The following is a 576,716-nucleotide window of genomic DNA, read 5'->3' on the forward strand; positions in this document are numbered from 1 at the left end:
ATTCAGTAACTACTGTTTGAGTCACAAACCTCACTGGCTATTTTAATAGCTATTGCCATCCTAGAGTAAACAGGTGAATGTTTGGTGCATAATAACTAACTGTGTTGCTCATTTATTGTTATGGATAGATTTTCCACATAATTTTAAAGAAACTATAGCTGAAACATATACAACCTTTCCGTTATAAAAGTTCAACATTTGAAATCTCTTTCTTCTTTCTTCTAAATATACCTTCGAAAGAGACTGAAAGTAAACAAGATAATCCACCATGTCTGCAGCCAATGCCAACCATGGACCTTACCCAACTCTGGAAACAAAAGCTTTTCACTACCCCTGGTCAAGAGCCAGAAATCTTTAAGACTACTTCACATTTCACATAGACCCTGCCGTGAGACTAGTTTAAAATCAAATGTCTTCTGTTGATGGACATGCTGTTAGAAGAAAGTCCCTAATGCAATGAGAATAGCGAATCAGTAATAACTCTGTAATATCAGCTGGGACACAGAACTAGACTGGTGTTACCGACAAGGTAATAATGCTTTATACAAGATCGTTTTCTTTCTGATGGTATCAGAAAAATAAGGAGTTTGTTTCAGAAAGAGCAAAAGAAAAATAACATGTGCAACAAATCGAATGGGAAGCTATATAATCTGTTAGAAATTTCATGAAATTTCCCAATAAATAAAATTAGTTTGAAATCTAAGGAACTCTTCCTTTTATGTTTCCTAATTATGTTCATCATCGCCTTTAATAACTGTCTCTCTATTCAAATAGGTAGCCCAATAAACCAAGTTGAAAATCCCAAACATTAATGGAAATGCTATTCTGGCCAGTCTGTCAATTTTACTGACACTGTTGAATGTCTTCTTGGGTTCTGGGGGCTTTTGTTCTGGTTTGGGTTCTTTGGATTCTGCACCAGCACTTTTTGCAATGGTTGCCAGGCCTGCATCCTTTGCAATGTTTGGTGCAAAGTTCGCTGATGTTGCTGTGTAGGTGTTGTTTTTCTTCAGTAGAGCCTCTCGTTCCTTTTCCTTTCTCTGCGAAACAAAAGTCAAAACATTTTCCTAGAAAATACTTTTGAAGTAAAGCCTTGACATTGTCATTATTTAACAAAGGAGCTGCACTTAAGAAGGACATTGCTTTAAGCAAAGCTCAATTTTATTTTCCCCTATATAGTGCACAGTTCCTCTGATATTTCTCCCACTTGTCATTTGTCGCTGTTTTGTGGATAGGGAAATGTGATGAAAATCGACCTTCTAAGTAAATCTCAAATAATTAACTCAGATATTTGTAATTTGATTGGCGTGTACAAGGAACAAAGCCATTTTAGATACAGAAAATATGAGTTAAAGCCATCTCGATATCAGCAGGGAAAAAAAAAATTCTTGGAATTCATGATTTACAGATTCACCATAAGATTAAAAGAATCTTTAGCCACTGAACAAGTCCAGTCATTTGAGATAAGACCATGGTTGAATTTTCAAAGAGCGATGGAGGGGGTCACAACATGGTGTGAGTGGAAATTCAGAATTGTGGTCCCAGTGGATGTCTCAGCACCTGGTGCCTCCAGGACACTTGTGAATTTTAACAGGGCCAGTGTGGAGGAGGGAGTAGGAAATGTGGTTACTGTCAATTAACGGTCCTGTAAGCTCATTAAGGAGCTATTTAAGGAGCTTGTACATTTGGCGCTATAATTTTCTGGGCTTTTTTCGGGCAAGCTTGAATAGCCTGGTGCAAGTTGGTGCATAGCTGTCCAGCTAACTTCCAGGTCCAAATAAGTTTTCTGTGTGGTGAATATTTATTCAAATCTGTGGGGTCAACCAGCACTATTTTTGGCGTGCTCCTGACCTTGTCCTCCATGGCTGCTTTAAACCACGTTCGAAATCATCTACAAAATGCATTGCAGGAACTCACCAAGGTTCTTTAGGCAGCACCTTCCAAACCCATGATCATTCCCATGACCAGCAGATACCTGGGAACACCACCACTTGGAGGTTCCCTTTTAAGTCGCTCACCATCCTGACTTGGAAATATATCGCCGTTCAATCACTGTCGCTGGGTCAACATCCTGGAACTCCCTCCCTAACAGCACAGTGAGTGTGCTTACCCATTAGGGACTGCTACAGTTCAAGAAGGCAGCTCACCACCACCTTCTCAAAGGCAACTAAGGAGGGCAAAAAATGCTGGCCTTGCCAATGACACCCACATTCCATAAAGAAAAAGAATGAAATAAAATAACTCCCGGCCAAATGTTGAGCTGCTTGCTCTAAAAGACAAGGTCGTGGCAGCCTCCAACATGACTTGGCATCACTAAGAATGATGAGAGAGCCATGCTAAACATTGTGGACATTGGCAGGACCAGAAGAAGTTCCCGCCGGTGGCCAATGGTGAGCTACCTCTGCCGCCGGAAAACACGCCGTTAGGGAACCGGAAAATTCCGCCCAGAGACTCGACCAGCCACTGCAGAGACAGCTGGAGAGAAAAGGGTAACAGTCTTAAAGGGGCAAAACATTTAAAACAGCAACACAGCAACTGAACACAAAAGAGGAAATAAAAGGCTGAAAGTGGTCACACTTACCGAACCTATGGGACATTTTGATGAGACTGTTGAACAGTGGAGCTCGTACATTTGAACGTTTTGAGTTTTCTGTCCTTGCAAATGGAATGAAAAGTGATCGAAAGAGGGCAACTTTCTTAAGTGTGATGGAAGCTAAAATCGGGATTTTCCAGCCGTACTCACGTCAAAAATGAAAAATCCCGCCTGAGGCCAACAGACCCTTGCATGGTCCGCCACCCTCCCCCGCCCCAGACTGCTACAATTCCCTTGGCTGGTGAGATGGGAAAAGTCCCCTCCTTTGACTTATTAAGACGTTTGGTGCAGCCTGGCAAACCTGGCACAAAATCATATAAAGACAATGTAAAAGTCCTGGAGATGCATTTTCCCCAAGCCAATTGCCACAGCACAAAGATTTAGTTTTCACAAAAGAAACCATAAAGAGGGTGAAATAATTGCCTAGTGCGTTGCAGTACTTAAAAAGCTCACTGAACAATGTGAATTCCTTTGCAGAAGCCATGGAGATTGCAATCTCCACGAAGCTAGCTCCAAACGAATGAATCAAATTGAGTGTCTAACGTGACACAAGATAGCCGGGAATGTTACCATTGTGGAAAGCCTGGCCACCATCCATCTGGATGTTTGTGCAGAGATTTTGAATGCTGTCAGTGTGGCAAGAAGAAGGGGCACATTGGGTGGGATTTTCCGGCTCGCCCCAAAACCGGAAAATCCCGCCCGAGGTCAACGGACCTTTGCATGGTCCGTGTCCTGCCTGCTATGATTCCCGTGGTAGGCGAGATGGGAAAATTCCGCCCACTCAGTGTGTATATGTAAAAACAAAAGAAGAAGCACTGAATCTAAAAAGCAAACCAGAGAAAAGTAATTCTGCAGTCGGGTATAACAAAGAAGGAGAATCGGCATTGCATAATGCGTATCTCGTGGTCGCACATGATCTGAACATTGAGAGAGTGGAATCCCTTGTGGTTTACAAACTGTGCCCGATGCCAACAGGGGAAATGCGGAGCCACGTGGGTGCAGTCAGTGACAGCTTGGCTGAAACCCATGGCCCTGGTGTCTTGGCTCACCTGGTCCCGGTCAAAGTTGATGTACAGATAAACTCTCGCAAATAGCACATCTGTGACCCCCTTATATGCACTTGTGTGCGGCAGCCTGGGAGATGCTGCATGGTCACACATGCAGCCCTGCTGTAAAGGTTCGGAGTGCCTGGTAACATTCAGGGCCACAGACAATGGGTGGCTCCAAATCCATGTGTTACCAACTCTTGTATCACCTGGCACAGGTGGTCCGCTGGCTCCCGGGACGGACGCAGCCTTGTCAGGCACTGGACTTCTGACATCTGCAGTTGGGAAGTTATACAGCAGTATACCCATGGCCGGTAGTGCCTCCTCCAAGGCTCTGCCATCTGTGGCCTTGCTCCCAGAAGATCAGTGGGCCTTGCCTTTCCCTCCCCTGCAGGGCACTGATCCTGACCGAGTGCAGTGGCACGTCAATGTTGCTGTTCAATCGCAATCAAAAATATTGCCAGATTGACTGGCTTCAAGATTCTCCACAATCAAAAACTGAAAGGAAGGGAACATCAAATTGAGCATTGAGGAGTCCTGACAATGCCCTGACCCACAGCCCTAGCAGGATCTGGGACATCCACCCATGCACAGCCCCACATGTCAGCGCCTTTTCAATGAGTCTTACTCCCTCCCCTGTCACACCATAGCCACTTCACTACAGTTGCCCCTCTCAACTCCTCTTGAATGAAGTGCTTTAACCCTTGAGAGCCCCAGTGGGCCGCATAACTCCCCCAAGGGTGAGGAATGAGGGCAGTTGAGTGTATTCAATGGACCTGTATTCTAACCTCACAGCGGCTCACCCCACTGCAGTGCCAGACTGGGCAGAGCGCAGCACATCACTATGATGTAGGACACTGCCACCCGTCATCTCCTCAGCAGGGTGACGGATGAGCGCCTTCACTATAATGCTTTGCATTGAGGGCCATACTTGTGTTAGCTCTCTGTTATGGAAACATGAGTATTAACTTGGAGTTCAATGCTTGGGGGGTAGACTTCCAACTCTTTTGAGTTAAACAATGAAACTGAAAGAGTTAACTATTGGGTGCCAATCAATGAATATACATGCATTGCAATGCTGACTAAACAGGCACAATTGACTCATCAAGGAAATGTCAGGGAGATAATTAGGAATCTGACATCCCTTGTGGCAGGAGAAGCACACCTGGTGCATATGAAGACTGCAAATTGCAGTTAACTTCATCCTTACATGGTACCTTAATTTCCCCAGCTCTCAAGGGCTGAGGAGTGGGCCTTCCAACTTGAACAGCCAGCCACCCATACACAATCCCTGACAGCCAGACCTCTATAACCACTGACCTTGAACTTGCCCCTGTGCTGACCTTGTGGATTCACCCGCTCCCACCTGCTTTCCATCTGCCATTCTAGCAGAGCGATCCTTCAGCGGTGATATCATCACACGTCCAACGAGGAGGACACAGGAAGCGCTGCCTGCCCACCAACTGCCAGACCCCTTAGGCTCACAGACATGAAGGGCTGCTAATGCCTGCCAGCAACCCCAGCCCCCCCAGAGATGCCAACACTGAACATTGCCCCTCCCCAGCTCCCAAGTTACACTTATGTGGGTCCCTTGCATCCTCTCCGATGCCCCTTCTGAAATTGACAGACTGGAGGGTGATGGCGGTCTGAGCACTCTCCTGATAACCCCTCTGGAGGTGAGGTCACCAGGTTCCTGTTTTTATACAGCTGTTGTAAATCGTGCCAGTGTGACATCATGCCAGCACCCAATGAATATTCAGTGAGGGGGCGGGGGGGGGAGTGGGGGGGCAAGTCCTGGCGGGAGGGCTTGCTAATAATATGTTGATGTTTAAACAAGGTACCCGATCTTCCGTGGTGGGATGCCCATTATGTTACTGGCGAGGGGCCTGGAAAATCGAGAAACACAACCTCATCAGTGAGAATCGCATTTTCCGATTCTCGTTGCATTGTGCGCCAGCGTTGCCACTCTCGCTGATCACTAACAGGGGCTGAAAATCGCCTCCTGGCCACTGTTGGACCAAATGCATTCAGGACACTGTGAAATAGTTCACATGAAAGAGATTTCCAGAAACTGCTTTAGGTGGCCTGGCCTGGATCAAGACATTGGAGCCAATTAGGCAAGGTCTTGATCTTCAGATCAGAGTGTGAGGAACATGCCGCAGTTGGCACCTTTCCATCCATGGGATTGATCAGTTAACCTTTGGCATCCAGGTCGATTTCTCTGATCCCTTTGAAGGAATGGTGGTGTGGATGCCCATTCCAAATGGCCAGGAATTTCAGTGATGTCCTCTATTACTGCTGAGAGTACAATTCAAAGGCTAAGAGAAATGTGCAGTCAATGCAGGTTACCAAAACAACTTGTGACAGACAATGGTCTTCAACTTGTCCGGTGGGAGTTTGAGAATTTTCTGAGATGCAACAGAATTCTTCACATCACCTTAGCACCATCCCGCCCAATCACCAATGGATTCGTGGAGAGATTTGTTCAAACCATGAAACATGCTTTAAAACCATCACAAGGATGTTCCTACATTCACGAGCATCTGGACACATTTCTGCTGACATACCGAAACACACCACATGCTACGGCTAAAGCATCTCCTGCATTCCTACTAATGGGCCGGCAACTGTGCACTTGCTTTGAACTGCTGAAATCAACAGAAACATGACAAGCTGTGAAACGTGAACAGCATTACCAAGTGGAGAAAAGAGCATAAAGGTCAAAGCCAAGAGGTTTCTGTTGGGGACAAGAGGTTCTAGCTCATAATTATGCTACTGCAACTAACTGGGTCCCTGCTAATGTGATTGATCAGACAGGATCTGTTCCGTACATAGGGGCCAATCTTACCAAAAAAATTCTAAGTCCAGGAAAGGCAGGAAAACAAAAGAGTTTCTGATGTATATTTGGTCAAGTTCAAATCCAGTATCTTATCCATTCAGTGCAGAAAAAATTGGGCTAAGCTCTTCCTCACCTGTAGGGGAAGGGGGTGGGACTTAAATTGCCAACAAGCCTGCTGTAGCAGCACAGGGCACCAATGCGCATGTGCAGACCTCTGTGGCTGTACATGCGCAATGGCAACCAACAGAGGCCTGACAGGTCTGAGATAGACCTATCAGGACTCTACTGCCGCAGCTGGCCTTGACCCACTCCCCCCCTTCTCCCCCCCCCCCCCTCCCCCCGCCAGCTATCACTTGCAGCTCCAAAAAGGCAAAGGGCTGTGGGGAGCAGATTTTAAGTGAAGAAGGCAGCCGAAGGTTGGTGACTCCACGCTGAGGGCCAAAGGGGAAAAAGTACACCCTTTGGAGCTGTGGTATTCTGCTTGACCTGGCCAAAGAGCTGAAGCTGTGCTTGTGAGTTGGTGCTTGGGTGCAGATTTGAGAATCCAACGGAACTGGAATCTTGGGAGACAAGATTGCAAACCTACAAGGTGGGTGTCATTGATGCCATCTGAGTTGGAGCGACCTTTGGAGAGAATTCCTCAGATCGTTGAAGATGAATACTGGTGTTTTGGTGAGATTAGTTGACTCATAGTATTACTGACATCTGGATAAACTGTTCAGAAATCCATGGACTCTGCCTTGGTCACATCTGCCATTAATCTTGTGATGTGGTGTGTTTTGACCATAGTTTACCCATTAATTCACATGTATCTCATATTGACCTTGAATGTTAGAGAATAAGATAGATATTGAAAATTGTTTTATCTTTCTGACCTTGTACATTTTTGCTGATTCAAAACCCGTGGAATCTTGTGTCATCTTTTACTGAGTAAATGTCTTGAATCCCAACCTTGTCTACTTTAAACAAAATATTCTTGATCCTTAAACAAATTCTGTCAACAACTTGGGGGACTGGCCAAGGATCATTAGAAGGTCCAGTCAAAGGGCCTGGATCTTTGAAAGGCTGATAGCACCATTAAAAGAGGCACAGTTTGAGAAAGACTTCTACAAACTTTACCAACTTGATGGACAAGGCAGTATGGAAATACCACCATCTCCACGTTCTCTTCCAGGATACACACCATCTTGAATCAGATTGATATCACTCTTCATTGTTTATTACTGCTGGTCAAAATCCTGGAACTCTCTCCATAACAGCACAGTGAAGAACCTTCACCACTTGGGCCACAGTGGCTCAAGAAGTTAGCTCAGCATCACCTTAACAATCACAATTAGGGACGTTCGATAGATTTTCACCTTGCCAGCGACACCACATCCCATGAATAAATAAAGAGATAATTAAAACATGGAGAGGAAAATAAGACTGGTTGTGTAAAAGGTGACTGATCCACTGGCAAAGTGAAAATGACCCCACTGAATGAGCAAGGTGTCAAATATGCTGTTTGTAACATTACAAACAACCTTCTTTGTTTATGGAAATCTCGGAGTTTTTAGTGGATCTCTTAGAACCAAGCCATTTAAAAGTTAATATAAGTGTGAAGCCGTAGTGTCAAAACAGGTAGCAAATTGATGGCATGTTCGTTTACTTTTGATTTGATTCAGAAAATGCTCCAATATGTCAATGGCTTCCTTGAGATAACCATGTTGCTATTAAATGCCAGACAAGTGCATTGTATCTACCGAGTTAAGAGCATCAATCATGCTCTTTTAACGAACACTATTTCCTCTTTACGAACAATCAAATGGCGGCGTACAGATAATATACAAATGAAAAAGTGCACAAACAAGATTTTAAAATGTTTGTTGGAGGAGAAATTTGTGGGGCCGCTAAAGGGGAATTGATATAAGTTTGCACCAAGTTTTAGCAAGTACCTAACTCACCCATGGTTCCTTCTCTTGTTCTCACCCCAAATCACAATGGAAAGGGCAAACATAACATTCTCTCAAGCTCATGCCATGCTGCTGTATAACCAACTGCTGGGAATCTGACAAAAACACACCAATTGATTCAGCCTAGATTTTTCCCTCTCCCCATCATATTTGTTTATGAGGTTTCCTCAGACGATCTAGCTGCGATCAATATATTGTCCCATGTTATATTTCAATCTGTTTCTACCATTCTATGACTCAGTCCATTGTTGCAGCACATATTTTCAATGTTGTTTCCTAATTATGTTGTAAGAACACAAGAAATAGGAGCAGGAATAGACCTCGTGGTCCGTCAAAACTTTTCCGCCATTCAACATGATCATGGCTGATCCTGGGCTTCAACTCTATTTTCCTGCCCACTCCCCATATCCCTGAGAGACCAAAAATCTGTCTATGCCAGCCTTAAGTATATTCAACAATGAAGCAACTACAACCATCTAGGGCTAAGAGTTCCAAAGATTCACTACCCTTTTGATGAGTAGTTTCTTCCCATCTGTGTTAAATGATTTGCTCCTTACACTGAGACTGTGCTCCCATGTTTTAGACTCCCCAGCCAGTGGAAACAATCTCTCACCTTCCACTCTATCATGCCCCTTCTGAAGTTTGTAGATCATCTATCTAAAATCCAGAGAATATCAGCCCAATTTACTCAGCCTCTCATCGTAAAACAACCTCCTCATCCCACAGACCAATTTTTGAAAATTCGCTGTACCACCTCTGAAACGAGTATATCCTTTCTTAAATGTGTAGACCAAAACTATACACGGTATTCAAGACATGATCTCATTAAAACTTTATACAATTGCATCAACACTTCTTTATTCTTATGCTTCCATCCCCTTGCAATAAAGGTCAACATGCCATTTGCCTTCCTTATTGCTTGCTGTACCTGTATGCTAACTTTCTGTGTTCACTGTACCAGCACACCCAAATCTCTAATTTACAAGTTGAATGCCTTGTAAAAAATATTCTGTATTTCTATTCTTATGACCAAAGTGAATAACTTCACCCATCTCTACATTACAGTCCATCTGCCATGTTGTTGTCCGCTCACCTAACTTGTCTATGTCACTTTGCAGTTTATTAGTACCCTCCCCACAGCTTATCTTCCCACCTAGCTTGATATCATCAGCAAACTTAAGATACAATTCTCTCTCTTTCTTCACATAATTCATTACTATAGATTGCATACAGCTGAGGCACCAAAACTGGTCCTTGTGGCACTCCACTATTCGTTGTCTGCCAACTTAAAAATACCCGTCTATCCACTTTCTGCTTTCTTTCTATTAGCCAATCAAGTGCCTTATCAAATGCCTTTTGGAATTCCAGGTACACTATATCGACTGGTTCCCCTTTATCTACCCTACTAATACCACCTCAAAAGCCGCTAATAAATTTGCCAACCAGGCCTTTCCTTTAGTAAAGCCAACTCTTCTTTTGCCATTCTGTCTGTCATTCTGAAATATTGTGTACCCTGGGATATTTATTTCTCATCCTTGATCACCTTGTAACCGTGTCTCAGTAACGGTGACTAAATCAACATAATTTACTTCCATTTGTGTCAATAATTCATCTATTTTATTGCAGATGCTTCATGCATTCATATGAAGAACATTTAATTTGAATATTTAACTTCTATTCCCGGCAATGTCCTTATTTGCCAATGTACATTTTTTTCTGAAACTCTCTATTCCTCCTGTCACACTCTGCTTGTCCTTACCCACTTTGATATGTTGTTCTAATAGCTCAACTTATGCTAGCTCTCTTTGGATTCTAAATCTCCTTTCACCCAAACCCCCACCACCATTCCCCTCCCTCCACCCCCAACACACACGCACACACACAACACGCAAACACACACACATACTTCCCATTAGATTGAAGACCTGTCCTCATTATGGGTGATTGGCATTGGTTCCTGCCCAGTTCAAGTCCCAACAGAACAGCTCACTCTTCCCCAAGTACTGATGTCAATCCCCCATAAATTGAAACCCCTTCTTCCCACACCACTCTTCAAGCTACATATTTAATTCTCTAATCCGCTTGACCCTATGTCAATTGGCACATGACTCACGTGATAATCCAGGGACGATTACCTTTGATGTGCTGCATTTTAACTTGATCCCTAACTCCTCAAATTCGCTGAGCAGAACATTGTTTCCAGCTTCTATTGTTGGAATTGGTTCCCATGTGGACCACAGCAACTGGGTCCTCCCCTTCCCACTCCACGTTCCTCTCCAGACATGAGGAGATCTCCTTAATTTCAATCTTAATTTTAAACAAAATCCCTCTTAATCTCAATCATGCTAAAGTAAGAAGTTTCATTATTTCAAGCACAAAAGGAGAGATCATTGAACCATTGAACTTGCTCCAGCATTCAAGTCTCATTTCTGTGCTCAGCCTGATACTTTGGGAAATTTTCCTGGTAAACAAACATAAACAAATTTCTCCCCCACAGTCTTGAGCCATGACACATTTTACAAGGGGGGGAATCTCAATAGCATTGTTCATATAAAAATTAAACAAAGATATAGATGCACATTTTACCTTTTCAGGAACTAAACTTTTTCCATCCCAAGCCCAACTCCTCTTTGTGAAATAGTTCACTGTGGCAAATTCAATAAGTGCAGAAAAAACGAAAGCATAACACACGGCAATGAACCAATCCATAGCAGTTGCATACGCAACTTTGGGGAGTGAGTTCCTGGCACTGATACTTAGAGTTGTCATTGTCAATACAGTTGTGACCCCTGAATAAGACACAATAAGAAAAATGTAACTGGAATAACTTAATGTAATATGTGTAAGTTTGCTTCTTTTGACACTCAATGAATCTATGAATAATGTGATACAATAGCATTGGGGATTGATCTTGTAATATAACTACAGACACATGCTATTGTGAATTTAGCGCTCAATCTTGGTGTCAATTTTTGATCAAGATCATTATTTTTGTAACATGTCTAGCGATATATAGATAAGTTGAATAACACTTCATTATAAGCTACTGCTTTATATTGTAACGAGAGTTAAACTCTATTCAGTGATAATTTTCGTACAAAATTGATGTATTTATTTCTCTCTGTTTTATCAACATGAGAAATGTCAGTTTATTACTAATACCTACAGCAAGATAGCCCTAACTATTTTAGGTACATCTTGATATTAAATTTGTGTGCGTGTATTTGAAAATGGTCATTGCAATGATACAGAGAAGGTTATCCAGCTAAATTAGTATTGAACCCCAGATGAACAACAGCATATATATTTTTTGCATGTACCCATCTCATCCATTGTTCATTCTGCTGCCTGCATGCCAAATCACAACGGAAAGGGCAAACAGAACAGTCTCTCAAGCCTTTGCCACGCTGTTCCATAACTAACTGCTAGGATTCAGACAAAAACAGACCCAAGTGATTCAACCTTGCCCTCTCCCCTTCAGTTCTGTTTATCAGGCTTTTGCAGATGATTCAGCTCAGATCAATAAATTGTCACATGATCATTTCAAGAATATCTCTGTCTTTATTTACCATTCTAAGACACTGTACATTATTGCAGCACTCATTTTTCGACATCGTCTCCCAATTATGTTCATTCTAATTGTAAACAAAGGACACAAAATCCCTTTTAATCTCAAAGTAAGGCATTTCATTATTTCAATGGCAAAAGCACAAAAATGTAAGGAAAGGCCATTGAACCATTTAACATGCTCCCAGCACTCAAGTTACATCTCTGTGCCTAACCTGACACTTTAGGATATTTTCTCCTTCTAAATCTGTGTAACTCTACTTTCAATTGAAATAGGAATTGATTCAATTGCCAATTGAATGTTTCAACTGATGCAATTTACTCTTTTTAATTTAAATTCACAGTTCTTTAGTTTAGAATATTATGGGTGCTCCAACTATAAACTTACAATGTTCTCTCAATTTGGGAACTGTTCTTTTCATGACACGCCTTATGTGAAGGAAGGAAACTAGGGAATTAGCACATATCTACTGTTGAGAAATTGTTACAATAGATAATTAAATAAAAAGAGTGGATTTTCCTGCCCTTTCTGCCACCAGGATCTTCTGGTCCTGCCGAAGATGGCCCCCTACCATGGCAGGTTCCCCGGTGGTGGAATGGGCCAGTCATGCAAAGCCAGGAAACTGACCCTTTAATGATGACATTGGGAAAAGCAATGACAGTCTAATGAAGGATTAAATGCAAGTAAAACTCCCAAAACTTACTCTCATAATGTGCCTTAACACCAGACTCAGAGAAGCACCCATACTCTACCAATATAACATTCCTAATTCTTATACAACCATCTCTGGATCTCCTTAGAAATTGATAGTTAACTTCCAAAAATGTAACTCCATGCTTACACATTGAATTGAGATCAGCAAAGCTCAAATCACTTCCAGCAAGTAGAGGGACACTAAGAACATAAGAAATAGGAGCAGGAGTAGGCCATCTAGCCCCTCGAGCCTGCCCCGCCATTCAATAAGATCATGGCTGATCTGACGTGGATCAGTACCACTACTCCAATAATTTTGAGCTGGATTTTTGGTAAAAGTTTAGGCAAGTTCTAAGTTTGAGCATACCTCAGCCTAGTTTTTATTTAGTTGAGTACATTGCACAAAAAATCAATAACTAATTAATAATTTACTTAAGTGTCATGCTCACTACGAGAGGTCACCAGAATGGTTGACATGAGAAGCCAATGCTCTGTGGAAGGTGGGATCGCAATAGGTTTTTGGGACCGTGTGAAGTGAGTTTACTCTGCCTCAGAGCTTGTGTGGGATTGCCTGACACTGACATTGCAATGGAAAGTGAACAGCAGATTGAGAAGAATGTTACAAAAAAAATGAGAATTGAACCAAAAATCAAACCGTTTGAGTAGACCGATACTGGCATAACTTAAGAGAATTCTGTGTAATATTCAAAGTTGTTTGCAAGCAACTTTTCCAAACAACTTACCAAAGACAGTTCTTGCAGGGACAGACTCCCTGTTTAACCAGAACGATACTTGTGAGAGAATAACCGTCATAATGCACGGTAAGTACGTTTGAATTACAAAGTAGCCAATTTTTCTCTTCAAATGAAAGTGAGCCGTCATGACCACGTATTCACCTAGAAATATAAAATATGGAATTAGAACAAGATAGCATGCAAACTATCACTCCTCTGCAACCAGAAACAACAAGTATAGGCTATTCCTTCACAAAACTGTCAATAGGCAGGAAATGTCCCATTTAAATAAAATATATTGAAAATAGTAACACAATTGCTGCTGGTAAAAATGGAAGTTGTTCTCATGATCCAAATATAATGATCTCATCACTATAAGTAAAATGTTAATCAAAAGGATCGCAAGTGTAGGAAATATAATTGTGACACAGGTGGTGCAGAAGTTGTTTTTTTGACCTATCAGATCAGATAATGCTAGGGTATTTATTCTGTAATTAGTCTATTGCATATCAAAGTTAGGAATGCATAATACTATCACTGGATGAAAAAATAAAAATTCCATTCCATTCCCTGGGAGGCAGGCTGGAATATAAAAGTATTGTATAAATACTTTCTTCCACAAATATATGCAAAAGGAATTAAATATTTTACAACAAAAATAAAATAACCACTCTGTGTAGGAAAAATTTCTGAAATGTTGCACTACAGGTTACATTGGGCATAATATCTTCTAAATGGTACATCTTAGGCGTTAGCTCTGGCTGAATGGTAGCATTTAATTCTGAATCAAAAGGTAGTGAGTTGACTGCCTGATCTGGATATTTGAGTACAACATTGTGGCTGACACCTGGCACTTTTGGCTGTACCATCTTTCGGATGAGATTTGAACCAATATTTAGCATTCATCTGCCCATATAAATCACCAGCTGTTTCCACTTATGTGTGATTTTGGTGAGGTAGGTGTCTGAAACCTGAAGTGTGCAGGTTAGACCGGATAAAAGCATGTCTGAACTTTGTGGACTCATTTGGATAGCCATGGCATCCTTTTGAAGAGGTAAAGTATTCCTTTGGATATGGTCCCAGGACACCTTTGGGAGAGGTAAGGTACCCTCTGGGAGAGGCAAGGCACCCTTTGGATAAGCCAGGTGCCCTTTGAGATTATTAAAAGTAGATATGATTGTGTGTAAAAAACGCATAAAATCATTGGAACTGTTTAAGCTGTCAAAGAACTGTCAAAGCCCTTTGAAACTCTCAAAGTTCATTGGAACTATTGAGCAATCAAGGGGTTTAGTTCTGCTAGGCTTTAAATTTTAAATAGTGTGAAGCTTAAAAAAATGGTGCTTGAATTTTACTCTGTTGTCATAGGCCTGAGGATTGTCCTTATATGTGCTGCATGACTGATTTTACAACCTAAAATTATCACATCGGGGTGCCTGTTAAGTGATCAGTTTGATTGATGGCTCCAACTGGATATAGATTATAAATGTTTATTTTCATAAGAGGTTAGTTAAAGGATTTTCTATATATTTTATATCAGCATGGCTCCTAAGTTTTGCCTATGGTGGATACTAGGTGAATAGGCATGGAGAGTGCGAGGACAAAGGGTGGTGTATGGGTAGTATCGGTTGGCACTAAGTTGGCAGAGGGGCTATAAAGAGCTATGGGGATGAATGTGTGGGCATTTGTTGGCATAGAGGGTATGGGGAATGATAGGGGTGGGTATAGGAGCATAGGGTGGCACGAGTTGGAATAGATAGGGCATGTGGAGTGTGTGGGGAGACGAGGAGGGGTGAGGGCTGCAGGGTGTTTATTTTTTTTAAAAATAAATTCAACCAAGTGTTGGTGCACAGAGGCAGGTTTACGAATTATATTCCAGCCTGCCTCCCAGAGAATGAAAAGCTGACCGTCTGGGCCTCTTTTCCCCTGGTCATGCTCGTAGAGCAAGAAAATGTCCTGCCTCTGCACTCCTGACCCGAGAGTGTAAACCCAGACCTGGGAGTTAATGCAAAAACAAGATCACTAATTTGTACTAGAAATACACATACTTTTGAAATTGAACAGCAATGCTGCTGGATTTCACTATATTAGATTTTGCATCAGCATTCCACCGTCCTGGTATATTTATGCTCACCTAATAATTAGAGTATTGTCAACCAAAGAAAACAGTATGTAAGTGGGACCTAAGATGCATTTACGTAATTTGAGTGTCTAAAAATGTCACCTATATGAAAAATGATTGATTTCAAGCTGTTACATTATATGATATTTTAAGCACTAACAGAGTTCACATTGAATACATCTGTCACTTTGTCTTCTATTCATCCCAATCAGGCACCCAGCTCAGACTGTCCTGGAGTGCTCCCATTTAATCTTTGAGACCATTACTGAATGCAACATTTTGGGCTACTGTTTTTTCATTACTGAGTTCATATGTATAAAGTACAGAATATGCTGGAGAATAAAACATTAGATTGTTCGGAAATGTTGAATTTGGAGCTTCTTTATTGCCAAAGGCACTACAACCCAAACACCATGTTCAACCAAGACTTATCAAAGCTGCTATTGCTGAGTCACTGGCATATTGTTTTGTTTTGGTCTCATTTCACTTGAAATTTAACAAGTGGGATTATTTTACTCTTCGTCTTAATAAAATCTGGGAAGCATCAAAGCACCTATTGATTGGTGGAATTTTGAATTTTTGGTGCTTGTTAAAATCCATGTTCTCAAATATAAAATAACTGCCCATAATCTGTTGAATAAATGATTTGTACAGATGTAAAATGTATGTCCATCTGCCCAACCAATCTGATAACAGATCGTCCTACTCATCTTCTCCTCACAGGCGGGATTCTCCGGCCTCCCAGCCACGTGTTTCCCACCGGCGGGAGGTGGCGTGTTGTTTGCTAGTGGTGGAATTCTCTGGTCCCGCTGCTGTCAATGGGCATTCTCATTGACATCACCCCACGCCAGCGGGAAACCTGAGTGTGGGGGTGTGCTGCCGGCGGGACTGGAGAACCCTGCTGGTATGAACGGCTGGAGAATTCCGGCCATGGCTCTTGCCACAAGGGGGAAAAGTAAGAAAGTATACAAGAACCTGCGTTGGGATTATTATTTCAATTTGTTACCAGAGCTTGTGAGAGCCATGAACAAAATATATCATATCAGACACTGATTGTGTTGGTCAAATTACAAAGAGGGTTTTGCATTTATTCAAGCAGGATCATAAACCATGTGCGTTATATTGGAGGTCACAGTATCTTGTTACTACAAGGGCTTTGTAACTGGATGAGCATATGTTGTTAGAACAATTGTATGATTTCTATATTATAAAATGAACCATTAATGCCTCTTCTCTGAATGGCTATCATATTCCAAAGAGCCCAATGGGTGATGATGCTATTCAGTGTTACACTAAAGCAGTACAAAAGCTGACACTAAATCAAACAGAGACCATTTTTATAAAGAATATATATATATATCTATGTATTATAGATATATATATATAATATATATATGTATAAATATACAACCTGTACTGGATTTAATAATAACTTTTCCCACGCTTTGTCCCATTAAGTCATATTGATTCAATCGAGAACCATCTTCAGCCACAACAACTGATTGGGATGCTCCATGTGTCCATGTGTACACAACCTCTGATGTTGTGTATGCATCTGTTCAGAAATAGAAGGTGAAATGGGTTAATTGGTGAGTCCATCACAGCATTGTGAACATAGCTGCAAATTTTGCACAATGAACAATTGCAGAAACTCAGTTCGCTGGCCCGTTCACTTCATCTGTCACAATTTAATAGGTTCTTATTTCCCCATGCCACTCTTTACCAGACAGTTAAGGAGCAGCTAAAAACCAGTTGAAGGATTTTCAAATGGATGAAGGCTAAAAATATACTGATAGAACAATAATCGCAGCAGTGCAGATTGTTTTTAAAGTCATGGTGTAAATCTGGAATCAGAGCCCAAGTGGACTCTGGAGCGAAGAACAATGATGTTCCTTAGGAAAGAGAACCTAACCTTACTTTCACTCAGTTACATCCTGTACTAAATCTAGATTCAGAAACTATGTGGGCATTAAGCAGAACTGCTTCACACTGACCCTACAATTGTTGCGTAAATGTACCCTAAAATCTGTGCATCCTTTCATGCAATCCGGAAGTTAGTTACACAGCAGCAAAATCAAAAGGTTAACCATGGTGTTCTTTCCCATGTTTAAAGTCAAAAGATGATAATTGACACATATGAAAATGTGTTTGGGGAAGAATGCTTTGTAAAATAAGAAAGAGGAGAAATATTATTGGATGAAATGTGAAATAAAAGTTCTCAAAGAACTGGTTGAGTGCAAATTGAATCAAGTCTTACGAGTAAAAAATTTTACTCATCTTGAAAAAATATTATCATTGAAATATTATAACTTCTTAATTGCACTTGTAGTTAAAGGGGAGACATCTTAATGATGATATGTTTGACAATTTCTTTTTAATACAGAAAGCAAAAATGATTTTTCTCATTAGAGTGCCATCACATTATGGGAAAAACAATTTGGATTATTGCCTCATGTTTACAAAAATACCAGGTAACATTGTCAAACATCTTCTCTCATGAAGAATGTGACCCTTTGAAGTAAAAAACGGTTCCGTACGGAAACTGTGTATTTCAGTGATCAGGCTCATTGTACTAAAAATACAGCATGCATTTGGAAATGGCAGACTGAGAAACCAACATATTAATGGTTACGATGCAGTGATTTTAGAACTAATTAACTCCCCACTTGTTGGTTTAGCTCAATAACCTCTCCAAGCCTGGACTCCGATAAAGTCATTAACCCTTAATCTTGATGTTTGAAAGTTAGCTCTAATATTGTAGTGTTTTAAAATATTCCCCTTGTTGCAATATGAATTTAAATTTAAACTTAATTTTAAATTTAAATTTAGTTGATATCTAGGGTTAGAGTGCAACAAGAGAGTTTGAGAGGCAGCCTCAGTTGGAGGAGGGAAGATTACTGTCTCCACTGCTGACCAGTTAATTGACCCATGCTGCATAAATAGATGTCAAGTGAGAAAAGAGCCAAGCTTGGATGTGATTGTGATTAAATAATCTGCTCACACTTTCTGCCTGAGTTCTACATCCTTAATGACCATATTGAGGTCATATGGAAGGTAATTGGCATCTCTGCGGGTCCAGAAAAGTGCCTGTGATTTCAGAAATGTTTTCGGGGGAAAACAAACTGAACATTGCAACAGTGAAGCAAGAAATGAATAATCCAGCAGTATGTGCATTTTTGCATATGAAATATGGGTGACACAGTGGCACAGTGGTTAGCACTGCTGCCTCACAGCACCAGGGATCCGGGTTCAATTCCGACTTCGAGTCACTGTATGGAGTTTGCACATTCTCCCCCCCCCCAATTCGTGTCTGCGTGGGTTTCCTCTGGGTGCTCCAGTTTCCTCCCACACTCCAAAGATGTGCGTGTGAGGTTGATTGACCATGCTAAATTGACCCTTGGTGTCAGAGGGATTAGCAGGGTAAATACATGGGTTTATGAAGATAGGGCCTGGGTGGGATTGCTGTCGGTGCAGCTCGATGGGCTGAATGGCCTCCTGCACTGTAGGAATTCTGTTCTATGGTTCTAAATGTAAATAAAAGAAAGGTTTGTATTTATATAGTGCTTTCATGACCATTGGAAGTCTCAAAGCACTTTACACCCAATAACGCACTCGCTTTGCAGTGTTGTCATTGTTGGAATGTGGGAAACGCAGCACTTCATTTGCACACAGCAAACACCGACAAACAGCTGTGTGATCATGGGCCGATAATCTGTTTTTGTGATGTTGATTGTGGGGTAAATGTTGGCCAGAACGCTGGGGTAAACACCGAGCTCTTCTTCAAATTAGTGCCATGGGATCTCTGATATCTATCCAAGCAGGCAGATGGGGCCTTGGTTTAACATCACCTCTGAAAGGAAATGCATCCGAGAGTGCAGCAACCCCTCGGTACTATACTGAGGTGCTGACCTTGATTTTTGTGCTCAAACCTGGAGAGAACCGGAAATGATTCAGTGATGAGAATGCTATCAACTGAGCCATAGCTGACACAAAAAAATAGCAGTCAAGGAGTATAAGACAGCTCAGAAAAATGATTTAAAAAAAAAATCAGTTTCATCAAGGTACCATATAAAACTGTACAAATATATTTTTGCTATTTCAAAACGAAGGGCGGGATTTTCCAGCCGCGAGGTCGGAAAATTCCACTCAAGGTCAACGGACCTTTGCATGGTCTGTGTCCCGCCCACTACGATTCCCGTGGCGAGGGGGACAGGAAAATTCCACCCACAATCATGTGGATAGGAAAATCAGACAGAAAGTAAAATGAGCTGTTAATTTGCTAATGTCCATTATGAACTGGATGAATTTCAAACTCATCCCCAAATTTGTAGTCAAACTTAATATATTGATCAAAATAGAAGACTGGAAATTATACATTTGCACTGAACCGCCGGAATTCTATCGCCCCGCCTGCCACAGAATCGGAGCGGGCCAGGGGCGGACAATGGAAATGTCTGTTGACCACGAGTGAGAATTTCCGGTCTCACTCGAACAAGGCCATAAAATCCTGCCCGTAGTTTCTTTAACAAATCTACAAAATTATTGAGTAAACAAGTAACAATAAAAATTGTAGTAACATTTAATATTCGTTTGTTCCAAAATTAGGCACTAGTTCTGATTACAACATCTATAAAGGCATGGAAGGAAAGACCTATGTTTGAAAGAATGTCCACAGGGTAACATTTTCAACTGGTCCCCATTTAACCACAGAGAATAATTTATGTGAGTAAATTTGCCACTGAGGAACTTCATACTGAAAATATAAACTCCATGGTTTAGAGTTTAGAAGACTCAAGAGGACATTAAGTAACAAAATCTAAAGATTCAAGAAGAATGATTGTTCCTTTCTGACCAGTATAGCGTGTAGAGCAACCGCAGAGCCAACCTGCCACATGAATTGGCCCCAAACAAATTTTGCAACAAAAGGCAAGGGGGCAAATTTTCCTGCTCCGTCCACCACGGGAATCACAGCGGACGAGAGGCGGACCACGGAAACGTCCGTTAACTTCGGGTGGGATTTTCCAGTTTCGGGGTGGGCGAAGGCGGAAAATCCCGCCCATAGACTCTAAATTGTGGAATCCTGGTATTTGTGCAATTAAGACCTACTTCCAGGTCTCATCCTGCTCCCGCTGGTATTAACCAAGTAGCAGCTGGAGGACTGAGGTATTCAGTGCCTAATCAAGGAACCCAGCATCGGAAAATGCGGGCCCTACATCCTGTCTAGTTACTAACTCCTGCCAACAAGAGCTGGCCAGTAGCTCTCAACAGGCAGCCCAAAGATGTGCAGGTTATGTGGATTGGCCATGCTAAATTGCCCCCTAATGCCCCAAGATGTGTAGGTTAGGGGGATTAGCAGGGTAAATATGTGCAGTTACGGTGATAGTGCTTGGGGTAAAGGTGCTCATTGGAGAGTCGATGCTGACCCCCCTCCTTCACCTCCATAAGATTCCACCCTGATATTCTAACTTACCTGTGAATAATATGTAGTGAATACAGCTCAAGAATAGATGCATGTATTCACTGATTGGAAACTGCCTAAATATGTTTAAGCATTGCAATCCAAATATCTTTCCCATTAAAACAATCAAACTATGGGATGTTAATTCTAATTATATCTCATTGGTACCTTTCTTTAAAATGAGATTGCTTTCACTAGAAAAACGTTTTGACAATAACCCTGTCTCCTTTAAAAAGGACGCTGATGAATGGACTTCCTTGAACATTGGTCCTAACAGTGAACATGTACAAATTAAAAGGCAATGATGGTGATATCTCTGGACCTATGCTTTGAATGTGCCATACCCTTGACTGCAAAGTCCATTCTGCTAAGAAACTACCACTACACCCACTGTAATGCTGAGAGCAAGCAACAGAAATTGTTCAATGTTTCTCTACTTACAACTGCCAAATTTTAGAGGACATGCATGGGCATCCATTGGGAAATCTTCCAAATGCATAGGACACTCAGCACGAACAGTTAATCTATAAGTAAATAAATATAGGTTGTAAATACCTGGTCAGACATTGAAATTATACAGAAGATTTTAATGTGCAATAAACAAGTGTAAGAACAGCAAAATGACAAAATATATTATGAAAAGAAAAATGTAGCATAATAATAATCATCATCATACTACAGGGGAGAAAAATAGACCAAGGATAAAACATTGTCGGGAGATTTTTGTTTGTACAGTGTCACTTCAAATGCCACTGACAACTCCCAGCTCAGCCTGTGGCATTGCCTGCCCCTGGAAATTCAATACAAGTCTGTGAAGCATTGTTCAAAGTGACTCTACATGAACAAATGTCTCTCCTTTATATATTATAAATAGAGCCAAAATAATGTAGAGTGCCTATATAAATTTCAGTTATAATACTCAATAAATTCAAGCATTTGCATTTACTTAGTTGAATATTTTTGTGATTCTATTGCTCCAAAACATCAGCTCAAGCAGTTTAGTCTCATTGTTTTACCACTGTGATATCATATTAATAGAAACATAATTGGATGCTAATTTGCTACGCAGGGTACCTAACAATGTCTGTCATTGGTTTGAATTGCCCTTGTATGTTTAGGCTTTTATATTTTTTGCGTAGAAAGTTGCTGAAAGTTCAAGTTGCTAATGATGCAGCAAGGGATTTAAGTGAACAGGGTAACTCGTGGGATATCCCGTCAAAAAAATTACATTCAATGACTATAATAATGCGAAGATTGAGAAGTATGAACTAGAATCGGCCAAATCTATTGCTAATCAGGTAAAAAAAAAGAGAATAGGGTAGGGAAGGAAATATTAGATTAGGAGAGAGAAAGAAAAAAAGACCAAAATTAAAGATTAAGAAAATGAAATGAAAAATTTTACATTTTTATAATCTCTAACAATAATTAAAAGCTCAAGGAATGAGAATTGATACTTGTTATAGATAATCTGCAGTACCAGAGGGGTTAATTGGCAGTAATTAGTACTTCACATGTCATTACTACAGTATTTAGTCTGAAATGGATGAGATTTAACTTTCTATAGCTAGTTTAGTTCATATCTGTTATCCAAATACAGCAACTTTGCATGATTCATTGCAGTTAAACAGTGAAACAGACAGTAAGGTATTGTTTTTGTGATGTACTCAGACAGCAAATTTTGGATATAATGTATCTGCCCCTTGCTTAAATTCATTACACATAAATAATGGTAGTGCCATAACCCACACTATTATTTTGACATCAAATTAAGGTCCATTATTTTTACAGATACATTTCGATCTAAATTATATAATGTGGTTTACATGAATATAAATTGTTGTTTGTATACACTCAAAATGAAAAAAAAGCATTTTTATTATAAGTCCGAAGATAATTTATGTTACATAGTCCAAAACAATAAAGGCAGTATATCTTTCATGTCTCACTTTCTGCGTAATCATCTAGTATATATGGGTGGGTGCAGACTCAATGGGCCGAATGGCCTCCTTCTGCACTGTAAGGATTCTATGATTCTATGAAATATATAACTACCAACATAAATCATTAATATGAACACATACAAGATTGGTAGCCTTCAGTGAGATCAAAATTCATACATTTTGAGCTTGGCATGTAAACAGCCATTAGCAAAACTGCAATGCATCATGAAGCATCATTAAGATAGACCATCAGAATCAAATAGTAACACCTAAACATATACCTATCAATAAAAAGAGATAGGCCGGAATTTTACCGGCTCACCCGCCACGGGAATCGGAGAGGTCGAGGGTGGAGCATGGAAAGGTCCGTTGACCTTGGACAGGATTTTACGGTTTCGTGACAAGCAAGGCCATAGAATCCTGCCCACAGTTACAATGAACAACTGATAAGATTATATCAGGGAATACAGTTCAGAGAGCTGTGCTTTACTGAATGAATGAGAGAGAAAATTATTTTATTTTTATTCTATTGTGCGATGTGGGTGTTGCTAACAAAGCCCACATTTGTTGCCCATCCCTAACTGTCTCTTGAACTGAGTGGCTTGCTAGGCCATTGCAGAGGGCAGTTGAGAGTCAACCACATTACTGGAGTCAGAGGCACAGTGGTTAGCATTGCTGCCTCACAGTGTCATGGATCTGGGTTCAATTCCCAGCTTAGGTCACCGTCTGTGTGGAGTCTGCACATTCTCCCTTTGTCTGCATGGATTTCCTCCAGGTGCTCTGGTTTCCTCCCACAGTCCGAAAGACGTACTGGTGCATTGGCCATGCTATATTCTCCCTCAGTGTACCCCAACAGGTGCCGGAGTGTAGCGACTCGGGGATTTTCACAGTAACTTCATTGCAGTGTCAATGTAAGCCTATCTGTGACACTAATAAATACATTTTAAAACATATAGGAGAGACAAGGAAGGGGCAGCAAATTTCCTTCCCTAAAGGGCATTAGTGAAACAGATGGGTTTTTACAACAATCGATGATAGTTGTCATGGCCACCATTACTCAGGCAAGCTTTCAATTCCAGGACTATTCATTTAATTTAAATTCCACCAGTCATCAAGATGGGATTTGAACCTGTGTCCCCAGAGAATTAATCTATCCTCCAGATTACTATTCCAAATACATTACCACTACACTACCATCTCCATCACACAATGATTGTTTTATGCACAGGAATGAACTGACTGATTGGTAAAAGCTGGCTGAGATTTGGTTTAAGAATGAGTTTGGTCTTCTTTTAAAATGCATTGTACAATGTCTTACAGCACTACTGACACAATGGCTGGAATTTTACCATTGCGTTGCACCCGTTTACACGGTTGTAAAGTGGGGTGTAAAGCGCTTAGCGCAATTGGCACCGGTTTTCGTGACCGGCACCATTTTATGAGCGCCAGATTTCCGGTGGGGTTAGCCTCTCAACGGAAATGGACGAGAGGCAGGTTAATTTACTGACATTTATTTAAATAAGCATTTACATGTCATTAGCGAGCCCGGTGCACAATCATCCGGGCCCGCCCACCTTTATGACCTCGCCAGCAAGAAATAGACATGCTCCCCAGTCGACTTGGCCTCGCCGGTGCAACCGGAAGCCACTGAGGCCGCCCCGGGGAGGCCGAGAGCAAGGGGGGGGGGTGCCCCTTGGGCAGCGCCAGACTAGCAGTGCCACCCTGGCACCTGGGCAGTGCCCACCGGGCAGTGCCAGAGACAGGGGCCAGTGGGGGGAGGGGCCAGTTGAGGGGCTAATGGGAGGAGGGGGGGCCTGCTGCCACTCTGCAGCGATCAGTGGGGGAAGAGGGGGCCTGCTGCCACTCTGCAGTGATCAGTGGGGGGAAGGAGAGGGCGCCTGCTGCAATTGGTCTGGGTGGCAGGGGGGGGTTGGCAGGGGCTGCATCTATGGCTATGACTGCATCTATGGCTGCGAGCCCCCGCGATTGTGGGGGGACGGTGAGTTGCTTCAGACTGCCTGCACTATCAGGGGCCTGACAGCTCTCTCTTTGTCTGTCAGACCCTTGCTACTGTTAATGCGCATGTGCAGCATCAGAAGCCTGCACATGCGCAGTACCTCCCTCTGCAGCACGTTAAACCCCACCCAACTCTCCGAGTTTCAAGTCTGCCCAGCACTGGAACAAAATATGGTAAAATCCCGCCTTATATCTATTTCAGCAGCCTTACATTTCCTTTGCAACCATACCGATTTGAGGGTGATTCAGATAATTTCCAATTGAACAAGTTGCATTTTCCAGCTGAAAATATAAGATCTGTATCAGGCTCTGCATATCTCTACCAGACACGGAGTCAGAATGTAGACAAGAGCACCTAGCATGGTCTTCTTTAACGTAGATAGCCAGCATCCTCTTTATACCTCTTTAGCCATCTGTCACCAGATTTACAGATCTTGTGTGGTCCTGAGGTACATACAGACGTATCTTATGCTAGTTAATACTAGGTATGTAGGGCTATAATATGGTTGTAACAACTGTTGCAGGATAAAAGGATAGAAAGTGATAGCACATGGGTTTTGGGTCTAACAACTAAACAGGTTTATTAGGTAGCTGTTTACTCGACAGCAACTGGATCTAGACTGAATAAAGCCCATGAAATCAACAATGATGTCACAGGCTGACCACGTGGTTAAACACTTAAATGGACTATGCAACACATATTAACTCTAATATGCAACATCCCTACCCTTTACTTCTAAGGTTCCATGACAATGAATAACTATGATATCCTTACATTAGCAAGCAAGTTATCATTACACAGTAATTATCATATAGTTAATAAGCAAAACGATCTGGGAGCATCTATTCTACACTGGATGCTTAGGCGCTTCAGGAATCTGAGGGACTCTCAAGGTTTCCAGTAGGTGTTTCCACCCTGGAAGGTGCAACAGTCTCTTCAGCAGAAGGTAGACTAATAGCAAGAGATTCATCAGCGATCTCAGGGTCAGCTGTTTGATCCAAAGTCACAGTTTTAGTTTCTGGTGGAATGGAAGGTGGTACAGCCTGAGGTAATTCTGGTACTGATGGTGATAACACATTGGTGCGTGTAGCCATTAACTGTGTGTCGTCTCCAAACTAGCTCATCTTCCATTTGTACAGTTTATGAGATTGAGCCAAGGCACTTGCCGGAACTGACTTCTCATTGGTGGTATAACTGCGCACCAAAACTTGTTCTCCTTGCTGAAAAAGGCATTGTTTTGAATTAACTTCCCATTTGTGACTGTTGATTGCATTCTGCTGTTTCAGATGTCTCCTGCAGTATGTGTAAATCAAAAGCGTTTCTCAGCTTCCTCTTCATGAGTAGTATCGTTGGTGAAGTTTGTGTTGTCGCTTGTGTGGTGTTGCAATACGTCGCCAAAAAACTGTGTAGATGATGATTTAATGGACCTTGGTCCTTGGAGGCTTTCAGTGCATACTTTAAGGATGGATGAATCTTTTGGCTAAACCATTCGTCGAAGACTGGTATGGTACTGATTCCTAGTGTTGGATACCACTCTTCCTTAGATAGTTTTAAACTATTAAGCCGGGAATTGTGGTCCATTATCACTTATGATTTGTTTTGGTTTCCTAAATCTGCTGAAAATCTCATTGAGCTTTTCAATAGTTTGTTCTGCCATTGTTGACTTCATTATGACCACTTCTGGCCACATTGAGTGGGCATCAATGAAACCAATGACAATAAACATGTGTCCTTTGTATGAACCCACAAAGTCCATTTGTAAACAATGCCAAGGCATTTTAGGCCATGCCTATGAATGGAATGGGGACAACAGCAGTGTGTTCCCTACCCACACACTTGACTGGCACAATCCATTCTTTTCCTTGATTTGGGCATCAAGTCCAGGCCACCAGTAGTATCTTCTTGCAAATTCATTCATTCAAATTATACCCGGGTGTCCTTCATGTAATTGTTCCAATACTCTGTGTTGCAAGTTTGGAGGAATTATTCTTCTGATCCCCTACAACAGGCATCTGCCCTGTACTATCAACTCAAATTTCCTGGAAACATATGGGCCAGAATTCTCCGGCCGTTCGCACTGGTGGGATTCTCTGGTCCTGCTGGAAGCACACCTTCATCCGTGGGTTTCCCGCCGGCATGGGGTGATATCAGTGGGAATTCCCATTGACAGTGGCGGGACCAGAGAGTTCCAATACTCGCAAACAATGCGCCACCTCAGCCAATGGGAAACACACGGCTGGGAGGCTGGAGAATCTCGCCCCGGCTTTAAATCAGGATGTGTTCCCGTTTTCCTCCTCTTTCACACCATTCCCAGTGCCTTCCCCATTACAGGACCATTTCTGGTATATCATTGGACTTTAGCAGCAGTCACTGGGACATTGCCTATCTGCAAAATGTAGAAGATATCGGAAACATTATTTGGTGGTACATGTCCTGCAGGCAAAGGTAAATGTGACAATGCATCTGCAATGACATGGCTTTCAGACTGACAATATTTGATTCAGTATGAATGTGCTAACAATATTAATGCCCATTGCTGAAGTCTGCTTGCAGTGAGCAATGGAATACCTTTGTATGACCCGAAGGTGGTTGTTAAAGGTCGGTGGTCCGTCAACAATGTGAAGTGATGACCATAAAGGTATTGATGGATCTTTCTTAGTCCAAAAATACAGCTCAGTGCTTCTTTTTTCCAACTGTGCATTGTTTGATTCAGCCTTGTTAAAGTACGCGATGCAAAAATCTTTCGTTCTTCTTGGTCTTTCTTCTCCAAAAGTAGTTTGTGTGACACCATCACCCTGCTCTACATGGTGATGCATCACAGGCATGGTAACCTCGGGTTGAAATGTAGCAACACTTCTGACTTCTTCAGCACTCCTTTGGCTGTGTTGTAAGCCTTTCTCCACCCACCCCACCCGCTATGATTCCTGTGGCGGGCGGGACGGGAAAATTCCAGTGCATATGTCAAAAAACTTTGGAACATTGTTTCTAGATTACTGAAATGCTCTTGTTTATTTCAGCCCGTAATTAAGATGTCACCAAGATAACATTGTCGACCGCTCAAAATCTAGTTCATTAACTGCTGAAAGAAAGCTGATGTAATTCCAGAAGGCGGTCGTTTGTAGTGGAAAAGGCCTTTATGGGTGATGACGGTAAGCAGGTGTTAAGATTGAGTTGCAACATTCATTTGCAGGTAAGTCTGTGACTAGTCGATTTTGCTGAACTACTTTCTCCTGCTAGGCCAGCAAACAAGTCTTCAAACAATGGTAACGAGTATCGATCTGCACAGAGAATGGAATTGACTGCTGATTTGAAGGCTCCGCAGATATGAAGTCCTGTTTCATTACAGGCACTATGGGGCGTTCCAGTCACTGATAGTGACAGGTTCCACACCTTAGAACTTCTGTGTCTACAAGTCTTTTCAAATCTGATTCTACCTGTGGACGTACAGCATAAGGTACTGTTCTGACCTTGAGACACTGAGGTTTTTGGTTTAATCTTGAATGACATTCAATGAATTCCTTCGAATACACTACTGTATTTCTCCAAGATGCTTTCTAAGTTTCTCCTAGAATCCACTAATCTGTTCACTGCATTCCAATTCAACTTCCACTTCTCTAGCCAAGAATGACCAATGATAACTGGAAAGTTTCCTTGGGCGACATGGAGTGGCAGCTTCGTGGTTTGCCCACTTAGCTCTATGACAGTGATGTATCTTCTGAGAGGCACTATTTTTTGAGTAGATCCTCAGGATAACATCTGCTGGTATTAAGGCTAGATGCTTCAGGTATTGTTTGTAGGTGGTCTCATGAATTAGGGAGACAGCAGCCCCCTTGTCTACCTCCATTCTCATTGATTTCCCATTCAATTTTGCAATTACCCAAAATCAGTGTGATTCGTCTGAATAGCTAATACATACAGCTTTAATTCTTCATTAGACTTGTGTGTAGGGTCTTCATTTATCTTGTGCTTTTCTTCTTTCTTATAAATTACTTTGGTGAAATTTGTTTTATTTTTCTTTGGCATATCCAGGTTGTTTTTAGAGACACTCTTTAGTGCAGAAGTTGTTTCCTTCCAGCAAGCCCTGGCTATGACCAACCTTGGCACAAATTTTGCATTGGCTGTTCTTGCTCCAGCACTCAGTCCATGTTTGTCCAGCGATGCCACACTTTTTGCTGGGTAGACTTCCTCTGGGTGGCACCCATGTTAAGGATCCTCTTGTTCCTAGCTGTGAAGGCTCTTTTATGGCAAGCTCCATCGAAATGGCTATCCCTAAGGCTGTTTTTAACCCTAAATTCTGTTCCACTAATAATCTTTGCAGTATAGCTTTATTTCTAAGGCCACAGCTGAGTCTGTCTTGGATAGTATCATCCAAAGAGTCAACAAATTCACAATGCTCTGTAAGGCATTTCAGGATCATGAGAAACTGTGTGATAATTTCTCCACCGAGTTGATTCTTTTTAAAAAACATTCCACTATGGTCAATGGTCTTGAGACATAATAATCTTCTAAAATTCTGGTTAATTCTTGATGCGTTTTCGACCAGGTTTCTCAGGTTGAACCAAGCTCCTGAGTAAATGAAAAGTTTTACTGTGCTTAGGAAAACAGGGACTAAAGTATCACTGGTTATTTTATTGGCTTCGATATAACAGTGAAACCTTTCTGTCTAAGGCGTTCAATTCTTAGATTCTTCCTTGAATGGCACAAAGGCACCAACATTTTCAATAATTCTTCACTAGCACAGTTAGCTGCGCAACAGCACCTCTGGTGGAAAATAGTCTCGATTCTATGGCAGTGCGAGACAACTGTAGCAGTTATTTTTATTCAAAGACTTACTGCAGTGCAAAAATCTTTTCTCTCCAACTCTACGTCTGTGCCTATTCTAATGGTACAAATGACAAGCTCTGCAGTGTGAATCCCTCAGAGTGTCTGTTTAACTGGGGACCTTCTTTTCTGCACAAAACCTGACCGGTCCAATGTTAGGTGCTGTTGCTTAGCCTGGAGTTGATTTTGTCCATGTCGGACTTCCTGTTGTTTTCCAATGGTAAGTGCTATTTCGATTCTTCTTGTTTCTTAGTTTAAGAATTAATATTCGCTCCTCGTCACCAGGTTTCTTTTGATCCTGTTATATTTGTATAAATATACCTGCCAGAATTCTACCGCCCCGACCGCCACAGAATCAGAGCAGACGAGGGACGGACAATGGAAATGTTCATCGACCTTGGGCAGAATCTTCCGGTCTTGGGTTGTGCGAGGCCGTAAAAGCCCGCCCACTATATCTTATTGCAGGATAAAGGAATAGAAAGTAATAGCACAAGGGTTTCAGGTGTAACAATAAAACAGGTTCATATGGTTGCTGTGTACCCCACAGTGGCTGGATTTAGACTGAATGAAGCCCGTGAAGTAGCCCATGACGTCACGGGCTGATCAGGTAACCAAATCCTTAAAGGTGGTAAAAAACATGAGTTTTGAAGTTGCTGTCCCAGGACTGCTATCATGATGCTTTGGTGACAGATTGAGTGAATGTTCAAGGTAGTACATGGGGTGCCAATCAAGCGGCTGCTTTGTGCTACATGGTGTTGAGTTTCTTGAGTATTGTTGGAGCTACACTCATCCAGGCAAGTGGAGAGAATTCCATGACACTCCTGACTTGCTTTTTGTAGATGGTGAACAAGCTTTGGGACATCGGGAGGCGAGTTATACAAGAGACATTGTATTTTGTTTATGATTTCTTTTTCAAGGCACTTTTGTTCAAGTTTCTCTGAATGCCTTTCTAGGAATAGGCTGCATTTTAAGTTGTCATTCACTCTAAGAGCATAATAAATTCTGTTGCAGGACTGAAGAAAAGAATGATATACAAATTGTAAAACATCTCAAGGTACTCCACAAAATGCTGAGCAAACACTGAACAGAAACCAGGAATGATGGCCTTAGACATTGTTGCAAAGACAGCTTTTGTGGAGGCTTTGTTTAGGTGAGGCAAATTATAGTGAGAGAGGATTTTAGGAGAGAATTCTATTGCTCAAGGGCATAATCATTTAAGGCTCTGCCTTCACTGGTGAGCAGGGGTGCAGAATGCACAATGAGGAGAGTTTCACTACAGCAGAGGGTGTAAGATGGGGTACACAGCTTGAAAAGGGTTGCAGAGGAAGTGTGGGGTCACGGCACAACATTTATGAAGGAGGGAACATAAATTTTGAAGTCAGTATATAGGGCAAGACAATGGAGATAGGATGGACTTAATAAAGGATAGTATGCAAGAGATGAAAAATTGGATGTTTTGGATCACAGTTCCTATGTGACACTTTTGCCAGTTAAAGCTTTAATGATAGGTTTATTGGTTGGGGAGTCGACTTCATGTATAATGGTTGTGTTATTGAGCCTACTTTAAATAAAATCTATGTTTATTCCGATTTCAGTTGAGTCTGTGTGTGGAATCATACTGGAACCAAATACTTCTCACCAATAATCATTCTTTCTATTTCATTGTTTCCAATGTGATAATACTGTGCCTTTAAGAAATGTATTTTAGTCATGTTTCCTGTACAGGATCTGATCTATGCACCCAGAGCCATGTTATCTGGATTCAACGTCACTGCATTGTCACTGCAGCAGCATAATTGATCTTAATTGTTACAATGTTTGCTTTGAACGGAGCTAATGCAGAATTCTGTTATTTTGTATTTCCCCTAGGATATTGCAGAGTAGGGCTTGATTACGTTGATTGACAGGGAAGATCGTACAACTGGGTACAATAGGCTTTCAAAGAGAACTCAAGGAGGTCTGCTTTTTGGGGCCTTAAGAGAGAAGTCACTTTCTCTGTATTTCTTGCTCTCTCTGAGGTCTGGCGACTGGAATCTACTAGGAAATAAATCTCTCTGAGATTCTACTGTTTGGGGTTGGAGGTTTCTCTGGAGTTTGCTGCATGTAAATTAGAACAAAAGTATCTGTCTGGATCACTCTCCAGAGGTGTTAAAAGGCCAAAAGTCCAGTACCCATGTAAGCATCTTTGGTTTCTGCGCTAATTGCTTCTCAGGAAGGGATTTATGCCTATGGGGGATTCTGCTAAATTAGAACAATAGAGTTAATTTTAATTGGTAAACGTTATGCTAATTATTTTTGTTATATTCGAACTGTGTTCTTAAATAAAGTTTGTTTTGATAAAAGCTTCCTGGTGGTCCCTAGAATCATACCTGGAATAAAACACCTTATGCTTACTCTAATGCTGGAATCAAATATAAACGTTAGGGTCTTGAAGTTTCTTAACGATAAGATTAGGATATCTTGTTTCATTTCCAAACTATTATAATTTCGCAATGAAAACATCTTTTGATAAACATTCCTGACAACCATAGGATTTTCTTCCCTTTGAGGTGGGAGAACTGACTGGCAGTGATTTAAACAGAGGATCACCACACCTCATTCGAGGGGCAAGGTTGAGAAGCTGGAGCCTTCATGAGTAACCTCAGCCAGTACAGGAATTGAACCCATGCTGTTGGCATCACTCTGCACCATAGTCCAGCCAACTTGACCCCCAAATGAACAAATATTTATGTTGTGCATTAGTAATGAAATAAACCATATTAATTTATGATATGCTTAACTTAAAATTCTTAAGTTTACCAGGAATTCTTATTCTTCCACAAGTGCCTGTGGTAATCTGCCCCGGCTTTCTACCAAGGGTGCATAAGTGAAAGCTTGCATTAGGGAGGAGTTCTAGCAATGCAGATTCCATCAGAAGCTACTTTACTGGAAATGTTAATGTCAGATTTGAGGCTATATAAATGATTATCATAACAATTAATTCTTTGTCTGTCTATAGAGTCATAGAGGTTTACAGCATGGAAACAGGCCCTTCGGCCCAATTTGTCTATGCCGCCATTTTTTTAAACCCCTAACCTAATCACAATTGTCTGCATTTGGCCCATAACCCTCTATACCCCATCTTACCCATGTAACTGTCCAAGTGCTTTTTAAAAGACAAAATTGTACCTGCCTCTGCTACTACTTCTGGCAGCTTGTTCCAGACACCACCCTCTGTGTGAAAAAATTGCTCCTTTGGACACTTTTGTATCTCTCCTCTCTCACCTTAAACCTATGCCCTCTAGTTTTAGACTCCCCTATCTTTGGGAAAAGATATTGACTATCTAGCTGATCTGTGCCCCTCATTATTTTATAGACCTCTATAAGATCACCCCTCAGCCTCCTACGCTCCAGAGAAAAAAGTCCCAGTCTATCCACCCTCTCCTTATAACTCAAACCATCAAGTTGTGGTAGCATCCTAGTAAATCTTTTCTGCACTCTTTCTAGTTTAATAATATCCTTTCTATAATAGTGACCAGAACTGTACACAGTATTTCAAGTGTGGCCTTACCAATGTCTTGTACAACTTCAACAAGACGTCCCAACTCCTGTATTTAATGTTCTGACTGATGAAACCAAGCATGCTGAATGCCTGCTTCACCATTCTGTGACTCCACTTTCAAGGAGCTATGAACATGTACCCCTCGAATTCTTTGTTCTGTAACTCTCCCCAATGCCCTATCATTAACTGAGTAAGTCCTGCCCTGGTTCAATCTACCAAAATGCATCACCTCGCATTCATCTAAATTAAACTCCATCTGCCATTCGTCAGCCCACTGGCCCAATTGATCAAGATCCCATTGCAATTGGAGATAACTTACTTCACTGTCCACTGTGCCACCAATTTTGGTATAATCTGCAAACTTACTAACCATGTCCCCTATATTTTCATCCAAATCATTAATATAAATGACAAATAACAGTGGACCCAGCACTGATCCCTGAGGCACACCACTGGTCACAGGCCTCCAGTTTGAAAAACAACCCTCTGCAACCACCCTTGTGTCCATGTAGATACCTCACCCTGGATCCCATGAGATTTAACCTTATGCAACAACCTACCATGCAGTACCTTGTCAAAGGCCTTGCTAAAGTCCATGTAGACAACATCGACTGCACTGCCCTCATCTACCTTCTTGGTTACCCCTTCAAAAAACTCAATAGAATTTGTGAGACATGATTTTCCACTCACAAAGCCATGCTGACTGCCCCTAATCAGTCCTTGCGTCTCTAAATGCCTGTAGATCCTGTCTCTCAAAGTACCTTCCAACAACTTACCCACCACAGAGTGAGGCTCACTGGCCTGTAGTTCCCACGCTTTTCCTTGCAGCCCTTTTTAAACAAAAGCAAAACATTTGCCACTCTCCAATCTTCAGGCACCTCACCCATGACTATCGATGATTCAAATATCTCAGCTCGGGGACCCGCAATTTCCTCCCTAGCTTCCATAGTCCAGCTTATATTGTTATGATTGTACTGAACTTAAAAGTTAAGTGAATCATTTGCCTGGCAATAATGCACGAACAATATACAAAAGCTTACAAACTGATTTACCGACCAAGTTATTCCCTAGTAATTGCTTGTGGGTTATTATATATAAATTTGCATTGACTACATCACAATATGACCAGTGACATAGATCAGCTACCACACATTGATGGCACAGCCCATCAATATCTATTAGGGCATAGATCACCATCACCACAAAGTAAGACTTCAACCACTCACCAATTATATCATACGTGTAGCAGATATATGATAGTAATTCTGAAATTGTCTCATCTTGATGTCTAGGTTACTAGCTAGAAACTGTGCAATCATCATACAAACAGCACATCCAAATTGATATGGGTAGTCTATTTCCAATTTGCCAATATCCCTCTTGACTAGACATTAAGAAGCATGGAAAGAGTAAAATTATGCATCAATTTTCCTTTCCTCTGCAGGGAGTTGTCTGCCCTCTGTTCAATTACTTTGCAGCATAGCTAGAATTGGGAGCTCAGTGGAGCAGGAATGAAGACCACAACCTCTCAGTCTTTGAAGATATCTCTCAATGCCTATTATTATTTGAAATTGGCATTTATAAACTTCCTTCCTAAATACTATCACCATGTAGAGTTTCAGGTTGTATCCTGTGTAATCGTATTTAGTGGAACTAAAATGAAAAGACCCCTTCTGGGGTATTTTTACTGTACACAATCCTAATAGTCTAAACTACTTCCCATCCTATGTTGCTGAATCTCAAGGAAACAGAGCTCTTCACATTCTTTATAAGGAAACTCTTTAAGTGGATCAGTTTCAGAGTGAACAGTTGGAGAAAAGTGGACCTCCAGAAAGCACCATAACATTCCACTCCAGTGACAAGATGAGGGTAGCATTTTATATCCCTAATTTCACTGAGATGGAGAGAAAGAAATGTCACCTACATAACATATTACATTTTTCAGAAACATCCAAAAAAGCTTCACAAAAAAAGGAATTATACAGTTGTGTGAGTAAACAATCGTGCATTTTGGAATAATTTTGGCAGTCACTTGTGCACAGCAATGTCTTATAGATGGCAATGGCCTGTTAATCTCGTTTTGGGGGACGGTGTTCATTGATTGAGGAATATCAATGAAGGCTGAGAGACTGCCATGCCCTTGGATAGTATTTGTAGGATCCTTAAGTGTATACTTTAACCATTGGAACATACAGATGATGGCTTAGTTTAATGCTTAATTTGAATGGTATTAGGAGCAGCACGATGGCACAGTGGTTGGCACTGCTGCCTCAGCGCCAGGAACCTGGGTTTGATTCCTGGCTTGGGTCACTGTCTGTGCGGTGTCTGCACATTTTCCCCGTGTCTGTGTGGGGTTCCTCCAGGTACTCTGGATTCAAAGAACAAAGAACAATACAGCACAGGAACAGGCCCTTCGGCCCTCCAAGCCCGTGCCGCTCCCTGGTCCAAACTAGACCATTCTTTTGTATCCCTCCATTCCCACTCCGTTCATATGGCTGTCTAGATAAGTCTTAAACATTCCCAGTGTGTCCGCCTCCACCACCTTGCCTGGCAGCGCATTCCAGGCCCCCACCACCCTCTGTGTAAAATATGTCCTTCTGATATCTGTGTTAAACCTCCCCCCCTTCACCTTGAACCTATGACCCCTCGTGAACGTCACCACCGACCTGGGGAAAAGCTTCCCACCGTTCACCCTATCTATGCCTTTCATAATTTTATACACCTCTATTAAGTCTCCCCTCATCCTCCGTCTTTCCAGGGAGAACAACCCCAGTTTCCCCAATCTCTCCTCATAACTAAGCCCCTCCATACCAGGCAACATCCTGGTAAACCTCCTCTGTACTCTCTCCAAAGCCTCCACGTCCTTCTGGTAGTGTGGTGACCAGAACTGGTCGCAGTATTCCAAATGCGGCCGAACCAACGTTCTATACATCTGCAACATCAGACCCCAACTTTTATACTCTATGCCCCGTCCTATAAAGGCAAGCCAAATTCCTCCCACATTCCACAAGACATATTGGTTAGGTGCACTGGATCATGCTAAATTCTAGTGTTAATGTAAGTCAACTTGTGACACTAATAAATAACCGTTAAATTATCATGGTAATATAAGGAAGAGTTAAAACGTCTGTCCCCCAAGCAGCAGCCATGTGCAGTAACAATGGACGAGTGAAAAAAAATCAACAAATGATAACATAAAGAATTAATTTTTCTTAGATTTTTTTTGTGCATGTTAAATTAGTTCTTTTGAACAGACTCAATATTGGATAACTACAAGAAACCTGGTTCATTTAAGGCTTCGTTCAAAGGATTGTCATAATTTTTCAACAATGGTAGGGAAGGAACTTCTGAGAGAAAAACTACTGCTGCTGCAAAACTAGAGGCAAACACTGTTCTCTAGAATCTAGGATATGACAAGTGGCTAGTGTTAAAGTAGATAATGAAAATGAATGACTTTAATTATCCATAAATAACTTAGATTAAACCATAATTAGTATCCGAATGCTAATTTTAATGATTGTCCCATGACATTCCAAAGTCATTGTACTTCTTTATGATAATACTAAAGGTTAGCTTAGTTGGCTAGACCTTTGGTTGGTGATGCACATTATGCCAACAGTGAGGGTTCAATTCCTTTTACTGGCTGGGGTTATTTGTAAAGGCCTTGCCCCTCACCTAAGGTGTGGTGCTGCTCAAGTTAAAATCGCCACCAGTCAGGGAGCCCAGCCTATGGTCATATTTGATTTGATTTGATTTATTATTGCCACATGTATTGATATACAGTGAAAAGTATTGTTTTTTGCATGCTATACAGACAAAACATACCATTCATAGAGTACATAGAGGAGAATGAAAGGAGAGGGTGCAGAATATAGTGTTACAGTCATAGCTAGGTTTATATATGGTAGTTCAGGACTATGGTAACTCCCATCCCTATGGCCTCCATCTATTAACTTTGTCTACACTTCCCGCTGCCTTGGAAAAGCAGCCAGCATAATCAAGGACCCCACACACCCCTGTAACTACAACACTATAATCTGCATCTTATCCTTTCCTTTTTTATATTCATTCGTGGGACATGGGCGACGCTGGCTGGCCAACATTTATTGCCCATCCCTGGTTGTCCGAGGGAAGTTGAAAGTCAACCATATTTCTGTGGATCTGGAGTCACATATAGGCCAGACCGGGTAAGGACGACAGATTTCCTTCCCTAATGAACATTAGTGAACCAGATGGGTTTTTCCGACAATCCACATTGGTTTCATGGTCATCAGTAGATTCTTAATTTCAGATATTTTTTATTGGATTCGAATTCCACCATCAGCCGTGGTGGGATTCAAACCCAGATCCCAGAACCTTAGCTGAGTTTCTGGATTAATCTAGTCTAGTAATAATACCACTAGGCCATCGCCTCCCCAATATATTCTATGAATGTTGTTTTGCTTGTATAGCAGCAAAAAGCAATACTTTTCACTGTATCCCAATACATGTGACAATAATAAATCAAATTTATTCAAGGGCTATTGAAATAAATCTACCAAACTTGCAGTGCCCAACCTCATACAACTGACCATTTGTTTAATCAGGTATGCTTCACAGAATGACCAGTAATGTTTACAAGAGATCAATGTTGTCAGAAGGGTTTCTTCTCTCACCTCATTGTGTATAAGAGCGTTCCATCTTCAGTTATCCTCAGCAACTTATTGGGCATGGTCATGTTATGAGCCACCGATTTTTTCCCATTGTGGAAAAAGGTGTCTGGGGTCCAGATTCTGCTGGCCATCAAATTATTTAAACGAAGAATGGTCATGGGCCCTTTGAATTTCAACCTTTCGTCTTCCCAGCTCTGGCGAAAGAACACGTCTATCGTGTATTCCTGCAGAAATGAATAGGTTCCAAATCTTTACATTCATGCAATCACTACCACAGACGTGCGCTTGAGTAGTTACAGGCGAAATATGATAACCGTAAGTTATACCCTTAAAACTGAAACACAACTCCGTCACTTACAAATAATTCAATGTCAGTTGCATGAATTTCCATAATGACCGTGAGGCGATTGCATAATAACACATTCGCTTCTAGGTTTTGAGAACACCTACTTCTTCTCCATTTCACTGTTTCTCGCTGACAGCATGTGAATCATTAAATAATGTTTTATGTATTAATACTGGAAACATTACCCTCATAGATTCCATTGACTGCGTTGCTAATATATGCATGATTACTGTCCTTTGGAGCTTTCCAGCAGGACATATTAAATATGAAAAGACACAAATTAAATTCACACTGATCCTTAAAAATTGAGACGTTGCATCAGTGTGCGCTTCTTCCTAATGTCTGTGGTCTTTGCATATCAGGAGAATTTGCTAAATGTGCCTGATAAATATCACAAAAGGTCGGCGCTGGAGAACCATTTTTATTCAAAGGTTTAACAAAAAGGAGAAGAGATAAAAACATCACCGTTAATTAGTGTGTTGATTGACAGCCCCGGGTTTTATTACAAATCAAGAAAAATTGACACCTACCATATCCGTATCTGAGACAGGCCCAAAACTCGTTACGTAGATGTCAGTCTTGACTTGTGTTATTCGCTCTGATGAAGGACCAAAACAGGGTAGTTTACTGTCTCTCAACACTTCCTGCCTGCTTCAAGCTACCAGCAAGACTATCCTGGACAACAAGTTCTATTGCCTTACTGAGACTAGGATTAATCGTGAACATTTCAAACATTTCTGGGATTGAAAAAAATATCTAAGCAATGATTGTCATTGATAATTTCACATCCACCCGAAGTTATCAAACATGTCAATAAATGTTGTCAAAACTGAAATTAGGGTGGGGTACATTGACTGACATCCTTGTATAGGCGATGTAAACATGTTCTAACCAGTTGAAGAGTCAGATATATCAAGGAAGAGCTCTTCTCTGCAAAAGAGAAAGCATGACCCTAAAAGACAACAATGTAGAGTAGGGAATATGTTCCCACTTGTAGAAACTGGGGTTATGAATATAATATATTCATGTGGTTCGACTGCAAAACTTGCTATCACAGGGAATGATTGAAAGATAAAAACACAGAGGCATTTAAGGGGAAAGTAGATGAGTACATGAGAGGAGAAAAGAATAAAAGGTTGAATTAGAATGTGAGGAGGCTGGTATGGGCATTAAAACCCTAACACCCACCAGGAAGGCAAAATGGCCCATTTTAGTGCTGTGTATTTTATGCAATTCCACATCACAGATGTTGAAATTATACAGGTCAATGGTACAATACGTGCAATTAAATACACATATTGAACAAGAGATTTGCATTTCAAATTAGATATTCACACCTGTACCTAAAGCAAATTATACCAAAATGCTAACTGACAATTTAAACAATCAATTCTCATTTATTTTCCTGGTGGTTTTGAAAAGATTCAGGATAATTTAATTGCCATCCTTCAGCTATTTTAAGCAATGCATAATTAATATGTTCCTCTGGTTAGAAGGCTAATGATTGAAGAATAAAGTACGATGTTAAAGTGACAATGTGAAAATTAAGCTACGGGGAAGGACCAGAAAAAGATGGTGTCAGAAAAGCAATGTTAAGATATAAGAAATATTACCTGGTATCAAGCAGTAACTTCAGAGTCCGACTTGGAATGGTTAATTAAAAACCAGACACCTAGATACTCTAAGTCAATATACCGAGAAACAGGTTTGAGCGAGAAACACGTTTGATCGTGCTTCTCGCTACATTGACTCAGAGTGTCTCGGTGTCTGGTTTTTAATTAACTATTTCAAGTCAGGCTCTGGAGTTACTTCTTGATATCAGGTAATATTTCATATGTCTTAACATTGCTTTTCTGACACCATCTTTTTCAGGTCCTTTCTCTTAGCTTAATTTCCTGGCATTGAGAGTCCGCCTTGTGGATGTTCTTGTAGCATCTCCCATGTGTCTCATGAACCAGTCACCCATTTTACACACTTTTGGGTAAAATTGGGCAGCATGGTGGTGCAGTGGTTAGCACTGCTGCCTCACAGTGGAATCGATTCCAGACTTGGGTCACTGTCTGTGCAGAGTCTGTTTGTTCTCCCCGTGTCTGCGTGGGTTTCCTCCGGGTGCTCCGGTTTCCTCCCACAGTCAGAAAGATGTGCTCTTTAGGTGCATTGGCCATGCTAAATTCTCCCTCAGTGTACCCAAACAGGTGCTGAGGCATGGCAACTAGGGGAGTTTCAAAACAATTTCATTGCAGTGTTAATGTAAGCCTACTTGTGACACTAATAAAAAAAACTTTCTGCACCAGCCATTTTCTCTCCAAGTAAATCACACCTTGCATTTACTAAGTCGAACTTCACTTGCTGTAGTTCTCTATAATTACAATTTTGTCACACTCCTGAAAGAGCTAATATACAACAATGGTATGGCAATTCTTGCCCGTATAATAATACTCCTGATGTCTTCATTAACTTGAACCTTTTCGACTGAGCTTATTAATTGCAATGATTGATTTGCTGCATCTTACTACCAACTTGTGTTGTCTCTACATACTGCACATGACAAAATTCCAGTGCATCACTGTCTCAGTTACTGCACCACATGTTACCCAAACCCCTTTACAGACCTCCCAAGCCTGGTCTCAGACGGTTGTCATATCCGTCCAGAAGACTGTCAAGGATTCTGGTGAAGATTGTGATGTTGTTCTTGGCTTCATCAGACATTCCAAAGCTAAGAAGGGGGGGAAAAATGTATAAGAACCAGATACATTGATTTAAATACTCAGGGATCCTCCATTATCTTGCCTTCTTTCCTTAAGAAATCTATCATATTGGAAGATGCCATGCATCTAGAAAAACTCGCACAGACCACGCACGTCAGCATCAATCACTACTTACCACATGATTGGATATCGAGAACAAATCTATCATATAGTTCAATCACATTTTGGAGTCCTGATCATGCAGTTGTTACGTTGCTTTACAATGGACTTTAAACAATCCAAACGTTAACAGGAAACATTCGCTTTAGAGACAAAGAAATTTGAAGATTACACAGAAAACTAGGAGATGAGATTGAGAAACAATCCCATTTTCTTTTTAGGGAGAGAACAGTTTGCATTTATTGTGTAACTGTACCCCTTCAGAAAATGATTTAATTAAACCACTTTCTAGCATTAACCTTTACAAAGTCAGGATCCCGAACAACTGTGTAGACACTTCGAAAGCATTGGCTGTCGAGCACTTTGGAATGCCCTGGGATTTGAAAGGTGCTATATAAATGCATGTCATTTTTTTTTTCCTGTCAGCAAATGAAGATGGGACTGAGACATATAGGGAGTCAAAGGTTTTGTGGAATTAATCCTGATTTACTACTTAGTGTCTTTGCAGGGAGGTTTTTATATTACTTACTATCCCCCCAAAAATTACTGAATGTAATTGAGAAAAGCGGGAAAACATTTGTACCAGCTAACATGTTAAAGCTCACAATTTGTGCTACCTATATAGAAAGCAAATCTTAACCATCCAATTCACTTCAGTTGCAGTGCCATACATTAATAAAAGCACTTTGTTGTAATTTTGATCACATTATCATTATCCTTAATACTGCTATATTAGAAACTGCCATGTGAATAGTCTAACATGAAAGCAAATTACTGCTAATGCTGGACATCTGGAATTAACAAAAAGCAGAACATGCTGGAAATGCTCAGCAGGTCCAACAGCATCTTTGGAGACAGAAACTCAGTCAACGTTTCAGGTCTGTGACCTTTCATCAGATTTATGGAAATAGTTTTGCATCCAGTAGATAGATATATTTTTGAGCCTTTGGAGGCTGGACTTTTGAAAATAACAATTTCTCAGAAAATCTGAAACTAAACACTAAAACAAGTAAGAAACTAGCTTCAGTGTCCCAGCCTACGACATTAACTATTGGATCCCGAATCGACATCAATGGCTGCGTCTCATATCTAATATGGAAAGAAAGAACTTGCATGCATATCTTGCCTTATACCATCTCAGGGCCACCTAAACTACCTTACAACCAACAAAATACTTTTGAAGATCAGTGGCTATTTTTTTAACGTAGGAAACTCATTGGACTGCTTTTGGCATAGTAATGTTCCACAAATAGGAATGAAACACACAACCAACTCATCAGTGTTCTGTGTTGCTTTAGGAAAAAATGTTGACCAGGACATGAGACTAATTCCCCTGCTCTTCCTTCAGATAGTGGGAGCCACTTCAGAGGGCAGAGTGATTTATTTCAACATAAAGGTAATGCAGCCCTGTTACGGCCTGGTTGGTATGATCAGGTCTGTCTCGTCCTACCTGAGGAAAGTATTCACAAACTTCTGGGAGCGCCAACAATAGTTGCTACAGGTGCAGTGGGATTTATTTTGTCGTACTTGCAGCAAATAATAGATAATAGACGGAAGATGTTACATTAATGGAAATTAAATCTGTTTGCATTTTGATCAGATTGACACGAAATGTGACTAATGGTATTACGTGCAAAATGAGCATCTTCGAGACAATATCGATTGACAGATTAAAAATGGAGAGAAGCTACAAAAATATTCAAAGCGTGTATTATGTCTTGCTAATAATGTACATTATACATGAGTTATTGAACTGTATGTTTGCAAGGCATAACAGCTCAGAAGTTGCTTTAGTTAAGTCACGTGCTTTAAGTCACGTGCTTTGTCTATTATCATTTGAAATGTTGAGCAGGGGAGTGATCGGCACATCAGTGTTTTAAAATGTGAATCCACATATCTGCTATCAGTGTTGTGAGTGCATGTTATACATTATGCATTAACTTGTCAGTGTTCAGAAACAATGATGGAAGAGCAACTGTGATAAATCAATTGACCTTTCAAAGGGGGATGGGTTCATGCATCTCTCTGGCAAGTGTGTGGCATGGTATGTTTTAGAATACGTTTCTGTCTTACAAAATGCACATGGGCAAACTATGCAACCAAAGCAGGCACACTGAAGCACGAAGCAACGAGTCAATGGTTGGGTGCAGGGGTTGTCATGCTGCAGCCTCGGGACTGTATCACTGGCCAGGGTGCAGGCTCTATACTGTGCCCTGAACTGTTTCTTTACCTTTATTGAAGTGTGGAAGGAGATCTAATCTGATCTGGATTATAGGTTGTAATGAAATTTTTACACTCCAGAAAGGCCTTCTTTTGTGGAATACTGTACAGCAACTCCATCTACAGGCCATGGGAATACTGGCAACGGAATAAAGCCACAATATAAATTATAGTTTTCAATGTCCCTCCCAGTTACAAAAAAAACGAATTGCTCATTTATTTCCTAGAGGCTAAAGTTGAACACACCCAATTTCAGAGCGACAGCTGGGTTTGTTGGGGTTGAGGTGGTGGTGGGGGGGGGGGGGGGGGGTTGGATGAGTGGGGGCGTTGGTGAGGATGATCATGTTTCCACCTGCCAAAACAACTGGCAGGCAACTTTAACGACATAACAAGTGCGGGCTGCTTAACTGCTTTAGAAAGTTTAGTACAGGAAATCCCACATTTAGTCATGCACATTAAACACTTAACCACATTCAGTTAAACAATGACCAAATGGCAGGATGCATTTGAGCAACATGTCAAGACGCTTGGTTGAAGTTCCCAGACATTGTGGATCCCTTCTTCAGGTGGTAAGATGGTTGACTGGTTTTCAGAGAGGGACATACTAGCGAGGGACAACTGTCAGTCACTACCTTCTACCTCTTCTATGCAATAAGTATACACCCCACTGCTTACTAAACACCAATACCTGACATCTAGCTGCTCTTAATAACTCAATGACATACTGTTGCAGCACTAGGATGCCCGTAGCCCGCCTCTTCTACCATATTGCTCAGGGAGTTTATGGAAATAATCACATCTCTTTTTTTTGTTTTAACTCCCCCTCTATCTCCTCCCCACCCGATCAAAACCTCAGTCACACGGATCTCACCCACAGCATTTAGCTTGGCGCCACTACCCTGAAATTAGCCCAGCTACCCGCTCGTAAACAGAAACACATCGCAAGTCATTCCAACTGATTGACGCTCGGTAAGTTTACACGACACGGAGCAACTAAGACAGAGAGAGGCCGGCTCACCTTGGGCGGAACGCTGCGTTGAGGAGGAGAAGGCAGAGTGTCACTGCTGCGCAGTTATTCAGAGCAGTAACTCGCTCCATAGCCGATCCACAAAACAAACACTCTAATAAATAAATGATACATCAATAAATAAATAAATATATATATACACATAAATATATGAACGAATACACCCAAACATATAAAGTTCTGCATCCACAGGTAATCCCCTCCCCCCCACACCCACCCAACTGAAAAGAGGATATCTGATGAGAGAATATTCACTTCCCGTTTCAGATAAAATAGTCAGCAGCACCCCCCCTTTAAAAAAACATGTACCGTCGAGGCTTTCACAAGGCAGCCGAGAGTGCTATAGGCGGGGAGAATGGCGCAAACCGGTGTAGGTTCGCTCATAGAATAACTGGGAAGGGATAAATATTTATATATGGGTTTTAGTGGGAGGAGGTGCAAGGGCACTCCGCATGGCCAAATTACAAAAAAAAACGCCGATTAACCTTGTTGCATTCGGCAGTCTTGCTGTACTTTATCCGGCCGTTTGATAACAGCCACAATAACACCCTCGCCTTACTCTAGACTGAGGCATGTGCACTCCTGTTCACACAGAAAACACCTGACTGAGGTGAGCTGCCCCATCGTTAAAATATTAAAATAAGCAATCGAAGGGATGCACTCTCCAACAGCAAATTATAAAACCTTTTTTTTTACATCGCTAGCAAATCCTTAATGCATATTATGGATTGGTCTCAATGCAAGCCAGCTTACTGTCTATTAGGGACATGGCCAACAGCACATGAATATTACTTTGGAACAGCCTCTGTGTCTATATATAACATAGAGGAATGCATTAAACCCTTTTAAACAGTGTTTATATCCAAATGGATCCGATATGTTAGCAGCTGAATGTATAACGAGTTTTCTAACCATAAAGTGGATGCGGCATCTGGCTCTCCCAAATCAAAGCAGTGCTGTCTCTTGCAGGGAGGAATAACACAAGAGAATGGAGCAAAAATACACTGTCTGGACAGTGCAGCGCCGAAATATTCAAACAGAAAACCCGAAGAGATCTCCTGGATGGGGTATATAGGATAACGTGCATTCCAGTCGGCTGCGCTGAATGGGTTAAACAGCCACAGAGCGAGGGTGCAATTTACGCTTTCTTACAATAACAACAGCTGTCTGGAAAGTTTAAAGTGTAAATTACTGACACGATTTACAAAACACATCAAAATAAAGCACAAAGCATCGAATGCAGCGACGCAACAATGGAGCTTAAGCATCCTTTTTTTTAAAAAAAACCCGACAACTCAATGTGGTTTCCCCCAGAAATTGGGAGGGCGCTTCTCACCTTAGAAGACTGGGCTAGTGGGTAAACTTCTCCACCGAGTTCCTAATCTGCTGAGTTCAAATGCAAAAATGCACAGGTCTCGCTGCTTGAAGCCTTTTTTTCTCTCTCTCTCGGCTCTGTATTTTTAAGGTGTGGGGGGGGGGGGGGGGGAGGGAGGAACGGGGAGGGGGGGGGGGGTGCAGACCAGCGTCAGAATGAGAAGCAGCAAATACACGGGTGCGATCTCTCCTGCCTCTGATCAGCATCCCCCGCTGGGTGCACTCAAACCAGTCTCGCTGCCTTCCTTTGCCCCCGGTGTGTGCGTGCAGGAGAAGCGGCGAATTATTTCATTTGCTAAGAAGGATGGGCGAACTGCAGGTTCCAGGAAGCTTTACTCTACCGAGCCTGCACTCAATGTGCCCGTCTGTAAACCGGATGTGAAATAAGCCGTGACTTCAAATCGGGCAGATTTTTTCTCTGTGTTTTGAGTGAGGGGGGGGGGGAGGCGATCCACTTACTGAACGTAAACACGTCCAAAGAACCAATCCGCCGCCAAACGTACATATTCTCTCTCTGCGCCGCACAATTTTAACTTGAAGTCTTTCATGTTAATCTATTGCTGGCTGGTGAGCCTTGGAATTTACAAGCATTCCTAGGCATTCATAGATTGGACATTGTAGAGTCTCAATCCTTCTCTCTCGCACACACCTCTAAATCTACAAATCCATGTTCTATTGGGGATTCCAGCAGTGAGAGTAACACTGAGCACATTTAGAGATATTGCTGTTGGTGGGAAAAGGAAGACTCCGTCCACTGAACCCGAGTGATTGCTGGAAATACATTTAGAGCCAGCTGATTTGAAATCATAACATTGTCACTTCAGATGAACGCAACCACACATCACAAGGAGTTATGGATTGCTGCTGCACTGTGATGTTTAAAAATGGTAATTTGGGACTGCTCGCAGCTCGGCCTTGTCCCAGATAATAATGCTGTCAGGATTATGATGAAAACTGTCTCTTGATCTACTGACCGTTTCACAGAATGAAGGGAAATCAGCCAAGTCCGGCTCGCCGTCTCATACGCATGCGTTCGGTTACAACCAGCCTCCAGTGACATGCATCTGGTCCTAAAGCCCGGCTATTGCCTTTCCCGCTGAGTTCACATGATACTTCAAAGCGGGTGAGTCAACCTCACCGTGCTAATGAGGGGAGGTGGAGGGGTTATAAAGACTCTGTGGAACTGCCGGAGCCCGCAGATTTGTCAAATATTCAGAGGATGCAATCACCACCAAACAATCCCTTGAGTTATCCAGCTCAATAAAATACATCGGCAAAAGTTGCCAAAGAAACTGGGCACGGTGATAGTTCCAGGCAGAAGAACTGCCAGTCTATCAAGCCCAACTATTCACAGTGTTCCCCCGGCGCATTCCTGTTCAGTCCTGAATCCCCATTTGTTGACAACGTGCTCCCTGGTTCTCTCTGTAACTTTCTTGTGTCACTCCCGGTGTAGATCATCTGTTGCACGCGACGCATGTACAATGAAGTCAAGGAATTCATAGAACCATAGAATCCCTACAGCGCAAAAGGGAGACCATTCGACCCATCACCAACAACAATCCCATCCAGGCCCTATCCCTGTAACCCCACATATTTACCCTGTTAATCCCCCTGACACTAAGGGGCAATTTAACACGGACAATCAACCTAACCCACACATCAACTGTGGGAGGAAACCGGGGCACCCAGAGGAAACCCACGCAGACACAGGGAGAACGCACAAACTCCACATAGACAGACACGCGAGGCTGGAAGTGAACCCAGGTCCCTGGTGCTGTGAGACAGCAGTGCTAACTACTGTGCCACTGTGCTGCCTATTGGTCATGAAAAATAAGGCTGTTACCTTGGGATTGGTGAACCGGAAGGTTCGAGTAAGGTATTTGAAGCAGGTATGATGAAGCATAAAAGTTTAAACCAAGAGGCGGGCTTTGATGTAGGAATACACTTCTACTACTACCTTTCAACTGGAAATGCTGCCACAACATCCCTGTGTATTCAACTTGTTCAATCCAATTGGGACTCAGTCATTCTCCCGTCACTGGATAAAATTCCATTCCACCCAATTATTGGAAGAAATGTTCAAAAACATACTAAAGTTTGATTTTTCCTAAACTAACTCAGTTTTTCTATTCGCTCATGTGGGTGTCACTGACCAGGTCAGCATTCATTGCCCATCCCTAATTGCCCTTGAGAAGGTGGTGGTGAGCCACCTTCTTGAATCATTGCATTCCCTCTGGTGTAGGTACACCCACAGTGCTGTTAGGGAGGGAGCTCCAGGATTTTGACCCAGCAGACAGTGAAGGAACAGCGATGCATTTCCAAGTTAGGATGGTGTGTGGCTTGGAAGGGGGACCTGCAGGTAGATGGTGCTGCTCCCATTCATCTGCTGCCCTTGTCCTTCTAACTGGTGGAGTTCCTGGGTTTTGAAGGTGCTGTGGGAAGGAGCCTTGGTGCGTTGCTGCAGTGCATCTTGTAGATGGTACACACTGCTGCCATTGCAAATGTAAAGTCGCTATAGTCCCAGAGGACCATAGGCTGCTCTCTCCCTCAAAAGGCAAGAGAGCTGACTGGTGCTGGTTTAACCTCAGGATCACTGCACCTCAGGTGAATAGCCTCAGCTGGTAGGGAAGTTGAACTCATGCTGTTGGCGCTGTTCTTCATTACCCATCAGCTGCCCACTCAACTGAGCGAAACCTTTACAACAATGGTGGAGATAGTGAATGTTGAAAGTGGTGGATGGCATGCCAATCAACTCGGCTACTTTGTCCTGAATGGTGTCTAACTTCTTGAGTGTTGTTGGAACTGCACTCACCCAGGCAAGTGAACACAATGCTTTTTCGTCTAGGAGCATGGAATGATTCCCCAAATAGACAAGACAAGAGGATTGATACTGTGTTTTTTTTTTACCAGCAGCACAACTCCTCCCATCTCCACCCCTACACCCTAAATAGTTGATTTCATGAGATCAATTTCCTCTTCATTGACCAAATCCATCAACCTAGCAAAGTGCCTCCCCTAGATACACACAGGTAAGGCTAGGTATGTAAAACATCCCCAACTAATTAACCATCTCGTCAGACTAGTAATCTAAAAAGTCACACTATTTCATCAACTTGTGACTACATATCCCAATAAATGACTTAGAACATGATGTCAACAGCTCCAGTTGAATTAACGTCATTGATCACATTTGTTTTCAGTGGTATAAATGTTAATGCATTCAGCTCTGATTAAAGTTCTGTACCTGAATTTACCTGAACCTGAATGGGAATAAAACATTCTCAACCACCGAGAGAAAAGTTGAGAGCCTCCACCTGCCGCTCACAGGCACAGACACGTTTTATTACGACCTCACTTGGGGGAGGCTCGTAAAATCCCGCCCGTTCTGCGAGCCTCGCCCGCCCGAAGTCGGGGCGGGCGAGGCGGTAAAATTCCGGCGTTGTGTGTGAAGATGTGAGGGAAGTGGAGGGGCGGGGGGAGATAGGAAACAGCCAAATACTCCGTAGTGGTCGGTTTCTGTACCTGTGCTTTATCCAACGATATGGAAATATAGAGATTTTTGAATCGCTTTTAGCAACTTCCACAAATGATTAAGCCAAAGGAGATGTTCCATCTCTGGTCGATCTCCTTCTATGAATCATGATAGTAAGTTATCCCCTCGATAACGATTTGTAATTGCTGTGCCCAGCCACCGAGACTGTATTGACAACTCTTCCGAGATGGGAGACTAGCGACGTTTACAATGTTCGATTTGGAGGCAAAGTCAAGGGCAGTGGTGTTTAATATAAATAACATTGACTTCTTTCAAGGTCGCCGGAGGTGAAATCAGAGTCTTCGTGTGGTATTTGAAGAGGCTGTTGCAGTTGCTCCTATATGCCTGGTTGGCTCTATTTTACCAACAGCAATTAAGTCACTAAGTGGTTCTACAGCTCGGCAACTTTACCTCCCAAGGGTGCAAATGCACTCATCTCAGTTTACACTGCACTAACACAGCCTTCCTTCATCATCATAAAACCAGATGTACCGTCTCTACTTTGTGAGAGGGAATTATACATTTTGGAGCATATCTTTTCGCCCAGAAGGGCTTCTAAGTGTCACGTATTGTGTTTACACTGCATCTTACAGCTTGCAACCAAAATAAGCTATGTACCACGCCAACAAGTGCTGGAATGTTATGCTGATGTTTAATTATTCGGCTAAAGCCGCAGAATTAAGAGTCAGAACAGTTTCTGAGAATGGTGTCAAGTTTTGTCTTGGACTCAGGCGAGCATTAAGACCAAGGGGAGCTTTGTAGCACTCGGAAGACGCCGCTCTGGAGATTCTTCCTATCACCGGTGCTGCCTCTCGGACCTCTCTCTTGGGTGTGTGTGTGAGTTGGAGAGAGCAGTGATCGAGCCCATATACAATGCACTAGCGCACCCAATACCAGCCTCAATTCACCAGCGACACGAGTGCAATCTCCATCCTATTCCAGGCAGACCCCCAGGGTTGTCAATCATTTTTTTGCCAATGTTGGTCCAAGGGGGGAGGAACTTTCAAGTCTTTTTCGGCTGTGAGCGAGCTGGTGTGCTTTTATCTCAAAACAAGCTCACCGCCAAGGTAACAAAAAAAAAGATTTGAAGGGTTTCCCCAGAGTCTTTTAATCACCTGGGAATGCAAAGTGGCTGAAGGATTGCAGAATCACAGCCTGAGCAGGCAGCACCCGAATGAGAAAGCAATCTGACCGCGCTGCGCTTGTCTTCGGGGGAATTACCCTGAGCCATCCGTGCATCAGTTTTATAGATACTCAGTGGAATTAAAACCCTGCTGCATTATTTCAAAAACACATCCTTCCGATAATGTAACTGACCACTCGTATTTAAACTGATGCAAATATCAGGAAGTGCTTAGAAACTGCATAAAATTCTGACCATTGTAACCTGACTGTTTCCTTGATACACATGCAGATATTACTAAGACAAGACAAATAATGAAGTGTTACCGCGACGAGAAATGTGCTGTTGTAAAAGTTCGACGAGGTTCATATATCTTCAAAAGCCCGAATATCAATTTTATTTATTCCACTGTAATTTCATTCAGGGCGGGCGAGGATTCCAGCTCCTGGGATCTTTCCACTTTGTTGCTTTGCACCTTCTGACCCGAGAATTTCACTCCCGCTTTCGAGTCGCTCGCTTCGATCTGTTTTTAAACTGCCCAAAATCTTTCCCCGCGAATGGGAACACCACGATCATGTTAGAACGGAGACAAATGTAGTGAATGCAGGGAGAGGAATAAAGAGGGGCAAAGTGACTGAATTCTACTGTTTTGCTTTTAACCCATGGGAGGGATGTTCAAAAGTGGAAATTCCGTTCTGCAATTTGCCAATTGTTGAAAAAATGTTAAAAGTCTATCTCAAGCGGATTGGCATGATACAGAGAACAGAACTAGCTACAAAAATAGCTGTAAGTGATTTAATGGCACAATGGTTAGCACTGCTGCCTCACAGCGCCAGGGACCCGGATCCGAGTCCAAGCTTGGGTCACTGTCTGTACGAGTCTGCACGTTCTCCCCATGTCTGAGTGGGTTTTCTCCGATTTCCCCCCACAGTCTGAAAGACATGCTGGTTAGGTGCATTGGCCATGCTAAATTCTCCCTCAGTGTACCCAAACAGGCGCTGGAGTGTGACGACTAGGGGATTTTCACAGTAACTTCATTGCAGTGTTAATATAAGCCTACTTGTGACACTAATAAAAATATAATCGATTAAGGGAATGTGTTTCCTAAAGGTTTAGACTTTGACCTCTGGGTGAGAAGCTCATGACTGTAACCACAGCAAATGTAACCACAGCAACTTTGTGCAGGGAAAGTGTATCCGAAGCCAGGGAGTGTAGTTGGGATATAAAAGGGACATGAATGGAACTGATACTGTAGCTATTGATTTCAAACCAGTGAGTAGCATAAATATACTGTTATATAGTTCATAGGCTTTTCTTTTAATTGTTCGTGAGTTTTTCTGTTAATGTTTTACAATCGGGATGTAACTTATGTAACTCTCAGTAATTGTTGCCATTATCACTGGCATACATTCCTAGCTGCTCAGGTTCCCACTGTAGAAGAAATTGCCATCCCTTTATGAGGCTCTGTAACTGTTGCCATAACAACCTCACCCTGAAATCAACCATTTTCTCCAAATATCATCCCATATTATAATCCCCCTTTCCTCTACAAGGTTATTGAATATATTATCATCGTCATCATTCAGCTCCCAGCTCATCTGTTTCATAATTCTCTGTTGGAATCTGTTTGCTTTGTTTTCCAATCTGTCCGTACAAACCATTGACGATTGTAGTCCAAAGCACTACTGGCACTTCCTGTAATTGTGACCACCCCTCTTTGTCCCTTGAACCATTCCGTTAAAATTGATGCAGCAGAGAACTCCATTCTCCACCACCTCCACCTGCTCTGGGTTTTGACCTCCTTGTGACCACCCCATCTAGGCTGCTGCATACCCTCCAGTGTTTCAATGTAGCTAACAAACATCCAGCTATGACATCTCAGCCAATCTCCACAGTTTCACTTCTCCTGCATCCCGAGCTTCTGTTGTTGGCTCTTGTACCTCACTTGTCTCAGAGAATATTCATAAGCATGGGGTCAGCCAGGACATGCATGTTCCTTACATCTAGTCTACAGCTCGACCATCACCCTCAATTCTATGACCACTGCTTTATTCTCAGACTCATTATATTCATGAGTCAGAACATTGCACAATGAGCTTTGCTTATTCAGTTCCTGACGAAACTATAGATTCTGGGACAGACACGTTACTGGCTTTTCAAAACTTCTGATTACAAAAAAATACAACTTGTCAAGAATTTTGCTGTGTGCATCTTGTACTGGTCGAATCCCACTCACTCAAATTTCCACCAATGTTTACAGCTTTGCCCCAAAACGGCACATTAAAAATCCTCATTGTTACTTACCAATCCCTGTATGGTTGTCCTCTATTTTACCTTTGAACTCTGTTCCAAACTTTATTGCATCTGATGCCCTTTCAGTCCACAACACATCTTTCTTTCTACATCCAACTCACCATAAATACCAGTACTCTGAAGGTTTCATCATCAATTCTCTGTAGTTACTTCTTTCACTCTTTAGAAACTTTCACCAAACACATTCTTTTGATAATGTTTGGTAATTTCTCCTAACTTTCTCACTGTTGCTCTATGTCCATTTTCTTCCTTGTGAATCATTTTGTGTTATTTACTGTGTTATTTACTGTGTTAACTATTCTATCCAGCTGCAAGTTTTGTTTGTAGACGCTCAGTCCATTTTATTTGAGGTTTTGCATGGACTTCAAGTTAGTAATTCTTCTTACTTTGAATGGCTAATTCCATCATTAATTGTATCCCTTTATTCCACATTGTTCTTAGTTGTAATTTCCCAGGAGGAAATCTGAACTCATTGTGCTAGAATTCTGTTTGAGCATGTCTTTGAAGTGTTACAATCGCCCAAAAGGATTTTACTTACTTCAGCTTTGATCACAATATAGGCAGATTTGTCAACCAAAAGTCTCAGTACATATTTGGTCAATCTTAAGTGATATCTTCACCAGAATGGCCTGATTTCAAATCTTACTTTCTCCTTACACCCTGCTAATGTTGAAAACCTTCCCTACCTTTTGATATCACAGAATTGTTACAGTGCAAAAGGAGGCCATTTAGCCCAACATGTCTGCAAAGTTCTCCAATTGAGCATCATGACTGACTGCCATTCCCCTCTCCACTCCTCCTGCACATTGTTTCAATTCAAGACACATATGGCACATAAACCTCTCAAGTGGACTTTCGCAAGCAGTCATCATAAACCATACAACTTTAATATAGAGATATCAATGTAACAATATCACCAACAGAGTTTGTGTGTTTTATTGTTGTCTTTGATCAAAGTGCTTTTAAATGTGAGGTTAGTGGGCTTTCTCAGAGTGGTTTGTCCAAATTTAAATTATATAGCAGGAAGATCTTGTGATTTTAAAAATACAGATTATTTAACATCGCACACTTACCCCAAAAGTTTAACATAGAACATAGAACAGTACAGCACAGAACAGGCCCTTTGGCCCACAATGTTGTGCCAAGCTTTATCTGAAACCAAGATCAAGCTATCCCACTCCCTATCATCCTGGTGTGCTCCATGTGCCTATCCAATAACCGCTTAAATGTTCCTAAAGTGTCTGACTCCACTATCACTGCAGGCAGTCCATTCCACACCCCAACCACTCTCTGCATAAAGAACCTACCTCTGATATCCTTCCTATATCTCCCACCATGAACCCTATAGTTATGCCCCCTTGTAATAGCTCCATCCACCCGAGGAAATAGTCTTTGAACGTTCACTCTATCTATCCCCTCCATCATTTTATAAACCTCTATTAAGTCTCCCCTCAGCCTCCTCCACTCCAGAGAGAACAGCCCTAGCTCCCTCAACCTTTCCTCATAAGACCTACCCTCCAAACCAGACAGCATCCTGGTAAATCTCCTCTGCACTCTTTCCAGCGCTTCCACATCCTTCTTATAGTGAGGTGACCAGAACTGCACACAATATTCCAAATGTGGTCTCACCAAGGTCCTGTACAGTTGCAGCATAACCCCATGGCTCTTAAACTCCAACCCCCTGTTAGTAAAAGCTAACACACTATATGCCTTCTTCACAGCTCTATCCACTTGAGTGGCAACCTTTAGAGATCTGTGGATATGGACCCCAAGATCTCTCTGTTCCTCCACAGTCTTCAGAACCCTACCTTTGACCCTGTAATCCACATTTAAATTAGTCTTACCAAAATGAATCACCTCACATTTATCAGGGTTAAACTCCATTTGCCATTTTTCAGCCCAGCTTTGCATCCTATCTATGTCTCTTTGCAGCCTACAACAGCCCTCCACCTCATCCACTACTCCACCAATCTTGGTGTCATCAGAAAATTTACTGATCCACCCTTCAGCCCCTTCCTCTAAGTCATTAATAAAAATCACAAAGAGCAGAGGACCAAGCACTGATCCCTGTGGCACTCCGCTAGCAACCTGCCTCCAGTCCGAAATATTTCCATCCACCACCACCCTCTGTCTTCGATCAGATAGCCAGTTACCTATCCAATCAGCCAACTTTCCCTCTATCCCACACCTCCTTACTTTCATCAAAACAGCTCTTGGTGTCTGAGTTTTAAAATATAGCTTTAAAGTTTGTAATTACTTTATACCTGTACTGGGCATGACAACAGCAATACAATGACCCTCTGACCTTCACATGTCCAGTGATGTGTTCATTGCACCACAGAAATTATGTAGCATAGAGCATTTATGAAAACAGGAAATGCTGGAAATATTCAGCAGGTCAGGTAGCATCTTGTGGAGAAAGGAAAACAGAGCCAAAGTCAATGGCCGGGATTTTACCACCACGCCCACCCTCGAATCGGGGCGGGTGAGGCTCATGCGGAATTCTCCTTTGGCCTCAGGCAAGATTTTACAAGCCTCGACCGAGCGAGGTCGTAAAATACTGGCCAATGAGTCGAAGTCAGTGTCATTCAAAGCCTTTCATCAGATCTGAAAAAAAGTTAAGAGACATATCAGGATTTAAGTAAGTGCAATGACAGGGAAAGGCAGAGGGAGGTAAAGAACAAAAGGGAATGCCTGTGATAGGGTGGAAGACAGGAATGATTAAATGACAAAAGAGTGCCAGGCAAAAGGGGATAGCAATGAGAGAAGTAAAGAAACAAAGAATCTAGAAGAGAAGCCATGATGTGGAGTTGCCGGCATTTGACTGGGTTAGGCACAGTAAGTAGTCTCACAACACCAGGTTAAAGTCCAACAGATTTATTTGGTAGCACAAGCTTTCGGAGCACCGCTCCTTCATCAGATGAGTGCAGGATTTGTTTCACAAATAGGGCATACATAGACACAAACTCAATTACAAGATAATGCTTGGCGAGTCTTGACAGGTAACCAAGTCTTTACAGGTGCAGACAATGTGAGTAGAGAGAGGGTTAAGCACAGGTTAAAGAGGTGTGAATTGTCTCCAACCAGAACAGTTCGCAGTCAAGGGCATTCAACTACTGAAGGGCAGGAGGGTTCCCTTCCTGTCGGGGAACACTTCAGCAGTCAAGAGCATTCAGCCTCTGATCTTCGGGTAAGCGTTCTCCAAGGCGGCCTTCATGACACACGACAATGCAGAATCGCTGAGCAGAAACCAATAGCCAAGTTCCGCACACATGAGGACGGCCTCAACCGCGATCTTGGGTTCATGTCACACTATCTGTAACCCCCACGACTTGCCTGGGCTTGCAAAATCTCACTAACTGTCCTGGCTGGAGATAATTCACACCTCTTTAACCTGTGCTTAACCCTCTCTCCACTCACATTGTCTGCACCTGTAAAGACTTGATTACCTGTTAAGACTCGCATTCCAACCATTAGCTTGTAATTGAGTTTGTGTCTATATGTGCCCTGTTTGTGAAAGAAATCCTGCACTCACCTGATGAAGGAACGGCGCTCTGAAAGCTTGTGCTACCAAACAAACCTGTTGGACTTTAACCTGGTGTTGTGAGATTACTCACTGTGCCTAGAAGAGAAGTAAATGGGAATAGGAGAAACATTATCAAAATCTGCTGTATAAATTTTAGGTACTATTTGAACTTAAATTCAAACTTGTGTTCATTTGAGACTTTAACCATATCGGCCACAGGAGACAGTTTGGCGAAGTAACTCAGGAAATTTTAATAAGTTGTAAATTAACAATTATCAACGCAGAGCAGCACTTCATGAGTGTACTATGGCTCTTGCTTTCCAGTTCAGCCTTGGGCACAGGTTAACACTCATGCCGGAACTTTACCGCCTCGCCCGCCTGAGGCTCGTAAGATTCTGCCTCAGGCCAACGGAGAATGCCGGAGATTCCAGGACGGGCGTGCCGGTAAAATTCCAGCCTCAGTCCCTGTTCGCTCCCTGTAACTTCTGCTTTCCTATGGTCAATAAGATCAGCGAACTTTACTTTCAAACTTTACTTTACTTTCTTTACAAACTTTACTTTCAAACTTTCAAACCTTGGTCAGTGAAAACTGCTGCTTATTAACTCTTTCCAAGTCACAGTCCACAGCGTGATCAATGATGTCATTGCATTCAGATTGGCCTAAATGAGCCAAGGCTAATTCCTAATTGGCTTAAGGGATGCATGATCAATCTGTGATTGGGTTAGGTGGTGCATGATCAACATCTGGTTGGTTTCCCGAGGGTGATGGTCATCTTTCGATTTCATTTATAGATGTCCCCTGACTGGCTCTTTTAGGTGTCAATTTTTTTTGGGACCATCCCTCCCATTAAAGTTTGCAATTGTTGCTTTACTTACTTTTTGCTAAGATCAAATAATGTTTTGTGACACTGTCCTTGCCCATTGTTCAAGATAGGGAAAATATGCTGTCATGCTCTCATGATTAATACCCATTGTCTCAGACTTGCTTAATTGGTGCAAGATTCTCATTAAATCAGACCCCCATCAGTAACTCATTGGGCGGGATTTTCCAGCCGCACTCACTCAAAGACCGGAAAATCCTGCCCCGAGGTCAACGGACCTTTGCATGGTTTTGTCCCGCCCACTATGATTCCCATGGCAGGTGGGATGGGAATATTCCACCCTTTGTTTTATACAGACTATTTGCTGGGTGATGCAATTTCTCTCTTTGGCTACTTAGAGTGAGATACTTTGCTCTTAAAAGAAAGGATAAAAAGATTACAAAGTGCTAATATAAAAATTGCAACATAGGTAGTACCTAAAAGTTATACAGAGTGTGTATAAAATATAAGTACATACCCAAGATCAGTGTTTAAAGTCTCCTTAGACTGGTTTTAATGGCTGCTTTATTTGAGATAAGACAGCATGTGATGCTGGGAACATGGATTCATCAGTCCAGATGTGTAATTGATCTATAGGTATCAGTATGTCCTGCAGAATTTCATTAAAACAGGGACTTAACAATCTGCTTTTATTGAATGAACTGCTTTGCCATGGTATGTTTTGTTGTATTTGTTAGTGCTTGGCATAAGCCAATTAAAAATATAGAATAGTGTTACAAAACTTACAAAGTTACAGAAATTACGCAAAAGTCTATATAAAAAGAATATTAGATCAGTGCTTAAAGTGATTGGTGTGCTAAATATAACACAACACATCCAACATATTCCTAAGTAATAAAAGTTACAAGTGGGGGGCATGGTGGCACAGTGGTTAGCACTGTAGCCTCACTGCACCAGGGACCCGGGTTCAATTCAGGCCTTGGGTCACTGTCTATGAGGAGTTTGCACATTCTCCCTATTTCTGCATGGGTTTCGTCCGAGTGCTCCGGTTTCCTCCCACAGCCCAAAGATATGCGGGTTAGGCTGATTGGCCATACTAAATTGCCCCTTAGTTTTAGGAGGACTAGCAGAATAAAAACATGGGATTATGGGGTTAGGGTTTTAGTGGGATTGTTGTTGATGCAGATTGGCTGAATGGCCTCCTTCTGCAAAGGAGGATGCATTGTAAGCAGTGAATACTGTTTTCCAAATTGAATGAAGTTTAAGTAAATCAAAGTTTCACCTGCAAGGAGTGCTTGGGCCCTGGATCATGGGAAGGAGTGAGGTAAAACGGCAGGCGTTGGATCTCCAGCATTTGCACGGGAAGGTGTTGTCGAAAAGGGAGGGAGTGTTGAGGGTAAATGAGAAGTGGTCCAGGGTGGTCACAGAATAGAGTCATAGGCTGGAATTTTACTGCCACGCCCACCCCGGAATCAGGGCGGAAGAGGCTCGCAGAATGGAATTCTCCGTCGGCCTCGGGTGGGATTTTACGAGGCTCGCCTGAGCGAGGTCTTAAATCCCAGCCATGGAGTCATAGACGTCTACAAAACAGGAAAGGCCCTTCAGCCCATCATGCCTGTGCCAGTCAGAAACAACCACCTAACTATTCTAATCCAATTTTCCAGCAATAGAGTCAAACAGGTCTAAGAAGTAGTAGCCCATTCAGAATGCTGGAAGCAGAAGAGAGTAGCAGCTTTGTTCAGTGATGGGATCACACTGGAGGTAGTGGTGAATGATCTATTGAATGTGAAAGCTGCTGGGGTGGTTCGAGTCAGGAACCTGGAAGCATTTATACTGATGGAGGGTGGTAGAAGAGTCATGGATTTCAGGAGAATTAAGTTAGAAAAGGTGAGAAAAAAAGAGCTAAAATAGCAAGAAATCAGTTCCATGGGCCAAGAACAAGTTGAAATAATGCATCTAATAGGTGGTCCTAATTGTGGATTTTGGGAAGGAGATAAAAGCAGGTGTCCTGAGTTGGGTGACTATAGAAACGTAGAACATAAGAGCTGGAGTAGGCCATTCAGCCCTTTGAGCTTGCTCTGCCATTCAATATGATCCTGGCTGATACTGTATTTCAACATAATACTCCTGCTCTCCCCCAATGCACTTCCATGCCTTTTGTTTCCAGAAATCAAGTTCCTATTTAAATCTATTCACTATATGTGGCCTCCCCAGCTATTTGTGGTAGAGAATTCCAGAGGTCCACCATTCCCTGAGTGAAGAAATTTCTCCGCACCTCAGTCCTAAATGGCCTATCCCATATCCTGAGACTGTGATTTATTGCTCTAACCTCCACAGAAAGAGGAAACATTGTCTCTGCATTCAGTCTGTCCAGCCCTGTTAAATTTTGTACATTTCAGTGCGATTCCTTCTCATTCTTCTGGTTCTTTCTTATCTAGTCTTCTAGTTATGTCCTCCAAAACTCCAGTAGGTTTGTCAAATCTCATTTTTCTTTCATAAATCCATGTTAATTTTGTGTAATCCCGTTGATATTTTCTGTGTGTCCTGTTATCACACAATTTAAACACTCTAGTATTTGGTGTAGTAGTTGTTTAATTGCTCTGCCATTTCCTCATTCTCTATTATAAATGTTCATGTTTTGGAGTGTAAAGGCATTTGTCTTCACTAATCTTTCTTTTACATTCTTATAGGAACTTTTACAGTCTGCTTTTATGTTCCCTGCAAGTTTACTCTCATACTATATTTCCCCCCTCTTAATCAATCCCTTGGTCCTCTGTTGCTGAATGCAAAATTGTTCCCAATATCAGGCTTGATACTTACATGATTCCTCTTTGGTTGTAAAACTATCCTTAACTTATTTTGTTATCCATGGTTGGGCCACTTTTCCGGTTGTGTTTTTTGCATCAGAAAATAACTTATAACTGTTGCAATGCATACATTTGTTCTTTACATCTTAGCCTTTGCATATCCAATGTCATGCCTTTTAATTCATTCCCCAATCTATCTTAGCTAACTCATGCCTCATACCTTTGTAATTTCCTTCATTTAGATTTAGGACCCTCGTTTTGGATTGCACTACTTTACTTTCCATCCTAATGAAGAACTCTATTATGTTATGCTCACTGTTTCCTAAAAGACAAAGATTATTAATTAATCCCTTCCCATTGCACAATACCAAGTCTAGGATAGCCTGTTCTCTGGTTGGTTCCTCAACATACTTGTCAAAAAAAACTCGTACGCTCCTCCAGGAATTCATCCACCACAATTTGCTTTGCCCACTCTATAGATTTCCATGACTACTGTAACATCCCTTGCTACATGCATCTCTAATTTACTGTTTAATGCCATCCCTTACCTTATCACTACTGTTTGGAAGGCTATAGACAACTCCCACTAATGTCTTCCTCCCCTTCTTGCTTCTTAGCTCCACTTAGACTGATTTTATATCTTGCTTTTCTGAGTCAGTATCCTTTTTCACTATTGCACTGATTTCATATTCCACTAACAGCACCATCCCCTCTCCTTTTCCTTTTTATCCAATTCTTCCTAAATATTCAGTTTCCAGCTTTGGTCAGCCTGCAGCCAGGTCTCTATAATCACGATCATATCATACCCAGTTACATCTATTTATACTGTTAATTTGTCTACCTTATTACAAATATTCTGTGCATTCAAATATATGCATTTAGAAAAAATCTTTTTATGTTTGTGTTTTGATAAAACCTTTTTACACATCTATGAATCGGAGGCTGTGGAATGAAGTTCTTCAAAGGAAACTAGGTCAGTAACAGGGTAGGAAATGATGGTTTGAAGTTTGTTTTTTCCTTGAACCATCATTCTTTTTGTTATTTAATTACTCCTGTCTTCCAGCCTTTCATAGAACTTCCCTTTGTTCTTCCATACAGCAACCACAACCACCCTCGCCCTGCCCCAACCACCCCACCAGATCCCTCTCCCCCTGCCCATACTTCCCTGCCTCTCTACTTGCTTAAAACCCAATACATCTCTAACTTATTCCAGTCCTGATGAAAGATCATTGACCTGAAATTCTGTTTCTCTTGCCACAGATGTTACCCGGTCTTCTGAGTATTTCTTGAACTTCCCATTTTTGTTTCAGATTTCTAGCATCTGCAGTATTTTATTTTTGTCAAAGCATTAGAATTAGCTTGCTATGAGGTTCAGGTTGGAATTGTGAAGGCAGTTTGCATCAACTCAGATGCACTGGAAAATCATGAAAACTCCCGCTGAGGTGGGCCCCAAAAATATCCTGAGCACCTGACAAATTGAGATGGGTGAGGATGGAAGTGCCACTGAGGGAAGCATAGATCTTGTGTAGCAGGATATAAAACCCGCTGCTTAAATGAGCAATGGCAGCAATGGAAATAACAAAAATAAACTAGAAGAGAAACATAGCAGCCCGATTGAAGAGACAAGCTTCAGGGAATTAGATCTAGCTATCCCCTTTACAAAGGGACATAATAGAAAGAGTGAGCTATTTGGGCTTATGGCCAGCAGGGAGGCAGTTGTCACACTGCTTGCCAATTCCATGTTCCCTAAGATCCCTCTGCAGTGCAGGAAAAAGAAATAAAAACTTACCAGATAAACTAAATATGCTATCTAAGTAGCTTCATTCTTTCTTGCACTTTATACGTGTTGAATTTCTTCATTCATTAGCCTCACAAATTTCCAAACCTCTGACAACCCCCCACCCTTCTCCTATCTTATCCCTCATACATATGTACATTTCCATGACATAAGTAAGTCTGTTATTTACCACAACTGGCCTTTCCTTTTCTGCCATCTCAGATAACCTGACATGTCAAGCTGTTACAGTCTGGTCATTGCATTACAAGAAGGATGTGCACTAGAGAGGGCACAGAAGACATTTACAAGTGGGTTGCCAGGAATGGAGAATTTTAACTCTAAGGGAAAAAGGCTACAGTTGTTTTGTTTGGAACGGTCAAGATTGAGGGATGATTTAATTGAAGTGTATAAATTTTTGAGAAATTTGAGATAGAGTGACGAGAAAGGGCATATTTTCCTTAGTAGATAGATCACAAATAAGTCAGTAACAATAATTTAAATATATGGCAGAATGATTAGATGGCATTTGATAATTATTTCATCCAGAAGGTGGTAGGGGCTGGAATTCATTGCTTTGATAGAAGGAGAAGCCCTTATGATTAACAAAAAATCTTACATATATCTTACATATATCCTTAATTTCTCTCATCAAGGTCACAAATAATATCCTACAATGCCTGTGACCATGGTAAGCTAACCTTGTCATCCTTCTTTTCCTGTCTGCCACCATTGACAATGTTGACTACAGCACCATCCCCCAGTAACTCCCCTCCATCATTCAGCTGGATGGGACTTGTTGGTTTCACCTTACCTCTCCATTTGTAGCCGGAGAATTGCCTGCAATGATTTCTCTTCCCTTTCCCACACTGTTACCTTGAAGTTGTAATCTTCGTCCCTTCCGATTTCAATTCTAAACACTGCCTCTCAATGTTTCAGAATGTCTTCAGAAAACACAACATTGGACAACAACCAGTACATCATCACCGCCCCTCCACTGTCTCTGATTTGTTACAATGCTTGCCAACATTCAATACTAGAGGAGCAGAAATTTCTTGCAACTAAATTTCAGAAAGCAAGGTCATCTGACCCTTTGGCAGCCATCTTAACAGTTCATCAGCATCCATTTTTAAACAAACAAAGGACAGTTCCAGAAGAATCCATACAATCTCAGTAATTGTGTAAAAGTTAGTTTCAGTAATGATGAACATGAAATTGTTGTTGATTCTTTCAAAAACCCATCTGGTTCACGAATGTCCTTTAGGGGAAGAAATCTTCCATTCTTACCTGCTGTGGCTGACCCATAACTCCAAGCCTACAGCAATGTGGTTGACTCTTAAATGCCCTCTGAAATGGCCTAGCAAGCCAGTCAAGTTGTATCAAAATGCTACAAAGTCTATAAAGAGGAATGAAACCGGAAGGACCACCTGTATTTGACATAAGCAGCAGAAATGACAACAGCAAACCTAGCCCTCTCAATCCAGCAAAGTCATCCTTACTAACATCTAGCAGCTTGTGCCAAAATTGACAGAGCTGTTTGACAGCCTGGTCAAGCAGCAGCCTAACAGATATATGCACAGAAACACACCTTACGGACAATGTTCCTGACACAACCATCACCATCCTTAGATATGTCAGCAGGGAAGAACGAGTAGAGGTGTCAGCACAGTGGTACACAGTCAGGCGGGAGTTGTCTGTGAGGCCTTAACATTGACTCTGCTTCCCATGAACTCTCATGGCATCAGGTCAAACATGTGGGTGGCACGGTGGCCCAGTGGTTAGCACTGCGGCCTCACAGCAACAGGGACCCAGGTTCAATTCCAACCTTGGGTGACTGTCTGAATGGAGTTTGCACATTCTCCCCGTGTCTGCGTGGGTTTCCTCTGGGTGCTCCGGTTTCCTCCCACACTCCAAAGATGTGCAGGTTAGGTGGGTTGGCCATGCTAAATTGCCTCTTTGTGACCAAAGACATGTAGGTTAGATGGATTAGCCATGGGGAATCTATGGGCTAACGGGAATAGGGTGGGGGGCGAGAGCCTGGGTAACATAACTGTCGGTGTGTCGGTGCAGGCTCAATGGGCTGAATGGCCTCTTATGCCACTGTAGTGATTCTATGATTCTATGATGGACAATGAAACCTGCTGCTGATTACCACCGACTGCCCACCCGTCCCACCAAGTCAGACGAACCAGTTCTCTTCCGTGTGGAATACCAATTAAGAAGGACTGAAGCTGGAAAGAGCACAGAATGTACTCTGGGTGGGGGACTTCAATGTTCACCACAAAGCTCGGTCGCACAACTACTAACTGAGTGGGCCAAGTCCGAAAGAACATAGTTGCTAGACTGGGTCCGCGGTAAGTGGTGAGAGAACCAACAAGAAGAAAAAATATACTTGACCTCATCCCTTTTAATTTATTATTTTATTTATATTAGTGTCACAGGTAAGTTTACATTAACACTGCAATGAAGTTACTGTGAAAATCCCTGAGTCACCACACTCCGGCGCCTGTTCGGGTACACGGAGGGAGAATTTAGCATGGCCAATGCGCCTAACCAGCACGTCTTTTGGACTGTGGGAGGAAACCAAAGGCAATATTACAATAATCATGGGGGACTTCAATATGCAGGTGGACTGGGAAAATCAGGTAGGTGGTGGATACCAAGAAAAGGAATTTGTGGAATGTCTTAAAGATGGTTTTTTGGAGCAGCTTGTGACAGAGCCAACTAGGGAACAGGCAATTCTGGCTTTGGTGATGTGTAATGAGGCAAACTTGATTAGGGAACTGAAGGTGAAGGAACCCTTAGGGCGAAGTGACCACAATATGATAGAATTTACCCTGCAGTTTGAGAGGGAGAAGCTGGAGTCAGATGTAACGGTGTTACAATTAAATAAATGTAACTACAAAGACATGAGGGAGGAACTGGCCAGAGTTGATTGGAAAGGGAGCCTAGCAGGGAAGACAGTGGAACAGCAATGGCAGGAGTTTTTGAGAGCTATTTGGGAGGCACAACAGAAATTCATCCCAAGGAGGAGGAATCATGCAAAGGGGAGGACAAGGCATCCATGGCTGACGAGGGAAGTCAAGGACGGCATAAAAGCAAAAGAAAAAGCATACATAGTGGGAAGGATTAGTGAGAAGCCAGAGGATTGGGAAGCCTTTGAAAGCAAGCAGAGGACAACTAAAAAAGCAATAAGGTTGGAGAAGATGAAATATGAGTGTAAGCTAGCTAGTAATATAAAAGAAGATAGGAAGAGTTTTTTTTCAATATATAAAAGGTAAAGAGAGGCAAAAATAGCCATTGGACCACTGGAAAATGAGGTTGAAGAAGCAATAATAGGAAACAAAGCAATGGCAGGGAAACTGAATAGTTACTTTGCATCAGTCTTCATGGTGGAAGACACCAGTGGGATGCCAGAGCTCCAGGAGAGTTAGGGGGCACAGGTGAGTGTAGTGGCCATCACTAAGGAGAAGGTTCTGGGGAAACTGAAAGGTCTGAAGGTGGATAAATCACCTGGACCAGATGGACTACACCCCAGGGTTCTAAAAGAGATAGATGAGGAAATTGTGGAGGCATTGGTGGTGATCTTTCAGGAATCACTGGAGGCAGAGAGGGTACCAGAGGACTAGAAAGTAGCTAATGTAACACCGCTGTTTAAGAAGGGAGGGAGGCAGCAGATGGGAAATTATAGGCCGGTTAGCCTGACTTCGGTCATTGTCAAGATTTTAGAGTCCATTATTACATATGAGATCGCAGCGTACGTGGAAGTGCATGATAAAATAGGACTGAGTCACCACGGTTTTGTCAAAGGAAGGTCATGTCTGACAAACCTGTTAGAGTTCCTTGAGGAGGTAACAAGGAAGTGAGATAAAGGAGAGCCAGTGAGTGTGATTTATTTAGATTTCCAGAAGGTCTTTGACAAGGTGCTACATAGGAGACTGTTAAATCAGTTAAGTGCTCATGGTGTTAAGGGTAAGATCCTGGCATGGATAGAGGATTGGTTGACTGGCAGAAGGCAGAGAGTGGGATAAAGCGGTCTTTTTCAGGATGGCAGCCAGTGACTAGTGGTGTGCCTCAGGGGTCAGTGCTGGGACCACAACTTTTCACAGTATACATTAACGATTTGGAGGAAGGAACTGAAGGCACTGTTGTCAAGTTTGCAGATGATACAGAGATATGTAGAGGGACAGATAGTATTGAGGAAGCAGGGGGGCTGCAGAAGGACTTGGACATGTTAGGAGAGTGGGCAAAGAAGTGGCAGATGGAATACAATGCGGAAAAGTGTGAGGTTATGCACTTTGGAAGGAGAAATGCAGGCATAGACTATTTTCTGAATGGGAAAATGCTTAGGAAATCAGAAACAGAAAGGGACTTGGGAGTCATTGTTCAAGATTCTCTTAAGGTTAACGTGCAGGTTCAGTCAGCAGTTAGGAAGGCAAATGCAATGCTAGCATTCATGTCGAGAGGGCGAGAATACAAGAGCCGGGATGTACTTCTGAGGCTGTATAAGGCTCTGGTCAGACACCATTTGGAGTATCTTGAGCAGTTTTAGACCTCATATCCAAGGAAGGATGTGCTGGCCTTGGAAAGGGTCCAGAGGAAGTTCACAAGAACGATCCCTGGAATGAAGAGATTGTCATATGAGGAACGGTTGAGGACTCTGGTTCTGTACTTGTTGGAGTTTAGAAGGATGAGGGGGGATCTTATTGAAACTTACAGGATACTGCAAGGCCTGGATAGAGTGGACGTGGAGAGGATGTTTCCACTAGTAGGAAAAACTAGAACCAGAGGGCACAATCTCAGGCGAAAGGGACGATCCTTTAAAACAGAGATGCGGAGGAATTTCCTCAGCCAGAGAGTGGTGAATCTGTAGAACTCTTTGCCGCAGAAGGCTGTGGAGGCCAGGTCATTGAGTATCTTTAAGATAGAGATAGATAGGTTCTCGATTGATAAGGGAATCAGAGGTTATGGGGAAAAGGCAGGAGAATGGGGATGAGATAAAAATCAGCCATGATTGAATGGCAGAGCAGACTCGATGGGTCGAATGGCCTAATTCTGCTCTGATGTCTTATGGTCTTATAAACTGGAGCACCCAGAAGAAACCCACAGACACAGGGAGAATGCACAGACTCTGCACAGTCAACCAAGCCGGGAACCAAACCCAGGTCCTTGGCGCTGTGAGGTAGCAGTGCTAACCACTGTGGCATCATGCAACCTCACCAACCTGCTGCACAAATGCATTTGTCCATGGCAGTAGCAGTAGGAATGACCACCATACAATACTTGTGGAGATGAAGTCCCATCTTCATATTGAGGATAACTTACAACATACCACTGTGCTAAATAGGATAGATTTCAAACAGGCCTAGCAATTCAAAAATAAGCATCCACGAGGCACTTTGGTTCATCAGCAGAAGAATAGTTTTTAAACACAGTCTGTAACCTCACAGCCTGGCATATCTTACTCTCAACCATTACCATTCTCAACCTGAGAATCAACCAGATTCAATGAAGATTACAGAAGGACAGGTCAGGAACAGCACCAGGCATAACTGAAAAAGAGGTGTCAATCTGGTGAAACTGTAACACAGGACTCCTTGGTCCTGATTTTACCATTTTCATTCTAAGTGCCGAATCTGGGCGTAATAAGTGTGTAGTGATCCATTTTGGCAGATCCAATGGGATGGAGCAGCAGTATAAAATGAAGGGTACCATTCTTAGCAGTGTAGAGGATCAGAAGGACCTTGGGGTCCGGGTCCATAGGACTCTTAAATCGGCCTCGCAGGTGGAGGATGCGGTCAAGAAGGCGTATGGCGTACTAGCCTTCATTAATCGAGGGATTGAGTTTAGGAGTCGGGAGATAATGCTGCAGCTTTATAGGACCCTGGTTAGACCCCACTTGGAGTACTGCGCGCAGTTCTGGTCACCTCATTACAGGAAAGATGTTGAAGCCATTGAAAGGGTGCAGAGGAGATTTACAAGGATGTTGCCTGGATTGGGGGGCATGCCTTATGAGGATAGGTTGAGGGAGCTTGGTCTCTTCTCCCTGGAGAGACGAAGGATGAGAGGTGACCTGATAGAGGTTTACAAGATGTTGAGGGGTCTGGATAGGGTGGACTCTCAGAGGCTATTTCCAAGGGCTGAAATGGTTGCTACGAGAGGACACAGGTTTAAGGTGCTGGGGGGTAGGTACAGGGGGGATGTCAGGGGTAAGTTTTTCACTCAGAGGGTGGTGGGTGAGTGGAATCGGCTGACGTCGGTGGTGGTGGAGGCAAACTCGTTGGGGTCTTTTAAGAGACTTCTGGATGAGTACATGGGATTTAATGGGATTGAGGGCTATAGATAGGCCTAGAGGTGGGGATGTGATCGGCGCAACTTGTGGGCCGAAGGGCCTGTTTGTGCTGTGACTTTCTATGTTCTATGTTCTATGTAATGCAGATCCGACTTAGAAATCTGCTTTCAGGCGCCCCCATACACTCTCAGCCATCTCCAGTCCCATTCGCACTGTGGGCAGGGCTTAGTGCGGCTGAAACGATCGGAGCTCTGAACTGCGCATGTGCAGTTTGAAAAAAATTTGAAAAAGCGCACCCGTGTCAGATCGCTCCCGGGCCGCAGAAAGCGGAGAAAGCGGCCCGGGAGCGAAAAGCGGGAGCGATTGACCCCACACACATCACTGTCCCCCTTATCCACCCCCCCCCCACTACCCACACACATCACTGTCCCCCTTATCCACCCCCCCCACTACCCACACACATCACTGTCCCCCTTATCCACCCCCCCCACTACCCACACACATCACTGTCCCCCTTATCCACCCCCCCCCACTACCCACACACATCACTGTCCCCCTTATCCACCCCCCCGCTACCCACACACATCACTGTCCCCCTTATCAATCCCCCCACTACCCACACACATCACTGTCCCCCTTATCCACCCCCCCCCCCACTACCCACACACATCACTGTCCCCCTTATCCACCCCCCCACTACCCACACGCATCACTGTCCCCCTTATCAACCCCCCCCCCACTACCCACACACATCACTGTCCCCCTTATCCACCCCCCCACTACCCACACACATCACTGTCCCCCTTATCCACCACCCCACTACCCAGACCGATCGCCATTCCTGCCCCCTCCCCACCGATCGCCCACAGTGTGGCAGCGGACCCCCCTGCCCCCCACCAGAGATCCATCTGCTCCCCCCACCAGAGATCCATCTGTCCGCCCCCCCCCCCCCCCACCGCCAGAGATACATCTGCTCCCCCGTACCATGAGAGATCCATCTGCCCCCCCCACCAGAGATCCATCTGCCACCCACCACTGAGCGATCGGGCCCCCCCCTCGAGATACATCTGACCTGCCTCCCTCCTCCCCCCCCGACCCCCAGACAACGATCCGGCCTCACTCCCCCCCTACCCCTCAAAGAATGGTCTGGCCTCACCCACCCCCATCCCCCCCACACCATACAATGATCTGGCCTCACTCCCACCCGCCCCCCCTCCCCCCCACACCATACAATGATCTGGCCTCACTCCCCCCGCCCCTCCCCCCCACACCATACAATGACCTGGCCTCACTCCGCCTCCCCCCCCCGCCCCCAACAATGAACTGACTTCACTCTCCCCCCCCAGAGAATGGTCTGGCCTCACTCCCCCTCCCCTCCAGAGGAACATCTGACCCGCCTCCTCCCCCCCCCAACCAGACAACGATCTGGCCTCACTCCCCTCCTCCACCCCCAACCAGAGAATTATCTGACCCGCCTCCCCCCCCGCCCCCCCCACCACTGATCTGAGTCAGAGAGCCGTTGGAAACGCTGAACACGCCCTTCAGAAGCTGGAGCGTCCATTTCAGACTTTTATTTAGCAGGTCCCTTACGGCGCGGTTCCAGATTGGCAAACGAGGTGGTAAAGGGGGAAATGCTGATAACGTTGGACGGGCAGTTTATTAATTCAATTTAAATTAAATTGAATCGTTGCGCCAGTTTTGGGCGCGAATCGAATTGCCGCCATTCCCAGGTTTTGGTAAAGTGGCAATCTGCGCGGATGCGGGTGCGGATCGCGATAATGTCCTCTCACCTGACTTTACCATGTTTTCGCGCCAAATGGTGATGGATAAATTAAAAAATCACTGGAGGAGGAGGCTCCATTAGTGTCCCAATCCTCAATGATGGAGGATCCCAGCATATCGGTGCAAACGATAAGGCTGAAGCATTTGCAATCACCTTCAGCCAAAAGTGCTGAGTGGATGATCCATTTCAGCCTCCTCCTGAGGTCCCCAGTGTCACAGACGTTAGTCTTCAGCCAATTTGATTCATTCCACATGATATCAAGAAATGTCTGAATGTATTAGATGCTGCAAAGGCTATGGGCCCTGATAACATTCCAACAGTAATACTGAAGACTTGTGCTCCGTAACTAGCTGTGCACCTAGCCAAACTGTTCCAGTAAAGCTACAACATTAGCATATACCTGGCAATGTGGAAAGTTGCCCAGGTATACCCAGTCCACAAAAAGCAAGACAAATCCAAACCAGCCAATTACTGCCAGTTACAAGACCATGTCCCTTTAGTTTTGAAAACATGATTTTTCAACTTTCAACTGACTGTAAATTTTACAATTTGACTTGAGTCAGAGCAAACTTCTTAAAGATGCAAGATCACATTCCAAGGTGAAAGTGAGAAACCAACAAATCACCCTCAGAAGATTATGAAGAGAGAGACATTTCCAATAATCTAGACACACACTAAGATGTATAGCTATCGAAGGAAGAGATATGAAAAATGCAACATGTTGCAAATTGAAACAATGGTTGTCACAGACAGACCAACCCAAGAGCTGTTGGAAATATACAATAGGTGAAATATTTCAAGGCAAGGCTCCCAGTCGCTAGAGAGAGATTGCAAATGACGCAGGTGGTGTCAAGAAAGTCTTCAGTAGAGGAAACAAGCTGAGGACTTTCAATCTCTCCCTCTCTCTCTTTTGGAATAAGCATCTTGAGAAGCCAACTCTACCAGAAACCCACCAGTGAACTGGGACCTTGAAATAATTACAACATCTTCTATATCTAACCGCATCGAAGAAATCAGCTCACCTAACTCAATCATGATATTTAAACTCTACACCTCAAGAACAATAAAAAGACATTTAATGTATATTCTTCAACTGGACGCAAACTCTGCTTATATCTGGTGTATGCAAGTGTGTGTGTGTGTGTCTATACGTATGTTGTAATGTGTGACATGGTTGATTCAAGAAAACTGTTTCTGATCAGCCACTTATTACTCACAGCTAAAATAGTTAAATACATTCTGATTTGGAAAAGGCATATCCTTGTCAAAAAAGAAACTTAAAACTTTGTTGTGACCAGCTAAGGAAGTTTAATAGAGGGGAGTTAATTTACCCCTTCTCACTTGGTTGTAACACCACCTGATCACTAGACTCTCAATCATCAACAAAGTGATGAAAGGGGATTTTGACAAGTGGCACTTACTCACTGCTCACTGACACTGGGCGGGATTTTTATGCCTCACTTGTCCCAAGACCAGGAAATCCCACCCGAGGTCAACAGACCTTTGCACAGTCCATGTCCCGCCTGCTACGATCCCCACAACTACGTTTTGGTTCTGTCAGAGTCACTCAGCTCCAGGTCCAAACATGGACAAAGGAGTTGATCTGAAGAAATGAGCTGAGAGTGACTGCCCTTGACATCAAAGCTGAAATATATTGCCATTCTTTCACTGCTGCTGGGTAAAAATTCTGGAACGCCCTCCCTAACAGCACTGTGGGTGTCAAGTAAGAGGCTCACCTTCAAAAGGCTAATAATTGATGGGGGGGGGGGGGGGGGTGGGGGGTGTTACAACCAGGTGAAACGGGTAAATTAACTCCCCTCCATTAAACTTCCTTGGCTGGCCACAACATAGGTTTATGTTTTGTTTGACAATGATATGCCTTTTCCAAATCAGAATATTGTACAATGGCGCACTGATTATGAAATGGTTCTATCCCAGGAAGAAAGGTGAAGGGAAAGAAGAGTTAGAACCATTTCATAATCAGTGCACCACTGTACCCGTGCTCTCCACTTGCAGATAACAAGGCACAAACTGTGAACTCAATTCCATGCAACAGTGGCAGAACAGCATCTGTGTGACCAACACCCAGGTAAAACTTTGTCAACAAAAAGATAAATGTGCCTGGTGCCAAAACACATAAACATTTAAAAAGTATTTCTATAAAAGTAACAGTGGGGGCTGGGGGTGGGTGTGGGGGTGGGGGGAGGGGGGGCGGGTGGGGGGGGGGGGTGCGGGGAGGGTGGCAAGTGGCCGAGTGGGCAGTGGTTTGGAGTGTCATGCTGGTTAGCTCTGTTGGCAAGATGGCTGGCATGTGGTTCAGATTAACAACAGCAGACAGAGTTCAACTGCTATTCCAGCTCAGGTAGACGCAGAAACTGCCTCTTCACCCTGTCCTGCAGCAAGATCATGGCATCAGCCATTGTTCAGCAGCACTCAAATAATTAAGGGTGCCACCTAGCGAAGGTATCCAGTGGCCTAATATAATTGAGAGCCAAGGCAAAATACCCAGGGTGAAATTTTCCTGTCCCGCCCACCATGGGGATCATAGCAGGCAAGGGGCGGACCATGCAAAGGTCTGTTCAACACGGGCAGGATTGTTCGGACTTGGGGCGAGCGTGGCTGGAAAATCCCCCCCCCATATGTGCCTTGGACCTAGCCACTCCAGCGCAGGTACCAATATGTCAGCACTCTCCAATTGTGCCCCCAAGAATATAAAGCAACATTAACAAAGCTTTCCAGATTTTCTTTTGCAGGAACAGAAATACTTATTCAGTGCCACCTCTTTCTGATCTTAAGTAAGACAATCAGTAGCATTGCAGGTCCTTATATTCTGCTACATCAGCTGCAATAATGACTGTAAAAGACGTTCAATTCAATGTGCAGTGCTTTGAGTATTAAGTATTGTTGAACATAATTTGTAACAGTAACATTTTCATTTGCTATCATTGGAAAATAAATTAAAGATTGCTATAATGCAATATCCCTCACTATTACAAAGCAAAAGAGAATTACATTGTGGAGAACTCAGCCGTGGGAAATGAAGCAAGTCCTAAATAATTAATTCAAATATATAAAACTAGACAAAACATACAATAAAATACCCTTTTCTTTCAAGGCACTCACATTTCAGGTTTCTTAAGAAGTTAAAAAACAACATAGACATAAAACGGTCCTGGAGATAGCTGGATAGTTTTTGATGAAAGAAGGGATTAAGAGGGAATAAGAGACAGAGGCTTATAAACTCAATAACGTTCAAAATCAGGTTCGCATGTGATGGGTTGCATACTGCATGTACTTGTTGATGGTGTCCCATCAGTAAATAATACCCGCCCGCATGTTCATTACCACGTGACTGGTAACTTTGTGACACATGCCAATTTCACAAAATGGTCCTAAAACCAGCATAGAACCTAGATTTAAATACTTCAGCGTTCTGGTGAGCTTCCCAGTTTCGTCTTGTCTGCAGCCTGGATGTCAAAGGTGGAGCTTGGTTCAACCTGCTGAGTGGCACACTTTCAGTCCTAGACAGGCACCGTAGTGTTATCAATCATATTTGTAATTTAGGTGCCTGTTTTTCACCTGAAAAATAATGCAGGTCCAATTGAATGTCTAGGCCATTAACTTCAACTAAAATTACGTTAAACGAAGAAAGTGAATAATTATATAAGTAAAATGAATTTTATAGAATATAAATATTTTGTTTCGGAAGGAGAGCACAATTGGATCATCTTATCTATCATTTCCAAACCTTACATCAATTTCTTAACATGATTCTTGCACAGCCTTGTATTCCCTTTCCTAATTGGAATTCATCCAGCACTTTTAAAAATCTGTTGTAATTCTCTACTCTATCATCCTCACTGACATTCAGTTCCACAGTTATATCACCCTTTTACTAAGCAACATGTTCAAATTTCCTACTTTCTTCTGACATCCTTAACTTTTACCTCGTCTCTCCCCAGGCAGATTTGATAACTTTTAAAGGAAGAAATTTGAATTTCCAGGCCTCTGATGGAAAGAATTGTGGGATAAGCCTTCACATTTTAACACTTTGACTGTAACAAACAAACTAATATAAATGTAGACTAAACGTAACAGGAAAACAATACACCAAACTAAAGGAAAGATACTTCCCCATTGATTAACACAACCAAGATAATTTATGAATCATTTATACTTTATGCCATACTCCCAACAGTTTTGCAGCCTTGATGATTAAGTTCCAAGCTCTTCCTGGATTTTCAGCAGGCTCCCTTCTCCCAGCTACACCAGGGCAAGTCTTCCAGTGTGCTATGAAAGTCAGAACCTTCAGTCTTCTGTGTATCCATGAACTGATTGCAGCAGCATGGCTCACTCCAATGAATCCTTTGTCCTTCAATCTCCATATATCCCACCTCTTTGAATAGACAACCAGTTCTCACCAGCTATATGCTTCATAGATTTTTTCATAGAAACCCTACAGTGCAGAAGGAGGCCATTCGGCCCATCGAGTCTGCACCGACCACAATCCCACCCAGGTCCTACCCCCACATATTTACCCACTAATCCCTCTAACCTACGCATCTCAGGGGCAATTTTTTTTTAACCTGGCCAATCAACCTAACCCGCACATCTTTGGACTGTGGGAGGAAACCGGAGCACCCGGAGGAAACCCACGCAAACACGAGGAGAATGTGCAAACTCCACACAGACAGTGACCCAAGCCGGGAATCGAACTCGGGACCCTGGAGCTGTGAAGCAGCAGTGCTAACCACTACGCTACCGTGCCGCCTTTTTGCCTGACCCATAAAAACAGTCTTTTTGTCTTTCATAGCAGCAATTGTTTCAGTCTCCTTCTCAGTGTCTCAGTGTATGTGTATGTTTCTGTAGCCAAAAAAATAGCTGCCCCCTTTTGTGTCAATGTTGTTTCAGTTGATTTTCAATAGTTTTCAGCTTAGGTCTCTTTCCCCATGACAAACAGATCACATGGGCTTGTATGATCTCACCATCATCTTATTAGGGACACTCTATTTACTTTAAATTAAAGGAAATATTTTAAAAGATGACGCTCTTATATAGTCTCACATTCATAACACTTTATATCTCCAACTTATTTAATCCTGTGCCTGTCAGAAGAACATTCCTGGATTCAGTAATAGTGCTGTTGTAAGCAATGCCATATGAAATTAATATGTGTGCTATTCAATTAGCACCATTTGCTGGATGAATATTTCAGTCAATGGGGCTCCATAACATTGTCTATATGTAAAATATCTACACTTAGAATCATAAAATCATTGAATCATAGAATCATTCAGTGCAGAAGAAGACATTCGGCCCATCAAGTCTGCACCAACATGTTAGAAACACCTGAACTCCCACCTAATCCTATCTGCCAGCACTTGGCCCATAGCCCTGAATGTTATGCCAAGTGCTCTGCTGGAATCCATATAAACTACATCGACTGTACTACCCTCGTTGACACATCTGGTCACATCCTCCAAAAATTCAATCAAATTTGTTAGGCATGAGCTCTCTCTGATGAAACCATGCTGACTATCCCTGATCAAGATTTGCCTCTCCAACTGGAGAATGCCAAGTGCTCATCCAGATACTTTATAAAGGATGTGAGGCAACCCGCCTCATCCACCCTCCCAGGCAGTGCATTCCAGACTGTCACCACCCTCTGTAAAATAGCTTTTCCTCACATCCCCTCTAAACCTCCTGCCCCTCACCTTGAACCTATGTCCCCTCATGACTGACCCTTCAACTAAGGGAAACAGCCACTCCTTGTCCACTCTGTCCATGTCCCTCATAATCTTGTACACCTCGATCTTGTTGCCCCTCCGTCTTCTCTGCTCCAGTGAAAACAACCCAAGCCTATCCAACCTCTCTTCACAACTTAAATGTTCCATCCCAGGCAACATTCTGGTGAATCTTCTCTGCAACCCCTCCCGTGCAATCGCATCCTTCCTATAATGTGGCAACTAGAACTGCACACGGTACTCCAGCTGTGGCCTCACCAAAGTTCTATACAACTCCAATATGACTTCCCTGTTTTTGTAATCCAAGCCTCGATTAATAAAAGCAAGTGTCCCACATGCTTCTTTCATTATCCTACTAACATGTCCTTCCGCCTTCAGAAATCTGTGGACAAACACGCCAAAATTCCTTTTTCCCACAGAATTTCCTAGTGTCCTACCATTTATCGAGTACTTCCTTGTCAAATTATTCCTTCCAAAGTATATTACCTCACACTTTTCAGGGTTAAAATCCATCTGCCACCTATCTGCCCATTGGACCATTCTGTCTATATCTTCTTGCAGCCCAAGACACTCCGTCTCACTGTTAACCACCCAGCCAATCTTTGTGTCATCCACAAACTTACTAATTCTACCCCTCACATAGTCATCTGTGTCATTTATATAAATGACGAATAATAGGGGACCCAACACAGATCCCTGTGGTACGCCATGGACACTGGCTTCCAGTCACTAAAGCAGCCTTCTGTCATCAACCTCTGTCTCCTACAACTGAGCCAGTTTTGAATCCACTTGCACCTATATCCCATGTGCATTTACCCTCTTTACAAGTCTTCCATGTGGGACCTTGGCAAAGGCTTTGCTGGAATCCATATCAACTACATCGACTGCACTACCCTCGTTGACACATCTGGTCACATCCTCCAAAAATTCAATCAAATTTGTTAGGCATGAGCTCTCTCTGATGAAACCATGCTGACTATCCCTGATCAAGATTTGCCTCTCCAACTGGAGATTGATGCTCTCCTTCAGAGGTTTCTCCAACAGTTTCCCTACCACTGATGTGAGACTCACTGGTCTGTAGCTCCCTTGTCTATCTCTACAACCCTTCTTAAATAGCAGAACCACATTAGCTGTTCTCCAGTCATCTGGCACTTCCCCTGTGGCCAGAGAGGAATTGAAAATTTGGGTCAGAGCCCCTGCAAGCTCCTCCCTTGCCTCCCACAGCAGCCTAGGGCACAATTCATCTGGACTTGGAGATTTATCCACTTTTAAGGCTGCCACCACCTCCAATACCTTGTCCTTCCCTGTGTTAATTTTCTCAAGAGCCTCAGTCTCACTCCCTGAATTCCATACCATCGTCCGGAAGGACATGTTGGTAGGGTGGTGGAAAAAGCATATGGGACACTTGCTTTTATCAATCGACACATAGATTACAAAAGCAGGGAAGTCATGTTGGAGTTGTATAGAACTTTGGTGAGGCCACAGCTGGAGTACTGTGTGCAGTTCTAGTTGCCACAGTATAGGAAGGATGTGATTGCATGGGTGAGGGTGCAGGGGGTGAAGACGGATGTGAAGTATAAGAATAATATTGATCCCACAAAGTTAAATTAATTTGTAGGAGTATGTTGAAATATGGTAAAATATTAATTTTAAATTAGTTTTTACAAAATTGTATTGTGGAATACCTAATAGTTTCACCTTCAGAAGTTATAATCAAGTGAACACCATAGATATTATTTAAACTGTAATAACAAAGAGTTCAGTGACAGCACATTGAAGAAAGGCTGGTTAGCTTTAATAAAACTGTCTCTTTTATGTTTCCTTCAGTTCATATGAAGTGAATCTAACCTTCAATAACAAAGTGACATTAATACTGTTCTTTTAATGTACAAAATGTCCCAAGGCACACAATAGCAAGAAGAATTAAAACACCCAACCAGGAAAAAGACAAGCCTTGGTCAAAAGGCTAGGGGTAAAAAGATGGGTTTTTATAATCTCTTAAAGGAGGTGAAGCAAAGATGTAAATGGCTCTTTGGAAGCAAAATCCAGAAAAAAAGCCCCACTGGTCAAAATCGCTATTATAATGGTGAGGTTGGATTGCACAGAAATCCAGAGTCAAAGAACAAAGAGTGAAGGAAGGAAAGTAAGTCGGCTGAAGTTTGGAGTGGTGGACCAGAGCCAGATCTTAGATGAATTTATAAAGAAGGATGAAGCTTTAAAATTTAATGCACTGGGGCATAGGGATCCAATATTAAGCGGTAATGAGGAAGCAGCGGTTAGCATGTATCTAAACGGGAACAGTTGGCATTAAGGAGAAGTTAAAGATAACTTGGTGTGGATAGAGGTTTGCTGGCAGAGAGAACATTGGAACAATTGATAGAAAGTGCTGGAAATAATTAGCAGGCCAGGCAGCATCTATGGAGAGACAAGCGGAGTTAATGGATTAGATTTTGTTCGGCTTTGTGGCCCTTACCTACACCCCAGATAGAAAGTTAAGGCAACCCACCCATGAACCTGATGCAGCATCACAGCAACTTAATGCTGGGAGCAGCATTCATTGCTTCAAGGAGGAACTTCCACCTCTTCATTGAAACAAGATTCTCCTGAGAGAGCTGCAGACCAATTGAATTGCCCAGACTTTTGGTTATCTGCCCTAGTATCTCCTTATGTGACTTGGTGTCAAGTTTTGTTTGATAACAGTCCTGCAAACACCATTTTATTATGTTCAGATGCTATATAAATACAACTTCATTATTGTTGAAGAAAGTGATGATGGTTTGGGCTAGAATGATACCGGAATGTCTGAAATGAAAGAAAGAGGATAAAGGGACGAAGCAGCTGCGTTGACTTGATTCAAGGAAGAAAAACATCCATAGGTTCATTATGGAGCACCCTTGGAATGAGAGTTGGAATAAGGGTTGAGGTAGTAAGAGTAGGTCATTCATTGTAGACAAGAGGGACTTAGATTTGTCCTTTCCCTCCGGGGTAATTTTAATATTGTGGCAAAGGAGGGTAATGTCAGTTAAAGTCTAATATTGCCCTGCAGGATTTGCGGAGACTGGCAATGATTCAGATACACTTAAGTCTGTGCCTTTCTGATTTACATGAGTAAAGATGGCGGAAGGAAATGCTAAGAATAGGAGACAGTATTTTTTGGTTGGGTACAAGGCAAGGGAACAAATTTATAGATTGAAAATGTCAGATGCGCCACAATGTGCGGACAACTGATGGAGAGAGATTTGAGAATATATTCATTAAAATATTCATGAGGAAACTCGTTGGAAGGTTTATTCCAAAGATGAAACTGAAAAGAAATAGACAGAAAATGCAAATAAAAACATAAAGGAGGAGACATACCATTAATGAATACCAATGTTAAATAATGTTCTGGAACAAGAGATTGCAAGTACAGGTTCAGAGGCAGTTGTTTGATAACTGAAATTAGGAGGAACTATTTCTTGCGAGTGTGGCGACTCACTACCCCATAGGGGTAGTGGAACTCACCCACCCCAAAACTCACCCACCCCAACACTCACCCACCCGACACTCGCCCACCCCAACACTCACCCACCTCAACACTCACCCACCCCGACACTCACCCACCCCGACACTCACTTGGAACTCACTACCCCATAGTGCGATGGAATCGGAAACATTAAATGGTTTCAATCAGGAGATAGATATATTTCTAATAAAAAGGGGGTAAAGGGATATGGGGAAAAGGTGGGGGGGGGGTGGATTTGAGGCCAGGGAGAGATCAGCCATGATCTGATTGAATGGTGGAGCAGGCTCGAAGGGCTGAATTCGCCGACTTCTGCCCCTAATCCCTGTGTTCCTATGCTCCTAAACAGGGATGCTCACCAAAGGATCACAATAATCTAACATTCCCCAAAATAGAATTCCTTGTGAAAAACAAAACACATACAAAAAATGGTAATTACTTTTTCACTTTGTTGAATATCAGTTTAATAATGAGCTATGATGACATCATTTTGGGGGAGCTAAATGAGTGGACTAAACCCCACAGGGTGCCTCAGTAATCATTTCAACTGTGTCTAATAATTATCTTTCTTCACACTGTCAAACTTAGCAAATTATTTCCATGAGTTCCCTTAATAATGTCAAAGTCCATCATTTCAATGAAATATCCAACAGCAAAATATAAGAATATACAGGAAGAAAAAAAGAGGATGTTTACACAAGTTATTATTAACAGTTGTTTGATATTTAAATAGTTTCATAGCTTGACTATTTTTGTTAAATGATCTGATTTACCTTGGAGATCAAGGGGGGCTGGAAATTCTTTCAGCTTCAAGCAGCACTTACGTTTTAAATTTTTTGATTCTTTTAAAGCACTCATAGGAAATTTTGATTTTATTCTGTACTTCCAAGAAATCCAGGCATGTTAGAATGTGTGAAAAGGGGACACCTAAATGACTGGTCATAAAGCACCTGTAAAAAAATGTTGCGATCTAGTCAAATAGCAAACAAACTTGTAAAGTTACACATTTGTGAGTTACTCCAGCCACACAATGTATGTAAGAAACCAAAAAAGCCCAGGGGAATTAGCCTAAAAATTATGACACAGTTGTTAGCACTGCTGCCTCACAGCACCAGGGACCCGGGTTCAATTCCAGCCTCGGGTCAGAGTTTGCACATTCTCCCCATGTCTGCCTGGGTTTCCTCCGGGTGCTCTGGTTTTCCCCCACAGTCCAAAGAAGTGCGGATTAGGTTGATTGGCCATGCTGAATTGACCCTAGTGTCAGGGGGATTAGCGGGGTAAATACATGGGGTTATGGGAATAGGGCCCGGGTGGGAGTGTGGTCGATGCAGACTCAATGGGCCAAGTGACCTCCTTCTGCACTGTAGGGATTCTTTGATTCTATGAAAATGTGCTGGTCAAAAGCTATAGTAGATGGCACGTGGGCCTGACATAGTGTTGACTACTGGGCGAAAATGTGAGCCACTAATACCCACGGGGTGAAGCAGTCATGGGAAGCCATCGCACAGGAGGTCAACATAAGGTTTTGTCCAAGGAAGTTTAGAAGAAGGAGTTAGGCCTGAAGAAAGGTGGCAATGTTAGAAATGAGACTGAATATGAATAAGTATACCTTGCTATAATAGAGCTGGACTATATGCTTATCATTATTATCAATCAAAGTTAATTACAGGTGTCAAATTAATTTATTTGATTATATTTGTGTACTTAACCTAAATGGATCCAAAATTTTCTGCTGAAAATACAATGTAATGCCTGCAGCAGGACAACATGCTTAATTATGCACACTGATTTATCATATGCCCTTTTCTTCTATGCTACAGATATGCCACAACCCCCAGAGCAGCAAGCTGGCCCGCCTCAGCAAGATATTTCTTCACAACGCTCAATATCATTACCATTTGAAGCACACATTAGCTCACAAACATACAGTTTGGAGGATTTTACCAAGCTAAAGAAATACTTGTGAACCGTTGATATATATGGTAAAGGTATGAAAGGAAATGGAGCAAGAGCAGGTAAATGGAGCTGTGTTGCAGTTAAATGATGATCTAATTGAAAGGCAGAAAAGGTTGAATGACCAATAGAATCATACCATAGAATCCCTGCTGTGCAGAAGGAGGCCTTTTGGCCCATCGAGTCTGCACTGACTCTCTGAAAGAACATCTTACCTAGACCCTCCCCTCAGCACCTATCCCCGTAACCCTGATATTTACCATGGCTAATCAACCTAACCTACATATCTTTGGACACTAAGGGACAATTTAGCAAGGCAAATCTACCTAATTTACACATCTTTGGATTGTGGAGGAAACCGGAGCACCCAGAGGAAACCCACGCAGACAGGGCGAGAACGTGTATACTCCACACAGACAGTGACCCAAGGCCGGAATCGAGCCCAGGTCCCTGGTGCTGCGAGACAGCAGTGTTAACCCAACCTGCTAAATATTTCTAGCATTTTTTGTTTTTATTTTACATTCCCAGTATTTTTCTATTGTTTTAGATCAGGAATGTCCTTGTTTGTATCCTGTGCCCATGCTAAATTTCAGTGATCACAGCCAGTGCAGAGTTCCAAAGGAATACATTAGTGGTGGAAATTCCCTAAGAAATAAATTCCCTCTATTAAGCCTCAGTTGGAACCCAGTGTTTCTGCACCAGTACGCTACTGTAGATAAATTTTACTGACCTACACAAGGACTCGGGTTGCCTGAATTGGAATCAACCCTGAACTCTGAAGCGCAAGACTTTTAAAACATAAATGACTAGACTAACTCTCTGGTTTGGTGGAAAATGGCAACTATAGCAGGATAGTTGTGTGGGCAGAGAGGCTGAGTACTTTTTCAATGGGTGACTGTTTTAATTTCCACCAAAGAGCCATCCCAAGTGGCACTGGGCTCAGCAGCCCTATTGCAGATAAGGCCACTAAACCTCACAAAGTCAAATGGAAGTTAGTATTAAAGGGCATTGGTGTGTGCCATCCTAGGATCAACATCTTTGCAGTTTCAAGGCCTCATTGTTTAGATTTCTGTATAAATAATGACATTTTAAACTAGGAACTGGTAGAATTAGATCAGAGATGGAAAGATACAAATAAGCCATCGATTTCAGATAAGCAAAAATAAAAATAAACATCACTGGGAACAAGACCATTTCAGAACCAAAGACATCAGTTCTGTGCAACACTGCAAATGTGAAATCTCGTACACATGACATTTATTTGTAGGTTTGATAATGATCTACTCATGTTAATAAACAGAGTAGTCTTTCAGGAGGTGGTTGGAATCCATAGCTCTGCCAATAGCAGCTCCTTCTAATTAAAGTGACATATTCCACTGACAGACAATGAGATAATTAAGCAGAATAAATAAACCCAGAGGTCAACAGATAAATAATTACCCATGGCTGGCCAATCTAAACTTCTCGCCGAGAGAGTCCTCTCCTGTCTTGTAGAAAGAAACATATCGGCCTTGAAATCCAGCTTCTTAGTGCCTCTCTGTGACACCACAAGTGCTGTTTTACCTACAAAATGGCATGTGTGGTATGTGTGCACTCACATCTGCTAATTACCATGCCAGATATCAGTATAGAGAGGGAATTAATGCATGGACAAGAAATATCCACTGGAAGTGTGCAAAGTATCAGACCATGAGGTGTATTGGTAATGTCCCTGGACCAGCAATCTAGAGACCCAGGCTAATACCCAGGGGACATGGGTTCAAATCCAGCCATGGCCACCTGTGGAGTTTCAATTCAATCAATAAAATCACGAATTGAAAGCTAGTCTCAGTAATGGTGACTGTTTAACATTGTCAAAAAAAGGCAATCTGATTCACTAATGCCTTTTAAGGAAGGAAATCTGTTCGCCTACAGGAGACTCCAGAGATACGTGGTTGATTCTTAACTGCCCTCTGAAATGACCTAACAAGGCATTCAGTCCAAGAGAATTTAGGGATGGGCATCAAATGCTGACCTTTCGAGGCTATGCAGAGAAACAAGACTATCAAATGTTTATTTTTAAAAAATCAATGTGTTATACGAATTGAATATCAGCGCTGCCATTTTGGAGATCGATGGTCTGGCTCATACCCTCTATTAACCTTGTACACCCCAACATGTTTAGCAGGAGGAAAGACACCACAGTTGTGTTACTTAATAGGGATAACCCAGGAAATTATAGGCCGGTGAGCTTGACGTCCATGGGAAGTTGTTGGAGAGGATTCTTAGAGACAGGGTGTATGTGCATTTAGAACGGAACAATCTCATTAGTGACAGACAGCATGGTTTTGTAAGAGGGAGGTCGTGCCTTACAAATTTGGTGGAGTTTTTTGAGGAAGTGACAAAAACGGTTGATGAAGGAAGGGCCGTGGATGTCATCTATATAGATTTCAGTAAGGCATTTGACAAAGTCCCACATGGCAGGTTGGTTAAGAAGGTTAAGGCTCATGGGATACAAGGAGAAATGGCTAGATGGGTGGAGAACTGGCTTGGCCATAGGAGACAGAGGGTAGTGGTCGAAGGGTCTTTTTCCGGTTGGAGGTCTGTGACCAGTGGTGTTCCGCAGGGCTCTGTACTGGGACCTCTGCTATTTGTGATATATATAAATGATTTGGAAGAAGGTGTAACTGGTGTAATCAGCAAGTTTGCGGATGACACAAAGATGGCTGGACTTGCGGATAGCGAAGAGCATTGTCGGGCAATACAGCAGGATATAGATAGGCTGGAAAATTGGGCGGAGAGGTGACAGATGGAGTTTAATCCGGATAAATGCAAAGTGATGCATTTTGGAAGAAATAATGTAGGGAGGAGTTATACAATAAATGGCAGAGTCATCAGGAGTATAGAAACACAGAGGGACCTAGGTGTGCAAGTCCACAAATCCTTGAAGGTGGCAACACAGGTGGAGAAGGTAGTGAAGAAGGCATATGGTATGCTTGCCTTTATAGGATGGGGTTCAGAGTATAAAAGCTGGAGTCTGATGATGCAGCTGTATAGAACGCTGGTTAGGCCACATTTGGAGTACTGCGTCCAGTTCTGGTCGCCGCACTACCAGAAGGACGTGGAGGCGTTAGAGAGAGTGCAGAGAAGGTTTACCAGGATGTTGCCTGGTATGGAGGGTCTTAGCTATGAGGAGAGATTGGGTAAACTGGGGTTGTTCTCCCTGGAAAGACGGAGAATGAGGGGAGATCTAATAGAGGTGTACAAGATTATGAAGGGGATAGATAGGTTGAACGGTGGGAAGCTTTTTCCCAGATCAGAAGTGACGTTCACGAGGGGTCACGGGCTCAAGGTGAGAGGGGCGAAGTATAACTCAGATATTGGAGGGATGTTTTTTACACAGAGGGTGGTGGGGGCCTGGAATGCGCTGCCAAGTAGGGTGGTGGAGGCAGGCACGCTGACATCGTTTCAGACTTACCTGGATAGTCACATGAGCAGCCTGGGAATGGAGGGATACAAACGATTGGTCTCGTTGGACCAAGGAGCGGCACAGGCTTGGAGGGCCGAAGGGCCTGTTTCCTGTGCTGTACTGTTCTTTGTTCTTTGTTCTTTGTACTTAAAGAATCATCAACTACTTCCAGGTTAGTTGCTGATTAGTTTCTCTTGGCTATTGCTGTGATTGTAAAGATGGTCTCCAGAGTTGTTTGAAGTTGCTGCAGCTACAGGGAGTGGTTTGTCTCATGCTGTAGGACTTTGTCCTGACTTAAAGTACTAATTGCAAGTCACTTTCTCTTGGTGGCATCCATTCTCCTGGGATGACAGAATGATGCGGAGAATGAACAGAAGTGGCACAGAGTAGGACGAGTTGCTTGAAGGTGAAGGGGAAGGAAGGAGATGGGCTCCGGCAAGAATGTTCAGGGAGCAATTGTCCTGCCTGAACCTCAGCTAGGAGAAGTATGTCAAATTTCACTGCTTCATTGAAATCAGCCATATGTTGCAGCCACAACTATACCTTAAAACAGGACGAAGCCATCATTTCCAAACGTTGTGAAGGCAGCCGTGACCATGAACTTTAATGTGAATAGATTCTTCCAGGCTGTAGCAGGTGATATTTTAACATCTCCCAGGTTACCATCCACCGTTGCAGAAGAGAGATGACTGAGACTTTGTATTCCAAGGCAGCAGATTAAATTTCATTCTATCTTACCAGATGGAGTGTGCATATGGCTTTGTGAGGATTTCAGGCTTTATCATGGTGCAATATGTCATTGATTGCATATACTTTGTTTTGTGGGGCGCACATGTCAATTCTGAGATGTACTGCAACCCAAAGTGTTTCCACTCCTTCAACATCCAGCTTGGCGTGTGACTATATGCAATGTATCATGCATTAAAGCCAGTATATTGGCAGCAGTAATGATGCCCTCATTTTGTGGCAATCTGCTGTGCCATTTACATTTGAGCCACAACAAAATAAAGGATGGCTATTGGGTAGAAAGGGCTATCTTTTGATGCACATAGGCAGCATGCATATATGCTGATCCACAAATCATGACAGAGCAGACAATTGGGGTGCCTGGACAATGCTCTGGCTGCCTGCATCATTCTGGAGGAGTTATGCAGCACTCAACAGAGCATGTGTCATGATTCATAGTGATCTGTTGCATGCTGCAGATTGTCATCAGTATGAAGGTACAGACATCGCCAACAGCTAAATGGTAACCACATCAGGAGGAAGAAGAGCAGAATGAACAGAAATGGAAGACGCAACCAACATAGGCCCTTTTGGCTGGATCTTTCCTGATTGACTCATCCGACTGAGATACCAATGAACCCAAACTCAATTACCCTTTCACCAACAGTCTCACACCTTCCCTCCTTTATTGGCTGTCAAATCCTCCTCTTGTCCACAATACTAAAATAAAAGTCACCACAAAATAAAGATTCAAACCAAATTTATAAATCACATTGTGCCAGATTGCATACAAACGTCAACTAATCCACCTTGTACATTCACTTGCTGCCTGCCTTCAGTATGCCTTTGCCTGTCCTCATTTCGTAACCAGTACTATCCTTGTGGCTAGTGGAAGGCTGTTGACTTTCAGTAGCGACGGCTACAGATGGTGTCACAAGATGTCCTTGAGCAGCTCTAGACCTAGTTTTGGACTGTTTCAACTTGCAGGCAGCAACCTGGATTGACTGGCTGATCGACCAGAACAAAAGTACTGGCAGACTGGCAGTGATGGGAGGACAAATGCTATGATCGGGAGAGAGCAGGTTCATGCTTCACAGAGCCACTGCCATGCCCCTGGGGTGGCTACTCATTAATCCTAGCCTTGTTTTGGAGAACAGATTGCTGTAGACAATTTACAAGACCCTTTGAATATTGCTATCCACTGCTATGGTAGCAACGGTCTGAGCTTGTGTGGCAGCAAGCTGACTTGGCATTACTTCAGTCTGATCTTCCACTGTAGCACTCAGATGTTGAGTGGCATCTACTTGTTCTGCAGTGAAAGCTAAGACATAGGTCAGTTGCATCATGTTTAGGTCCACAAAAGAGCAAATAGAGTTGGCCACCACTTCTGCACTGTAAAAATTGGACTCCAAATTCTGCACGGATCTTGGGTGAAATTGGTGCCTCACTCCTCCATGCTCCTTGACAGTGAGGGCAGGCATTCTGATAGTCCTGCCAGGCATCAAACATTTCATTTTGCACACCCATCAGTCTTTTTTTGCAAGTAACCCCACTGAACTCTGCACCTGAGTCCTCAACAGCAGAACTCGCATACGACCTTAACCTCCGCCTTCCTAGTATCTATGCTGTCCCTGCCACCTCACTCCCACTTCCTATCACCTGCTGATTCTGCCTTTAAACTATCCTCAAAATTCCATGCAGAATCAGGATCTGAGCTGCTGGCTGCCAGAGTGCGAAACAGGAGATGGTGTTTCTTCTTTATCAGTGTCTTCCTGTTGTTCCACCTCTTACTCTCCAATCACTGCCTGGCCAGTTGCAATTCTTGGATATCTGAAAGTGAAAGGCACAAGGTTAGGGCTATGGTAAGAAGATGGCCAGAGTGGGTGTGGCCTAATGGCCATGGGTACAAATCAAGCTTGAAGCTGACAACATTTGAATCAGAAGAGATTAAGGGATGAGGGAGGAGTGCAACATGAGAAGGAGGATTAGAAAGGAGGATACCACCACCATCAATGATTTTAACTCCACTGCTGGCCACAGTCTCAGTCACGGTCACTTCAACACCTGCTTCCCCATCAAGGTAAAGACATGCAGCCATGCCTGTTCTTTGCCAGGTCAGTGCTACGGGCACCAGATATGTGCCACCTAGACCTGCAAAAGAGAAGGAAGTGTCAGGGAGTGTGCTGCAATATTTTTGGGTCATGTGGCTGACATGATTGAACAGTTAGCAATGTCTACAATCTATGAGATGTGAGTGTCAGGTTTGCAGCAATGCTAAGTGTGGGTGAGGTGAAGTTATGACTGCCAGATATGAGTAGTGATTGACAGAGATTGATGAAAGATAGGTGATAAGTGTATGGTGGTTTGAGCAGCGTGTGAAACTAATGGTGCTGTGGGTGGGATATTATATTTGATGATACATTCATTGACGCTGTGTGACGTCATTGCACTTTTTGTGGCATTGCATCCAGGTCCTCGGAGCTAGATTTTTCTCTCCATGACTGTCTGGATACACTTCCATCACAAAGGTTGTTTGGAGCACTTTCTGCCCTCTTGCAGATAGATCCTATTTCCCCTCTTCCCCAGCTCCTTCACCAAGATCTGGAGTGCAATGCTGGAAGAACTTGGAGCCTGCTCTCTACTATTTTCTGCCATTTTTCTCTCTTTTCTGGGCCATTATTGGCTGTAGAATGACTTATAACATCTGCTCCAACCGCAGGGCACTTCTCCTTTAAGAGGTACTGCCTCACTATAAGTAGTGTACGTTAGCTTTAACTCATGCTAACCTCTCACGATGTTGTGCCCTCTGATCAGGTACGGAATCATGAATCACAGTGCTTAGTGTTGACTGCAAGCTACAATCATTTTAGTTACAGGGCACCATTAAGCTTACTTGCTGCCTGCATCAGAAGCAACAAGTGCGAGATAATTCCTTATCATAATCCCCATGTCGATTGATGGACAAGAGAATTCGGGGAAAGTGAAAATAAATAATTTAGATGTTGAAGAACCCACATCCCCAGTCAAACCGGCCTGCTGCATTTAGATTTGTGTCTGTTCAAATTAATTATTTTTAGGAATATTTTAATTTCAGCCTCTAGTTTTTCATTATAAACGGTCAATTTCCTTTCCTACAAATTTAAAGGTTTATTTTTTATTAGTCACAAGTAAGGCTTACATTAATACTGCAGTGAAATTACTGTGAAATTCCTCTAGTCGCCACAATCCAGCGCCTGTTCAGGTCAATGCACCTAACCAGCGCGTCTTTCAAACTGTAGGAGGAAACTGGAGCATCCGGAGGAAACCCACGCAAATACAGGGAGAACGTGCAAACTCCACACAGACAGTGGCCCAAGCTGGGAATCGAATGCGGGTCCCTGGTAATGTGAGGCAGCAGTGCTAACCACTGTGCCACCGTGCCGCCCCTGATGCTTCTATACAGCAACAGTTCATGTTCAGCTGCAAATCCATAAAGTCCCAAGGACCTGTGCAAAGTAACCTGGACATACACTTCAGTGCAGTATTGAAGGAGAGCTGCACAGTTGGAGATGTTGTCGGCCATATGAGACAATAAACAAAGGCCCTGCCTTCCTTCACACGTCAGCTTAAAAAAAAGTCCATGGTACAATTCAACAACGTGGGTGTTCTCCATGGTGTTCCAGCCAATATTTATCCCCCAGTCAACATCGCTTAAAAAAAATCACTTGGTAGCTTCATGCGTGGCATTTGTGGAGGATCCTGCTTCTCAAGGATTGGCCTCATCAGCATTCAGCTAAGGTACGTCAGACCTAAAATTGATTTGTTTGCTGTGTATCCACCATCTTTCATAGAAAGATGGATGCTAACAACTAATATTGTGTTTTACAAAAACTGTATGGAAGGCTCTTCTATCAACTGTTGTACGTTCTTGAGCTAAGTGCAGAATACGCCATGTTCAGGGGGTTAATACACTCTATGGATTTTCTTAAAAGATCTTGATAATGAAAGAAACTTACCTTAGCTATCTAAGGTAAGGTGGCAAAGGCAATAATGATAATTTAATGAGTGATTCAACGTGATTACCACATACTAAACATTCCAAAAACTCCTAAATGAGGGGTTTGACATATGAAGAGAGATTGAACAGTTGATGCTCTCTGGAACTTAGAAGAATGAGGGGAGATCAAATTGAGGGATACAAAATGGTAAAAGTATGGATAAAGTAGACATGGAGTAGATGCTTCCTTTGTGGGCATTTTAGGACGAGAGATCATAGTCTTAGGATAAGGGATAGCAAATTTAAAACAAAGTTGAGGAGAAACTATCTCTCCCAAAGGGTTGTGAATCTGTGGAATTCGCTACCCCAAAGTGCGGTGGATGTTGGGATAGTGAGTAAATTTAAGGAGGAGTTAGACATATTTTTAATTGGTAATGGGTTGAAGGGTTCTGGGGAGGAGGCAGGAAAATGGGGATGAGGAGCATATCAGCCATGATCGAATGGCGGAGCAGACTCGATGGGCCAAATGGCCTAATACTGCTCCTATATCTTCTGAATTTATGAACTTCTGCATGAGGAAATACTTTCATTCTAACAGAATATGGATGCTCAGACATTGAGTTTATTCAAGACTGAGATTGATTGAATTTTGGGTTGCAGGAAATCAGGATTGGGAGTTGATGGAAGAGAATAGCCATGATTTTACTGAACAGGCTCGAGGAGCCTATGGCCAAGTTGCTTATGTTCTTATTCTTATTGAAACTCAGAGCCACCCATAACTTGGTTCAGCTTTGAAAAATATCTCACAGTATTGTGTTAAATATTGATTAAATATCTGAGTTGGAACTAATTAGATCTCAAGAATTTTAAATTCTGGAAAAAAATCTTTAACTGTGAAACAGTTCAGTAAACAGCCACTGATACATTGTGCAACAGTCTTTTTTTATAATCTTTTATTTTCCTACCAAACTGGTTAGACTGCACAGCTTAGAAGCAAAACGTTATCTGGGCTATAAACCATCATGAAACATTCAATCCAAACAACTGCCTCAGTAACTGAGTGTTCTCAGATAACAATCAGAATTTATTTTTCCTTTCTTTTATTGTTTCCCCTGTAGCTGTAGCTGATCATTTTCTGGTATGCATTCACAAATTAAAATGCATCCAAAAGAAGACACAAGCTGCCACATGAAGTTAGGTTATCAGGACTATAATGGAGCCCTGACAGAAATATGGGCAGGAATAGAAACTAGACAGCATACTCTCCCTACGTAGTGTCCTCATTGAGGGCTACTGTGTGTGACTCATGCTATGATATCACTATGGAACAAGGCAAGGAGACAGGCCCCAAGAACTATCTGAGCTAGCGTGGAGATTGAAACTGCATTCTTGGCATTATTGTACAACATACTCTAGCCGTCTTGCCAACTAATAGACATCTGACAATATGCTAGAGGCCTCAAAAGCTGAATTTATTTTCCTAGAGTTAGGAAAAGAAAAGGGGGAGGTGATGGCCTAGTGGTATTATCGCTAGACTATTCATTTAGAAACTCAGCTAATGTTCTGGGGACCCAGGTTTGAATCCCACCATGGAATTTGAATTTGTTTTTTTTTAAATCGGAAATTAAGAATCTACTGAAGACCATGAAACCTTTGTCGATTGTCAGAAAGACCCATCTGGTTCACTAATGTCCCTTTAGGGAAGGAAATCTGCCGTCCTTACCTGCTCTGGCCGACATGTAACTCCAAAGCCACAGCAATGTGGTTGACTCTCAACTGCCCTGTGAACAAGGGCAATTAGGGATGGGAAATATATGGAGGCCAGCCAGCGATGCCATGTCCCACATAAGAATTTTTTTTAAACCCTGTGTTTACATTGCTGGCTCTTTACTACAGACAAATGAGAGGAGATTGAAAAGTACAAAAGTCAGAAAATTTCAGAAAAATAGAAAAATAATAGAGCAGTACTAATAGGGGACTTCATTTTTTAAAAAAGTTTGATCATGGGATGTAGGCATTGGTGCCATGGCCAGAATTTGATGCCAATACCTAATTGCTGTTGAGAAGGTGGTTGTGAGCGATATCCTTGAACTGCTGCAGTGCACATGGTGCAAGTCTACCTGTGAAGGGAGAGTGTTCCAGGACTTTGACTCAATGACAAAGAAGGAATGATGACATAGTTTGAAGTCGGGATGGTTTGTAACTTGGAGATGAACTTCTCATGCATCTGCTGCCTTTGCTCTTATAGGTGGTAGAGGTCATGAGTTTTAAGGTGCTGTCAAAGAACCTGTGGTAAGCTACTACAGTTCCTCTTGTAGACGATACACACTGTTACCACTGTGCACTGATGGTGGAGGGAGTGAATGTTTAAAGTGGGGTACCAAAGATGGGGTACCAATCAAACAGACTGCTTTGTTTTGGTTGACATTGAGTTTCTTGAGTGTTGTTGGAGTTGCATCCAGACTAGTGGAGAGTATGCCATCACATTTCTGATTTGAGTCCTGTAGATGGTAGGGCAGGCTTTATGAAGTATGTGGGTGAGTTGTTCACTGCAGAATTCTCAGCCCCTAACCTGCATTTTGTGGCCACAATATTTATACGGCTGGTCCAATGAAGTTTCTGGTCAGTGGTAGTTGATAACGGGGATGGGGGTTCAGAGATGTTAATGCCATTGAATGTCAAGGGGAGATGGTTAGATTCTATTCACATTTCCCTCTTAGTCCTCGCACTGGTAATTTCACAGTCCTTCAATTAAATTGTTGAAAGAGGTATACAGTTGCTTGCCCTGTTCTCTCAAGTCCTGTTTTGCTTGTTGTGACATTTTATTTTGCACTTTCAGCAACTTGCTTCACAAACAATTTTAGAATCCACATGTGCAAGGGCAAGTCATGACAGGTGCCATTAGATGACAAATTATGGCCGATTATGTTCATTCAAAGGAATAAAGTGTAATTATTGACATTCCAAAGCTGAATAAATGAATACCTTCTTCCACTAATGTTAACGTGCTTCTGCCACACTGATGGATTCATTAATTCTTCCAAGCCAGTTCCTCCACTGCCAACCAGAAACAGACAAGGAAATAAAATCAGTCCTGATTGCTTCTAACCATTTCTTTTAAAAGGATGAACTCATGGAGTTTAAAGCCCAATTCTTATTTTCTGGATAAGAGATTCAGTCTTAAAGAGAAAAATAAGGCTGTCCATCTGAAATTTTAGTTACAAAGCAAATTGTGATCACTGAATTATTTTAGTTCTTTTCTATTCATTTCAATTTTCGAAAGAAATATTTTAAAAGTTTATTTATTATTGTCACAAGTAGGCTTACATTAACACTGCAATTAAGTTACTGTGAAAATCTCCTAGTCACCACAATCCGGTGCCTGTTCGGGTACAATGAGGGAGAATTTAGCACGGCCAATGCACATAACCAGCACGTCTTTCAGACTGTGAGAGGAAATCGGTGCACCTGAAGGGAACCCACACAGACACGGGGAGAAGGTGCAGACTCCACACAACAGTGACCCAAGCCAGGAATCGAACCGGGTCTCTGGTGCTGTGCCACCATGCTGCTGGGGGAGTTGAGAACTCCTTAGTGTGAAGTTGCAGTTTGGGCAGGTTGTGTTCTGTACTGAGAAAACTTTCATTTCTCTCCTTAATTCCTTGGTGCCCCTTTCATACTGCTCATTCAGCGTGCAGATACTAATGGCAGATTCTAACATGAGCGGTTGTTTGCAGAGAAACTGCTCGCGCACAGCATCACTGTGTATTCCACACTGTGCGGTCTCACGGTGGCACAGTGGTTAACACTACTGTCTCAGAGCGCCAGGGACCCAGGTTCAATTCCCGGCTTGGATCACTGTCTGTGTGGAGTCTGCATGTTCTCTCCATGCCTGCATGGGTTTCCTCCGGGTGCTCCGTTTTCCCCTCACAGTCCGAAAGACGTGCTGGCTAGGTGCATTGGCCATGCTAAATTCTCCCTCAGTGTACCTGAACAGACACTGGAGTGTGGCAACTAGGGGATTTTCACAGCAACTTCACTGCAGCGTTAATGTAAGCCTACGTGTGACACTAATAAAAAAAATTTAACTCCTACAAATTATTTGGTCAGAGTACTGAATACACATTTTTTTGCCAGAATTTTCAGTGTTGAGGCATATGATTGTACCAATTCAGTGGGTTTCTGGTTAGTGGTGCTGAAAATGTGTCTATCCATGATGACATTTTTTACGGGTGGGCATATCTGTTCAAATATTTGAACAGTTCCTCAGATCCCTCTTGCTTTTCCGCCCCTTGGAAGACAGAGGATTCAAAATTTTCAACTGTCTCCGGGCCTGCTCGGCCCAACAGCATGTATGCTTGTACTTTCTTAAATTTATTGGAGAGACCGACATGGCATTATACACGCCATTCCTTCTCAAGCATTTTTCAATTGTCCGCGATGTTCTCATTGACGATGAGCAGGTCGGTTCGCCAAAGTCTTTGTGCCAAGTCAGCAAGCTCCTGCCACTATGTGAAGTTGCTGGGTTGTGTAGGAATGAGGACAAAGGACCACAACTTAAAACGGTTTACTGAAGATCTTCAGCTGCTCTCACTACCATGCCTGTAACCACACGAGTGAGAACTCCTGTGCTCCAGACATGTCACTTCCTGTGTACAGGTCATGGCAATACATAGAACCATAAGAAAGTTACAGGACAGAGGCATGCCTTTCGGTCCATCTTGTCCATGTCAGTCCAAGGACCGGGTGGCTTTTCTAATCCCACCTTCCTGCACCTGACCCTGTAGTGTACAGCACTGAAGGTGTGGATCCAGGTATTTTTTCAAGGAGTTGAGGGTCACATACATGAACACAGGTTTTACCAACTGGGATGCTGAGCTGCAATGCCAGTTCTATAGCTGGTGGTAAGTTGAAAAGCTATTTGCTGCCTCTTTAAAAGAAAAATCATTTTGCTCTAGCATAGACCAGTTTTATATCCCCACCTTTTCTTTAATGGCCTGTAATAAACTGAGTTTGAACTGTCTAAATCCAATTCCCAAGGCATATGCACATGATAATACTTCAACTAAATTGAATACAAAGGGCACTAATTTTCTAATCTCATTCAGAAATCTATAAGTGCAAGCAATTGGAAAATAGAAAAGGCCTCACTGGTACAATCGGTATTTCTTTTGAATCTGTGCTGTTACAATGTCAATGCAATGTCACTGGCAGATTGCACCTTATCTGTAGAGTTTAATGCCATAACTGATTGTAAGAAAGAAAACTGTGTTGTAATTTTCATGAACACAAACTAAACTTGCAGGAACAAATACATTTTCAAATGTCAGCTTGGTTCTGTGACAGCATGATTCCACGTACTGATCTATTGTTGCTACTTCTGATTCTCATTTCAATCCCCACTGGACAGAGATCCATTTATTTATTTTTGCTACAAAGGAAGTTATTCCAGGCTTTTAAAGTCCTTTTCTCATGTTGATTCATGCAGGCAAGCAGTCTCAGCAGATAGACCTGTTTTCTACTTGGCTTCCATACAGAATCACAGGATTGTTACATCACAGAGGCCGTTTGGCTCTTCATGTCTGTTCCGGCTCTTCTAATGAGCAATTCACCAAATGCCAGACCCCCAACCTTCTTCCCATTTTCTTACATTGCAAATGCATTCTTACATTGCAGATAATAATCCAATTCCATCTAGAATGTCTTGATTGAACTTCCCTGTACCACACTCTCAGGAACAGCATTCAAGGCCTTAACCACATAGTGTGATTTTTTTTTCCTCATGACCCCATTGCTTCTCTTGTCTATTACTTTCAATCTGTGTTCTCGTATTCTCTTCCACTAATTGGAACAGTTTTCCTCTATCTACTCTGTCCATACCCATCATGATTTTGAATACCTTTATCAAATCTCCTCTCAATCTTCGCTTTCCAAGGAAAACAGTCCCAAATTCTCGAAGCAATTTACATAACTGAAGATCTTCACTTGTGGAAGCAGTCTTGTGCATTGTCTCTCTCCAATGGCTCCACATCTTTCCTCAAGTATAGAACCCAGGACAGGACACCATACTCCATGGGGAGGGACGGTGGCACAGTGGTTAGCACTGCTGTCTCACATGATAATACTTTAACTAAGTTGAATACAAAGGGCACTAATTTTCTAATCTCATTCAGAAATCTATAAGTGCAAGCAATTGGAAAATAGAAAAGGCTTCACTGGCACAATTGGTATTTCTTTTGAATCTGTGCTGTTACAATGTCAATGCAATGTCACTGGGAGATTGGGACCTGGGTTCAATTCCCAGCTTGGGTCAAGTTCCATGCGAAGTCTGCATGTTCTCCCCGTGTCTGCATGGGTTTCCTCCGGGTGCTCCGATTTCCTCGCACAGTCCAAAAGATATGCCGGTTAGGTGCATTGGCCATGCTAAATTCACCCTCAGTATACCCAAACAGGCACAGGAACGTGGTGACTAGTTACTCGTGATTTTCACAGCAACTTCATTGCAGTGTTAATGTAAGCCTACTTGTGATACTAATAAATAAAGTTTAAAAACTATATACTCCAGCTAAGATGAAACCAGTGTTCGCTACAGCTCAAGCACTTTGATGATTAATGAAACGTAGCATCAATATACCAACAGTGGATGATGCTATTTTCAGGTAATTCTCTCAAGTATTTAATGCTAAAGGACATGTCAGTCAAAAACCATTTAAAAAAAATTCTCCATCCTTAAAGCCAATGCACAGAATTGACTGGAAAATCCTGAATCCATCTCCTTACTTGCTTCAAAAGCCAGTTCAAATTGAATCCAATTCATGATCCTCACAAGAAAAACATAGTTTATAGTTTATTTATTAGTCACAAGTGAGGCTCACATTAACACTGCAATGAAGTTACTGTGAAATTCCCCTAGTCACCACACTTTGGCGTCTGTTCGGGTCAATGCACCTAACCAGCACGTCTTTCAGACTGTGGGAGGAAACCGGAGCATCCAGAGGAAATCCACGCAGAAACGGAGAGAGCGTACAAACTCCGCACAGACAGTGACCCAAGTCGGGAATTGAACCCGGGTCCCTGGTGCTGTGAGGCAGCAGTGCTAACCATTGTGCCGCCCCAAAACATGCTGAGGTCCCACGGAGATTTGAACTCAGATCGTTGGATTCAAAGTCCAGAGTGCTAAACATTACACCATGGCACTGTCCTAAGTAGATCCAATGTGATAAGAAAAGGCATTGCATCTTGGGCTTGATCTTCCTGTTCCTCAGTGGCATCACATACCAGTGAGCGCTACATGGTGCAGATGAATACATGGCTGGAGAAATAGTGCAGGAGGAAGGGCTTTAGAATTCCTGGGGAATTGGGGCTAGTGCTGGTAGAGGTGGAACCTGCACTGGTCAACTCGGTTGTACCCCAACAGGACAGAGACCAATATGTCACAGGGAGGTTTGCTGGAGCTGTTGGGGGGAGGGTTTAAAATAGCTTGGCAGGAATATCGAGACCTGAACATAATTTCAGACGGGAAAGAAGCAAAGCAGAAAAAAAATTGTAAGCACATCGAAGAAACAAGAGCTAAAAATAAACAACAAAGGCATCATTCGACAAAGGAATCATCCAGTGATGAGTTGTATGTAACGCAATGCAAGGCATCTAATGAATAAAGTAGAGCTCAGGGCGCAGGCAGGAATTTGATAGCATGACATGGTAAATATTATTGAAATATGGCTTAAAGAAAGCCAGAAATGGCTGCTTAGAATTCTTGGTTACAAAGTTTTCAGACAGGGTAGAAAGGGGATTAAAAGGAGGGGTATTGTAACAGTTTTTAGCAGCGAGGAAGGATGATATGCTCGAATGACCATCAATATTTTCCGATTCTATCAATCTCCTGGGGGTTACCATTGACCAAAAACAAAACTGGACTAACCATATAAATACTGTGGCTACCAGGGCAGGCCAGATGCTGAGAATTCTGCAGCGAGTAACTTACTTCCTGACTCCCCAAAATATGTCCATCATCTGCAGGCCACAAGTCAGGATTGTAATGGACGTGTCCACTTACCTGCAGTGCCGGATTTAGGCATAAGCTAAACAAGCTACAGCTTAGGGCCTCACAATCCGCAGGGGCCTCACAAAATTTCAAAAGGTTTACAATGAAGAGAACATTTAAGAGCGGATACAAGAAAAGAAAAAGAAAGCACCAGCTTGAAGAGCAACTCAAACAACTACCAAAATTACCAAAATCTATGAGAGAGATCAAGCCAGCCAAATGATAAATATGTAATCAGTAAATGCATTCATTTGAAAATAATTGGTATTTTTCACTTTATAAACCTTGCTATTAAATAATTAAAAGGCATAATTATGTTTTCAATTTTTTTGTGGCGACCCAAGGTCCTGTTTTGGTACGCACCTTTGTGAGACCTTTTGATGTAACTTCTTAACAAGGGGCCTCCAAGCTTTATATAGCTTAGGGCCTCACCAAGTCTAAATCCGGCACTGCTTACCTGGATGAGTGCAGCTCCAACAACAATCAAGAAACTGAATATCATCCAGGATAAAGCAACCTGCTTGATTGGTACTGCATCCACAACCGTAACTCTCACTCCCACAACCGATGCACTGTAGCAGCAGTGTGCACCATCTTCAAAATGCATTGCAGCAACTCACCAAAACTCCCTCCACAACATATTCCCAACATTCTGCCACCTAGAAGGACGAGGGCAACAAATACGTAGGAATACCACTGCCTGGATGTTCTCCTCCAAGCCACATGACATCCTGACTTGAAACTGTGGTGCCATTCCTTCACTGTTGCTGGGTCAAAATCCTGGAACTCGCACCCAAACAGCACTGTGAGTGTACCTACACCAGATAGACTGCAGAAGGTCAAGAAGAGCGATCACCATCAATTTCCCAAGGACAATTCAGGATTGGTAATGAACACTGGCCTGGCCAGTGATGCCCACATTCCATGAAATAATAAATAGTAAAACAAAATTCAGATATTCAGCATTCAGATATTTTATTTTGTCGTTTCTTTCTCTCTGTGGTGGGTTTGGTGACTACTGATGCTTAATATGATGCTTTCATATGAGTTTCCTATCCACTCACATGATTGCTGTGTGTGTTTGTGTGTGTATGAGTGTATTAGTGTGTGAATAAGTGAGTGTTTGCGTCTACTTTATCAGCTTGAAATACTCTCACAAAAATGTGGGAAATTAATTTGTCAACTTGATGTTAATGAACTCATATTGAGGGTGAGATTTTCTGGCATTCCCACAGTGTCTCTGGTCCCACAGCCATCAGTGGGATTTTCCCATTGAATCCATCCCACGCTGCCGGGAAACTCGCAGCAGGGGTGTGTCATCGGCAAGACCAGAAAATCCTGCCGGCGTGAACTACCAGAAGACCTCATGAGCTTAGTGCATTCCCTTTCCTCTGCATATTCCCCCACCCAGGAAAAAAGTGAGTCATACAATGGCCTTTTGAGAAGTAATCCTATAACGTGAAGGGTTTCTTAAAACATTTCTGGTTGCTGCAATCAAAGGACCTTAGTTAGGCCGCACTTGGAATATAGTGCTCAATTCTCGTCACTACCAGAAAGATGTGGAGGCTTTGGAGAGGGTACAGAAAAGATTTACCAGAATGTTGCCTGGTATGGAGGGCATTAGCTATGAGGAGAGGTTGGAGAAACTTGGTTTGTTCTCACTGGAACGATGGAGGTTGAGGGGCGACCTGATAGAAGTCTACAAGATTATGAGGGGCATGGACAGAGTGGATAGTCAGAAGCTTTTTCCCAGGGTGGAAGAGTCAATTACTAGGGGGCATAGGTTTAAGGTGCGAAGGGCAAGGTTTAAAGGAGATGTATGATGCACTATCAATCGAGTCAAGACAAGTTGTAAGCAAGACAAATAGGCTTTTATTAGCAAGAACTTGGAGCCATCCCTGTCAGTGATCTGGTCTGCACTGAAGGCTCGGGGGAGGAGCCACCGCCTTTATACCCAGACCAGGGGGGAGGAGTCTTGGGCGGAACCGACAGGGATGTGCCACATACACAGGTAATAATAAATACTAACTAACAGTGGTTAACCACCACAGATAACAGACAACAGTGGTTTACCACAATGTACGAGGCAAGTTTTTTACATAGAAGGTGGTGGGTGCCTGGAACTTGCTGCCAGGGGAGGTAGTGGAAGCAGATACAATAATGAGTTTTAAGGAGTGTCTTGACAAATACATGAATAGGATGGGAATAGAGGGATATGGTCCCCAGGAGGGTAGGGGGTTTTAGTTCAGTCAGGCTGCATGGTCGGTGCAGGCTTGGAGTGCCGAAGGGCCTGTTCCTGTGCTGTAATTTTCTTTGTTCTTTGTTTTTTGTTCAAAGACGTAACATTTGGCATGGCAGTCAATGTTTCTTTACCCCTAATTTTTTCTGGGGGCTGGAGCAAAATACAACCGTACCCACCATCATCCATTGTGCCATGATTACAGACCCAGCGGCACGAGCTGGGGTAACTTTCAACGAGATTACTCTTCCCTGCAGGGGCAAGAGAGCGGGAGAGATGGCTGTGGCTGGTAGTGTACCAGTGATGGTGTCTCCCTTTACAGGCCCAGCTTGGTCCTTCTCCAGTGTCTCCTCTTGGACTTGTACTGATCTTGTAGCCGGTTTTCATGCGGATCCACTGTGGGATCGGCCGGTTCTGCTTCATCTTCTTAGCGAGGAATCGCTTCATCTTGAAGGTTTTGTGGGATGGCATGGCCGCACGTCCACTCCGGCAGGAGGGATTCATTCCTCCGGTGGGGAGGAGGGATCGCCCACAGAGTGGCGGCGGACCCCCCTGCCCCCTCCCTCCCCACCGATCGGCCGCAGACTGGCAGCGTAATCCCCCCCCCCCAACCAGAGGATGATCTGGGTCCCAACCCACCCCCCTCCCGACCAGAGGATGATCTGGGTCCCGCCCCCCCCTCCACCTCCCCCCCCACCCCCCCCCCCCACCCCCCCACCCCAACCAAAGGATGACCTGGGTCAGAGAGCTGTTGGAGGCTCTGACCCCGCTCTTCGGAAGCTGCAGGGACGACTTCAGACTTTTATTTTGCAGGTCGCTTACAGCGCGGATGCAGAACGGGCCAGAAGACGGTAAAGTGGGATTTGGTGGTAGGGTTGGGCGCGCGGTTCATTAAGTCGATTTAAATGCATGCAAATGCATTTAAATTGTCGGGCCGCCCAATTTGGGCGCGGGCCAGACCCACGCCCGAATCGGGTGTCGGTAAAGCTGCGATCTGCTCGGAATCGGGTGCAGATCGCGGTATAGGCCCGACGCCCAACTTTACCGTGATTTCGCGCCCGAAAACAGGCGTGAAGTTTTGGTAAAATTGGGCCCTAAGTCTCTGAAATAAGTTTCAATTTAAATGCACCCAGTCCGTTTTCTGCCTGGACAAATGGGTGCAAAGCAGTTAGGGGAGAAGAGGGTATGAAGAAGGGTTGGATGTCCAGCTACTGCACAGAGCATTGATGTTTCCTTTGGGCACAAAGAGCAAGTGCCCCTGCTCCTTCTATCAAACAAAGTAATCTTAGTAATGTTCTGGAGACCTGGGTTCAAATCCCATCAAGGCAGAATTCAATAAAGATCTATTGCTGATCATTAAGTCATTGCTGATTGTCGTAAATATCCATCTGGTTTGCTAATGCCTTTAGGAAATCTACCATCCTGACCTGGTCTGATCTACATGAGATCTACATCTCTCTGAGAGGTGCTGCCAGATCTGACATAGAAACAATTTATAGAATCGTTCATAGAACATATTCAGAGTAAATTTCCCAGATCGGTCACTGTGCCTAAATACCGCTCCAAGTCTTTCTTACAATCTGTGGGTGGCATGTTCATGACTGCTTCGATTTTTCTCTGGTCCAGCTTTAGTCCTTCACTTGTTAGCACATGTCCCAAGTATTTGGTTTCATGAAGACCCGCTTTGCACTTTTCCTTTTTCAACTTGAAATTTCTTTCTTTAGCTCTTGCGAGCACCTTCCTCAGTCTGCAGTCATGTTCTTCTCATGTGGCTCCCCAAACCAGCACATTGTCAAGGTATTAACTTCTAACCATTCAAACAGCTGCTTCACTGTTCTGCAGAACACCTCGAGTGCTGAATTAATACTAAAAGGTAAACGTAAAGCAAACCAGCCTCCCATCCATTGACTCTGTCTACACTTGCCGCTGCCTCGGCAAAGCAGCCAGCATAATTAAGGACCCCACGCACCCCGGACATTCTCTCTTCCACTTTCTTCCTTCGGGAAAAAGATACAAAAGTCTGAGGTCACATACCAACCAACTCAAGAACAGCTTCTTCTCTGCTGCTGTTAGGCTTTTGAATGGACCTACCTTGCATTAAGTTGATCTTTCTCTACACCCTAGCTATGACTATAACATTACATTTTGCACTCTCTTGTTTCCTTCTCTTTGATCGGTTTTGTCTGTACAGCGCGCAAGAAACAATACTTTTCATTGTATGTTAATACATGTGACAATAATAAATCAAATCAAATCAAATCAGTCCAAAGATGTGCGGGTTAGGTTGATTGGCCAGGTTAAAAAAAATTGCCCCTTAGAGTCCTGGGATGTGTAGGTTAGAGGGATTAGTGGGTAAGGTATGTGGGGGTGGGGCCTGGGTGGGATTGTGGTCAGTGCAGACTCGATGGGCCGAATGGCCTCCTTCTGCACTGTAGGGTTTCTATGGTTTCTATGAAGTAAGAACCTATAGCACACACATAGTATGTTGAAGGTACAGAGGTAGGAGCTGCATTCATCTAGCTTGACCTGCCGGAAGCCTAAACTTGCATCCAAGACTGAACAGTATTTAACATCAGCTAGCTTATACGTGATCTCTTCTACTGCGAACAGCTGATAATGCTTTCTTCTTTCTGCCTGGTTTAGGTCTCCAGGATCCAGACAAACTCGCAAATTCCTATCTGATTTTTGCACAATTACAATTAGATTAACTCACTTTGTTGGATCTTCAATTTTCTTTGAGGGTGGCAGGGTGACACAGTGGTTAACACTGCTGCCTCACAGCGCCAGGGAACTGGGTTCAATTCCAGCCTCAGATCACTGTTTGTGTGGAGTTTGCACATTCTCCCCCTGTCTGCATGGGTTTCCTCCAGGACCTCCGGTTTCCTCCCACAGTCCAAAGATGTGCGGGTTAGGTGGATTGGTGATGATAAATTGCCCTTAAGTGTCAGGGGGATTAACAGGGTGAATGTGTGGGGTTAGGGGGATTGGGCCTGGGTGGGATTGCTGTCAGTGCAGGCTCGATGAGCCAAATGCCCTCCTTCTGCACTGTATGGTTTCTAAGAGTCTTGATGATGTGAAGCTTCTCCATTCTGTCCAGCTCCGCTTTCAGTCAGTCTCTCAGCATTACTGGTACTTTCCTGGGTGGGTGTATTTTAGGTGTTACAGTTTCATCAATCTTGATGGTGTGTTCTTCCTTTAGGCAACCAATTCCCTTGAACACATCACAAACACAAATAGAAAACACTGGGAAAATCTCAGCAGGTCTGACAGCGTCTGTGGAGAAAGATAGAGCCAATGTTTCGAGTCAGGATGACCCATCGTCAGAGCCTTGAAGACATTGCTGTACTCACTCAGGATATCGTTTCGTGGTCACAGTCATTAATATCTTGATTAGCTTCAGATTTTCACAAGCTTTGATTTCAAGAATGGGTTTTGCATCCATTTTCACCACTATGAACGATATGCTTTGTCTGTATAGCACGCAAGAAACAATAATTTTCACTGGTAAACCAATGTGACGATAATAAATCAAATCAAAATGGAAGTGCTTGAGAGTATTATTTTGTAGTGACAGGCAGATGGATGTGATGGGTAGGACAGTGAGTGAGTCAGTGTGTCAGTTGGGTCTGGTAGGTGAGTGGATAGGTAAGATGGGGTGTAGCGAGGTCAGGGTCAGTTCTGGAGTCACCCCTTGTGGTACACTAGTTTTTTATTTGTTGAATATTTCCTGGGTAACTATTCAGTTAAGTACCATAGAACTATCCAAAGTCTCTTCTTTAGATTCCCTGAGGGAAGCAGATGTCCTGTCCATCTGAAGTTGGAACTGCCTAGGCAATTCCCACATTTAGATCGACATGTCAGGAATTCCACAGGGTCCGAAACACATCTTCGGTCGTAGGTCCGGTCTCCGGCGATCCGGAAGACTAACCCAATGAAAATCCGAAGACACCTGAATTGGTCAGGGAGTTAGTTATACATGATCACATGAAACAGCCACAGAAATGGTAGTGTGTTCATTGTGATCTAATTATAAACTGATCGCTGGAAGCTAGCCGCAACATTGGACATTTTAATTTTTACAGGCATGTAAAACTGAACAATTATATTGTCCTAATCTGGCAGCAAGATGAAACCTATAAACGTTATCCAATGCATTAACAATGATAATAAATGTGGAGTAACTGTGGAATATAATATTAAAATCAAAAATATTTCTCAGTAAATGCGGAGGAGCATTAATCAAACAGCCTTTTTTAATTGCTTAGCATTCAGATGCTATACTAGATTAGGGTGGCTGTTATTGGATAGAGGTCAATTAGTTGTAAAGTTGTAAGTCGGCAAGTGACCAAAATTCAATGGACACAGCATTCAGAGTTATGCCACACCCATTGATTGCAATGCAGACAACACACCAATTTAGTACTGCTAATTTCTAAGATTTAGCCTCACCCAGCCATAACCACAATGCTGACTGGATAAACTCATCAACAGCAGGCCAACATTGTGAGTGGTTCAAATGAGTTAAAGCAAGCCTGTATTGCTTAAGGCTGGTCTGCACTTCTTAAAGCGGAGGTGCTGTGTGGCGAGAGGAGCTGCAGGCAAACGTTCAAGAATTCACCATAATCTGGTAAGCACTGAATGGCATGAAACAGGAGCATGGGCTCCAAGGTTCATGGGAACTGTAGTGAACATCTTTGTAGAAGAGATGGAGAAGAAACCTCCAGCATTCAGAGGGGGTGAGGAGTCCCTGCAGGCACATGCTCAGAAGGAAGAGGTCGTCAGTGCCAGGAATCAAATATTGAGGACCACAAGAGTGGTCAAAATCAGTGAATATACAAATTCAAATGCCATAGACTATTGACTGCAACACTAGCCCCAGACACTTCACCCAGGTTTGATTCCCTTCATTCTCCTATTAACAATCTCTTTCAATCACAACTCATACCTAATATTCATATACTCCACCACGCTCTCACATTCAGATTTCACAGATAATCAGCAATGGCAGCGATATCACCCAAGAATTGCATGGCATTCACTGACACACTTCCTCTTCTCTTGCAGGACAAGTTGGTACATAAACAGAGACAGCAGCAGCACACTGGAGGAGTGGCAGGCTTGCATATCCAAACCTCAAAGAAACAAATATGCAGGCCATTGCTGAGAGTGTGGAGAGCTTCAAAGATGGTGATATCCTCATACTGAACTCTCCTTCTCACAACCACTTCAAACCTCATTCCACACTCTTTCTGATTTACAAGCTTCAGATCATATAAACATGCACCTCTTAGTTGCCATCCTGGCTCCTCCACTTCCCCACATCACAACCTTACCCTTGTGCCCTTCCCTTTTACTGATATACAAGAAGTACAACCAGCCAGGCAGTGGAGGAACAGCAAGAAGCCAATGCTATGAAGACACATCATCACTTGTCTTCACACTTGCAACCATCGTTTCAGACACCGGAACTGAGTATTATTTAGAGTATGGCCAATGCATCTAACCAGCACGTCTTTCAGATTGTGGGAGGAAACCGAAGCACCCAGAGGAAACCCACACAGACACGGGGAGAATGTGCAGACTCCGCACAGGCAGTGAGTGACCCAAGCCGGGAATCGAACATGGGTCCCTGGCGCTATGAGGAGCAGTGCTAACCACTGTGCCACCGTAACCAGGTTGAAGTTAACTGAGTTTCAGAATTGCTTTAATTTGGCATGGTGGTTCTTAAATCAGGTAATTTGCATAAGGGATTTTCTGAACTTAATGCAAATACCAACTCTTTATTATTTGTAAAGTTTTGAGCTTTGTAACATGAAAGGTGTTGTAGTACAACTAGCACTGAACACCTAAGATCAATCTCTGCATGTGGTTCTGTATACTTTTGATCTTGGTGGTTGGTATGTGTGTGAGGCCAAACTGCTCCACAAGTAAGCATATTCAACCAAGGGACAGATGTAGCCTCTATGGATCAATAGGTTGTGGACAGGGAATCTGACATGCATGAGAGATCTGAGGAAGAACGTCCATTAATTTATTTAAGCATGCTGTCCACGTGGCTATCCTATTTCAAGGAGGTATACTCAGGAGTTTCAAGCCTTTCACCTCTGTCAGCATGCAATTACTTAACTTTCTGTCAAGGGGCAAGTGCTCATGTCTATCAATGTCTTCTCTCACGATACTACATGAAGTTGTACTGAGCTGCATACTGTTTTTCCCACAACATTTATTAAAGTGTCAAGAGCTTCCTGAACCTCAATTGTTCTATCATCCAAGTATTTCCAGTATCTAGGTATTTAAGAGAGCATCATGAATTAAGAGTAGGAAATCTGTTTGTATCTGAACACTTTCAGATAGACAGCCATGGTGTCTGACATACTGGGCGGAATTTTACCAGCACATCCGCCCAAGGTTCGTACAATCCTGCCCGAGGCCAATGGAGAATGCTGTTCCCCAAGCCTCGCCCGCACCCAGATTTGGGGTGGACGTACCAGTAAAATTCTAGCCACTGAGTGCACTCAGTGAGGAAGTCAGCAATCCACTGGACATGCATTTTGTGTGTGTGTATGCACTTTATCAACCTCTTAACCACAAGCATAGAATCTCTGCAGTGCAGTAAAAAGTCATTCGACCCATCGGGTCTGCACCAACTCTCCAAAAGAGCATCCTGCCCAGGCCCTACCCTCCGCCCCCATCCCCGTAACCCTGTGCATTTACCATGGCTAATCCGCCTAATCTGCACATCTTTGGACTTCAGGAGGAAACCGGAGCACCCGGAGGAAACCCACACAGACATGGGGAGAATGTGCAGACTCCACACAGACAATTACCCAAGGCCAGAACTGGACCCATGTCCCTGGTACTCTGAGGCAGCAGTGCAAACCACAGTGCCACCGTGCCGCCTGTATGATCATGAGGTGCTTTTGAAAAATCTGTCGGATGATGGTTGAGGTTGTCCGACAATTTCACAAAGGTAGTTCACAACATCAGTCAGACAATAGGTTGTAAATCTGCCAGTTCAACTGCCAAAATGATGGCAGCCAAGTAGGGGAAAAAGGATTTTTATGACTAATGTTGCCTCTAAATCATACATCCAACAGGTAATGATTGGTAGAATTTCATGGTATACTGCTGCCTAACAAAATACAGATTGAATTTACTTCATTGTTAGTCCTCAGTATTCATTTGGTTATTTTTGAATAGAAAATCTCAATATTCAACATTTGGCACTAATGTAAATTAACAAGCTCAACAATCTGGCAACTTTGATTAATTTAATCCAAAATGCATCCAAAAACAATTGTTATCTGTTGAATAGAGAATAAAATCTTCAGATCTGAGTCATCCTGGCTTGTCTGAGAATGATGTGGAGAGCAGATTTCCATCCCATCTGACGAAGGAGCAGCCCTCCGAAAGCTAGTGGCGTTTGCTACCAAATAAACCTGTTGGACTTTAACCTGGTGTTGTTAGACTCCTTATTGTCTGAAAATGAGCAGGCTATTGTTGGTGTCAGTTTGAAGGTATTGACAACCAGTCGATCTAATACAGAAATGACAAACACTCAGGCTTAGTTTGTTCATTGGTTCAACATTATACCCAGTGGAGCTTCCAATTCTTTTTCTATTTAATACTCAGTTCCTTACTTACAGGAATGAGATAGAGGATCTGGTGAACTGGTGCGACGACAATAATCTCTCCCTCAATGTCAACATAACGAAGGAGATAGTCATCGACTTCAGGAAGCGTAAAGGAGAACATGCCCCTGTCTACATCAATGGGGATGAAGTAGAAAGGGTCGAGAGCTTCAAGTTTTTAGGTATCCAGATCACCAACAACCTGTCCCCCGCCCCCGCCATGCCGACACCATAGTTAAGAAAGCCCACCAACCCTCTACTTTCTCAGAAGACGAAGGAAATTTGGCATGTCAGCTATAACTCTCACCAACTTTTACAGATGCATCATAGAAAGCATTATTTCTGGTTGTATAACAACTTGGTATGGCTCATGCTCTTCTCAAGACCGCAAGAAACTACAAAACGTCGCGAATGTAGTCCAATCCATCAGGCAAACCAGCCTCCCATCCATTGACTCTGTCCAGCTTCCCACTGCTTCGGCAAAGCAGCCAGCATAATTAAGGACCCCACGCAATCCAGACATTCTCTCTTCCACCTCCTTCTGTCAGGAAAAAGATACAGAAGTCTGAGGTCACGTACCAACCGACTCAAGAACAGCTTCTTCCCTGCTGCCGTCAGACTTTTCAATGGACCTACCTTGCATTCAGTTGATCTTTCTCTACACCCTAGCTATAACTGTAACACTACATTCTGCACTCTCTCGTTTCCTTCTCCATGAATAGTATGCTTTGTCTGTATAGCGCGCAAGAAATAATAATTTGCACTGTATGCCAATACATGTGACAATAATAAATCAAATCAAATACTTAAAATTCTCCTTCATATGTTGCAACTTCTCCCCTCCGTAGCTCTCATTTCCTTCTCTACGTATGGTGTGCTTTGTCTGTGTAGAGCGCAAGGAACAATACTTTTCACTCTATACTAATACATGTGACAATAATAAATCAAATCAAATCAAATCAAAGCTCTGCAACCTCAACCCTGTAAAAAGTTTCACAACATGAGGTTAAAGTCCAATAGGTTTATTTGGAATCACGGGCTTTCGAAGCACTGCTCCGAAAGCTTGTGATTCCAAATAAACCTGTTGGACTTTAACCTGGTGTTGTGAGACTTCTTACTGTGCCCACCCCAGTCCAATGCCGGCACTTCCACCTCATGTCCTCCAACCCTGCAATACTTTGAAAACTCTGTATCCCTGCATCTCTGGTTTGCATGTATACCCCCTTCCTTTACCCACCATTTTCAATTGTGCCATATGCCATCCGGTATTCCCTCCTTATGCCTTTCTCACTCTCTCTATTTCTTTAAGACACTCATTAAAACCTGTCGCTTTGAGCAAGTGTTTAATCTCCCATTTTAATCAATGCTTCTTTCACTCTGTGTCATTATTTTTCCCGATTATACTCTTGCGAAAAGCCCTGGGACATTTTATTATGTTAGAAGCACGATACAAAGCAAGTTGTTGTTGTTGTCCTTTGAAAGAAAATCATCTTTGAATGTCATATTTGCTCGTTGGAAGCAAATAAATAGATGATTAAGAATCTCCCCAAAAGAGTTTCTAACATGACCTTGGTAAAGAGGTCAGACATTGCTTGTTGGATTATTCTGGTTTTCGTTGAAGACGGATTGTCAGTAATGTAACATAATCATTGTTATCTTGAGTGCTGCTATAGAAGTGTTAAAGTGAATCATTATGTGGCTCATGGGGAATGCTGACAGCTTGTTAAATATTCTTTCAGCAGCAGAGAAGTCACTTCCAACAGGCAGAGGGAAATAAAGTTAGTGTGTAAATTTCATTCAACAGCTTCCTTTGGACAGGTTTCTTCCCGGACATGGTGAGTGGCAACAAAACAATTGGGGATAGTCCAAAGTTGCCCCAATGTCCTATTCCGAAGGGCAGTAGGAGATGGTTTTTCTATTTGTGATGGACCTAAATATGCGATTCATTCTGTGACCTTTTACATATATCTCAACAAGCTATTCAAAAAGTTCTCACCAGAGATGTCGATGTTCAGTGTTTCATGCTGAGAGCACTTTGGTAAAATGTTCAGCATTTAAAAAGGGGAAAATTGATGGTAATGAAGGAGAGAAAAGTCAGCTGCAATAAATGAAAGGAGGAATGGATGATAATGATGGGGAGAAGGAATAGGGCAGAACTGGGAGTGATGCCTGAGTAGAAAGAAAGGAGAAGCAGACTGCTGTGCTTTGTGTGGGGAAGGAAGGAAAGTGCTGTTGTTAATTGGCAGAGAGTGGGCTGGGAGAGTTACAGCTTGACCTTGGAATGAGGAGAGAGTGATAGATTGAACTGAGGGATAGAAAGCTTCGCTAGGTCGGAGAAAGAGAAGATTACCAGTTTGAATTGATGTGGGGGGGGGGGAAAGGAAATGGCTCCAGTATGAATTGGGAGAGTTGGGGAAGAAAGAAAAGGTAAATGGTTTGTATTGTCTTGTTATACTGATATAAACACCAATCATTCATAAGGGATTATGTAAGCACATTGTGGGTTCATTCATTTAGAACAGGCACTTGACAAAATTTATACATAGATAGACAGCTTGAAGATATAAGCAGCAGAGTTGCATATGTGTGCTCTACTCAAAGGCAAAAGTGAAGCCAAGACAGTTCTTGATATGATTCTCACTTATTGATGATGACTTCAATGTCATGGTTCATACGCAACCAATAGATTGTCTAACCAATCTATTGGTTGAGTAAGAACCATGACATCGAAGTCATCATCAATGTCCATGTGTGGGTGATGAAGTCATTGAAGAATATCAAGTCATGGAGATTCCGGTATGTTGACCTGCCTGCCTTTAAAAATGACTCCCCAGGTGATTCCTTGCTCACCTCAATGGGTCAAAATGGTCTCGTGTTCGTAGTGTGATTCAATTCAGCATGTCATGAAATATTCTACACTACAGAAACTGTGGAAAATCATCATCAGTTTCTGTAGTGTCGAATATTTTGCCATTTCTTTTTGTAACTGTTGGTGTTCGTGTCGTGCAAAATGCAACATATCAATTGGGAGAATATCTTCCAGTTAGATGTCAATTAAGTCAACTTGTAGAGCCAAGGATGTACCTTCCGTTTTTGCTGGGTTAGGCAATCTGCTAAATGTGCCCCATGAGACCAACAAGTTACTCGGCTTGTACCTGACCTTATAGTCACAACTTTGAATCTTTATCAAGAGAATCTTGGTGATCTTGGTATTGGTGCACTGGTCAATAGTTTTTGCCAAATCATCTCTAGTGACTTATGGTTGGTCTTGACTACAAATATTTTGCCAAATAGATAGACATGAAAACTCGTGATTCCAAACACTACTGCTAATGTTTCCCACTTGATGTTGGAGTAGTTGGATTGCATTATAGGCAGAGATTTTGAAGCAAATTCAATCAGTTTGCCTTTTTGCCGTAAGCATGTTCCCTGACCTTTCTGTGAGGCATCTATCCCCAAAGTAGTTGTCTCCTTAGGATCATAAAATTGCAATGCTGATGCTTCTGGTAACTACTGTTCCAGTGATCATCGTGCCACAGGAGAGGCACATCCTTTCCCAACAATTCCCGAAGTGATGAAGATTTTTGAGTGAAATTGGGAATGTATAGAGACAAGAAATTAAAGAGACTTAGACATCTTCAAAGATCATGCTTATCTTGAGACATTGGCATGGCTTTAACATCCTCTATTTTTCTTGGATTGAGACTTATGCCAGCCCTGGAATAAATAGAACTGAAAAAATTGATTGCTGCATGTTGATGGCACATTTCAGTCTGTTGAACACCAATCCTTCATTACGTGCCGCTTGCATAACAAGTGCAGGTTATGGCCATGTTCTTGGCCCGTTCTTCCCACAAAGGCATCAGCAATAAGGATGCATCTTGACACAGTGCATGCAATGCAGTCTATTTGGGCTTGAAAGCGATCCTGGCCAACAGGTAGCCTGAAAGGAAATCATTGAAAACAGTTGAAAACCTGAATAGGGTACAAAATGCAGTAAGCTCTTGGGATTTCTCCACAAGATGTATTTACCAGTAATTGCTTGCAATAAAGCTTCAAGAAGAATTTTTCACTCGAAAATCTTAGCCTTAACTCTTGTTATGCGGGTATTTTGTAAAGACATAATTCGAAGCTGCATTTAAACATCATGGACCAATGCATACTCTCACTGATCCGTCTTTCTTTATAACACATGATTGAGCTGCACCAATTGGCATAGGCTTGCTCACTTCTAATTATAGTGGGGGCGATCTTGAGCCCACGCTCGCCGTCTGTGCAAATGCCGGTGGGGGCTTAAGCTCCAGAAGTTGCAGTTTTCGCCAGTGAGTTCGCAAGTTCAGATCTTCCCTGGCCTTCACTGGCAACGTCAGTCCATGTCCATAATGTGAGTCATGATGTGGAGATGCCGGCGTTGGACTGGGGTGAACACAGTAAGAGTTTTAACAACACCAGGTTAAAGTCCAACAGGTTTATTTGGTAGCAAACACCATTAGCTTTCGGAGCGCTGCTCCTTCGTCAGATGGAGTGGAAATGTTCGGAAATGTTCATAATGTGAGTGCCAGAGAATCTGGAGTGAAAATTCAACTGTGCTGCTGGCGAGCTACACATTGGTTTCCAGTCTGAAACTGACATTCCATGACAAACTTTGGGGTGATTCCACTCCTAAACTTGCTGAATCGCGGGAGTTTACATTCACTGAATGTACAGGTTGCTTGTATCCAGGTGCAAATAATTCAGCATATCATGGTCAAAATGTGCTGGAAATTTGTCTTCAGGAATTCTGCCATCTCTGACATACTTGAGGAAGAATCATAGCGCTTGTGAGTAACAAAACACATCCCCTGCTACTATGAATCATCAAGTCTTCATGGGTTGTAAAAAAAACAGCAGCTGAGCAGCAACAAGATAAGGCACATGTTCCTGCTATGTGCCTTCTTTATGATCAAGCTATGATCAAGGAGTTTCATGAAGGAGCATGTAAGACATTGTGGGGTGCTGCAAAGGTTTGCAGGGCAGGGAAATGTGCTGGTCAGCAGAATTATTGTGCAATGAACTCATCACATGCATTTCTTGCTGCAATGAGGCGTTGGTCCTTCTGTTGCTTCCTCGCCTTTACTATGGTTTTCCTTGTTTGATGCAGAGCTCTGCTGCTTGCTGGGTCATTTCTGAACGGATGCAGAATGAAGGATACAACTATTATTTGGAAGGTTCTTTCTGGGCATGTTGTAGGACATTCTGGGACCAGTTGAGCTATCGGAACCTTAATTTGAAGAGGCCAATAGTCTGCTTGGTTATGCTGCTAATAAGCCCATTCAATTATATACATGTTGCTCAGATTAGTGGATTCCAGGGGTGTTGCCAGGGGTGTTATGAGCAATGTGGGGGTCAGTTTAGCTCAGTTGGCTGGACAGCTGTTTAGTGGTGCAGACCCTGCCCCTTCATATCCCCCCTCATGAACCCCACCTTCTTGACCCCCCTTCATGCCCCAAAGATAATTGAGAATCAAGAGGTGAACTGGAGGCTGGAATTTATAACAATCACCATCACCAGGGAAAAGGTGCAAGGAAAACTATTAAACCTAAAGGTTGCCAAATGCCCAGGACTAGCCAGCCTGCATCCTATTGTCTTAAAAGAAGTGGTGGCACAGAGAGTAGATGCATTAGTTAAATTTTCCAAAACTCCTTACATTTAGGAAGGATTCCAAAAATTGGAAAATAGCAAATGTAATATCTTTATTCAAGAAAGGAGGGAGGCAGAAAGCAGGAAGCTGTAGGTCAGTTAGCCTAACATCTGACATAAGGAAGATGCTAGAATCCATTATTAAGGATATTATGGCAGGATACATGGAAAATTACAATGTGATCAGGCAGATTGCTTCCCCTGACTCATGTTCACTCATCCTAGTTAGGTGCAATCTGCAAATTCTATCAATTTCCATTGAACACAAGCGCAAGCTGTTGATACGAACTAGAACCCTAGGTGTCACAGCAGCGAACTAAGATACTTCACGGCTCTGATTGTCACATGACTACATTTTAACAGTAACCTTCAAAGGGTTTCTCAAAAAATGACAAGTTAAATATTCCCACCTTAAATTCTACAATCTGGTCATAAATATGGGGAACATTCTCAAGAAACATCATTGGAAATTTCTTCTCTGTTATGATATGCGTGTGTTTGTGTTTTTTTGATGTTTCTGGAAAAGTCCTTACAGACTTTGATGTGATTGGCAGATTTAGCATGTATTTTCCAAGATAATTTTTATTCCAAGAACTTCTTATAACCTTTTTTCTCAATGTCAATTATTTTTTCTGTTAAATTTCTCTTCTTCTATTGTGGATGAGTCTCCTATGGAAGTGAGTTCACACACAACATACACAATGCACAACACACACACACGCACACACACACCACACACACACACACACACAACATACACACACACAAAACACATGCACACACACAAACACACAACACACACACACAACACACACAAACGCACACACACAAACACACAACGCACACACACAACATACACACAAAAACACACGCACACACACAAACGCACAACACACACACACAAACACAACACACACAACACACACATACACGCACACACACAAACACAACACACACAACACACACATACACGCACACACACAAACACAACACACACAACATACACACAACATACGCACACACACACACAAACACACAGCACACACACATACAACATACACACACACACATACACACACACGGTGGCTCTTTCTAGTCCTTAGCTACTTGTGTTACTGTTCCTATGATTGGATTTCAAGCAATTGTTTTGTCCATGCTTATGTCAGTACTATTTATGCACTTAAACAATGAATTATACACTTCAGTGGCACAAATAATTCTAATTGGATCCCATTCTCCAATCCTCTGGCTCCTTTATGGTCTGTGAATCACCAGTGCCACTCGATCACTGCACTATTTAGCTCCCTGAGATGAAAGCATCTGAGCTGGTGCGTGAGAGTGAAAAATGAGTGATTGTGATGCTGACAGTGTGTTTGAACGGATTGGGGAAGAAGAATATCAGCAAGAGATCTCGGCAGCAAGTTATACTTGGGCTGGAATTTAAATGTATCTGCTTCATTTCCATTGTTACCATCCTCTTTATCATCATCATAATATGAAAGACAGAATTTGCTTTGCTGCTTAGCATCCTTGAAGTTGTCTGCATTATCCTTCTTCCATTCCTGTTTCAGTTGTTATGAAAGATCTGCTTGAAAGTGGGCAAGTTAAGAGCATTAACCCCTTGGCTTTAATGGAACAAAGAAAGGGATCGAAGCTTGGGGCTTTGTGGTGCAAGAGCAGGTTGCCTTCACAACTCACTGGCCTGTTTCTTTTAGGTCGTGAGGTGTTCCAGATTGAGGAATTCCCCCGGCTGGTGATCAGCATCACTTTGGCATTGTGGGCCATTTTGTCTGTAAGTTTACAGAGTAACACCCAGCTGAACCTAGCAGTGGAAGAGTGTGTGCCATGTGGTTTGGGAGAGTTGAAATAAAATAGTTTCAGAACTGTGCACATGTGTAATATTTGTGAACACAGAACTAGGAGCAGGAGTAGGCCATTCAACTCAGACACTCAGTAAGATTATGGCTGATAAGATTTTGGCCTTAACTCTACTTTCCTGCCTGCCTCAGAGCCCTTGACTCATAGAACATAGAACAGTACAGCACAGAACAGGCCCTTCGGCCCACGATGTTGTGCCGAGCTTTATCTGAAACCAAGATCAAGCTATCCCACTCCCTATCATCCTGGTGTGCTCCATGTGCCTATCCAATAACCGCTTAAATGTTCCTAAAGTGTCCGATCCCACTATCACTGCAGGCAGTCCATTCCACATCCCAACCACTCTCTGCATAAAGAACTTACCTCTGATATCCTTCCTGTATCTCCCACCACGAACCTTATAGTTATGCCACCTTGTAATAGCTCCATCCACCCGAGGAAATAGTCTTTGAACGTTCACTCTATCTATCCCCTTCATCATTTTATAAACCTCTATTAAGTCTCCCCTCAGCCTCCTCCGCTCCAGAGAGAACAGCCCTAGCTCCCTCAACCTTTCTTCATAAGACCTACCCTCCAAACCAGGCAGCATCCTGGTAAATCTCCTCTGCACTCTTTCCAGCGCTTCCACATCCTTCTTATAGTGAGGTGACCAGAACTGCACACAATATTCCAAATGTGGTCTCACCAAGGTCCTGTACAGTTGCAGCATAACCCCATGGCTCTTAAACTCCAACCCCCTGTTAATAAAAGCTAACACACTATAGGCCTTCTTCACAGCTCTATCCACTTGAGTGGCAACCTTTAGAGATCTGTGGATATGGACCCCAAGATCTCTCTGTTCCTCCACAGTCTTCAGAACCCTACCTTTGACCCTGTAATCCACATTTAAATTAGTCCTAACAAAATGAATCACCTCACATTTATCAGGGTTAAACTCCATCTGCCATTTTTCAGCCCAGCTTTGCATCCTATCTATGTCTCTTTGCAGCCTACAACAGCCCTCCACCTCATCCACTACTCCACCAATCTTGGTGTCATCAGCAAATTTACTGATCCACCCTTCAGCCCCCTCCTCTAAGTCATTAATAAAAATCACAAATAGCAGAGGACCAAGCACTGATCCCAGGGGCACTCCGCTAGCAACCTGCCTCCAATCCGAAAATTTTCCATCCACCACCACCCTCTGTCTTCGATCAGACAGCCAGTTACCTATCCAATTGGCCAACTTTCCCTCTATCCCACACCTCCTCACTTTCATCTTAAGCCAACCATGGGGAACCTTATTAAACGCCTTACTAAAATCCATGTATATGACATCAACTGCCCCACCTTCATCAACACACTTAGTTACCTCCTCAAAAAATTCTATCAAATTTGTAAGGCACGACTTGCCCTTCACGAATCCGTGCTGACTATCCCGGATTAATCCACATCTTTCTAAATGGTCGTAAATCCCATCTCTAAGAACCTTTTCCATCAATTTACCAACCACCGAAGTAAGACTAACCGGTCTATAAATACCAGGGTCATTTCTATTCCCTTTCTTAAACAGAGGAACAACATTCGCCATTCTCCAGTCCTCTGGCACCATCCCCGTGGACAGCGAGGACCCAAAGATCAAAGCCAAAGGCTCTGCAATCTCATCCCTCGCCTCCCAAAGAATCCTAGGATACATTTCATCAGGCCCAGGGGACTTATCGACCTTCAGTTTATTCAAAACTGCCAGGACACCCTCCCTCCGAACATCTATTTCCTCCAGCCTATTAGCCTGTAACACCTTCTCTTCCTCAAAAACATGGCCCCTCTCCTTGTTGAACACTGAAGAAAAGTATTCATTCATCACCTCGCCTATCTCTACTGACTCCATACACAAGTTCCCACTACTGTCCTTGACCGGCCCTAACCTCACCCTGGTCATTCTTTTATTCCTCACATAAGAGTAAAAAGCCTTGGGGTTTTCCTTGATCCGACCCGCCAAGGACTTCTCGTGTCCCCTCCTAGCTCTCCTAAGCCCCCTTTTCTGCTCATTCCTTGCTAACTTGTAACCCTCAATCGAGCCATCTGAACCTTGTTTCCTCATCCCTACATAAGCTTCCCTCTTCCTTTTCACAAGACATTCTACCTCTTTTGTGAACCATGGTTCCCTCACTCGGCCATTTCCTCCCTGCCTGACAGGGACATACCTATCAAGGACACCCAGTATTTGATCCTTGAAAAAGTTCCACTTTTCATTAGTTCCTTTCTCTGACAGTTTCTGTTCCCAACTTATGCCCCCTAATTCTTGTCTAATCGCATCATAATTACCTCTCCCCCAATTGTAAACCTTGCCCTGCCGTACGGCCCTATCCCTCTCCATTGCAATAACAAAAGACACCGAATTGTGGTCACTATCTCCAAAGTGCTGTCCCACAACCAAATCTAACACTTGGCCCGGTTCATTTCCCAGTACCAAATCCAATGTGGCCTCACCTCTTGTCGGCCTATCCACATATTGTGTCAGGAAACCCTCCTGCACACACTGCACAAAAACTGCCCAATCCGAACTATTTGACCTACAAAGGTTCCAATCAATATTTGGAAAGTTAAAGTCCCCCATGACAACTACCCTGTGACCCCCACACCTATCCATAATCTGCTTAGCAATTTCTTCCTCCACATCTCTATTACTATTTGGGGGCCTATAGTAAACTCCTAACAACGTGATCGCTCCTTTCCTATTTCTAACCTCAGCCCATATTACCTCAGTGTGCAGATCCCCCTCGAAGTGCCTTTCCGCAGTCGTTAAACTATCCTTGATTAACAATGCCACTCCTCCACCTCTTTTACCAGCTTCCCTACACTTAGTGAAACATCTATACCCCGGAACGTCCAACAACCATTCCTGTCCTTGTTCTACCCACGTCTCCGTAATGGCCACAACATCGTAGTCCCAAGTACCAATCCACGCCCCAAGTTCATCTACCTTGCTCTGGATGCTCCTTGCATTGAAGTAGACACACTTCAACCCACCTTCCTGTCTACCGGTACCCACCCTTGACCCTGATACCTTCCCCAATACCTCACCACCCTCACTGACTTCTGGACTACAACTCATTTTCCCACTCCCCTGACAAATTAGTTTAAACCCCCCTGAAGAGCCGTAACAAATTTCCCTCCTAGGATATTGGTGCCCCTCTGGTTCAGGTGCACTCCGTCCTGTTTGTATAGGTCCCACCTTCCCCAGAATGTGTTCCAATTATCCACGTATCTGAAACCCTCCCTCCTACACCATCCCTGCAACCACATGTTTAACTGCACTCTCTCCCTGTTCCTCAACTCGCTATCACGTGGCACCGGCAACATACCAGAGATGACCACATGTTTCGTCTTGGCTCTCAGCTTCCAGCCCAGCTCCAGAAATTCCTGCTTTAAATCCCCGTCCCTTCTCTTACCTATGTCATTGGTACCAATGTGTACCACGACTTGTGACTGTTTCCCCTCCCCCTTCAGAATCTGGAAAACACGGTCTGAGACGTCACGGACCTTGGCATCCGGTAGGCAACATACCATCCGTGAGTCTCTTTTGCTGCCACAGAACCTCCTATCTATCCCTCTAACTAATGAGTCCCCAATAACTATTGCCCTCCCGCTCTGCCCCTTACCCTCCCGTGCCACAGAGACGGACACAGTGCTGGAGATCCTCTCACTGCGGCTCACCACTGGTATGTCAAAAGACTCCCTTGACAGTCAATAATCTGTCCAACTCAGACATGATTATATTCAATGACACAGCCTCCACTGCTCGCTGAGGAAGGAAATTCCAAAGACCCTCTGAAAGAAGGAATTCCTTCTCTTCTCTGTGTTAAAATGGGAGACCCCCTATTTTGAAACTGTGTCCCCTAATACTAGGCTCCCCCATGGGAGGAAATATGCTCTCAGCATCTACACTGTCAAGTCACCTCAGAATCTATTACGTTTAAATAAGATCATTTCTCATTTTTCTAAGTTCCAATAGACATAGGCACAACCTGCTGAACCTTTTCTCACAAGACAAACTCCTCATCCCAGGAATCAGCCTAGTGAACCATCTCTGAACTGCTTCCAATGCAAGTATGTCATCCTTAAATAAGGTGACCAAAACTGTACACATTTGTGGTCTCCCACCTATGCCTTGTACAGTTGTAGCAAGACTTCCCCCACTTTCATACTCCATCTCCCTTGCAATAAACATCAATATTCAATTTGCCGTGCTAATTACTTGCTATTCTGTGACATTCTGTGATTCAAGGACAAGTACACCCAGATCCCCCTGTACTGCAGCATTCTGCTGTCTCGCTTCATTTAAGAACATTCTGCTTCTCTATTCGTCTTGTCAAATGGATTACCTCACATTTTCCCACATTAGAGTTAGGGTTTAAAATTAGGGATTGCCCTTTTAGGACAGAGCTGAGGAGAATTTTTTTCTATCAGCAGGTTGTGTAACTTTGGAACTCTCTGCCTCAGAAGGTGGTGGAGGTGGGGTGATTGCATATTTTAAGGCAGAGGTAAATAGATTCTTGTTCGGCAAGGAAATCAAGGGTTATTAATGATAGATGGTCTTGCGTGCTGTGATGTCAGCCTTTTAATTGATCACAACTTTATCCATAAAATAACCAGACCAAAGTCACGGAGTTCTCTTAAACAGCTGTTTTATTCAAGCTATATATGTCGGACCCTGGAAAGTGACAGGTATCAGCCTGCAACTAGCCAGAGTGCAGGATTCAGAAATTCACAAGCAATTACAAATTCAATTACAAATAATGAGCATACACCAATCATGTCCGAGGAGTTATCTCTATCTACTCAGAGTTAGTGATTAACGTTACGTCATTCAGATATTAAAACCAATCACAATCACTTTACACTTGCTTAATTATAACATTGAATCAGCATGAAGATTTAATCCATCATTGTTTTTACAAGTTATTATGGTCCCAGCTTGTGCCTGTGTCTGTATATCAATCTCTTTTTCTAGTTCCAAATGTCTGATTTAATGAATTTTCTCAGACTAATGACCTTGATGCTTATCTGTGAAGACTCTTGTAAAGAGGACCTTTTTTAACATAGCAGCTTATGTGATTTTTTTAAACTTATGTGATTATTAACCCTTTCAGATATGACAACAGACGATGGATGCAGGCTCGAGGGATCGAATGCCCTATTTCTGCTCCTATTTGATATGTTTGTATGCCAAATGTCATTGTTCATATGTTTTAAAGATAACATTACAGCTTTAGAAATTGAATTTTGAATGTCTTCTAGGTAGAAAAATCTCTGGTAAACATCTAATGCCTGGCAAACCACACCGACTTGAAATAATCCTCATTCAAAAGGTAAATTGTATTTAGCTGGTATAGTCAAAGGGGTGAGAGTCATAACACAGCAAGTGGTCTTACTTAGCCAATGAACTGGAGACATGATGCCTTTAATATTCATGGCTGTGTGACACAGCAGGGAACATGTGTCCTGGGAATTGCGGTAGTGGGAGGTTACTGAGAAAAGATTTCCAAAGCCAATGGGTTTTATTCAGGTCAGCAGTTAAACCAAGAAAATGCTAACTTGATTGTTCCATGTGGAATGCAGGTGAGAGTTTAATATCAGTTTGGATTTCGTGAGGGTTGAGCAACTGAAATGTTTACAGAAGCTCGTAGCTGGTGGAATAAATCTACAGTGGTTCTCACAGAGCCTTGGAGAAAAGAACGCAATCAGCAGAATTAGCTAGACTGCATTGAGAAGGCAACCAGGAGTGAAGAATCTACACTCAAGAGTCTTACGTCAGAGAGTAGCTGGAACTGAGGAGAATGGAGAACTGTGGCATTCTCTTGGGTAGCCCCAACAGAAATAAATAGCTCTAAGATATAATAAAGCAGAAGAGAATTTTTAGGGGGATTAAGAAGTAAAACTGAGTGTATAACATATCTAATTACCCACCATATTGTTATGTAAATAGTGCTTTTTTGTTTAAGTAATTTATATGCTATAAAGTTTGCTTTTGTTGAAAAATGTGAAATCTTGTGGTGTAGTTCTGTTGGTTAAAACAAAGTTTTTGGATTTCTCTTTAAATGTTAATGGGGCTGTAACAATGGGCCAGATTCTCCGTTCTCACTGGCAGTGATGGCAGGGCATGAACAGCCAGAGAATTCCATCCAATATCTCTTTAAACATCTTCACTGCTTCTCTACCATCTTCCCTTTAAATTAAAACAGAAAATGCTGGAAAATCTCAGCCAGTCTGACAGCATCTGTGGAGAGAGAATAGAGCCAACGTTTCGAGTCTGGATGACCCTTTATTTACTTTTATCTTCCCTTTAAACTTATTTACCTGGTCCGTTTGAGCCAACTCTATCTTCATACCCATGAAATTGCCTTTCTTTTAAGTTTTAGACACGAGTTATGGATATACATTTCTCACACTCAAACTAAATGTGAAATTCTATCATGTTATGATCACTCTTGCCCAGAGCATCTTTTTCCATGAGATCTGTAATTAATCTTGTCTGATCATACATTATCAGATGTATAGCCTTTTCCCTGCTTGGTTCCCAAAAGTATTGTTTCAGAAACTGTCTGGAATATACTCTATGAACACATCCTCTAGGCTACCTTTGCCAATTTGATTTGTCCAATTGAAGTCACCCATGATTATTGTAGTAGCCCCTTATTTTTTCATGTATACTCTGTTCTATTGTGTAGCTACTACTAGGGGGGCTATAAACTACTGCCACTAGTGACTTCTTTCCTTTGCTATTTCTTATCTCCACCCTAACTGTTTCTACGGGCCCAATTTTACCATTTGGAGACTAAGTGCCGGGTGTGGGCGTCAAATAGATCTGAGCCCGGAGGCCGCACTCCAGCGCGCCCATACGCTTTTTTCCGGCGCCGGTCCAGTGGGCGGGGCTTAGCGCCGCCAGAACGATAGGAGCTCCGAACTGCACATGCACAGTTCGGAAAAACTCTGACAAAACGCACCCGGGCGCGAAAAAAAAAAGCAGAGAGCGGAGAGAGCCTCTCTGCCATTCATCCTCTGGTGGCGGGGGGGAGGAGGGTGGGGTGGGAGGAGGGGAGGGGTGTGTCTTATCATCCCCTGGAGGGGTGGGAAGGGAGGGGGTGTAATGTCTCATTCCCTGGGGGGGGGGAGGGGGAGAGGGGGTGTGACGTCTCATTCCTGGGGTGGGAGAGGGGGTGTGACGTCTCATTCCCTGGGGGGGGGGATGGGAGGGGGTGTGAAGTCTCATTCCCTGGGGTGGTGGGAGGGGGTGTGAAGTCTCATTCCCTGGGGGGGGTGGGGAGGGGTTGTGACGTCTCATCCTCTGGTTGGGGGGGTTCCGCTGCCTGTCTGTGGCCGATCCCTCCTGGCACCATCACTGGTACACTACCAGCCACAGATTACTCTTCCCTGCAGGTGTGAGAGAGCGGGATGGTGCCAGGAGGGATCAGCCGCAGACGGGCAGCGGAACCCCCCCGACCAGAGGATGAGACGTCACACCCCCTCTCCATGCCCCCCCCAGGGAATGAGATGTCACACCCCCTCTCCACCCCGCCCCCCCAAGGGATGAGACGTCACACCCCCCTCCCCTCCCACCCCCTTCTCCCTCCCAGAGGATGAGACATCACACCCCCTCCCCTCCCACCCCCTTCTCCCTCCCAGGGGATGAGATGTCACCCCCCCTCTCCCCTCCCCGCCCCCCCCCCCCAGGGGAGGATAAGTCACACCCCCTCCCCTCCCACCACCCCGCCCCCCCAAGAGGACAATGTGGGCCCGCCACCTCTCCTCATCCCACCCCCCCCACCCCCTCACCAGAGTTCCAACTGGGCCCACCCCCCCCTCCTCCGGCAGACGCCAGCGGATCTGTGTGAATCCCGGTCACTTCAGCCGTGGCTCGAAGTCAGTGTCCAGGAACGTGCTGCAGGCTGTTGAAGGACTGAAGGTGAGCGGGAAGGATGGTGGAGGGAGACCACGATCGAGGTAGGTTAGGGGTGTGCTCTGCCGGGGGGGCCTGCCTCCCAGAGGGGTCCGATCCCGGGGGGCGGGGGGGGGGGGGGGGGGGGGAGGGGGGGGATCTGCCGGGGTGGTTAGAGGGGGTGTCCATGAAGGGTGGGCCTTGGCGATTCCCCTGCTGAATAAAAGTACAAGTTGGACTTTTATTTATCAGGTCGGTAAAGGCGCGGACGTGAATTGGGCCAAACGCAGGTAAAGGGGGAATTGATGGTAAAGTTGGGTGCGCGCTTCATTAAGTCGATTTGAATGCATGCATTTAAATCGTCGCGCTGGCCGATTTGGGCATTGGTAAAGGCGCGATCCGCTAGGAATCGGGTGCGGATTGCGGCATAGGCCCGACGCCCAACTTTACAACCATTTTGGTAAAATCTGGCCCTACATCGGCTAGATTTCCTGCCACAAGTACGAAGCATTCTGTCATCCCTTTATTCTACTTCATCCTTTAGTGTCTATTGGTCAACTTCAGTGAAATTGTGGCATCCTCCTCTTTGCCTCTATCAACCCTGCTGTCTCCTTCAGCTGCCTCTGTCACCTTTTGCTCTGTAAATTATAAACAGAAAATATTGAAATACACAGCAGCTCTGGTTCTCCCCCTACGCTGTCAGACCTGCTGTGCACTTCCAGCAATTACTCTTCCTATTTCAGTGTTTCAGCATCCAGAATATGTCGCTTCCCTATATTAAAACCGTTTGTAATGTGGTTCAAAGCAGTCATGAGACATTCAACCAAAATAGCTGTCAGTGAGCTTTTTGAGTTAAACACTGTTCCATACAGACTTGTAGCCCCTTCAGCCTGTTGTTGCAATCGCCAGCCAGTATCAGCTTTTTAAAGGCTCATTCTAATTTCCATACCCTTGTATTTTCATTTTACATGGATTTTTACACCAATTCCAATTCCGATGGATATGCAAATGATGGGACCGTGAAATTTGGGCATTAAAGCTCCCCCAGCTATCAGAACATGCAACTTGCCTGCCATTAATACAGAAGCTGAGCAACTTCTCACATGAAATTGCTATCTGTTTTATTTTAACAAATTAATGACCGAGTGGCTCTTTGTTAATATGAACAATACAAGACATTAATTTCACCATTGTTGTTATTTTACAAAGGACTGCAGGATCCAGTCCTCAATTTGCTTAAGTGGTGTGAATAATCTTTTGCTGTACTCATTTCAGATTGTACTGAATATGGAATACAATGGCATCAAAAGGGCAAAAAATGCAAATAGACAGGTAAAAAATAACCAACTGCTGATGATCAGATGAATTCTTTGTTCATAATACTTTCATTACTTCTTGTAAACTGAATTCTAAAAGCAATTTTTCAGCAAAAGCAGTGTTGTCACGGTGGCTGCTGTTACCATTTTTATTCGCCTTATCTCTGGAGGGCATTAATGCCTTGTTATGTAACCATCAAATTTTACAGATGCTTTAACATAAATGAAGTAATTTATTGGTCCCTGTCATAAAAGATTTACATTGTATTTATGATTCACATATTAAAGTCAGATTAATGCCCAATATGGCACTTACGACACATTTTAAATTAACACAATATTGCACTTTGTGTAAGTAATAAGCACTGTACTTGTCTTCCCAGCAAGACGTGACACTTTGGTGACACCAAACTATAACACATACAGTTAACAACACCCTTGAGAGAACCAAGGGTACCAATGTGTCTTTCTCTTTATCGGTGAAGAATATGTAATTGTTTTTTTATTGCTTTGTATTTATATTGTCCTTTATATGTTAGTTCCCGTGTTGGTTGAAAATGTATTTTAATGTTATATTTCTATGTGATGATATAATATTTAATGACAATAGAATTTTCTGATAACCAATGGCAAATGGTGTGCCAGAATGCAATCTACATTGTTGTATTGTGTACCTGTAAACAGACATTAACAAAGGTTTATCAAACACTTTATTGTGTTGCTGGTAGACCTTTAATTTGGCAGGTGGTTAGCAGCAGGGTTACATTACGACTGATTTTGCTGCCAACAAGTAATGCCCAAGGCGCATTGATCCTTCAGAATAAATTAAAATGAAATAATGTGCAGAGCAGAGTTATTGTCCTGTAATCGCCTGCAGATTAAGTTCCAGTAATCTTGCAGTGATTATGCCACAAATGCAATTTTTCAGTGAAAGTGTCATTATACACAAGCGAACGCAGTATTTTAGTCATTCTTATCGGCTGTGACATCCACTTAAAAAAACTAGCAACAGCAAACGCGATATTTATATGGTTAAAAATAATTTTTCGAAGTATGTGTAAGTCTGTATATATTAGAGACAATGATTGTGTGCACTGATTACAGTGAATTGCAATTTCATTTTGAGGGCCTTCTGACAATAAATCATTTAAGCTTCATTGTTCTGCCTAAACTGTTACCTGAATCTCTCAATGAGATTACGTCTATTTTCAATGGAAGTCTTAGAGGAGGGAAAAGTAAATGAACAGTGCAATGCTTCATAAACTGCCATTGTTTTTTTTACTACTAACCTCAATACTAGAATGCATTGATTGACTAAATTATTATAATAGAAACACAACCAAATTGTATATTGTATAGTGTTGCCATTAATACATTTACAAACAGCAATGAGTAGCCTGAATGTGTTTCTCTATAGTACATTTTTTTAAAAAACATTTAAACTCTGTCAACAACCAAAATTCGAGAAGCTGGCTTGGATGACATCCCGAGTTTAATGGCGCACAGGCGTTGACCTGGCATATTCACAGTTGAAATGACATGATCACTGAAATACCCCAGGATAATAGTTGTGTGTTAATTCAGCTCCCTTGCACCATGAAGGCCCAGTAACGCCTGAATGTCAATTCCCTTCATGTCATTAATATTCTCCATTTAAATGAAAGTATCTGGACAAAAGAAAAGAGAGAATATTCATCAAAATTCTGCAGGGGTTAAATTAAATCATGTAGCCATGAAGTAGCCCTATACTATACTTCCCCCTACTGCAACTACATTCCTATTTACTCCACATTTTGAGTGGCTTCCTGTACCATGGCACCATGGTCAGTTCGCTCATCCACACTGCTGCCACTGCTTCCATCCATGCAGTTTGAAAGAACTCAAACCTATTGCACAATTGCAAAGGCTGAGGCTCCTCCAATTCTGTTTTCTCGATCCCCTTACCTGCCTCATTTGTAGTTATCCCCTCCTGTCCCTGACCACCGAGCTAAATCAGAAGATCCAATCCAATTGGTGTGATTGCACCCTGTTAGAAACTATCAAAGTCACTTTCCCTCTCCCTGATACGTCACAGTATCAGGAACTCAGCGTCGAGTTCAATTACTCTGAGCTAAAGCTCCTCAAGGCTCAGGCACTTACCACAGACAAGTTTACCTTGGATCACACTGACAGGAGCACCCACGTTCTGCAGTCACAACACATCACCTGCCCTGTCATCTGAATTATGTGTTAATCATTTTTTGGTAATTAATTTATATTTAATAAACCTACTGTGGTGAACCATCGTTGGTTCCCACTGGATAGTACTGAGCCAGGGTCTGGCCAGTACTACAAGGATGTACATATGTTACTGTTGGGTTGTGTTATTGTTGCTGTTGGGGTTAGGGTGGGGTTGTTACACCTTCATACTGTAGTGTTGTGGCACATCCCAGTCGGGCTCCGCCTCCTGGGAGAGGTATAAGAGTCCCTGCTCTGGCCGGGACCCCTTCAGTCTGGGATAGTGTATAATTACTGGCTGCTTCATTACAGTAAATAAAATTGATGCGCTACTCAAACACGAAGCCTTTCATTTACCGAGCTTCAGGCCTCGTGTTTGAGTAGCGCATCGCCTACTGCTTTCAATAAACTGTACTACTACTAATAAAGCTTCCTAATACTAATAAAACTTTGCAATTACTAATAAATTACTTGAGTTTTGAAAGATAAATGAGGAAAATTATCAACTAACTTACCTGTTTTGCTGTGATGTCACTCTTTTTAGCTTTCTCTGAATGCAGTTGGTTCACAACTGAATTGGATTGGATAACTCTTTAAGCCTTTCACTGGGCCTCTCCCCTCGCTGCCTCACCCTTGTAAGCAAATACATTATCTATTTTATTTTCCTGTAACATGGAACATTGAAGAGAATATGTATCATGACTGAAGACACCTGAAAAATTGCATCATGAACATAAAGCAGGATGGGTAATTTAGTCAAGACACAGCCTTGCCAAAATTAGCAATGTCTGCAAAATGAATTAAACTATGCAGGGGAACTGATCTCGAACTGTGAGAAAGATAGATTCCTTTAGTTAGAGGTAATAAAGATGTCTTTCTGTCCCAGCCTGGGAATTCTTAAGAGCATGCAAACGTATAAACATATAAATTAAGAGCAGGGGTAGGCCATTTGGCCCCTCGAACCTGCCCTGCCATTCAACAAGATCATGGCTGATCTGGTCAGGATGTCCCGCCTATCCATGATAATCTTTCATGCCCTTGCTTATTCAGACTCTGGGTATGATCGTACCGGCTCACCATGCAGGTTGATCGGCATGGTAAGATAGGGTGAGCTGTGAAAAATCGGGTTGCACCAGGTTTCTCACAATCGTGCTGGCCCCATTTAGCTGGCAAAATCACCCTTGTGCCCAGGAAGGACATGAGGCTGATTTCAATATTAATGACATGATTAACATGCCATCAATGAGCTCCGGATGCTATCATCCGGGCTCATTTACTTCAGCTCCTCACCAGTCAAAGTCCTCGCCACTGAGAATCACAGATTATCCCCATGAATGGGGACCAGATGTGATGCCACACTGGTGGGACCAGAGGCCATTGAAGCCCCCGGGTGGTTGGGCGCAGGGCCGGCAGTGCCCATGGGGAACCCTAGCACTGCCAACCTGGCACCCTGGCACTGCCAACCTGGCACCCTAACACTGCCAGCCTAGCACCCTAGCACTGCCAGTCTGGCCCCCTGGCAAATCCAAGGGACCAGGGCCTGAGGGGGGGCAGGGTCTGAGGGGGGTGAAGCCTGACAGGGGTGGAGACTGATGGGGGAAGGCAGGGGGAGCTCTGACTGGCGAGATTCACATTACAGCTTCTGTTTTGTACAAAGTGTCGTAAGTTCCCATTACTGACCTCGCTGAAAACAACGGCGAGGAAATCTACCGTTTTCTCACCCATTTGACACTTAGGGCCCTATTTTACCATTTTGATTCTAAGTGCTGGGCGGACTTGAAACTGGGAGTGTTTCAGATCTGACGTTTAGGTCCGTGTGTATGGGGGCACCTGCAAAAATATCAGCGAGTCCGAATCGTGCTGCACAAGCCTGTGGGCAGGGCTTAACGCACCTGAAACCCTGCAGCTCCGATCAACGCCTCCAACTGCACCTGCGCATAAAAGAAGAGAGAGAATACTGCTCCCCTGCTACATCCCTCCTGGGCCAAATAATGCCTCCCCCTGGCCCCCATAGACAATGCCCCATCCCTCACAACATTACTGACCCTCTTATCCCCCATTCCCCGCCACCCAGACTGATCGCAGACGCCTCTCCCCTTCCCCCCCATCGATCTCAAGAAGAGTGATCCACCCTCCCCCTTCCCTCCCACTGATCTCAGGCAGAGTGGCAGCGGACCCCCTTCCCCTCCACTGATCTCAGGCAGAGTGGCAGTGGACCCCCCTTCCCCCCCACTGATCTCAGGCAGAGTGGCAGCAGACCCTCCTGCTCCCCCCCCCCCTGCTGATCACAGGCAGAGGGGAGTGGACCCCCTTTCACCCCCCACTGATCTCAGGCAGAGTGGCAGCGGGCCCCTCTTCCCCCTCACTGATCACAGGCAGAGTGGCAGCAGACCCCCTTTCACCCCCCACTGCTCTCAGGCTGGATGGCAGCGGACCCGCACTTACGCCCATTGATCTGAGGCAGAGTGGCAGCGGACCGCCCTTCTCCCCCACTGATCACAGCAGAGTGGCAGCAGACCCCCCTCCCCCCCCCCCACTGGTCTCAGGCAGAATGGCAGCAGACTCCCCTTCCCCCCCACTGATCTCAGGCAGAATGGCAGCGGACTCCCCTTCCCACTCACTGATCTCAGGCAGAATGGCAGCGGACCCCCCTTCCCCCCGACTGATCTCAGGCAGAATGGCAGCAGACTCCCCTTCCCCCTCACTGATCTCAGGCAGAGTGGCAGCGGACCCCCCCTTCCCCCTCACAGATGTCAGGCAGAGTGCCAAAAGACCCCCCTTCCCACTCACTAATCACAGGCAGAGCGGCAGCGGACCCCCCCTTCCCCCCCACTGATCACAAGCAGAGTGGCAGCGGACCCACCTTCCCTACCCTCACCAATCTCAAGCAGAGTGCCGTCGGACACTCGGCACTTACCTCCTCACTAACTGGAGCGCCCGATTCGGACTGATGTGGAGCATGTCTGCTTTGCGCCGATCCCGGATGGGCAAACGCAGTGGTAAAGGGGGAAGTGCCGGTAAGGTTGGGCATGCAGCTCATTAAGTCAATTTAAATACATGCAAATACATTTAAATGGGCGTTGCACCCTTTTCAGGCGCAGTCCTGATCGCGTCCATTTTCAGGCCTTGGTAAAGGGGGAACCGGCGCGGAGGCAGGCACGGATCATGCTACTCACCTCATGCTCGACTTTACCAAGTTTTACCTCTTCACGCCAGAGGCTGACAGCTCTGGAACTCTGCACATGCGCAGTGGTCCCGATCTGTCAGTCTCCCCGTTTGCTGGCCAGCTCAATCGCTGGCCAAACTGGGACCACCGCAGTGCTGCCCCTCCAGTCCCCCACGGCCCGATCCCAGCCCCTACAACAATTCCCAGGCCAGCCCCTAACACCCCGATCCCGGAGCACCCCGATCTCCAGCTCATCCCCCCCCAACAGTGGTGATCCCCCCACCACAGCAGAACCCCCCCTGCTCACCCTGCCCCAGCAGACCAAACCACCCCCCACCCCGGAGGCAGACACCCCCCGATAGGAAGCAGACCCCCCTGGCAGAGCATCCACTCCACCCGTCCCAATCGCTGTCCTTCCTCCAGCCTAGACTGATCCCCATGCAGAGTGGCAGCCCCCACCCCGACCAATCACTCCCTCGGCCCTGCCCCCTTGGCACTGCCCGATGTCCGCTGGGCAATGGCAAGGTGCCCCCGGGCATGGGCACTTTGCCCCTTGGGCAGTGCCGGGGGCACAGGCTGGCACTGCCAGGGTGCCCATGCTCAGGGGGCACTGCCCCCGCACCCGACTCCCCGGGTTGTCCCGATTGTCCCCCCTTCACTCCGCTGGGGTCTCCTGCTCGTTCCCCAAATGAGGGGAGCTAGTCTAAACCTCGCCAGAGTGAAATACTCCTGGCAGGGTGGGAGATGTTATTGGGCCCGGCAGGTTCTGTGCTGGGCCCGATAGTGACTTTTAAAATAGATTAAAAATACATTTAAAACAGATTAAAATCACTCACCTCTCTTCCCGCCGGTTTCCAGCGCGATCCCGACTGCGCCTGTTCTCTGGCTCTCGGAGACACGCATGCGTCGGGAACGCATGTGTGAATCCCACATAATGGACGACACGCGCATCTCCCGACCCGACCCGCCAGAAAATTTGCGGGTCGCGATGGGAGACTCTGCTTCCACTGTCATTTGAGGAAGACAGTTCCAAACACTCATGACATTTTGAGAGAGGAAGTTTCTCCTCATCTCTGTTTTAAATGAGCAACCTCTTATTTTTAAACAGTGACCCCTAGTTCTAGATTCTCCCTTAAGAGGAAACATCCTGTCCACATCGGCTCTAACCCTAATATCAAGACCCCTCAGCACCTTAAAGGTTTCAACCAAGTCACCTCTTACTTTCCTAAACTCCAGTGGATACAAGCCTAGCCTTTCCTCATAAGACACCCCACTCATTCCTGGTATTATTCTAGTAAACATTCTCTGATCTGCTTCTAATATATCTACATTCCTCTTTAAATAAAGTGATCAAAGGCTCTACTCAGTGGTCTCATGTCATCTCACCAATGACTTGTATAATTTAAGCATAACCTCCCTACTTTTGCATTCAATTCCCCTTGCAATAAATAATAATGTTCCATTAGCTTTCTTATTTACTTGCTGTACCTGCATGATATCCTTTTGCAATTCGTGCAGTAGGACACTCAGATTCCTTTGAATCTCAGAGCTATGCAATCTCTCAATCTCTCATCATTTAGATAATAAGCTTATCTTTTATTCTTCCTGTCAAAATGGACAATTTCATATTTGCCCACGTTATTCCCCATTTGCCAAGGCTTTGCCCACTCACTTAATCTATCTATGTCCCTTTGTGTCTTCTTTATGTCCACTTCACAACTTACTTTCCTATTTGTTTTCATGTCACAGCAAATTTAACAACCGTACCTTTGGTCCCTTTATCAAAGCCATTAATCTAAATTGAGGCCCCAGCGTTGATCCTTTGGAAAATGACTCGTTACCTCCACCAACTAGAAAATGACCCATTTATGTCTATTCTTTGTTTCCTATTAGTTAGTCAATCTTCTATCCATGCCAATATGTTACCCTCTACACCATGACTCTTTATTTTCTGCAATAACCTTTGATGTGGCATCTTATTAAATGCCTTCTGGAAATCTATACAGTACGTCCACCAGTTCCCCTATATTCACAGCACGTGTGACTCCTTCAAAGAGCTCCAATAAATTGGTTAAAAGTGATTTCCCTTTCACAAAAGAAGCGGCAGTCCAGCCACGACACCCCCATCCCGGCGGAGAATGGCGAGATCAAACCCTTGCCGCCATCCCCAGCCACCCATCTCCCAGGACCCTTGAGGGACCCTTCCTCTGCAGCCTGGCAGTAGCAGAGGGATAAATGGCCACTGGACCTACCACCTCAAGCTTTCATGGGACCCAAGGTGCCAGGCCAGTGTGTCAGTGCCAGGGGGCCTGACTGGATGGTCTGAGAGGTAGTGGGGGCTGAGCGGGGGTCTGAGGGGGGACGGTGGCTGAGTGGGAGGGGCACCACTTATGTTTTTGTGGGAGAGGAGTCAATCTCTGAGTGTGGAGATCTGGCCGCCATTTAAAAATGGCATCCCGGTCTCGGAACAGTGGGGCTGGCCAGCGGGTTGTCCGCTATGAATAAAATTAGCATATATCAGGTGGGAGAATCCTACCTGATAGATGCTGCTAACACCATTTGGAAACCCTCCAGGTTTCCCGCTGGCATGGGTAATTAGACCCAATTCGCGAGAATTGTAGCCGTTGTGTGTCATTGATATTCAGATTAGAGAAAATAACCTTTAGATCAGGCAGAAGGTCTTACAGAAATGTTTGGACCCTTTGTCAATTCCTGTTGGCCTTTCCATCACACTTTTTCATTTACCATGTGGACTATGCACTTGATGAGATCAAAGTATTAGAAACGTGAATTAAAGAAGCTTTTAGAATGTCCTTGTCAGTTATGCATTTAGTTGTTGGCAGGAGCCGATTAGTGGAACACAGAGTTCCATGAGTTGTGAAGTTGAAATGTGTGCCGGAATTGTACTGCCTCACCTGCCCGAGCCTCATAAGATCCCACCAGCGGCCAATGGAGAATGCCATTCTGCGAGCCTTGCCCGCCTCAATTATGGGGCAAGCGTGCCGCTAGAATTCCAGCCGTGTTGTCCTTTGAGGACCAGAAAGGAAAATGTTCAGGTAGTAAGATGTAGAAGGGACAAGAAAGAATGATACCCATGTGAGCATGTTAACAGGTGGTACTGAGATATCTGATGTTCCAGTGTATTATAGACTTTCAGTCAATACTTTATACTCTTAAAGACCACAAAAAGCAAAAACAAATGGCTGCCTGGGGATCGCCTGGCTTCTCTTGTGGACTGAAACTCTCCCCTGAGTCAAGAGGGAACAAAAATAATTTTCCAGACTGAAGCTAACCCAATGCCTTTTCCTGAAACCAATACAAAGGAGTAATTTCAAATGGAATGAGTCATTCACATACAAAGCATTATTAGTTGAGTCAGACTCTCAAGGTGTGAAAGAAAGGACTTTGGACTTGTCACATGGTAAGACAGCCATGTTTGCTTCCTGTTTATAAAACATCTAGAAGCTGTTCTGGAGGAAATCCATCAGACAACCATCAAAACCAGCTGCACCTCAATTCAGCAGCTCATGCAATAAACAAACATCCCTTGAATGTGGGAGAAAGATTCTCCCCAACCTCTTCTAATTTCAAGTTCATCTGTGAGCCAACCAGCTGGAAAGTCGACCAGAAGAGGCTTTGCAGTTTCTGAAAATTCTTTGCTTTACAGGACCTTCTCTTCAACCAAAGCATCAACTTATCTCAGAAATTACAGGCCTGTAATAAAATAGTAGTGTTTGCTTCCCCTCAACTGTAACTTCCTTTTTGTGAGTGACAGCTTGGACAAGTCGAGTGAGTGGAACTTAATTTTTTTTAAGCCTTTAGGACAAGTGCAACTGATTGTTGTTATTTTTAAATTCACAAAAGGCTTTCTGTTGGAATTAGTAAAATTGGGACAATCACTCTGAAGCTATGAAAGCACACACCCCTTACATACAAATCACACCGATCACTGGCAATAAGAAAATGCATAAATTCTGACTGTGACACTGATGTTTCTGGAACTTCTGGCAGCTGCAGAGTACAGTCATTTTCACATTCTTACGCTGTGAGTTCAAAAGCTATGCAAATAGAAAAACTGAAGATGTCTTTTCTTTTCAATAATATATTCCCTGCTACAGCTCACATAGCCAATTAGTTCGGAAGCAGCTTACCATCTTGTTCCCAGGGCACTAGATGTTTGCAAAAAAAGAGAAGCTCTACCACTCTAGTATTCAAACATATTAGTGGTACAACATTTCTTCACTATTTACTATTTGCAGGCTTGGATCTTGTCAGTGTTTTATGTTTAAATTATCTTTTTTTATTAACTTGCCGATGTTTAAAGCCACAGGCAGCTAAATTTGACAGCCGACGAAAATAGGTGCAGGTATCACAATGCACAATTAACTCACACCCGGTGATTGCAATGCAGATAGCATGGCAACTTTGTCAGTGCCATTAAGGAAAGAATTCCAAGGGTTTCGCTCAGAGACAATGAAGGATGGTGTGAGAACTTAGAGATGGTGATGTCTCCATGCACCTATGGCTCTTATTCTTCTAGGTGGTAGAGGTGTTAGATTTGGAGAGTGCTTGAAGGAGCCCTGGCAAGGGGATTTAAAACAGGAATTTAGGGAGCTGGGCTGGAAGCTGAGAGCCAAGACAAAACATGTGGTCATCTCTGGTACGTTGCCGGTGCCACATGATAGCGAGTTGAGGAACAGGGAGAGAGTGCAGTTAAACATGTGGTTGCAGGGATGGTGTAGGAGGGAGGGTTTCAGATACGTGGATAATTGGAACACATTCTGGGGAAGGTGGGACCTGTACAAATAGGACGGGGTGCACCTGAACCAGAGGGGCACCAATATCCTGGGAGGGAAATTTGCTACGGCTCTTCAGGGAGGTATAAACTAATTTGTCAGGGGGGTGGGAAAAGGAGTTGTAGTCCGGAAGTCAGTGTTGAGGGTAGTGAGGTATTGGGGAAGGTATCAAGGTCAAGGGTGGGTACCAGTCGACAGGAAGGTGGGTTGAAGTGTGTCTACTTCAATGCAAGGAGCATCCAGAGCAAGGTAGATGAACTTGGGCGTGGATTGGTACTTGGGACTGGCTGCGGAAAGACACTTCGAGAGGGATCTGCACACTGAGGTAATATGGGCTGAGGTTAGAAATAGGAAAGGAGCGGTCACATTGTTAGGAGTTTACTATAGGCCCCCAAATAGTAATAGAGATGTGGAGGAAGAAATTGCTAAGTAGATTATGGATAGGTGTGGGGGTCACAGGGTAGTTGTCATGGGAGACTTTAACTTTCCAAATATTGATAGGAACCTTTGTAGGTCGAATAGTTCGGATGGGGCAGTTTTTGTGCAGTGTGTGCAGGAGGGTTTCCTGACACAATATGTGGATAGGCCGACAAGAGGTGGGGCCACATTGGATTTGGTACTGGGAAATGAACTGGGCCAAGTGTTAGATTTGGCTGTGGGAGAGCACTTTGGAGATAGTGACCACAACTTGGTGTCTTTTGTTATAGGGCTGTATGGCAGGGCAAGGTTTATAATTGGGGGAGAGGTAATTATGATGCGATTATTTCAGCAAAAGTAGCTAGGTATTTTGGCAATCATTCAGAAGTCAGGACCATTCTTCTTCAGATGTTTATAATCAGTGTTGACAGCAACAAACTTGTATTGCTGATTATAACGCAATTTATTCCAGGGCTCAGGGTTGTTCGTTTTGTCCCAGCAGACATCAGGGCTAAACATTGCCAGACGTGACAGGTAAAGCCCAGCACCAGAAGCTCCAAGTCTTAGGGGGCATAAGATGGGAACAGATTAGGGGGCATAAAATGGGAACAGAAACTGTCAGGGAAAGGCACTAATGAAAAGTGGAACTTTTTCAAGGAACAAATACTGTGTGTCCTTGATAGGTATGTCCCTGTCAGGCAGGGAGGAAATGGCCAAGTGAGGGAACCATGGTTCACAAAAGAGGTGGAATGTCTTGTAAAAAGGAAGAGGGAAGCTTATGTAGGGATGAGGAAACAAGGTTCAGATGACTCGATTGAGGGTTACAAGTTAGCAAGGAATGAGCTGAAAAAGGGGCTTAGGAGAGCTAGAAGGGGGCATGAGAAGTCCTTGGCGGGTCGGATCAAGGAAAACCCCAAGGCTTTTTACTCTTATGTGAGGAATAAAAGAATGACCAGGGTGAGGTTAGGGCCAGTCAAGAACAGTAGTGGGACCTTGTGTATGGCGTCAATAGAGATAGGAGAGGTGATGAATGAATACTTTTCTTCAGTGTTCACCAAGGAGAGGGGCCATGTTTTTGAGGAAGAGAAGGTGTTACAGGCTAATAGGCTGGAGGAAGTAGATGTTCGGAGGGAGGGTGTCCTGGCAGTTTTGAATAAACTGAAGGTCGATAAGTCCCCTGGGCCTGATGAAATATATCCTAGGATTCTTTGGGAGGCAAGGGATGAGATTGCAGAGCCTTTGGCTTTGATCTTTGGGTCCTCACTGTCCACAGGGAGGGTGCCAGAGGACTGGAGAGTGGTGAATGTTGTTCCTCTGTTTAAGAAAGGGAATAGAAATGACCCTGGTAATAATAGGCCAGTTAGTCTTACTTCGGTGGTTGGTAAGTTGATGGAAAAGGTCCTTAGGGATGGGATTTACGACCATTTAGAAAGATGCGGATTAATCCGGGATAGTCAGCACGGATTTGTGAAGGGCAAGTCGTGCCTCACAAAGTTGATAAAATTTTTTGAGGAGGTAACTAAGCGTGTTGATGAAGGTAGGGCAGTTGATGTCATATACACGGATTTTAGTAAGGCGTTTGATAAGGTCCCCCATGGTCGGCTTATGATGAAACTAAGGAGGCGTGAGATAGAGGGAAAGTTGGCCGATTGGATAGGTAACTGGCTGTCTGATTGAATGATGTGGAGATGCTGGCGTTGGACTGGACTGGATTGAAGACAGAGGGTGGTGGTGGATGGAAATATTTCAGACTGGAGGCAGGTTGCTAGCGGAGTGCCACAGGGATCAGTGCTTGGTCCTCTGTTATTTGTGATTTTTATTAATGACTTAGAGGAAGGGGCTGAAGGGTGGATCAGTAAATTTGCTGATGACACCAAGATTGGTGGAGTAGTGGATGAGGTGGAGGGCTGTTGTAGACTGCAAAGAGACATAGATAGGATGCAAAGCTGGGCTGAAAAATGGCAGATGGAGTTTAACCGTGATAAATGTGAGGTGATTCATTTTGGTCGGACAAATTTAAATGTGGAATACAGGGTCAAAGGTAGGGTTCTGAAGACTGTGGAGGAACAGAGAGATCTTGGGGTCCATATCCACAGATCTCTGAAGGTTGCCACTCAAGTGGATAGAGCTGTGAAGAAGGCCTATTGTGTGTTAGCTTTTATTAACAGGGGGTTGGAGTTTAAGAGCCGTGGGGTTATGCTGCAACTGTACAGGACCTTGGTGAGACCACATTTGGAATATTGTGTGCAGTTCTGGTCACCTCACTATAAGAAGGATGTGGAAGTGCTGGAAAGAGTGCAAAGGAGATTTACCAGGATGCTGCCTGGTTTGGAGGGTAGGTCTTATGAGGAAAGGTTGAGGGAGCTAGGGCTGTTCTCTCTGGAGCGGAGGAGGTTGAGGGGAGACTTAACAGAGGTTTATAAAATGATGAAGGGGATAGATAGAGTGACTGTTCAAAGACTATTTCCTCGGGTGGATGGAGCTATTACAAGGGGGCATAACTATAGGGTTCATGGTGGGAGATATAGGAAGGATATCAGAGGTAGGTTCTTTACGCAGAGAGTGGTTGGGGTGTGGAATGGACTGCCTGCAGTGATAGTGGAGTCAGACACTTTAGGAACATTTAAGCGGTTATTGGATAGGCACATGGAGCACACCAGGATGATAGGGAGTGGGATAGCTTGATCTTGGTTTCAGATAAAGCTCGGCACAACATCGTGGGCTGAAGGGCTTGTTCTGTGCTGTACTGTTCTATGTTCTATGTTCTAAGTGACTGCAGTGCATCTTGTAGATGGTAAACACTGATGCCATGGTGTGCTGGTGATGGAGGGAATGAATGGTGGTGCATAGAGTGCCAATCAAGTGGCCTGTTTTTCCTGGATGAATCATTTTTCTGGTTCCTCTGGCTCGAGATAATTGCAAGTGCTTTAGCCTTTAAATTTAACCATCACTGAGGCTGGGGATATTTGTGGAGCCTTCTCCTCTGGTTTGTTGTTTAATTGTCCACCAATATTCACAATTGAAGGGGCAGGACTGCAGAATTAGATTCAGGTCTATTGGTTGTGGGATTGCTTAGCTCTGTCTATCCTTTGCTGATTCTATTATTTAGCATGGTTGTAATGTTGAGCTGTAGCTTCAAAGGATTGGAACCTCATTGCTATGTGTGCCTGATGCTGCTCTTGGCATGCCCTCTTGCACTTCTCACTGAATAAAGTTTGATCTCCCAGCTTGGTTGTAATAGTAGAGTGAAAGTAAAGCAGGCCATGAGGTCATAGATTGTAACGAAAACAGAAAATGCTGGAAATACACAACAGGTCAGCAGGATATGTAAAGAGAAACAGACTCAAGTTGATGATGTTCAGAATGGATATCAAATACTCAATCAGCACTCGTCACTTTACTTCCTATTGACTTTCGCAATTAAAAAAAAATAAACCATGTGGGTGAGAGGGTGACACAATGGTTAGCATTGCCTCCTCACAGCAGCAGGGGCCAGGGTCCGATCCCAGCCTTGGGTGACTGTGTGGAATCTGCATGTTATTCCTGTGTCTGCCTGGGTTTTCTCTGGGTGCTCCAGTTTCCTCCCACAGTCTAAAGATGTGCAGGTTAAGTACATTGGCCATGGCAAATGCGTGGTGTTATGGAGATAGGACAGGGCTGGCAGTGGGTCTGGGTAAGATGCTCCTTTGGAGAGTCGGTGCAGATGTGATGGGCTAAATGGCCTCCTTTTGCACTGTAGGAATTCTGTTGTCTTTGATGGTCTTCTATGGTCTCATACAATGCAGCAAGCACTTGCACACTTGATGCAGCAGCCAACACAACTCACACAGCTCCTAACTTGTGAGCACTTGATAATCCCTTTGAATGTTCAGGAGTTTCTTCCTACACATTCAGCTATGCAAGGCAAAGATTGGAATATAGATTATAAGATTGGAATGTAGAGTATAGATTGGAATGTTGAACTCAAAAATGGCAAGATTGGCATCAAAACAGAGTTGTATGGTTATTGACGCGTGATCTGTCAGCTCTGCATACTTTTGGTCAACAGTTATTGCACCTGTGCTAGCTCCTTTGCCAGGTTTCTAGTGTGATTTACCCCACAATTACGTTTGATGCCATTTTGTTATTCAAAAGGCACCTAGAGCATTAAAAAACAGGTACAATCAATTGCAATTCTTGCCTGTGTTGAAATGAGGTATCATTAAGTTGCTAATGCTGAATTAATGATGCAGCTATTTCTTTTGTAAAAAAAAATCATCTTCTAAAGGTCTGTCCTGCATATGTAATGTTCTGCTGCATTTCCTGTATATTTTATAGTACTCAAAGTGTAAAATGTAATACAAATAAAAACAGACAGATGCAAACACCTTTTGTTCAAGAACCGTATTCATCCAAATTGTTAACTGGACAAGAACTGGCTGTTCATCCATAAGCTAACCCCACATATTGAGTTATGGAACATCCCTAATATTATTCTATTATAGCCTGATTCACATTGAATTGATATTCTAAAACAATTTATTTTGCCTGAAGGCTGACAGAAGTTTGTCATTAAATTGAAAGGCTTTGTAAGATAAAAGTGTAATGTCTTCCTCCACATCGCTTCACTCCACCAGTGATAGCCATCCTAAATCGTATCACCTAAATGACGTCTAATATCCCATCTCGTAATGCCACTTTCTTCAGCCGCTTGAGTAGACAACATCCAACTAAAATGGATGATCAACCTTTAAGAAAAATCTCAGAAATTAGCAGCATTTTCTGTGGAGCAAGCAATGATCCAGGTATACATGAAATCGTAAATGCATATTATTTTTGTACAATCCAATCAAATTTTAATAATACACCTTTATAACATACATATCATGCATTATGAACTTGCACAATGAACCTGGTCAACCATTCAAAGGTAGCAAGTACAATTTTATGATGTTATCTTCTTTTTCATTGATGTGGATAAAGCTTGGTGGGGGGGGGGGGGGTAGGGATTGGGACAGAAACTGAGAAGCAGTATTCTGAGCAAAAATGTATACCGTTAATGGAAATTTACAGCTAAATGAATTCAACCAACAGATATATGGATCGAGTGGCTGTAAGTGGAAAATGATTTTGACTTTTCAATTTATATTTAACGTAGGTGAAAGACACAGTTATTGGGTAATAATGTAAGTGAAGCTGGCTGAATCTAACATCCAGGGTTTTGAATTTTCTTCTTATGCAGTCAGTTCACATCTTTCATCTTCATGCACCACAACTGATGTACAGTCTCAGTGTATCCATAGAAACAGCGAAGAGATGTCAAAGAGGTAGTAGTGCAATTACTACACCTTAGTTCTGATCTACATAATAAGTTAAAGTGCATATCTTGAGCTGTGGCACTTATTAAAAGTTGGAGTAAATTAACTCTAATGTATTACTGATATGTATTCATTTGTAAAAATTCTATAAATGCAGAATTTCTGGCTATGCAGACTGTAATAAATTATCCCATGTATCTGTGCTAACAAGCCCCAAAAAAGCAATTAATTATTCAATCCAAAGTTGGAATATTCCACTCACAGTTAGCCAAATACATTGTCCACATACAGCTTTAGGTAGCTTAATAAATAAAGAAATTTATTAATTAATCATTATTTTTCTCCTTTAACTTCAATCATTAAATTATCCATTTGTGTAATTTTTTATATCTTTGTGAGGTGTTGCAACTATTTCGCACACTGTTGACCCGCTCATCATCGAATCAAAATACATTATTTCCTAGATTAATTTCTTTTGGATACAGATCAAGAAACAATATTTGGTGAGTCAACAACTCAAGACTCGTCCTCTCTTCCTCATGATTTGCCCCAGACTGACAGTAAGCTGACACAGCATGCAGGCACTGTTGGGTCAGATGAAAAATGGATCTTCTTATGGCTTTCATTAGCTTGTCCTTTGGCTAGTGTTGGAAGATTAATTGGATAATCCACATTTTTTCCTTGATTCAAAGTGGAATTGTTGAGGGTCTAATCCATGACCTTGGGTGACACTGAATTACATGTGAAGATCTAATTAGAACAAATAGATGATGACAATTTTAAGAATGCTTTCCCCTAACAATCAATGGACGAATACTATAACTTAGGCAAGTAGAGGAACAAACTAGTATTGCTGTTAATTTTTTTTCCACAGATTTAGTTGGTTGCATAGTTTAGTAAAGTTTTTAATATTGTACTGCATAATGCGTATTGCTTTAACAGAAAACTGAACAGGGAAAAATAGAAGACAAAACTAATTCCATTCGCTGGAAGATTTCTGAATTAGAAATTAGTCACATAGTGAGTTGTCAATACTTCATCAGCTATGAAATAAATTATGTTCCAATATCATTAATCGAACATATGATGAGGTCATCTATATTTTTGAATTTTCCTGTGTTTTTGGGATGGGCCCTGCCTTGGGGAAGAGGCTAAGCTGTGGTTAAAGAATGTCAAGGGACCTGGTGTGCAGTGCGTAAGTTAGTCCACGTGAGGGGATTCGGGTGAGCAGTGGCAGTTGTTAGCCCAGCGCAGCTTGGGAGCTGTGACACGGGATTAAGGCAATGAGCAGCCGTGGTTTTCTGCTCTGTGTAGCTGGGGAGCAGGGGCACAGAAAAAGCCATGAGCAGTGTATTGCCTGCTCCGTGCGGCTGAAGAGCATTTGTTGACTCGGCTCAGCTGGGGAACCAGGACACAGGAGAAAGCCCAACCAGAGCAGTTGTGGGAGTCAATCTGAGCTGGGCTCCTGTTGCCTGTCAACGCATTGCAGACAGAAGAAGCAAGAGAGCCTTCAGGCTGAGTTGGAGCTGCTGTGGAAGGGAAGTCAGCGGTTAATTCCTCAAAGGAGAGGAGCTGAAGTCCCTTGTGAGGAAGACAGAGTTTGAAGGACTTTGTAAATCAGGGTGATCAGTAAAATCTAAGTGGATTGCTGAGCAAATTACTAAAATTAGTCTTAATTATATATGCCATTTAATGTGCAATTTATAGTTTATATTCAACCACAGTTTGTCGGTTAATTCATGTTTACCTCACATTAATTCTGGATTTAGAGTAAAGGATATTTAGTGTTTTCTTTTTAGACGTGTAGTAAAAAATCTTTTTTGTTTAAAACCATGGAATCTCGTGGCTTAATTTTCAGAAAATACCTAGGATTTCAAATTTCATCTACTTTAAACAAAAAAGTTACTGGTTTATAACCGGATCGTAACAATATATGATCTATACAGAACATAGGCTATAGTTAATGTTAAACTGACCACAACCGATGGATTTTGTTTTCACACCTGTATAATGAATTACACATACTTAAATCAATATATATGTAGAAGTTACAACAGGGGAACAGGTCATTTGGCACAACTATTGCATGTTTGTTCTCTGTCTAAAAGCAGCTCTTCGGCTCATTGTCTGCCGATGCTTCATCCTGAGTGTTTTCTTAGCAGTTTTAGCCTTTGGTGATATGTCATTGCCTTTCACTCTCAGGAGCAGGGCAGGGAGGTGAATCCCAGGTCTACCTCAGTCGGAATGGAAATTCAACCAATGCTGTTAGTGTCATTCTGAATCATGTGTTCGCCATTTAGCCAGAAGAGCTAACCCCCACCCCCTCCCCCCTCCCATTTAGAGTGGTGCCACAGCTTACTCAGCCAGTCTGAGTTGCTGTGGCAACATGCACTTTTCCATGCATGTTGTAATCTGGAGCTATTGACAGTAGAGGTTGCGAACTTCTTTCCATCACATGACTGATGGGGAATCTCTCCCATTCTTACTGCTAGCCTTTGGCATATGGTGGAGCGAGTTGTCGGTCAGTAGGCAAACTGTTAGGCTGCGTCAGGAATACACTGTCCATGGCCGTCAAGTATTGGGGTGGGACCTGAAACCAGTGCATCTGGCTCAGAGGCTGTCCTTTGTACCACAAGATCTCCCATGTCAGTGCAAATAATCTTTATCACTGTCTCCGTTTACCTTTATCTCCTTTTTCTTCATCAAGCTGCATGATCGAAGAGTAAATATTGACATGAACCCTGATTTAAAATGTGATCCATGTGGAGAGTTGGGGTGGGAGCTCACATGTTGTCTTGAGTTTGAATCCCAGGCAATTTCAGCTCCAGGGGATTATAATAGTATGATTAATGGGCTGCCCAATTCAACATGTAGCAAACTCTCAATTTCTCTATGCAATTTCCAACAATTCTTCCAAATTCTATTAAAGCAGGAAGACACCTGGTAAGGAGAAGTTGCGTTCATTGATGTTAGAATTTGCTATTACACTTCTGAAAGAAGAGCCATTAGGGGGATGAGCCTCGAAATGCCTCCATATTTTCTGATGGAGGTACATATGCAGGAGGAGAAATTTCACAAAGGACTCTGACAAGCAGCTTCAGAAGTGAAATGATCTTAAACTCCAGGGCAGACTGTCACAGTTCTATCATCCAATGCTGTACAAGGAATGAAAAGGCAATGAAGATCTGAGATTTTAATGAACTTAGATGGCGAAGGAAACAAAATGACCAACTTCCTCGATGACTGTCAGGGAAAGAATTGCTACAGTGCAAAAGGAGGCCATTTGGCCCATTGACGCTCCAACGGAGCATCTTACCCAGGCTCTAGCCCCGTAACCCCACATATTTACCCTACTAATCTCCCTAACCTACACATCTTGGGACACTAAGGAATAATTTAGCATAGCCAATCAATCTAATCTGCACATCTTTGGACTATGGGAAGAAACTGGAGCACCCAGAAGAAACCCACGCAGACGCAAGGAGAATGTGCATACTCCACACAGACAGTCATTCCAGGTTGGAATTGAACCTGGGTCCCTGGCACTGTGAGATAGCAGTGCTAACCACTGTAACTTCTACCCTCCTGATAGGCCCGCAAGCAATCCTCAATCACTGGAAGTGGGTACTGGTCCATACATAACACTGGATTGATGGTCATTTAAAAATCATCACAGATGTGAACCATACCATCTTGTTTCATGACAGGCACTATGGGTGTGGCCCAGTCACTTGTAGTAACAGGTTCTAACACACCCGTGTTGACAAGTTTCCCCTCTGATACCCATTGATTCCAGTTTCGCTAGGGCTCCTTGATGCCGCACTCAGTCAAATGCGGCCTTGATGTCAAGGGCTGTCACTCTCACCTAATCTCTGGAATTCAGCTCTTTTGTCCATGTTTGAACCAAAGCTGGAATGAGGTCAGGAGCTGAGTGACCCTGGTGAAACACAAACTGGGCGTCACTAAGCAGGTTATTGCTGAGCAAGTGCTGCTTGATAGCACCGTTGATGACACCTTCCATCATATTACTGATGATCGAGAGTATGCTGAATGGGTGGTAATTGGCCGGGTTGGATTTGTCCTGCTTTTTGTGTACAGGACATATCTGGGCTATTTTTCACATTGTTGGGTAGTTGCCAGTGTTATCACCGTACTGGAAGAGCTTGGTTAGGGGAGCAGCAAGTTCTGGAGCACAAGTCTTCAGTACTATTGCCGGAATGTTATCAGGGCCCATTGCCTTTGCAGTATCCAGTGCCTCCAACCATTTCTCGATATCACGTGGAGTGAATTGAATTGGCTGGAGACTGGCATCTGAGATGCTGGGGACCACTGGAGGAGGCCGAGATGGATCATCCACTCGGCACTTCTGGCTGAAGATTGCTGCGAATACTTCAGCCTTATCTTTTGCACCGATGTGCTCGGCTCCTCCATCATTGAGGATGGGAATATTTGTGGAGTCTCCTCCTCCAGTGAGTTGTTTAATTGTCCACCACCATTCACGACAGGATGTGGAAGGACTGCAGAACTTAGATGTGATCTATTGGTTGTGGGATTGCTTAACTCTGTCTATCACTTGCTGTTTTTGGCGTTTGGCGTGCAAATAGTCCTGTTTGGTAGCTTCATCAGGTTGACATCTCATTTTTAGGTATGCCTGGTGCTGCTCCTGGCATGCTCACCTGCACTCTCCATTGAACCAGGGTTGATTCCCTGGCTTGATGGTAATGGTTGAGTGGAGGATATGCCAGGCCATGAGGTTGCAGATTGTGCTGAAGTACAGTTCCACTGCTGCTGATGGCCCACAGTGCCTCATGGATGCCTAGTCTTTGCTAGATCGGTTCGAAGTCTTTCCCACTTTGCATGGTGATAGTGCCACACAACACAATGGAGGTTATTCTCAATGTGAAGGTGGGACTTCGTCTCCATAAGGACCGTGTGGTGGTCACTCTTACCGATACTATCATGGACAGATGCAACTGCAGCCAGCAGGTTGGTAAGGATGAGGTCAAGTATGTTATTTCGTCTTGTTGGTTCCTCCACCACCTGCTGCCGACCCAGTCTAGCAGTTATATCTTTTAGGACCCGACCAGCTCGATCAGTAGTGCTGCTGCCGAGCCACTCTTGGTGGTGGACATTGAAATCCCCCACCTAGAGTACATTTTATGCCCTTGACACTCTCAGTGCTTCCTCCAAGTGTTGTTCAACATGGAGGAATACTGATTCATCAGCTGAAGGACGACAGTACGTGGTAACTTGTAAGAGGTTTCCTTGCCAATGTTTAACCTGAAGCCATGAGACTTCATGGGGTCCAGAGTTGATGTTAAGGGCTCCCAGGGCAACTCCCTCCTGGCTGTATACCACTGTGCCGCCACCTCTGCTGGGTCTGTCCTGCCGGAGGGACAGGACATATCCAGGGATGGTAATAGTGGTGTCTGGGGTGTTATCTGTAAGGTATGATTCCGTGATAATGACTGTGTCAGGCTGTTGCTTGACAACTCTCCCAATTTTGGCACTAGCCCCCAGATGTTAGCAAGGAGGACTTTGCAGGGTCAACGGGGCTGAATTTTAAAAACAGCTCAATACATTTTGCCAGAAGAGGGAGGCACATTGGCGACAATAATGATGAGTGCACCAGGTAAGCAGTCCCTGCCCTTGCCCTACCTCTTTGGCTGTATTGAGGGCCTGTAGAGAGACAGGAAGTGAGAGTTATGGAAACAATATTTTCTTCAGTAGCAAGTAGCATCAGGGCTTCTCGAAAAGGAGCCAAAGCTTTAAGTTAGTTCCTTTTTTTATTCAGTAGGTCCAGTAGAAAGTGACATTCTCCAAAGACAGAGTGTGCAGGGATCAACCACGGATTTTGACTCCATTCTTAAAGAGTTTTTTAGTAGCAAACTCCTTTTAAGCAGCGAACATCGGGAGGGTCATTTGACCTGATTGCCTGATGGGGAATGAGCGTGGGGATCTCGAGGCAGAGTGTGGGCTTTTGCAGGCAGATTGGTCCCTGGAGCTGGAAATGAACACATCAATTGTAGCACCTTGTACATGATTATAAATAGTAATAAAACCAATGTTCTTTGTTCGCTAACTGGTATCATCAATTATTGCATTTACTGTATTGGCGACGAGGAAAATGACGGTAACTCAGATTGCGACAAAAATTTAAAGGAATGTTCATTTGTAAGTGTTACAAAACAAGTCCAATCAAGTGCAGCCAGCAAAAGAAGAAAAAGTAGACATGCTTCTCTTTGGAAAATTTGGAGCTTTCAAAGCTGCTACAGAAGACTGGGTACAGTATGTGGAATACTTGGAATACTTTTTCCATGCTAATAAAATGAATAAGAAGGATAAGAAGAAAGTTACATTGCTGACTGCATGTGGGACCGAGACGTATAACTTGATCCAAAGTCAAATGTCCCCAGCTACAAGGGGTGACAAATTGTTGATTCTATGTTCTTCATAATCAGCGTACATCCTTGTTAAGTGGCAATATTGCCAAGCTCCAAGGAATCCTTGAAAAACCAGGTGCTGCTCACCATTTGAATGACTTACCGTCTTTCAATCTTCAAACTGTTGTTTAGAAGTAGCGGAAATCCGAAGCTGAGAAAGTTTATACGCTCATCAATAAATTCCTTTCTTTCAAAGAGACACCATACACTAGACCCAGAGCAGCCATAGAAATTATGAATCTCAGTTCTTCATGAAGTAAGGCCAGAGATGGCAGATACAGAAGGCACTGCAGCATCCCCATGAAGGCCTGCTGGACCTGAAATAGCTCTTTCTAGTGAATGAAGAGGAAGAATCCGTTGCAGTACAAAGTGATCTCTTGGAGGTTGAGGTCCATGAGGATGATTATTCTTCCCATTGACAGATTTATGAAACCTTTGTAATCTTTTTAGGAGAATCAGCTTTGCTTTTGGTGGTTAAACAGCATTCAGATATTAATTCCACCGAAACTACCAATGTATTGTTTACATTATCTTCTGTTATCTTGCTTTGCCTGAGTCTAGGCTAGGGTCCATAGAGGGCCACTCTATTCAAGAGTGAAAATTAATTGGCATCCAAGCTTCAGTTCCAGCTGAAAGTCTTCTTCCATTCAGAGATGGAGATCAGTATAAAATCTACAGCAGCATCTTTAGCGTTTCTGAAGATACAGAATCCTGTGCAGAAATATTGTCCCTGAGTTGATTTATCCACAGGAAATTTCTCTTGTTACAGAAGATGAGGCTGTCTTGTCTCTATATTTTCAGCAATTACCCATAGTGGAGCAACCTCGTACAGAGAGAAAAGTATGGCTCTCTCATCATTGCCAACAGAAAGTATGCAGCACTCTCAGAATATCATTGGGAAATCATCTTTTGGTTGGCATCGTGGCACAGTGGTTAGCACTGCTGACTTGCAGTGCCAGCAACCCGGATTCAAGTCCAGCCTTGGGTGACTGTGTGAAATTTGCACGTTCTCCCCGTGTCTGCATGGGTGCTCCGGTTTCCTTCCACAGTACAAAGATGTGCAGGTTAAGTGGATTAAGTACTTGAGTCATATGATTGATAACAAAGAACTATGTAAAGCACCAAAGAAGATGGAGGCTATCGTGGAAGTTTCACATCCAAAGAATGTAATGCAACTAAGGTCATTTTAGGTCTGCTCAACTATGACAAATTCATCCCAAATTTAGCTACCTTGTTGAAGGCACTACATAATCTGAACTACATAGTGCTGAATCTAACTATGCTCGATTGTGTATTAAACATTCTTGGCATTGGACACCTGAATGCAAGGAAGCATACAAAGCAATTAAGGATGCTTTGCAGAAGTCCGAATTATTGGTTCATTTTAACACCAAATTGCCAGTACAACTTGCTTGAGATGCTTCACCCTACGGAGTAGGGGCAGTCGTTTCACATATTTTACCTTTACTGAGAGCATTTGCCTCACATACACTGACTATTGCTGAATCGAGCTATGCTCAATTGAAAAAAGAAGCATTGAGTATAATTTCTGGAGTCTGGAAGTTCCGCCAATACCTGTCTGGTCATCATTTCACCTTATTGACAGATCATCAATCATTAACAACCATTTTTGCGCCGCATATAGGTACAGCTTCACTTGTTATGAGTAGATTGCAACAATGGCCTCTCATCTTGTGAGCAGAAAGTATCGACAGACAGAGAGCCACGCTAATACGAATGCACTATCACATTTGCCTTTGACTGCTGGTCACATACCACTAAATAGTGCGCCCAACATCTTCTATTTTTCCCAAATAGATAATGTACTTGTGACATCATTGCAAATCCAAAGACAAACCAGGAAGGGATTCCATTCCCACAATGTGAAACTTGTATCCGCCCACACGATGTGCCTCATGAAAATGTGTGCCCATTTCCCAGGGAGCGCAAATGACAGTTACATCATGGACCACCCTCAAAACCCAGCTGTCTTTAAGGGCGAGGTAGCTGGAAGGATGGCTCCTCGGGGACAAATGGTACCCATTCAGGAGGCGGCAAATGATGCCAGTGCGGAAGCCACAAACACCTGCAGAGACTTGATACGATGAGGCTCACATATGTTGGTGAAGCAGGCGATTGGACGAATAAAGATATGGTTCCATTGCCTGGACCAGTCGGGGGTGTCCCCAGAGGGTCTCCCGCATTATTGTGGTCTGCTGTGCTCTCCACAATCTAGCACTGTAGACCTAAACCTGGAGGAGATGGGCGAGTGACAGATCTCCTTGGATGAGGAGGATGTTGAGGAGGATGGTGGCCTGACAATGCCGAGGAGGAGGAAGAATGCTGGGCAGTGGACAGGGCCAGAATTGGCTGACGAGCAAAGGGTATCCTGCTCACATCTGTTTTAGAGACAAGCGGGTGTAGCAGATGGGTATAAGGTCAAACCAATGCTGTCATGCCAGCATTATCTAATCGTTTGGATGCACGTTTTCAATGGCAGCAGCTGAAGCCATTGGCCACACTCGACGGGAGAATGAGGACAAAGCGATGCTTCTCTCATCCTCAATGAAATGTCTGACTCTTGCATAACAGAGAGCTGCATGTGCCCTGCCAATGAACAGGCACATCCTGGGGTTCATAAAAGCTGGATTAATGGTCTCAGGCACTGCAGGCCCTTCAAAATATGTGACCATGTTTTCACTTTCATCGTGTGCCCAAGGTGGACAGGCAATCAGCACTTCAACAGCTCCTTGGCCTCTCCTGCTCGGGTGAAGAGATGCAAAATTGAAATGTTCTAGTCCTGATGAATTGCGGAACTGGGGGGGTGGTGGAGGGGGGCGGATGTGGATGGGTGGCGGGGGTTTGGAATGCCTGCAGCAGGGCTTCTTTACTCTGTCATCAGTGTGGGCAAGACATAGCACAGTTATTCGCACAATCCACAGGAATGAAGCACGGACGTGTGCATGAGTTTACCAAGCTTGATGGCATAAAATGACAGGGTAGAGGCTCTGTGAGTGAGCAGAGTGATTATTTGTAACTGGTGACCTCTCTCCACGTGCCTACTTTTACCCATGCCAGCTAGGTGCCTATCACTTCTTAATCTTCTTCACCCTCCCACTACATCTAGGTGCATCCCCTGGATCGCAGCTGAGGTTGAGGAGGCCTGCTGACTTCCATGCCCTGTGGCCTGAGATTACTTTGGCAGGCGACACCTGGGGGGGTCTGGACCTTGGGGGCCCTGGCCTGCTTTTGGGCAGCATGTGTATTGCACTGCTTCCCTCATTGGTGTGCGGGGCTGGAGGAGTGTTGCTCTCAGGAAGGGGAACTCAGATAGACCCAGTTATCCTCCATGGGATAGAAGAGCAGTTGAAGTGAGGTCCAGAATCCCCACCATCCTCTGGCACAGACACTCATGGGTTCCCATCAGTGCCTGCACATGCTGTTGAATCCCTACACCATGGAGTTCATCCGCTCAGAGATGGAGGTTATGAGGTGAACAACGGTGCGGACATCTCCTGCCCTGGAGTGCACGTCCTGCACCAAGATCTCCAATGCAGCCTCCACCCCCGCGGTGTTGGCCTCATTGCACTGGAGTGATGGCACCATCTCCTCGGACAGAAGGCAATGGGATTCCTCCAGACAGCCTTGAAATCTGAGGGGGTGGGGTGGGGAAGAGATGCTGTCATTTCTTCCTCATGTCTGCAACTCCGCCTTTACAGTTCTATCAACTCTGGGACAACCGGACCCAGGGGCACATCATTGGCCAGGCGCCCAGCAGAGTCCAGGGCTCTGAGTGCTGGTTCTCTGGGGACATCCCTGCCTCCACTTGCTGTGAATCTTTAGCTGTGAGGTGCTCACCAGTGAGTGACCCAGAAGCCTGTCTAGTTAGTGAACCCACCAAGGTGTGAGTATCTGCGCTAGTGCTGGTGCAGGTGACAACTGTGATGCCTCTCCAATGGTGTGGTCCAAGAAGTCTCCCTCAGAGCTGCTCGTGTCCATTGGGTGCAGGGGGTGTGAGGATGGGCTGGCCTGCTTGGCTGCTTTGACTGCACAAGAAGAGAGATGGCATTAGTGCGTCACAGGGGATAAATAACGAGACATTGATTACTCACTTGAGACTTAGAGAATGACAGTGTGGGCCCGATTTTAACATTTTGATTCTAAGTGCTGAATCTGTGCACAACTCAGATCTGACTTGAAAACCTGTTCTCAGGTGCCCCCATACGCACTCAGCCTGAAAACAAAATCGCAAGTCTGAATTGCGCTGTGGATGAGGCTTATTGTGGATAAAGCGGCCCGGGAAGGAAAATCAGGAACGATAGCCCCCATAGACATTTTCCCAACCCCACAACATAACTATCCCCCTTATCCATCCACCCCCTCCGCTACCCAGACCGATCGTGATCCTCTGCCCCCCTCCCCCCCACCCCCCCCACACCGATCACCCGCAGAGTGGCAGCGGTCCCCCCCTGCCCCGCCCCCACCCCCCGCACCGCCCCACCCCCCCACCAGAGGACCATCTGGCCTTCCTCACACCCCCCCACCAGAGAACCATCTGCCTTCCCTCCCCCCCTCGTGCCCATTTTCGGGCGCGAAAACTTGGTAAAGTCGGGCGTGAGACAATTAGCGTGATCCATGCCGACGTCCAAGAGAATTATTGGGCCTCCCTCCTTCCCCCTCCCCCCCCCCCCCCCCCCCCCCCCCCCCCCCACCACCAGAGAATGATCTGGCCCGCCTCCCTCCCCCTGCCCCACCACCACCGATCTGAGTCAGAACTTACCTCTTCAGAAGCTGGAGCGCCCGAAACAGACCTTTGCCAAGCATTTCTGTTTCATGCCAAATCTGGATGGGTGAACGCGGTGATATAGGGGGAAATGCCGATAAATTTGGGCGGCCAGTCCATTAAGTCAATTTAAATGCATGCAAATATATTTAAATTGCCATTGCGCCCATTTTGGGTGTGCTTCGGACCGTGGCCATTTTCGGGCCTTGGTAAAGTGGGCATCTGCGTGGACGTCGGCATGGATCACGCTAATTGTCTCACGCCCGACTTTACCAAGTTTTCGCGCCTGAAAATGGGCACGACGCAATGGTAAAATCGGGCTTTGTGTCTTGAGGATTCTCAGATTTATCTGCTGCCCCCCATTTCAACCTCAGTGCAGGCGCACTCTTCCTCCTCCCCAACTAGCTCGAGTACTTTGTCCTCAAATGGCGTGAGGGTTCTGAGCTCTGACATCACTCCGATTGGCCGCACTTGTTTGTTGTGGCTGATTTTCTCCTGCAAAGGCACAGAAAGGGACAATGTAGGCCGGAGCCTCAATATTTAAGATGGTGATGAGGTGTGGCCAGCATGGGTCTTGAGGGGAAGCTGGAGTGTGAGGAGCATGGCAGCAAGTAGGGAGGGGAACATGGTGATTGGGGTGCCTTCTGACAGGTGTTGGCAAAGTCCGGAACAGATGGGTTAGTGATGAAGTTGGAACTCCGAGGGGTGTGCGTGAGGGTCCTGAAAAAGACTGCAAGAAGCTCAATTATCCAAAGAAGATCGTTCTTCTTGTGCCACTGCTGCCCTGCCCTCTTTTGTCATGAACTGGTATTCACCAGGGCTGCCATTGCATCCTAGGCAGGGATGGTGTCCTTGGTGGAAGGCCTTGTCCTGGAGCGGGTAGAGTGCATCCAGCCTCTGCTGCACTCTATCCAGCATTCTGCTGAGGGCTCCCTCCCAGAATTGAGGTGCCGGCTTCCTATCTGCCACCCCCTGCAATAGCTGTGGAACAAGTGCTCGAGGGGCTGTTTATGTGGATCTTCTCAGAGATTGCTGCTCTTAAGTTAAGCTGGGGTGTGTGAATCAGAGGGAGGCCACCGCAGGTGTGGTGTGATTCTCGTGGCCATAAAAACCTTCATTCCTAAGCCTCAATCTGGTGAACTGGTGCGGCGACAATAATCTCTCCCTCAATGTCAACAAAACGAAGGAGATTGTCATTGACTTCAGGAAGCGTAGAGGAGAACATGCCTCTGTCTACATCAATGGGGACAAAGTAGAAATGGTCGAAAGCTTCAAGTGTTTAGGTGTCCAGATCACCAACAACCTGTCCTGGTCCCCTCAATACCAACACTATAGTTAAGAAGGTCCACCAATGCCTCTACTCTCTCAGAAGGCTAAGGAAATTTGGCATGCCAGCTACGACTCTCACCAACTTTTACAGATGCACCATAGAAAGCATTCTTTCTGGTTGTATCACAGCTTCATATGGCTCCTGCTCTGCACAAGACTCCAAGAAACTACAAAAGGTCGTGACTGTAGCCCAATCCATCAAGCAAACCAGCCTCCCATCCATTGAGTCTGTCTACACTTCTCGCTGCCTCAGCAAAGCAGCCAGCATAATTAAAGACCCCATGCATGCTGGACATTCTCTCTTCCACCTTCTTGCATCAGGAAAAAGATACAAAAGTCTGAGGTCAGGTTCCAACCGACTCAAGAACAACTTCTTCCCTGCTGCCATCAGACTTTTGAATGGACCGACCTTGCATTAGGTTGATCTTTCTCTATACCCTAGCTATGACTGTGACACTACACTCTGCACTCTCTCGTTTCCTTCTCTATGAACAGTGTTCTTTGTCTGTAGAGCGCACAAGAAACAACACTTTTCACTGTATACTAATACATGTAACAATAATAAATCAAATCAGATCAAAAATCAAGATTTGGTCTGAAACTATGCTGGAGCTGTCATTGCGATTCATTCCATTTTTCTCGCCAGAACTGGTACATTGCCAAATTGTGGTGTTGAAGGGGAGGGTAGCTGGAATGCATCCCGATCTAAAACCGTACATGTCAAAGAATCTTGAGTTGACAATCCAAGATGGATGATTGTTGTGGGGAATCAAAGTGGCCATACTCCCGAGCTTATGACAAAAGTTCTTGGAGCAACTGAATGAAGGGCATCCTGCCATAGTCCGGATGAAAGAACTTGCTCAAAGTTACTTTTGGTTTCCAGGTCTTGATGCCCAGATAGAGGAAAAAACGATATAATGTCAGTCATGTTGTCACCTCTTCACCCATGGGAATGGCCTAAAGTCAGTAAGAAATCTCACAACACCAGGTTAAAGTCCAACAGGTTATTTGGTAGCACAAGCCATTAGTTTTCGGAGCGCCGCTCCTTCATCAGGTAAGTGGGAGTTCTGTTCACAAACAGGGCATATAAAGGCACCAACTCAATTTACAAAATCATGGTTGGAATGCGATTCTTCACAGGTAATCAAGTCTTAAAGGTACAGACATTGTGAGTGGAGAGAGGGTTAAGCACAGGTTAAAGAGATGTGTATTGTCCCCAGCTAGTACAGTTAGTGAGATTTTGCAAGCCCAGGCAAGTTGTGGGGATTTCAGATAGTGTGACATGAACCCAAGATCCCGGTTGAGGCCGTCCTCGTGTACGAAACTTGGCTATCAGTTTCTGCTCAGCGACTCTGCGTTGTCGTGTGTCGTGAAAGCCGCCTTGGGGAATGCTGACCCGAAGGTCAGAGGCTGAATGCCCGTGACCGCTGAAGTGTTCCCCAACAGGAAGAGAACACTCTTGCCTGGTGATTGTCGAGCGGTGTTCATTCATCCGTTGTCGTAGCTTCTGCGTGGTCTCCCCAATGTACCATGCCTCGGGACATCCTTTCCTGCAGCGCATCAGGTAGATAATGTTGGCCAAGTTGCAAGTGTATGTACCGTGTACCTGGTGGATGGTGTTCTCACGTGAGATGATGGCATCCGTGTCGATGATCCGGCACGTCTTGCAGAGGTTGCTGTGGCAGGGCTGTGTGGTGTCGTGGTCACTGTTCTCCTGAACGCTGGGTAATTTGATGCGGACAATGGTCTGTTTGAGGTTGTGCGGTTGTTTGAAGGCAAGAAGTGGGGGTGTGGGGATGGCCTTGGCGAGATGTTTGTCTTCATCGATGACATGTTGAAGGCTCCAGAGAAGATGTCGTAACTTCTCCGCTCTGGGGAAGTACTGGACGACTAAGGGTACTCTGTCCGCCGTGTCCCATGTTTGACTTCTGAGGAGGTCGGTGCGGTTTTTCGCTGTGGCGGGTCGGAACTGTCGATCGACGAGTCGAGCGCCATATCCTGTTCTTAGGAGGGCAGCTTTCAGTGTCTGGAGGTGTCTGTTGCGATCCTCCTCATCCGAGCAGATCCTGTGTATACGGAGGGCTTGTCCGTAGGGAATGGTTCTTTCATGTGTTTAGGGTGGAAGGTGGAGAAGTGGAGCATCGTGAGGTTATCCGTGGGCTTGCGGTACAGTGAAGTGCCGAGGTGACCGTCTTTGATGGAGATGCGTGTGTCCAAGAATGCAACTGATTCTGGAGAGTAGTCCATGGTGAATCTGATCCGCTTCATCCTGGACCACAATGTCTTCACCTTCAACAACCAGTTCTTCATCCAGACACATGGAACAGCCATGGGGACTAACTTCGCACCTGAATATGCCAACATTTTCATGCACAGGTTCGAACAAGACCTCTTCACCGCACAGGACCTTCAACCGATGCTATACACTAGATACATCGATGACATTTTCTTCCTTTGGACTCATGGTGGACAATCACTTAAACAACTATATGATGACGTCAACAAGTTCCATCCCACCATCAGACTCACCATGGACCACTCTCCGGAATCGGTTGCATTCTTGGACACACGCATCTCCATCAAGGACGGTCACCTCAGCCCTTCACTGTGCCGCAAGCCCATGGATAACCTCACGATGCTCCACTTCTCCACCTTCCACCCTAAACACATGAAAGAACCATCCCCTATGGACAAGCCCTCTGTATACACAGGATCTGCTTAGATGAGGAGGATCGCAACAGACACCTCTAGACGCTGAAAGATACACTCATAGGAACAGGACATGGCGTTCGACTCATCAATCGACAGTTCCGACGCGCCACAGCAAAAAAGCGCACCAACCTCCTCAGAAGACAAACATGGGACACGGCGGACAGAGTACCCTTCATTGTCCAGTACTTCCCTGGAGCGGAGAAGTTACGACATCTTCTCCGGATCCTTCAACATGTCATCGATGAAGACAAACATCTCGCCAAGGCCATCCCTACACCCCCACTTTTTGCCTTCAAACAACCACACAACCTCAAACAGACCATTGTCCGCAGCAAACTACCCAGCCTTCAGGAGAACAGTGACCACGACACCACACAACCCTGCCACAGCAACCTCTGCAAAACGTGCCGGATCATCAACACAGATGCCATCATCTCAAGTGAGAACACCATCCACCAGGTACACGGTACATACATTTGCAACTTGGCCAACGTTGTCTACCTGATACGTTGCAGGAAAGGATGTCCTGAGGCATGGTACATTGGGGAGACCATGCAAACGCTGCGACAACGGATGAATGAACACCGCTCGACAATCACCAGGCAAGAGTGTTCTCTTCCTGTTGGGGAACACTTCAGCGGTCACGGGCATTCGGCCTCTGATCTTCGGGTAAGCGTTCTCCAAGGCGGCTTTCACGACAACGCAGAGTCGCTGAGCAAAGACTGATAGCCAAGTTCCGCACACATGAGGACGGCCTCAACCGGGATCTTGGGTTCATGTCACACTATCTGTAACCCCCACGACTTGCCTGGACTTGCAAAATCTCGCTGTCCTGGCTGGAGACAATACACATCTCTTTAACCCGTGCTTAACCCTCTCTCCACTCACATTGTCTGTACCTTTAAGACTTGATTACCTGTAAAGACTCGCATTCCAACCATTATTTTGTAAATTGAGTTTGTGTCTTTATATACCCTGTTTGTGAAGAGAACTCCCAGTTACCTGATGGAGGAGCTGCGCTCCAAAAGTTAGTAGCTTGTGCTACCAAATAAACCTGTTGGACTTTAACCTGGTGTTGTGAGACTTCTTATTGTGTTTACCCCAGTCCAATGCCGGCATCTCCACAATTAGCACTGCTGCTTCACAGCTCCAGGGTCCCGGGTTCGATTCCCGGCTCGGGTCACTGTCTGTGTGGAGTTTGCACATTCTCCTCATGTTTACGTGGGTTTCCTCCGGGTGCTCCGGTTTCCTCCCACAGTCCAAAGATGTGTGGGTTAGGTTGATTGGCCAGGTTAAAAATTGCCCCTTAGAGTCCTGAGATGCGTAGGTTAGAGGGATTAGTGGGTAAATATGTGGGGGTCGGGCCTGGGTGAGATTGTGGTCTGTGCAGACTCGATGGGCCAAATGGCCTCCTTCTGCACTGTAGGGTTTCTATGATTCTATGATAATGGTCTAAAGTGCCTTGGCAATGTTTACATATTGATTTTGCTGGTCCATTTGAGGGTTACATGTTCTTGGTCATAATTGTTGTGTACTCTAAATGGCCAGAAGTTGTCATGATGAAATCCACCACCACTGAACAAACCATTGAGAAACTTGATGAGATCTTCGCAGCCGGAACAAATTGTCAGTGGCAATGGTTCACAGCTCACTTCACAAGAATTTAAAGATAACCTCAGAGTGAGTGGTATTCAATGTATCAAATCAACGCCCTATCATCCATCTCATGATAGGCCAGCTGAAAGTTTTGCACAATCCTTGAAACAATCAATGAAAGCATCTCGAGACCCAAGATCGTTAACCCAACATCGGCACGGTGCACAGTGGTTAGCATTGTTGCCTCATCGGGACCCAGGTTCGATTCCTGGCTTGGGTCACTGTCTGTCCGGAGTTTGCACGTTCTTCCAGGGTCTGCGTGTGTTTCCTCCAGGTGCTCCGGTTTTCTCCCACTGTATGAAAGACATGCTGGTTAAGTGCATTGAACCGAACAGGCGCTGTAGTGTGGCGACTCGGGGAATTTCACAGTGACTTCATTGCAGTGTTAAATGTAAGCTTTACTTGTGGCAAATAAATAAACTTTAATTGCGTTCTGGCATCCTACAGAAATACAACACATGCGACCACAGAGAGTTCACCCACATTCTTACTCATGAAGTGGAAGCTAAGAACGACATTTGATATTTTAATACCCCAAGAAACATCAGCGATAGTGGAGTGAAACCAACAGTCTCAAATTACCAGGAGGCAAGTGAGCGCTAAATAATGCTTGTTCACCAAGGAGAACTATACTAATAGCTATATAACTTATAACTATAGTGTAGCTATACCAAAAGTGGGTACCTGCAATTGTCTTGGTGAGAACTGGTTCCATCTTGTACACGGTTCAAACTGAGGATGAAGTGGTCTGGAGATGTCACACTGATCAGATGCTAGGTTCATGCAATGGGTTGTCAGAATCACCTCGAGATGAACCGCCATTTCCAGTTCCTGATGTTGGGCCTGTTACTACCAATGAATCACCTGAACCCGAAATAGCTGACAATCCTATTGTTGCTGCTAGTGCTTCTGTCAGGAATGAAACCGAGACCCCCTCCAAGGGAAGAAATATGTACAGACACTCCTGAGAATATGTCCAGGGTCAGACACAGCCGCATTCCTGAAAGATGTATTCAACTAGCGAGGAATCAACATCCTCCAGATTGCTTTTGCTATCGTTTGTATTGTGTGGTTATGTGGCATTGCCTAATGTGTATGGAATATTTATGATGCTATGTATCTTAGTAATTTGTTGTTGCGGCTTTGAAATAAAGAGGAGGGGATGGTATAAATTTGTGATAGTTAAACTTTTGTGGCAAAGTCCTTTGAAGAGAATGATCACATGGTCATCCCATGACATCATCAGCCCTCCCAGAGGTAGGCAGTCTAGATTCAATACAGGAACTACCTCTGCAATAAAACTTGTTTGCTAAATTCTGTTCCAACCCTTGCGTGGTACCTTAATGTTACTTGTTATCGCACCCCACAGCATCCATGCTCTATAACATTCACCCACCCCACACTTCCTACAATCACTGTAATCAGTCCTTCTCCCCCATAACACTTATACATGCTGTAATCAGCCTCTCTCCCCCATAGACACTGCTATCAGCCCCTATCCTCCTCCAACACACATACTGTAATCAAATCCTCTCTCCCAACAAAAAAACTGTAACCAATCCCTCTCCCCCTGCCACACATACTCACTGCCCCTCCCTGCCTCCCCACCCACACACACACAGTAGACAACCCTTCTCCTTCCTACCACACACCAGTGTAATCAGCTGCTCTTCAATACTCCCAGACACACATTTTACTCAACACCCGCTACACTCCACACATTGTAACTTTCCCCCCAAGTCACAGTCACTATAAGCAGCTGCTCCCTACCCACCCACCCAAACAAATGCACACACACAACACACACACACTCAACAACAAGCAGAATATTTATCCTAAATCTATTTTACCAACAAACATGGGAAGAAAATGATAAAAAGTGTGTAAAGTGGACAAAACAAATGCTTGAACATAAAGTCATCTTCAATCAGACAAATGGAATTATAGATTTTATTTTAAATCAAAGGAACATACCAAACATACAAAGACACAATATTTTCAACAACTTGAAATTTATCACCACAGCATTTTCCTGCAATTTTTAAGAACTAAATATCTTGAAGGTAAACAGAATCAAGTTACAGGAAGTTCCAATTCAGAAGTTATTGCACATTTCCACAATGGATGAAAATAAATTGCAGAACTTTATATTAATAGCACACTGGAAAATGAGCATCCAAATACTTTGAACAGTTTTCCATTACTCGCTAATTGTGCAGTTATACAAATGGAGAACATTTTTTTGTATTCTAACTATTTATTGATGTAGGATATTTTATAAAGAAGTCCCACTATTAAGCTCTTCCTTCCAAAAAAAATCACAGCGACAGAGAATTATGATGAGGGGTGTATGATTTTCACAGAATGCAATTTTCACTGAAGTCCCTGAAGCTCACAATGTTAGGGAGACTTGATGGTTTGCACTGATGTATTTTACATAAATTCTCGGAGATTTCTGCATAAATAAATGTGACTTCCTAACATTACAGAGCTTCAGGGATTGTGTGGAAAGAAATTAGCTCCACAAAAAATCTGCTATCCAATTTGGTAATAATTGGAATATGGCTTTGGTTTCTCATTTTGTTTATTTTAAGTTCTGTGCAATTCATAAGTTTTAATGATACCACTAATATATTGAGGGATTTACTATTTCTAACAGAGGAACAAGCAGAATTAACATCAGCTGATAGCATCTTTAACACAGAGTACTTCAGATATATGCATGGTGATTCAGTTTCCACATATCAGCAGAATTGATAGTTCCTCTATATTGTTCCCTAGGTGATGACATTAGCTGTTTTTGTTTAAATAAAACAGAAATGACAAAAAAGTCACTTCTAATTATTTTAACAGGTTGACATTTCATGTCACTTCAGATGATGAGAGACCATTTTAGACAAGCAGAATTCCTTAACATGTAGTCGAGATGGCATAACTAAGATTTACTCAAAATTTACCACATTTTCTGTTGAATCACACCCCTCTAGATGTACTATCAGCAAGTGGCCCATGGGCAATTCATTCTTGCATGCCAACAACCAGCCACCTGTTTCTTTACATCCATTTTGGACAGAGACAGCAGGGTTTATTAAATACCAGGAGCCTAGGGACTTGGACTTAGGGGCAGAAATGGGCTTTTTGTCCCTTTGAGTCTGCTTTGCCATTCAATAAGATCATGGCTGATCTGGTTGTGGTCTCAACTCCATTTTCCTGTCTAACCCATAACTCTCAACTCCCTTGCCTATCAAAAATCTATCTAACAAATTTATTTAACAAGAGCCTGGGCCTATATTTCAAATTACTGACATGTTTTACTGGGGGTGGGAGAATGGTGGGTTGTCTCCCACTCCATTCTCAGTTAAAATGCTCCAAATGAAACCGCAAACTCAATGGTCAAAAGATTCCTGTGAAGAGTCAACATAGGTCACCCATCGCTAGTTAGGCTTGTCCTTTCCTATTAAATCTCCAGGGTATTTTGCACTTTATATTGCTGGAAGAGTCAGATAGAAATGGTATAATACCCCCTGCAAAGCATCTGGGACCTGAATGAGAACTGCTTATCTTGTTGATCAATGAAATTGAAGGCTTGTGGAGTGAACAGTGAATTGTAAGTTAGAATTGTGTTCAGCATCAGAAAAAGAAATGACAGTTACTAATAAATCCAACATGTAAATCAGGAAAAATTATTTACTGAAAGAATGGTTAGGGTGGAATACTAGCTATAACAGAAAATGGTTGAGGCAAATAGTTTATACACTTTCTAAAGGAAATCAGATGAGAACAACAGAGAAAAGGGAACAGAACAGGCTCAGATGAGGTAGATTGGATAGGATTGAATAGGATGAGACTCATCTGAAGCACAAACACCAGCATAAATGCCTTGAGCTAAATTATTTTTTTACTAAGAGAAGAGGTAAAAAATTCATGTTTTAAAATAAAATCTCCAACAGCAATCAAAAGCTGAAAGATTGAGACTCCACACTTATCATAGTTCATTTTCAGTCTCAGAGCATTTGACTGCAAATAATTGAAACTTAACACATCATTAAAAATTACTTGAAATGATGTGACTTAATTATATGTGGCCAGTTGATCTATAATTCACGCTTAAATCGCTCTATGGGGAGATGGACAGCGAGATGTCATTTACACAAAGCTAACTGTTGAGTGACATGGTAGCACAATGCTACTTCACAGCGCCAGGGACCGGGGTTCAATTCCGGCCTCGGGTCACTGTCTGTGTGGAGTTTGCACATTCTCCCCATGTCTGCGTGGGTTTCCTCCGGGTGCTCTGGAATCCTCCCACTGTCCAAAGATGTGTGGGTTAGGTTGATTGGCCATTGACCCTAGTGTCAGGCGGATTGGCAGGGTAAATGTGCGGGGTTACAGGAATAGGGCTTGGGTGGTATTGTGGTTGGTACAGACTCAATGGGCCAAATGGCCTCCTTCTCTACTGTAAGGATTCTATGAAATATCCAACAGCCACCACCCAATCTTTTCATTTTATCACGCATCTGCCTTCACCTGAATTTGCTGCAGCATTTGCATTTAAATAATGGCAAGCACCATTACCATTATTTTGACATCAATTTTTGAGCCATTATAATATTCATTCATAATGGAAATTCAAACCATGGAATGAATAGTTTTGTTTTGTAAAGTAGCTACAGTACTTGCTGCTGCATTCAATGTGTGTGGGAGAAGGACATGATTTATATGGCTACTGTACTCATCTAAGATATTAAATATTTCCTCCATCACCTATCTACCTTCTCTTGCCCTTAAGTATTGAATTGCCTGCTGGCTGTATAACTTCTCTAGTTTGCATATCCCATCCATAGAAATTCATGTTAAAATCTATACTAGCTTTTATCTTGTGTGGTATACATCAATGAAAGTTAAGGCACATAGTAACAAAACATGAATGAGTTATCAGCTTTTGCCTACCTTGTAATGTACACTACAGGAGATGAACATTGAGAATTAAATACTACCACAACTAAATGAATCATTAGCTTTCATCTAATGTGTACCATTTGCTTATGTATATTGTTTACGAATACATTTTCAGGTTAGGAAGACACAAAAGTAAACACTTTTATGAAAAGACTACTCCAGGTGTCACTATATACATGCCAAAGAGAAAAAATAGTATATGTAATATGTTTAATCCAGAAAATATTTTAAGCAAAAATATAGCATTTTACCTTTGCAAAGAAAAAACCTTCCGAGCATAAAAGTAAGGTAGTCTGGAAGAAGAAATGGGCAATGCATGCAAAATATACAGCAGTGCTGGATGCAATTTTGAGTACATGCATAGAAAGATTGGGCACATTCAAATATTATAATATACAAGGTAAAAAGATTATGTTATTTGGTAGTGCTACAGAGAAATTGTTGATATCAACTTGCCAATTCTTTCACTCAGTTAATTATATTAAAATTCCCATTGTCAAATCGTCTGGGATGAATTTTCCAATATTGCAACTCAAAGGTAACTCTTTAACTGGTAAGTGACATCAATATATTTTCTGTCTCAATTTCTAATATCTCATATACTACTTTATGACCTGGCCTAATTTTTTACTAAACTCTTCTATCTTTCCTTTTCTCAAGGATATGTTTCTCTTCAGAATTAAAATTTGTTTCAAAGCTCAGGTCTTTGCGTAATTGAGATAATAATAGATAAAATTTAAAATAAACCTTTTTCTAAAAAAGACATATTATCAAAGTAGTATGTTTGAAACATTTTCCAGTGCTAATTTGTATTATATACAGCCTCAAACATGTGTTTTATATCACTTGTAAGCAGTTAGCTAATTGAATAGAACAAATTAATTATTAGAAATATTCACCATGACAGGAAATCAATAAAACAATTTTACATGTAGGAGAGAATAGCATTGCATTATTTACACAAGTATAGAGTTGATCCATGCTAGATCTCAATTTGATAGCAGAATAATATTCCATATAGAGTCCACCATTTCTGTCAGAAACAGGCATTACATATTCATTTTTTTTTCTGCTTTGGGGTACTTACCTGATTTTCTTTTACTTAGTATTCATCTGTGAAATTCAGTGATTCTATTAGTGCAACTGCCAAATAAAAGGGATTTTGCCGCGACAACATTCTGGAGAGACAATCTCATTTATCCTGAAGTCATCATTTTGATGTATTAAAAAGGAATTGAAAGTAGTGAGTTGCATTTTGATTTTATTGAATAAAAATGCCCTTATTTATGAGCAGAGAAAATTAGTCTGTATGCAGTTTCATGAGCACTAAGCAGTGTGGACACAAGTGATCATCCCCTACAAAAAGTGATCAATAGGAACTTTGGCCAGAAGGTGCTGCTGAGGTCAATATTCTGAAACAAGCAAAATATCAGCATAATCTTCCACCTAAGATTCTTCAAGAATCTTGTAATTTTAATTGTTAGTGTGCAATAACAACTCATTAACTCCATCAGAAGATTTTGTCTACACTTCCTGTTCATAGCAAAATCATTTCAATTTTTTACAGAAATAAATAAACTTTATTGTGCATATGAGCATTAAGAGCACATATGTGATGCTAAATTTGTACAAGACATTTGTCAGCCCGTATCTGGAACACGGTGCTAGAAACACCTTTATAAGATGCATACTGGACTTGGAGAAATTAAAGGGTACAGTGGAGGTTAACTAAAATTATACAAAAATGTAAGGATACAGTTATAAAAGAGGCTAAATGAGACATTTTTCAGTGAAACAGAAAAAGGTTAAGGGAAAAACTATTAGAGTGTTTCAATGTAATGAAAAACCTCCAGGGAGTGAATAGTAAAAGATAGCATCCAATAGTTGGTGAATTGTGACAAATTCCTGGGGTGTCACTGCATTATTTTTATCATTTAACCCGTGAATGCAATTCAGCTCCATTTCACTGGGTTGGATTTTTCATTGCACTGAGGCACGTCTGTATATTTTCCAATACTGACAGTTACTGCCATATCAATGGTTCTGTGGCAGACACTTATTTTTTTCTAATGATCCAGAGCAGACAGAACATGGTGCAATTAGTAATGTATGTTTATTGGGGCTCATCCCTCCCATTAAATATCAAAGCTTGAGTTCAGCTTCATAGAGGGTGACACTTAAAACTGTTTTGTTGAATATCAATGAGAGTGAAATTGTTCTTCGGCAGAAGTGTGAAATGACCAATAGTGAATTGGCAGCCTGCTTTACTCTGTCTTATTTTCCATTGAAGTCATTTGAAAACAGAATCAGGTGGGGCATAAAATAAGTTGCTGATTCAATGTTGCTCATTTTGTGCTAAAAACCAAGACTCCCCTCACTGTCTTTAAAGAGGTAAATAACTGGAAAGAAAGCCAATTCCAGGTGACCTCATCTCTAGACTAGTAAGTAACAATCCGTATACCGTGTTCCCCCATCTTGTTTAATCTCCTGAAGGATTTGAGTAATCACAGGTAAACTCACAATAAAATAAAATCCCAAAGATATTCAAACAAAATTTCAAGGCATTGGCCTACTGTAACATTGTACATTACTCAACTCTTACTTGTCGAATTCAATTTCGTTGTGGTGACTGATTATCTCAGTCAACACATAGCACTGCAGCAGTGAGGCAAGAAAAAAATGAATCCATTCAGTGGAAGTTCTACGACAGGGTAGAGCAAACTGAAGTAAAAGAAAACCTGGAAATAAATTCAGTAGGTTGCTGGCAATAAAATCTGAACCAATGTCAAGTTTATTGCGTCCTTCAAGTCATCTTAATGATGGTGTCACCATTCATTATTTAAGCAATTATGCTGTTAAAACATCAGGTATATATCTAAAGGTTGATCATGTTTCAGCTGTGACAGTTTGATTTTCATAAATAAGTTCCAATGGTGAAGATTTCTCACTAATTAAATTGTTATTCCCTCTTCAAGATTAGGTGATTGAAGTGCCACTGCCGCAATGTAAAATTTGGATTTCCTTTTTCTAAAAAAATATACTTTTTTACACAACTTTTTCACCAAATTAAAACTGTGAACAAACAATGCCTTTGATAAAAATAAAATGTTATAATATATTGCAGTATTTTACTTAAACCCACAGTGAGCACACAAAATAAATCTCCAAAATCTTTCAGTATTGAAGCTAAAAAAAGCTAATAATATGTTACAAGGTTCCAATACATACAACCCACAGTATTTCCCGGTATACAAGAGTCAAACCAAAACTTGTTATGATTATAGATTCAATCATATGGTATACTCATAACACATTCCACCAGGGCAAGAATATAGACTGCATTAAGCAGACTTAGTCCATTGAGTTCAGTCCTTCAACTGAGAAATTGTGCAGTTTACACTGTCAAATTGTACTGTTGTCACTCTGGTTCATTCTTTCTTCAGTGGGTATTTTCAATGTTTATGTATTATAAAGAATAAAAGATATGTAGAAGCGTATTTCAATGTAGTAACATATTTTGCCTATGATAAATTTTGTTATTTGAACCCATCACTTGTGTGGCTATCTTGTAACAAATTCTGCTACATCCATTATTTTTGTGTACATACTAATACAATACTGTTTGGCTTCACATACATGTAACATTTGGCATGGGAAGTTATATATTACTTCCCATTTCCATTGTGTCTTTGGAAAGGTATACTATCCAGTACACCAGGTTAAATGCTCCAAATGATAATGGGAAAAGGATCCTGGCATACTGGTCAATCTTGCTTGTGCCAGTATCAGGTTGTGGTTGAGCAGATGGAGCGAGGCCAGGAGGGGAACACAAAATTGGTGGCACATTGCTGTTAGCATCTGGTTCTACGTTGGCTGCTGACTCTTTCTGAGGTGCCAAGGAGTTAAATCTTTTCTTTAAGTTGGAATTGGAATCAGAATGCTACAAAATAAAAAAGAAAAATTTCTTATAGAAAATATAGTGAATTCATCATCTTTTCTGGTAGTTACGACGGTCCAGTTTCAAGATTTGTAACATTTCCTGGAAGTGAAATTAAACGTGATCAAACAACTTTAGGTCATATTACACAAATCATCTACTTACTGGATGCATTAAATAAATTTTGAAACAATTTGTAAGAACCTCGGATGGGAATATAAAATTAATCCCACAAAGCTGGGTTAGCATAGTGTCATAGGACCAGGTCGCCGCGCTCATGTATTTGAAATCTGCCTGTTGCGCAGCTCAGGTGGGCTCTGAACAAAACAACATTATATAGAGTATCTAATACATTCATTCGAACCAAGCCTCTTTAATTGCTATGCGCTGTTAATAATACAAAATAAATGTGCTCCATTGACACCCACAAATGAGATACTACAAATTGAAGAACTATACAGCAATACACAAATGCAGAAGCAGAGGCGTACACACATGAATGACAAATAATGTGTATTGCATACACAAGGAACAAATGTGCAGAACATATATTCCCATAATTGTTAAAAGCCATCCATGAACACCGACAAATAAACACATGCCACAGATTTTGTGGAGGTACATACAACACATGACTTAATTGTTTCACCAGTTCCATTTAATTCAGTAAGCTAAATTTAAACCTTTAGAAATGCTATTGTGATTTGTTTCATACTTCTATTCTATATGGACAAAAATGGAAATTAGTCCTATAAAATGTAATGGTCTGTAATATCCCAGTTCTGTGGCATCATAAGAACATAAGAAATAGGAGCAGGAGTAGGCCATCTAGCCCCTCGAGCCTGCCCTGCCATTCAATAAGATCATGGCTGATCTGACGTGGATCAGTACCACTTACCCGCCTGATCCCCATAACCCTTAATTCCCTTACCGATCAGGAATCCATCCATCCGCGCTTTAAACATATTCAGCGAGGTAGCCTCCACCACCTCAGTGGGCAGAGAATTCCAGAGATTCACCACCCTCTGGGAGAAGAAGTTCCTCCTCAACTCTGTCTTAAACCGACCCCCCTTTATTTTGAGGCTGTGTCCTCTAGTTTTAACTTCCTTACTAAGTGGAAAGAATCTCTCCGCCTCCACCCTATCCAGCCCCCGCATTATCTTATAAGTCTCCATAAGATCCCCCCTCATCCTTCTAAACTCCAACGAGTACAAACCCAATCTCCTCAGCCTCTCCTCATAATCCAAACCCCTCATCTCCGGTATCAACCTGGTGAACCTTCTCTGCACTCCCTCCAATGCCAATATATCCTTCCTCATATAAGGGGACCAATACTGCACACAGTATTCCAGCTGCGGCCTCACCAATGCCCTGTACAGGTGCATCAAGACATCCCTGCTTTTATATTCTATCCCCCTCGCAATATAGGCCAACATCCCATTTGCCTTCTTGATCACCTGTTGTACCTGCAGACTGGGCTTTTGCGTCTCATGCACAAGGACCCCCAGGTCCCTTTGCACGGTAGCATGTTTTAATTTGTTTCCATTGAGATAGTAATCCCATTTGTTATTATTTCCTCCAAAGTGTATAACCTCGCATTTCTCAACGTTATACTCCATTTGCCATATCCTCGCCCACTCACTCAGCCTGTCCAAATCTCTCTGCAGATCTTCTCCGTCCTCCACACGATTCACTTTTCCACTTATCTTTGTGTCGTCTGCAAACTTCGTTACCCTACACTCCGTCCCCTCCTCCAGATCATCTATATAAATGGTAAACAGTTGCGGCCCGAGTACCGATCCCTGCGGCACGCCACTAGTTACCTTCCTCCAACCGGAAAAACACCCATTTATTCCGACTCTTTGCTTCCTGTCGGATAGCCAGTCCCCAATCCACTTTAACACACTACCCCCAACTCCGTGTGCCCTAATCTTCTTCAGCAGCCTTTTATGGGGCACCTTATCAAACGCCTTTTGGAAATCCAAAAACACCGCATCCACCGGTTCTCCTCCATCAACCGCCCTAGTCACATCTTCATAAAAATCCAACATGTCCGTCAAGCACGACTTTCCCCTCATGAATCCATGCTGCGTCTGATTGATCGAACCATTTCTATCCAGATGCCCTGCTATCTCCTCTTTAATAATGGATTCCAGCATTTTCCCTACTACAGACGTTAAGCTGACCGGCCTATAGTTACCCGCCTTTTGTCTCCTTCCTTTTTTAAACAGCGGCGTAACATTAGCCGTTTTCCAATCAACCGGCACTACCCCAGAATGCAACGAGTTTTGATAAATAATCACTAACGCATCCACTATTACCTCTGACATTTCTTTCAATACCCTGGGATGCATTCCATCCGGACCCGGGGACTTGTCCACCTTCAGTCCCATTAGTCTACCCAGCACTGCCTCTCTGGTAACATTAATTGTATTAAGTATTTCTCCTGCTGCCAAACCTCTATCGTTAATATTTGGCAAACTATTTGTGTCCTCCACCGTGAAGACCGACACAAAAAACTTATTTAAAGACTCAGCCATATCCTCATTTCCCACTATTAACTCCCCCCTCTCGTCCTCCAAGGGTCCAACATTCACTCTAGCCACTCTATTCCTTTTTATATATTTATAAAAACTTTTACTATCATTTTTTATATTAATTGCTAGCCTAGCTTCATAGTCTATCCTTCCTTTCTTTATCGCTTTCTTAGTCTCTCTTTGTTGTTTCTTAAATTTTTCCCAATCACTTGTTTCTCCACTATTTTTGGCCACTCTGTACGCAGCTGTTTTTATTTTAATACTCTCCTTTATTTCCTTCGTTATCCACGGCTGGTTCTCCCTTTTCTTACAATCCTTGTTTTTTGCTGGAATATATTTTTGCTGAGAACTGAAAAGGATCTCCTTAAACATCCTCCACTGTTCCTCAGCTATCCTACCTGCCAGCCTGCTCTCCCAGTCTACCTTAGCCAATTCATCCCTCATCCTATCATATTTCCCTCTGTTCAAACAGAGGACACTGGTTTGGGACCAAACTTTCTCCTCTTCCATCTGAATCAGAAATTCGACCATATTGTGGTCACTAGACCCAAGAGGGTCCTTCACAATAAGATCCTTAATTCTACCTACCTCGTTACACAATACCAGATCCAAAATAGCTCGTTCCCTCGTCGGTTCCGTAACATGCTGTTCAAGGAAACTATCCCGACAGCATTCTAAGAACTCTTCCTCCATTCCACCCTTACCGACTTGAGTCTGCCAGTCAATGTGCATGTTGAAGTCCCCCATGATTATTGCCGTTCCATTTTTACACGCATCCCTTATCTGCTTGTTTACAGCCCTCCCTACCTCAACATTATTATTTGGGGGCCTATATACCACACCTACTAGTGTCTTTCTCCCTCTACTATTCCTCATCTCTACCCATAGTGATTCCACGTTTTGTTCCTCAGAGCGTATGTCATCCCTCAGTACTACCCTGATATTATCTCTTATTAATAGCGCGACCCCACCACCTTTTCCTTCCTGTCTATTCTTCCTAAACGCCTGATACCCCTGGATATTCATCTCCCAGTCCTGGTCACCTTTCAGCCACGTTTCTGTAATGGCCACTAGATCGTACCCACTTGTGCTGATTTGCACCATCAACTCATTTACCTTGTTCCGAATGCTTCGTGCATTCAGGCAAAGTGTCCTTATTCCAGCTTTTATCTGGACCCGCTTTGATGAGTCGCGAACACCCTCTCCCTCTACTCCCTTATCTAAATTACCGCCTTCATTCACTTGCACCCTCTCCTCTACCATTAATTTTGTAATTCCCCTTACCCCTGCATCCTCCCCCCCATCAGTTAGTTCCTTGATCCTAGTCAACTCTTCTAGCTCCCCTCCCCCCAACCTATCTAGTTTAAATTCTCCCCAGTAGCCTTAGCCAACCTACCGGCCAGGATATTGGTCCCCCTGTGATTCAAGTTCCACCCGTTTTTTGTGGATCACCCCTGCCCCTAAAGAGGTCCCAATGGTCCAGGAACCTGAATCCCTGCCCCCTGCACCAGTCCCTCAGCCACACATTCATCTTCCACCTCACTCCATTCCTGCCCTCACCTTCCCGTGGCACAGGCAGTAATCCTGAGATTACTACCTTTGCTTTCCTCTTTCTCAGCTGTCTCCCTAATTCCCTGTACTCCCTTTTCATGACCCCTTCTCCCTTCCTACCCACATCAGCGGTACCAATATGTACCGCTACCTCAGGCTCCTCTCCCTCCCACCTCAGGATTTCCGGGACGCGACTAGCGACATCCTGGATCCCGGCCCCAGGGAGGCAGACCACCATGCGAGACTCCCGCCTACCTCCGCAGAAACGCCTGTCTGTCCCCTTCACCATCGAGTCCCCGATTAATACCGCCTTCCTCCTCTTTTCCTTAGCCCTCTGAGTTACAGGGCTGGACTCCACTGCGGAGACACGGCCACTGCTGCTTCCCCCAGGCGGGCTGTCCCCCCCAGCAGTACTCAAGCAGGAGTACTTGTTGTGCAGGGGCAAATCCACCGGGGTGCTCTCAACCACCCTAGCCTTACCCTTCCTGGCCGTCACCCACTTGGCCTCCTCCCGTGGCCCTGGTGTGACCACCTGATGATAGCTCTTGTCTATCACCTCCTCATTCTCCCTCATCAGCCTAAGATCCTTGAGCTGTAGTTCCAGCTCCCTAACACGGTCCCTCAGGAACCGCAGCTCGACACACCCCTCACAATTGCATGGCAATTGTCCAGAAAGCTCAAACTTCCATTGGGCGATTGCTTAATTGTCCTGCAATGGAAACCATCCAAAAGTACAATATAAATTGTAAACTTCGGATGGTTCTGACTGTCTTACCAGAATAGTTACCCAAGAAAAGTTAGAGGAAGTGAAACCACTTCTAATTCCTGGGTAACTAAAGTACTGATGGTGCTGACTCCGCCCCATTCCCTTCGATGCAGCTCTGATCGCCATCTTATGAAGGATAACAGCATAGGTGTACATTGGAAACATGCAGAATGGCACATCATGATGTCAGGCAGCATAGAATGCTGAATTATCACCATTTTAGACCCTCCAGATTCTGATTACATCCAATCTTAAACATGCACAGCTGCCACCACCCAGCACCACACCCATCCCAACACCCACATCCACGAATATTATTTAAAGTTTTTGGCTTTTTATGCTGTAAAGTTAGTGGAATTAGAGTCATAGAATCATTTATAGCAGATTCGGCCCATTGGGTCCATGCTGGCTCTCCATGGGACAATCCATCAGTCCCCCATTACCTTGTTAAATCCCTATATTCCTCCAGGTTTGTTTCCTTCAAGTACTTTTCCAATTTCCTTTCAAAATCATTGTTCAATGCATGTTTGGATTGCCTTCACAGCTATCTGTTAGTAAGCTTACAGAACACATTTCTGCATTGCTGTAAGTATATTTTTTTTAAAAAAGGAAATACTTTCAACGACTGCATTCTGTGCAGCAAGAGATTACAGGCAGAATCTTCCAGTAGCAGCAAGGTTGTCGCTGGTGGGTCTGAAAGTGAATGACATTTCTGCTTGGGGCCGGGATAGATTGCCACACAATTGCCAGCCAATTAGTTATGCATGGTTGAAGGCTGTGGTGAATCACGAGATGGGAGTGGGCAGGAAGTTGGTGCCATTACCATTACTTTACAGGGCGGCAAGTCTGGACACCATATTTAAAGGGGATCAAGACAGACATCATTCCCTGCAATCCAGCAGCATCAATCTGTCTGTCTATGTGGGTGCAAAGACTGCAGCCAAACCGTTGACAGAGTCCCCCAAATCCACGCCCACCACCCCCTAACTCCCCCCCCCCCACCCCCACCCCTGCTCCCCACCAGATATGTCTCAGAGGAGAAAAAGATTGGCCCTACGGTTCAGTGATGACTTGCTGCAGGTTTTCCTTCAGCCCACTGGGAAAGGAGAGAGGTCTTGTTTCCCAGAGAGCAGGAGGGCCTCTTTTCTGATGATAGTGGCCTGGATGGAGGTCACAGCGTGGGTTAGTGCCAATGGGGCTCAGTCCAGAAACTGGGTACAGTACCAGAAAGAGAACAGACAATCTGCTACACTCCACCAGAGTGACTGGCACCATGTAGTAACTGAAAAGTGATATTCATAGGGGCACTAAACAGTGTCAGTGTGTTAGTGCAGAGGAAGTTTGGGTTTCAGACCTTAGCAACAGATGATACATGTGGACTGAATGTGTGGGAACCGCTTCATGCTGTGAATGTTGCACCAATTGCAGGACAGTCCAGGTGTCAAACACTCATTGGAGAGGGCTCAGAAGCTGTCATGCGCATGCATGCTCAGAAAGGAGGGATGCATCCATTGGGTTAACACTCAGGGCGGAATTTTACTGGCACGTCCGCCCGAGTTTTGCATGATCGCGCCCGAGGCCAACGGAGAATGCCATTCTCTGAGACACACCCACCCCCAGAATCGGGGCAGGCGTGTCGGTACAATTCCGGTCTCAGTGCCTGTCTGGCTCTCTGCCAGAGAAAAATATTGGTAATCACCAGAAATACAATCTGACTGGAGGAGTTGTCCCAGATGTAAGAATTCTCACCCCATTTGTGGAAGAGACCGTGGAACTTCTCAGGTAGGACTGAGACTGAGCATTGCACTTACATCTAATGTCACAGCCATCGAGTGAGGTTACATCCAGTCTGGTATTCACAAGTGGACATGTAAGTGTAAATCCTAAATTATTGCTCAGAAACGGGCTTATGCATGATCATCAGTTAATTCTTTTTGTTCTCCACCTCAGGTACTTACAGTTTGTCAAAGAACAAAAGAGGAGATAGCCTTTCCCCAGCTCCAGTTCCATCACCATCTCCCAGGTTGCTTCCGAATCCTCTGGAGGATACATTATCACAGCATTCACCTGCAGCCTCCACCAATGCAGATATATTTACCTTGGTGGGTATTCATTCTAGAATAGGTTCAGGTTGGCAATCTGGTGAGCACATCATTGTCTGCTCGCAGCAAATTCAATTGCTGAAGTCTCTAACTTTCGGAGGGCTGCTGGAGACCAGGCCAAAGCTGAGCCCCATGCAGATGAGAACCCTCTGGATTCAGTCATGAGAGACATGATGGAGATGCAGAGACAGAAAGTGAAACGTCAGACAGAGATGCCTAAGGCAGTCCATGGACTTGAGCAAAGGCTAGAGGAGTTGGTCCAAGAGCATGGTTTCATCCATGGAGAGGGTAGCAACTGCCATGCTGGGCCTGGTCCAGCAGAGTACTTGATGGTTGCCAGAAATGCACTTGGCTCTGTACTTCATCACTCTAGTTCAGTGCAGCAAAGATTAGACAAGATGGGAATCAGTTACCTTAATCTGTTACTAGGTGTCCCTTTTCCTCAAGGAGTCAAGGAAGTACCATTGTGCACCAACAGGGTAGATGGGTGCTTAGAAGGCACCCTGGGGCTTCATCCTCGACACTCCAAAGGTGCCTGGCCTCTTCACCTCTCCTTTTCCAGTGACCACATCGCCTCCAACAAGTGAGATTGAGGAGGGTGCACTGCACATGTGCAGCAGGCCCTCAGCAGGCTAGGGTCCTCATGGACTCAGACCACTTGAGGAAGGCTGCCAATGTCATCTCAGGTAATGGAGCACAGCAGTCAGCTGGCTGCCTCCACTTCAGCTAAGAATGTTGGGCTGCACTTAAGCACAGTAAAAGAAAAAGAAAGATTAAGAAGTCAGAAGGCACAAAGGTGGCATAGGTGTCTAATCACTTTACCTATGAAACTCACTTGTAAATATATGTTTGATTTCACTTTATTCTTGTGTGTTGCCTTTCCATTATGTTCATAATTGCGGCAATGGCCGCATGCAATTAAGGACATTTCAGTTCATTCCTGATCAGTCGGGGATGATGTAGGCTTAGGATGCACCATTTATAGTGCCATATCATGAGTAATGGCATCTCCAAATACTCTGACATGTGCCGGATTGAAATTTGAGTATCATTTGTAAGTTTGCGACCTTGGAACATATCTGGCAACCCATTGGATAGTGTTCACCTGATTATCATCTCTTAGGATCTGCTGTCTGAGCCAAGTCATTGCATGGTATTGCTGCAATGGTGTCCACCTGACGGAGCTCTTTTACAAAGCATTTCCACCATTTGGAGAATATTTCAGTGAGACATGAGTGTATCCCTGCAAAATTAACACTTCATGTGGTTTACAATGTAACATGTTTATGGGATTGTTTGTTCCAAAGGCCTGCAGCATTTTTCCTTCCAGGTGCCGGAGGGCACAGGAATATGTAGTGTTATACAGGGAGTGTTGTGTTCCTGCTGGCACTGCTGCCGTGATGTTATCTGAACAGCACATTTTACACAAGTGGAATGTATTTCATATCAGATTGACCAATATGATCACATCACCAGTAGTTTTAATGTGAAAATGTGCGGTTTAATGCAGCCATTAAATTTAACTGCATCCACCAGGGAACTTCAGCCTCCCAGCCAACAGAGGATTAGAATCCACAGTGTTGTACAGGTGTGTCAATGTCTCACTTGGCCTGGAATGTGGTGGCAATAAGTTTGTCAGAAGTCTGTCTGCTGCGTTGCACCGTTCCCCTGGCTTCTGCCATTGCCATATCAGCAGCATCATCTTTCCTTTCCTCCTCATCAGAGGAAACAAATGGTTCCTCCATCTCCCCCTCTGCAAAATCATCCTGCGTTTGTTTAATTCATAGAAGAGTATTCATAGAAACCCTACAGTACAGAAAGAGGCCATTCGGCCCGTCGAGTCTGCACCGACCACAAACCCACCCAGGCCCTACCCCCATATCCCAACATATTTACCCACTAATCCCTCTAACCTACGCATCTCAGGACACTAAGGGCAATTTTTAGCATGGCCAATCAACCTAACCCGCACATCTTTGGACTGTGGGAGGAAACCGGAGCACCCGGAGGAAACCCACGCAGACACGAGGAGAATGTGCAAACTCCACACAGACAGTGACCCAAGCCGGGAATCGAACCCAGGTCCCTGGAGCTGTGAAGCAGCAGTGCTAACCACTGTGCTACCGTGCCGCCCACGTGGTTGTGTAGGATGCAGTAGGCCACAATAATGCTGGTCACTCTTTCTGGTGAGTGCAGAGAGGTGGCCCGCCTGAGCAATCCAAGAAGTGGCACCTCATTTTAAGCAGACATATTGTCTGCATTATTGTTGCCCTCGTTGGGTATGGGTAGCTGTCCTCAGCGGTACTTTTCGATTTCCGCACTGGCGCCATCAGTCAAATGTCTGATGAGCCAGTCCTGCAGTTGAAGTGAAGAAAATACTTGTGGTATCTGCACATTGTTCAGTGTGTAGGCAGTGTGAGAGCTCCCTGGATAGTGCACGCAGCCCTGAAGGATTTGTTTTCTGTGAGCGTATACCAACCTTACATTCATAGAATGAAACCACTTTCTGTTAATAAATGCATCGGGCTGATCCCAGGGAGCTCTCTGCACCACATGTGTGCAGTTAATTGCCTCTTCCATTTGTAAGAAAACAGTGATTGCACCAAATCCCACTGCTCTGGCTGCCTTTCTCTCAGGGTCTGTGCCAAATTTGGCAAAATCTCATCTGAAGAGGGCATCTTTTATCTCTTGGATGCATTTGTGTATGGCAGAGTATATTCCAAACATGTCCATTGGAGTCCTGGAATGAGGCACTGGTGAAGTTGTTCAATGTTAGTCATTTTTAATGCTCGAGGTATAGCATTGCCTCCCAGTTCTCGTGGATGCAGGTCTTCATAGAGTAGCTAGCATACAAGAGTCATCACAAACCATGGCTTTGTAAGCCACCTCTGTCATTGCCTCTCAGACATCTGCAGGTAGCTGCACTGCCTATGATATGCCTTTCTAACAGGCTCCACTAACTTCCATCCTACCTCTGTCACTCACTAATTTCCCCCATGTCCCTTGATCTCCGCAAAATTATTATGCCTCTCCTCTTTGTTACCCTAGAACAGTGGTTCCCAAAGGGTGCGGCGCGCCACACTGGTGCGGCAAGAGAGGATGGCAAGTGTGGCGGGAAGATTCAAGGACAATCAAAGAAACGTTTAAACATGGCTTAAACAAGCATTGTTTTATACTTTCTGGATGTGCCAGGATCATATTATAAAGTAGTTGTGTTCTATGTTATGAATCAAGGACTGCTCGGAGTTGTTTTTTTTTGTTTTTGAATGTATTTCTTATCAATAAACAATTCGGTGTGGCGCGAGCAAATTTTTATTCCGAAAATGCGGCCTAGTGAAAAAAGTTTGGGAACCACTGCCCAAGAATATTCTCTCGTTGTACCTGACCCTAGAATCATCACCCTGCACATGCCTTCTCTCCCCTCTGAACCTACACCTGTTACTGGCCCCATGCCCATCCTCATCCTGACTCCAGTTTTGTCCGTTTCTGCACTGCACCCCCACCCACCCCCACAAAAGACAATCTGCTACCCAATCATCACTCTGGATCTGCCACTCCACCGTACCTGATTACCCACCTCTCACTGTCATTGTTCCCTTTGTACCCAGTTCAACATCCAGGACCTCACTGTAGACAGCATTTTTAGAACCATCTCCCTCCCACCATTCCTACCCAGAAACTCCCTCCCCCACCCATTCACAAGACGCAAGGCCCTTCCGTCCTTCCCACATTCCTGCACTCTTGCTTTCACACCCTGTCTCCCTCCCTGGCCCAAGTCCCCAGCCTCCCTCCCTGCCCTGGACTCCCACCCTCCTTCGGTCCTCCTCCCTGCTCCTTTGAATGCCTCCACCTGATCTCAATCATTGTGTCATTCCACAATGCTCCATAAGAGGAATAAACAGGATCTATTCACTTCAAGTCCAACAAGTTGACTACCTTGCTTGCTGCATGCCACTTGTATGCAGTCTTAAATCCAAAGACACATATTGTTCGCTCACAGATAACTTAATTGGGAAGTGAAACTTAATTGTGGCAAGATTGCCTTTTACTAAGCATGCATGGCCTGCAAATGCATGCAAAAGAGCTTCAAACATCCCTGAACTTAATAGCTTGGATTCATCCTGTTGTCAGAACGAATCCAAGCTACTCTTGGCCTCCAGTTCAATTAGGTTCTCCTGCCCTCCTTGCCTTTTGTTCCTGGGAATAGCCTCATGATATAATTCTAAAATGAAGCAGGACCTGAAATGAGTGGATATAATGGACAGTGATGTGGGTAGATAAACCATTGAGTACATACCAGCTGCAATTCTATTCCCTGAGATGTAGGCCATTCAACCTTTTCTTTCTGCAGACACTACATCATTTAACCTTTCATAATTTCTTCTTTAGTTTATTCAGTCAGCTAAGTGACCCAGGAAGGACCTAAAGAAAGAGTTACGAAGAGCTAGGAGGGGACATGAGAAGTCTTTGGCAGGTAGGATCAAGGAAAACCCTAAAGCTTTCTATAGGTATGTCAGGAGTAAAAGAATGACTAGGGTAAGATTAGGGCCAGTCAAGGACAGGAGTGGGAAGTTGTGCGTGGAGTCTGAAGAGATAGGAGAGGCACTAAATGAATATTTTTCGTCGGTATTCACACTGGAGAGGGACAGTGTTGTTGAGGGGAGTACTGAGATGCAGGCTGTTGGACTGGATGGTATTGATGTTCATAAGGAGGAGGTGTTAGCAATTCTGGAAAGGGTAAAAATAGATAAGTCCCCTGGGCTGGATGGGATTTATCCTAGGATTCTCTGGGAGGCTAGAGAGGAGATTGCAGAGCCTTTGGCTTTGATCTTTGTGTCGTCATTGTCTACAGGAACAGTGCCAGAAGACTGGAGGATAGCAAATGTTGTCCCCTTGTTTAAGAAGGGGAGTAGGGACAACCCTGGTAATTATAGACCGGTGAGCCTTACTTCTGTTATGGGCAAAGTATTGGAAAGGATTATAAGAGATAGGATTTATAATCACCTAGAAAGGAATAATTTGATTAGGGATAGTCAGCACGGTTTTGTGAAGGGTAGGTCGTGCCTCACAAACCTTATTGAGTTCTTTGAGAAGGTGACCAAAGAGGTGGATGAGGGTAAAGCGGTTGATGTGGTGTATATGGATTTCAGCAAAGCGTTTGATAAGGTTCCCCATGGTAAGCTTTTGCAGAAAATACGGACACATGGGATTGAGGGTGATTTAGTGGTTTGGATCAGGAATTGGCTAGCTGTAAGAAAACAAAGGGTGGTGGTTGATGGGAAATATTCATCCTGGAGTTCAGTTACTAGTGGTGTACCGCAAGGATCTGTTTTGGGGCCACTGCTGTTTGTCATTTTTATGAATGACTTGGATGAGGGCGTGGAAGGATGGATTAGTAAATTTGCGGATGACACTAAAGTCGGTGGAGTTGTAGACAGTGCGGAGAGAAGTGGCAGGTTACAGAGGGACATAGATAAGCTGCAGAGCTGGGCTGAGAGGTGGCAAATGGAGTTTAATGCGGAAAAGTGTGAGGTGATTCACTTTGGAAGGAGTAACAGGAATACAGAATACTGGGCTAATGGTAAGATACTTGGTAGTGTGGATGAACAGAGGGATCTGGATGTCCATGTGCATAGATCCCTGAAAGTTGGCACCCAGGTTGATAGGGTTGTTAAGAAGGTGTACGGTGTGTTAGCTCTTATTGGTAGAGGGATTGAGTTTCGGAGCCAGGAGGTCATGCTGCAACTGTACAAAACTCTGGTGCGGCCGCATTTGGAGTATTGCGTACAGTTCTGGTCGCCGTATTATAGGAAAGATGTGGAACTGTTGGAAAGGGTGCAGAGGAGATTTACCAGGATGTTGCCTGGTATGGTGGGAAAATCGTATGAGGAAAGGCTGAGGGGCTTGAGGTTGTTTTCGTTAGACAGAAGAAGGTTAAGAGGTGACTTAATAGAGGCATACAAGATGATCAGAGGATTAGATAGGGTGGATAGTGAGAGCCTTTTTCCTCGGATGGTGTTGGCTAGCACGAGGGGACATAGCTTTAAATTGAGGGGTGAGAGATATAGGACAGATGTTAGAGGTAGGTTCTTTACTCAGAGAGTAGTAAGGGTGTGGAATGCCCTGCCTGCAGCAGTGGTGGACTCGTCAACGTTGAGAGCGTTCAAGTGGTTATTGGATAAACATGTGGATGATATTGGAATAGTGTAGATTAGAGGGGCTTTAGATTGGTACCACTGGTCGGCGCAACATCGAGGGCCGAAGGGCCTGTACTGCGCTGTAATGTTCTATGTTCTATGTTCTAAGTGAGGTAACAAATCATGACGAAAACTTAAAAAAAGATAAAACGTGCAGAAAATTCTTCTTGAACATCAATAGTAAGCCAGCCAAATTTAGGAAGTATTTGAACATACCACAGATGAAATTCCATAGCCAGCATCATCACAGAATTGTTACAGTACAGAAGGAAGCAATTCGGCCCATTATGTCCACACCAGCTCTCCAAAGGAACAATTTATTTAGTGTCACTACCCCGCTTTCTTGCTGTAGCCCTGCACATTTCTCCTTGATGGATAATAATCCAATTCCCTCTTGAATGCCTTGATTGAACCTGCCTATGCTATCAATCAATGCATATCAGATCCCAACCACTCACCGTGTGAAAACATTTCTCCTCATGATTCCATTGCTTTTTCTGCTGATTAATTTAAATCTGTGCCCTTTGATTCTCGATCCTTCCACCAATGGGAACAATTCCCCCCTATGTATTTATTCATTCCCCTCATGATTTTGTATACTTCTGTCAATTTTTCTCTCAACCTTCTCTTCCCCAAAGAAAATAGCTCCAGCTTCTCCAATCTATCCACATACTAAAGTTCCTCATTCCTGCAACCATTTTTGTGCATCTTTTCTGCACACTCTCTGATGCCTTCAGGTCTTTCCTACAGTGTGAAATTCAAAACTGGACACAATACACCAGTTGAGAATGAACCAATGTTATATACAGGTTTAGCATAACTTCCTGAAAGGGTGTTAATATGTCGGTTTCTCCTCCCCAGAAAGCATTGAATTTACTCAAGGCAGAGTTAGGCAGATTTTTGATAGACAAGGGAGACAAGGGTTATGAGGGGCACTTAGCAAAGTGGAGTTAAGACCACAACCAGATCAGTGTCGTGACAATGGATCATAGCTCTGAATTATGTACGGACATGTGTTTATTTTTTAGAAAAGGACATGCAAGCAAAAACTGTCTGAGGCTACAAAGTAACCACTTGCTGGAATTCCTTTGTGGATTCGGTCCCAAGAGAGACAACAGAATGTCACACCTTTTTATTTCAGACACAGCCACTTCAAAGGAAGAGATGCAATGCAAAAACTGAACTTTAGATGCTTCCCGAGATAATGGAGGCTATCATCGCAGTAGAAACCATCTGCTGTAAGTTATGTACCAGACATATTTGTGTTTTTCCCTTTCCAGAAATATACAAGGGGTAAAAACCCAATTGCAACCGTGGTCTCTGTGTGCTAGTCTGGTGTTCTAGTTCCACTGTACTAGTGTGCAATGTCATAGCTGAAGAACATCCACTAGGCATCACTGCTTGCAGCTAAAACGTCTCTCTTTTTCTCTGATTGCTGGAATAAAGTCAGCAAACCACAGTAAAAAAGAGGACAATTCCTTTCAGCTGATCTGCAAAACCAAGAATCTCCAGACTAACTGTTCAACTGTCGAAGTCAGCTGTATTGGAATCTCCCAACTTAATAGCCGCAATATTTCACTATCTACTCCACACGGAAAAGCCAAAGACTGATTCCTTTATATATTTTTTAAAACATAGAAACTAGAAGCAGGAATAGGCCATTTGGCCCTTCGAGCCTGCTCCGTCTTTCATTTTGATCATGGCTGATCAATGAATTCAATATCCTGATTCCCCTTCCCCCCATATCCCTTGATTCCTTCAGCCCAAGAGTTATATCTAATTTCTTCTTAAAATCAGACAATGTTTTGGCCCTAACTACTTTCTGTGGTAATGAGTTCCACACATTCACCACCCTTTGGGTGAAGAAATTTCTCCTCAGCTCAGTTCTAAAAGTTTTACACCTTATCCTCAAACTATGATGCCTAGTTCTGGACTACCCCACCATGGAGAACATTCTTTCTGATTCTACCCTGTCTAACACTGTTAGAATTTTGTTAGAATTTTATAAATTTCTATGAGATCCCCTCTCACTCTTCTAAATTCCAGAGAATATAATCTTAACTGACTTAGTGTCTCCTCATATGACAGACCTACCATCCCAGGAATCAGCCCAGCAAACCTTCGCTGTACTCCCTCTATAGCAAGGACTATATTTTTATTTTTAACCTTTGTTTTTGGACATACTTCTCATTTCTAATCTGTGTGTATGTATGTTGTGTTTTATTATTTTCCTCTCGCATATTAGGAAATAATAAACTCACTCTTTCTTTAACTCAATAAAGCCTGCTTAAATTTGCCCTTTTAAAACAAAAATATATTTGGACTGGACAAAGGTATCCATGAGGGAAAGGATCCTTTTAAAATTAACCTTGTTGTGACCAACTGAGGGGGTTGAATAAAGAAGGGGAGCCAGTTCAGCCTCATCTGAGAGCAATACCATTTGAGGGTATGTCATCCAGAATTTTAACAAATTTGGGAACCTTGCTGGGGACTGATCATAACATCAGCCATGATCTTATTGAATGGTGGAGCAGGTGAGAAGGATTGAATGACTGACTCCTGCTCCTGAGTCCTATATTAACATGACTTCCTTGCTTTTATAATCTATGTCCATCTTAATAAAGCCTAGGATGTTGTGTACTTGATTGTGCTATCCACCTTTCCCACCACTTTTGATGATTTATGCACACCCAGGTCCCTTTGTTCCTGCACCCACCTTTTGAATTGTAGCCCTTTATTTGTGTTGTGTCGCTGTATTCTTCCTATTAAAATGAATCACTTCACACTTATTGGCATTAAAGTTCACCTGCCAATTCCACCAACCTCTCTGCAGAAGGACTTGGACAGGTTACGAGTGGGCAAAGAAGTGGCAGATGGAATACAATGTGGAAAACTGTGATGTTATGCACTTTGGAAGGAGGAATAGAGGCATAGATTATTTTCTAAATGGGAAAATGCTTAGGAAATCAAAAACACAAAGGAACTTGGGAGTCATTGTTCAAGATTAGGAAGGCAAATGCAATGTTAGCATTCATGTCGAGAGGGCTAGAATACAAGAGCAGGGATGTACTTCTGAGGCTGTATAAGGCTCTGGTCAGACCCCATTTGGAGTATTGTGAGCAGTTTTGGACCCCATATCTAAGGAAGGATGTGCTGGCCTTGGAAAGGGTCCAGACGAGGTTCACAAGAATGATCCCTGGAATGAAGAGCTTGTCGTATGAGGAACAGTTGAGGACTCTGGGTCTGTACTCATTGGAGTTTAGAAAGATGAGGGGGGATCTTATTGAAACTTACAGGATACTGCGAGGCCTGGATACAGTGGATGTGGAGAGGATGTTTCCACTAGTAGGAAAAACTAGAACCAGAGGGCACAACCTCAGGCTGAAGGGATGATCCTTTAAAACAGAGATGAGGAGGAATTTCTTCAGCCAGAGAGTGGTGAATCTGTGGAACTCTTTGCTGCAGAAGGCTGTGGAGGCCAGGTCATTGAGTGCCTTTAAGACAGAGATAGATAGGTTCTTGATTAATAAGGGGATCAGGGGTTATGGGAAAAAGGCAGGAGAATGGGAATGAGAAAAAAATCAGCCATGAATGGCGGAGCAGACTCAATGGGCCGAGTGGCCTAATTTTGCTCCTATATCTTATGGTCTTATGATCTTTATGTTCTTTTGAAGCCCCACATTATCTGCTTCATATTTCACAATACTTCCAAGTTTTGTATCATCCACAAATTTTGAACCTGTACCCTGTACCCAAGGTCGAGCTCATTAATATATATCAGGAAGAGCAAGGGTTCCTGAGGAACGCGACAATAAACCTTCTTCCAATCTGAAAAACATCCATTAATCACCACTTGCTGTTACCTGTCACTCAGTCAATTTTGTATGCATGTTGCTGCAGTCCCTTCTATTCCATGAGCTACAACCTTTTCCACAGTGTCTGTTGTGCAGCACTTCATCAAATGCCTTCTGGGACACCACCTCAACAGCATTATCCTCATCAGACTTTTCTATTACATCATGAAAAAGCTCTAGCAAGTGATTTGCCCTTAACAAATCCATGCTGAGTTTCCTTAATTAGCCCACATTTGCTCAAGTAGCTGTTACATTTGTCTCAAATTATTATTTCTGTAAGTTTCTTCAACACTGAAGTTAAACTGACTGACTTGTAGTTGCTGAGCTTATCTTCACTCCTTTTTTGAGCAAGGGTATAGCATTTGCAATTCTCCAGTCCTCTGGCTCAATCCCGAAGCCTAAGGGAGACTAGAAAATTATGGTCAGTGCCTGCACATCTTCTTTCATTTCTGCACTCCCAGTCGTCATGCCTTATAAACTTTAAGTAGTTATCCAATACCCCTAAAGCTTTACAGCTTTAGTTATAGCTTATCCAATACCCCGTCCTTATCAATTTAAGTGTCTGAATTACCTCCTCTTTCACCATGACTTGAACATCTTGTTTCTTGGTAAAGACAGATGCAAAGTATTCATTTAATGGTAAGGATTTTACGGCCTCGCTCATCCTGAAACCATAAAATCTTGTCCGAGGTCAATGGACCTTCCCATGGTCCACACCTTGCCTGCTCTAATTCCCATGGCGGGCAGCGCAGTAAATTTCCGGCCAATATCTCAGCCACACCATATCCCTATATGTAAATCCCCCTTCTAGTCCCTAATCAGCCTCACTCTTTTTACTGGCCTTTTACTTTTTGTATGCCTATTAAAGACATTTGGATTTTCTTTCTTTTCATACTCTCTGCTTCTCTTATTTGCTTTTTCACATCCCCTGAACCTTCTATATTAAACCTGGTTCTCAGTTGTATTGTCCTCCTGATATCTGTCATAAGCACACCTTTTGTTTCAGTATTTTAATTTCTGTTGTCATCCAAGGAGCTCTGGATTTGTTGCCCTGTCTTTCCATATCACAGGAATTTACTCCATCTGTGTCGGAAGTATCTCTTCTCTAAAGGCAGCCCACTGTTCAGATGCTATTTGCCTGCCAACCTTTGATTCCAATTGATCTGGGCCAAATCCATTCTCACCCTCTTGAAGCTGGCTTTTCTCCAGTTAGTCATTTTCATTCTGAATTGTTCATTGTGCCTTTCCATAACCAACCTAAATCTTATGATATAATGATCACAATCCCCCCAAATGTTGTCCTACTGACACCAGATCCTCTTGGCCCACCTCATTCTGAAGAACTAATTCTAACAATGCCTCTTTTCTTGTCAGACTGAAAATTTTCCCAAACACACTCTGGGAACTAATGCCCCTTTCTGTCCTTTACACTACCAATATCCCAGGCTATATTTGGATAATTACAGTCTCTCTTTCTAATTACTCAATAATTCTTGAATCTCTCATAATTTCCTTGCAAATTTGAACCTCTACATCTTTCCTACTGGTTAGTGGTCTATGGACTACACTGAACCATGTTATTGCATCTTTTATGTTCCTTAACTCTAGCCAAGTTGCCTTACTAACTCTAGCCACGTGCCTTACTAACCTTATTGAGTTTTTTGAGAAAGTGACCAAGGAGGTGGATGGGGGCAAGGCAGTGGACGTGGTATATATGGATTTTAGTAAGGCGTTTGATAAGGTTCACCATGGTAGGCTTCTGCAGAAAATGCAGATGTATGGGATTGGGGGTGATCTAGGAAATTGGATCAGGAATTGGCTAGCGGATAGGAAACAGAGGGTGGTGGTTGATAGTAAATATTCATCATGGAGTGCGGTTACAAGTGGTGTACCTCAGGGATCTGTTTTGGGGCCACTGCTGTTTGTAATATTTATTAATGATCTGGATGAGGGTATAGTTGGGTGGATTAGCAAATTTGCTGATGACACCAAAGTCGGTGGTGTGGTAGACAGTGAGGAAGGGTGTCGTAGTTTGCAGGAAGACTTAGACAGGTTGCAAAGTTGGGCCGAGAGGTGGCGGATGGAGTTTAATGCGGAGAAGTGTGAGGTAATTCACTTTGGTAGGAATAACAGATGTGTTGAGTATAGGGCTAACGGGAGGACTTTGAATAGTGTGGAGGAGCAGAGGGATCTAGGTGTATGTGTGCATAGATCCCTGAAAGTTGGGAATCAAGTAGATAAGGTTGTTAAGAAGGCATATGGTGTCTTGGCGTTTATTGGTAGGGGGATTGAATTTAGGAGTCGTAGCGTTATGTTGCAACTGTACACAACTCTGGTGCGGCCGCACTTGGAGTACTGTGTGCAGTTCTGGTCCCCACATTACAGGAAGGATGTGGAGGCTTTGGAGAGGGTGCAGAGGAGGTTTACCAGGATGTTGCCTGGTATGGAGGGGAGATCCTATGAGGAGAGGCTGAGGGATTTGGGATTGTTTTCGCTGGAAAGGCGGCGGCTAAGAGGGGATCTTATTGAAACATATAAGATGATTAGAGGTTTAGATAGGGTGGATAGTGATAGCCTTTTTCCTCTGATGGAGAAATCCAGCACGAGGGGGCATGGCTTTAAATTGAGGGGGGGTAGTTATAGAACCGATGTCAGGGGTAGGTTCTTTACCCAGAGGGTGGTGAGGGATTGGAATGCCCTGCCAGCATCAGTAGTAAATGCGTCTAGTTTGGGGGCGTTTAAGAGATCCGTAGATAGGTTCATGGACGAAAAGAAATTGGTTTAGGTTGGAGGGTCACAGTTTTTTTTTTAACTGGTCGGTGCAACATCGTGGGCCGAAGGGCCTGTTCTGCGCTGTAATGTTCTATGTTCTATGTTCTAAATATATTCTATCCTTGACCTCTCTGGGACATCCGTGTTCTCCAGCAATATAATATAATTCTTAATCAATACTGCCATCCCTCCCTCTTTCCTCCTTTCCAGTCTTTCCTGAACACCTTGCATCCAAGAATATTTAATATACAGGCCAGTGCTTCTTGCAGACAGGTCCCTGCTAAAGACACAGCATCACGGTCTGAAATTTGCATATGATCAGTGGGTCCAAAAGCAGACACAATATACGGCTTATGGCCGTGATTGAACTCAGAGTTCAATTTCACATTGGCTGACCAATTAACTGGTGGTCAGCATGGAACGCGACTGAGAAAGGCTCAGCGCTGCCGGGGGCACGGGGCGGGGTGGAGTGCAGGCACCAAGTGAAGCTCCCTCAAGGCTGACAACTGTGGTGGAGCTGCTTCAGGGAGCTGCAGTATTGTTTAAATGAAATGAGCTTAATGAAATGTTGCAACCTGTAGCTACACTGCAAATTCAAGTACCTGACAGCAGACCTCATAGGACCTCAGCCATCAAATGTCTCCTTTTATGTTAATCACCCTGGTCGTTTTATCCCATCCTGAAATGTGTTTGTTAGGAAAATGTGAAGGCCACCTGACTGATTGGCCCATCTGCCAACCATAGAAGGGGTAGGCCATGTAAAATTGCCAATAATTTCCTCCTGAATGGGCTTCATTGCCTCCTTAATTGCCAGCAGGTATGCTTCAGACTTCCATGTGCATCTACCAACTGTAATATTGTGTGCAAGCGCCATGGTATCAGGACATGTACCTGACATCTTCTCACATGATTTTCCCTGTTCCTGGGTCAGGCGCGATCAATGTAAAATTCTGGCCCATATTTTCACATGACAATCTGTGCCTGTAACTCATTAACATTATTTCCCACACTCTGTGCATTCACATACGCGTATAGTGACCCTAATTGATCACTTTCTCTCTTACTCTGAATCATCTGATGATACCACTTCATCAGATGTTTGCTTTTCTTCTTGTCCTTCACTGGGAGGCTGCATTGACTGATCAAGGAGCAGTTCTTCTGCATTAGAAGTTATAAATACACAGGTGGAGGATTGATATGAAGAAGCAGCAGAAGGGTGAAATGCAAGAGATGCATGCTCACACCATCTGCAGCTTGTAGTTCATGTCAAATTGTGGGATGTGGGTGAAGTGAGATTTCAGAAGGCGCTTAGGGATGGAACATGACACCATCCTGGCTGGTTTCAGTAACACCACTCACTGTCTTCCCAATATTTCAGAGCACCATTTCTGCCAAAGGACTTAGGAGATGTTCCAGTTCTCCATTCTTCTTTTTTGTTATTTGCTACCTTAATTTGTGAGAAAATAAAAGAATGTCAATGTGTAGCAATGTGCGAGAGTGGTATGCCTGTCATAGTTGAATAGCTGGAGGTGTATGGAACCTGAAAGATATGGATGTGAGACTTGCAGCAGTAGTACGTCTGCGAGGGAAAGATGGAGCAGATGAATGTCTGGAATGGGTCCTGTTTGCTGGAGGTCATTAATTAGTGGGCGAAGGTGGTGTAGAGCATCGAATGGTGTGTGAGGTTAGTGGCGTGGTGGGTAAGACCACTCATGTGAACTCACTGAACTGTTTCTGAAATTGCAGCCAGAACCTCAGGGCCAGGCAAATTATGACCTCTATGCCTACCTGAACCCAAGCTGTTTGCAGAATATGCCTGGAGAGTGCTTTGGCCCACCATTGAAATAAGATGGCTTCCCTCTTTTTCGCCTCTTGGACTCCAGTGCTGCATCGGTGAAGCTGGGAACCCTTGCTTCGGCCTGCTGCTCCACAGTTCCTCTTTCTTCTTTTAAAAAATCAGATTCCAAAACTTGCTGCAGACAGACTACACCTTCCTGGTCCTCTCCTCCAAGGCAGCAATGGCTTCCGTGGAATGTTCACATTGGTGGTTCAGTTCTGGCATTGGCTCCAAGGCCCAATGACATGATCATGTATTTTTTTCTTCCTAAAGTTTGATGGACATGGCCTAAAGAACTGAGCTCCGAGGCCCAATTGCTGCATCTAACAGAACCTCCAAAAGGGAAAGTAAAACCCACCTGTCTGCTCCCCAACTTTGCCCCTGTAATGATGCACACTCACAGGTTTCGTCAGGAACTAAAAAAGGTATTGATTAACAAGGAAAAACTGTACAGAGGCCAGCAGCCCGCCTAGAACAGCCAACTGCCTGCCCCAGTCCCTACATGTATTCTACATACCTTCCGTCTAAGGTAGGTATCCACCCCTCAGGTTGATTACCCGCTCTCAGTCCCAATTGGTCCCTCACGCCATCCCACTACCCTGCTCTTAAGAACTCCACTCTCACAACCTCCAGGCACCCCCCGCTCTGCTTACAGTAAACCATTGGATCCCTACAGGGCGATTCAGCCCATCGAGTCTGCACCCATTCTCCGAAAGAGCACTTTACCCAGACCCTCCAAAGCTCTATGGCCCAACTCACGCTTCAGTTCACCCACCACTTACCTCTCACAACTTTACTCTCCCCGCATCTCCACTACCATGCCACCCCCACACAGTTCGCCCGACCCCGTTCTCACAGGTTTCCCTCTCCCCCCTGCACTCGCCCAACTCTCACAAATCCCCACTCCCCTAACCCTGCTCTCTCAGCCTTCACGCCGCTGCTGCACCCTCCCTGTTGCCACATCCATTGCTCTCATTCTGCGCTCATGCCAATTTCCCAGTGTCAAAATGGAAACAAAAAGCTTGGGAATTGCTGCTTCAAGTGGTGTTGGCTGGATTTAAACAGTGTAGTTTTGTTTTAACTTGACCCAGCCTTGCATGGAGTTGGATTCACTGCTGAGCATGAAGCCAATCCACAGCATATTTACTGAAGGTTGTAAGCTGCAATCATGGACATGAGTTATAGAACAAACTCCTACATGCTGCCCGCATGCTCTTAATCAGGTGCGGGCTCACTGACCATTATGATTTCCGATGCCCACAAACCAGTCATATCAGCTTTGCTCCGAGGTCCTTTAGAATCTGATGAAATGAGTATAAAGTCAGAAAGATAATTACAGTTATCAGAAATATAAGTTGTGAATAAGGTTAAAGAGGTTGAGTTCTTTTTTGCTAAAATGGACTTCGATGTAATCTAATTTAAGGTTTTATGGATGAGAATTGCCTAAACAGTTCTGAGCAAAACCTGTGTGGATTATCCACTAGATTAAATAAGTAGATTTGGCATCAACTAGTAAAATTTAGCATCCTAAAACTGGACCTTTGCATGTGCATTAATACATTTCTGCATTGGAGATTACTGTTTATATCAAAATAGGTCAGCTAAATTGCAATTTGTCTTGGCTTGTATTTTGGCTCACGAAACTGGATCAGACTTTGATTCTGCCTGAGGATGAACAGCCACAGATTCTTAGGTCAAGCTTAGTTTTACTGAGCCTCAGAATTGAACGAAATGCCAATACTTACTTTTAGCACTGACACATCAATCATAACGACTTAAGTAACTGGAGAACAATAGCTGCCTGTAGAATTTGATTCAAACAAGAAAGTGGTTCAGAGGGCAGGACTGGGCGAATGGTTGTTGAGAAACATAAAGCACCTAATCAGAAGTTCCTCGAGAGACGACTGGAGACCAGCGTAAAAGTAAGTTGTCTTTTTAAAAAATGTACATTTATGTGCAATGAAAACAGATCTGAAGACTGAAGATATTACAAATAGTGAGAGTTAAACTTTATGTGGGACAGAAGGAGCTGCCCTGGTCTCCTCATGGAAAATCTCGGTTTCTGCTGCCTCTACACTTTCTGACTCCCTAGACCCAGTCAAAAAAACCTCCCCACCAAACACTCTAGAAATTATAAACCTTTTCGATTTAGATCTTTCAGAGGGTGTTGAAGGCTTCTGGTAGCAAAATAGAACTTTTTGAACCGAACAAAATAGGACCCACTGCAACTTTTCACTAAGTGAAAGAAGTTGATTGATAGCATTTTATCATGAATAGCGTGATACTGTCACCATGTTTATGCAAATGAGCAATTGCAAATTTTGGGGGCGATTCTCCCATCCCGACCTGCAACTTTTCTGGCAGGTCAGGGTGGGAGATGTGCATCGCCAGCCTTGTTCCGGGATTTGCGCATGCGCCGGGAACGCATGCGCATCTCCCAGAGCCGGAGAACAATTGGAGACCAAACCATGCTGGAAATTGGTGGGAAGACAAGTAAGTCATTTGAATCTTTGTTTAATATGTTTTAAATGTATTTTAAATGTAAATATTGGGAACTTACCGATCCCGATTGAATCTCGCACCCCGCCAGGAGTACTTCATTCTGGCGGAGTTTAGAGTAGCTCCCCACGTTCGGGGAACTAGCGGACACCCCGCCGGAATGAAGGGGGGAGGGGCAATCAGGGCCCCCCGGGGGGTTTGGGCAGCAGGGGTGTGGTGCCCCCTGGGCATGGGCACCCTGGCAGTGCCAGCCTATGCCCCCTGGCACTGTCCAAGGGGCAAAGTGCTCATACCCAGGGTGCACCATGGCACTGCCCAGGGGACATTGGCAGTGCCAAGGAGGCAGGGCCTATCGTGGGTGGGGCCTAGGGGCAATCGGTGGAAATGGGTGGGACCCGCTGCCATTCTGCATGGGAATCGGTCTGGGTTGGAGGGAGGGCAGCAACTGGGGCGGGCTGGAGGGGGGGGGGGGGGGGGGGATGGTCTGCCAGGGGGGGAGGGGGCCTGCCTCCCGGAGGAGGGGGGGTCTGACCCCGGGGTGGGGGGGAATCAATGAGGGTGGGGGGGGTCTGCCGGGGTGAGGGGGGTGGGGGGATTGCCACTGCTGGGGGATTTGACTGGATATTGGGGCGTTCCGGGGCGGGGGGCAGTCAGGGCTGGCCCGGGAATTGTTGTGGGAGCCGCGATCGGGCCGTGGGGGTGGTTGGAGGGACAGCACTGCGGGGGTCTTGGGCTGGCCAGCAATCGAGCTGGCCAGCAAGTGGGGAGTCTGACAGATCGGGATCTGCATACACAGATTTCCAAAACTGTCAAACTCCGGCGCAAATAGGCCCCGTCCCCCTGGGTTTTTAATGAGATTCACGCTTGTGACCTCTACAGTGCACAGAGTGGGGAGATTCGAGTAAGAAGTTGAACTGAGAAAACAGTCGTGATCTAGAACAGTTTTCCCACCAATTCAGCACTTTTGGGAGAATCACCCCCTTTATTTCAGCCACAAAATCTCATACAAATTAACATGACAGACAAATAAATAGGTTTTGTCACAATGGTTGGATTTACCCAAGAATGGGAACAAAACAGTACCCTTCGGTAATTAAATACTTGGTAATTAAGTATGAGGTCCTTTGTAATTTGAGCACTATACTTAAAATACTACAGTCATTGCAGAGATTCATAAAATATTCTAAAGTAACAATGTTTGGTTATTAACCCAAGAGTTAAAAAGTGATAGGTGGTGATTATTTCAAGTTTTATGTCAACTTCCAAAATATTTCACATTTGATTAGTTGCTGACTGAGACTGATTGAGGATCCTACAGTGTGAGTCAGGACAACTTCACACAGCAATTCCACAGAACACTACCATGAGCAGAAGGATGACATCTGTGCATGCAACCTTCAATCATTTAAGTGAGCAGGCAGCATGAAGTTTGTGTGCGACCTCCATTGGAAGCAATTGGGGCAGATTAATTTTGCATCATAATCCCCCCGCCCATTTTCAGGTCTTAATGAAATTCGCAGCCAAGAATTTTTTTGGTTGCTGAAATATCAAATCAATCCCAGCAAATTCCTGGCATTATTTATATTACACTTTGTCCAAACAACATTTTGATCTCTCTCATGCCAGAGTTATTTCAGAGTGTAAAATGCAATCACTGCAGCTGTGTTATACTAAAAACAAAAGTTCTAAATCTCTATAGGTGGTGTGAAAAGCTTTATCATCGGCTAATTTTATTTACTTTAGATCTGTTTTCATTGTGAAATGACAGCTATCAGTGCTGAAGCTGGCTAGCGATCAACATTCTGTCATTCATGAGTGATGGTCACATTGCAGAGATAATTGCCGTGATGCAACTACTATAAGTGCACAAAGAAACAATCTACAGTTGATAGCTCAGAGGTTCTATTGCAGCTAAATGTGACTTGGTTTTAATTTTGTTTATGAACACAGTGGAGTAAAATTTATGCTATGACTAATTTTATATTGCGCTTGAAATGATATTAAGTATAAAGTTGTACGATATAAAGATATCTTCTGGAAACAAAATCAATGACATTTTTATTATGGCGGATAAGATGAAGATTAAGTGGGCAATTTACAAATGATCTGTTATCGGGCCTTTCCCTTTTCATATCAACAGATGAGAACTCACTTACCAAGACAATCTCTTCTGATTCAGGCACTCCCGTCGCTGCTGACAATGCTGCTGTTCGTGCTGCTTTCCTTCGGGCTTTTTGAGCCTGAAGATTTGTGAAGTAGTTTACAGCTGCAAATTCGATGAGTGCAGAAAAGACAAAAGCGAAACATACAGCTATGAACCAATCCATAGCAGTAGCATAGGACACTTTTGGTAGTGAGTGGCGTGCGCTGATACTTAGTGTAGTCATGGTTAAAACTGTAGTGATACCTTCAGCAATTTAAAAAGAAAAATAGTTAATTTACTTTGCATTGTTGGTATTTGGCATTGATAACAAAGGAACAGATTAGATGGCCAATACTATGTTTTACTTGATTTACTTCTACAATATATGACATAGTCAGGCACTGTAAGCATTATCAAGAAAACATTGGAGCAAACTATTTCTTAATGTTCACCAAATGTGCTGATAAAAGGTCACAGACTTAAAACATTTTATTGGATTGTCAAATTATTCTCCATCTTGTGGCATGGGCCCTTGTTCACTAGAAATTAAGAGTATGACTGTCCAGACTTAATGCATTCAGGACTGTCAGTGTCTGCAAAGGGGGAGTGTTAGGGTACCATTCTGGACTGGTTTCAAACCAAACTCCCAGAATTCCTAATTTGGTTTATCACCTCTTCCCATCTATTAACATTTTTAGAAAAGTTCAAAGGAGGCAAATAGTACATAGGAAGCACATATTGAATCAGAAAAAAAGTAAAACATCAACATGTATTCTTTAAGTTTGTTTTCTTTAAACTACACATAATACATGAACACAAAAATGGCAATATCACAATACAACATGAGGGAACAGGGTCAATGCTTCAGCTAAGTCACCACACACAAAATGATGTACAAATGAACAGTAAAGGATTTCATACCCGCCACAGTACGGGCAGAAACAGATTCTTTGTTTATCCAGAACACAACCTGAGACAAAACTACAGTCATGATGCATGGGATGTAAGTCTGAGTGAGATAATAGCCTAGTTTTTTTTGTAAATAAAAATAGACTATTTGTATGGATAAATGGCGATGGTAAATAAACAAAGACTGTACAGTGTACAATGAATACAGTAAGAAGGTGTTGTAAATGAAGGCATACCGAATACAGTTCTAGCTGGAACAGACTCCTTATTAATCCAGAAAGATACTTGAGAGAGAATTACTGTCATAATGCAAGGAATGTAAGTCTGAATCATAAAGTATCCCATCTTCCTTTTTAAGTGAAAATATACTGTCATCACTATGTATTCACCTGTTCAAAGACAAATGTGAACATTTCTGTGACATTACATTACACACTTTTGTTCTCTTCATCTGGTTGACATGCTGTGAACTGAATAATGCATAAAGGATGCAGCATGAAAATATACAATACAGCATGAAAAATAGAAAATATAACAATAATTTGCAAATGGTGATGATCTAAATTACTATTACATCTCGTCCTTAGAGGAAAATTGCATATAGTCTATTACATACTTACAGGCTGAATTCTGTTGCTAGAATATACATGTCATTAATTTAGAATCCCTACAGTGCAGGAGGCCATTTGGCCTGTCAAGTCTGCACCAACTCTCTGTCAGAGCACCTTACCCAGGCCCTATCCCCGTCCTATCTCCATAACCCCACCTATTTACCCTGCTAATTCCCCCTAACCTACACATCCTGAGACAATAATTGCCCTGCCAATCCACCTAACTTGCATATCTTTGGACTGTGGGAGGAAACTGGAGCACCCGGAGGAAACTCATGCAGGCACAGAGAGAATGTGGAAACTTCACATAGACAGTCACTCAAGGCTGGAATTGAACCCGGGATTAAAGGATGGGATTGACCCTGGAATGATAACCACAGTGCCGCTGCCAGTGCCAGAATTTGTAGCAGTGTTTTTAGAATTACCATTAACGATAACTATCCTAGGGTGGTGGCAACCTATACCTGTCTGTACCTGTACCTGTCTGTACCTGTCATATCTCTACCGAGTTGAGTTGTTGTTGTATTGAATTATAGAGGTGTTAAAGAAATAAAATGCATGAAATTGCAGGACATTCTTCTGGGGGAGTGTGATCAGATAGAGTTTGTGGTCCAGGTTGATATGATTACCTAGGTGAGAAATTGGGTGAGGTCCTGAAAGCAGATTTCAGGGAGCTAGGAAGGAGATTGAAAAGCAGGACCTCTAAAGCAGTAAAGTGAGCAAAGAAACAGGAGAATTGAGTGATTGAACGTGTGGCTGGAAAGCTGGTGGAAGAAGGAGGACATCGGATTTCTGAGTCACAGGGACCGGCTCTGGGGAAGGTGGGGTTTGCATAAGCCAGGCAGCCTACACCTGAATAGGACTGGGATGAATATATTTGCAGTGTAAACTAGATTGGCAGGAGGTGGAAACCCGAGGGAAAATTCAGAGCAGTGAACAAGAGATGGAAAATTAGTGAGTGACTCTGAAAGATGTAACAAGCATAGGTTAAAATATGTATAGCACAGGAATTTAGCCATCTTAAAAGGTGCAAGGTGTATAACAAATAGAGCCAATGAGCTGAGGACATAGATAGACACATGGCAGCAAGATATTATTGCCATAATGGATAGTTGGCTTATAGAGGCAAACATTGCAGCTCAACATTCCTGGATGTAGAATTTTCAGGCAGAATAGCTAGGGGGATAAAAAAAAGGTGGGGTGTAGCATTATTGGTTAAAGAATTAATTACAGCTGTGAGAAGGGATGATATACTAATTAAAGCATGAAATGAGGCCAAATGGATTGAACTCAAATAAAAAAAAGGGACAGCCACACTGCTAGGAGTGTACTATAGAACTCAACTTGTGGAAGGGTGTTAGAAGAGCAAATATGTAGCAAATATCTGAGTGCAAAAACAATAGGGCAGCATTAGTTGGAGACTTTAACTATCCTAATATCAATTATGATACGAACAGTGTGAAGGGCATATAGGGCACAACATTTTCAACTGCATTTCACAAATATTTTCAGCAAGCATGGAACAAGCCAAATGAGAGGGGGTGCAATTCTAGATTTATTCTTTGGAAATTAAGCTGGGGTGGGGGGGGGTGGGGGGGCGCGGCGGCAGCGATCTTACCAAAAAAATTCTAAGTGCCAAATGAGCGTGAAAATGGGAGAGTTTTTTTGGCGAGGCCACAAATGAAATTTTATGGCGCTTAGTGCAAAAAAGATGCACAATTTTGATTCCTGCAGGTAGGGGGAGGATGCAGGGCCTAAGCTCACTGGAAAGCTGGCTGCTCATATCACAGAACAGAGAGATCTGTATGTCACCTCCCCTCCGGATTTCATCAGCCCCCCCACCTCTCTGACTGCGGGCTCCCTGGCCGATCACCCCCCCCCCCCCCCCCCCCCCCCCCCCCCCGCCTACCCCCTCTGGATATTGTTCCCCCCCATGCCCAGTCCATCAACCTTCCTCCCTGGCCCATCAATCGCCATCCCAGCCAATATCCTGTTGCAGAGCATGCAGCTTCCCCCACCCCTCTCCCCAGCCAATCCCCAAATGCAGAGGGCACAGCTCCCGCTCCCGCCCAGCTCACTTAAGTCCTGCCACCTTAGGCCTCTATCTCTGGCACTGACAGGCTGGTAGTGCCATGCTTGCACTGCCCCCTGCCCCTGACCTCCCAGGGGGCCTCAACAGTGTCTGGTCCTACCAGCAAGGCCACTGCATCAAGAACATAGAACATAGAACAGTACAGCACAGAACAGGCCCTTCGGCCCACGATGTTGTGCCGAGCTTTATCTGAAACCAAGATCAAGCTATCCCACTCCCTATCATCCTGGTGTGCTCCATGTGCCTATCCAATAACCGCTTAAATGTTCCTAAAGTGCCTGACTCCACTATCACTGCAGGCAGTCCATTCCACACCCCAACCACTCTCTGCGTAAAGAACCTACCTCTGATATCCGTCCTGTATCTCCCACCACGAACCCTATAGTTATGCCCCCTTGTAATAGCTCCATCCACCCGAGGAAATAGTCTTTGAACGTTCACTCTATCTATCCCCTTCATCATTTTATACACCTCTATTAAGTCTCCCCTCAGCCTCCTCCGCTCCAGAGAGAACAGCCCTAGCTCCCTCAACCTTTCCTCATATGACCTACCCTCCAAACCAGGCAGCATCCTGGTGAATCTCCTCTGCACTCCTTCCAGCGCTTCCACATCCTTCCTATAGTGAGGTGACCAGAACTGCACACAATATTCCAAATGTGGTCTCACCAAGGTCCTGTACAGTTGCAGCATAACCCCACGGCTCTTAAACTCCAACCCCCTGTTAATAAAAGCTAACACACTACAGGCCTTCTTCACAGCTCTATCCACTTGAGTGGCAACCTTTAGAGATCTGTGGATATGGACCCCAAGATCTCTCTGTTCCTCCACAGTCTTCAGAACCCTACCTTTGACCCTGTAATCCACATTTAAATTTGTCCTACCAAAATGAATCACCTCACATTTATCAGGGTTAAACTCCATTTGCCATTTTTCAGCCCAGCTTTGCATCCTATCTATGTCTCTTTGCAGCCTACAACAGCCCTCCACCTCATCCACTACTCCACCAATCTTGGTGTCATCAGCAAATTTACTGATCCACCCTTCAAGGCCCATTGATGGGGGCCATACATAATCCTCGCTGGTGAGGACCTTCACCAGCAAAGCCGTTAAGGCAAGTGAGCCCAGACGATTGTGCCCCGGGCTTACTAATTCTATGGAAATTAGAATTTTAATAATTAAATCAGCCTCGTGCCCTTCCTGGGCGTGAGGCTGATCTTGCCGGAAGTTTGGACTAGGTATAAATGACACCCTCGCGAACCCAATTTTTGCCTCTCGTGTGATCTTACCTATTCACCCTGCCATCGACCGGCATGACAAACCGGGGGCAAGTGAATAAAGTAGCGGTGGGGGGCCATTTTGGAGATAGGGACCATAATATCATTATGGAAAAGGAGAAAGATAGAACTGGAATAAAAGTTCTAAATTAGGGGAAGGCAACTTTTGCAAAGCTGAGAGGAAAACTGGCGAAAGTGCTCTGGATACAGCTTTGAGAAGGGAAAACAGTGGGAGGAATTCTCCAGGCCCACTAGCTCCAATTGCAAATTATGATAGCCCAGAGAGTCGGGAGTCGGCGGAAAAGCAGGTTTCGCGCTGGGCGCCAAACCCACTGCAACCCTCCCAGGCTGTACTAATGGCCCTGATTGGGTTCCCACCTGATGCATATTCAAAACAAACCCGTGGCAAATGGCCCTCACTGTTCACCCGCCTTCCCAGCGGATCTGCAGCAGGTGGACTTTCGTACAGGTCCTCACAATCAAGGACCTCACATGTTGGACCCTGAGGGTCAAGGAAGCACCACCAACCCCTCAGCAATGAGAGGCATCCACACCTCCTCCCCCCCGCCCCACCCCACCAACACCATGCAGGCATGAGGTTTATCCGACTGTACCCCCCACTCAGGCCCCCTCCACCCTCAGATCCCCCACATTGCCCCCCTTCCCCCTCAGACCACCAACCCCCCACACAGACTCCTTCCTTCTCAGATTCCCCCACAGCCTCTAACAGAGAAGAGATGTCAATTCTACCTGGGATGGGGTGTCCAGTCTGCCCACCTGTGCCCTCAGCCCCAATGGAGGCTTTGATTTGAAGTTGTTGAGGCTTCCCAGCAAGCAGAAATTGTTGAAACCCTCTCCATTGCACTTGAAGCCTTTGATCTATAACAAGTTTAAAGTGCAGTTCCTGGTAAAAGAGTCAGCTGTCAGATCAATGGATTTCTTTGATCCTCCAGCAACCTGTGTTTATTTTGACTTTCCTTCACTGTTGACTGAATCTCAAGTACCCCATTGATCCTGATTGCAATCTAGACAGAGACCAATACTGATTGACAGCCTATGGTTTCACTTCTTCTTTTGCAAATCACTTCAAAGAGGGAGTGATTAGAGTGGGGGTCTGAAGGGGGAGGGGGCCAGAATTGTGTTCTGAAGGGGAAGGGAGACTGAGTGAGAGTTTGAGGGGGGAGAGATGTTGAGTGTGGAGGGGTTGGTTAAGGTCACCCTCATGCCTGCATGCTGTGCGGGGTGAAGGGGGGGGAACGATGCCCCTCTTTGGTGAGGGGTCGGTTGGGCTCCTCTGCTCAGTGTGGGAACCACCATTTATTTTTTAGTGGGAGGGGGCCTTCCTCCTTTAAAAGTGGCGGTCTGGTCTCGGAACAGCAGAGCTGGCCGGTGGATTGTCCGATCTGAATAAATTAGCATCTATCATGTTGACACTGTTAATGCCAGTGGTAAAACCTCCAGGTTTCTCGCAGGGGTGGGCACTTAGTCCCAATTCAGGAGAATCGCAGCCAGTGTCAAATCAGTGGGAGGCATTCAAAAGCGAGATTCCAGAGCCACAGTGTGGACATGTACCTGGTGCCACTGCCAAACCTAGAGCCTCCTGGTTATCCAGAAGCAGTAAGAAATCTAACAACACCAGATTAAAGTCCAACAGGTTTATTTGGTAGCAAAAGCCACTAGCTTTCGGAACGGGCTGTTCCTTCGTCAGGTGGGTGGGAGTTGAACTCCCACCCACCTGACGAAGGAACAGCCCGTTCCGAAAGCTAGTGGCTTTTGCTACCAAATAAACCTGTTGGACTTTAACCTGGTGTTGTGAGACTTCTTACTGTGTTTACCCCAGTCCAACGCCGGCATCTCCACATCATGACTATCCAGAAGCATACAGGGTAAGATAAAACAGAAAAATAAAGCTTATGATTGTCATTTAAAACTTAATACGATAAAAAGCCTGGAGAAGTCTTGAAAGTACAAGGATGAAGTAAAAAAGGAACTTAATAAAGTAAAGAAAGGGTATGAAAAAATATTGGCTGGTAAAATCAAAGAAGGCCCAAAGACGTTTTACCAGTATGGTAAAGGCAAGAGAATAACTAAGGCCTATCAGAGATGTACATGGTAACTTATGCGTTGAACCAGAAGATGTGGGCTTGGTTCTCGGTAAGTACCTTGTCTCTATCTTCACTAAGAAGAGGGATGATGCAATCATTCTAGTTAGGGAGAAGGAGTATGAAATTTTAGATACAGTAAACTTAATGAGAGAGGAAATAATGAAGAGATTGACATCCTTGAAGGTGGATAAATCATCAGGGCTGGGTGGAATGTATCCCAGGCTGCTAACGGAAGCCAGGAAGTAAATGATGAATGCTCTGAAGATCAGTTCTCAATCCTCACTAGATACATGTGAGGTACCAGAGGATTGGAGGTCCGTGAATGTTGTTTTAAAAAGATTCTAGGGATAGGTTCATGATAGACTAGTCAGTCTGACTTCAGTGTGGAAACATTATTGGAATTTTTTCTGCGAGCCAGGATAAACTGTCACTGAGAAAGGCATGGATTAATCAGGAATAGTCAGCATGGCTTTGTTAAGTGAAAGTCGTATCTCACTAACAGTTGAATTTTTTGAGGAACTAACAAGGAAGATTGATGAGGGATAGTGCAGTGGATGTTGGCTTTATGGATTTTAGTAAGGCATTTGACAAGGTCTTATCCAGCAGATTGGTCAAAAAAATAAAATCCCATTGGATCAAGGGGAAGATGATGAGTTGGATCCAAAATTGGCTCAGTGACAGGAAACAAAGGGTAATGGTCAATGGATGTTTCTGCAAATGGAAAGTGGTTTCCAGTGTTGGGACCCTTGCTGTTTGTTGTACATATTAATGATTTGGACAAAAATATGGGAGGCATGATTGGGAAATTTCAAGATGACAAAAATTGGCCTTGTAGTTGATAGTGAAGGGTATAATTGTTGTCCCCAAAATAATATCAATGGCTTGGCTGAGTGGGTAGAAAAGTGGCAAATGGAATTTAATTCAGAGAAGTGTGAGGTAAGGGTGAGGGAGGGCAAATGAAGTGCCAAAGAATCATAGAATCACTACAATGTCGAAAGAGGCCATTCAGCCTATTGAGCCTGCAATGACAACAATTCCACCCAGGCCCTATTTCACCCCCCCACCAATCGTATAAACCTACATATTTACCCTGCTCATCACTAACACTAACACTAAGGGGCAATTTTGCATGGCCAATCAACCTAACCCGCACACTTTTGGAGTGCGAGAGGAAACAGGAGCACCCGAAGGAAGCCCACGAAGACATGGGGAGAGCATGCAAATTCCACACAGACAGTGACCTGGATTGAATTGAACCTGGATCCCTGGTGCTCTGAGGCAGCTGTGCTAACCACTGTGCCACCGTGCAAATAAGAGAATGCTCAATAAATGGGACAACATTGAGTGGGGTAGAGGAACTGCATGTCCACAGATCCTTGAAGGTGGCAAAGGATAAGATGGTAAAGAAAGCGCTTGGAATGCTTCCTTTGTTGGATGAGGTTTCAAATACAAAGTCAGGGATGCAAGGCTGGGATTGTCTAAAATGCTGGTTAGGCCACAGCTGGAATTTTATGTACAGTCTGTTCACCACATTACAAGAAAGACATAATTTCTCTGGAGAGAGTAGGGTGATTTGTAAGAATGTTGCAGGGCTTGAAAATAACAGCTATGAGGAAAAATTAGGCTATGGCTGTTTTCCTTAGAAAAGAGTAGGCTGAGGGATGACCTAATTGAGATGCACAAAATTATGAGGAGCCTGGATAGAATAAACAGGAAAGACCCGTTTCCCCTTGCTGAGAGGTCAATTATCAGGGCCATAGATTATGGGAATCTGCTGCTTATTAAGTCTGTCAAGATATCAGTGAAACATCACTTGGAAAAATGAAATAAAAATGCCACCTAACTCATACCATCTACATAATATGAATTATAATACAGCTTTGAGTCTATCCTAAACCTGTAATGAACGTTTAGATTGAGATACTACAGACAGCCGTTTCACCCTACTTTTGTACTTTGTAAAATCAATTCAATGCTTTGTGTTACTTACCTCAGGCACATGTCTATATGCATTAAGCATAGGCAAGAGCATGTTCCAAGACAGTAACACATTAAATAATGTGAGAGAGAAGCTCAGGTAGTTTATCAATTTCTTCTCCACACTAAAATCTTTTACTATCTAGAAATCATCATCTGCTTTTAGTAGCCTTCAAAATGTATGCAGATTTAATACATTTTAAAATCATTTTAATTTAAACAAAGTAAATCACAAGTCAAGGCAAATTGTAATTATTCGTCAGCAAATAATTCCATTTAACTTTTTAGATATTTTTACTTTTGCATATTTTTACATTTACAAGTTCATACATAATGAAATTCTAAGTCAAATATAAAAGATGTGTAAAACTGTGAGAAAACTATTAGTAAATGTCTGTCATGCAAGTTGTATTCCAAACAGTTTATATGCAGCAATGTGAATATTTTGGTGGATTAAGCTTAATGGGTGTTCTCAGAATAGCTGTAAAATGGGAGCCTGTAGAATGTTAACTCAGAAACAGCGCAAGTACTGTATTCCAAACAGATGGCAGGATTCCATGATTGTATCATGCAGTTTGAGTCAGGTTGGAGAGTTGCAGGTGCCTGCCATCTGGAAGCTTACCATTCAAATCTAATTTTCATCAAATGGCAAGTGCTTGTTATTATGCAGAGTTACATAGGTAGGAATGTAGTGCCAGAAAATAACATTTAAAAACTGCTTGTGCTGCACGCATATGATATAAGTTAATCTTTCAGTACATCTTGCAATACAAACCAGTTACGCATTGTTGTGTATTAATTACAACAAATATGGAAACACATTTTATAAAGTATTTTTTTTTCCAATCTTAAAATCAGGAAAAATTCAAATTCAGCTAGTCAATTCCATAAATGCATTGATTGATCCAGGGTACAATTACCCTGTACTTCCAGCATTTTGTCTCTTCCTTCAGTTGACTGATAACTGAGAACTTTATATTAAGTAAAAAGTTAAATAAAACTTGATGTATTATATTTATAAAATGATAAACAAGCAGTACTTGAATGTTAAAACATGTAACTCCAAAACTAATTCCACTTACCTGTGTTGGATTTCATAGTTTCACTGGATACTGTTTGGCCTACAAGATCATACTGAAGCAGACTTGAAGATTCATCTGGTACTTCTACTGAGTACAAAGGGCCCTTCTTCCATGTGTAAATGATTTCACTTCTTGGGTAGGCATCTGCAAATTGAATATCACATTTCAATTGATGCTCCCATCATATGCTGTCTGTTTCTTTTTAAATTACCCATTAAACTATTTTCACCAGCTAACAGTATCATCATGCTTATTTACATCAATAATGATTCACAGGAACAACAAGGGAAAGCATATTGGAGGAATAAATACCTACAAATGTTTAAACTAATTCAAGAATTAGTTTACAGTTCACAGAATTATTACGGTGCAGAAAAAGGCCATTTGGCCCATCGTTTCAGCACCGGATCTCCAAATGAGCATCTGCTGCTTTTTCCCTGTAACCCTGCACAGTATTTCTACTCAAATAATCACCTAATGCCTTGTTGAATGCCTCAAATCAACCTGCATCCACCACACTTCCAGGCAGAGCATTCCAAACCCAAACCACCTGCTGCGTGAAAAAGCTTTTTCTCACATCGCATTTGCTTCTTTTGCAAATCACTTTAAATCTTAAAGTTCCCTTCTGCGTAGCTGATGACTGGACATCTGTGAACATTTTTGTAGACTTGATTTTTCTGAAACCCACAACTTAATTGTACTTTAGTTAAAATGGACCATCTTTCAGTCTGGTGAACAGAAAGGAAATGTAGCTGTAGAACACTGAAAAATGGGCTAACTGTGATTTATTTCATTAAATGTGCCAGGTAATTCATTTGAAAAATAAACCGGCTCGCTTGCTTGTTTTCTGCTTTTCTTCATTTATGGAATTTAAAATTGATGAAGAAATTTGTAGATATTTGTCTTTTTCCACAAATGTAGATTATTTTTTAAATTCTAGTACCCTTCTGGACCCTAATTATTTGTCTCCATGTTGAAGCACTCATTAACATAACTTGATGCATGACATTCCTTCAAATGCTGCTGTTATTTCAGGGATTTATCTTTTACAACAGAAACAAACTTTGCAGTGAAGTAATATTATCTTGGATTCTTCTCTATCGTCCACCTATGCCTATTCATGAACATGTTCCAAATTGCTCAGACTGGATGATTGGAATGGCTGAGGTGGATGCATTGCGCCTACAAGGGTACTTCAGCATTGATTGCCCAAACACTGTCCTGAATGTTGCCATTTCAATAGCAAAGACAAGGCTAGACTAGGGAATAACTTTTTTCAGCTTCCAGTAGGGCATACCAGCCTCTGGGATTGATTACCTTTCCTTAGTGAAAATGTGGACTAGTGTCGGCTTCATAGTGGGACTTATGCTAGCTTTCATGTCTTTCTATTAACCTGCTTCAAAAATATCGCCAAGGCACGCTTACTCGACAACAGATAATATAGAGTATCTCAGCTTTTGTTAAAATTATAATCAAAACAGCATCAGATCAATCTGTGAGGGCCAACTTAACTCAGTTCACTGAGAATGGGGCAGTAACAACCTTAAAATTGGAATGCTCCACTAACCACATTGCCACCCAATCTGCCCACTGCTATTTTGCCTGGAGGTAACACTGCTCCTCGCAGATCGACGGATGCTATTTTTATTGTAATTCTGACAAAAACTATGAGCTATATTAAATGCTCTGGAGTAAACATACCTTGATGACATTTTTGGAAGCAAGTTGTATTAAAAAATGTGATCCAGGTGCCCACCTAAAGCAAATAGGAGCATCATTGTAGAACCTAAATTGAGGTCCCCAAATATTGTAATTTCGAGGTACAAATTGATAGGATATGCACATCATAGTGAGTGGTATAATAAGACCACTCAATATCACTTACAAAACAACCTAGGCAATTTCTAATTATTTTGGGGGTCGGGGGGGGGGGCGGTTAAATCTTTTTGGGGCCAACTGAGCTCCTCCTCAGTTGACAAAACTGACAGTTGCAAAAAACTAATCTGGGTCATTTCTTGCTTGCTTGAGGCCTCCCATGGAATAACGTCCCTTTCCCATCCCTGGATCTGAATGTTGGCTAATTCTGTATGAAAGCCAGCTGACTGTCCATCCTCTTAAATTCAGCAACCTGCAGCGGGATACCTGTTTGACACCAAGCCTATTAGCTCTCCATGTGTAGTTACTTCAACTTTGCAATATGTTGACTAAAAAGAGAAAATATTTGTGATGCATTTTCCAAAATAATAGTGCCACTTAATGCATCACTAATTATAAGGCTTTGCTTTTTCCAGAGAGATCTTTAGATAATTTACACATTAAATTGGTTACTTTTTACAATGTGTTAAGAATAAGCTCTTAAGTATCTTGCTTCTATTGTATCAAGAGTATCTGTCAGGAACTCCTTGTTATATTGATATTAATGTGCCTATGACAATATATTGGAATAAATTGCTTTTAAATCATGTGTTAAGTGGAGAAATTGGTAAGATCCGTCACAATAACTTTCTAATAGGATGAGTGCAATTTATCCCTGAATTTCTGTCACTATAGGTAAATTAAAACTGATTAAAACTTTTGAGAAATAACTAAGGCAAAAATTCAACATTGTTGTAATGTTTAGGTAAAATTGACTCAACTTTAACCAATTTAGCAGGGCAGAGGCCTGCATCCAATTTATATGTGCAGTAGGGTTACTGCTAAATTAGGCCAGGTCTTTTTTTAGGTGATGTAGGATGTGTAAGTTGTGACTCGCAATTCAAAGTCTTAAGCAACCAGACCGGGGGTCCTTAAGCGGGTTGCTCAGAAAAAGGACACAGAGCTTCCACAACTGCCAAGTTCCATGGTATCAAAATAAACAGGAGTGCTCCTTTTGACATTTGGGTTGTTGTCTAGCTGGCCTTGCTCCCCTTCTGATCACCTGCCCCTGTCAGACTAGCCTATGGGCAATTGCACTCGACAAAATTGGTTATGTCTGACATGTGAGTTGCATCAAGGTACATGATTGCTGCCCACAATTCACTTTTTTGGGAAGTGTGATGTTAAAACATATGGACAAAATCAGCACAATCTTCAAGTCTCTCTATTGTGGCACAGTGCTGCTGAACACCTGTTGAATTGTGCCTAGTTTCAAACACTAATAAATTTAGTCCCTGTTGTCTCTTAGTAAGAATGCATGCTGTATGTTTCTCTGCTGCTAATCTTCATTCAAAGCCATTTTTATCCACTTTATTTTTATGAGAATTATCCATTAGAGAAAAATATTGCCTTTCATGCTACTGAAATACAAGCAGGGAGATCTGTAAGTGAAACAAATTGGCTTTGAACAGAAACTGCTCTTAAATTTTTCTAAACAGTATACTTGAGTACTAGAATGCATTGACCTTTAAATTCATGGAGCTCATTTATGTATGCTTACTGATATGAGTCAATATTGGTATTTTACTGGACTGTTACTGCTCTATTCATCATGTTTATCAGAATTAGAGCGGCACAAGTATATTGAAGATGTACGAGAAAGTCATGAATTTTGGAAAATAAACTAAAAGCAAACATTACAGCTGACATATTATGGTTGGCTATTGTGTAATATTTAGAATGAATCAGTTTATATTTCATTCTCAACATATGTTGATAAATTATATGTTTCCAAGCAAAGTTTTGAGGTTTTCACATTTTAAACTTCTGAATTTATTATGTAATTTTTGAGAAGAAGGGATATTTCTTATCTTCAGAACTCGATGGAAAATTGGGCCCTTGGTTTGTATTTGCATGAGCTACCAATTACTTTAAATAACAAAAAAAGGCAAGTACCATAAACTCCCCTTAGAGTGAAAATCTGGGAGAGCAGCATGGAAGAGAATATCAAGCTAAGTGACAACAACAGAAAGGTAAGAAGCAAGCCAAAGACAGCAAATACACCAAGAAAAATATCAAAGAGAGACATCAATCTGATACAAAACAGTGGAAAGATTTGGAGAGAAATGCGAAATAACAAGATGTAGAAAAGAGACCAGGGAAATTCAAGAAACAGATCAGAAAAAGCAAAGGTAGATAGTAAGTGTGCTTTGACTTGACAGTTATGAGGGAAGGGCAGAGGAATGAAAAAGAATGGGACATATATGAACATTTGTCCAGACTTCTGGACATCCATAACTCATCGGTAATAAACAATGTTGAGATTTCCACAAATGTTGCATGAAGTTCTGTAATATATACTGAGCAGTAGTTTTATTAATAAACCATTCTTTATCTTCACACAAAAAGGAATCATGTCATTTTCCACCAAATTCAATACGTATTTAGGTAAAATTCACCTGCAACATGCTGTCTCTGCTGTACAAGGATATTAAGAATACCCATCACATGGAGGGAAAAAAAACCATAATTGAATGCATGTTACCATTAAATCCAGTGTAGGAAATTCCCATAATAGTCTAAGTTACATGAACTAGGAATGTCTCAGGTTTAATTCATAGGCTTTGCTGAATGAGTTGATCTCAGCTAAAACAGCAATTTCAACACTGTAGTTGACCTTAGTAGAAAAAATAATCAGGATTCTTGCTTTAGATAGTTATTCAACGACCAGTGGCAGAAAATGTGCATGTTTATACGTTTAGGGTTGGAGTTTCCTGAAATCATGTAATCAGGGCATAAAGTAAATATCCAGCATAAAATATTGAAAGGGGACATTTGAGAAGTAAGTTACATTTATGCAGTATCTATCGTGATCTAAGGGTATCCAAACATTTCACAGTTAATGAAATACTTTCCTATATTTAGTCACTGTTGTAATAAAGGGAACACAACAGTCAATTTACAGACAGAAAGGTTCCACAAACAGCGAAAGACAAACAACCAATTAAATTGAAATAAAAGCAAAATACTGCAGGTGTGGAAGTTTGAAATAAAACAGAAAGTGCTGGAAATACTCTGCAGTCATGTATGAGTCCCCTTCAGAATTGTTAAACTTAGCTAGTAATGCTAGTTGAGAAATAAATGCTGATCAGAATTCAACTACTTTTCTGTGAAAAGCTCCCATGGCACAATCCAGTCACCTCAGAGAGGAGATGAAACATCAGTTTAGCATCTGATTTGAAAGGTGCACTTCTGACAATGCATACAAACAGCCAGTGCCGGATTTAGGCATAAGCTAAACAAGCTACAGCTTAGGGCCTCACAATCCGCAGGGGCCTCACAAAATTTCAAAAGGATTACAATGAAGAACATTTAAGAGCGGATACCAGAAAAGAAAAAGAAAGCACCAGCTTGAAGAGCAACTCAAAAAATTACCAAAATTACCAAAATCTATGAGAGAGATCAAGCCAGCCAAATGATAAATATGTAATCAGTAAATGCATTCATTTGAAAATAATTTGTATTTTTCACTTTAAATACCTTGCTATTAAATAATTAAAAGGCATAATTATGTTTTCAATTTTTTTGTGGCGACCCAAGGTCCTGTTTTGGTACGCACCTTTGTGAGACCTTTTGGTGTAACTTCTTAACAAGGGACTTCCAAGCTTTATATAGCTTAGGGCCTCACCAAGTCTAAATCCGGCACTGCAAACAACCATTCTATGCAGCAGCCATTCAGTACTGAAGTGGTGGCTTAGATCATGTAAGCAAATCTCAATAGTAGTGCTTGAAACAACAACCTTCTGAGTGAGAGTTGAGAGAGCTACCACTAAGCCACGGCTGACACCTGACACCAAGTCCATTATGCATGTAATTAAGCTGTGTCTAAATGCCCTTGTTCTTTTACATTCAATGATTTATGTAACAGAATACATCTTGTCTTATAATGACTCCACCCTGAATTCCAAGATCGTGACACACAAATTTCCTGCTGGTTATGCTGGATAGAAACAGGTGTAAAAATGTGCTCAGTACTGTAGGAACCATAATCCTATTATTTGGATAGCTTATTGTGATTATTTTGAGACCTTCATTGTGTTTGCTGATTCTGTGAATGAATTTTTATGGCACAGTATAGCTTACATTAGAAATGGAAAGACTTCCATAATTGCTTGTTCTTAAACATACTGGCCCATATCCTCCGGGTTCCCCATCCTCCCATTTGGAGGGTACCCAATGGTACACTGGGGCATCTCTCCAGGAAGTTCCCAAGGAAGGGTTTACCTGGCAATTGCCCAGATGTGTTAACTTCCTCTGCACAATTGCGTTGGACAGGGAACTATCCGATAGAAACATAGAAACAGATGGTTCTGCCAGTTTTACCCTGACAGTTACTCTGAAAGAGTTAGAAGGTAAAGGAACACTTCTAACTCCATAGTAACTATCTAAACCCCCAGACTCAGCTTTGCATAGGACATTCTTAACACAAGTACATGACCCTCCAGGGACCCACCACATCAGCTGCCTCCCCCACCCCTTAACCCCCAGATCAAACCCCTTCTGGACACCTTCCCTCTCTGCAGTGCGCCCCACCCCACTCCGGGATGGCCCTGCCCCGACTTCTGATCCGGAACACCAATCCCTCTTTCCGAAAGAACATAGACTACCATCTCCGATCTGGGACAACGCCCCCCCCTACACACACCTCCCTCTAGTACTGGACACCTCCCCCCATCCCTCCCCCGGTGAAGCACTTACAATTGAAACTTACCTGCTCCCTTGTCCCTTCAAACATCCCCTGTACGGAAGCTACTGCCCATAAAAGTGGGTCTGACTGACCTCTGCTTCCCAGTTACTCTGCACTGATGCTGCCAGTGGCGTGCTGCACTGCTCCTATCTCACCCAGCCTGAGTAAGGGAAGTTGGGCGAGACAGGAGCTTTGAAATTCAAGCGTGGCAATCTGACAGAGATTGCCATTCTGTGGAAGTTATGGGCCACTGTGCCCTAAATAATATTAACATGGACTGAAACTTCTAATCTCAGATTTAAAGAAGGAATATATGCTGTGTTTATGAAAGAAGATTTGTTGAGTTAACCAACATTTATTGTTAAACTAACATGACTAAAAGGGGTGGTGCAGTGGGTAATGTCCCAACCTCTGAGCCAGAAGCTCTGGGTTTGAGTCCCACTCCAAGGAAAGTGATGGCCAAGGAAAGTGTATTTAGAACAGGTTGAATATCAGCCTGCAAAATCCTTCCAACATGTCAATGGCAAGCAATAAGACTCCTGGCCAGCCATGCTTGAGTTATGCCCCTCAAGATAAAAGCCTCTTGCAATAAGCTAGCAACCTATTCAAGGTAAAATCTTGCTATGGAAACAGTTGAAAGTCTGCCTTGTGCACCACTAGGTGTAGGAAGAGAAACAACAACAAACGATAAAGTTTAACAGTTCTGAAAAGCAATCATACATGATTCAAAAGATTAACCCAGTTTATCTTTACGCAGATGTTGCCAGACCTGCAGAGTATTTCCAGCACATTGTTTTTATTTCATATTTCCAGCATCTGCAGTATTTTGCTTTTATTTCAGTTTAATTTGTCTTTTGCTGTTTGTGGGACCTTTCTGTGTGCGAGTTCCTTTGGCAGTTATTGTTTATGCTGATTTTTGTTCATTTATGTTCATGTTTACATTCTGGTGGATGTTAGTCTGTTTGACAGGAAATTTTAGTCAAAATAGACATCAGCAAAATGGGTGCATGAATGGGTCTACTTTTGGTCGTAACTTCCAATTACATTTCAAAGAAAATTCCAACCCCTTGGTAATCAGAACTGACATTCACTATCAATACCCACACAAAATGAATGACCATGTGAGCAAGGTACAGCAGGGTAACAGAATCTATAGAACTGTACCACAGCCATGAGTTACAGCCTGCTGAAGAGAAGGGAGAGAATTTTACAAACACACATTGAAAGGTCAATGGGGACAAAATTAGTCTTGTGCAGTAGCATAAAATGGCAATAAGAAGTCATAACCTATTTTATTCTCTATCCAATTTTCTTTTACATGAAAAAACAAATCAAGCGGGATGCAAAACAGGTTGCCAATGTACAATCACCCATTTTGCAATATTATCCAGATCTAATTTCATCCCCAGCGTGTAAGTATTATTCCTTTTTGTACTTGAAATTTAGGTTGAAAATATCAATTTAAGTTGCAGTCACATTGTCATAGAGACAGAGTTTTACAGCACAAAGAGAGGCCCTTCAGCCCACCATGTCCGTGCCAGCTGTCAAACACCTTTTTATTCTAATCGCAATTTATAGCACTTGGTCTGTAGCCCTGTATGCTATGGCGTTTCAAATGCTCATCTAAATGCTTCTTAAATGTTGTGAGGGCTCCCACCTCTGCCAGCCTTTCAGGCAGTGAATTCCCATCACCCTCTGGGTGAAAAAGGGTTTCCACAAATCCCTTCTAAATCTCTTCCCCCTTGCCTTAAATCTACGTCTCCTGGTTTTTGACCTCTCTACTAAGGGAAAAGGTTTCTCCTCATCTATCCCATCTATTCCTTCATAATGCTGTACACCTTTATCTATGTTCCTCATAATCTGTGTGCTACAACAGAGCTAAAGGCGTATTTATTCTTCAGCCACCAATCTAAGTTTCCAACCAGACAAAACTGAGTTTGCATCTCCTGTCTCTTGTCTAGCTGAAATGGTACAATTTTGTCTCGAAGATGGCTGTGGGTATATTGAATACCGTTGTGGGCAGAATTATCCCCTAGAAATTAGGAAGGAGAGAAACCCTACTCTCCAAACATTTAAATTGAAGTTAGGTGTAAAATGCCAAGGGAATACCATTAACAATTTATTAAACAAGCTGTCACTATACTCAACCTGGTGCCAAACCAAAGGAGTGTGAGATTATCTCCTCCAGGGAGTTTTACTCTACTTCACTTAAGAGTCAGGTCTGGCCTTGACTCTAGATTTACACTGGTACGTTTCTGTTTCTATGAATTGCTTCACAGACTTTATAGCATAAATGCACCCTTAGACCAGTGGTTCTAAAACTGGAGTCCATAGAATCTTGGGCACCCATGGTGATTTTCCAGGAGTGCACAAAATAATGTGAAAATGCTTTGAACAAGACTATGCAAATGAGTGGCAGCCAGGGTTGTGCTCTGCTCCTACCAAGCTCCTCCTCTCTCTATGCTGTGGTCTTAGCATGACCCAACTCTTTCTCCATTCACCTAGTGCCCTCCTTGCTCTGTTCTCCACATGCATCTGCTCTCCCTGCACTCTCCTAATACTTTCTCCATGCTGCACACTCCCCATGCCTCTGTTCTCTCCACGTTCTGCTTCCTGTGCTTCTGCCCTATCCATGGTCCTGCCAAGGATAGACAGGCTGTGCAGTGAAAAGGGGGCGCACTCATCTCATTGATTACCTGTAAGTAAATATTTATTTTCCTGAAAAAGAGTCATTAAAATACCCTTTACTTACAATATATTCATATTATGAGTATTACATAATATAATCTAGATAATAGGGGAGGGTCAGTGATTACTAATTTGAAAAGAGATCATTCAATCACTGCCCTAGGTAACATAAGATACATGGAGGAAAATAGATTACATACAAAATGCTGCAATATAAAATAATTCATGGTGAATTTAAGGACATAATGCAATTGTATGAGACATAGTTAATCTTTATGTTCTGCTGGAACTTCATTTTTATAGTTACGATTATAAGAAGGCCCATTGTATGGAAGAATATATTTATTGTATGGTATAAGTCATTACTAATTATTTATTAGACCACTACAGATATGTGAAAGGAAACAAAACTCACATTTATAATATATTTCATGACCTAAGTGCCTTATAACAAATTATGTACTTCTTCAAAGTGCCGTCATTGTTGTAATGCAGGAAAGTGGCAGCCAATTTACACACAGCAAACTCCCATAAACAGTAATGTGATAATGACCAGGTAGTTTGTTTTAAGAATAGATATTGGCCCAGATAACAGGGATAATACCCCTGCTCTACTTTAAACAGTGCTAAAGAATATTTTATACCCATTTGAGAGAACGGAGAGGGCCTACGTAACAAGCAATGCTCTACTGGAGTGTTAGCCAAGATTTGTACTCAAGTGTCTGGAGTGGAATTTGAACTCACAACCTTCAAGCCTTACACTATGTATTGTAAACTGATTTAAACTATAAGAGCATAAATCATAGAATCAGAAATAGGCTACTTAGCTCATGGAATCTGCTCTGCTATTCAATGAGATCATGACTGATCTGATATGATAATCCTCAACTCCACTTTCCTGCCTTATCCCCATAACCCATGATTCCCCTACTGATTAAAAATCTGTCTATCTCAGCCTTGAACATACTTAACGATACAGCCTCCACAACCCTCTGCTGTAAAGAATTCCACAGATTCACTACCCTCAGAGAAGAAATTCCTCCTAATCTCTGCCTTACTCTGAGATTATGTTCTCTGGTCCTAGACTCTCCTCGAAGGAGAAACATCCACTCAGCATCTACCCTGTCAAGTTCCCTGAGAATTCTATATGTTTCAATAAGATCGCCTCTCATTCATCTAAACTCCAATCGATACAGGCCCAATCTACTCAACCTCTCCAAAATCCCTCCATACCTGGGATCAATCTAGTGAACCTTCTCTGGAACTGCCTGATTATCTCAAATTTGCAGCGAGTATTATGCAAGTGGCCTTTTGCTCTTCTGGAATGAAAACTGCAATGCCTCTTGTAATATTTCAGAACCTTAGCCCTGAAAATTCATCCGGCCCTCCAATCAACCTAATATGTTGACAGTTTTTAGTTTTGATTAAGAAATACCCAAAACACATTGAATGCTGAGACTTACAGCTGCCAAACTTCAAGGGACACGCATGCCCATCCATTGGGAAGTTTACTAGTCTCATAGGACACGCTGCATTTATTGTGAGCCTGAAATTGGAGGAGAAAAATACATGTTATGTTCAATATTATTATGTAACTATCAAATAGAATGTAACGTTTCGCCAACTATTATGTCTGACCTCATGGTGTAAAGTATAGTGCCATTTTGCATGATCCTGAAAAGTTTGTTGGGAGTCGTCATGTTGTGAGCGATGGACATTTTTCCATTTCTGAAAAAAGTGTCTGGAGTCCAAATTTTGCTGACCATTAAATTATTCAGTCTAAGGATTTCAATAGGCCCATCAAATTTCAGCCTCTTGTCAATCCAAGTTTGACGAAAAAAGACATCCATCGTATATTCCTGTAAAAGTATAAGATCACTTTAAAATGTTACACTGTAATACTGAAAAATGGTCACTGACCACTGATCCAGGACCACTAATACTCTGCCCGGTACAGGGCGGCAAGAGCTCTATGGATTTACTCAGTGTCAATAAGTACCCCTACTGTAAAAAAAAATCTGACTTTCAGGTGATTTGACTTGCTTAGAGATTTGCTTGGCCTGCGTAAAAAGACAAATGTTTCTTTCTCCAAGAGATTGCGGTAATGTGGAGCATTGATTATTGCCAAAAATGAAATGATCACCGAGACCATTGGCGACAGGGATTGTCAAACAGATTAAGGCGAATAATCTTCTTTAATTACATTTTGCCCAGATGCCAAAATAATAAAACCAGTACGAACGTGTCTACAGGCGGTAAAATTGGAAGTTAACGTCGATGGCCAAGTTTAGCATGAGTATGTTTGTTAAAAAAACAAAGGTTAATAGCATTAGTCAATCTTTTAATTTTCAGTATCATACCATTTCGACGTCAGACACAGGACCGAAACTTGTCACATATATGTCAGTTTTCACTTCAGTGACAGGACCTAGAAAAAACAAATCAGGTTTTTAAAAAATCATCTTGGGTTGCGCTTTTCTGAGTGCACGTTATCTTCATGTGTCACATGTGAAGGATATAGAATGCAATTTAGAATAAAACTCAAAGTTTGAGTGGCAATGGAAGGGCGGCATTGAGTTACACCATCATCGCGGTCCCTGCGAAAGTGTTACTATGGACCCATCTGCAGCAGAGTGTAAATATTTACGATTTGTTCAGACTTGAAATCGTAGCCATCAAGAAGTGCGCCATATAAGGGGTGAATATGGGTTTGAATCTGTTACAAGCTGAAGGGGGTGTGTGAAAAGAAAACAAAACATGATAGCTTGCCTCCAAACCCGGGTCGGAGCCTGTTGTCATATCCATCGAGGAGTCTATCGAGAATACGTGTGATGTTTTCCGAATGGACTCTTACTTCATTGTCTTGATTGGAAGAGCTATTTCTGAGTGTCTCCCCAATACTGCAAATGCAAATTAATATTGGAGGTCAAGGGCACCTTTGGTAATCAAAGAAGAAAGTGCCTGCCTTTGTTTTTTTTTGGTTTGGCTATCAACCTATTTAAACACGGCATTAAAAAAACGACATCGTATTAAAATGCGTGGGCAGAACATAAAAAGGATTCAACTAAGTAGAAATGTAAATAAGATAGACTCACCACCACAGTGCTGTGTAACAGACAAAAATCAGTAAACCCACGCGGCTGGTAGGCATTGCAAGCACAGATCTCATGTCAGCAGTAACCATTTGCATGTCCCATATTGTAAGCCTCCTCACTTTTGCCGTCATTGTGCCATTTCACGAAGAATAAAAGCAACGATAAAGGAACACTTTAGTACCTCAGTGCTGAGCCCTCTGCGCTCGGATGAGGCAATTTCCACTCTCCTTTTATTTCTCTGCTGCTGTCGAGGCTCAACTGAGTGGCTCAGTTTAAAACTAAAGAGTTTAACAGCCGGTCCGGGATGGCGAACATTGACAATAATCGAATACGGCATCATGGGAGATTAAAAGCAAGAAATCCACTGATACTTTTGGCAGGAATTAGCGAGGAGCCGTCAGGGATCCTGGCAGAGGCAATGGACACCCAGACGCGCGGGAGATTAGATTGCAAATTACGACATCTCTTCTGATGCTATATTTATTTTAAATATCCAGCAAATAGCTCAATGTCCTCCTCCTAATTTATCCGTGTTTTTTTTTTACATTGCCAGTCTTCGCGAATCCATCCGAGACTATCACAGGATTTCTCTGTCTCTATTCTCCCCCACTATCCTCCTCCCCTCTTCACACACACACATACACGCACATTTGCGATGGTTTGAGGGATTTAAGTGATAGGCTTTAGCTCTTTATCAGATATAATCTAGATAATCAGAATTGGTGGTGGTAGTGGTGGGGGGGGGGGGGGGGGGTGGGAGTGGGGGTTGCAGGAACGATTCTGTTCACTGCTACACGACTCAATCCTTGCGTTATTTAGTTATCCCCCCCCCCCCCAACCCAACCCCAGCTCCCCGTGTCAAACCTGTTGGTGAGCAGTTAAAACGTTGTCGGCGTTTAACTTCCTGATTTAACTCATAAGCAGCTATTTTTTTTTATCAATGAACGTGCTATCAAAAAAGCATTTTCTATTATCCATAGGTGAACCCACTTAACGGTCCCAGTTGCTATTATAGGTTATTAACCAATCTGATTAAGGTGGAGAAGAAACAACAGCACACGCTGGTTGGATAGAATTGACTGTTTATGTGCTGTAAATTAGAGAGAATTCTGTAAATCTTCGTTTAATGCAATGTCTGACTTGGGAATTTTTAATGTTTGAATAAAATATTAACGAACTTTAAAATCTGAATTAATACAGATAATTTTGTACATAAAGTGATGTATTTCACGGTTAGCTTTGGAAATTCAAGTTCGCAAATTTATAGGACAATTTTCAGGAAAGTGACTTGGGACATCTTCATCTTCTTCTCCCTGACCCCAACACCACCACACATAGTCTACCCTTACATGTTAGACTAAAATAACACTAATGGGTCACTCAACCAAATCTGTTTCCACAGTTGTGTAGTTCGCTGGTGTTACCTGAGCCAATACCAGATCAATTTACAATAAAGCTCCTGACGTTATATACACACTTGGCATGCTTCCCCAAGTCCCACATGCATTCATATACACTGAACATTGGAGAGAATAATGGAGTCTGGGAGAAGAAAATACCTCCTTTTGGAAGGGAGGCAACCTTCTTAATTCACGGAACGTCCATGTTTGCAGACTAACGTAAAATGATACATATCCTATCGCTGTAACCTTGCAAAGCAGGACAGCGAACAACCAATGTATTCTGCTTTGGTCTCACGTGATGACATTCAGCGTTGAATTCATGGTTGCTATAGTTTTTTTCGTCGAAGCAATGGGAACGAGTAGACGTTTTTTGTCTTTATACATGTGTATAGTTATGTCTCTGATCCTTCAACCTCTAAATCAAAAGCCAATGATTTTATAATGCCAACTTTCACGCTGATCTAAGTCATGGATTTAGCCATAATCTACCAGAATGACATTCTAGTACATAATGATATATAGTAACGTTTCTCCTTGCATAGTTCGCTCATGCTCCTTGTCGATGCCATTAAACCAGTAACAATGCAATACAAGGGAAGCGCGCTTTGAATCGATAGGGCTAGAAGTTGTGCGCAGGAAAAAAATTAACATTTAATTTCCATTCCGACCGTCAAGAATTCCTGCACTACACTAAGGCTGGGACAAAGACGTAATGCCATCCAGAATTACCGCCGTCTTTGGAAGCTGATATTCCAAGAGAAAATCGCGTAAAATGTTTTCAGTGTTTGTATTGACTGCTACAATGTTTGGGAGAAATAAAAACACGGAGTAGGGTTACAACACAAATCCTGTGTAGCGCTTTGCCTGGAATTGCGTGTACTTCGCATCTCGCTGAGGAAAGCTCGGACAGCGAATTGCGCCAATAATTTGTTACACTTCAAAGAATAATACTCCCATTGATAAACAGGAGGGTGAGGCATGTAATTTATAATTACCTCGTGTATTAAACGGCAAAGCCTCATCCAATAGGTAACTTGCCATACGAAAATATGTTGACAAGGGTCCACTTGCTAAAGTGGACAATGGCCAACATTGCAAGTGGACCATTGTCAGCATATTTTCTTCTTTTAGGTACATTAAATAAGTACATTAAAACGCGTTCCTCTCTCTGCACCTGCTGCCGAACCTGATGAATATTTTCCAACATTGTTCGTCTTGTTTCAGAATTCCGGCATCCACGATATTGTGTTGTATGTTACAAAGACTTTGGTGTGAACCTCGCCATTGGGTTAACTGAGGTAGAGTCACCAACATTCGGGACCGAGGATGACTAGCTGCCACTCAGGTTGGATTGGGGTTCTGAGATGGCTGATAAGTAGAATGCGTGAACAACAGACTCAGAATCACAGAATTGTTAGAGCGCAGAAGGCGGCTATTTGGCCCATCGGGTCTGCACTAGCTCTCCAAACGAGCATTATGGCTTAGTGTCATTCCCTTGTCTTTTCAGCATCCCTGCATGTTGTTTATATTCAAGTAGTCATCTAATGGCCTCTTGAATGCCTCAAATGAATCTGTCTCCACCAGACAATGCATTCCAGATGTGAACCATTTTGGCGTGATTTTTTTTCTCACATCACATCATGTCCACTATAACTCTCACCAGGTTTTACAGATGCACCATAGAAGCATTCTTTCCGGTTGTATCACAGCTTGGTATGGCTCCTGCTCTATCAAAGATTGCAAGAAACTACAAAGGGTCATGAACGAAGCCCAGTCCATCACTCAAACTAGCCTCCCCCCATTTACACTGTCTACACTTCGCACTGCCTCGGAAAAGCAGCCAGCATAATTAAGGACTTCATGCACCCCGGACATACACCCTTTCACCTTCTTCTGTCAGGAAAAAGATACAAAGTCTGAGGATATGTACTAACTGACTCAAGAACAGCTTCTTCTCTGCTGCCATCAGACTTTTGAATGGACCTACCTTGATCTTCCTCTCCACCCTAGCTATGGCTGTAACACTAAATTCTGCACCCTCTCCTTTCCTTCTCTGTAAACAGTATGCTTTGCCTGTATAGTGAGCAAGAAACAATACTTTTCACTGTATACCAAAACATGTGACAATAATAAGTCAAATCAAATTTGCTACTTTTGCAAATCACCTTAAACCTGTGCCATCTCATTCTTGATCCTTTTTTGAGGTGCGACAGTTTGTCCTTATTTAATCGGTCCAGTCCCCTCATGATTTTGACCATCTCGGTTAAATTTCCTCAGCCTTCATCTCTCCAAGGAGAACAATCTCAACCTCTCCAATCTACCCTCATAACTGGAGTTTCTAATCCCTGAATCCATTCCTGTAAACCTCTTCTTGCACTTTGTCCAATATGTTCATATCCTTCCTATAGTGTGACACCCAGAACTATACACAATGCTCAAGCTAATGTCTAACCAGAGTCTTGTATAAGTTCAGCATAACCTCCTTGCTTTTGTACTCTGTGCCCCTATTAATAAAGTCCAGAATACTATATACTTTAACTGCTCTCTCCACATGTGGGGCAGTTAATCTTGAGGAGTTGGTTAGAAAGATTATACAGTCCCACTGATACCTTGTCTTTACCTCTGTGCATTCCCAATGAAGTCTCTTGATGTATTTAGTGCCTTCCCCAATGAGCCTTCTATATTTGGTCAGTCACAAGCCAGGGATTTCTATGAGTCAGTGGGAATGTTTGACCTTTTCTTGGGTGCTTTGAGGGCATCCCTAAAGAGTTTCTGCTTTCCTTCTGAGTGTCTGCTGCTATGACCGAGTTCTGAGTAGAGAAGCTGCCTTATGAGTCAGGATCAGGCATACAAAACCAAATGCCCCACCCAGAAAGCTGTTTTTGAGTGAATTGTGCTAGAATTCTGGGCAAGTTGGATTGGACGAGGATGCTGCTTGTTTGGCCACTTTTCTTGTTACTGGATTTGAAAGATTTTGTGAAGGCACCACTAGTGGTACTTCTGCTTTCATGTGTCTGTTTTAGGATATGCAAGTCTCTAAATTATATAGGAACTCTGGGATCACTGCTGCCTGATAAGCAATGTCCTTAGTCTTGGGTTTGAGACCCTAGACCACACATACTCGTCTCATACTGAGCTGGCACATTGGAGGTGATGATGAATTTTCTCATCAGAACTTCTGAAGAAAAGACCTTGACTTGAAATGACAACTTTTTCTCTCCCCACAGATGCTGTCTGACCTGGTGAGTATTTCCAGCATTTCCTGTTTTTATTTCAGCTTCCCAGCATTCACAGTGTTTTCTTTTTGTGGTAGGAATTTGGAACTCTCTTCCAAAAACACCAGTTGGTGAGAGGTCAGTTGTTAATTTTAAATCTGAGTTTGATTGGCTTTAGTAACCAAAGGCATCAAGGAATTCCAGGTGAAAGCAGATATTTGAAGTTAGTTTTCAGATCCGCCGTGATCTCATTGAATGGCAAAACAGACTCTGGAGGGGCTATAACAGTAAACCCCTGTTCCTATTATGCAATGCGTCCTTGTAGTTTAAGCCTTTAAAACTCAGAATCATTCTGGTTACTTTACACTGTACCATCTTAAAAGCCAAGCACTTTCCACAGGTCTAGTGTCCAAATGATGTCTGACCAATCCTTATCATAGAATAGAATCATAGAATCTCAACATGCAGAAAGAGGCCATTCAGCCCATCGAATCTGCACCGACTCTCTGAAAGAGCATCTTACCCAGGCCCTCACCTCTGCCCTATCTCCGTAACCCCAAACATTTACCATTGCTAAATCCAACTAACCTATACACCTTTGGATACTAAGGGGGCATTTAGCTTGGCCAATCCACCTAACCTGCACACCTTCGGACTGCGGGAAGAAACCGGGGCACCCGGAGGAAACCCACACAGACATGGGGAGAACATACAAACTCCACATATAGTCACCCAAGGCTGGAATTGAACCTGGGTCCTTGGTGCTGTAAGGCAGCAGTGCTTGACTCTATGCCTCTGTGCCATCCCAGGGTTGCATAACTGAAGTATCACTTCTTTACTTCTGTATTTTTTTCTTTATTATTTTATAGGATATGAGTGTCACTGGAAAGGAGAGAATTTGTTGCCCATCCTGTATTTCCCATTTCAGAGGGCAGTAAGAGTCAACCTCTATAGATCTGGAGTCACATGTGGGCCAGACCATTGAGATAAAGGTCACATTCCATTAGTCTTTTACTATTTTTTTGTACATTTGCATTAGCTTTTATTGGTCTTTACAGATGCATGACATAAACTTTATTGGACCTAGTCTCTCATTAGAGAAAAATGTTACAATTTGTCTTTCTCAGATCCAAGTAAGTTTATTCATTAGTTACAAGTATGCTTACATTAACACTGCAATAAAGTTACTGTGAAAATCCCCTCTTGCCATACTCCAGCGCCTGTTCGAGAACACTGAGAGAGAAGTTAGCATGGCCAATGCACCTAACCAGCATGTCTTGCGGACTATGGGAGGAAACCGGAGCTCCCGGAGGAAACCTAGGCAGGCATGGGGAGAATGAGGAGACTTCGCACAAACAGTGATCCAAGCCGGGAATCGAACCTGAGTCTCTGGCTCTGTGAGGCAGCAGTGCTAACCACTGTGCCACCATGCCACCCCCCAATAGTGGATGACCTCACATTTTCTGGCATTGACTTAACCTGTTGTAGTTTTGCTCACTCTTGTGGTGGCATGGTGGCACAGTGGTTAGCACTGCTGCCTCACAGGGACATGGGTTCAATTCCCGGCTTGGGTCACTATCTGTGTGGACTTTGCACATTCTCACTGAGTCTGCGTGGGTTCCCTCCGGGTTCTCCGGTTTCCTCCCACAGGCTGAAAGACGTGCTGGTTAGGTGTATTGACTCGAACAGACGCTGGAGTATGGCAACTAGGGGAATTTCACTGTAACTTCATTGCGGTGTTAATGTAAGCCTTACTTGTAATTAATAAATAAGTAAATATATGTTTTTGTAAGGTTGTATTGACACCTACACAAATAACTCTGTCTCTCAACAGTGTGATCTGCAAACCGGGATACAACTCTATATTCAAGTCATTAATACATTCAAAGAAAATCTGAGGGCCCAGAACAATTTCAGATGGAATGCCAGTTGTCATATCCTCTCAATCAGAGAACATCCCCTTTATCCTTGTTCTCTGTCTACTTTCTCCAATTACCAAAACACGTATTTTCTTGCACTTCAATTTTTGCTAATAATCTCTTGTACGTTGACACAGGCACATCCCATGGCACTTTGTAATAATCTTGAATGGATGATGTATAATTTTACGAATGTTCTTAGCATATTTTTGCATGTGATAATCAAATAAATTGATAATAAAGTTATGACTTAATTATGTCATTTAGGCCTTTACAACTTAAATACTGGATATTAGGAAATATGTAAATTGCTGGTAATTTATCATCTCAGTGCTTAAAATCCTCTGTAAATGCACCCATTTCTTAGATTACAAACTGTTTAGAATTCACAAACCTTGCTTGTTTACAACTGAGATGTGAGAATTATGCAATGCTTGGTTAATCTGTTCATCAGTGATCCATCTTGTGCATGATCTTATTAGTCCAGTGTTTTCCTGAATTAAAAAAAAGCAAACTCACCTTCTGAGGAACAGAGTGCGAGAACCAATACACTATATATAACAAAATCTGGTCTACTTTCGAGTTATGAGGCGTTTTAAAGTATGAATAATTGAAAATGGTAACAATTGCTACCCATTTGCACAGAAAAGAAAAATGGTCAGACTGGGTCCTGAAACATGTAGTGACACATTGAATGGTCATGAGTTTATTGGGTTGTGTGCCATTCATAGGTGAGTATATCCAAGTGGGACAACTATTGGTTCTTCAACATCTTGGTTCTTCAACATCTTTAGCCAAGGTTCCCCCTTCCTGACCCAATATAAATTGCTAGGTATTTATTTAACTTTCTACTATTGGAGTTTTCTTCGCTGCATTGGTTTGCTGTAGACTAAATGATAGAGATTGATTGCCATGATTAGTCAACAAGTCATTATATAAGGCTACCAGGAAGATAGGAGGCAAACTAAATGCACCATTTTTCTTCTACTCTGGCAATTATTCGATTCAAATGTTAAGCAGTTAGGGCTTTAGCACAAAACTTGCGCTAATAATTTTGAAATATTTTGTAACCATGTTGCCGAGCACTGCAAAATGCTATGGTTCAGCTTACATAACAAGTTGTGGGATTCAGATGAGGAGAGCTCGCCTTAGAAAACACAAAATAACTGCTATGAATTTTTTAAAAAATCCCTATTCGATTCCTCGAACACCTCTTGAATAAAATCAGAATCAGCCACAACCACCTGTTGACGAAAGTAGGCGCAATATTGCAAAAACTGCCGTAAGAACTGATCAATTTGTGGCATCCTCATCTTGCTCATCAAGTGCACCTTGTAATTTTTTTATAGACCTCAAGGGTTGCAAATTTTGCTTGGATGGGGGCAGCTCGAAGTTTTCCCACTTTCAAAGTTACATCAAGGCACTGCATTCCCTGAATCCAGTTCTTCCAAAAAGGCAATTGTCATTGAAGACTGGAATTTGTTCCAAAATTTAAAAAAAAACTTCACTTCAATCGGGGTTCAGATCCTTGTGGATAATTTTTAATTCATCGGTCCCAGCGCAGGTGCTCATAACGCAAAACACCACACACATACACAAAATGAAACGTTTTGCTTCCGAGAGAAGAAAACGGGCTGTACTTCCCAAGCTAAGGGGGCGGGAAAGGGGTCATTGCAAATCTTTTGGGTGAAGTGTTGAAAGACGCCTCATATACAGTGGCATCCCTGTGGACGACGTGAAAATCTCACGCGTGTGCATGGTGCATTTTAAAAAGGATGCTGCATTTCCCCGTGAAATTGTGCCTCTGACAGCCAGTGCAGAGGGCAGCTTTCATGTGAAGCCAGCGTGTGCCCCTGCGACTCGGCTCCGTGCCCCCTCCCGGTGAGGGAGACAGACAGAGTGAGCGAGAGCTGAGGAAATCCCCCCCCCTCCCCTTCAAGCCCGCTCCCCACGTGACCCGGCGTCCGTTAAGAGTTTGAAAAAAAAAGCCGTTGGGCTCGAGCTTCATGCAGGGTCCACGCGCTCGCTGCGGTCTAACGGTTCAGCCCCGCGTGCAGGAGACAACCCATTCAGAGCCTCAACCCGACACACACACACAACCACCTCAGCTCGGGGTCCTTTTCCCACATGCAAATAAAAAAAATAAATGTTTATTCTTAAAATACCCCCCCCACCCCTCCCCTCCCTCCCAACCACATCCAGAAGGGAGAGGCGATGAACGTGTCCCTGCGTGGTCACGAATATTAATGTACCAGGCGGAAGCTGGCAGGCTCCCATCTCAGTGGGGTTATTTTTTTTTCCTCCTTTATTATTTTTACAAAGAAGGCCGTGCGTGCGTTTACTGACTGCACATCTCTGAGAATTAACCGAATTTCCTTTATTATTTTTGGTTTGGATATCTTGTCCCCCCCCCCCCTTCCCCCTTCTGTGGGAATGACGAGTCGGCTGAGAGAGGAGGATAGCGATTGCTAAAACAAGAAGCACCATGCGCCAAGATTTTTGGAAGAGGCGAGCGCACGGTCGTCCTTCCTCCCCGGCATTTTCGGATGCTTTAGCGGTCAGCATTTAAAAAAAGAGGGAAGAAGAAGAAACAAAATTACACAGAGAGAGAGAGAGGAGAAAACAGACGGTTGCTTCGAAAGAACAGCCACAGACATCTTGTTTCCCCCCCCCTTCCCCTTCCTCCCTTTTCCCGCCCGTACCCTCACCCCTTTCCCCTCCACCGTCACCCTCCCCCTTTTACCCCCATCCCTGCATCTATTATATATATATATTTATATCATTTTTTTTTGCAAAGTGAAGCTGCTTCCTCTGCCTTTTGATGTTGTGAGTGAAGAGTGTGCGCAGGCGCCCCCCACCTTGGAATTACTGCACTGGTCAGAATAAGTTGGATCCTGTGTGTGTGTCTCTCTCTCTGTGTGTGTGTGTGTGTGTGTGTCTCTCCCTCTTCTGCTGCCTTGGCTTGGGGGAGGGAAAATAAAAACACACACACCCCGCAATCATCTCGAAAACTTAGGGATGCTGAGAGTTCGGAAAAGGGGCTACTTTAGGGCTTTCTCGTTCCCCTTGCTAGTGGCGATGGTCTGTGCACAAAGGTAAGCCATAGCGCCGGGCAGCTGGAGGTGTCTCTCTCTCTCTTTCTCTCTGCATCTCTTCACATTTTTCAAATGCCACATTTACCTTTAGAGAAACAACATTCTCAATCAACTCTTCTCTTTTCCCCCCCCATTCTCCCTCTCTCTCTAGTGTCAATGACCCCAGTAATATGTCATTGGTGAAGGAGACCGTTGACAGACTGCTGAAGGGCTATGACATCCGTCTGAGGCCAGATTTTGGAGGTAATTTGATTTAAATGTTAACGTGATTCCCCCCCCTTTATTCCTTGCCTTGTTTCTCCTCTTCTCGGCCACTGTATGTGTGTGTGTGTGTGTGTGTCTGACGGCTCTGCCAATGATTTAAAAGTTAAAATCATCTCAAGTTGACTGAATTCCATCCACACTTTCGCCAGTATCATCTTCCTAATGGATCTTTTTTTGTTGTTGTGTGTGTATGTGTGTGTGTGTTTGTTTTTGATGCCAGTTCCATAAGTTGTGCTCTTAAGTTGTTCCAGCCCCGTGCCGGTAAATAAGACGTTGTATTTTATTGTTTGTTAAAAGGGGCTCCAAAATAATTATTTAACAGGCGAGCGGACGGTCCTGCCACATATTCGCCCCAAAGCACATTCAGCTAATTATTTTAGTGTTAATATAGATGGAATGAAACGTGCTAACCAGCAGCATTTTCATTTAACTGTCTCTTTTGAACTGTGTGGTTATCTAATTATTTTCCCCTCTCTCAAAAAAATCGGCATAGTAAAATAGGACATCAGATGCCGGTCACATACTGTACAGTAAATGTTGCATGGAAAGGGTTGTTGGTGGGTTTTGTCAAATGTGTTGCAATAAATATGATTTTTAAGCTCCTTAAATGGGAGGGGGGGGGCATGTTAACTACTTATCGTGTTATAAAACGATCTTGGTCTCTGCTAAGCTACACCAAAGAGTTAAATTTAAGAGATCACATTGCGGGCGATCTTGTTTGTCTGCAGGTGACCCTGTGCGTGTTGGCATGAACATAGACATTGCCAGTATAGACATGGTTTCTGAAGTCAATATGGTGAGTACACCCGTGTCCTCCAGCAAAACCATCTCCACGGTGCCTTTGATTTGCGGAAATAGTGTGATAAGTTTGCACTCAGTAAGTGATGGTTTTCGGTAGCCCATACACCGAAACCCTGCGTGTGCACACATTCATTGACATCAAACTCATTTCCTTCACGCTGCCTGCATTGGATCGGAATATTTGCCACGTACGTTTGGCGAGTGATGTGAATTTTATGAGCAAAACACAAAGCCCTAGCCAGTTTGTGGTGGTGGTGGTGAGGGGGGGGGGGGGGGGGTGGATATTGGAATGCCTGTGCATTAGGCATTGGTTTGAAGTACTGAGCAGAGAGGAATTGTAAGCAACCTTTAGTCAAGGTAGTGCACTGGAGGGAGTTTGTTACTTCGTGCAATAGCGTCCCCTGCTGATTTTTACACTTAGCACAATGAATCCAGGCTCCAATTTACACTCGAGCTGCTTGAAGACTATTGAAATCCAGCATTTGATCTGGCTTAAACGTCTTTATCCAAAGGGATAAATAAACACACATACACATATGTGTGTTGAACTTACCTGTTTTTCTTTGCTGAGGGGTGGAGTTAATAGTATCGTTTGACAGGGCCACGCGTCCGTGCTTTTCAATTTTAATTCCGATGCATATTGGATATATCGGCCTTATTGGAGTGCATGAGAAGGAGGTTGTCATTCCAACTCATTTCAAATGCACAACACCCAATGCTTACAAACTTGTTATTCGACAGAGGAGTTCCCCCACACTCATCGCTACCTCAAGGTCACCAGATGTTGTAGATGAAACTCGGGTAGCTTCGCGTGTTATCTCGCATGAACTACTGGTACTGATGCTTCTGTGTGCCAGATCTACTAATCACGCCCTGATTGTGTCAGTTCTGTCATAGATTACTCCCGGTATCTTTTATCATTTTAGATTTACAGCAGATCAAAGAATCTGATAGAAAGTAAAAAAAAGTAACCGAACTGGATATAATGGAAGTCGGGTCATTTTCTGAATCGGTTTGAAATCTCTGACTGTGCTTTCTGTCTTGCGAACGCGGTGGCGGAATTTTGTTGCATACAATTTATAATAAATCATGACCTACCTTATACCAAACTCTAATTTTAACTGTGGCCAGGATAAGGATTCCAATACTGTTTAGACATAATTTAAAATGCAGTAACAATAAATAACAGCTAAGTAAAGATTGTGCACAACACTTTTAATATAACATGTTGTTGTCTCTTTAGGAAAGCATAATTTATGAAGTTTTATAGGGCAGTTATATAGGCCACATTATAATGACCTCTGGCACTGCCATCTAGTGTTACAATATCATCAGGTATTCCACGAAGGTTAGTAGCAGCTGTTGAAAATCAGGGCAGTCAACAGGAAGAATAATTAAGCTAGCAGTTTGTTCTTGCAGATTTACCTATTAAATAGGTTGCAATATTGTCCTTTTTTAGTAAGCATTTTAGCCTAAAGTATGTTGGTTACAAATGAAAAAACGATCACTGTTGGATGCAACTTCCATTACACCTCTTCATTCTATTATTCAAAACTGGTTTTTAGTTTATTTTCTAATGTTTTCTCCCTAGCCAGTTAAACTAACAGCTAATATTTGATTAGGTATAATTTGATTTTTTTTTCATGCAGCCTTTGTTATCCTACGTAGAATCACTGAGCAATACATTTTTTAAAAAGTAAACAGATGCTGCTGGTGGGCTAGTCTGATTTGTAACACATTGTGAATGCAAAATTGTGAACCCATATAACATCTTGTACATCTCAACTGTTATCTTAATGCTGAAGTTTTGCTTCAGACTATTCAGAGTTTTTAAAAAATGGCTGTTTTTGTAGCCAGGCAGGACATACAGGTGGATTTCTTGTGATTTATAACAAATATTATGAAACTGGCAATTTGGGTAACAACTTGTTTACTTATCAGGTACTTCTAAGGTGGAATTTATATAAAACAATTTGGTTCTTTAAAAATGGAAAAGTTTGGTTTATTGACCCAGTAGATAAAAAGTGTAAGTACTGATTATGTTGCTAATTGAAAACATGCTTTCTTCCAGCATTTGCTGAGAAAAAATATCAACTTTGTTTAGTAAACATATGTGTAAACTCGCTCATTTCCAGCATTTGCTTAGAGAGAAAAGATCCATTTGTTTAGTAAACAGATGTGTAAATTTACTCTCCAAAGTCTCACTTAAAAATATCAACTGATATTGATTAAAAAGGAGAAAAATGACAGCTTCTAAGTGCCTGGAGGGTGTATCAAACACTTGTACAAACAACTTGCAGGGAATTAAACTAAAGTTGTGAGATCTATTAATCTTTTCTCTTAATCTTTTACTCTTTACTTGTTGCTGAGATACTTTGCCTTGGTTGATTTTTGGCAAGTTTGTAATTGAATAGTCACACCTCTTGAATCACCATTGGATCATTATTCTGATACTGTCATGTCCTTCCTATAATTATGCTTTATTGGAGCTGATTTAATAGTTTGTGCTTGCATATATGATTGAAATTATGGAAATAGTAGTTGGTCGCCTCAAGTTACCTCCAGCTAACATGTTTTCCAAATTATTTTCTTTGTTGGACAATGTTTATCATGTTATTCCTAGAGTATTCAGACAACTTTATTTTTCTTTTTGGACCAGAATATATTGCAACATTTCAGTTCTGACCTTAAGTTTATTTCACCATCATCTCACGTTATTTTACATTCAGGGTACATCAATTTCTGCATGATACAATGAAGACAGATCTAGATTCTCGACCACTGGAAATTTGTTTAACTTTCAAATTTATTTATTTTGACTGGTGACACAGCATATTTCTCAGTAAATAAGAATGTTTCCCCTTCATTTTTTTAATGCATTGCACAATTTACTTTCATGCTTGTCGCGTGAGATTAAAAATAAATTATAGGTTGCCAAAGCATGAATACATTGAGATTGCATAAGTAAATATTTTGATAAGTCGAAGAAAAATCTGCAATGCTGAAAATCTGATACACAACCAAAAATTCCGGAAATAAGCAACAAGGGGTGAAGGCATTCCAAACCAATAGCCCAATTTTGACTGACAGCAAATGAACAACCCATCTTTATGCCATGCAACATTTCTTTTAATATAAAATCAAATGGACTGTAAAGTGAAATGCTAATTCACCACTGTCCATTTTGCACTACAGGCAAGTTAAATTTCTACCCTCACTTTTTCAAAAACAGAAAAATAATTCTGTACCTGTATTTGGAAAGTTTTGAGATGGTAGTGGACTTGTATTTCTATTTTATATCAGATATGTTTCAGAATATGTATTTCAGAATTGCAGATCTTTATACCAATTTTCTGAGGATTTAAAATACTGCTGAGGCATTAAATTAAGGTATAATGCAATGGTGGATATAACATAGAGCATACTGTTGGTGAAATTAGTAGAAAAATTCTTAATGTACTGAGTCCTCTTGTATTTTAATGCAAGTGCTAATTCATGCCCATTAAAATATTGGGCACAGAAATGTCATACTGGTGCATTGTGTTTGTCAACTAATATCAGCAATGGTAATTTTGACTTTTATACTTGAAAAGATAGTTGAAAATGAATATTACAGCTTGATTGAAAAGTTGAGATAATGTCAACCGCAGTTGTGAAGCTTGTTGTTAGTTCAGTGTATCATTTGAATCCAAACAAAGCTTAGTCTTCTACATTTTCATTGTTTTTGTTTTAATAAATAAATCAAAAATTGCATTAAAGACTGAGGGAAGTTATGATATTGCTATCACAGAGTAAATTTATTTAATGACCCATAAATGTCTTGATTATTGGGGATTAAGAGCCTTGTCTACATTACAGATAAGTTTATATCCCCTGAGGAAAGGGTGGTAATAATATCACTCATTACTGATCAGTGTCACCATTCTGAATTAAGCACCTGCTGTTACATTACAGACGAAGTTGTAGGAATCTTTAAAATGCAAGTAAATGTCTTGATTTATACAGTTTTTTTTCGAGGCCTGTTCTATAATGAGTGACTGTTGATCTGTGACAAGAATGTCATCAATAGATTTTAGTCATATCACGAATTTAGCAGTAATGTGCTTTGAATTTTTTAAAACAATAAGTCAGTTTAATATTTTCAATTGTTAAATTCTGCTGAAGCAATATAATGCTGTTCTGTGGAATGTTTTCTGTGCGCTGACACTGTCATATGACTCACTTTATGTCATACTGAGATAAGATTTGAGGTGCGGACTGTACTAAAGTATCAGAAACCTGGAACTGTATAACTCTGGTGCAAATTTTTTTATTTATTTATCCAATTCAATCAAATCAAGTCCAATTCAGAATCTCAACAAGTGAGACATTCCCGATCCAAGCTGACAAGACAGGGCTCTCACCTCCTGTCTTGGGCTTGATCTACATGATCCAAGCTGATTGGAGTAGGCATTGCACCTCCTCCAAGGCTTGATGTCATTTGCATCTTAGCCAAAAGGCCGAAATGCCGCTTTTAAAAATTGCTTCAAATGAAGCTAAAATGTAACCTAATGACTTCAAGTACAGCATGTCGATACTACACTTGATCTTAGCCAAAGGGCCGAGAAGCGATTATTCTTGGGAGGTAATACTTTTAGATTAATGTGAGGTGTGCACTTTATAAGTTTTATTAGTTGTTGATTTCATCCTCTGGACTTACATGCAGAGCAAACTGAGATCTTAATCTTCTGTGTAAACAGAATGACATTTGGAGGCATTCTTGTGGGAAGGAATTGTATTGCATTGTGGGTTGAAAGGTTTTATAGGATCATAGAAACTTAATCTAGATCTAGAATCATACAGTGTAGAAGGAGGCCATTTGGCCCATCAGGTCCGCACTGACCACAATCTCACCTAGGCCCTACCTGCATGTATTTACCCTAGCTAGTCCCCTCGACACTAAGGGTCAATTAGAAATGGCCAATCCACCTAACCCGCACATCTTTGGACTGTAGGAGGAAACCGGAGCACCCAGAGGAAATCCATGCAGACATGGGGAGAGCGTGGAAACTCCACACACAGTGACTCAAGCCAGGAATTGAACCTGGGTCCCTGGCGCTATGAGGCAGCAGTGCTAACCACTGTGCCATCGTGCCGCCCAGGCAGAGAAGATGGCCATTTAGCTATTGTGTCTATGCTAGCCATAAAAGAGCAATACAGTCTTATCCCATTTTTGAGCCCTTGGTCCATAGCCTTGTAGGATACAATACTTCATGTACATAGCAAAATAATTTTTAAATGCAGTGGGGTTTCCTGCCTCTACCACTCTTTCATGCAATGAGTTCCAGACCTCGAGCACCTATGTAAAAAAAAAATTCCCAATTGTCCTCGACTTCTGCCATAAATAATTTATATCTGTGCCCTGGTCATTGACCTCTGCTGAGAGAAATAGAATGGATAGGATGGTCCTCCCTTAGATCCGTTATAGTTTTGTATGGTTCAATTAATTGTTCCCTCAGTCTCCTCTGTTCCAAAGAAAACAACCCTAGCAAAAAATGTCCAATCTAGGCAACATCCATATAAATATTCTCTGAGACCTCTCGAGTGCGATCACATCCTTCCTGTAATATGGGGACTAGAGCTGTGCTCTGCACTGTAGCTTTGGCTTAACTAGTGTTTTGTATGGTTCCTGCATGACAGCACTGCTCCCCCCGCCACACACACATGCACACACACACACCACCCCTGGCCTATGTCTCAGCTAATAATGGAAACCATGCCATTTGTCTTCTTAACGACCTTACCCGTTCTACCACCTTTGGGCCTGTAAACATTTACTCCAAGGTTACTGTATGTAAATCAGCATCCAATTATTTATTTTGTGTTCCTTTGCCTTATTTGCCTTATTTGCTCTTTCCCAATGTTATTAATTCTCAATTTTCTGGCTTGAGTGCCATTTGCCACTTTTCTGCTCACCTTAGCACTCCATTGATACCCTTCTTCAGTGTAAATCTTTCTTCCTGATGATCAATCATATTGTCAATTGTTTGTATCATCTGCATACATTTTAATTATGTCCCCTCCAATTTAAATCTCAATTGGGCACATGTACAAAAAAAAGCAAGCATCCTAGTACTGAGCCTGTGGAACCCTGTTGAAAATAGCTGTCAGTCACAAATATCCATCAATCAATACCCCTTGTTTCTTGCCACTGAGCTCATTTTGACTCCAACTTGCCATTTTCCCTTGGATTGTATCTGCTTTTGTCATGTGGAAGCTTGTCAAAACTGTTGCCAAAATCCATGTAGACTGCATCAAACATGCAGTCTACATGTATTTCCTCTAAAATTTCAATCAAGTTAGTCAGACACGAACTTCCCTCACCAAATCCGTGCTGACTGTCCTTGATTAATTTATGCCTTTCTTAATAATAATTGATACTATCAGTCAGAATTTTCCTCTAATTCTCCAGACACGGAGGTTAGGTTGACTGCTCTGTTATTACTTGGTCTGTCCTTTCCTCTGTTTCTGGACAATGTTAGCTATGTATATCCTTCATTGCTCTGGCACCACATTTGTAGCCAAAGTAGATTAGGAAATGATCATCAGAGCCTCTGCTATTTCCTCTCTTGATTCTCTTGACAGCCTTAGATAAATTTCATCTGTGCCCCATAGGAACATACTATATAGGAACAGGAGTCATTCAGTCCATTGGTCCTAAGTGACTTCCCCCTCATTTTGAAATTGTGTCTCCTCGTTCTGCACTCCCCAACTAGGGGAAAAATCTTGCCTGCATCTACCCTGTATTTACTTTTCAGTATGTTGTAGGTTTCAATGAGATCGTCTCTCATTCTTTGAAACTCTAGAGAATACAAGCCCTGTTTCCCCAATTTATCTTCATAAGACAGTCCCACCATCCCAGGAACAAGTTTGGAGACCTTCATTGCACTCCCTCCTTGGCATCCTATCCTTCCTAAGGCAAGAGAACAAAACTCTGCACAGTATTTCAGGTACAGCCTAACCAAGGTTCTATACAATTGGAGCAAGACTTCACTACTCCTGTACTCCTCTTGTGATAAAGGCCAATTGACAATTAGCCTTCCTAATTGCCTGCTGCACTTTCATGTTAGCCTTCATAAGGACATCCAGATCTTTTTGTACATCTACACTTTCTAATCTCTTACTATTTAAGAAATACTCTGCACATCTGTTCCTCCCACCAAAGTAGAGGAACAGATGCTAAAGATAACCTCACATTTTTCCACATTATATTCCATCTACCATGTTCTTGATCACTCGCCAAGTTTGGCCAAATTTGCCTGAAGCCGCTTTGCATCTTCGTAGAATTTCATAGAATAAAATCCCTACAGTGCAGAAGGAGGCCATTTGGCCCATTGAGCTTGCACCAACAACAATCTCTCCCAAGTCCTATCCCCTTATACCTATGTATTTATCCTGCTAGTCCCCCTGACATTCAGGGGCAATTTAGCATGGCCAGTCACCCGATCTGCACATCTTTGGACTATGGGAGGAAACTGGAGCACCCGGAAGAAACCCACGCAGGCACAGGGAGAATGTGCAAACTCCACACAGATAGTGATCCGAGGCTGGAATTGAACCTGGGTCTCTGGCGCTGTGAGGCAGCAGTGCTAACCACTGTGCCGCAACAGTCATTCCCATTTTGCTTTGTCATCGGCAAACTTGGAAATATTAATTTTTGTCCTCACATCCAGCTCATTGTTATATAGTGAACAGCTGGGGCCTGAGTACTGATCCCTGTGGTACTCCACTTGCCACAGCCTGCCAATGCATGAATGACCAATTTATTCCTACGCTCTGTTTACCTACTTGGAAGGTTTAAATCCTTTCATGTCTCCTCTCATGCTGTTTATCCCATCCAACATTACATACCCTTCCCCTTAATTACAATGTTTGTGTCATCTCTCCTTTTTGTAAATAATAAAATTCTTTATTAAAAAAACATGCCCATGTGCTTTTTCATTGATTTTTATCCCAGTTAATATTTGAAATTAGTTGAAATTTCATTTTTATTATTGCCCTATTAGTTTGCACCTCTCAGAAAATTTCTTCATCTCAGACTGTTTGGAGATCAATTTCACAGGTGTGTGATTGCTCCTTTTGTTTTCTTCAACCAAGCCATATGTTTTTCAAAGTTTATTTATTAGTGTCAGGTAGGCTTACATTAACACTGCAATAAAGTAACTGTAAAAATCCCTTCGTCACCACACTCTGGCATGTGTTCGGGCACGCTGAAGGAGAATTTAGCATGGTCAATGCACCTAACCAGCACATCTTTTGGACCATAGGAAGAAACCGGAGCACCCAAAGGAAACCCATGCAGACACTGGGAGAACATGCAGACTCCGCTCAAACAGTGACCCAGCTGGGTCTCTGGCGCTGCAAGGCAGCAGTGCTAACCACCGTGCCGCCACTATGGGTTAAACTGATGATCCTTTTGGCAGATCTTTTTACTCACTGATTTAATTGTTTCTTTAACCAATATTGCTAGTCGCCTTCCTTGTTTTTATCAATTGTTTTTATCTATTGTTTTTTCCAAAAATCCTGTAACCAGGAATGTTAAACATCCATTCCTTCCCCTTTTAAGCTTTGTTTCAGTAATGGCTGTGCTTCTACAGGCCTACTTTGCCTTCAGTTCATCTGTTTTATTTATTGGACTCTTTGCATTGAAGTATACACCGTTAAGCACGACAAAACTCCTTGTTGTGTACTTTTCTAGTCTTTGTTTTCTCTGCCTATCATACTTATTAATTTTCTATTTTTCATTTCCAGCTTTGCACCTTTCCCTTTTGAATCTACACTTAGTTTTGTTTTCCCTTGCCAAGCTACTTTAAATCCTCCCCAACAGCATTAACAAATCTCCCCACATCAATATTCTTCTCAGCCTGTTAAGGTGCAGATTATCTACTTGTATAGGTTTCACCTTCTCCAGAGCTGATCCCTATGTCCCAGAATCTAAAAATACGAAGGGAGAGCTGGCAAAGTTTGATTGGATAAATAAACTAAAAGGTATGATGATAAAATGGAAAACATTTCTCTTCAGCAAAAATACATTTCATTAAAAAACAAAAACACATCTACAAAGGTCCACTCTGACTGACTAGGAAAACTAAAGATAGTTTTAGAACAAAAGAAGAGACTTGTAATGTTGCAAAGAGTGGCAGTAAGACTGGAAGTGTTATAGAAACCACCAAAGTGCCAACAAAAAGTTGATATAGAAAAATAGATTGAGATAAACTAGGTAGCAATACAAAAATAAAACAGATTTCAAGAGCTTTTTCAAGGAGGAGATTAAGTAAAGTAAACATAGGTCAGTTGGAGGCAAAAATGGAGGGAATTATGGGACTTTGAGCAAATATTTTTGTCTTTCAGAATAGAAGATGCAAATTACATATGGATATAGAGAGCAACTAAGGGGCTAATAAGAGTGAGGATCCTCAGGGAATTAATATCAACAGAGAAAAGTATTGGGTAAACTTAAGGACTAAAAACCAACAAACCCCTGAGACCTGATGGCCTACGTCCTAGAGATCTGAAGGAGGTAGCTGCAGAGATAATGGATGCGCTGATTATGATTTTTAGAATGGACCCTCAGACTGCAAGTTAGCAAATTTAACACTACTATTAAAGAAAGGAGAGAGAGAGAAAATAATGAACTACGGCCCAGTTAGCCTAACATCAGTTGTTGGGAAAATGCTGGAATCTATTATTCATGAAATCCACACAACGCATTTGGAAAAACATAGTATGATTAGAACAAATCAACATGGTTTTACTAAAAGGAAATGCTATTTGAAAATTTATTATGTTTTTTTGACAATGTAACTAGTAGGATAGATGAAGGAAAACCAGTAGATGCAATATACTTGAATTTCCAGAATAACATAGAAGATTAATACACAAGATAAGGACTCATGGAATTAGGGGAAATATACTGGCATGGATAGACTGGTTAATGGACAGGAAGTAAAGATAGTGATAAATGGGACCTTTTCATATTGGGCTGTGACTAGTGGAATGCAAGGATTGGTGCTGGGACCTCTTACTCATATTCTATATTAATGACTTGGGTGAAGAGACTGGGAAATATATATCCAAATTTGCTGACAAATGTAAGCTGCGAGGAAGGCACAGAGGTTGTAAAGAAATCTACACAGGTTAAGTGAGTGGCCAATAGGTAGCAGATGGAATATTTTGTGGGAAATGTGATGTTATTTACTTTGGTCATTGGAACAGAAAATCAGAATATATTTACTTGTAAACTTGTAAATGTTGATATTCAGCAGGATTTGGGCGTATATGTGCCAGGAACACAAAGTTAGCCTGCGGGTACAGCAAGCAGTTAGGAAGACATGAGGGATGGTGGCCCTTATTGTAAGAGTATGTAGTGCATGAACAGAAAGCCCTACTACATTTGTACACAGCTTCGGTGAGACCATACCTGGAGTATTCTGCATAGTTTTGATTTCCCTACCTAAGGGAGGATATACTTGTCTTGGAGGTGTTGCAGTGACATTTGGCTAGATAGTTTCTTGAAATAAGTAGATTTTCATGTGATGAGAGGCTGAGTAAATTGGGCCTATACCCGAAGTTCAGAATAATGAGGGAAAATGATCTAATTGGAGTATATAGAATTCTGAAAGGCCTTGAACACAAGCAGGTTGTTTCCTCTGGCTGTGGAATCTAGAATGGGGAGAGGTCGGGTGCACACAATCTCAGGATAATGTAGGATTGAGGAGAAACTTCTTCGCTCAAAGGATAATGAATCTTTGGAATCACCTGCCGCTAAGGATTGCAATTGCTCTTTTGTTAAATATATTTAAGTTGAGATTCTGGTTTTTGTGGTCTGTTGGGGAATCGAGGGACATATGGAGCAGGCAGGAAAGTAGAATCGAGGTAAAAGATCAGCTTTATTGTATTGAATGGCGGAGCAGGCTTCGGGGGGATTTGGCGGGGAGGGGGGGCAGATTTGGTCTACCCATGTTTTGGTTTCTTATGTAATTATGTTTTTGCATTCTCCTGCATCATCTCTCCAGCCACACATTCATCAGTACTATCCTCCTATTTCTGTAATTACAAGCATGTGGTAATGGGAATGGTTCAGAGGTTAACACTGTGCCTTTGATGTTCTTAATTTGTTTCCTAGCTCATTTAAAACATGTACCTCATTCTTCTTTCTATATGTGGATCACGACCACTGGCTGTTCATTCATCCCCTTTTGGAATGTTCTATAGATGCTCAGTGACACCCTTGATGCTGCCATCAGAGTGTCAACATACCATTTAGAAATCACACCATCATGATTGCTCCTGTCTGATCCCATTACTATTGAATTCCTTGTTAGTATTGTTTTTCTGAACTTTCCTATCACCTTTTCGCTGAGCCACTCTGATGTCATTGGTCTAGCTCTGGCTGTACATTCCAGAGGAACCATTACCCTAATCAGTATTCAAAACTGAATAGAGCAAGATGACCTGTGGGGACTACTTATGATGATACTGTGCCTTTAAGAAATATAGTTTTATCATGTTTCATGTAGGGGGCATGTTTGAAAGTCAGTAATATTTCATATGGTGCTGATTTGTCTGGGCAGCTCAAATGCTGGGAAAGCAGGATAATGACTAATTTTAGCCAATGGTGTGTTTGCCTAAACAAAAGTTTTTTTTGTTTACTTATGTTTGCCTTGGGGTTTCAGTGCAGGGTTTTGATTAAGTTTATTGACAAGAGACAGAGTCATGTGCTGATGAGAGGAGCTAAGCTTGCAGTAAAGACTGTTTTGGTTTCATTTTTAAAAATCCAGAACAGTTGCTGACTGGAGCTGATTAAAAGGGGTGATCCCCCTCTCATCTCTTCAGAGGTGTTCCAAAAGCTTTAGGACTGTTGTACTCAAGAACAAGCACATAAGCCTGTGATTTTTGCTAACAAGGGGTGACACGGTAGTTAGCATTGCTGCCTCACAGTGTCAGGGACACGGGTTCGATTCCCGCTTGGGTCACTGTCTGTGTGGAGTTTGCACATTCTCCCCATATCTGTGTGGGTTTCCTCCGGTTGCCCCAGTTTCCTCCCACAGTCCAAAGATGTGCAGGTTAGGTGGATTGGCCATGCTAAATTGCCCTTTTGTGTCAGGGGGACTAGCTAGAGTAATTGCATGGTGTTATAGGGATGGGGTTTGTGTGAGCTTGTGGTTGGTGCAGACTCGATGGGCCGAATGGCCTCCTTCTGCACTGTAGGATTCTATGATTTGGTCTGTAAGATGAGTATTGCTTGAATTGGAACTAATAGAGTTAGGTTATCATTGTTAAGTATTGTTCAAATGTTAAACAGATTCATTTGTTATAGTTGAACTATATTGGAATATAGTTTATTTTGGTGAAAGCTCCCTGGTGTATCAATCACACCTGGAGTGAAACACCTTACCCTCACGTTAGTGTCCAAATAGCAGACTTTTGGGGTCTAGTCTAACTTCATAATATACCTTGGGGTTTCTGATCTCGTACGTTAATATCCTGTACTTTCTGCTTGATCCTCTTTGTCTGTCTGATGATCCCCATTTCCTGTCTGCCTGTCCACTCTGAAGCTGTGAGGTGAACACCTCCTGAAATACAGATCCATGTAACTGATGGTCTTCCAGATTCATTGCAGTGATGTCAGCTACTGCTCTAACCCTGAAACCAGGAGCACAAACTCCTTCAGTTGACAATACTTCCTACACATGCCATTGTCCAAGACATGAGAAGTGTCCTGAATTCCCCACCTGGTACAGGATGTGAATTTAACAGGGTTGAGGTGACCTGCCATAACTTCTATTTATTGTTGTTTACTAACTAAAGCTACGAGCAATAAAATTAAGACTTTTTCCTGATCAAATATCTATCAGTTCCTTCCCTCTTTTACCTTGATGCTCACGCTCCTTTACAGCTTAGCCTATATTTATTTGTAGATTCCTTTTAGCTTTAAGGTGCTTGGTTTATATAGCTATCCCTGAGACAGAAACATTAACAACTGTGTGATGATACTGTGCCTTTAAAAATGTATTGTGCCATATTTCTTGTGAAAGAGATGTTTAAAATTCAACTCTGGTTTATGGTGCTGATCTGTCTACTAGGCAGCCCACATGCTGAGAATGCAGAAGCATAATTGATCTTAGATATTGTAGTGTTTGTTTTAATCTGAGCTGATGCAGTTTTGTTTCTTTTTTTGGGTTGTCCCCTGGGGTTTCTGAGTAGAGTTTAATTTGGTTGATTGATAAGATGCAGAATGACGTGACTGGCTGGAGCTAAGCTTACAGAGACAAACAGGCAGTTTCTGCTTGAATCTGCAAGGAGCAGGAGCTCTTTTTTTCTTCCTCCTTTCATTCTGGCGATTGTTGTTTGGGATCTGCTAGAAAATATGTATCTTTCTCCAGAAGTGTTAAAAGACTCTAGGACTGCTAACACATACTAGCATGTACACCTGGGTGTTTTTGCTAACTATGTGTTTTGAAGAGGAGTTTGAGTCTGAGGAATATTGCTTAAATTGCAACTAATAAAGAAAGGCTAGCAGCTAAGATTCGTATCTTGCCATGTTTAAGTAGTTTGATTGGTAAAAGTTATGCTAACTTTTTGTTACAGTTAAACTGTATTGCGAAATAAAGCTTGTTGTAATAAAAGCTTCCTAATGGATCAGTGGAATCACACCTGGTGTGAAACACTTTATCCTCACATTAATGCCAAAATCAAAATTAGTTGGGACCTAGACTAACTTCATAGTATACATTGGAGTTGCGATCAGGTCCCTAACAAAATTGGGGGCTCTTGTGGGATTAAAAACTATAATTCCTTGATTTGCTTAGGTTTATTGAACTCAAAATCAGTGAGTGTTGAGTACCATTGTTTCTTTTCGGGTGTTGCATTGTGGTTTTTCAATGGCTAAAGATTTCCTGGGTATGGAAGAAGTCACTTGGGATGGTTTACAAAAAGTGATTAAAGCAAAGCTTTTTGGAAGTGGCAAACAAACTTGACATTACTTGAAGGGACGAGGAAGGAAGAGATAATTTCAGTGATAGCTTAGCATTTAAAATTGCCAGAAACACAGTCTATCTTGGAATTGTCCAGAATTCAATGACAAATGAAACAGATTGAACATGAAAAAGAAATGAGACAACTTGAATTAGAATTCGAAGTAAAAAAAGAAAGGGAGTGGTAAAATAAGTGGGAGGCAACAAAGAGCAAAAGAATTGAAACTGTTGAATTGCAATTAAAATTGAAAGAAGAACGATGAGAGTTTGAATTGCAAAATAAAGGAAAAAAGGAGAGAATTAAAATTTCAGGAACTGGAAAGACTTGAGTGCAAATGTGTAAAACTGCAAAGGTAGCAGCAAAAAGGGTAGATGATTTTGCATTGGTTCATGCATGAATCAAGGTTTGGTGATAGATACTGGGGAAGAAAGAAATCCTCAGGTGGGAAAGGCAAAGGAGACCTTGTTGGAGATTGTAAAGATAGTTTACCTCGGGTTTAAAAGGAAATATTTGAGGGTGGAAGAGAAATAAAAAGTCTCATATGTTTTCATTGTAATGAAGTTGGACACACAAAGTCGCAGTGTTGGTAGCTTAAGAAAAGCACTGGGATGACAGACGTGGTAAAACTGGATAAGCCAGTGGGATTGGTTGAAGTGATAAATGAAACCTGAGTTGAAGCTAAAGAGGTGCAAAATAATGTGCAGCCTGGTCAGGGGTTGGTTAATAAGTGGGTGTTAGATCTCTTTAAAGAATTTACTTGTGTGGATAAGGTTTACTCGTGTACCAGGAGGGGTAGATAAAGAAGTTAAGATTTTAAGCAATATGGGAGCGAGTCAACCAGGAGATATGTAGTTTGGAAGGAATATTTCCAGAAAAGGTGGAAATATGTGAAATTAATGGTGAAAAGATTAGTGTTATGTTAGGTAAGGTTGGAGATTCCGGTGAAAGTTGTAAAGTGATGGTAGGAGTAACAGAGGAATTATCTTTCTCAGGGATACAGTTTATCCTGGGTAACGATTGTTATTCCGCTACTGGCCTCATAGTTTAATGTTACAAACCAAAGGACAGGAGTCGACTCAGATTCACTTAAACGCACTTACGTTTATTTAATACGTTAGGTAACAAACTCAAACTTACAACCGTTATAACACTTAAACTCTTTTCACAGAACAAACTCTTCACTGAACATTAACTTTTTAACTAAACATTAACTCTAATTTTTTAACTGAAAATAGATTCTACCCGGTGTAAAATGAAGTGGCCAGGTCCATTCCCGATGTAGATTCCATCCTTGTGGTCCTCCTCTGAAAAATGTTCCCTCAGGGCACTCTTGTGATAGTTGATCTGAATTATCACTGAAGCCAAAGAGCTGAAACACATGCCTTTATTCAGAATCTTTCAGAAGTTCTCTGGTACTCAGTCAGTGGTATAAGTAGAAACCAATCACATTGTCCGATCAGTAAATGGAGTTACTTGTAAACAACTCCACAACACTCATCCAAGACTGCTGGTCGTACACAGTTCCAACCCATATCGGTGCTGCAAAGTCTAACTCAAGTTAAACAACTTCCCATATTTGGTCAACACAGAGTCAGGTCATAGCTTGCAGCAACTTTGCAGCTTGCACCTGTATTTGATTATAGTTTAACCAAAATCCGAGCATGCTTAACTCTCAGTCAGAATTGCTCTTTAAAGCCAAGTGCTGGGATTCTCCTGGCCCGCTGTGCTGTTCGAGCAGCAGGAGACTCCCAGATGCCTTTTTTTGTACCGTAATCAGCTCCGGGCTGATTTCCATATGATTAGGGGCCTGAGACAGAATTATCCGTGCCCACTAGCGTTCTCATTGCTCCCCCCCCCCTCCCCCCCTGCACATGGGGCTTACAACTTCTTCCCACTAACGGGGAACAGGCATCCTCATTCTGCTGGTGGGAACAGAGGCCATTGAGGCCTCCCCAGGAAGTCTGGGGCAAAGATGTTACCCCTTGGGCAGTGCCAACCTGACACAGTGGCACTACCCACTGGGCACCTTGGCACTGCCCACCAGGGCTGGCCATGGGGGTGGTGGGGTAGGAGATTGGGGCTGGCCTGTGGAGGATGGGGGGGGGGAGGTGGAGGGGGTCCGGTAGGCCAGTGATTTGTTGGGGGGGGGAGTGTTCAGGAAAGCCAGCGATTGGGAGGCAGGTGATTGGGGGGTGGGGGGGGGGGGGGGGGGGTGGCGCAGTGCGCATGTGCTTTTACAATGTAACCTGTGAAAACATTGTATCTGTTGTAATGTGACTAATGGTAACAAGCTGTAAGGGTCAGCTGACCCAGTAAACCAGGAAACCAATGACAGAATGATGTGATGATTAGCTGACCAGCTTAAATAAGAACCTGTTGGGAATTGTGTTTTTCTTGGAATGGCCCAGGGTGAGGCCTCAATTTTGGAGTAATGAAGTTTCTTTATTAAATCTTTTCTTTGATTTATAAGTTGGAGTAGGTTTTGTTATATTTTCACTGTCTACATTTGAAGAGTTCTTTCTGGATGAACATGCGCCGATCTCCGCACTGACAGATAAAGAGATTGAAGTTCAGTTATTAGAAACCATTTTTGGCCAGATGTTTGAAGAAGAACAGGTGGAGGACGAAGTAGATATCTTTAGTTCGGGAAAGTTGGCAGAATTACAACAGAAAGATGTAGAGATAAAGCAGTTATATCAGAAAACATCAGAAAAAGAGTCTCGGTATATACTGGAGTGCTATTACATTAAACATGATGTCTTAATGAGAAAGTGGAAACCATTACATATTCAGGCAGATGCAAAATGGACAGAAATTGATCAAGTTGTATTACTAGTAGGTTATAGAAAGGAGTTGTTGTGGGTAGCACATGAGGTACCAGAATGAGGTCATTTAGGAGTAAGGAAAACTAAAGCAAAAATACAAAAACATTTTTATTGGCATGTACTGCATTAAGATGTCGTTGAATTTTGCCATACATATCTGGTAATAGGAAGACCTCAAGAGTTAATAAAACCAGCACATTGATATCCATTCTGGCATTTGAAGAACTTTTTACGAGGTCCTAATTGATTGCATAGGACCCCTCCATAAAATGAAAAGTGGGAATTGGTATTTATCAACCATAACGGATGTGTCTATAGATTTCTGGAGGCAATTCCATTATGTAATATTAGAACTAAAAAGGTTGCAGAGGAATTACTTAATTTTCTTATCAGATACAGACTACCTGCAGAAATATGATCAAGGATAAAATTTTACGTCAAAATTATTCAGGGAAGCTATGGATATCTTGGGAGTTAAATAATTTAAGTCAACTGCATACCATCCAGAGTTGCAGGAAGCGTTAGAATGGTAGCATCATGCCTTAAAGATCATGCTGAGGGTCTATAGTCAGAATTATCTAGAGGATTGGGATAATGGAATTCCATTTGTACTTATTGTAAGCAGGGATGCACCTAATGAATCAACTAAATTCAGCCCATTATAATTAATTTTTGGTCATGAGGCAAGAGGACCAACTTAAATTGATCAAAGAGAAAGTTGGCATTCTGAGACAACATTTTTGGACTATGTGTTACATTTTCGGGAAAGATTAACTAGGGCTGGTCAGTTGGCTAGACAGCATTTAAAAGTGGCACAGCACATAATGAAAAAGAAGCAGATAAGAAAGCAAAAAATTGTAGTTTTGTTAGTGGGGATAAAGTGTAAATGTTGTTGCCAGTGGTAGGTGAACCTTTAAATGTAAACCTTTAGTGGGCCACATCAAATTGAAAGAAAATTGAGTGAGGTGAATTATTTGATAAGAATGCCAGATAGATGGAAAACTCAAGAGTGTGCCATGTTAATATGCTCAAACCGTGTTTTGATAGCGAAGGAAAGCAGAAGAAACAATCAGTGAAGAAACAAATTCAGATGATTCTGAATTTGACATTCCATGGATAATGAGGAAGTAATCAGAAATTGAGATAACTTACTGAGTTACCTTCCAGAGGACTATCAAAAGGACCTGAATGAGTTGCAATCACATGGAGGTATATGTGAGATTAAACTGAAAAATACAGAAGTAATTGTGCCTGATGTAGATGCAGAAAATACTGTTCCAACTGCGCAATATCCAGATAGACTTAATCCGCTCACATTGGCACAGGTTCTGAAGGAGAAGCTGACATTTGCTCAGTCTGAGATACGGCAGCTAAAAGTCTCGATCAAACACTACGGAGAGCTGGTGGATAGTGACAATCTCAGGTAATGACGACATGAATGGAGTGCAATGTAAAACTGGTGAAGGCAGAAAAGGAGAACTTGTTACTGGACAATGATGTGAATAAGGAAGGTGAGCAGGTGTGGAGATGACAGTTGCAAGAAAAGTTGACTAATTTGGAACTTGTTCCTGAGTTGTTGAAATCACCTGAGCATAAACTGCAGGATTGTCAATAACAATTCACCATCTATGAGAAGAAAAATGTAGATCAATCAGCAATCAAACGTGATCTGAAGATGGAGATTGAGAAACAGAAGTATTGTACTACTGCAAACAAAAGAAAAAGATGATGATGGGAAGTGAGACTGTGTGATGAAACTGTAGCACCATTTAAAATGAACTGCTGGGACAATGAATCTAATGGCATTTGCTACCAAATAAACCTGTTGACTTTAAAACTCTTACAATGAATCTATACAGCTGATAAAAGCATGGGTACCCAGCGAAAGTTTATCCTCCAATCCTGCCTAGCTCTCTGAGGATATTACCAGAACTAATTTTCAACCCTGACAGCAAAATTGAGCTCGAACTTGGAATCAAAACAGGATTGAAAACAGGCTTTTGAAAAGAAAGAGAAGATGGCTAAACAACAGTGGCATGTCAAAAAAAGAAAGGGTGGGATTGTCGATGCTTTATCGCAACTTTGAACGAAGAAAAAATGGTCTGTGGTGGAACAAAAGGACTGAACTAAACTATACTATTGTTATACTTGCTTCGATTTAATAAAATGTGCATGTTTATATAGTGCATTATAGAGTACTAATAGTGTGAAATTGGAAACTTTGAAAATGAAGCCATCTTTTTATAATGATGCTTCTTTTTTTAATGGGAGAGGTGTGATGATACTGTGCCTTTAAGAAATGTAGTTTTGTTATGTTTCTTGTGAAAGATATGTTTCAGATTCAACTCTGGTTTACAGTGTCGATCTGTCTACTAGGCAGCCCACATGCTGAAAGTACAGAAGCATAATTGGTCCCAAATATTGCATGTTTATTTTAATCTGAGCAGATGCAGTTTTGTTTAAATCTGAGTTGAACCAGTTTTGTTTACTTTTTTGGGAGTGTCCCTTGGGGTTTCAAAGCAGGGTTTAATTAGGTTCATTGATAAGAGGCAGAGTCATGTGAATGGGCAGAGCTAAACTTATAGAGAGAAAAAGCAGGCTGTTTCTCCATGGATTTGCAAGACGCGGGAGCCCTTTTCTCTCTTTTCTCTCTCCCTCTGGAGATTGCAGTTTGGGACCCGCTAGAAAATAGTTATCTCTCTCCAGAAGTGTTAAAAGACTCTAGGACTGCTAACATTTACCGGCACTTAAGCCTGTGTTTTTGCTAACGATTTTGAAGAGGAGTTTGAGTCTGCGGAATGTTGCTTAAATTGGAACTAAGAGAGAAAAGCTGGTAGTTAAGAATTGTATCTTGTCATGTTTAAGTATTTCAATTGGTAAAAGTTACACAAATTAATTTTGTTATAGTTAAGCTGTATTGTTAAATAAATTTTGTTTTAATAAAAGCTTCCGAGTGGGTCAATAGTATCACCCTGGAGTGAAAGATCTTGGGGACAATCTTACCATTGTACCCTGCCGGCCGATGGGCAGGGTGAGCCAGTAAGATCACGAGAGAGCTGAGAAATAAGGTTCGTGCCTGATTTTTCTCCTCTCATGATCTTACTGGCACCAGATATCCAGCACCCAAAATGGGCGTGAGGCTGAATGTGCTATTTAAATTTATTTCAATCTTCATTTACATAGAATTAGCAAGCCTAGGACAGAATTGTCTGGGCTCACTTGCGTGCGTGGCCTTGCCAGTGAAGGCTCTCTCCGGCGAGGATGACATATGGTCCTCCATCAACGGGGACCAGACGTGATGGCGTAACCATAGAACTGCATGCCATTGAGGCCCCCTAGCGAGGGTAGAGACCAGGGGAAGGTGCCCTTGGGCAGTGCCAGCCTGGCACTGCCAGCCTGGCACCCAAGTACCTTGGCAGTGCGCATCAGACACCACGTAGTGTCAAGAGGATAAGACTAGAGGGGGTGGGGCCTACTGAGGAGCAGGGCCAGACCAGGGGCGGGCCATTAGGTGTGTGCTCTGCACAGCGATGGGAAGGGTGGGGGGGGAGACCGCTGCTGTTCTTCAACAGCAATCGGTGGGGTGGGCGGGGGGGTTGTGATGATTCTGCGTTTGGTGGGGGGAATGGGGGTGCTGTTTTGTTTACTTTCTACCCCTACCTACATCCAATACCTTCCACCCTCCTTTAGCAGTTTCCGCTTTCCAACCCCAACCAGATTAAGTCTTCGAAAGTGAAGACTGGAATTCCTCATGAGAAAGACAGAGGAATTTTCCCATCCCGCCTGCCAGGGGAAACATGGTGGACGGGACACAGATGATGCAAAGGTCCGTTGACCACTGGTGGGATTTTCTAGTCTTGGGGCAAGCGCGGTTGGAAAATCCCGCCCAGAGTTTCAGTGAGATTGGTTTACTCACAACACCCACCCAGACAACAATAATGCTGAGAAATTCATGGATTCTGTCTTGGTTGTAACTGCCATTTATTGTGCGGAGCGGTGCTTTCAACCACTTTTAATTCACACATTAACCCTGAATGTTAGGTAGATTTTGTAATTGGTTTATCCTTCTGACCTTGTATAATGAAGTTTAGTTTTGTTTGTTCAAAATCCATGGAATAGTTTGGCTTTATTCACTGAGCAAGTGTTTTGCACCTCAAACTTTATCTACTTTAAACAATATGTTATTGGTTCGTAACTGGTTATTACGACAACTTGGTGATCTGGCCAAGGATCACCTCAAGCTTAACTACAAACTTTTATCAGGCCTTCCTGTTGCATCATTGCCTGTGGAGTATATAGCCTAAATAGTACAATCTTTACCTTGGAATTTTTATTTATTTGGTAAAATAATACATAATAACATTAACACTTTTTAAATCCTAACTGTGCCCTGTTCTGATTCTTAATTTTACTGTGCCCCTCCTTCCTCTGCTTCTCATGCTTTTTATAATCCTCATATTCCTAAAATACCATGCTGTTAAATTATTTTTCTCCACTGCCATTGAATGTGACCTCCTAACTCCCTAAATCAGAGATAGATTGAGGAAATGCAATTGGGATAGCATTTCCCTCATTAAATCATGGTTCATAAAGCTATCTCTTACAACATTACTGACGCACATTAGAGTGGGAAACTCAGTCTGCTCAATTTCTTATTTTCCATTCCAATATCAGAACTGATCAGAACTTTCAGGCAAGTGAGTAAGAAAAGTTAAATAAAAAAGACTAAAATTATGATAAAAACAAAATAAATCTACAGTTCCTACAAGGGACTGCAGGGAAAATTGAACTACACAAGAAGATATGTTATATTGTAATTGCTTCATATTATATTCATTTGCAGCTGAATACAACTAGATATCGATTTGAAAATTAATTTTAGTAGCAATGTGCGAAGAAAACTTTCTCTGTGCTCTTATCCATACATGTTCTGGCCAAGGATAAGGTTTTGTGGAGCTAAAACAATGGATCGGTTCAAACGCTGTGTTTGGTGAGTTATTTATATGCTTCAAAATGAATTCAATTGCTTTTTAAGGGTATGGTTCAAATCCCACTCAAGCAGCTAGAAAACTTAAATTCAATTAATTAAATAAATCTGGAATAATAAGCTGATATCAGAATTGACTTCTATGACTTCTATGGGCAGCACGGTAGCACAGTGGTTAGCACTGCTGCTTCACAGCTCCAGGGACCTGGGTTCGATTCCCAGCTTGGGTCACTGTCTGTGTGGAGTTTGCACATTCTCCTCGTGTCTGCGTGGGTTTCCTCCGGGTGCTCCGGTTTTCTCCCACAGTCCAAAGCTGTGCGGGTTAGGTTGATTGGCCATGCTAAAATTGCCCCTTAGTGTCCTGGGATGCGTAGATTAGAGGGATTAGCGCGTAAAATATGTAGGGTTATGGGGATAGGGCCTGGGTGGGATTGTGGTCGGTGCAGACTTGATGGGCCGAATGGCCTCCTGCACTGTAGGGTTTCTATGATTTCTATGACACCAGTGAAACCAATGGGTTTGTATGACAATCCAGTCATATCCTGCAGGGAAGAAAACTTACCATCCTTACCCAATCTGGCTTCTATTTGACTCCAGACCCAGAACCATGTAGTTGACTCTTAACTGCCTCTGGAATTGCTGAGTAAGCCACTTGTTTGCATCAACTTGCTGCAGAAAAAAAAAATGAGAAGGATGGATCACCTAGCATTGTCTTAGGCACCTGGGAATGAGAGTATGCATACAGCGTGGTCAATACTGCAAAGTCCTCCTCATCGATATCTTGGAACTTGTGTCAAAATTGGGGGAGCTAGCCCACTGACTAGTCAAAAAATAGCCTGACGTTGTCATATTCTTGAAGCATATATTTTCACCAATGTTCCAGACTCTGCCACCATCATTCCTGGGTATACCCTGTTCCACCGGCAGGAAATATCTCTCCAGAGGTAGTAGTAAGTAAGATATAGTCAAGAGGAAGTGGTCCTCTGAGTTCTCAACATTGACTCCAGGTCTCAGGAAGTCTCATGATATTAGGTGAAAGATGAGTAAGGAAAGAGTGGTAAGGAATTGTGGCCAAACAATGGTTTGCAAGGGAAATTAGAGATACTATCAGATTCAAGGAAGAAGCATACAAATTGGCAAGAAAAAGCAATAGGCTTGAGGATTGGGAGCAGTTTAAAATTCAGCAAAGGAGGATGAAGGGATTGATTAAGAAGGGAAAAATGGAGTATGAAAATAAGCTAGCAGGGAACATAAAAACTGACTGTAAAATTTTTTATTGATATATAAAGAGAAAAAGATTGACAAAAAGGAATGTAGGCCCCTTACAGTCAGAAACAGGAGAATTCATAACGGGAATAAAGAAATGGCTGAGGAATTAAATTCGTACTTTGCTTCAGTCTTCACAAAGAAAGACATGAATAATGTGCCCGAAGTGCTGAGAGAAACATGTTTTAGTGAGGAGCTGAAGGAAATCAGCATTAGTAGAGAAATGGTTTTGGGGAAATTGATGGGATTGAAGGTGGATAAATCTCCAGCTCCTGACAATCTTCATCCCAGAGTACTTAAGGAAGTGGCCCTGGAAATAGTTGATCCATTGGTGTTTTTTTTCTAAAATTCTTTGGACTCTGGAATAGTTCCGACAGATTGGAGGGTAGCTAATGTAAGCCCGCTATCCAAAAAGGGGAGTAGAGAAAAAACAGGGAACTATAGACCAGTGAGCCTAACGTCGGTACTGGGGATGTTGCTAGAGTCTATTATCAAAGGTTTCATAACTCAGCATTTGGAAGGCATTGGTCTAATCAGACAAATTCAGCATGGATTTACAAAAGAGAAATCATGTTTGATGAATCTTGGAATTTTTTGATGATATAACTAGTAGAGTTGACCGAGGAGAACCAGTGGATATGGTTTATTTAAACTTTCAGAAGGCTTTTGGCACGATCTCGCATAACAGACTACTATGTAAAGTTAAAGCACATGGGATTGCAGGTAATGTTTTGAGATGGATAGAAAGCTGGTTAACAAATAGGGAGCAAAGAATTGACATAAATGGGTCTTTTTCTGATTGGCAATCAATGACTAATGGAGTTCCGCAGGGATCTATGCTAGGACCCCAACTGTTCACACATATATATATATATATATGATTTGGAAGAGGGGACTGAATGTAATATTTCCAAATTTGCAGATGATACAAAGTTGAATGGGAGGATGAGCTGTGAGGAGGATGCAGAAATGCTTGAGTGATTTGGACAGGCGGAGTGTGTGGACATCTGCATGGCAGACGTAGTATAATGTGGATAAATGTGAGGTTATCCACTTTGGTAGCAATAATAGGAAGACAGCTTATTACTTGAATGGGTGTAAATTGGGAGAGCTGGATACTCAACAAGACGTTGATGTCGTCGTGCATCAGTTGCTGAAAGTAAGTGCGCAGGTACAGCAGGCAGTAAAGAAGGCAAATAGTATGTTGGCCTTCATAGCGAGAGGATTTGAGTAGAGGGATAGGGATGTTTTGCTGCAATTGTATAAGGCATTGGTGAGGCCACACCTGGAGTATTGTGTGCAGTTCTGGTGTCCTTACCTGAGGAAGGATGTGCTTGCTGGAGAGGGAGTACTGCAAAGGTTTACCAGGCTGATCCCTGGGATGGCAGGTCTGTCATATGAGGAGAGACTAAGTCGGTTGGGGTTATATTCACTGGAGTTCAGAAGAGTGAGAGGTGATCTTATAGAAACTTACAAAATTCTAACAGGGTTAGACAGGGTAGGTTCAGAAAGAATGTCCCCAGTGGTAGGGGAGTCCAGAACTAGGGGGTCATAGTTTGAGGATAAGGGGTAAACTTTTTAGAACTGAGGTGAGGAGAAATTTCTTCAGCCAGAGGGTGGTGAATGTGTGGAATTCACTACCACCGAATGTAATGAAGGACAAAATGTTGTCTGATTTCAAGAAGAAATTCTTGGGGCTAAAGGGTTCAAGGGATATGGGTGGAAGGGTTGGGGGGGGGGTGGGGTGTCAGGATATTGAATTCGATGATCAGCCATGATTAAGATGAATGGCGGAGTAGGCACGAAGGGCCAAATAGCCTACTCCTGCTTCTAGTTTCTATGAAACAGCTTGTTGATTACTATCTTCTGCCCCCTCCCCACCATAACTGAAGTAAATGTACTTATTACTGAGGGCTTGGGCTTCAGAGGTAGCCACGCCACTAGCCGAGCTGTTCCAATACATCTACAATACTGGCAACTACCCGACAATATGGGAAAGTGTCCAGGTACGTCCTATCCACAGAAAACGGGAAAAATCCAATTCAACCAATTACCACCACATCAGCATCCGCTTGATCATCAATAAAGTGATGGGAGGTGTTGTTGACAGCTCTTTCACAGCAGTTAACTGCTCACTGTTAAATTTGAGCTCCTCCAGGGTCACTTGGTTCCTGACCTTATTACAGCTTTGGTCCAAACTTGGACTAAAGAGCTGAACTTGAGATAAGGTGAGAATCAAATGCTGCTTTGATGTCAAGGGCATGCACTGTGTGGCAGAAAGGAGCCCTGGCAAAATTGAATGGAATCAAGTGAAGATTGTTCACTGGTTGGAATCTCACCAAGCACAAAGGAAGTACTGTAGTTGTAATTGCTGAAGATCAATCATCTCAGTTCCAGTACACTGCTGCAGGAATTCCTCAGGGTAGTGTCCAAGGCTCAACTGACTTCAGTTGCTTCATCAATGATCTTCCTTCCATCATAAGGTCAGAAATAGGGATGTTCACTGATGATGTTCAGCATAATTTGCAACAACTCAGATATTGAAGCAGTCCATGTCCATATGCAGTGATGATGTGGAGATGCCGGCATTGGACTGGGGTAAACACAGTAAGAAGTTTAACAACACCAGGTTAAAGTCCAACAGGTTTATTTGGTAGCAAAAGCCACATATGCAGTGACACAGAGACAACATTCAGACTTGAGCTGATAAGTGACAAGTAACATTTGCACCACAGAAGTTCCAGGCAATGATCATCTCCAAGATGAGACAATCTGATCATCTGCCCATGACATTCAATTGCATTATCATTGCTAAATCCCTCAATATCAACATCTGGGTGGATGTTTGGTTACCATTGACCAGAAACTGAACTGGAGCAGCCATATAAATACTGTGGCTACAAGAGCAGGTCAGAGCTGGGAATCCTGAAGCAAGTAATTTGAGCACCTTGCAAACCTACGGCCTCGACAACCCTAGCAGAACGAGTCAGCAGAAAGCATGGGAACCCGCCACCTGCAAGTTCCCCTCCAAGCCACTCACTATCTTGACTTGGAAATACATTGCTGTTCCTTCATGTCACTAAATCAAAACTCTGGAACTCCCTAACAGCACTGAGGTAGTACCCACATCCAATGGACTGCAGTGGTTCAACAATGTGGCTCACTGTCAAGTTATTGAGCAATTAGGGATGGACAACAAATAATTGCCTTGCCCGATGATGTCCACATCCCATGAAAGAATAAAAAAACCCATGTTGAACCCCATTTGGAAAAAGCATTGAGGATATCAAAGCTCTCAATGTACTCTGGGTAGGGGGCTTCATTGCCCATCGCAATAAGCTGGCTGATTCCTGAAGTATTTGCTACAGACTGGGCCTGTAGCTGATTCTCTCTCAACTTGCCACAGGTCCAGTCTGGCAATTATAACTGCTCCTGCAGTGGGTTGAAAGAGAACAAACACAAGGAAAATCAGCTTAGAATCATAGAACATTTACGGTACAGAAAAGGACCACATGACTTATCGTGTTTGCATGGCCAAAAAATAGCTACCTAGTCAAACCCCACATTCCAGCATTTAGTTCATAGCCCTGGAGGTTATGGCACTTCAGGTGCATATCCAAACACATTGAGTTAAGGTTTTCTGCCTTTACTATCCTTTTAGGCAGTGAGTTCCAGAGCCCAACAACTCTCTGGCCCCAGTGCCTCCGGAATCTGAATCTCTCCAGCCTATACAAGCTTTCTCACTATGTCCTAACCTCATCAATTCTAACCTCCTATTTCTCTGCTCAGTAGCATGCACTGGTAGTAATCTGGAGATTACTTGAAGTTCTGTTTACAAAGCTCCATAAAATCTGCCTTCAGGACCTCATCCCTCTTTCTACCTATTTTGTTGGTAGCAGTGTGAACCATGACCTGTGCCTGTTCACTTTTCCCTCTAAGAATGTACTGCTGTTGCTCTGTGTTTATAGTTTAGTTTATTTATTAGTGTTACAAGTAGGCTTACATTAACACTGCAATGAAGTTACTATGAAAATCCCCTAGTCGCCACACTCTGGTTCGGGTTACTGAGGGAGAATTTAGCATGGCTGATGCACCTAACCAGTATGTCTCTCGGACTGTGGGAGGAAACCTATGCAGACACGGGGAGAACATACAAACTCCACACGGACAGTGACCCAAGCCAGGAATTGAACCTCGGTCCCTGGTGCTGTGAGGCAGCAGTGCTGACTGCTGTGCCACCAGGTTGTCCCTATCCTTGATAGCACCCTAACCTTAGCACCAAGGAAGCAAAGCACCATCCTAATCATGTGCACGGCCACAGAAACGCCAATCTGTTCTCCTAACAATTAAATCCCCTAACACTATTCCTCTTCATCTCCTTTTCCTTTCCCTTCATGCAGTGGGCCACCTGTGGTGCTCTTGCTGCATGCCCTCTGAGGAACCACCAGTTACCAAAATAGAAAACTTGTTCTTATGTGATATAGACTCAGACTACCTGCCTGGTCCTCCTCAACTTTCTGTTGGTTATCCATTCCCTCTTTACCTCCATGCTCCCAACCTGTGGTGTGGCCACCTCTCTAAGTGTCCTATCCATGTAGTCTTCAGTGTTGCGGTGTGTCACAGTGACTTCAGCCATTACTTGAGCTCTGAAACTTGGAACGCCAGTTTCTGCAGCTGCAGACACTTCCTGCACATGTGCTCATTTAGGCCATGGCTGCCTATATGCTACAGGATCGGCGTTCTATGTGGCTAAGCTGTCCTACCATATTTTAACATTACTTTTGAACGATATGCTAATTGCAGGGAGAATAGAAAGTAAAGTAGACTCACTCATTAATCAGCTCCTTCTCCTATGCCTTCATGTTAATTACTTAAGGGTTATCTAAAGCTTTTAAGTTTTTCTATAATCCAGGCATTTACATAGTTATCATAGAATCATTGAATCCCTGCAGTGCAGAAGGAGGCCATTCGGCCCATCGAGTCTGCACCGACCACAACCCCAACCAGGCCCTATTCCCGTAACCCCACATAGTTCCCTGCTAATTCCCTGACATTAGGGTCAATTTAGTATGGCCAAACAACCGAACCTGCACATCTTTGGACTGTGGGAGGAAACCAGAGCACCCGGAGGAAATCCACGCAGACAATGTGCAGATTCCACACAGACAATGACCCGAGGCCGGAATTGAACCCAGGTCCCTGGCGCTGTAAGGCAGCAGTGCGAACCACCGTGCTGCCCTTACTTTACCTTTTCAATTAATGTTAATTAATAAACCCTGCTACTGCCAATAAGCTTTACCACTGCGACTCGAAAAACCTTACTTCTAATAAAACCTTTACAATTACGAATAAATTGTGCCAGTTTTTAAAAGATAATTGAACGAAATACTCACCAACCAATCACTTTCCCTGTGATGTCGCACATGATTTTTTCCAAATCTGATTGGTCCACAGTTTGAGCCTGACCAAGCTTTTCTGTGTCTCCGGCTCTGCTCCAAGTCTCAGTGCTTCACATTCTTTTAACTCTTAGCTCTGCTCCGAGTCTTGCTCCTTCACATATTCTTTTTAACTCTCTGGCTCCGCTCTCCTTAATCTGGTCTTCTTTACTTTGCCTGTTGCAGATGCCTCTATCCATGATGCTTTTGGTACAAGTGACCACCATGTGTTGCAGTCAAATCATCTGCCCGTAAAGCTTTTTGTGAGATGGGCATTTAACTTGTATCAAGCAATATGGGATCTCAACACTGTACCTTCACAAAATGGGCTTTAGAGAGTCATGTGATTTATTTTGTGGTTTCTATATAGATAAACATGTCTGAAAATATTTCTGGGAAGTTACTTAAAATGTAAATAGACCCCTCCCCACAGGTGCTGATTGACTACCCCATACCATTTCAATGGAAGAGATTTAACCTGTCAATTGCTGCCAGACTGGCAGGCTCCATGAAGATGGAGTTTCAAGTAAAGACATTTTAGGCGGATAACCATAGCTAGAACTAGAATGTTGTTGGGATATCATTCAGTGTGTTTTAATTCCATCTGCCGTTCATCTATTGTGTGAGTGATTGAATACATCAGTATGTTGTCACATGACTAAAAGTTGCTTGAGATCGCTAAACCGTATCAATCCACAAAGATAATCCAGTAAGTTAGCCTGGGATACAAAGACGAGAGGGAAACCATCTAGTTGCCTTGCCTAGCCTAACACAACGGAGAACCTTGCTTCAAAAATCACATTTTGTGTTTATTCATTTTACCTGCAATATTATATTTCTTCACTACAGAGATTCAAACACAATTTCACCTGAAAAGCCAGAAATGTCTAACCTTCTTTGTTTTCAATGAACTGAGAGAATCCTTCAGGCCTGCAATGTTTTAATCACCAACTTGAGGACTGTGTATATTTAAAAAAATGTGGCCTGCTTTTCCCTTATTTCACGCTCCAAATAATTTAAGTGCATGTTGCATCTTTAGAAATCATCTTGTGCATATGCATAAGTGAGGAGTGGGTGTTTAGAACATAGAACATAGAACAGTACAGCACAGAACAGGCCCTTCGGCCCACGATGTTGTGCCGAGCTTTATCTGAAACCAAGATCAAGCTATCCCACTCCCTATCATCCTGGTGTGCTCCATGTGCCTATCCAATAACCGCTTAAATGTTCCTAAAGTGCCTGACTCCACTATCACTGCAGGCAGTCCATTCCACACCCCAACCACTCTCTGCGTAAAGAACCTACCTCTGATATCCTTCCTATATCTCCCACCACAAACCCTATAGTTATGCCCCCTTGTAATAGCTCCATCCACCCGAGGAAATAGTCTTTGAACGTTCACTCTATCTATCCCCTTCATCATTTTATAAACCTCTATTAAGTCTCCCCTCAGCCTCCTCCGCTCCAGAGAGAACAACCCTAGCTCCCTCAACCTTTCCTCAAAAGACCTACCCTCCAAACCAGGCAGCATCCTGGTAAATCTCCTCTGCACTCTTTCCAGCGCTTCCACATCCTTCTTATAGTGAGGTGACCAGAACTGCACACAATATTCCAAATGTGGTCTCACCAAGGTCCTGTACAGTTGCAGCATAACCCCACGGCTCTTAAACTCCAACCCCCTGTTAATAAAAGCTAACACACAATAGGCCTTCTTCACAGCTCTATCCACTTGAGTGGCAACCTTTAGAGATCTGTGGATATGGACCCCAAGATCTCTCTGTTCCTCCACAGTCTTCAGAACCCTACCTTTGACCCTGTAATCCACATTTAAATTAGTCCTACCAAAATGAATCACCTCACATTTATCAGGGTTAAACTCCATTTGCCATTTTTCAGCCCAACTTTGCATCCTATCTATGTCTCTTTGCAGCCTACAACAGCCCTCCACCTCATCCACTACTCCACCAATCTTGGTGTCATCAGCAAATTTACTGATCCACCCTTCAGCCCCCTCCTCTAAGTCATTAATAAAAATCACAAAGGGCAGAGGACCAAGCACTGATCCCTGTGGCATTCCGCTAGCAACCTGCCTCCAATCCGAAAATTTTCCATCCACCACCACCCTCTGTCTTCGATCAGACAGCCAGTTACCTATCCAATCGGCCAACTTTCCCTCTATCCCACACCTCCTCACTTTCATCATAAGCCGACCATGGGGGACCTTATCAAACGCCTTACTAAAATCCATGTATATGACATCAACTGCCCTACCTTCATCAACACACTTAGTTATCTCCTCAAAAAATTCAATCAAATTTGATGTGTTTATGCATTAACTTTTCGGTTGTTGAGAAATATTTATTCTTTTGACTTAATTTACAAGAAAGCCTATTTTGTTTCTGTTCCCTTAACCTACACATCTTTAGTTTTTCTTGGGAGAATCCCGGCCTACATGTTTTACTAGGAACATCTGAAATGATATGTTTTTAACATTGGTATCTTTGCTAAAGTATCTATATAGCCACTCTTGTGGTCAGTTCCATAATTATGGTGCAAAATGTTATTTTCCCTCCTTGCTCAAGTTCTGCACACCTTTTACTTAGTAAATATGACTGATACTTTTGAAAGAGCTATATCACATGATACATGACAAGAAAAACTAAGTGTTCAACAGGTGGGAAAATAGGAGAATTTCCCATCTGCTTTTTGGGCGTACTTACCTGAATGAATCTCTGCCAATCTGAGCAACACATGATACATGTGATATATAGCTCTTTCAAAAGGAACAAAATATCCTTGAAGGTATATATTATATGGTATAAGTGCTGCTGATGTAACACTGCGCAACTGCTCTACTCCAGTAGAGATTAAAGTGAGCAACATGAGCAAACCAGATCTTCATGATAGTCAATAGGAGCACAGTGTGTCCACTCTCTGGCTTCTTCCATTGAGCCAATGTCTAATCCAATTTACTACCCCTCCATGTATACCTAGCGACTGAACCTTCCTGACTAACCTCCCATGCGGGACCTTGTCAAAGGCCTTACTGAAGTCCATGTAGACAACATCCACTGCCTTCCCTTCATCCACTTTCCTGGTAACCTCCTCGAAAAACTCTAATAGATTGGTTAAACATGACCTACCACGCACAAAGCCATGTTGACTCTCCCTAATACGTCCCTGTCTATCCAAATATTTGTAGATCCTATTTCTTAGTACTCATTCCAATAATTTACCTCCTACTGACGTCAAACTTACCGGCCTATAATTTCCCGCATTACTTTTTGAGCCTTTTTTAAACAACGGAACAACATGAGCTATCCTCCAATCATCCGGCACCTTACCCATGGATACCAACATTTTAAATATATCTGCCAGGGCCCCTGCAATTTCAACACTAGTCTCCTTCAAGGTCCGAGGGAATACCCTGTCCGGTCCTGGGGATTTATCTACTCTGATTTGTCTCAAAACAGCAAGCACCTCCACCCTTTTAAACTGTATAGGTTCCATGACCTCCTTACTTGTTTGCCTTATTTCCATAGACTCCACGCCAGTTTCCTTAGTAAATACGGATGCAAAAAACCCATTTAATATGTCCCCCATTTCTTTTGGTTCCATACATAGCCGACCACTCTGATCTTCAAGAGGACCAATTTTATCCCTTACTATCCTTTTGCTCTTAATATACCTGTAGAAGCTCTTAGGATTATCCTTCACCTTGTCTGCCAAAGCAACCTCATGTCTTCTTTTAGCCCTCTTGATTTCTTTCTTAAGTAGTTTCTTGCACTTTTTATACTCCTCAAGCATCTTATTTGCTCCCTGTTGCCTTTACATGTCATACATCTCTCTCTTCTTCTTTATCAGAGTTCCAATATCCCTCGAGAACCAAGGTTCCTTATTCTTATTCACTTTGCCTTTAATCCTGACAGGAACATACAAACGCTGCACTCTCAAAATTTCTCCTTTGAGTATTGCATGTTGAAATTGTAGGTTGCGTCTAAAAAAATTGTGATGTTCTGGTCTCTGGCAAGATGGACATTTAATGCCCATCTCTGATTTCCCGAGAGTCATAGAGGTTTACAGCATGGAAACAGGCCCTTTGGCCCAACTTGTCCATGCCGCCCATTTTTTTTAAACCCCAAAGCTAATTCCAATTGCCCGCATTTGGCCCATATCCCTCTATACCTATCGTACCCATGTAACTATCTAAATGCTTTTTAAAAGACAAAATTGTACCCGCCTCTACTACTACTGCTGGCAGCTTGTTCCAGACACTCACCACCCTCTGTGTGAAAAACTTGCCCCTCTGAACACTTTTGTATCTCTCCCCTCTCACCTTAAACCTATGCCCTCTAGTTTTAGACTCCCCTACCTTTGGGAAAAGATCCCTTGAGCTAATGATGTAATTTTCTTGAACCCCTGGAGTCCACATAGTGAAGGTACTCCCACAATACTGTCAGGGAAAGAGTTCCAGGATTTTGACCAAACAACAATGAAGGGATGGTGATATATGTCCAAGTCAGGATGGTGTGTGACTTGGAGAATTTGGAGGTGATGGGATTCCCATGCAGCTGTTGCCCTTATACCCCTGGATGGTGGAGAAAAAGAGTTACTTTGCTTATACAGGATCATGCTTTTGTTAAGATTGTAGTTTGAAGAATTTAATATGAATGTACTAATAAATTCATTATTAATAATACAGTGCATTATCTCTGGAAGCTGTCTACTTTTCATTAAAGTTGAAGAACTGATTCTCCTTTATGTGCAATAATTGAATGACTATCAACCGAATTAATAAGAGTAATACTGACCCAAATTGAATCACGCCTGAATTGGGATTCCATTCTGATGCAGTGCCACACTGCATGCAACAGTGTGATGAAAAGCAGGCAGTTTGGTTCTCTGGCCATTGTGATTAGAATACTACAGTAGAGTCATTGAGTCATAGAGGTTTACAGCATGGAAACAGGCCCTTTAGCCCAACTTGTCCATACCACCCTTTTCCTTAAACCCCGAAGCTAGTCCCAATTGCCCGCATTTGGCCCATATCCCTCTATACCTATCGTACCCATGTAACTATCTAAATGCTTTTTAAAAGACAAAATTGTACCCGCCTCTACTACTACTGCTGGCAGCTTGTTCCAGACACTCACCACCCTCTGTGTGAAAAACTTGCCCCTCTGAACACTTTTGTATCTCTCCCCTCTCACCTTAAACCTATGCCCTCTAGTTTTAGACTCCCCTACCTTTGGGAAAAGATCCCTTGAGCTAATGATGTAATTTTCTTGAACCCCTGGAGTCCACATAGTGAAGGTACTCCCACAATACTGTCAGGGAAAGAGTTCCAGGATTTTGACCAAACAACAATGAAGGGATGGTGATATATGTCCAAGTCAGGATGGTGTGTGACTTGGAGAATTTGGAGGTGATGGGATTCCCATGCAGCTGTTGCCCTTATACCCCTGGATGGTGGAGAAAAAGAGTTACTTTGCTTATACAGGATCATGCTTTTGTTAAGATTGTAGTTTGAAGAATTTAATATGAATGTACTAATAAATTCATTATTAATAATACAGTGCATTATCTCTGGAAGCTGTCTACTTTTCATTAAAGTTGAAGAACTGATTCTCCTTTATGTGCAATAATTGAATGACTATCAACCGAATTAATAAGAGTAATACTGACCCAAATTGAATCACGCCTGAATTGGGATTCCATTCTGATGCAGTGCCACACTGCATGCAACAGTGTGATGAAAAGCAAGCAGTTTGGTTCTCCGGCCATTGTGATTAGAATACTACAGTAGAGTCATTGGGTCATAGAGGTTTACAGCATGGAAACAGGCCCTTTAGCCCAACTTGTCCATACCACCCTTTTCCTTAAACCCCGAAGCTAGTCTCAATTGCCCGCATTTGGCCCATATCCCTCTATACCTATCGTACCCATGTAACTATCTAAACGCTTTTTAAAAGACAAAATTGTACCCACCACTACTACTACCTCTGGCAGCTTGTTCCAGACACTCATCATCCTCTGTGTGAAAAAATTGCCCCTCTGTACACTTTTGTACCTCTCTCTCCCCTCTCATCTTAAACCTATGCCCTCTAGTTTTAGACTCCCCTACCTTTGGGAAAGGATATTGACTATCTAGCTGATCTGTGCCCCTCATTATTTTATAGACCTCTATAAGATCACTCCTCAGCCTTCTATGCTCCAGAGAAAAAAGTCCCAATTTATCCAGCCTCTCCTTATAACTCAAACCATCAACTCAGTAGCATCCTAGTAAAACTCTTCTGCACTCTTTCTAGTTTAATCATATCCTTTCTATAATAGGGTGACCAGAACTGTACACAGTATTCCAGGTGTGGTCTTACAGTGTGGCCTGGAGGTCTGGAATCCATCTGCTTAAATGCAAGGAGCGCAACAGGCAAGACAGATGAACTTAGAGCCTTAATGCATGTGCGGAACTTGGATGTGGTTGCAGTGACAGAGAATTGGTTAAAAGAAGGACAGGACTGGCAGCTGAATTTTCCGGGGTATAAGTGTTTTAGGCGAGACAGAGGAGGGGCTAGAAGAGGTGGGGGAGTAGCAATACTGGTTAGGGAGCATATTACAGCGGTACAGAGGGTGGACAATTTGAAAGGATCATGTAACGAGACACTGTGGGTAGAGCTCAGAAACAGGAAGGGCGCAGTCACTATGCTGGGGGTATACTACAGGCCTCCCAACAGCCCACGGGAAGTTGAACGGATATGTAAGGAGATTCTGGACAGGTGTAGAAAAAATAGGGTTGTTGTAGTGGGAGACTTTAATTTCCCTCATATAGACTGGAAATCCCTTAGGGCTGGGGGTCCAGACGGGGAGGAATTTGTAAAATGTGTCCAGGAAGGTTCTTTGAAACAATATGTGATCGTCCAACTAGAGAGGGGGCTATACTGGACCTAGTACTGGGGAATGAGCCCGGTCAGGTCATCAAAGTTTCAGTGGGGGAACATGTGGCGAACAGTGACCACAATTCTGTAAACGTTCGGATAGTCATGGAAAAGGATGAGGGTTGTCCTATGGGTAAAGTGCTGAATTGGGGAAGGCTAACTACAGCCGGATTAGGCAGGATTTGGTGGCTGTTGATTGGGAGAGGCTGTTCGAGGGTAAATCCACATCTGGCATGTGGGAGTCTTTTAAGGAGCAGTTGATAGGAGTGCAGGACAGGCATGTGCCTGTAAAAAGGAAGGACAGGAAAGGTAGGATTTGAGAGCCGTGGATAACCAGAGAAATTGTGGGTCTAATCAAAAAGAAAAAAGGGGCATACATAAGGTCCAGGCAGCTAAAAACAGATGAAGCACTGGAGGAATACAGAGAAAGTAGAAAAGAACTCAAACAGGGAGTTAGAAGGGCAAAAAGGGGTCACAAAATGTCCTTGGCAGACAGGTATTAATCGGGGACTCGATGGTGAAAGGGACAGACAGGCGTTTCTGTGGAGGTAGGCGGGAGTCTCGCATGGTGGTCTGCCTCCCTGGGGCCGGGATCCAGGATGTCGCTAGTCGCGTCCCGGAAATCCTGAGGTGGGAGGGAGAGGAGCCTGAGGTAGCGGTACATATTGGTACCGCTGATGTGGGTAGGAAGGGAGAAGGGGTCATGAAAAGGGAGTACAGGGAATTAGGGAGACAGCTGAGAAAGAGGAAAGCAAAGGTAGTAATCTCAGGATTACTGCCTGTGCCACGGGAAGGTGAGGGCAGGAATGGAGTGAGGTGGAAGATGAATGTGTGGCTGAGGGACTGGTGCAGGGGGCAGGGATTCAGGTTCCTGGACCATTGGGACCTCTTTAGGGGCAGGGGTGATCTGTATACAAAAAACGGGTGGAACTTGAATCACGGGGACCAATATCCTGGCCGGTAGGTTGGCTAAGGCTACTGGGGAGAATTTAAACTAGATAGGTTGGGGGGAGGGGAGCTAGAAGAGTTGACTAGGATCAAGGAACTAACTGATGGGGGGGAGGATGCAGGGGTAAGGGGAATTACAAAATTAATGGTAGAGGAGAGGGTGCAAGTGAATGAAGGCGGTAATTTAGATAAGGGAGTAGAGGGAGAGGGTGTTCGCGACTCATCAAAGCGGGTCCAGATAAAAGCTGGAATAAGGACACTTTGCCTGAATGCACGAAGCATTCGGAACAAGGTAAATGAGTTGATGGTGCAAATCAGCACAAGTGGGTACGATCTAGTGGCCATTACAGAAACGTGGCTGAAAGGTGACCAGGACTGGGAGATGAATATCCAGGGGTATCAGGCGTTTAGGAAGAATAGACAGGAAGGAAAAGGTGGTGGGGTCGCGCTATTAATAAGAGATAATATCAGGGTAGTACTGAGGGATGACATAGGCTCTGAGGAACAAAACGTGGAATCATTATGGGTAGAGATGAGGAATAGTAGAGGGAGAAAGACACTAGTAGGTGTGGTATATAGGCCCCCAAATAATAATGTTGAGGTAGGGAGGGCTATAAACAAGCAGATAAGGGATGTGTGTAAAAACGGAACGGCAATAATCATGGGGGACTTCAACATGCACATTGACTGGCAGACTCAAATCGGTAAGGGTGGAATGGAGGAAGAGTTCTTAGAATGCTGTCGGGATAGTTTCCTTGAACAGCATGTTACGGAACCGACGAGGGAACGAGCTATTTTGGATCTGGTATTGTGTAACGAGGAGGTAGAATTAAGGATCTTATTGTGAAGGACCCTCTTGGGTCTAGTGACCACAATATGGTCGAATTTCTGATTCAGATGGAAGAGGAGAAAGTTTGGTCCCAAACCAGTGTCCTCTGTTTGAACAGAGGGAAATATGATAGGATGAGGGATGAATTGGCTAAGGTAGACTGGGAGAGCAGGCTGGCAGGTAGGATAGCTGAGGAACAGTGGAGGATGTTTAAGGAGATCCTTTTCAGTTCTCAGCAAAAATATATTCCAGCAAAAAACAAGGATTGTAAGAAAAGGGAGAACCAGCCGTGGATAACGAAGGAAATAAAGGAGAGTATTAAAATAAAAACAGCTGCGTACAGAGTGGCCAAAAATAGTGGAGAAACAAGTGATTGGGAAAAATTTAAGAAACAACAAAGAGAGACTAAGAAAGCGATAAAGAAAGGAAGGATAGACTATGAAGCTAGGCTAGCAATTAATATAAAAAATGATAGTAAAAGTTTTTATAAATATATAAAAAGGAATAGAGTGGCTAGAGTGAATGTTGGACCCTTGGAGGACGAGAGGGGGGAGTTAATAGTGGGAAATGAGGATATGGCTGAGTCTTTAAATAAGTTTTTTGTGTCGGTCTTCACGGTGGAGGACACAAATAGTTTGCCAAATATTAACGATAGAGGGTTGGCAGCAGGAGAAATACTTAATACAATTAATGTTACCAGAGAGGCAATGCTGGGTAGACTAATGGGACTGAAGGTGGACAAGTCCCCGGGTCCGGATGGAATGCATCCCAGAGTATTGAAAGAAATGTCAGAGGTAATAGTGGATGCGTTAGTGATTATTTATCAAAACTCGTTGCATTCTGGGGTAGTGCCGGTTGATTGGAAAACGGCTAATGTTACGCCGCTGTTTAAAAAAGGAAGGAGACAAAAGGCGGGTAACTATAGGCCGGTCAGCTTAACGTCTGTAGTAGGGAAAATGCTGGAATCCATTATTAAAGAGGAGATAGCAGGGCATCTGGATAGAAATGGTTCGATCAATCAGACGCAGCATGGATTCATGAGGGGAAAGTCGTGCTTGACGAACATGTTGGATTTTTATGAAGATGTGACTAGGGCGGTTGATGGAGGAGAACCGGTGGATGCGGTGTTTTTGGATTTCCAAAAGGCGTTTGATAAGGTGCCCCATAAAAGGCTGCTGAAGAAGATTAGGGCACACGGAGTTGGGGGTAGTGTGTTAAAGTGGATTGGGGACTGGCTATCCGACAGGAAGCAAAGAGTCGGAATAAATGGGTGTTTTTCCGGTTGGAGGAAGGTAACTAGTGGCGTGCCGCAGGGATCGGTACTCGGGCCGCAACTATTTACCATTTATATAGATGATCTGGAGGAGGGGACGGAGTGTAGGGTAACGAAGTTTGCAGACGACACAAAGATAAGTGGAAAAGTGAATCGTGTGGAGGACGGAGAAGATCTGCAGAGAGATTTGGACAGGCTGAGTGAGTGGGCGAGGATATGGCAAATGGAGTATAACATTGATAAATGCGAGGTTATACACTTTGGAGGAAATAATAACAAATGGGATTACTATCTCAATGGAAACAAATTAAAACATGCTACGGTGCAAAGGGACCTGGGGGTCCTTGTGCATGAGACGCAAAAGCCCAGTCTGCAGGTACAACAGGTGATCAAGAAGGCAAATGGGATGTTGGCCTATATCGCGAGGGGGATAGAATATAAAAGCAGGGATGTCTTGATGCACCTGTACAGGGCATTGGTGAGGCCGCAGCTGGAATACTGTGTGCAGTATTGGTCCCCTTATATGAGGAAGGATATATTGGCATTGGAGGGAGTGCAGAGAAGGTTCACCAGGTTGATACCGGAGATGAGGGGTTTGGATTATGAGGAGAGGCTGAGGAGATTGGGTTTGTACTCGTTGGAGTTTAGAAGGATGAGGGGGGATCTTATGGAGACTTATAAGATAATGCGGGGGCTGGATAGGGTGGAGGCGGAGAGATTCTTTCCACTTAGTAAGGAAGTTAAAACTAGAGGACACAGCCTCAAAATAAAGGGGGGTCGGTTTAGGACAGAGTTGAGGAGGAACTTCTTCTCCCAGAGCGTGGTGAATCTCTGGAATTCTCTGCCCACTGAGGTGGTGGAGGCTACCTCGCTGAATATGTTTAAAGCGCGGATGGATGGATTCCTGATCGGTAAGGGAATTAAGGGTTATGGGGATCAGGCGGGTAAGTGGTACTGATCCACGTCAGATCAGCCATGATCTTATTGAATGGCGGGGCAGGCTCGAGGGGCTAGATGGCCTACTCCTGCTCCTATTTCTTATGTTCTTATGATTAAGGAGAATCCCAAGGCATTTTATACATAGGTTAGGAACAAGAGGGTTGTCAGGGAAAGAGTCGGACCTCTCAAGAACAAAGGAGAGGAATTTGCTCAGAACCCAAGGAGGTAGGTGAGATCCTAAATGAATACTTTGCATCAGTATTCACAAAGGAGAGGGACACGTTGATTGGTAGTGTCTCAGAGGGATGTGTAGACCCGTTAGAACAAATCGCAATTACAAGGGAGGAAGTGTTAGGTGTTTTAGGAAGCATTAAGGTAGACAAATCCCCAGGGCCAGATGGCATCTGTCCTAGATTACTGAGAGAGACAAGGGATGAAATTGCCTTGCCTCTAACAGAAATCTTTGTTTCTTCATTGGACACAGGTGAGGTCCCAGAGGATTGGAGGATAGCAAATGTGGTCCCGTTATTTAAGAAGGGTAGCAAGGATAACCCGGGTAATTATAGGCCAGTGAGCTTGATGTCCGTGGTAGGGAAATTGTTTGAGAAGATTCTTAGAGATAGGATCTATACACATTTAGAACTGAATAGTCTCATTAGCGATAGACAACATGGTTTTGTACGAGGGAGGTCATACCTCACAAATTTGGTTGAGTTTTTTGAGGAGGTGACTAAAATGATTGACGAGGGAAGGGCCGTGGATGTCGTCTACATGGATTTTAGTAAAGCATTTGACAAGGTCCCTTATGGCAGGCTGGTGCAAAAGGTTAAATCTCACGGGATCAAAGGTGAACTAGCTAGATGGGTACAGAACTGGCTTGGCCATAGAAGACAGAGGGTAGCAGTGGAGGGGTCTTTTTCTGATTGGAGGTCTGTGACTAGTGGTGTTCCGTAGGGCTCTGTACTGGGACCTCTGCTGTTTGTGATATATATAAATGATTTGGAAGAAGATGTGGCTGGTCTGATTAGTAAGTTTGCGGACGACACAAAGATTTCTGGTGTTGCGGATAGTGATGAACATTGTCAGAGAATACAGCAGGATATAGATAGGCTGGAAAATTGGGCGGAGAAATGGCAGATGGAATTTAATCCAGATAAATGCGAAGTGATGCATTTTGGTAGATCTAATGCAAGGGGGAGCTATACAATAGATGGCAGAACCATCAGGAGTATAGACACACAGAGGGATCTGGCTGTACAAGTCCACAGATCCTTAAAGGTGGCAGCACAGGTGGAGAGGGTGATGAAGAAGGCATATGGCATGCTTGCCTTTATTGGACGGGGCATAGAGTATAAAAGTTGGCATATGATGTTGCAGTTATATAGAACGTTGGTTAGGCCACATCTGGAATACTGCGTCCAGTTCTGGTCGCCACACTACCAGAAGGACGTGGAGGCTTTGGACAGAGTGTGGAAAAGGTTTACCAGGATGTTGCCTGGTATGGAGGGTATTAGCTATGAGGTGAGATTGAGTAAACTAGAGTTTTTCTCCCTGGAAAGACGGAGGTTGAGGGGCGACCTAATAGAAGTTTATAAAATTATGAAGGGCATAGATAGGCTGAACAGTTGGAAGCTTTTTCCCAGGTCAGAAATGACAAACATAAGGGGTCACAAGTTCAAGGTAAGGGGGGGGCAGGATTCAATACAGATATGTGGGGGACGTATTTTACACAGAGGGTGGTGGGGGCCTGGAATGCGCTACCAAACAAGGTGGTTGAGGCAGACATGCTAGGATCATTTAAGACTTATCTAGATAGCCACATGAACAGACTGGGAATAGAGGGATACAAACGGATGGTCTAGTTAGGAACACATGATCGGTGCAGGCTTGGAGGGCCGAAGGGCCTGTCCCTGTGCTGTATTGTTCTTTGTTTCTTCGTTTGTTTACCAATGTCTTGTACAACTTCAACAAGACGTCCCAACTCCTGTATTCAATGTTCTAACCAATGAAATCAAGCATGCTGAATGCCTTCTTCACCACTGTCCGCCTGTGACTCCACTTTCAAGGAGCTATGAACCTGTACCCCTAGATCTCTTTGTTCTGTAACCCTCCCCAACGCCCTGAGTAAGTCCTGCCCTGGTTCAATCTACCAAAATGCATTACCTCACATTTATCTAAATTAAACACCATCTGCCATTTGTCAGCCCACTAGCCCAATTGATCAAGATCCTGTTGCAATCCGAGATAACCTTCTTCACTGTCCACTATGCCACCAATCTTGGTATAATCTGCAAATTTACTAACCATGCCTTCTAAATTCTCATCCAAATCATTAATATAAATGACAAATAACAGTGGACCCAGCACCGATCCCTGAGGCACACAGCTGGTCACAGGTCTCCAGTTTGAAAAACAACCCTTTACAACCACCTTCTGCCTTCTGTCATCAAGCCAATTTTGTATCCATTTAGCTACCTCACCCTGGATCCCGTGAGATTTAACCTTATGCATCAACCTGCATGCGGTACCTTGTCAAAGGCCCTGCTAAAGTCTGTGTAGACAACATCAACTGCACTGCCCTCATCTACCTTCTTGGGTTACCCCCTCAAAAAATTCAACCAAATTTGTGAGACATGATTTTCCACTCACAAAGTTATGCTGACTGTCCCTAATCAGTCCTTGCATCTCTAAATGCCTGTAGATCCTGTCTCTCAACATACCTTCCAACAATTTACCCACCACAGATATGAGGCTCACCGGCCTGTAGTTCCCAGGCTTTTCCCTGCAGCCCTTTTTAAACAAAGGCACAACATTTGTCACCTTCCAATCTTCAGGCACCTCACCTGTGACTATCGATTCAAATATCTCAGCTAGGGGACCTGCAATTTCCTCCCTAGCCTCCCACAACGTCCTGGGATACACTTAATCAGGTCCCAGGGAATACAAAAATGGTACTGCCGTCATCTTCTTAAGTGTAGTAGGTTGCACTCGTTTTACCAGCATAATTCACTTGAAATAAACCAAAACCATAAAAGGGATGGAGTGAAAATTGAGTTTCTAAGAACATTTATCATGATTTTCAGAAAACATTGTATTGGAAACCAGTTCACCTATAAAACTGGCTACCTCATATGCAAATTATTAAACATGATGGGTTCCCACCAATTGCCTTCATTTGCAGCATGTTAGAAGACTCTTAAAATTAAACCTTTGTTTTGGGTTCATTTGTCTACTCGACTACTTGGAGGAGTTCTTGCATGTTTAAGAAAAACAATTAAATTTACTAATAAACGGACCAGTGTACATAAAATTGGGTAGCATTTGAGTGTAATATCCTTTGCAGTATGTTCCTTTGTGTATTTAAAAATACTATCCTGCTGCAGTTTTATTTTTACCATTGCTAATGGGATAATCATGAAAAATTAGCATTTTTCACAAGTAATTAATTTACTCAAACTTACTAATGTGCACCAATGAAATGAGTAAATAATTCTGTATAGTTTTTTAAAAATCATTTTCAGTTATCTAAAATGAAGTTACTCACTGATGTTCGACAAGGCACTCTTATTAAAAATGTTTGTTTTGATACCAACCCATTTTCTTTGGCATTAATAAACCAGGGCACCGCTTAAATACATCAGTGAATGTATTTTAAAGCAAGGGAAAAAATATACAAACATGCTAGCATTATGAATTAGGAACTTAAGCCTGCTCCGCCATTTAATATGATCATGATTAATCTGATTGTTGCCTCAACTTCACTTCCCTTACTACCCTCTATACTCTTTGACTCCCTTGTAAATCAAGAAACCATCTAACTCAGCCTCAAAATATTCAACAATCTTGCCTCCACCGTACTCTGGGCAAGAGTTCCATGGACTCGGGACGCTCACGAGGTGCATGTGAAACACTGTGTCACCTCAAAGGAGCATTTGGGCTCTGGGATGGTGAACAGGGAGGAGGTAAAGGAACAGGTGTTGCACCATCTATGATTGGGTAGGAAAGTACCTTGGGCAGGGGGTGAGGTGTTGCCTGTGATGGAGGAGTGTAGCAGGGTTTCCCAGATGGAATGGTCCCTATGGAATGCTGTCAGGGGGAGTGAGGGGAAGATGTGTTCAGTCGTGGCATCATGCTGGAGTTGTTGGAATGCAAAGGCTGGTAGGGTGAAAATTGAGGACAATGGGACCCTGTATTAGTTCTGGTGGGAGGGGAGGGTTTGAAAGCACTGGCCCGGGGGTTTGGTTGGACATGGTTGAGAGCCCTGTCAACCACAGTGTGTGGAAAAACTCAAGGTTACAGGATGTGGGGTGTGAAGAGCTGTAGTCAAGGTAGTTGTGGGAGTCGGCAGTCTTGTAATGGAGACTGGTGGATAGTATATCACCAGAAATGGAGACAGGGAGGTTAAGGAAGGGAAGTGAAGTATTAGAGATCGACCATGTGAAGGTGACAGAAGGATGTAAATTGGAAGTGAAATTTTCCAGGTCCAGATGAGAGCATGAAGTGGCACCGAAATAGTCGTCAATGTGCCGATGAAGGAATTGTGGGAGGGGGCTGGAGTAGGACTGGAACAGGGAATGTTCCACATACCCCATAAAGAGACAGGCATAACTGGGCCCCATGTGGATACCCATAGCCACACCTTTTACTTGGAGGGAGTGAGACGAGTTAAAGCAGAAACTGTGGAGTGAGGAACCAAGTTCAGCCAGATGGAGGAGTGTGGGGCTAGTTAGTGGATGTTGGCTCTATTTTCTCTCCTCAGATGCTGTCAGACCTGCTGAGATTTTCCAGCATTTTCTGTTTTTGTTTCAGATTCCAGCATCGCAGTATTTTGCCTTTATCTTAAATATATGTCCCGGTCACCAAAGGGAAAATGTTCTTCCTGTCTATTCTGTCCATGCCCCTCATAATTTTATACATCTCAATCACATCTTCCCTCAGTCTCCACTGCTCCAAGGAAAACAATCCCAGTCTGTCGATCAGCAGAGTACAGGTAATCACAGGTAACGTTGTCTTAACTTTCCTCTAGTCTAAGTGCAGTTGGGATGGCAATGAGGACAGTGACATGCTCCTCCTGCAGGATATGGGAGCTCAGGGAGAATTCCATTGTCGCTGATGACTACACCTGTGGGAAGTGCACTCAGCTGCAGCTCCTGGGAGACCAAGTTAGGGAGCTGGAGCTGGATGCACTCAGGATCATTCGGGATGCTGAGCACTTTATAGATGAGAGTTTTAGTGAGGTGGTCTCACCTAAGGTGCAGACAGAGGGTAGCTGGGTGACCACCAGGAAAGGCAAAGGGAGCAGGCAGAGTGTGCAGGAGTCCCCTGTGGCTATACTTGTTTACGAGGGGGAAGATTGTTGGATACTGTTGGGGGGGAGTGGCGGGGTGGGGGGGGGTGGGGGGGGGGGGGGGGGCGGAGGGGGATGACCGTTGAGGTGAAAGCAGCGGTAGCCGGATCTGTGGCACTACGACTGGCTCTGGGGCACAGCGGGAAAGGGTAAAGCTAAACAAGACTGTAGTGATAGGGGACTCGATAGTTAGAGGAGCAGACAGGAGATCCTGTGGCCGCAAACAGGAGTTTAGGATAGTGTGTTTCCTCCCGGGTGCCAGGGTCAAGGATATCTTGGAGCGGCTGCAGAACATCCTCAAAGGGGAGGGTGAGCAGCCAGAAGTCGTTGTGCACATTGGCACAAATGGCATAAATAGAAATAGCGATGATGTCCTGAGGAGTGATTATAGAGGGAGCTAGGAAAAAGATTAAGAAGCAGACTTCGAGGGTGGTAATCTCTGGATTACTTTCAGTGCCACGTGCAAGTGAGGTTAAGAACAGGAGAATATGGCAGATTAGTGCGGGCTAAAGAATTGGTGCAGAGGACAAGGATTCAGATTCTTAGATCATTGGGATCTTCTCTGGGGCAGGGCTGACCTGTTTAAGAGGGACGGGTTGCATCTGAACTGGAGGGGGACCAATATCCTGGGAGGCAGATTTGCTTGCCAGTGCTACAAGGGAGGGTTTAAACTAGGTTGGCAGGGGGTGGGGGTGGGGATCTTCAGCAACAGGGAAGCAAATGAGCGGCTGAAAGGAGATGCAGTACTCTGCAACACAAGCTGAATAGACATGATAGGCAGGAGCACAGCAGGGAGCGAGGAAAACCTGGATTAAATTGCATCTATTTCATAGCAAGAGGGCTGACAGGTAAGGCTCATGAACTCAGGGCATGGTTACGTACGTGGGACTGAGGTATAGCCATAACTGGAACATGGCTAAGGGAGGGACAGGACTGGCAGCTTAATGTTCCAAGGTATAGGTACTTTAGACGGGACAGAGGTGGAGGAAAGAAAGGAGGGGGAATTGCATTTTTGATTAAGGGGAGCATCACAGCAGCAGTCAGAGATAAAATAGCCGAGGGATCATCCAGCGAGGCTTTGTGGGTGGAACTAGGAAGGGGATGGTGACCTTATTGGGGTTGTACTATAGGCCTCCAAATAGTCAATGGGAATTAGAAGAACAAATATGCAGGGAGATTGGGAAGACTTGCAGGAGTAATAGGGTTGTCATAGTAGAGGATTTTAATTTTCCTAACATAGACTGGGACTGCCATAATGTTAAGGGCTTAGATGGGATGGAATTTAAGTATGTTCAGGAAAGTTTCCTCAAGCAGAATGTGGAGGGTCCTACTTGGGAAAGGACAAAACTTGACCTACTCTTGGGAAATAGGGCAGGGCAATGACTGAAGTGATGGTGGGATCCTTAGCAACAGGGAAGCAAATGAGGGGTTGAAAGGAGCTGCAGTACTCTGCAACACAAGCTGAATAGACATAAAAGTCAGGAGCACAGCAGGGAGCGAGGAAAACCTGGATTAAATTGCATCTATTTCATAACAAGAGGGCTGACAGGTAAGGCTGATGAACTCAGGGCATGGATATGTACATGGGACTGAGATTTATAGCCATAGAGGTGGAGGAAAGAAAGGAGGGGGAATTGCATTTTTGATTAAGGGGAGCATCACAGCAGCAGTCAGAGATAAAATAGCCGAGGGATCATCCAGCGAGGCTTTGTGGGTGGAACTTGGTCACAATGAGCATAGTTTTATGAATTTTAAAATAGTTATGGAAAGGGACAAAACTGGTCCACAGGTGCAAATTTTAAACTGGGGCAAGGTGAATTTTGATGAATTTAGACAGGAGCTTTAAAGGGTTGATTGGAGTAGCTTGTTGGAGGGCAAAGGGACCTCGGGCAAGTGGGAGGCCTTTAAAAGTGAAATAGCGAGAGTTCAGGGTCCGTAAGTTCCTGTTAGGGTGAAGGGCAAGGCTGGCAGGGGTAGGGAACCGTGGATGACAAAACATATTGAGGTTTTGGCCAGGAAGAAGGAGGCATAGCTCAGGTGCAAGCAGCTGGAATCAAGGGATTGCCTGGAGGTGTACAAGGGATACAGGAATATACTCAATGTAGTCTCCTCCACACTGGGGAGATCAAGTGCAGACAGGTTAACCACTTTATGGAGAACCTCTGTTCAATCCACAAGCATGACCCAGAGCTTCCTGTCACTTATCATTTTAATTTTCCACTTTGCTCCCACTCTGACCTAAGTATTCCAATGAAATTCAACTCAAGTTCAAGGAATAGCACTTCATCCTTCAACTCATTACAAAATAGCTTTCTAGAATAAACAGTAAGTTCAACAATTTTAGATCATAGCCTCTGTTTCAATCTTGTTCTATATGCCTTTATTGTTGGGTCACACTTGTATCACTTCTTTTTTTTTTCCATTCACATTGCATCTATTGCTTTCTGTATAGCTATTGATGCATTTTGTTTCCTTACCAAACGCTTGCACCATAAAATCTTTTATCATTTACCTCTGTGCTCCACCAAATCGCAGACGTTCCCTTTTGTTTTCCCTGCCCCTACCCCAGCCCTTCCCACTGACTCAAAACATATTACACCTTTATTTTTCTTCAGTTCTGATTAAAATTCATCTCGACCCGCAAGATTAACTCTGCTTTTTGTTTCTTAGCTGAGCTGGTGTTGTAGCTGAAGTGAAGGTCAGGTAAAAGCAGAGGATTCTCAGTAAGTTGCGAGACTGAAGGGTATTGACAGGGTGGATGTGGAGGGGATGTTTCCTCTTAATGGTGAATATAGAACTAGGGGTCAATTTTTAAAAATAAAGAGTCGCTTATTTAAAATTAGGAGAATTTTTTTTTCTGAGAGTTGTGAGTCTCTAGAACTTTCTTCCACAAAGGGCAGTGGAAACAGAGTCCTTGACTATTTTTAAGGCACAGCTTGAAAGATTCTTGATTAGCAAAAGGTTAGCAGCTGGTTCAATAGCTTTTGAGACGGAATCTTTTGTTGTGTTTATAATCTGAACAGCTTCTGTTTTAACATTTAAAAGCAGTACAAACAGTGTGATCTATACAAATCCAAAAATCTTTTGCAAATAAATAAGTGGGTTGGGCTAATACACATTCTGTGTTTTGGCTTTCACGCTTTAAGTTTTGAGATGAAGGACCATCATAATACGAAAGTTTATATTCCTCTAACACCCATTGAGTTTCAACATCTCTATTGTCTAGGGTGAGGCAGGAAGTCATGTTGCCAACTGAGATTAAATGTATTACTGGAGGTTTAATCACATGACTCACCCCCACGCTCTTGTCATTAGTTAGCTAACAAATCCATCCTTGTGCTGCACTGCATTCCAACGCCAATTGGAAAGCAAGAAAGCTCATTACCCAATTGGATGATGCTTAACTGGCAGCCACACAGCCTTTTGTTTCCCCATTTTCAGTATTTCTATATCTGGTAAAGAGAAATGTTGAAAAATGATAAAAGCAATAATTTTTAATGTTCTGGTTATTTTTCTCCAGTGTTGCAGACAACACTGTCTGATTGATCTTGAATTTCTAGAGACTTCTAGAGATTGATCTTGAATTTCTAGAGACTTCAAGCCAATTCTGGGACCTTGGCAATCCTAGCAGGAAGACGATTCGGCTGGTATCAGTTATGACTGGGATGGAAGTAGGCGCGGCACGTTGACACAGTGGTTGGCATTGCGACCTCACAGTGCCAGCGACCTGGGTTCAATTCCGGCCTCGGGTTACCGTGTGGAGTTTGCACTTTCTCTCCATGTCTGCGTGAGTTTCCTTTGGGTGCTCCAATTTCCTCTCACAGTCCAAAGATGTGCGGATCAGGTTGATTGGCAATGCTAAATTGATCCGAGTGTCAGGGGGATTAGCAGGATAAATGTATGGGGTTGCAGGAGTAGGGCCAGGGTGGGATTGTGGTCGGTGCAGGCTCAATGAGCCGAATGGCTTCCTTCTGCACTGTAGGGATTCTATGGTTCTATGATTCTACAGTACAGGTGTTATCTAGCTCCATGATTCCACAGGTACCATTCGTTTAACAGTTTGATTTACTCCCAAAATGGCCAATTACCTTCACTACTGGTCCCCGGAATAAAAGATACTTCAACCAGACTTTTTTCAATAAATTCAAAATGATTGATTTATTACAAAACAAACCTTTTTAACAAGTTGCAAGATCTGGTTAACACATTATTGTATTACTTGGCTATTAATTTAAACACCCTCCAAGCATTCCAGTTTAATGAGACAAACAAGAACAGGAGCTGACTCTTTAATTCATTCAACAATTGCCCTTTATTTAACACTTTGGGCCCAATTTTACCAATTTGATTCTAAGTGCTGAATCTGGGCGCAATTCAGATCCGACTTGGAAAACTGCTCTCAGGTGCCCCCATACGCACTCAGCCTGAAAAAAAAATTGAGTCTGAATCGCACTGTGGGCGGGGCTTATCGCGCCCAAAATGCTGCAGCTCCGATCGGAGCTATGAACTACGCATGTGCAGTGAAAACAAAATCTGAAAAATGTGCCCCTGTCACATCGCTCCCGGGCCGCTTTATCCACTTTTTGCGGCCCGGGAGCGATGGCCCCCACAGAGATCGCCCACCCCCACAACATAACTGTCCCCCTTATCCACCCAGCTACCCAGACCGATCGCGACCCTCTGCCCCCCTTCCCCCCCACCGATCGCCCGCAGAGTGGCAGCGATCCCCCCCTGCCCCCCCCCCCCCCGCCCCCACCATCCCAACCAGAGATCCATCTAGACTCCCTCCACCCCCCCCAACCAGAGAATGATAGGGCCTCCCTCCTCACTCCCCGCCCCGCCCCCCCCGACCAGAAAACCACCTGACCTCCTTCACCCCCCCCCCCCCGCCCTCCCTCGCCACCAGTGAGCGATCGGGCCTCCCTCCTCCCACCCCCCCCCCCCCCCCCCCCAACCAGAAAACCATCTGCCTCCCCCCCTCCCCCCACCAGAGAATGATCGGGCCTCCCTCCGCCACCCCTCCCTCCCCAACCAGAGATACATCTGACCTGCTTTCCACCCCCCTCACGCCGCGAGAGAACGATTGGGCCTCCCTCCCACCCACCAGAGAATGATCTGGCCCGCCTCCCTCCTTCCCCCCCACCACTGATCTGAGTCAGAGAGCCGTTGTAAGCTCTGAACTTCCCTCTTCAGAAGTTGGAGCGCCCGAACCATCCTTTGCCGAACATGTCTGTTTCACGCTGAATATGGACGGGCGAAGGCGATGGCAAAGGAGGGAATGCTGGTAAAGTTGGGCGGGTAGCCCATTCATTCAATTTAAATGCATGCAAATTCATTTAAATTGCTGTTGCACCCGTTTCGGGCGCATTTCAGATCACGGTCATTTTCAGGCCTTGGTAAAGAGGGCATCTGCGCAGATCGCGCTAATCGCCTCACGCCTGACTTTACCAAGTTTTCGCGCCCATTTTCGGGCGCGACGCAATGGTAAAATCAGGCCCTTTAGGTACTAACTCAAACTTAAACAGTTGCAACACTTACTCTTTTACTGAACTTGAACTCTTAACTGAACACTAACTTTAATTATTTAACTGAAACTAGACACTAGTAGGTTTAAGAAAAAAAACCTGACCAAGAATATCCCTGATGTAGAATCTACTTTTGTAGTCTTTGAAGAATTCCTTCAGGGCATGCTTCTTATGATGGTGAATCTCTATTGAGTTATCGCTGGAAACAAAGGACTGCACTTGTCTTTTATCTGTAAATTATTTCAAATGCTTCAAGAAGGTTCTCTGTTATCCAGCCAATTGTGTAACTGGAAACTGATCACACAGCTCGAACAGCCAATGAAATTACTTGTAAATGATGCCTTTATGCTTCGTTCAAATGGCATCCCTCTCACGTAAAGGCAATAAAATTTGATGCCATTGTGTCTAGCTCTATTTGGTCAACACAGGAAGCTTCAGATCACAGTTCCTAGGCCAGATCTTGACTTAGAGTAACTTTCCGACCTGCACCTGGTTTTAACTATAAGTTGACCAAAAATCCCAGCATGCTTAATTCTCAGCCAGATTAGCCATTTTAAAGCCAATATTGTCACTATTGTTGTTAAAATAATTGTTGTAGTCATTCTTTCTCCCTCTACAATTGTAATCTGGAAGTATAACTATCTATCTCTTCTTAAACCTTCCCTCTACATGCGTGCACACGCACGCACACACACACACACGGTCTCTGCAGAGATGGGTGGTTAGAATTTTTTAAAATAAGAAACGGGATAAAGTTTCCATGTTGTTGATCTGGAGCTCCCTTGTGTGAAGACAGGCCACTGACCCCAGTAGATGGCTGGAGGTTCTTGCCAGTGAAGCTTTAGCATGGCGGAATATATGAAGCTAGATCAGGATGCGTATGTGGGCTGGAGGGGAACTTGGCAGGTGGTGGTGTTCCATGCATTTGTTGTCATTGTCCTAGCTGGTAGAGGTTATTGTTGGAGTGCATCTTGTAGGTGGTACATGCTGCTGCCAAAGCGCATCCCTGGCAAAAGGAGCAAATGTTTAAGATGGCAGATGGGGTTCCAATCAAGCGGGCTCCTTTGTGTTGGATGATGGGCTTCACTGTTGTTGGAGCTGCACTCATCCAGGCAACTGGAGAATATTCCATCACACTCCTGACATGTGCCTTTATAGGTGGTTGATAAACTTCAGGGAGTTGGGATTAATTTTGAAATTGCTTTTGTGTTACATTGTTTTATTTAACAACAAGGAAATATGGGTTTATAACATGTAGTTATGTTGGTTCATTCTAACATTAAATGAAATAACATAAAATTTAAATTGTTTTCCTGGTGCGAAGAAGGCAGTAGGAGCTCAAAAATTGTACAGCTGTTTTTACTGCTCTGTTCCTGCTCTGCCCCTGTGTTTACCTGATTCATGTGGAAATCTTGTTCAAGATTCTTGTCAAGGTCTAATCTCTCATAGAATCCCAATGACACACTTATGACACATTTAGATACCAGTGACAGAGCACTGTACTGTATGTGCTTTGCCTTACGATAGAACAAAGAAAATTATAGCACAGGAACAGGCCCTTCGGCCCTCCAAGCCTGCACCAACCATGCTGCCTGACTGAACTAAAACCCCGTACCTTTCCAGGGACCATATCCCTCTATTCCCATCCTATTCATGCATTTGTCCAGACGCCCCTTAAAATTCACTATCGTATCTGCTTCCACAACCTCCCCCGCCAGCGAGTTCCAGGCACCCACCACACTCTGTGTAAAAAAACTTGTCTCGTACATCTCCTTTAAACCTTGCCCCTCGCACCTTAAACCTATGCCCCCTAGTAATTGACTCTTCCATCCTGGGAAAAAGCTTCTGACTATCCACTCTGTCCATGCCCCTCATAATCTTGTAGACTTCTATCAGGTCGCCCCTCAACCTTCGTCATTCCAGTGAGAACAAACCATGTTTCTCCAACCTCTCCTCATAGCTAATGCCCTCCATACCAGGCAACATCCTGGTAAATCTTTCCTGCACCCTCTCCAAAGTCTCCACATCCTTCTGTTGGTGTGGCGACCAGAATTGAACACTATATTCCAAGTGCGGTAGTGGACACTGAATGGCCAAACCAGTGATTCTGAATTGAACAACTACGGACCGATCAGAGAAAAGTAGTTTTCATAGAAACGCTACAGTGCAGAAAGAGGCCATTTGGCCCATCGAGTCTGCACCGACCACAATCCCACCCAGGCCCTACCCCCATATCCCTACATATTTACCTGCTAATCCCTCTAACCTACGCATCTCAGGACACTAAGGGGCAATTTTTTAGCATGGCCAATCAACCTAACCTGCATATCTTTGGATTGTGGGAGGAAACCGGAGCACCCGGAGGAAACCTACGCAGGCACGAGGAGAATGTGCAAACTCCACACAGACAGTGACCCGAGCCGGGAATCGAACCCAGGTCCCTGGAGCTGTGAAGCAGCAGTGCTAACCACTGTGCTACCGTGCCGCCCACAATGACACATTTATGACACATTTAGATACCAGTGACAGGGCAATATACTGTATGTACTTTGCCTTACGGTAGAACAAAGAACAAAGAAAATTATAGCACAGGAACAGGCTCTTTGGCCCTCCAAGTCTGCACCAACCATGCTGCCCGACTGAACTAAAACCCCGTACCCTTCCAGGGACCATATCCCTCTATTCCCATCCTATTCATGTATTTGTCCAGACACATAAAATGTGTCATTTTCTTTTCTTTTTATAAACAAAAAGATTTGTGTGTCTCCAAGGAGGGTGAAATGCATCTCCCCGGCCCAGAAAAATCTTCAGGTTTACTGCTGACATTGTGCATGCTATTCTCATCCCACTCCCAGAAGAAGATGTTCTCGCTTGGCTCAGCAATGGAACCACTGGAATAATTGTTCCTCTCTCTTCAGCTGATAAGTTATCTTTGACTCCCAAATGGTGTTTGCAGGTCGTTCAAAGTTTGGAAATCTGGCAACTTGGGGTTGGGATGCAAGTACTGCTCCTGCCATCCACTCAAAATCCACCTATGGTTAGAAATGACCCAATATATCCGGATCTGCTCCTGCCATCCACTCAAAACAGTTTTGGTCTCCTTACTTGAGAAAGGATATACTGGCACTGGAGTGGGTGCAGAGGAGATTCACTAGGTTGATTCCAGAGTTGAGAGGGTTGGCTTATGAGGAGAGATTGAGTAGACTGGGGCTATACTCATTGGAATTGAGAAGAATGAGGGGAGATCTTATAGAAACATATAAGATTATGAAAGGAATAGATAAGATAGAAGCAGGGAAGTTGTTTCCACTGGTGGGTGAAACTAGAACTAGGGGGCATAGCCTCAAAATAAGGGGAAGCAGATTTAGGACTGAGTTGAGGAGGAACTTCTTCACACAAAGGGTTGTGGATCTGTGGAATTCCGTGCCCAGTGAAACAGTTGACGCTACCTCATTAAATGTTTTTAAGGCAAGGATAGATAAATTTTTGAACAGTAAAGGAATTAAGGGTTATGGTGAACGGGCGGGTAAGTGGAGCTGAGTCCACAAAAAGATCAGCCATGATCTTATTGAATGGCGGAGCAGGCTCGAGGGGCCAGATGGCCTACTCCTGTTCCTAGTTCTTATGTTCTTATGTAAAGCCTGCGCCCTCTCTGCCTGCAATTCATCCGCCTGCACCTCCTCCTCAGCTCTATCTTGTCAATCTGGATGGGGCGGTGGGGGGGTGGGGAATTGGGAGAAGGGGAGAGACAGATGGAGATGTTTAAGAATGCTGCTCACCACTCAGTCCAGCAACACACAACACCCCACAGCCCCCCAAAAACTCCCCATCCACCCCCTATAGCCCCTCAAAAACACACACTGTCCGTAATCCCCCACAGGGATTGTAACACAGATTTGTAACACAGCCCCTCCCCCCCCACTCACAGGCAGAGACCCAGAACCTGTGCAGTAGTGGCCACAGACAGTGCTGCTTTAAAAGCCCTGAGACTGCATCACCGTCAGTTTTCAGCAAACCTCCACCTGCAACAGTGCTTCCAGCTGCATGCAGTAGGACAATGAATGATTCCCATGATCCGAGGTCAGCACTTCAACCCGGGTCCGTGCTAAAAGTCCGAGATTGGATCCCGTAAGCAACAAGAGCCCCCCCCCCACCCCCCCCCCCCCCCCCCACCCCACTCACACACTCGCAGCCCACCCTGACCCGAAACGAAACATGGCCACCACAAAAGAGCCCCCTCTGAGCAGCACGGAGCTTTTGAATGCTGAGAATTACTTCTTCGCTCGCCCACACTCGTGCAGCTCTGGAGGTATTTTCTAGACCCATCCAATTTTGTGAGCAAGGTGGTAAAGGCAGGCGAGCTGGGATGATTGGGTGTGAAGGTCTGTTAATGACATTATAGTGAGTGCAAAAACATGTAAATTGACATCTCGCCTGGTTTTGGCAGGCTCCCGATGGCGCCCATTTTCTTCCCATGGTGAAGTGGGAACCAACTTTAAATCGGGCGCCATTCCCGCTAGACACTTCACGTCCGATTTTACGACATTTTCATGCCTGCTTTGTAAAATTTCGCCCACGGAATTAATTTAGAACTCTACCTATGTCCTCCGGCTCCACACACAAATTACCAGTGCGTTGTTTAATGGGCCCCACTCTTTCCCTAGTTATTGTTTTTCCCTTAATATATTTGTAAAACAACTTAGGATTTTCCTTTATTTTACTTGCCAGTATCCTTTCATGTCCCCTTTTTGCTCTCCTAATTTCCTTTTTAAATTCCTTCTTTCACATTCTATAGTCCTCTATGGCTTCTGCTGTTTTGAGCCCATGATATCTGCCATTACCCTCCCCCTTTTTCTTTATCCAATGCTGTATATCTCTCAATACCTAAAATTAAGTCCAGGACTGCCATCTCTCTTGTAGGACCTTGTGCATACTGGCTTAAAAAGTTCTCCTGAACGCATTTTAATAATTCTGTTCCCTCTAAACCCTTCACACTATGATGACCCTGGTTAATGTTGGGGAAGTTGAAATCCCCCACTATCACTATCCTATTACTTTTACACTTCTCAAAAATGTGCCTACATATCTGCTCTTCTATTTCTCTCTGACTGTTAGGGGGCCGATAGAAAACTTCCAGTAATTTGATTGCACCTTTTTGGTTTTTAAGTTCTCCCCATATGAATTCATTTGAAAAGCCTTATAAGTTGTTCTCCCTCTTTGTTGGTGTAATCGCTAATCAAAATTGCAACACCCTTCCCTCTTTTACCTCCTTACCTGTCTCGCCTGAAGATCCGATATCCTGGAATATTGAGCTGCCAATCTTGACCCTCCTTCAGCCATGTCTCAGTGACAGCAATGGCGTCATACGCCCTCCATGTTTTAATTTGTGCCCTCAACTCATCTGCTTTCTCCATCAGATTTCTTCCATTCAAAGAAATACCATCCAATCTTGCCAAAATTCCTTGTGTCTTAACTAACCTATAAATTAGATGCCCTACATTTCCCTTGCTGAACCTTCTTTCATGATCCCACCCCCCTCGCTAAGTTCATTTAAACCCTCCCCAACAGCACTAGCAAACCAGTATGGCACTGGTTACCTGTTTGGGCATTCCAACAGGGAACAGCATGCACAAGAAGCCTAGATTGGAAAATTGGCTTCTGATCTAAGTCAAGTAATGGATGTAAATGAGACACTTTAGGTCAAAGATTTTTTGACCGCTGCTCGAAGTGAACTCGAGGAGTAACTGATTACTAAACAAGTCCTTATGTCTGTTTGGTAGACTGAATACAAAACAACCACAGCAAAATGCCTTAAAATTGAAAATAATTTCTGTAATGAAAATAAAACATGAAAATAAAACGTAACTATTCAACTGTGTACCCAAGGAATTGTAAGAGCTAGAGTCACGTGTCAACCAAACTTGGTAAGGATAGCAAGTTTTCTTCCCTAACCGTGAATAACTGAACAATCTGACAGCTTTTTTGTTAATGAAATTGAATTGCAATGGTGGGATTTAAACTCCTATTTGTTGGATTATTAGTCTAGCAATATGATCACTAAAATATTGTACCATCATGCAGATTAATTGGGTATCATGGCACCAAAGTATCATTTTTAATATTGATTAATTAATTATCGACTGAGATTTTAGTCTTATCTGTCAGTTTGTGTTTCTATAATTATATGCAGCATTTTTCCGGCATGGTGTATATTGCATAAAAAGGGACATTCTGAAGCTTTGACATGTCTCTTTTTTCAGCAATACTCAAGTTCTGTACTGCCAAATGATCACATGGTGTATTCCTAATTCTTGTTCTTTTTAGCTCCAATCGCTGTCAAAGCTTTATTTATGTGCCAAATGAGAATCTTATCCATTTAACAAATAATTATATATATATATATATATATATATATATATATATATTATATGTACACGCTTACAGCATATTTGAAATTCACATATTGAAAGTATTTTTTCTTTCAATTATTTTGTATTTTCAAAAACACCTCAATGTTGCTGAATTTTTCAATTAGTTAACTAAAATTTGTAAAATAATGCACCCCGAAATGGCTGTTTTTTCTGTGAAGGATTTTTTCATCCCAGAGCTTCCAACATGGGCAACAAAAGAAATGTTGGAGAAATAACAAGTGCAATACGTTTATCTTGTCTGTTTGCATTTGTTTGTGTGTGGTTAGTATGTGTGTGCATGATATGGATTCATGAGGGGAAAGTCGTGCTTGACGAACATGTTGGATTTTTATGAAGATGTGACTAGGGCAGTTGATGGAGGAGAACCGGTGGATGCGGTGTTTTTGGATTTCCAAAAGGCGTTTGATAAGGTGCCCCATAAAAGGCTGCTGAAGAAGATTAGGGCACACGGAGTTGGGGGTAGTGTGTTAAAGTGGATTGGGGACTGGCTATCCGACAGGAAGCAAAGAGTCGGAATAAATGGGTGTTTTTCCGGTTGGAGGAAGGTAACTAGTGGCGTGCCGCAGGGATTGGTACTCGGGCCGCAACTATTTACCATTTATATAGATGATCTGGAGGAGGGGACGGAGTGTAGGGTAACGAAGTTTGCAGACGACACAAAGATAAGTGGAAAAGTGAATCGTGTGGAGGACGGAGAAGATCTGCAGAGAGATTTGGACAGGCTGAGTGAGTGGGCGAGGATATGGCAAATGGAGTATAACGTTGATAAATGCAAGGTTATACACTTTGGAGGAAATAATAACAAATGGGATTACTATCTCAATGGAAACAAATTAAAACATGTTACCGTGCAAAGGGACCTGGGGGTCCTTGTGCATGAGACGCAAAAGCCCAGTCTACAGGTACAACAGGTGATCAAGAAGGCAAATGGGATGTTGGCCTATATCGCGAGGGGGATAGAATATAAAAGCAGGGATGTCTTGATGCACCTGTACAGGGCATTGGTGAGGCCGCAGCTGGAATACTGTGTGCAGTATTGGTCCCCTTATATGAGGAAGGATATATTGGCATTGGAGGGAGTGCAGAGAAGGTTCACCAGGTTGATACCGGAGATGAGGGGTTTGGATTATGAGGAGAGGCTGAGGAGATTGGGTTTGTACTCGTTGGAGTTTAGAAGGATGAGGGGGGATCTTATGGAGACTTATAAGATAATGCGGGGGCTGGATAGGGTGGAGGCGGAGAGATTCTTTCCACTTAGTAAGGAAGTTAAAACTAGAGGACACAGCCTCAAAATAAAGGGGGGTCGGTTTAAGACAGAGTTGAGGAGGAACTTCTTCTCCCAGAGGGTGGTGAATCTCTGGAATTCTCTGCCCACTGAGGTGGTGGAGGCTACCTCGCTGAATATGTTTAAAGCGCGGATGGATGGATTCCTGATCGGTAAGGGAATTAAGGGTTATGGGGATCAGGCGGGTAAGTGGTACTGATCCACGTCAGATCAGCCATGATCTTATTGAATGGCGGGGCAGGCTCGAGGGGCTAGATGGCCTACTCCTGCTCCTATTTCTTATGTTCTTATGTTCTTATGAGAATGCACTGCTTGTGTTGCTACAAATCCAAAGACATTTCATTTAGAAAATAATTGGATTTCTTTCTTGCATGCCGTTCAACAACACAGACCTGCATAAAATGACGAGATTATTTTTATTTAAGTTCCCCTGGTGGGGAATTTAGATGTGGAGATGCCGGCGTTGGACTGGGGTGAACACAGCATGAGTTTTAACAACACCAGGTTAAAGCCCAACAGATTTATTTGGTAGCAAATACCATTAGCTTTCGGAGGGGAATTTAGAATCAGATCAGATATTTGGGTGGCACGATAGCACTGTGGTTAGCACTGCTACCTTACAGCGCCAGGGATCCGGGTTGAAATCTGGCCTTGGTGACTGTCTGTGTGGAGTTTGCCCATTCTCCCCATGTCTGTGTGGGTTTCCTCTGGGTGCTCCGGTTTCCCCCATAGTCCAAAGATGTGCAGGTTAGGTTAATTGGCCATGATAAATTGCCCATTAGTGTCAGGGGGATTAGCAGGGAAAATATGTGGGGTTACAGGGATAGGGCCTAAGTGGGATTATTGTCAGTGCAGGCTTGATGGGCCGAAACTTTTTAAAGTTAAGGACCATGTCTTCACCATTTTCAAGCCACATTTCCTTTACTGCCATGTGTTCCATATTCTCACATGGTTTGTTTACATACATGCATTCTAAGCCAGTCTTTTAATTCTTCATAGTCCTTCTATCTAATAACAAGGAAACACGTATTCAGAAAATATAGGAAAGGAAGAAAAGAGGTGGGGTGACAGTATTGATTCGGAAGACACTAGTGAAATTATTGTATTAAGATTATCGGAAAAGGAAAATGTTGAAGAGCTATGAGGAAAATTCTCCCATAGTACAAAGATGTGCAGGTTAGGTTGATTGGCCATGATAAAGTGTCATAGGGATTCGCAGGGTAAATATATGGGGCTACGGGGATAGGACCTGGATGGGATTATTGTCGGCTTTGCATCTTAAATTTGGCTAGGATGAGCATGATATGTTTCACTTCAGGTATGATTCAAATAACCCACTAGGGAATAACAAAGTTTATTTAAGAATATGGTTAACATGTATGGAAAGAAAATTAGCAATAACTTCTATCAATTACAAAGAAAAACAAAACAACCATGATAATGTATAACCCTTAACAAATATATCTAAGATGTTCCAATCAAACCAATCCCATCAACAAAACCCTTCAAACAGGTTTAATACAGCACAGACTAGGTAGATAAATCCCCGGGACCTGATGAAGTATATCCCAGGACGTTGTGGGAGACTAGGGAGGAAATTGCGGGTCCCCTAGCCGAGATATTTGAATCATCGATAGTCAGGGGTGAGGTGCATGAAGATTGGAGAGTGGCAAATGTTGTGCCTTTGTTTAAAAAGGGCTGCAGGGAAAAGCCTGGGAACTACAGGCCAGTGAGCCTCACATCTGTGGTGGGTAAATTGTTGGAAGGTATTTTGAGAGACAGGATCTACAGGCATTTAGAGATGCAAGGACTGATTAGGGACAGTCAGCATGGCTTTGTGAGTGGAAAATCATGTCTCACAAATTTGATTGAGTTTTGTGAAGGGGTAATCAAGAAGGTAGATGAGGACAGTGCAGTTGATGTTGTCTACATGGACTTTAGCAAGGCCTTTGACAAGGTACTGCATGGTAGGTTGTTGCAAAAGGTTAAACCTCACGGGATCCAGGGTGAGGTATCTAAATGGATACAAAATTGGCTTCTTGACAGAAGCCAGAGGGTGGTTGTAGAGAGTTGTTTTTCAAACTGGAGGCCTGTGACCAGCGGTGTGCCTCAGGGATCAGTGCTGGGTCCACTGTTATTTGTCATTTATATTAATGATTTGGATGAGAATATAGGGGGCATGGTTAGTAAATTTGCAGATTATACCAAGATTGGTGGCATAGTGGATGGTGAAGAAAGTTATCTCCAATTGCAACGGGATCTTGATAAATTGGGCCAGTGGCCTGACGAATGGCAGATGGAGTTTAATTTAGACAAATACGAGGTGATGCATTTTGTTAGATTGAACCAGGGCAGGACTTACTCAGTTAATGGTAGGGCGTTGGGGAGAGTTACAGAACAAAGAGATCTAGCGGTACATGTTCATAGCTCCTTGAAAGTGGAGTCATAGGTGGACAGAGTGGTGAAGAAGGCATTCGGCATGCTTGGTTTCATCAGTCAGAACATTGAATACAGGAGTTGGGACGTCTTGTTGAAGTTGTGCAAGACATTGGTAAGGCCACACTTGGAATACTGTGTGCAATTCTGGTCACCCTATTATAGAAAGGATATTATTAAACTAGAAAGAGTGCAGAAAAGATTTACTAGGATGCTACTGGGACTTGATGGATTGAGTTATATGGAGAGGCTGAATAGACTGGGACTTTTTTCTCTGGAGCGTAGGAGGCTGAGGGGTGACCTTATAGAGGTCTATAAAATAATGAGGGGCATAGACAAGGTAGATAGTCAATATCTTTTCCCAAAGGTAGGGGAGTCTAAAACTAGAGGGCATGGGTTTAAGGTGAGAGGGGAGAGATCCAAAAGTGTCCAGAGGGGCAATTTTTTCACACAGAGGGTGGTGACTGTCTGGCACAAGCTGCCAGAGGTAGTAGTAGAGGAGGGTACAATTTTATCTTTTAAAAAGCATTTAGATAGTTACATGAGTACGATGGGTATAGAGGGATATGGGCCAAATGTGGGCAGTTGGGATTAGCTTAGGGGTTTTAAACAAAAAAGGGCGGCATGGACAAGTTGGGCCAAAGGGCCTGTTTCCACGCTGTAAACCTCTGCGACTCTATGACCTCTATGACTAATGTTCATGTGAGACTTTAATTGAGCCCTTTGGATGAATCTTGCAGTTCTCTTGAAAGACTCAGAACAGTTTGAAGTCAGAACATCTTCCCAGAACCCCAGGTAGACTCTAAGCAACCACCAACAGCAGATTCTCCCCTTTAGAAAGGGGCTTTCAGATAACCAGCGGATAAAACAGGGAGAGGGAAGCACTTCTTTTTAGCTTGCTGCCCCTTCTAAAAACTCAAACCTGCAGCTCAGAACTCAAAATGAAGGCGCTCCTGTCACCTGACCTGCCAACCAGTTTTTTTCCGAATAATACAGGGCCATAAAAGATCCCATTGTAAAAATAAACAAACCCCCGTTTAAACAGCTTAAGGAGCAATAAAATGACATCTGGTAGACAGCTCGGCAATGAGAAACAGTGAAGTTGTGAGAGCTCCAGAGATTTGAAAAAAAACCTTTCCTAAAGGTACACTAAAGTCACACTGGGTGTATTGCACTTGCAGAGGATCAGCACAGACACAATGGGCTGAATGGCCTTCTGTGCTGTTACCATCCTGATTATACGTTTCCATCATGTTGGAAAGGGATGAGGCAAGGCCAGAATTGATTTAGTTAGAGTTGAAAAGCCAAAATAGTATAATAACACTATCAGGCATGTCCTATAGGCCTCCAGAAGTAATCGTCACAATCCTCTAATCCTCCTTAAATACAGGGGTGGTGCCATGGAACAGGAGAATTACAAATGTTACATGCTTATTTTGAAAAGGGTTCAAGGATAAGTACAGCAATTATAGGCCAGTCAGTTTAACCTTGTAGATGGGAAAGCTTTTAGAAACAATAATCCAAGACAAAATTAATAGTCACTTGTACACGTGTGAATTAATAAACGAAAGCCAGCACAAATTGACTGACAGAGAGGATGGGGTAATGTGGTTGATGTGGTTTACATTAACATCAAAAGGCATTTGTTAAAGTGTACTTTGATAGGCTTGTCAGCAAAGTTAATACCCATAGAATAAAAGGGACAGTGGCAGCATGGATATGAAACTGGCTGAGTGATAGAAACAGAATAATGGTGAATGGTGTTTTTTTTTGGATTGTGAAAGATGGAGCGTGGGATTCTCCCCAAAAAGTTCTAAGTGCTGAATTTGCGTAAAATCTGGAGTAAATCCCAGTTTTTTTTCAGCGGGATTTTCAAAATAAATCTCCCACACTCTGTGCATTACAGAGAGCTGGAGCGTGAATCATGCTGAAAAGCTGGGACGAGGTCTATTCTCGCAGGAGAGGCCAGCAGCAGAGTGCTGATTGGGCCACTGCACATGTGCTGATCTGTCAGCACCAAAACCGGCACATACGCAGTAGCTTCGCATTGCCGGCCTCCTGATCACTGGCCAACCCAATCGCTGGCCAGCACAGCAACCCTGCAACGCTGACCTTCCAACCCCTTCCCCCTGATTGCTGGCCTTGAACCCCCCCAATCCCCCCACATTGCTGTCCTCCTTCTGCCTATGATCCCCAAATGCAAAGTGGCAGCCAGACCCCCCCACCCACCGATTGTCCCCAGAGGCCACCGTCCCCACCAAGCACTGCCTGATGCTCAGTGGGCATTGTCAAGGTGACCCATGGACATTGCCACTTTGCCCTTTGGGAAGTACCAGAGGGCCAGGTTGATACTACTAGCCTGGCAATGCCCAGGGAGCACCCCTCTTACCCCTGACCTTCTGGGGGGCTTCCATGGCCCCCTTTCACTCCAGCGGGGTCGGGCTGTCAGCTCCCCACTAGTGGGGAGTGGTTGTAAACCCTGCTAGAGTGAAATACTCCTGGCAGCGGAGGGAGACACTCGTGGGCCCAGAGACTTCAGTCCTGGGCCTGCTAATAGGATGCAAATGTCCATTTAAATAATTTATTTAGCTCCGCTCCGATTTCTGGCATGGAGTTAACGATGCCGGAAATCCGGTGGCTGGAGACACGTGGAGGCTGTGCCGCCCAGCGGGAAGCCTGCTACGGGCCTCCGTTGATGTCTCCTGGCCCACTTCGCAGGCTGGGAAAATCGTCCCCATGTAGTGGGGTTTCCCTGGAGTTGGTGTTTGGACCAGTGCTTTTCTTGATATATATCAATAACTTAGAGAAAGTGTACAGGCTCAATTTCAAAATTTATGGATGACCTAAAACTTGGAAGTTTTGTGAACTGTGAGAAGGATAGTGCTAAACTTCAACAGGATATAGGCAGGCCAGTGGAATGGGTGAACACCTGGCAGGTAAAATGTAATGCAGGGAAGAGTGAAATAATTACTATTATTAGGAGGAATGAGGAATATAATATACAATTCTAAAGAGAATGCAGGATCCTGCAGAGATATGTGCACAAATCAATAAAGGTGACAGGACAGGTTCAAAAGGGGTGAATAAAGCATTTGGAATTCTGTGCTTTATCAATAAGGGCATGAAGTACAAAGACATGGACGTTATGATTAACAGTAAGAAGTCTCACAACACACGTTATGATTAAAACAGTGATTCGGCCTCAACTGGAATATTGCATCCAAGTCTGGGCATCAGACTTCACAAGGAATTAAAAAGGGTGCAGAAAAGATTTGTGAGTGGTTCCAGGGATGAGGAACTTCAGTCAAGTGGATTGGAGAAGCTTTTTGTTTTTGTCTCAAAGGAACTCTTTTGCAAGTTTATTTCCAAATTTTTGCAGGATTTTTATATCAGTCTATTTGTATTTACCATATGCCCAGCACATTAGATGAGTGATTGCTGTTGTAACTGAAGGAAAGAACACTCATTCATTTAGTGCTACTCATGACCTTGGATATCCAAAAACATTTGACAATAAGGAGTTACTACTGTAATGTAGATAGCTAATTTATATACAAGCAAGAACCCCCTCAGTGATATGAATTACACTTTGGTTCTGGTAATAGTTGGTAATGGTTGCAAAGGAATAAACATTGATCATGACGCCTCTTGCTGTTCTTCATACAGTGCCAATAGCCTCTTTTAGATTCATGTGAGATAACTGACAGGGCTTGCATTTAATGTCTCATCAAAAAGGGGTGCCACAGTGGTTAACACTGCTGTTTCATAGCGCCAGGTTCAATTCCTGTGTGGAGTTTGTACATTCTCCCCACGTCTGTGTGGGTTTCCTCTGGGTGCTCCAGTTTCTCCCCACAGTGCAAAGATGTGCAGGGTAGGTGGATTGGCCATGGTAAATTTCCCCTTAGTTTTCAAAGATGCATAGGTTAGATGGATTAGCCATGTTAAATGCATGGGGTTGGGGGTGGGCCTAGGTAAGATGCTCTTTCGGAGAGTCGGTGCAGATTCAAAGGGCCAAATGACCTCCTCCTGTGCAGTAGGGATTCTATGATTAAATGAAAAAGTTCACCTCCAGTAAAGTAGCATTCACGCAGAAGCATGCAACTGCCAGCTTAGATTGTGGGTTCATGTTTCATGAAGTGAGCTTGAGTCCAGAACATTCTCATTCAGACGTGAAAGTGGGAGCACTGAACTAAAGGTGACACTATTGGCACACATAACTGGCAATCATTTTTTAAACAGTGCTTTGGGAACTTTTGAATCTACTTGAAACAGACTGGATCTTACTTATTTAAATGATGGCACTTCTAGCAATCTAATTCCTCAGCCTGGAATTTTTTGCTTGACCTTCTATAGAGGATCTGCGGTGGGTGAAGATAAAAAATGTTTTAAGCTTGTGCTCCACAGCATTCCTACTTAGCTATTCCTCTTCTCTCATCTGATTTTCTGTACTAAACAGCAATAACCCATCAATGTATTAACATGGTTATATTGTAACAAATTAGGGAAGTATATTCTGAGGTATTTCTTGCGATTTCACCTTCATAATGCTTGATGAAAGGAGTTGTAAACATTGAAGATTATAATGGTGTTGGATAATGCTGGTCATCCAGTGAGTAAGCAATTGTCCTTGCTGATAGTTTTGCAATCCATTTGCCCAACATACCGAATCTGTGGGCAGGATTTTTCCACCCCACTGCACTACTCGACTAGCGTAGCGGGTGGTAAATATGAGCAAAAAGCTAATATTTTGAGTTGTGTCCGATTTCTCGTGTCTCCTGATATTGCTGACCCTGTCACAGTAACTTCATTGCAGTGTCAATGTAAGTCTACTTGTGACTAATAGATAAACTTTATTCTTTGTTAGAATCATAGAATCCTAGTGCAGAAGGAGGCCATTCAGCCCATTGAGTCTGCACCAACCACAATCCCTCCCAGGCCCTATCCCCATAACCCCATGCATTTACCCCAGCTAGTCTCCCTGACACTAAGGGGCAATTTAGCATCGCCAATCCACCTAACCAGCACATCTTTGGAATGTGGAAGGAAACCGGAGGAAACCCACACAGACACGGGGGAAATGTGCAAACTCCACACCGACAGTGACCCAAGCCGGGAAGCGAACCCCGGTCCCAGGCGCTGTGAGGTAGCAGTGCTAACGCCACCCGGTTCTGTGTCACTGTGTTTTGCCAGCGTAATCAGCCTCATGCCCGGGAAGGACACGAGGCTGATTTATATATGCATCAGTTAATTTTAATATTATTATTGAGTCCAGGCTCACTTAACTTTCTGACCTCATTTGTGGAGGGTCTTACTGGTGAGGATCATGTATTGTCCCTGTTGGACCAGATGTGATGGCCACACCAGTGGGACCGGAAGCCATTTTAGCACCCCGGGTGGTTGGGTGCAGTGATGGGCAGTACTGCTTGGGCAGTGCCTGCCTGGAATTGTCCACCAGGTACCTTGGCACTGTCTGCTGGGCACCCTGGCACTGCCTGATAGGTACCCTGGCACTGCCTGCTGGTCACACTGGTACTGCCCACCAGGCATTGAAAAGTGCCAAGGGGGTGGGGCCAAATGGTGGTGGGGTTCTAAGGGGACAGAACCAGTTGGGGGTAGATGGGGGGGTAGATTAATAGAAGGGGAAGGAAGTGGGGATCTTTGCATCGGGGCTGGTTGGTGGGGCTGGTGATTGGGGGTTGGGCTGACGATCGAGAAGGGTGTAGTGATCTTGGGTTGGGTCTGGTGAACTGAGTAGGATGCGGCGATTGGGGGTTGGGGCCAGTAATCGGGGGTGGGGTTGGAGGGGGGAGGTGGAGAACGGACGGCGAGCAGGGTTTGGGATTGGTGATTGGGGGGAGGGTGTTGGCAATGTCGGTGGGGGGGAGAGGAGTTTGTACACAGTATTGTACACAGTACATTTATGCACAGTATACTGGGAGATCAGGGTGCGTGCAAAATAGTACCCCCTCGCTGTCTGCAGCCGGCTTCTTGGTATGAATAGGCTGCGCCTACTCCCCCTCCTGGCAAGAAACTGATTACCATCTGTTCTGGATTGTACGGAGTGTCGTAAAGCCAGGAAACTCAGCTCTCTGGAAAAACAGGTGAGAAGACTTGCTTTCTCGCCCATTTAGAATTTGACACTGAGAAAATTCCGCCCAACAAATGTAACTAACTTGATACCTTATAATAAAAACAGAAATTTCTGGAAAAACTCAGCAGGTCTGAATGCATCTGTGGAGAAGGAAACAGAGTTAATGTTTAGAGTCCCAGTATGACTCTTCTTCAGAACCCTAGAAGAAGAATTGTGTTGGAATTGAAATGTTAACTTTATTTCTCTCTCTACAGGTACTGCCAAACCTGCTGAGATTTTTCAGCACATTCTGTTTTTATTTTAGATCTCTAGCATCCTTGCTTTTATTAATTTGATACCATAATGTTCGGAATTTCTGTTTTCTGTCAGAGCCTGTGCAGTCATATGAACATATTCAGTGATATCTTGGCTGATCTATGACCTAATTCAATATACCAGCAGAGCTGACCGAGGTGAACCAGTGGAAGTTGTCTTTTTGGACTTTCAGGCTTTTGACAAGGGCTCACATAACAGACTACTATGCAAAGTTAAAGTGCAAGGGATTGCAAGTAATATCTTGAGATAGATAGAAAGCTGGTTAGCAGACAGGAAGCAAAGAGTTGGCATAAATGGGTCTTTTTCTGATTGGCAGGCAGTGACTAGTGGGTTACTGCAGGGATCTGTGCTAGGACCCTGAATGTTCACATTGTATGTTAATGATTTGGAAGAAGCAACTAAATGTGTTATCTCCAAATTTGCAGACGATACAAAGTTGGGTGGGAGGGTGAGCTGTGAGGAGGATACAGAGATGCTTCAGCATGATTTGAACAGGATGAGTGTGTGGGCATATGCATAGCAGCTGCAGTATAATGTGGATAAATGTGAGGTTATCCACTTTGGTAGACAGAGTATTACTGGAATGGGTGTGAATTGAGAGACGTGGATACTCAGCGAGACCTTGGTGTCTTCGTGCATCAGTCGCTGAAAGTAAGTGCGCAGGTACAGCAGGCATTAAACAAAGCAAGTGAGATGTTGGCCTTATTAGCGAGAGGATTTGAGTATCGGAATAGGAATGTTTTACTGCAATTTACTGCGTTGGTGAGGCCACGCCTGGTGTATTGTGTGCAGTTCTGGTGTCCTTATCTGAGGGAGGATGCTCTTGCTGCAGAGGGAGTACAGCGAAGGTTTACTAGGCTGATTCCTGGGAAGACAGGTCTGTCTGGGAAGACAGGTCTGTCAGGGAAGACAGGTCTGTCATATGAGTCGGTTAGGATTATATTCACTGGAGTTTAGAAGAGAGAGAAGGGATCTCATAGAAACTTTAAAAATTCTAACAGGGTTAGACAGGGTAGATTCAGAAAGAATGTTCCCAATGGTGGGGGATCCAGAACTAGGGTTCATAGTTTGAGGATAAGGGGTAAACATTTTAGAACTGAAACAAAAACAGAAAATGCTGAAAAATCTCAGCAGGTCTGACAGCATCTGTGGGAAGAGAATAGAGCCAACACTTTGAGTCTAGATGGCATCCTCGAAACGTTTATTTAAAGTTCATTTTTTAGTGTCACAATTTCTATGGCGAACAAAAATGCATTAATCTCAGAATTAAAATTGACAATTACTGTTTTTGGAATAGAGTTCCATATTTCTGCTGCTCTTTGTGTGCATAAGATTTCCCTGATTTCACTCCTGAAATGTACCATAATTGTGTCAGGGGCAGTGCCAAGGGTGCGGAGCCAAAGTGGGGGCTGAGCCAGAGTGGAGTGGAGCCGTGAGGGGGGTGGGGAGGTGGAGAACAGTGGCGGAGGTTTGCAGGGATGGGGAACTCTACTGTGGGGGCAATCAGCGAGGGGGAAAGGGGGAACTCTGCCGGGGAGGGGGGGCAATCGGCCATAAGGGAGGGAGGGAGAGAACTCTGCGGGGCGGGAGTGGGTGGCGGTGATGTCTGTAGGGTCGGGGGGGATGGCGATGTCTGTGGAGTGGGGGCTCCAGTGTCCGTGGCGGGGAGAGGGTGGCAGGAGAACTCCCAGTACACTGGGAGATCAGGGCACCTGCGCAGTGATGCACCTAGCGCTCAGCAGCTAGCTTCACAGGCAAGCTGAGGCTCTGCATCCTCCCCCGCAGTCGAGAATCACAACGTTTTTTGCACTAAGTGCCATAGACCTGCATTTTCAAAATCGCCTAAAAAATGTCAGAAACTCTCCTGATTTCTTCCTTGTTTGGCACTTAGAATTTTTTACATAAAATTACACCCAATACTTCCTCATTTTAGATTCCCCAGTCAATGGAAACAGTTTCTTTGTATCTACCCTATTATCTTGAAAGCCTTTATCAATCAACCCTTAGCCTTCTGAATATTACTTTGCAAAGTAATTCCTCATTATTTAACCCTTGGGGCGGCGGGGTAGGGTGGGGGGGGGGGGGGGGGGGGGCGCGATTCACCCAGCCCACTGCGCTGCTAAAGTAGAGGCCATTTTGCTGTTTTTCTGCTGGGCGCCATGGCCTCGGTGAGTCTCCAGCCGCCTGATTTCCAGTGCCGTCAGCTCCGCACCAGAAACTGCTGTGGAGCTGTATAAATTATTCAAATTAGAATTTACATTTCATTAGCGGGCCCAGGACTGAAATCGCTGGGCCCGCTAGAGGTTTCCGCCCACCCCGCCAGGAATGTTTCACTGCAGCAGGGTTTACAATAGCTCCCCACTTGCAGGGAGCTGGCAGCCCGACCCTGTTGGAGTGAAGGGGGGCCATGATGCCCCCAGGAGGTCGTGGGCAAAGGGGTGCTTGCCAGCTTGACCTCCAGCACTGCCCAAGGGGCAAAGTGGCAATGCCCAGGGGGGCATCTTGGCACTGCCCACTGAACATCAGGCAGTGTTAAGGGGTGCGACTAGAGCAGGGGTGGGGTCTATAAGGGTGGGGCCTCGGGGTGGGGGGCCCTGCTGCCACTCTGCACTTAGTGGTGATAGAGGGAGGGAGGTCAGCAATCGGGGCTGGGGAGGGGGGGCGCAGTCAGGATTGCTGGTGGGGAGGGCTTGCTCAGACACGTCCGGGGGGCCAGCGATCGGGGCGTGGGGGAGGTCACATGGCCAGCGATGCAGGATCGGGAGGCCAGCAGTGCGGGGCTACTGCACATGTGCCAATCTCGGCGCTGACAGATCAGCACATATGCAATGGCCTGCTCAGCGCTATGCTGCCGGCCTCACCAGTGAGAATAGGCCCTGCCCACAGATGTTTTTCACGAGATTCCTGCTCGTGCATTTTGAAAGTCCTGCTGAGAAAACCAGCAGGATTTACTCCAGTCTGCATGCGAATTTAACACGTAGTATTTGTTTGGGAGAATCCCACCCTTGGAGTTTTATTCTGTACTTATCCAGCATGCCCATCATTTCCTTACTTTCATTAGCCATATCCCTGTTATTGGTTTACAATGGTCCACATTATTCCTGGCCATGCACTTTTAATTAATATATTTGGAAAAAACTTTTTGATTTACCTTTCTGTCGTGACATGACATGACATGACATGTTGTGACATTTCGGCTTATCCCAATCTAAGAAAGTTAAAAATCCCTCATTAAGACCTTTACTACATAGTTATCTCTGTATGCAGTCTACTACTTCAGAGCTGCTACCATGGGGCTTATATTCAACTCCCAATATAATCTTCAACTCTTTTTCTATTTCTTAATTCTACCCTTGAAGTCTATATTGTCTGATTGCCTCTTGTTAGATTGCCTTTTATCATTGAATAGTTTTCAGCCTTGATTACTAAGACTACTTGTCTGCCTTTACCACTTTCCCTGTTTTTCGTAGACCTTATGACTTGACATATTAAGTTCTCACTTCTGACAGCCTTGAAGCTATGTCTCAGTAATGGCTATCATAACGTATCTTCCAAGTTGAGTTCCTGCCTGCAATTAATTCAATTTATTCTTTATGTTTAACATAAAGTATTACAAAAGTATAAAGAGGCACATCCCTTAACCTGTCCTACTCTTAATATTTTGCTGAGACATTTTTTTATTTCTCTCTACTAGTTTAATTACTTTATATCTTTCAGATTTCCTTTTACTTGTGCCTGAAGCACAGTTGCTGATTGCTACTCTACTTGCTTTTCCTTTTCATTTGTTTCCAAGATATTATTTAGTTATATACTATCTTTTCAGCGTCACACTTTCCCAATCCCCCATTTAATTGTTTAAAGTCCTTGTGTACACCCCATTTATCCTTTACATTTGAATCCTGGCCCCAGCTGATTTAGGAGATGCACATTCTGATGGAACCTCTTTTTCCCACATCGCTCCTTCAAGCAGTATTCACTTCTTTAATCTGCTTATTTCTCATCGATTTTCACATGGCTCATGTTAATAATCCCAAAGAAACAACCCTTCAGGTTCTATACTTTAGCTCCGTGTTCCTGTTGTGATGTTCAAAGGGTGATTGATCTGTGTTTGATTATGCTAGTTGGTTCTCTGATCTATGGGAAATATATTGATTGTTTAAGTCTGGGGTGGAGCTAAAGAGCTCAGAAAACTGAGAAGATTCCAAAAAGGACCTGTGCTCTGAGTTGCGATCATGTGTGTGATCCTGTAAGTTTAGAGATGTTTTAAAGTATTGTAAATGAACCTATTGTCGATTTGGATCTAGTGACATAAATCAGACATATAAGATAGACAGTAAACCAGAGAATGCGTAACAAGCTTTGGAAAAGAGGATGGTGGAAAAAAGTTTATTTTTAACGAGCTCCAGAACCATTTCTTTAATTGGCAGGTGATCCTCCCATGTTATGGGAGTGATGGACTTCGGGGTTCAAAACTTACTTGCTCACTACACTGATGGACAGTCTGGATGTAGCAGAGATCCATTATGAAACTATAGTTGAGTAGCTCATAGAAAATCTGTCTGTTTGTAAGTGCTCTCAAAACATACTTCAGACCAAAGAAAAGTGTGATGATCAAACAATGTACATTCCATCAAAGATGTCATGGAAATGGTGAGCTCATCAAACAATATGTGGCAGTTGGTTTCTACGTATAAATTTGGTGCACTAATCAATTAACTTACATGACCAATTAATTGAAAAGGTTTCACTTACATGAATTAGGGAATATCTCTTCATGGAGGGTGATTTGATTTGATTTGATTTATTATTGTCACATGAATTAACATACAGTGAAAAGTATTGTTTCTTGCATGCTATACAGACAAAGCATACCGTTCATAGAGAAGGAAACAAGAGAGTGCAGAATGTAGTGTTACAGACATAGCCAGGGTGCAGAGAAAGATCAACTTAATGCAAGGTAAGTCCATTCAAAAGTCTGACAGCAGCTGGGAAGAAGCTGTTCTTGAGTTGGTTGGTACATGACCTCAGACTTTTGTATCTTTTTCCAGACGGGAGAGGGTGTAAGAGAGAATGTCCGGGGTGGGTGGGGCCCTTTATTATGTGGCTGCTTTGCTTTTATTATGTGGCTGCTTTGCTGAGGCAGCGGGAAGTGAAGACAGAGTCAATGGATGGGAGACTGGTTTGTGAGATGGATTGGGCTACATTCTTGGCCTTTTGCGGTCATGGGCAGCACAGGAGCCATACCAAGCTGTGATACAACCAGAAAGAATGCTTTCTATGGTGCATCTGTAAAAGTTGGTGAGAGTCGTAGCTGACGTTTCAAATTTCCTTAGTCTTCTGAGAAAGTAGAGGCATTGGTGGGCTTTCTTAACTATAGTGTCAGCATGGGGGGACCAGGACAGGTTGTTGGTGATCTGGACACCTAAAAATTTGAAGCTCTCGACCTTTTCTACTTCGTTCCCGTTGACGTAGACAGGGACATGTTCTCCTTTACGCTTCCTGAAGCCGATGACAATTTCCTTCGTTTTGTCGACATTGAGGGAGAAATTATTGTTGCCGCACCAATTCACCTGTCTCTCTGTCTCATTCCTGTACTCTGTCTCATCATTGTTTGAAATCCGTACTACTACGGTGGTGTCATCAGCAAACTTGAAAATCGAATTGGAGGGTAATGATTAACTTGGAAAACGCCACGACATTGTCAACCTAAATCAAAGATACCATGTTAGATGTGAAGAAGTTACACAGTGATGCATTCTTAGACTCAGAGTCAAAGACAGAGCTTGCTTAAATGCAAGGGTTATGGACAAGGAAACCTCACCAATATCCTCAACATCATAGAGTCATAGAGGTTTACAGTATGGAAACAGGCCCTTCGGCCCAACTTGTCCATGCCGCCCTTTTTTTTTAATGGTCAGATACCTTCAAACCAGTGCCTGAATTGTGGAAGTACGGACTATGTCACAATGCCATGTCCAGCTTGAGGGGAGAAGTACAACTTGTACTTTAAGGAGAACCATTTTGCAAAGGTGTTCAACTCATCCAAGAGGAAGACTTCATCAGTTTGATAAGTGGAAGAGTCTCTTCCTGAGAGTGAAGTATGACTTTTATATACCATCACAAAAGGTAACACACAAGGTCACTTTAAGGAATGCCCAGTTTAGATCGCAGGCACCTCAGTGTCACTTCTTACTGAAGTTGGCGCAAAAGTATCTCTTTTGAGTGTCAAACTCTACCTTTGGTACGATTCGGCTTGAATTGATAATACATTCAGCTTTAATTCTTCATCAGATTTGTGTGTAAGGTTTTCATTTAGCTTGTTGTTCTTTTCTATATTTTAAATTCTTTTGGTGAAATTTGTTTTATTTTTCTTTGCTATATCCAAGTTGTTTTTAGAGACAATCTTTTCTGCAGAAGTTGATTTCTTCCAGCAAGCCCCAGCTGTGTGCCCAAATTTGCCATAATTTTTGCATTGGCTATTCTTGCTCCAGCACTCAGTCTGTGAATGGCCCATTTTTGCACAGTGATGACGTGTGTGTTGCTGGATAGACTTCCTCTGGTTATGCCTATGCTATGGATTCTCTTGCATACTCATCGCTGAGAACTCTCTTTTGCAGCAAGCTCCATTGAAATGGCTATCTCCAAGGCTGTTTTTAATCTTATATCCTGTTATGTTAATAATCTTTGCTTATAGCTCCATTTCTAAGGCCACTAATGAGTTAGTTTCGCATAGTATCATCCAAAAAGTCACCAAATTCACAGTGCTCTGTGGGGTGCTAAAAGGGTCGTGACGAACTTTGTGATGTTTTCTCCACCTAACTGATTCCTTTTATGAAAACCAAACATTGCACTATATTCAATGGTCTTGGGACATAATAATCTTCTAAAATTTTGGTTAGTTATTGATGAGTTTTACTACCAGGTTTCTTGGGTTAAAATAATCTCCTTAGTAGATTAAAAGTTTTACTACCAATAGTGCTTAGGAAAACAGAGAGTGCAGTATCCTCGGGTATTTTATTGGCTTGGGTGTAATAGTGAAATCTTTCTATATAAATCTTCCAATTCTCAAATTTTTTCTCAAATGGCCCAATGTTGCCAAAATTTCCAGTCATTTTTCATTAACGCTGTAAACTGTGCAACTGCACATTTTGATGCAGAGTGGTCTCGGTTCTATGGCAGTGTGACCAACTGTAGCAGCTATTTTTCTCCAAAGACTTGCTGCAGTGCGAAAATCTTTTCTCTCCCGTGCCTATTTTAATTGTACATGTGGCGAGTTCTGCAGCCTGAACTCCTCGGAGTGCCAGTTTAATTAGCTAGAGACCTTCTTTTCTGCTGAAAACATTACTGGTCCAATGTCAGGTGCCATTGTTTAACCTGTCATTGACGTTGTCTGATGTCGGGTCTTCCTGTTGTCTTCTGTAGGTAAGTGCTACTTCGATTTTCCTCGTCTCTTTTAGTTGAAAAATTAAAATCCGCTCTTTGTCACCAGTTTTCTTTTGATCCTGTTATATTTGTAGCACTTGTTGCAGGATAAAGGAATAGAAAGTAATAGCAAATGGTTTCGGGGTGTAACAACAGAACAGGTTTATTAGGTAGCTGTTCACTCCAGATTGGTTGGATCTAGACTGAATAAAGTCTGCAAAGTAGCCAATGACATCACAGACTGACCAGTTTCCAAGCTAATATATCAGAAGGGAAAGCATTAGAACAATCCATTTACACTCCTACTTTGCACATATTGATCCATTCCACACTCTCTGACCGGAAAAACACTAGCCAAACACATGATGGGTTGTAACTTTTGGATGCCATTGACCATTCTTAAGCTGTCATTACCAGAGTAATGTTAGGGTGAAAGCAGATGAAATTTCAAAGAGACAAGGTAAGGCAAAAGCATACGTTGACAAATGAACAGATGCAAGGGCACCACAATTTTAGGTTAGAAATTGAATTTGAACCAAATCGTGACCATAAATATGCATTATTGATGTCAGGTCCAAAGCAGATCAAATAGCTATTCAGTACCAATGCTTGTCTGTTGGATGACAATGCAAAGTGGAATGCGAGACTCTTGGTAGTGAGTAGACAGGATATTTCAAGGATAGTGATTGAGGATACCCACCCTTTTCCTATGAGTGATGTTGATCAAGCCGAACCACAACCTTAAATTTATACATCTTCACAGATGAGACCTTTGCATGTCAAAGACTCTCGGTACTTGGAAAAAAAAGTTGAACTTGAAGAAATGATTGAATTCAAAACAAGGCCTTTAGTTAAAAAGTTGAGTGGTTTGATTATTAGCCGGTTTTGTAATCTATGTAACTATGTGATTGCTTAAGGTTGTTGGTGGAGCTAGAGAGCTCGGAAAACTGAAAAGATTCTAGCAAGGTTTTGAACTTTAACCATGTGTGTTGAAAATCCTGTAAGTTCTGAAATACAGAAGTCCTGTGAAGTTTTGAAATGTTTTCAAGTAATCTAAATTTTTGTTGTTGATTTGGAACTAGCATCCTCTCTGCATTGCTCTGAGATAAATCAGATATAGAAGATGGACAGCAAACTAGTGAATAGTGATTCAAACTGATCTTTTGCGTACACTGTCAAGTGTTATTGGTCCCAGCATGGGAAAACATGACTAATCCTTCCCTTCCTTTCCAATGTCCTTTTAGGCCAGTTTGAGGTGTACCTCATCCTGCAACATTGACTATCAATTCTGTTTATAAAATCTGCCCCTTAATTATTGAATACCCTACAATTCTTACATTTACCACATTATATAATACTTTCCCCTCCACTTCCTCCTCCTCTGAATTCTACCTCTCTCCATTCCCCCATCCCCACAAACTTTGGAAGACTTTTTGCTCCAGGTGCCATGGACCACATTCTGGCTATTTTTCTGATAGTCTTCAACTTTATCCTCTTAGGCGGCAAGTAAGTTGTACCTGTTGAATAGGATCAATTTCTGCAGGTTCTTGTTTGCTATTTCATCTGGGTTCCACTTAGACTGCACTATGGGTCACACTGACCCTGTTCTGAATTTGCACCTCTGTATCAGGTGTAATTGTTGTTCATATACTCTTGCACCCTGTGTGTCAGAATATCTTTAATTTGCATTCCAGGTCAATGACTCTGAACTGGAGAGATTAGAGACGGAGACATTGACTGCAGATATGTTCACTTGGGACAGTCTCGCTGTCCACAAACTCCTAGATACTGCAAACCAGATGCGTAACCTTCTCTGCTATATCTTTCCCCAATTAAATATGTTATTTATATCTACTATTTTGTTTGCAAGTTTTCTTTTTCTACACTAACTTCCATTAATGCCTAAACAGTTATTAAACCTCTTGCCCAAGGTTACACAAATTGCTAAGCATCAGAATTTACAATCTCTGACTTGATCTTGTAGCCACTGTGTTTATCTAGCTGTCCCAGTTCAGTTTCTGGTCAGTGATAACCCCCAGATGTTTATAGTGGGAGATTCTGTGACGATGATGCCATTGAATGTCAATGGGAGATGGTTAGATTCTCTCTTGGGGGAGATGGTGATTACCTGGCTCTTGTGTGGTGCGAATGTTACTTGGCACTTATCAGCCCAAGCCTGAATGTTGCTAATTGTAGACATAGAATACTTAAGTATCTGAGGAGTTGCAAATGGTGCTGATCACTAAACATCCCCACTTATGACCTGATTATAGTGGTAAAGTAATTGATGAAGCAGCTGAAGATGGTTGGACCTTGAATGTTATCTTGAGGATCTCCTGTGGTGATGTCCAGGACTAAGATGATTGACCCCCAACAACCACAACAATCTTTCTTTGTACTACGTCGTGTTACGGTTGAGACGTGGAGTTGTTTGTTTTCCTTTTGGGCTATTAAAAATGGAGAATTGCTGAGCTAACACTGGTTCAACCAATTACCTGATGCCCTGCAACAGTTTCAAAGTAACAATGGCCATGAGCACAAGAGTTTGATCCAGCTAACTCCGAACAAAGGTACTTTCGCAAGTTGTAATCTCGCATTATGGGTGCTAATGGCCAAAGCAGTCCTAACCCAATGGTTTTGACAAAGAGAGCAGCAGTTAGTTAACCCAGCATCAGTGTCTCCTAAACAAATGAAATTCCGATTCCCATTAAACCTCAAGATTCAAACCTGGAGATTGTACATCCTGTGTCCAACATCAAGGAGGGATGTTACATGACCTCTCCCAAGCGGCACTGTGATGTTGTCTGTTGGAACTGAATTCCAAAGCGAACAGAAGTCTAGACAACAGTCTGCGCTGTCCACCATCAAGCTGGTAGCAGCAGGAAGACTTCAGACTCTCTCCAACTGTCAGAACCTCGGAACTCGTGCTCCTGACTGACTAATTTTTTATGCCTTCTGATGTGCCAACCTCACTCTGGAAAGACATACATTCCACAATCAGTCAACCCTGCACCGAAGGAATATTCCAGTTGACTTATGCTTCTGGACTCTGGAGACATGTAAAACCATTACTTTAGCAATGGAAAAGGATAGGTATATACCAAAGGGCAAGAGTTATAGCTGGCGGAAAGGAAATTATGATGCGATTAGGCGAGATTTAGCTGGCATAGGTTGGGGAAGGAAGCTGCAGGGGATGGGCACAATTGTAATGTGGAACTTGTTCAAGGAACAGCTACTACGCGTCCTTGATAAATATGTACCTGTCAGGCAGGGAGGAAGCAGACGTGTGAGGGAACCGTGGTTTACTAAGGAGGTTGAATCTCTTGTGAAGAGGAAGAAGGAGACTTATGTTAAGATGAGACGTGAAGGCTCAGTTAGGGCGCTTGAGAGTTACAAGTTAGCCAGGAAGGACCTAAAGAAAGAGTTAAGAAGAGCCAGGAGGGGACATGAGAAGTCTTTGGCAGGTAGGATCAAGGAAAACCCTAAAGCTTTCTATAGGTATGTCAGGAGTAAAAGAATGACACGGGTAAGATTAGGGCCAGTCAAGGACAGGAGTGGGAAGTTGTGTGTGGAGTCTGAAGAGATAGGAGAGGCACTAAATGAATATTTTTCGTTGGTATTCACACTGGAGAGGGACAGTGTTGTTGAGGGGAGTACTGAGATGCAGGCTGTTGGACTGGATGGTATTGATGTTCACAAGGAGGAGGTGTTAGCAATTCTGGAAAGGGTAAAAATAGCTAAGTCCCCTGGGCCGGATGGGATTTATCCTAGGATTCTCTGGGAGGCTAGAGAGGAGATTGCAGAGCCTTTGGCTTTGATCTTTGTGTCGTCATTGTCTACAGGAACAGTGCCAGAAGACTGGAGGATAGCAAATGTTGTCCCCTTGTTCAAGAAGGGGAGTAGGGACAACCCTGGTAATTATAGACCGGTGAGCCTTACTTCTGTTATGGGCAAAGTATTGGAAAGGATTATAAGAGATAGGATTTATAATCACCTAGAAAGGAATAATTTGATTAGGGATAGTCAGCACGGTTTTGTGAAGGGTAGGTCGTGCCTCACAAACCTTATTGAGTTCTTTGAGAAGGTGACCAAAGAGGTGGATGAGGGTAAAGCGGTTGATGTGGTGTATATGGATTTCAGCAAAGCGTTTGATAAGGTTCCCCACGGTAAGATTTTGCAGAAAATACGGACACATGGGATTGAGGGTGATTTAGTGGTTTGGATCAGGAATTGGCTGGCTGTAAGAAAACAAAGGGTGGTGGTTGATGGGAAATATTCATCCTGGAGTTCAGTTACTAGTGGTGTACCGTAAGGATCTGTTTTGGGGCCACTGCTGTTTGTCATTTTTATGAATGACTTGGATGAGGGCGTGGAAGGATGGATTAGTAAATTTGCGGATGACACTAAAGTCGGTGGAGTTGTAGACAGTGCGGAGGGAAGTGGCAGGTTACAGAGGGACATAGATAAGCTGCAGAGCTGGGCTGAGAGGTGGCAAATGGCGTTTAATGCGGAAAAGTGTGAGGTGATTCACTTTGGAAGGAGTAACAGGAATACAGAATACTGGGCTAATGGTAAGATACTTGGTAGTGTGGATGAATAGAGGGATCTGGGTGTCCATGTGCATAGATCCCTGAAAGTTGGCACCCAGGTTGATAGGGTTGTTAAGAAGGCATACGGTGTGTTAGCTTTTATTGGTAGAGGGATTGAGTTTCGGAGCCAGGAGGTCATGCTGCAACTGTACAAAACTCTGGTGCGGCCGCATTTGGAGTATTGCGTACAGTTCTGGTCGCCGTATTATAGGAAAGATGTGGAAGTGTTGGAAAGGGTGCAGAGGAGATTTACCAGGATGTTGCTGGTATGGTGGGAAAATCGTATGAGGAAAGGCTGAGGGGCTTGAGGTTGTTTTCGTTAGAGAGAAGAAGGTTAAGAGGTGACTTAATAGAGGCATACAAGATGATCAGAGGATTAGATAGGGTGGATAGTGAGAGCCTTTTTCCTCGGATGGTGTTGGCTAGCACGAGGGGACACAGCTTTAAATTGAGGGGTGAGAGATATAGGACAGATGTTAGAGGTAGGTTCTTTACTCAGAGAGTAGTAAGGGCGTGGAATGCCCTGCCTGCAGCAGTGGTGGACTCGTCTATGTTGAGAGCGTTCAAGTGGTTATTGGATAAACATATGGATGATATTGGAATAGTGTAGATTAGAGGGGCTTTAGATTGGTACCACTGGTCGGTGCAACATTGAGGGCCGAAGGGCCTGTACTGCGCTGTAATGTTCTATGTTCTAATATGTATTTTTTTTTGGTGTTGTACCTTGAACCCTCTTCCTTTTTCCTTATCCCACATTTATGGTGTGATTGTGAATGCATGCATGCGTGTGTTTGTGTGTAACAAACCAACTCTTATATCTTCATCTTTGTTCAAGTTTGCTGTGCAATGAATGGAGAATTGGAACATTTCCAAATTTAAAGGTCTCTGAAAATAAATCACCATTTAAAGAGGGGGAAATCAGAATGAAGGAAAACCCCTTTTACTTTACGGATGGGTAGAAAGTGGGAAAATCAGGGCAATTTAAATTGACTCCCTCCTGTCTGTGACACTGGACTCCAACCAGCGGAGAGTTTTTCCCCAATTCCTTTTGACTTCAGATTTGCTAGGGCTCCTTGATGTCATAATCAGTTGATGTTAAAGGCAGCCACTCTCATCACACTTTTGAGTTCAACTCTTTTGTCTTTGTTTGGACCAAGCCTGTAATGAGGCCAGTAACTGAATGGTTCTGGTGGAACCCAATTTGAGCATCAGTGAGCAGGTTATTGTTGAGTAAGTGCTGCTTGATTGCACTGTTGATGACCGTTTGGGCTGGACTACATAAGAGAAGCATAAGAGGGAGTGGCAAAACTGTATTAGGTGAAAAATCAAAATCTGACATCACAGCGAAACATTGGTAAGTATTTTGCTTGTTTTTCTTTGAAAACTCTTGTAATTTAGTAGTAATGAAAAGTTTTATTCGTATTAGTAAAGTTTACTAAAAGTAATAAAGCTTATTGGGAGCAGTAGGGTTCAGTAATTTTATTTTTTAGGGAAAATAATAAATGAATTAGCACACAATAATGATGGCAGGACAGGTAATGATTTGCGACTTCAGAATGTGGAAGTTTCTGGCTGTCAGTGTGATCATGGGTCAACATGTCAGCAATTAATGCCTAGGGTTTGAGGGGGTTCAGCTCAAAGCCATTGAGCTGGAGGCAGAGCTACAGATACTGCAATTTAGCAAGGAGGGAGAAAGTTGCCCACACACTTTGTTCCAGGAGGCATGTAAGAAAGGTACTGCTTTAAATGGCTTTAATCTACATGTGAATTGGCCACTCAGATTGATTTGATTTATTATTGTCACATGTATTTGTATACAGTGAAATGTATTGTTTCTTGCGCGCTATACAGACAAAGCATACCATACGTAGGGAAGGAAAGGAGAGAGTGCAGAATGTTACAGTCATAGCTAGGATGCAGAGAAAGATCAACTTAATGGAAGGTAGGTCCATTCAAAAATCTGATGGCAGCAGGGAAGAAGCTCTTTTCGAGGCAGTGGGTATGTGATTTCAGAATTTTGTATAGAGGTGGAAGAGAGAATGTCCAGGATGTGTGGGTTCCTTGATTATGTTGGCTGCTTTTCTGAGGCAGCGGGACATGTAGACAGTGTCAATAGATGGGCGCCTGGTTAGCGTGATGGACTGGGCTTCATTCACAACCCTTTATAGTATATTGCGGTCTTGGACAGAGTAGGAGCCATACCAAGCTGTGATACAACCAGAAAGAATGCTTTCTACGGTGCATCTGTAGAAGTTGGTGAGAGTTGTCGCGGACATGCCAAATTTCTTTAGTCTCCTGAGAAAGTAGAAGCGTTGGTGGGCTTTCTTAACTATAATGTCCGCATGGAGGGACCAGAACAGGTTGTTGGTGATCTGGATACCTAAAAACTTGAAGCTCTCAACTATTTCTACTTTATCCCCATAGACAGGGGCGTGCCCTCCACTAAGCTTCCTGAAGTCGATGACTGATCTCCTTCATTTTGTTGACATTGAGGGAGAGAGTCTCACCAGCTCACCAGATTTTCTATCTCTAGAGTAAAGGGCTGGGGACACCGCGTAGCGGAGCACCGGTGTTGAGGATGATCTTGGAAGAGGTGTTGCTGTCCATCCTTACTGACTGCAGTCTGTGGGTTAGGAAATCTCGGATCCAGTTGCAGAGGGAGGAGCCAAGCACCAGACCACGAAGTTTGGAGATGAGTCTCATAGGAATAATGGTCTTAAAGGCTAAGCTGTAGTCTATGAATAAGAGTCTGATATAGGTGTCTTTGTTATCTCGGTGTTCCAGGTTTGAGTGTAGGGCCAGGGAGATGGCGTCTGCTGTGGATTTGTTGCGGTGGTAGGCAAACTGTAGTGGAGCCAAGCAATCTGGTAGGCAGGAATTGATTTGTGCCATGATTAGCCTTTCAAAGCACTTCATAATGATGGATGTCAGAGACACAGGACGATAGTCATTCAGGCACGCTGCCTGGCTTTTCTTTGGTACAAGGATGATGGTCATCTTCTTGAAGCAGGTAGGGACCTCAGATTGGTATAAAGAAAGGTTGAAGAAGTCTGTGAATGCCCCTGTCAGCTGGGCTGCAGAGGATCTGAGTGCTTGTCCAGGTCCCCATCTGGGCCAGTTGCTTTTGGTGGGTCGACTTTTGAGAAGGCTGCTCTGATGGCGCCAATGGTGACCTCGGATACAGGTTTGTCTGAGGCATCCAGGATGGAGGGCGTGCTCTCGCTGACCTCTTGCTCAAAATGGGCATGGAATGCATTGAGCTTATCAGGGAGGGTGCATTGGAGCCAGCGATTTTACCTACCTTCATCTTGTAGCCTGTTATGTATTATGGACCTTGCCATAGTCGGTGGGAGTCCATGTGGCTAGCCTGGGATTCTACCTTGGACCGGTACTGTCTTTTGGCACCTTCGATAAATCTCCGTAGATCATATCTGGCTTTCTTATATAGGTTAGGATCGCCTGACTTGAACGCCTCAGACCTGGACGTCAGCAGTCAGTGGATAGCCCTGTTCATCCATCGTTTTCGGTTGGGAAATACATGGATTTACTTCTTTGGCATACAGTCTTCTGCACACTTACTCATAAAGTCAGTACTGTAGTGGCGTATTCGTTCAAGCTGGCCGCAGAGTTTTTAAATACTGACTAGTCTGCTGACTCTAAGCAGTCCCGGAGGAGATCATCCGATTCCTCAGACCAACATTGCACGTCTTTCTTTAATGGATTCTCCCATTTCAGTTTTTGCTTGTAAGCTGGAAGCAGGAGCACAGCCTTGTGGTCGATTTACCAAAGTGTGGGCGGGCAATAGAGCGGTAGGCATTTTTGATATTTGTGTAGCAGTAGTCTGGAATGTTTGGGCGTCTGGTGGAACAGGAGATTTGCTGGCGGTACCTTGGTAGAATGTTCTTGAGCTTGGCCTGATTGAAGCCTCCAGCCACGATGAAGAAGACCTCGGGATGTTTCGTCTCAAGGCTACTTGTGGTGGTGTATATTTTGTCCAACAGGCTCTTCACGTCCCACGTGGGGTGGGATGTAAACTGCTGTCAGGATAACAGAAGTGAACTCCCACAGAAGGTAGTAGGGGCGGCATTTTAGCGTCAGGTTATTCTAGGTCCGGAGAGCAGAAACTCGTCAGTGTTGCTACATATAAACACCGCATGGTATTGATTAGAAGGCAGACCTCACCTCCCCTAGTCTTGCCTGAGGCCGCTGTGCGGTCCATTTGGTGGATTGAGAAGCCCTGTGGTTGTAGGGCATGGTCCAGTGAAGCAGGGGTGAGCCACGTCTCAGTGAAACAGAGCACACAGCAGTCCCTCAGTTCTCTTTGGAAAGTGAGTCGGGCTTTAAGTTCGTTTATCTTGTTTTCCAGAAATTGGACATTTGCTAGGAGTAAGCTAGGGAGGGGGGCCTTGGGACCGTGTTGTTTCACTCTCACCTGCAGGCCTGCACGTTTTCTACGCTTCCTGGAGTGACTGCTTCTTTTTGGTCCTGGGAGGCAGTGAGAGTAGCATGCGGTATTAAGGGTATAGGTGCGTTCAATGAGGTTCTTCACTCTGGTTGGTATGTGGATGGAGGATTTGTTGCCTTGCTTGCAGTTCCTGCGTCGGTGGATGGGTCTGCATGATTGGGCGTTCCGGGTCGCTGTCGGGCTGTGGTTTGGCTTTGGAGATCGAAGAATGCCCAGACCATGCTCCGGCATGTATGGGTCGAGGGCTGGTAAGTCGATGATGTCTCTGGGGTCGCAGTCACCGGTCTGCCGATGGCTGGGTCCACATGTTGGGACCTCAGGGTCACTATCTCTACACCTGCAAGTAAATTTAAAAGAGCAGTATTAGTGATTCTCAAGCAGTGGGAGTTGATTTTTAAGAGTGTGGGACAATTGTAGAAGTAGAGGGCATGGTTGGGGCCTGCAGGAGGTCGTAGCTCCCTAGGTCAGAGGAGTTAGGGGCTGGAAGTTCCGGCTCCAGACTTGCTGGTCTGGCCATTGGGTTCGGTGGAATCTTGGGGGAAGAAAATCCCGGCCCCAGGGATGCAGGTCTGGCCGGTGGAGTGAAGTCCTCGACTTTTGTGGCATTTTGTGGGGGCCAAGGGAGTGCCAACTGGAGTCTGGAGAATGAAGGCTGCAGCTCCGGTGGCGTTTTCCTGGTCACTGGGGTCTGGTAGATTAAAGGCTTTGGCTTCAAAGACGTTTTCCTGGTAGCTGGGAGTTTTCAGAGTGAAGGCCCTGGCTTTTAGGGCATTTTCCTGACCAGTAGGGAAATCTCCAGCTCTGGGACTGCAGCGCCTTGGGGAATTTCACAGCAACTTCATTGCGGTGTTAATGTAAGCCTTACTTGTGACTAATAAATAAACTTTTACTTTAAAAGGTCCCACGTGGTCACAGGGGTCTGGTAGAGTGTGGTTGGGCGGCACGGTAGCACAGTGGTTAGCACTGCTGCTTCACAGCTCCAGGGTCCCAGGTTCGATTCCTGGCTCGGGTCACTGTCTGTGTGGAGTTTGCACATTCTCCTCGTGTCTGCGTGGGTTTCCTCCGGGTGCTCCGGTTTCCTCCCACAGTCCAAAGATGTGCAGGTTAGGTTGATTGACCAGGTTAAAAATTGCCCCTTAGAGTCCTGGGATGTGTAGGTTAGAGGGATTAGTGGGTAAATATGTGGGGGTGGGGCCTGGGTGGGATTGTGGTCGGTGCAGACTCTTTGGGCCGAATGGCCTCCTTCTGCACTGTAGGGTTTCTATGATGAGGTCTGGGTCAGTTTCAGGTCAGGTGTCTCCAGGATCCTGAGGATCGCCAAACCTGCAAGGGATTGCATTAAAGCATTGTTAGAGAGTTTAAAAGAGTTAGAATAAAGTTTTAGAAGCATAGAACGAGAGTAAAAGATAGAATTAGAAGGTATGCTGGGCATAGCTTGCAAATAGCCAAGCTCCGGCACTATCTTGGTTATTAGTAAAGGTATCCTGGAAAATGAGCTCTTAGAGTATATCCAGGATAGTTTCTTTAGAGCAGGAGCAGGTTATTCTGGACCTGTAATGAGCAAAGCGATGGGATTAATCAATTGCCTAATAATAAAGGAATGACAGTAATCATCTACCCAGCAATGCAAAGAATTGCCCAGGTACATCATATCCACAAAAATCAGGAGAAAGCCAGCTCAGCCAATTCCCACCCCATCAGGACTAATTTAGTTGTGGTCTCACTTCTATTTTGCTGTCTGCCTCTCTTGACTCCTTGCCTATCAAAAATCTGTCTAACTCTGCCTTGAATAAATTCAATGACCGAACCATCACTGCTTTCTGGGGAAGAGAATTCCACCCACTAATGAGAAAAAAATCCCATAAGACCATAAGACCATAAGACATAGGAGCGGAAGTAAGGCCATTCGGCCCATCGAGTCCACTCCACCATTCAATCATGGTTGATTTCAACTCCATTTACCCGCTCTCTCCCCATAGCCCTTAATTCCTCGAGAAATCAAGAATTTATCAATTTCTGTCTTGAAGACGCTCAACGTCTCGGCCTCCACAGCCCTCTGTGGCAATGAATTCCACAGACCCACCACTCTCTGGCTGAAGATATTTCTCCTCATCTCTGTTCTAAAGTGACTCCCTTTTATTCTAAGGCTGTGCCCCCGCGTCCTAGTCTCCCCTGTTAATGGAAACAACTTCCCTACGTCCATCCTATCTAAGCCGTTCATTATCTTGTAAGTCTCTATCAGATCTCCCCTCAACCTCCTAAACTCCAATGAATACAATCCCACGATCCTCAGACGTTCATCGTATGTCAGGCCTACCATTCCTGGGATCATCCGTGTGAATCTCCGCTGGACCCGCTCCAGTGCCAGTATGTCCTTCCTGAGGTGTGGGGCCCAAAATTGCTCACAGTACTCCAAATGGGGCCTAACCAGTGCTTTATAAAGCCTCAGAAGTACATCCCTGCTTTTTTATTCCAAGCCTCTTGAGATAAATGACAACATTACATTTGCTTTCCTAATTACGGACTCAACCTGCAAGTTTACCTTTAGAGAATCCTGGACTAGGACTCCCAAGTCCCTTTGCACTTTAGCATTATGAATTTTGTCACCGTTTAGAAAATAGTCCATGCCTCTATTCTTTTTTCCAAAGTGTACGACCTCGCACTTGCCCACGTTGAATTTCATCAGCCACTTCTTGGACCACTCTCCTAAACTGTCTAAATCTTTCTGCAGCCTCCCCACCTCCTCAATACTACCTGCCCCTCCACCTATCTTTGTATCATCGGCAAACTTGGCCAGAATGCTCCCAGTCCCGTCATCTAGATCGTTAATATATAAAGAGAATCCCTCGTCATCTCCGTCTTAAATGATGGACTACTTATTCTTAAACTGTACCCCATAATTCTAGGGGTCATTTCTCTGGCTTCCTGCTGGGCGCCACGGCCTCCGCGAGTCTCCCAGACTACGATTTCCAGAGTAATCAGCTTTGTGCCGGAAATTAGCACGGAGCTGATTGCCATATGGAAATCACTATTCTATGTCATTGGTGGGCCTGGAACTGAAGTCTCCAGACCCGCTAGCGTCCCACCCTCTTCACCCCCCACCCCCCCCCATCCTGGCAAATGGCGGTTTACTCCAGCAGGGTTTACAACTGCTCCCCACTAATGGGGAATAGGTAGCTGACTCTGCTGGAGTGAAGAGAGGCCATTGAGGCCCCCCTGAGAGGTTGAGGGTAAGGGGGACTGGTGGTGCCCCCTTGGCAGTGCCAGCTTGGCTCCCTGGCACTGCTCATGGAGAAAACTAGCAATGCCCAAGGGGAATATGCCCCCCCCCTGATTTTCAGAGGGAATCCCGTTAGGGCACTCTGTGATGCAGAGTGTGGGCGATTCAATCTGAAAATCACACTAAAAAACCGGCGGGAGTTACTCCAATTTTCATGTGAATTGGGGACTTTGAATTTTTTTGGGAGAATCCCGGCCCTCGTCTCGCCAACAAGTGAAAACATCCTCTCATTATCTATCCTATTAAGTCCCCTCAGGATTGTATATGTTTCAATCAGATCACCTCTCATTCTCCCAAACTCCAATAGGAATATTCAACCTTTCTTCATAAGATAAGCCCATCAATCAACAAATGAATCAAGTGAACCTTCTCTAAAGTGTTTCTAAGGCAATTATATCTTTTTCAAATAAGGAGACCAAAACTGTACAGTATCCCAGATGAGATCTTACCAAGACATTGTAGGCCTTGCCAGGCCAGTCAGCTTAACATCTGCCGCAGGGAAATTGCTAGAATCCACCATTCATGAGGTTATAGCAGGGTACTTAGAAAATCATATTTTTATCAGGCAGAGTTTTGGTTTCTTTATTTGAAAAAAGATTCTGAATGGCCTGTGCCTCCAACAGTTTCTTGATATTACATGGAGTGACTCAAATTGGCTGAAGATAGGCATTTGTGCTGAGTACCTCAGGAAGCAGTTGAAATCGATCATCCACTTGATACTTCTGGCTGAAGGTGGTTGCAAATGCTGCTGCCTTGTATTTTGCACTGATATCCCCCATTGTTGAGGATGGGGTTATTTGTGGAGCCTCTTTTCCCTCCTGATGGTTTAGTTGTCTGCCATTATTAATGACTAGATGTGACAGGGCTGCACATCTTAGAACTGATCCATTGGTTGTAGGGTTGCTTAACTCTATCTAACCCATTTGAACTTGGAGATAATAGATTCGTAATTTTCGGGTTTTGGTGGATCTTGAGCCCCTGCCAGCAATCCTGCAGATGAAAGTGCAGGCTCAAGATCCTACCCACAGTATCCAGTGTTAGATGTGATTCTGCGATTAGATAATATGTACTAAATAATCCTCAGTATGCTAAGAATTACCCTGACAACCAATTTAAGATTGCCAGGTGGGCTTGCAGTGCTGAAATCCAATTTTAGGTTTTTTTCATACAGTGCACAATCTAATCCATACTTGATGTTTTGATTTATGCTTTTCCTCTTTTATAATCAAAAAGTGTCAATGTGAAGATATGTAACTGGTTAGATTAATATATTTTGAATTCTTCAATCACATTTCTAAAACGTCATACCTGCAATTGTTAGTGCTTAGTAGACAAAGTGAAAGGCAACCATTCAAAAGAAAATCTTAGTATTTTCAGAAAAATGTGTTGCTTACTATTTGTTCCTGTTCTGGTTATGTTAAAAGAATAATTAAGTGAGTTCACTTAATTGGCTGAGGTCCTGTACACCATTGCACTGGTATGACCTCTTGATTCACCACAGTAGCAAAACTTAAGGTTTCTGATTCCAGACAAGAGGATCTTTAAGGGACTAACAGAGGGAATTGTTGAAGTCCTGGCATGAATCTTACAGAAATCATTAGAGAGGCAGCAATGAAAGGACTTGATGTACTTGGAAATTGGCAGACAAGTGACAGATTGAATTTAATGTAAAGTGATTAACATGAGGACAGAAAATCTAGGAAGGGACTATTATGTAAATTAAAAGAAATGATGTGTTTGAAAAATGAAAATGATCTGAGGGTCCTAATAGTTTCAATGTATTGTCAACCATCTGCTTGGTGGCAGCAAATTAAGGAAATCAGATGTTAGAATATGTTATGATGTAAATATTGAACTGATGTAGTGAGGTAATCTGGCACATTTTAACTCCATGGTGCCACCAGAGAATGCTGCATTGTTAAGACCCAGGTCAGAAACTCCAAGGTGTTTTGTGAAGTTAGCCTACATTTTGCATTTAATTTTGGCATTGGTGAGCATATGGTGCTTCACTTCAGGTATGATTCAAGCGACCCACTAGGAAGCTTTTATCAAACAATGTTTATTTAATAACTCAGTTAAAATATAACAAAAAGAATTAGTAAAGGGAGGCACTTTTATCTCAGTTTTTCCTCCAAGTACACAGCTGCTGTGGAGTGGCTGAATTTCTGTATTCTATCAGTGCAGTTACTAATTGTCTAAGCCTGTGCATGACGTATATTTTACTCTATGCCATCCTCAAGAAGAGTAATTTTATGAAACTGTCATTCTATTAAACTGCACCGCACACAGTTTAATTAATTGCATTTATTTCCTTTTTCCCCAAAAATGATTTTTTTCCCGAAATGGTAAAAAATAGAAATTTCAATCAAGACTCAATGTAACTTATGAGCAATTTATTTAATTTAACAGGTCTATAATCATAATTTTGAATCTGATTGGCTGAGATAAGCAACAGACGACAGCCAATTCACTACAATGTACTACAGGAGCAAAATTTTGTATTCTGCTGAGCTGCAGTTGATATTATGTGGTCAAATTTTCGAGCAAACGATAAAAGACCAGCAGTGGTTACAGATCATGGGACACTTGAAGAGAAAGTGCCTTCTTAATCAAAAGCCTTGCATTCATCAACAAATGCAAGCAAAACTGACAAGAATCACTGAATTTCTTTAAAAAAGATTGTTTTCCTTGCATTCACTTTGATCTTTTATATAAGATTTCACAGTATGAGCTCAAATACAAGTTTGTATGCTCAATCTTGCAGAGATACAACCACTCTACTTTATCAATGTCCAATGATTCCACTCTTTCATTAACTATAGTCAGATATTATTATTACAAAGTGACATGTACAGACAAAGCAATATCTCATCAAGGAGTTTTCTATATTGAAGACTGAGTTTCTCTGTTCCTTACGATATCAATGTGAACTTTTAGTCTATGTCCATGTGTGGTCGTTTAATATTTTTCATATTTGCCACATTTCAGTACTTTCTGCATCATCCATATCTGTCAATCCATTGAAATAGGGTTGATTTTGGAAATTATCAATCCTTCACTCAATTTCTCAGTTTTATAAAGCTTACAGTGAGAAGTGTCCTTTTTCATCATTGTTTTATGTTTAAAAAGTTTTTTCTTCTTAGATATGGATTAGTGCGCTACTAACCCTGTGTTAAATTGCACTGGAAGGAATCCACAGTAATTACTTTGCAAACCAGCTCTGTCTTTCTGCTCAGATAATTTCCTGCCCTAAAACACATCTGGTGGCAGCTGCATTATTTCTCCTCCAGTGGCTTTAAAGTTGCTAATTGAAATGAAATTGACTGCAGATGTCAATTTATTTGCTTTGAAGTATGTGTTCACATCACAGACATAGGAACAAGAGTAATCCATTCACTTCTCAAGCTTGTTCTGTCAAGATTATTGCTGATCTGTATCCAAACTCCATCCACCTGCCTTGATTCCATCTCCCTTAATATACATGGCTCGTATCAAGCTATTTAACCTATTAATTGAGGGTTTTTTCTGGCCATTTAACTTGGCAAACCGCATGGTTTGTTGCCTCCCAGGTGCTAAGGTCAGCGATGTCTCTGATCGCGTGCACGGCATTCTAAAGTGGGAAGGTGATCAGCCAGATGTCGTGGTACACATCGGTACAAATGACGTAGGAAGGAAGAGTGAGGAGGTCCTAAAGAGTGAGTACAAAGAGCTTGGAAGGAAGTTAAAAAGCAGGACCCCGAGGGGAGTAATTTCAGGATTGCTACCTGAGCCACATGCCAGTGAGGGCAGGAGTAGGATGCTTGGGCGGATGAACACGTGGCTGAGGAACTGGTGCAGGGGGCAGGGTTTCCAATTCTTGGATCATTGGGACCTCTTCTGGGGCAGGTGGGACCTGTACAAGAGAGACGGGTTACACCTAAACTACAAGGGGACCAATATACTTGCAGGGAGATTTGCTAGTGTTATTGGGGAGCGTTTAAACTAGATTTGCAGGGGGATGGGAACCAGAGTGCCAGAGTAGATAGTGGAGCAGGGGTAAAAAGACAGGTTAGTTCAAGCAAAATCACAAATGGAAGGGTTGAGTGTGGTGGAAATAATCTTTTGAGGTGTGTCTATTTCAATGTCAGGAGTATTGTGGGGAAGGCAGATGAGCTGAAGGCGTGGATAGACACATGGAAATATGACATTATAGCCATTAGTGAAACTTGGCTACAGGAGGGGCAGGACTGGCAGCTCAATGTTCCAGGGTTCCAATGTTTCAGGCGGGATAGAGGCAGAGGGATAAAAGGTGGGGGGGTGGCATTGTTGGTCAGGGAAAATGTTACAGCGGTACTCAGGCAAGATAGATTAGGGAGCTTGTCTACAGAGGCCCTATGGGTGGAGCTGAGAAACAGGAAAGGTATGACCACATTAATGGGGTTGTATTATAGACCACCCAATAGTCAGTGAGAATTGGAGGAGCAAATCAGCGGAGAGATAGCTGACAACTGCAAGAAACACAAAGTTGTGATAGTAGGGGATTTTAATTTTCCGCATATAGATTGGGACTCGCATACTGTTAAAGGTTTAGACGGGGTAGAGTTTGTAAAATGTGTTCAGGAGAATTTTCTACATCAGTATATAGAGGTGCCAACCAGAGAGGATGCGATATTGGATCTCTTATTGGGAAATGAGTTAGGGCAGGTGATGGATGTGAGTGTGAGGGAACACTTTGGATCCAGTGATCATAATGCCATTAGTTTCAACCTGATCATGGATAAGGATAGATCTGGTCCTCGGGTTGAAGTTCTGAACTGGAAAAAGGCCAAATTTGATGAAATGAGAAGGGATCTGGGAAGTGTGGATTGGCACAGGCTGTTCTCTGGTAAGGATGAAAATGGAAAGTGGGAGGCCTTCAAAGGAGAAATTTTGAGAGTGCAGAGTTTGTATGTTCCTGTCAGGATTAAAGGCAAAGTAAATAGGAATAAGGAACCTTGGTTCTCAAGGGAGATTGTAACACTGATTAAGAGGAAGAGAGAGTTGTATGAAATGTACAGGCAGCAAGGAACAGATCAGATGCTCGAGGAGTATAAAAAGTGCAAGAAGCTACTTAAGAGGGAAATCAGGAGGGCTAAAAGAAGACATGAGGTTGCTTTGGCAGACAGAGTGAAGGAAAATCCAAAGAGCTTCTATAGGTATGTTAGGAGCAAAAGGATAGTGAGGGATAAAATTGGTCCTCTTGAAGACCAGAGTGGTAGACTGTGTATGGAACCAAAAGAGATGGGGGAGATACTAAATTGTTTTTTGCATCCGTATTTACTGAGAAACTGGCATGGAGTCTACGGAAATAGGGAAAACAGGTAGGGAGGTCATGGAACCTTTACAGATTAAAGGGGAGGGGGTACTCGCTGTCTTGAGGCAAATCAGAGTAGATAAATCCCCAGGACCAGACAGGGTATTCCCACGGACCTTGAGGGAAGCTAGTGTTGAACTTGCAGGGGCCCTGGCAGACATATTTAAAATGTCAGTATTCACGGGGGAGGTGCCGGATGATTGGAGGGTGGCTCATGTTGTTCCGTTGTTTTAAAAAGGTTCCAAAAGAAATCCGGGAAATTATAGGCCAGTAAGTTTGACGTCGGTGGTGGGCAAGTTATTGGAAAGTGTGATAAGGGATAGGATCTACAAATATTTGGATAGACAGGGACTTATTAGGGAGAGTCAACATGGCTTTGTGCGTGGTAGGTCATGTTTGACCAATCTATTAGAGTTTTTCGAGGAGGTTACCAGGAAAGTGGATGAAGGGAAAGCGGTGGATGTTGTCTACCTGGATTTCAGCAAGGCCTTTGACAAGATCCCTCATGGGAGGTTAGTTAGGAAGGTTCAGTCACTGGGTTTACATGGGGAGGTAGTAAATTGGATTAGACACTTGCTCAATGGAAGAAGCCAGAGTGTGGTTGTGGAGGATTGCTTCTCTGAGTGGAGGCCTGTGACTAGTTGTGTGCCGCAGGGATCGGTGTTGGGTCCATTGTTGTTTGTCATCTATATCAATGATCTGGATGATAATGTGGTTAATTGGATCAGCAAGTTTGCTGATGATACAAAGATTGGAGGTGTAGTGGACAGTGAGGAAGGTTTTCAAAACTTGCAGAGGGATTTGGACCAACTAGAAAAATGGGCTGAAAAATGGCAAATGGAATTTAACGCAGACAAGTGTGAGATATTGCACATTGGAAGGACAAACCAAAGTAGAACGTACAGGGTAAATGGTAGGACTCTGAAGAGTGCAGTTGAACAGAGGGATCTGGGAATACAGGTACAGAATTCCCTAAAAGTGACGTCACAGGTGGATAGGGTCGTAAAGAGTGCCTTTGGTACATTGGCCTTTATAAATCGGAGTATCGAGTATAAAAGTTGGAGTGTTATGGTAAGGTTGTATAAGGCATTGGTGAGGCCGAATTTGGAGTATTGTGTACAGTTTTGGTCACCTAGTTACAGGAAGGATGTAAATAAGGTTGAAAGAGTGCAGAGAAGATTCACAGGGATGTTGCCGGGACTTGAAAAGCTGAGTTACAGAGAGAGATTGAATAGGTTGGGACTTTATTCCCTGGAGCGTAGAAGATTGAGGGGAGATTTGATAGAGGTGTATAAGATTTTGATGGGTATAGATAGAGTGAATGCAAGCAGGCTTTTGCCGCTGAGGCTAGGGGAGAAAAAAACCAGAGGGCATGGGTTAAGGGTGAAAGGAGAAAAGTTTAAAGGGAATATTAGGGGGGGGCTTCTTCATGCAGAGAGTGGTGGGAGTGTGGAATGAGCTGCCGGATAAAGTGGTAAATGGTAAATGACACTTTTAACATTTAAGAAAAACATGGACGGGTTCATGGATGAGAGGGGTGTGGTCCAAGTGCAGGTCAGTGGGACTAGGCAAAAAATGGTTCGGCACAGACAAGAAGGGCCAAAAGGCCTGTTTCTGAGCTGTAAGTTTCTATGGTTCTATGGTTCTATCCTGCCTTATTTTTTAAAATTCCATTCTCCCCCAATCAAAAACTTTTTTTTGCATCTTATCTGTTTTTTTTTCACAACAAGCTTAAATTTAACCATGTTGTAGCTGCTATCACTCGTTTAAAGTTTATTTCTTAAAGTCGCAAGTAGGCTTACGTTAGCACTGCAAGGAAAATCCCCTAGTCGCCACACTCCGGTCTTGTTTGGGTACACTGAGGGAGAATGTTTTTTAGCATGGCCTAACCAGCACATCTTTTGGACTGTGGGAGGAAACCGGGACACCCAGAGGAAACCCATGCAGACATGGGGAGAATGTGCAGACTCCGCACAGACAGTGGCCTAAGCTGGGAATTGAACCAGGGTCCCTGGTGCTGTGAGGCAGCAGTGCTAACCACTGTGTCACCCCACTAAAATGCTCCCCCACCACCACCTCAACTATCTTTCTGGCTTCATTCCCCAAAATTAGGTCCAGCTCTGCGCCATCCCTTGTTGGATCCTCTGCATATTGACCTAAAAGGTTCTCCTGTACACATTTCAAGAAATCCACTTCATCCAACCCCTTAACGCTATGTCAGATTAGCCATGGCAAATGTGTGGGGTTACGGGGACAGGGTGGAGAGAAGTGCCTGGGCAGGATGCTCTTTTAGAGAGTTGGTGCAGACTCGATGGGCTCCATGGCCTCTTTCTGCACTGTAGGTTTCTATCCCAATTATTGTTGGGAAAGTTAAAATCTTTCAATATAATTACCCTATTACTATTGTTTTTACACACCTCCGCGAATTGTGCACATATTTGCTCCTCAATTTTATGCTGACTATCTGGGAGGTCTATAATAAACACCTAGCGATGTGTTTGCCCTTTTTTTATTCCAAAGCTCTACCCACAAAGCTTTTTTCGATGATCCCTCCAAGATATTATCTCTCCTTATTGCAATAACTGACTCCTTAACTGATACTGCAATGCCTCCTCTTCTTTTGCCCCCTTCCCTGAAGATTCCATGTCCCGGAATGTTGAGCTGCCAATCCTGCCCCTCTACCATCTGAGATGGTGAACATGGTCATCTTCACCTCAAAGGACAAACATAAAAATGCTGATGGGAAGAAGGAGCCTGATGTGACTTTGCATATGTTCACCTATTTTCCAGAGATGCTTGCAATGGACTCACATGCACGATTTAGCTAACCTGAGAGTAAACTCATATGGGACACCAATACATACTGCTGATGCGAAACATTTCCCCAGTCAATAATCCTTCTATTTCATTGACATCCATTCTAATCTAGTCATACAATTTTCCTCAAGGCTGATGGCTGATTGACAGATAGGAGAAAACAATTGAGATGCCTGGACAGTGGAGATCTGAATGGAAGTTTATGGTTCATAAGCGTTGACAATATGACATACTGTAAATGACCAGTTTAAATCCCTTGTGAAATGATGGCTGGAATTTTACTGCCCCACCGCCACGGGAATTGGAGCGGGTGAGGGGTGCAGAATGGGAAAGTCCGTTGACCTCGGATGGCATTTAACGGTTTCAGGATAAATGTGGTCGTAAAATCCCACCTGACGTCTTTCTTTTTAATTTCCTATTGCTTCCATGTGATGCTACTGCTGTGACTTCAGAGCTTGAGGCAGGCTACTCATTCCTCTGCTCTGACAGTTGATATGCTCATGGTGGACATCCTCTGGATTTTGTGGCCTAAAAGGGCCTCCATGGGGACAGACATTTTTTGGGATGTGAGGCAGCAGATGGGACTCTGAGGGTTGTGGGGTGCAAGATGGGGAGGAATTGGAGTGTCTTGAACTTCCTCTTGTGGCCCAGCCTTGCTTTTCTGCTAGCCAAATGCTGGAGAGCACTTGTTGCACTTCTGTGAGGTGCTGAATATTCCACAGTGAGGCTTTCCTCGTCTTATTTAAAGTGACAGACTGATTTACAGGTCATTGGTTAAGGCCAGCATGTACTTGGTTGCCTACTACATCTGATGCTTCATTATGATGACTATTCTTTCCATGAAGGCAGACATCAGTGCAAAGCTCTGAGACATCATGGCACTCACGCTGGAGACAGAGTCTCCAATATATTTCTTGTTGTGCTTAGTGCCTCTTGAAGTACTGATGGAATTTTTAAAGGTTCTTTCATGGAAAGTGGGCATCTTTGATTAGGCCAGCATTTCTTGACCATGCATAATTCAGGCAATTTAGGATTGAGTGGAGGAGGAATTTCTTCACTCAAAGGGTGGTGAATCTTTGGAATTCTGTGGAGACTCAGTCATAGAGTATAGTCAAAACAAAGATTAATAGATTCCTAGATATTAAAGATATCAAGGGAAATGGGGATAATTTCAGAACATGACATTAAGGTAGATGATCAGCCAAGACCAGTACATTCTCCAAGGCAACACCTCTATCAATCAGAGTCCACTTGCTAACCAATAAGCACTCTCTCCTCATGAAGTATAAATTCTTGCATTTGGTATCCTTGCGAATTGTCCTGATGAGTGCAAGACAAAAGGTTTTGATAACAGATCTTTTTTTCAGCAATATTCAAGCTTTGTACTGCCAAATGATTTTGTTTTTGTACTTTGATTTCTGCTCGGGGTTATGACTGCTCCATATTTTCAAGTAGTGACTATTCAGTTCCATATTAATCAAATGTTAATGTTGAGAATGCCATGGGAGAGTGATGCTGTTTTCTTTACTGTTATCCTGACCATCGCAGGAAGAAGGTGAAGGTCTGAGGAATAAAAGATCCTAGCTCTCCGATAAAATGAAGTACAGTAGCCTTGGTAATCCCAGAGGATTTTCTTGAGGTCAGGATCAACAACAAAAATTTTTTTTTAAAATTTCAACCAGCAGTATGGTTCTGCCTTGGGTAATTAAACCTGACTCATGGAAAAATGTTATAATTAGTTATTATATGAATAATGTCATTTTAAAATATTGTATAATAAATAATGCTCATTTTTTGGTGTTTTTCAGTTTGGGAATTGATCTGTGCCTTGGATATCAATCAGAAAGGAAATAAATAAGTTATTATCCATAATTCTAACCAGCTGCGCTGTGGCACAGCTCTTCGCTGACATCAGTCAGGCAAATGTCCTGTCTCTCCCAGACACATATCTCCTCAAGGGTATAGTGCTGGGTTCAAATCAACTTTTTCTTGGGGTTAAGAAATATAATAACTTAAAATAATCCAAATGATCTGAAAGGTCAGCATCTTGTCTTGCACCTCAATTGAAAACTAGTTGACATTAATAGAATGAATTCACTTTTTTAAAAAATGTACAAGCATAATGTGAACAAAGTCACACATCACAGTCTTATCATTCTCATAGTCTGACAAAAGACACAATTACTGGAATAGTAACATACCATACATGGACATCTTCTCACGCTTTGCTATATAACCATATATTTGCTTTTGAGATGAGTTACATGATAATTAACTGAGCTTATACAAAAGCGAAGAGACTAAACGATATTTGTTCTGTTTTTGTTACTGTGGCTTACATTGCTACTTTTATCTATTCTCCATAACCATTGTTCTTGTTATGTTTTCTGCAATCTCGTTAACTATCAGTTTGCCAATTTCAAGTTATACTGTAAAGTTCACGTTTCTACTGGTACTACAAATCTCCGCATGTATTTATGTGTATATTCAGATAGTTCAATCTTATAATTTGCCCTCTTTTTCCGATCTTCAGTCATAGCTATACTGGTTAGTTTGAATATCTTTGTGCATGATGAACATTGTACGTACACATGATTACAGATTGGAAAGATTCATCGAAAACAGAATTACAGGTAGAGCTATATAATGCTTTCATTGTCACGGATATGGTGCTCAGGAGTTTTGGGAAATGTTGTTGCTGTGGGTCATGGATGGCCTTTTGGTGACTCACCTGTCTTCCCCCACCTTTCATTAATCTTGAAGGGGAATGGGGCAGGACCTAGGGCAGCTTGCCCACCCTCGCCTCAATTTGAGGCCCTAATTAGACACTTGAGGACCACTTCCCCGCCGGCCTCAATTTTGAGTCTGGGAGGAATACAGGGGTGGGGGATGCCTGATAGATCACCTTGCTTGGGTTTCCAGTGGGTAGTTGGACACTGACCTCAAGAGCCCCTGTCCACATTGAATGTTCTCTCTCCCCAGGTGCTCCCTCCTCCTGGTCTTTCCATCAAGATCCCCATCCACTCCGCTCCCCTTCACGAAACTTAACCCTGCCCCCACACACTTTCCTGATCTTCCTGATCCTGAGTTCCAGGACTTCAAATCCGGGGACTGCTTGTAGTCCCAGCCCTGGCCACCATTCCTGGAGTAAGGATTACAAGACTGCTGGCCCAACTAACTCTCTGAGCCAGGATTCAGTCCAAGTGAGAGGTGGAAGTCATATCTCCAGTCAATTAATGCTCCTTGGAATGTTAAATGTCTGTGGAGTTGTTGTGATCAGCAGGGATGCGTAACGTGGCAACTCTTCAGGTGGTGGATATGGAAATCCTGGCATCTGATAGATCTTGCCCTTAAGATTCTAATGAGGTTCGAGAGGGTAGATATTGAAACGATGTTTACCTTCGTGTGGGAACCTCGAACTAGAGGGCACAGTTTCAAAATAATAGGTATCCGATTAAAGACGGAGACGAGGAAGAATTTCTTTATTCAGTGAGTCTTTAATCTTTAGGAATTAACAACCCAGTGTGCAATGAAGGACAGAATAATAAATATATTCAATGCTACGTTAGATAGACTTTTGATCTACAAAAGAAATGAGGGTTGGGGGATAGTAAATTGGAGTTAAGGCCACATTTTGAGCAGCCATGATCTTAATGAATGGTGAAGCATGTTCAGGGTGGGGAGGGTTGGCAAATGGCCTATTTCTGTCATTTCTTATGTTCTTAACTAAATGAAAAAAAATGGGCACAAGGTGGAGCTACACAATTGTAATATCTCAGACTTGTATAATCCAGAAGGGATTCTGTTTTACTTAAGTTTATGGTATTTCAAATAACTCCTCAGAGGCCAGTGTCCCTTGACTGGATTCCCATTATTTACAAACTCAATTCCACTCCTAAGAGTGCTTCAGGTACAAAGTCAGAATCCAGAGTGCCAGTGGACCTGACACTCCCGTATTTATATACAGGTGAGGCTCCCTGATTGGACCGTCAATTATGGCCTCAATCAGGGAGCTCAGACTCTAAGAGACCAACCTCACAGATCTTGTTGAAGTCATTACAGTATTACTATGAGGTTAGGTTCACTTTACATATGGTTAGCTTTCATAGTAGCTTTTTGACAACAATTAAAGCTAGCAGATGTTGGACTAGTGTTTGTAAGTAGGAACAGCCAAAAGTGTGATGAACCAGACATAAGATTTTACTTCTGTAATTTGCCTTTAGGTTTGAGGCAGTGGGAGTCATTAGGCTTGATTCTGAGCCCTTTTCAAAGAACAAAGAACAGTACAGCACAGGAAACAGGCCCTTCGGCTCTCCAAGCCTGTGCCGCTCCTTGGTCCAACGAGACCAATCGTTTGTATCCCTCCATTCCCAGGCTGCTCATGTGACTATCCAGGCAAGTCTTAAACGATGTCAGCGTGTCTGCCTCCACCACCCTACTTGGCAGCGCATTCCAGGCCCCCACCACCCTCTGTGTAAAAAACATCCCTCTAAATCTGAGTTATACTTTGCCCCTCTCACCTTGAGCCCGTGACCCCACGTGATCGTCACTTCTGATCTGGGAAAAAGCTTCCCACCGTTCACCCTATCTATCCCCTTCATAATCTTGTACATCTCTATTAGATCTCCCCTCATTCTCCGTCTTTCCAGGGAGAACAACCCCAGTTTACCCAATCTCTCCTCATAGCTAAGACCCTCCACACCAGGCAACATCCTGGTAAACCTTCTCTGCACTCTCTCTAACGCCTCCATGTCCTCCTGGTAGTGCGGCGACCAGAACTGGACGCAGTACTCCAAATGTGGCCTAACCAGCGTTCTATACAGCTGCATCATCAGACTCCAGCTTTTATACTCTATACCCCGTCCTATAAAGGCACGCATACCATATGCCTTCTTCACCACCTTCTCCACCTGTGCTGCCACCTTCAAGGATTTGTGGACTTGAACACCTAGGTCCCTCTGTGTTTCTATACTCTTGATGGCTCTGCCATTTATTGTATAACTCCTCCCTACATTATTTCTTCCAAAATGCATCACTTCACTATAGATGTTTTCATTCATGTGGCAAGCACACACCTCAGCTGAGCAGAGGTCTAGGAAAAGTGATACAGAGCTTGGGTCAGGAGTGGTGGCCTACCTGGTGCCTCCACTACTGCTTGTAACATCATGGTGGGGGCTGGAGCAGGCAGATCGGTGAGTGAGCAGGCCAACTATGTTAAGATCTGCAAACCTGCTTTCTTGCCCGTGGGTGGCCCATAAATTTCAACCCTTTATCTTTTCTAAATTCATTATCAAATGCTGAACCAGGGTTTTGAGAGCATAGATTAGGCTGGGAAAAAGCCCTGTTTTTGTCACTAGGCATCACAGCTCCCAAATATTATACTTTCAGAATTCACTAGGAATCTTAGGCAATGCCAGTTCTTACTTGAACAACTTATTCCATTTCTTTCCTTATTATTTAGCTTCTTCATTAAGCATGAATGCAATTTTTGTCTCGTTGTCAGCCACTAGGCTTCACATTTTTTTGGACAATAGTGCATAGAATGCAGAGCTGCAGCTTAAACAGAATTATGGAGCAAGAATATTCTCCAACTACAAATTAATACACTTTGGTGCTTAGTGTGTTCCAGAAATTAAACAGTTGGACATTTGAAATGTTTTAGTTACTATATTACCTGAATTGAACCAATTGACAAGATTTGGTAATATGCAATATTATGTAAATATTATGTCTGCTCTGTTTCTTAACAGATTCACTACTTCTGTATTAACCTGTGTAAAATTGGGCAAAATAGATATGTCCGCAGAACATAATTTGAATGCAGTGCATTTTTAAACTTTAAAACATTCAATACTAAAAGGATTAAAAAGATACACTGGGAAACAATAATTATCAGTAGTTTATAATAAAGATGTGGCTAATGTCCAATTTATTTGACACAAGCATTTCAAGTCATTTGCTAGTGATGTGGGACCATAATAAAAAGTTGCAGAAAGTGTAAGCTTGGCTCAGTTGACAGCATGCTTAATTCTGTATCTTTAATATTTTATTTTGAGCAACATACCAGAAAGCTACAGTGAATACAAAGCCTTGTGATAGGTATGATAGGATTCCTTCTCGTGGCTCACTGTGTCTGCATATGTATGGGCACAAAAGTGATATCCCTTCACGTCCTATTGTATCTGTGAATGGTTCTGCACAACGTGAATTGGCCAAATGGTTAGGCGAGTTGGGCAAACAGTTCTGAGCAAGTTTACACATATACACTGAAGCATTCCTTCCTCTTGTGAAGGCCATATAGGGCTTGCATATCAATAGCAATGACATAACTATGCACCCGTTTTAATATTGCAAACCTAGTCACCATAGACCCATTCACCACGTCACTAGTATTGCGATCTAGATTCATTGGCATTGTCTAAATCTGTAATCGTTGACTTATGAACTCAGCAACTTGTGCAGCTTAGCACAATTTTAACGACACCATGTATACCCAAATAGATGTTGTTGCCATGAGATCCCTTCTTGGCCTAGCTCTCACAAGCATCTTTGTTGGTTTTCATGAGAAAAGCATCTTCAATGGAATGACATCTTACCTGTCACCCTTTGCATAATTCTGATAAGTAGATAATACATTTGCTAAATTTTAATCCCTTCATACCCATTGATCCATTTAGCCGCAAGAGCCAGGTCCAGCTCCCTCTTGAACTAATGCACTGGCCCTATCGGCTTTCTGTAGTTGTGAATTCCTCAGGTTCACAACTCTGAGTGAAGAGGTTCTTCCTCATCTCTGTCCTTCATGGCTTACTCCTTATTCTTAGACTGTGACCCCTAGTTCTGCACTTCTCCAATATTGGGAACATTCTTCCCACATCAAGCCTGTCCAGTCCCATCAGGATTTTATATGTTTCCATGAGACCGCCGCTCATTCTGCTAAATTCCAGTGAGTACGGGTCTAGTCGATCCAGTCTTTCTTCTTGTGTCAGTCCTGCCATTCCAGGAATCAGTCTGCCTCAATAGCAAGAATGTCCTTCCTCAGACTAGGAGATCAAAGCTGCACACAATACTCAAGGTGGTGGTCTCACCACGACCCTGTATAACTTCAGCAAGATATCCCTACTCCTATACTCAAATCCTCTTGCTATGAAGGCCAGCAATGCCATTAATTTTCCTCAGCGCCTGCTGCACCTGCATGCCAAATTTCAGCGACTGTTCCACCATGACACCCAGGTCACGTTGCACTTGCCCTTTTCCTAAACTGCCACCATTCAGATAATAATCTATTTTCCTGTTTTTGCCACCAAAGTGGATAACCTCACATTTATGCACATTATATTGCACTTGCCAAGTATTTGCTCACTCAGTCAGCTTATCCAAGTCGCCCTGCAGCCTCTTCGCACCCTCCTCACTGCACACACTGCCACTCAGCTTAGTGTTGTCTGCAAATTTGGAAATATTAGAAACATAGAAGAAACATAGAAAAACTACAGCAGAAAACAGGCCCTTCGGCCCCACAAGTTGTGCCGAACATATCCCTACCTTTTAGGCCTACCTATAACCCTCCATCCTATTAAGTCCCATGTACTCATCCAGGAGTCTCTTAAAAGACTATTGAGTTTGCCTCCACCACCACTGACGGCAGCCGATTCCACTCGCCCACCACCCTCTGTGTGAAAAACTTCCCCCTTACATTTCCCCTGTACCTACCCCCCAGCACCTTAAACCTGTATCCTCTCATAGCAGCCATTTCCACCCTGGGAAAAAGCCTCTGAGAGTCCACCCGATCTATGCCTCTCAACATCTTTTATACCCCTATTAGGTCTCCTCTCATCCTACGTCTCTCCAAGGAGAAAAGACCGAGCTCTCTCAGCCTATCCTCATAAGGCATGCGATTCAATCCAGGCAACATCCTTGTAAATCTCCTCTGCACCCTTTCAATCTTTTCCACATCCTTCCTATAATGAGGCGACCAGAACTGAGCACAGTACTCCAAGTGGGGTCTGACGAGGGTCTTATATAGCTGCATCATTATCCCCGGACTCCTAAACTCAGTCCCTCGATTGATAAAGGCCAGCACACCATACGCCTTCTTAACCACTTCCTCCACCTGCGGGGCCGTTTTTAGAGTCCTATGGACCCGGACCCCAAGGTCCTTCTGATCCTCTACAGTACTAAGAGTCTTTCCCTTTATTTTGTACTCCTTCATCCCATTTGACCTGCCAAAATGGACCACGACACATTTATCTGGGTTGAAGTCCATCTGCCACTTCTCCGCCCAGTCTTGCATCCTAGCTATGTCCCTCTGTAACTTCTGACATCCCTCCAGACTATCCACAACCCCACCAACCTTCGTTAATTAATTCCTTCGTTAATTAATTCCTTCGTTAATTAATTCCTTCGTTCAAATCATTAATGTATATTGTGAACAGCTGGGGTCCCGGCACTGAACCCTACAGTACCCTACTAGTCACTGCCTGCTACTCTGGAAAGGACCTGTTTATTCCCTGCTTCCTGTCTGTCAACCAGTTCTCTACATTACCCCCAATACAATGAGCTTTAATTTTGCTCACTAAGGAGCAAATAGAATTTGTCTAGCCTTTTTCAGCCTGACATTGATAGTGGGGAAAATGATGGACTCAATTATTAAGGATATAATCATTGTGAGCATTTGGAAAGCAGTGACAAGATTGGTCCAAACCAGCAAGTAGATTAATTATATTCAAAAGCTTTCAACTTGCAATGTTCCTTGCAATTTTACAAAACCCCATGCTGCGGCCAGAATTGTCTGACATTGCCCAGGGCTGGGATTATCCGGTCCTGCTAGAGTAAATGGAGATTTGGCTGAATGGCAAATTCTCCGTTCTCGTTGGCGGTGGGACATGCAAAAGTTGAAAGCTTTTGAATATAATTAATCTACGTTGCTCCTTCTGTTTCTTTGTTGAGTCAATGACTTGCTATTATGTGCCATCGATTTGTATATGTATACATCATAATAACCACCTTATTTTATTGCTAGCTTTTTTTTTGTTAAAGCTGCTGCAGTTATTTTCTCATCGTTGAAAGAAATAAGGCACTTGCAGGAATTTACTCCTGATGAAATTATTAATTGAGCCTCCACATGGCATTGAGTTAACTTCTGCATCTATTTCAGTGGATCAGCTACTTAATTTGCAATACTGGTAAACAAATCATGGGATGCTAGCTGTCAGCCAAGGCTCTGCTCTGCTCACTGATGTGCTTCTTCGTGGTAATATGAGATTGCTGCATGAAAGAAAAATCAGCTGTCACATGCTCCAAGTTGAGGTTCTGTGTTGTAACTGATTCCCAAGAACCTTGCAAAGTTACATTTCCCTTCTATCACTGTGCTGAAATATCTTTGATCATGTCAGCTGTGGTTTTTGATTAAAGGTTCAAAAAAGTAAAATAAACTCTACATGTTAGCTGGATCTCATTAAAATTTAGCAGTTGGATGCTGATGAAGTTATGAGGAATAAGGAAATTTATAATTTACTAGACATAATGAATAAGAAATCTACACTTTTATAATATTTACAGGTGCTTGAAAGATTTTGTTTCTGTCCAAACATTAGGTTGCATCATTTCAATATTCACTATTCTATGATATTGTTAGTACAAAAAAGATCTGCAAATTCCAAGGAAACAATGGAACAGGATAGAATTTTTTAAAAAACAGGTTTGATATTTAAATATTTTTAATTTTATGATAAATTTCAATAAGGTGAAAAGTGATAGCAGTGGGCAATGAACACCCTTCTACTATAATCACCCAAGCTCTGAATTTCCAATTGGCTCCATTCCTGATTGAGTGCACATGATGAGTATTGACCCCAACCATAATTTTCTGGATCAGCATTTTGTGCATTGTAGGCATTGAAAATACCTCTGATTTGGAGCTCACCCATCGGGGTAGAAAATAACATATTGCTGTTGTACTTAAAAGGGCTTCATTTGCATCATGTGACATGCAATATTACAATCAATTTTGCGTCAGAAAATGTTTGTCAGGTAAATATGAGGCAGAGAGATCTAAGCTTCTTAGATGTAGCTGTGGTTATACTGCTGGAGGAAGTCAAACTTGACTACCAAATTTCCTACATTTCAACAGTGACTACATTTCTTAGGTACTTCATTGACTGTAAAGCACTGTGGGAGATCATGAGGCTCTGAAAGGCACTAGATAAATTCAAGACTTTATTGTGAGAGGTTTTGGGAAATCCTGAAGGTGTGGAAGACACTATACAAATATGTTTGTTAATTCATTCATTCTGTTTAAAGCAACAGCTTAGAAGTATTCACTCTAGGAATTATAGGGTGAGCCATAGGGAATGCAAACCAAAAGTCAGCAAGAGCTGTTGGTGATGCAAGAAGAGAAAGATACTGAGTGCTGGAGTGTTCGGACATGCCACCTATGATGGGCTTGGGGATCTAGGTTTCATAGTTTCTGATTTAAAATTATGTTGCTTTCAGAGCAAGCCACAGGAATAAATAGAAATGGGGTACTGGTGGTATGGGAAAGTATAGGTCAGTTTAGCTCAATTGGCTGGATAGCTGGTTAGTGATGCAGAGTAACACCAACAGCATAGGTCCAGTTCCTGTACTAGCTGAGGTTATTCATGAAGGCCTGCTTTCTCAACTTTGCCCCTCACCTGAGGTGTGGTCGTCCTCAAGTTCAATTACCACCAGTCAGCTCTCCCCCTCAAAGGAGACTGTATCTTTGTACCCTGACAGAAACAGTTCTCTGCCATCAGGGCTGTGAGCCAAGGCTGAGAGTCCAGAATTCTGTGTTGCCTGCCTAGTGCCAGAGTTCGAGACATCTGCTCAGGGCTGAAGAGGAACTTGCAGTGCAAGAGGGAGGATCCAATTTTCATGATCCACGTGGATGTCAATAACATACATAGGACTAGGAAAGAGGTTCTGCTTAGTAATTCTGAGCAGCTTAGAGGTAAATTAAAAAGCAGAATAATGTAAGTAATAATCCCTGGATTGCTACCTGAGCCACAAGCAAATTAGCATTGGGTAAATGCATGTCTCAGAGAAGGGTGTGGGAGAAATGGGAGATTCATGGGGCATTGGTAACAGTACTGGAGAAAGTGGGTAATGTAGCATTGGGAAAGTCCCCACCTGGACCATGATGGATCCAGTGTTCTGGCGAGTCATACAACTAGGGCGTTAGAAAGGACTTTAAACTAAATAGTGAGGGTGAAGGATCCCGTAAAATAGAGAAGGCAAAATAATAACCAGAGCATGGTAGGAAGGGCAGAGCATATAAACCTAGGAGTGTATCAGCAGATAAGGCCAGAGTTTTCTCAAAAAGTGAAAAGACAAATTAAAGGCTCTGTGTCTGAATGCTCACAGTATTCTCGACAAAATTGATTAATTGATTGTACAAATAGAAATAAATATGATTTGATGGCCATTTCAGAGACATAGTTGAAGACTACAAAGGCCGGGATCTAAATATTCAAAGGTATTTGACATTTGGGAAGATCAAGAATCCAAGAAATATGGTGGCGTAGCTACGTAATTTGAGATGACGTTGGTTTAGCAGATCAAGATGTAGAGTCAGCTTGGATAGAAATAAGAAATAGCAAGTGTTAAGTCACTTGTGGGAATAGTTTATTAACCCCCTAATAGTAACTGCACTAAAGAATAAGAAACAGTGGGGGCACGTAAGAAAGATGTTGCAATACTCATGGGTAATTTTAATCTCAAAATGGTTTGGACAAATCAGACTGTCAAAAGTATGCTGGAATTGCCATTTATTAGGAATACATTTTTAGCAGTGTGTTTTAATACTAGCCAGGGAGCGAGCTATTTTAGACTTGGTAATGTTCAGTGAGACAAGATTAATTAATGGCCACATGGTGAAGGAGCCTCTAGGCAAGAGTAATCATAACATTATTGAATTTCACATGCAGTTTGATAGTGATAACTGTATGAGGACAGAGTTGACTAAAATGAAGTGGGAAAATAGGTTAAAAGGTAAATCAGTAGAGAAACAGTAGCAAACATTTAAGGTGATATAAGATATTTCATAACTTTCAACAAAGATGTATTCTACAGAAAAGGAAATACTAAAGGAGAAAGATGCACCGTCCATGGCTGACTACGGAAGTTAAGGATGCTATCAAATTGAAAGAAAAAAAGTGTACTATATTGCCAAGATTAGTTGCAGCTGAGAAGATTTGGACAGATTTTAGAAACCAGCAAAAAATGCTGAAAAAAATAAGAAGGGAGCAACTGGAGTATGAGAGAAAGATGGCTAAAAATATAAAACCTGATAGTAAGAGTTTCTAACGAAAGTAAATGTTGGTCCCTTAGAGGGTGAGACTAGGGAATTAGTAATGGGAAACAAGGAAATGGCAGAAGTGTTGAACAGATTTTGTGTCTGTCTTTAGTGTAGAAAACACAAAAAAATCCCAAGAATATTTGAAAATCAAGTGGTAAAAGGGAGGGAGGAATTTAAAGCAAACCACAGTCACCAGGGAAAAGGTACTGGGAAAATTATTAGAACTAAAGGTTGACAAGTCCCCTGGACATGATTTCTTTTATCCTAGAATTTTAAAAGAAATGGTTGCAGGGAAAGTAGGTGCATTGATTGTGTTCTTTCAGAATTCCCTAGATTCTTGCAAGTTCCCAACCAATGCTAACGTAACATCTCTGTTCAAGCAAGAGTAGAGACACAAAATCCTAGGCCAGTTAGCCTAACAATAGTAGTGGGGAAAATGCTAGAATCCATTATTAACAAGGAAATAGGTATTATGGATCTGCCAGTAAGAACAGGAACAAGAATTTTAACAAGGAATGATAGAATATGATCTGCCCAGCAACAGGTAAAAACCTGCCTAAGGACTGCAGTGGCCAGCATTCAAAGGGGATTATGAATGTTAACAAGTGATAAAATTATGATCCCAGTTGATGTTACTACTGGGCCAGATGGTCCCAGAATGGAACCTTGCTCAAATGACTGTAACTTCTACTTTTTTTTAGAAAATATGAATGAACAGAGTCACAGGGCTGCCAGTTAGCTTATAATAACAAAATAACATTTATTAACCATAAAATAATTGACTACAATAAAATATTCCTTTACATCCACTTATCTTCACAAATCTACATGGATTTAAGGATAACACAGGTTACAAAATATATTGTGTGCTATAATAATCTCAATAAGTACACAGACCCAGTAAACCACCAGTCCAACTGTGATCAGACACATCTCACTCTGAAATGATGTGGCAGATGCTACTCAATTGAACTTCTGTGGATTTCTCCCCAAATGATTATCACACAAATGTTTCCAAACTTTCTCTAGACCCGCCTTTGAATCTTCTTCTAAACAAAGCTTTCAGCTGTTTTCAGCAAACATCAGCAAACCACTTCCAGGATATCCACCTCCTTTCAGTATTCTTTGACTTTGAATTACCATGGGCAGAAGTTTCTGGCCGCATTCGCCCCAAAACTGGAAAATCCCACTCGTGGTCAACAGACCTTTTCATTGTCCGCCACTCGCCTGTTACGATTTCCGTGGCAGGCAGAATGGTAAAATCCGCCCCCATGTGCTTTTAAGCTTTGACACGGTCTCTCAAGTACTCAACCGTGCCGATGGAATACTACTGCCTGACATTTTGCATAAACATGCTTTTTGTTCTTCATATTAATCGCTATCTCTTCATCATCCAGGGAGCACTGGATCTGTTTCCCCTACTTTCTCCTTCGTGAGAATAGCACATTTAATGTGTCTGAACTATCTCTTATTTGAAGGCAGCACACTGTTCAGTTACCATTTTGCCTGATGACCTTCAATTTCAATTTTTCTGGCCCAGATCCATTCTTACCCCTTTGAAGTTGCCCCAGTTAATTATTCCTGTTCTGCATTGTTCCTTGTCCTTTTTCAGAGCCTACCTAAACCTTATGATACAATGATCAGCGTCCCCTAAATGCTCTCCTACTTGATCCACTTGGCCTTAATAATTGTTATAATCCAGGTCAGAAACTCCAAGGTATTTTATGAAGTCAGCCGAGACGATTAGTTTTGTGCTTTGAATTTGGTAAGCATGAGATGTTTCACTTCAGGTATGATTCAAATGACCCACTAGGGAGCTTTTATCAAACAAAGTTTATTTAAGAATACAGTTAACACATAGAAAATGAGCAATAACTTTTACCGATTACGAACAAGAAAAATACAACCATGATATTGTATAAACCTTAACAATTAAATTGACTGTTCCAATACAACAAACCTCCTTATAAACATGCACCTGCCCCAGATTTAGCACAGAAAAATAAGAATTCTCACGTGGTTTTGCAAATTAGCAATACCTGCTGTGAATTTATCCTTTGGATAGAATTGAAACTCTGACTTCCCAGCCTTGTAAATTCCAGCAGACCTCAAGGTAGAGAAAAAGTCACTGCTGGCCTCGAGCTTTTAGCCAGCAAACTACTGCAAGAGATAGAGGCAATCCTTGCTTCTAGTTTTAGTAAACCACCAACAGCAGAATTTTCATTGCAGGAAGGTAAGAAGTCCTGCTTCCAGCTAGCCAGCAGAATTTATAATACAAGGGAAAGAGGCACAGAAATACTGCCTTTCATTCTGGATTCCACACAGCTTCTAAGTAAAACTGAAATTGAATCCTTGAATCCTTCTGTGAAGGAACCTCCTGACTTTGATTAGTCAATCAATCTTCCCACAACACTTCAAAAGGTCGTAAACTCCCAGAAAGTGGATGGAGCTATTACAAGGGGGCATAACTATAGGGTTCGTGGTGGGAGATATAGGAAGGATATCAGAGGTAGGTTCTTTATGCAGAGAGTGGTTGGGGTGTGGAATGGGCTGCATGCAGTGATAGTGGAGTCAGACACTTTAGGAACATTTAAGCGGTTATTGGATAGGCACATGGAGCACACCAGGATGATAGGGAGTGGGATAGCTTGATCTTGGTTTCAGATAAAGCTCGGCACAACATCGTGGGCCGAAGGGCCTGTTCTGTGCTGTACTGTTCTATGTTCTATAAAGTGCATTGGGCCCAGAGTAAAAATAAACAAAACCCCATTTAAACCATTTAAGCAGCAATAAACATCTAATCAGGCAGCTCGGTACCAATAACAAAAACAAAAGGCTTGCTTACAAGCTGCAGAGAGTATGATTTTAAAAATATGTTTCTTAAAGGCACTGTATCGTCACATAATTCCCAAGAACCAGGTCTAGCACAAGAACATAAGAAATAGAAGCAGGACTATCCACCAGGCCCTTCAAGCCTCCCCCAGTAAATACGACCATCGTTGATCTATGCCAGCCTCAACTCCATTTCTGTGACATTTCCCCATAGCCCACTATTCTTCGATCTATTAAGTATTTATTTACCTCTACTTTGAATACTTCTAATGATCCGCCACCCTTTGAGGCAGAGAATTCCAAAGATTCACCACCCTCTGCAAGAAAACATTTCTATGCACCTCAGTTTTAAATGACTGTCCCTTTATCTTGTAGCTATGTCCCGCTGTTCAATACTCTGCACCAGTGAAAATATCTCACCATCTATTCGCTCAAGCCCCCTCAAGATCTTATGTTTGAATAACCCTTCACTCTTCTAAAGTCCAAGGAATACAAACTCAGACTATTTAGTCGTTCTTGGTAGGACAACCCTCTCATCCCAAGAATTAGCTTGGTGAATCTCCTTTGTACTGCCTCCAATGTTACTATATCCTTTTTAGATAAGGGGGCCAAAACTGTACGCAGTATTCCAGGTGAGACCTCACGAACACCCTGTACAATTGCAACATAACCTCTTTATTTTTAAATTTCAATCCCTTTGCAATAAAGGCCGAAATGCCTTTTGCCTTCACTACTTGTTGGGCCTGCCTATAGCTTTTTGTGATTCATGCACTGGCACACTTAATTCCCTCTGTAGTTCACTCACCTGCAGTCTCTCTTCATTTAGATAGTAACCTTTTGATTCCTCCTACTGAAGTGCATGAGCTCACACTTCCCCACTTAATCTCAATTTGCCAGGTTTTCACCCAGTCACCTAATCTATCTCTATCCCATTGCAGAATCACAATAACCTCATCACAACATGCCTTCCCACCTATCTTTGTATCATCGGCAAATTTGGAAACCTTACATTCTGTTCCTTCCTCCAGGTCAGTAATGTAAATAGTGAACAATTGTGGGCCAAGAATTGATCTGTGTGGTATTCCATTCTGAAAAGGACCCATTTATTCCAATTTTTTGTTTTCTACATGACAGTCAGTTTTCAATCCATGCTAACACACTTCCTCCAATTCCATGGGCTTTTACTTTATGCGCCAGCAACTTATGGGGCACCTTGTCCAATGCCTTTTGGAATTCTAAATACACTACATCTACAGGTTCCCCTCTATCTACTCTCAAAGAATTTGAGAGAATTTGTTAAACAGGATTTACCTTTCATAAAATCGTGTTGACTAGGTTTGATTATATTCCTAAATGATTAGCTATTTCTTCTTTAATTATTGACTCCACCGTCTTGCCAATAGTAGATGTTACAATAACTGACCTTTTGTTCCCCATCTTTTGCCTTTCTTCCTTTTGGAACAGCGAGTCAGATTGGCTGTTTTCCAATCTTCTGGTACCCTCCCAGAATTTAGCAACTTATGAAAAATTTCAACCAATGGGTCCACTATATCTGCAGCCACTTCCATTAAAATCCCAGCATGCAGTTCATTGGGTCCTGGCAACTTGTCCACTTGCCCCTTGAGTTTCTTTAATATTCTATCCCTTGTGATTGGATTTTATAAGTTGTATCATGCTATTTGAAATCAGTCCATCTGAAAACTTTGGGATAGTTCCAATGTCTTCCACGGTGAAGACTGATGCAAAAAAAATATTTAGCATACCCGCCATTTCTTTGTTTGCTGTTATGAATTCACCAGCCTCATTTAGTAGATGTTCCACATTTACCATAGCCGCCCGCTCCCTATTTATATATCTATAGAAACTCTTTGTTTTTATGCTGCATGCAAATTTTCTCTCAAAAATTCATTTTCTCTCTTATCTCGCAGCAAAACACTAAAAAGTGTTTTGCTGCTAGATCCTAAAAACTTCCCAGTCCTCTGGTCTACCACTATCCCTTGCCACTTTGCATATTCTGCTTTTTAATTTAACATTATCCTTGACCTCCTTCGTTAACTGTGGATTTTGCCTCTTTCTCGTGGAATCCTTCCTTTTGGTTGGGATAAACTCCTGTTGAGCATTTGGGACCAGCTGTTTGAATATCTGCCACTGCTCATCTACTGACCTGTACCCAGTTCACCTTAGACAGCTCTGCCCTCATACTGTTATAATTGCCCTTATTTAAGTTGAAGACACTGGTTATATACCTATGTCGTTCACCCTCAAATTGTATCTGCAATTCAATCATATTGTGATCACTACCCCCTGGGGATCCTTAACCACAAGATCTCTTACGAATCGTTTTTCATTACCCAAAACCAAATCTAAAATAGTCCATTCTCGGATAGGTTCCACAACGTACTGCTCTAAAAAGCAATCCCTGATGCACTCCACAAATTCTTCTACACTACCCTTGCCAGTTTGGTTTGTTTAATCAATATGCAAATTAAAATCTCCCATGATAATTGCAGTTCCCTTCAAACATACCCCTGATATTTTCCCATTTTCTCTGACTTCTTGAGAGATCACATTTTGGGGATCTGTAGACTACTCCCACCCTTGTCTTCCTTCTCCTGCTCTTCATGATTTCAACCCAAACCGATTTTACATCACTATCCACTGCCTTTATATAATGACTGCGCTGCTCTGAAACCTTCCTTGATTAAAAACGCTACCCCACCTCCTTTCCCCTTTGGCCTGTTGTTTTGGAACATTATATACCCTGGAACATTGAGCACCAAGTCTGGGTCACCCTGCAACCATGTTTCTGTAATAGCTTATACATCAAACTCATATTGCAATCTGTGCTATCAACTCATGTATCTTGTTGCAAATACTTTATGCATTCAGATAAAGAACATTTAGCTTTGATTTTTTACAGTTGTTTACAACTCTGGATTTGCTGTGTCACATATTTTTATTTATGTTTCCTGTCCCGGCCTGTCATACTCTGACAGTTAAGTACCTGTAATGACTTCAATCAGGCCATTGAGGTTGGCCTATTAGAGTATGAACTCCCTGATTAAGGATCCAATTGATGGGCCAATCAGGGAGTCTTTGCCTGTACTTAACCAGGAGTGTCAGTTACTCTGACACCGCTGGAGGTAGACTGCTAACTCTCTGTGCACTGCTGTTAGAGTTTGTAAATAAAGGGATTTTGGTGAAGGGACTTCTGCCTCTGAAGACTTATTACAGTTCCCCTCCTTTCTTGTTGGACTGGATACATACTACCATAGAAAATTTTCCTGAACATGCTCAGGGAACTCTCTATCCTTTTCATTACTACTACCCCAGTCTATATAAAAATAATTAAAGTCCTCAATTCTAACTATTTTGCAATTTTTACACCTCCCCATAATTTCCTCAAAAATTTGTTCCATTATATCTTTCCCTGTAGCTGTTGGCCTATAGACTATATTGAGCAATATGATTGCATCTTTTTTTTGTTCCTTAGCTCAAACTAAAACTCAAGTCAATAGATTTTGTCCTTAACCCCTCTGGGACATCAACTCTTTCCAGCACTGCAATGTCCTCCTTAATCATTAATGCCATTCTTCCCCCTTTTTTCCCTTTCCCATCTTCCTGCACACCTTGTATCCAGGAGTATTTAATAGGCAGTGCTGCTCTTCTTTGAGCCGGTTCTCTATTACAGCCACATCATATCTCCACATGACAGTCTATACCTGAAACTTGTTCATCTTATTTACCACGCTCCATGCATTCACATACCCTGTTTTAGAATTTGTTACTTTCTCCCTTACTTTGAACCCACCAAGTAACTTAATCAAAACTTTTGATCAGCCTCGAAACTGCTGTGTCCAGCACTAATCAGTCCAAACTGTGCTTTTGTCTGGTTATGTTTGCAAGGGTCTGCCTTCTAATGTGGAATCCAAAAGAAGAAACTCCGTAGGAGTCCCTGCAGAGATCTGCAAAGATAATAGGTGCAGAAGACATTCCCTTTTTTATGGCATTAGTTGCAATATGTTATGTTTAAATGTCCAGTTTGAATGTTAGTGAATGGATGACGAAGTGGTGCAGAGGATAGGTGGATAAGTGGTTGGGGGGAGAAGGTGGGATTAATGGGGTGGATAGTCAGGTTGTCAGGGGTGAGTCAGTGGATAGTCAGGTCCAGGTTGGGTGGAGAGGGATAGTCGGGGGTCATGAGGTTGGGTCTCATGAATGACTAGTTTGGAGGCGGGGGAGCGTAGAGTGGTGTAGTTGGGTTATAAAATCATAGAATCTGTGGCACGGAGACACGCCCTTCGGCCCAAACTGGTACATGCTGACCAAAATGCCCATCTAAGCTAACCCCATTTGCCTGCATTTGGCCCATATCCCTCTAAATCCTGGGGGTTGGTCAGGGGATAATTCCATCTGGTAGGGTATGTGGGGAGTAGCTGGGTTTGGTCTGGGGGGTGTGGATAGCCTTGTGGTTGGGAGTGTAGTTGGGAGGGGTAAGGCATCCCCTTTGATTAAGGAGCTAGTTTTTTAGTTACCCAGATATTAGACTAGGTTTTATTCTCTCTAATGTTTCCTGGTTAACTATTCAGGTAAGTCTCCAGCGTGCTCCAAGTTTCTTCTGCTCAGCTTGATTTAGATGCTGGGCCTTGGGGCATTCCACGAAGAAGGTAATTAATTCTGGAGCAATGTGTGAAATGTGATGGAAGCCTTTCCAACTACATTGTGCATACTTGGAGAGAGACTAGAGTTTCATACATGAATGTCATGATGTTTATATCCATGGAAAGAGTCACTTGCATGGAGTGTTCCACGTCCTTTGGTGAGAAATTTTGATTGCAGTCCCTGTTTTCACGACCTGTGCTCCGAAACTTGTGATGTGTGAGGCACCACATGAAAAACTCAGCTTCATGTATCGGCAGTCCCATTGAACTGATGGATGGCCTGCGTGATTAGTGAGGATGAGAATTCAGTGAAGAAATGATTTTAATTTTACAGGTTTGGTCAGATTCTGTCCATGTTACGTTATGGCATTGCATCAGAAGATTTTGGCTGGGATTCTCCCAAAAAATTCCAAGTTCCCAATGTGCGAGAAAATGAGAGTAAATGCCGCCAATTTTTTTAACGTACTTGCCAAAGCGATTCTCCAACACTTTGTGCATCACAGATTGCCCTAGTGTGATTCCCTCTGAAAAGTAGGGGGCGGGGCCTATTTCCACCCGAGAGGCTGTTAGTATAGCGCTGAGTGGGACACTGTGCATGTGCCGGTCTGTCAGTGCGGAGATCGACGCAAGCACAGTGGCTTTGCCATTGCCGGTCTCCTCATTGCTTTCCAACCCGATCACTGGCCAGCTCCGCAAACCCCCATTGCTGGCCTTCCGACACCCCCCTACCCACCCACCCCCTGTTCGCTGGCTTCCCGGGCCAGCCGCTATGCCTGACCCCCCCCCCCCCCACACCCTTACCCCCCCCCCCCACACCCTTACCCCCACCTTCTGACCAGCCAGCCCCGATCTCCCTGAATCCCCCCCCCCTCGCTCACGCGCCCCTGACAGTTCCGATGCTCCCCCACACCCTTAGTAGTGTCAGTTTTACCCCTTTGGGGTAGTGCAGTTCCTTACCACTGACCTCCCGGGGGGAAGGGGTGGTCTCAATGGCCTCTGTTCCGTCCATCGAGGTCGGACGCCTGTTCCCCGTTAGTGGGGAGCAGTCGTAAACACCGCTAGAGGGAACCACTCCTGGTTGGGGGGGGGAGACCCTAGCGGGCCTGGAGAATTCCATCCTGGGCCCACTAATTATATTGAAATTCGGATTTCAATATGCTAATCAGCTCCGCGCTGATTATCGGCACGGAGTTGATAACATAAAAAATCTTAGTTTGGGAGATGCACAGATGCCGTGATGCCCAGCGGGAATCCCGCGAAGTGGCTGCTGCTGATGTCTCCTGGCCCACTGCACTACTCGAGCAGTGCAGCGGGCTGGGAGAATCGCCCCCTATATTTTGGTCTTGGACAGTGCTATTCAGCAGATACATCACAAGGCTTAAATAATTATATTAAAAGGACACGTTGCAAAAAACTTAGCTTCTATTTCTGGGATTTTGAAGGTTAAAGGATAATCTAAATGACATTTTTAAAATGATAAAGTGATACAAAAATTAGGTACAGAGAAACTATTACCTCTAGTAACAGATTACAAAATTGTAAAATTAGAAAGATATCATTTCGGAATGAATTCAAAAAGCGTCTTTCTACACAACACAGTGGAAATCTGGAACTCACTTCCCTAAAAGGCTAAGGATGTTGGGCCAATTGAAATGGTCAAAACTGAGGTCAATATGTTTCCTTTATGTAAGCATAGAACCGTGGTTAGCACAGCTGCCTCATAACGCCAGGGATCCAGGTTCGATTCTGGCCTTGGGTGACAGTCTGTGTGGAGTTTTCATGTTCTCCCAATGTCTGCGTGTGTTTCCTCCCACAATCCAAACATTTGCAGGTTAGATGGATTGGCCATATTAAATTGTGTTTTAGTGTCCAAAGATGAGTACGTTAGGTGGATTAGCCATGGTATATGGGTGGGGTTATGGGGATAAGGTGGAGGGAGGACCTGGGTGGGATGCTCTTTTGGAAAGTCAGTCTAGAATCGTTGGACTGGATGGCCTCCCTTTTGCACTGTTCGGGATTCTATGGATATTAAGGAAAATCAAACAAAAGGAGATAAATTGAGTTGTGGTATTCTAAATTGAATGGCAGAACAGATTTGAATGGCTGAATTTGCCTATCCATAGCAAAGTCAGGCATATTACTCAGAGACATGTCTGTTTATTCACATCCTCAAGACGTTTTGATTAGTTTTGAAACAAAACCATTGTTGTTCTATAATTAAAATTTGGCAAACAATTAGCTCGCATCAACAATTCACATGCGTGAATTATCAGTTCACCCTGTTTCCTCCTCTCTGTCATATATGTTCAGACGATGCAGCCTTTCATATGAACACTTCTGATGTGCCTTCCCTTTGCCTCAACTGAGAATTCGCATCCACTGTGGCTGACAGAGCCCTCCACAATGTCTGATCTATTTCACACATCTCTGTTCTCAACCCTTCCCCTCACTCCAAGAACTTCTGGGGTCCTCACAATGCACCCCTCAGGCCCTTGTATTCAATAGATCTTCCACTATTACTGCCCTCTCCAGCGTGAGGCCACCACCAAGCACATCTTCCATGCTCTCCCCATTCAGCATTCATTAATAGAAAACGTTTAACAACAAAATCAAGGCTCTTCACAGGAGTGCAAAAAAGCAATATTTAACAATGAACTCACCACATAAGATATTTTTAAGGCAGTTGGCGAGCAACTTGAAAGAAATTAAGGAGTGTCTTAAAGGAAGCGAGAGAGACAGAAGGGTTCAGAGAGGAACTTCCAGCGCTTTAGACAGCTGAAGGCACAATCACCATTGGTAAACAATTAAATTTGGGGATCTCAAAAGGGCAGAATTAGATTAATCCGATTTATTTGATGGTTGTAGGGTTGAAGGACATTACAGGGATAGGGAGGTACCAGGCCATGGAGTGATTGAAAATAAAGGTGAGAATTTTAAAATGTTCATGTTGCTTCACAGGAAGTGTTCGTCAGCGAACACAGGAATGACAGGTGAACATGACTTGTTGCAAGCTAAGACATAGGTAGCAGAAGTCCTCAAATTTGTGGAAAGTAGAATGTGGATGGCCAGCCAGTAGTGCATTGAAATAGGCAAGTCTACAGGTAACAAAGGCATGAGATGAACTGATGAAGGAGCAGGTGAAAATAGCAGTCTTCGTAATGGTGCAGAATGTGGTCAGAAGCTCCTCTTGAGCTCAAATAGCATCGAGGTTGCGATCAGTCAGCCTTGGACAGTTGCCAAGGGGACAGATTAACTCAGTTGCTAGGAAGTGGAATTTAGAGTGGGGACTGAAGATAATGGCTTCTGGTTTCCTATGATTTGATTGGAGGAAATTAATCCTGTACTGGATGTTGGATAAGCAAACTGATAATTTAGCAAAAATAGAGAAGCCAAGAGATGTGGTGATGAGATTATGATCCTGTTAGGGAATGTTAGCAGAATTGGGGACCATTGGGATTTCATACCCACAGGCTAAGGTGCACAGGGAAATCAGCTAAGGTTAAAGCTAATGAAATTTCACAATAAACTTCGATTGTATTTATTGAGAACAGTTAGTGCTGAAGCGAATTGTCCAGAGGACTGTGGCATATTATGGATGATCCCTGTAGTAGTAAATAACTTTTAAGATTGGTGTGTCTTATATGAGAATTCTTTGGGGAAGCAAGAAGGAAACTTGAGTGCCTAATATATGTAGTTACAAAACATATTGTTAAGTTAATGGTGCTTGTTTTGTTTAATTCATATATATATACAATAAAGTGAAATACTGTGGCAAAGTTCATTTGATTAAACAAGGCATTTGAATTTTTCTTCAAAGTATAGTGTTGGGTTTCATTGGTATAAGTGTAAAGCTGATGCTGTGCTTTCAGATGATGTCCCCAAGGGATGTCTCCGAGAGGAGCAAAGGACTGAGCCTTGGGGAGCTACCAAAGTTAATGATAACCAAAGTGTGGCAGGAAGGAACAGACTGTAGAAACACAAAGTGCACCAGCAAATAAGGTCAGAATAGGGAAAATTGTAGAAATATAGAATTAAAGGCTCCTTATCTGAATGCATGCAGCATTCATAATGAGATGGAAGAACTGATAGCACAAATAGAAATAAATGAGTATGATATGATGGCCCTTACAGAAATGTAGATGCAAAGTTACCATAACAGAATACTTGAATATTGAAGGATATTTGACTTTTCTTAAAGACAGGAAACAAGGAAAAGTGGGGTAGGTTTTAAGATACTCATTAAAACTAACTGTTTAACTAAGCTTTTTATTAGCTGTCCTTATGCCATTTGGTGTTGCGTTTTGTGAAGTACCTTTGTATGTTGTTAGAGCAGAGAAAGCAGAAATTAAATTGAAATTTAATAGACTGCCAGGAAAAAGGTGCTTTAATATTTCTTGATTTTGTAATATCACTATCATATTTTATATACTGGAAAACAAGCTTGTGCTGGTATTGACTGGTTTAAAGGGATTAGAGACAGAAAACCAACAAATGACGAACATCAATTAGAAAGATGTAAAGGCCAGTAGTTTGATATGTTGATGAATTGAGAATGCCAGGATAACTTACAAATTAATTTACAAAAGACAAAGAAAAAGATGGTTTGAATAAAGACAAAATACTGCGGATGCTGGAATCTGAAACAAAAACAGAAAATGCTGGAAAATCTCAACAGGTCTGACAGCATCTGTGGAGAGAGAATAGAGCCAACGATTTTTGCATCCGTATTTACTGAGGAAACGGGCATGGAGTCTACGGAAATAGGGCAAACTGGTAGGGAGGCCATGGAACCTTTACAGATTAAAGGGGAGGAGGTGCTCGCTGTCTTGAGGCAAATCAGAGTGGATAAATCCCCAGGACCGGACAGGGTATTCCCACGGACCTAGAGGGAAGCTAGTGTTGAACTTGCAGGGGCCCTGGCAGACATATTTAAAATGTCAGTATTCACGGGGGAGGTGCCGGATGATTGGAGGGTGGCTCATGTTGTTCCGTTGTTTAAAAAAGGTTCCAAAAGAAATCCGGGAAATTATCGGCCAGTAAGTTTGACGTCGGTGGTGGGCAAGTTATTGGAAGGTGTGATACGGGATAGGATCTACAAATATTTGGATAGACAGGGACTTATTAGGGAGAGTCAACATGGCTTTGTGCGTGGTAGGTCATGTTTGACCAATCTATTAGAGTTTTTCGAGGAGGTTACCAGGAAAGTGGATGAAGGGAAGGCGGTGGATGTTGTCTACCTGGATTTCAGCAAGGCCTTTGACAAGGTCCCTCATGGGAGGTTAGTTAGGAAGGTTCAGTCGCTAGGTATACATGGGGAGGTAGTAAATTGGATAAGACACTGGCTCAATGGAAGAAGCCAGAGAGTGGTTGTGGAGGATTGCTTCTCTGAGTGGAGGCCTGTGACTAGTTGTGTGCCGCAGGGATCGGTGTTGGGTCCATTGTTGTTTGTCATCTATATCAATGATCTGGATGATAATGTGGTCAATTGGATCAGCAAGTTTGCTGATGATACAAAGATTGGAGGTGTAGTGGACAGTGAGGAAGGTTTTCAAAGCTTGCAGAGGGATTTGGACCAACTAGAAAAATGGGCTGAAAAATGGCAAATGGAATTTAACGCAGACAAGTGTGAGATATTGCACATTGGAAGGACAAATCAAAGTAGAACGTACAGGGTAAATGGTAGGACTCTGAAGAGTGCAGTTGAACAGAGGGATCTGGGAATACAGGTACAGAATTCCCTAAAAGTGACGTCACAGGTGGATAGGGTCGTAAAGAGTGCCTTTGGTACATTGGCCTTTATAAATCGGAGTATCGAATATAAAAGTTGGAGTGTTATGGTAAGGTTATATAAGGCATTGGTGAGGCCGAATTTGGAGTATTGTGTACAGTTTTGGTCACCTAGTTACAGGAAGGATGTAAATAAGATTGAAAGAGTGCAGAGAAGGTTCACAAGGATGTTGCCGGGACTTGAGAAGCTGAGTTACAGAGAGAGATTGAATAGGTTGGGACTTTATTCCCTGGAGCGTAGAAGATTGAGGGGAGATTTGGTAGAGGTGTATAAGATTTTGATGGGTACAGATAGAGTGAATGCAAGCAGGCTTTTTCCGCTGAGGCTAGGGGAGAAAAAAACCAGAGGGCATGGGTTAAGGGTGAAAGGAGAAAAGTTTAAAGGGAATATTAGGGGGGGGCTTCTTCACGCAGAGAGTGGTGGGAGTGTGGAATGAGCTGCCAGATAAAGTGGTAAATGCGGGGTCACTTTTAACATTTAAGAAAAACTTGGACGGGTTCATGGATGAGAGGGGTGTGGAGGGATATGGTCCAAGTGCAGATCAGTGGGACTAGGCATAAAATGGTTCGGCACAGACAAGAAGGGCCAAAAGGCCTGTTCCTGAGCTGTAATTTTCTATGGTTCTATGATTCGAGTCAGGATGACCTTTTGTCAGAGTCAGTGCAGACTCGATGGGTCAAATTGCCTCCTTCTGCACTGTAGGGATTCTATTGTATAAAAAAATCTTTATAAATAATTCCAGGGATGTGATTTTAACTTGTGACATGGCTTGAAGTCATAGAATCATTTATGGCACAACAGTAGGCCATTTGGCCCATCAAGTCTATGCCGGCTGACCACAGAGTAATCCAGTTAATTCCAATCCCCTCAACCCCCATCACTGTACATCCAAGTGCCCATCCAATTTCCTTGTGAAATCACTGATTGTTTCTGCTTCCATCATCATCACTTGCTGCATAAAAATTTTTTTTCCTCTTATTCCCTGTGCACATCTTGCCCAAAAACTCAAAAGATTGTATCCCCGAATCCCTTATGTTTTGCTTTGTCTACATCATCCAAATCTGTTACAATCTTGTACACTTCTAACAAATCTCCTCTCAACTTCCTTTTCTCCAAGGAAAACAACCTCAGTTTTTCCAACTTTACAAGGGTATGCCCATTATCGTTGAAAATATGATTTTTCAACTTTTAACTGACTGGCAATTTTGCATTTTGAACTGAGACACAGCAAGGCCACATCCCAAGGTGGAGGTGCGAACCAAACAAATCACTCCCAGGGGAGTGTGAAGAGAGGGATATTTCCTATTGTCTTAGAGATTTCCTATAATCAAAACCTCAACAGTTTAAGGACGAGACATTAAAAATGCATAGTACCGGATGTTGAAACAATAAGCAGAACTTTCTACTCAAATGACTAAGTGCAGTGATGGGTAGGAAATACAGCACGACTCCCAGAGCTGGTGGGGTGGGTTGTTGCATCAGATTATCCACTTATCAGCTCATTGTGTATGCATAAATGAGCAACTTGTCATATCTCGGGGCAGGATGGGATTCGTTCACCCTGCCATTACTTCATTGGGTCAAAGTTCTGCGTACCATGCTTAAAGAGCACCGTCACACACATTCACTTTATGCGATGCAGAACAATGCAGAGTGATGGCTTCCTGAAGAGACAAACGCTCAGCACTGCAGTTTAGAAACAATTGCCTGGAGAGATTGCCCCAGGCAGCCAAGGACTACCATCGTGATGGGAGCTGGAGGTCCGCCAACCTAATTGCAAAGGCTTGATAGGAAGCCGTTGATGATTTACATGCCTGTGGAACTCAGAAAAGGATTTCTCTCCAGAGATGAAAATGGATGAACGATTTTGTTTGCTCTGCCTGGATAAGTCAACTTTCCCCTCACTCTCCACTCATACTCATAAAGCCACCAGGCATTTGCAGGTTCATAATCCACAGGGGTCTCACACATACTAGCACAAAGAACGTCATCACTGATTCTATCACACACACTAACATTTTCATCTCTTGTGACATACTGGAGAAGTCATGGCTTTAGCCCTTATATAGGCCCACTCAGCGCACACAGCAGTCCGGAATGCTTGTCATCTGCTTTTCATCCATCCTGTTCACTGTCTGTCCATCTGTCTTTACACAGGACAAGATTACCGACAACAAGATGGAGAGATCCTAGACAGAAGTGGGGAATTGAGGTCACTCACACCCTTATTGGAGCAGGCAGCAGGGCTGGTTGGCAAGGACATGAGCAAAGGAGCGATCAGTGTCTCCGAACAAGCCAGTGAGCACCCACCGAGTCCAAATGCTATTTAATGTAGGTGACTCACCAGCTACTCACTCATCATCTCTTCTCTCTGTTACAGCCACCAGCAAGAAAAAGCAGAGGCAAAGCCAGACAGCACATCAGCTCCAGCCCAAAGAGCACTTCAGCTGAGGATCTTGAGGAAGCATCTGAAGAAGACCCCTCACTTTGTTCACCTGCACCCTCCATCCACACAGAGACACACACTCTAGCATGACGTAGTTCCAGAGCAGGCTTGGGGTCATCATCTGGTGAGCACAGCACAAAAACGGTTCTGCAACAGGTGGAGGCAATGACAGTCAAGGTCACCGACACTCAAAAGGACTGCTAATCCCACAGAGTCCGAGTCCGATGACAAGCCTCTGACATTGGCCTCTCAGAGTGATATTTGAGCTCTAAAGATTGGCAAGGGTACAGCAGGTAAGTTTGCCAGGGGTCATCACCATTTTAGAACAGAGGATGGAGGAGTCCATTCACATTCTCTCTGATGTTGTGGCACCAACATGCCCATGCATCGAGATTACTATTGGAAGGTTGGTGACAACCATGGAGACCCTGGGCCAGCAGTTTTGTCGGATATGCGCTTGGACTTGCGCACCATTGCACTAGCCATCAGTGGGATCCATCAGTGGCTATGTGAAAGGGGGATACAGCACTTCAATCTCCCGCCAAGAGACCCTTTTCAAGGAATCAGGGAGGGTCCCTCAGACATCTGTAGGAAGGAGGAGCATTAGCTAGACACCCCAGAACAATCCACATAGGACTCCAAGGCTGACCAGCTGCGCCAAATTCTATTTGCCTGTGACCCCAACAATTCCAGTTGCACAGGCTGAGGAGGATGCACCTACACTCACAGAGGGAAATCCAAGCTGGTCAGGACCTCCCAGGCCTCTGGCCTACTGGGGAAGCCTGCCCCAAAGTCATCTCGGACAACAAGACATAGCAGTCAACAGGCTGCTTCTGTTTCTGCTGTGGATGTTGAGGATCCACTTAGATATAGAGGTAGGATAAGGAAACTTAAGAAATACTGAGAATTCAATGGTAACATGGGCGTTCACTCACTGGATATATTTTACATATCTGTAAATATATTTTGTTTATTTGAAAGTCTCATCTAGTGAATGACTCTTCTATTTGATGCAATGCCCTGAGGTCATCCAAGTGTCACTTATTTCTTCTTGTGTCCCTCAGCTCTATGGTGCTTCCTCCACTTTTAGTTTAGTAAATCTCCTTAATGTCCACAGATGTAACATGAACAAATCCAGTTGCAGTATCAGTGGAGGGATCCCCTGTGGTTGCCCTCCAAAATAGATATATTGTTTTGGATTCTGTGGAGGGGGATGACCCTCCAGGGGTAAGCCACGAAGACCAGATCGCCTGCACAGAGACAGGCTCAGAGGCCCAGACGGGAAAGAAGTGGATTAGGAGAGAAATAGTGGTGGGGGATGCGATGGTTAGAGGCACGGACAGGCAGTTCTGCGGGCGCAAACGAGACTCCAGGATAGTAGTCTGCCTCCCTGGTGCCGGGGTACTGGATGTCTCCGAGAGGGTAGGAAGCATATTAAAAAGGGAAGGTAATCAAACAGATGTAATTGTACACATTGGTGAAAATGACGTATGTAGAAAGAGCAAGGGGGTCATACGAGAGCAATTCAGGGAGATGGGTGCTAGGCTAAAAAATAAGGCCTCTAGGATAGCAATCTCTGGACTGCTCCCAGTGCCTAGTGCTAGTGAGGCCAGGAACAGGGAGATTCTACAATTGAACATGTGGCTAAAGGACTGGTACAAGAGGGAGGGTTTCAAATTCATAGATCATTGGGAAGTCTTCATGAGAGGATGGCACCTGTACGGAAAGGATGGGTTACACCTTAACTGAAAGGGCACAAATATCCTGGCTGGGAGTTTTGCTAGAGTGTTTCGGCAGGGTTTAAACTAGTGTGGCAGGGGGGGTGGGGATTAAAACAGTAGGTCAGTAAGTACTGAGGCTGGGGTCGAGCTGGGGGCCAGGGCAAGGCTAGCTAAGAAGAAGAGCATTCTGGAGCAGGATGATCTGAGTGGGCCTGGAGGTCTGGAGTGCATCTGTTTCAATGCGAGGAGCGTAACGGGTAAGACAGACGAACTTAGGGCCTTAATGCTTACGCGGAATTTGGATGTGGTTGCGGTGACGGAGACATGGTTAAAAGAAGGATAGGACTGGCAGCTGAATATTCCGGGGTATAAATGTTTTAGGCAAGACAGAGGAGGGGCTAAAAAAGGTGGGGGAGTAGCGGTATTAGTTAGGGAGCATATTACAGCGGTGCAGAGGGTGGACAATTTGGAGGGGTCATGTAATGAGTCGCTGTGGGTGGAGCTCAGAAACAGGAAAGGTGCAATCACAATGCTGGGGGTATACTACAGGCCACCCAACAGCCCACGGGAAGTGGAGGAACGGATATGTCAGGAGATTCTGGATATGTGCAGAAAAAATAGGGTTGTTGTAGTGGGAGACTTCAATTTCCCTGGTATAGACTGGAAAGTGCTTAGGGCTGGGGGTCTGGATGGGAGGAATTTGTAAAATGTGTACTGGAAGGTTCTTTGGAACAGTATGTAGATAGCCCAACTAGAGAGGGGGCTATACTGGATCTAGTTCTGGGAAATGAGCCCGATCAGGTCGTCAAAGTTTCGGAACATGTGGCAAATAGTGACCACAACTCTGTTAATTTTAGGATAGTAATGGACAAGGACGAGTGTTGTCCTAAGAGTAGGGTGCTGAATTGGGGGAAGGCTAGCTATAGCCGGATTAGGCAGGAATTGGTGGCCGTTGATTGGGAGAGGCTGTTCGGGGGTAAGTCCACGTCTGGCATGTGGGAGTCTTTTATGGAACAGTTGGTAAGGCTGCAGGACAGGCATGTGCCTGTAAAAAGGAAGGATAGGAAAGGTAGGATTCGAGAGCCGTGGATAACCAGGGAAATTGAAGATCTGATTAAAAAGAAAAGAGAGGCGTATGTTAGGTCCAGGCAACTGAAAACAGATGGAGCTCTGGAGGAATACAGAGAGAGTAGGAAACAACTCAAACGGGGAGTTAGAAGGGCAAAAAGAGGTCACGAAATGCTCTTGGCAGATAGGAATAAGGAGAATCCTAAGGCATTTTATTCATATGTTAGGAACAAAAGAGTTGTCAGGGAAAAAGTCGGACCTCTCAGGGACAAAGGAGGGGAATTATGCCTGGAACCCAAGGGAATAGGGGAGATCCTAAATGAATACTTTGCATCGGTATTCACAAAGGAGAGGGACTTGTTGACTGGGAGTGTCTCAGAGGGAGGTGATGACCCATTAGAGAGAATCTCCATTACAAGGGAGGAAGTGTTACGTTTTTTAGGTAATATTAAAACTGACAAATCCCATGGGCCTGCTGGCATCTATCCTAGACTGCTCAGGAGACAAGAGATGTAATTGCTGGGCCTCTGACGGAAATCTTTGTCTCTTCATTGGACACAGGTGAGGTCCCTGAGGATTGGAGGACCGCAAATGTGATACCGTTATTTAAGAAAGGTAGCAGGGATAACGCGGATAATTATAGGCCAAGTTACTAGGCCAAGCCCGTGAGCTTGACGTCCGTGGTAGGGAAGTTGTTGGAGAGGATTTTTAGAGACAGGATGTATGCGCATTTAGAACGGAACAATCTCATTAGTGACAGACAGCATGGTTTTGTAAGAGGGAGGTCGTGCCTTACAAATTTGGTGGAGTTTTTTGAGGAAGTGACAAAAACGGTTGACGAAGGAAGGGCCGTGGATGTCGTCTATATGGATTTCAGTAAGGCATTTGACAAAGTCCCTCATGGCAGGTTGGTTAAGAAGGTTAAGGCTCATGGGATACAAGGAGAGGTGGCTAGGTGGGTAGAAAACTGGCTTGGCCACAGGAGACAGAGGGTAACAGTCGAAGGGTCTTTTTCCAGCTGGAGGTCTGTGACCAGTGGTGTTCCGCAGGGCTCTGTACTGGGACCTCTGCTATTTGTGATATATATAAATGATTTGGAAGAAGGTGTAACTGGTGTTATCAGCAAGTTTGCGGATGACACGAAGATGGCTGGACCTGCGGTAGCGATGAACATTGTCGGACAATACAGCAGGCTGGAAAATTGGGTGGAGAAATGGCAGATGGAATTTAATCCAGATAAATGCGAAGTGATGCATTTTGGAAGAACTAATGTAGGGGGGAGTTATACAATAAATGGCAGAGCCATCAAGAGTATAGAAACACAGAGGGACCTAGGTGTGCAAGTCCACAAATCCTTGAAGGTGGCAGCACAGGTGGAGAAGGTGGTGAAGAGCAGAAACTAATAGCCAAGTTCCGCACACATGAGGACGGCCTAAACTGGAATGTTGGGTTTATGTCACACTGTCAGTAACCCCCACAGCTTGCTTCCTGGACTTGCAGAATCTCACTGGCTGTTCTGTCTGGAGACAATATACATCTCTTTAACCTGTGCTTAATGCACCCTTCACTCACATTGTCTGTATCTTTAAGACCTGGTTGGCTGTAGAGATTCGCATTCTAATCAGTATTCTGTAACTTGATTTTGTGTCTCTCTGCCCTGTTTGAGAACAGATTTCCACTCCATCTGACGAAGGAGCAGCGCTCCGAAAGCTAATGGCATTTGCTACCAAATAAACCTGTTGGACTTTAACCTGGTGTTGTTAAAACTCTTACTGTGTTTACCCCAGTCCAACGCCGGCATCTCCACATTATACAAGTGATCCACATCATCCTGCTAGCCCTCCAAGATCAGTATAATCGGGAAATGTTTTAAGTCCTACTCTGTAACATCCAAGTCATTTACTTATAACAAAAAGCAGTGTTCCTCGCACTGACCCTTGAGGAACACCACTGCCTACTATCTCCTTCAGTCTGAAAAGTATTTGCAATATGCACACTGGAATACTTCACTTTTTGCCCTGACACTAAGCCCTGCTGCAGTATTGCAGCTCTGAACAAGCTAAATGCCAACCTTTTTTTTGTGCAGCACCACCGGTTTACTGCTGCCAGGAAAATCTGGGCCATTCTTCATTTGTAGCTCAGTGTCAAAGTTTGCTTTATAATGCTCCTGTAAAGCATCTTGGTTTTATTATGTTAAAGGTGTTTTATAAATACAAGTTGTTCTAGTTAAATGGGACAACAATTTTCTTTACTTAGCAATTTCTTCACACTGTTTCCGAAGTAAATGTCTGAAGGATTTCATGCCCTTGGTGAAAAGTGATATCTTCTCTCCAGTGCCTATTCTAAGGCCTCTAATGCTTGGTGCACACTCGCGCTCTCCTTCAAACATTTGTTCAGCAACTTGTTTTTGTGTCTCTGAAGCCGGAATGTACTTCTCCTGTAGGAGGTTCAGGCTGCATTTAAGCAGCTTTCTGAAGTCTAGGTATTTTCTCATTCCTGATAGGTGGGCAATCAGTGACTAGCTTGATTGCACTCGCTGTACACGCCATAATACACAAAAATCACTGTAATTAGCATGCAATGCAGGTCGTGTGTGCAGCCTGCATTCGTACAACTGGAACTGGTAGTGCATGTCCCATGTACCAGTCATTGGGTGTGATTGGAATTCTAGCTATTATTTTTGTCAGAATGTTTCAACTGTAGGTTTTTTGTGCAGGTTTTTTGTGCAGGTTTTTTGTGCACTGTAAATTGAGTGTATGTTTTGATGCTGTTTAATTTCTACCTGTTGACACTGAGAATAGAGGATTGATATGTTAAGAATGATTGGGAGAAGGTTTTGACATGTACCCTATCGTACTTCAATTTGCTGACAACTGCTTACTCATGAAATCTGAATCATATTAAGCCAGTACAGGCTGTATCTGTGATGCCTTTACAGTATCATAGAATCATATAATGATACAGTGCAGAAGAGGCCCTTTGGCCCATCGAGTCTGCACCGACACGCAAGGAACACCTGAACTCCTACCTCATCCCACCTACCAATGCTTGGCCCATAGCCTTGAATTTAAGACGTGCCAACTGCTCATCCAGATACTTTTTAAAGGATGTGAGGCAACCTGCCTCCACCATTCACCGAGGCAGCGCATTCCATTTTTTTGCGGGGGGGGAAATCACCCCCTACATTTTCAGCAAGTCTCAGTCCAACCTCTTGTTTAGAATGCTGTCGATGTTCTACTGATCTAACTTTCTTCCATTTTCCTTGACTTACAGTTTGCATTTTTTGGTAAGGGTAAAACATATGGATGATTATACCACCAACTAATATAAGTTTTTTGGTGTTTAGGCAAACAAGTCTTAAGCAGCAGCTTTGTCTTATTTTCATTAAGTCGACCTTAAAAAAATGAGATTAATCTTTATGTTTGCAAACTTCTTTTGTATTTTGTTTCGTTTTTATTGATTTTGCAGCATTTTTGTAAGCTTTTGAAATGTTTTATTTTTAAGATTTTATGGATTCTAGTTTAGAACCAAAATACAGTGGCATGGGGGCTTGGAGGGCAGGTTTGACCAGGGAATCATCCTGGGGACACACTGGCAGCCAGTTCATGTAACATATGTACATATCTTGGAAGAATGTTGGTCAGCTGCAAATGGTGCATAGTGCAGAGAAAGCAAGAAAGAAGAAACTAACTTAGATAAAAAGAGTTGAACCATTCTAATAGAAGGATAATGGGTTGATTTTTCATAAATTTAAACAGATACTTAATTCATCATGATTGCCTCACCTTAGAAAAATTGTATTGTTAAATGAGTCCATTTGTGTTCCTTTCTTTCCATGTTTGTGAGAGTCTTCAACATTGCCTCTATGAAAGTGTAATCATTTTTCTACTTGAAGAAATCTCACATCAATTTTGATGTGCAGTAATTTCCAGCTAAAGAGTGCTATGATGAAGCTACTAAAACCATGGGCAGTTTTGTTATCAGTGTTGTCAACCATCTTCAACTTCTTAGCTTTCTCATGTTGTCCACAATAAAAGAAAAACTCTTGTTAATCAAGAGAGAAAGAATTACAGAAAAGAAAGACAGGGAGAAGATATAAGAGAGGGACAAGGAAAATGCACCTACAAATTGCATTGCAGCAACTCAACATGGCTCCAAGACACCACCTTCCAAACCTACAACTGCTACCATCTAGAAGGACAAGGGCAGCAGTTGCATAGGAACAACACCACCTGGAAATTCCCCTCCGAGCCACGCACCTTCTTGACTTGGAAACATTTCACCATTCCTTCACTGTCACTGGGTCAAAATCTTGAAACCTCCCTTCCTAATAGCACTATGGATGCACCTTCACCATATGGACTGCAGCAGTTCAAGAAGGCAGCTCACCACCGCCTTCTCCTGGGCAATTAGGAATAGGCAATAAATGTTGGACGGGACAGTGATGCCCACATCCCATGAATGAATTAAAAAAACATTTGGTTGTTCCTTCAGCCTATGTAACAGATGCAGTTATTTGTTCTTAACCTGTTTTTTGGCATGAGTAGGCCCTTCAGGTCCATGGGTCTCAATTGAAAATCTCATAGGATTTGTTGGCAACTCTGATTGTTAGAAAACATTTTGTGCTAAAAGTTCTTAGAATGACATGAAGAACTGTGAATACTGAGTTCTTATTTTCCCATTTAGTATGCACGATGGCACAGTGGGTGGCACTGCTGTCTCACAGTGCTAGGGACCCGGATTCAATTCTGGCCTTGGGTGACTGTCTGTGTAGAGTATGCACATTTTCCCTGTGCCTCCGTGGGTTTCTTCCAGGTGCTCTTGTTTCCTCACCAGTGATACCCAGTCGTGTGCTGCAAGAAGCGTGCAAGTGTGTCATTGCCACTGGGACTGCTGCGCACATCGAGCCGCCCGAGAAGTTCCATCCATCACCAGAGGCTCCCTTCAACCAGGGATGCAGTCATGCTGGTTATTTCTTCCCATTCAGGGGGACGTCACAGAAACTGGCTGCTGTTTAAAAACAACTGAGATATTGTTTTCATAAATTAGTTGGAATTTACCACTCTTCAAATGCTGTAGACTGTAAGAAATCAGACGCGTTGCCTCTCTCTCCCTCTCTCTATGTCTCTCCATGAGTGGTACTTTGTGAGGAGTCTTTGAATGAAAGATGAGATCATGTTAGGAGGGGTGAGGAGCATCTGCTGATGGCTGAGCCAGTTTCTCTGGCTCCGAGGGTTCACTGGAAATGTCCACGTCTGGATTTCGTCTGAGAGTTGGCACATTGAGTCTGCTGGATCCCAGAAGAGCTTGGCCAGCCTGAGGCCACTCCTCCAGCTAACAGTAACGCTTTGTAATCTAAACACTGAATGAGCAAGTGGTCTGGTGCCCGAGAACTTTGCAGGATGCACCTAGCCCAGCCAGCAGGGAACAGCTGAGCTAGATCAGCCTGAGATAGGTAGAGGTGATAATGCCATTGCCTTCCAGTTCAGTTGCACCTCTAATTTCTTTTTAAGTCAGTTTTAATCTCTAAATTGTTGCTTCCTCCCCTTTTTTTCCATCAGTCAGGTACTGTGCTTCCCCCTGCTCTCTCCCCCCACCCCCCACCCTGTCCCCCATAGTCACCGCAATGTTTTTAAAAATGTGTTCATTCAAGTCAATTTTTCATTGACAGTGTTTCCCCTGTGGCCTTGCCTCTACAATTTTAAAAAAAATTATAGCTTCAGAGTATTTTGTAGAAGGGGTATTGGAAAGAAAATGTGCAGTTGTTTTGTTTAGGTGCCAGGGCTAATGGATTGACAGCTTGTACCTTGTGAGAGGTTACAAGCAGTGGTTAAGCGAGCCGAGGAAGATGGACTTGTCACTGACAGAAATCTCAGGCTTCTGTTTTGACATTTTTCACTTATCTTGAAATGGAAACTGCACACACGTGCTCATCCTGCCTCCTGCACAGAGCTCACATTCTAGCTCCAACAGCAGATCAGCTTGCCCTGCCTGCTCAGAAAGTTGAACTCTCTCTGATCTAACCCCAAACCCCTCCCCAATCTGGCTGCATCCTGAGGCATCTGCTCTGCTTTGTTGCCATTGGAATCTCTTCCACATTCATCCGCTTCCTCCCCACATTAAATACCTGGTTAGCTGGACATCTTTAGTTCATCGCAATTCTTCCTAAATCCTTCAATTGGTCAATACTGTCAATTTTCTTGTTGTTCTCACACCATGTCAATGATCGATAGTAAATGTAAGTAAATGTGACGTTTAAGATTCAGCTGAAAAAAAAGTGTGTGCTGTGGTATTGTTTGTCTCACTGAAGTGTGTCATATTACTGAAAAGGTCAGGAACCACTGCCTTAAACCATCTTTCCTAAGCTTCTCAGTACTCCAGGTGTGGTTGAATCAGGACTGTTTATAACTGATATCTTCTAACGTCTTGTATTTTAGCTCTAAAGACCAGCATTCCTTTTGCCTTTTTGATTATTTTCTGTACTTCCTCATGATATTTTAATGACCTCTGCATCTGTACTCTCAAAAGTCTCTTTGGACCTCCACTGTTTCTAATTTTCACCATTGAGAAAGTACCTTATTCTATACATGTTGTGGGATCAAAGTGGATGACCTCACATTTCCCTACATTAAAATATATATGGAATTTAACACAAGTGTGAGATGATGCATTTTGACAGCAGTTTTTAAAAGTGTGTAAGGGCTGGGGGCGGGGTAGGGGGTGGTGGGGAGCGCGAGGGAGGTGGTGTGCATCTTTGAAGGTGGAAGGCGTAGTGAGAGTAGTTAATATAGTGTATGAAAGCTAAATAGAGGTATTGAACACAAACATACAAACACATAGAAAAAGCAGTGGCAGCATGAGTTGGCTAAGTGACAAGAAACAAAGCGTAGTTGTGAATGGTTATTTTTTAGACTGATATACAGTCGGGTGGCCCAGAAGTCTGTGTTAAGATCACTGTTTTGTTTTAATCTATATTAATGACCTAGACTTTGTGTGCAGATCTCGATTTGAAAATTTGCAGATGACAAGTACTTGGAAGTAATATGAACAGCAAGGGGGACAGTGAATGAACTTCAAGAGGACATAGACTGGCGGAGGGGGTGGCAGGTGAAAGTTAATGCAGAGGAGGGTGAAGTTTTTATAGGAAAAATGAGAAGAGGCTACATGAAATAAAGAATACAAAATAAAGGGTGTGCAGGAGTAGCATAACTTGGGAGTATATGTATACAAATCATCGAAGGTGGCAGGACTTGTTGAGAGAGCAGTAAGGCAAATGGGATCCTGGGCTTAAAATACTGACAGTACGAAAGCAAGGAGGTTATGGTGAATATTTATAAAACACTGGTTCTTCCTCAACAAGAGTATTGTGATCAATTCTGGCACCACACTTGAAGGATGTGAAGGCATTAGAGAGGGTGCAGAAAAGATTTACAAGACAGGTTCCAGGGTTAAGAGACTTCAATTACATGAATAGATTGGAGAAGCAGGGGCTGTAACCCTTAGAGAAGGGACATTTCAGATGAGATTTGATACAGGTTTTCATAATTATGGGATGTCTGGACTGAACTGTCAGAAACCTTTCTTCTTGGAGGAAAGATCGAGAACCCATTTAAGGTGAATGGAAAAAGTATTGAAGGTGGCGATGAGGTGGCATTTTTCATATAGCAAGTGGTTAGAACCTGAAATACATTATGTGGGGGTCTGCGGAAGGCTTTCAAAATGAAATTGGATAATTATCTAAATAGAAAAAAGTTCAGGGCTTGGGTAAAAGGGGGAATGGGACTAATTGAGTCAGTAGACAGCTGATTCAGACACGGTAAACTGATTGACTTCCTTCTGTACTGAAACCATTCTATGTTTCCATGAATACTAAAATTAGTTACTGCAACAACTGATGCCCTCAGAGGGTAGGGTGGGAAATTGGAGTTGAGGTGGAAGAACAGCTATTACTTTATTAAATGGCAGACAACTTAATGGACTGTATTGCATACTATTTCTCCAATTCCTTACATTTTTGTGTTCTAGCACTGTTGTATGGCCCATTCATATGGGCTTCCTTTGGAAATGGCATCTAGTTATCCAAATATCAGAAATGGTATGCAAGACAGCAACATGCAAGAATTACAATTCCGCCAGCTGCCATGGTGGGATTCGAATCATGTTCCAAAGCATTAGACTGGATCTCCGGAGTATTAGTCCGGTGACATTACCACAATGTCACCGTCTTCCCCCAATTGAATAGAATCAAACACAAACGCTTATTTCATGTACAAGTCCACCCTTTCATGATGAAAAATTATTCTTATATGTTTTGAATGTAAAATGGAAAACTAGTTGCTGATACTACTTTTATCATGTAACATTGAATATTTTTGCAATGATTATATTTTGATCAAAAATAAACCAGAAGTATTTAGTGGTATTTTAACATTTGTAGATCACATTGATATTCTTTGATGATTTAAAAAATAAATGTTGGCGGCCTTGGTACTTTTAATTCAAACATAATTTCCTATATTTTACTTTTTCAGGATTACACTTTGACGATGTACTTTCAACAGGCTTGGCGGGACAAACGACTAAGCTATTCAGAAATACCTTTGAATCTCACATTGGATAACAGAGTGGCTGACCAGCTTTGGGTTCCTGACACATATTTTCTTAATGATAAAAAGTCTTTTGTGCATGGAGTCACTGTAAAGAATCGAATGATACGTTTGCACCCAGATGGTACAGTTTTATATGGTCTCAGGTTAGTACCAGTTTTCCATTTTATAAAGCAAAGTAGCATTAAAGTCTAATTTGATTTTTCAAATCTTGTTGTGTAGACCTGAATGGTCTTCTGCATAAATGCCTGACATCTGTAAACATAGAATTTTCATAGCTTATAATCAAAACTATCGTGAGGAACTGGACTTTACCCCAATTAACAGTTAATGAGTGAAACCTACATCATCTATACTCAAGTTGGAATTCATTTCTGCATTCCAACATAAGCTAAGTCTTCAGAAGTGAAGGCATTATTTGAAACTATTTTTGAACTTTACACTGCCTAATATTTTTCATGATGTGGAGATGCCGGCCCCTTCAAGGGGCTTAGAGCCTCGAAAGCTTGTGTGGCTTTTGCTACCAAATAAACCTGTTGGACTTTAACCTGGTGTTGTTAAACTTCTTATTATAATATTTTTCATGCAGTTCTTTGTAAAATAACATCAATGTATCCAAGTAATTTCTAGCTCTGATAAACTCAAATTCCGAGTGGATGTTTTGCTCCAGAAAAATAATGTTTCATCCAGGAACCTGAGGCCAGAATTCACATTAGACTAATGTGATATAAATTTTTTAAATACTTTTTTATGGGATGTAGGCTTTGGCTAACATTTGCTCCCCATCTGAATTGCCCTAGATAAGGTGGAGGTGAGCCACTATCTTGAACCGCTGCAGTTTATCTGCTGCAGGTACTCTCACAGTGCTGTTAGAAAGGGAGGTTTGATCCGATTGGCAGCAAAGGAACGGCAATATATTCCAAGTCAGAATGGTGTGTGACTTGGAGGTGGACTTGCAGGTGTTAGTGTTCACAAGTCTGCTCCCATGTCCTTGGTGAATTGTTGAGCATTTTGTATTTGACACACACTGCTGCCACAGTACACCACTGTTGGAGGGAGTGAATTTTAAGGTGATGTAAGATACACTGGTCAAGCAGATTGCTTTGTTCTGGATGCTGTCTAGTTTCTTGAGCATTGTTAGAGCTACACTCACCGAGGAAAACGGAGAATATTCCATCACACTCCTGCCTCGTGCTTTGCAAAGTGGACAGAGTTTGGGGAGACAGGTGAGTTACTCGGCACAGGATTCCCAGCCTCTGACTTGCTCTTTTAGCCACTGTATTTACATGGCTTGTCCAGTTCAATTTTTGGCCAATGGTTGAGGAGATGGTTAGATTCTTACTTGTGGGAGATGGGCATTGCTTGGCACTTGTGTGATCATAAAAATTGGAACAGGAGAAGGCTATTTGGTCCATCAAGCCTGTTCCTAAGATCATAGCCAATTTGATTGTGCCCTTCACTTTACTTTCCTGTCTGCCTCATAACCATTGCTTCCTTGTAGATCTAATAGCTGTCCAACTCAGCCTTAAATATATTCAATGACCCAGACCTTGCAGCTTTCTCATGGAGATGACACAAAGTTGGGTGGGAGGGTGAGCTGTGAGGAAGATGCAGGGATTCTTCACTGTGATTTGGATAAGCTGAGTGGGTGGGTAAATGTATGACAGATGCAGTATAATATGGATAAATGTGAGGCTATCCACTTTGGTAGCAAAAACAGGAAGACAATTTATAGCCATTCAGATAATAATCTAAGTGAGAGGAATGTGCAGGGAGACCTGGCCATCTTCATACACCAGTAAGGTAAGCATGCAGATGCAGCAGGCAGTAAAGAAAGCAAATGGTATATTGGCCTTCATAGCGAGATGATTCGAGTGGAGAATCAGAGATGTCTTGCTGCAATTATACAGGGCCTTGATGAGGCCACACCTGGAATATTGTGTGAAGGCTTGGTCTCCTTATCTGTGGAAGGATGTTCTTGCTATAGAGGGAGTGCAGAGAAGGTTTACCAGACTGATGGAATGGCGGGGGTGATGTATGAGGAGAGATTGAGTCAGTTAGAATAATTTAGAAGTTTAGGAGTTTAGAAGAATGAGAAGGGATCTCATAGAGAGCTATAAAATTCTAATAGGACTAGACGGGGTAGATGCAGGAAGGATGTTCCCTATGATTGGCATGTCCAGAATGAGGGGGTCATAGTCTAAAGATACGGGATCAACCTTTTAGGACTGAGATGAGGGGAGTAGTAAGCCTATGGAATTTGCTACCACCAAAAAAAGTTAAGGACAAAAAGTGTATGTTTTCATGAACGAGTTAGATATAGCTCTTGAAGCAAAAGGGATCAGAGGAAATGGGGGAAGGCAGAATGAGGCTATTGAGTTGGGTGATCAACCATGATCATAATGAATGGTGGAACAGGCACTAAGGGCCAAATAGCCTACTCTGCTCCTATTTTCTATGTTTCTACATATGTTTCTATGTTAAGTTCTTTTAACATAGAAACATATATAAGGGCAAACTTAAATTGGAGAACCCGGGACAAATTTTCCCGTTCTGCCTGTCACAGGAATTGTAGCAAGTGAGGGGCAGAGCATGGAAAGGTCTGTTGACCTCGGGCGGGATTTTCCGATTTCAGGGTGAGCGTGGCCGGAAAATCCCTCTCCCACCACCCCCATAATTTTAAACTGTGGCTCCTAGTTCTAGATTCTGATACAAAGAGAAGTATCATCTCAGCATCTACCCTGTTAAGATTCCTCAGAATCTTATTTTTCTAAACTCCAATGAGTATAGGACTGCACTGCTCAACCTTTCCTTGTAAGACAACCTTTTGTCCTAAGAATCAGTCGAGTGAATCTCCTCTGAATTGCTTTCAAGTATACTCCATCTTGGAAAAGGCGAACAAAACTGTACACAGTACTCTTAAGTGTGACCTCACCAATGTCCTGTACAGTTGTAGCATGACTTACATACTTTTAAACTGGCTCTCCCTTGCAATAAAATTCAACATCCCATTTGCCTTCCCAATTACTTGCTGAACCCACATACCAGTATTTTAAGATTCATAAACAAGGGCAGCCTATTCGTTCTGTACTGCAGTATGCTGCAGTATCTCTCAATTTAAATAATGTTCTGTTTTTCCATTCTTCCTGCCAAATTGGACAACCTCACATTTTCCCATATTATACTCAATATGCCTCATTTTTGTCCACTCACTTAACCTATCTGTATTCATTTGAAGACTCTTTGTATCCTCCTTACAACTTGCTTTTTTATCTATCTTTGTATCATCAACAAATTTGGCTACAATACAGTTAGTCCCTTCATTCAGATCATTAATAGAGATTGTAAATAGTTGGAGCCCCAGCACTGATCCTGTTGCATTCCACGAGTTATAGCCAGCCAAACTGGTCCATTTATTCCCAACTCTGTTTTCTATTGCCTACCCAAGCTAGTGTGTGGCCCCCAAAACCATGAGCTCTTATCTTTTATGTGACACCTTATTGAACGCCTGTTAGAGGAGCAAATACACTACACCCACTGCTTTATCCATCCTACTTGTTCATCCCCAAAAAACTTTAATAAATTTGTCAAACATTATTTCCCATTCACAAAACCATATTGATTTTACCTGATTGTACTATGATTTCTTAAATGTTCTACTATTATCTCATTATTAATGAATTCAAGTATTTTTACAATGACAAACGTCAGACAAATTGACATCTCATTTCCTGCTTTCCATCTCCCTCCTTTCTTGTCATTACATTTGCTGATGTGAATTTTACTAACCATTTATCAGCCCACATCTGTATGCCAAGGGAGCTAGTCAGACTCATTCAAATTCAAAATGAATGTGGAAACTATTGCTCAAAATTGGTCATAGTTTGACTCAAGTTGGCATTAAATTGTCAACGTTATTTACCTTGCATCGGATTACACAGGATATGCAGTACAGAAACGGGCCATACAGTCCAACTCGTTCTTGCTAGTGTGTAGGTTCCCTTTGTGCCTCCTCCCATCTTTTTAAATATAAATCTCCCATCAAAACCATCTATTCCTTTCTCCGACATATGCTTGGCTAGTTTCCCCTTTAGTGCATCTATACTATTTGCTCAAGCCATTCCCTGTGGTAGCAAATTCCACACACTCTTACTATTCTTTGGGTGAAGAATTTCTCCTTTTAGATTTCTTGGTAACTATTTATATTTCTAGTTGTCCCTTTTCCCACACGAGGAAACATTCTCTCTATTCACTCTATCAAAGCCATTTGTAGGGCTGTAATTTTGCTACCGAGGTGGGTAGCTCAAATTAGGAAATTTCTCTGGACCTGCCTCGTAAAAAGTGCCTCACTCCATGCAGTTTTTTCTTCCTGAGGGTGGAGGTGGGAGAGAGACCAACCTGCCGACCCTGGAAGCAGAGTTTAGGCCGCCAGTAGGGTGGGCAAGAACTGAAGCAGGCTGGTTAAAAGGCTCACTTTGGTTCTTTCAAATTCCTCCCAGTTATTTCAGAAGTTGTTAGGACCTGTAGCTTTTACCCTTCACATCTGTTCAACCCTTCCTTCCCCCCACATTCCCCATAATGGCTATGGCTCCTTATACCCCCATGCTGACTCATGCCCCTACTACCCAAATACAACTTTCACTCCTACACACTTGATAGTGAAAAATAACTCTGATTCATAAAACCCACCTGAAGCTCTCTCTTATAAAAGCAAGTTTCTATCCAGACTCTACATCAAAGACAGCTAATGCTTTAATTGTCTCTCCAAGTTGACAATGAAACTGTGAACTCACAATCCCTTCTGAGATAATTGTAGCTTTTGAAACTCAGTCATGCATTCATAATGAAAAAGTACTGGCTCTTGGGAAATGTTAACAAAGTACTCCATTGAAACTACACGCCCAGATGCTACTTTTGTTTCTAACCTGCACCAGATAACCAGTTGATTAAAGCAGTCCAGGAGCTTTTTTAGCTCCCAGTTACAGCTCCTGCCCGTTTCCTTCAATATTTAAAGAGCGATGGATTTTTAAAAATGTCAGAATTGACAGTTACATATACCTTGCCTTTTTAAAGCAATATGGATTAAGACCCTAGAAACAGTCTGAGTGTGGTCTGTTTGAACTCAGCACTGAGTTAAAATGGTCCTCCTGAGTTCAAGTTTCTTGTGTGTTGGATTCACGCCTTCCCTTTTTCCTTACCACCAAAAAGTGGATCTGAGGGGAAATGAGGGGCATCACTTCTGCATCTGGGTCCTGTCTACAATTCCAAAAGGTCCATGGAGCTTTCCCAATTCCTCAAAAACCTAGCTGACAGCTTTAAAGAGCTCTATTAAGTCATACCTAACCATTTTTCTTCGAGAAAAGACTCAATCTGTCAACCCTTTCCTGATACATATACTCATGCATTTCTGGTATTAATCTTTTCCATCTTTCCTGCGCCCTCTCCAGTGACTCTATATCCTTTTTATAATATGATAACCAAAACTGCATGTAGTACTATAAGGATGGTTGAAGCATGGTTTGATACAAGCTTCGCATAACTTCCCTACTTTCAATTCTATCCCTTTCAAAATAAAGCCTAATGCTTGGTTTGCAAGTATTTGTACTTCAACATCCATTTCCACTGCCCCATCTAGACTTGTACCTTCTCAGTAATAAGTGACTTCCTTATCCTTCCGATCAAAATGCATTGCCTCACATTTATCTGTGGTAAACTTAATTTGCCAATTGTTTGTCCATTCTGAAATTTATTAAAGTCATCCTGTAATTTTTTGCAGTCCTCCTCAGTATTTATACCCAATTTGGTACCATATACAAATTTAAAGATTGTGTTAATTGATTCCAAAGTCCAAATTGTTAATGTAAATTGTGAATAACAGTGGAACACCACTTTCCATGTTCCACCAATCATAATAACTGCCCTTTATTCTTACCCTCTGCTTTCTATATTGAAACCAAGTAGCAATTGATTCTGCCATTTGTCCCCTGACTCCACATTAATTTATTCATTAGGCTTTTAGGAGGCATCATATCGAAAGCCTTTTAAAAATCCAGATAAATGACATCAACTTCATTTACATTGTCTTCTCTTTCTGTTACTTCTCAAATAAGATTGGTCGAGCAAGAGTTTCCCTTTTGGTGCCAGAGGACTGGAGAGTGGCGAATGTTGTTCCTCTGTTTAAGAAAGGGAATAGAAATGACCCTGGTAATTATAGACCAGTTAGTCTTACTTCGGTGGTTGGTAAATTGATGGAAAAGGTCCTTAGGGATGGGATTTACGACCATTTAGAAAGATGCGGATTAATCCGGGATAGTCAGCACGGATTCATGAAGGGCAAGTCGTGCCTCACAAATTTGATTGAATTTTTTGAGGAGGTAACTAAGTGTGTTGATGAAGGTAGGGCAGTTGATGTCATATACATGGATTTTAGTAAGGCGTTTGATAAGGTCCCCCATGGTCGGCTTATGATGAAAGTGAGGAGGTATGGGATAGAGGGAAAGTTGGCCGATTGGATAGGTAACTGGCTATCTGATCGAAGACAGAGGGTGGTGGTGGATGGAAAATTTTCGGACTGGAGGCAGGTTGCTAGCGGAGTGCCGCAGGGATCAGTGCTTGGTCCTCTGCTCTTTGTGATTTTTATTAATGAATTAGAGGAGGGGGCTGAAGGGTGGATCAGTAAATTTTCTGATGACACCAAGATTGGTGGAGTAGTGGATGAGGTGGAGGGCTGTTGTAGGCTGCAAAGAGACATAGATAGAACATAAGAACATAAGAAATAGGAGCAGGAGTAGGCCATCTAGCCCCTCGAGCCTGCTCCGCCATTCAATAAGATCATGGCTGATCTGACGTGGATCAGTACCACTTACCCGCCTGATCCCCATAACCCTTAATTCCCTTACCGATCAGGAATCCATCCATCCGCACTTTAAACATATTCAGCGAGGTAGCCTCCACCACCTCAGTGGGCAGAGAATTCCAGAGATTCACCACCCTCTGGGAGAAGAAGTTCCTCCTCAACTCTGTCTTAAACCGACCCCCCTTTATTTTGAGGCTGTGTCCTCTAGTTTTAACTTCCTTACTAAGTGGAAAGAATCTCTCCACCTCCACCCTATCCAGCCCCCGCATTATCTTATAAGTCTCCATAAGATCCCCCCTCATCCTTCTAAACTCCAACGAGTACAAACCCAATCTCCTCAGCCTCTCCTCATAATCCAAACCCCTCATCTCCGGTATCAACCTGGTGAACCTTCTCTGCACTCCCTCCAATGCCAATATATCCTTCCTCATATAAGGGGACCAATACTGCACACAGTATTCCAGCTGCGGCCTCACCAATGCCCTGTACAGGTGCATCAAGACATCCCTGCTTTTATATTCTATCCCCCTCGCAATATAGGCCAACATCCCATTTGCCTTCTTGATCAGCTGTTGTACCTGCAGACTGGGCTTTTGCGTCTCATGCACAAGGACCCCCAGGTCCCTTTGCACGGTAGCATGTTTTAATTTGTTTCCATTGAGATAGTAATCCCATTTGTTATTATTTCCTCCAAAGTGTATAACCTCGCATTTCTCAACGTTATACTCCATTTGCCATATCCTCGCCCACTCACTCAGCCTGTCCAAATCTCTCTGCAGATCTTCTCCGTCCTCCACACGATTCACTTTTCCACTTATCTTTGTGTCGTCTGCAAACTTCGTTACCCTACACTCCGTCCCCTCCTCCAGATCATCTATATAAATGGTAAACAGTTGCGGCCCGAGTACCGATCCCTGCGGCACGCCACTAGTGACCTTCCTCCAACCGGAAAAACACCCATTTATTCCGACTCTTTGCTTCCTGTCGGATAGCCAGTCCCCAATCCACTTTAACACACTACCCCCAACTCCGTGTGCCCGAATCTTCTTCAGCAGCCTTTTATGGGGCACCTTATCAAACGCCTTTTGGAAATCCAAAAACACCGCATCCACCGGTTCTCCTCCATCAACCGCTCTAGTCACATCTTCATAAAAATCCAACATGTTCGTCAAGCACGACTTTCCCCTCATGAATCCATGCTGCGTCTGATTGATCGAACCATTTCTATCCAGATGCCCTGCTATCTCCTCTTTAATAATGGATTCCAGCATTTTCCCTACTACAGATGTTAAGCTGACCGGCCTATAGGATGCAAAGCTGGGCTGAAAAATGGCAAATGGAGTTTAACCCTGATAAATGTGAGGTGATTCATTTTGGTAGGACTAATTTAAATGTGGATTACAGGGTCAAAGGTAGGGTTCTGAAGACTGTGGAGGAACAGAGAGATCTTGGGGTCCATATCCACAGATCTCTGAAGGTTGCCACTCAAGTGGATAGAGCTGTGAAGAAGGCCTATAGTGTGTTAGCTTTTATTAACAGGGGGTTGGAGTTTAAGAGCCGTGGGGTTATGCTGCAACTGTACAGGACCTTGGTGAGACCACATTTGGAATATTGTGTGCAGTTCTGGTCACCTCACTATAAGAAGGATGTGGAAGCGCTGGAAAGAGTGCAGAGGAGATTTACCAGGATGCTGCCTGGTTTGGAGGGTAGGTCTTATGAGGAAAGGTTGAGGGAACTTGGGCTTTCTCTTTGGAGCGGAGGAGGCTGAGGGGAGACTTAATAGAGGTTTATAAAATGATGAAGGGGATAGATAGAGTGAACGTTCAAAGACTATTTCCTCGGGTGGATGGAGCTATTACAAGGGGGCATAACTATAGGGTTCATGGTGGGAGATATAGGAAGGATATCAGAGGTAGGTTCTTTACGCAGAGAGTGGTTGGGGTGTGGAATGGACTGCCTGCAGTGATAGTGGAGTCAGACACTTTAGGAACATTTAAGCGGTTATTGGATAGGCACATGGAGCACACCAGGATGATAGGGAGTGGGATAGCTTGATCTTGGTTTCAGATAAAGCTCGGCACAACATCGTGGGTCGAAGGGCCTGTTCTGTGCTGTACTGTTCTATGTTCTATTGAAATGCATTCTTATTATTTGTTATATTTCACACTTCTAGATATTTTCCTATTCTCTCCTTTAGTGAGGATTCCCATTTTTTCTTAACACTGATGTTAAGGTGACTGCTCTATAATTTCCTGAAATTATCAATCCCCCTTCGTAATTTTTAATTAGCTATCCACCGATCTTTTGACACTGCACCTTTTTCTAAAAAATGATCAATTAATGCTTCTGCTGTTTCTTTCCTAGGTTCTTTTAAAATACACAGATGCATCCAGAGCAGGAGCTTTAACACATTTGAAAAGTACAGACTATATTCAACTAGCCCACCCTTGCAAAACCAAACATCTATTGTTAGAAATGATTCCGTGATTCAATAACACTTGAACAGTCCTGAGTGTGTTAATAGATATAGCAATAACCAATTTAAGACAATCAACCTCCTAACCAATGGTTTATTTACATTTACCAGGAGTAACTTACATTCATAAACAGGAACCCGTTCTCTGCAAACAAAAGGAATAGGTTCAAGCCTTGTGCCATTTTTGAATTACCCCAGAGACTGGAGAGCCTATCGTTTCATTGCTTTCTCCATGGAAAACCTTGGCCAGAGTTGATTTACCAATCAATCAGCACCCTCTTCTCCTGTAGTTTCATTTGAAATGAGCATTTTTGCATTTGTCCTGATTAATGCAAGCCAAAAAATCTCAGCAGTATGTCTCTCTTTTTGGCAAAGCTCTTTGAATTTGTTTAGTTTATTCTGTATATATTTTTTTATTTTAAATTTATCTCATCATCCAGTGTCAACCTGTTCTATATCCCTGGTAAATACGAAAGCTAAATAATTATTTAATTTTCTACGGACTCTCTACTATATTTTGTCATATTATCCTGTTATTATAATCCTAATAGCCCTATTCACATCAGAACCTTCCTTTTTTAATAATGTGCCTGTAAAATACTTTACAATTGTCTTTCATGTTCCTGGTTAATTTCATTTCTTAGTTCCTCTTTACTTTCTTAATTGTTTTTTATGACTTCTCCCCTAATTGCTTCATGTTCTTTCTTTTCCTGCACTGCTATCTATGTACTGAATGAAATAACTCCCATTAGGCTGACGTTCACCAAATCCAGATTTATTTACAAGTGTTAGTAATGCTCAGGCAGGTAATTCACAGTACAGAGTATACACTCTGAATCCCGGTAACCCCAATACTCTAACTTATATACCTCTACAGGACTCCGAAATTGGACAGCTATAACTGCCTCAATCAGAGAGCTCATATTCTAATCGGTCCACCTCGTGGACCTCGTTAAAGTCATTACACCTAACATATGCTTCTTTCCTAATTGTCACTTATTCCCATTGTCTTTATTTATCCACACAGTCTCACTAGTGTTTCGTTTGTTCTTTTGTTTTAGCGGGATATATTTTCCTTGTTGACTTGAATACCAATTTAAATGTTTTCCATTTTAGTTCTACATTGTTTTCTTGAATTCATTTTATGGGGTGTGGGCATCACTGGCTGGGCCAGCATTTATTGTCCATCCCTAGTTGCCTTTCAGAAGGTGAGCTACCTGAAATGTAAGTACACCAATAATGATATTCGGAAGGCAATTCCAGGATTTTGACCAGCAACAGGGAAGGAACGGCAATATAATTCCAAGTCAGGATGGTGAGTGACTTGGAGGGGAACTTCCAGTTGTTCCCAGGTATCTGCTGTTCTTGTCCTTCTAGATGGTAATGGTCGTGGGTTTGGAAGGTGCTGTCTAAGGAACTTTGGTGAGTTCCTGCAGTGCATTTTATAAATCGTACACACCACTGCCGCTGTTTGTCAGTGGTGGAGGGAGTGAATCTTTGTGAACTGGGTAGCAATCAAGCAAGCTGCTTTGTCCTGGATGGTCCTGGATTGGGCTTCTTTAGTGTCGTTGGAGCTGCAGTCATCCAGTCAAGTTTAAAGTATTCCATCACATTCCTGACATGTGTCTTGTAGATGGTGGACAGGCTCTGGGAGTTAGGTGGTGAGTTACTCACCGCAGGATTCCTAACCTTTGATCTGCTCTGGTAACCACACTATTTACATGGCTAGTCCAGTTCAGTTTCTGGTCAATGGTAACCCTCAGAGTGTTGACAGTGGAGGATTCAGCAATGGTAATGCCATTGAATGTCAAGGGACAATGATTTAGATCCTCTCTTGTCATTGCCTGGCACTTGTGTGGCACGAATGTTGCTCGCCAGTTGTCAGCTCAAACCTGGATATAGTACTGTTGTTGCTGCATTTGTACATGAACTGCTCCAGTATGTGAGGAATTGCAAATGGTATTGAAGATTGTTCAGTCATCTGTGAACATCCCCTACTTCTGCCCTTATGATGGAAGGAAGGTCATTGATGAAGCAACTGAAGATGGTTGGGCCTAGAACACTACCCTGTGGAACTCGTGCAGTAATTTCCTGGAGCTGAGATAATTGACATGCAACCACCACAACTATCTTCCTTTGTGCAAGATAATATTCTAGCCAGCAGAGTCTTTTCCCCGATCCCCATTGACTTCAGTTTTGCTAGGGCTCCTTTATGCCATACTCAGTCAAATGCTGCTTTGATATCAAAGACAGTCACTATCATCTCACCTCTGGCATTCAGCCCATTTGTCCATGTTTGAACCAAGACTGCAATGAGGCCAGGAGCCGAGTGACCCTGGTGGAGCCTAAACAGAGCATCCATGAGTAGGGTATTGCTGAGTAAGTGCCACTTGAAATCACTGTTGATGACCCCTTCCATCACTTTACTGATCATCTACAGGAGACTAATGGACTGATAATTGCCTAGGTTGAATTTGTCCTGTTTCTTGTGTACAGCACATACCTGGGCAAATTTCCAAATTGCTGGGTAGATGCTACTGTTACAACAGCTTGGCTAGGAGCGTGGCAAGTTCTGGAGCACAAGTTTATTGCCGGAATATTGTCAGGGCCTTTGCTATTCGAAATGGCTGAAGGCTGACATCTGTGATGATGGGGACCTCCAGAGGAGACTGAGATTGATCATCCACTTGACACTTCGGCTAAAAGCTATTACGAATGCTTTAGTATTGTCTTTTGCACTGGTGTGCTGGGCTCCTTCATCATTGAGGATGGAATATTTGTGGAGCCTCCGAATCAAATGCGTTGTTTAATTGTCCACCACCATTCATGGCTGGATATGGCAGGACTTGAGAGCTTAAATCTAATCCATTGGTTGTGGAATCGCTTAACTCTCTCTACTACTTGCTGCTTAAGCTGTTTGGCATGCAAGTGGTCCTGTGTTGTAGCTTCATCAGGTTGACACGTCAGTTTTAGGTATGCTTGGTGTTGCTCCTGTCATGTCCTCCTGCACTCTTCATTGAACCACGGTTGATCCCCTGACTTGATGGCAATGGTAGAGTGAGGGATATGCTGGGCCTTGGAGGTTGCAGACTGTAGTTGAATGCAATTCTACTATTGCTGGTGGCCTACAGCACCTCATGGATGCCCAATCTTGAGTTGCTAGATCTGTTCGAAGTCTATCCAATTTAGCATGGTGGTAGAGCCATATAACATAGAACATAGAACATTACAGCGCAGTACAGGCCCTTCGGCCCTCGATGTTGCGCCGACCAGTGGTACCAATCAGGATGCGATATCCTCAATATGAATATGGGATTCAAAGACGGGATATGAATTCCTCTCCACAAGGACTGTGCAGCTGTCACTCCTAATGATACTGTCATGGACATATGCATCGGTAACATTCAGTTTGGTGAGGATGTTGTCAAGTATGTTTTTCCCTCTTGTTAGTTCCCTTACTGCCTGTCATAGTCCCAGTCTAGTAGCTATATCCTTTAGGACCCAGCCAGCTCAGTCTGTGGTGGTACTACCAAGCCACACTTGGTGATGGGCATTGAGGTCCCTCACCCAGAGTACATCATGCGCTTTGGCCACCATTGGACTGAATTTTCATTTATAAGTCTTGATAATTAAATTCCAGTTCATTTTAGTTTGCAGCAATACTTGAAATGTTCAGTGAAAAATTTAAATTGGCAAAACTCCACAAAAAGTCAGAGTCAATGGTTGGGATTTTCCCCCATTGCACTGTGTGGGAATGGTCATGAGAAACGACCTTTTGCCCTTTGGCTGTAATGGTGGGTTTTCGTACCGGTTTGTCAGCTCCCCAACTCATTAAGTATGCATGCACATGAAACATGCTGGGTCACTAGCAGGTGGCCTCTGATTACCCTGCCCTAGCTCGCCATCAGTTCACTGCTTCCTCTCTCTGGGTGCCATATTTAAATAGCACCCGCAGGGGTGGAATGCCTGACATCAAGGTCCTCATGAAGTTAATAAAATGTGCCAAAAAGCTGACTGGAGAGAATGTCGACCTTGCCTGCACTGAGGGTGAGGTGGGCGGTGCATACCTAAGTGAGGATCCTGCACTAACTCAGCCATCAGAAAACCATACTGTGAATGTTTTGTCCTGTTTCAGCCATCTGCCATGCAAGAATGGTCTCTCCTTTCTTTCATAGGCACCTTTATAGAACATAGAACAGTAGAACATTGGAAGGTTACCAAGGGCATTCACAAGCCAGGCCCTCAGCTGACAACACCTTGGATGAGGAACCGGAGGACACCACAGCAGATGACTCCTCAAAGTGCTCACCCACACCCTCTATCAGCACAGAGGCATATACCTCGATGGGACCTAGTTCTAGTATAGCCTCGGCATCACAATCTGGTGAGCACAATCTGGCCCACAGCGGTGGAGATAGGGACATTTGAGGTCACCAGCACTTGGAAGATCTTCTGGAGGCAGTGATTCTGCTGAGTCCGATGACAAACATCCGGACTCTGCCCTAAACCAATTGATGGAGCTGGAGGACAATCCCGAGAAAACATCAGGAAGGGCTGTCAGCTGCATTCCTCAGATTGAATGGATGATGGAGGAGCCCGTCCACTTTCAGTTTGAGTTGATAGGGCCGACATGCCAAGGCACTGAGGTCAACACTGACAGGTTTGCAGTTGCTGTGGAGACCTTGGTCCAGAACATCATTCCTGCACTTTTACAGAAGCAGCACTCCATCACAGTGGCCCTTGGTGGCATCCATCAGTGGCCATGTGAGAGTGGGACAGAGCATCTAGATGTCACTCCAGCTGCCCCTTCTTCTCAGCCAGGGGCTATTGGGACCCATAAGGAGGAGGACCAGCAGCTAGATACCCCAGGACTATCGAACCAGGTGACTCTGGCACTCTGGCCAATCCAAATCACATCTTCCTGTGGCTCCGTCGCCTCCAGCTGTACAGGGCAAGGAGAATGCACCTGCCGGCCAGCAGGAAACTCAAGCAGACTGGGGCCTTCCAGGTTTTGGTCCTTCAGTGGACGCCCACCAAGGTCATCACAGACAATAGGGCATAGCAATGTGCAGACTGCCTCCACCTCCACTATGGATGTCGAGGAAGCATCAAGACATAGTGGTAGCATTAGGAAAGGTAAAAAGATTTTGGAGCACTACAGTGGCGTGGATATTCAAAAAATGTATTTAACGTATGCAAATGTAATGGGAATCACACTCATTTCACATCTCCTTTTGTATATACCTCCTCCTTATGTTGAGCTGTGTTGCTGTCAATCACATATGATACCTTGGTCCCTATGCCCAATTATTGCAGATGGTGCTATCATGGCCTCTCATCTGTATAGTGTGCTTCCATATCAGCACAGTGTGTGATCCTTTGCCAAATCATTCTCCATACCACTGACACCTCCACTTTAACATTAAGTGTACTTGTGCAACAAACCTCATTCACATGCTTGGCAGGATTATGTCATGTTTATTCTTGGCTGTGTAAGATTGAGGCAGAGGTTTTCTCCTATCTTGTCTGCATTCTTGAAATAAGAAATGTGGCACAGTAGTTAGCACTGGTGCCTCACAGCGCCAGGGACCTGGGGTCAGTTTCAGCCTCGGGTGACTGTGTGGGGTTTGCAAGTCCTCCCCATGTCTGTGTGGGTTTCTTCTGGGTGCTCCGGTTTCCTCCAACAGTCCAAAGGTGTGCAGGTTAGGTTGATTGGCTATGATAAGTTGCCCCTTAATGTCAGGGGTAAAGACGTGGGGTTATGAGCACACTTCCACTCCATCTGACGAAGGAGCAGTGCTCTGAAAGCTTATGGTATTTGCTACCAAATAAACCTGTTGGACTTTAACCTGGTGTTGTGAGACTTCTTACTGTGTTCACCCCAGTCCAACGCCGGCATCTCCACATTATGGGGATAGGGCCAGGGTGGGATTGTTGTTGGTGCAGGCTCGATAGGCTGAATTGCCTTCTTCTGCACAGTAGGGATTCTATGGTTCACGCATAATGAAGTCTGAAATAATGTGCTGTTCCATGTGTTCTCTTTTTCTGGGCGGGGCTTTCATTCTATGAGCCCATACTCAGATTTTGTGTGTGCTGTTGTCAGCCAGCCATTTCCACTTCAGAATGTACACCTCCTAAGCTCACCAATAAGTGGGTCACCATGCCACCTTAAGGTGATGAAGCACAGCCCCTCCCAATCATATTATTAGCACTCTAATGTCCAACCTTCAGTGTCTCTCACCCTGCAGTTGTGTGTCTTGCAGGGGCAAGGCTCACACTACAAACTAGACATGCAGCGCTGTGCATCCGCCCACCTGAGCACTCGCTGAGGTCACATGCTAATTCTAGATGGTGATTTCTGGCAGTCAGTAGAGGCTTTGAGCGTGCTCTGGAAGCATACATGGTTGTTTTAGACAACGTAGGGGTGGTTGGGGGGGCGGTGTTGGGTGTGGAGGAAACTTATCTCTGAATGGATTTGCAGCAGTGAAATGGCATCAGATGCTTTGTCCCAATTGTGACTTATCTGATTCACCATCAATGTTGCACAGAATGCGCAGTTCTCTTCCTTGAGATGGATCTCCTTGATGATAAATCTCCTTGAGCTTTGTCACAAAGAAGGCATACAGTGACAAGAGCATTGACCTGGCTCTTGCAGGTTGCCATTGTGACTGGTATGCTGTAGGGACACGTTCTGACATCTGATGCTGGGTTCGCCCCTTTCTCTCAGTTCGCCCCTTTCTCTCAGCAAGGACACATGCTGGCAAGGATTCATCATCCTTGAACAATCAGGACAATGTGGGCCTGATGTGTAACTATTCACTCTCATTGAAATGCATGGGCGAAATGAGAGGGATAGCAATGCTGGTGCTCATGCATGCTATGGCCTCTTTCTCTGCAGCCTTGGCTTCCCCAGACTCATCACCCTCGTCCCCATCGAGATCTTCCTCGTTGGAGGAGATATGCCACACCTCCATTTCACCATTTGGCAAGTCCTCGCCCCTTTGTAGTACCAGGATGTGCAGCACGCAGCAAGCCACAATGATTCGTGGGACCTTTTGGGGACTTCATGGAGTGCTCAGCCAGATATGTGTGTTCCCTTGAAAATATCTGGGATCTGCAATCTACCCAAGATGTATGAGTCATGGATACTTCCTGGGTATCTAGCGCAAACCTGAATGATCAGCTGAGCATTGAGAAATGGTCATCTTTCCAGTTTATGTATTGGAATGCCTGTTGCCTAGGAGCTTATACGAGTGTAGTTGATTGCACTCTACACTTGTGGGAATCTGGCTAACTCAGCAAAGCCCAGTGCTCTGGCATCCTGACTTACTTGATCTCTGTTGAAGTTGTGAGCCTTGGTAAAAAGAGTGTCTGTAACCTCATGCTTGAGAAATCCCACAGTTGTCTCCAGTGGAGCCCTTAAAGAAACCACTGGTGTAGATGTTCAGAGTGGCTGATACACCGGCAATGTATGCCCTCCCAGATTGAGTGGTGCCAATTCCAAAGATGTGGCAAATGTGAGTCACCAGATCCCTGGCTATGTGGAACTGATGTGGAGATGCCAGCGTTGGACTGGGGTAAACACAGTAAGAAGTCTAACAACGCCAGGTTAAAGTCCACCAGGTTTATTTGGTAGCAAAAGCCACGAGCTTTCGGAACAGGCTGTCCCTTCGTCAGGTGGGTGGGAGTTCTGATTACAAACGGGCATTCAGCCTCTGATCTCCGGGTAAGCGTTCTCCAAGGCGGCCTTCACAACATATGACAGCGCAGAGTCGCTGAGCAGAGGCTGATAGCCAGGTTCCGCACACATGAGGACGGCCTCAACCGGGATATTGGGTTCATGTCACACTATCTGTAACCCCCACAACCTGCCTGGATGTGCAAAATCTCACTAGCTGTCCTGTCTAGAGACAATACACATCTCTTTAACCTGTGCTTAATGCTCCCTCCACTCACATTGTCTGTACCTTTAAGACTTGATTAGCTGTAAAGGCTCACATTCCAATCATTATTCATGTAAATTGAGTTTGTGTCTTTGTGCCTTGTTTGTAATCAGAACTCCCACCCACCTGACGAAGCGACAGCCTGTTCCGAAAGCTCGTGGCTTTTGCTACCAAATAAACCTGTTGGACTTTAACCTGGTGTTGTTAGACTTCTTACTATGTGGAACTGTCAGTGACACTGGTTCTCGCTCATCTGAAGATAAGACATGCAAGTTCTGGGTCTTGCAAGCCACCTATGCATGATGTTTCTGTGAGTCTCATCCTCTATATCCGGAAGAGGCTCTGCAGGCCCATGGTCTTGAGAGTATTTCTCCTCCCTTTTGCGATCCCGGTGCCTCTGTTGCAATCTTCTTCTCGCCTGCCTATCGGCGATAATGCAGGCAATGATAAATCTTCCTGATTGTCTCTGCCGTATCAATGACAAATATACAAGTGTCAACATTAATCTCTAAAGATCCTCTTTCTTTCAATGACATGTCAATGAATGTGGGTTTAAGCGCCTGCCTCTGAGCTGATGGCCAGTGCAGAGTGAGTATTAAGACCCCACTCGCAACATGACCGATTGCTATGAGAATGCTTTGGCAAGGCACTTGGATGTGCTGCTTTCCGCCCAAGCACTGGAAACCTCTTTTACTGCACTCTAATACTACACTTTGGGAATAAACATGGGGGTAAATGTTTATTCAGGTAAAGAGATTATTTAAAGGCGGGGGGGAGATGCTGCTGAGGCTTCTCTTCAATGAAGCATCTAGTGCCAACTTTCTTTCAGGTTTCTGGACCTTGTCCATTCACCCAGTTGCTCTGGAGTTCATTATGACTTATGGAAACAGGGGGTTAAAAGAAGGAAATTGATTAGTGCCATTCTGGAGGATTAGCTTTGAGTGAATGGGCATCATTGCTTCATTTTCCTGATTCCCTGCGCTGCAATTGAAAAGTTCCTAACATATCTCAGCTCTGCTTCTCTCCCCACTTGGGAATTCACCATTCTGTTCCACTTTAATCAGACCCCACCTTACCCTAGTGCATGCAGCTAATCTCCAGTCCACCGACAAAGTCATCAGAAGTAGAGCTTCTCCTCATTTTAAATTTTTATAGTACTATCTGCGGTTGGAAAACAGTGGTGCAGAACTCTCACTGCGAGACCAGCATACTCTGAGTATGGAAACCCACTTCTTCATCCTGGAGGAGCTTAATGTTCTGGTTTTGTTCCCTCATAGACCTCTCCATCCACCTTCTGTATCCCTTGAACCCATTGTGCCTCTGGTGCACATCCCTTTGTTAAACCTTGAACATTTTGAAGTGGATATGCCTATGGTCCAGATGGACCTCACCCATCCCTATATTGAAGCGACTTACACTGTTCAACATACTGCTTCTCAGCCAAAAATCAATGTGATTGTATGAAATAGACTGAAAGGAAAAGGAGGTGGTGTAGCTTTGCTAGTGAAGGAAGAGATCAATGCTGTAATGAGAAATGACATAAGAACAGGAAATCAAGATGTGGAATCAGTCTGGGTAGAAATACGGAATAGCAAAGCAAAGAAGTACTTGGTAGGAGCAATCTATAGGTCCCCAAGCAGTAGTTCCGCAGTGGGGCACAGTATAAACCGGAAATACTGGGGGCTTGCAAGAAAGGTATGGCAATAATCATGGGTGATTTTAATATGCACATAGATTGGAAGAAGCAAATTGGCAAGGGTAGCCTGGAGACAGAGTTCATTGAATGTATTAGAGATTGTTTCTTGGAACTGTATGTTGTGGAACCAACCAGGGAGCAGGCTACTCTGGATTTGATATTGTGTAATGAGGAGGGATTAATTGATGACCTCATAGTTAAGGATCCTCTCGGGAGTAGTGACTATAGTATGATAGAATTCAAAATTCAGTTTGGGGGTGAGAAAGTGGAGTCCCACACAAGTGTTCTGGAATTAAACAAAGGAAATTACATAGACATGAGGACAGATTTGGCCCGAGTAGAGTGGGCAGGAAGTCTAAAAGATAGGATAGTGGATGAACAGTGGCAGTTGTTTAAGGAGATACTCATGTCCTCACAACTAAAATATATCCCAGTGAAGAAGAAAGATGGTAAGGTGGGTAAAAAACATCCATGGTTAAACAAGGAGGTCAAGGACAATATAAAGACAAAAACTAAGGTATACCATATTGAAAGGCCAGTGGCAGGCTGGAAGATTGGGAAACTTTCAAACATAAATAAAGGGATACTAAAAAGTAATAAAAAGAGCTAAGGTAAATTATGAAAGAAAACGAGCGCAAAATATCAAGAAGGATAGCAAAAGCTTCTATACGTATATAAAAGGGAAGAGAGTCGCTAGGGTGAATGTTAGTCCTTTGGAAGATGAAACCAGAGAGTTAATAGTGGGGAACACTGAAATGGCAGAGATGCTAAATCAATACTTTGCCTCAGTTTTCACGGTGGAGGAAACTAACACCATTCCTATAGGAACGGGCAAGTCAGAGGTAATAGAAAGGGTAGAACTTAGAACAATCAACATCAATAGGGAAAAGGTACTCAGCAAACTATTGGGATTGAGGGCAGATAAGTCCCCCGGGCCTGATGGCCTGCATCCTAGGTATTAAAGGAAGTGGCGGCGGCGATAGTGGATCCATTGGTTATTATATTCCAAAATTCCCTGGACACGGGAAAGGTTCCAATGGATTGGAATTGAATGCCCTTATTGAAAAAGGGAGGGAGGCAAAATTTGGGAAATTACAGGCCAGTTAATTTAACATCTATTGTTGGGGAAGTGTTCAAATCAATTATCAAGGAAGCAATATCAGGACATTTGGAAAGTCAAAATACTATCCATCGGAGTCAGCACGGTTGTATGAATGGCAAATCATGTTTGACTAATTTATAGAACATAGAACAGTACAGCACAGAACAGGCCCTTCGGCCCACGATGTTGTGCCGAGCTTTGTCTGAAACCCAGAACAAGCTATTTCCTCCCTATCATCCCGAAGTACTCCATGTGCCTATCCAATAGCTTCTTAAATGTTCCTAAAGTTTCTGACTCCACTATCACTGCAGGCTGTCCATTCCACACCCCAACCACTCTCTGAGTAAAAAACCTACCTCGGACATCCTTCCTATATCTCCCACCATGAACCCTATAGTTATGCCCCCTAGTTACCGCTCCATTCACCCGAGGAAATAGTCTTTGAACGTTCACTCTATCTATCCCCCTCATCATCTTATAAACCTCTATCAAGTCTCCTCTCAACCTCCTCCTCTCCAAAGAGAAAAGCCCAAGTTCCCTCAACCTTTCCTCATAAGACCTACCCTCCAAACCAGGCAGCATCCTGGTAAATCTCCTTTGCACTCTTTCCAGTGTCTCCACATCCTTCTTGTAGTGAGGTGACCAGAACTGCACACAATATTCCAAATGTGGTCTCACCAAGTTCCTGTACAGTTGCCGCATAACCCCACGGCTCTTAAACTCAAACCCCCTGTTAATGAACGCCAACACACTATAGGCCTTCTTCACGGCTCTATCCACTTGAGTGGCAACCTTCAGAGATCTATGGATATGAACCCCAAGATCTCTCTGTTCCTCCACATTCTTCAGAACCCTACCTTTGACCCTGTAATCCACATTTAAATTTGTCCTACCAAAATGAAACATTATATTGAAACATAGAAGTTAGGAGCAGTGGGAGGCCATTTGGTCCTTCGAGCCTGCCCTACCATTCATTACAATCATGGCTGATCATCCAACTCAATAGCCTAATCCTGCTTTTTCCCCATAACCTTTGATCCCATTCGCCCCAAGTGCTATATCCAGCCGAATTTTGAATACATTCAATGTTTTGGCATCAACTACTTCCTGCGGTAATGAATTCCACAGGCTCAAAACTCATCTCCGTCCTAAATGGTCTACCCTGAATCCTCAGACTGTGACCCCTGGTTCTGGACTCCCCCACCATCAGGAATATCCTCCCTGCATCTACCCTGTCTAGTCCTGTTAGAATTTTATAAGTCCCTATGAGACCCCCCTCATTTGTCTGAACTCCAGCGAACCTCGTCAATCTCTCCTCATTCATCAGTCCCGCCATCCCTGGAATCAGTCTGGTAAATCTTCACTGCATTCCCTTGAGAGCAAGAACATCCTTCCTCAGAAAAAGAGACCAAAACTGCACACAATATATAGAGTCCTACAGTGCAGAAGGAGGCATTCAGCCCATCGAGTCTGAACTGACCACAATCCCACCCAAGCCCTATCCCCATAACCCCATGCATTTACCCTCGCTAGTGCCCAAGACACTAAGGGCCATTTAGCATGGCCAATCCACCTAACCGGCACATCTTTGGACTGTGAGAAGAAACCCGAGCACCCAGAGGAAACCTACACAGATTTGGGGAGAATGTGCAAACTCCACACAGACAGTGACCCAAGCCGGGAATCGAACCCAGGTCCCTGGCGTTGTGAGGCAGCAGTACTGTGCCACTGTGCCACCATGCTGCCCTCCACTGTGCCACCATGCCACCCTCTAGGTGTGACCTCACCAATGCCCTGTATAACTGCAACAACACATCCCTGCTCCTGTACTCGAAACCTCTCGTAATGAAAGCCAACATACCATTTGCCTTATTTACTACCTGCTGCACCTGCATGCTTACCTTCAGTTTCCGGTGCACAAGGACACCCAGGTCCCGCTGCACACTCCCCTCTCCCAATTTACAGCCATTCAGGTAGTAATCTGCTGCCTTGTTTTTGCTTCCGAAGTGAATAACTTCACATTTATCCAAATTATACTGCATTTGCCATTGATTTGTCCACTCACCCTACCTGTCCAGATCATCCTGAAGGATCTCTGCATCCTCGTCACAGTTCACCCTCCCACCCAACTTGGTATCATCTGCAAACTTCCAGATGTTACATTTTGTTCCCCCATCCAAATCATCAATATATATTGTGAATATCTGGGGTCCCAGCACCGATCCCTGTGGCACCCCACTAGTTACTGCCTGCCCATTAATTCCTACTCTTTGATTCCTCTCTGCCAATCAGTTTTCTATCCATCTCAATACACTTCCCTCAATCCCATGCGCTTTAATCTTGCACGATGATCTCTTATGCAGGACTTTGTCAAATGCTTTCTGAAAGTCCAAATATACCACATTGACTGGCTCCCCCTTGTCAACTCTAGATTTGCTTGAGTTCTTTGAGGATGTCACAAGCAAAATGGATAATGGGGATCCTGTAGATGTAGTATATCTGGACTTCCAGAAGGTGTTTGATAAGATGCCACACAAAAGGTTAATTCACAAGGTTAAATCACATGGGATTAGGGGTAATTTATTAGCTTGGATAGGTGACTGGCTGGTGGACAGAAAACAGAAGTCGGGATAAATGAGTTTTTTTTCTGGATGGCAAGAAGTAACTAGTGGGGTGCCACAGGGTTCAGTCCTTGGGCCCCAACTATTTACAATCGATATTAATGACTTGGATACAGGGATAAAAGGCTCTATAGCCAAATTTGCAGATGACATAAAAATAGGTGGGACAGTAAGTTGCAATGAGGAAATAAGAACCGTACAAATGGATATAGATAGATTAGAAGAGTTGTCCAAAATGTGGCAGATAGGGTTTAACGTGGACAAGTGTGAGGTCATGCATTTTGTTCGGAAAAATTGGAAGGCGACTTATTATCTAAATGGAGAGAGATTTCGGGCTGCTCCAGTGCAGAGGGATCTGAGTGTCCTCGTTCATGAGTCACAGAAAACTAACAAACAGGTAAAGCAGATAATGAAGAAAGCAAATGGAATGTTGGCTTTTATAGCTAAAGGAATAGAATATGAAGGTAAGGAAGTATTGTTGCAACAATATAAGGCATTGGTGAGGCCGCACCTGGAATATTGTGCACAATTTTGGTCCCTGTATTTGAGGAAAGATGTAGTGGCATTGGAGGCAGTTCAGAGGAGGTTCACTAGATTTATTCCAGAGATGAAGGGTTTGTCGTTTGAAGAGAGATTGAACAGTTTAGGCCTATATTGTCTGGAATTCAGAAGAATGAAGGGAGATCAAATTGAAGTAGTCAATGTTACATGCACGCATGTAATTGAAAAAAAATCAAAGTTAACAGGGCGGCACAGTGGCGTGGTGGTTAGCACAGCTGCCTCACAGCACCAGGGACCTGGTTTCAATCCAGCCTTGGGTGGTGTCTATGTGAAGTTAGCATGTTCTCCCGGTGTCTGCATGGGTTTGCTCCAGTTCCCTCCCACAGTCCAAACATGTGCAGGTTAGGTGGATTGGCCATGCTAAATTGCCCTTACTGTCCCAAAATGTGTAGATTAGGGGGATTAGCAGGGTAAATATGTGGGGTAACCGGGAAAGGACCTGGGTAAGATGCTCTGTCGAAGAGTCGGTGCAGACTTGATGGGCCAAAAGGCCTCCTGCACTAGGGATTCTATGGGGGCGATTCTCCCAAAAAAGTTCTAAGCACTGAATTTGTGGGAAAACTGATGTAAATCATGATTGTTTTTTCAGTGGAAGTTCTCCCACACAATCCAGAGGTCACAATGATGAATATCATTAAAACCTCGGAGGATGGGGCCGATTCACACAACAGTCTAGCAATTCCGGGCCTCTGCACATGCGCAGTGGTCCCGAACTGTCGGCCTGCAGCTTGCTGGCCAGCTCAATCACTGGCCAGCCCGGGACCCTCACAGTGCTGCCCCTCCAATCCGCCAGCACAGCCCAATCACGGCCCCCACAACCATTCTCAGACCAGCCCTGACTTCCCTCCAGACCCGGAGTGCGCCGATCTCCAGCCCCCCTTCTCCCCAGCAATGATGATCTCCCCCGGCAGGTCTCCACCCCCCCCCCCCCCCCACAGGAGGCAGACCCCCCCCCACACACAGACATCCCCACTCCCCGGCAGACCCCCTTCCCCCTGTCAAATACCCCCCCCACCCCACCCTCCACGGGAGGCAGCCCCCCCCAGCAGATCACCTGCCCCCCAGCCCGCCCCAATTACTAGCCTCCCTCCAGCCCCGATCGATCCCAATGCAGAGTGGCAGCAGGACTCTCGCCCCCACTGATTGTCCATAAGCCCCATTACAGCAGCCCTGCCGCCTTGGCACTGCCCCATGCCTGATGGGAAGTGCCATGGTGCCCCTGGGCATGGGCATTTTGCCCCTTGGGCAGTGCCGGGGGCACAGGCTGGCACTGCCAGGGTGCCCATGCCCAGGGGGTACCACCCTCCCGCCATCTGACCCTCTGGGGGGCCCGGATTGCCCCCTCCTTCACTCCAGCGGCATCTCCCACTAGTTCCCCAAAAGTGCGGAGCTAGTCTGAACCCCGCCGGAGTGAAATTGCACTGATGGGGTGGGAAATGCTTGCAGGCCTGGAGACTTCAGCCCTGGGCCCACTAATAACATTAAAATAAGATTAAAAATAGATTAAAATCACTTACCTGCTGTTCCCGCCAGTTTCCAGCGTGGCCCTGACCCCGCCGGATATCTGGCACTCGGAGATGCCCGCTCATCCGGAACCCCACGAATCGGCACACACGCGATTCTCCCGGCCCACCACACTAATAAATTAGTGCGTTGGGATGGGAGAATTGCCCCCTATGATTCTATGCTAAAATTTTTGAAGACAATGCTTGAAATTTTTCAGTGCTGTGGTAGTCTTGACATGCACCTCAAGATGCTCTAATCTAAATTGCATCTTTTGATGTTAATTATTGTAATCCTATCTATTCGTTCTTTCCCTGTCAATAAAACTTGCTCTAAGTAGGAGGAGACTGCTGTTCCTGAAACTACATTTATCAACTTAAGCCAAAGGCTGTAAATGGTTAAATTAGTGTCTAGTGATGCACTTAACTTAAAGTGACGGTCACAGAGACCTTTGTGTACTGTAAGTTGATTATATATCCTTAAAAGTATATACTTCAGCACTGATTTAATTATCCTGTAAACCAGCAAGGTAATTCTCACAGATGACACTAGTACGACTTTTGTGAAACAAAAGCAAAAATAAAATCTACGAAAACAAAATGCTGAAAATCAGAAATAAAACAGAAAATGCTCAAAATACTCAGCAGGTCTGGCAGCCTCTGTAAAAGGAAAGGTAATTGGCCGGAAATCTCGATGCCGACAGACCTGATGAGTATTTCCAACATTTTCTGTGTTTTTGCAAAAGTGACAACTGTTAGGTTTCATGCTATGACCACAACTCATCTGCCTAGTTTAAGAGACTCTTACTCTGGAGTATAATTAATACACTGTAAGAGCTTTGTATGCCCCCATTGAATTAACACTCCACAGCAATTTTCTGCATCAGACCTGGCTAAGCATAATATTGGAAAAATTATGTTCATGCATTATTGAAGCTACAAATATCTGACTTAAGTATGTAGAAGATTCTTGACAATGTCCAGATATTGGGTGGAATTGAAATGGGTAGTTGCAGTCATGATTGGTGTGTCATGTTCTGGCAAAATCATGGAAATGGAAGTCAGGCCAGCGATCCAACATCTCCCCACCTCCCTCTGGTTTTCCCAAAATGGGTTGACAATGTGGTCCCAAATGTCATGGGTACAAAGTACAACGTATTAAAGCAATCAAAACACCAGTAAGGAGCCAATTCATGGGTGCAGTTGCTTTTCCAACATGTTATGATCCCTGTACAGACCAATAACGTTTACGAAAATTCTAATTAATTGCTAAAAAGAATGACATGACAAGATTTTACATTTTAAGATTTTTACTGCAGCAAATGCTGAAATGCTATTATCTAAACACAATTTTTGTTCACAACTTTTACTTTAAACTGCAGAAAGGAACCTTCCTCTTTTATTCTTATCACATATCACACTCTCCACAGAATTACAGAATGTAGCAAACGGTCCATAGTCCCTTTCAACTTCCAATGACTTCACTTTTTCCCATTTCACCAAGTACAAATTTCAAGTGACCATTTCCAATTTTCAAACAGTTTCCCAAATCCACAACCAACAGTGAAGTCCACTTGGATAATTTTTCTTTCCGCTTGGCTAGTGGGACAAATTTCTTGGATCCTTTAGACGGCTGTAGAATGTGCCTTCAGCTAGAGACTGTCTCCCCCTCACAACCAGCTTCGGTAGCTTGCGAAGAACCTGCAGCCTATTCTCTCTGCTGACCACACCAACTGCTGTTTTTTTTCTCATTCCTGGTTTCTCGTCTGCCCTGAAAGCTTGGAACCAGCATGCCTATTTACTATTGCCACAGCTACCCTTGCCTTTTGTTCCTGGGGCAGCATTTTATGGTTCCCCGCTAGCGGATTGGCAAATTTTATGGTGGGTGTTAAAAGTCTAGGGCACATAGATAGAAACTAGAAGCAGGAGTAGGCCATTCAGCCCTTCAAGCCTGCTCCACCATTCATTTTGATCATGGCTGATCATCAAATCCAATATCCTGATCCCCCCTTCCCCTCCATATTCCTTGATCCCTTTATCCCGTAAAGCTATATCTAATTTCTTCTTGAAATCAGACAACATTTTGGCCTCAGCTACATTCAGTGGTAGTGAATTCCACACATTCCACACCCTCTGGGTGCCGAAATTTCTCCTCGCTTCAGTTCTAAAAGGTTTACCCCTGAGCCTCAAACTATGACCCCTAGTTCTGGACTTCCCCACCATTGGGAACATGGGGGGGGGGCAATTCTCCCAAAAGTGCTGAATTGGCGGGAAAACTGTTCTAAATCCCGACTATTTTGTCAGTTCAGCTTCTCACCCGAATCTCCCCACTCTGTGCACTGCAGAGGTCCCATCTGTGAATATCATTAAAAACCCAAAGGGGTGGGGCCTATGTGCACCGGAGTTTGACAGTCCTGCAACTCTGCGCATGTGCAGTGGTCCCGATCTGTCAGAGTCCCCATTTGCTGTCCAGCCCGGGACCCCCGCAGTGCTGTCCCTCCAACCACTCCCACGGTCCGATCACGGCCCCCGCTGCAATTCCTGGATCCAGCCCTGACCCCGTCCCCATCCCAGAGCGCCCCGATGCACAGCCCACCTCCCCCCAGTAGTGGTGATCCCCCTACTCCCCTCACCCTGGCAGACCCACCCCTCGCTGATCCCCCCGCCCCCCAAGCTGACCACCACGCACCCCCCCTCCAACAGATCACCCCAATTGCTGCCCTTCCTCCATCCCAGACCAATTATCATGCAGTGGCAGCGGGACCCCCCACCTCCACCGAATGCCCCTAGGCCCCGCCCACAGTAGGCCCCACCCCCTTGGCACTGCCCGATGCCTGATGGACAGTACCAAGGTGCGCCCTGGGCATGGACACTTTGCCCTTGGGCAGTGCCAGGGGACACAGGCTGGCACTGCCAGGGTGCCCATGCCCAGGGGGCACCACCCCCCCTCCACTGCCTGACCCCCTGCGGGGCCCCCCCCCCTTCATTCTGGCAGGGTCTCCCGCTAGTTCCCCAAACGTGGGGAGCTTGTCTGAACTGCACCAGAATGAAGTACTCCTGGCGGGGTGGGAGATTCGATCAGGACTTGAACGTTCTCGATAATGAACTGCTGAGCATATTTTCAAAAGATTTAAATTACTTACCTGCCTTCCCGCCGGTTTCCAGCGTGGTCTGACTAGCGACTGTTCACCGGCTCTGGGAGATGCGCCTGCCTTCCCGGTGCATGCGCAAATCCCAGTTCAAGGCCGGCGACGTGCATCTCCCACCACGACCCGACAGAAAAGTTGTGGGTCGCGATGGGAGAATCGTGGCCATAATTTCTGAATCTATCCTGTCTAAAACCCTGTTAGAATTTTATAAATATTCACTCTTCTAACTCCAGTGAATATAATCCTAACCAATTTAATCTCTCCTCATATGACAGACCTGCCATCCCAGGAATCAGCCTGGTAAACCTTCGCTGTACTCCCTCTATAACAAGGACATCCTTCCTCAGATAAGGACACCAAAACTGCACACAATGCTCCAGGTGTGGCCTCACCAACGCCCTATACAATTGCAGCAAAACATCCCTATCCCTATCTCAAATCCTCTAGCTATGAAGGCCAATGTACTATTTGCCTTCTTTAATGCCCGCTGTACCTGCGTGCTTACTTATAGCGACTGATGCATGAGGACACCAAGGTCTCATTGAGTATCCGCGTCTCTCAATTTACACCCAGATCCCTTGATCTCCTCAACTCAGTTCTAAAAGGTTTCCCCCTTATCCTCAAACTACGACCCTTAGTTCTGGACTCCCCCACCATTGGAAACATGCTTTCTGAATCTACCCTGTCTAACCCTGTTAGAATTTTATAAGTTTCTATGAGATCCCCTCTCATTCTTCTAAACTCCAATTTATATGTTCCTAACCGACTTAATCTCTCCTCATATGACAGACCTTTCATCCCAGGAATCTGACTGGTAAACCTTCATTGTACTCCCTCTATAACAAGGATATCCTTCTTCAGATAAGGATACAGTTACTGCACAAAATACTCCAGATGTGGCTCACCAATGACCTATATAATTGGAGCAAAACATCCCTTTCCCTATACTCAAATCCTCTCGCTGTGAAGGTCAACATAGCATTTGCCTTCTTTACTGCTTGCTGACCTGCATGCTTACTTTCAGTGACTGCTGCACGAGGACTCCAAGGTCTCGCTGAGTATCTACCTTTCTCAATTTACACCCATTCAAGTAATAATCTGTCTTCCGATTATTGCTACAAAAATGGATAACCTCACATTTATCCACATTATACTGCATCTGCCATGCATATGCCCACACACTCAGCCTATCCAAATCATCATCTCTGCATCCTCCTCACAGCTCACCCTCCCAATCAACTTTGTATCATCTGCAAATTTGGGGATAGTACATTCATTTTCCTCTTCCAAATCATTAATATATAGTGAAAATAGTTGAGGTCCGAGCACAGATCCCTGCAGGACCCCACTAGCCATTGACAGTCAATCAGAAAAAGACCCATTTATGCCAACTTTTTACTTCCTATCTGCTAACCAGCTTTCTATCAATCTCAAAACATTACCTGCAATCCCTCGTGCTTTAACTTCACATAGTAGTCTGTTATGTGAGATATTGCCGAAAGCCTTCCAATAGTCTAAATAAACCACATCCACTGCTTCTCCTCAGACAACGCTACAAGTTACATCCTCAAAGAATTCCAACAGATTTGTCAAGTATGATTTCCCTTTTGCAAATCCATGCTGACTTTGTCTGATTATGCCACTGCCTTCCAAATGCTGAGTTATGAAATCCTTGATAATGGACTCTGGGAACTTCCCCATTACCGACATAGGCTCACTGGTCTATAGTTCCCTGTGTTATCTCTACCTCCCTTATTGAATAACGGGCTTACATTAGCTACCCTCCAATCTGTAGGAACCAGTCCAGAGTCCACCATCTGAAAAATCCTGCCCTAGGTGTGAGAACTTCATAACTTGCTAATCAGGTCATTTAACTTAACCATGCTTGTTGTCAGGCAGGATTCTGAATAGTCACATAACCCTCTTCATTTTAATATAAACTTAAAGACTCAGTCCAAAACATAAACTGAAAAACCTCATAATTGTAACCAGCAATGAATGCATTGGTCGCCTGCTATTTCTGCAACTAGCAAGTTAAGGAAGGGATCTGTGTAAGAGACAACATTATCAAGCCACAATACTTGCAGTGCTATAAAGAAGGAAAGTAGTAGCAAATGGGCTAATGATAGTACAAGGCAAGCACTCCTTTTAGCATCCATTCAGAAGATTTTTTTTACTGGAAGGTCTTAGTTTCATTGTGTTGACACTATTTGAAGAGAACCGGCGGCATTGACCTTAACAGCTGCGTTCCATGTATTTTGAGTTGGGTTGGCCATTGAGAAGGAAGTGCAGGGTGCTACAGCCCAGCATCCGCAGCTGCAGGGGCAGCAAGCTCTGCAATAATGATATCCGGAAGCAGAAGGGAATGGCCAAAAGACTGCACCCAGAAAAAACATTACCCTTTGTACAGAATCTCCAGCCGAGGGTCATCTCGCTCAACATGTCAGAGCTGCAGTGTTTACAAAAGTAGCAGCTGTCACATCAGGTGGTCACTGACCAGTGGATTCTGATAGAGGACAACCTAATGCCATTGGGATTGGGTCCACCCAGTGCCATCGATGGTGATGGTGACTATCTATGTTTATGGCTTCTTTCAGAACTCAACCACAATTTCACATTTAAAAGCCCACAAATGCATTAGCTTGGCCATGGATGCCTTTTTACGTAAAGCATCCCAGTATCAATTTTGAACTGGATGGAGCCAGTCAATCCCAGAAGGCTATCGGCTTCACCTCGAAGGCCAGATTTCTTCAGGCCCAGCGGGTCAACAATTTGATTTGATTTGATTTATTATTGTCACATTTATTGGTATACAGTGTAAAGTATTATTTCTTGCGTGCTATACAGACAAAGCATACCGTTCATGGAGGATGTAAGGGAGAAGGAAAGGAGATGGTGCAGAATGTAGTGTTGCAGTCATAGCTAGGGTGTAGAGAAAGATCAACTTAATATAAGGTAGGTCCATTCAAAACTCTGATGGCAGCAGGGAAGAAGCTGTTATTGAGTTGGTTGGTAAGTGATCTCAGACTTTTGTATCTATTTCCCAATGGAAGAAGGTCGAAGAGAATATGTCCGGATGCGTGGGATCCTTGATTATGCTGGCAGCTTTTCCGAGGCAATGCTAAGCCTAGACGGAGTCAGTGGATGGGAGGCTGATTTGCGTAATGGACTGAGCTACGTTCACAACTCTTTGTAATTTCTTGTGATCTTGGTCAGAGCAGGCCATACTGAGCTCTGATACATCTGGAAAGGATGCTTTCTATGATGTACCTGCAAAAATTGGTGAGAGTTGTAGTGGACATGCCAAATTTCCTTACCCTCCTGAGAAAATAGAGGTGTTGGTGGGCTTTCTTAACTATAGTGCCAGCGTGGAAGGGCTAGGACAAGTTGGATCTGGATACCTAGAAACTGCACCACGACTGCATCCATGTGGCGATCAAGTCACCTAAGGACTAACCACCCTCTGTATTTGTTATTCGTAAAGGCTTCCACTCATTCAGCATGTATGCAGTAAGTGCTTCTATCTACCAGTGCAACCATAGAGCAAACCAATTGCTGCTCTATGTGCTGTGCTGCGCTCAGCCTGGTTCCTCCAAGAGGATGACAGATGGCACCAGAGGATATTTAGAATAGGATTCCTCACAGGAGGAGACTGACAAGGAGGATGTGCCAGAGGAGCATGGGCATTCAGAAGTATGTGTGATGCATCTTTACATAGTCCTGCACACCTGAGAAGTTTGTGACACTCTCATCCATTTGAACCTCTACTCAGAGCATATGCTTATCATTGTCCTCCTGTCAACTGTTGCCCTGTCACACTCACAGCATCCTCATACACCACCACCTTCCTGCAAACAAACATGTCTACAACAGTAAGACATCCCATATTAAGACCTTTATTGTGCTTTGAGAATCTACGTTCTCACAGCAGTCTCATATTTGAACCGATTCATGGTGATTGTGAGATTGGAAATTAGGTGGACAAGGGAGCAACAAAGCATGTTGCTTTGAAGTGAAACTTATCATTCAGTAGTAACATTAGAAGCTGCATCAGGTGAACCCCTTTGTGCTGCTGTCACATATATTGGGATACAGTGAAAAGTATTGTTTCTTGCTCACTATACAGACAAAACATACTGTTCATGGAGTACAGAAGGGTGAAGGAAAGGAAAGGGTGTAGAATATAGTGTTACAGTCATAGCTAGGGTGTAGAGAAAGATCAGCTTAACATATGGTAGGTCCACTCAGAAGTCTAATGGCAGCAGGGAAGAAGTTGTTCTTGAGTCGGCTACTGTGCATCAGTGGTGGAGGGGGTGAATGAGGTGATGGATAGGGTGCCAATCAAGTGGGCTGCTTTGTCCTGGATTAGCTGGATTGGCGATGCTAAATATCCCAAATATGTCCAAAGATGCGTAGGTTCGGTGAATTAACTATGGATGGTATCAACAGTTGGGAGACCTGCCCTCGTCCAGGTAAGTGGAAAGAGTATTCTATCACACTCCTTTCTTGAGCCTTTTAGATGTGGACAGGCTTTGGTGAGTCAGGAGGTGAGTTACCCGCTTCAGAATTCCCAACCTCTGATCTATTGTAGCCACAGTATTTATATGGCTAGTCCAATTCAGTTTTGTGTTAATGGTAATCCCCAGAATGTTGATAGAGGGGAATTCAGCTGTGACAATGGCATTGTACGTACAGGGGAGATTTCCTTTTAGTGGAGACGTTCATTGCCTGGCTCTTCTGTGATGTGAATGTTACTTGCCATTTATCAGCCCATTCCTGAATGTTGACCAGGTCTTGTTGCATATTGACATAGACTGCTTCAGTATCTGAGGACTGGCAAATGGTGCTGAACAATATGCAATCATCAGTGAACATCTCCACTTCTGACCTTATGATGGAGGGAACATTATCGATGAAGCAGCTGAATATGCTTGGGCCTAGGACGCTGCCCTGAGGAAGTCCTGCAATGATGTCTTGAGACTGAGATGATTGATCTTCAACAATCACAACCATCTTCCTTTGTGCTAGGCATGATTCCAATCAGTGGAAAGTTTTCCCTCAGTTCCCATTTACTCCAGTTTTGCCAGGGCTCCCTGATGACACACACAATCAAATGCTGCCTGCATCTATTCTTTGGCCTTTAATGTTTGGATCTCCATGACATTGGCCACTCTTTTGATAGAGGTCATTATGCACTCATATGCCAAAGATAAAACTGCCAAATCGATTCACTCCACATGATATCAAAAATGGCGAAAGGCACTGGATACTCCATAACTAGCTGTGCCCCGAGCTAAGCTGTTCCAGTCACTGTTCCTATCTGTGATGCTGGACCTATTGTGATAAGTGTATCTATGTTAGTTGAGAGTGATGGTGCATCTTCAGAATTGATGCATTCCTCAACCACCACCATCAAAAATAGACTTGTTTCTTGCTGCTTGTGGCACCTGACAGTGTGTATATTGGATGCCAAATTTACCCACAAAACTACAGTGCCTGTCTATCCTTCGAAAGTAATCCATTCACTGTAAAAGAATTTAGGAAACTTTGAAATGAAAATTAATTATTTCTGTCTTTCTTTTTCTCAGTCAAGTGTGGGCCTGTATCTGTTAGAGTTTAGAAAAGGAGAGGTAACCTTATAAGATCCTCAAGGGACAGGGTGGATGCTGAAATGATGTTTCCCCTTGTAGTGTGACGCTACTGTGTCTGTAAGGAATCTATTTTAATCCTGTCTCTCTGCATGTTTTTTTTTGTATCACTGTCGTGATATCAGCTGAAGGCATATAATAGGCCTTTTTGTTTATTTTTAATTTGGACCCAATGCAATCTCCTAGAGTTTGAGTTTTGTGGCCCTACATTGTTGGGGGAATACCGATTGACAGGTCATGGTCAGGTGGTTTCTTCACAGAGGAATCCAAGGATTCATTTTCAGTTTGACTAGTTAGAAGCTGTTAGACTCAAGACTGCAAGCAGTATGTTTCTGGGTATCTCATTGGTATTGGAAATTTAGCTCTTGGTGGCTGGCTAGCTAGTAACTAGAGGCAAGGGATGGTTCTGTCTCTTGAAGTGTTTTCCTGGCTAAAAGCTAGAGGCGAGCAGTGGCTCTATCGCTACCTCGAGGTGTGCTAGGAGTTCCAGGACGGGGAAGTCACAGTTTCAATTCTCCATCCAAAAGACTAAGTCACAGCAGGTGTTGCAAAGCTGCAGGATCCAGCATCACATGAGCATACTTACTTTCTGTGTTAAACCTGTAACGGGGATGTATGTTTGTCGGGGTGCTTGTTTTGGAACAATATTCGTAGCTGTTAAGGTTTATACAATATCATGTTATTTTTTTCTTGTTTGTAATTGGTAAAAGTTATTCCTAATTGTTTTATTATATGTTAACTGTATTCTTAATTAAACTTTGTTTGATAAAAGCTTCCTGGTAGGTCATTTGAATCATACCTGGAGTGAAACATCTTATCTGTGCTTATCTGTGCCAAACTTCAAAGTGCAAGACTTATAATCTAGACTAATTCCATAAAACACCTTGGAATTTCTGACCTGGATTATAACAGCAGAAAAGGCTTGTATAAGATATGCGGTTTAAAAGTAAGGGGTTTCCCATTTAAGACATAGATAAGGAGAAATAGTTTCATAGAGCTATGAGAGAGCAGTGGAGACAGTGTCATTGAATGTTTTAAGGCAAAGGTAGATAGATCCTTGACTAACAAGGGAGTCAAAGGTTATCAGGGGTAGGCAGAATGTGGAGTTGAGGCCACAATTAAATCAGCTATGATCTTATTGAATAGTAGAGCAAGTTTGAGTGGCAGAATATTTACTCCTAACACTCTGCATTGAGGTCAATTCCAGTGCTAGTCAATTGTGAGCCATCCTTTCTGTGCAAGCTCAGGGCTTATAACCGAAGGATAATTCTAATGAAATATGTTTTAAAAACTATCACTTTTAAGCTATCAGGGTATCTTCATAAACATTTTCGTTTGGATCTAGAATTTACCTTGCTGTGATTTTAAATACAAGATTAAATGTTGATGTAGTACTCAGGCAGAAGAAAATTATTTACATATAGTTGAGAGGCTGTAGAATCCAATTCAAAAATTGTTGATTGAAGTGAAATTTACATTAACATTCAAGATTGGATTATTTAGGTAAATGTAAGAAAAGGGGTGGAAATAGTAGTAGGTAAATATGATTACAACTGTGTTCAAATGAAGGGTACTTCCTGCAGTCATAAGGAAGTCATTTAAAAATTAATGATAGAGTCCCTACAGTGCAGAAGGAGGCCATTCAGCCCATCAAGTCTGCACCGACCACAATCCCACCCAGGCCCTATTCCTGTAACCCCAGGTGTTTACCCTGCTATTCCCCCTGACACTAAGGGTCAATTTAGCATGGCCAATCAACCTAACCCACACATCTTTGGACTGTGGGAGGAAACCGGAGTACCCAGAGAAAACCCTCACAGACACGGGGAGAATGCGCAAACTCCACACAGACCTGAGGCTGGAATTGAACCTGTGATCCTTGCGCTGTGAGGCAGCAGTGCTAACCACTGTGCCACCATGCCACCTTATTTAATAAGTGGCTTCATTGAACATAGGTTAAAGTAAAGTTAGAAACTGATATAAATTGTTTTACTGATGAATAATTTGGAGTAAAATTACAGTTTACTTTAATTATTGCATGACATTTGATACTTGGTACATTATTAATATTATCTCAATTTGGGCCTCTTTTTAGTTAACTTTTGTATTTTGTGTGTATCTTAGTTTTTTTCTGCTATCTATGAATATGCCTTACTGTTGCTCAAACATATTCAAGCACACTACATCTATGAAGTGAAACTTTGGCATAAATATTAGGAGACAACTTGACCTTCCAGTGAGCAGATGGTTTGACCTACTGAAGATTCCAGCAGTGTTGCAACATGCCAATTTCCACATTAAAAGCACTGTGTCACCAGTAAACCTCACAGCTCACCAGTAGCTTAATTATAAACAGCAGCACTGGACAGCACAGCAGTGGCCTGGCATCATATTTTTGGCAGATTTTCTTGAAGATACATTTGTGGAGGCAGAGATAGTTCTACATCCATGCACACTGTACTACCTGACACAGTAGGACCATATGGGCTAGTTTTCACCAGCAGATGCAGAGCCAGGTTTTAATTTGATCTCTATTTCCAATTGTTCTTGTACATTATTAAAAGCTTTATTTATTTTATCTGTACAAGAAATATTTCAACCAAAACTAGAAAAAAGACTTATTAACAGTTTGATCTATAATGATATTCATGCGGATACTTCTGTGTATTTTTCCTTTAACCCAGAAAAGTGAAACAAACTAAGCACTTTCAGATTACTCTCATGTTCCTTGGTACTTGCCCTTTGAAAGTATTAATTTTGCAATCTCTGGATAATTTTATGCAAATAAAATTCTCTTTACTCACATTGCTCTAAAAATAGCCATAGAATTGTAATTATATTCTACAATAGTATAACGTACATTGGCCTCAGTTCTTATGTAATTGATTTAGTAATATTTTCCTGATAATAAATGTTGCCTGAAATCTTAATTGTTAATTCTCACATATAATGGTACCTACCTGTCCTTGTAGTTTTGGACAAACACTGCAGTGAAAGTTCAAAGGGGAAGCTTTGATGTCTTCTAAGAATAAAAAATTTTTAAAAGTGGCAGCACAGTGGCACAGTTGTTAGCATTGCTGCATCAGTGCAGAACACAAATCCGACAATTTGCAACTTGCAGGCAAGGCAGTAGCAAATGCACCTCAACATAGAAAAATGTGAGGTGATGGACATTGGTAGGAAAAATAGAAAGACCAATCCCTCCGTAGAAAATAAGAAGGTGAATGGGGTTGAAGAGCAAAGACCTGAGGATTAAAATTGGGGGAAAAAATCCAGTGGGATTTATTTCTAGGGATTTGGATTCAAAAATTGTGAGTTGATGTTAAACTTATATAGAACCTAGTGAGGCTGCAACTGCGACACTCCGCCCCCCCCCCCCCCCGCCCTACCCCTAGTAGTGGTGTGAATGATTTACAAGGATGGTATCTGAACTGAGAGAATACCATTATTGAGAAAGATTGAATAGCTTAGGGCTTTTTTTTAAACCATAAGACATAGCAGTAACCTGATGGAGGTCTTGAAAACTTGTTGATCAAGATGGATTTGGAAAGAATGTTTCCACTTGTGGGAGGACCCAACACCATGGGCAATATGTATACAAAATAGTTACTATTTAACCCTATAGGAAATAAGGAGAAAAATCTTTACTCAGAATGATTAGAATGTGATCTCGCTATCACAGGAAATGGTTGAGACAAAAAGACACAAAAGGTTCTACTGATATCAAGTAAATGGAATGGATGGACTCTCCAGTTGAATATTAGGAACAACTGCAAGCTTGTTGGGCCGTATGATTGGGTGGGATTTTTCGGTTCCACCAGCAGTGGGTATCTTGGTGGGCGGAAGCGGAAAATTCTGAATACAGCCAAAAGTTGTTTCCCACCAGCGTAAAATTGGATTCTGATTTTCCGCTCCTGGCTCTCATGGCATCGTTGCTCATCGTGCCATGACAGGAACCATATTTGCTTGCCTTTGCAACTCGTGAATGCTCATTAAAAAGTAGCTCACCGGAGTCGTGCTCCCATTCCAAATCAAATTTGCCGGTAGCAAATTAGACCGACATGATTCAAGATTAAATATAACTGACGTATGCCTGCTGAACTGCGCTTCATTTATGACTTTAGGATTTGTGTGCACAGCACTGACTTACCCTTCACTGCGCTATGCTCACAGACACACTGGCCCTATTTTATCATTTTGATTCTAAGTGCTGGGCGGATTTGAAACTGGGAGTCTGAAATTTAGACCCGTTCTGAGGCGCCCCCATACACCACTGCAGAAGCCTGTGGTGGGGCTCAAAGCGCCCGAAACCCTACAGCTCCAATCGGCGCCTCCAACTGCGCATACACGGAAAAAGAAAGATAGAATGCTGCTCCTCTGCCACATCTCTCCTGGGCCAGATAATGCCTCCCCCGGCTCCCACAGACATTGCCCCATCCCCACAACATTACTGACCCCCTTGTCCCCCCCCCCCCACCACCACCCAAATCAATCGTGGGCCCCTTTCCCCCTTTCCCCCCACTGATCTCAGGTAGAGTGGCAGCGGACCCCCCTTCTCCCCCCTTATCTCAAGCAGAGTGGCAGTGGACCCCTCTTTCCCTCCATTGATCTTAGGCAGAGTGGCAGCAGATCCCCCTTCCTCCCCCACTGATCTCAAGCAGATTGGCAGCGGACCTGCCTTCTCCTCCCCACCAGTCTCAAGCAGAGAGCTGTCAGATGCTAGGCACAGTAAGAAGTCCCACAACACCAGGTTAAAGTCCAACAGGTTTATTTGGTAGCAAAAGCCACTAGCTTTCGGGGCGCTGCTCCTTCGTCAGGTAAGTGGGAGTTCTCTTCACAAACAGGGCATATAAAGACACAAACTCAATTTACAAAATAATGGTTGGAATGCGAGTCTTTACAGGTAATCAAGTCTTAAAGGAACAGACAATGTGAGTGGAGAGAGCATTAAGCACAGGTTAAAGAGATGTGTATTGTCTCCAGACAGGACAGTTAGTGAGATTTTGCAAGCCCAGGCAAGTCGTGGGGGATACAGATAATATGACATGAACCCAAGATCCGATATCGCTCGACAATCACCAGGCAAGAGTGTTCTCTTCCTCTTGGGGAACACTTCAACGGTCACGGGCATTCGGCCTCTTATCTTCGGGTAAGTGTTCTCCAAGGCGGCCTTCACGACACATGACAACGCAGAGTCGCTGAGCAGAGACTGATAGCCAAGTTCCGCACACATGAGGACGGCCTCAACCGGGATCTTGGGTTCATGTCACACTATCTGTAACCCCCACGACTTGCCTGGGTTTGCAAAATCTCACTAACTGTCCTGTCTGGAGACAATACTCATCTCTTTAACCTGTGCTTAATGCTCTCTCCACTCACATTGTCTGTACCTTTAAGACTTGATTACCTGTAAAGACTCGCATTCCAACTATTATTTTGTAAATTGAGTTTGTGTCTTTATATGTCCTGTTTGTGAACAGAACTCCCACTCACCTGAGGAAGGAGCAGCGCTCCGAAAGCTAGTGGCTTTTGCTACCAAATAAACCTGTTGGACTTTAACCTGGTGTTGTGAGACTTCTTACTGTGTTTACCCCAGTCCAACGCTGGCATCTCCACATCAGATGCTAGGTACCTATCTCCTCACTAACTGGAGGCCCGAATCGGACTTCTTTGGTGTATGTTTGTTTTGCGCTGATTCTGGACAGGCGAATGCGGTGGTAAAGGGGGAAGTTCCCGTAAGGTTGGGCATGCATGCAAATGCATTTAAATGGCCGTCGCACCCGTTTCAGGCATGGTCCCGATCGCGGCCATTTTCGGGACTTGGTAAAGGGGGAACCAGTGCGGAGGTGGGCGCAGATCGCACTACTCACCTCACACCCGACTTTACCAAGTTTTCGCGCCCAAAAACGGGCGCAACGCGATGGTAAAATCGGGCCCTCTGATTCCGTTCTGGGGCACTCAGGGAAGACCAGCGGGAAGGGAGGGTGCACACTTGATGGGGGAACTATTGTGGTGAGACAACACAGAGGCAAAGAAAGGGACTGGAAGGCAGAGGCTTGACTGGAGTGGTGGGGAAGAGTTGAATTGGGTTAAGAGGCAATGGGTAGCCTGGAACACATGGCTATAGAGGGTGTCTGGCTGGAGCACTGGAGGGAATGGATGGAATGAGACACATGACTGGGGGTGGTGTCTGACTGCAAGATAGGAGGGAAGGAGTGGACAGAGACACATGGCTGGGGGCAGGGAGGGTAAACGGAATTTGGGGCAAATGTTTGAAGCAGTACTGCGGTTTTGCGCACCATACTACAAGACTGGGGCTGGCATACATGTCTTTGTCCCAGTCCAGGGGAGGGGGAGGGCCTGTCTGTGCTGGGCCAGAGGCAGCACAGTCACAGTCAGGAGATGCATCTGCAACCTGTAAATGGGGAGTCGGTAATGAAGAGGGGAGCACTTGATGATCTCATGGTGGGGGGATATTGATTGGTCTCTGTACATAGGTCCTCAAGATGGGGAGGGATGAGATCAAAATGGGGCATCAGGACATCCACAGAAAACAGTTTGGGGGCAAAGCAGCAATAGCTACAATAATTACAATGGGCTCCAGGATCAGAGTGGGAGGCAGAGAGTGATCAGAGGGAGCAAAACTTGCACATGATGCTCTTCCAGGACAATAGGAGGGAGTTGGACAGTGATGTGGAAGTGGTGTTGGAAGCTAGTCTCAAAAGTAGAGGTGGAGCAGCACCACTTTGAAAGCCGAATAGAATGGCGCAGTTGAAAAATAACCTAGGAACAAAATCGCCTTGGGAAGGGTCTGCGACCTGTGGGAGAAGTCCACGCATTTGGGCCAGTTGAAGGGCTAACCTAATAATTTACACTTTAGGACATGGAGGGCAATGTTCCACTGAGACATGTGATGAAGATTTAAATGCCAATTGAAGGATTTGCACACTTTCGGGCTTGGTGCAAAACGCTGATTAATTATGAATAATGTAGTGCTGAGCCCAAAATACAATTGGACATTTGAAATTAAAGAATTGGACACTCTAAATTGAACTACAGTCAGTTCAAGCAAATATCGGACCTGGCCAAAGTTCGAATATACAGAACTCAGACAGGCTGCTTGGGCATGTCTGGATCAGCCCCTGATAACCCATCAAATGATCATCGTTCCTACTTAATATGCACCGGCCTATTGTTCGCTGCCCCCAATAACTCATCAAGTGATCATTACTCCTATTTGATATGCATGGTCGCATTATCTGCAACCTAGATGGGGCCAGACTCCAAGGCGCCTGGGGCGGGCTCAGGTGTCCTGTCAACAGATCATCAACTAGACCATTAGTCACTGAGACCCCGCCTCCCGAGACCCCATTGGCAGAAGGCCAATGGCAGATGGAACAAGGAAGTGTGTGGCCAAAGGAGGATAAAAATAGGCATTCCAGACATCTTGGGAGCGAAGATCCAAAACAGGAGACGACTGAGACCAGATCAGACCAGAGATGGAAGGAAGGAAGCAAGCAAGGAAGAAATAGCTAGCAAGAATCACCTTTGCAAAGAGGAACCAGAGGGATTCTCAGACTGGATCTACAGCCTACCAAGCCATCTTTATGCATAGTATAGCTGAATTCTGGATGTTTTCTTGTATACATCGTGGGTAATTTATGGGTTAACTATATTTAACAAAATTTGTTGCACTATATCTGTGCCTGTATTTTGTTCTTCTCATAAGTAAAAGCACCTGGTTAAAACTTTGATTAAGAAGCTGGTTGCCGTATCTGAATTGGACAGATACAACAATAACCATTTGTCCCTTCATTAGATTGTATAAAGGTCAGAAGGATCCAACTGTAGCGGGCAAATGAATAAAGTACATTGGCAAAACTCTCTAAAGACCTCTACACATCGCAGCTGAGAGATTTAGGTTTTACAGGCTTCAACGATTACAGCTGTTAAATTAATGCAAAGTTGGGCAATAGTCCAAAGAAGGTAGCCTGACAGTACCCTGATTAAGGCTGATATCACCTAGTTGTACTCATCCAGCCCAACACGCTTTGTGGAGCACTGTCATGCCTGTAGAATTGTTGGGTGGGGAAGACAGGGGAGTCAGCTTCCATTGATCCTGAAGGCTGTGCCACAGCTGCAAGCAAGGATTTGTGGAAGAAAAGTCTTGAAGGAGGTCAGCCTAAGGGCTTCAAAAGGATTCCCCAGCTTGGCAATGGAGGGTGATCATTGCAGAGTTATATTCAACCATGTCTCTGTTCAATTTTTCCACAGAGACAAGGATGAGTGCAGAATGGAGGCAGCATACAATGCTGCCTTTTTTTATGGATCTCATGCAACTGAGGAGGAGAAGAAGGGCCTGTCGCTGTCTGGCAGGGCAAAGGGAAGAGCCTTATCCTGAGGAGCACAGCTCAGTAGGATCCCATGAAGGTGTAGAAGCTGAGGCAGCGAGACCAATTCCACGGAGGCATTTGGTACGACCCAGGTGTACTTCCAGGTGAAAGAGAGACAGTGCAATAGATACATTTGCTTGTCAAGGGATGTGGTGTCTCACATCAGCCAAATTCTTTGGGAGGATCTGATACTGCATGGCCTGGGAGGTCATCCATTGCCAATGGCTCTAAAGGTGACCACCATAGTCCACGTGTTTGTGTGTAGCTCATTTCAGGGTTGCATTGTGGACCTCTACAGAATATCTCATTTCTCTGCTCATAAGTGCATCCAAGAGGTCACCGATGCTCTATTCAGTAAGGCACACAATTACATCCAGCTCTCCCTGGATGAAGCCAGGCTAGGCTGCTAGGACAGTATGCCTTGCAGTGATCTCTGGCTTCCCACAGGTGCAGAGTGCTGTTGACTGTACACGTTGCAGTAGCCACAGTGATTCATCAATAGTAAAGGCTTCCACTCTCTCAACATGCAGCTGATCTGTGACCACCAAAAGCAGACTGTGCAGGTACGTACTAGATATCCTGGGAGCCTGAACAACTCTTGTATCTTGAGTCAGTTGGTGCTGCAGATCTTCGAGGACCTTTGGTGCATTCAGGATTAGCTTACTTGTGACAAAGATTACCTGCTTAAGCCATTGCTAAGGACACCCATTCGGTGGCCACAAAGTGGTTCAGATGAAAGATACAATGCGACTCATTCTGCAACATGCTTCTTGATTGGCATGCTGAGGATGCGTTTCCAGTGCCTGAACCAGCTAGGCTGCTCTCTCCAATACTCTCCCCAGAGGGCTGGTCACATCATTGTGACTTGCTGCACTCTACACAACCTGGTGCTCCAAATCGAGGGATGAGTTGCCAGATAGAGGGATGGAGAAGCTGCAGATCTTCTCTGTTGAAGAGGTCATTGAGAAGGGATTAACTCAATGAGGGTGAGGATAGTGAAGCCCCAGAAGAAGAGGCCATAGCATAAGCAGACATGTCCATGAGACCTTTATGGCCACAAGGTTCCAGGATGATGAGGACAACTAGCTTATATGAGCCTATTTCACCTGTGCCCTCTATGCACCTTGGACATCGACACCTTTGCTATACTCAGCATGTGCATAAAACCACGAAGTCCATAAAGTGCAGAACGAGGCCATTCGGCCCATCAAGTCTGCACCGACTCTCCAAAAGAGCATCTTATCCAGGCCCATCCCACCGCCTTATCCCTGTAACCCCATGCTTTTACCATGACTAATCCACCTAATTTACACATCTTTGGACACTGAGTGGCAATTTAGCATGGCTAATCCACCTAACTTGCACACCTTTGGACTGTGGGAGGAAACCGGAGCACCCGGAGGAAACCCGCACAGCCATGGGGAGAATATGCAAACTGCGCACAGTCACTCAAGGCTGAAATCAAACCCAGGTCCCTGGCACTGTGAGGCAGTAGTGCTACTCATTGTTCCAGTGTCCTGCATTTAATGTCAATTAAGGATGTTACCTCAGAACGAGCAGTAACAACCTTGTGTGATGATGATCTCATCCTTGGGAGGCTAGGAATATGGCTGTTCTTTTATGTCTTTTATGACATCTCCACCAGCATGCACTGTGAAGAAATACAGTTTACAATCTTTTCAAGCATTGTGCCAACATTTTGCTGCCTATGGCAGCCTTCAAAAGACAGGAGCAGCACCAAAAGCCTCAGCACATTCATGGCAGTATGCCTCAAGTGTTGCAAGGTGTTTCAAAGAGGACAAACATTAATCAATGTTATTTACAGAATGTCTGAGGAGTGATCTGTTCACCAGCTAGGTCTGTCAAAGGGTTCAAAGGGTGTTCAAAGGCATCCCTTTTCCTGTCTTGAGATCTCTCCCTCTTATTGTGGGACATTGTGTCCCACATAAAGACAGATGGACAGACTGTGAACAGGCTGGATGCCAAAGCAGATGACAAGCATGCTTGATGCTGTGTGCTGAGTGGACTTATGTAAGGGCTGAAGATGTGACTTGTGCAGGATGTGACAAGAGATGAAGATGTGAAAGTGTGTGTATGTGAGACACTTAGTGATGATGTCCCTTGTACTGGTAATGTGTGTGATCCCTGTGAATGCCTTGTGAGAGTGTGAGCTGAGACTAAGGAGAAAGTTAACTTAGCATGGCAGAGTGTATGAGTTCATTCATCCTTTTTTAGCACTTGATAGCAGTCCTCTCTGAGGACTGCAGGTGCTGACTGTCCTGACATCCCTTCCCAAGCCTTGGTGGTAACGTTGATGGACATCTGGTAGCCATCACAGATGTAAAGGATCTCCCAATGGTCCTCGGCTGCCTGGAGGAATGCTGCAAGACCTTTGTTGTTGAACTTAGATGCAAATGGTTTGTCACTTCTGGGGGCCATTCAGGTACTTGCAACAACAGGTCCTTGGCTGCAGGGAGTGAATGTGTGTGCAGGTGCCGTTTAAAGCCAGCCCACACCAACATGAGATCCAACTTGCTGCTCATTACTTCATAAATGATGAGATGAAAAGCGATTTAATGTGACAACCTACCACACTGGTCGACAGGTACAGTGTCATCACACTTACTTTACAAAGCAAAAAATTCCACCCATTGTTTCCGTGTTGTATATTATGTATCATTTATTACAACCATTTCAATATTCCATTAAGAATAATTCACCTAAATTGGTGGCATTGAGAATGAAATGTGAAAACAAACAGAAAGAAGCATTTGTGCTTCACTGGGTACATTCCAGGAACAAGGTTAGAATGGTCTTGTGCTTTGTTATGTTTGGTTTTAGACAACTGAGTAGATTATTCAAAATGAATTGTCACAAAGACTTTCAAAAGGGTTGTTTCAGGGAAAAAATGATTCAGACAAGACTGAGATCCTGCAATGGTACATCACTGGTATTCGTCAGGAAAGCACAATGTGTATTTCTGTCTGTAATTGAAAAGAAAATGTGCTTGTCTTTTTTTACTGCAACAGCTGGTGGCTTTCTTTTAAACAGAGATTTCATATTTGATGTATTTACAAGCTTAGGTACAGAAAGATGACATCTTGTCACTTTAGCATTTCTTCTTAAGCATTTTTTGTTGCCTTTGGCAAAGATAATTTGTTAGGTCTTCAATTTAATATTCTTGAGCTTTAAACTCATTTAAGAAATCAGAGCATTTGAGGATATTAATACTACTTTTGATCTTTAATAAAATGTGTCACTTACCTTGCAGTTTAAAGTTAGTTAAATAACATTAGCATTCAAACCACTAAAGCTATTTTGATTCTAACTCTCTTACCAACAATTGGAAGATTCTTTGTTGTAGTATACCCTTAACTACAATAAGGAGTTAATACAGTGTCTTTTTAAACTGACAGATATGGCATTAAAATATATATAGATCACTGGAGAGCTTATGTAATCACTTTAATTGTGAACAGGCTCTTAAAAACCCTCATGAGAGTGTGAATTAATTTAGTAATAGCGTACATTAGGTGACCTGACGCGCCATGGGTGATTCATAGTGACAGGTAATTTTATTGCCTGGCTAAAGCATTGTTAACTTTTGTCCATTTGTTATCAATTTTCCAATGCTTGAACATTTTTTTAAATCTCAAAGCAGTTCAGTTGGTTCCACATGATGTTTTTTACCAGCACAGAACCAAACAAATATCCAGTGCATAACTGTATACGCAGACAAAAATAAATTGAGATCCTTTCAAACAAAAATTAGCATCAACTAAAAGTAGCATTTTTATTCTTTTTCAATCCAAGCAGAAGATTTAATTCTGGTGTACTATAACTTTTGAAATAGCCATTCCACTGGCACCAAAGTGAAGAAAACAGAATAGATTAGCAAAAGGTAGAAATTGGTGTTCCACATGAATAATGCTGGGACCATTGCTGCTCACTGTTTATATAAACAATTTGGACCCAAGAACTGAAAGTACAATTTCAACATTTGAACTTTGGCGAGGGCATGTTCAGTAGAAGATGACTGCAGAATGGGCATTGAATTACCAAATGAACATCAATTTCGTTAAGTGTGGTTGTGGTACATTTTGGGAGGAAGAATAAGTTAATTATCTGCAAAGTAGGTATCTAAATAGGTTAGAGAAAGATAGGAACCTGAAGAAAGTTTACTATACAAGAGTCAAACAAGGAAACACTAAATGCTATTGTTATAAATTACATGTTAAATAGAATAACACAACTAAGATTGATCTTACAAATTGTCTCAGCAGTCCACTCATCATATATGTCATTAATCTTATTAATAATGCCCCATTAATAATGGGGAGGCACAGTGGCACAGTGGTTTGCATTGCTGCCTTACAGCGCCAGGTACCCAGGTTCAGTTCCCGGCTTGGGTCATTCTCTGTGTGGAGTCTGCACTTTCTCCCCGTGTCTCCGTGGGTTTCCCCCGGGTGCTCTCCTTTCCTCCCACAGTCTGAAAGACATGCTGGTTAGATACATTGGCCAAAAGTCTCCTTCAGTGCATCTGAACAGGCGCCGGAGTGTGGCAACAAAGGGATTTTCATAATAACTTCATTGCAGTGTTAATGTAAGCCTACTTGTGACTAATAAATAAATTTTAAACTTTAACTTTTTAATCTCAGTCACAAAGCCCATCAAAACTCCTTCCTCAAAAAGAATTACAGCTCCTCTTCTAGGAATTAACCTGATCCCCAGCCAACAGCAGCCCACAACCAATTTAAGTTCCATGGACATGATGTTCACCAAAAATGGCTCATGTCTGCAGAACCACCTCTGCTTATGATGGCCTAGATGGTATAGATCTACTAATGTTATCTTAAAATAACAGAAGCAGTGGCAGCAGCTGTATATTTGCCTATGCTCAGCTTCTGGATCTAGCCTCTCTTCTTCAGCCTGTGTGTACTGCACCACTAGAGTCATCATCTGAGCTCTAATGGCTCTGTGTCCTGTTATAGGGCTTCAATCAATTTCAGCCTCCTCACCGATTGTGGTTTCCAAAATCAGTTCCATTCTTACTTTCCTTAGAAACTGTAAGGATCCGTTTCCCCTTTCAGTTTCCCTTTTTAAGTAGCGTCCATCTCAAAAAAATACAAGCTTAAAAGCCATAGTTTCCATCACATGTGCAGGTACACAAATCACAAAACAGCAATGCAGGTTAATAAGGTTATAAAAAAGTGAACAAAGTGCTTTGGTTGATTTCTAGAAAGGGAATTGAAAAGTATGTTAAACAGTAAAAGATTGTTTAGATAATATTTGGAGTATAGAGAATAGTTCGGAATCTATTATAAAATGTAGATTGAGAAACTGGAAAAAAAAATTACCAGAGTGATCCCAAAATTAAATGGCTATATCTTCAAGAAAGATTGAATTGGCTCTGGCTCTTCGCTCTCAAAAATTGGCTGAGGAGTGACCCAATTATGAAATGGCTTGATTGGGTTGACATACAGAAGTCGTTTCCACTTGCAGTGGTGGCCAGAAGTAGGAATGATAAATATAGTTACGAATAAGTCCAGGAGAAACTTTTTTTTGCCTACTGAATGTTTAAGGAATACTCATTGAAGTAATTATCATGGATGTATTTAAGGGGAAGCTACTTAAACAGATGAGTGAGGAAAGATTAGAAGGATATTTTAATAGATAAGATGAAGAAGACTGGGACAAGGTTGAAATGAACATAAGCGCCACATGGATCTGTTGGTCTAGGAAAATCAAGAAGTACTGAGAGAGCACAATGGTGGCACAGGTGTTCACTCATTGTATGTACTTTGCACCTTTCCCTCTATCCCTAAATGTCTCAAGTACTGCATGGCTTTTCCGTGTGATGCAACATTTCACGGTCATCCAAGGGTAACAGATGCCCCACTCCCCCATCGTCAAGTATCTCCCATTGTGTTCCACAGGGCTATATTTTCTCGCTCAATCTCAGTTTAGACATTCGCCTTAATGTCCACGTAAGTTAGATGAACAAAGTCAGTTCCTATATGAACATGTTGGTTGGACAATGCTTATGTAAGCCTTGCATCAGAGGATCATATAATGCGGTCTCATGAGCATAGTTCTTGAAAAGGTATTTATAATCCTGATGCAGCTGCACTGAAGGCTGTTCTCTGTGTACGTTATGGGTATTTATGCCTTGGAATCGTTCCAACCAAGAGCACTTGTCAGTGGCCTCTATGTAATGACTGTCAGGTTAGGGTTACAATTTAATTAATCATGGAGGTTCTTAGCCTTTCTTGGCTGCCTGATGCATTAACTCATTACCGTATTTACAGCTGAACCTACTTTGTAAGTTCCTAATCTCCATGATGCAGAGCAATGGAAGTAGTCACCAATTGGTGACTCTTGCAATGTCTGCTAGACATGAATGAAAATGCAATGGTGTAAGTGTGTGCCCAACCTCATGATGTCAGCCCATCTCAGGTGAGGATAATATTTCACACCTGAAATTTTGACTACTGTGGCTTTATAGAGTTCCTGTGCTAGCTCTTATAAAGCTAATTGATACAGATTCTGAATGCAACAGTGGCATCAGTGTTTAAGGCTCCCTCATACTCATTGCACTCTGGTAGCTTGAGATGTGGAGTTCGGGTGGTTGGGGGAAAGGCTGGGCAGTGCCCCTCAGGCAGTGCCAGCCTGGAACCCAGGCATTGCCAGCCTAACATCCTGGCACTGCCCACCAGGCACACTGCCAAGGGGCATGGCCTAAGCAAAAGGGGTGGGCCCTGAAGGTGGGGGGGATATGACGGGGAGGTGGGCTGTGTACTCAGCACAGAGGATCGGCCGGGGCAGCGATCAGGGCCAGATCGACAGGGGAGGGGGAGATTGGGTCTAGCGATGGGCCGGCGATCCGGGGGGGGGGGGGGGGCTGGCAATCGGGGCTGGTGATCGGAGGGGAGAGTGATGCGGGGGGTGGCGGGTGCAATGTCCGGGAGGCTGGGGGCAGTGCTAGATCTCCCAGTGTACACTTGTGCACAGTGCACTGGGAGATTGGGGTGCATGCACAATAGTGCCCCTACAGCTCAGCAGCCTGATACCCAGCGTGAATTGCTTCTGCTCATATCCCTCACTGGTGAAAATCCAATTTTGCCTTATTTTTTTCTCTACAATTGCGCCTGGGAGCTCACCCAAAAAATTGGTGAGATTCTCTCCCGTTTTCACGCTCAATCTGCACTTCGATTTTTTTGATAAGTTCGCTCCCCCTCTGTCTTTTCCCAACTTTGTACAAACTCGTAAATGAGGGAATTACAAATATTACTCCCTGAAATTTCTCTGCTAAATTGTTTCTATTCAAATAATCATCTAATGCCTTCCTGAATGACTTGATTGAACCTGCCTCCACCATACTTCCAGCAGCACCAAAAGTGCAATCAAACTGGTTAAACGCAATTTGCCTTTAACAGATTTGTTCCGGCTTTACCTAATTAATGCACTGGGAGAGGAGTACGGCAGGGCTGCCCCTTGTCCGGCCAACTTTATTCTATATGCGTGGAGCCATTCCTGCGCCTCTTGCGAGGAGGTTGTCGGGTTTGACTCTGCGCGGCCCGGACGTAGGGGTGGTCCTGTCTGCTTACGCCGACGACGTGCTCCTCATGTTCACGGACCCGGCTGACCTGCGGAGGATGCGAGAATGCCAGGCGGTGTACTCCGCCGCGTCCTCCGCCAGGATCAACTGGGCCAAGTGCTCCGGACTCCTGGTCGGTCCGTGGGAGACGGACCCCCTTCCGGAGGAGCTCAGGCCTTTCACCTGGAGCAGGACCAACCTCCTCTACCTGGGGGTCCATCTCTGCCCAGCCGAGGAATCCTGGCTGGCGAACTGGCGGGAGTTGGAGGCCAAAGTCTCCGCCCGCCTGGGTCGCTGGACAGGACTGCTCCGAGTGCTGTCCTACAGGGCGCGAGTTCTCGTCATAAACCAGCTGGTCGCCTCCATGCTGTGGTACCGGCTGGTCACTTTGACTCCTCCCCCTGGCTTTGTCACCGATATGCAGAAAGCCCTCGTGCGGTTTTTCTGGGACAACCGACTGCACTGGGTCGCTGCCGAGGTGCTGCATCTCCCGATTGAGGAGGGCGGACAAGGTCTGGTGTGCCTCCGCACGCAGGTAGCGACCTTCCGCCTCCAGACCCTGCAGCGATACCTTTACGTCGAGCCTCCTCCAAGATGGCGTGCGATGGCGACGTATTTTTTCCGCCACTTGCACGGCCTCAATTACGACATGCAGCTCCTGCACATCAACCTGGGGCATATTTCCACCTCCCTGCGGGAGTTGCCCGTCTTTTACCAGGACCTCCTCACGGTCTGGAACACGGTCGCCTCGCGACGCAGCTCTCCCCCGTCAGGAGTAGCGGCTCTCGTGCGAGAGCCGCTGCTCAGGAATCCGCACCTCCAGCCTTACGACTTCAGGTGGCTGGCGGAGAGGAGGGCCGTGGACTCCGGGGTGACCAGAATCGGGGACGTGCTGGATGGCGGAGGAGCGGGCTGGATGAGCCCCCACGTGCTGGCTGAGCGCGCGGGGGTGGCCGTCTGGCGCGCGGCCAAAGCCATCCGAGACCTTAGGACGGTCATGCTCGGCCCCGAGTGCGCACGCGGTCTGGAGGCGGCGCAGGCGTGCGGTGGGATCCCGCCCGAGCGTTCCCCTGCTCGGATGGAATTTCACATTAGCCCGAAGCCTAGACCTCCCCCCCCCCCGGGTCAGGTGCCCCATTGCGTGTGCTGCCTCGCGGAAATGCCCTCCGTGCCCTTTTCCACCGCGCGGAGGCGTTTCCTGTACGGGCTGCTGCTGCACACCTTTCACTACCGCGTCCTCGCCCGTCGCCCGGATACACCTTGGCGGGCCTTGTTGCCGCCGGGCGGCGGAGGTCCCCAGTGGAGGTCCCCCTACGGAGGGATCTCCCCCAATTATCTCGGGGACCTGGGGTGGAGGGTGCTGCACGCAGCAGTGCCGTGCAACCGTAGGTTTTTCCGGTACACGGGCTCCCGAGACTGCCCTTTCTGTGGCCTCGTGGAGTCCGTGGACCATGTCTACGTTCTGTGTTTTAGGCTGCACACCCTTTTTGGTTTCCTCAAACACCTCTTATTGATGTTTTGTTTGCACTTCAGTCCCACGCTCCTGATCTACGGGCACCTGGTGCGGAGAGGGGCGGGTCGGGATGCCGACCTCCTCGTGAACCTGCTCCTGGGCCTGGCGAGACGCGCCATCAATAGGTCCAGGCAGCGGGCGATCGACGGGGCCGTCCATCCCGACTGTCTGCCCCTCTACCGCGGCTACATTCGCGGCCAGGTGTCTCTGGAGAGGGAGCATGCGGTGTCCACGGGCACGGTTGACGCCTTCCGCGACCGCTGGGCGCCGCAGGTGCTGGGGTGTATTATCGACCCCGATAATCATCTTTTGGTTTGACGTTTTAAGTTTCCTTTCGACTTTGTTTTTGGTTCGGGCTGTTCCCCCCTTCCTTTTGGGGAGCTGCCCCTTTTACTTTGTCCCTAAGTTAATTTGAGTTCGTTTACTTGATTGGTATCAAAAGAAATACCTAATTAATGCACAAGTGACCATTTACTTTGCCCCGGATAATCAATTCTAACTACCAAGGTTAAACTGACAGACCAGTCGTTGCTAGGTTTATCCTTACACCCTTTCCTGAACAAGAATGTATCAGTTGCAATTCTTCAGTTCTCTAGTAAAAACCCAGATAAAATTAAACTGCTGTGGTAGGATTAAAGAAGAATTAAAGATTATGGCCAGTATCTCCAAAGTTTCCACCCTTGCTTCCCTTAGCATTCTTGAATGCATCCCAACTGGTCCTGGTTCACATAAGGATGTGTGGACGAAGAAAGAACGGCGACAACAATAATTTAACAACAATAATGGCGATAGTGGCTTTAATATGGCTATTCTGGCTGAGAGCTGAGCATGTTGGAAATTTTGGTCAATTTATGGATTAAAACCAGATGCAGGTCATAAAGAGGCTCTGGTCTGGGAGCTGTGATCCAAAGCTTCTCAGATAAAGGAAGTTGTTTACATTAACCGAGACACCGTGGCTCTGATTTTTATGGCTATTATGTATGGGACATGTCAAATGAGTTAAGTGCAATGACATCATTCAAAAGTAATTTCATTGGATGTTCAAGCCATGTGATCGATTTCTGATTACACAATTGGCTGGATGACACAGAATCTTCCAGAAGCAAGTGGAGAATTGTCGCTAAAAAGACATGTGGGTCCTTTGTTTGGCAGCGATAACTTGAAGAGACCAACCATTGCAACAAGACCTTGTACCTGAAGGATGCTTCAGAGAGGAGAAGATAGATTCTACATTGAGGATATTTCTTGGCCAAGGTTTTCCTAACTCGGTAGTATCTATTTTCAGTTAAATAGTTATCGTTGATGTTCAGTTGGAGTGAATATGCAGTTTAAGAGTTAAAGTTCAGTTGAAAGTTGATGTTCAGTTAGAGGTAAAGAGTTAATGAGTTGCAATTGTTTATGTTTGAGTTGGTACTAGAAGTGTTAAATAAAGAAATAATTGAATTACTGTCCTTATTTGTTTCATTAAACTGGAATGCTTGGAACGTGTTTAAATTAAAGTTGCATAACAGATGTGCATTGGAGAGTTTGCAGAAGTGGTTTACAAGAGTAGTTCCAGGGATGAGAAACTTTAGTGATGAAGATAGATTGGAAAAGTTGAGAGTCTTCTCCTTGGAGAGGAGAAGGCTAAAAGGAAATTTGATAGAGGTGTTCAAAATAATCAGGAGGCTTGTCAAAGTACATAGGGAGAAACTGTTTCTGCTTGTAAAATGATTGAGAAAAAGAGGGCAAAGATTTAAAGTGATTTGCAAAAGAAGCAAATGTGATGTGAGAAAATACTTTTTCACAGTGAGTGGTTCGGCTCTGGTGTGCCCTACCTGGAAGTATGGTGGAGGCAGGTTCAATTCAGGGATTCAGGAGGTCATTAGATAATTATTTAAATAGAAACAAAGTGCAAGGTTATGTGGGACAGGCAGGAGAATGGCACTAAGTCATAGTGCTCATTATGGTGAGAGTTGGTGCAGACATGATGGGCCATATGGCTGCCTTCTGCATGGTAACAATTCTGTGATTTTTGTGGTAACTTAGCAACTTTAACTACAGCCTCCCGATCTAGTTCCTCTTTTTTTCAATTCTTAGTCCAATGGGATCTCAGCTACAACAAGGCAAAATACAGTGGATGCTAGAAATTTGAAATAAAACAAAAATGCTGAAAATATTCAACAGGCCAGGTAGCATCTGTGGAGTGTAAAACTGTTCATCGACCTGAAATTAAGGTCAACTCTCTCTCTTTCCACGAATGTTGCCTGGCCTGCTGAGTATTTCTAGAATTTTCGGTTTTTATTTCTGTATCACAACTACCTCTTTTTTCACACTGACTTTGGCAGCACTTCTTCCTCAATAAAGACAGATGCAAAGTTTTAATTTAAAACCTTAACAACGCTCTTTGCCCCTTGTATAGGTCTTGTTTTTGATATCTAATCAACACAGTTTTTTATTAATTGCTTATTGAAGACTTTGGATTCTCTTTTATGTTTGCTGTCAGTCTCTTCTCATACTTTTTGTCAATCTTATTTCCCTTTTCACTTCCCCTCAGAGCTTTCTATATTCAGCCTGATTCTCACTTGTAATATCAACCTTGCATCTGACATATGTACCTTTTTAATGTACCCATTTTATGCTTCATCATAGGAACTCTGGCTTTTGTTGCCTGACTGTTTCCGCTTGGTTATACCCGAACCGTCTCAAAGAACTCAAACGGGGAATTAGAAGAGCAAAAAGGGGTCACGAAATGTTCTTGGCAGACAGGATCAAGGAGAATCCCAAGGCATTTTATTCATACGTTAGGAACAAAAGGGTTGTCAGGGAAAAAATCGGACCTCTCGGGACAAAAGTGGGGAATTATGCTTGGAGCCCAAAGAAGTAGGGGAGATCCTAAATGAATACTTTGCGTCGGTATTCACAAAGGAGAGGGATGTGTTGACTGGGAGTATCTCGGAGGGGAGTGTTGAACCATTGGAGAAAATCTCCATTACAAAGGAGGAAGTGTTAGGTTTGTTAGAGAATATAAAGACTGACAAATCCCCAGGGCCTGATGGAATCTATCCAAGGCTGCTCAGGGAGACGAGAGATGAAATCGCTGGGCCTCTGACGCAAATCTTTGTCTCGTCACTAGACGCAGGTGAGGTCCCAGAGGATTGGAGGATAGCTAATGTGGTCCCGTTATTTAAGAAGGGTAGGAAGGAAAAACCCAGGTAATTATAGGCCGGTGAGCTTGACGTCCGTGGTGGGGAAGTTGTTGGAGAAGATTCTTAGAGATAGGATGTATGCGCATTTAGAAAGGAATAAACTCATTAACGATAGTCAGCATGGTTTTGTGAGGGGAGGCCATGCCTCACTAACCTTGTGGAGTTTTTTGAAGAAGTGACCAAAATGGTTGACGAGGGAAGGGCCGTGGATGTCGTCTATATGGACTTTAGTAAAGCGTTTGACAAAGTCCCTCATGGTAGGTTGGTGAAAAAGGTTGGATCTCATGGGATAAAGGGGGAGGTGGCTAGATGGGTGGAGAACTGGCTTGGTCACAGAAGACAGAGGGTGGTAGTGGAGGGGTCTTTTTCCGGCTGGAGGCCTGTGACTAGTGGTGTTCCGCAGGGCTCTGTATTGGGACCTCTGCTGTTTGTGATTTATATAAATGATCTGGAAGAAGGTGTAACTGGGGTGATCAGTAAGTTTGCAGACGACACAAAATTGGCAGGATTTGCAGATAGTGAGGAGCATTGTCAGAAGCTACAGAAGGATATAGATAGGCTGGAAATTTGGGCAAAGAAATGGCAGATGGAGTTCAATCCTGATAAATGCGAAGTGATGCATTTTGGTGGGAATAATGTAGGGAGGAGCTATACGATAAATGGCAGAACCATAAAGGGTGTAGATACGCAGAGGGACCTGGGTGTGCAAGTCCACAGATCCTTGAAAGTGACGTCACAGGTGGAGAAGGTGGTGAAGAAGGCATATGGCATGCTTGCCTTTATAGGACGGGGCATAGAGTATAAAAGTTGGGGTCTGATGTTGCAGATGTATAGAACGTTGGTTCGGCCGCATTTGGAATACTGCGTCCAGTTCTGGTCGCCACACTACCAGAAGGACGTGGAGGCTTTGGAGAGAGTACAGAGGAGGTTTACCAGGATGTTGCCTGGTATGGAGGGGCTTAGTTATGAGGAGAGATTGGGTAAACTGGGGTTGTTCTCCCTGGAAAGACGGCGGATGAGGGGAAACTTAATAGAGGTGTATAAAATTATGAAAGGCATAGATAGGGTGAACGGTGGGAAGCTTTTCCCCAGGTCGGTGGTGACGTTCACGAGGGGTCATAGGTTCAAGGTGAAGGGGGGGAGGTTTAACACAGATATCAGAAGGACATATTTTACACAGAGGGTGGTGGGGGCCTGGAATGCGCTGCCAGGCAAGGTGGTGGAGGCGGACACACTGGGAACGTTTAAGACTTATCTAGACAGCCATATGAACGGAGTGGGAATGGAGGGATACAAAAGAATGGTCTAGTTTGGACCAGGGAGCGGCACGGGCTTGGAGGGCCGAAGGGCCTGTTTCTGTGCTGTATTGTTCTTTGTTCTTTGTCTCCTCTTCAAAAGCAGCTTATTGTTCAATGACAATATTGCATGCCAATTTTTGTTTCCAGCTTACTTGGACCAGATCTGTTCTCAACCCAATGAAATTGGCCCTCTTTCAATTAAATATTTTCACTCTACAAATTACTCCTTCTCCTTTTCCAAAGCTAATCTAAACATTATGATACTATGATCAGTGTTCCCTCAATGTTCCTCTACTGACATTTGCTTTCCCAGAACCAGATACAGCAATTCCTCCTTTTTTGTTGGGTTGGAAACATACTGATCAAGAAAATTCTCCTGAACAGAAATTCTTCCCTCTTTCTGCCCTTTTCACTATTACTATCTCAGTCCATAGTCTCTTCCTGTCCTTTGTGCAGGTTGTTTCTCCATTCCAATGCTACATCCCGCCAAATTAATTTAAATCCTCTTCAACAGCATGAAAAAAACACCTCACAAGGTCACTTGTCCCAGTTCTGTTGAAGTGCAACATGTCTGACCTCTATAGGTTCCATCTGCTGCAGAATCGAGTCTGACCTCTATAGGTTCAGAATCGATCACAATACCTCAGGAAACAAAGCCCTCCCTCCTTACCATCATCTCTCCAAGCACACATTTACCTTCTCTATCCTATTTCTATGCTCACCAGTGCATGGCACCACAACCATTCCAGAGATTACTACATATGAAGTCCTACATATTAATCACTTTTCTAGTTACCTAAAATATGCCCGCAGGACCTCATTCTTTTTTCTACCTATGTTGTTCAAACCAATATGGACCACAGCATCTGGCTGTTCATCCATCCCCTCACTCCCCCCATCCCAGAAATTTCTGCAGCTGCTCAATGACATTCTGGTGCCAGGTGGGCAACATATCCTGAAATCATGTCTGTGGCTTCAGAAACACCTGTGTGCCTCCCTCTTCCCTCACTATAGAATCTCATACCACTATTGTTTACTCAATTTTGCTCCTCTCCTCCGTCCCTTTGAGCGGAACTACCCTTGACTCTGTGGACTTGGCTCGAGCTGCACTCCCAAGAGGGATCATCACTCCATGAGTATTCAGAACTGAATACCAGTTAGAGAGAAAGATGCATTCAGGGGACTCTTGTACTCTCTGTCTGATTCTTCTCGACATTCTCGCAGTCACCCCTTCCCTTTCTACCTGCACAGTCTTAAGTTGTGGGTTGACCACCTCCAGGAGCATGCACATAGCACTCATGTTCACGAATGCACCGCTGTGATTCCAGCTGCTGCTCAAGTTCCCAAAGCCAAAAACTGAAAGCACGGCCACCAATGGTGGAGCAATTCAAATCAGTGATGCTCAAAATGCAGAATTAGAGGAGCGCAGGATTTTGGGGCTGGAAAAGATTACTGAGCTAGGGATAGGTGAGGCCTTGGAGGGGGGGATTTGAAAACAAAGATGAGCATTTTTAAATTGAACATTACCTAACGAGAACTGATGTAGGTCAGCAAGGACTTGGGTGATGGATGAACAGAAGTTGGGGTTTGATCTAGGATGGAGGCAGCAAAGTTTGGAATAACATCAGGTATATGGAGGGTGGAATGTAGGAGACCAGGCAAAAGTTTGCACTGAAATATTCAAGTCTAGAGGTAACAAAGCCATTGGTGAGGTTTACAGCACAGTAAGAAGTCTCACAACACCAGGTTAAAGTCCAATGGGTTTATTTGGCAGCACAAGCTTTCGGAGCACGACCATATATGCCATCAAGGTTGGGAACTGCCTGTTTCAACCTCAGGCACTTTCCCTGGAGGGGAATAGAGCCAACCACGACTGAGTGGACTTTGCAGCAGTGACTGAAGGCAATGACAAGAAATTTCTGCTCATCTAGTACAGGACCTTAGTCAAGGAATCTGACAATTTAGTGAGAGTGGAGATGCCGAGAGAGATCGTAGTCAGGTGTTATCAGCGTAATTGTAGAAAATGACATCTTTTGATGATGTCGTCAAGTGGCAGCATGTAGATGAGAATTAGGATGAGAAAAGATAGATAGATCCCTGGGGCACCAAAGATTACGTGCAGGAGTGAGGAGAGAAGGTAGTTATGATTATATAAAAATGAATGGAAGCAGGCAAGGACAGTCCCAAACAACTGGGAGATAATGAATTAGTAAAAATATGACAGAAAATTCAGTTCCATAGTGCACATATTTCCATTGTGACAAGTGCCATTTTGGTACTAAAATAGTGTATGTGTCAGCTGGAAGACTTCTGATGCAAGCTGTGCCCGATGCCTTTCTGAGTAAGTTTTTAGCGAAGGTTCAGGAGAACACCAGAAGTATGCAGAATGGTGTCATGATGTCAGTCAGCATATAATGTTGATTTGACACCTGCTGTGCCATTTCTTACCTGAACGCTCTAATGCTCTCTCCTTATCTTGCACAACTGAACATGTGTTCATCAGCAGGGAGACAGCCCTGCCAGTGCTATTCAAAGGGTCCATCAACTACTTTCGGGTTAGATGCTGATTGATTTATTCTGATTAGTTCATGTTTTGTGATTAATATTGTACTGCTACTTGAAGTTGTTGAGAGCTGCAGTGAGTGATGTGATACATAGTGAAGGCCTTGTGGCTGACTTCAAGGATTCTGCCTTGCCTTGGGTGCAGTAACTTCTGCCTCTTAAGCTAAAGGAGCTTTCCATTAGCTCTCAGTTTACCATCCAGTCTTACATGAGGAAAGTCACTGAGACTTTGCATGCTGAACAAGGGTAATTACATTGAGTATGCAGCTTCACAAGGGGTGCCGGCTTCCCCATGGGGCAGCGTGCACATTACATCACATTATTGGCACTGCATGTAAATTCAGAGATGTGCCAAAACCACAAGGGGTTCCATTCTCTCAATGTGCAATCATACTCAGTGCATCAAGCAGGTAAATGTATGGTATGTTGACAGAAACTGCAGATGTTCAAATTCCTGAAACGTCTGGACAAAGTAGATAACGAGAAACTATTCTTACTGGCAGCAGAATTGAGAACCAGAAGTCACCAATATGTGGCGAATGGCAAAAGAACTAAAGATGATATGAGGAAAAACTTTCTTACATAGTGAATGGTTATGATCTGGGATGCATATATTGAAACTTTGGTGGCACATTCAATTGTGGCTTTCAAAACAGTATTGGATAACTATTTGAAGATGAGTAAAACACAGGGCGAATGGGAAAAAGCAAGGAAATGGGAGTAGCTGAGTTGCTCTGAGAGCTGGCATGGACACAACATTCTGAATGGTGTCTTCCTGTGCTGCAATCATTCTATGATTCTGTCTCCGCTGCATCTCTCCATGTGCAGCACAGAGAATCTTGATGCTGCTGCCTCCCCTGCTGTGCCACAATTCACTCTACCACAGAAAGTTCCAGCACCTGCTCCAGTCAGAATAAAGTTCTTCTTGGAGAAACGTGGTTTGTTCTCACTAAAACGACGGCGGTTGAGGGGCAACCTGATAGAAGTCTACAAGATTATGAGGGGCATGGACAGAGTGGATAGTCAGAAGCTTTTTCCCAGGGTGGAAGAGTCAATTACTAGGGAGCATAGGTTTAAAGGAAATGTACGAGGTAAGTGTTTTACACAGAGGGTGGTGGGTGTCTGGAACTCGCTGCCTGGGCAGGTAGGGGAAGCAGATACAATAGTGAGTTTTAAGGGGCGTCTGGACAAATACATGAATAGGATGGGAATAGAGGGATATGGTCCCCGAAGGGTAGGGGGTTTTAGTTCAGTCGGGCAGCATGGTCGGTGCGGGCTTGGAGGACCGAAGGGCCTGTTCCTGTGCTGTAATTTTCTTTGTTCAGAGGTGGGGAATGTCTTTAAGTAGTACTACTCTTGTACATTTTTGTAGCTCCTGCTTTGATGTGCAGTTACTCAGCTGTGCACGTAGCCGTGGCTACATACAGAAATCATTTAAATGAACAGGCAGTGTGAAGTTCACATTCTGCCAACATTGGAAACAATGAGCATGGGTTAATCACACATGGTGAATCCTGCATCCTGTTATAATTCAGGTCAGAAACTCCAAAGTGTTTTTTCGCCCAGATCATAGGTTTTGCACTTTGCATTTGGCTAGGATGAGCATGTGATGCTTCCCTTCAGGTATGATTCAACTGACCCACTAAGAAGTTGTTATCAAACAAAGTTTATTTAAGAATACAGTTAACATGTACAGAAAGAAAATTAGCAACAACTTTTACCATTACAAAAAAAACAAATGATATTGTATAACCCTTAACAAGTATACAAAATGTTCCAATCAAACAAACTTCCCTATACAAAACCCTTGCCACAAGTTTAGCACAGAAAATACAATGCTTACATGATGGTGGAACTTAGTCTTTTGGTTGGATAATTGAAACCCCAACTTCGCATCCTTGTGACTTCAATCAACCCTCTTGATACACACACGCCAGCTTGAAGTCAGACCAGCTTCCTGAAACACCAGGGAGAGAGACTCTAGGCAAGCCAACCATCAGCAGCAGATTTTCCACTCCAGGAAGTTAAGGAACCTTGCTTCCAGCTAACAGCCGAATTTCCAAAACCAGGGAGAGAGAAACACTTTTCACTCTGATGTCCACCCCCTTCTAAACTAAAGCTGAAAGTAAGTTCTTGAATTCTTCTGGGGAGGAACAACCTGACTTTGACTTGTCAATCAATCTTCCCCCTCACAATGCAGGGTCATAAAAGATCCCAGAAAGTATCTGAAGCCCAGAGTAAAAATAAATAAAATTCCAGTTAAACCATTGAAGTAGCAATAAAAGGACTTCTAGCAGACAGCCTGACAACAATGGAAAAAAACCAAAGCTGCTTATAGCTGCAGAGAACATGATTTTTAAAAAATTCTTCAAGATACACAAGTGTCCCAACCCAATTTTAGGCCATTTTGCAGCTCATATCTCATACATTTTGCAAACTACTTATAGGTATGAATTTAATTCTCTTTGACCTCATGTGTACCTTGTATAAATTTGGCCACCTAGTTTGGAAAATATGATGCTCAAAACTTTCATTAGCTTCAGCAGAGCTATCGGAATCAATTGTTTTTAAATGATGATATTATTAATGCAATAATGTTCCCTTAATTACTTTAAAAAATGATTTTCTGTTAAATGACTAGATATACCAGGTGGTCTTGTGTTACCGATTCAAATTTGAACAGTCGCAGCTTCCCTAAACCATTGTGTGATTAACCAACTTTAAATCAAATTGCATGCAGCTATAATCTCATGGGAAATAACATCCAAAAGATTATAAAGATAAACAAGCTTATTTAATAGTGAGCATGAAGTTCAACCTATTGTGAAGCATGAAAATGTATCTACTTGGGAATTATTAATACTTTTATTAGCTGTGAGTCTGGGAATAAAAATTGAGCTGACAGTAACATTTCATGACTGACCTGTCTCTGGGGTAATCATCAACGGCATCCTGCAATTATACTTATTTTAATTTCATCAAGCTTCCTCAAAGTACATCTGTGCAAATTACCATGCCATTTAACATTGCATTTTTGTCAACACACAAGCCTAGTAATAGGTTGATGCCATTACTGTTTTGCAAGTGTAAAACAAGTGTCAAAGCATTCCATATTATTGGTGGCATGCACACACAAATCCTGTACTGGGAATGTGTTGTTTGCCATGTTGGGAAAGACAGGCAAAGATGCATCCGGGGCCTGTGCCTGAAACAGATGAATGGCAGCAGCTAGGTGCAGGAGGATAGAAAATGTTATGGGAACCAGGGAGTGGTAACAGGCAGCGGTCTGTGTGATTTACATGTGGAACATGAAGGAGCACTCTTGCCTTCACATCCAGGTAAAGTATATTTTGAACACCGAGCTTGTTGGCTGTGGCCTATTTAGGGACCGTGTTAGGATATATGTGGTCCATGATTTTCCTCAGTGCAGCTGGAAGCACAATGTTACAGAGAGAATGTCAAGCATGTCTTAAGCTCCTGATTTGAATAGGCAAACTTCCTAATGGTGTTTTGGGCATTGGCCCTGGATACCAATTTCTTGGATCTACGGTGGACAGCTCATAGTGAGTTTGTGCTTTCTGATTAACATATTGGAAGCTCAGCCAATTATTGAACCCCCAAAAAGGGGCATGATGCCATCCAATCTTTAAACCCACAAGTTAAACTTAAACATTATCATCATTCCGAGAGTGAATTTATGGAATAAATTCTCACCCCATGTAGTAAAAATTAATTCACTTGACCTATTTGTTATGAAGTTAAAGCAATGCCTAATTCAGGAAACAGTAGAAAGATATCAAAGACTTAGGTTATGAAAATAATGAAAAATGGTCAGATTAGGTTAATAAAATCAGATAGTGAGTCTTACCGCTCAGTGATTTCCCTTGTAATCAGTCTTGAATTCTGTGCCCTTTTGGTAAAAGACAAATCATTTTCTAATCAATCAGTTTATAACTTAATATAATTTAATTATTGGGACAAAAAGTTAGCAGAATAACCTATCCGGCCCAGCCTTGCTGCCTGAGCCAATTTTAGCTTGGGACCACACTTGAACTTTGAGCTCTGGCCCACAAAAATAAAAACCCAAAATTTTGGCTATTTCTTGAGCAGCCTTCTGTGCTTCCTTTAAGGACTACTAATTAGACCACTCAATGCCTAGTACAACTCTATGTATTTGCACCTCACCCTCGACTGAGCATTAGATCCCAAATTGCATTTGTAAGAACCTTTATGCCTTTTTAAGAGTAGACTGCTCTTCAATTGATAGGCTGTCTAAAAATTACATCAGATAGGCCTTGAGTGTCAAAGAGGCAGCCAAGGTGCCTCCAGGCTATCCTACCCCTAATCTTCAACTATTCAAGTTCTCTCTTTGATAATCCTTCTTTGATTTGAAAGTGACAACATCTAATTTGCTGGTATCTCTAGTTTTACTCAATATTCCATATTGCGTAATTTTCTAGCAAGTAAGCCTGGAGCACAAGGTGAAATCTTTCTTCCCATTCACAATAGAAACATAGAAGAGACAGAGATTCATTTGGAATACTTTTGAACATTCAGTGCTAATGTTCGAATGTGATTGCTGGGCTGTCCATTTTTGCTGTTGGTGCCAACATGAATGCTGCATGCAGAATCACTTTTTCTTCCAGCCAATTTGATTCTTAAATTCTCGTTTGTTTTCAAATTACCCCATGTCTCACCATACCTTTTGCAGCCCTCTGCCTCCTTCATCTGGTGGCTATTTATCGATTTTAAGTGTGTGTCCACGATTAAAAAATACATTGAGTCCATGAAAGTACCTACAAAGTCCCGCCTGAGTGGTTGCCAGTGGGGGCTCAAGATTTGGAAGTCACAGTTGCTCTCATTGGTGAGAACACGACTTCAGATTTTCCCTGCACCTTGCCGGTGATGTCATCAGGTTCATGTCCATAATGGGCATGAACCTACTTTGCATGCATTTCAATACCCTTAAACATCCCCCCCCACTCCGTGTTCCCAAACCCCCCCCCCCCACCGTATCTTGACTCTTAATCATATCTTCAAACCATGCCAACGTGACGCAGACATAAACCTGTCATAGGGGTCTCCCTGGGAGCATAAAGGTAAGTATGCCTTACCTTTATCTCCTTCCGCCTCCTATTTTTTTCTCCTCACTCTAGCTGTGTTCTAGCTTTGATAACTGCTTGTTCAGCCATAACATTTTTACCCTCTAGTATTCTCTTGCCACCTCTTTCAGAAACTTTGTTGAGATCCTCCTTTATGAACATATCTTGAGTTCTCCATCTAAGCCTTCCCACTTTTACTCTTGGTGTCCACCATAACCTTGTTCTTATCATAAGACATTCAAGACATCTTTAATATAAGAGGAATAGTAAATAAATGACAGTTGTTGAAGTGCAGTAGTTTTTCAATATAAATAACAGCAAATAAAAGCAGGAGTAAACTGTGAGAAGCAGAAGTCAACAGTTTTGTCTTTCAGTTGCAAAATGCAGTGTGCTTATAAACCAAATACGAAGTGGTGAAAGCTTCTTGTTTCATTATTAAAATACTATAAAACTAATACTGCTGGCAATTACAGAAGAGGAAATGTTAAATGGTATGGCTAATGTGAGTCAAGGACATTAGTACTTAAGTCTTTGTTATGGGACTTGAACCTATGACCTTCTGGCACAGAGATGGGATTGCTACCACTAAGCTAAGGCTGACACCTTATGCTACAGTTCAGGATTAATAAAATTTGGTTTATTGTGCTTTGCCAATACTGTAGCAGTGAACCTCAGAGACCACATGGCTTTTTTGTCCGAGGTTTTGGCGAATCTTGGAGAACATGTGACTTTGTGTCCAATAGAATGGGAGCACACGTTCAAAGCAGAGTGCGGACTTTAATCCCTCAGTTACTGCCTGGTCTAGCAGATTGTCGGAGTAATGGATTACTGTTGCTGTATCTTGTAAATAGTTGCCTGTAAATAGTTTTTATGCCTGTAAATAAATAGTCATTGCTTTTCTCCACTGGTGATTGTCCAGAGTTTCTGTTCCTACATTGGCAACGACGAGAAAAAAAATCGTGCTCCATTGCAGAGGTCATAAGAGTTCCATTCTGATTCAAAGCAATTTTAGTACGCAACAAGAGAAATACCGTCATGCCATTTTTTAGTAAGCTCAAACCATTTGATGCAAAGATGATTGGGTACAATACATGGAAGATATGCATTATTTTTTAGAACAGACAATATAGAGATGGAAGAGAAGCAGGGGATTATCTTGCTCACACTTTGAGGCATACAGTGTAATAAGAAATTTGCCTTACCCAGAGGCTCCTAATTCAAAATCATTTACCGAGTTTGTGGATTTGGCCAGGAAACATTATCATCCAAAACACTCTTATCATTCTTCAAGAGGTACAAATTTACTTCAATGGGGAACACCCCAGGAGAATCTGTTGTAGGTTTTGTGGCCAGAGTAAGGAAACTGGCGGAATATTGTGAGTTTGGAACATCCCTGAATGATACTTACCTTTATGCTCCCAGGGAGACCCCTATGACAGGTTTATGTCTGCGTCACGTTGGCATGGTTTGAAGATATGATTAAGAGTCAAGATACGGTTGGGGGGGGTTGGGACACTGGGTGGGAAAGTGTTTTAGGATATTGAAATGCATGCAAAGTAGATTCATGCCCATTATGGACATGAGCCTGATGACATCACCGGCAAGGTGCAGGGAAAATCCGAAGTCGCGTTCTCACCTATGAGAGCAACTGTGACTTTCAAATCTTGAGCCCCCACTGGCAACCTCTCAGGCGGGACTTTGTAGGTCCTTTCATGGACTCGATGTATTTTTTAATAGTGGACACGCACTTAAAATCGATAAATGCCCACCAGGTGAAATCCACTATCTCTTATGCAATGGATAGAAAATTGCATCAACGTTTTTGCATTCATGAAGTACCAGAAGTCCTGGTTTCAGATAACAGTACTGCTTTTACCAGCATTGAGTTTCAGAAATTCGTGACCTTCAATGGCATTAAGCACCAAAACAGCACCATACCACCTGTAAATCATGACAGAACAGGCTGTACAAATTTCAAATCTGGAATGAAGAAGCGGTTGCCAACATCCATAGATACCAAGGTCACACAATTTTTATTAGCATAGAGAACCATACCACACTCAACAACAGATATATCGCCAGTAAAATTGCTAATGTGGCATCGGTTGTGTACCAGACTTAGCTTCCTCTTCCTAAATTTGGCAGGAAGGGTGAAGTCTAGGCAAGATACTCAAAAAGAAATCATGACTCGTCAAAAGTGGAGAGAGCATTTGAGGCAAATGACCCAGTTTTCATCAGGAACTTTGGAAGTGGCCCTAGCTGGGTCTCAGGAACCCTTGTAGCAAAGACTGGGCCAGTATCATACGAGATAAGATCCTGAGAAAAGACTTAGACCATTTGATAAAAAAGCCTCCAGAAGAGCTGGTAGAGTCACCAATCCTAAACATGCCTGTTGTTAGTACTGTTCTGTTGAGAGGACCAAACAGGCCATTGTAAACCCAGCGCCCGCTGCTGCAGGGGCTGGAGAGGCAGCAGCCGAGGATGTACTTGTACCAGGAGAAGTGGAAAGGCTGGCCCGAGCAAGACAACCCTGAGGAGAAACCCCAACCAGTGATACTTTGTCGCTCTCAACATAAACAGAAGTGCCCCGATAATCTGGGATATTGGTGTCAATATCTTTAGATGATAAGGGACCTGAAGGGGGAAAGATGGCGCAGTGAACTTTGGAGACCACATGACTTTGTCATCCGAGGTTTTGATGAATCTCGGAGACCATGTGACTTCCCATCCAATAGAATGGAAGTGTGCACAGTTCAAATCAGAGTTTGGGCTTTAAACCCACAGTTATTGCCTGGACTAGGAGATTGTAGGAGTAATGGATTGTTGTTGCTGTATCTTGTAAACGTTGCCTGTAAATAGTTTTTCTGCCCATAAATAAATAGTTACTCCCTTTATTCACTGGTGGTCTCCCAGAGTTTTCATTACTACAAATACAAAAAATGCAAATCTGTTACATCCCTACAACTGATATCCCTCAACTATTTTGAGGATATCAAAGCTTATGGTCAGAAAGGTGAGGAACCTTTAAGGATTTTTAAGTGCAGCTTCCCCCCAAAAAACTTGAAATATTTCAGTTTTTAAGAATGTCCAATTAAACATTATACCACAGCTGCCTATTGAATCATCATTTTCTTTGCAGAATTACCACAACAGCTGCTTGCATGATGGATCTACGAAGATATCCACTTGATCAGCAGAACTGCACACTTGAAATAGAGAGCTGTAAGTATTCTACTGATTCACATCATTCTTCTTAGCCTCAACCTGACAACCCAACTTTAATAGCAAGTCAAATAAGCATAAGCATGAACTATTAATTTATGTGTTTTAAAAATAATGTTTGGCAACTCAGTGACTTTGTTAAATGAATAGACCAAAGGGGGGAAAAAACTCTCATTCACAAGCAAAGATGTTTACTTGTTTCGATGGGGTTTATTTTTTTGTGTAGAATAATGTCCAGAATGTAAATCTTATGAGGAATAAATACAATGGCGAAAGCGCAAAACTTCTCATGATAGCCAGTGGAAATTGTTTATTTTATTAATGTGGAAACCAAAGCATGACATTTGAAGTGTGAGGTAGCAGGGGGTGAGTTACGGAGTTGGAGGTACAGTAGAGGGTGATGCACAGCCAAATATAAGAAAAAAACCAAGCCAGTCTGAAAGGTAGATGAAAGTTAGACATGTTAATGTGTAAGGAAATAAGGCATGGCTGGATGGCATTTATTTTAATGCAAGGAGTCTTACAGATAAGGCAGGTGAATTGAGGGAGTTGATTAACACATGGAAGTATTATATTATTATTTCTATCACAGAGTCATGGTTGAGGAAGGGGCAGGACTGGCAGCTCAATATTCCAGAGTATGAAACTTTCAGGCAAGAGGGGTGGGGAGTAGCAATATTGATCAAGGAGTCAATTACTGCAGTGAGGAGGGATGATATCTTAGCAAGCTTCTCATTTGAGGCCATACGGGTGGAATTTAGAAAAAAAATGCAGTAATCAGATTGCTGGGAGTGTACTATAGGTCGCCAAACAGTCAGGGAGAAACAGAAGAGCAAATGTGTAGGCAATTCTCAGAAGTGTAAAAACACAGGGTAATAGTAGTGGGGGTTTTAACTTCCCCAATATTAACTGAGATAGGCAAAGTGTGAAAGGCTTAGGGTGGGGTGGAATTCTTAAAGTGCATCCAGGAGAGCTTTTTGAGCCAGCACATGGAAAGTCCTACGAGAGAGGCAGTGCTTTTAGGAAATGATGCCGGGCAGAAGGTAGAATTGTCAGTGGGGGAGCATTGCAGTGATAATGACCATAACTTGGCAAGATTTAAGATAAATATAGAAAAGTACAAAGATGGACCAGAAATAAAGGCTCTGAATTGGGGGAAGGCTGATTTTGATGGGATAAGGTAGGATCTGACCAAAGCAGCTACTTGTAGGAAATCCCAAATTCGAGCAGTGCGAGTCATTCGAAAAGAAAGTAGAGAAAGTACAAAGCCAATATGTTCCCACAAAGGTAAAGGGTGGGACCAAAATATCCAGAGAAGCATGAATGTCAAAGGATATACAGGATTGGATAAGGAAAAAAAAGAGAGGCTTATGGTAGATACATGGGGCTAAAAACACTGGACGCCCTAGAGGAGTATAGAAAGTGCAGGAGGACTTAAAAAGGAAATTAGGAGAGCGAAGAGGTGCATGAAACAACACTGGCCGCCAAAAAAAGGAAAATCCTTGGTGTTTTATAAGTATATTAAGGGCAACAGAGTAACCAGGTAAACAGTAGGACCCATAAAGGACCAAAGTGGCAATCTGTGTGGAGCCAAGAAAACATAGGTGAGGTATTAAATGAGTATTTTACTCTGATGAAGGGTCATCTAGACTCGAAACGTTAGCTCTATCCTCTCCCCATTGATGCTGTCAGACCTGCTGAGATTTTCCAGCATTTTCTGTTTTTGTTTCAGATTCCAGCATCCGCAGTATTTTGCTTTTATTTTGCATCTGTGCTTTAGTGGGCTCAAAAGTGTATAATTCACTTGGCCAAGATGAGAAATATCCTAGGCTGCTGCGTGAGGCAAGGGAGGAGGTTGCAGGGCTCTGACACTAATTTTCAAATCCTCTCTCGCCACAGGTGAGGTGTCAGATGACTGGAGGTCAGCTAATGTGGTATTATTATTCAAGAAGAGAAGTAGGGAAAACTAGGCAATTACAGGCCAGTGAGTCTAACATCAATATTAGGGAAATTGGTGGAAAAAAAAACCCTCGGGAAAGAGTAATCTCCACTTGGAGAGGCAAGGATTAATCAAGGATAGTCTGCATGGCTTCATCAGGGGGAGATTCTGCCTAATATTTATTGAATTTCTCGGAGGTGACTAGGTGCATAGATGAGGGCAGTGCAATTGATGTAGTCTACATGGACTTCAGTAAGGCTTTTCACAAGATCTCGTACAGGAGACTGATCAAGAAGGTAAGATCCCATGAGATCCAGGGCAACTTGGCAAATTGAATCCAAAATTGACTTAGTAGTAGGAAGCAGAGTGTGATGGTCGAAGGTTGTTTTTGTGACTGGCAGCCTGTGACCAGCAGTGTACCGAAGGGAGCAATGCTGTGTCCCTTGCTGTTTGTAGTCTATGTTAACGATCTAGATGTGAATGTGGGGAGTATGATCAGTAGGTTTGCAGATGACATGAAAACTTTTGGTTTGGTAAATAGTGAGGAGGAAAGCCTTAGATTACATGACAATATAGATGGGCTGGTCAGATAGGCAGAACAATGGACATGGAATTTAACCCTGAAAAGTATGATGTGATGCATTTTGAGAGGACTAATAAGACAAGGGAGATACACAATGAACAGAGGATGCTATGAAGCACAGAGGACCAGAGGGATCTTGGGGTGCATGTCCAAAGATCCCTGAAGGTAGGAGTACAGGTAGATAAGTTGGTTAAGAAAGCATATGCGATACTTGCCGTTATTAGCCGAGGCATGGAATATAAGAGCAGGGAGTTTATGATGAAGCTGTATAAAATGCTTTTTAAGCCACAGCTAGAGTACTGTGTGCAGTTCTAGTCGCCACTATAAGAAGGATATGATTGCACTGGAAAGGGTGCAGAGGAGATTCATCAGGATGTTGCCTGGGCTGGAGCATTTCATCTATGAAGAGAGGTTGGTTAGGCTGGGACTGTTTTCCTTACAGCAAAGACTGAGGGCGACCTGATTGAGGTGTACAAAATTATTAAGGACATAGATAGGGTAAAAAGGAAGAAAGCTTTCCCCTTTAGTAGAGGGGTTAATAATCAAGGGGCATAGATTTATGGTAAGGGGCAGGAGATTTAGAGGGGATTTAGGAAAAACATTTTATCCAGTGGGTGAGGGAATCTGGAACTCACTGTCTGAAAGGATAGTAGAAGTAGAAACCCTTACAACATTTGAGAGGCATTTAGTTGAGCACTTCAAACCACCGTAACATACAAGGTTATGGACTAAGTACTGAAAAATGGGATTATAATAGATAGGTGCTTGATGGCCGGTGCAGACACAATGGGCCGAAGGGTCTCTTGCTTTACTGTAAAACTCTGACTATTTGCTTTAGTAGTAAGAATAGAAAATGAATATATTTTTTAAAGATATGAAACTTTTAAACGTTGATGTTCAGAGAGAGACTTGTGTGTACACATGAAAGGACATAGAGTTAGCATGCAGGTATAATAAGCAACTAGGAAAACAAATAGCACATTGACCCTTTTTGTACGTGGATTGAAGTACAAGAATAATGAAGTATGTAAGGCTTTGGTGAAACCACACCTAGTGTACTATGCACTGTTTTCACTCTTAAGTATGATTTCATCCAGATTGAACGTAATTAATGGTGTATTTGTCCTTATAACATTCTCTACTTTTCATTGTAGTACTTAGCTCCAACACATCAAAACTAGAGTCTGGTCTGGTCTGTGTGCACAACCAGCTTAACTACCCAATCATGCTTCACAATTGCTTTCTCTCCTTCAGATAAGAGATCATGTTTTTATGATGACCTACATTGATTAACCAGGATGGGTGTAAAAGTCTCTAAATAGTGTTGTTGATTTAAGTTATTTCAGTCTGCTTTGCTTAATATCTAAGCCAATTTTACTTAAAAGTCCCACAAGTCCACACTGCACTTCCTACTCTCCATTCTTCCATCACATTGTGCCAGCCCATAGACCTTACTTCTTGGTCATCATTCTGAGTATTCAACTAATATTTAGCTTTTAGCACATAGCTTTTCCTGCATCTCCCAGAAGTGTCACATCCTTGCATTCATAGACCTTCTGGAATAACTGTCACCCAAGTATCCACTCTAGGAAATTGGCCTATGAATGTGATAGCTCTGTGATGTGTGTCATGACCATTCACACTGTCACTATCCGGCCCTTGAACGTTCTGTTTTTCAGCACCTCCATCATAAAAAGGAAACACTTGCATTTGTGTTGAGCTTCTCATGACCACCATGTGCCCCAAGGTGCTTTATGGCCAATGAAATACTTTTGAAATATAGTTGTTGTTTTAATTTAGGAAATGCAACAGCTAATTTTCATACAGCAAGCTCCCACCAACAAAGACCAGATAATCTGTTTTTGTGATGTTGATCAAGGGAAATACCTATGAACGATTGTTATTTCATACTTCTATCATCTGCTCAGAGTTTGAGATATTGTAATTAATTCTGCTTAATTGTGAGGAATTAAGTTTGATTGTCATGTTTTACAAGAACTATGTTGGCATTGTTATGATCAGACAAGGAGAAGTGAGCTCCCTTTCTATTCAGCATCCTCGGTTGACCACGACAAAGGTTTTTGAATTTATTTTGCCTGTAAATGCCTTTTCCAATCCAAATGTGATTATTTGTTAATAAGGAACCAATCAAACCTTCTTGAGTCAAAGAAAGAGTAAGATTATTACAAAACCCGAGAAAAAATAATAAAGACACAACAACACACACATGTATACACATTCAGAAATCAAAATTAAAAAAGTTAAAAGAATATATGATTTATTCCTTTGCTTGTCTTTGAGGCATATATTGTTGAATGTTGAGGCATGTGAAGTTAGTTGGCTTCCTGTAGAAATCTGGAGTTGACTTGCTTGTGTTTGAAAGAGAAAGTGATGAGATCTTTTCTACTCTCTTCTGGCAGTGTTTTTTTCCTCTTCCTTCTGAATCTGCTTGGCAGAACCAGTTTGTAAAACTCCTGTCTGTATATTCCCAGAAAGGAATTTGATCACATGCCTTGCAGTACTTGTTGCAGAGTAAATAATTCCATTTTCTGATCTTTTCATCCCTGAAACAATTGACACATTTCAACATAGAAATCAACAGAAGATGGAATTATTTTGTCCTCCAGAGGTTTTTAAATGTCTGATAAGTATCTAGTTGGTTAGCAGCTCCCATTGTCTTGATATAACTACAGCTAACCAAAGTCCAGCACTTTGCATTTTAATAATAAAAGCAAAATACTTGGATGCAGGAATCTGAAACAAGAACAGGAAATGCTGGAAAATCTCAGCAGGTCTGTCAGCATCTGTGGGGAGAGAATAGAGCCAACGTTTTGAGTCTGGATGACCCTTCGTCAGAGCTGAGAGCAAAGAGAATCAGCAGAGATTTATACTATGAGGGTGGGAGGGGGAGGGGGGGGGGGGTTGTGGTGGAATAGGACAAAGGGAATGTAAATGTGGATACAGAAGGCTGAGAGGGTGCTAAAAGTATCCATTAAGTGATCAGACTGTGTGAATGAGATGAAATAAATGGAAATGGGATGAAGGTGGAGGAGAGGCTGTAAAGTGCCTAATCAGAAGATGAGGTGCTGTTCCTCCAGTTTGCATTAGGGCTCACTAGAACATTGCAAAATGCCAAGATCAGACCTGTGGACAAGAGAGCAGGGTGGTGTGTTGAAGTGTCAAGCGACAGGAAGGTCTGGGTCCTGCTTGTGGATGGACCGAAGGTGTTCAGCAAAGCGGGTCACCCAGTCTGTGTTTGGTCTCTCCGATATAGAGTAGACCGCATTGGGAGCAGCAAATGCAATCGACCAGATTGAAGGAGGTGCATATGAAGCGCTACTTCACCTGACGGACCTGGGACGGATCTATCAGCATTCTGCAGGGACCGTTCTCTCCACAACCCCCTTGTCCACTCCTCCATCACACCCAGCACCTCACCCCCTGCCCAACCGTAGAAGGTGCAACACCTGACCCTTTACCTCCTCCCTGCTCACCGTCCCACACCTCCATTGTCAATGGCCTTCGTAACAGGCACTCCAGTGATGTCTGACACTTCCCCATGGAGGTGAGCACGTGTAGCCATGTGAGCCCCTACCAGTTAGGGGTTGTTGGTGCTATTGTGTAGTACCTTGTCTTACAAGAGAGATGGAAGTGTGGTGTAATTTGTTCCTGATGTCCCCACCTGGGTTGAATGCCTGGGAGCGTGGAAAAGCTAAGAGACCTGAGTCTTTGGATTGTAGAAGTGATGAGCTGTTGCAGAAGGATGAGCTAATGTTATAAAAATGAGTATGTGTTTTAGTAGATAAAGATGTACTGGTTAGGTCATTGACCATGCTAAATTCTCCCTCAATGTACCTGAACAGGTGTTGGAGTGTGGCAACTGGGGGATTTTCACAGTAACAGTGTTAATGTAAGCCTACTTGTGACACTAAGAAACTTAAAACTGAATGGAGCAGTGAATGGCCCTTTATTTATCAGGAGATGGCATGTGAACATGCATTCAAGTCATTAAACAACTTCCTGCACTACATCCAGCTCTTGGGGCTAGACTGCTAGCATCAACTGCAAAGACTTTCTGCTCCAACCTCTTTCTTAGTATTTGCTTGGAAGATATCGTGGCCCCCTGAGGGAGGAAGACCACTCTATTCCTTTGCAACTCCTACCGAAGCCTCTAGCATTACAGCAGATAAATTGAAGTATGCTCTCTGGTTTGTTGTACCATTTAAGGTTCTTCTTGCCCTTTACCTCCTCTTTGATTACTCCCACCCCTACAAGCCAGATTGCATCTCACTTAAAGAGGTGCAGGCTGGCTTTAAGTACTGTAGCTCGCTTTAAAGGGTGTGAGCCTTGCATGAATTTGAGCTGTCATTGACGTCCATGGCCACTCAATATTGTGTTGGATATTGAGCTGCATGCCACAATCGTTATAATCAGCAGGCATCAAAATCATGCCCTATTTTGTTGGATATCCAATTTAACCCTTTTCTGATCACTTCAAATTTCTCAAAAATACTCAAATATTTCTAGTCTCTGGATTAAGCATTATGTTGTGTTTATAAATCTCATAATAAATTTCATTAAAACATTATTTTCATTAGAAGAGACTTAACATAGAACATAGAACAGTACAGCACAGAACAGGCCCTTCGGCCCACGATGTTGTGCCGACCTTCATCTGAAACCAAGATCAAGCTATCCCACTCCCTACCATCCTGGTGTGCTCCATGTGCCTATCCAATAACCGCTTAAATGTTCCTAAAGTGTCTGACTCCACTATCACTGCAGGCAGTCCATTCCACACCCCAACCACTCTCTGCGTGAAGAACCTACCTCTGATATCCTTCCTATATCTCCCACCATGAACCCTATAGTTATGCCCCCTCGTAATAGCTCCATCCACCCGAGGAAATAGTCTTTGAACGTTCACTCGATCTATCCCCTTCATCATTTTATAAACCTCTATTAAGTCTCCCCTCAATCTCCTCCGCTCCAGAGAGAACAGCCCCAGCTCCCTCAACCTTTCCTCACAAGACCGACACTCCAAACCAGGCAGCATCCTGGTAAATCTCCTCTGCACTCTTTCCAGCGCTTCCACATCCTTCTTATAGTGAGGTGACCAGAACTGCACGCAATATTCCAAATGCGGTCTCACCAAGGTCCTGTACAGTTGCAGCATAACCCCACAGCTCTTAAACTCCAACCCCCTGTTAATAAAAGCTAACACACTATATGCCTTCTTCACAGCTCTATCCACTTGAGTGGCAACCTTTAGAGATCTGTGGATATGGACCCCAAGATCTCTCTGTTCCTCCACAGTCTTCAGAACCCTACCTTTGACCCTGTAATCCACATTTAAATTAGTCCTACCAAAATGAATCACCTCACATTTATCAGGGTTAAACTCCATTTGCCATTTTTCAGCCCAGCTTTGCATCCTATCTATGTCTCTTTGCAGCCTACAACAGCCCTCCACCTCATCCACTACTCCACCAATCTTGGTGTCATCAGCAAATTTACTGATCCACCCTTCAGCCCCCTCCTCTAAGTCATTAATAAAAATCACAAAGAGCAGAGGACCAAGCACCGATCCCTGCGGCACTCCACTAGCAACCTGCCTCCAGTCCGAAAATTTTCCATCGACCACCACCCTCTGTCTTCGATCAGACAGCCAGTTACCTATCCAATCGGCCAACTTTCCCTCTATCCCACACCTCCTTACTTTCATCATAAGCCGACCATGGGGGACCTTATCAAACACCTTACTAAAATCCATGTATATGACATCAACCGCCCTACCTTCATCAACACACCTAGTTACCTCCTCAAAAAATTCTATCAAATTTGTGAGGCACGATTTGCCCTTCACAAATCCGTGCTGACTATCCCGACAGATATTGGACTTGGACAGATATTCGTACAGCTTCTCTGAATTTAATGAATCCTACTACAATTTATGTTTACATTTTGAGTTCAAACTGTCCTTAAGCCATTCATTCAAGTAGCCTGGAAACTTACATCATTAGAAGATTCGTACATCAATTGAAAAGTAATCCCTGTATAGTCTTTGAGAAACCTGGAATTTGATCTTACCAAAAAAATTCTAAGTGACGAACGAGCGTGAAAACTGAAGAGAATCGTGGCCATTTTTTGGGTGAGTTAAAAATCCAATTTTACCACACTCTGAGCAAACAATGAAGCAAAATCTGTTTCCCGCCAGCAAGTGGAGTGGGCAGGGCCTAAACTCGCCGAAAGCCAGCAGCTCACAGCAGAGGTACAATTGCATGCGCAGATCTCTCTGTTCTCTCCGTGAGCCTTGGAGGAGCAGAAAATCTAGATCAACCACATGATTGATTTTGTTTTCTGAAACTGAGCAGTTGTAAGAGAAATTACAGACATATCGTCAGGGTTTGAAGTGGGACATGGAATGTTGAATTCGCCTGCAGTTTCCTAGTTTCCAGTATGAAATAGATTAAAATGAAGGAAACATCCAGTTTCGAACAGTTTTGAACAGGTATTTTTTAAAAGGAAATCCTTCAGGAAATTGATTACTGAATGAAACACATCTCCAGAAAGTCTGAGACTACTGGTGTAGATTTGAAAACAAGATCTACTAACAGTCAATCCAGAGTTCAGATTTTCATCTATTGTGTGTCTTCTCTTCCCCATGATTTATCTACACTTCAAAGCCTTGAACATAAATTAGACAGCCATGTTGCAATACTATAGAAAGTACTCAGCAAAACACGTGCAAAAATCTAAAATAATTAGCCTGTTACCCCTAAATCCAACCCATCCCCCCACGGATGCTCATAGTCTTAAAAAAATGACAGAACCAGGGAAGGTATAAAATTGGCAATGGTTATAACATTAATCTTTTTCGCTCAGTGCTAATGCACCTTAACTCAAAATTCAGAGGATTTACTCCCACAGCACCAATGTGACAGTTTCATTTCTCATGTGAATGATAGTTTTAGTCTTTCTATTTAGTACAAAATTGGAAGGGGTTTGGTATTATGAATTTTGGCCAACCAGCAGTTAAATTACACTGCCCCAATTATTTTGTCGAACTATTGCAATCATGAGAGATGAGAGGTTCAGACCATTAGGCTGAATGAGATTCAAATCCTGCCCACAGTAGAACAAATATGGTAGCTTGTCTCTCTGATGGCCCTAGAGTTTCTCTTTACAAATTATATGCTTCAAAAAAATCTTGATCGATTTCAATTTAAAACAGCTTTGAAAAAAAATGTATTTCAATAAGTGGAATTGCAAAGCACGACACTTGGAAAGAAAAACATGCAACTTGTGACAATTGGTCATTCCCAACCTTCAGTTTTCTGAAAAATAATCAGTTGTACATCAAGAAAGGTGCTTATCTAAACCAATTTATTGTTATAGTTTTTAATCAATGGTTCAATTGTTTTCTCTCAAGAAGGTGAAGTAATTTTGCAATGAAAGTAAAGAAGTGAAATCTGAGACAAAATTAAATTTAAAATGGAATTCTGAAACCATATTACTTTGGAACAGAAACAGCCCAATCTCGACTTCTTCCCAATCAAGTAACAGTGTTCAAGACAAACATGCCCAGGGACCATATGGTAGCAAATAAATGTTATCAAAAAATGCAGCTTTGCGACGTTCAAACTAATAATGATTTGTCTGACCTCTTGAGGGCCAAATGAAAATGTTTGTTCAATGATAAGGCTGTTTCCATATGCTAGTGGTTTGCTACAGTAATGTTTTTCATCTGTGTAGAGAAACTAAATGATTGCCAACTTATTAAGTTTTATAGAGAATGGCTAAATTGTTTTAAATGAATGTTTTTAGATTCATGAACTTGATACGTTTCCACGAGTTAATCTTGGGACTTCATCTGCTGTCAAGTTATTATATAAGTACATCCTAATCTGATGTGTGCTTCCAGGAGTGGTGGTATAACCCAATTTAAATCTATTTGTACACCAAGTAAATACACACAAACATGAACAAGAAAATAACATTAAGCTTAAAATTAAGGGTTCTATGCATGCTTTGAATGATCGTGCACCTAAAAAATGATTATTGTAAATGAATGAAACCTGAACATACCTGCAACAGTTTCTGAATTCAGCTATGGTGTGTGAACAAACTGGCTGCAGATTATTGCTGGGAAAAACCATATTGTGTTTCTATTTTAACAAAATGGAATTCATTTTTCTTAAGACATTCTAGAAATGTAATTTATTTTGTGATATATTTTAACAGATGATTTCAGGCACAATTCATTTGAGTATTTTTTGGGGATTTATCATTACCATGAAACAGCAAACCAAAATAAAAATCAGAGAATAGAATCATAGACAACAAAACTTTGGGGATTTATATTTGCTCAATTAATTACAAGTACAACAAACTGGTATTGCAATTTTCTTTGAATGAGTCATTCAGTCTAATCACATTCCTCTACTTTTTCCTCATATCCTTTAATATTCCTCCTTTTCAAAATCTATCTGACTCCTTATAAACATTTATGAACAGTACATTTTATTGTACTCTATTTTACAGGAACAGTGGGAAAACAACATTATTTTGATAATTGGATAATCTATGCAACTGATAATATATTAATTCAAAAATCTTACTGAAATAAATGATATTAATTGAGCACAGAAAGTGATGTACAGTATGAAGAAATAATTGTACACACAACAGAAGTTGGGTGATCTAACCAATTCAGATAACCACTCAGTTTGGGTGTGAATAAATACATGTCTCTGAAAAACATAAATGCTTACACTATATAAACACTGGTAAGTTTAATATTAAATTTGCCTGAAATTTGAATCCATGACAACCACTTGATTGCAGCTAAGGTAACAATGTATCATGTAATTTGTATTGCAATGAAGAAATAACATCAATAGCTATTCCCAGAATGGGGGCCAATTATATTTTGGATTTTAAGCCCTTTTTCTAATCAGTTTGTACGCCTCCACATTACAGACTGTAAAATTGGTTGGCAAGTGATACACTGAAAGCTTTAAACAGTTCAACTACTGAAGACGATTTTTACTATTTAATTTGATATACTATAAGGACCATTCCAGCTTTTTATATTTTGGATTGTGCCATGTCTATCTCAAATAAGAACATAAGAACATAAGAAATAGGAGCAGGAGTAGGCCATCTAGCCCCTCGAGCCTGCCCCGCCATTCAATAAGATCATGGCTGATCTGACGTGGATCAGTACCACTTACCCGCCTGATCCCCATAACCCTTAATTCCCTTACCGATCAGGAATCCATCCATCCGCGCTTTAAACATATTCAGCGAGGTAGCCTCCACCACCTCAGTGGGCAGAGAATTCCAGAGATTCACCACCCTCTGGGAGAAGAAGTTCCTCCTCAACTCTGTCTTAAACCGACCCCCCTTTATTTTGAGGCTGTGTCCTCTAGTTTTAACTTCCTTACTAAGTGGAAAGAATCTCTCCGCCTCCACCCTATCCAGCCCCCGCATTATCTTATAAGTCTCCATAAGATCCCCCCTCATCCTTCTAAACTCCAACGAGTACAAACCCAATCTCCTTAGCCTCTCCTCATAATCCAAACCCCTCATCTCCGGTATCAACCTGGTGAACCTTCTCTGCACTCCCTCCAATGCCAATATATCCTTCCTCATATAAGGGGACCAATACTGCACACAGTATTCCAGCTGCGGCCTCACCAATGCCCTGTACAGGTGCATCAAGACATCCCTGCTTTTATATTCTATCCCCTTCGCAATATAGGCCAACATCCCATTTGCCTTCTTGATCACCTGTTGTACCTGCAGACTGGGCTTTTGCGTCTCATGCACAAGGACCCCCAGGTCCCTTTGCACGGTAGCATGTTTTAATTTGTTTCCATTGAGATAGTAATCCCATTTGTTATTATTTCCTCCAAAGTGTATAACCTCGCATTTCTCAACGTTATACTCCATTTGCCATATCCTCGCCCACTCACTCAGCCTGTCCAAATCTCTCTGCAGATCTTCTCCGTCCTCCACACGATTCACTTTTCCACTTATCTTTGTGTCGTCTGCAAACTTCGTTACCCTACACTCCGTCCCCTCCTCCAGATCATCTATATAAATGGTAAACAGTTGCGGCCCGAGTACCGATCCCTGCGGCACGCCACTAGTTACCTTCCTCCAACCGGAAAAACACCCATTTATTCCGACTCTTTGCTTCCTGTCGGATAGCCAGTCCCCAATCCACTTTAACACACTACCCCCAACTCCGTGTGCCCTAATCTTCTTCAGCAGCCTTTTATGGGGCACCTTATCAAACGCCTTTTGGAAATCCAAAAACACCGCATCCACCGGTTCTCCTCCATCAACCGCCCTAGTCACATCTTCATAAAAATCCAACATGTTCGTCAAGCACGACTTTCCCCTCATGAATCCATGCTGCGTCTGATTGATCGAACCATTTCTATCCAGATGCCCTGCTATCTCCTCTTTAATAATGGATTCCAGCATTTTCCCTACTACAGACGTTAAGCTGACCGGCCTATAGTTACCCGCCTTTTGTCTCCTTCCTTTTTTAAACAGCGGCGTAACATTAGCCGTTTTCCAATCAACCGGCACTACCCCAGAATGCAACGAGTTTTGATAAATAATCACTAACGCATCCACTATTACCGCTGACATTTCTTTCAATACCCTGGGATGCATTCCATCCGGACCCGGGGACTTGTCCACCTTCAGTCCCATTCGTCTACCCAGCACTGCCTCTCTGGTAACATTAATTGTATTAAGTATTTCTCCTGCTGCCAACCCTCTATCGTTAATATTTGGCAAACTATTTGTGTCCTCCACCGTGAAGACCGACACAAAAAACTTATTTAAAGACTCAGCCATATCCTCATTTCCCACTATTAACTCCCCCCTCTCGTCCTCCAAGGGTCCAACATTCACTCTAGCCACTCTATTCCTTTTTATATATTTATAAAAACCCATCTTCTTTTCACTTAATCTTTTCCATAATTTTGCCATGTGATTTTGATTTGATTTAGTATTGTCACATGTATTAGTAAACAGTAAAAAGTATTATTTCTTGCGTGCTATACAAACAAAGCATACCTTTCATAAAGAAGAAAAGGAGAGAGTGCAGAATGTAGTGTTATAGTCATAGCTAGGGTGTACAGAAAGATCAACTTAATATAAGATAGATCCATTCAAAAGTCTGATGGCAGCAGGGAAGAAGCTGTTCTTCAGTCTGGTTGGGAGGTGACTTTTGTATCTTTTTCCCGACGGAAGAATGTGGAAGAGAGTATGTCCAGGGTGCATCGGGTCCTTGGTTATGCTGGCTGCTTTTCCAAGGCAGCGGGAAGTGTAGACAGAATCAATGGACGGGAGGCTGGTTTGCGTGATGGACTGGGTTTCATTGATGACTCAATAGAATCTTTCTGAAAGAAACATAACGTAAGTGAGCTGTGGGGGAAGTCACAGGTTGGGAGTTGAGGTGAAGGGGTGAGGGTCAGCAGCAAGGGCAGAAGCAATTCCAACAGGTTTTGCTTCTTGACCCTTTTGTGTGGCAAGTCTCCAACCTGCTGCTGGATGAATTCCTGCGTTATTCCTCATTGAATCAACCGCCACTTCTAAATACAAAGATCTCCGACCTGTTTTTGTATCTGGTAGCTAAACTTTATTCAAAGTAAAATATAAGGAAGTACATTTATTATTATGAAGACTACCTACACTAAATAATTTTGTTTGATTTTCAGTTGATTAAACTCTTTCTTCACATATACTATTGTTTATTTGGCAATCAGGTTGTTAATATATCTTCTGTCTCCAGTCAGTGAAAAAGTGAGCAGCATTTAATGTAGTGACAGGATCTGGCCCATTGGCTGGAGAGCTGGCGATCATCCCGTGTTGCTCCTTTTCAGGAAGGCCCACTGCATTAAGTGCCAATCAGGCGCTTAACCTGCAGCAGCAAGATTTCCCTGGGATCAAAAACCACAGGTGGGTGCGGGGGGGGTTTTGGGGCGGGGGGTATAGAAGCCTCACCCACCAATCAGAAGCTGGCAGCTCTTCATTGCTTGGTACTGCCACCAGAAAACTGGTGGCTGCTGCCAGTACTACACCCACCCAATGCCAAGGATTGCCATGGACCCAGGCACAAGTTAGTGATGTTCGGAGTGGGTCATTGCCTGGGAGGGATGGGGATAGGGGACCAGCAGCAAGAAGCAACTCCAGCAGGGTTTGCTTCATGGACTTCCTGCATAGTGAGTCTCCTGCCTGCTGCTGGGTGAATACCAGCAGCAAGGTGAGGGCTTTAAGTGGACATTCCATGAGTCTTACCAAAACAGACTTAATTGGATTAGTGTCAGAAAGGTGGCATGGTGCCCACCTGCCATTCTCCCACCTAATTAAATGCCCCCTTCCTCCCACCACCAAACTTATCGTGGGGGAAGTCATTCATTTACCTAGTATGTTAGTTCTGAACCAGTCTTATTTTTACTCAACTTTTCTTACTGGAAATAAAGAAATCGTTAACAGCTCTTCCATAGCATGCTGATAACAGCATTTAATATTTGGACATTTTTTATTTTTAAAAAAGGATGATGTGCACATCAAGATAAGAATGATAGTTCTTCATTGTGGAGCATTTTTTCTATTTTCATCACCTCCAAAAACTTTCAGGTCAGTAATGGCGCGTGCCAGATGAAGAATACAGTCCTCTTTCTTTGTCCTAAAGAGAAACTCAAATAAGCAACCTCCCTTTGCACTAGTGTTAATATTTTTTGTTTTCCTCAGCAGTTGATTCTGTGAATTCTCTGAATGAAACAGACAATCTAGTGCACAGGTTGAAGTTTGTTATGTGTCCATGACTACTCAGACATGATGGAGATTCCCACTTTCAGATTTATTTCACACAAGATCCTTCCAGTTGCCTAGAGAGGTTTTTATTTCATCACTTTGTCTAGATTCTAATCTGTCAGGGAAATAAAAAATTGCTAACTTTCTGCACCATTTAGACCATATCCCTACGTTGTTTACTATATATTATCTAATGCATGCTGATGAGAGTGTAATGGGAAAACACCTTTAATGAAGTTGTCTTAGAACAGTAATGTTGTTGGTTGATGGTTATTTGATAACTATTAATTTCAGCCACATTGTACCAATTATACAATGATGGTAATGTGAATCTGTATCTGTGTTTCTGTGAACTTGAATGTCTTCCAAGTATTTATCCCATCTGCCATTTTTAAAAACATGGTCATTCTGGTGCAACATCAGACCATCTGGTAGTTTCCAGATTGTCATGTGGATTCATCTATGCTGGAAAGAGACATTCCAACTGCCGGGTTGTTAGACATAGTGAACTCAGTAGCCTTTCTTACTGCCAATACAATGTGGTGCCATCACACATTATGTGATACACATGGTGTTAAACACAAACTGTTTACTTATAACCTTACTTGAATTATAAAACAGATTGATTATTTATAATATACAATCGATATTAGTATATTTTTAAGTGTTAAAGTTACCATTGACATGTCAAAATATCGAATGATTTAAACTGGTGTGTTTGTCGTATTATTTTTTACATGTGTTATTTTTTGCATATAACTGTTACTCTGTCTGACTGGATTAAATGTCCTTAAACATTACTGAACACAATTTGCATTAATTATATTTTAATATACTTATATTAAATTTAAATATAATTCAGAAAAACAAAATCTATTAATCTTGTAAATCTGTCTCTATGCACTTAAGAGTCTTACTGGAGGATGCCTACTATAGAAATTTCATTTTTTTATTGTTAAATTGGATTTAGTAAACAATTAAAAACTATGAACAAGTCAGGATGGATCAAAGCCTGTTATCTGTAGGTTTCATTGCATACAAATTACATGAACTATTACTGTCTCAATCCAAGATTATGACAGCATTGTGAGTTTAAAAGGAACTGGAGCTGAAATAACACTTTAATTCTGTGACTCAGTATTGCAACCTGCTCTGTCTTATGAGGAGGCACCATGAGTTTAATCCCTTAACCACACTGGGGAGATTTGCAAGATGGTGCCAGGTAGTGGTGAGACATTGGAGGGATTTTTCCCCTATAATTAGGAGAGTCCTTTATTCTTTATTGTTTAATGATATAATTGAGCTAATGCATGGGTACATGTTTGAATGGTGTGTTTTTTATTTGTTAATTCAAATAAATCGTAACCAACAAGTAAATTCAATTGAGTAATGCTGTGTCAGGGAACTGAAAATTATGCTTCTGTGCTCAGTTCCACAATATCGTACAAGTGAAATCTATTATTGTTGTTCTATCAAAGTTTCAGCAGGCCAAACAAGTTTTTCTGATTCTTTAATAATTGCTTTTAAAGAATCACTATCTGACTCAAACCAGTAAACAATTATACTACCGTTAAGTGTTAGAACAGTTCACAGCATTCCCAGAAATTCTCAATTGATTCCGAATGTTCAGTGTTTGAATGGTCAGAGTACATCATTTTCAAATACATGGGCCTGGAATTTTACACCTGAGGCGGATGTGCAGAAACTGGCAATTTCCCTGCTCACCACATCTGCCTCGGGAAAAAGTGGCCCTAGTGGCAGGATCTTTGTTCCTGGCGAGGGGCAGGCAAGGCATGGAATCAGGCCTTCTAGCCTGGGTGCAGACCAGAGCGGCCACAATGGGTGCCAATGCAGGCTGATTAAAATGTCTGCCTTGGTTCTCTGGGACATTGTCCCATTTGTTTTCTTAAACATTCAGACCTCTAGCCTTCTCCCCTCACTCTCCCATCCACTCCCCATGTCCGTACATATGTCAACCCTTGCCCCCCATCCACCCATGGCCCTTCTTTACCCCTTACTAACATAGTGCCAACTCATTCCCCCAGTTATCTCCATACTCATACATACCAATCTAGGCCCCCACTCAACCTACGACCCCTTATAGCCCCTATATCAACTTAGTGCCAACTTATGCCAGCTCATGTCACACACCCACAGCAATGGGCCCCTTTGGCTCAGATATCAACTTCGTGACAACTCATGACCCACCCAACACCCATCCGCATGTCTCCTTCTGCTTCCCACCCACCACCTTTTCCCCTTACATCCTCCAAGCCAACTTATCCAGCATCCAACATGGACAGATCTTAGGAGCCATGCTGAGATTAGGATGAAATAAAATTTGAAATATCTATTATAGACTTCACCACATAAAACACACTCTCATTCATGAAAGCACATTCCATACATTTAAATCTCCTAAAGTACTTAATCTTCTATAAATCTAATATTTGTATTCATAACCACATCAAGGCCATTCAATCCTTTCATGAGCTGTCGATCAAACTGTAAACTTACAACACCCCTCTCCTAGTGGATTATGACAGGTTGTGGAAAATAGTCACGCATTACTAAGGGAAGGTGATGGCGTAGTGGTAATGTCGCTGAACTAGTCATTCAAAGGCCCAGGGTAATGCTCTGAGGACATAAGTTCAAATCCCATCATGGAAGGTGAATGAATTTAGATTCAGTTAACAAACATGGAATTAAAAACAACTATTATCAATTGTTGTAACAACCCAACTGATTCACTAATCTTCTTTAGAGAAGGAAATCTGCTGTCTTTGCGTGGTCAGGCCTACATGTGACTCCAGTCCCTCTGTAATGGCCTATCAAATCACTCAGTTCAAGGGCAATTAGGGATGGGCAGCAAATGGTAGCCTTGGGAGCAACACCAAAAAAAATAAAGAAAAAAAAGTTATAATGAAAGCATTTCTGGAAATGCCAACAGCTATTGAAACTGCTGTAATAGCTTGGGTTTCCCACAAATGGGAGCAATGTCCTGACCCTTACCTCTTCCCCTCGCCCCCCCACCCCCCCCCCCTCATATAATAGTTTGGACATGGAGATGAGGCTTCTGGATCCAGAATATGTCTACTGCAGAGACTCTAAGAGACACATGAGGCAGACAAAGTATATGCTTGCATCTGTTTCCATAGCTAGTTTTTCACAGGACATGTCGCGAACCTATTGACAAGAGGCTGTGGCTTGAGGGATGCCACTCCACATTAAGCCTGGCTGACCAGGAGATCCAACCCACCCCCCCCCACCCCCGGCAACCCCATTCTAACTGTAGATCTATTGGAAGGATTTATAAGTTGATAATCAACCTATCTGGCGATGTTATGAATGCCTCTTTCTTGGCCATCAAGTCCTCGAGTGGGACTTGTACCAGGAGCTTCTGGAACAGAGGTTGGGACTTTACCCACTGTGCCACAAGATCTCCCTTAATGATAAAATACCACATTCTTATTTTTATTGGATCCTTTCACAACAAGTGATATACACTTTAAGATCTATGAATTTCAGTTTCAGTCAACAAATTCCAAACTTTTAGGACTACATAATAAACAAAATGTTTTTTGTGATTGCATTCCCTTATCCAATGAAATAACAATTAAAATGAAAATAGTTTTTGTATCATTACAATTTCATGTTTGTTCAAAGTAATATAAAACATCAGAAGCTAGCCACAGCATCTTCATAAATGACCAAAGCATCATAATGAAGACCCTAATGAGATTTTTTCCTAAAAAGAATCATATTAATTTGTCCTATTTTTTCCTTTATTATTTCACTGTGCAGCCAAAAATGATAGAAATGCTCCATAAGCGAGGAGCATAGGTTAGCTATGAAGAAGCAAAAAGGAGTAGGACTAGATTTTGCCTATTCCCACTTTGCAAATAATCAAGTTTAATGGCATGACGAACATCCAACACTATAGCTGAGAAATTGGCTTATCAGCAGATAATGGCACAAAGTCAGTGCCACTTAAGTGTGCACACTGTGACCTCAACAAGAGCTGTCAACTGTCTTGGCTATTTTGATTGACGTCTTGCTGATTGGATAGGTGGAAAAGGGAAGATGCAGGATGCTGTGCGCTGATTTTCCATTAAAAAAGTGAAAAGAGCCAACAAAAATATTGCTGGGCCCTCAGATTTTATGATGTTTTGCTGGCGATGTTACGCAAATATCACCAGGAGGAACGAGCTGCTATTTTCTTCTGATGGTAAGTGGTATGGCGCAGTGGTGAGAGATGTTCAAACAAGTAAATGTCAGGAGCATTGCACTCAGGACCTGGCACCAATGGGACTGTTGAACTCATTAGTGCTGCTAAGATAAGACTCCTACTCACATCTTCTTTCTTATTGACTCCTTAACTCCACACCACTTGTGAGCCCACAGTAACAAGTCTTCCGATAACTCTCCTCCAATCACAACAGGATGCTTAACCAAACCTATTTTTTGCTGCTATTGGCACACCTTGCACCTGATACTATCCTCAGAATCATTCCACTCACGTTTCACTTCCGCAGACTTATTCCATCTTTCATGTACCAATAGATTTACTTTGTCCTGACAATCACATTTACACAGCTTTTCACCCACCCACACACATTTCCTTTCTTCTTGCAGAACAAGCTGGAACACAACAACAAAGATATACTAGATATGAAGAAGGAGATCATTCATCAGATCCTATACTCGTTGGCAGAGGCCTCTGTGGATATTGTGGGCAGGGGGCAAGTCAGGACTTTTGCAACTGGTAAGGGTGAAAGGCCCAGACCACAAAACATTTGGCCTCCTTACACTTTTTTTTTCTCTTCTCACTGATAGCTCTCTGCATGAGATAATCTGCATGACAAAGTTAACCGGCCTTGACCTTACTCAACGTTCTTCTTATCCTTGATACTATCTGACTGCCATGTCCATGAAACATGAAAGAGATCATAAACTTTTGAAATCAAACCTTACTTTCTGCTTATTTAAAAATGGACTTTGTTGGACCAAGAACATGGCTGCTACAGGTCACATGATTTGCAAGTTGGCTACAGTTCTGGAAACTTCCAACAGCAATTACAGACAAAACTCAATCCTTATCCTGTGGAATCTCACAGCTATCATTGTGTGGAGCCATTACAATCAATGAAACAAGGAAGTAGCAGGGTGGTCTCTCTCAACAGCCTGGACTTATAACAAAGAGAGAGCAATCAAAGTTCATTATACCCAAGGAACCACTAATAGTCAGCCTCTATCTCAAGGTGAACAATGGATTTTTACCAGAGACATAGAAACTGATCATTAACCTGAAATTGACTCATCCATGGGCAACCCCTTTGGAATGTTTTAATGTTATTTTCCTGAACTGCCAGGGGTGTCTGCTGTTAACATCCAGCCTGTCAACACCTAACCAGCATTCCAGGCTGGCAACAAACCTTGCCTCAAGTCTAAACCTCTTCAAAACATGGTTCTCAAGAAGATTCCCACTGTAGAGAAAATAAATCTCTGTATATCAACCTCATTGCTGTGAAATCACGAACTTTGAAGAAATTCAGCAACTGCTGAACCTTAACTCACATGTGAAGAAACCCTCATTGGACTCTGACTTTCTGGATTCTAACATTCACATGAATTATTATCCATATCTTTGGGTTTCTTTTTTTTTCAAGTTATTCTTAATTGTAAAACTCATTTCTTCCCTATCTCCTTCTTGTGTGCTTGTGTGTGTACTTGGTTGTGATGATCTTCCCCGGGTTCAATTGTATGAATAAACAAAACTTCTGATTTAATCCTTAAGAGAGCTTTAGCAGTGAGTCAGTTTAAAATTGACTTCATAACCAGAAGGTTTAGGGAAATATGCCACACCTGTACTTACAGACAGTGAGAAAAATAAAGAAGTTTCAGTTTGCCACTCTCACCTGTATGTAACTGAACTGTTTTGAAAATGCTCTATTACTCACCTTTATTCTTGCTTACACCATCTCAGAAACTGGTACCCCATATTGTATGGGGGGGTATGTATTGGATGGGGACAGCCCATGAATCAGCACACTGGAGGGCAAGCTTGCATCCTAAGCTTCCTGAGAAGGATGCAAATGATTTTCAGGGTCAAAATCTACAAAAGAAAATAGCTATACAACAAACTACCAGAGTCTTCCGCTGACTGCCAAAGAACCTGTCCACTACATCAGCGAGTATGGATAAATGCAGCTTCAATTTGTATGGACTCTTCCAAAGAGACATAGTGAATCAAAGAGTATGTGATCAGCTTTATCGGCAGTGCAATAGGGACCACAATAATCAGTCTGACAGTAATTCCAGCTGGTCCTATCTTTGCTCTAGGCCTCTTCACCTCCTCTGGTTTTCAACACATGAAATACACTATGGAAAAGGAGTTCCAAAGTGTCATCCCACAGATGCTGTTTTGTCGTGATAGCAACATTCCTCCTCCCCTGCTGTCAGGTACAAAAGGAGTGCCTGTGTTGAGGTCAGACATCCAACTTGGCCAGACTGTCTGCCAGCACCAAATTCCATTAATCTGGGCCCATTCGCCAGTGCTCCTCGATTTACTCATCATACTCATCTCAGTTACTCTTAGTAGAAGTTCAGCAGTCTTCCACCTCACATACTGTTGTAAGTGGGGGAGTTTTTCATATGAGCACCTAATAGACAATTGAGCTAAGACAGGCAACTAAAGAGTTTACATAACTTTGATTTTTAGTTCTCAAGCATCACTGCAAACAAACATTGTGATCAACCAGTTTGTTGCTTTGAATTATTTTCTTAACATTCAACATTTTGGTCAATTAAGCAGCTGGGTATAAGAATTTGTCAGGTAAGCATGAGGGACTGTTGAGTCTATTGTGGAAGGAAAGGATGATTCAACAGAATCTTTCACTAATTAATTGCTGATGCAGAGATAAGCCAGCTGGCAGAAGAACTGTCCCTTGCTCTTACTCTTCATCCTCAGTTGCCTAAGCAGCAAATGAGTCTCCTGTACTAGGCTTTCCTATATCAAGTTGAGAAGTAATGTGGCTAGCATCTCGACTTTATCAGGAAGGCTATATCACGTGTTGCAGCAACAACTCTATCTCAGAAGCATTGGATGCATAACATTGCCTATGGTTATTAATGTAACTAGTCCTCAATTTCTATGCCCATTTACAACAGGTAACATCAGCAAATTCAGCCAATTTGCAATCCAAATGCCAATCAAGCAGGTGAAAGACGCCCTCTTAACAAAGAGAGAGCATAGAAGTTGTTGCTGAAAAGGATTGAGCTCAGTGAAATGCATGGGGACACCAACACCTGCAAATTCCCTTCCAAGCCACAGGCCATCTTGACTTGGAACTATGGGCAAGATTTTACGGCCTCGCTTGTCCCGAAACCATAAAATCCCATCTGAGGTCAACGGATCTTTCCATGGTCCACCTTTCGCCCACTCTGATTCCCATGGTGGATGGGGCAGTAAAATTCCAGCCTATATCATCATTCCTTCACGATTGCAGAGTCAAAATCCTGTAGCTCGCTTCCTAACAGTACCGTGGATATATCTATACTACATGGATTGCAGCGGTTCAAGATAGTGGCTCATCACCACCTTCTCAAGGGCAATTAGGCATGAGCAATGAATGCTCATCAGGCCAGTGATGCCTATGTCTTGTGAAAAAATAAAGAAAAACAGCCTACTTCTTTCTCCTACCTTCTATATGCCCTATTAGCTCATTATTCCCTAATCAATGAATATGAAGGCCAACAAGAAAGCAAACCAAATAAAACTGTTCAGATCACATGCACATTGTGCATTTTAGAGCTTAATTAAATTATCCTAACGCAATCACTTTGAGTCGGTCTCTGTACTTGTTGTCTTACTCCAATATTCCTGCAAAGTGTTTTTCTAGTCATAGGAGCTTGCTGTAAGGGGGTTGACTGGCCTCTAATCCTCCATGGAGGATACTTTAGATAATTGCGGTATGAAACTTTGAGCAGAGTGTTTACCCTTCTGCATTGTCCCTGAAAGCTTCAAACTATGACCCTTACACTTCATTCTGTGCTGTTCATGTATAGAACAACTGAGGAGATACAAAACTCCAGAGCCATGATGCCAGCAGTCTGATCTTCCAGCAGAGCAATCATGAAAGTCTCCATGATTGTGCACCCCACTACAGTGTTCACAGAAATAATCATTTACTCTGTAATTGACTGCATGGTCCAAATGCCTTGCTGGATGATTCCTGCGATACACCACTATTCACTGCATGCCAATTTGAAAAAGCCACATTTATATCAACTCTCTGTTTCTATCTGTTAACCAATCATCTATCCATGCTAAAATATTACTCTCAACTCTATGAGCCCTTATCTTCCTATTAACCATTTGCGTGGCGCCTTTTGGAAATCCAGGTATACAATATCTACTGGTTCCTCTTTATCTATCCCACTAGTTACAACCTCAAAAACTCTAATAAATTTGTCAAACAGGATTTCCCTTCAGTAAAACCATGACTTGTTTTAATCATATTATACTTTTCTAATTGCATTGTTAAGACTTCATTAACTTCAACTTCAATAACATAAATTTTCCACCAATTGATATTAGACCAACTGGTTCCTTTAAGACAGAAATTAGGAGAATTTTTTTTTGTCAGAGCTCGTGAGTATCTGAAACTCTCTTCCTCAAAAGGCAGTGGAAGCAGAGTCTGAATATTTTTAAGGCTGAGCTACATAGATTCTTGATGAACAAGGGAGTGAAAGGTTATCAGGGGTAAGCGGGAATGTGGGGTTGACGTTAAAATGAGATCAGCCTTGATCTTATTGAATGGTGGAGCAAGTTTGAGGCTGAAGGCCTACTCCTGCTCCTAATTTGTATGTTTGTATGTCGTTCATTATTTTTCTCTCCCTCCTTTCTGGAGAAGTAGTGTAACATTTACCAACTTCCAATCTAATGGAACCATTCCCAAATCTAAGAAATTTTGGAAAATCATAGCCAACACACTCACTATTTCTGCAGCTATCTTTTACACTAATGTGCAGGCCATCGAGTCCTGGGGATGTGTCAGATTTTAGTTTCTTAAACTTCTCCAAAACTTTATCTCTGCTAATAATTTCTGTAATTTCCTCACTCTTTTTAGGTCCCGGGTTACTGTTTATTTCTGATATGAAACTAGTGTCTTTGACTGTGAAGGAAGTCAAAAAATATTTGTTCAGTGCCTGTGCTATTTTCTTATTCCCCATGATAATTTCCCCTGTTTCTGAGGGACCAATGATTAGCTTAGCTACTCTTTTTATATGCTTATAAAATATATATATAACCTGTGTTTATAATTTTGGTTACTTAATACTTATTCTATTTTCCCGCTTTTCTCAACTTCTTGGACAAACTTTCCGGGTTTCTAAATCACTCCCAATCCTCAGTCTTGTTATTTATTATTTTGCAACAGTTTAAACTTCTCTTAGTCTAATACTATCTTTTACTTCTTGAATGAGTCAAGGATGGATGCAAAGTTTTTTTTATTTTTCAATGGAATGTATTTTTGTTGAACATGTTTTATTGTTTCTTTAAATGTTTCCCAGTGTTCATTTATCTCCTTATCTTTTAGACTGTTTACCCAATTAACCTTAGCCAGTTCTCCACTCATACCTATGTAATTGGCTTTGTTAAAGTTTAAGATTCTTGTTTGCATTTGGAGTTTGTAACTTTCAAAGTTAACACGGAATTCAGTGATATTATATTCACTATTACCCAGTAGATCTTTTACCACGACATCACTAAATAACCCTGCTTCAATACACAATACAAGATAGATTTATCTCTAGTTGCAACCTATTGCTCCAAGAATCTGTGACTAAAATATTCTACACAGTCATCTTCGAGACCACTCTTGCCAATGTGATTGTTCTTGTCTGTATGAAAATTAAAGTCCCCCACAATTATTACATTTCCTGTGTTATAAGTTCCAATAATTTCTTGTTTCATACTCTGCCCAACAATATAGCTATTGTCCCAGCAGTTTTTTCTGACTCCTGCTAACATAATGTGGCGATGCCAGTGTTGGACTGGAGTGGGCGCAGTAAGAAGTCTCACAACACCCAGGTTTAAGTCCAACTGGTTTATTTGGAATCATGAGCTTTCGGAGCGCTGCTCCTTCATCACCGGAGCAGCGCTCTGAAAGCTCGTGATTCCAAATAAATGTTAGACTTTAACCTATCAACTCTCTGTTTCTATCTGTTAACCAATCCTTGATAGGTTAACCTATCAACCTGTGAGACTTCTTACCTTGCTAACATAGTTACCTCTCCAACCCCCGCCTGCACATCTTGGGTGAGGGGATGGGCAGTTAAAGTTTTCCGCGAAATGTTTGTCCAGTAGTACCACAGCCAGCAATTGCCAATTGTAATGTTACACATGTTATAGAGTCTTCATGCATGATAGAGTGGGATATAAAAAAGGAGTGGTGGTAGCACGAATGGTTAAAGAATCAATTCCAATTGTGAGAAGGGATGATATACTAAGCAGGTCAACAAACTTTTATGAGGTTTTATGAGTTGAGCTTAGAAATAAAAAAGGGGCAGTCACACCACTGGGAGTATACTACAGACCCTCAAATAGTGAAAGGGAGATAGAAGAATAAATATGTTGGCAAATTTCTGCCTGTAGGAACAATAGGGCAATAATAGTAAGAGACTTTAACTCCCCCAATATCAACAATATAAGGGGCACTGAGGGAGAAAAATTCATGCAGTGTGTCCAAGAAATTTTTTCAACCAATTTGTGACAAACCCAACAAGAGGAGATAGAATTTTAGACCTAGCTTTGGGGAACAAAGAAGGGCAAGTTGAAGAAGTGACAGTTGGTGACCATATCAGAGATAGTGATCACAATTCAGATTGATTTAGCACTGTGATGGAAAAGGACAGAGATAAAGTAGGAATAAAAGTTTTGAACTGGGATAAGGCAAATGTTGTAGGACTGAGAAGGGGCTTGGCTGAGGTGGACTGGACAGCACTCCTAGAGGATCAATCAGCAGAAAAGCAGTGGGAAGCAGTGAAAAGTGAGATCCTAAATGTATAAAGTAGACATGTCCCCTCCAAAAATAATAATAGTACTGCCATATCCAGAGCTCCCTGGTTGTCTAGAGGAATACATGGGAAGGCCAAACAATAAAAGAAAGCGTACAATAGACTCAAAGAACTAAGCACTGCAGAGAGCCTAGATGAATATAAGAAGTGCAGGGATGAAGTAAAAAAGTAAATCAGGAAATCAAAGTGAGGGCATGAAAAAAGATTTGCAAGTAAACAAAACCCAAATGGTATATTAATGGTAAAAGGTTAGGTAAGGAAAAATTGGGACCTATCAGAGATAAATAAGTGAACTTGTGTGTAGATGCAGAGGCTGTGGGAAGGGTTTGAAAAGAATATTTTCTCTCCATGTTGACAAAGGAAAGGGATGATGCAGATATAGTAGTCCAAGAGGAACACTGTGAGATATTGGACAGGATAATCATAAAGAGAGAGGAAGTATTCAAAGGGTTGGGATCCTTGGAAGTTGATAAGTCATCAGGGCCAGGTGGATTGTTTCCAATCCTTGCTAGATGCGGGAGAGTTTCCGGAGGACGAGAGAAATGCAAACATAGTTCAATTGTTTAAAAAAGGATTGAAGGAAATGCCAAAAAATCATAGGCCAATTAGTCTTACATTGGTGGTGGGCTAATTAGTAGAATCGATCCTGAGAGATAGGATTAAATGTCTTATAGAAAGGCCTGGACTAGTCAGGGATGGTCAGCATGGATTTATTAAAGGAAAGTTTTGCCTCACAAAGGGACAAGAATGGTTGATGAAGGTAGTGCAGTGGATGTTATGTACATAGATTTTAACAAGGTGTTTAACAAGGTCCCACGTGGCAAATTTGTCATAAAAGTAAAAGCCCATGAGATACAGGGCAATGTGGCAAACTGGATTAAAAAATTGACTTAATAGCAGAAAACAAAGAGTAATGGTCGATGGATGCCCTTGCGAATGGAAAGTTGTTCTAAGTGGTGTTCCACGGGGCTTGCTGTTGGAACCCTTACTGTTTGTGTTATATATTAACAATTTGGACGTGAATGTGGGGGGCACGATTGGGAAATTTGCAGATGACACAAAGATTGGTCAAATAGCGGATAGTGTAAAGGATAGCTATAATCTCCATAATGATATAGATGGGTTGGTGGAGTGGACGGTAAAGTGGCAGATGGAATTTACCACAGGGAAGTGTGAGGTTGTACATTTATGGAGGTCAAACAGTTATAGAGAGTACACAATAAATGAGAATATACTAAGATGGATAGATGAGTGCGACATCTTGGCGTACAAGTACACAAGTCCCTAAAGGCAGCAGTTCAAGTCGATAAGGTTGTAAAGAAGGCATATGGAATGCTCTCCTTCATGGGAAGAGTTATACAATATAAAAGTAAGGGTATAATGTTGGAATTGTATAAAACACTGGTGAGGCCGCAACTGGAGTATTGTGTGCAGTTCTGGTCACCACATTACAGGAAAAACGTAATTGCTCTGGAGAGAGTGCAGAGGAGGTTTGCAAGAATGTTGTCAGGGCTAGAAAAGTGTAGTTGTGAGGAGAGATTGGATAAGTTGGGTTATTTTCCTTGGAACAAAGAAGGCTGAGAGGTGATGTGATTAAGGTGTGCAAACTTATGAGGGGAAAAGATAGAGTGGACAGGATAAAATTGTTTCCTTTGGCAGAAAGTTCAAGAACCAGGGGACATAGATTCAAGATAAGTGGCAGAAGATATAGAGGAAACTTGAGGAAGAATGTTTTTATGCAGAGATAATGGGTGCCTGGAATTCACTGCCCCTGTTGGTGGTGGAGCAGAGAGCCTAAATTATTTTACAAAGTACCTGAATCTGCACCTTATGTTCTGTAAGCTATAGGGCTATGGGCCAGGTGCAGGAAGGTGGAATTAGAAATGGCACCTGGGTGCCTCCTTTTATGCTGTAACTTCTATAGTTCTACATTTCTTAAAATATGTCGTATTCCTTGAAAGCTGCACAGTCTGTAATAGTTGACCTCAAATAGCAAGTAGTATATTTAATATCATCAGTAAGTGTTTGAAACTTGATTATTGCTGAAAAAGTCAAATGTCAAACATGATAGATGGCATCTATTCCCCAACAATTCACTTTCCCATTTTTTTTCCAGATGGATACACTACAGATGACATTGAGTTCTACTGGCGTGGTGGTACTCGAGCAGTGACTGGAGTGGAGAAGATTGAGTTGCCACAGTTTTCTATTGTCGATTATCACCTAATTTCCAAGAATGTTGTTTTCTCTACAGGTACCTAACAATGTATATACTATGTATGTGTGAACAAAAGATTCCAATGCTACACGCATTGTCACAGCCCACAAAGCTTTTCCCAACCCACCATTACTGAATATATCTTCCGGGTCTTCCAATCATGGCTGTGGGAGAAATGCATAGCACAGCGTCTTCCGTCTAATTTAGTTATTCCTATCTGGTTGGGGAGCAGTCAGGTGATCAGGGGGGTAGTCAGGTCTGATGAGAGAGGAATCAGGTCAGAAGGTAACTGGCCTCCTTCCCTCACAATCCCCACCTCAGAAATGCAGTGAGGTGACTAAAGTTAAGGGACTAAAATTAATTTAGCAACTCTTTTTGGTTTGTACAATGTTACAATCCCAACTGCTGTTATATTGGAAAGGTAAGATCCCAGAATGAAACTGGCCTCACAGTGCCAGGGTCCAAGGTTCAATTCCAGCGTTGAGAGACTGTCTGTGTGGAGTTTGCACATTCTCCCCATGTCTGCGTGGGTTTCCTCCGGGTGCTCCGATTTCCTCCCACAATCCAAAAATGTGCAGGTCAGGTCGTTTGGCCATGCTAAATTGCCCCTTAGTGTCCCAAGATGTGTAGGTTAGGGGGATTAGCAGTGTAAATACATACGCTTACAAGGATAGGGCCTGGGTAAGATAAAAACAAGGTGTGTCTGTGTAGACTCGATGGGCCAAATGGCCTCCTTCTGCACTGTAGAGATTCTATGATCGACCTTAACTTTTTTTTAGAAACTGTGGAGGAAAGTTACTGAATGAATTCACAGTTACTGAAATTTTAATACAAATAATAAAGTATTTATTCAAGCAAGAAAAGTGAACAATATTACACCAGACAAAAAAGTTGGTAAGATGTATACCCAAACAAACAAGTGAAGAGTCACCACTAGCTTGATTCCTGAGCATTCACTTGATGCTTGTCTTACTCTATCGTTCCCAGAGACAACCAAAAACTGCACTCTAAATTCACTGTTTCTTCAACTGCAAAGCAAACAAATGAGTTCCCTAAATTCGGTCTTCCTCTGCTAAACTGATCACTAGGTTGAGTCCTATTGCTGATTACTCAGTTAATTACTGTCTCACTAACCTTGCAGCTTATCTTAGAGTGATTAATCCCCCTCCCCCCAACTTCTCTCTCTGACACACTGAACTTAGCCTCTCTCAACTGTTGTCTTTTCTGCCTCTGTGTCACTGGATCCCTGTTGTGAGGACCATAAGACATAGGAGCAGAATTAGGCCATTCAGCCCTCGAGTTTGCTTCGCCATTTAGTCATGGCTGATATTTTTCTCATCCCCATTCTCCTGCCTTTTCCGTATAGCCCCTGCTCCCCTTATCAATCAAGAACCTATCTATCTCTATCTTAAAGACACTCAATGACCTGGCCTCCACAGCCTTCTGCGGCAAAGAGTTCCACAGATTCACCACTCTCTGGCTGAAGAAATTCCTCCTCATCTCTGTTTTAAATGATCGTCCCTTTAGCCCGAGGTTGTGCTCTCTGGTTCTAGTTTTTCCTACTCATGGAAACATCCTTTCCACGTCCACTCTAACCAGGCCTCGCAACAAGGTACTCCAATGAGTACAGACCCAGAGTCCTCAACCATTCCTCATACGACAAGCTCTTCATTCCAAGGATCACTCTTGTGAATCTCCTCTGGACCCTTTCCAAGGCCAGCACATCCTTCCTTAGATATGGGGCCCAAAACTGCTCACAATACTCCAATTGGGTCTGACCAGAGCCCTATACTGCCTCAGAAGTATATCACTGCTCTTCTATTCTAAGGAGATAGGAATAGGGGAGTGTGGGTGAAGATGGTGGGCTTGGTGGTAGTGTGACTGGATTAGTAATGTAGAGGCCCATGCAAATGCTGTAGGGACATATAAAACCCATCTGGTTCACTAATGTCAATAAGGGAAGGAAACCTGCCATCTTTACCCACTCTGGCCTACATGTGGCTCCAGACCCACAGTAATTTGATTGACTCTTAACTGCCCTCTGAAATGGCCTAGCAAGCCACTCAGTTCAAAGGCAATGAGAGATGGTCAACAAATGCTGGCCTCACCAACAATGCCCTCATTCCATGAAAGAATAAAGAGAAAAAAAACAAACTACCGAACATCAACCAAACAGCCCTCCTCAGTACAAACATATTCTTTATCTCTACAAACAGTTTATATTTTTATACTCAAGAACTGGTCTGGAACTTTAGCTTCCAAGGTCTGATCTCAAGGAAAGAAAGATATCAAATACACAAAACTGAGTGCTGGTATTCCCCACCCAATCTTAAAATATCTAAGATCAGGGCATTTCTCATGGACTTGATGGTGAAGTCTTGATTCATGCTGGCTGAAATATGTATATATATGTATATAAATGTTATCTACTCTTTCAGGCATGGAAACTAGCTTTATATCTTCTCCAGTTTATCGTTTTCTCAACATTGTAAAATAATTTGAAGCAATATCCAGTCATTTTATCTCCAAAACTTTCCTGTCCAAATTAATCTTGCATGAATGCAATTCTAGGGCACTGTTCGGCAATTCATTATTGAGCCTCAGCACGAATTGTAACTTGTCTGAGAACCACATTTTCTGGAACAAACATTCAATCAGAGATCATTCAAACTTGCAATTATTCATTTTCCCTCTTCCCACCCTCTACTTACTCTATCCAGTGGGATGGAATCCTGAAATATGGAGCAGGTGGATAGATTAACAGGTGTGGTAATACTTTAACATTTATTCCCCAGCATAGAGTTGGCTTTAAATTACTATCTACAATATTAGCTGAAACTTGACATGGATAGGCTGCATAGGGCAGGGGCAGGTTTTTTTGTCAGGAAATCTGGAAGTCTGAACAAAGAACAATACAGCACAGGAACAGGCCCTTCGGCCCTCCAAGCCCGCGCCACTCCCTGGTCCAAACTAGACCACTCTTTTGTATCCCTCCATTCCCACTCCGTTCATGTGGAACAAAGAACAATACAGCACAGGAACAGGCCAGGAGTTTCCCTGCATGCCGTGGAATAGACTGTGTCCTGTTCTAGTACTGGCCTCATGCGCATCCACAAATTTATTCACTGTTCCATCAACAATCATGCCTTCAACTGCCTCTACCAAAAGCTCTGCAATTCCCTCCCTAAACCTGTCCGCTTCCCTACCTTTTGCTCCTCCTTTAAGACTTCCCTTAAAACATACCACTTTGACCAAGTTTCTAGTCATCCATCCTAATATCTAATTTTGTGGCTTGGTGTCAGATTTTGTTTTATAAGGCTTCTCTGGAGCACCTTGGAACATTCAACTTCATTGAAAACACTATGTAAATATAACTTGTTGTTCCTTAATCCTCTTCCTTCAGGTACCATGCCCTAAGAGGGCATTGGCAACTATGGACTTCCATTGGATTGGTACATGATTATACTTGACAAAGTATTGACTTCTGCAGTATGGCTGGCCAGGAAACTCTCCTGTTCTTACTGCCCACCACCGGGCATATTGGAAGGATTTCCAGTCAATCTGCTTAGCCACATTATGAATGCATGTTCCATGGCCATCAAGTCCTGAAGTGGGACTTGAACCCAGAGTGATGCTGTTGCAGCACTAAATTCTAGCCTCAGATGTTGCTATAAAATGTTGGAGCTTCTGTCTTGAGGTTTTTCACCTTACCCAATGAGAATATTAACTTTTGGATTGTTGTTCAGGCAATATTTCTGCTAAAAAAAATTAAACAGACCATGTGCAACAATCAAATTTTAATGGGAACCATGCACTCTGGTATTCACCATTTGTCGAAATACTTGATGAATAATGTGGTTTACAATTTGTAAAGCTATAAGAGCATCAAAGAGTTAGAAATGTGTGTTATTTTTTGCTTGTCAGCAATCACATGCAATACATCAGACTTAATATTCAATTCACTGCCAGAACTTAAAATATTTGTATAATGTTGCTTTCCAGGTTCTTACCCCAGGCTTTCCCTCAGTTTCAAGCTTAAAAGAAATATTGGTTACTTCATTCTGCAAACATACATGCCCTCCATCTTGATCACCATCCTCTCATGGGTCTCTTTCTGGATCAATTATGATGCATCTGCTGCACGAGTTGCTTTAGGTATGTCTTTTTAAGTATCTCCAAGCTACCATACTTACTGTTACAACCTACAATTTCTTTTGTTCCTCTGCACAATATATTTCACTCAGGGAATAATTTTGAAAAGAAATAATTAAGATCTCTAAATATGCAAACCGCAATCTGGAAACATGGATAACTTACCACTGGCTGAACCTAAAGACCATTTATTTCTGTAGGATCACTATGCCCAACACGGATCTTAAAATGTTCTCGAATTAACTCTTGTATTGACAACTTGCCGTGAAGTATATCTATTTTGCATTCTAAAACTGAGATGGAATGTTTAAACATTTTAACTACCTCGTGAGAATTTTTCACAGATGCAAGGTTAAGTTATTTTAGAGTATCTTTTCAATTGGGGATCTCTGCCAGGTAGTTTCCTGATTGAGGTAGGGATTTTCTGGGACCCCTGTGGCAGGTTTTCAAGCAGTGAAGGTGGCCGCCATTAAACACCAGTAGGATCTTCCAGTCCCACCAGAGTCAGTGGCCATTTGCGGTGCTTGCCAGCCACTATGCTGGGGAACTTGCTACGGGGGTCACCCTTAGTGGGACTAAAAAATCCCACTGGTGGGAAAGGCTGGGAAATCCCATTCTCAACCACTCGTGTTATTTGTGATCATCACATGTTATTAAAGAACATGGTCAGAAAATACAAGATTTCTACTGCCTAAATGCTATACAGTACTTTCATACTTTATAGTCAGGTTTCAGGATACTCTGACAGCTTAATCTTTTCAACATATCAGTGGCTCTGTGAGTCTTGTACTACTTAAGGTGGACAAGAAAAATAATGGTTTGCCCAGGACTTAATCCAGTTTTCTGATGCAAATCAGGAACTTCCCAAGGCAGAAGAAAAACTTTTTAAAATGTTACAGTTCCCAATTAGAACCACTCCAATTAGAGAAGGTAATCAGTTGCATCGAAGGCCAATTGACATGTTCAAGTTTGACCTCTCTATAAGGGTCTCAACAGGCATGAATTCCCACTATGCCAACTTTGGGTGTAACCTACTCTGTGCAAGAATTAGAAGATCATGCAGAGTTCTTCATTCTTGTAAATTGTTATTGATGTTGCCAGATCTTGAGGGTGTTGGCTATGAGGAGAGGTTGAATAAACTAGGATTGTTTTCATTGGAAAGATGGAGGCTGAGGGGAGACCTGATAGAGATCTACAAAATTATGAGAGGCATAGACAGGGTGGATAGTCAAAAGGCTTTTTCCAAGGGTGGAAGTGTCAATTACAAGGGGGCACAGGTTCAAGGTGAGAGAGGGAAAATTTAAGGCAGATATGCGGGGGAAGTTTTTCACACAGAATGTGGTGGGTGTCTGGAACGTGCTGCCAGAGGAGATGGTGGAAGCAGGCACATTAGCAACATTTAAGAGGCATCTGGATGGGTACATGAATAGGGAGGGAGTAGAGGGATACAGACCGAGTAAGGGTAGAAAGTTTTTTTTAGTTTAGTTAGGGCATCATGATCAGCACAGGCTTGGAGGGCCGAAGGGCTTATTCCTGTGCTGTACCTTTCTTTGTTCCTTGGTCTTTATTCATTTTGATTTAGGCACAAAAAACATGGGGTGGGAGTTTCCGCCCCCCCCCCCACCTCTCTTTGCAATGAAAGAGGCATCCTGCCATTGGAGATCTTTGGTTCCCACTACTGTCAACAGGGTTTCCCATTGTTCGCACCCACCACTGCCGTAGCGAGGGGTTGTCATCAGTGTTACCAGAAGATCCTGCAGAATGGCCAGAAAATCCCGCCCATAATCAATCACAGAATTGTTACAACACAGAAGGATGCCATTCAGCCCATCATGATAGACTACTGATTAGTTTTTAATGAAAGTATTGGAAAAGTTGGAATGCAGTGTAAGCTATTTCAATACAGTCCTTGAAAACAAATGTTGTTTATCGTTTTATTTTTGTAGCATTGTAAATGATAATATCTAATATGAAAATGCTAATAAATAAATATTGATGACCATAATTACATAATCCTTTACAGGTATTACTACGGTACTTACAATGACTACAATCAACACCCATCTGCGAGAGACCCTTCCAAAGATCCCCTATGTTAAAGCTATTGATATGTACTTGATGTGTTGCTTTGTGTTTGTATTCTTGGCCCTACTGGAGTATGCCCTGGTTAACTACATATTTTTTGGAAGAGGGCCACAGCGTCAAAAGAAGATTGCAGAGAAAGCAGCAAAAGCCAACAACGAGAAGATAAGAGCAGAAGCCAAGGTAGTTTTTTCAAAAGAGCATTTTAGGCTGAAGCATTTCAGAGGGCTTTTGATTCATGCATTGGCTGGAATACTTACTAGGTGACTTCATCAATATTTTCCTAGCTGTTACAAAGGGAGGAACGAAGAAAATTATATAATAGTATTAGTTCTGTTCTACCTTCCTGCAGTCATTCTCAATTGAACATTTGCTGAAGAGTAAATAAAATAATTCCATGGCCAAGCATTTCTTTGTCATCTATCGATTGAAAACATAATCCTTACATGTCAGACCATCTTAATAGTGTGTGGTAATGCCAGTGAATTTTAAGGAGAGATGGTTAGGTTCTGTCTTGTTGGACAATGTCATTGCCCAGCACCTGCGTAGCACAAATATTCTCTGCCACTTATCAGCCCAAACCTGAGTATTATCCAGGTCTTATTGCATACAAGCATGGACTGCTTTAGTATCTGAGAAGCTGCCAGTCATACTGAACACCAAAATCTTCAGCAAGCATCTCCATCTCTGACCTATGTTACAGGAAAAGATTGTCCTCCTTTGTGTAATTAGGACATACATAGGCAATTCTCCACTTTGTCAGGTAGTTGCCAGTGTTGTAGTTCTATTGGAATAGCTTGGCTATGAACACAGTTAGTTCTGGAGTACAGTTTTTTCGTGCTACAGCTGACATGTTGTCTGAGCCCGCCTTTGTCCTGGTCAGTGTCTTCAGCCTTAAAAATGTGGAATGAATCAAATTGATTGAAGATTGGCTGGCTGATGCTGGGAACCCCATAAGGAGGCCAAAATGTATCATCCGCTTGGCACTTCTAACTGTAGATGATTGCAAATGCTTCAGCCTTGTTTGATACGCTGGGCTCCCTCTTCATTGAGGATATGAGTGTTTGTGGAGCCACTTGCTCCATTTAGTTGTTTAACTGCCAACCACTATTCATAACTGAACCTGGCAGGTATGCAGAGCTTTGATTTGATCTGCTTTGTTCTGTCTATTGCATGCCGCTTCTGCTGTTTAAATTGGAGTTGACCCATTGGGTTGATAATAGTAAAGTGTGGGATTTGCTAGACCATTAGGAGCAGGTTTTAGTAACATATCCTGCTGCTACTGATGGCCCCCAGCTAAATAAACACAAAGAAAACACTAATTGGCCTTACTAAAATCTGCCTATCTCTGCTAGTGTCTCCTTTTCTCTCTTTTGCTCTTTTCCTTCTCTGTCTGCTTTTCTGTCTGAATTTGTCTATCTTCTCACTTTCTGTCTCTTGTAGAGTGCACCTTGTTAACCTAGTTGCATGACAAGTAGAACGATTAGTTCGGGGAGTTTTAACGGATGGGAGGAGGTGGGTTTTAGTTAAATTCCCTAATCATGCCATTGGATAGGTGGAGGGGCAGGTAGTATTGAGGAGGTGGGGAGGCTGCAGAAAGATTTAGACAGTTTAGGAGAGTGGTCCAAGAAGTGGCTGATGAAATTCAACGTGGGCAAGTGCGAGGTCTTGCACTTTGGAAAAAAGAATAGAGGCATGGACTATTTTCTAAACGGTGACAAAATTCATAATGCTAAAGTGCAAAGGGACTTGGGAGTCCTAGTCCAGGATTCTCTAAAGGTAAACTTGCAGGTTGAGTCCGTAATTAAGAAAGCAAATGTAATGTTGTCATTTATCTCAAGAGGCTTGGAATACAAAAGCAGGGATGTACTTCTGAGGCTTTATAAAGCACTGGTTAGGCCCCATTTGGAGTACTGTGAGCAATTTTGGGCCCCACACCTCAGGAAGGACATACTGGCACTGGAGCGGGCCCAGCGGAGATTCACACGGATGATCCCAGGAATGGTAGGCCTGACATACGATGAACGTCTGAGGATCGTGGGATTGTATTCATTGGAGTTTAGGAGGTTGAGGGGAGATCTAATAGAAACTTACAAGATAATGAATGGCTTAGATAGGATGGACGTAGGGAAGTTGTTTCCATTAGCAGGGGAGACTAGGACGCGGGGGCACAGCCTTAGAATAAAAGGGAGTCACTTTAGAACAGAGATGAGGAGAAATTTCTTCAGCCAGAGAGTGGTAGGTCTGTGGAATTCATTGCCACAGAGGGCTGTGGAGGCCGAGACGTTAAGCGTCTTCAAGACAGAAATGGATAAATTCTTGATTTCTCGAGGAATTAAGGGCTATGGGGAGAGAGCGGGTAAATGGAGTTGAAATCAACCATGATTGAATGGTGGAGTGGACTCGATGGGCCGAATGGCCTTACTTCCGCTCCTATGTCTTATGGTCTTATGGATCATGATTCTGAAATCATCTCATCCACATCCTCGTTTTCCCAGGCAGGTTTGCAGGCAAGCAGGGAACTCCCTTGGAAATGTTGGATATGTAATTGGCATATGCAAATAGATCATTAACTGTTGGTTTAACCAACCATTCAAGCTTTAACAGCCAGTGCAACTATTTCCTAAGCTGTCAACAACTCTCAGAGTCAACTGGATGAGTGTACAGCTGGGAATGCTTCTTCGGTGAAATTCACAGGCTGCAAAAGCTTTGAGCACTGAAACTGAAGAGCTCCAGCCACGCCATGGTGAGAGGCTGGTGCTTTCACCACCTCTTCTGAGAGTGTGCTTTCACTACTTAACAGGTGGAATTTCAACTTCTTGGCAGTCAGTTCAGCTGTCTGGTAGGACATCAATAATATGATAAAACTGGTTCCCATCCAAGATTACCATTAAGTCACATCATATGAGATTGCTTGAAATATCATGTGAGATTCCTTAAAATATTAAGTTTGGAGCCTACATTCACCCAATTCAAAAACTTTGTGCAATTTCAGGTAAGTTTTTTGTTTTGAAAAATGTTTGAAATTCTGTTTCCTTATCTCATAGAATTGTTCTTTTTCATTTTTAGATGGATCCACATGAAAATATTCTGTTGAGCACACTTGAAATTAAGAATGAAATGAGTGCTGCTGAGATCACAATGGGTATCACTGATCCCAGAAGCACCATGATGCCATACGACAGCTCCGGCATTCAGTATAGAAAGGCAGGATTGTCCAGGCACAACTTTGGAAGGAGCGCCTTGGAAAGGCATGTGGCCCAAAAGAAGAGTAGGCTACGGAGGCGTGCATCCCAGCTGAAAATTAACATCCCTGATTTGACTGATGTGAATGCCATTGATAAATGGTCACGGATGATATTTCCCCTTGTTTTTGGATTCTTCAATGTGATCTACTGGCTGTATTATGTGAATTAAGCTGAAGAATGTGCACAGACAGTGTCTTTCCACACATTATTTGTTTTGCAACAAGGTGGAACCATCGTTTTGAAACTGAGATTGTTCAGGACAAATTTTGCATGCACTTTAACTCCTTAATGGCTGGCTCTATTTGTACTCTTCATTGTGTAATTTATGTTAATTGAAACTCCTTTTCCTGTGTTTGTAGTTCCATCTCTCACACTTAATTCCGGATGTCACTTTTTATCTTGCTTTAAATTTATGCAGCGGACCAGTCTACACTGATATCATTCAAAACCTATATTAGTTTAAAAGATTTGAAATAGAATGGATCACTTGATGATGACATTTAGTTGTAATATTTAATTTAAGAACAAAAGTCCCTTCTCTGAATTTTCAGTAAATGATTATGTAGGAACTTTAATAATGTTTTATAACCATGTTAAGCATCTTCAAGACACAGTTCTAGTTTATCAAAACAGCCTTCATTCTAAAGGCTGAGAAGCAACAAGGCATGCAGATGATTAAGAGCTGTTATTAACATAAACAAAATAATATAACCATTCCAACTGAAATCACCATGATCCAAAGTTTAAGACCTGCAAAATAATTTTAGAACTAAAATTGCAGTGCCACGTTTGCTTCCTATAGATCTTGTAAAATTACATCAAATCCAAACCCCACGGCTTTTTGGCATTTGCATATACGTTACAGTGTTTCAAGTGACAGTATCAATCATGTTAAAAATCATGCACCTAGCATTTGTGGAAATTATGTCATTAACACATTTATAATAACATGGAATTATTTTTCTTCATTGACTGTGAATAGGGTGAAGAGCTGATCCCACTCATCTATCATGTGCACTAAAGAACAAATAATAGTACATTTCAAAGCTACACAAGTTATGTCTGATTGATAAATTTTAAATGTTGCAATCTTTTTGGAACTGATTGATTATTTGCTAGATCTTAACATAGGTATCCTCATTGTGATAGCCTATAGCTGTCCCAGTCTTTGTCCAATATAAAAACAAGTGCCCTTCATAAACAGGAGTCAAGAAAAAGAGGAATGCACTGTTTCACGCATTTCCTCATGCAACTTGTTTCAACATTTAGATGTGTAGGTGTCTACTCTGATGATCAAAGAAAGAAACATTGAGGAATCTTAGTAGCCCAGAGATATTCTCTATTCCTGCCAGAAACATTTAGCAGGATTTTCCTGTCCTAAGGTAGTGGCCAGGAGGGGCCAGAGAGATAGAGGAGAGCTGCACTTGAACGGTTCTGCAATGTAGTTCCACCATTGGGGAGGTTACCCATGGCGGGACTAGATGTGGATCGGCTGCTTGCCAAATAGAGGTAGCCAGCCAATTTTAATCATTAAAGTTCCTATTATGGGCAGTTTTCCCAGGCCTCATCCCAGAGGGAAGCTGCTAGCTTCATGGACGTGACCTCCCTCGTGCTGTCCAGGAGACCATTGGAGCTGGAGGTATGACCCCAAAAAGAGGGCCATGGGCCGGGAAGTCTGCACCAATGGGCCATCCAGAGGAACCTGCCTGCTTGGTCCGCTGATTTTAAATTTTTTACTTACCTCTTCAAGGGAGCCTCGAATTTGAAGTGCACTGTTGATCCCCAACCTGCCGCAGCAGCATTCACTTCTTTCAGTAGGGCTGCTGAAGATTCAGAGCTGCCAGTCCTCTGATTGGGCCAGTAGCATCTACATCCTTAATTCAACAGTGACACCAGAAGTTGCTAATTAGTAGGCCTCTTCCAGTGATGAGCTGGTCCCACTGCTGGCAGTGTGGACTGAGAATTCCATTTAGCCCCAAAGTCAGGGTCCCAAGCCAGTAGTAAAATCCAGTCCAATGCCTCTTCAGAATATTTTGGATAAATGGGAACCAACAGGTGTGCTATACTTGGATTTCCAAAAGGCATTTGATAAGGTACCATATCAAAAGCCTCTACACAAGTTAAGAGCACATGGTTTAGGGGGTAACATATGAGCATGGATAAAGGATCGGGTGGCTAACAGGAAGCAGAGATTAAAGATAAGTGGGTATTCTCCAGATTGGCAAGCTGTAACTAGTGGAGTGCCACAAGGGTTGGTGCTGAGTCCTCAACTATTTACAATCTATAGGAATTACTTGGATGAAGGGAGTAAATGCTTAGTATCTAAATTTGCCTGTAACACCAAGATAAATAGGAAAGTAAATTGTCAAGAGGAGATAGGGAGTGTGTAAAAGGAAATTGACAGGTTAAGGGAGTGGGCAAAAATTTGGCAGATGGAGTATAAGGTGAGTAAATGTGAACTTGTTCACTTTGGCAGGAAGAATAGAAAAATGTTATACTAAAAGGAGAATTTCTGCAGAACTCAGTGGTAAGAGGGATCTAGATGTCCTGGTACATGAATCACATACAGTTAGTATGCAGATGCAGCAAGTGATTAGGGTGGCAAAATAAATGTTGGTGTTTATTGCAAGAAAAATTGCAATATAAAAGTAGGGAAGTTTTACTGCAGCTGTACAGAGGAAAGCACTGTTCCACACATTTATTCATGCAACTCAGTGGAAACATTTTGATCTGTAGGTATCGACCCTGATGATCAATGGTTCGACATCTGCAGTAATGTATGCAATTTTGGTCTCCCTTATTTCTTTATACACAGTTCGGAGGAATTTCACTGGGATGAAGGGGTTATCTTATGAGGTAAGGTTGAATAGGTTAGGCCTATACCCAATGAAGTTTAGAAGAGTGAAAGGTAATCTGATTGAATCTTATGAGATCCTGAGAGGACTTGATAGAGTGGATACTCAGAGAGCGTTTCCTCTTGTGGGAGAGACTAAAACTAGATGACATAGTTTAAAAACAAGTAGTCTCCCTTTTAAGACAGTGATGATGAGAACCTTTTTCCCCAAAGCGTAATTGATGAGTGGAATTCTCTTCCCCAGAAAGTAATGGAGGCTGGGACTTCAAATTTATTTAAGACAGAGTTAGACAGATTTTTGTTCAGCAAGGGAGTTAAGGGGTATGGAAGGCAGACAGGAATGTGGAGCTGAAACCACAACGAGATCAGACATGATCTTAATGGATGTTGGAGCAGGCTCAAAGGGCCAAATGGCCTACCCCTGTTCCTTTGTTCCTAGGATCACATCAACCTCATATTTAAGTGATTAGCGATGGACCAAAGCATCTATGTTTTTCATTGTGTTATTAACACACCTTTTGTATGTTTTCCTAAGTAACATGTGATGTCTCTAATTTATCTATGATCACCATTTCCCTTTCCTCCTAAGTAGATCTATGGAACCTGGTAAGCATAATTGCAAAATAAATTATGACAAAGGGAAAATATCTTTAGGGCAAAGATGAACATTAAATATTTTAAGTTGTTTACAGTTAATACATCCTTCAATGTAATATTCCTATTATGGAACAAATGTAAAGGGGACAGTTTCAGTTCAGTTTCATGCATTTTTATAAATTTTAGGTATGCCTTCAATATAGATTTAAAAAAGGAATGTGTTAATTTTTGATTTTGTGTTGGAAAGTTTGAGTTATAAATAGTAAATACAGTGAGTCCTATGTGGGCACTGTTGGTGTATGAGAGCAGTATCAAAAATTTTAATTAGTAAGATAAATGGTGCTGAAAAGAATGTTACCCAGTAAACTTACAGTTTTTAATAGTTAAAAATATTTTGTCCAAGCAGAAGGATTCATCCCATGCTATTAAGCCTAGGTTTAGATCTAATCTAAATAAATAGAACGAAGATATCTCAGATACTGAGAATGAAAATTTGTTTTGCAGGACGAAATGGTGTACAATGCACCTATCTTTTCTCCCTCGTGACTAAATTTGGAATCCAGCGAGACAGATGATAACGGTAACCATTTCTGTATAAGGACATAGAATAGTGCAGGTAGCGCACTCTGCGCTTGAATTTCAATCACCTGTTGGAATGAGGTCAGGATTGGGCACGTGTTGAAAATAATGTTCCTGAAGGACGTGTCAATATCCCCATGCCTGCAGAAAACGCCGAGCAGTGAGTGGGAAGTGAACCAACAACTTGCTTGCCTCCAACTAACTGCCCATTAAGCTCCTTTAGGATCCTATTAACAGGTTGAGGAGGGCCAAAAGGCAATTTCAAAGCATAGATTGAGAAAACCAAACAGTTCAGTTCATGTTAGTGCACAGCTGCCGGGTGCAAAATTGGGAGCCATTGAGTCATGTTTCAGCAAAACAAAATCTTTTGGAAAATATGGATTATATTCACAAAGTGGGTCTAGTACCTTTTCACTGGCCCTCTGATTTCCTGCCACCTCCATTCTGCGGGGTTGTGGCAAGCCTAGTTATGGCTGCCATTTGCCTTTGAGGTTTGAATGTCTTTCTTTTGCTGATATCATAGATTGGTTACTGTGCAGAAGGAGACCATTACGGACCTTCTGCCTATGCCGGCTCTGTAAGAGTAACTCAGTCCCCACTCCCTTGCTCTTTCCCCTTAGCCTTAGAGGTTTTAATAATCTTCCAGTAAAATAAGTCTCGTATACATCTATAGAGCAGACAGATTAAAAAGAATGCACTATACAAATATGAGCCTTGGCCACATTAAGTTTTAGAAATAAGTTGGGGAAGTGTAAGTTAGTTCCTAACGAGTACACATCGATAAAACAGACGAAGTTAAAAAAGTACTAAATAATGATGAATGTTGGCCACATTAAGTTTTCATTCTTATCAGTGTTTCTTGTTTCTGCATGGAGCCAGCTATTCAGGTGTTATGTGTCTTGATGAAGCTTCTGAACACATTAATGCAATTACTCTGATTGTAATGTGTTTCACAACAGTCTGTAAATATATATAGTTGTGCAGGTAGTGGTATGCATTTTTAGTTATAGTGCAGATTCATGCAATATTTTGATTTGGTTTCGATACTTTATAAATGTTTACATAAGGAATGCTTTGTTTGTACTTTTCTTAGGAATTATCAGGATTAAAAATGAATTGGGTATAGGTAACTACTAACAGGTCTTCAAGTGTATAAGGAGAGCCATAAACAGATATAAGATGAAACATTTTGGTACTTTTGAGACAGCCATGGACTTGAAGTATATGGCAGTATTTTTCTTGAATTTAGGAGGTGTGCGCACAACACAATTCTGAATTTTGCACTCAGTAAACTCAGTATGCTTCGAACACAAATAAAGTAAACCCAGCAGCTAAAATTGCACGCTAAGTAAGCACTGATGAGGCAAAAATGTGTACTATGCTAGTACCATTGTGGAAAACTACATTACATGCTAATAAGTTGCATATATTTTGAATGCGACACAAATTGTAGTCATTGCAAATGTTAGTTTATAAAAAATATGAAAGCACACTCTCCATTTAAAGTGGAATACTTCACAATCTAATTAATTAAGTTTAAAATTCTTCATAATAAATACCAAGATGTTCCATTTTTGTGAGTTATTTTGTTAACTAAAGCTAAAAGAATTTACTACTGAAATATGGTTTGAGAATTTAAAATTGGTATTTGATAGTCCTACCTGATTCACATTTCTGGAGTGTCACTCTGAATGCAGTTAAACTTCTTTAAACTGTGACATTTACCTCCTATATTATTCACAATTTAGCAGATAGATTTGTTCTTTGTGTCAGATGCTGCCTAATTCAGACATGTCTCCAGTTTGTACATAGCTACTTTGCCATACTGTTAGATGGGTCAAGTGTACTAAATAACTGGCTACGGCGATGATATCATGTGACAAATCTACTGCAATCATAATGGTTTAATTTTTTTTTTAAAAGAAAAGTTCCTTTATATACTATTTTGAAAGAGGACTTGATTTTTTTTTCAAAGTATGTGATGAGAAAAGTAGTAAATGAGGTATTTCAGCTTTCTATCTAGTAGGCAGTACAGTTAGAATTAGGCATCATAAATATTAGAAACAATAATTAGTTTGACAATACTTCATCAGCGCCAAAACATTATGATAACGTGCACTAATACAGGTGTCAACATTTTGACTGGTCACTAAACTAATCCCTGAACAATTATGGAACATTTTTACAGAGATTATTATATTGGGTAGTCATCGAGGAGGAAGGGAGATACGTGTGTTTTAGACCTGGGCCTTATTTAAGGTAGCTGGAATCTGTATGAAGAATGGAACTGATAAGTTTACTTCACTTGCATCATTTTACACGGATCTAGTACAATAAATCCATTCCATTGTTACCCTTAAATAAGTCAATGGTTTTGATGACCCTAGGTATGCTTTTGTATTAAGACGGCAACAACAATTTGCATTTATTTGCACCCTTAACATAATAAAGTGTCCAAGGTGCATTTTCAAGCAAAGGTTTGACACCAAACCACATAGCTTTAGCTAAAGAGATGTTAGGCTGGGTAACCAAAAGATTGGTCAAAGAATATATTTTGAGGAGCATCATTAAATAAGAGAACTGTGGTAGAAAAGTGGAGAGAATTAGGGATTTCAGAGTTTGGGGCCTTGACAACTGAAGACATGGCCGCCAATAGTGAAGCAACTAAAATCAGAGATGCTCAGGATACCTGAATTAGAGATATTTGTGAGTGTAAGACTAGTGTGATAGAGACAGGAATGGGGAAAGGTCATTGAGGTATTTGAAAACTAGGATGAGAATTTTCACATTGAGATATTGCTTAACCAGGAGCAAAAGTTGGTTAGCGAGCACAGAAAGATGAGTGAACTTGGTGTAAGTTGAGTTTTGCATGACCTCAAGTTTGCGGAAGATAGAACTAGTTAAGCCAGCTCGGAGTTCATGAGAATTGTCAAGTCTAGAGGTAACAGAGGCATGGATGAGGGATTTAGCAGCAGATGAGCTGAAGCAGGGGCAAGTGAGGTGATGTTAGTCTTAATGATGGCGTGAATAAGTGGTTCATCTCATGAGAAAACATGACACCAAGGTTGCAAATAGGTTCAGCCTCAGGCAAGCTGGTGGTAAGGTTGAAAATTGCTCTGATCACTTTGTGTAATAACATATTGATCTGCAAAGGAATGTATATATCTTTTTGAATGCATCTGTAATGTGGCTAAGCAGAGTGACCATGGCAGTTCTCATACCCCATTTTGTTTCCATATCTATGAATGAAATAAAAACTGATTCTCGGGCCATTTTTACCTTCACCACCTGGGTGATAATCTGATGGAGGGGATCATCACTGTTGTTGCCTCCGTTGTAGAACTCTCATGGGTTCTACAATTGGCAGCCAGATTAACACCAGGTCATGAAGGTTAAAATTATCTCATAGAATCCCTACACTGCCGAAGAGGCCATTCGGCCCATCGTGTCTGCACCTACTTTCTGACCCAGACCCACACTCCATCCTATCCCTGTAACCCCACACATTTATCATGGTAAATCCCCTTAACGTACACATCTTGAGACACTAAGGAGCAATTTGGCATGGCCAATCCACCTAACCTGCACATCTTTCAGTAAATTGAGTTTTCCAGGAATTGAAAATTCATTTCTATATATTTGAAAATGTCTGCAGGAATTAAAATGATTTAAAATTCCTTTCATATGTTCCCTGAGGAAGCTATTTCTCCTGCCATCTCCCCCCAGCCCTATCCCACTCCCAATTTTCCTTCCTATCCATATTTTGAGATGTCTAAGCACATTTCTTTCTTTTCATTCCTGCCCTAATGGTATGAAACAACACATTTTGAATTGTGTTTTTCTTAACACAACAGCTTCAACACGTCACATCTTAGGGCCATTCACATACAGTCAGTCAAGATCACCTGATGTCTAATGTGACTTGTTGGCCAATTTTGCCCATTTGTGCTAATGAGACACCTCAGGCTTGTTATTCACCAATATTAAAAAGCAATGATGAATTGACATCACATTCTATTGAAGTATTTAATTCAAAAACAGAGCAGTTTTCATTTAGCAATGTACAGTTAAATCTGTTGCCAGGATCAAAAATAGAATTAAATTCTCATCCTCTCCTGTACCAGCATTGGAAAGCCAAAATAGGTACCAAAACCTAACGTTCTGGTGTCAAAATAGTTCAAATTATCATTATTTTAACTATTTGAGAAAAATAACAAAGTCAAGATGATAAACAAAGCAACATATGTAAACATGTTAATTTAACATGAATTTAGGCATCAAAGCAACTACTGGCAAAAGTATCTATGCATAAATAGCTACAAGATCATGTATGATCATCTTCCCCAATTTCAGTGGTTTGCCATTTTCATCATCAAGTGGAGTTTTGCTATCTGTTTTACAAGTTGGTTACTTGCTTTAGCTTAATTAATAAAGGATTGAAGATATTCCTTTCTGCACTAAATATCATAATTTGCATTAAATCTGATTTTGAATTTATATCATGTCCTGCAATACCAGGAGACAGATATATAATCAATATGGTCAGGTTAATTACAATTTTTACAAGTGAGTACATAAATAGTTAAATTATTTGAATATATTCAGATCTTAGTGGACAGAACTTTTAACATATTGCTTTATCTAAAAATATAACAAATCTAAAATCTTATGTTCTAGCAGCTATATTATATATCTCTTAGGTTAAAAATTCTCAATTTTTTTTAGATGTGTATCTTTTGGATCAGATACAGTAAATCTATAAAACAATGCAAACATATTTCAAAGCTGACCAAACTGTAAAAATTGAAAATTAGAGGTCAGGAATGAATTTGAAGAGGAATGTTAATATAACATGAAGTCCTTTAACTGTAAAGTTCTTATCGTCCACCAAGTGTTTAATGGCGTTGTTTGTGAACAGCCTTTCTCTGCTGTAGAATAATCAACAGTTGAAGAACTCCTTTGAAGAGCATTGCACGTTGGATTGCATTGCAAGATATGAATTCTGCCACCAGCAGTTAATGACCATCCTTAAAAATCACATTGTGTAGATGGCATCAAGTTTCACTAAACTAACTGGAAAGTTTTATCATGCTCTCTGCTGGAAGCAAAACTTAAGAAGCTGCTTCTGACCATGATGGCTTCTGACCAGTTTGCAAAAGAGACCAACAATAAATTATGTAATAATATTTCTCTAGACTAATATTTAACATTCACAGCTTTTTAAATAAATAGTCAAACTGCAGACCTCTACAAAAGAGACTTCAACTCATGGCAGTACTTTACAGCAAAACGTTATTCACAAATGATATTCTTGAACACTTGAGGAAAAGAGATAAGGATTCTACATCTATCGGACTTTTGGACTTCATAAACATTTCCCTTTAATACAGCCTTCATGTGTAGAAACACCCTTCATCATATTTCAAGTCATTTTACCAACTGTATATAATATTCATCTTGTTGGTGCCCATCACCTGGGATGAACTCTTGTAAATATAAACAGATTTCTTAAAGACATTTTTAACTTCTAATTTGTATTTTAATGTAATGCGAATGCTCAAGCAGCTTCATGGTTCAAGCTAAGGTGTTTAAACAATAATGTAAATATCAATGGAAATATCCAATGCACACTTGATAGAGAAACTGTTTTGTGTTTTGCTTTATTCAGTTATGAAAACAAGTAGGATAGCTATTATTAAGCTTTTTTTCGGGGGGGGGGAGAGATTTACTTTATTTCTTGTAGTAGTTTTCATCAGCCTTATAAGTTGAAAAAGTAGCCTTTTTTCTGTCTTCACAATATGCACATTTTCCAACCGCTGAAAAATGCAAAAGGTGAGTGGACACCATCCCATCAATGTTTCATGTCCACTATTTTGAAGATTGTTAATGTTGAAATAAGAAAAACTAATAGGGAGATATTAATATATTAATTATAAATGAGTTGGGCCATAAGGAATATTTTCTTGACTAAAATTTTCTGCAGCAAATTTCTGCATGTAAATATAAATTACTGTTGGCTAGTGTGTAATTCTTGAATCCAGAATTAATGCAGTATAAATAAAGAACATTTTAAAAGTACAAAATATGCATTCTATACTTCTTTCACTACAAGAATTCTTCATTCAGTTACATAGTTAGGGTTCATTCTAGAAGGATAACTCTAGGCCTTAACACAGTGATGAAAAGAATATTACAGTTGAACATGTTTTCATTGGAGAAAAAGTGAATGAACAGGGACATCATCCAGTATTTTTAAATGCTGCAATCCATTAATTATGGATCTATACTTATAGTTTACGTCTACAAGGATCTTAGAACAAGAAGATACAATGACAGAATTATCATGTAAGAACAGAAAATACCAATATATGAACTCTGAAAAGGAATCTTGGAGAGATTTGTGAAAAAAAGGTAGCAAACAAGAAAGAAAAGATTAGCACAATTCTATTTCATGTTTAAGCGTGACAATTGGACAATAGTTGAAACTATTGAAAGATAAATTTAAAACTTGTTCGGAATTTTTTATTCATGCAAAGAATGGGCACATAGAATGGACTTCTGGGTCGGGTAACAGAAGCAAAAACTTGTATTTCATGTAGGATACATTTTGATGCTAAGATGAAATGTTTTTGAATGAATGCACCAAATATTTGTACCTATCTTTGTGATTTATTTTATGCCAAAAGTAACAGGTGAAGTAAGACTCCCGTCAGAAACTGTGCCTGGTATGACAATTAACTCTTTTTATTAAGTGCTGAATGAATAAAGACAGGATAAAATATTGTAAGAATAAAAATAATGATTAAACTATGAAAACTTCTGGATATTTCCCTCTTTCTTATTTTAACAAGGCAAATATTATTTTTTTTAAAACAGACCTTGCATTTATATATGGCCAATCTGGTGCTAATGGGGTTCCATAACATTTCATCTCCAGAGTTAGTGGTTGAGACAAAAACATTACGTGGGAAATTCTGCAGAGTTGCTCCTATTCTGTTGGCATTACTTTGTTAGAAACATGATGGGACACCCTGTTGAAAGGAGTGTAAATATGCTGTTGAAGCAGGAACAGCTCTATAGAATTTCTCCACCTCTGTCAACATTTGGAACTAGATTGGAAAAAGAATCAGGGGATATGGGAACATGTGGTAATTGTGATTAGTATTATTTGCTTGCGTGGAGGATAAAAGTCCTTGCACTGAATGAGTAGAGATTTCCTCCAAGTAAATTTTGGGAAGAATAAAACCATTAGATGGGATTTCCCTCCCCCTCCACAGTTTGTTCCACGGCAGCTGGAGGCAGCTCGCTGGCGGTGGGATCTGGTTGTGCCGTCCGCCAGCGTAAATGTCAGCAATATTTTGGCAATTGTCTTCGATCCCACCCCAAACTCTATTCCCTACCCATCAATCCCATATTTCTCTCTGCTGACAGTCTGAGGCAGAACGAGACCATTCACGACCTTGGTTGCCATAATTTAATTCTGACATGAGCTTCGAAGCACATTTCCACTTCATCACCAAGACTTAATTTAAACCTCAGTAACATCACCAATCCTAACCCTTCTGCTGTTGAAATCATCATCCCTGCCTTTGTTATCTCTGGACTTGATTATTCCAATGCTCTCTTGGCGAATCTTGCATTTTCCACCATCGCTAACTTGAGCTCATCCAGAACTCCACTGCTCCTTTCCTAACTTGCAACATGTGTCATTTGCCCATGATTCCCATTAATCTACATTGACTTTTGGGTCTGGCAATGCCTCAGTTTTAAAATTCTCCCTCCTTCATCTTCACATGGTTTTCTTCCATCCTATTTCTAAAGCATCTCCAGCCCTGCAGTATTTATGATCTCTGCACTCCTCCAATCCCAACTCTCTATCCAATCTCAATTTTAAATGCCCCACAAATGACATCTGTGCATTTCAGTTTCATTGGTCCTAAACTGGAATGGAAATTCCTCTGTAACTATCTACCTCTCATCCTTCAAGGCACGCATTAAAGCTTATCTCTTTGATCAACTATCCAAACCTCAAATACCTGCAGGGAGAGCACTGCAGGGAGCAATTAAAATGCAGAATACTGGCAAAGACAGCACCAGATTTTGTACCACCAATGACAGCTGGGACGGAGGGTTTGGCTGGGAGCTAAGGGGTGATGTAGGTGTGGATTCAAATCCTGACTACAAGCAGGGACGATGTGGAGATGCCGGCGTTGGACTGGGGTAAACACAGTAAGAAGTTTAACAACACCAGGTTAAAGTCCAACAGGTTTATTTGGTAGCAGGGACATCAGAGGAGAATAAAACCTGAATATGGTCAGGGACTGATGCTTTCAGAGGGGATTCAAATCTTTGCTCATTACCAGCAGGCTCTAGAGAGCATTTAAACATGGATTACTCTCAAAGACACACATTGCAAGGTGGATTCAAACTTTGAATACCAGCAAGGTTAGAGGCTGCAAGGTGAATTTAAGCCCTGAATATCAGCAGGTGCACCAGTTACAGGGAGAATTCAAACCAATGATACCAGCCAGCAGCAGGGACATAGGCTAGACAGTGCATTCAAAGCACAGATATTAGCCAGCAGTGTAGCAGGCTGGAGGGAGGACCGAAACCTTTGGTGCCAGTGGTGACACATAAACAGAAATCTAGCCAGATGAATCAGTCCTACAGAGACCAAGGAATCTATCTGTACAACGCATGCTGAATAGTTTGGATTATAAAGTTGGATTAGTAACCTGGGATGTCATTATATTATCACAGGGAGTCAAAGCAAAATTGCACCAAGACCGTCTTTAAAATATTATTGGTAATAATCAACTTCTTCAGTAGATTGAATAACTGAAAAACCATAACAATTCTTAATATACATCTGTTGGTAAGAATGAGATTAGTAGTGCCAAAGAGTTATCCTCTTTTAACACTTTTAATGATGTGGAAGTAAATGAGCTCTTTGAGTTAAAATCTTGCCCAAGTTATCTTCTTAAGCCATAATTCTGAAAAATCGAAATAATATAATTTATGCAAATCATAATGCAAAGCCATAGGCAATCAGTGCATTGGTAAGGAGTAATATAATAAGATTTATATTCCTTGAATGGACTGACGGTTTGGCTCATGTCACAGAGAGAATATAAATCATATCTCAGTTCTTTCTTGCAATTTTTTTTCAAACCACACTTTAGTCAAGTGATTACATTTACAAAAGTTGATGTAAATTGAATTTAAAAGGTGAAGAAAATTGATGCGGTGCTTCCAGGGATTTCACTAATTTTTAAAAAAAATTGTGCGATCTATTCTTAGTGTGACATCCTCCCTTTGAAATGCAAATAATAGGGAAAATCTAATGTGGCCACCGGCAGCAGGCTGTAAAGCGAGGTGGGGCCAGAGAATCGGGAGTGGACACTTGAGTGGAACGCCAATGGACGACATCAGTTCTGCATTCTACCAGTGGCAGGACATCTCTAACATGGTGGATCCTACACATAAGAGTGGTAAGATAGTTGTGCTCGTTAGTAAGTTAATATACTCTGTTTTACTGATTGCTGATCACAATTTACTGCAGGGTTTGAAATTAAATGAGCAGCACACAAGAATCAACTGGAGGAGACCCCAGGTGCCTCGTCCCTCTCTCACCTTGCCACTGCAGTGTTGAGCTCATGGCCAAGATGATGGCATGCGGGTCTGTGCGTATCCAAGGTATCCAGTGTCTGCTCTGCGGGATCTGGATTTTTATGATAAATCAAACACTTGATGGAAGAAGCCCAAGCACACATACCCGAATCGTGGCAGCACTTATGGCCTGGAAGGACTCCTCCATCATCCATGCATGGCTGCACATATCCTCTAATAGCTGTGCCGAATGTTTCCTAACCTCTCACCATAACTCCAGCAGATTTTTTTTGCCAACACCTGAGGCCCATCATCAGCTTGGGGCTCACCATGAACCTGGCCTCCCAGCGTCCTCTAACTGTCAGTGACCTAAGCTACCACAGCTTCCATCAACTGTTTGGGTGCATCTTTCATGTGTTCACCAGGTTGTGACCCCAAACATAATTGCGAGCCCAACAACGTGGGAGTATCTACAATGGTGGAGGAATGATACGACATTGTATTCTCTGGGGAATCTTCCTCCTCAGACATACAGTGCAGGCCCCTGTATCATAGAATCATAGAATCCTGACAATGCAGCAGGCGGCCATTTGGCCCATCAAGTCTGCACCAACTCTCCAACTGAGCTTCTTACCTAGGCTCATCCTATGCCCCATCCCCGTAACCCCACACATTTACCCCGCTAATCCCCCAACCCACACATCTTGGGACACTAAGGGCCAATTCAGTATGGCCAGTTTCCCTAATCTGCACATCTTTGGACTGTGGGAGGAAACAGGAGCACCCGGAGGAAACCCTCGCAGACACGAGGAGAACGTGCATACTCCACACAGTCACCCAAGGCTGGAATGGAACCTGGGTCCCTGGCGATATGAAGCAGCAATGCTAACCTCAGCCTGCCATCCTTCACCAGTTTTGGCCTTTTCTTTATTGTTGTGGGCCTATTTGTGCCACAAGCAGAAGAGGAACATTGAGTTTCAACACTTAAGTTAGTGGCACCCCTTTGGTATAATGGGGGTGGTGGCTGGTGGATAGGAAGATTTAAAGAACCCCTTCACCTTCAAACTTCTCATTATAGGATTATAAAATCCAACTCATTGAAAATTTACAGCACAGAAGTTCATGTGAGAATGTCACCTTAGGAAATTGCGATATAAAATATTATCCTTTCCTTTTTGCTCTTGAATAATACCTTTTTGTGTATTTTGATTTGCTTTGTCCTTTTCTCCTTATTTTGTTTCAGTTCAAAGATTTCTCACAGAGGATATCCATATCTGAACCCCATATTCCTTTAATATATGCAAGGAGATATATTTATGTCATTTGCCAATTGAACTAATATTAGTGCCTTTTTGAGGAAAAACTGAAAATAATACAAAGGCAAAAGTTTTTAAGTAGTGTGAATGATCGAGTGTAGGAAGGAGAGTTTAAAGTTAGTGATATGAATTCTAGTTGAGGAACACTGGAATGATGGTTCATTTCAATTGATAATATTTCTATAAATTATATATTAAGACTAGTTCTTGGATTTTCTCTTTGAATTAGAGATGCTGATAGATTCTTCTGAAAGGCCTAAGTCAAGGAATCTCAGAAGAAGGACATGTCATCAAAAGTGAGTCTCGTACCCTAATGATGTAGTTGTCCTCACCCTTGGGACCAATGTGATTTGAATGACTTGCTTAGTTTATTGAGGTAGTCTATCAATATTAGTCCCATCATTTGGGGTTGAGGCATAAGGGCCAAAGTGAACTCTTTGACTGAGCTAAATTCATGAAGCATTTTGCGATCACTAGCCAGATCAGTGGAAAATGAAAGAATAGATGTTCCTTGGCATGTTAGACCAAGTCATGTATAATGCATGTCTAGCGAATGCTACTGTATGATATCTTTGAAAAAGCCCGAGGTTTTAACTTATTTTGAAGTAATTGATCTATGTATAGATGTGAACTCAATATTTCAGCATCTGAAGAGATTAGTTCGACTCTTCTCACAGATCCTTCTCCTTTGAAGATGTGTGCTATTGAATTTTCAGACTATCAAAAGCACAGAATTGGTAAAGTAAGCTTTTTTTTTCACTTTAACTATTTAAACACATGTACTGATTGTACCTTGTCCCATTCTGTCATTTGATGGACTCTAATCTGCCTCTGCTCCTTTCAAAACTGTAACCTTGCCACCACCTTTAGCGAACAAGGGGCAAGATGAGAAAATTAAAAAGGGAATGTGTTCAAAAGAAAAAAGAACCTGCAACTGTTTTCATCGATTTTCAATTGAAAAAAACATCCACCTGAACTGAACTAGATTCGCTAGCCCCAGTGACATACATAACCAGCTGGTGCCACATTTTATGGAAACACTTTATTTTCTTCATCGTGAGATACAGCCAATTAAAACTTGACCGGTATAAATTGTACTGCATCTCATGAGGCCTGTCCTCTTTAAAATATCAAAAGATGTGGCCAAACATAGCTATGAATAAAGCAGCTAAATATATAATGACTATAAATGTATTTCACCTCAGTTAAGATTGACCCAGCTTCGTGCTGTAGTAATTCCCATAACGTTCTTTGACTCCCAATTACTTTCATTCTGTAAATGCGTATACTGATGAGCATGTGTCTGCATTTTTTGATTGTTGCTATATTATTTGCATCACATTTGTCCTTTTAGTCATCAATATTAGCATAATTTGTAAGAGTTCCTTGGGTATAAAGATAAAGATAAAAAATATCCTTTAATTTATGGATAGTTTAGTGCTGTTCCATTACTTTCAGTATTATTTCATTTTAAAAATCAAACATTTATTATTGAGTCATATTAGAGAATTGTTTTATAAGCTGCTTTTTGAAAATAGATTGCTTACCCAATTTTCTTTCCTTCTCTCCTGGAGGCACTCATTAAATCTGGGACACAGTTCCACAGATGCCAACAGTGCTTTAGTGGCTCACCAGATTGTGTCAGCAACCCACTGCTAACCCGATTTTGTCCTGGTTTGATATTTCAGCAGAGGTCACTGAATAGATATTAAAAACAAACTTTCCCATAAGTCATTAGTCTTTTATTAAAACGAAATAACAAAACCTTAGCTGGTATTTGCTAAGCACAGTCCAGGATTCAAAAACAAAGGCCCCTCTCTCAATTATTGTGTTGGGGGGAGGGAGGGAAGAGGGGTTGCGGGGGAACGGGCAGGAGTGTTAAGAAAGGATCAAACGGCATGGGAGCAGAGTTGTTCCAGTAAAATTGATTCTTCAGATGAAAAGCTAACCCTTTTTACTTTCTCCATAAGACCTGCTGAATGTTTCCAGCGCTCTCTGCCTTTATACCTTGAAGATCGCAAGTCAGCCCTTTATGAGACTCTTAAGATAGAGGTACAGAGAGGCTGAAGACATGTGCCACGTTCAACCCATGGTCTGAACTGAGTTAAAACAGTTTGACAATATGAGGTGGCACAATGGTTAGCACAACTGTCTCACAGCACCAGGGATCTGTGTTCGATTTCCGCCTTGGGTGACTGTGTGGAGTTTGCACGTTCTCCTCGTGTTTGTGTGGTTTTCCCCTGGGGGGAGGGGGTGGGGGGTCACAGGGATAGGGGCTGGGTCGGATGCTTTGTTGTAGAGTTGGTGCAAACCCAGTGGGCTGACGGCCTCCTGCATTGTAGGGATTCTATGACAGTGCCTATGGCAATTGTTCTCAGTGCCCTGAGGGGAAAGGTTTCACTTTATGGAGCTTTCCTGCCATTCATACCGTATTAGTGTAGATTTGGAAGTCAGGTGATGACATGGGCTTCGATTTTCTGGCTGCATTATGCCCAGTACAGATCTTGTTGATGCGACATGGGGTCGGAGAATTGCAGATGAGAAGTCTGGCGTGTTCAGTGCCGGCGCAAATCCTCGTTGCGATCCTCCAAGCATCGCGCACAGACGTAACTAAGTGAGTATGATAATCAGATTAGCATATACAAACAAGCATTTAAAGATGCTGAGTCTGTTTGAGGCTGAATTCTCCCTGCCCCCGGGATTCTCCAACCCTTGGGCACAGCGAGAACTTGGCGAGAATCACTACTGGTCTTTACCAATGGTGACCAGGCATGATGACCACGCCGGGGGGCTCAGAGGCTGGTGAAGCCACAGAGTGGTCGGGGACATGGTTGAACAGTGCCCACTTGGAAGTGCCAACTTGGCAGTGCCAACTGGCATGCTCGCAGTACCAGGTGGACACTGTCAGATGGGCACTGCCAGGGTGCTGGTTTGGTACTGCTAGATGGGCACTGCTAGGGTGCCAAGGGCAGTGCCAATGAGGTGGGCCTTGAGAGGGGATGGGGCTTGAAGGCATGAGGCCTGAGGGGAGGCGGGCAAAAGATGAGTGGGGCATGAAAGGGGTCATGAAGGAGGTCATGAAAGGGGACCCATTGGGAGGCCCCTAATGCCAGTGGGTGGGATGCGTTTTTGGAGAGTCGATGCTGACTTGATGGGCCGCATGGCCTCTTTTTGCCCTGTAGCAGGTACAAGCTGAGACACACACCTGAGTCCAGACAATGGTGAACACAGACATGAAACAGCAAGCAGCAACAACTCAGTAGAAGCTTGGAATCTACACTATCACTCCATTTTGGAGTGCTGAAAGCTCAGAACAGGCCTAGAACTGGGAAAACTGAAGAGAGAGGTTCATGAGATATAGAATTGATAATGAGTTACTCAAAAAAGATCAAGATCAAGAAAATCAGATCGGTAGATTATGCAGTTGGATCTGTTGCTTCCTACATGGCAGCAATGCAGGGAGCTGATGAGACTTCAGTATCTCACGAAAATGTCCTCCAAACATTTGATTCACATTTCATTGTTCACAGAAATTTAATTATAGAAAGGACAGCATTTAACAAGAGAAAGCAAAGACCAGTCCAAAGCATGAATTTGTTCATCAACCTTCTATACAGGCTGGTTGTGAACTGCGATTATGGAATCTTAAATGAGGAATTGATTTGTGATCAAACAGTATTTGGGGACCCAGACAAAACATTATCAGATCTCCTACAGACAAGAGAGGATTTAACATTAACAAAAGCAGTATAAATCATGAGCTTAGAAAACAAAATCGGGCATTTGTTTGTCTAGAAGGCAAGGTTGCATGAAGATCAAGTGAGACCATTCTTATGTAGGCAGGAGGAAGAAAATGTGCCAAAGGCAAATCCTGCCAAAATGGGGAAAGGCACGCCAACCACCATCCTGAAATGTCATCCAAGTAGCAGAAACAAGCTACACAAGCGAGAACAATGTCAAACAGGGGAGCAGCTTGCCCTAACTGTGGAAAAATAGTGCAGTTTAAAACTTTCTGTCGTTCAAAACTGTTGACAACCTGTAAGAAGAGGGGGTGGTTCATTTACATTGGCTAAGCGAAGATCATTCATCCTTTTCCAACACTGCTGCACCGTCCTCTTCTGGGGTGCGTTGCACTGACCAGGGCTGCCACTGCATCTCAGGCGGGGGTGGTAACCCTGCTGGAAGGCCGTCTCCTGGAGTGGGGGTAGCGTATATTCCCCCTCTGCTCCACTCCATCCAGCATCCTTGTGAGGGACCCCTCTGAAATGCATGGTACTGCCTTCTTGCCTGCCGTCTCCTGGAATCATTGTGGAACAAGGGCTGGGGAGCCGTTTATAAGGAGCTCCCCAGTGCTTGCAGCAGCTAAGTCATTGCGGGGCAGGTAAATCAGAGGGAACATGCCACTGGAGCAGCATGAAACTTGTGGACATAAAATTGATCACTAATGAGGCATAAGATTCGGCCCAAAAACACGCAGGCGCTGTTGGCAGGAAACACTGTTTTTCGTGCCGGAACTGACTTTCTGCCGTTTTTTGGTAAGATTTTACCCCGAGGATCAAATTTCGAGGCCATATAGTGGGCGGGATTTTCTACGCAATCCGCCATGTGTTTCACGATGGCAGAGAAGGGCTGCCACTAGTTGGCAGAGTGATCTTCTGGTCCCACATTTGTCAACAGGGTTTCCTGTTGAATATACATTCACCACTGAGAAACCCGCAGAAGGAATACACCATCGGCGGGACTGGAAGATCCCACTGGCGTGAAGGGCCAGAAAGTTCTGGTTGAAAGTAATTGGAAAATTCCTACAACTCAGGAATATTGCTGAGCTTTTCAAAGGTTCCTTGCAATGGTCAACAAATTGGGCAAGTTTCTATCAAATGAGTCTCTGAGACAGCTGTACCTGGGTCAACAGTGGTACTGGGATGTGGACCTGCCAAATGCTTTGGAAGAGATTAAACAACTTTTAATCTCATCTGAAATGTTGGCGCACAACCCAGAGTTAGCGACCATGGTAGCAGCTGGTGCACCATAAACAGGTCTGAGGACAGTATTATTTCAAGTATAGGGAGACAGCAAGCCTAGTCCAGTCTACTATTCCACAGGTTCATTTTCAGAAACAGAACAACTGAAAAAGAAGCTTTGGCAGCAACCTGGGTGTACAAAAAAGTCTCATACTAAGTGATGGGATTGCGGTTCCAAATTGGAACTAGTAAGCCACCAGTCACTCTTCTGAACATGGACAAAGTTGCCAAGCTGCCATCCAGAATCAACAGAGAAGGATCACAGGAAGTATCAAATGACAGCTGACACATTGGCGTGAATACCATCGGAAGAATCCAGGAAAAGGATTCATACTTCATCAAGGAGTATGTAAATATGACAGGGATAAAGACCTGGGGGGGAGATTTAGAGCAAAGGGTTAATATCAGTGACACACGATGCTGATGTAATGATAATGTAGCTTCACATGATGAAGTAACAGTGATCTGGAGGGAGCAGATGCTCCAACCTCATGCCGAGGTCCTAATAGGTGCTGCAGATGGAGAATAACAATTTACAGTCTCGGGCAGCTTACTTTGAGAGAATAGATAAACCCCAAAGAACCCTGGCTAGACCCTGAACACAACAACTCAGCAGCCAGCGCTAAACGTTCTGTTGAGTAGTTGTACTGAGCAGGAACATAAAATAATGAAAGGCTAGCACGAGTTAAAGCTCGCATGCATACTTTCGTAAAGTGGAGTGCATGTTGGCTGTTACATTTTGAGATGGGAAAGGCACAAGCAGTGGCACAGGACCTTCTGAAATTTTCAGAGGAGGCCTTGCTGCAGGATGTGAGAGATGTTATCTGTCCAGTCAGGCCAGAAGACTCGCCAGATAAACTTTGCAAATGGGACTAGAGGGTTATGGTGGTGAACGGTAGCGGGCTAGTCCCAAAGGCCTGGATGCGATGCCACAAAAAGTTCATTGACCTCACATGAATGGTCAGTATTTTTAAAAGCCACATTCCTCCAACTGTACACTAACCTTACAGATAATGTGCATCATACTCATCACTCATCTCCCAACAATTTATATCAGAACTCATACCTCATACAACTTGCCCCCCGTCCCACATCAGACAACTAATCACACTCGTCCATTCCCTTAGTCCCTGACTTTTATGTGCCTTTTTTTGTTTCACTGCTTCTATTTTATAAAATCTAAAAGGGAATTGAAAATGTACTTGATGGTGAGGAACTCACAAGGTTATGTAAAAAGGAGAAAAGTTTGACTAAGCACAACCGCTCTTTCAAAGTTCCGGGACAATCGTTATTGGCTGAATGGTCTCCTCTTGTGCCGGATGCCCTACAATTCTACAATTCTATTCTCCTCCTATCTGTAGACTGTAAACACAGTTTTAACACATCCACTAAGTTGACATTTCAACGTGGTACTGAAGGAAGTCCGATCATCATTGGATGGGACAATGACTCACTGAAGGTAAATTACCTGTTTCTAATCAAAGAGTAGTAGGAAATTTTCAGGTCACTTTATCAAACTGTTTCCCTCAATTAGATCCAGAAAAAATTAGATGACTGATCATTTATCTTCTTCTTAATGATATTCTGTTCATGCTAAATGATTCTTGCATCTCTCTACATGTCAAAAGTGACCCTCATTTCAGATTAATCCACTGTTTGCAAAGCGCTCTGTAACATCATAGAGGTGCAATAATGCCTCATCAGAGCACATTGCTTCTCTTTTATTCTTTCAGGACTCTGGTTATGTGTGCTTCTCATCTCCAAAGGGATTCGTAAATCACATGACAACATGTGCCACTTCCTTCATGACAAATTTGCAGCTAAGATTGCCGAACATCAAAGTGCAGTAACAGGCTGGAAAGTACAGGACCAGGGGGCATGCTAGTTAGAAAATGGTTAAACTGTCATTAGCACTGGAATATAAAACATTGCCCTTTGCTATATGAGTTGGGTGTCTTTCATGCTTTAATGAAACTGACACATAACAGATTTTAGCTGTCGCAATGAGTGTACAGGACATTTTACAACGTTAGAACAGTAACTGGTAAAACCTTCAGAGCTAGGAATTCTTTAGCTGTTGTGATTTTTTGCGCAGCCTGTGCTTAATCCCCTTGATGCAGGCAGCATGCAAACTTGCTGCTGCCTCATTTCCATGGTTGTAGCATTCAGTGAAGCATGACCCGCTTGCATTTCTTAAAGGCAAACTGCTCCTTTTGATAAAGAACTGCCCTCATTATAAGGAAGCTGCTGTTGACTGTCTGTAGTGCAAGTGGCTACAAGTCAAAGCTAAACAGCCTGGGAGCACCAAGCAAGAGAGAGTGCTCCCAGGCTAAAAGACCTGGCACTAGAGACCTTAATCATGGAATTCAACAGAGGGAGAGAATTGATGTTTCTGCAGGATGTCTAGTGGCCATTAAAGAACACTCTCCAAAGGGAAACAGCTGAACAGGGAATGCTTGGAGTTTGTTCCTGAATCCCTGTCAGTAAGAATTTGAGTCCTCTTATGGGTAGTGATGATCAGTAAATTAACCTACAAAGACATCTCAGACTTGCTATATCATCAACCTCGTACATTATTCAGTAAATCACACCTCTATCATTCACTCATCCACAGTACCTAGCAATCAGGTCTCAGGCCAAGCATTCACATACTCCATCTCACTCTCATACATCTTCCAATAATGGCAGTCTCACGCCTGTTGTGTGTGTCTGCATGACATTGTAATATAAAGACCCTCGGCAGAGCAAGGGTTAACATGGGACTGGAGAATTGCCATGGTATGATGTATGGAGTCACATGGTATTAGACTCAGAGAACAATCTGGAAGGAGTCTGCATGGTGACAGCAGCACCATGCATGCCAGTAACTGAGATCTGCACATAGTTAAATATTAACAATGAATGGTTAATGTTTCAACATATAAGTCTCAAGATCTCATCATTGAGGCACCAAACAAACCCATAAGCCACTTCTTGCAGCCTCCACTTATGTCCAGTGTCAATTCTATATCTATTCTGCCTAAGTGTATGCAGGAGCAGGGCATTAATTGGGTTTCACTTGAGCACGTATAAAAAGACACTTAATGAAACGGTGATGTAGTTGAGTTATGAGGTGAATGCGATGTTTCACTCTGTAAATGAATGTAAGACTGAGGGGGCAAACTTACCTTCTTGGCCTCGCCAGCCAATGGGCAGGACGAGCCGGTAAGATCGCGACAGAGCTGAGAAATCGCGCCCCATTTTTCTCCTCTCACAATCTTACCGGCACATTATATACAGTGTGATCATTCCAGAAGGTTGCAAGGCTGATTGTAATAATTAAATGCTATGGCGGGGCCAGGCGGGGACAGGCCATTCGGGGAAGTAACTGCTGTGCACTCTGCGACAGCAATCAATTGGGCGGGGGGGGGAACCACTGCCATGTGCAATAGTGATTGGTTGGGGGCGGCGTGTCTGCTGCCTTTCTGCAACAGTGATCGGGTGGGCGGACCGCAGCTCACTCTTCAACTGGTGATCGGCCGGGCCCAGCGTGGGAGTGGGGAGGGTTTTGAGTGGTCCAGGAGGGTGGGGGGATGTGTCCGGGCAGGAAGGAGCTCAGCCTGCGGAACTCCGCGGTAGCGGGGGGGGTAGGGTGATGGGCCATGGAGGCTGGTTATAGCTGGCAGAGACAGTGGCAGATCTCTGTGCTCACAGAGCACAGAGATCTGCACATGCGCCGTGGCGCCCTCTTCTGCTATCAGCTGGCTTTTGACTGAGCTGGGCCCTGATCACTTCCCTCTGCTGGCCAGAAACAAATTTGGCCTCATTTGTGGCTTCATTGACGTACCCAATGTCTGAGAATTGCAGTGGGAACTCAGACAGAGTTCATGAGGTCCTTAGATTTTTTTAAAAATCTTTCACGGGATGTGGGCATCGCTGGCTAGGCCAGCATTTATTGCCCATCTCTAATTGTCCTTGAAAAAGTGACGGTGAGCTGCCTTCTTAAACCACTGCAGACCATGGTATGGGTACACCCACAGTGCTGAGGGGGAGGGAATTTCAGATTTTGAAACAGCAATAGTGAAGGAATGGCAATATAGAATCATAGAAACCCTACAGTGCAGAAAGAGGCCATTTGGCCCATCGAGTCTGCACAATCCCACCTAGGCCCTACCCCCATATCCCTACATATTTACCCACAAATCCCTCTAACCTACGCATCTCAAGACACTAAGGGGCAATTTTAGCATGGCCAATCAATCTAACCCGCACATCTTTGGACTGTGGGAGGAAACCGGAGCACCCGGAGGAAACCCACACAGACACGAGGAGAATGTGCAAACTCCACACAGACAGTGATCCAAGCCGGGAATCGAACCCAGGTCCCTGGAGCTGTGAAGCAGCAGTGCTAACCACTGTGCTACCGTGCCGCCCCTTTCAAGTCAGATACTGTGTGACTTGGAGGGGATCTTACAAGTGTTTGGGTACCCATGCATCTGTTGCATTTGTCTTTCTTGGTGGTAGAGGGCATGTGTTTGGAAGCTGCTATTAAAGGAGCCTTGGAAAGTTACTGCAGTGCATCTTGCAGATGGTACACATGGCTGTCACTGTCCATTGGTGGTGGAGGAAATGAATGTTGAATGTTGTGGATGGGTTGCTATTGAAGCAGACTCCTTTGTCCTGGATGGTGTCAAGCTTCTTGTTGTTGGAGCTGCACTCATCTGGCAAATGGGGAATATTCCATCACAATCCTGACTTGTTAAAAACCAAAAGAGAAAATGCTGGAAAATCTCAGCAGGTCTGGCAGCATCTGTAAGGAGAGAAAAGAGCTGATGTTTTGAGTCCAGATGACCCTTTGTCAATCCTAACTTGTGCCTTGTAGATGGTGGATAGGCTTTGGGGAGTCAGGAGGTGGAGTTACTCACTGCAGGATTCCAAGTGTCCACTCTGCTGTTGTGGACACAGTATTTATATGGCTGGTTCAATTCAGTTTCTGGTTAATGATAACCCTCAGGATATTGATATTGGGGGATTCTGGAATGCTAATGCCATTGAATGTCAGGGGGGGATGCTTGCATTCTCTTTTTTTGGAGATGGTCATTGTCTGGCACTTGTATGCTATTTGCCACTTAACAGCCCAATCCTCAATGTTGTCCAGGTCATCCTGTATATGGACAAAGACTGTATGCAATCATTAGCAAATATCCCCAATTCTGAAATTATGACGGCAGGAAGGTCATTGATGAAGCAGCTGAAGATGGTAAGGCTCAGATTGCTGCTATTGCGAGTCCAAATCTCAGTGTTGAAAGGATCAAGCAGGCTCGGAAAGTAACTCAGCAATCTGTCATTCAACAAATTATTTGGATTGTTGAGGTGTCACCCTTCGTGTGTGCCACTGGCTCAGCAGGGATCAAACCTGCTTTCCTCCCTCAGGATAATAGCATTTGCGTGATGGTTTGTGCATTGTTACATTTCAACTGCCTGGTAATGGAGTAGAACCATTGTGGTTCTTGTCTCACTTCGTGTTGACATGTGGATCCCACAGAACGACATGCATGCAGTTGATGACTCCCTACAACATTAGCAATCCCATTCCCCTCACAAAGCCCAGCCCATCTTCTTTATCTCTGCTTAGAGAGAAAATGATTGACTTGCCTCTCCTCGCGTATAGGACCTGTGTCACCTCCCTGATGTGGTGATGGGCGGTGTACTGGACTATGTTTACAATGTCACCTGTTCCTGCCTTGACTGATCTGGTCACTTAGAAGGTTACAGAGACAGAGATCTTGACACCGAGTGGCAGCACCATCGTCTCTCTGGTGTGACACCATGGATCTTGTTGAAGGAGGTGGCAGAGTTCTTTGCTGAATTTCAGATGCTTCGGTCATTGCCACTAGCTGAGGTGTATGTAAGAGGAGTGTTTTCTTAAATCCATGGTAGGGAGGGCTTTCTGGGAAGAGCCCTCCTCCTCCCCCGAAGCAGTGTCTATATGGATGAAGCAATAACCCTTGCCAAATCCAGCAACTCACTCCAACATCTCTAAATAATCTTCCACAACCGCTGCCACAACAGAAGCCTAGCTTCTCAGGAGGCGAATAATTTCCCAAATACTTTGTGGAACTGTTGCTGAAGCCATTGGCTGTCTTTGAATTAATCCCCTCTGTATTGTACATCTTCTGCAACAGTTTTAAGTTTGCTCTAGTTTTCCCCTTTACTTCTTGGCTCAGTAACACATTCCTGTGCATTATTAGTGGAACATTTGTTAGCAGCTCAAAGATATTCTATGACTGACAGACATAAATACCTACTTAAGTTTAGAATGGCTGTTACTGAATAAATAATGTTTGAATGCAGTTCACGTAAGCCTACCAGCACAAATAATTATCATTCCAAAAGAATAAGCTATTGCTTAGCAGGATGGCAGATTGTTTGAAGAACATTTTCATAAAAAGATTGTATATTAAGGTCTTCTCATTTTTATTTATTATAATATTACAAAGGATTCATCCTGGTGATGCTGAACATAATTTTTGCTCTGCTAACTGTCAGAACAATTGAAATTATTTTCTGATGTTTCCATTTTATTGAATTGCCAACTCCAAGGACCTCACTGGCTTGCTTGTAACGATGGAAACAAGCTATTAAAATGTTCATTTGTCTGAGGTGAAAAGTAAGTTTAGTTAAAGTGAATTAATTCCGTCCACACCTTATGATATAGCAGTAATATCTAGTGGACGCCTAATGAGTAGAAGTGGATGACTAAGATTAATAATGATGCATGGATGTCAGGTTTTACTCTTCCCAGTGCTAAAGATTTGGATTGCATACCAATTATTCAAATAACATTGATTTCCCAGCTGAACCATTCTACAGCTGAGTTGCGAGTCAGATTATGAGTTCATTTCTTTTCCTCCTATGGGTTCATTGCCTTGAAAGGAACAACAGAAAATGAAAGATCTTAAAATGACAAAAGATGAAGTTTTAGAATCACAAAGAAGGAACAATGGCACAACTCTGGCAACAGTAAGCACATAATAGTGATTGACACATCAATCCAATGTTGAGGAAGTGTTGCATTGTTGGAGGTGCTGTTGTTTGGTTAAGATGCTGCCTGGTTAATAAGAACATAAGAAGATAATAAATAGGAGCCATTCAGCCCTCTCATGGCTTCTCCACCATTTAATAAGATCATGACTGATCTTTTCACTCAGCCATGCCTTCCCATACTATCCCCATAACTGCTGATATTCTAGCATAGAAAATTCCAAAGATTCATAACTCTGAATGAAAATAATTTCTTCTTATCTCTGAAATTCCCAAATTCTGACACTATTACCCCTAGTTTCTAGCCTTCCCAGCTAGGGAAACATCATTCCAGAATCTACCCTATCAAACCCATTAAGAATTTTATAAGTTTCAATAAGGTCAGCTCTCATTTTTCTAACTTCTATGGAATATAGATCTATTCTACTCAATCTCTTGCCAGGATTTACTCCATGAATCAGTCTGATGAAAATTAATTGAACTCCCTCTGTTGCAAAGGCGCATTTAGTGATTCACTGAGAGCTCTGGAGGTTTGTATGGGTAAACATAAAGCATTTATTGTTAACCCAGAAATATGTACATATTCAAGGCACTGGCATGGAGGAGTGCTGTTTCCATGCAGGCTGCTGCAGACAATCTACTATTATGTGATTTTCCACATAATAGTGTGAGTGGTACTGTTCTCCAGTCGTTTATTAACTCTTGTTTCGCCAAGTATCCTTCTCCTGCAATGGCATGCTGTTAACCATTAAAGGCATTTTTAAAATTCATTTATGGGATGTGGGCATCGCTGGCTGGGCAGTATTTATTGCCAATTCCTAACTGCCCCCCATTTCAGAGGGCATTTGAGAGTCAACCACACTGTTGTGGATCTGGAGTCACATGTACGCCAGACCAGGTAAGGACAGCAGATTTCCTTCCCTAACGGACATTAGTAAACCAGATGAGTCTTTACAAAAATTGACAATTGTTTCATTGTCATCATTAGGCTTTTAATTCCAGATTTTTATTGAATTCAAATTTTACCACCAGCCATGGTGGGATTTGAATCAGCATCCTCAGATATTGCCTGGGGTCTCTGGATTACTAATCCTGTGACAATACCATAAACCATTGCCTCCCCCCTTAAAGGCACACCACAGCATCTTATGAAGCAATAATATCGTGCTTTAGATAAGGAGACCAAAACTGTACAGAGTACTCCAGGTGTAGTTTCACCAAAGTCCAGTACATTTGCAAGTAAGACTTCTTTATTTTATACCCCTACCCTTTTCTAATAAAGGCCAGCATACCATTTACCTTCCTACTTGTTAACTTTCTGCGAATGGTATACAAGAATTTTTTACACAAAGATCCTTCCGAATACCAAATATTCCCAGTCTCTCATCATTTAAAAATTGTTCAGTTTTCTATTTTCCTACCAAACCTGTACATCTTGTCCATAGAAACAGAGAAAATAGAAGCTGCAGTAGGCCATTCAGTCCTTTGAGTCTGCTCTGCTCATTTTGATCATGGCTGATCATCAAAGTCAATATCCTGATCCAGCCTTCCCCCCCATATCCCTTGATCCATTTAGCCCCAAGACCTATTTCTTCTTGAAATGACACAATGTTTTGGCCTCAACCACTTTCTGTGGTAGTGAATTCCACAGATTCAGCACTCTCTAGGTGAAGAAATTTGCACTTATTTAACCTGTCTTCTGAACATTGTAACAATTATCTCTGTAATATTTGTTATGTCATGATGTGGAGATGCCGGCGTTGGACTGGGGTAAGCACAGTAAGAAGTCTCACAACACCAGGTTAAAGTCCAACAGGTTTATTTGGTAGCAAATACCATAAGCTTTCGGAGCACAGCTCCTTCGTCAGATGGAGTGGATATATGTCACATGGTAAGCCTAACATACAATATTGGATGAACAAGAACTTCTTTCAACTAAATAATGGGAAGTCCAAAATTATTCTCATCAAAGTCACAAATGACATCCTTTGTAAATGTGGCAAAGATAAACTATCGCCCCCTCATCCTTCTTGACCTTTTGCAACCTTTGACACAGTTGATTTCACCACTCTTCTCCAACACCTGGGGCGGCATGGTAGCACAGTGGTTAGCACTGCTGCTTCACAGCGCCAGAGACCCGGGTTCGATTCCCAGCTTGGGTCACTGTCTGTGTGGAGTATGCACACCAGGTTAAAGTCCAACAGGTTTATTTGGTAGCAAATACCATAAGCTTTCGGAGCACAGCTCCTTCGTCAGATGGAGTGGACATATGTGTCTACGTGGGTTTCCTTCGGGTGCTCCGGTTTTCTCCCACGTTCTGAAAGACATGCTGGTTAGGTGCATTGACCTGAACAGGCGCCGGACTGTGGCAGCAAGGGGAATTTCACAGTAACTTCATTGCAGTGTTAATGTAAGCCTTACTTGTGACTAATAAATTAACTTTAACTTTTAACCTCTTCACTGTTTGTCTACCTGGGTGGGACTGCTCTCACCTGCCTTCATTCTTATCTTTTGAATCATAGCCAGAGAATCAATGGCTTCGCTTCCCATTCTGCACAGTTATCTCTGCTGTGCCTTGGGATCTATCCACTCCCCCACCCCCCCAGCCCACTTTCTATTTTTTATCTCTATGGATCTATTTGGCAACATCATCCCAAAACACAATGTTGGTTTTGACGTGTGCCCTGGTGATATCCAATTTTACCCCAAGAATAAGTATGTATTTTTTTATTATCGCAGAGCTCTGAGATGCAGAGGAATCTGGGTGCCCTAGTGCATGAATCGCAAAAGATTAGTTTGCAGGTACAGCAAATAATTAAGAAGGCTAATAGAACGTTATCATTTATTGTGAGGAGAATTGAATACAAAAGGTAGAGAGGTTATGCTTCAGTTATAAAGAGCGTTGTGAATCCACATCTGGAGTACTGTGTATTGGCGTCCTTATTTATGGAAAGATGTAAATGTGTTTGAAGCAGTTCAAAGAAGGTTAGATAACTAATACCTGATATGGGCGGGTGTCTTATGAAGAAAGATTGAACAGGCTAAGCTTGTATTCATTAGAGATCAGAAGAGTAAGAGTTGACTTGATTGTAACATCTCAGATCTTGAGTGGTCTTAACAGGGTGGATGTGGAGAGGTTGTTTCTTCTTGGAGAATTTAGATCCAGGGGTCACTGTTTAAAAATAAGGGGTCACCCATTTAAGACAGAAATGAGGAGTATTTTTTCTCTCAGAGGGTCGTGAGTCTTTGAAATTCTCTTCCTTAAAAGTTGGTGGAAGCAGAATCTTTGAATATTTTTAAAGTAGAGATGGATAGATTCTTGATAAGTAAAGTGATGAAAGATTAAAGGGGGTAGGCAGGAATGTGGAGAAATCAGAGTAGCCATGATTGTATGGGATGGCAGAGCAGGCTCGAGGTACCGAGTGGTCACTTCTCCCCCTAATCTGTATATTTATATGTATCTATATTTGTTTCCCAAAATTCTGCACTTGGATCTAATGCTCATTTATCAACTAGGAATGAAACTATAGAACATGAAACAAGGGACGTCGGATGGGATTTTACAGCCTCACTTGAACGAGACCGGAAAATCCTGCCCAAGGTCAACAGACATTTCCATTGTCTGCACCTCGCCCGCTCCGATTCCATGGCAGGCATGGCAGTAGAATTCCGGTGATCATCACAGAAATCAATGGTCACTATCTGGGAAGCAACCACAGTGCCATTATTATGAAGCAGTCCATAAGTTCCACAACTTTGGAAGAGAAAACTGGAAAATGGAACTTAGGAGAATTGTGATTGCTGAATTTTTTTTTTGGTCATTCGTGGGACATAGGCATTGCCGGCTGGCAATTTATTGCCCATTCCTAGTTGCCTGAGGACCATTGAGGGTTAATCTGGAGGCACGTGTAGTCCAGACCGGATAAGGATTTCCTTCCCTAAAGGACATTAGTGAACCTAGAATCATAGAATCATAGAAACCCTACAGTACAGAAAGAGGCCATTCGGCCCATCGAGTCTGCACCGACCACAATCCCACCCAGGCCCTACCCCCATATCCCTACATATTTACGCACTAATCCCTCTAACCTACGCATCTCAGGACACTAAGGGCAGTTTTAGCATGGCCAATCAACCTAACCCGCACATCTTTGGACTGTGGGAAGAAACCGGAGCACCCGGAGGAAACCCACGCAGACACGAGGAGAATGTGCAAACTCCACACAGACAGTGACCCAAGCCAGGAATCGAACCCAGGTTCCTGGAGCTGTGAAGCAGCAGTGCTAACCACTGTGCTACCGTGTCGCCCGTTTCTATGATTCTATGATTCTAGAAGGGGTTTCCGACAATCAACAATGGTCATCAGTAGATGTTTAATTCAAGAATAATTTCCACTGAAAACATCCCGAGCAACCAAGGAGTGTATTGTAACATTCAATAAGGTCCACCCTCCGAGCTGTCTGTGTCTGTGCTTTTTAACTGCTCCATTCAATTTTTGCCAGTCCTATGAAAATGGGTAATATTAGTTTGTGGTGAACGTTTACACTTAGCCTGACTTATTGGTATTTAGTTTTCTTCAAGATGGGAACCATCTATTATGCCTTTTTTAGTATTCATTTCCTCAGCTGGGGAAAGCAGTGCCAAGTATAGAGCAGTGAAACAAGTGTGTGATGTGTTAATTATAGGAAAGCTGTGAGCCATTATTGATAACACGGGGTCAATGCTGTAAATGGGAAATGGCGATTTTATATATTGTAACCTTATATTTATTTATTGATTTTTCCCAATAATGTTTCTTGTCAATTATGACACAAAATTTATGCTCTATCGACTGCGTTTGCTAATATTCCCAACAGTTCTTTAAAATTGCTATGATCTTGGAGCAGTTAGCAATATTAAATACTGTCACTGACCTGATCTCTCATAGCAAACAGGACAGCTTTACTGTTCAAAGAATAACATTCTTGTATCTTGTATTCTTCATCTGTCAAATCTTCAGTGAAATACCATCATCGCCGGCATAGCACCCCCCCATTTTGTACCCCCCCCCACCCCCCCCCCGATCATCCCCACGTTGCCCTTCTCCTTTACCCCCTCCCCCAATCATTCCCAGCATCCCCACTGCTCTCTATGTCTGCTTCACTCTATTTATGAATAAGACGAGTAGCACCACTGTAGGGTGGTGGGTAGTTGGTTTGGCATAGAGGTGGTTGATGTGGCCTTATAAGTCCTCACTGTGGGCAACTTTAAACCCGCGCTAGAACTATCGGTGTTTTTCTTTTGTACTTTTGTTATTTTGTAGTCAGGAATTCTTACTTGCCTCCTGTGAAGGTACAGACAGATCATGTATCCTGGAAAAGACTCGGGGGGGAAGATTGGTGTGACGTGCTGGAAAGATCGCGAGAGAGGTGGTTTCTCGCCTCTCGCAATGTAACCGGCCCCAATCTGCCAGTGTAATTAGCCTCTCACCCGGGAAGGAGATGAGGATGATCCAAATATTGATGAACTAATTTAATTGCTATTATTGAGCCTGGGATGCAATCGTCCAGGCTCATTCGCCTTAACAGTCTGGCCGGTGGAGGTCCTCACCAACGAGGTTCACATATGCTCCCCAGCAACAACACCTAGGGTGATGGGCATAGTCCGAAGGGGAGGCAGTGCTTGGGGACTGTACACTCTGCATCGGGAATTGCCGGGGCAACAATCGACAGCAAAGTTTTAAAGTTTGTCTATTTGTGTCACAAATAGACTTACATTAACACTGCAATGAGGTTACTGTGAAAATCCCCTAGTTGCCATACTCCAGCACCTGTTCGGGTACACTGAGGGAGAATTAGCATGGCCAATGCAGCTAACCAGCACATCTTTCAGACTATGGGAGGAAACCGGAGCATCCAGAGGAAACCCACGCAGCCATGGAGAGAGCGTGCAGACTCCGCACAGACAGAGATCACTGGGAGTCAAATTTAGGTCCCTGGCGCTGTGGGGCAGCAGTGCTAGCCCTACTGTGCCACCGTGCCAGAGAGGGGTGGACGGGGGCGACGTTTGACTGGGGAGAGGGGGAGGTTAACGGGGACGGTGAATAACCAGAGGGGGTGAATGGGTGCAGCAATGGGCTGGGGAGCATGAATGGGGGAGGCGATCTGGAGAGGGAGGGCTGCGATCGGGGGCCGCGATCAAGGAGCGTGTGCAGCGATAGGAGGGGAAGGCTGCGATCAGGAGGCAATCGACGGGGATAATCAGGGAGGGGGGCGATCAGGGGATTGGTGAAGGTGATATCTGGGGAGTGGGGGGGTCGACAATCTCCCAGTGCACTGTGTACTCTTGACACACTTCACTGGGAAATCAGGGTGCATGTGCAATAGCACCCTCTAGCAGTCAGCAGCCAGCTTTCCGGTATGAATAGACTCCGTCTACTCCCCCTACTGACCTCATTTTTCTTTCTAAGTGACATAAAATTTGATTTTTTTCTCTCACCGAAAAAGCAAGTCTGAATTTCTCCCATTTTCAAATGTACTCAGCACTTAGAATTTTTTTGGTAAGAATGCCCCCTGGGGTTTTTTCTATCATTGGCGCCTCTAGTGTTATTGGGGTCGGGGGAAATATGTACTGGTACACACCTGGGTATGGGCGGTTAATCCTTGGATATCTAGCTTTTCTTGGATTGGCCTTCTCTATTTACTTGGCAGCGTGGATTGTGACAGTGGCTACTTGACTATTTGGCTCGTGGAATGTACAGTGGTCATATCATAGTGTTGTTAGGGTTTCTTTGATGAGGGGAATTGGGTGGAAGTTTGTTGATGGCGGGGCCTAAGTGGTACCTCTCGGGTGCCGAGAGATAGGGGAAGTTTGCATTGTTCAATGTATAAGAGTGATGTGAGTATCCTGGCCTGTCAGTCCTTATTCTAATGTGTTGCTGATCCTAGTTTAGCTCGATTGAATAAGTTAGGGCAGTCGTAATGTGTTTATCCAGCTCAGGTGGAGGGTATGTTGGGTGGGGTGTAGGTCCCCCTCCCCTGAGATGCCTCCTTTTGGGGGCTTCTGGGTTACTCTTTTTCTTAGACTTGGGCTCCCCTAAGAGGGGTAGTATCCTGTTTCTTATTAAGTTATGCTGTTCTGTTCCTGGTATCCTTCTGCGAATATGTACACTGCTAGACCACATCTGGCACCTAGTGGCTAATCCTGGTGTTCCTCTCTCGCTCTGGGGTTTCCTTTCTTTCTCTGGGTAGTTGAAGTGCTGATACCGGCTCTGATTTGTTACATTCAATCCTACAGCATTTCTCTTATCCTGTCGGGAGGAGGAGGATTGTAGCTCTCCCCCCAGGTCCCCCGTTAAAGGGTGTCTTGACCATTCTTCTTCTCCTTGTCTGTAAGGGTATCTTGGTGGAAAATGGTTCAAGTTTTCTGGTGATGGTGCGACCTGTACGTTGCCTCTGAAATGGCTGGAGAGGAGTGAGGTCTGTTGTGTTGCAAGTCTTGCCATGGTGTAAGAATCCCTGGCTTTTTGGCTCCTTTATACAAGAGTGTACAATGCCACACCATGTCTTGTACTGATGGTGGTTTCCTGATGTTCCCCTTTTATTGTGGTATCCTCTCCTTGCTTGGAAGCCCTGGAATGCTGAGTGGGTCCCTGTTGGTTGTATTTTATCCCATAAGGGATCCCATATATTGTGTAGCTCTATCTTTGTTATCCTGTGGTGGAGTCCATGCACCATGATACCATGCGCTCATGGCTTTATCCCATTATTCCTGTTATCCTGATATCCCCCACTCTTTCCGGTATCCTAACATTATCCGTATGAAAGGAGATGCTGGGCGAATTCTCTGGCTGCGCTGGTCTAAAAGCCGAAAATTCGTACCCGTCCTTCAATGGAATTTCACATTCTCCGCAGCCCGCCCGCTCAAATTCCAGTGACGGGCAGGATGGGAGAATTCCACCCACTGATTACAACAGTATAATCTGAACCTTGCTGGTCTTTTCTGTATATGAGGAATAATGATCACTGTACTGGATTTTGGGGATTTGTTGCGTCTGCCATGTAAAATGGAAAACTCTCAATAAAAACCTTTATTCATAAAAAAGAGAATTTATCATCTTAGCCTTTGCCACCTTTTCTGCGTTCTTCTAATGATCCAGGGTGCAGACCACTCGGCCACGGTGACTTCATATAGATTTCAGTTTTGCTTATTTTTTTCAGAGCCAATTCCTTTTCCTGCTATACATCAATACGCACTCAACATATAGATTACTTTGAAAATGCAATAGAAATGAATGCTAACCACAGTGGTTAGCACTGCTGCCTCACAGCACCAGGGACCCAGGTTCGATTCCTGGCTTGGGTCACTGTCTGTGCGGAGTCTGCACGTTCTCCCCATGTCTTTGTGGGTTTCCTCTGTGTGCTCTGGTTTCCCCCCACAATCCAAAAGATGTGCTGGTTAGGTGCATAGGCCATGCTAAATTCTCCCTCAGTGTACCCAAACAGGCACCAGAGTGTGGCGAGCAGAGGATTTTCACAGTAACTTCATTGCAGTGTTAATATAAGCCTATTTGTGACACTAATAAATAAATAATAAAGTTTCAAATAAATTTGAAACTTAACTTACGATATGTTTACTGGTGTATTATTTGGGAACTATTCTTGCATATATTCTTGTTTGTTACTTAAAGATCACTTTGAGGTTGCATTTTTGTAGAAGAACATGGAGAGACAATGTAAACTAACTGGGTACAATTTTGAGTAGGGCTCATGATTAAAAACCTTTGAGTATATAAATCTTTGATACATCAGGACAAATTGGTATGGCTATTACAACAAATGTGCAGGGTCCAAGGCACGGAGTACAAAAGCAAGTGAGTTCTGTTAAGTATTTATAAATCACTCATTTGACCACAGCTGGACTATTATGTTCAATTCGAGGCAGCAAATTTTAGAAAAGAGACCAAGACATTGGAGAGGGTGCAGCAGTGTTATACCAGAAAGATACCAGGGATGAGGAAGTTTCCTTATGTAGAGAGACTTGGGAAGCTGAGATTGAGCTCCCCAGAGCAGAGAAGGTTAAGGGAGGAGTTAATAAAGGCGTTCAAAATTAAGATGGATTTTGATAGAGTAGGTAAGGAGAAACTGTTTCCACCGGCAGCAAGGTCTATAACCAATGGCCATAGGTTAAAGATAATTGACAAAAGAGACAGAGGAAAGATAAGATCGTTTATTTTATTGAAACAAATTGTTACGATCTGAAATCCATTGCTTGAAAGGAATGTGCAGACAGATTCACTAGCAGCAATCAAAATGAAGTGGATAGATACATGGAAAATAAACATTTTCAGGGCTATGTGGAAACAGCAGGAGAGTGAGATGAATTGGAAAGAGCCAGCACCAGTCCAGTGGGATGAATGGTCTCCTTTTGTGTTCCACGTTTCTATCAGTTCAGGTTATTGAATTTTCTTTTGTATGATTAAACACACAGTCAGCATAGGAATGTACAATCAAAATAACACTGTTTCATGAGTCATTAATAAAATTATTTGGCTGCTTGGATTCCTTTGTGAATAACTTTTGCTTTGGATTTGATCTGACCTTAAAATTGTCCATTTTTTTTCACAGTGCAAATCAGTACATCAGTACAAGAGCAATTTTCAACAAATAACCATGTAGATGTTCCTCACAATAACCATTAGACCATTACTTATAACACATAATTTATGTATATTCCCAAAAATTATGCAGCACATTTGCCCTCAATTAAATCCATTTGTTCTGTAAGAAACCAAATGCTGGAGCTCTAATAGCACGTTGATGAAAAGAAAATTCTAAAACATTAGAAAATGAATGCATTTCAATGTGTTTCTGCCTAAATTTCACAATTGTTGCTTGATTTATTAATTCACTATTTTCCGCTTTCCTCGAATAATGCATTGACATCTTGCTTTAGTTCTTGACCTCATTCAAGTGGTCATTTTTTTGCATGTGGTCAGGTACTCAGAACAGTTGAGGGTACCAAACGTGACCCTCCCTAATCTTTTTGGCTCAACTATTCATTTGCAAGAAGGAGTTCTCCTTTTTTTTATTCAATGGACATAGACATCACTGGCTGGCCAGCATTTATTGCCCATCTCTAGTTGCCCAAAGGAGTTGAGAGTCAACCACATTTCTGCTGCTCTGGAGTCACATGTAGAAGTCTCACAACACCAGGTTAAAAGTCCAACAAACCTGTTGGACTTTAACCTGGTGTTGTGAGACTTCTTACTGTGCTTACCCCAGTCCAACGCCGGCATCTCCACATTGTCACATGTAGGCCAGACCAGGTAAAGATGGCAGATTTCCTTCCCTGAAGGACATTAGTGAACCAATTGAGTTTTTCCTGACAATCGACAATGATTTCATGGTCATCAGTAGATTTTTAATTCCAGACTTTTTCCCCACATATCCATGCATAACCATCGATTTTAAAAGTAATATGACAAAGGAACAACTTATATTTATATGGTACCTTTACCATAATAAAATGTCCCAAGGTGTTTCACAGGAACACCTAGCCATTGGACTTGAGAGAGCAAAGATGGGGGGGCATACTAGGAGGAGTGAGCAGGATGAGGAAAGTAATGGTTTTACTAGGGGCAAGGGCAATAAAGGTGGAGAATGAATGAGCAGATCAGCAGCTGGAGAAATGTCACAGCGAATTAATTGTGAAGGACCAGGCCTTTGGCGGCATGAAAATGCAACTGTAAGTGTCTTGAGAGAGTTTTCTTTTCAGGGACAGGAGGAAGTGGGTTGGAAAGAGTTAGTGAATGTGGATGTTGAGCAATGCAGAGAAGAGCTGGAGTTGGTAGTAGAAAAGCCAGAAGAGATGTCATGGTTGGAAGAATGGCTGTGAGTTTGGGTAGCAGAACGTATGAAGAAGAGGTTTAAGGAGAACACTAACGTGTGAAATCCCCTGGACAATCGAGCAGACTCTCCATGAACATCCCCATCTGCAACAATGAAAGAGCCCAGTGTGTGGGTGCAAGCAGCAAGGTTGAAGCCTTCACTGCAATCTTCAGCCAGAAGTGCTGAAAGAGTTGGGCGGGATTTTTCCCTCCTGTTAGTGACAGCCATAATGGTGATGGAAATTATGCCTGGAACTGACTGAAGTTGGCAGTTCTCGGAGGCAGCACTTCCTCACGAGGCGGGGTAAATGTCCCACCCTAAGCCACTTAATGCTCCTCCAAGTGCTAAATGGCTGTGGGGGCAGCTTGCTGGACTGGGGGCAGTTTTCACGGCAACTTATTCAGTGGCGGGCGGTAAACTCAGCCACCCGTAATATCCTGCCCGTTGTGTTCTGATATCCCATTGCTCCATTCTCGCATGGTGTTAGACTGATCAGATATTCCAAACTGTTTATGAATCAAATATGCAGCTTGCTTTTAAATACTGCGGGCTTTCATTATCCTCAGAAAAGAAGGAGGAAGAAAAGCTGTCCTATTGTGCACTATCATTTTGTATCCTGAAACCATTTTATGTTGATGGAAAAGCTGTTTTAATTCCTCATTGCTGGCCCAAGCCATATCTTATTGCCCGCTTTTAGTAATCCCCGAAAATCTAACCAACGTTTCAGAACGTTTTGATGATTACAGAATACAAATACTAACAAGTCTTGACATTCACAGGTATACAGTGAGGCAACAAACTTTATTTTTATCCAGCCAAATTTTTAAAAATTAAGAGAACCACAGAGACAGTTACAATCAAAGGTTGATTAATTTATGCCAGAAGCACTAATCAGACACTCAAAATGAACAAGCAGATGGCAGAATAAACATTTGAAGGTGGCCAGGTTTGCAAATTAGTAGGCGAGACTAAGATCCGAGGGCACAGCCTCAGAATCAAGGGTTGACCCTTTAGAACTGAGATGAGGAGGAATTTCTTCAGCCAGAGGGTGGCAAATTCATTGCCACAGAAGGCAATGGAGGCCAGGTCATTGAGTGTACTTAAGACAGAGATAGATAGACTCTTGACTGGTAAGGGGATTGAAGGTTATGGGGAAAAGGCAGGAGAATGGGGTTGAGAAACTTATCAGCCATGATTGAATGGCAGAGCAGACTTGATGGGCTGAATAGCCTCATTCTGCTCCTATCTTGATTGTCTTATGATCTTAAGCATGGAGTACACTGCAGGACCCGCTACTGGGCCCAAATGCCCTGCAGTTGCCAAAGCTCCAGGCCAGGGGGCACAAATATATAAACACCTCGAACAGCCTTCTGGTTTTAAAGAGCAAAACTCGTGATCAGGAACTCAGATATGTACAAATGAAAGTGGTAAATGTCGCATTTTTTCACATTTCAAAACTCCATTCTTGGGGGAGGCAGAGTGGCACAGTGGTTAGCACTGCTGCCTCACAGCTCCAGGGACCCAGATTCAATTCCGGCCTTGGGTCACTGTCTGTGTGGAGTTTGCACATTCTCCCCGTGTCTGAGTGGGTTTCCTCTGGGTGCTCCAGTTTCCTCCCACAGTCCAAAGATATGCAGGTTAGATTGATTGGTCATGCGAAGTTGCTCCTCAGTGTCAGGGGGATTAACCGGCTAAATAGGTGGAGTTATGGGGACAGGGCCTGGGTGGGATTGTTGTCAGTGCAGGCTCAGTGGGCTGAATGGCCTCCTTCTGCACTGTAGAGATTCTATGAAAATGCAAAACATGCAAACTGCATGTCATACATGCACCATCTCATAATGACAAATAGAAACAAATCATTGATGAATATTAGTTTCCTTCTTAACCCATTTGAGCCTAATTCTACAATGATGTCACTGGCAACCACTGCCAAGTTAATTTTTATAACCAATAAAATGGATTGAACAAGATGTTAGGGGCGAGTCTTACATCCCGCTGCACTGCTTTTATAGCACAGTGGGCCAGGAGAATCAAGCAGAGGCTGTTTCGCGGGCTGAGTGACAGAGGGAAGGAGGCCAGCCATCGGGGTTTGGGGGGGGGGGAGCGTTGGTCAGACTGCTGGTTGGGTTGGGGTGGCCGGGGGGGGGGGGGGTGGTTGGTGGGGGGTTGCAGAGCTGGCCAATGATCGAGCTGGCCAGCAATCGGGAGACCGGCAGTGCAGGGCCACTGCATGTGTCGATCTCCGTTATGACAGATGGGCGCTTGCAAAGTGGCCCGCTCAACACAAAGCTGCCGGCCTCTCCAGCGAGGATAGGCCATGCCCCCTGATTTTCAACGAGATTTACACTGAGGCATTCTGCAGTGCACAGAGTGTGGGAAATTCATTTTGAAAGTCCCGCTGAGAAAACCAACGGGATTTACTGTAGTTTTCATGCAAATTCGACATTTAAAATTATTTTGGGAGAATCGTCCCCGTTAATTTTAATCATCGTTCTGAGTTTGAAATATTTGCCTTAACAATGGAAAGCGATATCGCACCAAAATTCCAAATAGTAAATAAGCCCCAAAATTGATTAAATGTCACTTTTTAAAAGTGGATAAATATCATTACTCACCTAATTCACCTTCTCTCCAGCTTACCTCAACCCATCTGCAAGTGCAATCTTGAGGATGGTTTTTCACATTAAGAATGATATATGAATGCAACTTGCTACTGTCAAATTTACTGCATGTATGCACTTGTGTGGCTGTTTATTCTTGTGTGCATGCTTCCATTAAAGCAATTTCTCATTTTCCCCATTCTTAATATACTTTTTATTGCATACCTTGCTTTGAGATTCAAAGCAATTATCTCTTCCTCCCTTGATGTATCTCCAGCGTCTACTCAGAGCCTCCATATAATATTGTGGTTGAGATAAAGGAGCTAATTTTATCCCCTGGGTAGCAAAGCAAGCAGCATGCCCATCTGGGAGTGGCAGCTGTTGGTCTCATGCTGCTTGTCAACTTTCCAACCAAAAGGCCAAGAGATCAATGATTTGATTTGATTTATTATTGTCATATGTATTAGTGTACGTGAAAAGTATTGTATCCTGCACGCTATACAGACAAAAAATACTGCGCATAGAGAAGGAAAGGAGAGAGTGCAAAATGTAGGTATTGCAGTAATAGCTAGGGTGTAGGGAAAGATCAACTTAATGCGAGGTAGATCCATTCAAAAGTCTGATGGCAGCAGGGAAGAAGCTGTTTTTGAGTCGGTTGGTATGTGACCTCAGACTTTTGTGTCTTTTTCTCGACGAAAGAAGGTGGAAGAGATTATGCCTGGGGTGCATGGCGTCCTTGGTTATGCTGGTTGCTTTTCCGAGACAATGGGAAGTGTAGGCAGTGTCAATGAATGGGAAGCGGGTTTGAGTGATGGACTGGGCTTCATTCACGACCCTTTGTAGTTTTTTATGGTCTTGGACAGAGCAAGAGTTATACCTAGTAGACTCTGTCTACATCAAAGGGGACGAAGTAGAAATGGTCGAGAGCTTCAGGTTTTTAGGTGTCCAGATCACCAACAGCCTGTCCTGGTTCCTGCATGTGGACAATAGGAGACACCTCATTTAAGAAAGCCCACCAATGCCTCTACTTTCTCAGGAGACTAAAGAAATTTGGCATGTCTGCAACAACTCTCACCAACTTCTACAGATGCTCACATATGAAGCAATTTTTAAAAGCGGCATCTCGGCCTTTTGGCTAAGATGCAAATGAGTCCAAGTCTTGGAGGAGGAACCTCCCCCTTCTCCAATCAGCTTGGCTCATGTAGATCGGGCCCAGGACAGGGTGGTTTAGTCGCCTGCCCTGTCTTGTCAGCCTGGATCGGAAATGTCTCAACTTGTTGAGACTCTGAATTGGATTTGATTTGATTGAATTGGAAAAGTATAAAAAAAAATAGAAAGCATTCTTTCCGGTTGTATCAATGAGAAGTGGCTGCCCAGCCAGTAAAATTGGGCAATGGTGAGCAAGGGACCCAGGGAATAGTGTCCTATACAAGGTAAGTACTTCAGGTAGATATTGTTTGTGTAATCAATAGGTGGGGTGGGGTCAATTGGGATGGTGTTGTACAAGTTCCAGGTTTGCCTGTGGGGCCCAGAGGAGCAGTCTAGATTCGACGCCTGTGAGTAGCGTAAATAGGAACAGGAAGTTGCAAAGTTACATTGATACATCACACGAGTGGGACTAACTGTGACAGATGGAATTCAATGTGAAGAAGTTCAAGGTCATCCTTCAGACTGAAGAAATCATTGATATAGGATTTTTCTAAATGGCAAGAAATTAAAAACTGTGAAGGAGCAGAGAGATTTAAAGACTCGTGTATAAATCACAAAACAAAACTAGTGAACCAGCAGAAAAATAATTGAAATGGCTAATGGAATGGTGGGCTTTCTTTCAAAGGGCTAGAATATGAAGGGGCGGGAGTCATGTAAGATTTACATAACTAATTAGGCCCTATTTAGTGTACTGTGCTCAGTTATAGACACCATGGCCACGATTCTCCCAAAAGTGCTGAATTGGTGGGAAAACTGTTCTAAATCCCGACTATTTTGTCAGTTCACCTTCTCACCTGAATCTCCGCACTCTGTGCACTGCAGAGGTCCCAGTCGTGAATATCATTAAAAACCCAGGGGGGGCGGGGCCTATTCACACCGGAATCTGACAGTTCTGGAACTCTGCGCGTGCGCAGTGACCCCGATCTGTCAATCTCTCCGTTTGCTGGCCAGCGATGACCACCGCAGTGCTGCCCCTCCAGCCCCCCTCCCAGTCCGATCGCAGCACCCACAACAATTCTCAGGCCAGCCCTGACCCCGCCCCTCCCTCATGCCGGAGCACCCCGATGCCCAGGCCCCACCCCTCACCCTGGCAGACCCCCCCCCCCCCCCCCCCCACCCCGGCTGACCCCCCCTGGGTCAAACCCTCCCCCCCCAAGGAGACAGGTCCCCCCCTGGCAGACCACACTACCCCCAGCCTGCCCCAGTCGCTGTCCTCCCTCCATCCCAGACCGATCCTGTCTGCAGAGTGGCAGCGGGACAACCCCATCCCCACCGATTGGCCCTAAGCCCCGCCCACTATAAGCCCCACCCTCTTGGCACTGTCTGATGGGCAGTGCCAAGGTGTCCCCTGGACATGGGCACTTTGGCCCTTGGGCAGTGCCAGGGGGCACAGGCTGGCACTGCCAGTGTGCCCATGCCCAGGGGGCACCACCCTCCACCTGACCCCCTGGGGGGCCGTGATTGCCCCCCCCCCCACCCTTTATTCCGGCAGTGTCTCCCGCTAGTTCCCCGAACGTGGGGAACTTGTCTGAACCCTGCCAGAATAAAATACTCCTGGCGGGGTGGGAGATTCAATCAGAACCTGAAAGTTCCCGATAATGAACTGATAAACATATTTAAAATACATTTAAAACAGATTCAAATGATTTATCTGCCTTCCCGCTGGTTTCCAGCGTGATCTGACTGGCGACTGTCCGCCAGCTCTGGGCGCATGTCCAGCGTTCCCGGCGCATGCATAAATCCCAATATAAGGCCGGCGACGCGCATCGCCCACCGCGACCCGCCAGAAAAGTTGCGGGTCGCGATGGGAGAATCGCGGCCCACATGTCAGCAAAAATATCTTGGTCTCAGAGCTGGTGTCAAAAGAAAATCCAATAGTAAATTTCAAAAGGAAATTGGATAAATATGTGACGGAAAAATTACTACAAGACTGCAGGAAAAAGCTCTTTTAAAGATCTGGGCCGGAACTTTATCACCCCACTCGCCTCAGGAATTGGAGCAGGTGAGGGGCGGACAACGGAAAGGTCCATTGACCTCGGGCGGGATTTTACGGTTTTGTGATGAGCGAGGCCATAAAATCCTGCCCATAGTATGGGGAAATTGTGCGGAACAGCCTGCTCCTGTGCTGTCTCACTCTATAATTCTACAATTTTTGATTTAAATAAAACATGAATGTCAAGATTTGGGTTACTATTTTAAAATGATGCGAGTACTGATCAATGAGTCCTGCACCAAAAATGAAAATGTAACAATTAGGCTTTTACACTTTGATCTTTCAGAAAGTTCAGATTATTTTTATTTATTCATTCGTGGGACATGGGTGTCGCTACCCATCCCTCGTTGCCCTTGAACTGAGTGGCTTGCTTAGCCATTTCAGAGGGCAGTTGAGAGTCAACCACATTGCTGTGGGTCTGGAGTCACACGTAGGCCAGACCGGGTAAGGACGGCAGATTTCCTTCCCTAAATGGCATTGGTAAACCAGATGGGGTTTTCCTGGCAATTGACAATGGTTTCATTAGATTCTTAATTCCTGATTTTTAAAAATTGGATTCAAATTGCACTATCTGTCGTGACAGGATTCAAACCCAGGTCCTCAAAACATTAGCTGAGTTTCTGGATTAATAGTCTAGACATAATGCCACCAAACCTCTGTCTCCCCTCAATGCTTGTGTGTAATTCCATGATCAATTGGAAAGTATTTGTTATGAAGCAACATGCTCCCACAATAGTTAGATAGGAAATTCTAGGGTCTTGACCTGGTGATAATAAAGAAACATAGATATGTGTCCCAATCAGATTGGTATCTGCTTGATGGAGGATGTTATTAAGCACCTAATGCCTTTGTCCTCTATGTGGTAGAGATTGTGGGTTTTGGGAGGTGCTATCAATGAAGCTTTGATGGCAGTGTATTCTGTAGCTAAGATGCGCTATGAAATGGTTCATCGACGGTGGAGGGGGCAGATATTTAGGCTAATGGAGGAGATTGGTCCCAATTGGATCCCTGGAAAGGTCATGGCCAGAAGAGGCCCAGTGTCATATGAAATTCTTGTTCAGGGATAAAGGGTAAAGAAACAACTGGACCATTTGAGAAGGAGGGAATCGCACAAAGAACCAGTGGGGCAGTCTGCCCTGGTGTGCCTGTCAGTGATATTGCTCCAGATGAAAGTAAGGCAGCAGCGAGCTACCCCGAGGAAGAGACAAGTGATGTTCCAGTGGGAACGGGAGAAGTTATTTGCATCGTCGCACCTTTGCAACTCGAAAGTCAGCTCATTAAGGTTCAAACCAAATTTACATCCACTGCCAGAGCATCTTCTAATAAATTACGATGTTCCAAAAGATCAGGAAGTCCCTGAACTGGCTTACCTTATAAAGCACTATGTTTAAGATCCATTTGTTGTATAATATTGAAAATAGTTTAATCATTTTTGAAATGTGTCAATTTGGAACTTAAAAGGGGAGCATGCCTCTTTATGTGACAAGCTCTCAGAGGATCATGTGGCCCAATTTTTCAATCGGGACAGAGGGCACCAATCCTGGGGTTTCTCTTGGAAGTTTAGGGTCTGGGGTTGTGGAGTACAGTAGCCTTTATATCACTTTCTGTACATTGTTACTGACCTTAAAAAACCATTCATTTGTTAACCTACTTGGTGGCTGCCCATCTTTAGAAGGTACTACACACAGCCTCTAATCTGCCTTAGTAGCCACAGCATTTATGCAGCTGGTCAGTTCAACGGTAACTCTCAGGATGGAGACGGTGGGGGATTTAGTGATGGTAATGTCATTGAATGGCAAGGCAAGGTGGTTAGTTTCATCCTTGTTAGCGATGGCATTGCTTGGCATTTGTGTGACACAAATCCGGAATCTTTTCCGAATTTGTCTTCCTTTTCTGAATGTCAAACTAAGTTAACATTGACTTAAGCTGTTGACAATTCTATCTCATTACTTAACAACTCTACGAAAGAAGTAATTATTCTTTAAATTATGTTGAGCACTGAACAGAAAGCCTGACAATTATGCTTTAACATCGATAAACATAATTAAATTTCAGTCTGAGTAAGACCTGGGAGTTTGATTACCACAGTTTCTGTTTGCTTCTCTTATCACCACCTCCTGACATTTAATGACATTACCTTTGTTCAAGGAGAAACATAGATGTGCAAGACTTGTGCTGATCTGTACAGCTGTACATATTAATGTCCTACGTTACTTAGTGCAGACATCAGCTGCAAGAAAAATGATAAGCACAGTAAACATAGCTTGTGTTGAAGCACTTCAGATGCCAAAGCTGTTAAAACTGCAATGATTAAAGATATTGGACCTAAATTTACTTGCTTCTTTTGATGAATTTTGGACTTAAAGCAGCATCGCAACAATACGGTGGGTGAACAGCTTTCTGTTGGGCTTCCATCCTATATTGTCTGCATTACAGTTTGCCAGCTGACCTGCTGGGCCCTTCCATTTCTGCAATCGCCAGTGCTATTGTATAATAGGGCAGCACAGTGGTTAGCACTGCTGCCTCACAATGCCAGGGACCCAGGTTGGATTCCTGGCTTGGGTCAATGTCTGTGCGGAGTCTGCATGTTCTCACTGTGTCTGCGTGGGTCTCTTCAGGGAGCTCCGGTTTCCTCCCACAGTCCAAAAGATGTGCTGGTTAGGTGCATTGGCCATGTTGAATTCTCCCTCAGTGTACCTGAACAGGCGCCAGAGTGTGGCAACTAGGTAATTTTCACAGTAACTTCATTGCAGTATTAATGTAAGCCTACTTGTGGCATGAATAAAAATTAAAATTGCAGTGTATAATCAAGAGGAACAACCTGAGAGACCCCAGATTTGTGACTGGCGTTGTATATTTGTTGTGACTGGCTAAGAGATCATTACAGAGACATAGATATGTCTGAACAATAATTAGCTCATTTGGATGAACATAAATCTATATAGATACACTGCTGCTATTCTGCCTAAGCCATTTGTCGACTCTTAGTCATGTGTCTCTAACAGTGTAAGTGAGACTTGCACCACCATATGGGTGGTCGTGTTCCACACATAAACCCGTTCAACCTTGAACAACCTAACACTACAATTCGCACTTCTGTTGTCACCAATTGCTGTGATGGATTGGCAGTAAAGAAGTAAGTACATAAAAATAAGCATTCACTACCACAGGATTTCAGCAGCTAAGAAGGATATAGACATTGCGAGCTGTGTGCTGCTTCAAAGGAATGGCAAGCCTTCTGCCCTGGCATGTACTGTCCCATCATGTTTTGCAGGATTGAAGCAGAGTGCCATGCTAACAATGTCTCAGTCTGGTCCTGACAGACGAAGAGCTCTTCAATGCCTGCATTAACCCCTTTGGTGCTTTGCCTTTCATGAGCACTATATACAAGTTTCTTCTGCAATGAGGGAACAAGATGAGGACTAACATTTAAGGAATATTTTCCAGCTAGTATTAGGCGTACAATGCAATAGAATATCATAGTATCACTTCATCAGCGTAGAGGTAGAGGAAAGGGTTTTAAGGTTTTGTATCCTACTAGATAAAAGGCCACACTTGGAATACTGCGTGCAATTCTGGTCACCCTATTATAGAAAGGATATTATTAAACTAGAAAGAGTGCAGAAAAGATTTACTAGGATGCTACCGGGACTTGATGGATTGAGTTATAAGGAGAGGCTGAATAGACTGGGACTTTTCTCTCTGGAGTGTAGGAGGCTGAGGGGTGACCTTATAGAGGTCTATAAAATAATGAGGGGCATAGACAAGGTAGATAGCCAATATCTTTTCCCAAAGGTAGGGGAGTCTAAAACTAGAGGGCATAGGTTTAAGGTGAGAGGGGAGAGATACAAAAGTGTCCAGAGGGGCAATTTTTTCACACAGAGGGTGGTGAATGTCTGGAATAAGCTGCCAGAGGTAGTAGTAGAGGCGGATACAATTTTATCTTTTAAAAAGCATTTAGATAGTTACATGGGTACGATGGTTATAGAGGGATATGGCCCAAACTGGGATTAACTGAGGGGTTTTAAAAAAAATGGTGGCATGGACAAGTTGGGCCAAAGGGCCTGTTTCCATGCTGTAAACCTCTATGACTCTATGACTCTAAATGGCAACAAATGCATTTTCAGATCAAGAATTAAGGAAGGCTTTAACCACAATACAGTATGAAGGATGATTTTTATTTCTTAAACAGTGGTCATGATATTCATGTCCTTTGCGCTCAAGTAATGTTGTGCATGCCCTTGTCAGGTTACTGAGTGTTCCCCAACTGGACTGCAGTTGTCTCGGCTGCACCATCTGTATTCACTTACATTCACCTTTAAAGGTGTGAGAGGTTTTTTGTGACCTTCTCCCTTGGGCAACCTGCAATTCTTCTTTCCTTTGACATATATATCCAGGAATGTTTGGGGATCTTCTTTGACACCTCACTCCAGTTGCTACATTTTCTTTTTAGGTCATTCCCCAATCTTGCACTCAACTGTATGTTTGAGCAATAACCTCAAAACTCCCATGTGTCATCTGCTATGCGCAGCTGGGAATACCCTTGATTGAGTATGATGTTCACCATTAGCCTGCTGTTTCCTCAACTGTTGCTGTAATTTTTAGCTACTCTAGAATTTTAAGTAGCTGTACCAATCATTTCCGATCCCCCAGCGTAGAACTCACATGTTCAAAGGAATCTGCACACAGCAGGGCACATTCAAATAACCTGAGCAGATACATTTGATAGGTTATGCTGGAGAGAATTATTGGTTGGACATACGCTCTCCAGGGTGGGACACCAGTTTCCATGTCCTTTTTCAGGTTATGATCTGCTGCCTTGATAAGACGATACTCTGTAATGTTTTTTTCAATCTAGTAATTGTTTTCAAGATGGGTAATATCTAGCAATAAACGCTTTCTACCCCTCTTCACTCAAGAATTGCCTCATCGCTTTCCAAATCTCCATTAAAAGGAATAATTGTTCATGGGAAGCCTCAAGCAGGATAATAAAAGTCAACAGGGAACTAAAGGTTGGCAAGTAGTACAGTAGGAATTCTAAAGCAGATGTTAGTGGAATATTCATTGTAGTTAGGTTGGTACCAAGGGTTTTTTTCTTTAATGACCAATAAAAAAATCACAATTAATGATCAGGACATAAAAGTAGCTTTGATTATGACATTGATAATAATTTGCTTTGCCTGAAAGGTTTAGCTTCCAGAATAACAAATTTCAATGTGATTGAGGAATGCTGTGCTATCTTGTTTTATGATTAATCGTCAATGTCCTTTGAAAGATAATTAATTATTTCAAAAGAAAAATCTTAAATGACATGAGCAGGAAAGTAGGATTACGTTATTTGGTTTATATGAAGAACAATACTTGATCAGCTGAATGGTTTATTTTTGTGCTCTAATATTCTGTAATTCTAACATAGCAAATGATATTTGGGAATTTGCCATTCCCGTCCATAATGATCAATGCCAAAGTGATTAGGGGCATGAGACAGCAGTACAACTTGAGCTTTTTGTTTTCTTCCCTGTGAGAAATCATGTAGGAAATTGCTACTGGGCACTTCTTCATTGGCCTGACAAAGCTTTCAAATTCCCTGCCTATAAACTGTACATAATTCATGATGCTGGAAACAACTCTCGTTGGGGATCATTTTGACTTGAAGCAATGTTGTAAAATGGAGGAAATCGGATCAGCCGCCTGATATCGGCCATTTTACGCTGTGGCTCAAAGTCAAAATACCTCTGTTATACATTATGCATTATTCCCCAATGTTTAATTAATATGTTACAATGGCCCAGATTCCTTCAAGTCATATGCTGGAAGATGCCATGGTTCATTCACTCTTCAGTTGCCCAGTGTATTTGTACTCTTTGATACTGAAGAAGTAGGCGATAGCTATTCAGGGTAATCAACACTACTGAGGAAGGCGGACTTGAGAAGATCATAGAAAGCTCCTGGGACAGAGCCTAAAGGCAAAGCTGTCAATGAAACTTCCAGTAATGTGTGATCTCATTGGAGTTATACAACTGTTGCATATAATTTGCATGGCCAACACTTCAAAACTCTCTCATGGTTTTGTGGGAGATAAGAAAGGGCTCCTGAAGCTTTCACTCACTTTAGGCTGATCTGCATTATTGAGAAGCTCTCACTGATGCTCCAGAGTGGAGCACACTGAACTAGTTATGCTGCCAGCCCTGCCATCTGTTGCATATTTTCAAAGAATATAGGCACATAGGAAACAGGAACAGAAGTAGGATAGTCAGCCCCTTGAGCCTGCTCCAACATTCAACTAGATCATGACTAATCTTCTCCCTCAACACTACTTTCCTGCACTATCCCCACATACCTTTAAACCTTTATGGTTGAATTCTACCGCCCCACCCGCCACGGAATCTGAGCGGGCGAGGGACGGATAACGAAAATGTCCTTTACGAGCAAGGCTGTAAAATCCCGCCTTTAATTTCTAGAAGCCTATTGAACTCTGCTTTGAATATACTCGATAACTGAAACTCCATGTCCCTCTTGGATAGAGAATTCCAAAGATTTGCTATCTTCTAAGGGAAGAAATTCCTTATCATCTCAGTGCTATATAGTCTAGCCCCTCATTCTGAGACTGTGCCCCAAGTCCTAGAACAAGCCCCCCCACCTCCCCGCCCCCACCCTCCCCCTACCCAACCAACCCGGGGAAATATCCCTCCTGCATCTATCCTTCAAGAATTCTTCTTAACTAGGGAGAAAATAGGCCCAGTTTCCTCAATCTCTTCTCATAGCCAATCCCTTCGTTCCAGGGATCTGTCTGGCTTTGCAGAGTGTAATGTGAGTTTGATGCTCTGCTCACATCCTTTTTCCCTGGCAGGATCACTGAGATCATTGTCTAAAATAAATTCACACATCTTCAATGTGCACTCAGGAAAATCGTCATCCACATCTAGTATCTCCTCTTCTTGGTTCCTTGGATGTTGTGCAGCACACCCAACATTCATTTCCCATCTGAGCTCACTATCTCCCTAAGTATGTGTGAAAGCGAATATTGATGTGGACAAATATCTGCTTTCAAAGGTCCCTATCATTGGATAACTTTCGCTCTTCTTCCCCGATTCCAGCAGCTACGTACGGGAAAAAGAAATGCAATTAGTTTTCTGAGCCACTAATTTCTTAACATTCCACTCATATGATGTCTGCTCAGAGTGTTTGAATATCCTTGAATCATTCTGCACTCTTCCCACTCCCTATCATGCTTCCTTCTCCATCTGCTACTGCAAAAATACTCACAAATAACGTACAGCTGTGCTTTCAAATTCCCAATTGTTTCAGCTTTAAACCTCCACCCAGAATGAGTTCCCGTTGCTGCTGATCTGCTTAATAATACCTACACTTCCACCTTTGATGTCCCGGTCTCTAATAAAACCATTACTCTCTGTCATCTCTTGGTAACCCTTCCTCTTCACTCCCTTAAGTCTAAGGGATTTGAAGAGATATTGTGGACAATTGGTTAAACCATTCACTACCAGATCTGGCGTGACCACACTAGATGCTGCTGAGCCCTTCTCTTGTCTGATAAACCTATTCACAATCCAGGATCATCCTGGAATGTGAGGAAAATCCTTGGCTTCTTTTCACTACTCCAAACCAGCTTCCTAAAATCCTCTCCCTTGTCCCCACCACTCTCACCGCCAACAACAATTGTGAGAAGCTTGTGGACTTCTGTCACTAAGTCTGAGGGCATCCAACCAGCTACCACTGCTACTTCCCTCCTTTCTCCTAACCTGGTGGGACATGCTCTAGCCCTGAACTCACATATTTATTTATTTCATGTCCATCTCCCCTCATGTCCTTTTCCAACTCATCTGCCCATTAAACTCACCTGCGCCCTTGACCCTGTCACCATAAGACCATAAGACATAGGAGCAGAATTAGGTCACTCGGCCCATCGAGTCTGCTCCGCCATTCAATCATGGCTGATATTTTTCTCATCCCCATTTTCCTGTCTTTTCCCCATAACCCCTGATCCCCTTATTAATCAAGAACCTATCTATCTCTGTCTTGAAGACATTCAATGACCTGGCCTCCACAGCCTTCTGCGGCAAAGAGTTCCACAGATTCACCACTTTCTGGCTGAAGAAATTCCTCCTCATCTCTGTTTTAAAGGATCGTCCCTTTAGCCTGAGGTTATGCCCTCTGGTTCTAGTTTTTCCTACTAGTGGAAACATCCTCTCCACGTTCACTCTATCCCTCACAGTATCCTGTAATTTTCAATAAGATCCCCCTTTATCCTTCTAAACTCCAACGAGTACAGACCCAGAGTCCTCAACCGTTACTCATACGACAAACTCTTCATTCCAGGGATCAGTCTGGTGGACCTCTTCTGGACCCTTTCCAAGGCCAGCACATCCTTCCTTAGATATGGGGCCCAAAACTACTCTCAATACTCCAAATGGGGTCTGACCAGAGCCTTATACAGCCTCAGAAGTACATCCCTGCTCTTGTATTCTAGCCCTCTTGACATGAATGTTAACATTGCATTTGCCTTCCTAACTGCCAACTGAACCTGCATGTTAACCTTCAGGGAATCTTAAACAAGGACTCCCACGTCCCTTTGTGTTTCTGATTTCCTAAGCATTTTCCCATTTAGAAAATAGTCTATGTCCTCTTTCTTCCTTCCAAGTGCATAACCTCACACTTTTCTACATTGTATTCCATCTGCTACTTCTTTGCCCATTATCCAATAAACTGCTGATCACCCAACCTCTCTTCCTGAGCTGGTATTGTTATGGTTCTTTCTCTTCAGGTAGCATCTCCCTCTCTCTCGCTCTCTTTGACAATAACACACCTCACTTCAATAAAACTAACTCTTAACCTCCTGGTTCTTGCAAAGCACTTCACCATCTCCAACCTCCAAATCCCTTGATCTTGTTGTTACCTCCCAAATCTATGCAAACCTGGGTGTCATATTTGATGACAAAATGTTCCAACCACATATTGGTACCAAGACTAAGATCACCTCTGTGACATTGCCTAATACAGCCTCTGCGGCAGAGCATTCACTGCTAACATCATCTATGTCTTTGTTATCGCTAGACTTTTGACTGTTCCACTGCACTCCTGGACAACCTCCTATGTTGTACCCACCACAATCTGTGGTCTTCCAATTCTTTACTGCCCATATCCTAACTCACATCTCATCCCCTTCACCCATCACCCGTGAGGTCCACTGACCTGTGCTGGCTCCCAGTTAAGTGATGCCTTGATTTTAAAATTCTCACTCCTGTTTTCAAATCTCTCCGTGGACTCAGCTTTGACAAAGGGTCATCTGGACTTGAAACGTCAGCTCTTTTCTCTCCTTATAGATGCTGCCTGACCTGCTGAGATTTTCCAGCATTTTCTCTTTTGCCCTCCATGGACTCACCCTCCCACCTCTGCAATCCTCCAGCCTACAACCCTCCAAGATATCTGTACTCTTTCCATCCCTGAGCATCTCTCTCTCTCTCTCTCTCAGCATTTGCAGGCGTTCCTTCAACAGCAAAACCCTAAGTTCTGGAATTCGGGATCTTTGACACAACTTTGGGTCACCTGCCCGAATACCTGCTTAAGTGGCTCAATGTCAAACTCTGCTTGCTAATGCTCCTGTCAGGGGGCCTCAGGATATTTTACAAGGTGACGATGCTACAGAAATGCAAGTTGCTGTTTTTGTTGTTGGCAGTGGCTCAATATCTGATGTTTTTCTCCCCCTGTAGTTCCTCATTCCTGTGAATTATCAGAGTAATTTTTTCATGCATAAGAATAGGATGGTTATTGCTTTCAAGATACAACTGTTGAATCTGTGTCTTAAATGGATTTCACACAGAGAAAAATGATTCTTCAAAGGATATACATGCATCTCAGGATTCTCCAGTGATACACAGTCAAGCCCACTTAAATGAATAACTGATGAAAGAATAAAATGTCAAAGCACAAATTCATTTTCGATGTTTTCCCACGATAGTTGTCCTTGGTAAATGAATAGCTGTTAAATGGATAAAATATTTAAATGAATTACAAAAGTCTGGATTTATTAATTTAAGTGTTTTACTATTGAAGCGATGTGTGAATTTATTTTTTGCTAATCAGCAAAATGTTTTTGTTTAGATGTGAAAATCAGTGATCAGCTCAATAATGTTTCCAGCCTTTCTCACCATAACAAGTGGTAAGGTTCAAGCAATTAGCTGCAATTGCTTAAACTTTGTGCTCCGTGTTTTAAGGAGACAATGCGCGGGAATTTACAGCTTCGCTCAACCCAAAACCATAAAATTCTGCCTGAGATCAATGGATCTTCCCAATGTCTGTCCTTTGCCCGCTCTGATTCCTGTGACGGGCGGGATGGTAAAATTCTGGCGAATCACTTTGGCGACAATTGTTGTTGAAAATCCATCCCTTATGAAGAGTAAAACACTACCTCTGAAGATTGTTTCTCTTCTATTTTTGTGCCCATAAGGTGAAAGAGATTGCAATACCACATTGGCCAAACGTTCCCCAGCTTTCCAGGGTCAGATTATTAAAGTTTAGCCCCTGTGCTCACCAATTGAAATTGTCAGTGTGAATTTAAAATTCTGATCTCTGTTTTTAAATCCCATTTTGGCCTCTTTCATCTCGATCTCTCTCTCTCTCTGGCACCTCCTCAAGCTCCACAACCCTGCAGTAACACTGCTCTTCTTGTAATGACTTCAATCAGGCCATTGAGGTTGGCCTATTGGAGGATGAATTCCCCGATTAAGGATCCAATTGATTGGCCAATCAGGGAGTCTTTGCCTTGTACTTGGCCAGGAGTGTCAATTCCTCTGACACCCCCAGAGATAGACTGCTAACTGCGAGCACTCTGTGCACCGTTAATTTTAGCAGAGTTAGAGTTTGTACATAAAGGGATTTTGCTGAAGGGACCTCTGCCTCCAAAGATTTATTACACTTCTCAAATTCTGGCCTCTTGTACGACGAAGGGCACTCACCATGGACTACTCTCCGGAATCGGTTGCATTCTTGGACACACGCATCTCCATCAAGGACGGTCACCTCAGCATTTCACTGTACCGCAAGCCCACGGATAATCTCACGATGCTCCACTTCTCCAGCTTCCACCCTAAACACGTTAAAGAAGCCATCCCCTACGGACAAGCCCTCCATATACACAGGATCTGCTCGGATGAGGAGGATCGCAACAGACACCTCCAGACGCTGAAAGATGCCCTCATAAGAACAGGAAGTGGCACTCGACTCATCGATCGACAGTTCCGACGTGTCATAGCAAAAAACCGCACCAACCTCCTCAGAAGACAAACACGGGACATGGCGGACAGAGTACCCTTCGTCATCCAGTACTTCCCCGGAGCGGAGGAGCTACGACATCTTCTCTGGAGCCTTCAACATGTAATTGATGAAGACGAACATCTCGCCAAGGCCATTCCCACACCCCCACTTCTTGCCTTCAAACAACCGCACAACCTCAAACAGACCATTGTCCGCAGCAAACTACCCAGCCTTCAGGAGAACAGTGACCATGACACCACACAATCCTGCCACAGCAACCTCTGCAAGACATGCCGGATCATCGACACGGATGCCATCATCTCACATGAGGACACCATCCACCAGGTACACGATACATACACTTGCAACTCGGACAACGTTGTCTACCTGATACGCTGCAGGAAAGGATGTCCCGAGGCATGGTACATTGGGGAGACCATGCAGACACTACGACAACGGATGAATGAACACCGCTCGACAATCACCAGGCAAGAGTGTTCTCTTCCTGTTGGGGAACACTTCAGTGGTCACGGGCATTCGGCCTCTGATCTTCGGGTAAGCGTTCTCCAAGGCGGCCTTCACGACACACGACAACGCAGTGTCGCTGAGCAGAGACTGATGGCCAAGTTCCACACACATGAGGACGGCCTCAACCGGGATCTTGAGTTCATGTCACACTGTCTGTAACCCCCACGACTTGCCTGGGTTTGCAAAATCTCACTAACTGTCCTGTCTGGAGACAATACACATCTCTTTAAACTGTGCTTAACCCTCTCTCCACTCACATTGTCTGTACCTTTAAGACTTGATTACCTGTAAAGACTCGCATTCCAACCATTATTTTGTAAATTGAGTTTGTGTCTTTATATGCCCTGTTTGTGAACAGAACTCCCACTTACCTGACGAAGGGGCAGCGCTCCGAAAGCTAGTGGCTTTTGCTACCAAATAAACCTGTTGGACTTTAACCTGGTGTTGTGAGACTTCCTACTGTGTTTACCCCAATCCAATGCCAGCATCTCCACATTGTTTTTATCCCACCCTGGAATGTGTTTGTTGCGGAAACATGAAGACTACCAGCTGACTGGTCAGTCCGCCAACCGTCCATTTGGACGGGCCATGTAAAATCATCACCAATGCCTTCTTAATGGACTCAATTGCCCACTTAATTGGCAGCAGACACACTTCAAACACCTGTGCATGCCTGCTGACCATAATGTTGCGCACGGGTAACATCTTGTGTGACTTCATATGTTTCCGGGTTGGGTGCATGACTGCTCGATCAATATATAAAGTGACGTTTATTTATTATTTATTAGTCACAAGTAAGACTTACATTAACACTGCAATGAAGTTACTGTGAAATTCCCCTAGTTGCCACAGTCCGGCATCTGTTTGGGTCAATGCACCTAACCAGCACGTCTTTCAGAATGTGGGAGGAAACCGGAGCACCCGGAGGAAATCCACGCAGATACGGGGAGAACGTGCAAACTCCAAACAGACAGTGACCCAAGCCGGGAATCGAACCTGGGTCCCTCGCGCTGTGAAGCAGTAGTGCTAATCACTGTGTGACCATGCCACCCACATGGTTCTGGCCCTTGAATTGCCTCTCTGCCTCTCCACTTCCCTTTTGCTCTTTAAAATGCTCCTTAAAACCTACTTCAATATCTTTTTACGTGGCTCAGTGTCCAATACTATCTGACGAGTTCCTGAAAAGGTGCTGAAGACAAAGCAAGTTGTCGTTGTTTAGTGTATGACAACCTTTTGTTGAAAGAATTGTTCTGCACTATACATCTTGGGATGAAGAAAATGATGTTGATGTTTTTTCAACGATATGTTACAATTTTTACAGTACCGTTATCGCAATCAAATTTGTATTCCGTTGTTAGCTTCTTGACTTGGTACAATACTTCAAACTGAGAAAAGAATAGGATGCTTAAGTGGACAAAATTACTGGCTAAAATCATTATTCATTTAACAATTTTCCTCTGAAATATAGTGGCCCATGGCAAAAGAATCTGCATTGTTCATTGAATTCACATGATTAAAGCCTTGAGTTTGTTGTTACTTGGGTGGCACGGTGGCACAGTGGTTAGCACTGCTGCTTCACAGCGCCAGGGAACTGGGTTCGATTCCCGGCTTGGGTCACTGTCTGCGTGGAGGTTGCACGTTCTCTGCGTGGATTTCCTCCGGGTGACCTGGTTCCCTCCTACAGTCTGAAAGACATGCAAGTTCTGTGCATTGGCCATGCTAAATTCTTCCTCAGTGTACCTGAACAGGCGCCGGAGTGGGACGACTAGGGGATTTCCACAGTAACTTCATTGCAGTGTTAATGTAAGCCTACATTGTGACACCTTCAAAAATAAACTTTAAACAAGGTGAGGCTAAATGTTGGCCTGCAGCACGGAAAGTGTGGAATATAGATGCTGACATCCCACCTGCCTTTGCTGACCTTGTCAGGTCATTCTTTTACCAGAGGGAGTCATGGGGAGAAGATGATACCACTCACTACCTAGGATGCACATGATTCTGGTTGCTGTGTTGCTGGTCTTCTACATTTCAGCCCCTTTATTCTATTCCTACTGTTTTTTAGTTTTAGGTTGAAAATATGAACATCACTGCCAGAGAAATCTTCTTGCTTTCACTTGGAGCTCTCAGTCTTCACTTTACTACCAGCTGGTTCTGCTTTCAGTTTGGTCTGGCTTCAAATGTTGCAAGATCCTACCTTCCAATATTTCTTCCACCTCCGCTCTCACATATTCTCTGGATTTCCTGACATAATCGTGTTATATTTGTCTGTTTATAAAATTGCGGGCAGGACTTCCAGCTTTATTGCACCTGCACGGCGGCACAGTGGTTAGCACTGCTGCCTCACAGTGCCAGGGACCCGGGCTCAATTCTGGCCTCGGGTGACTGTCTGCATGGAGTTTGCACATTCTCCCCCTGTTTACATCGGTTTCCTTTGGGTGCTCCGGTTTCCTCCCACAGTCCGAAAGACGTGCGGGTTAGGTTAATTGGCCGTGCTAAATTGCACCTTAGTAACAGGGGAATTAGCAGGGTAAATACTTGTGGTTACGGGGATAGGGCTTGGATGGGACTGTTGTTGGTGCAGGATTGATGGGCCCAAAGGTCTCCTTCTGTACTGTAGGGATTCTATGATTCTATGATAACTTTGAATGTGGCCAATGATTGAGCCCATGTCCCATGCTAACATGTTGAAATCTGTCGATTGTTGGCCTCAGAAACTCAGGTCAGTAAATTCTGTTTATTAGTGATTTTCATCATTGTCATTCTCTGATATCTTCTTTTTGGATAAGAAAAACATTGTTAGTGAAAGCGAAGAAGCCGGCACATCACAGCTTGAGCACAAGGATGTGTATCCAATCTGTGGATTTAGCAAGTCAGGTTTTTATTAGAAATTATATTCGTACACTCTTAGCAATTAAAAGTTGTAATTAGATCTATGTTAACAGGTTGGTATATGGGAAATCAATCAAGAAGATAAATGAGTACTAACTTCATTAGCTTCAGTAGAGGGAGAATAATCAACATCTGTCCTTGTTTCAAATAAATATTCATAGGAGTGTATCATAGCAGAAATTACTGCCCTGATTTTAACAGCGAGCAGGAATCGTGTGGCTGAAGGGTTTGCAAGCGGAATACCATCACAACAATACCTGCTCTAGATCGGTGATTTTAACTCTGGAACTTTGTCCTGATACAACTGACAGATTGCCAACTGATTGCACCAGGAAATGGGCAGCCCACCTATTTTGGCCAGGCATTTAATGGGCAAATCCAACATTGAAGTGGGCCTTTTGAAGTGAGTTCCCATTCTCTGCTTCGATCTCACATTGCAAAAGAACTGGACAAAACTCTGGGGTAAAAGGTCAGGGCAAGGTGGCAGAGACTGTTTCTTAACATCTGAAGGAATAGGGTGACTATCTAGCAGGGCCTGGACAGGTATGTCTGCAACGGTCAGAGGCAACAGTGTTATTCCCAGGATCTGAAGATGATCAATGACTTCACAAAAGCATAAAGCGCGAGTAAATTGCCTCACTCTCATTTCTCTCAATGATGTTGGCAGATGGCATTTGTTACAGAATATCTTTGTAATTTTCTGGATGTTAACAGCAAATCTTTATTCACTATTTATAACTATATATGTATGAGCAGTAAAGAGTACAGTCAAGGAGCTATCATGTCTAGGTCTTAACACATCTCTGCTGAACACCACATTGACCCACTATATGGGCGGTAGTACACTCAGTCCCACATTAACCCTGTATGTGCCAGACCCTTATACTATAAACAACACCTGCTGAATCTCCTTTAACCACTGCGCCCCCACTACTCTCAACAAATGCATTCCTTCCATCACACTTACAGCATACAAGCCCACTGCAACACCTTTCCTTTATCATTCCAAACAACATTAGCTGTTCCTGTTCCACACCTCACACTAACATCACATTGAGCACTTACTTAAGCAACAACTCATTTCAGGACCTCTTCCTCACTTTACACTCGGCGCTCTTGACTTGACATTCAGCTCCTAACAATTTATATTCCCTCTAGCTACTTCGCCAACTCTTGGCACTAAATGCACAATTGTTACACACCTTGGGGGCGATTCTCCCCAAAAAATTCTAATTGTGGAATTCACATGCAAACTGGAGTAAATCATGCTGTTTTTTCAGTGGCAGTTCGAAAATGAATCTTCCACGCTCTGTGCACTGCAGTGTGCACTAATGTGAATTACGCGAATAACCAATGGGTGGGGCCTATTCCCACCCAGAAGGCCGGCAGCATAGTGCTGAGCGGACCACTGTGCACGCGCCAATCTGTCAGCGTCAAGATCGGCGCACGCGTAGTAACCCCGCACTGTCAGCCTCCCGATTGCTGGTCAGCTCAATTGCTGCCCAGCCCTGCGACCCCTGCTGGGACTTGGTGGTTTGAGTTATAAGGAGAGGCTGGATAGACTGAGACTTTTTTCTCTGGAGTGTAAGAGGCTCAGGGATGATCTTATAGAGGTCTGTGAAAAATTAGCGCAGTGGGATGAGAGAATCGCCCCTTTTATCTTGTTCAACAGCTGCTCAATAACTCTTGCTCATTTTCTTCGACTGGACAAGAAAGCATATAATGCCAGCAAGGAAAAAGGAGCCGGAAATAAGGACTAGGCAATATTTCCTTCACCCACACAGAGCAAGAGAACCAGTGGCTTGAGTCAAACCATTAACAAAGGGGAAACTGAGGTGGTGGCTTATCCGAGCAGGGTGTCTGCATATTACTTGTCAATCTTCATTCATATCAGTCAAATATACATCAAGCTTCACAATTTTAAGCTGTATTCTTAAAGACTATCAACTGACAATATCCCCCCTCTCAGTGCTATACTAACTCTTCTTTTCCCCTTTACAACTCCCACATAAGATTCATGAAGTGTATCCCAGGACATTGTGGGAGGCTCGGAAGGAAATTGTGGGTTCCCAAGCAGAGATATTTAAATCATTGATAGTCACAGGTGAGGTACCTGAAGATTGGAGGGTGGCAAATGTTGTGCTTTTATTTAAGAAGGGCTGCAGGGAAAAGCCTGTGAACTACAGGCTGGTGAGCCTCACATCTGTAGTGGGTAAGTTGTTAGAAGGTATTTTAAGAGACAGGATCTACAAGCATTTAGAGATGCAAGGACTGATTAGGGACAGTCAGCATGTGAGTGGAAAATCATGTCTCACAAATTTGATTGAGATTTTTGAAGGGGTAACCAAGAAGGTAGATGAGGGTAGTGCAGTCGATGTTGTCTACATGGACTTTAGCAAGGCCTTTGACAAGGTACCACATGATTGTTGCATAAGGTTAAATATCACGGGATCTAAGGTGAGGTAGCCAAATGGATACAAAATTGGCTTGATGACAGAAGACAGAGGGTGGTTGTAGAGGGTTGTTTTTCAAACTGGAGGCCTGTGACCAGCGGTGTGCCTCAGGGATCAGTGCTGGGTCCACTGTTATTTGTTATTAATGATTTGGATGAGAATTTAGTAGGCATGGTTAGTAAGTTTGCAGATGACACCAAGATTGGTGGCATAGTGGACAGTGAAGAAGGTTATCTCAGATTGCAATGGGTTCTTGATCAATTGTGCCAGTGGGCTGACGAATGGCAGATGGAGTTTAATTTACATAAATGCGAGGTGATGCATTTTGGTAGATTGAACCAGGGCAGGACTTACTCAGTTAATGGTAGGACATTGGAGAGTGTTATAGAACAAAGAGATCAAGAGGTACATATTCATAGCTCCTTGAAAGTGAAGTCACAGGTGGACAGAGTGGTGAAGAAGGCATTTGTCATGCTTGATTTCATTGGTCAGAACATTGAATACAGGAGTTGGAAGGTCTTGTTGAAGTTGTACAAGACATAGGTAAGGCCACACTTGGAATACTGTGTACAGTTCTGGTCACCCTATTATAGAGAGGCTATTATTAAACTAGAAAGAGTGCAGAGAAAATTTACTAGGATGCTTACTGGGACTTGATAGTTTGAGTTATAAGGAGGGGCTGGATAGACTGGGACTTCTTTATCTGAAGTGTAGGAGGCTGAGGGGTGATCTTATAGAGGTCTATAAAATAATGAGGGGCATAGATCAGCTAGATAGTCAATATCTTTTCCCAAAGGCAGAGGAGTCTAAAACTAGAGGGCATAGGTTTAAGGTGAGAGGGGAGAAATACAAAAGGATCCAGAGGGCCAATTTTTTCACACAGAGGTGGTGAGTGTCTGGAACAAGCTGCCAGAGGTAGTAGTAGAGACGGGTACAATTTTGTCTTTTAAAAAGCGTTTAGACAGTTACATGGGTAAGATGGGCCAAACGAGGGCAATTGGGACTAGCTTAGGGATTTAAAAAAGAGGTGGCATGGACAAGTTGGGCCGAAGGGCTGGTTTCTATGCTGTAAACCTCTATGACTCTATGACTCTATGAAGAAGATACTTTGAAGGGGGTGCAGTTTTTGCAGTTGCAATGTCTTGCATTCCAGCCTTTCCAAGATGCAGTCAGATATCCTTATGTCAGGATTCCTTATGTGTTAGGTAGTGAGCTAGAGGGCTCTGTGCATGCAGCAATACCATGCACATGAGTAGATTGCAACAGCTACTAATGCTAGGGATAGTTCAGGAGCGAGTGAGACCTCCTATTGCTGCTGAGCAAGCAAGAGTTGAGGAATTCAGAGGCTCAGCAATGGAAAGACAATTGCTTGCAACTCACAAGTAGTTTTGTAGGTGTTGGGAGGCTTGTCAGTGAGTTTCACCACTATGAATCAAAGTGTGGAGGATTCTGTCACAAGCCAGGAAGGAAGGAAATCTGCCGTCCTTACCTGGTCTGGCCTACATGTGACTCCAGAGCCACAGCAAGGTGGTTGACTCTCAACTACCCTCTGAAATGGCCTAGGCAAGGGCAACTAGAAAAGGGCAATAAATGCTGGCCAATCAGCAATGCCCATGTCCCACAAATGAGTAAAACAAAAGGTGGCATTGCCTATGTTGGAGAGTGTTGACATTTCCAAGGATTCTGGAGCTTGGCTGAAGGTTAAGCACCTGCCCTGGGTTCTTGCTATAGTAAGTAACGAGAACTCTACCTGGGAGAGATTAGCCAATTATGTGGATGGGAGCTTTCAAGAACTCATTCACTTTCTGTGGTTTGCTCTTCCATAAATGCACTAAAATGGTGAGGAGTACCCCCATCAAAGTGACAGTGGCACCATGTGAGCAGTGTATGTTGTCACCTTTCCAAATATAGCAAAACCTCTTTCAACCAATACCTGCCATGTTGTCAGGATGCCAGCCTGACTGGATTGCTCTAGCAGCAGGTGTGGTACAGGAGTCTCAGCTCAGATCTTGCAGGCCTGAGCACCAAATGTGATGCTGACCATATCCATTTCGAGGAGCCTCAACAACAAGCCATTACTGAAAGCATTGGGGGAACATCTCAATGTGGCTGTAAAGTTAGGAAACATTAATGTAGAAACACTTGGGTATGGAATGAATTGAAGATAATTGGGAATTAATCACCTTCATCAAATTTGACACCGTGGCCCACAATGTGTTGCATAGCATCTCCTGTGTCTACATTGTTGCCGGAACTTTACCGGCACGCCCACGCCGGAATCGGGGTGGGCAAGGCTCACAGAATGACATTCTCCAATGGCCTCGGGCGGGATCTTACAAGCATCGGGCGGGCGTGGCGGTAAAATTCCGGCATATCAGTACATTGTCCATGTAGAAGTTGGGCAAATCTCGTTGTTTCTTCCAAATACAGGCCTCGATTTTTCAAGCAAATACCTGTGTATTTTAGGCTGTCATATTCAAATAATGTACACATAATGTGGAAATGTTGGTCATTCCAGTTGCCATCTTTACTATCTTTTGGAAGCAATGCTGCAGATTGAAAATAGGAATCCAGGTTTACGAATCATTGTGGAAAAGGTGGATGTACATTTTACCAACCAACCTCACCAACACATTTATTCCCTCACTCATTTTGAGTTTGTTGTTGATTGTGTTTGGTTCTGTGACTTCTTTACCATCTGCAATGTTATGTGATGCTGCCGTTTTTCCTAATTTCCTTCAGACACGGCGGGGGTGATTTTGAGGCCGCAATTTCCGTCTGCTGGAATGACGGCACATGTTCAAAATCCAGAGGGCGTCATTCATGCTGGTGAGATTCCGAGTTCCGATCTTACCGGCCCCTCGCTGATGGAGTGGTCTGAAACACACTGCGGGACCGCAGAGCACTCATTTTAATACATTAGCGTGTCATTAACAAGCACTCCCCCTGGATATTGAGCCCGACAGAATTTTCAGCTGGCGCTGACGTGACCTCATGTTGACGCCATTTACAACAGGTCTACATAAGCAAGAACCTGGTGCCTTCACCTCCAAGAGGGGCTTCAGAGTTGAGTGATCAGGCAGCCAGCACCCTCCACAGTGCGCATTGCTCAGGGGGCACCGGAGAGGACTCTGGGGACACGGATAGCTTCAAGTGAGGGCCGGGGTCCCAGAGTTGCCATTTTGGGGAGAGGGGTCAGGAGATGTCAATTGCAGACCTTATCTATCCTTCATGTCAGGGCACCCCTTGATTTAAAGGGGCTTTGAAGGCTGGTATGCAGGCAGTGCTTCCCATGTCCTCTCTGGGTCCCTGTTCATATCACAGCAGAGGGAGTGTCCTTCCTTAGTGGGAGCTGGCAAATATGTGGGAGGGACATAGCACTGCCATTCTCACACTCCACAAGAATGAGGTGCTGGCTGAGCACGGTGGTTCTCCCAAACTTGGTGGCATGAGCAGACAGCGCGGAGAACAAAATGAACAAACTGTCAGGGCAAAATAGTGACCTTACTATAACAGAGCCTATATTCACCCATGCCCACGAAATGCCTACGGTTTTTTAATCTTCCTGACCTTCCCATTATATCAAGGTATCTCCTCAGGATCCACAGCTGAGGTTGAGGTGGTCTGCTGATTCCACTCCCTTTGGCCTGAAATGGCTTTGGCACGCATTCCCTGGGGGACCTGAACTTTGAGGGTCTGCTTTTCGACGGTGCGGGTGTTGGACTGCTGCTCTCCTCGGTGTCAGGGGCTGGAGATGTGTCGCTCACAGGGAGAGGGGTGACAAATGGGCTAGGGGCGCACTGGATCGCCTGGCTGGAGAGCCTTGGGTTGTACAAATACACGTTCTCAAGTCGCTTGGATCTTGAGGTCTTTTGTTACATATCTAAGATAAACATGAGTGGGATATGAATAATCTCACAAAGTAAAAAAATACTGATGATAATAGAAAAGAAAAACAAATTAAGGCAACAATAATTCCAGAATTTGTTTTGGGAGAAAAATCCCAGAAAATCAACAAAAATAACCATCACAAGGTTAAAATACTTCCAAGGAAAACCCAAAAACAAATCGATTTGATATATTCCTTTGACGTATTTACTTCCCTCTGTGTACTACTGGTTCATGTGTTTGCATTAAGTACCTGCCTACATTATTTAATATTCTCATTTACCAGCTTAACACGTACACATTAAGCAAGGCACTAAAAATAACTGTTGCAGGGAATTAAACTCCCATGTCACTTAATAAGCATTGCTAAAAACATGATGAAAATTCTTTGTACCTTGAAAACATTTTGCAAAATTGTCAGGAACACTTTAAAAAAGCAAGTCTGAAAAACCACAGTTGCAGTGACGTGCATTCCCACATCTCATACAATTCCCGACATAAAACAAACTTAATCCAAGTTAGTGAGGGGGGAGGTGGTGGCACAGTTGTATTGTCGCCTGGCAATTTATTCAGTGACCCAGGGTAATACTCTGGGGACCCAGGTTCAAATCCAACCATGGTGGACTTTAAAAGCTGCAACATATATCTGGAATGAAAAGTTTAATGATGACCACAAAACCATTGTCAATTGTAGTAAAAGCCCATCTGGTTCACCAGTGTCCTTTAGGGAAGGAAATCTGCCCCGTCCTTACTCCAGACCCACAACAATGTGGTTAGCTCTGAAATGGCTGAGCAAGCCACTCAGAGTGAAACTGGATCGACAACCTGGCATTGACCTTTTTTTATTAATTCATGGGACATGGGCATCGCTGGCTGACCAGCATTTATTGCCCATCCCTAGCTGCCGAGAGCAGCTGAGAGTCAACCAGATTGTTGTGGCTCTAGAGTCACATGTAAGCCAGACCAGGTCAGGATGGCAGATTTCCTTCCCTAAAGGATATTAATGAACCATATGGGTTATTTCTGACAATCAGCAATGGTTTCTTGGTCATCAATTGATTCTTAATTCATAGAATCCCTACAGTGCAGAAGGAGGCCATTCGGCCCATCGAGTCTGCATCTACCACAATCCTACCCAGGCCCTATTCCTGTAACCCCACATATTTACCTTGCTAATCCCCTGACAGTAGGGTTAATTTAGCATGGTCAATCAGCCTAACCTGCACCTCTTTGATCTGTAGGAGGAAACTGGAGCACCCGGGGAAAACCCACGCAGACATGGGGAGAATGTGCAAACTCCACATAGGCAGTGACCCCAGGCCGGAATTAAACCTGGGTCTCTGGTGCTCTGTGAGGTAGCAGTGCTAACCATTGTGTCACTGTGCCGCCCTAGATTCCAGATTCCTTTTATTGAATTCAAATTCTACTACCTGCCATGATGGGATTCGAACCTGGGTCCCCAGAAAATTAGCCGAGTTTTTGAATGAATAATCTAGCGATAATACCACTGGGTCGTCGCTTTCCCTTTGGCACCAGAAACGACAACGGCAAACCCAGGCCTGTCGATCCTGCAAAGTCCTCCTTACGATGCAACACAGTGGAGGGTATCCTCAATGTGAAGACAGGGCTTCATCTCTACAAGCACTTTGTGGTGGTCAGTCCTACTGATACTGTCATGGGTAGATTCATCTGCAGCAGGCAGTTTGATGAGGATGAGGTCAAGTATGGTTTTCCCTCTTGTTGGCTCCTTCACCACCTGCCGCAGTCCCAGTCTAGCAGCTATGTCCTTTCTGACCCGGCCAGCTCAGTCTGTGGTAGTGCTACCAAGCCGATTCGATTCAATTCGATTCACTCCACACGACATCAAGAAACAGCTGAAGGCATTGGATGCTGCAAAGGCAATGGGCACTGACAATATTCCAGCAATAGTACTGAAAACATGTGCTCCGGAACTTGCAGCAACTCTAGCTAAGCTGTTTCAGTACAGCTATAACATTGGCACCTACCTGGCAATGTTGAAAATTGCCCAGGTATGTCCTGTACACACGAAACAGGACAAATCCAAACTGGCCAATTCCAACCTCATCTGTCTATGCTCGATCATCAGTAAAGTGATGGAAGGGGTCATTAACAATGCTGTCAAGTGGCACTTGCTCACCAATAAAGGTGCTCACTGACGCTCAGTTTGGGTTCCGCCAGGGTCACTCAACTCCTGACTTCACTGCAGCCTTGGTTCAAACATGGACAAAAGAGCTGAATTCCAGAGATGAGGTGAGAGTGACTTCTTTTGACACCAAGGCAGTATTTGACCGAGTGTGACATCAAGAAACCCTAGCAAAACTGCAGTCAATGGAAATCACGGGTTGTGGTGGTCGGAAGTGGTCCTCAGGATAGTGTCCTAAGCCCAACCATATTAAGCTGCTTCATCAATGTCCTTCCTTTCATCATAAGGTCAGAGGTGGGGATTTTCACTGATGACTGCACAAAGTTCAGTGTCATTCGCGAGTCCTCAGATACTGAAGCACTCCATGTCCAAGTGCAGCAAGACCTGGACAATATCCAGGCTTGGTCTGACAAGTAGCAAGTAACATTCATGCCACACATGCCAGATAATGACCATCTTCAACAAGAGAGGATCTTACCATCACCCCCTTGACATTCAATCACATTACCATCACAGAATTCCCCAGTATCAAGATTCTGGAGGTTACCATTGACCAGGAACTGAACTGCACAAGCCATATAAATGCTATGGCTACCAGAGCAGGTCAAAGGCTAGGAATCCTGCAGTGAGTAAATCACTTCCTGACTCCCCAAAACCTGTCCACCATCTACAATGCACAAGTGGAGGAGTGTAATGGAATATTCTCCAGTGCATCTTCAACAAAACTCAAGAAGCTTGGCACCATCCAGGACAAAGTAGCTCGCCTGATTGCTACCCCTTCCACAAACATTCACTCCCTCCACCACCGATGAACAGTGACAGCCGTGTGTACCATCTACAAGAATCAATGCAGGAACTCACCAAGGTTCCTCTGGCAGCATCTTCCAAACCCACATTCACTACTATCTAGAAGGACAAGAGCAACAGATATCTAGAAACACCACCACCTGGAGGTTTCCCTCCAAGTCACTCACCATCCTGACTTGGAAATATATCGCTGTTCCTTCACTGTTGCTGAGTGACAATCCTGGAACTCCCTTCCTAACACCTCTTACACCTCCAGGACTGCAGCAGTTCAAGAAGGCAGGTCACCACCACCTTCTGATGGACAACAAGGAATGGACAATAAATGCTGGCCTAGCCAGCGAAGTCCACATCCAATAAATGAACATTTAAAAAAAGTTAAAATGAGGTTGGAACAAACTGTTTCCTTGATTCCTTCAGTAAAAGGTATCTACTCTCACATACTTGTCATCGAGTAATCATTGTAAAGTTCTCTGATTTGAAGGGATGATAGCATTGATGGGGTGGGAGGTTAATGATCATGAACCTGTTCATCGTCTAGTTCTCCAGAAAACACTTTCTTCTTTCTCTACAGATTTTAACTTGCAACTGGACATATTACGAGTGATTCCTTGCTCGACTAACAGTGTTCATTGTCCTGCTGCAGAAAACCTATCCGACAATAAATCTTTATAAGGATGTATATGTTAACTGACAACCGACAACCCTAAATTGCGATGCAATGAGGTGGCATGTCATGTAGGGCATTGTCCCACAAAGGACCTGGCAGCAATATCCTCCCGTCTGTCCGAAATCAACGTTATGGCTGAAGAAATATTACTTTTCATTTTGATATATATGTCTGTTACATATGTGTGTGGAAATGAAAAGCAAATGACCAATGATAGACAATACGGTTTCCACTCTCTTACGGTGGTATTGTCGGGGAGAAATGTCTTGTGGTGAGGAGATTGCGATTTGCGATTACCTCAGGCTGGTCCCATTGATGTGAGCAGCAAACATTGTGCTGCCTGCTCATTTCAATGATTTTAGCATGCAGCCCAGCATGAAGTGCACTGCTGTCTGGTTAGATGTGTGACAGAGAACCTAGCAGCAGCATGCATAGCAAGAAGGATGTGCAGAAACCTGGACCTCCTGAAGAGGGAGCAGTGCTTATGCAACAGGAACTGTTGAAACAGTTTCAGGAAAGTGTGGCTGGAAGGTAAAGAACAACAAATGGGACCTCAGACCAGAGAGAGGGGTTTTTGGATGTGTTGCTGGATGCCTTAATGATGGAGGTGGAGATGAGGAGAATCACCATATTTCCATGGAGGGAGAGGGGGCAAAAGGCTCCCAAGCGCATCCTAAGAAGGGAATGGGAGCAGTTGGCCATGGAAGCCAGTTTCGAAACTCTGTTCCCAAGGACCTGGCTATAGATCAGCAAATCCCACCTCACTCTCACAGATCAAAGACAGCTCAGCAGATGTCATGGGATCTCATGGGATAAAGGGGGGGGGGGGGGGGCTAGATGGGTGGAGAACTGGCTTGGTCACAGAAGACAGAGGGTGTTGGTGGAAGGGTCTTTTTCCGGCTGGATGCCTATGACTAGTGGTGTTCTGCAGGGCTCTGTATTGGGACCTCTGCTGTTTGTGATTTATATAAACGATCTGGAAGAAGGTGTAACTGGGGTGATCAGTAAGTTTGCGGACGACACGAAAATGGCTGGATTTGCAGATAGTGAGGAACATTGTCAGAGGCTACAGAAGGATATAGATAGGCTGGAAATTTGGGCAAAGAAATGGCAGATGGAGGTCAATCCAGATAAATGCGAAGTGATGCATTTTGGTAGAACTAACGTAGGGGGGAGCTATATGATAAATGGCAGAACCATAAAGGGTGTAGATACGCAGAGGGACCTGGGTGTGCAAGTCCACAGATCCTTGAAGGTGACGTCACAGGTGGAGAAGGTAGTGAAGAAGGCATATGGCATGCTTGCCTTTATAGGACGGGGCATAGAGTATAAAAGTTGGGGTCTGATGTTGCAGTTGTATAGAACATTGTTTCGGCCGCATTTGGAATACTGCACCCAGTTCTGGTCGCCACACTACCAGAAGGACGTGGAGGCTTTAGAGAGAGTGCAGAGGAGGTTTACCAGGATGTTGCCTGGTATGGAAGGGCTTAGTTATGAGGAGAGATTGGGTAAACTGGGGTTGTTCTCACTGGAAAGACGGAGGATGAGGGGTGACCTAATAGAGATGTATAAAATTATGAAAGGCATAGATAGGTTGAACGGTGGGAAGCTTTTTCCCAGGTCGGTGGTGACGTTCACGAGGGGTCATAGGTTCAAGGTGAGGGGGGGGAGGTTTAACACGGATATCAGAAGGACGTATTTTACAGAGGGTGGTGGGGGCCTGGAATTCGCTGCCTGGCAAGGTGGTGGAGGCGGACACACTGGGAACGTTTAAGACTTATCTCGATAGCCACATGAACGGAGTGGGAATGGAGGGATACAAAAGAATGGTCTAGTTTGGACCAGGGAGCGGCGCGGGCTTGGAGGGCCGAAGGGCCTGTTCCTGTGCTGTATTGTTCTTTGTTCTTTGTTCATTGTATGTCTATTTATATTGGCTGAAGTGGATTGTTGGCTTTGATTGATTGACATCTTGGTGAGGCGATAATAAGTTATTCTTTCTTTGACCTGGCTTTCTTCTAGCCTCTTAATGTCTGCAGTAAGAAGTCTCACAACACCAAATTAAAGTCCAACAGGTTTATTTGGTAGCACCAAATTTGGTAGTTCTACCAAATAAACCTGTCATCTCCACATCATTTTTAATATCTGTATGCATGCTTGTTCAATATTAAGAGGTGTGAAGGGGGTAAACCATCTGTTATCGAAACTACGAATGGTAGTGTCTGACACTTCCATAAGGTCACATTTTCAAAACATGTTTCTGAATGGGTTTTTTTTGCATGAGCCCTTCAAAATTTGCCATTGTTATTACATGGCTCATTGGTTCAATGGTGCAAACTGGTTGGGTGGACAGGAAGGATGTAGGGGGGCCATGGTAGGGGAAAGGGGGCATGAATGTTGTGTGAGGACATTGTAGTGACATGGGGAGGCATGAAGGGCATATGAGTGAGATTGTTTAAACATACCTTTCAAAACATTTCCGAGTCTAGACTATGATTCACAACTCCTCTGAGAGGTCATGAAAAATGACTCCTCGGGAGGGTGACTGGACTCAATGAAAATTGCTGAGAAGGGGTGGGGTACAAGATGCTTATCCCTGCAGGTCAGGGGTGCAGGATATGGGCAAGCTGCCCACACACTTATCCATGCTGTTGAAATTGCTGATGCTGGTGTTAGGGATCAGATCAAAAACTCCAAGGAATATGATGAACTTAGACTAGACCCCAACTATTTATCTGTTTGATCTTAGTGTGAGAATAAGGTGTTTCATGCCGGATGTGATTCTATTGACACAGTAGAAAGCTTTTAACAAAACAAACTTTATTTTAACAATGCAGTTTAAATATAACAAATGAATTAATTTAACTTTTACCAATTGAAATACTTAAATATGACAAGATACAATTCTTAACTGCTATCCTATCTCTATTAGTCATATATCAATCACTATTCCTCTTATAGACTTAAACGCTTCTTCAAAAACAGTTAGCAAACAAAACAGTCTTCCATGTTTTTACTTGTTAACAGCCCTAGAGCCTTTAAACATCTCTGGAAAGACAGAGACATTTCTCTTTTAACACTCAAATAGCAGCCTCCAGAGGAAGAGAGGGAGAGATACCTCTTGCTTCTTTCAGGACCATGAAGAAACTTTTTGCTTTTCACTGTAAGCTTAGCTCCTCCCATCTGTCTTTTGTCAATCAGCCTAATCAAAACCCCACGCTGAAACCCCAGGGGAAAAGTCAAAAATAAGCAGAAATGCATTAACTCAGATTAAAATAAACACTCGATTAGCTAAAATCAATTATTGGCCTGCAGTCTCAGCGTGTGAGCTGCCTGGTGCAGACAAATCAGCACCGTGTAAACAGAGTTGAATTCTAAACATATCTTTTACAAGAAACATCAAAACATAAATTTCTTAAAGGCACAGTACTATCACACCGGGAGTGAGAGCAGAAATCCTGCAATCGGGACCGGCCTGCCATTTTAAATATCTCCAGAGTCAGCCTGACTCTGTGAAAATCCAATCTGATATCTGCCTTTATGCAACATGCTTTCTATAAAAGGCAACTAATTCCTTTGATCTCCTGATCAAGGTCAAGTGTCAGTCGTTTCAAAAAAAACTCCAATAACACTGACAGCACGAACCCTGCACCAGCAAAAGAAAGTCAAAAAGTGCCTCACCCAGCTGTTAGTTAGTTAGTTAGCTTTTTAACAAATGCCAGTGACTTTTGCAGCTGCATGTATGCTCAATTGGGACTAATTAGAAGTTGGCGTTAGCTGGACTTCCATGGTCCAAAATGCAGATCATACAGCAGATCAGTGCTGGAGGCTGTTTCATGTCACAATCCACCTGGTCTCCATTGCTTCCAGTGCAGATATGGAACACCTATTGCTAGAGGTTGGCAGTCAGGGAGGCATTGAACTGACCATGTCAGAAACATCCAATATACGGTGGCACAGTGGTTAACACTTTTGCTTCACAGCGCCAGGGACCTGGGTTCGATTCCTGGCTTGGGTCATTGTCTGTGTGGAGTTTACACATTCTCCCCGTGTCTGCGTGGGTTTCCTCCGGGTGCTCTGGTTTCCTCCCACATTCTGAAAAATGTGCTGGCTCGGTGCATTGACCCGAACAGGCACCGGACTGTGGCGACTAGGGGGAATTTCACAGTAACGTCATTGCAGTGTTAATGTGAGCCTTACTTGTGACTAATAAATAAACTTTTACTTTACTTTATACTTCAAGCAACATCTTTGCAGTTTTGGGCTACTGTAGAAGTGGCAGTAGAAACGGTGTTCAATTTTTTAGCCAAACAACCTTAACAAGTCACTTACGCAAAAGCATTGGAGGCTTTTCTGCTCAATCCACACATTTGATTTAATTTATAAAGAAACGGCAACTCCCGGCTGTTATCTTCTCAGATCTCAATTCAAAATAATGAACTTTCATAGAGCTGTCATGGAGTTAAACATGAGATGATTCTTGATCGAATATTTGATTTTCGAGATAGCCACTTCAATGAAAAATTCATTAAAATAAATATTTAAGTGCAAACTCTTACCATAAATCATGATAAACCCTTCAAGCTTTCTTAGATAATTGTTAGCATTTTGATAAATAGCTCCATTGAATTTGAATTCCTGGACGATTCCTATTTTCGAGGCGTATCACCACCAGTGTTTATTATTTAAACTATATTTCTCAATTCTACTTGAATCGCACTTTATATTCATAAATACAGTTTTGTCGAATACTTCTGCTTGGGGCCACAAGGTCTGCTTAAGTCTAAGATTATGGAATTACTCGAAAAATATTCATTTCTAAGCTGTGATTCTGCAGATTTAAAGTAACCTGCAATGATAACTAAACATATTTCAGTGCATGTAATGCATGGTCTGATCTTAGTAGTTCTCAGTGACATGAAGGTCATTATAATTAAAAAAGCACAATTTACAATTTTGGTGAAATACCAGAGATTAGTGGCAGATGTTGCTGCGGAGCGACAGAACATCTGTGCCAGTGTTCTCATCCAAGATCATGGGCCTTGCAAGAGGAGGAGAGAAGGACAATTTGTTTTATTCATTCGTGGGACGTGGGCATCGCTGGCAGGCCAGCATTCATTGCCCATCCCTAGTTGCCCTTGTTCAGAGGGCAGTTGAGAGTTAACCACATTGCTGTGGTTCTGGAGTCACATGTAGGCCAGATGATGTAAGGATGGCAGATTTCCTTCCCTAAAGGACATGAATGAACCAGATGGATTTTTCTGACAATTGACATGGTCCTCAGTAGATTTTTAATTCCAAATATTTTTTATTGAATTCAAATTCCACCATCTGTTGTGGTGAGATTCGAACCCAGGTCCCCAGAATATTAGCTGAGTTTCTAGATTAATATTCTAGCGATAATACCACTCGGGCATGGCCTTCCCTACAAGAAAGAACAAACAGAAATGGACTGAGGGACAGATAGATGGAAAAAGTTAAACACACAGAAATGCAAAACATAGATATTGGGAGAAACAGAGAAAGAGAGTCAACTTAGTATTTTGTTTGGCCATGCTAAGGTAATTATCTACATAAGTACCATTGAATAACTTTTACAAATAATTGTGCAATTTGAGCCAGAATTTCCTGAAACTTCTCGGCATTACTCGAGCTTAAGAGCAGTGTCTTCAATGCAACTGAATTTGCATGGAACTGATTTGCAGCAGGTTTTATGCTGAAACATCTGCAAACTTCCTTGATTGCTATTGCCTCAAGGATATATCCATTCAAACACAGTGCCCCATATTTACAGAGCTCCAGCCCCAATACAAAAATGGAAGCTTCTATGAGTTTCCTGCATCTACACCTCCAATGCACTGGCATAGATGTACACATGAAAATGTAAGCACAGCATGGCCTGAAGTCACCTGTTACCACTGCAACTGAGAATACTCCAAGTTTAAGTTTTAAGTTTATTTATTACTGTCACAAAGTAAGCTTACATTAACACAACAATGAAGTTACTGTGAAAATCCCCTAGTCGCCACACTCCGGCGCCTGTTCGGGTATACTGAGGGAGAAGTTAGCATGGTCAATGCACCTAACCAGCACGTCTTTCGGACTTGTGAGAGAAAACCGAAGCACCCGGAGGAAACCCATGCAGACATGGGGAGAATGTGCAGACTCCACACAGACAGTGACCCAAGCCGGGAATCAAACGTGGGTTCCTAGCGCTGTGAGGCAGCAGTGCTAACCACTGTGCCACCGTGCTGCCCGTTTGATGGCACTTGGAGATTGTCTTCTTAATTTTCCATACTAAGATCTCTAACCAAAGTGCTGTCAGCCTCAGTGTAACTGAGATGTTTTGAGCCTGTGATTCCCCCAAGATTACAGAAAGATTAAATAGCTGGAAAGGCCTTTGCCTTTGCCTGAGGGACATACCCTCTGATCTGAATAGTAATTGATGACGAGAAGAAGATTTTCTGAAGATCTGATACCATCACATGGCTGACCAGGAATCTCTCCTGTTTTTACCACCTGCTATTGGCTTGTGTTGGAAGGATTTCCAGGTTGATACTCACCCTGTTTGGTTCTGTACTTGTGGTAACTTGGTAGTCAAATGTGTTTTTTAAAGGAAGAACCTTCTTTATATAAGTAAATAACGAAGTTTAACAACAACAGTAACTCAGCAGAACAGTAAAAAACAGTAATAACTATGAAAACAGGAGCGCGAGTAAAACAGGTCTCGACTACGGGTCACCCTCTCAAACACTGAAAAGCCCCTCGAGCCTGCACATGCTCAGAACCTTAAGCAGAGGCCAGTAAAACATTTAGATAGGAGAAAGATAAGAATACTCTGTACTCAAAATGACACTCTGTAACAGTAATGAACACACCTGTGTTGGCCATCAAATTCTGGGATGGGATTTGAACCCAGAATATCTGGCTGAAAGGTAACAACTCTACCCATTGTGCTATAAGACTACCAGTGATGTAGGGTGCAGGTATTGAATCCATCTGTAGTAAGCCAATTAAATGAACACCTCTTTCCTAGATTGGTGTTAAGCACTACATCCCGCTAAGTGATGAGATTTTTGCAACACTCCTGGCTTGAATCATGTAGATGATGGAACGAGCTTGAGGGGTCGGAATATGAGCTACTTGTTGCAGAGTACCCATACTCTGCCCTGCTCTTGTAGCCATGTTGTTGAATAGCTGGTCCAATTCAGCTTCAGATCAAGACATGATGTTGGTACCACTGAAAGTCAAGGTATGCTTTCTCTTTTTCAAGATGATCATTAGCTGCCACTTCTGTGGTGGAGAATTTTACCTGCCTCTTATTATCCCAGTTGTGAATGTCATCCAGGCCCATTTGCAGACTTGCAGGGGCTGTTTTATTATCAGAGGACTTGGACACTGTGGAGTAGTCAGTGAGCAGAACTATTCCTCACCTAATTATGGGGAGGTCAGTGATGAAGGAGCTGAAAATGATGAGACCAAGGTCGCTTCCCTAAGAAACTACTGCATTTATATCCAACTGCTGCGAAACTTGCCACCGATTAGGCTGAGGTCACAATCTTGGAATGTCCATGAATTTTTATCTGACATGTCAGCTATATCTGAAGCAATTAAAAAATTGTTTCGAATCTGTGCTACCAGGTAAGTATGAAGACCACATGAATATTCAAAATTCAGAGTCCAAAGCAGTCTCTGAAATATCTGATGTGAATTTAATTCTGGGTCATACAGGTCATGCACAAATGTATAACTGTGCTGATTAAAGCAGCTGTCAAATGAATTCAGGGCCAGAAGAGGGCCAGCCAGATAGAATTTTTTAAACTTTTAATTGTTTCCTTACAGGAAGGAGGAGCTGAAGTGCTCCTCGGAGTCCCTCAAGGACAACTTGGGCCTCCCTTGCTGTGTGCTGCATTCTGCCACCTGTCCACGTTCACTCACAATGTCCCCCAATTGATTTGATTTGATTTGATTTATTATTGTCACATGTATTAGCATACAGTGAAAAGTATTGTTTCTTGCGCTCTATACAAAGCATACCGTTCATAGAAAAGGAAACAAGAGAGTGCAGAATGTACTTGAATTGACTTCCTGATTGCCAGAAATGGTTCCTTTGGATCCCTGGTGACAGCCTCCTTCCACCTAAGATCGCTGTCCTGCTTGCTGACCATGTAATAATTCCAGGGAGGGATGGGGGTGCATTGGGCCTGGGTAAGATGCTCTGTCGGAGAATCAATGCAGACTCAATGGATCGAATGACCTCTTCTGCACTGGAGGGATTCTATGATATCTGTCAACCCATTGGGTAGTGTTCACCTGACTATCATACCTTAGAAGCTACTGACTAGGCAATCGGGTCATTGCATGATATTGCTGCAATGGTGTCCACCTAACAGAGCTCTTTGCAAAGCATTTCTGTCATTTGGAGAATATTTCAGTGAGACATGAGTGTATCTGTGCTGATTGACCCATTACTAATGCATAGAATCATAGAATTTCTACATAGAACATAGAACATGACAGTGCAGTACAGGCCCTTCGGCCCTCGATGTTGCGCCGACCAGTGAAACCAATCTAAAGCCCATCTAATCTACACTATTCCAATATCATCCCTATGTTTAGCCAATAACCATTTGAATGCTCTTAATGTTGACGAGTCCACTACTGCTGCAGACAGGGCATTCCACGCCCTTACTACTCTCTGAGTAAAGAACCTACCTCTAACATCTGTCCTATATCTCACCCCTCAATTTAAAGCTATGTTCCCTCGTGTTAGCCAACACCATCCGAGGAAAAAGGCTCTCACTATCCACCCTATCTAATCCTCTGATCATCTTGTATGCCTCTATTAAGTCACCTCTTAACCTTCTTCTCTCTAACGAAAACAACCTCAAGCCCCTCAGCCTTTCCTCATACGATTTTCCCACCATACCAGGCAACATCCTGGTAAATCTCCTCTGCACCCTTTCCAACACTTCCACATCCTTCCTATAATGCGGCGACCAGAACTGTACGCAATACTCCAAGTGCGGCCGCACCAGAGTTTTGTACAGTTGCAACATGACCTCTTGGCTCCGAAACTCAATCCCTCTACCAATAAAAGCTAACACGCCATACACATTCTTAACAACCCTATCAACCTGGGTGCCAACAGTGCAGAAAGAGACCATTTGGCCCATCAAGTCTGGACAGACTCTCTGAAAGAGCATCTTAACCAGGCCCACACCCCCGCCCTATTCCCATGACCCCATGAAATTTACCATGGCTAATCTGCCTAACCTCCACATCTTTGGACACTAAGGGGCAATTTAGCATGGCCAATCTGCTCATCTTTGGAGTGTGGGAGGAAACTGGAACATCCAAAGGAAACCCACAGAGATGGGGAGAACGTGCAAACTCCACAGGCAGTGACCAAAGGCCAGAATTGAACCCGGGTCCCTGGCACTGTGAGGCAGCAGTGCTAACCACTGTGCCACCCTGCTGCTCCGAAGTCTGTGAAAGTGCATCTTTATAGTCTCCCTGCCAAATTAACACTGCACGTGGCTTACAATGTAACATGTTTATGGGATTGTTTGTGCCAAAGGCTTGCAGCTTTTTTCCTTCCAGGTGCCGGAGGACACAGGAATGTGTAGTGTTGTACAGGGAGTGTTGTGTTCCTGCTGGCACTGCTGTCGTGATGTTATCTGAACAGCACACCTTACACAAATGGAATGTATTTCTTATCAGATTGACCAATACGATCACATCACCAGTAGTTTTAATGTGAAAATGTGCGGTTTAATGCAGCCATTAAATTTAACTGCATCCACCAGGGAACTTCAGCCTCCCAGCCAACAGAGGATTAGAATCCACAGTGTAGTACAGGTGTGTCAGTGTCTCACTTGGCCTGGAATGTGGTGGTGATAAGTTTGTCATGAGTCTGTCTACTGCATTGCATCGTTCCCCTGGCTTCTGCCACTGTATTTGCAACATCCACTGCCATATCAGCAGCATCATCTTTCCCTTCCTCCACATCAGAGGAAACAAATGGTTCCTCCATCTCCCCCTCTGCAAAATCATCCTGCGTTTGCTCAGTGAGGTTGTGCAAGATGCAGTAGGCCACAATAATGCTGGTCACTCTTTCTGGTGAGTACAGAGAAGTGGTCCACCTGAGCGATCCAAGCAACTTGAAAATCGAATTAGAGGGGAATTTGGCCACACAGTCATAAGGAGTATAGTAGGAGGCTGAGAACACAGCCTCGTGGGGCACCAGTGTTGAGGATGATCTTGGAGGAGGTGTTGTTGCATATCCTTACTGATTGTGGTCTGTGGGTTAGGAAGTCTAGGATCCAGTCGCAGAGGGAGGAGCCAAGCCCCTGGCCACAGAGTTTGGAGATGAGTTTTGTCGGAATAATGGTGTTGAGGGCTGAACTGTAGTCAATAAACAGGAGTCTGACATAGGTGTCCTTGTTATCCAGGTGTTCCAGTGTTGAGTGCAGGGCCAGGGAGATGGCATCTGGTATGAACCTGTCGCAGCAATAGGCGAACTGTAGTGGATCAAAGCAATTTGGGAGGCCGGAATTGATTCGTGCCATGACTAACCTTTCGAAGCACTTCATAATGATGAATATCAGAGCCACTGGACGATAGTCATTAAGGCATGCTGCCTGGTTTTGCTTTGGTACCAGGATGATAGTTATCTTCTTGAAGCAGATAGGGACCTCAGATTGGTGTAAAGAAGGTTAAAGATGTTTGTGAATAGCCCCGCCAGCTGGTCCGCGCAGGATCTGAGTGCTCGTCCGGGTACTGCATCCGGGCCAATCACTTTCTGTGGGTTGACTTTCGAAAAAGCTGCTCTGACATCTGCGATAGTGACCTCGGATACCGGGTCAGCCGAGGCTTCCGGGGCAGAAGGCGTGCTCTCGCTGACCTCTTGCTCAAAACGGGCGGAGAATGCATTGAGCTCATTGTAGGGCTGCATTGGAGCCGGCGATTTTACATGCCGTCATCTTGTAGCCTGTTATGTTTTGCAGACCTTGCCTTGGTCGATGGAGTCGGTGTGGCTAGCCTGGGACTCCAGCTTGCTCTTGTACTGTCTTTTGCATCATTGATGGATCTCCGTAGATCATATTTGGATTTGTTGTATAGGTTACAGTCACCTGACTTGAATGCCTCAGACCGAGACTTCAGCAAGCAGCGGATATCCCTGTTCATCCATGGTTTCCGGTTGGGAAACACACGGATTTGCTTCTTTGGCACACAGTCTTCTACACACTTACTAATAAAGTCAGTTACTGTCCTCGTTCAGGTTGGTCGCTGAGTTTTTGAATACTGACCAGTCCACTGACTCAAAGCATGTCCGAAGGAGATAGTCCGATTCCTCAGACCAACACTATACAACTTCCTTTATCGGATTCTCCCATTTCAGTTTTTGCTTGTAAGCCAGGAACAGGAGCACAGCCTTGTGGTCTGAGCTAAGTGATCCCATGAACAACGGAGTAGTGAATGGTGGTGGACAATTTAGCAACTCACTGTAAGAGAAAACATCACAAATATCCTAATCCTCAATGATGGGGGAGCCCATCATATCAGTATGAAAATTAGGTTGAAGCATTTGCAACAATCTTCAGCCAGAAGTGCCGAGTGGATGATTCATCTCGGCTTCCTCTGGAGCTCAGTCTTCAGCCAAGTAGTGTTCATGCCACATGAGTGCCAGGCAATGACTTCCTCCAACAAGATAGAATTTAACCATCACCCCTTGATATTCAATTGCATTACTACCAATGAATCTCCCACTATCAACAATGGGGTTAGCATTGACCAGAAACTGAACTAGGTCAGCCATATAAATACTTTGGCTACAGGAGCATGTCAGAGGCTAGGAATCCAGTGACAAGTAATGCACCTCCTGACTTCAGAGCCTGTCCACCATCTACAAGGCACATTTCAGAAGCGTAATGGAATACTCTCCACTTGCTTGGATGAGTGCAGCTCCAACAACACACAAGAAACTTGACACCATCCAGGACAAAACAGCCCTCTGGATTGCTGTCCCATCAACAAACATTCACTCCCTCCATCACGGACACACATTGTCAATGGTGTGTACCAGCTACATACTTCAGGAACTCACCAAGTCTCTCTAGACAGTACTTTACAAAACTACAACCACTACCATTCAGAAGGATAAGGAAACAGATGCATGGGAAGTTCACCGCCAAGGCATTCACGATCCTAACTGAGAAATATATCGCCGTTCGTTCACTGTCGCTGATCAAACTCCTGGCACTCTCTCCCTGACAGCACTGTGGGTGTAACTACACAAAAGAGACTGCAGCAATTAGGAAGACAGCACAGTACCACTCTCTCAAGGGGCAATTAAGGATGGGCCATAAACGCTGAACTAGTCAGCAACGCACAACCTGTGAAAGATTTTTTAAAACATAGGGGGGAATTTTACCATTTTGAGTCTAAGTGCCGGATCTGGGCGTCAAATAGATCCGCACCTGGAATCCTCTTTGCAGCGCACCCATACGTGTTTTGCCGACTCCAGCCCGATCCGCGCTGTGTGCGGGGCTTAGTGCTGGCGGACCGATCGGCGCTCTGAACTGAGCATGCGCAGTTCAAAAAAAATCTAACAGAGTGCACCCGGGCGCGAAAGAAAAAGCAGAGAGTGGCTCTCTGACGTTCATCCTCTAGTTGGGGGTGTGACGTATCATCCCCTGGGTGGGGGGGGAGGAGCGGGGGTGTGACGTATCATCCTCTGGTCGGGGGGGGGTTCCACTGCCTGTCTGCGGCCGATCCCTCCTGGCACCATCACTGGTACACTACCAGCCACAGCCATCTCTCCCGCTCTCTCGCACCTGCAGGGAAGAGTAATCTGTGGCTGGGAGTGTAGCAGTGATGGTGCCAGGAGGGATCGGCCGCAGACAGGCAGTGGAACCCCCCCCCGACCAGAGGATGATACGTCACACCCCCTCTCCTCCCATCCCCCCCCCCATCGCACCCCCCCCTCCACCAGGGGATGATCGGTCACACCCCCTCCCCTCCCATCCCCCCCCCCCCCATCGCACCCCCCCCTCCGCCAGGGGATGATCGGTCACACCCCCTCCCCTCCCACCCACCCATCCCCCTCCCCCCCCCAGGGGATGATCGGTCACAGCCCCGTCCCCCCCACCCCCCGGGGATGAGCCATTGCAGTCTCTGACCCCCCTCTTCGGAAGCTGCAGCGGCGACTTCAGGCTTTTATTTTGCAGGTCGGTAACAGCGCGGACGCGGATTGGGCCAGAAGACGGTAAAGTGGGATTTGGCGGTAGAGTTGGGCATGCGGTTCATTAAGTCGATTTAAATGCATGCAAATGCAGTTAAATCGTCGCGCTGCCCGATTGGGCGCGGGCCAGACCCACGCCCGAATCGGGTGTCGGTAAAAGCGCGATCTGCTCGAATTCGGGTGCAGATCGCGTTAAAGACCCGACGCCCAACTTTACCGCGATTTCGTGCCTGAAAACAGGCGCGAAGCTTTGGTAAAATCAGGCCCAGAGTCTTTCAGTCTGGAGTATGTTAACAGCGAGTCTTTATTCACAACTTATTGCTAAATACACAATTACAATCGAAGGCACAGGTATGGAGCTGACCCCATTCTAAATCTTAACCCAAATTTGTCCCTCCCCAGGTTTATTTGGCTCTGGGTCATGTGTCTTACATCGTTGTGTGGGTGGTACTATACTCAGTCTCGCATTAACTCATTATATACCATAAGACCATAAGACATAGGAGCAAAATTAGGCCACTCGGCCCATCAAGTCTGCTCCGCCATTCAATCATGGCTGATACCAGACAATTATACTACACATATGGGTGGTATTTGCCCTCCGCGCTTGCCACAAAATCAGAAAATCCCACCCAAGGTCAACGGACCTTTGCATGGTCCGCCCCCCCCTGCCCACAACGATTCCCGTGACAGGCGAGATAGGAAAATTCCCCCATATCAATGTGCAAACCCAGTGCAGAAGGGGACAAGGAGAGAGGAGGAGCTCCCTCTCTCAGCCACCTTCCTGTTCATGCCCCATGTATTACTGCTTCCCAATCATTGCATCGTTCCCCCAAAAAGGGAAAAAACATTGCATGCTCACTCCAATACCTGCAAGTTGCCTACATTTCCTGCGGTGTGTTACTTACATGCAGTCGTAAATCTGGAGGTACGCATTGCTCTCTCGCCAATAACTTAATTGGGAAGAGGAACTTAATTCTGATGAAATTACCTTTGAATCGGCAGGAATGTCATCCAGATCCATGAGAAACGGTTTCCTGATGCTTTGTCATTGAGAAGCTCAACAACCTTCAAATTTCCCTGAACTTAATAGCTTACCCTGAAGGAAAAAGCATGAAAAACTGGGACATTAGAATACTGGTCTGAACTGGTCCTGAATACCTTTCAAAGGAACACCAGTAAAAACTCAGAAATACTGGTCTAAATGTTTTTTCCTTCTGGATAGTTTCATCGTGCTGTCAGATCATTGGTTTTTGGCCTCCTGTTCAATTAAGTTGCCCCACCCGCTTTGCTTCTCAATCCCTTGGTCAGATGAGATTTACTGTTATTTTGCTGGTTTTGTAAGTGCGGCATCTCCAGAATACAGCAGTGTTGAAACACTAGCCTCACCTGTAGACAGTCTACATCTTCCCTTACACTGGACAACAACAACATGAACATATGTAACACCTACATACAGTAAACCATCCCAAGGCAGTTCATAGGAACAATATCAAACAACATTTGACACCAAAGGACAAGAAGATTTCAAGACAGCTCATCAAATGTTTGGTTAATGAAGAAGACTTTAAGGACTATCCTAAAGGAGGAGCCAGAGTCATCCAGTTTTGGTGATGGTGGGGGAGTATGGGTGTTATGGCAGGATGTCAGAACTTAGGGCTTTAGGCAGCTGGAGGCACAGCTACCAATAGTGGGGCACAAGAGGCCAGAATTGTGTGCAGAAATCTTGGTGGATTGTAGGGCTGGAGGAAGTTACAGAGAAAGGAGGAATGACGCTATGAAAGGGAATTGAAAACAAGAACTAGGATTTTAATATTGACCCAATCCTGGTTTGGAAGTTAAGAATAGGTCAGAGCAAATTAGGGCTTTAATGTCAGCAAGGGCACCCTTAAAATCTGTCTAAAGCATACGCGCCAATTGCGGAGGTTAAAAATGGATGTTTTATAACTGTGTGGATTGCAAAAGAAAAAAAATCAATAACTTAGCACTAAAAAACATAAGTGTTCATTTGACACAGCATGTTTATCCTTAAGGCCACAGGCTGAAAGAAAAAGAACAAGACTATGCTATTTTAGAAATCTTGGATATCTGTATCCTGGGAATTGGCACAAGTTTGGCACAAGTATTGTTCATGTGTTTGCTTCCTTCACACTACTGCCATCCAGGGACTGAGCTGATACTTTTTCACTGATTCCTGTCACAGAGAAAGCAAAGAAGATTTTAACCTAAAAATTAATCTCGCAACAAGGTTGACTGCAATACTGCAAGGTCAGATTTTATTTATTGACTCTACTATTCTTAATTTTAATTAAAACAGGTCAATTTCCTGTGACGTTGGCATTCAGGACCGAGCGCATTATTCAGGTCAAGTGGCATGGCGGGGGGTGGAACTAACTGGGATAGGAGCTGAAGAGAGGAATGAACTGAGGGAGGGAGGAAGGAAGGGGAGGGAGGAGAAGGGAAGGAGGCAGAATGGAAGAGTAAGTGGAGAGATGGCAGTGGGAAGGAAAGGAAATAGCATGGTGGGGGGCGATAAAAGTTCAGATCAGAGAAAAGGAGGGGGGAGGGAGAAGGAGAGGAAAGGAGAGAGGGAGGAGGGGGAGGACAGGGAGATGCAAGGGACAGGTAAAAATGAGGTGGAGGGATAGGGAGGAGAAGAGGAGAAGGAGATGTTAGGAAAGGCCGGAGGAAGGGTAAGGAGGGTTTGAGGAGGAGCAGAGGAGTAAGGAGGGAAGGAGGAAAGAAGAGGGTGGAGATGGGCAGAGGGTAGAAGGGAAGAAACAGAGTTTACTGAGGAGGAAAGGACAAGGAAAACAGGAGAAAGGATTGAGGGATGAGAAGAAAAAGCAAGAGAGAAAGAGAGAAGAAAACTGAGAAGAGAAATGAGGGGCTAATGGAAAGACAAGGGAAAAAAAGAGTGATAAGGAATGAGGGAGAGAGGGAGATGAGAAAGGAGGAAGAGGAGAATAGGAGAGTGAGGTGGTGGTGTGGGGATGGGTGCGGGGAAGACTGAATAAAAATCAGTCCTAAACTGTAGCAGAATTGTGGCAATTTGTGGCGGTTTTCCCTTTAAGAGCAACACAGCTGAAGAGGATCACCTGGCTTGTGGAGCAATTGAGGCTGAGAGTGGGTAATCACTCCAGGGGCTGCCTCTCTTAGGCAGAAGACATAAAACTGATTACGGCAACCATGTGGGCTTCTCTACTGTATTTCTCATCAATAAATACCTTTTGAGGATAAAATAAGTTTTGAAACTGAGGATAGAGGGGTCAGAGTGCATCAAGTGACGCTTGAAAACATGCCTGGTCTGGGGTGAAGAAGGACTCACAGGCTATCCTGGGAAACAATTTAAAAGTTGTTAGCTTCAGCATTCTTTAAATCAAGGTTTATTGCAATGATTGTTACTCAGTGTCAATAAACCTTCACTGTCCCAGTTTTCATTTAAGACAATCCATCTGTATATAGGTTTTAACAAAGAACAAAGAACAATGAAACACAGGATCAGGCCCTTCAGCCCACCAAGCCTGCACCAATTTCTAATCCTTATTTAGACCCACTACTTATTGCCCATGCGTGGTTTTTATTCCCCTGTTCGCCTCATGTGAATATCAAGATACACCTTGAATGTCATTAACGTGCCTGCTTCCACCACCTCCACCGGTAGTGCGTAAAATTTCCCCACATGTCTCCCCTAAATTTTCCCTCTCACCTTGAAGCTCCGCTCTCTTGTAGTTGACTTTTCCACCCCAGAGGAAAAAGCTTCTGCCTAACCACCCTGTCTATGCCTCTCATAATTGTATAGACCTCCATCAGGTCAGCCCTCAGCCTCCATCTTTCCAGTGAAAACAATCCAAGTTTATCCAACCTTTCCTCATACCTAAAATCCTCCAGACCAGGCAACATCCTGGTAAACCTTCTTTGCACCCTCTCGAAAGCATCCACTTCCTTCTGGTAGTGTGGCGACTAGAACTTCATGCAATATTCCAAATGTGGCCTAACAGCTGTAACATAACTTGCCAACTTTTATACTCGATGCACCAGCCAATGAAGGCAAGCATGCTCTATGCCTTCTTGACCACCTTATCCACTATGTTACCACATCCTGTACGCCCAGATCCCTCTGTATGTTAATGCTTCTAAGGGTTCTGCCATTTACTGTGTAATTCACACCTGAATTTGATCTTCCGGAATGCATCATCTTGCATTTGTCTGGATTAAATTCCATCTGCCATTTTGCTGCCCAAGCCTGCAATCTATTTACATCCTATTGTACCCTTTGACAATCCTCGTCACTAACTGCAATCTCCAATGACAACTCTGCCAATTTTTGTGTCATCTGCAAATTTACTAATCAGACCACCCACGTTTTCCTCCAGATCATTTATATATACTACAAACAACAGAGGTCCCAGCACTGATCCGTGTGCAACACCACTAGTTACTGATCTCCATTCTGAAAAGCACCCTTCCACCACTACTCTCTGTCTTATCAGTAACCCCCACAGCTTTCCCCCTGATCTTGCAGAATCTCACTAGCTGTTCTGTCTGGAGACATCTCTTTAACCTGTGTTGAATGCTCCCTCCACCCACATTGTCTGTACCTTTAAGACCTGGCTGGCTGTAGAGATTTGCATTCTAATTAGTATTCTGTAACTTGATTTCTGTGTCTGTGCACTGTTGGAGAACAGATATCCACTCCATCTGACGAAGGAGCTGTGCTCCGAAAGCTTATGGTATTTGCTACCAAATAAACCTGTTGGACTTTAACCTGGTGTTGTGAGACTTCTTACTGTTCTATGACCAAGCCAGTTCTGCATCCATCTAACCAGCACACCCCAAAATACCATGAGACATCACCTTTTTGTATCTCTTGTTTACTTACTCTTATTGGGTTTGGTAAATTGAAAAATAGTCACTGGAGATTTGTCACAAATATGAATAATTAGCAATGAGCATTAACAGGGTGTTAACAGTGCCTCCTGTAGGTGCAATATGTGCAGCATGAGATGTTATTTGCCAACCATTCTTAACATATTGGGTGGAATGTAATATTTGTGGTAGGGTTTCTGGCCACTGGCTAGAAAACCAGTAGGAATCCAGCATTGATTGTGTTGGGAGGCTCAATGGACTTTTGAGCTAATCGAGCACATCTCTGTGTCAGACCTCCCATTCAAGTAGGCTCGGTGCAGGAAATCCTGTCCCAAAGCACTGCCAGCTAACCAGAGGCCGGCAGCTCTCCTGTATTAGCAGCACCACTGGAAAAGGCAGCCAACACAGTATTGCATTGGGGACTTCACCAAGGATCAATGATGGACCTCTGGAATAAAGTAACCACGGGCAGGATAAGGGTAACAGGGAGGGGGGGTTGCTGGCGAGGGGGGATGGGTGATGTTGATACAAAGGGAGGGAGGGGTTGGAGTTGGAGGCACAAAATGTGCCTCATACATCTCTTTTAAACTTTGCCCCTCACACCTTAAACCTATGCCCCCTAATACTTGACTCTTCCACCCTGGGAAAATGCTTCTGACTATCCACTCTGTCCATACCCCTCATAATCTTGTAGACTTCTATCAGGTCACCCCTCAACCTCCATCGTTCCAATGAGAACACCGAGTTTCTCCAACCTCTCCTCATAGCTCCATACCAGGCAATATCCTGGTAAATCTTTTCTGTATTCTAAACAGTGTTTTCTGTTTTTGCTTTTTCACCAACTCTGGTGAAAAGGAGGGAAGGGGGTGTATCCTCTTAGGTGGGGAATGCTTTATGCACATCGAGACACCCCCAAAGACGATACCCTCTTTCATGCTTCTCTCCCAGCCTCCAAAACTGACCCCTCCTTCACAATTTCTCCTTTGGGTGTCCAATCCCTTCCTGCCCAAAAATCCCAGACTTACCCAAGTCGGGAAACTGTGCTGTCTCCTTCATGGGACCACTTGCGACTCTCAAGCCAGGACTTCCTTCCACTGATGACTTAAGTCCCAAGCTGCAGCATAATATCACAATTGGGTGGCCATTTTGCAACCAACCTTTTTAACAGGGGAGGAGCAGGGAGGGGGGGGGCAAGATAAAGCATTTCCCCTTCCCCACCAACGCTCATAAGATTCATCTTTTATTTTCTGGGTTATATACAAACCAACATATCACAATATATATTAGAGGAGATGTGTGAGGCAAGTCTTTTACACAGAGGGTGGTGAATGTCTGGAACGCGAAGGTGGTGGGAGCAGGTACGATAGTGGCATTGAAGGGGCATCTAGACGAATACATGAATGGGATGGGAATGGAAGGGTATGGGCTCCGTAAGAGCAGCTGGTTTTAGTTTAGGCAGACATCATGATCAATGCAGGCTTGGAGGGCCGAAGCACCTGTTCCTGAGCTGTACTGTTCTTTGTTCTTTGTTCAATGTCCCAAAGGGGATACAGTGAGACCAAAATTGCCCATTTTTGAAGTATATTGTCTCATGCTCCCACGTGTCACATAACATCCAAGGTTTGCAGGAAATGATTGAGCGATTTTTAGATCGCTGCAACTGCAGAGTGAAATGTGTTGTTAGCACCAAGGAAGGTCCCTGGGAATACAATCTCTGATTTTCCCTTTCGATAGAAACATGCTTGGCTTCATCATGTCTTTGCATCTTGCTTTAAGAACCTTAAGAATGAGGCAGCATTGATTGAGAAGCTGCCCTTCCCCCTGGTGAATTTTAATTTAATTTAAGACAGTATGGTGTGGTTTTTGTTTTGTCCTGATGAGGCTGCAAGGACGTCTGAAGAAAAGACATTTTGGGATTTTCCACTTCAGTGATCCTGGCATATTAATGGTTAGGAAAATCACTGGCTAAAGGGGCTGTAATTTCCTGATGTGTGCTGCCACTGAAGAACTGAAGCAGAAAATCCCGACCAGCTATGACTAAAAAGATCATTTAATGTCAACCCTGAGGTTTACTCTGAGCTCAAAGCTGCCCTTATTAAAGTACCGAATCTCTCATGTTGCAACCATCCATGGTTTATGGTGGAGCGGGCAAGTGAAGTAGCTTCCGTTCTTGGAGGGCCGAAGGGCCTGTTTCCTGTGCTGTACTGTTCTTTGTTAATGTTTCAGTTAAATAAACATTCAAAGTACCATATTCATATTATTCACATTCTGTAATATTCTCCTACTGAGCGACTATCACAGAGGCACTGACTTAAGTTACATCACAGACATAATTATGCATTGAAAGTCTTCAATTCAGGCACCACGTAATTTCTTCTACGTATTTTTTCAAAGGGAAAACAGACCCAGATGAGCAAACAGCTCACAGCACCTACCATCATTCACAGTGTTGATTCTAGCACTAGATGGCTCAAAATACTTTGGGATTGTGTAGTGAGGCTGAGGAAGCAGCACAAGATGAGTAACAGTGGACACAGAGGAGGAGGAGGAAGTTGGAGACTGAATCTCCACCACCTTTTGGCCAAAGGGTTACACACTGAGATAAACACTAACTGCTGCTGGAGGACCATCAACGCAGTGAAAGGGTGTTCTGCCGCAAGTTGCTGGGGTCTTGAATTACAAAGAGCTGCCGTGACAGAGTCTCGCAGACTGGCACGTTTCAAGGTCGAGGACTGTGGCCAGAATTTTCCGGCCGTTCACACAGATGGGATCATCCAGTCCCGCTGATGGCGCACTCCCGCCACGGGTTTCACGGCGGCAAGGCTTGCATTAAATGGGAAACCCCCTTGAAAGCGGCAGCAACAGAACATCCCGCTGCCGGTAAATGGTGAGGCACATTCCCCACCATGAAACACATGGCAGGTTGTGTGGTAAATCCCGCTCTATGTGCTGAGGGCTGGCAGAAGTGAGTGAAGTTGCTTCATCAGATTCCTCGGGAAGACTGTTCCAATTAAGTTGGTGATAGGATCCCAATTCAACTCATTAATGACACGATTATCCCTGAACACAACAGGATTTAGTGTGGCTTAGTGATTAATTCACATGTCCTCTCAAAGGCCATCCAGAAAACCTTGTAGGATTTGCCTGCAGCCTTGTTTGGGGGGCGGTGGGGGGGGGGGGGGGGGGGGGGGGGCGGTTTATTTTTAGGCACTTACTGACAATTAAGGGACCCAGCATCGGGTCATTCATGGGATGGGGCCTTCGCTGACTTGGCCAGCTTTATTGGCCATCCCTCAATTGATAAAATCATAAAGTCCCTACAGTGCAGAAGGAGGCCATTCGGCACATTGAGTGTGCACTGACTCTCTGACAGAGAATGTGACCCAAGTCCCCTCCCCCACCCTATCCCTGTAACCTTGCACATTTACCATGGCTAATTCCCCTAACCCCACACACCCTGGTACACTAATGGGAAGTTTAGCATGGTCAATCCACCTAACCTGCACACCTTTGGACTGTGGAAGGAAACTGGAGCACCCGGAGGAAACCCATGCAGTCACAGGGAGAATGTGGAAACTCCACACAGACGGTGACCCAAAGCCAGAATTGACCTCATGTCCCTGGTGCTCTGAGGCAGCAGTGCTAACCAATGTGCCACCGTGGCGCCACAGAACCCATGGCAAGATCTTGCGCATATGGAATCTGTAAAGATGGGAATGTTGTTGGACTACAGTTACCACACAATTCTGGTGGACCATGAAAATCTACCACTCTCTACCACCAGCCATAGGCATATTGGAAGAATATACAGGTTGATAATCAACCTGCTTGGTTATGCCATCCTCACACCTTCCATGGGCATCAAGTCCTGGGATACATTCTTAATCTTTCCTGTCTTCTACCCTATCAGAGATCTTCCGTTTTGTACTGTCCTCCCTCCATCCCCCATTTCCCTGCCTTTCTACTTGTTTTAACCTGTTAAACCTTCAACTTTTACCAGTGCTGGTAAAAGGTTATTGATCTGAAATGTTCACCCGAATTCTACCGTCCCACCCACCATGGGAATCGGAGCGGGCGAGGGGTAGATAATGGGAAGGTTCCTTGACCTGAGTGGGATTTTCCAGTCTGGGGCTGAGTGAGGCTTTAAAATCCCACCTGTTAACTCTATTTCACTGCCAACAGATGCTGGCATTCCTGCTGATTATTTCCAACATTTTCCGGTTATATTTGATGCATCGGTGTTTGACCTCTTGGGTTGCAGACTTCCTGCCCCTCAGGTTACTAATCCATCAGCATAGAAGTGATTGCTATAGAAGCTGGTTGTAAGGATATCTGGATTTCCACTGGGTGTAATTTCCCCTTGAAATTCTTTGATTTCTTGTATTGTTTGGTCAATCTGGGTGAAATTGAAAATTCCCCAACTATTTATTAAAATTCATTCTTGGGATGTCCTTGAGAAGGTGATGTCCTTGAGCTGCCTTCTTGAACCGTCACAGTCCATGTGGTATAGTTACACCACCTGTTAGGGAGGGAATTTCAGGAGTTCGACCCGGTGAAGGAACTGTGGTATTGTTCCAAGTCAGGATGGTGAGTGACTTGGAGAGGAACTTGCAGGTGGTGGTGTTCCCAGAGCATTAGTGGTCCTCGCCGGCATGACGTCTCATCGGCTAGGGGGGGAAGCAGCCGAAAGGGTGGAAGCAGCTGTACTGCAACAGGTAAGTGCTTTTAAATTTGTGTTAATAGGGTTTGCGCTCTTTTGGGGCATGAAGCCGTTCTCGCTGGTACAATGGGGCCAGGAAGATAGTGCTTTTGCCCTCCCATGCCATCTTCCCAGCTCGCCTTGCTGAACGACTGGTGCGGTGAGCTGGTAAGATCACGCCCAATATCTGGAATACTGTGTGAAGTTTTGGCCTCCACATTTAAGAAAGGACAGACTCACTTTGGAGGCTGTACAGCGAGTGCTCACTAAGTTGATTTCTGCAAATGTGCTTCTGTGACGAGAAGCACATTTGACTAATACTCTCTGGAATTTAAAAGAATGAGAGGTGATCTCAGTGAAAGATGTAAAATTCTGAAGGGACTTGATGGGGTGCATGCTGAGAGATTGTTTCTGCTGGTTGGATCATCTAAAACATGAGGGCACAATCTCTGAGTAAGGGGCCGATCATTCAGAATTGAGATGAAGAGAAATTACTCCATTCAAAGAGTGGTGAAATTTAGAATTCTCTACCCCGGAGTTATGGATGCTCCGTTGTTAAATACATTTCAGTCTGGTCAGATTTTCAGTCCCTCAGGAAATTAAAGGACATGGGGAGTGGGCAGTAAAATAGAGTTGAAGTCCAAGGTCAGCCTGCATTAGATAAAGGTGCACGGCTTAACGGCTAATGTATTAGCATGGATAGAGGATTGGTTAACTGACAGAAAGCAAAGAGTGGGGATAAATGGGTGTTTTTCTGGTTGGCGATCAGATGGCCTACTCCTGCTCCTTGTTCTTATATTCTTATGATTGTAATGAATGGTGGAGCAGGCTCGATGGTTCGAATGGCCTATCCCTGCTCCCATTTCTTGTGTTCTTCAAGGAGGTGGGGGACTGGGGCCAATGGGGAGGGTTAAAGGGAGGATATGAGTTTGGCGGTTGCCTCCAATGAGTACAGGGGATATTCCTAAAGGAGGATCCCTCCATTCTTACCCAATACCAGCCCACCCATCAAAAGGATGCTGGGTTAACTGCTTGGTCTGGGCCTCACCCTGCTTCAAGTAAATTAATGGCTGATTGAGGTACTTAGGTGGCCATTAATTTACAACCTAAGGGCCTCAATAGGGCATGCAGACCGCCCAGCACCTCCAGTGCCTCGGGTAAAGTGGGAGACAGGTCGGAGGTGGGTGGGAAGTGGACAAGTCACATACTGCATTTTGGGGGCCCTGCCACCTTCAAACACACTGGCAGAGTATTGTAAAATCCAGCCCAATGACCTTTGTCAGAACTGGAAAGTTGACTCTATTTCTTTCTCCACCTATATTGCCTGATCTACTGAGCATTTGAAACATTCCCTGGTCTCAATTCCGATGTCCAACATCTGCGGTAGTTGACATTTTTAACAATCATTCCTTGCCAGAGAGGGATTTTTCTCAACTGAGAGTGCAACCTTTTGAGGGTTGTCAGCTGTGAAGGGTTTTGCAGTTGTTTAAGTAGCTGTCACTTTGCACTCGCTTTATCAATCAGAAAACAGCAGTACAGTGGAACTGGACTGAAATCAAGAGTGGAGCCTCTGCACTTCACTGAGTTTGACTGAGTACGCATTGAGTGGCAGTGATCACCCCAGGGTAAGAACCTTAAGGGCCCCATTACAAACAGCTCTGTTTAGCTGATTATTGTCAGTAGGTACCTGAGGCACTGAACTACCCTTATTACTAATCCTGACCTCAGAGCCTGTGTGGCTGCCTCTGAGAAACTGTTAAATTTCAATGAAGAAATTCATTCATCATCATTTTACAGGGCCATAAACATGTCGGGAGACAAAATCACATATGGCTAGCTGAATATTCTAATGAACCGCAAGACAAAATGCGAGTACTTTATTTTTATGTGAATTTATTTTTGCCTGCTCGTGGGCATGTCCAATTACCATGGTGAGAATAAGGTCAGTTGACCTGCTCCTAGACAGCTGCCAATTTTATTAATGTTGCCAGCTGTTCGTTAGGCGGTACAATGCAGCGATGGGTTACTTGCCATCAGACTTTTTTCCTCTCTATTGGAAAGCAATTTGATTTTCCTTCCAAAGTTCCGTTCTGAAATTCATACACTACTTTATGCATTTGTGTGATAGGCAGAATGTCTTTTGTCTTGATGGCAGCATTGTGTTCGTGGCAAATGCCACTCGTGTTGCAACTGCAGAGTAGCAGCCTGAAACAGCTAGCTTTCATGTACTGGAATACACATATTAATATACAAGGCCCTGTTCTATGCAGACAGAAAGAACATGGACACACTTTGCACTTGTTTCAGTTAAACAAAATAAGTGACAGCTATTCGCAGGGCAATGCCTTGACCAATCAGCGTCAAGCTGGCTGATTTAAATTTCAAACAATGCTTGGCAGTTAACTGGGCTCTGACGAAGGGTCATCCTGACTTGAAATGCTGGCTCCATACTCTCTCCCCACAGATGCTGTCACATCTGCTGAGATTTTCCAGCCTTTTTCTGTTTTTGTTTAGATTCCAGCATTCACAGTATTTTGCCCTTGGGAATTAACTATCAGGCACATCAACTGGTGCACTCTCCATGGCAACATCTCTACCAATTGCAATTCGCTGGCCAACCAATCAGCACCCTCTTCTCATAAAATATAAAGTTAGTGTTTCCCCTGACATTCTTGTGATTGTCCTGAAAATGATTCAACAAAATGTCCTTTTTCAGCAATATCCAAATACTGTTCTGCCAAAAGTGTAGGTAATATTCAAGGAGTCTCTTAAAGCAGTAATATAGGGAAGCAAACAGGTTTAAGGGGAGAATTCCAGAGCTGAGGGCCTTGGCTGCTGAAGGCACTGATTAAAATTGGGGTTGCACAAGAAGCTTGATTTAGATGAACTCAGGTATCTTGGAGGTTTGTGGAACTGGATGAGATGGCAGAGGCAGGGAAGGACAAGACCATGGAAGGGGTTGTAAACAGGGATAGCAATTTTAAAATCAAGGTGTTGCTGAACCAGGAGCCAGTGAAGATGAATATGGTGAATGGAACTTGGTTTGGATGCGAGCAGCAGAGATTTATATGAGTTTGAATTGATGCAAGGTGAAAGATGGGGGCCAAAGGGGAGTGTGTTGCAATAATTAAATCCTGAGGTAACATGGATTAAGGTTTCAGCACAGTTGAGCTGAGGCAGAGTGGGTATACCAAATGGAGAGATGCCAAGCTTTTATCGAGGCTTCTTAGAAGATGCAAGTTGCTTTAGCAGCTGGTCGACAAATAGTGTGCACATTTTGGGATGCTGCTTCATTTTTAAGGGGCAAATGTTGTTCCAATGATGTGGTTCCAATGATGTGGCTCCACTGCCCCACCGCCCACATGCGCATCCTCCCTCCCTTGTGGAAACCTCAGAGGAAGGCCTGATGCAACTAAGGATCTCAGAGGACAGAAATGAAACTGTCTCCACACCGCCCCCCTCCCCCCCCCTCACCAGCCTCTGCCCCAAGAGGATGGCAGTACTACACTGTCGGCAGTGCCACTGGGAGAGGAAGCAGCTGTTGACATTGCGTTGAGATGCAACTCTATGATCAACGCTGGATCCAAGGGCAGAGGTGAGTGAGGCTGAGATAGGGATTGCTGGTGAGGTCCGGGATGGAGGAGTCAGGAGAAAAAGCTTTCAGCATCTATCCACTTCCCAGTGCTGGCTCTCTCAAATGGGCACAAAGTGCCTGTGAGGCCTCCCCCCGCCCCATGAAACTGCAGGCAGACACAACACGATTTGCTGGGTGGCTGTTGAGCGCGGGCGGGAATTTTCGGTATTGGGGTAAGCGAGGCCGAAAAATCTCACCCCTAGTCTCTGGAAGACTCCACACTTCAGAGACTCAGAGCTAAGTGTTCTTTCTACAACTGGTTTATATGGATTTCAGTAAGGCGTTTGATAAGGTGCCCCATTCAAGGCCTATGGAGAAAGTGAAGGGGCCTGGGATACAAGGAGACGTTGCTTTGTGGATTCAGAACTGGCTTGCCCACAGAAGGCAAAGAGTGGTTGTAGATGGGTCTTTTTCAGAGTGGAGGTCGGTCACCAGTGGAGTGCCCCAGGGATTTGTTCTGGGACCCTTGCTCTTTGTGATTTGTATAAATGACCTGGATGAGGAAATGGAAGGATGGGTTGGCAAGTTTGCCGATGACACAAAAGTTGGAGGTGTTGTGGATAGTGTAGAAGGATGTCAGCAGTTGCAACGAGACATAGATAAGATGCAAGACTGGGTGGAGAAGTGGCAGATGGACTTCAACCCAGATAAGTGTGTGGTGGTTCATTTTGGCAGGTTGAATAGGATGGAAGAATATAATATTAAGGGTAAGACGCTTGGCAGTGTGGAAGAACAGAGGGATCTTGGGGTCCGGGTTCATAGGACGCTCAAAGCGGCATCGCAGGTAGAGGCTGTGGTTAAGAAGGCGTATGGAATACTGGCCTTCATCAATAGAGGAATTGAGTTTAGAAATTGGGAGATAATGCTGCAGCTGTATCGGACCCTGTTCAGACCCCACCTGGAGTACTGTGCCCAGTTCTGGTCGCCTCATTACAGAAAGGATGTGGAAGCTATAGAACGGGTGCAGAGGAGATTTATGAGGATGTTGCCGGGATTAAGTGGTATGCCTTATGAGGATAGGTTGAGAGAGCTAGGTCTATTCTCCTTGGAGAGGCGAAGGATGAGAGGTGACCTGATAGAGCTGTATAAGATGTTGAGAGGTATTGATAGAGTGGATTCTCAGAGGCTTTTACCCAGGGCTGAAATGGTTGTCACGAGAGGCCACAGGTTTAGGGTGCTGGGGATTAGGTATAGAGGAGATGTTAGGAGTAAGTTTTTCACTCAGAGGGTGGTGGGTGCGTGGAATCGGCTGCCGCTATTGGTGGTGGAAGCGGATTCGATTGAGTCTTTTAAGAGACTTTTGGATAGGTTCATGGAGGTTAGTAAGATAGAGGGTTATAGATGAGCCGAGAAGGTAAGGAAATTGTTTGGCGCAACTTGTGGGCCGAAGGGCCTGTTTGTGCTGTAGCTTTTCTATGTTCTATGTTGTAACTCCCAAAAAGCAACTGAGCTTGATTTCTCTGTGTAAGCCTAGCTCCACCCAGTTATATGACTTTATCAGTCAATCAACCTAATCAAGTCCTACTCTGCAAAACCCCAGGGGAAAATACTCTGAACAACAAAACAGCATTGCTCCAGATTAAAACAAATTTCCTAGCAATTAGAAGCAATTATGCTACTATTGTAGCAACACAGGGCTATCAAATACAGACCCAGCAACACCGGTAATAAAAAAAACCTGCTAAAACAGGTCCTGCACAAGAAACAAGACAAATACATTTCAAAAAGGCAGAGTATCATCATTATATACAGTCCAGGTAAACCAACAGGCACACAGTGGTCAGACACCGCACACTCTGAAGCCAAGTGACAGTTGCCATCACAAAACAACTTGTGCAGATTTCTCATCAATTCCTCCCAGATGCTTGTCACACTGGGAGCCAACTGGTCTAAATTGAACTCTGCTTGAGGTTTTCCAGTCTCCACTCTCACTGAACGCACCTTGGAATCTTCTCCCAAACAGCGCTTTCTCTCACATGTCATTACTAAGTGTCCACCTACGGGGTTTGAACTTCTTCCTCCGGCATTCCTCTCTCCTGGGTCACCACATGCATTCAAGCTTCGCCTTCCATGCAAAGTCTCAGATACCCAGCCATGCCAACAGAACACCACTGCTTCACAGGACTGTCGGACTCACCAACCTTCTGGTCACCTTGGATTCCTGGCTTCTTGCAAGCCCAGTCTGCTTTCTGTGAGCTTTCTGCAGCTTTGCCTTTTCGAACGTGGAGCCCCTCTCTTAACTTCATTGAGCAGGACCTATTTTCGATCCCTGTCCTTGTTCCTTGACTTCGCTATCTTCCTGGAACTTTCTTCTATCCCATTCCCTGGATCCTGGGACTTTTCTGTTCCTTAGTTTGGGGTCTGCTCTCCTCAGCCTCTCTTCGTGTCCCTGTTCCAGCAATTTCTGTGAAATGCTCCTTGCTCCTGGGTTAACTTGTCCCAAATGAAATGGCTCTTGCTTTTCTGTGTGGGCCCCTGGTTGCTAGGCAACAGCCCAGTTTCTTCTACCCTGTGTTTGCTTTAGGATTATTAAACCTCATTACAATGCAGACTTTTTAAAGAGAAACTAAGTGACGTTCTTAGCCCTTTCTAAACATCCAAATACAGAAACATAATCTAAGCATAAAATTAAAGCTATGGGTAGAATTTTCTACGCCCCTGCAGCATGTTTTGTGGTAGCAGAGGCAGCTCACTGCCGTCCGATGGTGACATCTTCTGCCCTGCCGTTGACAACGGGGTTTCCCATTGCTCACGTCCTCCAGCAATGGGGAACCTGCGAGGGCGCATCATCGATGGGACTGGACAACACTGTTGGCAGGAACGGTCCGAAAATCCCGCCTATCATAGAACATACAAACATAGAACATTACAGTGCAGTACAGGCCCTTCGGCCCTCGATGTTGCGCCGACCAGTGAAACCAATCTAAAGCCCCTCTAATCTACACTATTCCAATATCATCCATATGTTTATCCAATAACCATTTGAATGCTCTTAATGTTGACGAGTCCACTACTGCTGCAGGCAGGGCATTCCACGCCCTTACTACTCTCTGAGTAAAGAACCTACCTCTAACATCTGTCCTCTATCTCTCACCCCTCAATTTAAAGCTATGTCCCCTCGTGTTAGCCATCACCATCCGAGGAAAAAGGCTCTCACTATCCACCCTATCTAATCCTCTGATCATCTTGTATGCCTCTATTAAGTCACCTCTTAACCTTCTCTCTAACGACAACAACCTCAAGTCCCTCAGCCTTTCCTCATATGATCTTCCCACCATACCAGGCAACATCCTGGTAAATCTCCTCCGCACCCTTTCCAACACTTCCACATTTTTCCTATAATGCAATGACCAGAACTGTACGCAATACTCCGAGTGCGGCCACACCAGAGTTTTGTACAGTTGCAGCATGACCTCCTGGCTCCGAAACTCAATCCCTCTACCAATCATCTTTTCCTAATGCCCACAAAGCAAGTATAAATTACTTAAAACTATAGCCGGAATTCTCCGGCCATTCATGCTCCACTGCCGCTCCAATAAGGACAGAAAATTTTATGCTCAAACAAATCTCCGTTCACTGCAGCAGGACCAGAGAATCCCGCTAGCGTGAACAGCTGGAGAATTCCAGGCTATATCTATTTCCTAATATAGGATACAAATTGTGCCGTGGATAACCTGGCTTGGTTATTGAATCAAGTATAGATAATTTCCCAATAAACTTGAAGTAATAAAGGTGCAGTTGTTAATGCGTCAGAATGAATGTCACAAAACATTAAATCACCAGATATGCTGCCCATGTATCCACACTGGTGCAAAGAAATGGTCCAGAAGTAAAGCTGTTCAATGAAATCAACAATATAGATTAACAATAAAACATATGCTCGAATGAAGTCAGGACAGTAATTCAATCAAAGATTAAACAATTACAAAATGCCAACTATGTGGCTGATCATGCTATCCAAACCCTCAATTAGATATTTTCTGTCCAATTTTCACTGAGTGCTTCACTGAAACCGCAGTGAAAAATTGTAATTCAAAATACAATCAGCAACAACATGAAATCACTCTGTTGCCAATGTGCCATTTTGCATACAGATTTTTGATGTATTTTGTATTTCCCCAGACAGTGCTGACAGTTAATATTGTATTTGTGTCCGCATCATAGTCATGATGGCGGCATAGTACAGATCAAGATTAGGATACATAGTAACGTAAGTGAGACAGGGTCTACGGTGAAAGTTTGGAAAAGCGCACATTATGAGGAAAGGAGACTCAAAGATAAACTGGGAGAAAAATCATGAAAAAAAACAACCTAGATTCTAGCCTGAAGGTTAACTCTGAGTTTTGGTTGGTGGATGGGGGAAGGAATTGGGCGGGGGTGGGGGGGGGGGGGGGGGGGGGCGGCGGGGTGGTGGTTAGGGATGAGAAGGTGATTTGGTGGATGATGGGGGGGAAAGTAGGGGGGTAGAGATGAGAGCATGCTTGGCTGCCACTGTTGTGAGGTTGGGAAACCTGGAAGAATGAATTAACGCAGTAAGAAGTCTCACAACACCAGGTTAAAGTCCAACAGGTTTATTTGGTAGCAAATACCATAAGCTTTCGGAGCGCTGCTCCTTCGTCAGATGGAGTGGAAATGTGACGAAGGAGCAGCGCTCCGAAAGCTTATGGTATTTGCTACCAAGTAAACCTGTTGGACTTTAGCCTGGTGTTGTGAGACTTCTTACTGTGTTCACCCCAGTCCAACGCCGGCATCTCCACAGAATGAATTAACTACAGGGCTCCTTTCAACTCTGTTCTTCCATGTTCTCGATCACAGGTAGATCAGTTGATAAACTGGAGGCTGCTCAGGCAGGAAACTTGCTTTGCATGGCTGGAGCCAGTAAGGGAGGATCAGGGAGATAGAGTATATTGAGAGATAGAGAGAGGTTATGCGGTGGCGAAAGGATGTAGGTCCTAATTGCGTATAGAATTCTTGATTGTGGAGGGTGGTCCCAACTGTTTGGGGGAAGGAGGGAGTCGAATGATCATGGAGACCCAGTAATAGCCATTTTGGAGCAGGCATTGGTGCTGGGCGGGTGGGGTGGAGGGGAGTTTGCTGATGGTGGTTATCTGGTGTGGTTTGCTGGCTAGGTTTTTGGACCTACTTCTCCTGATTGACAAGCAGTGCTGTAATTGGACATACAGGTTTCTCAGTGTCCAGACCACCAGGTCACCAACAACCTGTCCTGGTCCCTCCACGCGACGCTACAGTTAAGAAAGCCCACCGACACCTCTACTTTCTCAGGAGGCTAAGAAAATTTGGCATGTCCCCTACGATTCTCACCAACTTTTACAGATGCGCCATAGAAAGCATTCTTTCTGGTTGTATTACAGTTGGTATGGCTTCTGCTCTGTCCAACATGGCAAAAACCTACAAAGGGCCGTGAATGTAGCCCAATCAATCACGCAAACCAGCCTCCCATCTATTGACTTTGTCTACACTTCCCGCTGCCTCAGAAAAGCAGCCAGCATAATCAAGTATCCCACACACCCCGGACATACTTTCTTCCATCTTCTTCCGTCGGGAAAAAGATACAAAAGTCTGAGGTCACGTCCCAAAAGACTCAAGAACAGCTTCTTCCCTGTTGCCATCAGAATTTTGATTATATTAAGTTGATCTTTTTCTACACCCTAGCTATGACTGTAACACTACATTCTACACCCTCTCGTTTCTTTCTCTATGAATGGTATGTTTGTATAGCGTGCAAGAAACAATACTTTTCACTGTATACTAATACATGTAACAATAATAAATCAAATCAAATCATACCTTATGAATTCAGCCTCTCTCATCAGATGTCTTGAGATCTGGAAAATGAGTTTAGAAAACAAAAGCTTCCTTAAAATAAAGTCAGAGCGCTTAATGCCAGTGATAGGAAAGATTTTATTTATTAGTCACAAGTAGGCTTACATTAACACTGCAATGAAGTTACTGTGAAAATCCCCTAGTCGCCACACTCTGGCACCCATTCGGGTACACTGGGGGAGAATTTAACATGGCCAATGCACCTAACCAGTGCATCTTTTGGACTGTGGGAGAAAACCGATGCAGGCACGGGGGAGAACGTGCAGACTCCACACAGACAGTCACCCAAGCTGGGAATTGAACCCAGGTCCCTGGCGCTGCGAGGCAGCAGTGCTAACCACTGTGCCACTGTGCCACCGTGATACTGTAATTTATACCAAAAGTAGTAACAGAAGAGCAATTAGGAAATGAAAAGCAATACGGACTTTTCAGCATTTATTCTGAAAGTCTAAAGTCACATTTAGCTAACTTATTGGAATTCTTTGAAAAGGGAAAGAGTCTACAAGGATGATGCAGTAAATGTCATGCACTTAAATTTTCAAAGGCTTTTGATAAGATACCAAACGATTGGTCACAGACCTAAGTCAGGGCATGCGGAGTCAAGGGGACAAATAGCTGAACGGAGAGCAAAAATAGAAAGCAGAGATTAGGGCTGGTTTGGAGGAAGGTGAAAAGCAGAGCTCTGCAAGGATTATGCTACTCAATTTAAATGAAGGATTGAGACTGCGGAACAAATTACTCAATATCAGCATTTTCAGAAAATCTATAAACTGGACCATAATAATAAATAATAATGTGGATAATAACTAATAATGGGCAAGGATGCAACATAATATAAGAAAAGAACAGAAAGCTTACAGACTAGATAGTTAAATGTCAAAGGAAATTTATCGTAGATAATTATAAGGTGATGGGCTTCAACTCCACCTTTGGAAAATAAGAAACTGAATGAGGTCAAGGGACAAAGAGATCCAGGGTTAAAGATAAATTCATCACTAAAAGCAACATTTCAGGTTAGCAAAACAACTACAAATGCGAACAACGTACTGGGATTCATTGCTGGGGGATGTATAGAGAGGTATAGAATTCAAAACAGTGACGTTACAATAAACATGCCCAGGGCCTTTTTTTCTTTAAATGATATAGAATCCTACATTACCAAATTTAGAAGAAAAAAATGATTCACCAAATAAATATCACCTCTTACCTTCTGCTGTGGTCCCTTTGATAGCTGAACAAGCTAATTCTGGGAAAGCAAAATCTTCCACAAAAGCCACTCATGAAACTGTCCCTTGCCACTGGTGTGGGATGCCTTGTTTGCAAAGCTAGTGTCTGCTCTGGAACTTCTGAAACTACATGTTGTAATCGTGCCCATGGCTGGCGATGCCATTTGCACTGGTCATCAACAAGCGTTTGCCACTTGGCATGATTGCTGTTGAGGGCTTCTATGTCTCTTTTGACAACACTCTTGAATTAGAGATTCTTCAGTGTTCCATGTCCACTTTACACAGAACACTAAGAGATCAGCTCACGAGCAATGGCACCCTCGAGTTGTGATCAGCCGCCTTTCCAGCAAAAATAGATTCCGTCCACTTCCCCTTACTGGCGTAAATCACACTTTGCCTCTTTTTTTGCACTAAGTGGCATAAGATCGTATCTGAAAGCTCGCCAAAAAATGGGCACGATTCTATCCCGTTTTCACACTCATTCGGCACTTAGAATTGTTTTGGTAAGATTGCCCTCAAGGGCTCCCAGCTGGTCTTTTGGCACAATTTATCTCCCCAAAGAGCATATCCTTGGGCATGTGTCATCTTCAATCCTGCATCATGCCCAAACATGCCTATGTTGCATGATCAGAGCTAGCATATTTACCCGAGAAAGGACTTCTTCATTGGTGACTTTGTCTTTCCATGTGCTGGCAAGGATGTGTCCTAGACACCAGAGATAGAAGTTATTAAGCCTTTATTTTGGTGGTTGTCGGTTGTCCAGGCATCACTGCCATTTCGCAATGTGCTGACGATACAGGCCTTATGGACAGGCGTCTTGGTCCTGCAGGGAAGTTTGTTGTTTTTCCATGTCCATTTTGATCGGCAGTCAAAGTTGCCTTTCCGATGCATGCGTTCAGCTTTTTGTCAAGAAGCAGATTGTCTGTCACTGTAGATCTAAGATGTCAAAACTGACTGCTTCCAATTGAGCCTGTTCAGAGGCAGAGACGCTGTCCCATAACTATTCAGTTCAATTTCATTTTATAGTCAATAGGGAAATTCATTCCAGATACATTGCTCATTCATTATAAAAAAAACATAGAGATGAAAATGACCCTGTCACAGAGCTCTAACTTTAATTAAAATATGTATTCAAAACTATTCCAATTCATCAAAATAATCAGTCAGTGGGTCCCACCATGAGTGCATATCCTCATGCATACATCAAACCTCTGTTAAAAGCTCCTACACAGAAGGGCACAAACAAGTTCAGGCACTGATTTGTCCTGCATCTGAGGGGTAGTAGCTTTGCCCCTGCATGCAACCAGCGGTAATACTGAGACCAGGGGTGATTTTCATTGTTCACAACACTCTTAACTCTTGTCAAAATTCTTCAACAACAGATTTCTCTGAGAATCATGTGCTCCTCAAATACCCTTCCTGCCTGGTTCTTTTTCTTGAAACTAGTTTTCTTGATGCTTATGATGAGGGAAAATATGACAGGCATGGGACGTATGGTCCATGAGTCTTTGGAGCTCATCTTACGTCTGGATAATTACAGAGACATCCTCAGCATACAGACACTGCCTGATCAGTACATACTGCACTTTTGTCTTAGTTTTCTTGACAGGTCGTGGTATTTCTCATCTGATCATGTATGGATGTATACTCCTTCCATGTCAGCAGGGAAAGTATAGGTCAGGAAGGCAGAGAAAAAGATACTAAACAGAGTCGGGGCTAAGACGCCATCCTGTTTCACCCCAATATTGATCTTAAACATGTCAGAGGTGGAGCCGTTGAACTGAATGAAGGACAGACTGTGGACTTGGGAAGACAGTTAATTTTCTTTAATATCTAATAGAGGCCCATCCTGTTCATTGCATCAAATACTTTGGCGAGATCCCTAAAGGAAGGTAGAATGGTGTTTGATGCAACATATTTTTATTAATTTGTTACCAATGCTGGTAAAGCAAATTCTTTATGAATGAAAAAAGCTGGCATAACTAAATACAAATGTTTGTTTCATTTAAATGGTATGTCTTCCCAATTTTACATACTAAATAAATCTGGAAAAGTGTTCAAACTATGGTCCATGTGTCATACATACATGGATGGAAAGCTGTAATACAGGCCACAGAGGCAAGCTAATTCAATTTATATGCATTTTTATTTCTCATGAATAGATTTGTTCAATTTGAAGTTTATTTCTTTTATTCTTTCATGGGATATGGGTGGCGCTGGCTGGATCAGCATTTAATGCCCATCCCTATTTGCCTTTGAAGGGGTATTTAAGACTCAATCACATTGCTGTGGCTCTGGAGTCACATGTGGGCGGCTCAATAGCATGGGCGGCATGGTGGCACAGTGGTTAGCACTGCTGCCTCACAGCGCCAGGGACCAGGGTTTGATTCCAGGCGTGGGTCGCTGTCTGTGTGCAGTTTGCATGTTCTACCTATGTCTTGTGTGGGTTTCCTGCGGGTGCTCCGGTTTCCTCCCACATTCTGAAAGATGTGCAGGCTCAGTGCATTGACCTGAACAGGCGCTGGACTGTGGCGACTAGGGGAATTTCACAGTAACTTCTTTGCACTGTTAATGTAAACCTTACTTGTGACTAATAAATAAACTTTTTTAAAAAACGTTTTTTTCGGCCAGACCAGGTAAAGAAGGCAGATTTCCTTCGCTAAAGGACACTAGTGAACCAGATGGGCTTTAAAAATATACCGACAATGGTTTCATGGTCATCATTAGACCTTTAATTCCAGATTGAGCCTTGAAACAACTTGTACCCTGATGGACCAGGTGGAGCCATGCTGAGCGACCTGCAGCCAGTTCCTCTCTCCTGGTGTTAATGCCTTCATGCTTGAGGGTGCCTTGAGCTTATCCTTACACCTTTTCCTTTGGCCACCTGAAGAATGTTTGCCAACGGAGAGCTGGCAGAAGTGAACCTGCTGAAGGAGGTAGTTTCTGGGCATCTGGATACAATGGCCCATCCATCCGAGTTGGTTTTACAGAAGCAGGGCTTCGATGCTGGTAGACACAGCTTCATGGAGGATACTCGCATCGGTCCAATGATCCTCCGTTTGATCCCCAAGAATCAACCCAGGTGCCACTGAAGGAAGCTCTCCAGGCTCTTGACATGGCGTCGATAAACAGTCCGGGTTTTGCTACAGTGGAGGAGGGTGGTCAATCCTCCAGTTGCCCTGCAGGAACAGGTTATTAGCGAACCAGATGGGTTTTTACAAAAACCGACAATTGTTTCATGGTCATCATTGGACCTTTAATTCCAGATTGAACCTCGAAGCAGCTTGTACCCTGATGGACCAGGTGGAGACATGCTGAGCAGCCTGCAGCCAGCTCTTCCCTCAGTGGTGTTAATGCCTCCATGCCTGAGGGTGCCTTGAGCATACTTGGACAGAAATTTACTGACTACCGCACTTACCTGCAAACATACTGTCAATGTATATTACAGTCGGATTTCTACTTTAATAATGGTAGGTATTGGTAACCTTACATTGTTTCTACAGTATAATCCAGCTAAAGGAGCTACAGTCATTGTCATTTGTGACTACGACCTACATGGTCTCAGCACTCTTGATGAGGCTGAAGCCAAGTCGCAGAGACACAAGAGTGGCAAGCACAGAGTTAACCTGAATTTCAGAAGATTGTTGCATCAGAATAACATTTCAGCTTCAAATGCCAGCCACCCTTGTGCTCTCTCCAAGTAAGATTGCCAATTTAATGGCAATTAGAACGACTCTCTGGGCAGTTTTATGGTGATGAACCGCAGTAACTGAGAGCTGGCTTGTAACTGCCCCAAACTCATTTTAATTAGACCATTTACAGTCTGCAAACAGAACAGACCTCCACCTTTTCAGAATAGGCTAAGTTTAAGGTCAGGTCCCTGAACTGAAAGGACAGCATTTGAGCTCACTGCTGTATCTCAGTTTCCTTACACCATACTAATTTGTAATTCATTCATGTAACTACTTAATGACAACCAGACAGGCTGAGAGATGAGGAGGAATTCTCCCGATATCATTCTTACCAAGAGGGAATTTCTTCCAGCTGTTGCATGATCCTCTCCACAATCATTGTATCTGTCCCTCAGGTTTATGTATTGTTAACATGTTCAGTAATTAAAACAGACAAACGCGCAGTGTTAAAAGAACTCAAAAATTGCAGGTAACTTAAAACATGTTATAAAGTTAATTGATGCTTCACTTTATGCCACTTCTGGATGCTAATATTCACCTTTTACTTTCAGAGGACATTTAGTGATGATAAATTCATTGTTCAGGGTGAAAGGGCCAATCATCATTGCTATCGGCAGTCTGGCATCCACAATGACAACCCTCAGCTGTTGAGCATTTGGAGATTTATTAATGATTCTCGCATGTACTTTCACCTAATAAGAAAATAAAAATACATTTACAATGTCAGTATTTTCACATGCTGTTTGTCCACAGCGGGAAATGCTCATTCATTGTGATTTTCATGGGGTCACACCCTTAATTGTCCTGGAGAAAGGTTTGCCATCTAATTAAGGACAGTAGGAAGGCCCTTGAAACCGGAGGACCAATATGCGTCCATGCACCTTGAAAAGAGCAGCGGCCAGCGATGGAAGGTAAGGAAGAGAGAGGGAACTTCAAGAGAGAGAGAGAGACGCCCACCTTCCAACATTTTTAAATCTGAATTTAGAAATGGCCAGGTGATAGGGAACCAGGCTGTAGAGTGGCCTGTGGCAGCTGCAGCAGCCTGATAGTTAGGGACAGGCCTTCAGCCCAGCTCAGAGTGCTCAGCTCTTGGCCTGTTGCTGGGATGCTGTCTCCAGGTACCTGTACCTCCCTCCACCACCTGCAGGAACTTGGAGGCTGGCTGTCTGCCCTTCAGTCAGTTGAGGCCAGCAAGTGGTATTTTACCAGGGCAGGCGATGATATATTGGTGTTGTCACTGGTTAGTAATCCAGAGAACCAGGGAAGTGCTCTTGGGGACCTGGGTTTGAATTCCACCACAGCAGATGGTGAAATTTGGTTGACTCTTAAAAGCCCTCTAAAATGGCCTAGCAAGCCACTCAGTTCCAGGGTACTGAGGGATGGGCAATAAGTGCTGGTCCAGCCAGTGATGCCCACATGCCATGAATGAACTCAAAATAAATTACCAGCAGAGGGTGGGGCCATGCCACTTGGTACTGGTGTAGGCTAACAGGAGTGAGTCCTTCCTATTCAGGCTTCCAGTGCCCAGTTGGGGCCCCCTCCAAGATAGAACCCAACCTTGCTTTCGCTCTCTCAGCCTGCCAAACTCAGGCTCTCATCCCCTCACTGGGGCCCAGCAAAGCCCTGATCCACCTGCGTGTACACAGCAGTATGATTCCTTCTCATTGAGGACTGCTTGTAGTTGCAGCGATGGCCACCAATCTCAGGGTGCCACTTGGCCTCGGGAACTGCCAAATATACAATTGGCCGGCAGTTCTCAGACTTGCTTCCAGATGGGGGCAGATGGCTTTTCCTGAAACAATTAATGCACAATAGCCATTACATTGGTGTGAAGAAATCCGGCCAAGCTGAGGAGTGCTTGCCCCTTACTTTTTATCTGGAAAGCAGGATGGGAGGTGGTGAGGCCACTGCCTCTGAATAAAATTCCTGACTGTTCTTAGAAAATGTATACTTTTCAGGGCTAGAGAGGGCGTCTAAGAGTTGCCATCACTTAATATGCTGATGAAATCTCACTTGCTCCTGAATGTAACAGCTCAAACTATTGTATCCATCTTTAGAACAAACCAATCGGCAATTTCCCTAAGTTCACACCATCGCTGTCATTTCGATAGCGAGGACGGCGACATTGCATCCTGTGGAGGAGCAGGGTGTATCTACACCAATTTATAAATTCTTGCATTAAACTGCAGCAATTGCTGTCAGATTAACTCTACAACACCAGTCAGCACTGATGCGCTCAGTTATTTTTGCAGCAAAACTTGCCTGATATGATTCCAACACTGTATTCTAAAATCATAGAATCCATAGAATCCCTATAGTGCAGAAGGAGGCCATTTGGCCCATCGAGTCTGCACTGGCCACAATCCCACCCAGCCCCTATCCGTGATATCCGAAATATGGCATGAATTTGGCAATTAAAGTAAAATGAGTTCAGGTCAGTTTCATACCACATATATTCAAGTGGGTAAGATAAAATGGCCTAAAAATTGGCATTGAAATAGGAATCTAAGAAAAGCCACAAGAATGGTGAATTTAGATAATGGAATTGTCATGTTTATGCAATAAAACTTGAGGTTGAATTGTTTTTCATGCATAAAATGTTTGAATACCAATTTTATGAATATTTTAATAGCTTCCTTAAAGCTACCACTGAAAAATAGCAGTGGCTAAACCATTGCTATTTTCTACAGGTAGGAAACCCTGTCACCTACTAATAGGGGCAACATGTCTGATTTTAGTAGGTGATAGTCAGCACTAATGGCTTCTTCAGGAATCTAGGTTTGGCACTTAACTGAGCCAATATTATGAAGGGGTGTGGACATACAGAGGCCAAAAGCTTAACAGGAGAGTACCATTATGGGCCGTTATAAAATCACAGAATCCCTACAGTGCAGAAGGAGGCCATTCAGCCCATCGAACCTGCACTGACCACAATCCCACACAGGCCCTATCCCCATAACCCCATGTATTTACCCTGCTAATCCCTCTGACATTAAGGAGCAATTTAGCATGGCCAATCAACTTAACCCACAAATATTTGGACTGTGGGAGGAAACCAGAGCACATGGAGGAAATCCACGCAGACATGAGAAAATGTGCAAACTCCACACAGTCACCAGAGGCTGGAATTGAACCGAGGTCCTGGAGAAACAGCAGTGCTACCCACTGTGCCACCCTTCATGTTGTTATGACCAGGTGGGGACAGGGCAGGCATTCCCCCATTTTTCCCATTCCTCAGTTGATTGTAGCAGAAGGTTTTGAAATCTATAAGGATGAATTTGTCAATGACCAAAAGAGAAAATGCTGGAAAATCTCAGCAGGTCTGGCAGCATCTGTAAGGAGAGAAAAGAGCTGATGTTTTGAGTCCAGATGACCCTTTGTCAAAGCCGTGCCACCCTTCAGGTTGACAAAAGGGTCATCTGGACTCGAAACGTCAGCTCTTTTCTCTCCTCACAGATGCTGCCAGACTTGCTGAGATTTTCCAGCATTTTCTCTTTTGGTTTCAGATTCCAGCATCCGCAGTAATTTGCTTTTATGAATTTGTCAATGTTTTGTTTGCACACACAAGTTGAGGGCAAAAAAATCAGACCAACAGACATACTTAGAGTTATAGAGTCATAAAGGTTTACAGCATGGAAACAGACCCTTCGGCTCAACTTGTCCATGCCGCCTTTTTTTAAACCCCTAAGCTATTCCCAATTGCCCGCATTTTGACCCATATCCCTCTATACCTATCTTACCCATGTAACTATCTAAACGCTTTTTAAAAAACAAAATTGTACCCACCTCTATTACTACTTCTGGCAGCTTGTTCCAGACACTCACCACCCTCTGTGTGAAAGAAATTGTCCCTCTGTACACTTTTGTATCTTTCCCCTCTCACCTTAAACATATGCCCTCTAGTTTTAGACTCCCCTAACTTTGGGAAAAGATATTGACTATCTAGCTGATCTACGCCCCTCATTATTTTATAGACCTCTATAAGATCACCCTTCAGCCTCCTACGCTCCAGAGAAAAAAGTCCCAGTCTAACCAGCCTCTCCTTACAATTCAAACCATCAAGTCCCAGTGGCGTCCTAGTAAATCTTTTCTGCACTCTTTCTAGTTTAATAATATCCTTTCTATAATAGGCTGACCAGGACTGTACACAGTATTCCAAGTGTGATCTTACCAACGTCTTGTACAACTTCAACAAGACGTCCCAACTCCTGTATTCAATGTTCTGACCAATGAAACCAAGCATGCTGAATGCTTTCTTTATCCACCTGTGACTCCACTTTCAAGGAGCTATGAACATGTACCCCTAGATCTCTTTGTTCTGTGACTCTCCCCAACGCCCTGCCATTAACTGAGTAAGTCCTGCCCTGGTTCAATCTACCAAAATGCATCACCTCACATTTGTCTAAATTAAACTTCTTGAATTTAAAAACAAAAACAGTTATCTTTTGTAATGTATATAAAAGCCCAAATAGAGAAATTAAAAATATTTTAAAAGATAGAGACATGTCCCGACTGTCACAGCTCACACACACAAACACAGAACACACACACAAACACAGAACACACACACACACACACACACACACACACACACACACAGGTGATGGCATGGTGGCATGGTGGCACAATGGTTAGCACTGCTGCCTCACAGCGTCAGGGACACGGGTTTGCTTCCTGGTTTGGGTCACTGTCTGTGTGGAGTCTGCATATTCTCCCCGTGTCTGCGTGGGATTCCGAAAGACATGCTGATTAGGTGCATTGGCCATGCTAAATTCTCCCTCAGTGTACCTGAACAGGTACCAGAGTGTGGCGACTATGGGATTTTCACAGTAACTCCATTGCAGTGTTAACATAAGCCTACTTGTGACACAAATAAATAAACAAAACTCCACATACACACACATATGCAAAATTACAAGTTGCGTAGTGGAGAATGCTAACTTTTGGCCAAATTAATATTCAACAGAAAAAAGACAAATAAATAAAGGGCTAACTTATTATGGGTTTTTGCTCTTGGTGGTGACTGAAGTAGTTCTTTACATTGTAGCCCTTGATTTTTTTTTCCCCTTAAAATGCTGCTTAAGAATTTGAAGGTTTATTTAGAATTTCTCTGTCCACACTATGTTGCGAGCAGGCAGATACAGTACCACATCAGCTGAAAGAGAAAGAGAGGCACAAAGCTTTGTTATGCCTTCTGAAGTTAGTTCTCTGGACTGCCCCAATCATAAATGGAGTGTTGTAATAGAGACATATTAGAATGGTGATCTCAATTACATGTCCTCTCTCCCCATATTGATTTGAGTATTCCACAGAAGGTAATGAATTAGCTCATCTCTATACAGAGCTTGGCTGTTATGTTAAAGGCAAAAATACTGCATATGCAAGAATCTGAAACACAAATAAAAAATGCTGGAAAATCCCAGCAGGTCTGACAGCATCTGTGGAGAGAGAATCAGGATGACCCTTCATCAGAGCGGCTATTATGTTATGGCCTTGGTAATTAATTTTTCAATGTCCAAGTTATCACTTCTGAATGGCCCGCTCTTCTATGTAATGAGCTGGGAAGAACATAGCAACACCTCCAACACAACTATTGCCTTTATAGACTCTACATCTCCAGCTTGATGAAATGGAATGTAGCTTTTATAGAGATGCAAACTGTGGGATAGTCATTTTATTCAGTCCATCTTTGAAATCATCCTTGACATCAGCAGATGTGAGATTCCACATGAGATTTGCTTGGGCATGTCCTAATTGTAATCCACAAAGGAAACTTCCTGAAATATGACCAAACTTACAATTGCAAGCATGTCAAATGACAAGGGCAGCATGGTGGCCCTTAGCAGTGCTGCCTCACAGCGCCAGGGACCCGGGTTCGATTCCCGGCTTGGGTCACTATCTGTGTGGAGTTTGCACTTTCTCCCAGTGTCTGCGTGGGTTTCCTCCGGGCGCTCCGGTTTCCTTCCACAGTCCGAAAGATGTGCTGGTTAGGTGCATTGGCCACGTTAAATTCTCCCTCAGTGTACCCAAACAGGTGCCAGGGTATGGCAACTAGGGGGTTTTCACATTCACTTCATTGCAGCATTAATGTAATGTAGGCCTACTTGTGACAATAATAAATAAACTTAAGTTTAATTTACCTGGCAGCCATCTTAATTCCTTGCTTTAACAGTTGTTTTTCAAACCAGTTCCACATGTGAGTTCAACGGATGAAATTAACATTTAATATTTGACATCAACACACCTCTGGAACAAAGTTACAGAAGCAATGGATACCAATCTGCCTCTTTGTCCAACACTTTAGAATTTATCATTTTGAAATATTCAATTTCTAATCATCTCAAATTGTACTTTTTTCTGAGCCAATGAATGTACATTATGTAATGCCCCTTGTCCCAATGTCATTCTAAGTTACTTCTATAAACTTTTAATTCCGATTGTTTTTTTTATTTTGTAGCGTTTACAAAACCTGTAACCAAAGATCAACCAACAAAAACTTACATGTTGCATTCATGGATATTTGATTGATTTTTTTTCACAAGACAGGGAAGCACAAAGTGCACCTATGAACTAACTTGAATCATCCCTATTGATTCAACTCCTTTGTACTTGACCCAATGATGGAGTCACTTTAAATTTAATCTTCAAGAATTCTATATTCGCCCATCAATGTTTAAAACCTTATATTAGGTGCTGCTTGAAGTATTATTTGTGGGCACAGTTTACTTGCAGCAGGAAATAAATAAAGGCATTTGTGGCAGTGTACAAGTTTTGTAAATCAGACACATCTATTCTTATTATGCATGGGCACTACAATTCCTGTCTCTCTGTCTCCAATTGCCTTTTTCCTTTATTCGTATTGTTGTGGTTTTCAGTGACAATTTTTCCAAGTTGCAGTGTAGCCCCACATGGATTTAACCATGGATCAAGATCTGACTGTCATGACTACCTACAGGACAGACTTGAAAAGCAAGCAAGGCTTCTTTCCCTTACCCCATTGCCCTTTTTACTGTGAATGTTTAGTAGTAAAGCTGAGAATTTTAAGTGTGAAAAGACACCCACAGAGCTGAGTTGCTTTCATTAGAGAAAACATGGCACTTGAAAGCTGTTTCTAAGACCTGGCACTCCTGATGAGGAACGCTGTCTGCAGTGATTATGCTTATGAAGCAGGTAAAACAAAATTGCTTTTCCATTCTCCTTACCTCTTAGTGCAGTTGTGGGGAACAGCTGCCTTGTTTATTCCCTCTTCACAAACTAAAAGTGGCAGATTGACCTAAAGCACAGTGAGAAATACAGTACATACTTCCATACTCAGGTTCAGAGCCATGATAATAGGATGCGTAACTTTGATTAATGAATAGCAAATAGTCAGTTGAGGTTTTTTTGTGCATTTCCTCTAATCTCTTTGAAGAGATTAGAGGAAATTTAGTAGCATTCATGAACTCAAATAACAGAA

General features: G+C 43.1%; 3 protein-coding genes and 1 non-coding gene across 6 annotated transcripts; 1 reads left to right on the forward strand and 3 right to left on the reverse strand.

Annotated features, from left to right (window-relative positions):
* Positions 1-389: 389 nt before the first annotated feature.
* On the reverse strand, positions 390-45,889 carry LOC144505464 (gamma-aminobutyric acid receptor subunit alpha-1-like). Its single transcript, XM_078231570.1, has 10 exons — positions 45,767-45,889; positions 44,422-44,524; positions 40,929-41,032; positions 38,847-38,914; positions 37,974-38,194; positions 21,441-21,523; positions 16,953-17,096; positions 13,432-13,584; positions 11,014-11,216; positions 390-1,037 (listed from the first exon to the last, which is right to left on the reverse strand). The coding sequence occupies exons 2-10, from the start codon at positions 44,499-44,501 to the stop codon at positions 726-728; spliced, it is 1,368 nt and encodes a 455-aa protein (XP_078087696.1). The 5' UTR covers positions 44,502-44,524; positions 45,767-45,889; the 3' UTR covers positions 390-725.
* A 119,370-nt stretch (positions 45,890-165,259) lies between these two features.
* Positions 165,260-213,998, reverse strand: LOC144505465 (gamma-aminobutyric acid receptor subunit alpha-6-like). The gene is made up of 8 exons (XM_078231572.1): positions 213,905-213,998; positions 213,496-213,563; positions 212,774-212,994; positions 212,599-212,681; positions 201,847-201,990; positions 192,942-193,094; positions 191,810-192,060; positions 165,260-165,541 (listed from the first exon to the last, which is right to left on the reverse strand). The coding sequence occupies exons 2-8, from the start codon at positions 213,496-213,498 to the stop codon at positions 165,260-165,262; spliced, it is 1,137 nt and encodes a 378-aa protein (XP_078087698.1). The 5' UTR covers positions 213,499-213,563; positions 213,905-213,998.
* A 9,787-nt stretch (positions 213,999-223,785) lies between these two features.
* LOC144505467 (gamma-aminobutyric acid receptor subunit beta-2) lies at positions 223,786-463,886 on the forward strand. Of its 3 annotated transcripts, none has more exons than XM_078231577.1 (10): positions 223,786-223,862; positions 224,014-224,105; positions 224,855-224,922; positions 359,070-359,290; positions 425,491-425,573; positions 454,134-454,271; positions 458,238-458,390; positions 460,411-460,652; positions 461,107-461,115; positions 463,539-463,886. In XM_078231577.1, exons 1-10 carry the CDS (start codon positions 223,786-223,788, stop codon positions 463,884-463,886), a joined length of 1,431 nt encoding a protein of 476 aa, XP_078087703.1. The 3 variants fall into 3 exon arrangements, with proteins under 3 accessions (XP_078087703.1, XP_078087702.1, XP_078087701.1); XM_078231576.1 differs by lacking the exon at positions 461,107-461,115 and adding an exon at positions 460,764-460,793 and having other exon boundaries at positions 460,411-460,634; XM_078231575.1 differs by lacking the exon at positions 461,107-461,115 and having other exon boundaries at positions 460,411-460,655.
* LOC144505692 (U2 spliceosomal RNA) lies at positions 229,353-229,539 on the reverse strand. Its single transcript, XR_013499841.1, has one exon. It is a non-coding gene; the product is annotated as a U2 spliceosomal RNA (small nuclear RNA).
* Positions 463,887-576,716: the final 112,830 nt, after the last annotated feature.

Source organism: Mustelus asterias, chromosome 16 (assembly GCF_964213995.1).
Source record: "Mustelus asterias chromosome 16, sMusAst1.hap1.1, whole genome shotgun sequence".
NCBI classification, from domain to species: domain Eukaryota; kingdom Metazoa; phylum Chordata; class Chondrichthyes; order Carcharhiniformes; family Triakidae; genus Mustelus; species Mustelus asterias.

Coding starts and splice junctions, on each gene's coding strand:
- LOC144505464 (XM_078231570.1), bottom strand. CDS start 44,501: ATGGAGCGAGTTACTGCTCTGAATAACTGCGCAGCAGTGACACTCTGC. Junction 41,033..44,421: donor AACGCAGCGTTCCGCCCAAG/GTGAGCCGGCCT, acceptor CCCCCTTCTTAG/CTTTGGAATGTCTGATGAAG. Junction 38,915..40,928: donor TCTGAGACCAGGCTTGGGAG/GTCTGTAAAGGG, acceptor GTCCTTCATCAG/AGCGAATAACACAAGTCAAG.
- LOC144505465 (XM_078231572.1), bottom strand. Junction 201,991..212,598: donor TCCCTTGAAGTTTGGCAGCT/GTAAGTCTCAGC, acceptor TTCAATTTGCAG/ATGCCTACCCAAGAAGTGAA. Junction 192,061..192,941: donor TCCAGCTAGAACTGTATTCG/GTATGCCTTCAT, acceptor AAATTGCTGAAG/GTATCACTACAGTTTTAACC.
- LOC144505467 (XM_078231576.1), top strand. CDS start 223,786: ATGCTGAGAGTTCGGAAAAGGGGCTACTTTAGGGCTTTCTCGTTCCCC. Junction 224,106..224,854: donor TCTGAGGCCAGATTTTGGAG/GTAATTTGATTT, acceptor GTTTGTCTGCAG/GTGACCCTGTGCGTGTTGGC. Junction 458,391..460,410: donor TGCTGCACGAGTTGCTTTAG/GTATGTCTTTTT, acceptor AATCCTTTACAG/GTATTACTACGGTACTTACA.